Below are 489,260 nucleotides of genomic sequence, written 5' to 3' on the forward strand. Positions count from 1 at the left end.
TGAAAAAAAAATACTACTGAACACACAAAGAAGTAAATGTGATCCATCCCCAAGAGAAAAATAAGTCAATAGAAACAGACCCAGAGTGGGGCTCCTGGGGGGCTCAGTCAGTTAAGCGTCCAACTTCAGCTCAGGTCACGAGCTCACGGGCCAGTCCATGAGTTTGAGCCCTGCATCAGGCTCTGTGCTGACAGCTCAGAGCCTGGAGCCTGCTTCGGATTCTGTGTCTCCTTCTCTCTGACTGCTCCACCCGCCCAACACTCACGGTCTCCCTGTCTCTCACAAATAAATAAACATAAAAAGTTATATTGAAAAAAACAGACCCAGATGGAATCAGTACACAAAATTTTAAAACATATATTTGAAATATGTTCAAGGGGCACCTGGCTGGCTCAGTCAGTAGAGCATGCAACTCTTGATCTCAGGTTTGTAAGTTCAAGCCCCACATTGGGTGTGGAGATTACTTAAAAAATAATGAAAATTGGGATGCCTTGGTGGCTCAGTCAGTTAAATGTCCAACTTCAGCTCAGGTCATGATCTCGTGGTTTGTGCGTTTGACCCCGCATCAGGTTCTGTGCTGACAGCTCAGAGCCTAGAGCCTGCTTCTGATTCTGTGTCTCCCTCTCTCTGCCCCTCCCCCACTCTCACTTTCACTCTCTCAAAAATAAACATTAAAAATTTTTTTAAATAATGAAAATAAATAAAATATGTTTAAGATTTAATGGGAAAAATATATAGATTATCCCATACAACAAAAAATAAACAAAGCAACCCTTAAAAAAGTTTAATGTAGGGGGTGCCTGCCTGGTTCAGTCAGTAAAGCATGAGACTCTTGGTCTTGGCATTGTGAGTTCAAGCCCCATGTTGAATGCAGAGATTACTTAAAAATAAAACCTTAAAAAAAAGGCTTAATATAAAATATGAGTATAAGAAGAAAAATGAAAGACATAAAAGAATCAAATGGTCTCTCTAGAGCTGGAAAATATATTCACCAAGTGGACTTAGAATATTAGAGGCTATAGAAAAGAGATTTGTAAACTTGAAGACAGCAATAGAAACAATCTAAATTGAACCTCAGAGTGGGGAAAGCTGGAAAAAAACACTAGAAGCCAAGTGACCTGTGGGACAATTTCAGGGGGTCTACTATATGTGAGATTGGAGTCATAGGGTGGGGAAGAAAAATATTTCAAAATGCAAGAACTGAAAAACTTCCATTTTGATAAAACCTACAAACCGGAGCTAAATGAATCCCAAGTGAAATAAACACACACACACACTGCCCCCCACAAAAACCACACGAAAGAATGTAATAATTACATTTCTGGAAACCAATTGTAAGGACAAAAATCTTAGAAGCGACCAGAAGGAAAAACAATAAAGGCACACAGTGTATAGCAATGCAAAACACAAGAATTTCTTGACTCCTTATCAGAAACAGTGCAAGGCAGGAGACGATGGAATGAACTTCTTCAAGTGCTGAAATTCTTTTTTTTAAAAAACCCATCAACCTAGAATTCTATATCTAGCAAACATATTCTTCAGAGATGAAGGGAAAATCGAGACCTCTTTAGAGAATCAGAAACTGAGAAAAGATGAGGCAGCTGGGTGGCTCAGTCGGTTGAGTATCCGAATGTTGACTTCGGCTCAGGTCATGATCTCACAGTTTATGAGTCCGAGCCCCTCACCGGCTTCTTCATTGACAGTGCTGAGCCTGCTTGGAATCCTCTCTCTCTCCCTCTCTCTGCCCCTCCCCAGCTAATGCTCTCTCTCTTTCTCTCTTTCTCCCTTTCTCTCTTCCAAAATAAATAAACAAACAAACAAACTTGAAATTTTTTTTAATATTACAAACTCTAAAGCAACCCCATAAAAAATAAGTTTAAGAGGTATATAGCTAATGTATCAGTTTCCTGGGGCAACTATAACAAACTATTACCAACTGAATAGCTTAAAACAGCCAAAATTTATTCTCTCACAGTTGTAAAGACTAGAAGTCTGAAATCAAGGTGTCAGTAGGGCCAAGGTGACTGAAAGCTTTAGGGGAAAATCCTTTCTTGCCCCTCTCTAGCTTCTGGTGGTTACTGGCAAATGTTGGCATTCTTGGTTTATAGATGCCACACTCAATCCCTGTCTCCCTCATGTGGTGTGCCATGTCTGTATGTCTCTGTTTTCTCTTCTTATCAGGATACCAGTCATGGGATTACAGTCCATTCTAATCCAGTGTGACCTCATCTTAACTGTATCTGCAAAGACCCTATTTCCAAATAAGGCCACATTCCTTATTCCAGTGGTGTTCCAGTGGACACTGGAACACTGGATAAACATCTAGTACAGTTGATAAACCCAAAGTGGAGATGAAATGGAATTATGAAAATAGTCAATAATATTACTTGATCATTAGAAAGTAGACAACCTCATCAGGTGTGAAAAACAATCCAGCTAAGTCTTTATAGAGCTAAACTGGCCAACTCTTCTTTTTATGCCCGGTTCAGGCATTTTGGTGAATGGGGGACGTGGTTTATGTGTTTATGTATTGATGCCCATCTAGTACCCATTTCTTTCCTTTTTTTCACCGTGCTCTCTCTCTTACCCACGTGACTCATCAGAAGGTAACGCTATGCCCTGCTCAGGGTTAGGTCTTAACTGGTTGAAGCCACACAGGTTAGTCTCATTTCCATCGATGGTTGCTTATTTAGGGGTGAGCAGGTGACACAGTTCTGGCCAATGACTAAGCTCTTTCTGGGAGAAGTTATTCTCATTCCCAAGGAGGACATACCAGGAGAGACAATGCTTTTCCTATCTCCGAATATTGTGTTTGAGTACCACATTTAGAACTGTTGCGGCCATCTTGCTACCAGGATTATAGAGGCCATCTTGCTACCAGGAGTTGGAGGTTGGTGAATCCTATGTGGAACTTCCCAACATCTGAATACCTTATGACAGAGAAAAAATACAAGTCCTTTTTGTTGAAGCCAAAATGAACGTGGATTTTCTGTGCCCGCTGCAAACTCAAAGAATGGGTCTGCACAAGGCTTAGGCGAATAAGCCTAGATTTGTATTAGTCAGAGACGGATGGATGGAAGAGGGTTCCCATTCGTGGGCTACAATCATGTACTATCTTTTCAAGGCCAGGAGTGAATCAGCAACTCCTACCAAAATAAAGACAAAGATTGTCTACTTGTGAGTGATACTGTCTTGGAAATCTGATATCTAATTGTAATTTCCTATGGACGTTTTCTTTTTCTTGGTCACGTTGTTAGCCTACCTCTTCCCTCTACTCGTGATCTTATCAACCACATATACTCATATATACATGTCAAAATATCCTACATGTTGTGTAGACATAAGAACAGGTGAGGGTAAATCTGACATTATGATTGTCTATGTCACAATAAGGAAAAATCTGATGATACGTCTATCTTTCCATAATTTTTTCATCTTATATTTTCATTTTGAAAGTATTTTTGAAGTCAGATGTCAGAGTATGCTAGAACAGGGCTCATATTTACATTTCTGTTGACGGCTGCATTGCCACCCAGTGATCCCCTAAGTGACAGTCCTTGATTTTTAATGTGTTAAGATAAGATCTGATATGTTCTAATGTCCAAATGATAATTGGCCCATGACTGTTATTTGTCCCATGTGACCCATGACTGTTACCACGGCAAATTCTTCTAATAGTTTTTTTTTTGAAGTACTCTGTGCCCAACATGGGGCTCAAACTCACGACCTCAAGGTCAACAGACCCACGTTCTACTGACTGAGCCAGCCAGGCACCCCTGAGTTCTCCTAATGGTTTAAGGACAAACCTTTTCTTCTGCAAGGATAATTCATGCTGCAACATCATATAGTCTTCCATTGGCATGAAGCATTATTCATATTTTTAGAGAAATAAAACTCCTGAATTATAGTGTTGATACCTAAAATGCAGCGATTTGGAGTTCAGCATGCCTGTGCCCTGTGACTCAATTCTTCCCGTGTTTCTCTCTATTTGAACTACTAGTAAGTAGCGGTATTTGGTCATCTACGACGGCATTCTGGATGATCCCCAACTACACTTTAAAAAAAATTTTTTTTAACGTTTATTTATTTTTGAGACAGAGAGAGACAGAGCTTGAACGGGGGAGGGTCAGAGAAAGAAGGAGACACAGAATCTGAAACAGGCTCCAGGCTCTGAGCTGTCAGCACAGAGCCCGACACGGGGCTCGAACCCACGGACCGTGAGATCATGACCTGAGCCAAAGTCTGCCGCTTAACCGACCAAGCCACCCAGGCGCCCCCCAAATACACTTTTTATTGCATATCTTCTTTCTGAAAGTGAAACAGAGGCTCAGAAATGTTAAGTAACGTTTCAAGGTCAAATAGCGTTTCAAGGTCAAAGCATCAGAACCATGATTTGAAGTTAGGTATGTTGGCTCCAATTCTAATTGCTTCTCCCCCTTGTAAGAGTATTTCCCAAGTTGGCATACACACCGCTGGTGAGATGTCTGATAACCTTACGTGACAAGAGGGAAGACATTCTTATTTTAACAGTTGTCTTAGTTAACCACCTATTAGAAAATATAATGAATTATATTTCAAATCTTTGATGACTCAGGCTTTTGCATGGGACAGGGGTTAAAGTAGCGAGTGCCATGAAAATCTCGGTCAGAACTCCTAAAACACAGGACGTGCTCCGGCAAGTATGTGGGTGTTGCCAAATTCCAGTAACTGAATCTTCTGTTGTAGAAAATTACTGATGTTAGAGACGGCATAGATCACTTATACGGCTTCTCATATAATGTGTGTTTGCATCCTTTTCGGCAAAATATCGAAGACTGTTCCAGAAACTCCCAGTTATTTGCAAGAGTAATAAGAAGGTTTATTTCTCATATAGAATCTATTATAGCAATAGAAAAATTTACTTCCTGCTGTAACCACAGGGAAGCCTTTTCCACTAGAGAATTGCATGAAGATTTAACAAATCCGTTAAAAGTGTCACGTCAATCCCATTATAATAAATTCTTTTTATTTCTTCAAGTTAGTTAATGTCCAGCGTAGGGGCGCCTGGGTGGCTCAGTCGGTTAAGCGTCCAACTTCGGCTTCGGTCACGATCTCACGGTTCAAGCCCCGCATCAGGCTCTGTGCTGATGGCTCAGAGCCCGGAGCCTGCCCTGGATTCTATGTCTCCCTCTCTCTCTGTCCCTATCCCGTTAGTACTCTGTCTCTCTCTCAAAAATAAATAAAAAATTAAAAAAAAAACCATACAGTGTAGTCTTGGCTTCAGGAGTAGAACCCAGGTGACTTATCTCTTATCATATGACACCCAGGGCTCATCCCAAAAAGTGCCCTCCTTAATGCCCACCACCCATTTAACCCCCGTCACACCCACCTCCAGCAACCCACAGTTTGTTCTCTGTATTTAAGAGTCTCTTATGGGAGGGCCTGGGTGGCTCAGTCGGTTGAGTGTCTGACTCCAGCTTGGGTCATGATCTCACAGTTCCTGAGTTCAAGCCCCCCGTCGGGCTCTGTGCTGACAGCTCAGAGCATGGAGCCTACTTCAGATTCTGTGTCTCCCTCTCTCTCTGCCCCTCCCCCGATCATGCTCTGTCTTTGTCTCAAAAATAAATAAAAACATTAAAAAGAAAAAAGGGTCTTTTATGGTTTGCCTTCCTTTCCATTTGTATCTTATTTTTCCTCTTCTTCCCCTATGTTCATCTGCATTATAACAAATTCTTGATTTCTTTTCTCGGATAGGTGGTGATCATAAGCAATATTCATTTCATACTGAATGTTAGTAACTGTCACAAGAAAAAGCCCTCTTTTGTCTTTTCAAGTTTCAAGAAGAGCTTCAGGACTTCTAGAAGGAACCCATCACCCTGTAAGACAGTAGGCATGATTAGGACTAACATCTCACAAATATATTTGATCATTTAAAAAATTTAAATTTGGGGGTGCCTGGGTAGCTCATTTGGTTAGGAGACCAACTCTTGATTTCTGTTCAGGTCATGATCTCGTGGTTCGTGAGGTCAAGCCCCACGCTGGGGTCTGTGCGGACAGCGCAGAGCCTGCTAGGGCATCCTTCCCTCCCCCAACTCTATCTCTCTTTCTCTCTCTTTCTCTGCCCCTCCCCTGCTCACACTCTCTTTCTCTCTCAAAATAAATAAACATTAAAAAAAAAACCAACTTGGGGCTCCTGGGTGGCTCAGTCGGTTAAGCGGCAGACTTCGGCTCAGGTCATGATCTCATGGTCCGTGAGTTCGAGCCCCGCGTCGGGCTCTGTGCTGACAGCTCAGAGCCTGGAGCCTGTTTCAGATTCTGTGTCTCCCTCTCTCTGACCCTCCCCCTGTTCATGCTCTGTCTCTCTGTCTCAAAAATAAATAAACGTTAAAAAAAATTAAAAAAAAACCCAAAAACCCAACTTAAATTGTTCCTTTCAAGACAAGCCTATGAAAGTATACCATGTGCAAAATCAGGTGCACACATTCTTGTGAAACTAGAGTGGGATACGTGCCATGACTGTCTGGTCTTAGGTCCTTTTAATCTACACTATCTGCTATTGCTTTGATTTCTGAGCTGCCCAATAACATCGTTTCCTCCTATGTTCTCCCTGTACATTCACTTTGTGTCCTGTGGCTTGCTACACCCATTTACTACCTCTAGTTTAGTTTTTATAGATTCTTCAGGACGTTATACATAGATGATCATATTGTCTGAGAAATAGGGAATTTTTATTTCTTCCTTCCCAATCCATATACCTTTTATTTCTTTTTCATGCCTTATTGCTAGGGCCTCCAGTAAGGTATTGAATAGACATGGGAGTGGACTTATTGCCAGTGTTGGGGTATGACATTGTGATTTGGAATAAGAAACATATATTTGGTTTTCACCCAGTTTCTGGTACAGAGTTCCTAAAACCCTTGGAATTCTCTAAGTAATGAGAGCAATAAAGGTCTTTTTTTTGTGAGATGATTCTAAGGGCAGGGCTGGTTTCCAGAAGGACCAACCATGTGACTAGAAGGTTAGAACTCTCAGTTTCACCTCTCTGACCACCGGAGATGAGGAGGGTCTAGAAGCTGAGTCAGTTGCCAAGGGCCAATGACTTCGTCAGTCATGCCTACGTAATGAAGCCTCCATAAAAACTCAACAGGACAGGTTCAGAGGATTTCCTGGTTGTTGAACACATGGAGATTTGGGGGGAGTGGCCACACCTGGAAAGGGACAGATGCTCTACGCATTTTCCCACACCTCGCACTATGCATCCTCCATCTGGCTGCTCTGAAGTTATATCCTTTTATAAAAAACCATCTAGGTAAGTAAAATGTTGCTACCCGTTCTGTGAGCCATCCTAGCAAATTAATCGAACCCAAAGAGGGGGTGATGGGAGCCTCTGATTTATAGCCATTTGGTCAGAAGGGACAGGTGACAATCTGGGCTTGCAATTAGCACGTGAAGTAGAGTGGGGGAAGTCTTACAGGACCGAAGCCTTAACCTGCAGAATCTAACACTATCCCCAGATAGATAGTGTCAGAATTGAGTTGAATTATAGGACACAAACTGGTGTCTGAGAATTGTTTGGTGTGGGGAGAAAGCCCCACACGTTGGAATTGGTGATCAGAACCCATTAGGGAAAAAAGAAATCAAACTTTCACCATAAGAAAAAAGTAAGGTGAAGTTTTCCTAGATTTCCTTTTTTATATTATCTGTTTAATTCTCCCATTAAGCTTAGTGTTCAGGTAGAATTAGTCCCATTTACAGATAAGAATACTGAGGCTCAAAGAAGTTATGCAAATTTCTACGATCATGCAGCTACCAAGAGGCAGTCAAGACTCCGATGCCAGGGCTGATTCAACTGTACCAATGATCCAATTTGTCGACTGCCTGGTGCTTTACTCAATTTCAATCATTCAATGAGCTCATACGGTGTGCTTTAACAGTGCGAAGCACTGAACAAAAGTTATTTACTTGAATTCATAGTTTTAAAATTTAGGTGATTACCCTTGTGATCTTTTAAGGAAGGTTTGTAAGATATTCTTACACAGATTCCTTAGAAAGATAAAAGGAAGCCATTTTACTGATGGAAATGTTCATGTTCAGTCAGGATGGTGCCTCCCATTAAGCATCAAAGAGATGCTGATTTTTAGTTGGTTTTTTTTTTAAGTTTTTATTTGTTTACTTTGAAAAAGACAGAGAGCGAGTGGGGGAGAATCCTAAGCAGGCTCTGTGCTGTCAGTACAGAGCCGGACTTGGGGTTTGAACCCATGAACTGCAAGATCGCGACCGAAATCAAGAGTCGGATGCTTAACCGACTGAGCCACCCAGGTGCCCTGGAGTTTTAGTTCTCAAAGAATGATCTCCAGAGATCATCTGTGATAACAACTATGTGTTTGATGGCCCTATTTATCTGTTTTGAGGAGCACGTACGTCTACATCAGAAACACATCCTATTCCAGGAACAGCATCGTTGATGTGGGTGATTGCCATTGTCTGCTTGAAGCATTATATCAGGGACGGCTCTTCCATTCTGAGTTTATTGGGAGTTAATTTATTCACATTTTAGGCATTTTAGATGAGGACATTTTGATTTTAGGTACAGACTCTAAAAAAAATCTTTGTACATATGTATGTTCTAATCCATTCATTCTAAATTGAGGGGCAATTTGCAAAGAAGAAATCAGTTCATCTTTCTTCTTCAGATTATGAATAAATACGAGGAGGAAAGTAAAGATTGTCAGAAGACAATGCTCCCAGAATGTTAGGGCTGAAAGAGACAGTGGCGGTCACCCTGTCATGTTACAGATGGGGACATTGAAGTCCAGAAAAACGTAAGCCACAGGCAGTCGATTAAGCATCTGACTTTGGCTCAGGTCATGATCTCACGGTTCGGGGGTTTGAGCCCCACGTTGGGCTTTGCACTGACTGCTCAGAGCCTGCTTCAGATTCTCTGTCTCCCTCTCTCTCTTCCCCTCCCCTGCTCTCTCTCTCTCTCTCTCTCTCCAAATAAATAAATAAACATTGTTTTAAAAAATTTAAAAGAAAGGACCCTTTCAACTCAGAGTCCTTTATTATTTTTCCTATTATATTTAGAATTTTATATTATTCCTACAAAAACTAACATTTGAAATATTTCATGCTATTCTCTCTGAATAAAGAAACACTTCAAATTAAAAACAATAGTTTTGGGGCACCTGGCTGACTCAGTTGGTAGAGCATGCGACTCTTGATCTCACGGTCGTGAGTTTGAGCCCCATGTTGGGCACAGAGATCAGTTAAAAATTAAAATAAAATAAAATAGAATAGAATAGAATAGAATAGAATAGAATAAAATAAAATAAAATAAAATAAAATAAAATAAAAACAGTAGTTAAAAAAAATCAATTATAGGCCAGGGGCACAGGGGTGGCTTAGTCGGTTAAGCCTCTGACTTCTGCTCAGGTCATGATCTCACGGTTCGTGGGTTGGAGCCCCGAATCGGGCTGTGCTGACAGCTCAGAGCCTGATGCCTGCTTCGGACTCTGTGTCTCCCTCTCTCAAAAATAAATAAATAAACATTAAAAATAAGTTTATAAGAAAATAAAAAATCAACTATAGGCCAGTTTAATTAGAATCACTACCGCCTTTGAAGAAGTTTTTCTTCAGAATTCATACGCACGTTTTAATGAAACAAAACACTTTTGTACAACTGTTTGTGTTTTATAAGATCCGTGTTGAAATGCTACCACCTGTTTCCTAAAGGACCTGTGATTCCCCTGCCACCCTGGAGACCTTTACCCCCAGGGACTCCACCCATCTGCACCTAAATGAGCAACTCAACACTTACTCTTTTTTTTTTTAAGTAATTTTTTTAATGTTTATTTTTGAGAGAGAGAGAGACAGAGACAGAGAGACAGAGTGTGAGCGGGGGAGGGGCAGAGAGAGAGGAGACACAGAATCCGAAGCGGGCTCCAGGCTCCGAGCCGTCAGCACAGAGCCCGACGCGGGGCTCGAACCCACGACCCGTGAGATCGTGACCTGCACTGCAGTCAGACTCAACCGACTGAGCCCCCCAGGCGCCCCAACATTTAGCTTTCTTTTTTTTTTAATTTTTTTTTCAACGTTTTTTATTTATTTTTGGGACAGGGAGAGACAGAGCATGAACGGGGGAGGGGCAGAGAGAGAGGGAGACACAGAATAGGAAACAGGCTCCAGGCTCCGAGCCATCAGCCCAGAGCCCGACGCGGGGCTCGAATTCACGGACCGCGAGATCGTGACCTGGCTGAAGTCGGACGCTTAACCGACTGCGCCACCCAGGCGCCCCCGTTTAGCTTTCTTGAGACAAAAAGCCAAAAGTATAAAAATTGGATCCCTGCTTTAAAATTTAAAATGTGCATTGCCAACAAATGAAACATACATATTCAACTTTTGAAAGCTCTACGATAAGAGTATACCGAGTGACGTGAATATTTTCCGTAAAAAAAGGTTTTAATTTTTCTTGGAGGGTGATGGAAATCTTTTTTATTTCTGTCAAATCCGCCAAACTGTAGCCTCTTAGCTGACAGTTGTTTTCAGCTAAGTCCCCAGCACATACCAGAGAAATACTTAGTCATGCTGATTAAAAATGCAGATTTCTGGTCTTACCCCAAATCACCCTTCTAGTTGGGGCCCTGGGACTTTGCATGTTGACACATTCTCCTCCCTACTCCCAGGATGATACTTACATGCACTAAGTTTAGATCATCAGCCTGGAGGACAGTTCTTTTTTTTTTTTTAAATGTTTATTTATTTTTGAGACAGAGAGAGAGAGAAACGGAGGGCAAGCAAGGGAGGGGCAGAAAGAGGGGGGTGGGACGCAGAATCCAAAGCAAGATTCAGGCTCTGAGCTGTCAGCACAGAGACCGATGCAGGGCTTGAACCCAAGAACCATGAGATCATGCCATGAGCTGCTTAACCAACTGAGCCACCCAGGCGCCCCCTGAAGGACAGTTTAATCTTAGTTTAAACACCACCAACCACACAGGGTGCTTGCTTCTTACTGTACTCTCTGGCGATGATCATGTACTGTCCACCGAGCTCTTGCTTCTCAACCCCTTATACTTAGAGCTAACTCAGTCCCTACTTACAGGTCAGTCCCCACCTAGGTTCTGGGATCAGTCTTGCACACGTTCAGCGAGAATTTTAGAATCCACAGGTCCGTAGCCAGAGATAGGCATGGAGAGTGATGATTCAGTGACTTAGGTATCTCTTCTGGCCCCTCTCTTGTTCTCTGGGTTTGGTATAAAGCTCTAGGGAAGGGAGTGGGTGCATACTGTAGGATCCCCCTTACTTCTAGGGGGCCCGTTTCTCACTAGTTAGTTGGTTCATTCTACAGAGCTCACCATACAGCCCTTGGACTGACCCTTCCCCTCCTCCTCTTTCCCAGGTCCACCCAAAGGGCCTGCTTGGGCAGGATTTTAGGCTTGGGCAATATTTGTATCTATTTTTTTGATTGAGGAGGGAAGCATTAATTGTTATATCCCAAACAGAAGCAGTCTGTTTGGGATATAACGATTAACACTGAATTGTCTCTTAATGTAAACTATATCATCGAGAGCGTCTGGCTGGCTCAGTCAGTTAAGCTTCCGACTTTGGCTCAGGACATGATCTCCAGGTATGTGAGTTTGAGCCCTGTGTCGGGCTCTGTGCTGACAGTTTGGAGCCGGGAGCCTGCTTCAGATTCTGTGTCTCCTCCCTCTCCGCTCCTCCCCCACTCACGCTAAGTCTCTCTCTCTCAAAAATAAACATTAAAAAGAAAACCAAGATTTTAAAGTCACTGAAGCTGGGGGTGCCTGAGTGGCTCAGGTGGTTAAGTATCCGACTGTAGCTCAGATCATAATCTCTGGGTTTGCGAGTTGGAGCCCCTCTGAACTGTTAGCACAGAGTCTGGAGCCTGCTTCGGATTCCGTGTCTCCCTCTCTTTCTGCCCCTTCCCCACTCGTACTCTGTCTCTTTGTCAAAAACAAACATTAAAAATAAAAAAACAGGGATCAGGTCTAGGCTTTTTTTTTTTTTTAACGTTTATTTACTTATTTATTTAGAGATAGAGACAGAGCACTAGCAGGGTAGGGAGACAGAGGCGGGTAGAGAGAGAGAATCCCAAGCAGGCTCCTCACTGCCAGCACAGAGCCGGATGCGGGGCTCGAACTCACAAACCGTGAGATGATGGTCTGAGCCACAATCAAGAGTTGGACTCCTGCCTGAGCCACCCAGGCGCCCCTGGTCAATGCTTTTAAAGGTGTTTGGGGGCAGTTTGTGTTTCAAACATATTTTGATGGTTTTAAACATGTTTCATGATCTTTGAAACGAAGAGATGATTCCAACACATTCTGTAAAATTGGGGTGGAGGTGAATCAGAGGGTTTTATTTCTCAGATGGCCTCCAGATCCTGTCGTGTGAGTAATTCTCCACTACTTGATTCTGCCCCTTGAGGGCACCAGAGACTGCTTTACGGTACAGAGACCGGCCCTTAGCAGACAGGTTCTGGGGAGCCAGGGGACCATCAGCCGTGTGACCCGTGAGCAGTCAGTGTTTGGCCTGCTGGGATAGTCTTGCCACAGGCATAGCCCTGCAGAGTTCTGCATGGCAGGTAGATAATAGGTAAATTACTGGGGTCACGGAAGGACCCAGAAGCCTGAGTTCTAGCTCCCACCATGCAATCAGCTAGCTGTGTGGCTTTTCAAGTCACTTACCTTCTCTGGGCGTCAGTTTCCTCCTGTCTTAAAAGGATGGGGGTAGAAGGAGCCAGCCCAAAAAGTGTCTTCCTTCAGTGTTTTAAATTGCTCTAAATAATAAGGGAAAATGGGAAACGATAGAATAGTATAGATTCTTATTTCCTAAAACCTTTGAACGCGTCCCTGTCCTGGCCTCCCTGACTGGGAGCGAGAATGGCAAGGCGGCTGGGAATGGCGGTGACGTCAGAACTGTGAATGACAACATAGGGAAATGAGGCTCGGGAGATAAACTGGGGGTGGAAATTTCACAAGGTGTCCCTCATCTGGGATCCCGGCCAATGCTGGGAGCAGAATCTGGACAAAGATTAAATAACTTTTTTGTAACCATCCCCAGCTGCCTTGCTGTGTATGGAGGAACAGGTAAGAGGCACAATATGACCCAGGCCTGCCTGGGGGGGAGGGTCAGTACCACTCACCAGCCCCGTTGCAATGTGGGTGGTGGTGTCCATGGTATTCTGAGGTACCAATGAGCTTTCCTTGACAATTCATTTCCACTCCTGAGTTCTGTGTGATAAGGCACGTATGTAGCATTTTTCCCGAATAAATGAATGAGTGAAGCAACGGATGGAAGAAAGAATGAGCATGGACAGGGAGTGTTGGCTGTGAGGAGAGAAAGGGCAACTCTGATTGAGGCAGAGCCCTCTGGGGTGGCAGAACCTAGCTTCTGAGCAGAGAGAACATGGCGGCCAGCCGATGGGGTGTAATTAGCTGTCCCAAGCAGTGCTTGAACGTAGGTCAGACGTAGAGTCCAGGGTGTGGCAGAGGACCCCAAAGACACTCTGTGGGAAATGCGGACGATAGAGAGGATGTTCTGAATGTTGGAGAACCACGTTATCCCTCTGCTGGGGCAACATCAGACACTTCACTACTTGTTTTTTGGGATGCCACACGGGACGTGGCTCAGTCAAGTAAGACAGAAGTCTGGGGAAGATGGCTTAGAGACAGAAGAGTTCATCACTCTTCCTGAGGAGCCATGAGGATGGCAAGGACCTTGTCTTTGGTCTTGGCTTTGCAAATATGCCCCTTTCCACAAAGTCCCTCTCATAAAGGCAGATGGGTTGGCAGTGGAGTGGAGTATGGGAGTCAAGGACTAAACAGAAGGAATGCATAGGGGGTGTGTGGTAAGGCGTGGAGGGCTCACCCTCTAGACCTGGCTCCGTGCTTATGCTCGTGCTCCATGCGTATGTGCTCTCCAGGAAACCCTATAACCTCCTTTGCCTTAGTTTCCTTACCTGCACCATGGGAGCGATACATGCACCTTCCTCAACGGGGTCTCATGAGGATTCAATGAGGCAGTAGAAACAAAAGGGCTTGGCAAACTGTGAGGAGGGCATGATAAAACAATCATCTAATTTTTTTTAATATTCATTTATTTATCCTTGAGAGACAGAGAGAGAATGAGCAGGGGAGGGGCAGAGAGAGAGAGGGAGACACAGACTCTGAAGCAGACTCCAGGCTCCGAGCTGTCGGCACAGAGCCCGACGCGGGGCTTGAGCCCAGGAACTGTGAGTTCATGACCTGAGCCGAAGTCGGACGCTCAACTGACTGAGCCACCCAGGCACCCCTTATTTATTTTAAATGTTTATCCATTTCTTTTGAGGGAGAGAGAGTGTGCTTGCACGCAAGTGGGGGAGGGGCAGAGAGAGAGAGAGTGGGAGAGAGAATCACGACTGTGAGATCATGACCTGAGCTAAAATCAACAGTTGGGCGCTTAACAGATTGAGCCATCCGGGTGCTCCTTAACCATTTTAAAGTGTACAACTCAATGGCATGAAGTACATTCACAGGGTTGGACGACCATCACCACTACCGGACTCCGGAAGTCTTTCATCAAATAGACCCCTGTAATTCTCCATCACCCTCTCCTCCCAGCCTCTACACTCTCTATTCGACTTTCTGTCTCTATGAATTTGCCTATTCCAGGTACTGTTTATAAGCAGAGTCACATAATACTTGCCCTTTTGTGACCAACTTATTTCACTTAGCATAATTCCTCGTGGTTCATCCGTGTTGGGGCATGCGTCAGAATTTCCTTCCTTTTTAGGACCGGATAATATTTTATTCACAGTTTATTTATCCATTCATCTGTTGATGCACATTTGGGTCATTTCTGCCTTTTGGCTCTTGCGAATTACACTGCTTACAGCTTTTTTTTAATGGAAAGTTCCAAACATGTACAAAAGTGGACAAAAGATATAATGAGCCCTTATGTAGAACAATTACCAACTCCTCAACAATGATCGACTCATGGCCCATCATGTTTCATCTGTATCCGCATCTAATTCTCTCATCCCACGTTACTCTGAGGCATGTCTCAAACGTCATACCTGCCATGACTGCGTCCATTTCAAAGATGGGTCGACTAAGGCACAGAGTGTCTAATGAATTATCTTACCAAAGTTAGAGCTCGTGAACAATGGGCTAGGATTGAAACTCAGGCACATGGGGGCACCTGGCTGGCTCCGTCAGGAGTGCACACGACTCTTGATCTCCGGGTGGTGAGTTCAAGCCCCATGTTGGACATGAGCTTACTTTAAAAAAAAAAAAAAAAGAAGAAAAAGAAATATTAAAACAAAACAAAACAAAACAAAAAAACCTCTGTATGACAGATGGGCCTGTACTCCTGAGCCTTTGTCACAACTCTGCGTGTGTGTGTGTATACACATATGCACCTGCATCAGGTCAACTTTGGGCAAACTTGTACACTGGGACAAGTTTGCCTCTGGTGCCTCTTCTTACATCTTCTCCCACACCCGGATGCCATGTGGAGTGTGGAACAGACAGGCATTGAGTTTGAAGTCTTCAGTTCCAAGAGTCAGTGGTCCCCACTCCCCAGGGTTGTGTGAGAATTAGATGAGATAAGGTCAGCACTGGGCACCTAGCAGCCTGCCACAGCAGTCATTCTGTGTACTCTTCCCTTCCCTCCTGGGCCTGGGGCACCCGGCTTCCCTCCGCAGGGGCAGACGTCAAGAAAACACACACTGCCAGAGTGTGACTCTTGGAGGTCAGCGTGTCATTGCTGCTGGGGGATTTGTCTCGTGAAGTGGAAGGATTCTACCCTTTCACCTTGCGGTGTGGGGTGTCGGTAATACAGAACAGAGTGCTGAATCCTTTTTTTTCTCAGTGTTTATTTATTTACTGAGAGAGAGACAGAGAGAGAGAGAGAACGAGCACGGGAGGGGCAAAGAGAGAGGGAGAAAGAGAATCCCAATCAGGCTCCGCACTGTCAGCACAGGGCTCGATGCGGGGCTCGAGCTCGCGAACTGCGAGATCATGACCTGAGCCAAAATCAAGAGTCACGTGCTTAACCGTCTGCGCCCCCTGGGCGCCCCGGTATGGTGGCTTCTTGTCCCTGAAATCACGGACGTGTGTGGATGTGTGTGCGCACAAATGGGTAAGACAGGCCCACGGACAAGCTCAGTTTCGTTCTCTGCTCCAGAGCGTGACGTTGTCTTTCTTTTCTGTAAGTAATTGTGACCTTTAAATATACAACCACGTTTTCTATCCCTTTTTCCTCTTATTGGCTTAAACGGGAGGAGAATGCCCTTTGTGGGGACCCCATCATTTTCTGGCCCGATAATGCAGAACCAGAGGAAGGAGGTCTGAGCTCACACAGGTCTTGCCAAGTTCTGCTCATCCCCCTCTCAAAGGGCCAAGCCCCTCGAGTTAATTTGGGAAGGGAGAGCAGAGCTCTGCGGACGATTGAACAGGGCTCCCCGGCTGACCACAGAGGCTTCTCGGGGAACCCCACAATGCATCACCTGCAGAGGAGGATGGGGGAGGGGCACTGCTGCCTCAAGTATACCCAGTGACAGCGAGAGTCTGGCCATTTCCTCTGCCTGGAATGCCCTTTTCTGCTCTTGCCCATGGACGTACTACAGTCCTCCAATGCCAGCCTGAAATATTGCCTCCCCCACAAAGCTTTCCCTACGTCGCCTCCCACCTTCCACCACGACGCACCCCTGGCTGCCATACAAAGTGACTTCTCTTACTCCGTTAACTCCTTGATAGGTCAAAGTGAGTTCTTTGAGAAGTGGAAACCTTTTTTTCTTTCCCCCTAATTAGGCTCCACACCAAATGTGGGGCTTGAACTCATGACCCTGAGATCAAGAGTCACATGCTCTACTGATTGAGCCAGCCAGGGGCCACAGAAGAGGAATCATTTGATCTATTTCCTTCTGCTGATCAGAGCTGTTCACAGCACCCACAGTTAGCGACCAACAATGTCTGTTGAGGGGCGCCTGGGTGGTTGAGTTGGTTAAGCATCCGAAACTTGATCTCGGCTCAGGTCGTGATCTCACGGTTTATGAGTTTGAGCCCCATGTAGGGCTTGGTGCTGACAGCACAGAACCTGCTTGGGATTTTGTCTCTCTCTCTCTGCCCCTCCCCGCTTTCTCTCTCTCTCTCTCTTAAAATAAATAAACTTTAAAAAAAAATGTCTGTTGAATAAGTGATGTGTCTCACAACGGCACACAGTAGGCACTCAGTAAATGCATACTGAATGAAACAACATCCATCTCCAACAGCCAGGAAATGTAAGAGCCTTTTTTCCCTGCCCTCGATGTTCAGATGGAAGTCATTTTCATCTAATCCTTCAAGCTCTAAAATCTGTCAAAACTCCCATGAAAATAACCATAAAAATTGTCTCCAGAGGAACCTGAAACCTCACAGAGTACGTGTTCCATTAGAACAAGTGATTAACCAGAACTTTTCTGCTCATCAGTAGAACAATGACGGACAAGAAACCCAAATACCTTAAGGAAGTGTTAACAACGTCTTCAGGAACGTGCTTTTTAAAAATCATTAAATTTGTTTGGTGTTTATTTATTTTTGAGACAGACAGAGTGCAAGTGGGGGAGAAACAGAGAGAGAGGGAGACACAGAATCCCAAGCAGGCTCCAGGCTCTGAGCTGTCAGCACAGAGCCCGATGGCGGGGCTCGAACTCAGGAGCCGTGAGATCATGACCTGAGCCAAAGTCGGTTGCTCAACCCACTGAGCTACCCAGGCACCCCTAAAAACCCTCTTAAGAGGTACAATTCAGGGGCGCCTGGCTGGCTCAGTCGGAAGAGCGTGCGACTCTTGATCTCGGAGTCGTGAGTTTGAGCCCCACATTGAGTGTGGAGATTGCTACCACTATGAAATAAAATGCACGATTCAGTGGCATTAAGCACATTCCCACTGGTGTACCAGCACCACCACTGGCCATCTCCAGAACTTTTTCATCATCCCAAACAGAGACTCTATCTACTAGACCATGAGTCCCCATCCACACCCCTCCCCTGAGCCCCTGGTAACCTCGATTCTACTCCCTGTCTCTACTGTGTGAATGCACACATATTTGTCCTTTCGTGACTGGCTGACCGTAGCACGTGTCCGAATTTCCTTCCTTTTAAGGCCGAATAATATCCATTGTACGTATCGACCACGTTTTGCTCACCCATTCATCTGTTGATGGACCCTGGGGTTGTCTCTGCCTTTGGGCTACGGTGACTAATACTGCCAGGAACACAGGTGTACAAATATCTGTTCAGAAATGTGCTTTGTATCAGAGTCTTTTTGTCCTTGGTAAAATCCTATATCCATGGTAACTTCCCACTAACCAGAAAATGGGACTCATTAGAATAGTCCGTTCCCCCGTTAGGCTTTGTAAGGACTTCCTGGAACATGTGTTAGAAGCGCCGTGGGCAGTGATGGTGTCTGTCTCACAGATGGACACGGGCCACAGGAGGCAGATGACCGGGCACCAGCAGTGTGCCCGGCACGCGGTGTGGACAACCAGGTCTGCGTCAGGCAATCCCATCCCACCCCCACCTTCTCCCCCACCCCATCAGTGTCCCAGCTATCAGACGGGCAGCTTTTCTAGAGAGGTAAGAAGTCGAGGAACATTTGTTCTGAATTAAGCTTGGCTGCAGTTAAAGTGTTATCATGTATGTAAAGCTCAAATTACAGAGGCCACCTTGGGCCAGGGAATGGCACAGAGACCGGCTGCTCAGAGACCTGGAAATTTCTGAGGCCCCTCCAGCACTGTTTCAGGGAAAATGTTCAGAGTGGTGTGGAGGGGGGCCAGCTGGTGATGTCAAGGGATTTATAGAGGAGATTTCAAGACCTTTTAAGGGAATGAGGCGGTTGCTGACGACTGGGAAACGCTAACTGGGAACCACTAACACCATCCCCGGATAAGTCCCCAACCCTTATTATGCTACTTACCCTGAAACGCTTGCAATGTTTAAAGAACATCTTGTACCACTCCCTTTACATGTGGTTCAAAAGACAACATTAAGTTCGGGGGGGGGGGGGGGTTAGGGGGATCAGAGTCTAGGGTAACTGAGACTGAGCTCTCAGAAGACATAAAGCCCAAAGTGGGTGATCCGGGACCTGGGAGGGAAAATTAAATGCCCAAACACACCTGGGTGCATTGCACATCTGTATTTTCCTTTCTTTCTCATTTTTTTTTTTTTTTAAACCACACTAGTCGGGGGTCTGGAGGAAACCTTATTTTTGTAAGCAGTTATAAAAGCTGCTTAGCAGCTTTTCACCTCCAAAGAGAGATCTGAAAATAAAATATTTACTTAACATCGGGGCACCTGGGTGGCTTAGTCGGTTGAGCGTCTGACTTCGGCTCAGGTTTGTGGGTTAGAGCCCTGTGTTGGGCTTGGGCTCTGTGCTGACAACTCAGAGCCTGGAGCCTGCTTCGGATTCTGTGTCTCCCTCTCTGTCCCTCCCCTTCTCGTGCTCTGTCTCTCTCTCTCAAAAATAAATAAACATTACCAAAAATTTAAAAAACATTTATTTACTTACATTGCATTTCCAAGTGTTTCCATACTCTTCCCCAATGGTCAGGGCTGCCCTGCCCAATGGTTTCTTATCTTAAGAATGTGGGTTTTATAAAGAGGAACCAAGATCGATTACAGCGACAGAGTAGATTTAGTGGAACAGATAAGCTCCAATTTGAACAGCTGGGCTTACTTTGTTGTTTTAAATAGATAACGAAGGAAAATAGTCCCAGAGTTAGGAGCAGGAATCTAAGTTTGGCGGAATGATGGTGAAAGGCCTAAAACCAACTTTGAGTAGAGTAGAAAATTCTCCTTGCCATCAAGGAGCACCAAGACTAAGGAATAGACCACGCGGAACCAAGCAGAGGACCCTACAGAATACTCAATGCCACCCAATGACAAGGCCCAACGCCCAAGTGAAATGGAAGGATTAGGAAGCATCTGGAAGTGAGCCGCGCGGAAGTACTTTGGGTCCCACCACACTGAGGGGTGACCGGTTGCCGCTCTGTTTCCTTTTATTTCTGGGTGCGGAAGAACTCACTCTTGCGATCTGGAAAAATCCAATCATCTGCTTTAGCGCCAGACATTTCTTTCAATTGTAGCTCAAAAGGGTCAGGGAACATACGTTTTCTTTTCCTTTTCTGAAGGGCGGGCCGGGGGGTGCTCTTTCTGAATTAGCACCCGGGGTCCCATCCCAGTTCAGATGTTTCCCACGGGGGAGGAGCGCAATCCTGGAAGCCTGCGTGTGGAAGGCGCCTGCGCGCTGCCTCCAGCCTCTGCACATCACCCCCAACGGCGCTCTCGGCTCCATCCATCTTGCAGGATTCTCCCTCCGGGGAGCTTGTCTCCTCACTGACTCCGAAAGACCCTTTGTAGATCAGTGTCACTGCAGACCCAGTCTCCACGTCTTCTGCGCTCCTTCTGTGTTCTTGAATTCTTTCCCTATTTCAGACCGGGCTCAAGCCTCATCTTCCTGAAACCTTCCCTTCCCTCCCATGACCCTTAGAGACGACGCCTCTCCTATGCTTAGATCACCCATTACCTCCTGCCCTTAAAAGTATCTCGTTACGGTGTTTCCATACCTCTCTTACAACTCGCCGCCTCTCTGCCCATAGAAACTATTGTTAGATTTTGTTAAATATGATTTTATTGCCTTTGATCAAAAGGCTTTGTGGCGACAAGGTGTGGCATTAATAAATATTTCTCTCCTGAGATACTAAGCAGGGCCAAGAAACAAGGCTGTTAACTTGAATCTGAATTCAAAAAGCAAGCAATGGTCCCATAGTCAGGGAGAGCTTAGAAGAATCTCCATGAGAAAGGACGGGCAGACCCAGCAAGGCACTCAGCCCTCACATCCTTGGAGTCAAAATTCAGTAGGCCCTGCTCCCTTCTCCAGATCTCATTCCACAAGTGTTCCAAGAGAAAGAAGGCAGTTAGGCCTCTTCCAGAACCTCCCAGAAAGTCTCAAACCTTCAATACGGTTTGTTTCTTGCCTCTCGGGTCCAGGGAGATGGGTGGGGAAAGTGCTGGAGAAGGCCAGAAGGTGGGGGGCGGGGGGGGGGGGTGTAGGCTCCTTGCTAATTCTGTCTTCCCACCGTGTTCCTCTGCCGGGGGTGGGGGGGGGGTGGGGGGAAGGCACCAGCACCAGCCTCCTCGTGGAAGTCGATTTGAAAGAGTACTTAATTTATAAAAACGTAATATACATAATTGTGTGCACAGAGAGGCTTGCCTTTAAAAGAAATAAATGGGAAATGTGACCTGCCCTTGGTATAGGGGCTTAGGTCACAGGAGTCAGTTTCAGTTAAAGGGGAAAGATGATGCAGGCCAGCATCAGAAAATGTGATACATGTAGGGTAGGCTTTTTTATAGGGCAAACAACCCAAATTAATGCTTATGTAATAAAAGATCATAATAAACCATTGGATTAAACACCACTAGTGATAGAAGGATTTTTTTTTTGGCAGAAAAATTACTTAATATTTTTATTGTCACCTTTTAAAACGGGCTGATGATTAGGACGCCTGAGTGACACAGTTGGTTAAGCGTCTGACTCTTGGTTTTGGCTCAGGTCACGATCTCACGGTTTCATGAGTTTGAGTCCTGTGTCAAGCTCACTTGGGATTCTCTGTCTCTCCCTCTCTTTCTGCCCCTCCCCACTTGCACCGTCTCTGTCTCTTTCAAAATAAATTAACTTAAAAAAAATCCAGCTTAAAATGGCCTGATAAGCAGGTGATAGATAGCACAGTGTGATAGATAGAACACTGGACCAGATATTTTTTTTTAAAAAACCAGGTCTCTCATCCTGCCTTTGCCATTCATTAACTGACATTTTAGGCAATATGGGTCTCCGTTTCTCTGCTATCAAATAAGAGACTAAAAGGATTTTCAAGTAATGGCTTTTCCAGCTTGAAAATCTTATGCTAAGATTATTTTATCATGTATATATCGTAGGCCCACCCTAGGTATCTTTGCAAGTTCTTTATGTGAAACTTTCATTTGCTATTTATCAGGAATAAATTCACTACTCTATAAAGTAAAAACAAACAAACAAACAAAAAAAACCACAACAAAAAAACAACTCTCCAGTCCTTTGTTTCAGTAGATTTGAGCTCAGATAGAGTTCTGAACCGTGAGTTCTGAGTTCTCTCCCCTATTGCAATAGCCTTGAATAAAACCTTCCTTATCAATTGAGGAAAAAAGAAGGGGGGGGGGGGGCTAATGATTTCTAGCTCTCTATGCCCCAGGAGACACTGTCGGGTTAAAAACAATAGCATGAAAAAAGAACCTTTTGAAGCTAAGTGTTACCTAATAGGAGGAAATTATTCTGTGTTCTTAACATTTTATATTATTTACGCAAAGATTTGATGAGTTCTATTCAGGTGTGCATCTGAGCAGTATTAGGCAAGCTGATACAATCTTTATTCTTTGTTGGTTAAACACACAGAAGGATTCCCCGGACCTATTGCTCTATGACCTACCCTTCCCTCTCTCAGCCTCAGTTTCCTCATCTGTAAAATGGGTATACTGATCATACTTATCCCGTATGGCCAAGTGAGACAATGCACAGGAAGTGCATTGTAAAGCAGGTATTTTACGACCAAAAGCAAATCAATTTTCTCAGTTCCAAATATGTGTTACGGTTTGCTGTCAGTTTACTTATAACCCATCATCGTGTGATGAAAAGATTACTGAGGTAGGAGCTGTAGCTTACAGGGAGGACTAGGCAAACTACTTCATCTCCCTGGGTTTCTGTTTTTTTCGTCTTTCCAACAGAGGAGCTGAATTAGAGGACCCCCTAGTAACTTCCACTTCTAAAGGGATTTAGGAATTTTTTAAAACACTTTTAAACAAAGTTTTAATAAAATTTAACATAGCAAGTATTATACGCTTAAGCAATTTACATCTTAATTAAATGTACTTCAGATTAAAATTGTGTTAAGCAGTTTTTAAATACAGAAGGATACGGAGAGTGATAAAACTTGATTCATTTAAAAAATAGATTTCGAAATGCTGTGGGAAATTCAATTATGTTTAAAGGTGCAAAAACAAGATTGAAATCACTGCTAAAAAATAAGGAAATTTACTTTGGACGCCCATTGTTTCTGGAAGAAGGGTGTTTTCATGCCTGTGTGGCTCTGACGTATTAAATGGAGGCCAAAACAGAGAACAGGCCTCTCCTGTTTGGACCATTTCTTCTAACTGAAATGGACCGAATACAGCTTAGCAACAATACACATCTAAATAAAACTCAGACCCTGAATTTGACGGGCGTCTCATTTGCAATAAAGAAGACTTTCATGGCAATCCAGGCCATGATGGAAACACCTTGTGACATAGAATTGGATTTAAATTCTGGCTCCTTTCCTTTCTAAGTGTGTGACCTTGGGTACGTTCATAACCCGTGCCTCAGTTTCTTCATAAATGGGATGAACCTTAGGAGTGTTTTAAATATTAAATGAGATAATACACATAAAGCTCTAAGAATAATGCCTGACACATAGAAAAAGCTCAATGCATATTAGCTACAGTGATTGATTCCATACATAACTACTAGAGGTCTATCTACTATGTAGTGGTCACTGTATTAGTGACCTGAAATATCTTTGGGGCTTCAGCTTTTTTGTGTCTGGTCTACAATGTGTTACAGAGTTAGACAGGAAATTCCAAAAATTCAGCCAGTCCAATGGGACCCAAGTAAATCTAGAAAGAAGGCCCTTTGGAGTCAAAAGACTTTAAATTCAGGAGGGAAAAGGAGATGTAAGTGAGGTAGTTGCTTAGGGTCTTGCCTTGAAGTGGTCGAGTTCTGATGCCAGCTTTTAGAGAGCACATTACGATGCATGTTAAAACCACCATGACATTCAAAGAGTCAGACATGCCTGATTAGATTTTCATGTTCTGTATTTATAAAAATGTTAGTGGTGCATTTCCTCAGTGCAAATGATTTTCGGCTCTTACTAATATTTATGTCTGTAGTAAAGTCTATACAGCATGAAGTAGGTGATGAATTTGTTCTAGTCATCAGTTTGCCTTTATTTAAGGGGATATCTCAGAAGATGCTGCATCTTGGCCAGGAATTTCAGCAGATTGGAAGCAGGCAACATATAGGAAAGGACAATTGTACTTTAGCACTAGGAGACAAAATGAGAAATACAATTATGGCAGTAATGCATTCTCTTATATAAATTTATCATGGAAATCGTCTAGGAAGCTATGCCTTTTGCAAGCCACATTGTGTTGCTTTGTGGTGATTCCCAGCCTTGCCTCTATGACAATCAGTGTTGTTTGGTTTGGGAGTTGTCTCGGGTGGATGTGTCCACAGGGCACCAAAAGCAGGTTTAAGATGATGAGTTCAACCATCATTCCTCCTCCTACAGAGGAGCTGACCATTTGGTCTTAGTGATCTCAGGCTGGACTGGCTTTGGCACCAGCTTTTGGGAGGTAATAATTTGAAGGCACAGTGATCAGGTGATCATAGGTTTCATGGACCACGACCTATAATGCTTCACAGGTAATCCTATGACCCCCTCATTTGCACATTGCGCATAGCAGAAGCTCTTGATGTAAAGGAAAGAAGTAAATGGGTCTCTTCTTAACAACAGGCAAATAGACTGAAGTATTTGCCAAAGTGGAAAGAACAGTCAGAAATAACTTGGCGGGCAGGGCGGCTGGGTGGCTCAGTCCATTGAGCGGTTGAGCACCCAACTTTGGCTCAGATCATGATCTTGCTGTTCATGAGTGTGAGCCCCACATCCGGCTCTGTGCTGACAGCTCAGAGCCTGGAGCCTGCTTGGGATTGTGTCTCCCTCTCTCTCTGCCCCTCTCCAGCTCATGCTCTCTGTCTCAAAAATAAATAAATGTTTAAAAAAAAAAAAAAAAAGAAAGAACTTGGAAGTTCACCTTATCCATACCCAGTTACAGAAGGTTTAATTAAGAAAAACAAAAACGTTGAGGATTCTCTTGTCTTTAGTATTCCTTTTGTGGCCTATCCCATTTCCACGGGCTGATGGCTTTTTAATATTACAACCATTCTAAAAGGCACTCCCCCCCCCCCCCCCCCCGCAAGCCTGTATGACAGAAGTCACAAATCACCGCTCAAAGGAAGAAAAGGCGCCTGCGATGGGCCCCCAGTGAGCAGTCTTGATTCTCCAGGGAAAGGGAACTCTCCGAATTCACGATTTGCCGAGATCTGGGCCAGGACTGGGGCCTTCCTGGTAGAACATAAACACACGACCGTAAACACCGCCCCTCCCCCCCAACAAAAAACAAAAACAAAACATCCAAGGCGCTGCTACCGCGTCTAACCCTCAGCAGCCCGGCCCCGAACGTGACCGTAAAAACAGCAGCGCGCTCGGGAGCAGGGCGCAGCTCGCGGGCCGGGCCGCAGGGCTCGCGGGCCGGGCAGGGCAGGCGCGGCGCTCCCGAGGACTTTCACCTGCTCGGCGGGCGGGCGGCGCGGGGCGGGCGCGGGGCGGGGCCTGGGCGCCCGCGGGAGGAGCCGGCCCGGGCCCGCCCCGCAGGAGGAGCCGTTCGCTGGCGGCCGATCCGGCGTCTCCGTGACAGGCACCCGCTCCGCCGCCACCGCCGCCGCCGCCGCCTTTTCTTCCTCGTCCGGGGCAGCCGCCGCGCCGGGTCCCGCTTCGGGCCGCGCGCCCACCGCTCCCCTCCCCCGGCCCGCCGCCTCCCGCCCGCTCCCGCCGCCGCCGCCGCCCTCCTCGCCCGCAGAAATCGCGCGGCCACAGCGCCGCCCGCAGCCGCGCCGCCCGCTGCCGCCCGGCCCTCGGCGCCGCTCGGGTCCCGGCTCCCGCGGCCGCCGCGCGCCCCTCCCCTCCGCTCCCCTGCCCGGTCTGGCCGGCCCCTTCCCGCTGCCGCCTCTGGAGGAGCCGGTCCACCGCGGGTCACCATGCCCAGCAAAACCAAGTACAACCTTGTGGACGATGGGCACGACCTGCGGATCCCCTTGCACAACGAAGACGCCTTCCAGCACGGCATCTGCTTCGAGGCCAAGGTGAGGGGTCCCGGGGGGAGGGGGCGCTGCCCGGGAGGGGGCACGTCCGAGCGGACGCGGGGCTGGCGGGGGGCCTTAATGTTAGGGAGGTGACTTCCCTTCTCGGGACTGAATTCCCCGGGCTCCTGCCCAGAACTGCTACAGAGCAGCTGCGAAGTTTGGGCGGTGTGGCTTCGCCCCCTCCTCCCACCTGCAGACTCCCCCATCCTCACCTCCCGGGACTGCTCGACTTGCCGATCCCTCCTTCCGCGGAGGAGAAGCCGGCGGGGGAGCGCAGCCAGGTCCCCTGGTTCTTTAGAATCGCTTTAGGGAAGCTCTGGTGTTATTTACCTGCTGGGATCCCTTGGGAGAGGTGTTTTCAGGAAGGTCTTTTAAAGGGGGAATGCCTGCTTCCTGATCGAGGAAAATAATACCGGAGTGGTTTTTTTGTTTTTGTTTTTGTTTTTTTTTTTTTTAATTCCAGGTAACCGGGTCCAAGTGTCAGTCACTTCTTAAATGCTTGATTTGCCACGACTCCTTTGCAAGTGCCAGTCATTGAAGGGGGGAGGGGTGAAAGCTGCCCATTTGCTAGTTTTGTGGCGTAATGTTAAGTTTCAGCAGCCAGCAGGGAACCGCTGCTCAAGAATTTAGCGGGGATGACTGGAATTTTCAGGGCCGAGGCCGGAGCCCCAGCAGGTCCGTCCTTCGGGGAGGGGGCGGGGCGCGAGCCTCGGGACTGGACCAGTAGGTGCGGGATAAAGGCTAGCCCCCTGGGATGCACTTCCCCGGGGTGAGGCGTTCTGGTTTCTGCGATCCCAGCTGGGGCTCCCGCTGCCCATCACTTGGGAGGAGTGCTTCTGCTCTTTCTTTATGCCGCCTGCCCCCAAAGGTCCAGGGTTTCTCAGTGTGCCTGTCACTGATAAGTGACGGAGAGTACTGCCCCTCCGAGTGGGTTGTTTTTTAGGTTCTTGCTGGTTTTGAAAAGACAGTACTTCCGATGTGGAGGCAGTTTTACTCTTCGTTCCCTTTTTTTCCTTGATGACTTCGTGGATGCAGGGTGTGATTTCCGGCAAGGATGACTCTGTCAGGTGGCTTTTCCTTCAATTTGTGAAACATCTTTGGAGTGTCTGATAGGCGCCCCATGCAGTCAGTTATCTTTAGATTTTTTTCCTTCTCCTGGAGATGTGTGACTTGGTGAATCTTAACCTTTTTTTTTTTTTTAATCCCCCCGAATAACCTTCTCCCAGCCATATTTGCTAGCGCTAGGACACCCCCTGCCCCCCACCGCCCCGTCAAACCCTGCACAGCTGAACTGCTGGGTATGGCTGGGACCAGAGTGGGGCTGTGGCCGAGATCTTATCTTGCTTCTCCCGGAATAGACCTGGTTGGTCTAAGATGGGGTGTTTGGGTTAATTTTTGTCGAGGCCTGTTGCTTTGGTGAGCAAGTTTTTCATGTTAAAGTATGAAATTTTCATCACGGTCATCACTCAGTTTTCTTGGATGTACTGAAACTGGGGAATTGGCTTCGCCTTGTGTGGCTCACCAGTGCTTCACAAGAATGAGGGCAAGAACGGGGATCAGAATTAAAGTGCTCTAAAAACCTTTTTATTCAACATAAATAAACAAGTACATAAAATAAATCCTTTTTGTTTTTTTCTCAGTCTCTGCCTTTGGTCCCAACTGGGTCTCAGAACCCGGTATGCGTAAGAATCACCAGGTGAGGGGACTGAAAAGTCTGATTCTTGCCACCCCCCCCCCCCCAGTCTAATTTGCTACATCTGGGGAGTTGGGGAGCCTGGGACTGTGTACCTTTAATGAGCATTCCAGGTGATTTAATGCAAGTGACTGGGACCAGACTTTGAGAAGCATGGGGCTTGAGGCTGGCCTCCAGCTTGCTGGATCTTACCTTCACTTTCCCCATATGCAGTTTTTTTTTTCCTAAGCGAACGCCTGGGGGCTGCATGACGTAGTGCCGATCGTTAGCAGCTTCCCTGGGTTCACACGCAGTGGTGCTTGATTAGAGGGGGTTTCACAGTTGGTCCAGGCGGTGTTCCCAATGCGGACCTGAGACTTAGGGGACCAAGGAGGCCTGCTCTGAGTTCTGCAAGGTAGAGGAGCGAGGGCGGGGCTCAGAGCTGGGTCTTAACCCCCAGCCCTTTGTAATTGACGCTGGACGCCAGTACCGTCAGACCCCGTCAGTCTAGACCTGAGTAGAGGTGGAAGCGGAAGCTTTTCTGTCCCATGGGCTAGCGCCGCCTCTGGTTGGTTTCCGCCTCCCAACAGAGCAGTGTCTGTGGGCCTGCGTGGTCCCTGGGATTTCAGGGTTAAATCCACACCACATTCGTCTCTTGTTTTGGAAAATCACAGGCTGTAAAATGTAAATGTATTCTTGCTGCCTTGTCAGATACCCTTGGAAAATGAGCCCATGTCTTTCTGTCCCAAGGGCTGGCAGCTTTTCAGAATCAACACTGGGTGAAGTGACTGTTTGGATGGATGCCGCTCATTTTCAGGGTTCTGCAGAGATTTGAAAGGTTGCGGCTGGGGTTGGAGGGCGCCTGGGAGTCAGAGGGTCTGGGCACTTACAAACAACATCGTGCATTTAATTATTAAGCAGAATCGTGTCATTCTTACCCCTTCCCTAGAGGTGGGTCTCCTCATGTCTTATGAATGAGGATCTAGGCTCAGGGAGGTTGTTGCCTGCTTTGGTGCACACAGCTGTGGATGGCAAAGCCAGCATTTCAACCTGGGAACTTTGGCTTCAGACTCCCAAAGGTATTGCTTATTTAGTCATTTTTATGGAGTGTTCACTCTATGCCGGGCAGTGGCCTCATTCACAGCTCACTGGTGGGGCATCCTCAGGCTGCTGGCCTCCTGGACTCTGATGTAGGAATTACTTAAATTTTTAATGCTGGGCTGTTTCCAGATGTCCCCATGGACTGGTAGTGGCTCCTGAGGGATCACCTGCGTTCCGTGTTCAGCATGGGTGCCTCGCCCATTGATCATTGCTGGTGGGTGGGTGGTAAAAATCTCACTCGGCTTGAATGCTTGTATGGCCCTTCTGTACCAGCCCCTCCCTTTCCCGGGGTGTCTTCCTGGGGGCCAGTGCCATCTCCTGACTCTCTCCCCTTGCCGGGTGAGGAGGAGACTGCTAATGGTTTTGGCACAAAGAACAATACAAGTGTTACTAACATAGTTATGCCTTCCATTTGTAGGTGATTTTTGATTTGCATGGGACTTTCCCATACAAAGAGTTTTCTTCACGTAGAAACAGAAACATTGGTTTTATCTCCATTTCTCAAATGAAAAAAAAATTGGGGATCAGAGGGATTAACTTGTCTATAGTCACAGAACTGCTAAGACAATATGATTAGAGCTGGTATTTAGTGAGCACTTACTATGAGCCATGTAGCTGTCCCCTCTGTTAACCATCTAGTACTTTTGTCTCCTGGTCCACGGTTCCTTCCGATGCTGAAGTAGTTGCCCCTCTACATCCACAGCACTGATGGCCTCGCCCGTTGTCACAACTGGATAGCACTTTAGTGCACCTGCAACAACCTTCTCATTTTACAGATGAGGAAATTGCAGTCCAGGGGGAAGTCATTGACCCAGGGTCACCTGGCTAGATGCGAACGGGAACCAGGACTCTGGCCTAGTTTCCTGGCTTCAAGTTAGTTTCAGGAATCTGTTGCCACTTGACAAATTACCTGAAAACTCAGTGGCTTAAAACAGTATCTGTTTAATTGGCTCATGATTCGTGGGCCAGGAATTCAGGCAGGACTTGGCTGGGCCGTTCTTGTGTTGACTGGCTCACTCATTTGGCTTCATGGCTGGGCTGGGCTGGAAGGTCCTAGAAGGTATCACTCACATGGCTGGTCCTCCACGTGATGGTTCTCTCCAGTGGGTAGCTTGGATGTCCTCACAGCCTGATGGTGCTTGTATTTGGCAGCTGGCTTCCAAGAGACAGTGTTCCAAGCAGGGAAGGTAGAAGCTCTTAAGGACAGGCCTCCAAAGTTACAGAGGGTCGGTTTTGTATTCTGTTGGTCAAATCAGGCCATAGGCTGGCTCAGATTCAAGGGGAGAAATGGACTGCATTCTTGGGGGGGGTATTAAGGTCACATCGCAGGGGTGCCCATGGGGCGGGAGAGATTGCCGAAGCTGTCTTTGGGTCATGGTCTGCCACAAAATTTTGTGTTCTTTTCCCTCTGCATACACCTTCTCCAGTGTTCTGAGTGTTGAGGACCTTGTCTCCTGCTTCTGTGTATAGCCCCCTTCCCCAGCATCAGGAACCTACATAGCCAGCAATAATAAATCCTTTGTAAGTGCAAGAAATGTCCAGTTGTAGAAAGTCTGAAAGCAGTAGGTATATATTGTCACCCGGCGGAGTGATTTTGCAGTTTGGGAGCTCTTGGTTAAATCTGAACTCAATTCTGTGGCCCTATTTCCTTCCCTCCTTGCTAAATGGCTTCACTGGCTGGTGTTTTCCATGATGCGGATTTTAGAGATGCCGGTAACACTGAACAGCATGCTGTTGGGAGGGCTTCCAGATTAGGACATAACGTTATTGGCTCGCCATAAAAGGGGTGTTCTGACTCACACTTGAGCCTGCAGCATGGTAAAGGCTCCCATCGACTTCACTATATCCTGGGTGTGTGAACTCTGCCTCCAGGGTCCTGTTTTTCTAGGGTTCTGGACCAGCGGGGATCCAGATGCAGGGCCTGCTGTATACACGGATACCATCATGGCTTATTTCACCTTCTTGTGTATTTGTCCAGATGCTTTCAAACTGATTGTTATCTTTTTTTTTTTTTTAATTTTTTTTCAACGTTTTTTATTTTATTTTTGGGACAGAGAGAGACGGAGCATGAACGGGGGAGGGGCAGAGAGAGAGGGAGACACAGAATCGGAAACAGGCTCCAGGCTCCGAGCCATCAGCCCAGAGCCTGACGCGGGGCTCGAACTCACGGACCGCGAGATCGTGACCTGGCTGAAGTCGGACGCTTAACCGACTGCACCACCCAGGCGCCCCTCTTTTTTTTTTTTTTTTTTAAACTAAGTTGACCTCCAAGATGGGGCTTGAACGCACTGCCCCAAGATCAGGAGGCCCATGCTCTACAGATGGAGGCAGCCGGGCGCCCCTCCCGTTGTTATCTTCTCCGACCACTTTTGGGGGGCAGTAAGTCTCAAAGATACAGCGCTGCTCTGAAATGATGCCTTTTTTTTTTTTTTTTTTTTTTAATGCGTCAAGGTGTCCCAGGGTGTTCTTCCACAGCTGGCGTTGGGGCTCTGATGGGCAAGTCTGTTTCTACCTGGCCATACATTTCATGAATCGATGGCTTTCGGTCTGGTCTCCTTGGCCCCAAACGTCCCAGTTGTTTTAGTGATGCGAATCGTGCAGCCACACGGAATTTGACCTTTGCCACAGTCATTACCTCCAAGACCCTAATCAGACGCACTGTTTATTATCGCTTACTCATAATGCTGCTACTTCCAAGAACTCAAACTTTCAGAATGCTTTCTTTGACTATAATTATCTGCCTCCTCACAGCCTCATTGCCTCAAGGCTGCTTTTAGCTCCTCAGTGACCTCGCCGTCCTTCTTCCTTCCTCTTTTTGGAAAGTGAGCTTCCTTTCCCCCTGCTTTCTGATAGCTTTATGGAGACATAATCCACACACCACACAATTCACTAACTTAAAATAGACAATTAGGTGGTTTTTAGTATATTCCAGATACGTGTAACCATCACTGTAGTCAATTTTAGAATATTTTCATCACTTCAAAAAGAAACCTCTGGGGGCGCCTGGGTGGCTCAGTCGGTTGAGTGTTCGACTTCAGCTCAGGACATGATCTCACAGTTTGTGAGGTCGAGCCCTGCATCGGGCTCTGTGCTGACAGCTCAGAGCTTGGAGCCTCTTCAGATTCTAGGTCTCCGTCTCTCTCTGCCCCTCCCCTGCTTGCACTCTGTCTCTCTCTTTCTCCAAAAAAAAAAAAAAAAAAAAAAAGGAATAAACAAACAAACAGAAAAGGAACCTATGTACCCTCTGGTTATAATCCCCCTACCCCTCCATCCATCCCAGCCCTAAGCAACCATTAATCTACTTTCTGTCTCTAGAAAGGACATTTCGTATTAGTGGGGTCATAAAGTATGATTTATGTGTGTGCACATGTGCGTGTGACTGGCATCTTTAACTTAGCATAGTGTTTTCAGTCCACACTGCCTGCGTCAAAGCCTCATTCCTTTTTATGGCTGCATAATATTCCATTGTATGGACATACCGCAATTTGTTTATCCATTCATCCATCGATGGACATTAAGGTGGTTTATTTTTTTTTAAGCGTATTTATTTTGAGAGAGAGACCGAGAATTCCAAGCTGGCTCCATGCTGTCAGCGCAGAGCCCATCGTAGGGCAACCCGTGAAACACGAGATCATGACCTGAGCCGAAATTGAGAGTCGGACGCTTAACTGACTGAGCCACCCAGGTGCCCCAAGGTTGTTTATGCTCTAGCTATTGTGAATACTGCTTCTGTAAACACTGGTGTGCATGTTTCTGTAGGGAGGTATGGCTTCATTTTTTGTGGGTAGATAAGTAGGAGCGGAATTGCTAGATATCGTAGTAGCCAGGTTTAACCATTTGTGGAACTGCCAGGTGGTTTCCAGCATGGCTGCACCTTGGCCACCAGCAGGGTTTTGGTTTCTTTACATCCTCCCCGACACTTGTAATTGTCTGACTTTTTGATTCTAGCCGGCCTAGTGGGTGTGAGGCGCGATCTCCTTGTGGCTTCGAGTTGCATCTCCCTGATGAATGATATAGAATGCGCGTTTATTTGGCATTTATATATCTTCTTTGGAGAAACGCCTGTTCAGATCCTTTACCCATTTTTTGGGTTGTCTTTTAAAAAAAAAGTTACTGAGTTGCGGGGTGCCTGGGTGGCTCCGTTCGTTGAGCGTCTGACTCTTGATTTTGGCTCAGGTCACGATCCCGGAGTGGGGAGATCAAGCCCTACAGCGGGCTCCATGCTGGGTGTAGGAGCCTGCTTGGGATTCTCTCTCACTCTCCCTCTCTCTCTGCCCCTCCCCACTTGCTCTCTCAAAATAAATAAACTTAAAAAAAAAAAAAAAGCAATTGTCCTACTGTTACCCTTTTCTGTCTTTGTGCTTCCTGAGTTTTCTTCCTGCTCAGCCCGTCCTCCGTGGTCTGCTCTCTGAGCAGAATCTCCTCTTTGCTGGCTGCTCTTTCTCCTCCCTTGGACCTGTTGTGTGAAGGCTTGATTGCTGTGCGGGTTGGCTCCTGGATCCCTAACTCCAGTCCAGAGTCCGGATCTTCATTTTCTGTTTCCTGCTCGTGGTCTCTGCACCGAGGAACAGGTTGCTGGCTCCTTCCCCTCAACAAGCTGGATAGCAAACCTCTCTGACTTGGGACTTCTGCTGGCGACCCCGGCATGCTCTCGGGTACCCAGGCCTGATACTTGGGAGCACTGCCTGGACCCTGTCATATAACAGGCGAAACTCACTGGCTGTTCACTGGGTCCCTACCGTGGCCAGGCTATTCTCTCCGCTAGCCTCCGCATGAAGTCAGTTGCTGTGTTCTTGAATCTTCTCCGTGACCTCCATCCACGCACCTCTGCCCGTTCCATCCTTTCCCACCTCTGGCCGGTTCACACTCTCACCGCCTCTCCCCGGACTGTTGGAGTAACTTTCTGGAGGCTTCCACTTGATCCTATAAACTTGTGCTCTGGTAATTTTCCCGAAGTATAATTATGTTGTCCCTCCTCCTCCAAAACACGGTGAGTTCCTAGGCCTACTATATTAGGTCCTGATTCTTAGCATGATATTCAGCGCTCTCTGTTTCTGAATAATTCCCTTCATCACCCTGCGCTCTGACCCAATCAGAGCACACCCCGTTCCCTAGGCCCCCTTGTCCCGTCCCATCCAGTGTCACTTGGTGGGATGGATGTTACCAGCCCCTCCTCTGTGTGGAAGGGACTGACGGGACCCCACGGTGGTGCTGAGCTGCTTGCTGTGATTTTTTGCTCCGCATGTCGTCATCGGGGGCCCTGTCACTCTGCCCCCCAATGCCTGTACCTTCTGCCGTGCTCAGGCAGCGACTTGCATATAGAATGTGCATTTGGAGGGAAGGAACATGATTTCTGGTATGTTCACTACGAGGACTGCCAGGTGGGCCCTGCTGGGAGCCCAAGAAATGCATTTGTCTCAGCTGGCTCCAGTCCCCTCTCAAGCACAGTTCCCGTGCTTTTTGCCTGGGTCCCTGGGGACCTCAGGGCCTCCCCGGCCTCCCAGGACGCATCCGTACTCCCACCTCACAGAGCGGCTTTTCCTCCCAGGGGAAGTGCCGAGTAAGCATTTTTTCCTGCATTAAATGGAATTCCTGTGATGGGCGTGCGGTGGAATTAGAATCTTTGATTACAGAACATATGGCCAGTTTCAGGAATACCTAATTGCCATTTATTAGTAAAAAACATATTTTCAGCCTGTTGTGTTCTCATTAACGAATCAACACCTTTCCCCCCTCATTCACTGTTTTGTTTTCTTTAACTTGCTCTTTGGTAAGTTTGGTGACATGAATTTGGTTGACGTGCGGCATGGCATGGATTCCGGAACCAGACTGTCTTTGGGTTCAGATCCTGGCCCTGTCTTGCTGCGTGACCCCATGGGAGTTACTTAGCCTCTCTCCTGTGGTGCCCTGGTCTGAACAAAGAGGGTACGAATACGTACCTTCTGGGGTTCACGAGTAAATGAGTTACACGTGGAAGTGAGTTACACGTGGAAACGCCTGGTGCTGTGCCTGGCTCAGGCCCGGCTGCTATTTTTATTGTTACTTCATCTGACAAATTGCACCTTAAATTTCATGTGTGTTTCATCTGGTTGTAATCTGTGGAGTTAGCAGATTCATTCTCTGATAAGTCAGAGGCCTCCTGGTGCACCGTCCCCATTCTGCACACGGGGTAAAGATCCAGCCGAGGCGGCCGGAGTGCTTCTCAAGGTTGCAACTCAGGCAGCGTGACTACTTTGTGGGCTTAAACTAGCTGTCAGCCTCCTTGGGAGGGAATAAAGAAGGGTTAACTAGCTCCTGGGGCATGCCCCCATCCCATTTGTTCCAGCCCGTGAGCCTCGTTAGGATTAAAAATCACAGAATCTCGTTAAGTGCGGTGTGCTGTCTGTCTGCCCTGTCTCTCTCTGAAATTTCTTGGATAAATATTTCTTTAAGCAGGGGTAATCTGAGCAGAAGGAATCTCGCATCATGGGATTAATTAATATCTTGTGATGCTTACATTTCCCTTTTCAATTTTTCTATTCAGCACCATGTTTCCTTTTAAGCACCAGAGCAGCTGGTTTAAAAGTGACTTACAATGGCACTTCCAGCAAGTTCCGTGCCCAGAGTGTCGGAACGCTTTCAGACCCCTACGCCTCTCCCGCTGTGGGCAAGGCGGTTGGTTTGGTGCAGCGCTTCTTGGAGACTTGTGTGTTCTTACACCCTTGTGGTCCATCCATGAGAACTGAGGGCCGTGGCTTCTCCCCCCACATACTCTAGAGGCTACAGTGCTTTGCAGGAGACCTGGTGAAATGATTGGCCCTGAGAGGTGAGGGAGACCTGGGACTCCCTCCTAAGGGGTGTCCGGGAAGGGGGCACTTGCCACCCAGTGCGCCCTGTATGCAGAAGAGTCTGAGCTCCCTTAGCCCGTGTGTGAGCACGTGGGTGGGAAGCGTGTGCTTGCAGAATTGTCCCATGTTCTGTATTCTGGGTGCTGTTCCCTGCTGGCTCTGGGTGTGCATTTCTCATCTCCTGATCTGGGCTATGAGCTGCTCGAGGGCCAAGGGGAGGTTCCCCCTACCTCAGCCTCGTGTGGTCCGCATCAGAGAAAGCTAACAGAATCACCATTATCACGTTGAAAGCACTTACTGGGTTCCAGGCACTGTTCACATTCTGTGAAATGGTTAATCCTCTCAACAGCTGCCTGAGTTAAGGTTCTCTCGCCGACTTTTACAGATGGGGAAGCCGAGGCAGAGAGAGAGAGAGTAACTTGCTCAAGGTCCGTAGTTAGTAATGGACAGACCTCCCAGTCAAAGCCAGGCAGTTTGGCCCAAGGCATCTCTGCATATCTTTCAAAATACCAAGAGCTAATATTTGTCAACTACCACCTTCTACCCTTGGTTCTCAGCGTTTTATTTATTTATTTTTAGTTTTTAAAGGTTTTCTTTTGAAGTAATCTCTACACCCAGTGTGACATTCGAACTCACAACCCCGCGATCGAGAGTCACACGCTCTCCCGACGGAGCCAGCCAGGCGCCCCTCTCAGCCTTTTATGTATGTTAACTAACTTAATCTTTACAGCGGCCCCGTGAGAGTAGGTGCTATTGTACCCGTTTTGCAGATGAGGAAACTGAGGCACATCTTTCTAGGTTAGGTTGAATGGGCAAATGGTCATTAAAGGTGGTGGTCTTCTTGCCTGTGGCCCAGGGACTGGTCTGCTGTGTGCCAGCAGGCGATGGGCCATCTGCCGAGACCGCTCTTGTGGGCCGTGTGGCTGAGCTCTAGACAGGGACATGAGGCATTAGTGAGAGGGATAGCAGTTGAGGGGAGAGGAGCTTTGGGGGCCCTTCCTTCCTGGAGAGGGGTGTTATTTGCTGGGCTCTTGCCACGCACTTCCTGTCTAGCGATGGGTTCCTCTCCCCCCTCACCCCCCTTACCACACCGCTTCCTCCCAGCAACTTCCACGCCCCCTTCCCTGCCTTTTCCTGCATTTCTGAGGCCCCCCCCACCCCCGCCCAGGAGACTACAAATGCTGGTAAAACTTCAGCCTGGGAGCTGCTGTTGCCCTGGCTTGGAAATCTCCGTGCACAACAGAGAAGCCCCTGAGTTGTGTCTTTTTGTTCTCTCTTGATTATAAACTCTTCCCTTTTTGTTTTGGTCTCTTTGGACGGGGAGAGGCGCTCATGTGGAAGCATTTCTTTTTCTGCCAAGAGGAAGATGAATGTCTCCCAGGGGCCAAGTGACAGGTAACATAATCTCTCACTCCCGTGCTATTTCCACATAAACACACACAACCTGGACCTGGGCTGTAGCTCTCTTTGCAAACCGGCCCTCTCTGTGCGTGGATTTTCTTTTATTTAAAAAAAAAAAATTTTTTTAATGTTGTTATTTATTTTTTGAGACAGAGCATGAGCAGGGGAGGGGCAGAGAGAGAGGGGACACAGAATCTGAAGCAGGTTCCAGGCTCTGAGCTGTCAGCACCGAGCCCGACGTGGGGCTCAAACTCACAAACCGTGAGCTCATGACCTGAGCTGAAGTCGAGCGCTTAACCCACTGAGCCACCCAGGCGCCCCTGGATTTTCTTTTTTTCAATGTGGCCGCCCAGGTGAAGCGCGTTATGTCCCGGGCGCCCGTACCCAAAGTGTGATGGAAACTACTTCTGGACTCAAGGTTATTGAAATGCGACTCTGTCCTCCTCCAGGCCCAGAATTTTGCAGCCTCTTTCAATGAGGAGAATCACCTGCAGATTCCTTTGATTAGTGAAAGCAGTTGTTCTCAAACTTTGGCGTCTCTCGGAATCATCTGGAAACGAATAAAAATACGGAGGCCCAGGCTTGTTGAAGTAGTGAGAGGGCCTGACCTCTGTCTTGATCGTGTTTCCCAGGCAATGCTGACAGACGCCCTGGGTCTGAAACATCGTCGCTCATTGGGGAGGTAAAGACGGAAAAAAAAAAAAAAAAAAAGACTGATGACTGGGGGCTCCCAGCGATTTAAATCCAGCTCATACAGGAGCCCCTGGGTGGCTCAGTCAGTTAAGCGTCCAACTTTGGCTCAGGTCATGATCTCGTGGTTCATGAGTTCGAGCCCCGCGTCCGGCTCTGTGCTGACAGGTGGGAGCCTGGAGCCTGCTTCGGATTCTGTGTCTCCCACGCTCTCTGCCCCTCCCCTGCTCAGACTCTGTCTCTGTCTCGAAAATAAATAGACATTAAAAAAAATAAATCCAGCTAGTACAGGGTTGTAGCCTGGGAGTTGCAGTTTTTATGTCCTTGGTTTCTTTGCTGAGACTTTTTTTTTTTGGTCTCCAGCACATTAAATGAAGGCTGCCTTAAAATTTTTTGTCAGGTAATTCTAATATGTCTGTCCTCTTGTGTCGGCATCTTTTGATTGTCTTTTCTCATTCATGTTGAGGTTTTCCCGGTTCCCAGAATGATGAATGATGTTTGATTGAAAGCCGGACGCTTTGGGTATTATGTTATGAGATTCTGGATCTTAATTAAATCTTCTGTTTCGGCGAGGCTCCTCTGTCCTTGGCGGGGAGTGCTGCCTCATTACTGTCAGGTGGAGGCAGAAGTCTAGCGTCTTCTCCTGGGCCTTGGCTGATCCCACACTGGAGGCGGGCAGGAGGGCCTCACCTGCCTCGCTTATGGGGCCTCCGCTGACGCTCTGCCTTTTTTTTTTTTTTAATTTTTTTAGTGTTTATTTATTTTTGACAGAGCATGAGCGGGGGAGGGGCAGAGGGAGAGGCAGACCCAGAATCCAAAGCAGGCTCCAGGCTCTGAGCTGTCAGCACAGAGCCCGATGCGGGGCTTGAACTCACCGCAAGATCATGACCTGAGCCGAAGTCGGATGCTCAACCGACTGAGCCACCCAGGCACCCCTGATGCTCTGCCTTTTATAACTGCTGGGCGGTGGTGAAAGTTCTGGACTCTCCCCTAGGCCTCCTCTGCCCCCCAGCAAGGAGGGGAGGAGGCTGTGTTGCCCCTGTGGCCCAGCTTCCGTTCAGCCTTCCCTGATAGCCCTGGAGGAAGGTAAGGGTGCAGGCGTCTCCATACAGTCTGGTGAAGGCTGAAGTCGGGTTTCTGGACCCCGCAGGTAGGAGTGAGGGTGGGAGGTATGGTTTTCTTGTATGGCGTTGGGCTGGAGTAAAGCTGTTGTCTGTCTTGTGACGCTGCCCCTGTCCTGGTCTTTGGCTGGAGAAAGCAGTCTCTTCTTAGACCTTTCTTTTTCTTTTAAGTTTATTATTATTTAGTAATTTGTACACCCAATGTGGGGCTCGAACTCACAACCTTGAGATCAAGGGTCGCATGCTGTTCTGACTGAGCCAGGTTCCCTGGGACTTTTTAAATTGTCTTTTGGTGTTTCTGGGTCTCTGGCTTCTCCAGCAACCGGTCTGGGATGTGTGAGGCAGAAGGAAAATGCAGGGAAGCCAGGTGCCACGTTGTGCCTTGGGTGCTGAGGTCCTTGGCTGGCTGGCCTTCTTTCCATCTCTCCAAGTTCTCTTCTGCTTGTTTTATGTATAATGGCTGGAGTTTGCTGGTTATTAGCAGGAGGAAATAGAGAAAAGTTTGTCTCCTCCATGTTTCTGGAAATAGGAGTTTTGCACATTTGGAACTTTAAAAGATGAATAGGGGTACCTGGATGTTTCAGTGGGGTAAGCGACCGATGCTTGATTTCGGCTCAGGTCATGATCTCCTGGTTCATGGGTTCGAGTCCTGCATTGGGCTCCGTGCGGATAGTGCAGAGCCTGCTGGGGATTCGCTCTCTCCTCCTCTCTGCCCCTCTCCTGCTAGCTGTTTGCTAGCTCCCTCTCTCTCTCTCTCTCAAAATTAAGAAAAACCAAAAAGATGAATGGATGATGAAGTTGTGTGTGTGTGTGTACATAGACACATATGGTGGAATATTAACTCAGCTATAAAAAAGGGATGAGATCTTGTCATTTGTGACAACATGGACGTGGAGGGTATTGTGCTGAGTTAGATGCCATGTGATTTCACTTATATGTGGAGTCCGGAAAAGAACACAACACGTAGCTTCATAAATGCAGGGAACAAACTGGCGATTGCTGAATGGGAGGTAGAGGTGGGTGGGTGAAACAGGTGATGGGGATGAAGATGTACAAACTTCTAGTTACAAAAAATAAGTCAGAGCTGAGCAATGCGGCAGAGGGAACACAGTCAATGATATTGTGATAAAGTTGCATGGTGATTAGATGGTGAACACGCTTGTCCTGGTGAGCATGGGGTATGGAATTGTCGAAACAACTTGCACGCCTGGAACTATATAACCCTGTCAGACGTCAGTAAAGCTCCCGAGGTGATTGTGATCAAATCAAGACGCACAATTGAGAATCTCAGGGTCAGCACTGGAGCAGGCCAAGGCAGTTTGGGTGGAAAGACCAGAAAGACCTGGGCTCTTCCCCAAGTGGTGGTCTTTATGAATCATCGTGTCCTCCCTCCCAAGTCCTTATAGTACTTACATTCACTCTCCTTCCATAGATTTATTTTTTCCCTCTGTTTAGCCCTTTGTGAACCTAACTTGGGTTCCCTAAATACATGCTCCTAAATGCAGATGTAGAAATTGATCCGGTCCTATAGGAAGTATTCATTGTGCTTCTGTCTTTGGGGCACAGTGCTTGGTGTGGAGGTCAGAGAGTCAGAAGGCCAGATGGTGACTTAGGGGACATCCATGTAGATGGGGAGGTCTGGGTACATGGAAAGACAGGTGTAATGGCAGGATTATGTATTGAGCACATACTGTGTGCTGGGTATTCCACAAGCTGTTTTCTAAGCTTTCTCATTTAATCCTTTGAACTACACTGCATGATAGACGTTTTCTTCTCCCTTTTACCATGGAGGTTTTGAAGGCTCGGTATTAGGTGACTTGTCCAAGGTCGCTGGCTCCATGTCCAAATCTGAGACAAAATTGGACCACGAATTTGCTAAAACAAGGCCTTGCTTTTTCCAAAGGAATGTTCCACTGAGGTTTCCTCATGAGCTGTGGGTTCTGCTGTGTTGGGGGAGAGCTTATCTGTTGATATTCTTCCCCAGGACAGTTTTCAGAGGCAGCTGTGAGTGGCTTGGTCTGTGACTTTGGAAGGGGTCTTGCAGGGGCGTTAAATGACTCTTAATTTCGGCTCAGGTCATTATCTCGCGGTTGGTGAGAGGGAACCCTGTGTCGGGCTGTGTGCTGATAGCGCGGAGCCTTCTTGGGAATCTCTCTCTCCCTTGTCTGTCTCTCCCCTGCTTTCATGTGTGTGCTCTCTCCCTCTCTCAAAATAAATATTTAAAAAAAAATGTCACTATACTAGTTCTGTGAGGAGTGGGTTGTGGCAGGGGGTGGGTGGGTTATAATGGACCAGAGAGTGGCTCATCACGTACTCGAGATGAGAGCTGGTAGTGGCTGGAACGAGGGCGCGTGGTCCACTCCGGAAGTTGCCAAGAGGCGTAAGGCATCTTTCCGTTTGGAACGACCACATGTGAAAGCGATGAAGGGAAGGGGCAGATTTTAGGTAAGTGCAGGGAAGGGTGGTCCTGTGGTTGGGGTAGGGGAGAGGAGGGTTTATATGGCAGGGTTTAGTTTAGTTTTTTTTTTTTTTTTTAAAGAGAGACCCCCCCCCCCCCAAAAAAAAGAAAAGGAAAAAATGACTGAGGTAGGAAGACCTATATCCCAGGAGGCTTTAAGTACCAGGCTTGAGCAATGTGGCTTAATCTTGTAAATAGTGGGGAGCAAAAGATATTTTTAGGGGATGAGCTGTGTACCTGTGTGTATATGTATGCACACACAGGTGTCCTGTGTTAGGACGAGGAAAGGGATGAGAGCTGTTTGTAAAAATTGCAGTGAGGGCCATTGCTAAAGCCCAGGTGTAGGACCTGGACCAGGGTGACCAAGGGGGGGGGGGCGCGTGGAAATGAAGGGATAGATGTAGGAGAAACTACAAAGACAACATCTACTGTGTCCTCTGGGCCAGTCCATGTTTGGGAAGGAGAATCGGAAAAGATGAGGAGTTAAATAGTCTGAACTTGGATCGGATCGTTACAACTCACATGACAAAGCTTTGGATGCCATCCGTTTGCAGGATCCTCTAATACCTGAACTGCATGAGCTGGAAAGGTGGTTTAAGGTGCCTCCTCTCTGTATCTGGTCCTAAGCTGGTCGCCAGGGGTTAGGCCCTTAGCTGCCCGAGGTCCTCGGGTCCCGTGTGGCGTTCTCTACTTCTTAGAGTAGTCCTGATCTCTTTCGCTACCTCCGAATTGAGGAAGCACGTTGTCAGGCTGTAGAGACTTGGCACTTGAAGGTCTGTTGAGGCAAAACGATGAGCACGAGACCGAGGCTGTATGAGCCCCTTGTGACATGCGGGGAAACGCTGAGTGGGATGCTTGCAAGGGCTGTAAAAACACAGCCCCTGGATAGTCGGCCATCGCAGCAAAGGGGCGGCCCTTTCTTCCCGCCAGTCTTTTCTTGGGAGTGGAAGTTGCTGAAACATGAGAAGTTCAGACAGGGATTCTGTAAGTCTCTGGTGACAAGTCTGTAATGGGTTCCCGAGGCTAATTAGGTTGTTAGGGGTATTAGAAACTTCCCTTGTGTCCCTAAGGCTTTCTGTTAATACCCACTGCCTGTCCTGCAAGGACTTCTGTCTTCTATGGCCTCCCCCACCATGGTACCCACTGGGGGGGCGTGCGATCCTGAAACGAGCACCATATTTGATTTACTTCTGATGCATCGCAGGTGCACCACTGATCGTGACCAGATGCATGAAGCCAACACCATTGGGTTTGCCCGGCTCTGCTCCCCCTTACCTTTCCCTGGAAGCCCGTGTCTGGCGTGGGGTCCCTAGTGTGACTCTTGCTGCCAGTCACTCTTCTTTGGCCCGGCCCAGCTGCCGCCTGGGTTGTGTTGGTTTTTGCCCAGAGAATGTGCTGCTTGGCTTTGCCCTCTCAGCCTTTCCCTTTCAAGATGCTGCAGATCTCTATGGTACGAGACTCCTTTTTCTTCCGCTGAGGTGATGCAGCCTGCGGCCTGAAGCTCTCTTGGTTCTCGCACACCTGGGATGGATGCATCCTCCCCACGGTCCGCTTGCGAGGCTTACCTCCTCAAATCATGGTTTCTCCACTGGTCTCCCAGCTTTGCTGCCCTCCCTTGGATTGCTAAGCACCATTTCACATATAATCTGTCGTCTGTGTCCGTAGCATAGGCTCTGTAAGAGGTGGTGGAACTTCTGTATTTTTGGCAGACGGCCTGGCACGTAGTAGCTGCTCCCTAAACACACGTAAGCAGGCGCGGAATTCATGGATTTAGTTCGCCAAGGTTAGGCTGCTCCTTAGCGTCCTTCAGACGTCTGGTGCCTCCTGCCCGTGGTGCATTTCATGATGATTTCCTTTTTCCAGCAGGGCCTTGTACGTGTTTCTCGTGACACACATGTCTGAAGCACACGCTGGAGGCTGCTGACTCCCCTCTTCTTCGGGAGAGGGCTTATGCACTGGGTGTGCCGTGTGGGAGTGACGTGCCTCTTCACGAGGGTGTACTCAGGGTCTGGGAGACGGGATGCGGCACACAAGAGCTCTGGAAGCCTGCAGAGCCAACCCTAGCCTTGGATCAACGGCCTTGACCTTGTCACTTTCATCCCTTTGTACTCTGTCCCCTCGCCTGTAAAATACCAGAGCTGACTCAGAACCTAAATCTTACATGACCCCGGGGGTCCCTTCCCACACGAACGCTCAGAGGCTCTTGTATCCTTCCCTTTTCTTCTACAGACCATCCCCCCTTTCCTGGTAGTCACATCCCAATTACCTAATGTCCACATCCTGGCAGACGGATCAATCCGAGCAAACAGCCAGGGCACAGCAGGACTGCACGTGGCACTCACCACGTCCCCGGCTGTGGAGGTGCCCGCTCTCTGAGGCGTGGGAGGTGGGAACTTGTGTTCTCTCTTCCCTTAACTGTTCATCAATATGCTGCTCAAGCATAACCACCCTTAAGCAGCATTTAGTTGTTACTTGTCTTGTGTCCTCAAACATTTACACCTTTCACTCCTCCTTGGGTGGGGGGGGACCCTTTAAGTCATGGTTGTTGGGTTGTCCCTAATGAGGTCAAAAGAGAAGTTTTGAAAATCTGTAGAACCGTACAGGGTCACATTCTGCAGGAAGATGGAAGAAGAAGAAGAAGAAAAAAAAGACTGAGTTCGGTCTTGGGTTTTGCAGAAATTCATGCAGGAAGAGGCCTCCGGGTGCTGACATCTCTGGGGGCCAGGGCCGTGGCCTTCAAGGGCACAGCCTCGCTGCCCGCTGCTCGGGGGTTAGCCCTCGGTCCTGCTGCCTCGGAAGCCTAGGCCTGTATTACGACAGGGCCTTGCCACCCAGCTGTACCTCAGGATCACGTGAGGCTCTTCAAAGCAGAGATCCTGCTTCCCCAGAGTTTCTTGTTTCATCTTCCTGGGATGGGGTCTTTCCATCACCGTACCTTTGTTTTATTATCAATTTTTAGTGTGTGTTTATTTTGAGAGGGAGGGAGAGGGAGAATCCCAAGCGAGGATTCGCCACTGGCCGTGTGGAGCCTGATGCGGAGCTCAGTCCTGCAAACCAGGAGATCGTGCCCTGAGCCAAAATCGAGTCGGACACTTAACTGATGGAGCCGCCCTGGCACTCCTCTGTCACTGTAATTTTATTTTACTATATGTATAACATATATAAAATAAAGATTTATAATATATAGAAACATAGATGTTTATATAGCACTCGTATATATAACCATATATAATATATGAACATATATAACGTATATAATATATAAATGTATAATATATACATATAAGTTATACAAACATATAAATAAATATATAAATACATATAATATATAAATACATAAATAAATACAAATATATATCACATATATAAATATATATTGTATACAAAATATATATATAAAAATACATATTACATATATGTTGTGTGTGTGTATATATATATCTATATATATACATATATATGTTGTGTGTGTGTGTGTACACACACACACACAACATATATGATAGAGGCAGAGAGAGCGAATATCCCAAGCAGGCTCCACACTGTCAGTGCAGAGCCGAACATGGGGCTTGAAAAAAAACCGTGAGATCATGACCTGAGCTGAAGTCAGAGGCTTAGCTGACTGAGCCACCCAGGTGTCCCTCCATCACTGTGATTTTAAAAGCTCCCGGGTGACTGCCGCGTGCAGCCAGGAGAACCAATGTATACGCAGTGAGGCACATGTATGAGCAGGCCTAGGTTATTCAGATTGACAAGCTGATTTATTGGACCAGGATGCCTTTTTGTGGGTTTATGATGAGATACGTAATTGAATCAGTGACTGGATATGCCCAGCGCTTGCCTCCTTGCAGGTAAGAGGGTGGGGGTTCAAGGGACCACCTTCTCCATCAGAAGGCGGGTTGATCTGTTTGATAGCAGACCTAGGGGCTCTGAGGTGTCCACCCACACGGTGGCGAAGCCAGAGTACCCAAGGCTGTAGGCCAAAGTATTTGCCTTTCTGTGTTGTGTGTGACCATGATGAGGGCCGATCAACGCCTCATTCCCTGTCCTGTGACACCATCTTTTTTTCCCTTTATGCATACATACAGTCTGGTAGCTGACATCTTTACTGGGCCTTGGAGATTTCCACCCCTGTCCCCTGCTTTCTTGCCCTTCTCCTCTCTTTGACTCCTGATACATTTTCTGCTTCAGACTTGAATCTGGTATATAAAGAGAGAGCACAAGAATGAATGTGACAGATCTAAACATACTTGTGAGTTCATACTCCTATTCTCTTTTTTTTTTTAAATTAGTTTTTAATGTTTATTTTTGAGAGAGACAGAATGTGAGTGGGTTAGGGGCAGAGAGAGAGGGAGACACAGAATCCGAAGCAGGCTGCAGGCTCCAAGCTGTCAGCACAGAGCCCAACGCGGGGCTTGAACCCACGAACTGCGAGATCATGGCCTGAGCGGAAGTCGGACACTCAACTGACTGAGCCACCCACGTGCCCCACATACTCCTATTTTCAACTACAACTCAAGACTACGAGGTTTCTACTTAACCTCCTCTGTATTTCCTCTCTTCTTTCTGCCACACCACTTTCTGGTTCTCAAGAGTGTAGGGAACGATGGAATGGAGTATGCTGGAATTACTCATTTGCTCTATCCCATAATACCCAGTCTGCCGTCTCAGAATAGTAATATTAAGACCAGCATCAGTTGTTATGCTGAAAACATTAAAAAACCTTGCTATCCCTGTCCTCCACCATTGAAGAGAATGGCTGCCCTAGATCATTGTGGTTGGCTGAATAACCTGTGGCCCCTCACGGTGTCCAGGTCCTAATCCCTAGCACCCATAAATGGCAGAGATTGCAGAGGTGAGGAAGGAGGATGTCGAGAGGGGACGTTATCCTGGATTATCTGGGTGGGCTCCAGATGCCACCAAAGATGTCCTTAGAAGGAGGAAGCAGAGACAGATGATTCACAGAAGGGGAAGAACCATGTGATCCTGGAGACAGAGACCCAGTGATGCAGCCACCAGAAGCTGGCAGAGTAAGGAATGGAGTTTTCCTCTAGAACCCTTGGAGAGGGGGACGGCATGCCAGCACCTTGATTGCGGTCAAGTGGAACTGATTTTGGACTTGTGACCTTCAGACCTATAGCAGAATACGCTTCTGTCATTCTAAGCTACCACATTTGTGATAATTTGTCATCACAGCCATAGGAAGCAAATACTGTTGCATAGTCGTTGCACATTGTAATAGACCCTTTTAAGCCCCACTTAGCCTTATTCCTTTATAACTGCTTGGTTAATACTTTGGATACCTCTATCCATGCGTCTCGTTGTTAAGTCCTCTGAAGTTCATTCTCTAGGATCTTGAGGAAAAGCTCATGCATGGGACAATATTCCCAGGTATAGACATGCCTTCTAGTTTTCTTAGAATATGTCTTTATTCTGAGTCTGCGTTCACAGATACATAATATGCTCTTCATAAGTTTTCGATATATATATTTTGGGGGGGGGGAAGTTTTCATGAATTACTATTCTCAGAATTCTGTTCCCTTGCTTTGGTTTATTTTGTTTTGCAAGAACCCCTCTTATCCCTATATTGGTTCTTCTTTGTTCGTTTTCGGTACTTGCCGCTTTCAAATCCCTTTGATCTTTCTGTGTTTTTCATTTGAGTATGTTCCTGACTTTCCAGGCCTTTTGTCAGATTTATTTTTTCTTCTTTCTAGTTGAGTTTTCATTTCTAGAATGATTAAAAAAATTTTTTTTGATTCTTCCTTGAATTTAGTCACTTCTGAATTTTCATAATTCTAATTTGTTTTCATGTCTTGCATAATTTACAGTATTTTTAGCTCATTTTGAAATGATGTTACATTTTAATGTTTCTTGAATGTCTTTTTGGCGTGTTTTCATTGTCCCACATCTCCAGAGGTATTTTGGTCCTTACTCTTTTTCTTTCAGAACTGCCTATGGAGTTGACTCTGATACTTTCATTAATTTTTGTTATGAACCTGTTTTCCTGAATTAAAAAAAAAAATGTTTATTTTGAGAGGGAGAATCTTAAGCAAGCTCCATGCTCAGTGTGGAACCCACCGTGGGGCCCGATCCAGCAACTGTGAGATCGTGACCTGAGCCGAAATCAAGAGTTGGACACGTAACCGACTGAGCCATCCAGGCGCCCCTGTTTTCCTTAACTTTTAAGAGGATGGTAAGTTCAGCAGGATTTCTGACTTCACAGTTCCTTCTCCAATTTCATTTAGATTAGAACATGTGGTGTCTCTGTTTCCTTCTCTCTCTCTCTCTGAACCTTTTTCTTTCCTTTGTCCCTATTACCTGTCCTGCTCAATGTCGATTCTGCTCCAGATGGTTTCTCCTTCCTGTGGGATCCAGTCCTGGTGAGTCAATGGAGCGTTTACAGGGGCTGGGCTGCCCCTGCCCTTCAGACCTTGCTGTCGGCCCCTGACAACTGCTGTAGTTTTCCACTGCTGTGGTCTTCAGTGAGTGGTCTTCTGTTGGCCCTGTTGGAGTTGAGTTTTCATCCATGAGGTTTTAATTCTGCTACATGGTTGCTCTGTTTTTAAGGATCGCAGAGGGCCCCAAAAATATGGTCACCATTGCCGCCATTTTCCCCAAACCGGGATGCCATCTTTTTGTTTCCCCTACAATAGGGCACACTGCTGAGATTGTTCAAAGGGGTTTTCCTCCCCACGGAGTAGCCAAAGGTGTAAATATTTGAGGACATAGGACAAGTAACGACTAAATGCTGCTTAAGGGTGGTTATGCTTGAGCAGCATATTGATGAACAGTTAAGGGAAGAGAGAACACAAGTTCCCACCTCCCCCGCCTCAGAGAGCGGGCACCTCCACAGCCGGGGACGTGGTGAGCACCACGTGCAGTCCTGTTGTGTTCTGGCTGTTTGCTCGGATTGATCCGTCTGCCAGGATGTGGACATTAGGTAATTGGGATGTGACTACCAGGAAAGGGGGGATGGTCTGTAGAAGAAAAGGGAAGGATACAAGAGCCTCTGAGCGTTCGTGTGGGAAGGGACCTCCGGGGTCATGTAAGATTTAGGTTCTGAGTCAGCTCTGGTATTTTACGGGCGAGGGGACAGAGTACAAAGGGATGAAAGTGACAAGGTCGAGGCCGTTGATCCAAGGCTAGGGTTGGCTCTGCAGGCTTCCAGAGCTCTTGTGTGCCGCATCCCGTCTCCCAGACCCTGGCCTCCCTGCTGCGTAAAGGGTAAACAGAGTATTGTCAAGTGAAGAGGGCTTTTGTAGAGTAAATTGAAGGGTATTCAATCTCTTGTTTTAAGAAGTTCCGGTGTTTCAGTTAGTAGGTTTTCTTAAAATAGAGGCACATATAATTGGGGGTTTGTGTGGAATAATTGAGGGGCAGAGCCGAGGATTTCATCCACGGTATCTCTGCTTTCCTATGGCAGAATCAAGAACAGAACCTGAGGGCCTGACCTCGTCCCACTGAACTTTTCACTCCACCAATGATAAATCTGGTGTTTGTGGACATTTCCAAGAAAAGGAAATGTTTCTCTGAAAGCTCTGTGCTACCCGTTGCACAATAGTTGACGACTGATGATCTAATGAATTGACATTGATTCATCTCCACAGATTCTCTCCTAATGGTTGACTTGTTTCTTTGGCCAAGGAGATCATAAGTCACATTTGTGTCCCCAGTGCCTGGTATATGATTTCTGTATGTATTATGGGCAGAATCTGGAGAAATAAAACTAACAGGTGGAAAAAAATACTCAAATTCTGTGCATTGTTGAGCCCTAAATCCACAGATCCTTAGAAGGCGCAGTAGGGCAAGCCTTCCTGGATGAAATGGTCGAGAGGATTTGAATGCAAGTCCCTCTCCTACACTCCTGGGCACCAGCCCTCACAACTACCATACTGTGATAGTCACCGTAAATAAAGGGATGACCACAGGAAAACTGTGTTTTGCCATCAGAGATAAGAAGTGTCTTCTTGGAAAGGCAAGTTCAGTAGCTGCTTTTTTTTGTTTTAAATGTTAATTTTGAGATTAACATTTGAGGGGAGGGGTAGAAGGAGAGGGAGGGAAAAAAAAAAATCCTAAGCAGGCTCGGTGCTCAGCGCAGAGTCCGATGCCGGGCTCAATCCCACAACTACGAGATCGTGGCCTGAACATGGTATCAGGAGTCAGATGCTTAACCGACTGAACCATCCAGGCACCCCTCTTTACTTAAAATTTTTTTTAAAGAATTCTCGGGCACCTGGGTGGCTCAGTCAGTTAAGCATCTGACTTCGGCTCAGGTCATGATCTCACAGCTCGTGAGTTTGAGTTCGAGTCCCAAGTCAGGCCCTGTGCTGACACCTCGGAGCCTGGAACCTGCTTCGGATTCTCTCTCTCTCTGCCCCTCTCCCCCACTCATGCTCTCTCTCTCTCTGTCTCTTGAAAATAAACAGTTAAAAAAACTAAAAAAAAAAAAAAAAAAGGGATGCCTGGGTGGCTCAGTCGGTTGAGCGTCCGACTTCGGCTCAGGTCATGATCTCGCAGTCTGTGAGTTCAAGCCCTGCGTTGGGCTCTGTGCTGACAGCTCAGAGCCTGGAGCCTGCTTCGGATTCTGTGTCTCCCTCTCTCTCTGCCCCTCCCCTACTCATGCTCTGTCTCAGAAATAAATAAACATTAAAAAAAAATTTAAAGAATTCTCTATATCCAATGTGAGGCTCAAACCTACAGCCCCAAGATCAAGAGTTGCACGTGCCGTTGACTGAGCCAGCCAGGTGCCCCAGCTTCTTCCTCCCTCACCCCGCCTGCTTGCTTCTGCAGTTTCTCAACCTCTTAAATTACTGTATTTGATATGGAGGTCCTTTGTCACTGTTATTTCCTCTTATAGGTTGGAAAAGTAGGTCCTAGCCTCCAAGCGTTTTCCCTCCCTTGGCTAGTGAAAGGCCGTTCCCAGTGGAGCTGGGACGCCAGAGCCCCTTCCATATTGCCTGGCCATCTCTCGGAGCTGGTTCTGAAAAAAAAAATATCCCCCAACCTGGCTCCCCAGCAGAGGACAAGTGGGAACGTGCTGAGAGTAGAGGATCACGGAAGGTAGTTTCGTGACTGCAACCAGTAAGTACTTGCTGAGTGTTCCGCCAAGTCTGGCACAGCGCTGGGTTTTAGGGCGATGATGACTTTGAACGAGATCGGACTGCCTGCAAGGGTCGTGTGGTCTAGATGGGGCATCATGCAGAGGTGGCCGATTCTGTGGACTTTTCAGGATTGCCCAGGCAGCAGGCGTGAGTAGTGTTTTTCCACGTGGGGACGCCAGGTACGTGTTAGGCATTTTGTCTCTCCCTCAGGCTCCGTCTGGGTTAGTGGCGGAGTTGCTGGGGGCATTCTTGAAAAACGCAGCCGTACCCAACAGCTGGGCAGTACTGACAGGGCCACGATACAACTTCTGTCCTCTAGGACTTGTCTGGGCTGATTGTGACCGGGAAGATGGACCGTGAAGTTCCTTTCTGCATTCTGGTGATTCTGTGACTGAGAACTCGGCAGGTGTTAAAGTGCTGCTCTGGAGCCTTCCTCAAAGTCTGTTACGTCCTCGTGCGTACTGACCGAGGGACTTCTGCTCATGGCAGCGTGTTAGTTGAGCTCTCGGCTGAGGGATGGGGCTGAGTTGTTACCCCTAGGGATGGGGAGAAGGCCTTGGCGTACCCTTGCCTCCCCCTGAAAGTGGACTTGTCTCTCTGATGGGGCGGCCCTGACGGTCTCATAAACATGTGTTGAGTCCCTTGGTCCTTCTCCCTCATGCTCGTGATTCCGTTGACGGTACTCTCCCACCGGAACAGCAGCTGGCTTGGCGTGGGGAGGGTGGTCTCTGATCCTTTTGGAGACTCTTGGTCTCATTTAAACGTTGGCGGTGTGTGCTGGGCCAGACTTGGTAAACTCATGCTTGATTTATTCTTCCCCTGGAGCCCACAAAACCCATAAAACAGAGTTAGAGAACCAGTCCCTAATTGTGCTTGTTAGGGCTAACCATACACGGTCTTGTTGATGGATGGATGGCTTAATATCCACTGAGCACCTGACTTGATTCTGCAGGCATGCCCTGGGCCTGTCCTGAACCTGAACTTGGCCAGAGGCAGACATGGACACGTGGCAGATTCTTGTGTTCTTTGAGGTCATCTGTTCCTTCTTCTTGACTTTTTACCGGTTGAAGCTCCGTCTTGGATAAGTTTGGTGACTTATGCAAGATCACACAGCTATCCGCTTTGTGAAATATCGTTAAGATCGCTGGAGGGAGGTGAATTGATATGCAGCGTGCACTTGTGAGTTGCCTCACACCCATGCTCACACTTGGTTTTCTTAGCCTTAACTTTTTTTTTTTTTTTTTGGCCAAATATGCTGGATGTGAGCTGGCTTTCAGAATTTGCATTTCCTTCATCACTAGTCAGCATCAGTTCTGTTTCGTCTCTCTCTCTCTTTTTTTTTTTTTTTGTGTGTGTGAGGTGTATGCTCCTATCTCGTCTGTTTTTCTACGGAGTCTTCAGAGTTTGCCTTCTTGACTTGTAGAAGTTTTATCTGCACGCTGAGCTCGGTTATGCGTATTACAACTCTCTTTTCCTACGCTGGCTTGTCATTTCACCATCCTTGTGGTATCTTTTGATGTATGAAAGATTTATGCTTTAATATAAAATGTATTGATCTTTTCCTTTTCACATATGCTTTGTCTTTTAAAAAAATTCTCTGTACTCGGAGATCATAATGGTGCCATTCTATAGCTTTAAGTTTTATAAGCTTTGCCTTTCACATTTAGCTCTAGAATTTATTTTTATGCATGGCTTGAAATAGGAGTCTAATTTTATTTTTTCCTCCATGTAGATAACCAGTTTCCCTGGCACCGTGTTAGTCGGTCTATTCACTACTTTTGCTCCACCGCTGCTGTCCTATATCAAGTGTCTGTAAAATGTAGACGTTGGTTTCAAGGCTTCCTGCTCTGTTTTCCCGGTCTCTTTGTCTCTCCTTCCTTTAGAACATTTATTATTATTTTTAATGTTTATTTTGAGGGAGAGCAAAAGTGCAAGTAGGGGAGGGGCAGAGAAAGGGGGAGAGAGAATTCTAAGCAGGCTCCACCCCACGATCCTGGGATCATGACCTGAGCCTAAATCCCGAGTCGGTTACCTAATCGACTGAGCTACCCAGATGCCCCGAAACATCTATTTTAATTATAAGTCTTGTCATTCAGTAGGATGATTCCCAACCTTATGGTCTTGATAATTCGTGGGACTTTGCTCTTTCAATAGAGTTTTAGAATTAGTTGAGTAAGTTCTTTAAAAATCTCAACCCCCCAAAAAACAAATCAGGGGTGCGCTCGTTCAGTCCGTACACAGCAGATGACTCTTGATCTTGGGGGCATGAGTTCAAGCCCCACGTTGGGCATAGAGCTTACTTAAGACAAAAAGACATGCCAGCAGGGGATCCTGGGTGGCTCAGTGGGTTAAGCATCCGACCCGCTCAGGTCACGATCTCGCAGTTCGTGGGTTCAAGTCCTGCGTCCGTCTCTATGCTGACAGCTCAGAGCCTGGAGTCTGCTTGGGATTCTGTGTCTCCCTCTCTCTCTCTGCCCATCCCCAGCTCTGTCATGGTGTCTCTCAAAAATAAATGTTAAAAAAAAAAATACCAGTAAAGGAAACACTGATCTAAAGATCCTTATTTTAATCACAATTAAACTGAGCTTCTAGAATAATTTTGGCGATTACGGACATCCTTATGATAGTCTTCCAGTTCATGAATATGGCATATCTCTTTATTTAGATCTTCATTAATGTCTTTTAATAAAATTGTATAGTTTTTGAATTTTTCATCTGCCTTTTATTGAATTGATTTGTAGTGCCTTATAGTTTTGGTTGCTACAATAAAAGGTATCTTTCTGAAACTTTTCTCACTGGGGGCTGGTATTCTGCGCTTGTCTCTCATGGCTCTTTTTCACGGGTGGGCCATCCTAAATGCTTCCCGTCTCCCCAGCAGTAGAGGTCTCTGTTCTTAGGCTGGTCAACAATAGACCTTTGGGGGCACCTGGGTGGCTCAGTCCACTAAGCGTCTGATTCTTGATTGTGGCTCAGGTCATGATCCCAGGGTGGTGGGATCGAGCCCGCGTTGGGCTCTGTGCTGAGCATGAAGCCTGCTTGGGATCCTGTCTCCCCCTCTCCCCTGCCCCTCTCCCCTACCCCTGCCCCTCTCTCTACCCCGGCCCCTCTCCCCTCCTCATGCCGTGCATGTGCACTGTCTCTTAAAACAAACAAAGAAACAAACAAAACACCAGGGCGCCCAGTGGCTCATTCTGGAATAGCCAACCATGACCCACCCGCCCTTCCCTGGAGCAGCACTGTGCGGATTAACTATGGTGGCTCCACATGATGGAGAACATGAAGCTGAAGAAAAGAATCCAGGGCGTATCTGTAATGCAGCCATCTCTCAGATCTATTGAGCAAAAGGGCAAGGTAATTTATCTGAAACGAGAGAGAGTATGTATTTATTTACATTAAAAAAAAAAAACAACGGTGGGGGCTCCCGGCTGGCTCCGTCAGTGGAGCGTGCGACTCGATCGCGGGGTTGTAAGTTTGAGCCCCATGTTGGGTGTACTGATAACTTAAAATGTTGGGGCGCCTGGGGGGCTCAGTCGGTTGAGCGTCCGACTTCAGCTCAAGTCACGATCTCACAGTTTGGGAGTCCGAGCCCCGTGTTAGGCTCTGTGTTGTGACAGCTCAGATCCTAGAGCCTGCTTCACGTTGTGCGTGTCTCCCTCTCTCTCTGCCCCTCCCCTGCTTATGCTCGCTCACGTGTGCTCTCTCTCTCTCTCTCTCTGTCAATAAATAAATATAAAAAAAACCCCTTTAATTACCATTTAATTTTTTTTAATCTCTTAGGAGAAAAGAAACAGCCTGGAGGGAAAAGGAATAAAACTTTGTCTTCTCTGAAGATTCCTTGCTAGTTTGAAGTTGGAATTGTGTAAATTCTTAACATGCTTTTCTATTTAAATTTGAAAATGAAGCAATCCCTGAGAAAACCAAGTGAATCTCGCTGCGTCGAACTAGTTGGCATAACCTGCAGAGAGAAAGCAAGGAACTCTGCCAACTGGCTATAAGACAGAGTGATTTGATTGTGCATTGTTGGTGGTGCATACCATAAAGATACCAGACGTGCAGAAAATAGACTTTTGTAGACTTTTTTTTAATATCACTGGTGATAGTGGTGTTGGTGGTGTTGTTCTGAGACCCTTTATATTTGTGGTGGGATAGAGAGAACAATTACGTTGGTGGGAAGAAAACACTAACGTACGAACAATGAGGTCAAGTAAAATCCCTACCGTCCTGATTTTGAATTGGATGTGAAGTATGAACTCATGAAGCATTTCGTTATTAAAATATGTTCTAGCCTTGTCCACTGGCAAGGCCAAGAAACCAGGACAGTGAGCATTCTTGGTGTCCAAATACTATTTTCTATTAAAAGGGATCAGGGCTCTTTGGAGAAATGGCTGCTTTCAAATCTGGGGACGCCTGGGTGGCTCAGTCGGTTGAGCGTCCGACTTCGGCTCAGCTCATGATCTCGCAGTTTTGTGAGTTCGAGCCGCGTGTCGGGCTCTGTGCTGACAGCTTGGAGCCTGCTTCCGATTCTGTGTCTCCCTCTCTCTCTGCTCCTCCCCTGCTCATGCTCTGTCTCTCTCTCTCTCAAAAATAAATAAACATTAAAAAAAAAATTTAAAAATGTAGAATAAAATAAAGGGCTTGGGGCACCTGGGTGGCTCAGTCGGCTGAGTGTCTGACTTTGGCTCAGGTCATGATCTCGCGGTCTGTGAGTTTGAGCCCTGCATCGGGCTCTGTGCTGACAGCTCAGAGCCTGGAGCCTGCTTCCAATTCTGTGTCTCCCTCTCTCTCTGCCTCTCCCCCGCTCATGCTTTGTTTCTCTGTGTGTCAAAAATAAATAAACATTAAAAAATATTAAAAATAATAAAGGGCTAAAGAGGAAGCAGGTGGGTATGGATGAAACCAGAGTGGCCCTGAGCTGGGCGTGACCGTAGCTGGTGAAGAGTTCCTGGGAGTTCGTTCATTTGTGCTCTCCCTCTACTTTTGTGTATAAGGTTTGCGATGGTAAAGCCTTCAACAAAAGAAGAATTCGCATAAATGTGGCTCTGAGGAGGTGAATTTCTGAAAAGTGTTGTCAAATGAGAAGTCTCTATTAAACTTGATTTTCCTATCCTCATACGTGAGAGGGACAGTCCTGGAGGGACTGGAGTTTGTTCTGGTTTTGATTCAGTGGTTTAGCCTCCCACCAAGACCCCGAGGCCCATGATTGCTGAGGGAGCAGCCCAAGTTCGCTCCCTGGAAGACCATTTGTCAGATGGCTTGCCGGTGTGGATGATGATGCTCTTGTAATCTGGCTCTGTCTTCTCTCCTCACCACCTCCAGCCAAAGAGGCTATAGTCTCTTTGATGGAAAAGGGCCCGTTGCTCTGTTTGCAAATATTTAAGGGCCTTTGAAACGCTAGGCACCTAGAGATGGTCTGTGACCTCCCAGCATCACTTGGCCGGTTATGAGATAGCTGGGATTCGAACCTGAGTCTCTGGACCTCCACTGCCCTGTACTCGATGCTTTCCTCTTCTCTGAGAAGCTAACTGCTACCTGATGTTTCCCCAGGTGATGAGGGGTGACTGCATTCTTTCAGCCTGTGCTGTGCTGTTTAGAGCGAGGTTTTGCCCTGAATAATTCACACACCACTGTGCTTGTCCGAGTGTACGTTCACTAGCCAGATAACTCTTTTTTTTTTAAACGTTTATTTATTTTTGAGACAGAGACAGAGCATGAACGGGGGAGGGGCAGAGAGAGAGGGAGACACAGAATCGGAAGCAGGCTCCAGGCTCTGAGCCATCAGTCCAGACCCCGACGCGGGGCTCGAACTCACAGACTGCGAGATCGTGACCGGAGTCGAAGTCGGACGCTTAACCGACTGAGCCACCCAGGCGCCCCTAGCCAGATAACTCTTAACCTGCCCAGGGAAGTGAGCGCTGCCTCCCAGGGTGTGAGGAATGTTAAACTGGGGACGAGAACATTTTTAGTATTGATAATACTCATAAATATCGTGCCTTCGAGTTTAGAAAGTGCTTCACGTAAATCTACTGTCTCGTTTGTTCTTTGAAACCTGCTGTTATCGGTGATGGAATGCCTTGTCAAGTTGGAGACTCCAGTCAGGGTCTTCTGACCATGCCAGTGCCACTTTGTCACGCTGCCTCCTTCTTTTAGCAGAAGTTGAAAATGGTAACAGATGCTATCTTGAGGTGCCAGTGGCCTGTCGTTATTACGGCGTAGGCTATTGCTGTCACCGCCACCGCCACCAGCTTTATCAAATGAGTCAAGGTTACCACTAATGTCCTCTTACGACCTAGTGTCTGTTAGGCATGTTTAGAAGCTGGAGTCCTGATACTTAAAAATCCTAAAACTTAATTTTCATCCACACCCCGTGGCATACATCTTGAAACCTTACCGGCTGCGCGATCTTGGATAAGGTGACTTTCTCGAGGTCACGGCACTAATAAAGAGCCGGGCCGGCGTTTGAACCCAGGTGGGTCTGATCCCAGGGCCTGCTGTCTCCCCCATTAAATCATTCACTGAAATTCATTCAATTAACAGATTCCCCCCCCCCCCCCCCCCCCCCCCGAGCATCCACTCTATGCCGAGTACTTTCCAGGCACTGGGGATGTAGTTGTGAACGAGACAGACTCGCTCTCCCGTCTTTAAACCACTTACAACTTGTGGGGTGAGACAGAGTAAGCCAGATATTTTTAGGCGATGATGAGTGGTTTGAAGGAAGTGAAACTGGGTAACGTGACACAGAATGTCTTGAGCATATGACTGGGTTGCTGCTGTAGGCTGGTTAGGGGGCTTCTCTGAGGTTAGCCAGGACTCGAGCGTTTTAGTCAAAAGGCGTGAGTGACCACTAAAGGTCGTGGAGTGGGAACTTGCCTGGTGGGTCTGCGGGAGAGAACAGAGAGTGTGCGGGAGAGAACGTGGGAGCCACTGGAGAAGAGGGGTTGCTCAGAGTAGCGGGTCTAGATTGGCAGTGAACTTGCCACATTCCCTGTCCTTGGTCTCTGGTGACCCAGGCGTGATCGGGGCCGCGTCTGCTGACTGCCTCTGACCGTGGCGCTCGCTGACCTGCGACAGGTCTCATTTTTTGGGAGAATCAAGATCCCTCCCGGAGAACTGGTCTGTCTCTTCAAGAGTCCTGGTGCTCTCGTCTCAAAACCAGTAGGACAGGTCTAAGATGCAGAGACCCAAAATGTGTGAAAACGATCCCAGGGTCTTAAATGGCATCGGGAGGAAGTAACGTCAACAGCATGACTTGGTTGCCGGAAAAGTTGCTGCGGTCGGAGGCTTTCCCGACGGATGATGTCAGCAGGGGTAGATGTCTGCCAAACGTAAGGAGCGCGGTCCCGGCCAAAAATGGAAGAGGCTTCTTCGGAAGCTGCTGCATTCCCTCGGTTGATGCGGAGCTCCGAGACGGCCCCTCGTGCGGAGTGTTTCGAGATGACTCAGGCGTGGCTGGGGGCAGGGGAGGAGGTGGCCTGGGGGGATCGCTGTGGGCCTTCCACGCCGTAGTCCCCGCAGCCTCGTTACCGTTACCGGGGTGGAGGTCAATGGCAATGAGAGTTAGTAGCAATTTACAGGAGACGCGTTTTGTTGCCGGCTGCCTCGCGCTGGAGGCCGGGGCTCCCTCCCCTTGCACGACTACACCGGGCCCCTGGTTTCCTCTGGGATCCCTATTATTTTTAGTGGTGTTTGGTGCAGTTCTAGATTTTCCAGCTCACCACCACCATCTGTCTGTAGTCACACTTCTCGGAGCTGCCTCCTTGTCACCAGCCTGCCTGCCTTTCTGACGGGCTAGGAACTGGTTGCGTCTCTGTACTTGCTGTGCTTTAAAGTTTGCACTTGGCACGGTCCACCGAGGGACCTCACGGCATCTGCGGAAGCTGGCGAAAGCCTTGGAGCAAGGGCTTGCGTTGTCCTCTCGGGGTAAGAGCATCCCGGTTCCTAGTATACTGAGCTTGCAAGGCGGCTCTGGGTTCCAGTTCCTTTGTCACTGGGTTTTGTCTGTTTTTTTTTTTTTTTATTGTTTATTAATAAAAAAATTAACGTTTGTTTTTGAGAGAGCATGAGCAGGGGAGGGGCAGAGAGAGGGAGACAGAATTCAAAGCAGGCTCCGGGCTCTCAGCACAGAGACCAATGCGGGGCTCGAACTCATGAACCGCGAGATCATGACCTGAGCCTGGGTTGGATGCTTAACCGACTGAGCCAGCCAGGTGTCCCTTTAATATTTATTTTTGAGAGGGAAAGAGGTGGGGGGGGGAGGGGAGAAGGAGGGTGGGGGGAGAGATTGGGGCAGAGGGTCCTAAGTGGGCTTTGCACTGTCAGCACAGAGCCTGACGCGGGGCTCGAACTCACGGACCGCGAGATCATGACCTGAGCCGAAGTCGGCCGCTTAACCGACTGAGCCACCCAGGCACCCCAATGGCCACTTCTTTCAACACCTTCGGGCTAATTCTTTTATCTCTGAACAAGTTGACGAGATCAGACCTGTGGCTCTCGGAAGGGCCCGTCCAGCTCTTGGGTCAGTCAGGAACTTTCTGGGCCCGTGCTCTGCACCGTCGGGAACATAATTGGACTCTCGGGTCCTGACTTGTCAGAGCTCGCCACCCAGGATGGTCTGACGCGTGCGCACCTTTTAAAGACGGACGCCCGACAGGTGACCGGGTGGTTTTTGTCCATGGCATGATGAAGCTGTCACTTCTCAGAAAAGGATGTGTGTGTCTGCTTGGGTTTTCACTACTTCGGTTACGTTGTTTCCCCTAAGAACTCCCTCGAATATAGGCGTGCGTGTATCGTGTGCTGCGTATGTGAGCTACATGAGCACGTCCAGGACAAAACAGCCGCTTTTTACATAGAGTATTTATCTTCTTCCTAACAACTCTGCAGGGCGAGCTGCTCTGATCTCCAGCGAAGAGATGCTCGCGTTCAGAGAGAGGAAGTAGCCTTCCGAAGGTGACGTGGCCCCTCCCTTGTGTCTCACTTGAGTGCTGGTGGCTTTTTCCGCTGTCTGGACAGCGTGTCCTGCTGGGGGTGCCCGGTTGGGAGGTGGGGGGCATGGGGGTCCCTGAAGAAGGCAGGTTCGACAGGATCACAAGTATGCGTTCCGGGTGCCCGGAAATGGAGGTGAGAGGGAGTTGTTGCCTCTCCTGTCCGTGGCCTTGGCGGGGGGCGGGGGAAGGGATGGAGCTAGAGGCTGGCAGCAGGTAGGGTGTGGGTAGTCTTGGTTCCTGTTGGAACCAAGGGTTGTCGCAGCAGGACGGAGGCAGTCTGCGGCTTAGCTCGCGGGACGTCTATGGCTCAAGCGTCCAAAGGCGCGTCGGGTGGCCCCGTGGAGTCCTGTCGTCCCCACGGTGGAACGTGCTTGGGGCTGAGGCTGCCAAGGCGTCTCCTCCCTCCCGCCCATCTCCCCCCCCCCCCCCCCCCCGTGGAGAGGCAGCCACAGTAGAGCTCCTGCCTCTGGTTGCTCTCGCGTGCCCTTCCAAGGCGGGAGAGTTACAAATCTGTTTTATTTTCTTACTTTTATTCTTTGACTTATTTTGATTTATTCTGAAGGCAATGCTGTCACAGGCAGCTTGAAAACCTAGAGCTTATGCAGAAAAACATAAGTCAGTGGGAGAATGTTTCAAGTGGTGGGGTGGCAAATGGGGTTTCCTCGACCCTCTGTAATCTCAGTTTATGTGCCAGATGTTGAGACACTTCAGGCAGTACTGAGTATGAATGGAAAGAACTTCCATCATGAGCCCCCCCAGGGCTGGAAGAGGCCACGTTTGCTCTCCTGCGGGGCAAGATCACCCCGCTTTGCAGGAGTATCAGCCAGGGTTCAACCCGAGAAATGGGCCGGTTGGAAAGGCGTGTGAAAAGCTTTGCTGTGGGCACGTCCCACATGCACAGGGTCAGCTCCGAGGCTGGAGCTCTTGGGCACGGGCGGCAGCTGTCCTCCTAAGGCCTTTCAATTGCTTGCATCAGGCTCATCCGGATGATCTAGAGTAACCTCCTTAAGGAGGATTGCAGACCTTAATCACATCTCCAGGACACTTTCACAGCAATGCCTAGATGAGTGTTGGGTAGAATGACTGGGGACTGTATCTTAGCCAAGAAGCTGTGAAAAAAGAAACAACAAAAAACAATCATTTGGTCAAGTATCCTGTTTGAAAATTAATTTGGACAATTGGGTGCATCATCTGCCTTGCTAGCCCAACCCCTCCTCCTGCAGCCCTCCCTGATTTACCAGCTCTAATGTGAATCCTACTGGTCTCACCTGGACCTGTGCGCTCAGAATGTTGTGTCCTATTTGGACTTGGTTATATTTATACTTTTTCCTTCCTTTCCTTCCCTTCCCCGTCCCCGTCCCCGTCCCCGTCCTGTCCCGTCCCGTTTGTTTATTTTGAGAGAGAGAGAGCACAGGGAGGGACAGAGAGAGGAAGAGAGAGAATCCCAAGCAGGCTCCACACTGTCAGTGAGGAGCCGGATGTGGGGCTCGAAGTCATGAACCGTGAGATCATGACCTGAGTCAGACACTCAACTGACTGAGCCACCCAGGCGCCCATCATACTTTTTCCGAAGTATGCTTAAGTCTTGTGTGTCTGTGGCATTTCCCCGTGACTAAGTTGGGAGCTCTTGCCAGGGTGGGTGGAGGCTTCTGTCGTGTTCGTCTGTATCTGGTCTGAACCCATGCCACAGTGCCCTGAGAGGCTTCTCCGTGACTGAAACTGAGGACCCTTCTGCAGGTCCCAGAACGGCCGAGATTCTTGCTCTGTCTCCTTTTGGAAGAAAAAGCAATTTGTTTTGTTTGCTTTTGTTCACGCGACAGATATTTTCAAGTGTCCCCTATGAGCTGGGGATTTTTCTATGTACTGGAGATCTAGCGATGAACAAGACAAACATGATCCTTGCTCCTTTGGAGCCTTACAAACTGGCCTGGGTGTTGGGGACGTGGGAAGAGGGAGAATAACAAACAGCCATACAAACGAAACACAGGCCGATGTCAGATGGTGCTGAGTGAGTGCGTTGAGGACGTACATACAGCAGGTTGCTGGGACTAAACCTGGTCCCTTTCTGAGTTCAAATAATGACTTTCTAGTTGTGTGATGTGGGGCAGATTCCTTTATCTCTGTGAGCCTCCGTTTTGTCTACGATAAGAATCTCAGGTGTTGGGAGTCTGGGCCGCCTGGGGAGGGGAGGTGACTGTTGTAGGTTTTGGAGAAGAGGCCTAAGGAAGATGAATTATCTAGGAGTTGTTTGGGATGGTGGGAGCTTTGCTTCTCAGGGTGTGGTTTGCAGAGCTGGCCTCTACATCCCTGGAGATCTTGTTAGAAACACGGACTCTCAGGCCCTGTCCGGGACCCACGGAGTCAAGTCTGCATTTTATCAAGATCCCCAGGTGACTTGTGCACAGACTCCAGTTTGAGACCCACGGAGCGGAGAGGCTGAGGGTGCTTCAGAGGCTGATAGAGCAACTCGTAGAAATCCTTGGATTTGGGAGGGAAATGGGGAGGAAAGAAAGCACGCAGAGGGTCCGTTTTCCCAGTTGTGTCCTGAGTGAGGTCCATCCATGAAGAATGGACTGGTAGGAAACTGCCTTATTCCTGGGATTGCCGGTTGGTTACATCATCACAGGAGGCAAATAGTGGGCATCTGCTCTGGTGGCCGGGCGTCGGATACGCAAAGTGGGCGGCTGTGCGGGGAGGATCCAAAAGCTGGAAGTGGCTTTTACCCAAAGGCTGTTCAGGCCGCCGTGGCTGGGTGTATCCTGTTCCTTGGCTTCAGGGGTGCTTCCCTTTGAGATCTTGCAGCCTTCTGCAAGCAGCCCCAGCTTCCAGGGTGCGGCCTGCTGACATAGCCACCGTCCCCTTCTCCGGAGGCTGGGTGAGGGCTCACCTCCGTGTGCGGGCTCCCGTGTCACTATCTCCCACTGTAGTTGTGACTCTCGGACTGTAGTGTGCTGATCGCCTTGGAGGTTGACCGCTTTTTGATGCCTTGTGGGAGTTGACTGCATCATCTGTCCGAGTTTCCCGAATAGGCTGCGGCCCAGTGAATTTGCGTCAACAGCTAACCCTGACCCGTGGGATGTCTGTTCTCGTGTGCCGTGTCCCCGAGAGGGCAAACCTTTCTCCCTTGGGCATTGTTGAGGCCTGTATTTCCGCCAGCTACAGCTTAGAAAGTTCTTGGGTGAGCTGGTAGCTTAATAAGATCGATCAATTCATAGTATTTTCACCTTGAAATCCATTCTAGTTAGGGGTGACTAGAAGCTCTTAGGGGTTTCTTTAAACAATATTTGTGTCTTGGGGCACCTCACTGGCTCAGTCGGTTGAGTGTCTGACTTCAGCTCAGGTCACGGTCTCATGGTTTGTGGGTTCGAGCCCCGTGTGGGGCTCTGTGCTGACAGCTCAGAGCCTGGAGCCTGCTTCGGATTCTGTGTCTCCCTCTCTCTCTCTCTCTGACCCTCCTCTGCTTGCGCTCTGTTTCTCTCTCTGTCTCTCTTCAGAAATAAATAAAAGCATTAAAAAAAAGAATTTGTGTCCCAGAGGTGACAGGTGGGAAAAAGTCAACCAGGCAGGCAGAGGGCAGGCATAGTTTGTGATTTGACCACGTTAGTAGCATTCTGATTTGTTGACTTGGTTGCTGATCCGGGACAGGTGGGTGTCTCAGAAGTTGCCATGTGTGATGTGAAGACCCCTTCACCCCCTTGCCACCCTTCTCACCGCTCCCCCCCCCCCCCCCCCGCATCTTCTTTAACAACTAAGAGCTTCATCAGAGGGCTGTCTTGATGTTCCCACATAGACCCGTAGTTTCTTTGCGGGTTAAGCGTGTATTTCATCAGCTTTGGAAACGAGGGGCAGCCTTCGTTCCAGTGCCTGCATCACAGTGAAACCCATTTCATTTTTAAGTTTCTCGAGTCCTCCTGCGGCTTCTTGCCGATCTATAGACCACAGCGCCAGGGAGGAGGACAGGCGTTGAAAGTGCCTGTGTGGACAGCATTAATCCATTTTGGGGGCATTATCTAAATCAGAAAATGCTGGCTTCGGTTTCCCGGGGATAGGAGCTCATTTTGTGCATTTTGCTCTGTTTGCACCGGCTGTCTCTCCGGATACTGCCCTTCTCCACACATGGTTCCCGTCTTTATCAGATCGGTCTCGGCCAGTAGCGACGAGATGCGTGTGTGCATTAACTTGCTTCTGTTTAAATGGATCGCAGCCCGTGTCTGATGCTTCAGTGCCAACTTCTTGGTAGCTATTTTTTTTTTTTTTTTTTAACTGATGAATTCTTGCCAGGTAATTCATCATGAGATTTCTCCTTCTCTAGACACGGGGGTATGAACTCGTGCAACCTAGTGCTCTCATCTTTCTTGTTTGAGGGGAAGGGAAGGGAACGTGGGAAAGCCCGCGGACACATCGTGGGCCCTGGCAGCTCAGGACCCCGAGCCCCACGGAGCCCCAGTCGCCCTCCAGGTCAGGACTGCTGGCCTCCTCCCTCCTGGCCTTTCAGACAGGTCGTCGAACCCATCGGTGAACAAATGTGCCCTTGTGCTCCTGGAATAAAAAGAGGGGCTGGTGTCCCGAATGCACCTTGTCGGGCCGCTACGGGGAGACCCCTGTAGGCTCTCCCAGGACAGCTGCTGGGGCTGCACCCTTCCCGCCCTCTGGGAAGGTCCTGTGCAGATAAAGCTGCCTGGCCTGGCACGTATGTGCATACACATGTATGTGCGCTTGTACATGTGAACACAGGAGGCGTTTTCACAGCCTCCTGGGAGCCTGAGACCCATCTGAGCGGGGACAAGTCCACATACTCCACACTGGTTTCCACTTTCTCGCCAGACATGAGTCCGTGAACATTGTTCTGCCTTCCAGGCCCTGGCACATCCTAGGGTCCCTCTTCCCAGTGGTGTTAGGAGAAGATAGAGATCAAAAGAATGAGCTATTTCATCAATGACAGTTGCTTAGTGGGCACTGTGCCTGGCTGATACTCCATCAACTCTTCATTTAAAAAAAAAAAACCCAAAACCCAAACCGTCCTTGGCCTCCAGTGTTTCCTGAGTGATTGATCAGTATTTGTAGAGCCCTTATGTATAACCACTGGTTTCTGAGGAGTCACTTGATATTTTTGGATTTGCTCCCTACGTCCTGAACATGCGCTGCGTATCCAGGGCTGTGCGAGAGGCGGGGGCGAGTGTGGGTTCGCTGGGGATGAGTCAGAACTCCACACCCGGTGGACGCTTGGTTCCTTTGAGTCACGGACCCCGTGGAAATCTAATGAGCTCTTTGGCCTCTCTCTTCCGAAAACTGCTCGTGAACTGAACCTAGCATCTCATTTCAGGGGGTCCATGGAGCCTGTGAGAAAGTTCACGGGGATTCCTCGGACCCCAACATAGGAGCCCCTTGTCTTGATGATGTGACCGACCAGTCTCTTAAAAGCTGCCTGGTTGGGGCGCCTGGGTGGCTCAGTCGGTTGAGCGTCCGACTTCAACTCAGGTCATGATCTCACGGTCCGTGAGTTCGAGCCCCGCATCGGGCTCTGTGCTGACCGCTCAGAGCCTGGAGCCTGTTTCAGATTCTGTGTCTCCCTCTCTCTCTGCCCCTCCCCTGTTCAAGCTCTGTCTCTCTCTGTCTCAAAAACAAATAAAACATTAAAAAAAAAAAAAAAAGCTGCCTGGTAATATGTTGTCATGGGTATTTTGGGAGGTAGGGATAGTAACTTCTGGACCCTCACATCATATTCTCCTTTTAAAGAAAAATCTAGAAACTGGATCATTTCACTGTCCTAACCAGAAGAGGGTCTGTTTGGAGTCCATGAAGGGGTGGGGTGGGGAAGCTATTTCACTAGCCCCTGAGGGAAGGCAGGGAGAGGTATTAGGAGGTCCGGACATTCCAGAGAGGTTTTCACCTTCCTCCAGTTTGGAAACGGGGTCTGGGCTCAGTGCCCGACACAGGCGATGTGCTGTCTGAGTAATAGGGAGGGATTTGCTCCACAGACAGCGCGCCTGGGTGCCCGCACGTCCCCGAGGACCGTATGGGGATGTCCCTGCGTTTCAGCTTCTGTTTACATAGAGCTGACGTCGCTGGGTTTACTCCACATTCTCAGAAAAGCCAAAAACCAAAACAAAACACCAAATGGCAAAAAATAAACAAAGAACTTATACTGCTGCTGTTCATTTTTTATTTAAAAATTGGCAACGTGAAGAGGGTTCGGTCAGCCTTAGCAGGAACTACTTGTGTGACTTTTTAAATTAAAAAGCACAGGAAATAGGGGGGTGGCAGCATGGACTAAATGGGCGATGGGCCTTAAGGAGGGCACTTGTTGGGATGAGCACTGGGTGTCCTATGTAACACCGGGTTCCACTCCTGAAGCCCAGGCTGTGCTGTATGTTAAGTAACTTGAGAATAATAATAATAATTAAAAAAGTGAAATAAGTGATGGGGATTAAGAGGACACATACGATGATCACTGAGTAATGTATAGAAGTGTTACGTCCCTGCGTGATGCACCTGAAACTAACATAACACGGTGTGGGAACTATCCTGGAATTCAAATAAAAAAATGTAGTAAAATTATACATGCACAAAAAGTACGTGAGTCCCCCTACTCTGTTCTGCAGCTGTAGGTTTCCCCTGGATTCCGGGGCACTTAACAGCCAGGGCTAAGGAATCTCTGTCTTGTCTTTGTGGGTATGGGAGGGTAGGGAAGGGTGTTCTCGTTGGTGAGGGGATTTACGGAGCCATTTGGAACTTGCCTAGAGTGGCCCTCTGAAGTCTCGGAGAGGGAAATATGCTGGGGGTCCTGGGCTTGTTGGATGGGAGACGGAGGGCATCGCGGAGGCAGTGGGCATGCTGATAAGCCGGTGTACGGGCCGAGGTGACAAATGTGATCCTAGTCCATGAATAATAGAAGGTCTCCTCTGCTGCCGGTAGGAGCATCAGTTGGTACAACCTTGAGAAAGCAGCTTGATTAGGGGCGCCTGGGTGGCTCAGTCGGGTAAGTGTCCGACTTCCGCTCAGGTCATGATCTCGCGGTTCCTGAGCTTGAGTCCCACATCGGGCTCTGTGCTGACAGCTTGGAGCCTGCTTCAGATTCTGTGTCTCCCTCTCTCGCTGACCCTCCCCTGCTCACACTCTGTCTCTCAAAAAAGAAAAAGGAAAAAAAAAAAACAACAACGCAGCTTGATTATATACATGTGTGTATGTGCACCTGTATGTAGATATTTCAACATTTTCCTACCCTTTTGCCAAATAACTCCTGCTTCTAGGGATCTGTCCTAAAGAAACAGAAGTGATTTTGCGCATGTTCAGCCCAGTGAAAAAGTGAAAGGCAGCTTTAAGGGAGTACAAACTGAGGAATTGTTATGCAAGTTGGCAGTTCCTTCAAGGGGGGGGGGGGACATTTGTGCAGTTGTGATGCTCGTTAGGAGTGGGGAAACAAGGGAAAGATTGGGGATCTGGGGCAGGAGAGGAGGGGAGAATCCTTTCAGGTCCTCCCGCCCCCGCCTCGTACTTTTTAACATGTGCTTCTGCACATTCTCCATGTAGACCCCCCCCCCCCGGCCCCCCTCCCCCCAGTTTCTTTATCTGCCCACCACACTCCTCCGCAGTCTGTCTGTCTCCTCCCGGGTCTGTCTGTCTCCTCCGGCTCTTGGAGAAGTATTAATGCTTCTGTTCTCTAATCCCCGAGTTCCTCTCTCGGGTACACGTTCTCAAAAGGCTCCCTGCTCTGTCATTTTCTATTTACCCGCATCTCCAGGGCAGAATTCCTCCTGCGGGGTTAAGACAAAGGATCCCTGTGGAGCCGTGTTGGGGTATAGTGAGAGGCCTTTCTGCCAAGGGACTTGGAACTTGAGGATTTTTTCCATTTACGGAACCGTGTTCGAAAAGGGGTAGACTAATCAGAGTTTGAGGGCGTCTGTAGTCCAGCTCCCTCATATTGCCGGTGAGGAAACTGAGGCCTGGTGATGTGCTCGGAATGGCGCAGCTGGTGGTGACCGGTGCGCCTCCTCCCTTTTACAGAGGAGGATGCTGACTTATTAGCTGTGCCACTTTGGGCGAAAAATCTGAGCATCTCGGTGGTTGCGTTTTTTTTATTTAAAAAAAAATTTTTTTTTAATTTTAGAGAGAGCATAAGGAGGGGAGATGCGTAGAGGTAGAGAGAAAGAGAATCCCAAGCAGGCTCTATGCTCAGCGCGGAACCCGACGCGGGGCTCGCGTCCCTGACCTGGGATCGTGACCTGAGCTGAAATCGAGAGTCAGACCCCCACCCAGCTGAGCCACCCAGGCTCCCCAGTGGGTGCATTTGTAAACTGGAGGTTATGAGGTGCCTGCCATGTATGACGTGAATCTACTATAAAAAATGAAAATAAAAATAACAGCGAAAGTTAGTAATTTTTATTGTTATTACTAAAGAGGAAGGAGTTTTCTGTTATTGTGTGTACCTTCTCAGAAAGTGGAACCCTTTCCTGTTAAGGGATGTGGGATCATTGTTCAGATAATGTCCCCACGTGGGAGACATAAAGCAACAATTCAGTGTTTACAGTCAGGGTAGAGTAACCCCTTCCTCAACAGTTAAGGTCATTATGTTGAAGTAGAGAACCTCCTATTGAGTATGACAAGATTATTCATGGACAGTTTTCTCGTGTGCAGTAATTAGCAGAATGAAAATGATGTAAAGCAAGACATGTAATCCGTTAAAATGGTCTTTTTTTTTTTCAGTTTAGTTTTGAGAGTGAGGGCACGAGTGGGGGAAGAGCAGAGAGAGAGGGGGAGAGAATCCCAAGCAGGCTCTACCCTCTCAGTGCAGAACCTGCCGCGGGGCTTGAACTGACAAACCCTGAGATCATGACCTGAGCCGAAATCCAGAGTCAGCTACTTAACCGACTGAGCCACCCAGGCGCCCCTAAAATTGCCTTCTGATGATGGAATAAATGTCCAGAAACTGTGCTCTGAACTTTCAATGGTGCTTAGAAATCCTGATGCTAGAAAGTGTAATGAACTATCTGGTGGGCATGTAAGAAAATGAGAATTACTGTTTTAATTTTTATTCCATACAGGTTGTCCATAAATCTTAAATTGAATTTTTGGGAAGACTAGCAAACCCTCCAGAATCCAAGGTCACGTTGTGCTATGTATGTAGTAGGTCTTTGGGAAGTCAGTTTTAAGACATTTTATTTTGAAAAAATTATAAGATACACAAAAGTAGAGAGGGTAATATAATGAGCCTCTGAATACTCATTACCTTGATTTAATTGCTTTTAAGATTTTGCCACATCTGCTTTATCTACAACCTTCTTCCATTATTTATTATTATTTAAAAAAATTATTTTTTCAACGTTTTTATTTTATTTTTGGGACAGAGAGAGACAGAGCATGAACGGGGGAGGGGCAGAGAGAGAGGGAGACACAGAATCGGAAACAGGCTCCAGGCTCCGAGCCATCCACCCAGAGCCCGACGCGGGGCTCGAACTCCCGGACCGCGAGATCGTGACCTGGCTGAAGTCGGACGCTTAACCGACTGCGCCACCCAGGCGCCCCGTTCTTCCGTTATTTTGTTGAAATATTTTAATGTAAAGTCATGAGATCACGTTTCACCACTCTATCCTTGAATATGAATCTGCATAAAAATGGGGACTTCTCTTACACACCTACAAAAGTTAGCAACAAAATCCCTGTACTGGTCCTTTAAATTTCCTCCAATTGTCTTCAAATTATACTTGGTTTGTTGGGACGAGGATCCGAATGCAGGTATATGCATTGCACTGGGTGGTTAGGACTCTGGACTATTGGCAAAAGTAGACCCCCTGCCTCCTTTATTTTACCCCTGTGATGCGACTTTGAAGAAACTGGTTCAGTTGTCTGGGGGAATGTCCTTCCACTCTGGAATTTTGGGGGACTCCCGAACACCTATATATGATCTATTCAGTGTGTTTCACAACTTTTACAGCCATTACTCATTTTGATGCTCCTGCTGTGTCCTGTTTTGATAGGGATGATTCTTCCACTCTAGTGTCCTTTTGACATGACCCCATTCATTACAAAAAAACAATTTTCCCATTAGTTTTTATGGCCTCCCTGCTTTGTGGCTCATGGAGATATCCTAGGCTGATCTGTTTCCTGGCTGGGTCTGTACATTTCCCAACCCAGACCTGGAAGCAGCCTCATCTTCAAGGAGACCTGTTTTCATAGAAAAGGATTTTAGAGACCATAGTTCGGGTGTTGGGGGTACTCATTGCTTGCTTCTAGGCCTTTTCATCGTTAAAATGAGGAAACCTATAGTTTTGAAAAATTTATACTGCCATTTCCTATTTTAATGAATGTTACAGATTTTTTAATTTCTTTAATTTTGTACTTGTGTATTTTTTTTTATTGAAAAATCTTGGTTCCTCACAATGTTGTCTTATAATATACAGAATACTTTCTCCCCCCAAATACCAATATTGCTACTACTAATACCGAATAAAGTTGAAGATTTCATTGCAGTTCTTTGTCCTTAGAATCTGTTCTATCAAGTATTTATTGTCATCAAGTATTGTCCAAATACTGTGTTCTGAAGGCCTGTGAAATACTGATTTTCCTTACAGATTGTATCTCCAACTTGTTTCAAATTTTTACGTTAAATTTTTGAATAACCTAGGACTACAGATTCACAGCTGTTCACATGGTATATTCTGAGATGTTCACCATCTGCCCTGGGTCTCTTCTCATCCTGTATGTAAACAACATTATTAGTTTTTGGATAACACACTTTTTGGTGTTTCTCTTTTGCAGATGTAAATGTATGTAATATAAAGCTGACCCTTGAACAACACGGATTTGAACCGTGGGTCCGATTAGATGATGTGGGTGTTGGTAAATAGAATTCATTACTGTAAATGTATTTTATCCTAAGATTTTCTTTAGCTCACTATTGCACATAGTGTAAGAATATACTACGTAAAACTAAACATACAAAACATATGTTAATTGACTGTTACTGGTAAGGCTTTGGTCAGTAGTAGGCTATTAGTAGGTAAGTTTTGGGGGAGTCAAAAGTTATACGCACTTTGTTGATCGGGGAGGTGGTGTCCCAGCCCCTGCGTTGTTCATCTGTGTGTATGTGTCCATCTCTTCCCTAAATCGCAACAGAAAAGGGAACATACTCTACCATTTGCCATGTTGGTTTTTTTTCTTTGAATTTCAAACAGAAGAGTTGCAAATACAGAAGGAGGAATTGCAATTTATTCTTCACCTTGCTTCTCCTTCCTTCCCTCCCACCCACCCACCCATCCATCCATCCACCCACACACACATTATCTACAGATTTTACCATTAATTGCCACTAAAATAATTTTTTTTTACGGTCAGGATCTAGTCCTGGGTGGTATGGTATGTTCTGTCTCTCTAGTCTTCTTTAATCTGGAATAGTTCTTCAGTGGTTCTTTTATGACCTTGACATTTTTGAAGACTACAGCTCAACTTGCAGGTGTCCCTTATTTGGGGTTTGACTCATGTTTCTGATGATTAGATTTAGGGTTACCATTTGGGACAGGAATGCTGCAGAAGTGATGTTCTGTCGTTCGTGGTGCGTCCTCTTGGGAGGTACACGATGTTGGTTTGTTCCATTACGGGTGATGTGAACCTTGTTTTCTCCATATTGTTTTTGTTCCCTTAACAATATGTCCTGGAAGCCACGTAAGCATATGGAGCTCTTCTTCATTTTCTTTTCTTTCCTCCTCTTCGTTTTCCTTTTTTTCTTCCTTCCATACAACTGTATGGCATCGTATCCTGATGAACATGATTTGTCAACTCCCTCCGTATTGACTGTTAGATCATTTTTAGTCTTTTGCTGTTAAAAATTGTGGCACAATGTATTACCTTAGGCAAAAATCTTTTAACAGTTTTGCTATTTTTTTGCTTTGGGGATAGATTCCTAGAAGGGGGAGTTCCTGGGCCAAAGGGGAAATGCATATGCATTTTTGATAGGTTTTGCCAGGCTTCTCTCCATAGAGATGATACCATTTAACATTCCATACCCCGGCCAACAGTGTCATGAAGCATGGAGTTGAGTTAATCTCATATGTGAGAAATCGTATCCCTGTATAGTTTTACTTGCATCTATTTTGAGTGGCATTGAGCACCCTTTACTTTGTAGAAGGGCCACCAGCATTTATTTTCAGTAAAGTGTTAAGATCTTCTGCCATTTTTCTATCAGAGTTTTGGTCTTCTTCTTAAAATTTGGAAGCTCACTGCCTATTAGGGACACTAGTCCTTTGAGATCAGTTGCAAATATCTCTTCTACTTTGTCATTTGTTTTTTGACTCTTTATGGTGTTCTGTGCCTCCCACCTCCACCCAACTGCATACAACTTTTTGTGTTTGAAAAATTAGAAACTTGAAAGGCCAGTACAGTGAACCTCTAAACTCTATCTAGGCTCACCAGTTTTTAATAATTTTGCTGTATTTGTTACATCTTCTTTTTTACACACTACTGCTGTTCCACTTAAAAGTCTGTTGTAGAAATTATGACTCTTTCTCACTAAATACTAAAGATCCCTGTCCTAAGAATAATGACACGCCTCTATGTAACTATAATAAGGTACTGGAAAAAAATTAATGGTTATCGAATTGTTTCTGCTATAGTTTTATATAGTTTATATGCTTTTATGTAGTTAAATTTATCTTTTAGTGCTTCTGGATTTTGAAGCATAATAAGATTTTTCTCCTGTGAGAGATGGGAGGAAATTTATCTATGTTTTCCTTTAGTTAAAAAATTTTTAAATGTTTATTTTTGAGAAAGAGTGTGCAAACAGGGGAGGGGCAGAGAGAGAGGGAGGCACAGAATCTGAAGCAGGCTCCAGGCTCTGAGCTGTCAGCACAGAGCCCGATGCGGGGCTCGAACTGGTCAACCACGAGATCATGACCTGAGCCGAACTTGGACACTTACCCGACTGAGCCACCCAGGCGCCCCTGTCTATGTTTTCTTTTAGTATTTGGATGGTTTTAATTCAGTTCTCTCATTTGGTATTTACCCTAGTGTCTGAGATGAGGGGCAGATCTGATTTTACAGTCTTCTAAATGCATTCTGGCAGTCCCAGCACTATTTTTTAAAGTAAATTTCCCGCTACCACTGAAGGGGAATATTGCCTTTATCATACACTTCATTTCCGTATACACTTGGGGGGTTTTGGCACTTGTCTTTTGCATTGTCTTTTAGAGACGTATTCATTTAGTTGTATTTCATTTCACTCCACAATCTGTTACCCTGTGGGTCATTCTCCTCACGGAGAATTCATTCCTTGTGCATATTTACAAAAAGTTCATCATATCAGAATGAAATATTCAGTGGTATTTTAAATATTGATCATTTTCTTCAACATTATCCAATATCCCTGAATGAAAATGCCTCAAAAAAAATTTTGAAGTTGATCTGTTCCACTTTGTTTAAAAGGGGTAGAGGTTCCTGGTTTTCCCCACTATCTTTGTTTTCTCTCCTTTCCAAAAGACAGAAGTATGTGCTATTTACTTAGGCGGTACAATGGAGTTTGCAAATTGGACAAACGGAAAAATCTGTCCCACATTCAACCCCTGCTTCCTCTCGTAATTTGCGAAAGTCTGTTTGAGCCTCCAGACTCCCCACCAGGGATCAGCTGCTGGGCTGGGAGGCCAGCCTGGGCCTTCCCTTCCCGGTCAGCTGATCACTTTGGTGGGAGGGCTGTTGAGTGACCACAGGATGGGTCCCGATGAAGCCACTGATTCTTTACCCAGTCTGGGGGATTCTCATTGGGCCCCCATGACCCCTGGCTGAAGTTTACACTTTACTCTGCATACCGGGATTCACGACGACTTGAAGATGCTAAATGTACTGGGTTTTTTTGTTGTTGTTTTTTTTAACGTTAATTTAATTTTGAGAGAGACCCAGAGCATGAGTGGGGGAGGGGCAGAGGGACACAGAATCCGAAACAGGCTCCAGGCTCTGAGCTGTCAGCACAGAGCCCGACGTGGGGCTCGAACCCACGAACCGTGAGATCATGACCTGAGCGGAAGTCCGACGCTTAACCGACTGAGCCACCCAGGTGCCCCTAAATGTACTGGCTTTTGTGAAAGTTCCCATCAGCTCACGCCCGGGTGTGTTGGGTCCCCATCTAAGCTTTTCTCTCTTTGTGTGTCTGTGGTTGTCTGTGTGCATACCTCTCTCTGGTTTGGCTGCAGTCTGACCATTCTTGCCTTCTGTGCTCCCTCTCTTCTCAGAATTCCCCCCTTTGACCTGTGGTCATGTGTGCCACGTGTTGTTGTATAACTGTTTCTCTAGGTCTCCTCCCCCGATTGAATAAACTGGGCTCTTTGTCATCTGACCTCCTTTTTCTTTTTTCTTTTTTCTTTTTTTTGGTCAGCCATCATTGCTCACGTGGCCACAGCATTGACTCCCTCCTCTCCCTCCTCCTCAGTGTCCTGTCATTGCCACAAATGCACCATGATGCTTTCCTACCTCTGTCTCACGTGTCCCATCTCCCGTTTCCCCAGCTCGAAGTGTCCTCCCTTATCACTTCTTTATATCCGTGTGTCCCAACAGGCCCGAGCTCAAACGCTACATCCTCTGGAGCTGCCCCTGATCGCGGCTTCGTTAGCAGATTGCGCGGTCTCTGTAGAACCCTTCGTATGCAAATGCCAGTCTTCAAGAGGCTGTGAGTTCCTTCAGGCTGCTGATCCCATGTCGTTGAAGTGTCCTCTCTCGTGGAAGCCCGTGCTGGGCCCACGGCAGGCGATCCCTGCGTGTTGCGAAATGAGTAAATTCAGATCTTCAGCCACTGCGGAGTCTGGCTCCCACCCCTGCAGGACTGTTTCTCTTGCTATGACTGAGGCTTTTTTTTTTTTTTAAGTGTATTTGTTGAGAGAGAGAGAGAGAGAGAGAGAGAGAGAGAGAGAGACTGAGAATCTCAAGCAGGCTCTGTGCTGCCAACGCAGAGCCCGACGCGCGGGGCTCGATCTCATGAATCGTGAGATCATGACCTGAGCTGAAATCGAGAGCTGGACGCCTAACCGACCGAGCCACCCGGGGCTCCCCTGACCGAGGCATTGCTGAGGGAGTTGGTGACGGAGCCGAACGCAGTGTCGTGCACGTATTGTCTGGCTTGGTTGACGCGTGTTAACTTTTCCCATCTGAAGTGAGTCCCTTGAGGTCAGAGACCTCTCCGCCGTCACGAATATATCGGCAGAATTGTTGCCTATAAGCCTCTCGGTAGGGGAGATGCTGTGCTAGGCTCCCTACATCTTCGTGCCAGATCTAGTCTTGCAATATGGAAATACCTGCTACTTTGCTTGAGCTGTTTTGGGAGCCCACAGCCGTTTCTGATACCGGCTGTAATGACGATAGCCCCAGAAGGCGCGTGGCATTTCTCCCGTCTGGCAGATGAGAAGGCAGAAGCACAGAGAGGTTAAGTAACCCGTCCAGTTTCTCTCAGCCTGTAAGCGGCAGAGCTGGGATTTGAACCTAGGTCTTTCTAACTTTTGAGGCCACAAGGCTCAGTAACAAATATGTTATCGCACGAGTCTTCATTTCTCCTACGGAATTGACTGTGGCGCTTTGCACCCAGCAGATACTTCCTACGTTACCGTTCCGGAGCTGTTTATCGGCGTTGCTTTTACAGGTGATGAGTGTTCACCTGCTCTGCTCTATTTCTCGGGCAATAACCACATGACGCTTGCTGAAAGCCCTGTTTCTGTCACCTCCCAAGAACAGGAGAAATCGAGTGCTTTGGGCCCTCTCTGCTGCCGCTTACATCAGGGTACAACGTCCAAGGCAGGGAGGAGGCCTTTCCAGAGGCGCTCTCACTATTGAGCAGAATGAGACCTTGCAGGGATAAGTTAGTCCAAAATCTTCACACTGGGCTCTGGAAGTTGACTTCATGAGGCAGTTGCCATGTCGGCTGTACTAAAGTAAAACCAGGCACCTTGTCAAGTGCCCACTGTGTGCATGATGTTTGTCGGTTGAGGCTGATCATCAGAACCACCTAGTGAGTTAAAAAACTGGCTTCTCAGGCCCCACCCAAGGTCTAACAGATTAAAATTCTCTTCATTGGGCTCAAGTCGGTCTGATAGTCCAGGTTTACCATCCACAAATTTAGTCCTTCTCCATCTTTCTCCAGAGAAGAGAGAATTGAGACTTGGGGGAATGGATTTGGAAAAAGTCTTGGTTGTGAGTGAAGCAGGAATGCTTTCCTATTTTCTTACTGTTTTCTGCGGCCAGAGGAGTTTCTGTGGTGGGGGCTCAACGAATGTAGTGGGAAGCACGTCCCCTCGGGGCTCGTGTAGGTGTTGCATTTGGACATTTGAATGCCTGCTTGCTCTCTACTAGGTGCTAGGTGTGGGGATTCATGAGGTCTTTGGCTTGGGGTCTGTCAATTTAGTGAGGGGCAAGTAGGTGAGCAAAGGACTTCATTAAAGCTGATTCCACGACAGGGGGCCGGATGTGAGGGGGAACACAGATAGAAGGGTCTTCGTTATGTGAGCTGTTGGGGTAGATGGGCCAGAAATAGTTAAAGTTTGTGATTTCCCATGGAAAGAGGCTTCTAATTTAGATCGGTGAACAGGCTGACCCAAAGTACAATGTCCTTGCGGGGACATTTCCCTGGGAGGTTGGAAAGTATTCAGAGGTGACTTGATTTAGTTGCTGTCCAAGCTCAGCAGAAGCAGCCCTTTTTTTTATGGGCCTCTTGGACTAGTCCCTGGGCTCCAGGGTTATCTGTTGGCATCTTTTTTGTTGATTGAGATTTAGAGGTAGAAGGAGCACCAGACAGGAAGTCAGAATCTCTGCCTTTCAGTTTCTGCACTGCTGTGAAACTTTGGCCAAGGGTCTCCGTTTCTCCAATCCTCAGGCTTCTCACCTGGGAAACAGAGCCAGCAACATTGTCTGCTTGTGTTTTAGGATGTGTTAGCAGGATCCAATGAAACAATGTGTGAAACTACTCTGAAAATTGTGAGCTGCATAATGTAGCCCTTTGTGACCGTCAGGACTTCTAATTTGGTGGCACTGGCACATGTGTGTTCTAGACACGCTGACCTGAGGTGTGCATGAAAAGGTGGACCCAAAGCCTTCTAATCGTGGTGGAGGGAGGTGGGACAAGGTGGAGTCCCCGGGAGGGAGGAGGTCACGGGACACCTGACTCAGCTAAGTACCGGGTGTATTACATCAAACACAATACTCCTTTGAGCAGGAAGTGAGGGCATCCACAGACTCTTTGGGACGTGAAGCCCGTTGGAGAAAGCCCAAGTCACAGATGTCTCCTCCAACAGGGGATCCGTGGGAAGCTCACGATAGGAGATTTATGTCCGGTGAGATTAGGTAGATGGGTGCAAGGCAGTGACACCGTGCGATCATTTCCTATCCACCTTGGTCAGATCAAAGGAGAAATGACTTCGGTGTAGAGAGTAGTAGCCAAGGAAAAAAACCCAGATTCCTCCCTGAGCTTCAGGGACAGTGGAACACGGAAGGTTACCTCTGGACAGAATTACCTGGTGATGTGAGATCACGGGAATGGGATGACTCTTATTTAATAATAGCACTTAATAGGTGTTCAGTGTAATCTCAGCTTATTAAAGTAATACGGAAAGTGGTGGTAACTGTGTTCTGAAACTGACATTAGGGTACAATATTCTGATGATGATCTAATTCCCAGCGCACATGTCTCCATGTCGAGTCCCTCAGCCCTGTGGGCCGTGAGCGGCCTCTCCTGGGCTCAAGACCCCTTTGGTTGACCCCAGTTACCCAGTATACCCAGTGCTCTCTGGGTGATCCATGGTGGGGTAGAGATCTGTTTTCTTGAAACCAGAGTTCTCCGCTAGGTAAGGTTTCCGGCTTTGCCTGAAGGTGTCCCGGTTTCCTTGTTTGCTCTGGCTGTTTTCTCGGAGCTGTAGGCGTTTTGTCTTTTCCTTTGTGGTCTCTTGACTTGGCACCTAATTGAAACTTTGGTGTTAACAAGGTACAGTGATCGTAGTTGATGGAATATCACGAGGTCATGCCTTGGCTGAGATTTCCGGGTTCGTCACTCCAGTTTCATCTGTGTTCACTCTCTAGCAGCCTAACTGCTCTCCAGGTGTGTGCTTGTTATGTTAGTCCACTTAATTTGTCTGTGTTCTTGGTGTTCAAGCCTTAGACACTTGTCATGACACTCTTTAACGGCAGAGGCAAGTCATTGTTATCTTCGATTCCCAGCATTTGGTTCTATTTTCCTAACTTGGCCACAGGAGACCTTTTAATCCCACCAAACGGTTTCTATCCCTTGTGTGTCTTACCTGTTTTTGATAGAGGCAGCTCTAGTAGATTGCCTACACCTCTTGGTTACCATTGTGTCTGAACCCAGGGACCATTAACAGCTTTCCCTCAAGGCTATAAATGAGGTCATGCTCTCGTGCTGTTCTCTTGTTCTAAAAGTGGTATTTTATACGAATGAGATTTTAGAACAATCTCTCCTTTTTGTAATCCGACAGCAGTATAAATTATTGATGTTTATTATTCTCTTTTACGTGATAGATGAATCTGCTCAGTTTTAGCCATCGGGTGACTCATATGTCGTTAGCATTCTGCTGTGGCAGTGGGTGGTCTTCAGCATTTTATTGGACTAATAGGAAACTCCACCAAGGAAATATGTTGGAACTGGTATTTATTGCCTTAATCTTGCTGTCTGCCTTGAGAAGTTGCTAACTAAATGTTTTCTCCAGCTTTTCCTTAATTGCAGTGTGGTTAGTTCCTCTTCGCTGCAGGAAGCCGAGGTACTTATAGATTGTTGTTATTATTTCCGTGGTTGGTAGAAGTAACCAGCATTCACCGAGTGCCAAGAACCTACTTGGCGTGAAGCGGAACACAGAAGCAGATCTAGTTCCTGCCCCACGAACCTGATGCAAAGTGGGCTGGGCAGGGAGGAGGGAAGGAAGGGGAGACATTTCCCCCAAATCGTATGTATTCGAAAAGGGAGAGAAAATGAAATCAGCTCAGAAGGACACCTTAGGAATTAAATGGGATAAAAGACAGGTGACACCGCCATCAATATTGCGTTTGTGGTCAATTACACAAATCCGAGGAATGAGTCATAGCGAGTGCGGGTGTAATGGATAATGTCTTTCAAAAACAGGTAAGGGTGGTGGGCGGTGGGGAGAGGGTGACAAGCGGAGATGCAGATGTTTAGAGGAGTCCCGAAAATCATCCTGGTTCTGTCCCCCTCCCGAACGGCCACATCTGATGAGTTTCCCAGGCCTGTCTCAATGCCTTGTGGGTATCCCCCTCTCCTGCCCTGATTCTGTTGCTCTGGTTCAGGTCCTTCTCTCTCACCGGTCTGTCCTCCACGAAGCGGCCATATGCATCTGAACAAAGTTTGCGTAAGTCCTCCTGTCCCCGGGTGAGTGGACGTGCGGCCCCTAGAAACCATGTGGACCGCGGCTCTGTGTGTGCGTGCTGTGCTCCCGTCGGGAACGGGCTCCTCCTCAGCTGCCGTGTGACAGGAGCTGTTTCTCCTTCAAGCTGACTCTTCAGTGAAGACGTCTGACCTGACCTGATCAACTTAGGTTTTGTCCTTCTGTGCTGCCACTGTGTCTCGTAGGTAGGAGCTCATCACAGCGGTGACCTGAGTACTTTGTCTTGTCCAAGCGCAGGTCTGTCCTTGTAACCTGGGTTCTCGTAGAAGATCGTTGTTGTGTCTTCGAGTTTTCATATCCTCAGTGGTCGTGGCTGCGGGCTGGGTGACGGAGGAAGGACCGGCCGGGTGGTTTCGGGCTGCAGGCTTCTCAAGGACAGTGTGCATGCTGAGTATCTACAAAGGCTTTTGACTTTTACAGATCACGAGAGGGAAAGACAGGCTCTTGCAATCGTGGGAAGATGAATTTCTTTCTCATTCTGGAAGATTTCCAGTACTGGAGGACAAGAACAGTTGGTACAAATGTCCTGAATGTGTGGATATGATCTTGATAGGGGAACACCTGTTCTACCCACAGAATTGGCATTTACTGGGGACTCTGAGAAACGGAAGCCTTCGTTTCTTTGTCTCCCAGGGGGACAGCCAGGTCGTGCGGGGAGGGGGCAGACCCAAGTTTACCTTGTAGCTTGGCAATTACTGTCACCATCTGGGGCTCTGCCTTAAAGCATGAGGATGTCGGGGACACTTCTGACCTTTGTGGAAACTCAGGAAGGGTAACTGAATTTCGAGAGCAGCGGTGACAAACAGACCTATTTTCTAGAACACCAAAGGCCTCATCCTAAATGAACTTTAGCGTGCATTTAACGTCTAGCTAAAGTGCTTTAGCAGTTAATTTAGTTCATTAAGTGGACTGCATGTCATTTCGTTTGTCCGTGTCCCTTAAATTTGTTTAGGAAATGGAATATTATGAATTGACTTTTGAGGTGGGAACTCCAAACGTTTTTTTTTTGTTTTAATTTGAAAACTTCTATACTTGCCTGCCTGTGTATATGTGATTAAGTGTCGTAGGGGGCGCGATTTAGGCACACAATGCAATCTAGGATGCTGAGATTTTGGGAGTCTAGTGAGAACTGTTATATGAGGGGCACCTGGGTGGCTCAGTCGGTTGGACATCCAACTTCAGCTCAGGTCATGATCTCGCGGTCCGTGAGTTCAAGCCCCGTGTGGGGCTCTGTGCTGACAGCTCAGAGCCTGGAGCCTGCTTCGGATTCTGTGTCTCCCTCTCTCTGACCCTCCCCCACTCACACTCTGTCTCACTCTGTCTCTCAAAAAATAAATAAACATTAAAAAAAAAAACTGTTATATGAGCAAGTGAGAACATTAAAACAACCCAGGTTAGTACTGTGACAATCGGTTTCAACAAATGCTGCAAACCTCGTCAGAAGTGGAGATTCTGCTGTGGGCTGGAGGGGGTTGGAGAACGTTGTGTAGGGAAGAAAATGAGATCAAACCACGTCGTGAAGAGGGTGGAACGTGAAGAGATTTAAGAGAAAAGAAAGAGTTCCAGGGCAGGAAAATTGTACGTGGAAAGCCAACCAGACGGGGACCCTTCATACTTTTAATACTTTAAAGAGTTACGGTGTTGATTCAACCAAGTACTTAATTATAGAAATCTGGGCTCGTGACCCCCCACCCCCGCCCCCTTGCTCTTTTATCTAACCTCTTCTAATTCTGGGCTGGATATGAAAACAAATGCAAGATCGTGTCCTCCTCCTTATGGAGCTTCAGTCTTGTGAATTACTCCCTCCTACTGCAAAGTGGAATCCACTGCAGATTTTGAAATGAAAATGTCAAATTAGAACCTCAGATTCTGTTTTCCTGGTATGGCACCCTGGGCTCACGCTCTCATTTTCCCACTGCCTTCTGGAGATATTCTGTCCCTCGCCCCGCCCCATGCTGTGGAGGTGGGTGCATGCCTTACCTTTCGCCGGTGGGCAATCTCATGTTGGGTGGCTTGCCAAAGTTCAGGAGACAAGTTGGTGGCAGAACCATAGCGTTTGTCTTTAATTGCTTCTCAGCTGGCATGAAGGGAGCTGCCTTTGAGCAGACAGAAGTGCCTCTTGGCCTTTGCGGGACGGGTGCTGCCCTCCTAAACACGCCCCGGGACTTGTGGAAGCGGCAGGTTGCGTCAGGCCAGCCAGAGCGCAGGTCACAGTGCAGCAGGTCCCAGCTTCCTGGGGGACGCGTGGGGAAGCGTACGAGGATTTGGAGATCCTGGGCGTCTTGGGACTTGGTCTTTGAATCTCGCCCCTACCCTGAGTCCTCAGGGCCCTTGTTCCTGGTGATACAGGTGGAAGCTGAGCGTTGGAGTGCCATCTTCCTTCACTTCTTTGACTTTGTCACGTATAGATGCTCTCCCCACCCCCAGTTAGGAGGCAAGGCACGGTTGGCACTTGGACACCACCGCCTCCTACGGCAGAACCGCCTCCCGACATTTCCTATCCATCTATCTCGTCTTGGTCAATTTCAGCCTCTCAGCCACACTGTTGTGTACATTCAAATTCTGGGCCACTCCTGCTACCCCCAGAGCCATGTGTCTGTCCCTCCGTGCTTCTGCAAGGCTATTGATTTGCCATTTGCATGCAATTTAACTGGATTTGGGTTGGCGTGTGTTTCCGGATGCTTTTATATCTATTGATCTGATTTGATGGTACCCATCACCGTAGTTTCTAGGAGTGCTCTCGGCGGGGGGTGGGGGGTGGGGGGGCGGGCAGCATGGTGGGTTGCTGTGTTTTCTTTAAAGATGAGGCAGTCCAGGGACACAGAGGCCCTAGAGATAAACTGCAGAGCTCTCTCTTCTTTCTAGAAGTCTGTGTGTGGGGACCCTTTTCCGCCCTTTCTCCTTGTTTTCTAACCCCATTCTTCAGCCTGTTCAGTTGCCTGCCTCCCGTTCTGCTGTCCCATTAATCAAAACCCGATGCCTTCTCTCTACCGCGATTGCTTGACATCTGTCCTGTGCCTTAACACACGCACATGTGCTTGCATACACACACGATTCCGTCTTACTATCGTGTTAGATACGCAAGCTGGCATTTCTCCTGGGGTTACTCAAGCTCCTCTCCGTCCATAAATCATAGACAGAACACCCTCCTTAACTGAAAGTTACAACAGCTGTGGATTGGCTTGGAGCGTGTGTGTAAGCATATCTGTATCTGTGAGTGAGAAACTGTGCAAGTGGTGTGGTCAGGGGAGCCCGCTGTCTGTCCCTCACATTAAATAACCTGAAGGAACAGAATGCATTGGACAGTTTCTTTGGATACATAATACATTGATTTGTTAAATAACTCCAGCTAACGTAACAAATGTATTGTGTATTAGTTGCCAGTTACCTCAAAATTTAACTCCCAGAAACAACCATAATCATTTATGACATCACATAGTTTCTGTGGGTCAAGTTTGCGGGAACAGCTTAGCTGGGGGCTCTTGTTCCAAGGCGCTTCGGAGATTGCAGTCATCTGAAGACTTGATGGGACTGGAGAATCAAGTTCCAAGATGGTGCACTTGAATGGCTGGCAGATGGGAGCTGGCTGTGGCCTCACGGATCTGCCCGTAGAGCTGCTCAGGTCGCTCCAGGACATGGCGGTAGGCTTTGCCCAGAGGAAGTGAACAGAGAGGGGGAAAAGCTTTACTCTAAAAACCCAACTACAGAATTCATACTCTGTCATTTCTGTAACATCTTACTGGTTCCTCAGATCAGCCTATTCACGCTTGGAGGGAACTACACTGGGGTGTGCATACCAGGAAACGAATCATCTAGAGCCATCTCAGAGGCTGGTTACCATACACCCGAATCTCAGTGACTTCCATCGGTCAGTATTTGTCACTTCTCACCGCACAGTCCTTAGTTCCTTGCAGACCCAGACCCTTTGCATCTAGTTTATCCTCCTTGAATGGGAAAGACAGCAAGGATGTCCCGTGGGAATCTTTTTTAATAACCAGATTTGGTGGTGGTGAGCATCACTTCTATTCACATTGTATTGGCCAGAACTCACAAGATCTCGCGAAGGGGGTTAGGTAATGCCATCAAGCTGTGTGTTTTCAGCAACCGAAGGGCACGGATATGTCCGAAGCCTTTCCTTTGAATTCAAAGCTCTTCGCGGAAGACTTCCCATGTAGTGAGGTACACCCTGTACTTTACATGTCTTATTTTTCACGTTAAGCCCTTCACTGAAGTATCATCTCCGTTTTCAGATGAAGAAATTGAGGCTCACTCAATGCCGGGCCGCCTCTGAGCTATCCCAAAGTGGAAACCGATAGTGCTAACCAGTCCGGTGATCTTTACGGTTCCAGTCTTGCGCCATAGCATCTGGAGAATGGCTCTGCTTCTCCCTTTGCAGGAGAGAGGTGGCGACTGAGGGCAGCCCCCCGACTGGAGCACATTGCTCTGCGTCCTGGGAGCAGGTAGGGCTGTAGAAAGGGAGAGTCTGTGGTCCCCCCGCCCAGAAAGGCTGGTGCTTTGGTTTGGCTCCACCCTCCCTTCTCCCTTTGATTGTACCTCCTGCTCCCCATCTTTGCAGGCGGGGAGCCGGTGCCACATTTCCACTCTATCGCAATAATATCACCTTTTAAGATTTTTGCCCCGCCCCCTCCCCTCACTGTTTTTTCTCGAGTAGGCTTCGTACCCAGCACAGAGCCCAACGCGGGGCTTGAAGACCCCCGAGATCGAAGCCTGAGCTGAGATCAAGAGTCGGATGCTTAACTGAGCCACCCAGGAGCCCCTATAATAACTTCACGTCTTGGGGCGCTTGGGTGGCTCAGTCGGTTAAGCGTCAGACTCTCGGTTTTGGTGCCGGATGCGGTCTCACGGTTTGTGAGTTTGAGTTCGAGCCCTGCGTCGGGCTCTGCGCTGACAGTACGGAGCCTGCTAGGGATTCTCTCTCTCTCTCTCTCTCTCTCTCTCTCTCTCTCTCTGCCCCTTCCCTGCTTATGCACATGCTCGCTCGCTCGCTCTCAAAAACAAACATTGAAAATAATATCCGCTCTTGCAGAGCTTCATGATTTGCAAAATCTGTTCCCATCGATCGCTCCATCGAGCCTCACAAACACTCTCTGCCCGCTAAGGGGTGGGAAGAACAGGTGTTCTGACCCCTGTTTAGGGAGGCTGAAGCCCAGAGAAATCAGTGCACCTTTCTGTTGGGTAGTGGGGTGGTGGTGGTGACGGGGCACATGGTTTTTCTTTGGTTTGGTTTTGTAAGCGTGGGAAGAGTGGCCCAAGAGGATGAAACTGTGGTCATAGTGGGTGAGGAGTTTGCAGTTCTTGGGGTTTGTACAGAAACGTGTACATTGATATTGTGGTCATTTTTTTAATAGAGTTAAAAAAAATTTTTTTTGTTAATTTATTTTTGAGAGAGAGATAGAGCGCAAGTGGGGGAGGGGCAGAGAGAGGGAGACACAGAATCTGAAGCAGGCTCCAGGCTCTGAGCCATCAGCACAGAGCCTGTTGCGGGGCTCCCACTCTTGAACCGTGAGATCATGACCTGAGCCAAAGTCGGACGCTTAACTGACTGAGCCACCCAGGCGCCCCGATATTAATGTGGTTATTAATCGTTATACTCTTGAGCATTTTATTTTGTTCATTTGCACCCCCCTCCCCCCACCAGTCCATCCCGGGCAGATGACAGAGGAAGAAGCTGGTGGGGCTGAGTACTACTTCTCAGAGGACATCCCTGTACCTCTGGCAAGATGGGGGGTCTGGGGTCCGGGAGACACCCCAAGGGGCTGATCTTTGCTCTTCATTCTTCCTTCCTTTGCTATAACTTTTTCCAGGAGCTGAGGCAGCAAGAAGGCCATTCTCTGGGAGAGTTGGTGTGCTTAGCTGGTAAGGCTAATGACACCTGAAGTACTCCTGCTAGGTCAGGAGTGTTTCACCATCTTGCTGGGCAAACCAGGATAGAGGGGGAAAGGGGACACGTGCCTGGGGTGACCAACCAGGACAGGTTTACCCTGGAATGGGGATTTCTCTGATGTGGAATTTTCAGTGCTAAAACCCAGGACAGCTGTAAGGGCACCTGGGTGGCTCAGTCAGTTAAGCATCCAACTCCAGCTCAGGACATGATCTCACAGCTCGTGAGTTTGAGCCCAGTGTCGGGCTCTGTGCTGACAGTTTGGAGCCTGGAGCCTGCTTTGGATTCTATCTCCCCCTGTCTCTCTAACCCTCCCCTGCTTGTGCACGTGCGCTCTCTCTCAAATATAAATATTTAAAAAAAAGTAAAAACGAGGATATCTCTAGATAAATGGAGATGGCTGGTCACCTGGTTGGCCTCCCCTTCCCATCCTCCGCCCTGCCCTTCATGCTCCAGGAACTTCATGGTTCATGACGGGCGACCATCTGGTGGGAAGGCTCCTTGTGGATGAGGGTCCTCTCCCCGGTGGCTCCCTCTCCACGCATGCTGGCTTTTGGCTCCTCCCCTCCCTAAGTGTTCTCTTCTCTGAATCTCCCAGAACCACAAGGATCCGGTAGACCGCTAACAAGGACAGCCAACGGGTTTTAGTTAGCTCTGTGCTACATAACGTGGCTCTTTTCCACCTCTCCACAAAAATCTTTACTTAAAATACCCATTTCTCCTTAAAAATCTAGACACTGGCTGTGCTTTGTTGGCATCTCAGAATGGGAGGCAAAGAGTGTGATTTGAAGTTCAGCTTTAGGCCTGGTTTGGCAGTCTTTTGTTTTCTAAAGCTTTTCTCCAGGTCCCAGAGGGACCTTTGCCTGCAGCCCCTTCTGTCCCTGTCCCAGACCACTTCCTTTTCTGTAACCTGATTCCTCTTGTATTCATTCAAGGTTCTCCAGACAATACCTTCCAAACCTAGTTCTTTGTTAGGATAGAGCTTGGTCATTCCTTATTATTATTATAACCCACTCCCCCCCCCCCCCCTTACAATCTCTTCTTCTTGCTCCCTGATCTTTGGCAGATAAAAAGTTCTCTTTAACTTTTTAATAAAGGCCTGGAGCTCTCTGATAGGCTACTGTATGCTCTTACATAGTCTCGTTTACTCCCCTTGATAAAGTTCCATTTCCCGTGAAGAAGACGAGATGCAAGGAGGTTGACCAGCTGGCTCCTCTTTGTAGACCAGTTTAGCTGCGACTGGGACTGCCCAGTCTTTTGATTCAATTCTGTCATGCTGTTTTTAGAGCATTGACTTGGAGGCCGGGACACCCGGGTCGTAGTCCCATCTTGACTCTAACTGGGTAACTTAGAGCAAAGCACTTGATCATCGGACACCTGTGTCCTGCCCTGTCGGAGTAAAACAAGAGGTGGGGGTGAAAGCCTTTGGAGGTGCCCTCCTGTGCTTATGCTTCACTTCTGTCCTTTCTTCTCTCTGGGAAACTGTCTTCACAGTCCAGGTGTTCTCCTCGTTTCTGCCTCCTCTCACTGGCTACCCTTTTGGGCTCTTCTCTTTGATTAGACTTCTTGATTATCTCTGCGGCTTACCCTCTGCCATTTGGTAAGAGGACTTGTTACTATGACTTTTGATTTCCTAGACTTCCTGCCTCCTTTAGGTTACCTGGATGACCGTATCTGAAAAGTCATTGCAAAAGTATTTGCTGTGCGGTGGGTGGTGGTGGTGATTAATTACTCTGCTAGGAGGACTGTTGGGTGATCACCACGGGAAGCTGGGTCATTAGATGCAGGCTGGCAGTCTGGGATTGCCTAAAGGGAGGTAAGAGAACAACATCTGGAAGATTTTGCTTCACAGGAAAAGCTGCCGCGTGTTTGTTCATTTGTTTGATGGGCCAGGCTTTGTGCCAGGTATTCAGAAATGGTGTTGATGACAACAGCGGCTCCTAGTTATTCCAGTCTAGTTAGGGAGGGCACAGTTAATCTTAAGAATCAAACAGAACTCATGACTGATGAATGAACCAAGTACAACGGGGAGAGCTAACCTAGAGAGCTGAAAAGATGTATGAAGCGAGCACTTTATGTGCGTTAATCTCATTGAATTTTTTTTTTTTTTACATTTATTTATTTTTGAGAGACAGCATGAGCAGGGGAGGGGCAGAGAGAGAGGGAGACACAGAATCCGAAGCAGGCTCTAGGCTCCGAGCTGTCAGCACAGAGCCCGACGCAGGGCTCCAGCCCACGAACCGTGAGATCATGACCTGAGCCGAAGTTGGACGCTCAACCCACTGAGCCCCCCAGGCGCCCCTATCTCATTGATTGTGGCTCTGTAAGGAGGGTAGACTTCATCCTGTTTTGTAGAAGAAGAAGCCGCAGCTGATTTTAATCCAGATCTGACTCGAAAGTCCAGGTTCTTTCTGCTGTACCTTGCTCCCTCCCTGACCAGTCCTTGATCCCAGCCTCTGTAATTCTCTGTGCAGAGGCTCTGCTTGTCTTTGGGTGGAAAACATGGAAGCTTCCATGTCGTGATTTGAAGGGGCTGGTGAAAAGGCATCTCGGTCCCCAAATAGCCACTGTATGGTCTGATGCTCCGTGCTGGGAACTCTGGCCAGCGAATAGCTGCTGAGGATGTTGGGTTTCCGTGAGATGCTAGGAAGGCAGGCTCATTAGTCCGGCCATTGGCACCAGTGTTGTCCTACCACGGGTTGGTGTATCTAATTAGCTGGCTGTGTGTGGAGTGGGGAGAGGGACTTGGAACCCAGGACAGTGGGGTTTTGGTGGGGACAGGGGAAGGGGGCAAGGAGATCGCGGACAGAACGGCTGCTGCCCTGGAAGGAGGGCCGGATACAGGGTACCTGGAAAGGTGAGGAAAGGGATCGGGAATGAAGAGTAAAAGGTCACTAGAGACCAGCTTTGCCTCCCTTGTTCTTATCAATAACTGGTCTGTCTCTGCGTTAGTTTTCCTTTCAGAGATGGAGCGCACGAGCCTTTTGTTTTCTCAGCTCTTGTGGGGGAAAAAGGAACCGGTATCCGTGGCCTCCGTTGCACACGGATTAGAGACCAGTGCAGCCTCGTGGCTGAGCCCAGAGCGGAGCGGCTCAGGCGTCTGCTGGAGTTCTGGAGCTTCTGCTGCTCAGGGTTCGGGTGGCGTCGGGGTGAAAGCGTAGCCTCTTGGGGCAGCTGGCCTTCCCGGCGCCTCTGGTGTCCCTCCCTTCTCACTTTGTTGTTCCTTGCTTTATTCTGATCTAGACTGCCCCTCCTCAGCCTAAGCCTGCCAGAGGGCACCCATGGTGGTGCTGGTAGCACCTGAGACCCCTTATTGAGGAGGGTGGGGAGGCCTTACCCATAACTTGAGCTTGAAAGAGGAGAAGAGCTCTAATGTATACAAGAGCAGGCCCATGGCTGCCGGGTGATGAGAAACATCTTGAGGACAGAGTAGAGTCTGAATCTTTTTGGTTTTTTTTTAAGCTTGTTTATTTTGAGAGAGAGAGAGAAAGCGAGCACGCACGCCCGTGAGGGGCAGAGAGAGAGGGAGAGAGAGCAAGAATCGGAAGCAGGCTCTGCCCCATCAGTGCGGAGCCCGATGTGGGGGCTCGAACTCACAAACCGTGAGATCATGACCTGAGCCGAAATCAAGAGTCAGATGCTCAACTGACTGAGCCACCCAGGCGCCTCTGGAGTCTGAGTCTTTATAGAGACCAATGTTAGCCTTCCATAAAAGGGAGAACTTTCTAGCAGCTGTCGTCTGAGGGAGTGATCTCTTCATCGGGGGTAGTATTTAAGCATTGCTGGTTGACGATGTGGCGGGCACCTACAGAAGAGATTAAAATTGCGTGGGGGGTCAGGCAACATGATCTGTATTTACTGTCCCTCCCAACCCTGAAATCTACTTCCTTTCCTTAGTCTCACTGTGGCCTGACCTTTTCTTTTTTTTTTCCCCCTTTCACTCATGGTCTTGAACGTTGAAATTTCTAAGCTGCAAAACGTAGGATACGTTAGTTTATCTTTTTTCTTGGCGTGTCTTTAAGAATCTATTCCTGCCTAGAAGATGAGCACTGTTTGTGTTTTGGGATCGCCCTTGTGTGCCTGGTTCACCCAGACAGTCCCAGAAATGTCATGGTGTTTGGACTCTTTGCTTTAGAAGGTTCAGCGTGATACAGAAATAATCTATTTTGTGAGCTTCTGTTTCATTTTATTGCATTGGAGAGTCGGAATGTGAAATGAGATTGCTATACTCTTACAGTGTGGAAAAATGCGTATTCTTTGGGGGAGGGAGATATATCTTCTAGAACTAGCACTAAAATTCAGTACAGTTATAGCTCATTTTTTTTCCCTTGGAATGCTTTATCTGGTGAATTTAAGCAGCTAGATGACAGCCAGCAGTGTGGACTCGCACGGACGAGCGTTTGGGCAGCCAGAGTGGATGTTGAGGGTCATGGCCTTGCCTTAAAGAGAGCACTTCAGAGGCTCACTCAGAACCCATTTTGGTTGTAATTCCACTTTCTTGTCCACAGCAAATCAAAAGAAGGACGGTTATTTTTCGTGTGTGGGTTTTTAAGATCACAGCTTTACTGAGAAGATGAGGTGAGTTTTATGGTATGTGAATTTTAACCGTACAATTCAGTGGTTTTTAGAATAATCACCTTGTAGCACAAATGCCACCACTATCGAATTGCAGACCATTTGTATCCCGCCCAAAGGACCCTATCGCTCCTAATCTCCCGATTCCTGGCAGCTGCTTACCTACTTCCTGTTTCTATGGATTTGCCTGTTCTGGACGTTTCCTATAAGGTGTAGTCTTTGGTGACTAGCTGCTTCCACCCGGCATGATGCTGAAGTTCATCCGTGAGGTAGCATGTGTCCGTACCCCAGTGCTTTTTACTGCCGAATAACAATACGTTTTCTTTGCACATCCCTCCATTGGTAGACACTTGGGTCGTTTCCATTTTGGGGCTATCATGCATAATGTGGCTATGAGCGTTCATGCACAAGTATTTGTGTGGCCTTACGTCTTCATTTTTTTTTTTTTTTTTTTTTGGCGGGGGAGGGGGGTGCATACCTAGCAGTGGGATTGCTGGTTCATATGTTAACTCCGTATAACTTCTTGAGAAAGTGGTTGCACCGTTTTGTTTTGTTTTTTTAACAGCAATGTATGAAGATCCTAATTTCTCCATCGCCTCATCAATACTCGTTATCATCGGTCTTCCTTTAGCCATCCTAGTGGGTGTGAAGTGTATCTCATTGTAGTTTTGATCTACGTTTCTCTGATGACTAATGATGAGGCATTTTTTTCATGTGATTATTGGCCATTGATCTTTTTGGGAGAAGTGTCTGTTCATATCCTTTGCTCCTTTTTGTTTTTTAACATTTATTTATTTTTGAGAGAGAGCGTGTGCGCTGGAGGAGCAGAGAGAGGGAGACAAAGGATCTGTAGCAGGCTCTGCGCTGTGAGCACAGAGTGCGACATGGGGCTCGAACACATGAACTGTGAGATCATGACCCGAGCCAAAGTCAAGAGTCGGCCACTCAACCAACTGAGCCACCCAAGCTCCCCTTCTTTGCTCATTGTTTGTGTAGATTGTTTGTCGTTTATTGTTGACTTGTAAGAGTTATATTCTGGATGAAAGTCCCTTATCAGATATGACTTATAAATATTTTTCCCATTGCATGAGCTGTCCCTTGACTTTCTTGATATCCTTTGAAGCACAAGTGTTTTATCTATCTACCTACCTACCTACCTATCCATCCATCAGGGTGTGAGTGGGGGAGAGGGGCAGAGGGGGAGAGAGAGAATCCCAAGTAGGCTCCACACTCAGCACAGATCCCAACGTGCGGCTTGATCCCTCAATGCTGGGATCGTGACCTGAGCCAACATCAAGAGTTGGATGCTCAACCGGCTGGGCCACCCAGGCGCCCTGAAGCGAAAGTGTTGTTAATTTTGATTAAGTCCAATTTATTTTCCTCCGGTTTGTGCTTTTGTTTATCCTAAGAAACCATTGCCTGATCTAAGGTCATGAAGATTTACTATGTTCTAAGAATTTTATAGTTTTAACTCTTAGATGTATGATACATTTTGAGTTAATTTTACATAATAATGTGTAGTAGGCGTCCCGAGTTCATTCTTTTCCATGTGGATATTTAGTTGTCCCAGCACCACTGTTGAGAAGACCACTTTTTCTCCAATGAATTGTCTTGGCATGCTTGTCAGCAATCAGTTGGCCATAAATTCAAGGATTTATTTCTGGACTCTCAATTTTACTCCATTGATTTATATGTCTAGCTTTATGCCAGTCCACACTATATTGATGACTGTAGTTATGCAGTGATTTTTGAAATTGGGAAGTCTGAGTCCTACGACCTTCTTTTCCAAGATTGTTTTGGCTATTCTGGGTCCCTTGGATTTCCACATGAATTCTAGGATGGACTTGTCAGTTTCTGCAAGAAAGACCAATGGGATTTTGTGATACTGTAATGCAATCAATATGTATTTGGTCTCTAGTTCCTGGCACAGAGTTCCTTAAAAACCCTTAGAATTTCCTGAATGATAAGAGTGAGCGGAACATCTTTTGTTTTTCATAAGAAGCCTCTTTGTACCTTATCTTGAGCTGATGTTAATGAGGTGACTCTTGGTGGGTCCCTAGTAACTTCAGCATGGGGGATGGTTGTGAGAGAGACACCAACCATGTAACTGGAAGGTTGGGACTTTGAACCTTACAGGAAGGCAGAGGGACTGGAGACTGAATTCAGTCTCAGTGACCAGTGACTTATGCCTGTGTGGTGGAACCTCCATAAAAACCCTAAACAGTGGATTTGGAGAGCTTCTAAGTTGGTGAGCACCTTGAGGTGTTGGGTGGCCTTCCTGGAGAGTCTCACTAGAGCTCTGTGTCCCTTCCCACATACCTGTGTACTTCTTTATCTGGCTGTTCATTTGCATCCTTTATAATAATTTGGTCATAGTAAGTAAAATGTTTCCCTGAGTTCTGTGAGCTGATAAAGGCAAATTATGGAACCTGTGAGGTGATCATGGGAATCCCTGAGTTATGGGTGGTTGGTCAGAAGTATGGGAGGCTCGGGATTTTTGACCAGCCTCTGAAGTGGGGGGGCAGTTTTGTGGAGTTGAGCTCTTAACAGGTTGGGTATGTGCAAACTCTGGGTAGTGAGCGTCAGAATTGAATTAAATTGTAGGATACCCAGTTGGTGTTTGCAGAGAACTGGAGAATTACTTGGTGTGGAAAACCCACACGTTTGATAGTGGAAGTGCCAGTTTATAAACAGGTTATAGATTTTAATGGAGATTGCATTGAATTTGTAGATCAGTTGGGGAGCATTTCTTTTTTTTTTTTTTTTTTTTTTTTTTTAGTTGGGGAGCATTTCTATCTTAAGTCTTCCAATCCATGAACATGAGCAGTCTTCCTGCTGATTTAGGTCTTTTTGAATTTTGCAGTATTGTTTTATAATCTTCAAGGTACATGTCTTATGCTTCTTTTGTTAAATTAATTACTAAGTATTTCTTTGGATGCTATTGTAAATGGAGTTTTCCTAATTTCATTTTTAACTCATTCATTGATTTTGATAGTGTGTGTGTATTCCTTGGGATGTTTTATATACAAGATCATGTCATCTATGAATGGAGATAGTTTGGTGGCTGCTTTTCCAACTTGGATGCCTTTTATTACTTTTCTTGCCAAATTGCCTGGCTAGGACTTCCAGATCCGTGTTGAATAGAAGTGATGAGGACAGACCTCCTTGACATGGTCCTGATCTTAGGGGAAAAACATTCAGCCTTTCACCATTTAGTAGGATAGTAGCTGTGGGTTCATTTGTTGGTTTATCACCCTTTGTTAGATGGAAGAAGTTTCCTACCATTCATAGTTGGTTGAGTATTTTCATCATGAAAGGGTGTTGGATTTTATCAAATACCTCTTGTCAATTGTGTTGATCAAATGGTCTTTGATCTTTATTTTATTAAATGGTCTATTAACTGTTCTATGTTCAACCAACCTTACATTCTTGGGATAAATCACACTTGGGCACTGTGTATAATCCATTTTATAAGTTGCTGGGTTTGTATTGCTAGTACTTTTTTGAAGATTGGGGGCAGTAATTGTTAAAGGCAGAAGCATATTGATAGCCTGTTGTTATCATCCTTGCCACTAACAGTGTAGGAAGCACTAAATTCTAAAATCAGCCTCAAGGACTCAGAAGGCATAATAGTAGTCTGGAGCCATTTCTCATTGCTTTAGAGCTTGTACACTAAATGACTTGTATAATGTTTATATATTTTGAATCCTGAAGAAACGCATTGAGTGCTCGTTTACAGAATCTCATTTGTTAGGGCAGAGTATAATGCATTGTAGGGAGGTCCTACTCAAAACAGTCCAACGTAGAGAAGAGTTGGGTATTTTAATGGGGTACCAGCCAGTGATCTGGAAATATTACTTGGTTGTGGGGTTTCATTCGGTGATACTGATAAGTGACTGGGTTAATGATCCTGCACCCCCAGCTCTTGGTGGGGAGGTGCTGTTCCTGGTCACAGCTCATTCAGTCAGGAAGGAAAAGTGGCAGGGTGTTCACCCCAACTGCACCCCCCCCCCCCCCCCCCCGTGAGTCTCTGAGCAGTGTGATGGCCATTACTGGTGTGGGCTGGTCCTTGCGGCCCGGGCACACTCTCTGCTCCAGGGTTCACCCCTTCCCTCCTCACTCCTGCTTGACCATTGGACTGAATTCTTGACTCCGCCTTCCACTGACCCCATGGCATTTTGGATCACCTTGCTTTGTCCGGTCATTGGTCTGTGAGAATCCAAGAGGCGATTATTGTAAAGCTACAAATTCTGTATCCTCAAGGTCTTGTTGGCCCATAAAGCAGGAACATAATGATACAAGGAATATCCTCTTTATGATTATGTGGTATTTTAGAAGCTCTGGAACTTTTATCTGCATTATCTAATTTGGATTCTAGGACAACCCTGACCTTGAGGCAGTCCAGATACTAGCTGTATTCCAAGGAGGAAACTGAGGCTTGGAGAGGTTAAGTACTTAGAGTTCGGCTGGTAGAGAATGTTGCTGCCCCAAGGCAAATGCCTTCGTTCTTGATGTGAAGAATTAGGGGACCCCTGGGGGGCGGGGGGGGGGGTCTTCTCTTTTTCTATAGTTCCATCCCCTAAATCTTTTGATGAATCAGAGAGTGAGCCCTTGTCCTTTTACTGCAGATCTTGGTGCCCTGCCTCTGTCGACTGGTTTGTTTTTGAGCTGACGACCATTCAGGTGCTGGTGCACAGGCCCTCTCATCCACCTCCATCCAAGGTTAATGTAGTGAAGCAGCCCTGAGTAGGGCATCGGCCCCGGTTCGCCCTCATTGCTGCTGTATCAGGCTGGCGGTGTGGGGTAGGGAAGACCCACTTTGGTTCTGATCCCGCCGCTGTGATTCGGTTCTCTCTGAGCCTCCGTTTTGCCCTCTGTAAAATGAAGATTTGGATCAAATGACCTTTGTGGCCACTTAACGCCCGGTCATTGCGGTCTGCCTTCCCTCTGATTTCGTGGTGTTCTTTGTCCATCTCTCCAGCGCTGGTTTACCTGGTTGATGTACAGGTGACGACTTAAGTACCACGTAGCCTTGGTCAGTGTTTTTCTCTTTGCCTGTTTCCCCTTGTCCGCCGCCCCCCCAGAGGAGAAGTAACCCACTGGGCAAGTAAGCCTCCCAGATGGGCAGGGCAGAAAGTGCCTTCCTGGCCTCTCCCACATGCCTGCCTCTGTGATGCGAGCCAGAGCTCAGGCTTTCATTTGGGAACTGATAGTTGAAAGACCAGAACGTTTTTTTTTTTTTTTTTCCTGCCTTCCTGCTTTTTCTCTCCCCTTTGCTAGATCTCTCAGATCCTCATAATAAAGAGAAATAATCAGGCCAACCCATCTGAGCTTTTGCTAATGGACTAAAAGAACCCACAGAACCCATGTTCTCCACGGGCGGGTGTGCTGGATGGTTCAGTCCTACCCTCTGTCCCTTGTAGAGAGTCACATGGCATTAGCATAAAGACGACTCACCACAATTCTTTTGCACCCAGCCCCTTCATGTTGAGCAGGAAGGATTCTGCTGTGATCTCCGGCACATTCATCGGCCCCCGCTGAGCCCCTGATCAATAGTGACACAGTCCCATCAGATGGCCCTCAAATAGTACTTCCTTTTTTGGATGGGCTGGGAGAGAGGGGAAGAAATATAAATGCCTCTTTCCTCTTAGACTACAAATAAATGCAGCTGCATTTCAAGCATCTTGGAAGCTTTTCTGGTGGTGTGAGTGTATAGGGCGAGGAGGGGGTGCGGGTAACCTGCCCTGAGCTGCTAAATGTCCATACGGGTCCTTCTAAGCCCCCCCTGCCCCCACCCGCACACCTCGGCACCTGGAGAACACAGAGAACACAGAACCGGCCTCAGAAAGGGGGAGTGTGCCGCCCTGAGGCCACGTTTTCCTTCCCCTCCCCCAGAGCATCTGGGGGGGGGGTGGGGGGAAGGTCATTGGCTGAGTGTGTGCCCTGGAATCTGGGGCCGCTGCTGCCTGCAGTTAATGCTGCTTTGTTCGATGCTAAATGAGGCGAGAACTTTCACCCAGGTCACATTCATAATCCCGCTCAGCAGGACGCTCAGCTGTGCACCAAGGGCAGTTTCTGAGGCTTGGGAGAACCTTTCCCGTTGGGGCGGTGGCGGGAGAGTGGGCTTCTTGGCCCCATTGCTGCCATACACTGGGTCTCGGACAGGTGGCCCCCTCATTCATTCCGCAGATGCTCGGGCCTTTGTCTCCCAGGCCCTCTTCCAAGGGCTGGGGATGCGGACGCGGGGAGGGCAAGGTCCCGGGGAAGGCAGAGGGGGACCCCGTGAAGGAGGCACACCTCACACCTGCAGACCATGGGAAGTGCTGGGACAGAAACCAGAGGGTGATGGGAAAAAGGACAACGTAGGTGGGTCGTGATGGTGGACGTGTAGGAGGTGTTGGCAGGATACCCGGCCTCTCTGACTGCTGTTTGGTCACGTCCTCCTAGGACGTGACTCCTAAGGTCCCTTTTGGATTTGATACCCTCTGCCTCTACGACTCTGAGTTTTTAGAAGGTAATCGGGGCAGGATTGGTTAAGGGACTAGTTGAGATGGGCCCCCCACTGGGGCTTGCTGGATTCCAGCAGGATATGACACTGCTCGTGCGTGTGTCCGAGGAGAGGACACAGTGTGGCCAGGACACTGGTGGGGGATACGAGAAGGGGTGGGCAGGGTGGCAGAATAGAAGCCAGGCTGCGTTTGGACCTGGAAGGAGTGAGTTAGCACAGATGCAGGCAGGGGGGTTTGGACCTGCCTTACGCGGGTCCTTTGTCCTTTTCTGGGACAGGAGGGGCTTCCTCCCGAATCCCACATGGTCTTTGCTGTGGGCTGGGGCTGTCCGAGTGGCCTTCAGAGAGAAGAGGAGCACCGGGAAGGCAGAGTCTAGGGACCTTTGCATGGTGCCCCTTTATGGGGGCCCTTGTCCTTTTGCGCCGGGAAAACGTGGCCCTGTGGCCTTTGCCCATGGCCTTGCCTGCACTGGTCAGTCAGTAGGGTTTTAACAGCCCTGTGACACAACATTCTGCTATTCTCTTCCGAAGAGTGTTGAATTTGTTCTTCATGATGGTTAACGTGGCTGGTCTTAAATCCTCAATCTGCCGCTCCTGGGGTGGGCCCCTGCCCCCTTCTCCTGGGCTCCTTGGAATCTGCTTCGCAAATGTATAGTTTGGAAGTCGTCTACGGGCCTGGGTGGGGTTGACACGATTTGGGAGCCCCCTCTACGACCCCCTTCTGCTGGGGATTTCTGCCCCCACCGTCCGGTTCCTCAGGCTATTGCAACTCTGGTGTCCGGACCCCCCAGGCTGTCTGACTGGGTCTCTGGGCCTGACCTCCAGCTCCCTGGCCCCGTGTTTGCACTTTGTACCACTGGGTGGGAGACAGCACAAACCAAGCGTCACTGAGGGCAGTGGCCTTCTTTCAGGGACGATTCCCTGCTAAGCCCTGCCTGTTCTTGTCCAGTGCCTTCAAAGTTATTTTTATTATTTCAACCAACAGACTTGATGTTTTAGGGTTACAGAAAAATTGGGTGGCAAGGACAGAATTCCCATATACCCCTACTGTTCCCCACCCCCCACCCCCAGCCGTCCCCATACACACATAGCTTCCCCTGTTAGCACCTTGCATCGGGTGGTGCGTTTGTTATGACTGAGTCAATATTGATTCGTTATTATTAACTAACGTCCCAGTTTATATTACGGTTCACTCTTTGTACATTCTCTGCAAAGTTGTTTTTTTTTTAAATAATCTTTTCCAGACTTCCTATTTATTGCTTGTTGGAGGCCTAGTCCGGTGATATAGTTCCTCCAACATTATCAGAAGCAGAATCATCTGATACGTTTTTTTATTTTTATAAATATTTTTGACTCCTCTATCTATCTATCTGTCTGTCTGTCTGTCTGTCTTTCTGTCTTTCTCCTTTTTTTTTGGGTGGGGGGGGTTGGTCTCTGGAAACAGTTGACGGAAACCTTGTAAATAAAGGGAGTTCCTGAGGAACGTGATGGCAGAAAGTCTAGCAAGTTCCATGGGTGACTGTTAAGTCTTGCTGCCTTTTAGCCTCGTGATTCATGCACGTCACCGGGAGACATGGCTACGGTGCAGTTTATCAGTGTCTCCAGGAGTTCATCTCTGGGAAGCGGAAGCAAGAAAATGAAAGTGATTTCATGAGGTATTAATCTAGCACGTCGCTGAGGTTGTCCAGAAGCTTCAAAAGAAAAAAATACCTGAAGTCCGTCTGATTAACCTCATTTGCAGCTAACTCCTCCTTATCTGGGAGATGAAGCTGCAGATAAATTGGACACAGGTCATTTGTATCTTGAGTACCGCTGCAATTTGAATCTTCCTTCTAGTTTTTTTTTCTTGTGCTAATGAAAAAGAAGTAGGCCTGGATATTTTAAAATGCCGTTATTCTCCCCTTAAGGTCTGTGGTAGGTGTTCTTCTGAATAGGAGCCCTAGGAGATGCCTCACCGCAGGGATTTCTGGAAGGCGGGCAGAAGTCCAGCAGAATGCCAGGTGACTAAAAATCCACCAATGCAAAGGTGGGATGTACTTCATCTTCCTTTTTTTTTTTTTTAATTTTTCTATTTGGCATCTGTTTTTTTTTTTAAGTTTTATTTATTTATTTTGAGGGAAGGGGGAGTGGGGGAGGAGCAGAGGGAAAGGGAGAGAGAGAATCCCAAGCAGGCTCCACGCTGTCAGTGCAGAGCCTGACGCGGGGCTCGAACCCACAAACCGCAAGATCGTGACCTGAGCAGAGATCAAGAGTCGGATGCTTAGCTGGCTGAGCCCCCCGGGCACCCCACGTACTTCATCTCTTGGCAAGCCAGGAATTGCATGTGCTACTCTGAGAGCATCTGGCTTAGGTCCAGTTCAGGTACCGGCACAAAATAGGTAACTCGATAGAATCACCACAGGGACTGTCCAGGGTGGGATGGCTGATGCCTGTGATGTCGGAACACGGGTCAGGATCCAGGGCTCAGGCCTCTCCCGTCCCTCCTCAGTGTGGTGATTGTCCATGGGGAGTGCACGGGGCGGGTGCGAATATGCTCATTCTTGGAGGATTCCAGCCAGGTAGGCGCGGTTAACCCGTGAGGAGGGCGTCCCTTATGGAGCCGCGTGTCGATGTTCTGCAAGAGAACTGGGGGTGGGGGGGGGGGATTGCGGGAGTGTTGCGGAGGGGGCCGCCTTCCCTGGTGGTCAGCAGAGGGAAGTAGAGGTGAGCAGAGGTCTGCAGGGCCCGTGGATGTTGGAGGGCTGGAGAGGGAGGGTAGATCGGTGCACAGGGAAGGCCCACGTGTAGAAGCTCTTGGGTGTAGGATGTGTTGTGGGCCCTTCCCAACGACGGAGAGGCCTGTGGTGTGAGAGGGAGCTGTGCCGTGCGGGCCCATGGGCAGTGTAAGCTCCACCGAGGGCTCTGACAGTCACCTTCAGAGTTGGCGGTGCACCCGAGGGTCTTAAGGGAGGAATACGGTCTAGTTTGCATCTGAGAGTGAGCACTGTGACCGCCTTGTGGGAGTGGTTTGGAGGGGCCCTGGGAACAGCGGAGAAACCCGTGAGGAGCCACTGTGTAGATGGAGGGAAGGGTTTTGGGGGATGAGGTGGCGAGTGTGGGAGGAGAGGGACCCGGCAGGTCCTGGTCGGCCGCGCCGACTGGCTGTGGTGGCCAAGGGAGAAGCTCGTTCGGGATGACTCCCAGATCTCAGGCTTGAACGACTGGTAGACGTTCTGGAGGCTGTTCGTCAAGATGAAGAAGCCGAGGTGAGCGTGGCGTTTGGGGCACGGCGTTTGGGGCACGTTTCCCTTCTGGAAACGAGCCTGTGGCACCCAGAGTCCTGCAGGAGAGGCAGATAAAGGGGATGCCCTTTCTGACCGAGAACCCGTCACTGTGCGTCAGCCTTTGACTGAAGGCAGGGAGTAGACTTTTGCCTGATCCCTGCAGGAGGTGACGGAAGCGAGGATCTTCAAAGGTTGTTAGCTCAGCAGGTGCATGAGGTTCAGGCCTGGGAGCCGACTTCCCGAAGGTGAGTGGGAAGCCTCTCTTCCGTTTACATGGATATGAGGGCCAACTTGACCGCAGTTGAGCGCAAGTTGAGCGGATGTGAGGACCCGCCTCCAGCAGTGGGGGAGGGACTGGTCTCAGACCGTGTCTTACACTTTCTCCATCTCAAGATACTCAGATGGACTGAAGTTCGTTGGGGAGGGGGTGATGTTCGTGCCTGAGACGGGTTGTTGCGAGGCCAGACTGGGACATCGTATTCGCTTGGCCGTCGGGTTTTGCCCCGAGGAATGGGCTTTCTGACCTGACCGCTCTCCGGCTTCCTTGGCGTTGCAGCTCTGCTTTTTGCCTCACGTTCTTGGTGTGAATATCTAGGTGTTGCCTAGATGTGGACTTGAACCCTACCTCGCGTGTCCTTTTCATCTCTTTGACCCCAAGGGACATCTGTAGTGGGGAATTTGACCCTGAGCTACACCTCTCGTAGGTTCCCTCCTCCGGACAGATTGTCAGGAGGGCGGATTTGTGACTTTGTGGGACTGGGAAGGAAGGCAGACCAGTGAGTGCGTGCGTGGTGTGAATTGAGTGTCGGAGGCTAGTATGTGCGATGACCACGTGGGTGTGAGCATGCGTGCACCGTACGTGTGTGAAGGTGTGTGGTGTGTGCACGGGTGGTGGCTGATGGAGCGAAGGAGGCACGTGGGGACCGGTCCCCTCTGGGCATTCGTGTTCACGCGCAGGTGTGGATCTCACCAGGCAGCGTGCCCTCCTGGTGTGGCAGGGATCAGCGTGGGAAGACGGGCCGGGTCCCCGGGCTCACCTGTAACGAGCGGCCTTGCTCGGTCTCGAGGTCCTGGCTCTCACGTGACGGCTGAGGGAACACGAGCCCCTGGAGGTCTGACTGCTTGGAGTTCAGGGAAGGAACCCTCGGGCCTGCAGGGTCTGGGACAGGGAGGGGGAAACTGCCCCTGGCTGGGGGCTCTGCGAAGATGGGTGGTCATAAGCCCGGGCTGCCGCTCTGGGCCGTGGAGGTCACGGACACGTTGCCTGATGCTGCGGGGTCCCAGCAGCGCTCGGAGGGGGAAGAAGCGCCATCCATATTTAAATCTGACCGCACTCTTAGGTCTAGGGGGCCTCATTCACCCAAGTGGGTTGCCAGATGCCTTATCAACAGGTACATGGCTTCCCGCCCGCCGTGGTGGGGCTGCCCGCCTTGGGCCCACAATGCAATGGGCTCACAACTCACCACTGGCTGCTGGGACTGTGCTCCTCAGGGGATTAGCACAAACTGGATCAATCCTAGGGGAAACCTTTGGCAGTTTTTAGCTCTTGGAACCTTGCTTCCGGGGGCTAGCCTTCACCCTAAAATTTCAGAAAGAACCTTCTATTCCTATATAACCACAGGAAACGCATTTCTTACAGGGATGACTACCTTCTTCTTTTAATGCCATTTTTGCTCAGGCAGACTTTTAAGTTATTTAGAAGCTGTTGATTTCTAGGATATCCCCCAGGCTATTGTATATAATTTGAATGAAAAAAGGGAAGGCGTACCCCAATATCAGTATGGAATGGGATGGTGTATGTGAAGGAATGAATACATGTGCTTAAAAACGTCCCCCTGCTTTTCTTGTTTCATCCTACTTAGGAATGATCTCAAGATCTTTCTGTACTTTTGGTCCAGCAGTCCTGCTTGTAGAAGCCCCGCCTACAGAGCTCTGGATGAGCTCGGAGGTATATAGATGAGGGCGTAATGGAAGTAGTGTTGTTAATAGTGACATATGTAGGGTTGGTGGCCACCACACGTAACGTGACTGACTTGTACGCGTTGGCAGAGAAAAACGTCCAAGTTGTGTTTAATGTTAAAAAGTAGGGGCGCCTGGGTGGCTCAGTTGGTTAAGTGTCCGACTCTTGACTTTGGCTCAGGTCACGATCTTACGGTGTGTGAGTTCGAGCCCCGCGTCAGGCTCTGTGCCGATAGCGCGGAGCCTGCTTGGGATCGTCTCCCTCTCTCTCTGCCCCTCCTCTGCTTGCCCCCCCCCCAAATAAATAAAAATAAAGTTAAAAAAAAAGTTAAAAAGAAATCAAGTTGTAGGACAGTGCGAAGAGCGAACCTTTTTACGTAAAATAAATTCCTTTGTGACTACGAATACATGTGCCCATCAGCATACAAAAAGAGTATGTCAGACTATCAACGGGCTGGGGGGGGGGGTTATGTTGCTCAGCATATTTCTACATTATTAGAATAGTATACCGTGAGGAAGTATCCATGTATTAAACATTAACCTGGATGTCATTTTGTGTTTTGAAACGTTTCAGAAGATTAAGTTTTCTTTTTTCTTTTTTAGAAGATTCAAATTTTAAATAAAACATAATTAGCGTGTTCCTGTCCTCCAGTTAGGAACTTAATCAAGTGTGTGAGGTCCCTATAACATCGAGGGCTAACTCAATGAAGTGCCGTTAATTGAAAAAAGCACATATTCCTTTTTTTTTTGAAGGGGGGGGGGTCTGCTTTAATATAAGCAAAGCATATCTGTGTAAGACATTTTATACCTCCTCGCATTTGATCTTTACTGGAATCCCATTTTACAGGTGAGGAAATTGAGACAAAGGCCAAGCGCCTCCCCCCAAAGATAGCGGTGGGAGATTCATCCCACCCAAGTCTTTCTGATTCAGGAACCTGCTTGAACACCATGCTCGGCCTCATTTCTGATGAGGAGCAGGATGACAAAGGAAGCATTGGTTTCTTGCGTTGATTTTTATAAAGTTAGAAGTAGGCCCCGAACGAGACACCCCTTTGGCTCTCGGTTTCCTCCTCCACAAAATAGGGAGCTTAACTGGATCTCCTTCCCTCCGCTAACATTCTGTGACCGGGGTCCCTTGCTGTCCCTCTTCTCAATGAGTGCTTGCTTCCTCCCCACAGTACGTCGGAAGCCTGGATGTGCCGAGGCCCAATAGCAGAGTGGAGATCGTGGCGGCCATGCGCCGGATACGGGTGAGTGGCCGGAGGTGGGCTGGGTGGGGTCAACTCGAGCATCTTAGCTGGTGCCCTTTTAGATGTGCTGGGGGTACCAAGGTGGGAGGCTGCGCCCACCGCCAACCGCAGACCCCTCTCCTCCACTCTCCAGGGAAGCTGTTCTGAGTCGGGTGGTTCATCTGGATTAAAGGCCAAGGATTAAATTGATGTGGTGGCTGGGGGGACACTATCCCCCCCACTCTTCCGCTGCCCCGCTGCTCCTGAAACGGAGATGCAGGTGCCCTTGAGGGTGTGTGGGGTCCGCTGGGGAGTGAGAGAGAATGCTGACGTATCTTTTTAATTCGGATTTTAGGGGAAATGTCTGATAATTAGCTGTTAATTGACTCAAAAACACTAAAAAGGTAAAGCAATTTATTGTGGTATGTAAAAAGGTTGACTTGAATTTTTAAGAACAAACGTGGGATTTCAGCATAATTTCCTCGATCAGTTGCTTTGGGCCCCGAAAGGGTGTGTGTGCGTTCTCTTGTGGCATTTCGGGCACCTTCTAGCAGCGTCTGGAAAACATTCCAGCCCGTCGCTTTCCGACTCTGGTACACAGAGCAGAGACTGAACAAAAACGAAGCTGCCTTCTGATCACCGTGAAGGAATTTGTCTGTGTGCTCTGCATTGACATAGGAGCTACTTGAAATTTTGTACATTTCGAAGGTAGGTTAAGCGATTGGTCAAATGGCATTGCATAACTTTTTGGAGAGAATAGGTGTTGGAGGTGGCTGGATTGGTCATCCAGGATGCAGCCTGTTTTGGGCTCTTTGTTTGCAGAAGAATCTACCACCTAAATGGAAAACGTGTAGCAGATGTTGGGAGCTCCAGTTGGCTGTTCACCAATTTTACTTCCAGCCAATTCCTCTCCCCTGAAGAAACCTCAGGTTGGGGACAGCAGATTTGGGATGAAAATTAGCATGTTTGTCCCTGTTTATCTGAGCAGTTCGTTAGCCTATTAAAATAACTTTTTCAGGGCGCCTGGGTGGCTCAGTCGGTTAAGCGTCTGGCTCTTGATTTCGGCTCAGGTCATGATCTCACGGTTCGTGAGTTTGAGCCCCGCATTGAGCTTCCAGAACAGAGCCTGCTTGCGATTCTTTCTCTCTCTCTGCCCCTCCCCTGCTGGTGCATGCTCTCTCTCAAAACGTTAAAAACAACAACAACAACAAACCACATTTTCACTGCCTTGATCCTCCCAATTCTTCAGCATTTTTTATTAAGTTGTATTTGTTGAAACTATCAAAAAAACAGTGCTGTTTTTCATGGTTGTGGGAATGAGTTGCTTCAAAGCACCTTCATGTGGGTTCATTTGATGTCCACAGCAAGCTGTCGAGGGGGGGTCCTGTTACCCTCATTTTTTTTTTAGATTAAATCTCAGAGAGAGAGGGGTCCTGAGGAATCCTGGGGTCTAGGAGATGGTGGGCATGTGACCTGTGTGTAGTTCTCTCCTCGCTCTCGAGAGATTGTGAGATTCTTCATCCCTGTGGCTTCAGGCTTGGCATTAAGTATATTCCCAGGTCTTTCCTCTACTTTCTTCATCTTCCTGTTCAGATAGAAAGCCCAGCAGCCTTGGTTGGGGGGCGTCTGGGGGAGGCGTTCCCTGTGCTGGGATGGCCTGTGCCCTCACCACGGTTGGCGTTATTGCAGCCTGGGGCTGGCCTGTCCTTGGGGTTTCACCGAAAATGCCTCTTTTCTTCATGTCGAACTAAGACATGGGGGACTATGTTGTCGTTAATACCTTTACCATAGTTAGAGTCCTATCTCTGTTAATATTAGCCGTCAATGGAAATAGTTACCGCTCAGCACGAAGTATGTGTGAGGTGCTTCATTAGGCCTTTTAGTCTAGAAATAGTGATTCGCGACTACTCTAGGTGAGGCGAGGATACGATCGCATTTTGTAGGTGAGGAAACAGAGTTTGGGGGAGGTAGTTCTAGGTCAAGCTGCTGTCAGTAGGTGGAGCTGGGGCTCACGCCCAGGACGGTGCTGCCGCCTCTGTGACCCTGCTCTCGAATGATCTTTTGGGTGATCGGCCCAGTTGGCAAACCAAGGCTTAGGACGTGGAACTTCCCTGGCGAGGGAGTCCATGGCAGAAACACCACTTTGTGGAAGGAACAGAGCGTACCTCTGCAGAAGGCATCACCTCAAAGCTATGGAGGCCCCGGGGCATCCGGCAGGACTGGCCATGTGTTGGGGGCTGGAGTGGCCCCTGTCTCCTCTGCCCTTGTCACTTGTCAGCCCGTGTGGCCTTGTGCCAGCAAGTCCCTTCCCTGTGACCTGCTTCTAGTGCTTAATGAGCCAGCAGCTCATTAAATCAGAGGGAGAAACACACTGGCCAGAAAGCGGCTTGGTCTGGCTGGCCAGTCGCTTGTTTAGACTGGCCGCCATGACAGCAAGCGCTCTGGGTGTGTGTTTTACCCCGAAACCTCCAATTCACGGCTAGATCCGGGCTGCTATTTTCTGCTCTCCCTTTCACAAGCTGTTTGGTTGTAATTACAGTTGTCAAGGACTGAGGCATGGGGTTTCCGTGTAAATGACCGTTCCTGACTTTGTTTCTCTGTGGAACGGTGCCAGGCCAGCGCTGGGCAGCAGACTCGGGTTTGGGTTGCCGGCTGCTCTTGCAGATCCAGAGACGCAGGCCTCCCAGCTTGGCCGGTGCGGAGTGCTGGTCCTCAGAGTGCTGGTCCTCAGGACCAGAGTGCTGGTCCTTCGATGACTGGGTCTTACACCTGGGTGTCTTGTCAAGCCCTTGACCTGCCAGTCTCTCTGATCTCTCCGGAGCTCTGCACGGGACAGGGGATGGGGTATCAGAGAGAAGGGACCGGCCTGAGGGGGGCCAGATGCACCTTCAGAGCTGAGGCCGCAGCAGGTGTATGGACCCCTGTCCCTTCCTCAGTCCCCCACTGGAGTGTCGGCTCCCCACTGAGTGTTTGGACTTTGTTGATGTGACCTGTGTTTTGTTCTTCCCTCTCTCTGCTTCTTCTTTGTCTTGCCATACAGATTTTCTCTTAAAATTTATGTCATGTGTTTTTGGCGTCTTTTTTCTTTTGTACTGTGCTTTCGAGATTTTTTAAAACAATGGTTAAAAAACATTAAATGTGACTATTAAAAAAAATTGTTTTTAATGTTTATTTTTGGGAGAGAGACAGAGTGGGGGGGGGCGGCAGAGAGAGAGGGAGACGCAGAATCCGAAGCAGGTTCCAGGTTCTGAGCTGTCAGCACAGAGCCCGATGCGGGGCTTGAACCCGTGAACCGTGAGATCGTGAGTTGAGCTGAAGTCAGACGCTTAACCAACGGAGCCACCCAGGCGCCCTGGCAACCACCTGCATACTCTGTTTCTATGATTTTGGCTGCTTGGATACCTCATCAATGGAGTCCTGTTGTATTTGTCATTTCGCGACTGGCTTAGTTCCTGTAGCATAATGTCCCTGAGGTTCCTGTATGCTGTGGCACGTGACGGGATTTCTCTCCTTTGTAAGGCTGCGTAGTATTCAAGTGTGTGTGTGTAATGAACACATTTTCTTTATCCAGTCGTCTGTTGACGGACGCTTGGGTTTCTTCCCCCTCTTGGCTGTCGTGAATAGTGCCGCCGTGACCATGGATGTGCAGATATCTCTGAAATCCTGCTTTGAATAATTTTGGGTCTCTACCCAGATGGGCGATTGTTCAATTATATGGTGATTCTATTTTTAATGTTTTGTATTGTCTTCCATAATGGTCGTACCGTTTGAAACTCTCACCAGTGGTACGCGAGGGTTTCAAGATTTTTTTTTTTCTCCTTAGTAACACACGTAACTTCTTGATGCTGGCCCTTTAAATAGATGGGCTTTCCTTTTCTGGACGGGACCTGTTGGGGGGCAGGGGGGTCTCAGGAAGCAGAGCATGCATTCCCGGTGACTGCTAGGTTGCTTGCTGTCACAGAGTCCTCCTGGCTGAACTGTCCCCATGCCAGGGCATGCAGGTTCCTCATACCGTACTTGTGAGGACTGGGCTTGGGGTTGTGGATGGCAGTAACTCTAATACCTGAGTTTTGAAGCATTTTGGAAACGCAGTTAAATGCAGGTAAATACACCGAGAGACCCTCAGTTGCTCCGTGCAAGTCCTTAAAACTGGCAACGTCTTTTCACGGATTTCAGCGCAGCCCTCGCTGCCTTGGGGCGGCCCTCCCCCACCTGATCGTTTTGTTCCTTCCTGTGTTCTAGGGCACCTCTCTTCTGTGGTTTTTGAGTGACTTTCCAATCTGTCAGCATGACAGCCTGTGCTCAGTAGACTTTTGTTGAGTGACTCAGAAAATTAATCTTAGATGATAACCACGTGAGCATAAAGGAGGGGTTGTGCCAAGACGGGGAGGGGGGAGCGGGGGGTGGGCCGGGAAGGAGGAATGCTCTGGACTCCGGTGGGTGGGGAGCCAGGCGGGGCTCCAGCGTGGCACCTGGTGTCGCCTTACCTCCTCACCTTTGGAACGTGTAGTAGCTTCTAGAAGGGAAGCCCCAGGTGGGGAAGGGGAGAGGCATCTTGCTGCGCCTTTGGTGCTGGAGAGGGGACAGACAGCCGTCTTTGTGGCCAGAGACCGAATGTCTGTCTGTTAAAACACCAGGGGACAGATCCCCACAGCCGTGTATCCGCTTGTGACTCCTGGCCCTGAAGTCACTTGTACTGCTTGTATCCAGATGCGTTCAGAGATGCTTGGTCTCCCGCTGAGGCCCCTCTGGCTGTGGGCTGGATGAAGTCCCGGCCACATGGCAGACAGCTTTCACAGTGGCCCAGCAGGGGACCAGAGTTTTCTGTTTTTGCTTTTTTTTTTTTTTTTTCTTTTAAATGTTTATTTTTGAGAGAGACAGAGCATGACCAGGGGAGAGGCAGAGAGAGAGGGAGACACAGAATCCAAAGCAGGCTCCAGGCTCCAAGCTGTCAGCACAGAGCCCGTTGCCGGGCTCGAACTCACAAACCGTGAGATCGTGACCTGAGGCGAAGTCAGACATTTAACTGAGTGAGCCACTCAGGCGCCCGCAGAGTTTTTGGTTTAATCGTGGCTTGATTTCTCAAGTGTGGCTGCTCAGGGGTGGTGTGGTCATGCGGCCTTGAACAGAATGGGCTGGTGACCAGGAAGTGGCCAAGTCCTCCAGTCGGCCACAGCTCCCTTCTGGGATTGCCGACTCTTCCAGAACTTTTTCTCAAGGGAAAAGGAAAAAAAAAACAACCCCTTGGGAGAACATGAGTGAAATGCCGTCCAGAGAACATCCGGGTCCTGGGGGCTGGTGGGCTTTATGGAGCAGGGTCTGCCATGGTGTGGGTCTCCTGTCCTTGCCCGGGTCTCCTTCCCCACGGCCGGTAAGTCCCAGCAGTCACGTCCTCACTGCGTGTAACGTGGTTCCCGCAGCAGCATCTGCTCCTTTGTTGTTCACGGTCTTCCTCCTCGGGCTGGGAGCTGGCCCGTCCTCCTCGGAACACCGGTCACACAAAACTAGCACTCGCCACCCTAGCCTGGCCCTGTTAATTTCCCGTGGCTGCCGTAACCAGTGACTACAAATGGAGAGGCTTAGAACGCCACAAGGTGATCATCTTGCTTGGGGGTCACAAATTTGAAACGGGGCTGAAATCAAGGAATTGGCAAGACTGCTTTCCTTCCTGAGGCTCCAGGAGCACATCTGTGTGCCTGCTTGTCCAGCTTAGAGGCTGCCTGGATTCCTGGGCCTGGACCCCCTTCCATCTCCCGAGCCATCAGCCACGGCACTCTGCCCTCTGCTCTGGGCCCCCTGCCTTCCCTTTCCCTGGTCAGGACCCTTGTCCTCACACAGGCCTCTCCTTCCTGCCCTCCCCTGACGATCCAGGTTTATCTCCCATCTCAGAGCCCCAGCAGATCCCCTTTTGCCGTGTAGGGTAACCTAGTCACGGGTTTTGGAGACGAGGTTGGGGACCTCATGGGTGGCGGTGTCCCTACTCTGCCTACCACAAAGGGGTCAGAGCGTTAGGCTTGTAGCAGGGATTGGAAAGATTCCACCCCTTTACTGAGGTGCCCTTGCGTGGGGCCAGGACGCCGTCTGCTCAGATCCCGCCTTCTGTGTGCTGCCTGAACGACTGCACAAGGTTCTTACCCCATTGGCCTTTGTTTAATCATCGGTAAAATTGGGATGTCTTCTTGGCAGATAGCTGTTACGGTTACGTGTGTGCGTGCAGAGCACTGAGCAAAGCCCTCGTGTGGGTGGTGCTCTGTCGATAATAGTTCCTCCCCCTCCTTTCTAGTGTGTACCGGGGAGGGACAGTGGGGTGAGAAGACTGCACAAGATGGCTGCCGGACACACACAGGCGCCTGGTGAGTGTTTGCTAGAAAAGACCTCGTCAGCTCTGTGTGTCAGTTACTTTTTTCCCTTAGTCTGTAGATGAGTGTTTCTCAGAGGGGGATCCGTGGCACTCTTGGAATCTATGGGTGTGTTCTCCAGGGTCTGAGAGTCCTCTGTAAGAATTCAAAAAAATGTCCGTTTTCATTTGATCCTAGTAAAGTAACGTAAGCCTGTTCCGGCCTGTGGGAGGGCCCCCCTCTGCCCCAGCACCTTCAGCTAATTTATGGTCCGCAGTTGTGTTTGTCTGCTGACGTTGGCACCAAATAGTTCTTCCGTCATCATCATGCGCTGCGGAGAAAGAAAAGTTCATAATATGACTATGATGAATTCCCATAAGGCGTGGGACACATGACTGTACTGTGCCCTGTTTGGAATTAAGACCGTGCGGCGGTTTGAGCGGAGGAAAGTGGCAGAGAATGGGTTCGGTGTGTGGGGCCTGGGACGGAAGGCAGGTCCCTGGGGCGCTGGTTGAGATGCTCATGGCTGATGGGACTGGCACTTGTCCTGGTTAGTTCCGGCATCTCTTCTGATTCATTGGCACCTGAGCTTTCCTGGTTGTCAAAATTCCGAGTATCACCCCTGAGTTTGCGTACCCCAGACTTAGAAGAACTTGGGTGAGGTGGTCACTTGGTCGCCTTGTGAGCAGTGACGGGATTTCAGTGAAATAAACTCTTCTCTGAAGTTACTGGGCGTATAAGTTGTGTTTAATTGAGAAACGTGTGCAGGCTGTGGATGTATGGGTACTTGCTGTGTAGTTTTAGGCCCTACGTATTGAATGATGTGACAAGCACGATTTGTTAGCGCTCGTTTTGGGAGCTGCTTTGTTGAGACCTAATCACATCTCCTACGATTCACCCGTTTAAAGTGTATATAATTCATCAGGTTGTAGTCTATTTTTGGTGTTTTGCTGTCGTTACCACAGTCGATTTTAGAGCATTTTTATCACCCCGAGAAGAAATCCCAATTTTTTCTCGTTTAAGTGATTTATTGTCACGTTAGCTAACATACAGCGTATACAGTATAGTCTTGGCGGCGAGAGTAGATTCCTGTGATCCATCACTTACCTAGGACACCCAGTGCTCGTCCCAACAAGTGCCCTCCTCAGTGCCCATCACCCATTCTCCCCTCTCCCCCCACCCCCATCAACGCTCAGCTTGTTCTCTGTATTTAAGAGTCTCTTATGGTTTACCTCCCTCTCTCTTTGTAACTTATTTTTCCTTCCTTTCCCCCATGGTCTTCTGTTAAGTTTCTCAAATTCCACATGTGAGTGAAAACATATGATCTCGGTCTTTCTCTGCCTGACTTATTTCACTTAGCAGAATACCCTCCCGTTCCATCCACGTTGTTGCAAATGGCAGGATCTCATTCTTAGAAATCCCACTTCTTAGCCAGCACTTCTCAGTCTCTCCCTTGAGGCCCCCAGCCGCTAATCTGTTTCCTGTCTTTATGGATTTGTCTGTTCTGGACATTTCCTATAAATGGCATCGTCAGTACATGGCCTTTGATGTCTGGCTTCTTCCACTTAGTGTGATGTTTTCGAGGTTCGTTTATGTCGTGGCACGTATCAACACTTCATTTCTTTTTGTTACTGAGTAATATTCCATAGTGCGGATGTGCCACGTGTCATTTATTCAAATGCTGTTTGTGAAAATCTTTTTTTCTTTAAAAGCGGGCCAGACTTCATTAAACTTCCGAAAACACTTGCTATGTCTTGAATGGCGTGTGACGGGGAGGTTACTAGGGCTCTTTCTCAGCCAAACGAGAAAGGGATCGTTGCTTTCTGAGGGATGCTGGGGCAAGGCATTCTCATCGATATGAAGAATAGTATGCTGATAGCATAACTTCAATTTTTTTCTGCGCTCATTTAAAAAAGAAAAAAGTATCAACGTCTTTTGTGAGCCAATATTGTTTTAGGCTCTGGGGATACGGCAGTCTACAAGACCAAGGGCTTGTCTGCCTGGAGCTTATATTCTGGTTGAGATGGAGGTAGTAGATGGTTACCCTACCGTGTCACATGTGACTTGTCTGCGGGAAGATAAAGCACCAAACAGGATAGATGGTGTCAGGAGGTAGGATGGGTGCTATTTTATACAGATCGCCGGAAAAGGCCTCTGGGTTATGGTGACCTTGGAGTCTGTAGAGGTGTGAATACGGAAGGGAGGGAGGACTCTGTGAATCTCTGGAGAAAGATATCCAGACAGAGGGAGAGAAGCAGTGCAAAGGCCCTGGGGCAGGAGTGGGTTTTGCTCTGAGAAGGGAGAAGGTCGTCAGTGTGGCTGGAGACTCAAGAGTCCCACGCGGGGAAGGCAGATTATACCTCGTGAGAATCTGGTTCACCCCAAGTGAATCCCTGGGTGCCTGACCACACGTGAGAAAATGCATTTATCTTTCCCCTGAATCCGTACCAGACCGAAAACGTACCCTGTACAAGAAGTGAGTGATTCTGCTCCCGAAGTGAGTGATTCAGGAAGGATTTTAAAACTGGGGCAGAACTGCCAAATGCGTTATCCATCAGCAGAGGAGTTAGTAAGAATCCGTTGTTACCAAAGCCAAACACCTGTCTTTATTACAGCCGTGCATGCTCAAGAGTAAGAAATAATGTAATTGGGTTTCCACGGGAGCATTTGCATACTGCCCAGCCCGGTCGACAGATTCTTGCACCGGCCCACTTAATACCTAAAGCCAGCAATGTTTATCCATCACACCAGGAGGATATGAAGAGCCCAAGTTCATTGCCGCCACAGCAGCCAGCCTTTGGGGACCCATGTGTAACTGACCAGCTGCTCCTTGTTTTGATGGCTTCTGTGGATTTTTAATTTTTTTTTTTTAATGTTTTATTTATTTTTGAGACAGAGAGAGACAGAGCATGAACGGGGGAGGGGCAGAGAGAGAGAGGGAGACACAGAACCGGAAGCAGGCTCCAGGCTCTGAGCCATCAGCCCGGAGCCCGACGCGGGGCTCGAACTCACGGACCGCGAGATCGTGACCTGAGCTGAAGTCGGACGCTTAACCGACTGCGCCACCCAGGCGCCCCATGTGGATTTTTAAATCTACCTACCATGATGCTTATTGTAACCATTTGTAAGTGCACAACTCAGTGGCATTAAATACGTTCACAAGACTCTGTACCCGTCACCACTACTTGTATCCTAAACCTTTTCATCGACCCCAATGCGAGCTGTGTACCCATTAAACATCACTGCCTCTTTCCCCTCAGCTCCTGGTAACCTCTATTCTGCCTTCTGTCTCTATGATTTTGCCTATTTTGGCTTCCTCCCCTAAGTAGAATCTCCTACAACACGTGTCTGTCTCTCTCTGGTGTATTTCACCACGCAAGGTGTTTTCAAGGACCATCCATATTGTAGCGTATGTCAAACACTTGATTCCTTTTAATTGACTAGTATCTTTTCTGCACACAGGCTTTAGTGTGTGGCTGTTTCCTCTTTGGATCTAAAGCCGCGTCCTCCAGGAGAGCGATGCACACCCCCAGACCAAGACCTCAGAACCGGCCGCTGAGGACCTGAGCCGCCGGGAGGGAAACCCCTGTCCCCTGCGGAGAGGTCTGATCCGTTACACAGGAGTACTTTATAGTTAAGTCAGTGTTCACGTCCATTGTCCTCAAATTTTGGTTTCTAGTAACCCTGTAAAAAGCAGGTATTACCCTTGCTTTGCAGGTAAGAATGATCATGGAGAAGTGACTTGCTCAAACTAATGATAGTGATTTTTTTTTTAAATGTTTATTTTGGAGAGAGAGAAGGTGTGAGAAGGGGAGCGGCAGAGAGAGATGGGGACACAGGATCCGAGGCGGGCTCCATGCTGACAGCAGAGAGCGCGACGCGGGGCTCCAACCCATGAACTGCGAGATCATGACCTGAGCCGAAGTCAGACGCTAACTGACTGAGCCCCCCAGGTGCCCCTGGATATTGTTGTCCTTACCAGTAGTAACCAAATTTGAATATAGATTGTACCATTTGCTGTCACAGTGCTAGGTTCCATGCAAAGTGCTTCACAAGTGTTACTTGATCCTACCACAGCTCTGTGTGGCATAGGTACGATCGTCATCTCATTTTATAGATGAGGAAACTGAGGCACAGAGAGGCTAACTAACGCGTCCCGAGTCACAGGGCTGGTATGGTTGTGGTATCAGAACCGAGACGAGGCTGCAGCCTGCTCACTCCTGGCTCAGACGTCCTGCTCAGAACCTCCGAGAATGTGCTGCCGGGCCCTGCTTTACTGCGTGTCGCTCCAGGCGGCATCGTCCGTGTCCCTGATTGTGCCTTTCTCTAGTCTGGGCACACGGCCAGACGTTGTACAGCATGAGATGTCAAGAAGGCCATCGTCTGATTTTTAGAAACGACTTTTTTAGAGTTGGAGACTCGCACATCCTGTGCGACACCCCCATTTGGATGTCCCAAAGGCTCCTTAAATTCACTGTGTCAGAAATGGACCTCATCATTTTCGTGGTCTCTTCTTTTTGCTGGGAACCCTCTCCCGGGGTCGTTTCGCTCCTCGCGCTCTCTTACCTCATGGCAGGCATCTTATCCATGCAGGAACGGAAGCCAGAAACCTCAGGGTCATAGACTCTTTTCTGTGTCTGCCCCCACATTCGTCACCCTTACCAGCTTTGCCTCTGAAATATTTCTCAATCGCGTGTCTCCCCGTGAGTCCCTGCCTGGGGAGGACCATGTCCTCTTACTGCTTGGACGGCTGCACTAGCCGTTCACACGGCGGCTGGACCACATCCTATCCGTCCTCCACACGGCTGCCCAGCTCCTCTATCTAAAGGCCAGTCTGCAAGAGTTGTCTTGCTTAAAACCACTGGGTGATGATTCCTCACCTGCAGGCTGGAGCCTCAACTCCGTGCAAGACATACGGGGTGCTGCTGGGAAGCTCAGGCCACATCGGTGGTCCTCTTGCTCAGAGGGCCCTGCGTGTGGCCTGTCTGGGGGTCCACCTCTGCTCTTCCCTCTGAGAAGCACCCCCTTCTCAATCAGGACTCAGCTGAACTTCTGCTTATCTTCTACAAGGCAGGGGGACTTTTCGTCCCTTCTGGAGACTCTCCCTCTCTGGAGACCTCTGTCTCTGCATTTACCACGACGCATTTGTGTCCTGGAGGGCTCGGACTGTGATCATCATCCTGAGAGTCGGGGGAAGTTTCACAGCTGCTAGCTCTTCTTAAAACAGGGCAACCCTGCAGGAATTAAAGGCAGTTGATGGGTGTCTGGTCCTTAGCACGGGCTAGCCTGTGGTCAATAATCCAGTAGTTGGGGGCGTCTCCTTTCCAGCCCTGCTGGGGATGTGACGGGGACACGGAGTAGTTGCTTCGTGCAGGTTAAATGAGGGGCGCCTGGGCGGCTCAGTCAGCTAAGCATCCGACTTCAGCTCGGGTCGTGATCTCGTGGTTTGTGGGTTCGAGCCCCGTGTCAGGCTCTGTGGTGACAGCTCAGAGCCTGGAGCCTGTTTTGGATTCTGTGTCTCCCTCTCTCTGCCCTTCCCCTGCTTGCTTTCTGTGTCTCTCTCAAAAATAAACATTAAAACAAAAAAAAAGAGAGACCCCACGTGAAAGGCTTTGTAAACTGTCACGTGCACGTGCAGACAGGTGGTTGTTGGACCCAGAAGGCCTCGAGACGGGCGGCCCCGGACCCTCGCTGGTGCGGTCTCCCGCCTGGTGTCGCAACCCCGGGTTGAATCTGGTGCTTCCCTCCCCGGATCTCGATGGAAAACGTGCTGTGCCTGCCTATCCTGTATGGCAGCCGGCCCTTTGGCTTTTCAACAGTGTGAAAAATAATGGGGCAGCTGCTGTTCCCCCGGAGAGGTCCACGTGGCAGTCGGCTGCGGGGGTGACGAATTGCTTCTCCTTAGTGAACTCAGCCCTGCTGTTGAGTGTGATCTTAGCAGTTTCCTTAACCGCTAACCCTGCTGAGAAGAAGCGGCATTCTTTTTTTTTTTTTTTTTTTTAATGGTGTCATCTCCACGGGGCTTGACAGGTGGGTGAAGTGCACAATCCTGGCTTTCTCCTGCAGAGTGGGTCTTTGTTCGCCCTGCCCTGGGAGATGCTGGAAGAGAAGGCAGTTGGCAGAGTTCAAGGTATGTGTTAATATTTTAAAATCGGACTCGGCGCCTTCTTCATTCTTCAGAGGTATGAACCTGAAAGCCCCGTCCTGGAAAATCCGGCAAAGAACAGGGAGGGGATGGTTTGATTTCTTCTAGGTGACCCGGGCACCCAGACCTAGACGCGCAGGCATTAAGAGCCTGGTTCACCTGTAGCAACGGCAGCGAGTCGAACGTCGCCGTCATCAGTTGTCACGCGACAGGTGCCGTTCTGCGCGCTTGGCCTGCGGTGTCTTCCCGAACCCTCCCAGTCACGTGCCCAAGGTCACACACTCGCTCACTGGCCAGGAATCTGGCTCCAGAACCTGGGCTCCCCGCTGCTTCTCTAGGATAGACCTACATCCCCACCAAGTGTGCCCTTTGGAGATCATCTGTGGTTGGACGTCACGTGTTCGCACAGCGCGCAGCCTTGGCCTCCCTGCCGGGCTCCCCCCTGCGCCGGCTCAGCAGTGGTCTGCATTTGCTCCTTCCCGTTGACAGTGGTCCCATCCCATCTCTGCTTCCTGGAGCTGCCGGGTGAGCCAGTGTGCCGAGGTGGGGCTCCCAAACCGACCCGTTCCTGCCCGGTCCTCGGCCGGGCTCCACTGGCACAGCCTCGGAAACAGCTGCTAACTGGGGTCAGGCCCCTCGGAGGGAGAGGGGACAGCAGGGGACCCGCTGGCTCGGAAGAGCAAAGGCCGAGAACCCGTATGCCGTTAGTGTGGGCGCCGTCTCGGGCTTGGGGGCAGAAAGGTCGGTCTGTCTCTCTTGCCTCCTTCCTTCATGCTCCGAAGCACCAAGAGGAGGTCGTGGTGAGGATAAGATGGGGAGAGAGGCTCGGAGCCTCCAACCACGGTCTCCTCTAGGTGGTGGAGACTGCGGCTTATCGAATAAGGGGCTTTAGGAGCTGAGGTCGTGAGGGATTGGAATCCAGTCTGGCTCAGTGCGGGCGTCAGCGCCGAAACCGGGCCCGCTTTGGGGTCGGGCCGCCTGCCTGGTGTGAGGCTCGGACCCCAAGATGCTGTCCCACGCCGGGGAGTCGGGCTGGGCCGTCTTTGAAGCACCGGGCTTTGAGGTCAGAATAAAAGGTTGGCTTCTCCTGACCGGGATTTCCGAAGGAGTGCCGGACGCGAACCAGCAGGATGCCGGGTGCCACTTCTGGATGAGACCCGCCGCGAGGGGGTGCCGGGCACCCCTCTGCCTCTCCGCGCTGCTGCCCCTGCTGCCCTGGGGCCCTGGCTCTTCTCCCGGCACCTGCCTTCTTGCGCCCCTGCCCCCGGTTTTCTACAGAGATCCCTCTCCTTCCTTCAGCAGGCATGACACTTAATTTGAGCAAGAGTTTGGCTGCCTTTACACAACTGCACCCTGCCAAGGGGCCAGTGGGGAGTCGGTAGCCGGGTTGTTTATTGAAAGATGTCATATTGATTTATGATTTTCACTTTAATCCACTCCCAGACACCCCTGCATTTAATTGCCTGGCTGGGCACTCAGGCTGCTCCCTTAAAGAATCCAGTGCCCTGGGGCGCCCGGGTGGCTCCGTCGGTTGCACGTCCGACTCTTGAATTTGGCCCAGATCATGGGATCGAGCCCCCCATTGGGCTCGGCGCTGAGCATGGAGCCTGCTTAAGATTCTGTCCGTCTCCCTCTGGCCCTCTTCCCCACGCGTGCGTGCTCTCTCCCTGTAATTAAAAAAACAAGCAACAGAACCCAGTGTCCTGTCCCCACAGAGAAGGGACATTCTCTTGAGTGTGCGTGCAGGACCACTGTGTGCGTGTGGCCGGCGTGCGTCCGGCCTCATGGAGGAGGCTATGCTGGCAGGGCTGGAGGGCTTGTCTTGTCCACCCAGCACGTGGCTTCTGGACCAGCCGGAGGTCCATCACGTCCCTGCTCAAACGTCTTCAGTGGCTCCCTATGGCCAGCAAGTGAAACCCGGAGTTCTCAGCAGGCGGGCAGGGACCAGCTGTGCCTGTCAAAACTTCTCTCCCATTGCTGTCCAGTTCTGTGGGCAAACTGACTTAAGAAAAATTAGTCTTCGAACATGTGGTGTCCGATGTGTCCCCCGTCACGTGCTTCCCTGTCTCTGGAATTCTCTCCTTTTGCTGCCTGCCTATCGTCTTCGTCTTCAGGCCCATGTCAGATGAAAACCTTGGGTAGGAAATTTTTGTGATTTCTGAGCTGTGGCTCAACTCAGCTGCCGTCTGTCTGTCTGTCTCTCCCTCCCCCTCTTTCCTCAGGGATTTCAGCCTGCTTTGTGTTATAATCGGTCGTTCGTATTGAATTGGGACTTGGTGAGAGCAAGTGACAACTGTTTGTTGGTCACACGCGTCCCGGCAGTGTGGGGTTCCGTGCCTGGGGGAGTGACACCGAGCGTCTCTGGAGGGGTTCCCTCCGTGTTCAGTGCACTAGTCCTCGCCGGAGCTTTCAAAGATCAAGGCTGTGTTTAGTCCCATTCTGTCAGCTCAGGGCCAGCGGGGGGAAGTCAGGAGCCATTTGAGTCACCTTGCTGGCATGGACGCTGAGGGCTGAGAGTCCACTACCCAGGCCATGAACTACCCCACCTGTTAATGGAGTGCTATTTTTCTGTGAACCCACAGAGCAGAGTTTACCCCTGCCCAACGGGAGTCTTTTCTTTTAATAAGCTTTTTTTTTTTTTTTAAATGTTGTTATGTTTACAGAATTATTATAAAGAAAGTACAGGGAGTTCCTGTATACCCCCACCCAGTTTCTCCTCTTATTGGCACGGCACGTTGGGAAACCTGAATGAACCAAGTTCGATCCGTTGTTGTTGACTGAAGTCCATACTTGATGGCGATTCCTTAGTTCTTCCTAATGTCCCTTTTCCAGGAATTCCATCTGAGATAGCACATGATATTAAGTCATCATGTCTCCTTAGGCTCCTGTTGGCTGTGACGGTTTCTTAGCCTTCCCTCGTAGTTGATGACCTTGATAGTTTTGAGGATTCCTTGTTGGGCGTGTTGTATAGGATGGGGGGCTCAGTTGGGTAAGCGTCTGAGTCTTGGTTTCCACTTGGATCATGATTTCATGGTTCATGGGATAGGGCCCTGTGTCGGGCTCTGTGCTGAGCCCTCTTGGGGTTCTCTCTCTCCCTCTGCCCCTCTCATACTTGTGTGGGTTCTCTCTCTCTCTCTTTCTCTCTCAAATGGGTAAAAAAAAAAAAAAAAAAAAAAAGGCCGCTCAGTTGGGATTTGTCTGGTGTCATGAGTGAACTAGGGTGTTTGGGGAAGAACAGAGGTGAAGGGTCGTTTCTCAGCACATTCTGTCACGGGCCCATTCTGTCCCTATGACTTAATTGCGGTTAACGTTAACCTTGATTACATGGCTCGAGGTAGCGTTTGGGAAGTTAGTCTTTCTCTTTCCCACTTTCTTTACTGTCCTCTCTGGAAGAAAGTCACACGTAGTCCATAGTTACAGAGTGAAGAGTTAGGTTCCTAAGGACGGAGTATCTAGCAAGTTGCATGGAATGCTGCCTGGGGATTTGTCTGTCCTCCCTCACTTTGCTTCTTCAAGTGTTTATTTCCGTGTGGACTTGCTGATCCTTATTTCACACTCTGGGTAATAACTTACTTTAGTTTGTTGCTCACATTGTCTCTGCTTTGCCATTGAGCACTCTTCCCCTTTTTCCTATATCCCTTGGATACAACCCCATCATTGTGGGGTTTTTTGAGTGCTCCCCTGCGCCCCCCCCCCCCCGCACTACAAGGTGCTCTAGGCTCATGTAGATTTCCTGACCTGGTTCTAGAATCCATCATTTCTGTAAGAAGCCTTGACTCCTTTCATTGGAGAATGGTGCCGGGAAAGCAGGATGTGGGCCCCAGGTGCGCGTGTGTGTTCCTGATGCAACTTTGCTCCTAGGCCCCTCAGCTGTCAGAGCAACACAGGCAGGCGTACAAGGGTTTGTGCACACGTACCGTGCTCCATCACTTTCTCTGCATAACCACCTGTATCTGTGTTAAGCTCGATGTAAATTCCTGCCGGGCCTCCGGGTCTAATTGCTCCCACATGACTCATGCTAGCCTTCTCCTTTTGCTTAACTGGGACTTCCTTTTCCAGCGGTGAGAAAACTCCCTCCATGCATTCCCTTCGTCGTCCAGTTCCAGTGCAGTGGTTTAAGAATCGTGAACCTGCGGGGAAGCACTGGGTCAACTCTCACGCAATGTGGACGTACGCCTCCTCCAGCCTTTGGTGTGACAGACCCCACACCTTTCCAGCGTCACCTAGGTCAGCACCTTACTCCCCACCTCAAGTGACGCCGTTTCATACGTTCGTGATACGTTTAGATTCTTGGGTCCCAGTTTGCCTTCCTGCCCGGGACTCCCCCTCCCCGCGCCCACCACATGGTTTTAGTCCTAACTGAGTGCATTAAGGGTTACTCCAGTGCTGTGACGTTCTCCGGGGTTTTGACGAACGCTTAGATGTCCTGTATTTACCATTGCAGGGTCACACTGAGTGACTTTCCCACCCTAAATAAGCCCCTGTGCTTTACCTGTTCAGCTCCCCGTATTTGCAGTTCCCTGGCCACCACTGCGGGGCCCGTCTCTCTAGCTTTGCTTTTGCCAGAATGCCACAGGGTCACAATCACGGTGGGCAGCTTTGGCATACCGGCTTCTGTCACTTAGCCATATGTGTTTAAGATTCATCCACGTCCATGAACAACTCAGGCAACAACAGATGTTGGCGAGGATGTGGAGAAAGGGGATCTCTTTTGCACCGCTGCTGGGAACGCGAACAGGTGCAGCCGCTCTGGAAAACAGTATGGAGGTTCCTCAAAAAACTAAAAATAGAACAACCCTACGACCCAGCAATTGCACTACTAGGTATTTATCCAAAGGATACAAAAATCCTGATTCGAAGGGACACATGCACCCCAACGTTTATAGCAGCACTGTCGACAATAACCAAAATATGGAAAGAGCCCAAATGTTCACTGACTGATGAATGGATAAAGACGATGTGGTATATGTATACAGCGGAATATTCCTCGGCAATCAAAAAGAACGAAATCTTGCCATTTGCAACAATGTGGATGGAACCAGGGTGCATTATGCTAAGAAGATAAGTCAATAAGTCCGGGAAAGACAAATACTATATGACTTCACTCATACGTGGAATTTAAGATCCAAAACAGATGAACATAACAGAAGGGAAGCGAAAATAAGATAGAAACGGAGAGGGAGACAAACCATAAGAGACTCTTAAATACAGAGAACAAACTGAGGGTTGCTGACAGGGGAGGTCGGTAGGGGGATGGGCTAAAGGGGTGATGGGCATTAAGGAGGGCACTGAATGGGATGAACACTGGGTGTCCTATGTACGTGATGAATCACCAAGTTCTATTCCTGAAAAAAAAATACATTTTGATTAAAAAATAGAACATAACCAAAATATGAAAAATGTGTCCACTGTAAAACAGTGGATGTAACTGAATGTCTAGCAGTAAGAAAATATTTGATTTACAGACCATCCATAAGTGAATTATAAATGTAGTCACTAAAATTGTGTTCAAATATTTCTAGGAAGAAGAGATGCTTAGGCTGTAATGTTAAGTGATAATAAAAGGTATTTAAAAAGAAGAAGATTCATCCATGTCTGTGTGTGGCTTGCCTTTCACTGCTGGGTAGCATTCCGAGCCATTGACCTACCACTTCCTGGTCACCGGTTCAGTGTTCTTCATTGAAGGGCAGCTTCGTTGCTTCCAGAGTTCGGTTCGGGAATGAAGCTGCTGTAAACGGCCTGCAGATTTTTACGTGGACCTAAGTTTTCAAGCCAATTGGACAAATCATCTGGAGGGATCTGCCTGCCCTCATTCACCCGGACAATGTCAGCAGCCTCTGCAAACGGACTAGTTCTCTTGTGGAGCTGCCCAGATGCTGACGTTCTCTTCTCTTTTTCTTCTTCCCTTGTTTATGAGCGGTGAGCCTTGCCCCCTGTGTTGCTGAGAACTTTTTTTTTTTTTTTTTTTTTATTCTGGGAGGTGATGTGGACGCACAGGGCGGTGATGATGTGATTTGGAGCAGCCCTGGAGGAATCGGATGTGGCAGGAAGGCCACCAAGCCCGGGGGAGTTTCCCCGCAGCAGAGCCGGCCACCCTCCTGTGACACAGGGGGAGAAGCTGGCTCACACGTGGCTGACCCGGGTCACCTTAGGGTGGCGAATGTGTTCTGTGGGTGGCTGGGTTACCGAGTCGCTGCCTGAGGACAACCAGCCCCAGGATCAGTGCTGTGCACCTGCCCGCCTAGGTTAGCTACACCCACTTTGCAGTCAGGTTGCTGGCCTGCACGGGTTTTAGGTTGAGACATATCCTAAAGTTCACCTACTCTTATTTTTGAGACACACGTGCTGACTACCTTGCCAGGTAGCAAACGCCGTGTCTGTTTTTTCCATCCGTTATTTAATCCTCTTAGCGACCTTAGGAGGTAGGGTTTTCCATTTTATAGCTGAGCAAAGAGAGGCCGAGAAGGTCGAATAGTTAGGGACAGACTTAGCATTTAGATTTCTGTCTCTGGAGATTGGGACGTCTCTGGATGGCCATCTCCGGAGAGAAGGATGACCCTAGGAGATGATATCCATGGGCTGGCGGGGCTGGAGACTCACGTGGCCGCACGGCTGGGCGGCCACTGCCGCAGGAAGGATGGGGCCTTGGCCCACGGGCTGTGACTCCTCCCGGGACGCTGGGCCAGTGCTGGCTTACTCAGCCTTCTGTTGTTTTCATTACGGGAAATCACGGAACATGCGAAAGCTGACCCGAAGAGTTACTTAGGCCCGTCACTCACGTACCGGAATTTCTGCCTTCTCTGTTCTGTCCTCGTTTAGTCTTCATTCCCTTTCTCTCTTGGCGAAGAGTGTTTCAGAATGACGTTGATGACAACGGGGTTACCGTTGGCTCCTCTCCCCGGTCTGTGTGATGTCTCTCCTCCATTTGGATGAATTTCTCACCATTGCATATCACATGGCTGCAGGGTGTTTATTTTACTGAACAAATATTTGTATTGTCACAATCCCATCCGTACCTTTTTCTACGTCCTTCACAAATAAGAACCTGTTTATTCCTTCTAGTGATCTTATAAAATAGGTATTCTTTTTTTTTTTAATTTAAAGAAATTTTAGAGTTAAATTTTTTTTTTTTTTGATAAAGATTTTTCATTTGGAGATGATGAAACCAAGGTGCAGAGAGGTTGAGTAACGTGCCCTGAGTCATGCTACTAGTAAGTGGTGTCACTGGCCTTCAGACCCAGGCTGTGTGGTTTCATAACCCCGGGCTCTTAATTGCCACCTTGTGCTAGAAATAGGGTTAATTCGCATGCCATTGGTGTTTCCTGTTTCCTGGTACTTCTTTTTCCTGGTACTTCAGATTCAGAAAGGAAAAAAATGAGCTCTTGGCCTCCAGACTCTGCCCCTACCCCGCCCCCCCCACAGTATGGTGGGGAGAAGAATCTGGAAACCAGTAGCTGTAGCAAAGAAGGTAAGTGCTGTGTAACAGTCATGTGGAATATGAAAGATCACGCAGGACCCCCTGTGGGAGCCAGGGTTGGCCTCACAGAGGCTGTTCTCTAGAAAGATGGATGGTGGGGTGGGGGGGGGGGGCGGTGGTCACCTGAGTGGCTCGGTCAGTTAAGCGTCCGACTCTTGATTTCTGCTCAGGTCATGGTTTCACAGTTCATGAGTTTGAGCCCTGTGTTAGGCTCTACACTGATAATGAGAAACCTGCTTGGGATTCTCTCTCTCCCTCTCTCTCTCTCTGCTCCTCCCCAACTCGCACTCGTCCTCTCTTTCTCAAATAAATAAACATTAAAAAAAAAGGGGGGGGGATGGGTAAGGGGCAGGGAACTCCAGGCCGATGATGGAACCCCCTGGGTCTCAAGGGGAGAGCGGGAGAGAGAGGCACGTGGCAGTGGACTCCTCGGGCACCAAGACCGTGAAGGCACTGCCTTGCTTGTGAAAAAGCATTGACTTCATCCTGCTGCTGCCAGGGGGCTACGGATGCCTTTTAAGTGGAACACGGTGAGGTGTGCGTGTTACCGAGCCCTCTCTAGGGGCGGAGTAGAGAATGGATCCGGGGGAGAACAAGACTGAATGCCATGTCGTTCGCGCTGTGACAGGAAGTGCTGGACCCAGCAGAGCCTTGGCGGTGGAAATGGGGAGCGTGCGTTTGAGGGTGGGGACCAGCGGGCTCCAGAATTACGGGCTCACCTAGGAAAGCAACAGCGTTTGTAACATCTAATGGTCCTGATGGTAAATGTGCCCTAACCTGACCCCCCCCCCCCACCAGGGCATCATGCTCTTGTATAGTACCCCCCCAACCCCACCGAGATTGTGTCCCTTTGTAGGAGATGGTGTTTGGGGGCACCTGGGTGGCTCAGTCAGTTAAGCATCCGACTTTTGATTTCGGCTCAGGTCACGATCTCACAGTTTGTGGGTTTAAGCCCTGTGTCGGGATCTGTGCTGACAGCGCAGGGCAGGGCCTGCTTGGGATTCTCTGCTGCCCCCCCCCCCCCCCCCCCCCGATATAAAAATATAGAAAACCAGACTTTTGGAGTAAGAGCTGCTCCTGATGGCTTTGAGGAAGTGAGGGGTCATGTGGACAGGACAGGTGTGTAGGAACTGAGTGACCCCCCCCCCCCGCAGCTGACAGCCAGAAAGAAAATGGGGGCCTCAGCCCTATAGCTGCCGGGAACTGAGTTCTGCCAACAACTGGGAGCTTGGAAGAGGACCCCGAGTCCGGAATGGAACACCGCCAAGGCCACACGGGAACAGCCTGTGAGACCCTGAGCAGAGGACTCCAGCTGGGTCTGGGGAACCAGGGAGATGATAGATGTGGTTTGTTTTAAGCCTTGAAGTTTGTGGTAACTTGTTAGGAGGCAGCAGAAAACTCCCGTCGCCCCCATTGGGTGTCTTCCCTTCAACACTGGCCTCTCTCCTGGCCCGTCCTCAAGGGCTGTACTGCAGTACAATGCAAATTCCGTGCAAATGTATTAACATGTGAAATTGCAAATCTTGCAAAAGATGTGGGATTACAGATAGTCAATAAGGATTGCTGGAGGACGGCTCACACCAGACAAATGAGGCCCAGACAGGGTTAGATCCTTTCATAATTGGTGAGAAAAACAACCAGCACGCTGACAAGAAACTGGCTTCCAAAGAGGATTTGAATATATTTGGATATTAGGAAATACCTCTGAGAAAGTGTAAGCCCTGAAATAAATTTTGCAAAGGTTACCCTCTTACAGTAAGTAGTGTGTGTGCAAGTCAGAGGTGAAGGGTTCACCCTGTTGTCGTCACGTTGGAACAAAGGGGAAAAAGTACACCGGTACATCGATAATCAACGCTCGCTCCAGCGGAAGATGTCAAAATTCGCCATAACCTCGGTGTTTCACGTCTTGATACAGTGGCTTGCGTTTTCAATAAGCGCATTTATGTACTTTTTGACTTCATTTTGAAAGATGAAGTCTTGGTCAGCCCTTTTACTTTTTCAACACTTTGCAATATTTTTCAGATATTTTCACTGTTTGCTGTAAGATTTGGCTCTTGTTTCCGGGGGCCTGGAATAGAACCGGCTGCCCCGGGTGAGCCTTGCGGAGGGCCTTCCGTACTGGGGGACTGTTCCTCTGAGCCCCTCATGACAGCCAGTGACATCTGAGGATGGACTATGGGCTTCTCACTTCTGGGAAGGGACCCAGAATGTCCAGTTTACTTCATTTGTGGCTTGTGAGCCGTCAGTGACTCTGATGCATTAGGATTTCTGCTTAGTGTTTTCCTCAGACACAAGTAGCATCTTTTCCGGTGACGACCTGATGTGGGCAGGCCCTGACGAGGGACCCCGAATGGAAATGAAAAGGTCCCCCTTCCCATCTGCGTTGGGCTTGTGTGTTTCCCACTGTTTCCACAACCGATTTGTGTTTTCATCCTCAGAGCTGTAGCGCGAGACGGGTGGGGAGCCTTCCTCATGGACTCGCCAAGGAAGCCAAGGCCCAGAGAGACCAGAGCCCGGGGCCATGTTTGTGACTCGCAGGCCCCGAATGAGATCAGTTATTAGCCGCGATCGCTATTACAGGGTCTCCGCTGACAGTGTCTGCTCTCTGATGGGACGTTCGGTTGTCGACATTCACATGTATGTAATAGTTCCAGTTGGTCACAGCGCTGTGAGGTTGGAGGAAACTGAGGCTTGGATGGGCCGCTTGCTTCTGGTGAGCGGAGCTGGGATTTGAACTCTGCTCTTCCTCACTCCCATCACCTCTTTCCTCATTGCGGGGCGTTCCAGCGATTGTCCTTTCTGCCCCGCCGGCACTGTGCCCAGCCTAGTAGGAAAGGGCCCCAGAGGATGCCTGCGGAGAGCCCGGCCACCCTGTCTCCCCACCGCTCCCCGAGCCGGACAGAGACGAGCGGCTTGGGTGACAGGGAGGCTGCAGCCTTGTTGGTCATCCTGCAGTGAGTCACGGGATCCCAACCATTGACCAGTCAAGATAGTCCCTGTTATTTCCTACTGCTGTGATAAATTACCACAAATTCAGCGACTTAACATAAATTTATTATTTTACAGCTGTCGGAAGTCAGACGCGGGTCTCCCTGGGCTAAAATCAAGGTGTCTGCAGGGTCATCGTGTCCCTTCTGGAGGGGAATCCATTTCCTCACCTTTTCCAGCTTTAAGAGGCTGCTGGTATCTGCTGGCCTGGGGCCCCTTCTTCTGTGTTCAAAGTCAACATGGTCATATCTCTGACCATTCATTCTTCCATAGATGCTTCCCTCACACTCCTGCCTTCCTCTCCCATCTTTAAGGACCCTTGTGATTACATTGGGCTGCTAGATAATCCAGGATAATGTCTCCATAGGATACTTGACTTAATCATGTCTGCCAAGACCCTTAAGGGCTGGGGAAAGTAGCATATTCACATGTTGTGGAGATTAGGATGTGGACATCCTTGTTGGGGTGGGGGAGTTATTTTGCCTATCCCAGTATCTATTTGGGGACACTAGTTGGCAGCCTGTGTTCATTTTATGCTAAAATGACTCCACCCTACTCTCCAGAACCTGTTGCTTTAATGGATAACTCTTGTCTTTTGCTCAATGGCTTGGTGACTTGAACTGTAGAGTCTTTTTTTTTTTTTTTAATGTTTATTTTTTGAGAGAGAGGGAGACACAGAATCTGAAGCAGGCTCCAGGCTCCGAACTGTCAGCACAGAGCCCGATGCAGGACTCAGACCCATGAACCGCAAGATTATGACCTGAGCCAAAGTTGGACTCTCAACCGACTGAGCCACCCAGGCGCCCTGAAGAACTCTAGAATCTTGATGGGGGTTATCTGAACAGCCATTTAGGCAAAGGGCTGGCCTGAAGGGAGACTGCTACGTCAGCACTTGCTTCCTCAGTCCTGGGCTCTGATGCACGGTCACCTGGTGATCACATTGAGACAGCACGTCCCAACTACACAGCCTTCTGATTCTCCAGACGTCTCCGCTTTCTCGCCTATCTCCCAGTGCCTCTAGAATCACTGAGAAGAGGATTATAGTGTAATTTCTAGTAACAATTTTGTACCTATATGCGCAATATGAAAGCCAAGATAATAATGAGGAATGCCCTGGGATTTGTGGAGAAGGACATATAAAACCTTACGCCTGCAGTTTCTAGAAAGAATGTGTGCACATCACCTCCGTTCTCTAGAATCAGATTTCAGTTCTGGACCTTTGGCTGACACATTTCTGTCTCCTCTTCCAGGAGACAGCGAGGCTCTGAGGTTGTTCCCAGGATTCACTAGGCGTACGTCCCGAAAGGGGCTGAGCCTGATGATGAGCTCTGCCTGAGACCAGAAAAGCAAGTTCTTTCCTTCTTTCATAGTTGCTTTTCTTAACTGTGTGTGTGTGTGTGTGTGTGTGTGTATGCAAATGTTAAAATAACACTTGTAATTATGGCATCGAGATAGGGCACTCCTGGTGTGATGGGTCTATATCTGGCATCATTTATTTAAGACCTCAGGAGACACACAGTGAAACTGCATTCTGGCTGGCACCATGTTATAATGCGTGTCGCTGGGCAGAAATCTTAATGTCACCGTGGTTGCTTCTGAGATGTTGTGATTGTCTCCCACAGATGAGTGTTTAAAGCCTGCGAGATGTTTCCACAGTGCATTGAATTATTTTTAAATAATAACCCCTATTCTCTTTGATGTGCAGCCTGTTTCGCATTTATTGTATCAGAGTTTTTTAAAAGCTAAGGAGAAAAAAAAAAAATCAGAACTTGCCAGTAATCCTACTGGGCAGAAAAAGCTGCTCTAAAGCTTTTTGGTGTATATCTTATAAGATGTAATTTGAACAAAAATGGAACGCTTTTAACAGAAAGGAGATCTTCTCATGAAGAAGGTTTTGCCATCTTTTTTTTTCACTTAATATTTTATAAGATTGCTTCATGGTATTAATCCTGTAATACAGCATTGTTCTGAATGGCAAATATATTTACATTGGAGGAAATGGATATAGCATCATTATTTAATCAGGACCATGTTGTTTGACATTTAGCTTGTTTCTAGTTTCTCATAGCTCCCTGTCAATATCCTTGTAGTTCTATCATTGAATACCCTCAGAATTATTCCTTTAGAATAAATTACTAAAAGGACTTGTTGCAATCGAGGGTATGTAGAATCCTAAGGCTTTTGATATACAGGTTGCCAAATTGTCCCTCCCCCCCCCCCCCCCCCCATCATACTCTTTGGGTGTAAGAGTGTGCTGGGTTCTCGGTGTCTCTCTCTCTCCACTCTGCTGACGTTTGGTGCTGGTCTGTGAAGCTAGTTGAAGAGCTTAGTTCGTGGAAACGTGGGTCCCTGATGGTGAGCCGGAATCTGATTCAGAGTGGTCTTGTTCTCGCAGCAGGTGTCCAGAGCCCATGACCACTAGTCTGCGGCCCTGATTTGGAATTTCCCAGTGTCTGAGATGTCATGTGATGTCCTGGATGGAAAACAGGCTGCGTGTGCCCATGCCTGATTCAGCCACACTCATGCAGTGGTTGTAGAGATGAGACTCAGAAGAGCATTTGGAGAAGTTTCCGGGGCCACGGAAATATGGTGGTATACCATTTTGTAGTCTTTATCGCTGGCTTGCCATTCTTTTTTTTAATGCTAGAGAGAGAGAGAGAGCAAGCGAGCGAGAGCTCGGCACGGCCAGCGGGGATGGGGCAGAGAGAGAGGGTGAGAGAATCCCAAGTAGGCTCTGATCCCAAGTAGGCACGCTGATTGAGCCATCTCGGCGCTGTATTCCCCCTGCCCGGCTTCCCTGGCTTGCCATTCGTATTGTGAGGAGGCCTCTTGCAGCAGGGAGAACTCTCAGCAGCCCAAGTCACAACCGGTCTCATCACCCTTTGATGGCTTGCCCACCTGCCTGGTGGAGAAAAGGGGCAGAGAACTGGGACGGATTCCCACTTCTATTTAGCATCTCAACAGAAACGGCCTCTGGTCAGATGGTAAGCTGGAGTTTTCAGAAAAAAGATGCAATTTTGTATAAGCAAATGATGCCCTTTGCAATCATTTAGCAAATTATCTGTGGCCTGTTGGGAAGCTTGCTCAGTATTCTGTTCCACAAACTTCTCCATGAGAATTCTTCCTAGACTTTTGTTGCTGGAGCTGGGCCCATATGCGGTCTCTTTATAGGCCGTTTTCATGATGCTTGATTAATGCTCCACTGTTAATGCCCCTTATAAGACCCGGACCACTGGGTTTATTGAAATGGGATTTTTTGAGTGCAGGCACACCACTCCTGTTTGTCACGTGGCCCGAGACCCAACTCTGGCAAATACGGAGAATGGCTGTAAGAGAGCAGTCTGCCTGGTTACTGTCGAATCCTTGGGAGGAGCGATGGAGGTAGCTTGAAGGTCGACTGCATTGTAGAGGTATTATGTGTCATCCCTGAAGTTCAGAAAGTTTTGTTGAACAATACCCGTGTGATAAGATACTAAGATTATTTCAGTATTTTCCACAAATATGGTTTGTTGAGTTTGGATTTGAATCCTAGTATATGTGCTGTGATATGTTTATATCCTGCCCTTCTGCCTTACCGTAGAAGGTCTAAGAATGATCTTGCACATGTGGGACATTTTAGGTATTAATAACCACCCAGCCTTATCACTTGAAACTGCCATTATAGGGCACCTGGGTGGCTCAGTTGGGTGAGCATCTAACCCTCGATTTCGACTCAGATCATGATTGCGAGGTTGTGAGAGCCCCGCCTTGGGCTCCTCCCTGGGTGGGGAGCCTGCTTAAGAGTCTCTTCCTCCTCTTCTACTCCTCCCCTGCTTGCACGCTCCTGTCTCTTAAAAAAAAAAAAAAATAGGGTTATTACAAAAAAAAAAACCCAAAAAACCCTGCCATTATAAAAAGCAAAAATATCTAGGCAAGCTTTATTCAAAACATGGAAAAAGTTTAAGGTGCTCATTTCGTTCTAACGATTTATCATGGACATCCTGATGTATCTTTTGTCAGTGGTCTGCTACCTCTTCAAAAATATTTTTTTTCTTAATGCTATTTTTGAGACAGAGAGCCAGAGTGTGAGTGGGGGAGGGGCAGAGAGAGAGAGAGAGAGAGAGAGAGAGAGAGAGAGAGAGAGAATCTGAAGCAGGCTCCAGGCTCCGAGCTGTCAGTGCAGAGCCTCGTGTGGGGCTCGAACCCACAAACCGCGAGATCATGACCTGAGCCAAAGTCAGACACTTAACTGAGCCACCCAGGTGCCCCTGCTAATTCTTGGTTTCAGCAAACTGGTTTTCTATAATTTAGGTGCAAAAGAACACACCTTTGCGTACAGAGCCAGACTTTTCATACTTAAAGAAATGGGCTGTGCCCAGCGTTTCAACAAGTATTTCCTCACCGAATGTTTGAGTGGCTTTATCTGATGGTGCGCCGGGCACTGGGAAGCAGATGGGGTGAGGTCTCTAGTCTTCATGGAGCTTCTGTTGAGGCGGGAATGCCAGTTACGGTACGGATACGTAACGAACAAAGCAGTGTCGGGTAGGGGTAAGTCAGTCCTTTGAGGAAAACAGAGGATGTGGCCAAGGGTGATGTGTGGGGAGGGTGGGGTGGCCTGCCTTGGAGCACTCTGGGAAGACCGGTTGAAGAAGCCTGGATGCTGACCGTGAGCCGGCCTTGCCGCGGTCTGTTCGTGGCTGAGAGATCAGCGAACACCAGACTGGAAGGCAGGTGTGAGCTTGGCCTCTTCCAGCGACAGGAGGAAAATTCACATGGCGTGTGACACCTGGGAGGCTGGAGAGATGGGCAGGCCCAGAGTGTGTAGGAATGTCGAGGCCACGGCCAGGAAGGAGCTTCCCGTTTTATCCAGGGCTTCCTGTTGGCACGTGGTGAGGTTTTGTGGCACTTCACTTTCTGTGATGGTTACAAAAATAACGTGATTTTGACAGTACTTGCTCCTACCTTCTGCCCTTGGCTGGTGCGGTGCACACGTCTCTTTCCTGTGGTACTTGGCTCCCCGACCTCCAGGCTGAAAGCCCTCGTTTCACGAGCCGGCCTGTCCTGCGTGGATGGGCAAGTCCTCTCTGAACACACTTGAGGAATGGCTAAAATTCTGGTGCTGTGAGCATGGCAGTGGAAGAAGAGGGATGTGACGTTACCATAAGCCTAGCCAGGGTCTTTGAAAACTGTTTCCGGAAGCAAAGGAATCTCTGTGGGGTTGCTGTTCTGGAGTCCTGAATGGGAGGGGCCCCACTTTGCCCCGCCCCCCCCACGTGACTGAGGTGTTTCCCCACCAAGGCCATCCACCACCCCACAGCTGAACTTGCCCGCACCAACGTTATTTAGTAAAACAGCTCTTTTCTTGGCCTCATTAATTTTCTCTTAGCATTTCTTTTTTTTAAACGTTTGTTTATCTTAGGGAGAGATAGAGCGTGAGCTGAGGAGGGGCAGAGAGAGAGAGGGAGAGAGAGGGGGGGGGGGGAGGCGCAGAATCCGAAGCCGGCTCCAGGCTCCGAGCCGTCAGCAGAGTCAGACAGGGGGCTCGAACTCACAAACCTCACAAACCGTGAGATCACGACCTGCGCCGAAGTCGAAGACGCTTAACCAACTGAGCCACCCAGGCGCTCCCATTCTTTTAGCGTTTCGGTGTGCCCATACCACTGAACTGTTCCCACGACATGCAGATTGGAAAGGACCCCTGAGTGGAAGATGATCCTTCTGCCCCTGCCCCCTTCAGCTCGCCAACCCTCTCCCCTGGGTAGTGCGGGCCCTCATGACTCTCTTCTGGGTGGTATTCCCCTGCGGGGTGGGGGTGGGGGGGGTCTTTTCCTGCTTGAAAGTGCTTCACGACACCCTGCAGTGCAGAAGTCTGGGGGCACAGCCACTCAGATTGCGTCTTTCTGTTTCTGCGAACCCTACATCAGCCATGACGGGGTTCTGGCCCAGCTGCCTCTGCTGCAGGCTTCAGCTTGGAGGTACAGTGGAAGGAGACCCCGGTGGTCTCCCAGGACTCTTCTCTCGTATTCTTTGATTTACTGACTTGCTTGAGGATCTGTGTTGGGGCTGGCAGAGGAAGATAAGAAATTCCAGGAATTCTTGCTTTCTCCCGGATAGCTGGCTAAATTCCTTTCCTTTTCCTCCTCCATTGCAGAGGTCCGGGGCCAGGGAGCGTTGAGCCCAGATTGATCCTGTAGTTGACCTCTTGATGTTTGTCACGGACTCTTGATCCTTCTGATCAGGATGATTTATTGGCCCATTAATTTTGATAATAATTAGTGTTGTCGGAATTACACCATTCCTTTGGCTGAGGCATTACTCCGTTGATTGAGAATTGGATACTATGGGCCCAGGCGCTTGTCTAGATCCCGGCATGTGATTGGTGTTCGACTAGTGGGTTCACTTCTGCTCAGACAGGAGGGGACTTGTTTGGAGTTTTCAGCCAACGACCGTGTCTTTGGTTTCCCGGCTCTGTGTCGTACATCACTTGAATGGCCTAGGCCAGTGAGTCCCAAAGTGTGGTGGCTAGAATGGTATCATCAGGCCCCTTGGGAATGCAGCGGGACTGTGGTAGAAATGCAGAGTCTTGGGCCCTACCCAAGAACTGCTGAGCCAGAAGCTCTGGGGTGAAGGCCTGCGGTCCGCACTTTAACAAGCCCTCCGGGTGATGCTGGTACAGCTCAAGTTTGAGAACCGCGGGTCTGGGCCTTCAGCGTGACCCTTCCCAGGGAGTTTTCAGGATCCCTCTCAGACTCCAGCGCGAAACTTGCCGCCGCTTGAGGTGGTTCTCTTGAGGTGGGAAAGGTCCGAGGAGTGGTTTGTGGCTTGGTTACGTGATTAAACCGAGGACACGTGGATTGGTTTTGGCGATGAGCTGGTTGCGAGGAAGACTTCGGGGCGTGGCGCAAGACTTGGTGGGGCAGGCTTGGGATTGGAGCGGAGTGATGAGCAAAGGGCTGTTATGGGTTGTAAAGTCGGAATGAGAGGTGCAGGTAGCACTCGTGTCAGGGAACCAGGCTGAGAGGCTCGATGGCTACCTTCACGCCCACGGAAAGGATGTCCCTCGTCGTGTGGCTTTGGCAGAGTGTCTTTGGGCCAAGGCTCCTCTGGTCTCTGCCTCCGTGGACAGTAGATATTTGCTTGTAAGACTCTGCTTCTCTGTGCTTCTGCCAATGGCCAGTCCCCTTGTGATTTGGGTATGAGCAAATCGATTTTACCAGTCAGGTTTACCAGTCTGGGCACCTGTCTCTGTTTTCTTTAGGTGATCTTGCATCTTTCTGTGTAAATCCAATACGCACTTGAACTTGAAGTTAAATGCTCAGCTGGGGACGGACTGGCTTACTGCCACCTTTTCACAGGGCAGAAGGGATCCCCACGTCCTTCGCATGCATACGGACCACGGAAGAGACTTGACAAGGTGTCTGGCCCAGTGTCCTGAGGGCAGCCAGAGCCGCTAACATCCCACCCTGACCCCCGGTGCGTGACGACGATGTGCCCATGTGCCCGGAACCCGCAGCCCCTGCTGAGAAATTCCTGTGTGAGAGAGCACACTACCTTTGGAGAGCACTCAGGACGTTGAAGGGAAATTCTGACAGTTACGGCTTCTCTTAACTGTTACTGAAAAGAGGTCTTTCAGGCTATCAGGAAATACCCAAAATGCCTTAAGACGCAATGCTCATGTGGCTGGAAAGCGGCTAAAGTTGGGAGCCTGGACTGTTCTGGAAGTGGCAGCGGCTTTAGACGCCCCGTTTTAATTCTGCTTGCCAACAGGTCCCTTTGCGAATCTCTTAAGGCCAACTTCAGGGCTGTCCCAGCCTGAGGCCAGAGGTACGCTGGGGGTGAAGGGAGATAGGACGCTGGGTCATTCTGTACCAGAGTATGTCCCAGGGCCTGGGCTTCAAGGGAGGAGCCCAGGGCACAGAGCACCCCATGTTGGGGTGGGGGTGGGGGGCTCTGTAAAGCCTCCAGGACACATAAAGCAGCAATGGCCCCAGGGCTTGGAAAGGGAACTAGATCAGGAACGAGGACTGAGTAAGAGGAAGGAGAAGGTGTTTAAGAATTTGTGCTGATGGATAATTACGTGTGCTTCCTTTTTCTCTTTCCCCGTTTGCTAGGAGTTTGTCTGTTTTGCTGAATAGCAGCCAAAAGGCTCTGCATTTTCTTGGCCGCTGTTGGAATTGAGCTGGGCCGTCCGTTCCCTTCCCCGACCACTCCCTAAAGACTCTCTCCTGATTGCAGAGGGGCCCAGGGGAAAGGGGCACTGCTCAGAAAGCGAGCCAGACCTTTCCTGTTTCTTGCAGACTCCTCTCCCAACGCCCGGAGCCCTTCCTTCCCACCGGTGACCACCGCCCCCTCTCCGAATGTTAGCTTCCTGCTCTTTTCCATTTCTGGATGGATGTTTCTTTCTCTTTAATTAAGAGATTACCTTTCCATCTGAGCTATTGGCAAGTATTTGCCGGGAGATCCAAGGCAAAGCTGCCGGCTTACTGGAGCGCGACCCAGCTGCTCGGGGCCGCCCGTCTCACAGGCTCCGCGGAGATGCGCGGCTGTCGCTTCAACAAGTGTCAGACACGTGCTACGTGCGGAGCTCCCCATGCGTGGCCTTAAATAAACATCCCAGACGGATCTGCCCTATTTCCCATCTCTGGCTCCCCTTCTGAAGACACGATTTCCCAACTTGCCAGTCGCTACCTCCCTAGGCCCCTGTTGTATTCCCTTTCTCCTCTCCCCATCCCCGGCAAAATAAAGAACCGAAGCGCCCTTTACTGCTTGAGTGTAGAGCAGGTTATATATTCCCCTGGCCATGACCAGTTTGCAAGCCTGCTCTGCCTGGCCTGGGGGATTCGAGAGAGCCTGGCTGGGTCTGTCTGTGCAGGTTGTGGGGTCGGGGAGGCCGTCTCTGAGGTGAGTCCTGTCCATATTGAACTCAGTCTTCAGTGCTGGCTCTGCCTGACTTTTGTTTTGAGACCTTTTCTCAAAGGGTGCTGTGGTTTCTGCTTCCCTCTTGGAAGTTCTGTGTCTGCGGAAAGTTCCGTATAACCTTTCAAGGTTTGTACTCTGTTCCAAAGGGGCTCTTGGAAATGGAAATGTTTTTTTTCTGAAAATGATCTCACAGATGATCAAAAGAAGCACATAAAAAGTGTGCCATGGGGCTGGCAAGATCGCCAGTGTTCTCTTTACCTTCGGTCTGGGCTGCTGGGTCTGAGACAGTGTCTGGCCAGCGGTCCTTGGCTGTCCTTGGGGGTTGGGGCCGGAGAGACACAGGGCGGGGAGGCAGGAGGGGGATATTAATGCCACGAGGAAGTCTAACTTGTGTTTTATTCTAGCAGAGGCATTCGAAATTGGGTTGACGTACTCAGTCTTGGAGAAGCTTGTGGAAGTGGAGTTTGACGTTCGGCATCGTCTTGGAGGATTTGGCCGGTGGCTGTCTTGGGTGCATTGCCCTGCTGATGCCAGGAAGCTGGTCTGCGTTGAAATCGCTCCTGCCTAGTAGGGATGGTGCTCTCTGAACCTTTGGCTGCCACTGACTTAGTAGTTCTGTGATCTTTGTAAAATGCGCTTCCTTTTTGGATGAAAGGGGTGGGTAGTGATGGGGGGCTCTCAGGATCACGTGGATACCGACTCTAGGGCCTGACACGCATTAGGGGTTCAGTAAATGGAAGCTGCCATTAATAACAGTATTGGGGCGCCTGGCTGGCTCAGTCGGAGGAGCATGTGACTCTTAATTTCGGGGTCATGAGTTCAAGCCCTACGTCGGGTAGAGTTAACAACAAAAAAACCCACCTAGTGTTAATAATAATAATAAAAGAATAACTATTTTTTTAATGGTTATTATTAATTTTTTTAAGGTTTATTTTTGAGAGAGAGAGAACGTGAGTGGGGGAGGGACATAGAGAGAGAGGGGGACAAAGGATCTGAAGCAGGCTCTGAGCTGACAGCACAGAGCCCGACATGGGGCTCGAACTCATGAACCGTGAGATGATGACCGGAGCTGAGGTCAGATGCCCAACCGACTGAGCCACCCAGGCGCCCCACTACTGTCTTTCTTAGCAGCATGAAGCTGGTACCCCATCTTTACTGTCTGATCGTACTTTGTGCTCATAGTGTGTATCACTCTGTCCTTTGATGGCCAGGCCGTTTGCCGTCTCCCTGAGGCTATACTCCGAGGTCCTTGAAATCCCTGACCTGTTGAAATTACGTTCCGGTACCCAGCACAATGCCGGGCCCATGGGACAGGCTCAGTATACAGGCTTTGAGTAAATAAACGAACAAACGCCTCTAATTGACTTCTCTGTTTAACTGTTGCTCTCAGACTTCCTGTTCCCTACACTGCCGTGCGCTGGCCTTCGTGCAGGCCGGGTACCTGTTTGGACTGTGTTCTGCTCCCCCGGTTACCGTTTTGTTTGCCATTCCCTTTCTTTTATTCATGCTCGCCCTCTTGTTTTAAAATGTCATTCTTCTTTTCTGTTGCCATTCTGTGTCCGTCCGTCCTCCCTCCCTCCCTCCCTCCTTCTTTCCTTCCTTCCTTCCTTCCTTCTTCCTTCCTTCCTTCCTTCCTTCCTTCCTTCCTTCCTTCCTTCCTCCCTCCCTCCCTCCCTCCCTCCCTCCCTCCCTCCCTCCCTCCCTTCTTCCCTCCCTCCCTTCTTCCCTCCCTCCCTCCCCCCCTTCCTTCCTTCCTTCCTTCCTTCCTTCCGTGTTCCTTCCCAGCCACTCCAGGCCGTAGTAATCCCATATCCCATTCATGCAGGCCTATTTCATTTATGACCCATAAGCCCTTTTTCTTGGATCGAATGTTTGTGTGACAGTGTTAGCTTTCCAACTAGATTGTCAGCGTCTTGAGAGCAGCCAGATGCCATACATTGTATCTCTCTACTCTGGGTCGTGGACCAGGGCCAGGTATGTAATTGGTTCTAAATAAAAAGTAAAGCCAGGGGTGCCTGGTGGCTCAGTTTGTTGAGTGTCCGACTTCAGCTCAGGTCATGATCTCGCAGTTCGTGAGTTCAAGCCCCACGTCGGGCTCTGTGCTGACAGCTCAGAGACTGGAGCCTGCTTCGGATTCTGTGTCTCCCTCTCTCTCTGCCCCTCCCCCATTCACACTCTGACTCTCTGTCAAACATAAACAAACATTAAAACATTTTTAAATAAAAAGTAAGCCAGGGTCAGAATAGGTCTATGAATTAGACGGTTGGATAAAGGGGTAAATGAGATAAGAATATCCTGGCTGATGGAACACAGTCTTGAGAGTTGGTCATGTGCCTGAGGTGGGGGGTGGGCAGGGGCAGGTTTTGGAGCCTAAATGTTTTGTTTAGATTTGGGTTTGGGGCGCCTGGGTGGCTCGGTCGGTTAAGCATCCCACTTCAGCTCAGGTCATGATCTCATGGTTCCTGAGTTCCGCATCAAGCTCTGTGCTGGTAGCTTGGAGCTTGGAGCCTGCTTCAGATTCTGTGTCTCCTTCTCTCTCTGCCCCACCCCTGCTTGCACTCTGTCTCTCTGTCTCTCAAAAATGAATAAACGTTAAAAAAAAAAATTAGATCTGGGCTTTTAAGGTTATTTTTTAGTTTAGAGAGAGTGAGTGGGGGAGAGGGGCAAAGCGAGCGAGGATCCCAAGCAGGCTCTGCACTGAGCGGGGCTCGACTCCACGACCCTGGGATCAGGATTTGAGCCGAAATCGAGAGTCAGACGCTCAGCCCGCTGGGCCCCCCAGGTGCCCCCAGATTTGGGCTTTCTGTACGTTGTCTTCCCAGTTCCTGGTCTCATGTCTCCCAGTCACTTCCCCTGGCCTGACCTCAGGCACGTCCTGAGATGCCAGTGCGCTCAGGGTATCGAGGCTGGAAAGAGATGGAATCTGGCTCTCAGATGGCTGAGTCCTGTCCAAGGAATCGTGGAGCTGCGGCCCTGAGAGCGCCTTAGTCAGTCTCTTGGGCTCAGGGTCACATCGTCTTGCTCAGTGCCGGGTGTTCACTTTCTTTTCCTCCTGATGATTCTTACCCTGTGTGAAGACGGGGGGTGGCTTTGTAAGAGGAAGCAGGAGCTGGTGGCGGAAGCTGTTGGGTACGGGGGGGGGGGGGGTGGTGGCCGGGGTTCACTGTGTGAGATCGTAGTGAGCCCGTCTCAGCTTTCTTTAAGGTTATGAAGGCAAATGTGGTGAAATGAAAACCCGTCCGCTGGCCCTGGGGAGGGAGGCGGCATCTTTGATGGCGATAAAGGCGACACGAATGGCTCGCGGCAACGTGGGGGCGTTTACGTGGACATCGTGGGTTTTACCGACGCCCGCTCTGTTCATTTCCGCATCGGGTTGATTCCAGGCTGTTTCTGTACGGAGCTTGATTGATCGGAACGATTGATTGATTCAATGTGGTTTTTTGGTTTGTTTTTTTGAGGCTGGAAGGACAGCAGAAAACTCTAGGCTGCCGGGGTTTCAGGGGCTGCCGTGTGCAGCGGAGTAGACGTGTGGCCGATGTCGGGATTGGAAAACGCTCTGTGGGAAGGAGCAGCCTGGTCGGGGGCTGCGGTGAAGCCAGGGATGAGGGCACCAGCTCTCAAGAGGGAACCGCTGGGAAGCAGCGGGAAGGGGGTACCGGGGGAGCATCCTGTCAGCACACCGACCACCTCTGACCCACCTCAAGCGACAGAATGCAGAGCATCCCATTACAATAAGTATTGAAATACTTGCAGAGAGGCTGTTGGGAGGGAGCACGCTGCCTGGCATTTAGCAGGTGGCCAGTGAAGACGAGGTGGCCAGTGAAGACGAGGGATCCAGTGAATGAATCTGGGCTGGAGGCCCCAGGGGCGTCTTTCTTTGCACACCCGGCCCTTTTGCTGGTTCAGGCGGCAGCTTTACTTTGCCAGCCGCAAGCTGATGAGCAATCGTGCAGACTGGTTGAAGTAGCTTATGGGTGGTTTTCCTTTTATTTCCTGGTCCCATCGTGAGTAAGGCCACGTACTATGCTGACGTTTGTGGGCAAGTGCAATAAAATGCGTTTTCGAGGGCAGAGTCCATTTCTTTGAGTAATAATTAACCACCATTGACATCGTCTTGGGTGCCGTATAGTAAATAATCAAGAGATACCCACTCTGTCTCTGATGAGCGTTTTCAGGCCAACGCAGAGACCACACACGGTCAAACATGAAAGGTGGCGTTATGACTACATACAAGCGGAAACAAAGGGTCGCCGTGTTTAATGGTGTCGCGCTGCGGGCCTCCCCTGCGTGTCCCCATGCAGGTGGAGGGCACGCGGTGCTGGGCCGCCCAGTGAGGAGCCCAGGGCCTGGCGGGGCAGGGGGTGCCCAGCGCGGCCTGGGTGTCCTGGCTGCTGGCTTTTCCGCCATTGCCGGGTCTCGTCGCGAGTTTTCTGGTCTGTTTGCGAAATGGAACAAGTGGATCGAGCCTGGTCTGTCCTTAAAAAATAAGTCTTGAGAACTAAGCAAAGTGCTTTTCAGTGGGAAGCCTGTGGGGACAGAGCCTGGGACGCAGACTTTAGAAGTAAGACAATGTAGGGGCGCCTAGAGGGGCTCAATCGGTGACGCATCCGACTCTTGATCTTGGCTCAGGTCATGATCTCATGGTTCCTGAGTCTGAGTTTGAGCCCCACATGGGGCCCCGTGCTGACGCTGTGGAGCCTGCGTGGGATTCTCTCTCGCCCCCACTCTCTCTCTTTGCCCCTCCCCTGCCCATGCTCTCTCTCTCTCTCTCTCTCTCGAAATAAATAAACTTAAGACAAAAAAAACAAAGGCAATGTAGGGTCTCTTCTGTGTCCTTTTAGGCTCAGGAGACACTTGCCTCTGGGTCACTCAGGGCCAGACCTAGAGCCTGGATGTGCTGTACCGCCCTCCCTGGGCTCCTCCAACCGCCGGGCACCAGCTGTCTCCAGCAGGGCTCCCCTGATGGAGGAAGGAGAGAGAGATGCCTGGCCCTCCTGGCCCCTGCCCTGCCTGGGATCACACTGTCCTCAGGCTAACTTGTGGCCCTAGGGAGCTCTTGAGGGCTCCAGTGGAGAGAGCTTCAGGGCACACGCTGTGTGTGGGGTGACACTTTGTCTCCCAGGGTTGTCCCCTCCCCCAGCTGCAGGCTCTGACCTGGTAGGCTTTCCGAGAAGGTGCAGTGGGAGGAAAGAGCCCGGGGGTTTAGGAGAGAGCGGGCTGTCCTGGTACTCTTCTAGGGGCTGGGGGCGGGGCAGAGAGAGATGACATTTCATTTTTTAATTTAAAAAGAAATTTTTTTTTCTTAATGTCTTTATTTATTTTTGAGACAGAGACAGAGCACGAATAGGGGAGGGGCAGAGAGAGGGGGAGACACAAAATCAGAAGCAGGCTCCAAGCCATCAGCCCAGAGCCCGATGTGGGGCTCGAACTCACAGACCGCGAGATCGTGACCTGAGCTGAAGTCGGACGCTTAACCAACTGAGCCACCCAGGCGCCCAGAGAATGACATTTTAATTAAGGACTGAGTTGTCAGACCTGTAATCTTCCCTAATGGTCCTTATCTGCCTGTCTTCAGAGTCCTCTGCATATGAATCCGGGGCGCTGAGGCTTGAAGCTTCTGATCTTTGTAATATTCTCTCAGTCCAACTTTTGTCATCTTGCCCTTGGTGAACAGCAGGCAGGAGCCAGCTCTTTCTAGAACAGCTTTTAAGAACCTTGGGGCAAAGACCAACCCAAAAAGAAACTTGAAGCCGAGGTGAGGTTTCTGGGTGGATCTTGCTGACCCGACTGGGGGGTGGGCCCCTGGAGGACCTGGGAACTGCCGAGGCTTCTCCCCTCGGCTTCGGAAGTGGGTCACACCAGCCTGGGCTTTGTCGGTGTCTGTATGCAGCCTGTGTCCAAGTGATTGCGGTGCCTCTGACTCACATTTAATTAACTCATTCTTCTGTTGATTTATTTACCGACCTAATATTTTTTGAGGGCCTTCCCTATGCTAGCACTGGAGGTAAATGGCAAACCAGGCACTCAGTGTTTGCCTGTGGCCCTAGGCTGCAGTGCCTGTCTTGAGGCGTTCCGGACAGATTCCTCTGCCCCGTCCCCTATTTAGATGTGCCCCCCCCCCCCCCAAGGCTGGAGAGGGGAGGAGTCTTAGTCTCAGGGTTATGGGCCTCACTTTCCCAGGTAGATAGCAAGCTGCTGGAGGGTGGGATCAGGTTTTGGCCTTGTGCGTAATGCCCCGCAAGCAGTGGCCCCTCTGCGAATATGGAAGGACTGATTAAGCATGGCAGGGGCATTCCTAACAGCGGGCTTCCGCTGTCTTGTTTCCTCTGACCCGGGAGGCTCCAGGCCCCTGCCTCAGGGGAGGTAGGCCTGGGATGTACCATTCGGTTGGCTCTAGGTTCCATTGGACCATCTCGTCCCCCAGAGGGAGCCTGAGGCAGGAGGAGACAGGATGGAGATTTTACTGTCGGAAAGGTGTCTTGCAAAGATGTCCCTTAAAAGAGTGGGAGGAGGGAACAGCATCATTTCGGGGTTTCCTGCAGGTGCTGTTTGCTTCCTCAAAGTGCAGTTGTTTTATTTAATCTTTCAAACCTCTGTAGGGATCGCTAGATGGTGTGATCCCCGTTTTGCTGAGGACGTGCAGAAGATAACTCAGGAGCATTGGCTGCAGCCCGTGTCCCTGTGTCCTCTTCTATTTTTTTCTAGCCCTTCTGGGGCATGTATGGATGTACACGGAGGTGAAATCAGGAGCTTTGAGTGATTTGTTGTGCCTTCCCTCCCCCAGAAGTATCTGGGAGATGGGAACTCCTACAAATGCCCTTGATAATCCTTGGAGAGCAGACCACGGATTGCCTGTGTTGTGTGTGTATAAATCCCTGTAGACTCACCTGTTTCTAGAGTGAGTTCTGCTAAACCACCCACCTTACAAGCCAGCCCCCAGGTCATCTGTGGCCAGAGCACATCATTTCTGGGTTTGAGGACGATTGCGGAGGACTGGCCTAATTGACTCACCCACGTGAAATTAAGAACTGTGAATTCCATATGCAGATGCAAATTAAGCAGGATACAGATGGTCTCCTTGGTCCCAGAGCCCAGAGGGAAGCTGACAGGGGGTGGCTTTGTAAGAGGAAGCAGGAGCTGGTGGCGGAAGCTGTTTGGTACTGGGGGTGGTGGCGGGGGTTCACCATGTGAGATCGTGGTGAGCCCATTTTCCTTCTTCGCCTTCGTTTTTCCATCTGTGAATGGGGAGGCAACGTTACTGGCTGTTTTCCTTCCCTTTCTTGGTGCCACCTTATCCAGAAGTTGGGCTTCGGCGGGGGTGGGGGGTGGGGAGGATCTGCTGGCTGGCCAGACAGGGGTAAAAGCTGGGGTGTGAGCGCACATTTCTGTGCACAGGTAGTTGCGTGTGGATCTTGGGTAGTTTTCACCCTTGAGGCCCAGAATTTGGCTTTTTAAACCTCCCCCTGACCTTCACTCAGGACCTGATGACACAGGAAGAATCCTGAAACCTTCCACTTTACCTCCCAAAAGCCTGTGCTTGGGGCAGGGCATTCTAGCTCCCTGGGGTGCAGGCCCATGAAAACTGGCTGAACAGAAGAAATCTGACCGAAGCGCCCATGCATTTTGTGAGTCCATGGGGGCCTGGCCTTGGAGGCAGGGGATTACCTTCAGAGGGCTTAGAAGCTCAGGGCTTCTGCTACATCTCTCCTGGCTCCCCTCCCCTGAGCTTTAGAAAGTTCTGGACTTGGTTCAGAGTGACCTCACCCCTGAGGAATTCTTTGGGGGTTGTGGGAGGACTTTTGGAAAACCAGGAGCTCTCTGGAGAGAGAGAGGAAGTGTGTATTGCTGTGGTGAGTTCCATCTTTGCCTCTGGAACCAGAACTGCTCTCTTCCCTCCTGTTGTGAGCTGGAGGGAAATGGGAACTTAGGCTGCATTAATAGAGATGCTATATCTAGAAGAAGGGAGGTGAGAATCCCATTCTCTGGGCATAAGTTATTAGGTCATACCTGGAGCATTGTGATGAATTCAGAACCCTTTTTGAAGAAATACGGGTACGTTGGAACATGTTCAGAGGAGGGTTGAAGGGGCCACCCTGGTTTGTGGGGATGGCTGGGAAAATGGATTTGAACCTGGAGAGGGCAAAACTCAGGTTGTGGCAGGCTCTTCAATATCTGAAAGGCTGTCCTGGGGATCCATGTGGGAAGGATCCCAGAGGTCCTTACATTGGAATCACAGAAATCTTGGATGGAGGCTTTAAGAAATGTTGTTTAATAGGAAGAAGAATGACTTTCATTTGGAACAGGAGAGGAGTAGTTTTAGTGTTTTTTTTCCCCGCTTGTCCATCAAAATGATGTATTCATTGTGCAGCATTTGAAGAGGAGGGAATAAAAAAAAAATCCACGAGATGTCTGTAATACCCCTCATTCAGAAGCGGCCACATTAGCATTTGGCCCATTGTCTTCTATTTTTGTGCATTTTACCTTTCTTGACAAAGTTAAAATCATAGTGCATACGCAATTTCGAATCTTAATTTCTAAGTAAGGTTACAGGGAACCTTACTTTAATGGTTTAAATACTTTAATTTAATTTAATTTAATACTTTAATGGTTAACCTTACGTTAATGGTTTGTGGTCTGCATACTCTTTTCATGGTTTCATAATATTCTATCCCAAAGATAAAACATGATTTTATCTAACATTTCTTCCAGTGAGGGCCGTAATTGATTTCCTGTTTCGTGCTTTTACAACAAATGTCATTAAGTATAAATCTTTGCATGTGTTTTGGATTATTACTTGGGTTAAGGTCCTAGAAATGACTTCACCAGGTCAAAGCGAAGGGACGGTTTTAAACTACCGATGCGTACTGCTATGTGGTTTTACAGAAATGTTTTACCACTTACACTTGGTATCAGTTTAAGAAGCTTTTCCCCAAATAGTCAGAAAACTTAAGCCCAACTGCCTTGAATAGAAAAGGAATGTATTGCCTTATATAACCGGGGAAAAGAAAGATGTAGGGCAGGGCTTAGCTTCAGCTGGGCCTGAACAGAGGGCCTCAACTTGGGTCTCTAGGACTTGGCTCCCCCCCTTCCCCATCACAGAGGCTTTGTTGACTACCAAAGACCCCTGTTGGGGGTGGCCAAGGGGTGTGTGTGACTGGGTGGCCATAGTTGAGGGGTAAGTGTCCTCACCACTGGCACAGACCGCCTGAGCACAGAGAGGCTGTCACAGGAACCTGCTTCTTTCTTTGGTCCCGTTTCATCTGGTTTTTGCTGACATGAAAACATTTTCCCGAGAAATGGTTGATTAGACGGAGCAGGTAAGTGTGGAGCCATCAAGGGATTGTCCATTGGTTCATCCCTCTGTTTCTGTGCTTGTCCGTCTGTCTCTTTGTTGACCCAGGTTAGGGAGTGGAGCGAGCCTCGGGTTAGGAGGAAAGGTTGTGGATTTCCCTCTGGGTTCCAGCACTGTCCCCCTAATGCACTGTGCCCTAAGGGCAATGACCAAAGCATAGCCGTGATGGGGCGCGTCCTCAAAAGCATTTACTTTTTCAAAGGCGACAAATTTTAAAAGGCAACATTATGATGAAAAGGCATTAGAGGAAGTAGCAATGGAAGCCAGGCTTGGGAGCCACCAGGGAAGATAATCAAAGAGTCCCTTCATTTTTCCCCCTGATTTTCAGACTCCACCCCCAGGCCGCTCACCATGACTTCGGAACCTGGCTTTGTATCTGCTTTCTGCATATTTCCTCGTTACTTCAAGGGGGCTAATTGCAGTTCTGTGCTCTCAGGGGCTCACCGGGGAGCACCTGAAATGAAAAGGTGCACTACGGCACCACACGGATGCAAGATGATGATGTAAGTGCTGAGCACCTAGAACATCAAAGCTAGTTCACCTCGCTTCCAAGAGGAGCCATTCGATCCCACCCAAGGGACCCCAGAGGAATTGGCCTTTTTTCCCTCTTTGGTAGAGAAGCCCAGAAGGAAGGTTGGCAGGAGATTCAAGAGCCGCTGAGGGTCCGTACGTAAAGATCGGGACTTCCAGAAAAGTATACAGTAAATGTGGGCTTGCCACTCTCGCCAACCCTGCTCTTGGGATGATACAGACTCTTTTGTCATAGCCGGAAAGGGCACACAAGAATGATGGGACTCCCGCTGGCCCCTCCACCTTCTTTCAGCTACACCGTGCTGTCCCTTGCGTTCAGACCTGCCATGCATGGTGCACTTGTCCTTACTCCCCACCCCAGAGCTATCAGTCATCGTTCAGATTTCAGATTACCGGTCACATCCTTCGATTTTTGTCCATTGTTTGTTTGGGAGACTGAAGGGCTAGTCGCCGATGATGGGGAGACTAAAACTTATGGCTCATGCATTTGCTTCCTCTCGGGTATGAAAAAACCCAGGTCCCACGAGTGGCTGGCAGGTGTTGGAATGGTGTGCTCACCCTGAGCACAGTTCACAGTGGGAGCCGGGAGGAAGGTGCCCCGTGTCCTCCTGTCCCTTTGGCACTCTCCTGTGCATGCCTGCTGTGGGCATGTTCGGGGTTAGTGCGTCTTGCTCTCTGGTGTGGAGTCCCAGCTTGCGATCGGTGCAGCTGCCCTCGGCTGCTATTGGAGTGGTTTCCAGAAGGGAGTGGAATGGAAGAATGTAGATGTCAAGCTGCAGCTTTCCTTAATTCTTAGAAACGATCATGAATCTGAATCACTCAGTCGTTGCTGTCATTTTCTGGGGATTCTAGGTGCGCACGTGTGGCTGTGGGTGCTCACGTGGGATGTGAATGGGTGGTGATTTGTTTACAGGGTAGGACCCGGGAACGTTGAGAAGCAGCTACTAAAATTTACCCAAGATTTTTGCAGAAGTGGATGGGACGATAACTGGGCTCCGTGCACAGCCGAGCATTCATGAGGCTGAATGACACGTGGCATCGAAGGGTTTTGTAATACTTTACGTGGCATGAATGTATTGCCAGAAATCCCAGTGCTCATCAGTTTGTCCTGGAGATGAAACAGAACTGACGCCTAACTTCTTTCTTTTTTCTTTTTCTTTTTTAAGTTTATTTATTTTGAGAGAGAGAGTGAGCAGGGGAGAGGGGCAGAGAGAGAGAGAGAGAGAGAGAGAGAGAGAGAATCCCAAGCAGGCTCCAAGCTTGGTGTCGAGCCCAACGTGGGGCTCGAACTCACAAACCATGAGATCATGACCCGAGCTGAAACCAAGAGTTGGACGCTTACTGACAGAGCCACCCAGGCGCCCCAAGATGGTGCCCAACTTCTTAAAGGATGAGAATGTGACCAGAAGCCCTGTGAACCCCAGACAAGAAGCTGGTTCCTGGTGGTTGTGTATACATTTATTGAGCAAAACATCTGTTGATTATTGTGTTGGGCCTGCTCGTGCCCGCACACGCGTTACCTCATTTCTTCTCGCAATTCCAGGATCGGTTTGAGTTCTATTTTAGGAGTTTTTAAGAAGTAGCTTCGGATTTGTTTCAGAAGGCGTGGATGTTTATCTAATGGGGAGCGGTGTGGACTTGTACTGGCTGATGGTAGGACAAAGCATTAAGAGCAAGCTTGGCTCTTTCTCTACCTGCCATGCCCTTTTTTCCCCCCCTTCTGGCAGAGAGTAACTGTGAAGTGAATGGAGAAAGCAGAACTCGTTAAGCAGGATGCTTCTTGGAAATGGGACTCAAAGTTATAGGGTTTTCCTTGCGTCTCTCTAAACACGACGCTCGTATTGCCACACTCGCATTTCCATTTCTGCGTTCCATCCAGAACAACATAAACAGCTTTCCTGGGGAGTCTTCTGGTGTCATCGCTGGCGGAGCTTTTTATTAAGGAAGGCTGTGGAGATGGGCGGAAGGCGTGATCGGCACTGAATTGCAGGTTTGGGACTGGCAGTCGCCTTGCCGTAGGTCAGTGCCTCGCTAATCGCTAGTTCTGCTGTGTGCCACCCTGCAAAATTCCCAACTCTGCAGACGACCTCGTTCTGCGAGCAAGCGGTGCTTTGGGAGCCTGTTGGTGGTTCTTCATTTTTCGTGCTCAGAGGTCTCCTCAAACTATTTCCTAAAGGTTTGTTTCTCCCCCACTTTCAGAGGATTGTTTCTGATGCATGTGACCCGTATTTGCTTCCCTAAGATGCTGACCAGGAGTGTGTGTGTATCAGGGATCCTACCTCTTTGTCTTTCGGTCCACTTTTTCTCAGCTGAGAAAGTGAAGACCCCTTTCTTGTCGTCATTTCTTTCTTTTTAAATTTTATTTTGTTTTTTTTTAAGAGAGAGCAGGGGGACGGAGGGGCAGAGGAAGAGAGAGAGAATCTGAAGCAGACTCCACACGCAGCATGGAGCCCACTTGGGGGCTCGGTCCCATGACCCTGGGATGATGATCTGAGCCGAAATCAAGAGTTGGATGCTCGACCGATGGAGCCAACCAGACGCCCCGTGAAAACCACTTTCTAAGCAACCTGGGGATCCTCTATTTACATTTGGAAAGGGAAAACAGTGGCATACAGCCTTTCAGGGAATGTTACATAAGTAACTGGAAAGCTCAGAGAAACGGGGGTGGGGTGGGGGGGAGGGGGTGTGGAATTGGGGGTGGTGGGGGAGCAATGTGGAGCCACGTCTTTGGATTAGAATAAAGGGCTCTTTAATTCAGGGAGCTCTGGAAAGGGAAGTGGACTGAGGCATTTTAAACCTATTTCCATTAAAATTGTTTTTTCCTTTTTTTTCTGAGTCCCTAATGGGTTGATCAGATTTGTTGGAGCATGGTGTTTTAGTCTGCTTGGGCTGCAGATGAATTCACCGCAACAGAAAACCACAGACAACAGAAATTTATTTTCTTAGCGTTCTGGAGGCTCAAGGTCCGGGTGCCGTAAGGGTTGGTTTCTGGCGAGGCCTCTGTTCCTGGCTCACGGGCAGCCTCCTCCTTGCTCTGTCCTCACCTGGTCTTTCTTCTGTGCATACACACAGTTGGTGTCCCTTCCTCTTCTGAGGACGCCAGCCCTATGGGATCAGGTTCCACCCTTTGACTTCATTTAACCTGAAGGCCTTGAAGCCTTGTCTTCAAATACAGTTTGGAGGTTAGGGCTTCAACGTATGACTTTGGTCGGGGGGTGGGGGGGAGGTGGGGGTGGGGGGGGGTGGGGGGTGGCCCTTCAATCCTTAACAAATAGGAAGATCTTACAATTTAAGGGTCAGCACACTAGTCTCATCTACCTGTTTCTGTAAAGTTGACTGGAACACAGCCACACCCATTCATGCATAAATTGTCTGTGGCGGCTTTTGCACTATCAAGAGGAGAGTTGAGTGGTTATGATAGTCTGTGCTCCAAAATCCTAAGATATTTGCCGCCTGGCCTTGTACAGGAAAAGTTTGCCAACCCCAGAATTGGGTGAGCCTTGTTGTAAGAAGAGAAGGGATTATCAGGTTTTGCATCCGTGATTTCTTCTCGTTGGCATACAAGTGGGCATTGTTTGTTGTTTACAGAGTACATAGGATAGGAAAGGAGGACGAAAATTGCCCCATGGCCAAGGAGGTCCTGCCACGTGGTTGGTACACACCAGGGTTTGCTGGAAAAGGTAGCTGGGCTGGGACCTTGCTGTGTGACCACGGGAAAGCCACTGTACGTCTCTGAGCCTTGATCTCTTCCGCTGTGGAATGGAACATAAGGGGGCCTGTCTCCTAACCTGCTTGCTTGGATCCAGTGAACTGAAGCCACAAGAGCATCCTATAAATGGTAGGAAGACTGTATAAACAGGAGGGATTAACCAGTACCTATTTGTGCTGCAGCAGCTGCTGTAGATACGTGCCTTGTAAAACTACCCTATTATTTAGAGACTGAGAAATATTTGGATGGTGGTAACGTGCCGCTCCGGGAAAAGCAGTCGCCAGTAGGATTTTTATCACATAATTAGAGGCTCTGTTAAACGTGCTGGTGACAAGCTGCCCTACCCTGCTGCCTGTGTGAACACGGACGAGGGACCTCGAGCCTTTTCCCTGAGGATGTCCTGGGACTGCGTTCCTGCTTCATTCCCTTCCACGGGGCCGGCTCTGGCCGGCAGAAACTCTGGGAAGAGCTAGGCGTAGTGCCAGTGACACAGGCCTCAGGGACCCCTGTAAAATCACCAGCCACCCACCGGACGCCTCTGCTGTGCACACTGGCTGCCGGTCAGCCCCGTTGTGTACGTGCACCGATGTGGGGGCGCCTGCCGGAAAGCTGGGGAACAGTAGACCAGGGAGGACTCTAGGTTAGGAGGAGAGACCAGGGCCATTCAGGGCGTTTCTTTACCCACCCGTTGATTGATTTATCTGTGCGTTCCATCGCCCGGTTTCCTCCTTCTAAGGACGGTAGCCCTGTGCACTCTCCAGGGTTGTGGTGAGGAGTGAAGGAGATTCTGCAGACGGCGTTAAGCAGGCTGTCTGGCATGGAGCAGATGGCCGTTAGATGGTAGTTCCTATTTTTTTTTTTTTTATGTTTGTTTATTTTGAGAGAGAGTGTGTGAGCAGGGGAGGGGGAAAGAGAGAGAGAGAGAGAGAGAGAGTGTCCCAAGCAGGCTCTGAGCTGTCAGCCCAGAGCCCGACGCGGGGCTCGAGCTCCTGAACTGTGAGATCATGACCTGAGCCGAGATCAAGAGTTGGACGCGTAGCCGACGGAGCCACCCAGGAGCCCCAGTGGTTCATGTTTTTGTGGTCATTTCATAATTATATCCTATCCATCAAGTCCGCATGCTGTTCCAGGCACTGGTGAAGACACACAGGTTCCTGGCTTCCATAGCTGGTGATTATGTGGCCGGTGGGCTTCGCGTGGGTCCACCAGGCACGCCTTTCTCACAGCGAGGCTGGGGAGGCTGATGCTGTCCCTTAAGTCAGTCCGTTCACCTGCCGGAACTCCCTCAGCCTGCCCACCCCAGACTCTGCTCTCCTCCAAGACCAAGCTGGGGACCCATCTTCTTCCTGAGTAATGTTGGCTTTCGGGTGTCTTCCTTTTAGCAGAATCCCGAAGCATTTACACACCCAGTGTAACTTTGGGTTGCCTCACACCTTGCATTGTATAGTTGTTTTATGTAGCCTTCGGAAAAGAGACGTGTCTTACTTCCAATTCACGATATGCCTGTAACCTGACACATGCATGTGCTCAATAAATACTGAATTGGATGAATTCTTAAAGCAGTTTTTTTAAAACATTTATTTATTATTGAAAGACAGAGACAGAGTGTGAACAGGGGAGGGGCAGAGAGAGAGGGAGACACTGAATCCGAAGCAGGCTCCAGGCTCTGAGCCGTGAGCACAGAGGCCGATGCGGGGCTCGAACTCACGAACCGTGAGATCATGACCTGAGCCAAAGTTGGACACTTAACCGACTGAGCCACCCAGGCGTCCCTGAGTTGGATGAATTCTGGTGAGCATCTACTTCAGGGTTTCTCAGCCTCATCACTACTGTCATTTTGGACCAGATAAATCTTTGTCGGGGGTGGGGGGAGGGGGGATCTTGTGCCCTATAGGATGTTAGCAGCATTCCTGACCTCTGTCTGCTGCATGTCAGTAGCGCCCTCCAGTTGTGACGACCCAGAATGTCTCCAGACACTGAAACGTGTCCCCTGAAGGGCAGAATCACTCCTAGTTGAGAACCCCTGATTTACTGTGTTCTAGACGTGCCATGTATCTCGTCTCCTCGGTTAGGTTATAAATACCTTGGGGGAGAATTTTCATTATCTCCACAGTGCCTGTATACAGACGATAGAGTAAATGTTTAATAAGCGTTCGTTTTGATAGGCTCAGCTCATTTTCCTGGTTTGTACCTCCTCCAGCTGGGGCTGGGAAGAACCGAAAGTCTGAGGCCGTATTCCTCATCGTCAGTCAGCGTGTATTAGATAAATACTTACAATTCCCTGGTTTTTATTTTGCTTTCCTTGCTGACTCTTGGGTCCGGAGTGCCTTGCGTTCAGAATGCCAGCACTGGGAGGGAGTGGACGGGTAGCACATCCCTAGTTCAGAGTTACGTTGGAGAAACTGATTAATAGACTAGGCTTATGGGTAAAGTTTTTCCTCTTCTGGATTCTCACTCACGGCATCACACCTCTGCGGGGACTGTGTATTGGCCATTTTTATACGAGCTGGTCCTAAATTTGCTGGGGAGTAGTTTCCAGAAAGGTTTGTGGTGCCCTTCCCAGTGTGGGTGCCAGTATGGGGCCCAAGTGTCCCAGGGCTCAGTTTTACCTGTAAGGTTGGACCAGGATAACCAAAGGCCAAAGGTCTAGGCCTGTATGTGGACTGAATGTGTGTGCGTGTGCACGGCAGTAGTGAGCGTGGCCCACGGTGTTGTTGGGAAAGTGAGGAAGGAGCGTACCCCAGGAGAACTCAGTACAAGGAGACCCGGAACTGAGGAGAGCTCACATTACCACCCAGTGGCTGTGAGGACTGAGTGAGGAACTTTCTCTTCTCCAGGCCCGGGCTCGCCCTTGAAGGAAGAAGAAGGATTTAAAGGATCTTTTCCGTCCCTCCCGCCTCCGACCACCACGCGACTTCTCCTTTACCCTGAAGTCTACTTCTTTTGTGCTCCTGGAAGAGAAATGGATGAGGCAGGCTTGGGTCAGGGCCTTCCCAACACTTAGTGGAGACCAGGCTCTTGCTGGCCGTCCGTCTTCAGCTTCTGGACAGACCGTCAGGAAGCTGAGAGCAGAACCAGGTGTGGTAGGAAGGCAGATTTGGCCCGGGAGAACTTTCTAGCTGCCAGGGTTGTTGGAATGTGAAATAGCCCGCAGAGGGAAAGCGCTCTAGGCACTGGCGGTGTTCTCTTGCCGAGGCTGATCCTGGCTCGGCAGAAACTGAGCTATCAGATCAGTGGCCAGACTGGGTGACTCCAAGTCCTTTCTCACCCTGTGCATTAAATAAAATTTTTTTAGAGGCATCTGGGTGGCTCAGTCAGTTAAGCGTTCGACTTCGGCTCAGGCCGTGATCTTGCTGTTCGTGAGTTCGAGCCCCGCGTAGGACTCCGTGCTGACAGCTCGGAGCCAGGAGTCTGCTTCAGATTCTGTCTCTCTCTCTCCTCTCTCTCTCTCTCTCTCAAAAATAAATAAACATTAAAAAGATATTTTTATATTGTTAATTTTTCTTTATGTCTTGAGATCCTTGAGAAGAGAACGGGAAGGGAGACGGACAGAGCTGCCGTCTAAAGACAGGTTTCTTGGGGTGGGTGGGATGGGTGTTCAAGTGAGGACACTGATGGGCAGAGAGCATCGCTGTTGTTACATTTCTTCAGAAACTTCTGGGTGGGAAGCGGGCTGCCACGGGGGAGCCTGGAGAGGCCGTGGTAAATCTGAGATTTTACTGGCCGTGGGGTCCTGGCTTGACCTTCTTGGGCCAGTGACCGGCCCCAGCGCTGGGCCCAGCTCTGCCCAGCTCTGTCCTTGGGAGCCGTCCTGCCCTACTGAGGGGCAAGCAAAAGCCACGTGGTTTCCCCTGCTGCTTTCTGTCGGTCTCCGCGCAGCTCTGACTCCGCCGTTCAGGGAGTTGGCTGTGACCGAGGACCACAATTAATCCACCTTCTCTGGAAACTGTTTGCTTCAGGCCCTTGACTGTCCCATCACTGGCCTCTCTGAGACCGCCTTTCTCTGTGACGTCCTTGCTTTCCACGACAGCATTTTTGTCAGGCTCCATGCAGCGCCCGCTCCACTCTGTCATTGACCGGACGTCTTTATGCCACTTGTCACCACCTCGAGGCGCTCGTCACCCATACTACTCTCTGCTTCTACGTATTCGATTTTTAAAGATTCTACATATAAGTGAGGTCATGCGGGTTTTTTCTTTGCGTGTTTGGCTGATAGCACTCAGCACGATGTCCTTCGGCTTCATCCACATAGTTGAAAATAGAGTCTCCTTCCTTAAAGCTGAACGGTAGTTCGCGATGTGTTTATACACACCATCATTTCTTTATCCCTTCGTTTGTCGAAACCTCGGTGGTTTCCACGTACTGTCTGTTGTGAATGATGGTGCATGAGGTGGGGGGCACAGATACCTCTCCGAGGGACTGACTTCATTTCCTTTGGGTGCACGCCCAGAAGTGGGATTGCCGGATCATGTGGTAGTTCCATTTTTAATTTTTTATGGAACCTCCGGACTGTTTTTCCGATGTGGCTGCACCAGTTTACATTCCCACCAGGAGTGCGCAAGGATTCCCTATTCTCCACATCCTCACCAACACTTCTGTTGGGAAGAGTCCTCCAACAAGTGTGAAAGGATATCTCTTTCCATTTCGAAGTTTATTTGGTGCCTAGTGATGTTGAGCACCCTCTCGCGTACCTGTTGGCCGTTGGTACGTCATTTTTGGAGAAATGTCTGATCAGGCCCGTTGCTTATTTTCTAATTGGGTTATTGGTCTTGTTGCTGTTGAGTTGTCGGGAGCTCCTTATGCATTTTGGACATTCACCCCTTAGCAGATACATGGTTTGCAGTTATTGTCTCCCAACCCGTAGGGTGCCTTTTCATTTGCGGACGGTTTCCTTTGCTGTGCCAAAGCTTTTTAATTTGTTGTAGTTCTACTTGTTTGGGCTCTTGTTACCTAGCTTTTGGTGTCCTAGCCGGAAACTCATTGCCAAGGCCAATGTCAAAGATTTTTGCCCCTCCTGTTTTCTTCTAGGAGTTTTGCGGTTTGGGGTCTTAAGTCTTCCTTCTCTTTTCTGTTGATTTTTATGGGTTAAGAGAAGGGTCCAATTTTATTTTATTTTTTTCTGCCGGTGGATATCCAGTTTTCCTTAAACCATTTATTGAAGAAACCACCCTTTCCCCATTGTATATTCTTGGTGCCCTTTGTTGAAGGTTAGCTGACTATATATGTATGCATGGTTTATTTCTGGGCTCTCGGTTGGCTTCCGTCGGTCTGTGTCTCTCTACGCCTGTACCATACTATTTGGGTTATGGTGACTTTGTGATCGCGTTCTGAATCAGGTAGGGTGATACCTCCAGCTTTGTTCTCCCTTCTCAAGATTGCTTTGACTCTTTGGGGTCTTTGGGGTTTCATATGAATTTTAGAATTAATTTTTGCTGTGTTTGTGAATGTCTAGTTTCCGAACTCTCTCAGGCAGGGCAGTGGATCCCGCTGACCAGGGCACGTGTATGTCGCATTACCAGCTACCAGATGAGCCCGGAGGCTGTCCCTTGGAAGTCTGTGCCTTGACTACTTTGAGCTCAGATGGCAAGCTGCTGATTGTTGCCCAGCGAAACCATCCCTGACTTTGCTGAACAGTATGGGGGGGAGTGTGGAGTTGTATCGAGGCGGGGGGGGGGGTCGAGGGCCCCTGGAGTCGGGGGTGGGGATCAGGGCGGGGCTGGCTGCCTACTTCTCCAACTGTGAGGAACCTAGGTGCAGTTAGGCAGTGACCTGAAAACCCTGGCATGTATGTTTCCTTAGGAGGGACGTGAACTTGTGATCGTGGCCCCTTATGCCTTGTTGTGTACATATTTAGATACCCTGGCAACTCTCCTCTTCAGCACTAGCTGTAATAACCTACCGCATTTCCTGTCTCAGGGCCTTTCCTTATCTACTAATTAGCTCCTTTGTCTTGCCCCTTTAATCTAGCAGTAGTTGCACAGGGAGCTGCCTGCCTAGGAATTTCTGCATTAAGCGAGGAGGCTCTCCCACTGATTCTGTGCAGGCATTTTTGCTGACAGGCTGATCTGGCCGGAGCTGTCAAATCCAAGAGACGGGAGACCTTTCACCTTCACCTGGGTCACGTGCTGTGGGGAGAGAGGGATGGGCCCGTCCCCTACTCCCTGCCCTGACTGTTGAAGTTAGCTGACGTTCAGTTGCCCAATCTGCAGTCATACTCCACTAATTGGATTGTTTTTAAATTCTCCTCTGGATGAATTACGAGCTTTCTTGACTTTCGCCAGGCTGCCTGGAGTCAGTCCCAGCCCAGGCAGGTGCCCTGCCAACTTCCCTGGCATGTGCCTGTGCCAGCGCACTTTACTATCGACCCCGAGCTCTCCCGTGGAAACACCGAGCCCGGAGCCCTGGAGAAGGTGCGGCCGCTCCTGTCGTTCTGAAAGGCCGCCTTTGTCCTGCGGAATGCCTGTCGCAATGAAGCCTGATAAACAGCCAGCTCGTTTCTCCCGTAAATCGACATGAAAGAACCTTGCCCACTAGGAGCAACTTTACTTGCCTCTTCTCGTCTCCTTTATTCAAGCCTATTCAATGAATAACTGTTGAAGACCCCAAATCTTGCACTGTGGTGCCAGGCATTGGAAACTGGGGGTGTCGAAATTTGGGGCCCTTGTTCTCTAGGACCTTAGGCTTCTGGCTGGACACAGAACGCGTGCTTCGGAAACCACGAAAGAGTACAGTGAAACCTTGGATTGAGAGTAACTTGTTCTGCGAGGGTTTTGCAAGACGAACAAACGTGTCTAATAAATTTTAACTTGATAAACCAGCAGTGTCTTGCGATGCGAGTAGTACCTGACCTCGAAGGTCACATGATCACAACTGACTCAATGGTTCTTGAAATTCGCTCGGATATAGGAGTGCTTTGGATGACAAGCATGTTTCCGGAACAAATTATGCAAGGTTTTACTGTATATAAAATGGAATTCAAGGAAACGCCACATGCGTGAGTGGCCTTCTCTGGCGACCTTGTGAGACCAGAGCTTTCTCTTGCCATGGGGTCCAGAGGCCCGCTTCCATTTCAGTTCCCTTAATGGTTTTTTTGTTCATTCAGGAAACACCCGTTTGGTGCTTCCTCCCTGCCAGGTGGGCTAGGCGCTTGCGACGAGGAGGTGAGCCTAAGACACGGCCCTCAGTTCTCTCACAGTCTAGTTGGAGAGAAGAATAAAGAGGGAGGTGAGCCCGCATGGCCGAAACGCTGCCCCCCGTGGTAAGGGTAGGCTGCCATGAGAAGGAGTGGCTGGATTTTTACTTTGCAATTTGTCTCCTGATCAAAAGCAATCCTCAGTGTTTCTCTCCTTCTACCCCCAGTCAGATGGCTGATGAACCTCTTCTGCCGTCCCGTCCATCTTGCTGACTTTTTGAAACGTCCTTTTCCTCGTTAGCCACCTCCCACCACGCGGGAGCTCCGTGTGCGCGCTCAAATGTGTTCACGAGTTCTGTTCCTCTGCTTCTCTTGCCCTTTCTAGTTGCTTGGAGTTACTCAGTCACCATTACGATCTTTGAATCTTAAAATTATTTTGCAAATCACTCCCCGCCATCCCCTCCAGGGCCATATCAGCGAGTGGAGCATCAAAACCAGAACAAGTTGGGGCGCCTGGCAGGCTCAGTCAGTAGAGCATGCGACGCTTGATCTCAGGGTCATGTCATCAGTTCAAGCTCCACGTTGGGCGTGGAGGCTACTTAAAGAAACAATCATAAAATTAAAAAAAAATACAAAGAGCAACTTCAGTATAAAAAAAACAAAACAAAACATTCCTCTGGTTCTGCCCCTAGCACTACAGTAAGACTTTTTTTTTTTTTTAATTGATTTATTTATTTTGAGAAGGAGAACACGCAAAGGCGAAGGAACAGAGGGAGAGAGAATCCCAGGCGGGCTCTGCACTGTCCTCACGGAGCCGAACGCCGTGCTCGCGAACTGTGAGATCGTGACCTGAGCCGATATCAAAAGTTGGACATTTCACCGACTGAGGCACCCGGGTGTCCCCTCTACAGTGAGACTTTTATGCTGCTTTGCCCTGAAGCTTCTCCGGGTGTTTCTGAGCACCCCTGGGAGGTGTCTCATGGGTCCTATATCCGCTTTCCTCCCGTGGCCCTTACGTCCTCGTGACTGTTCTGAACATGCTCCCCGACACGTCCCAGGAAGTGCCCCTCTAGGGCCCTACGACCAGAGTCGAGCCACTCAGCACCTGCTGAGGGCCGCTGCAGTCCTGCCCCCGTGCTGCGTGAAGCTGCCTGGCCGGGCCACACTGGTCATGCACCGGCACCTGCCGGGGCAGCTGCACTGCTGTGCCCTCCTCCGGCGTGCCGAGACCTTTACCTGCAGCTTGGACAGCCCTGGGCGGTGTTTTTCTGTTACTCTGTGAAGTCGTGCTGTTTGTGGTCTTTTCCTAAGATGCAAACATGAATCCGTGGCTGCCAGGCCACAGGACACGGTGTTCTGCTTAGAATTGCCCTGCTCCCTGGACTGAGCCCTGCCGCTGGCTTGCGTTATTTCTGAGCACCGCTGGGACGTCTTCTGCCAGAATGGCCCCGCAGACCTCCACTCACGCCCAGAGAGGCCTGAATCCTCCAGAGTCCCTTTGGCTCAAGTGGCGACCTTTGGAGTACTTATAACTTTACTTAATTTATTTTTTAGTGTTTCTTTTGCGAAAAGAGAGCATGCCAGCAGAGGAGGGGGAGAGAGAGAATCTCCAGCAGTCTGCACGCTGTGAGCGCAGAGCCCAATGTGGGGCTCGATCTCGGGAGCCGTGAGATGGTGACCTGAGCTGAAATCAGGAGCCTGATGCTTAACTGACTGAGCCCCCCCCCCCCCCCGCCCCCAGGCACTTGTGTCGTCTCCTTTAGGTGAAACTGAGGCTCAGGGTGAGACCTAGCAAGATCCAGACAGACCCTTTGGTCCAGCTCCAAATTGGCGGTGTTTTTCACCATACTGGACCGCTCCCCATTTGGGTCCACATCTGTTGTTGGCCTCTGTATGATCAAATGAGTGTGGCGTCCCAATTACTGTTGGTGCCAACCAGGCAGAGCGAGTATATGTGGCCGACTCACCAATGCCAGAGCGAAGGACGTGACCTTGGCATTAACCCTGTGAATGTAATTAAACTCGTGTGTACACTTTTCTCTTTCTCTTTTCCCCTTTTCGGTACATTTCTCCGATTTGCTCGGCATCAGTTTTTAAATCACCTCTTGTTTTAAAGCACCTCTGTTCTGCTGCTTGGTTTACGACTGACTGGTGGCATCCTGCCAGCCATTGGGCCACAGCCGCTTCCGCCCGCAGGTGCAGGGACGATCATGCTGTCATGGGCTCAGCATCCGGAACCTTCATGTAGTCTCGTTGATTTCTCACAAATAACCGCGAGGGAAGCAGTATGATCCCCTTGTTAGAGATGAAGAGACTGAGTTGTGGAGACACTCACTTCCTGAATGTGTCACAGTCGATATGTGGCTGCCTTGGGATCAGAACCTGGGTCTTCCTGTTCCTGGAGGCCCCACCTCTGCCCACGAGCGCATTTGTACGGTTGACCAGCCGAAAGTCTGAGCTTCCTGGGAAGGTTCTATTTGAGGCAGTCCCGAGACTTTAAAGTTTGAGGATCACTGGGAGGCAGAATCTTCCTTGCCTGGTGACCTGAGGTCTCACTCTGGGTTGAAATGAGGTCACCTGTCCCTACAGAGCCTCTGTTTCCCCTGAATCTGTACAAATGGGCTGCATTATCAGCCCCCAAACATCAGGTTAATGAATAAACTGCCTTGATGACCGGCTCTGAGCTTTCTGACCCACCTGAAACCAAGCCTCTCTGGTTATGCCCTTGAGGGATCCCAGGAAGTTTCCATAATAATGCAGTTGTGACTGTCAATGGCTTCCGCTCCGACCACCCCCCTGAGCCAAGTCCTGCAGGTGTCACCACCCTGCGATCTTGAGAGAGTGTCTTCAGGACTGATGAGGGGCTTGCTGGTCTCTGGGGGCCACGGTCATGTGTAGTTCGCTGGGAGCGGTAAAACGCCTGTAAGGCCAGTTCGCCTCACGGAGTGGCCCCCTACTCCAGCCCCCTGCTGTTCCTGGAGCCCAGCCTATCAGGCAACAGACAGGATGGCAGGAGTGGCCCTGTCCCCTGCAGTGGCCCACGCATGTGGGGTCACTTTCAGGAGCTTCCTCTGCTGGAGGGCAGATACAGCTCTGGGCACTGTGGGTTCCACACTGTTTCTGCAGCCAGTTTGGAATTTCTCTTCTCTGCCCTGCTAGGCTCCACATCGCCAGAGCATTTGTTGATGGCTTGGCCTCAGCCAGTCTTTCGCTTAGTTTTTGGTTTGTCTTCGGACGGTCCCGAAGGGCCCAGGGGAGGGTCTCTGGGGTGACAGCAGCTTCATGTGCAAGCACGGTGTTACGTAGTGCTTAATGGAGGGTTGGGGGGCGGGGGAGGGGGTGGGGATTCAGTTACACCTGGGTGTGGGGCGTGACTCCGTCATTTGCCAGCTGTCTCCCCGAGCAAGCTCCTGAACTTTCCAGCCCTGCCTCTGCTGGTAGGGTGGGGGGTCAGAACGTTCACCTCATTGCGTTGCCATGACAGGTGGCACAGTGTGTCCGGAGCCTCCACCGGGGGGTGCATGTACATGCTCAGTAATACTAGCTACTGGGAGTGGCTGTCCCCGGGGATGTGGGCTGTCCCTTAGAATTATTTGTTTAGGTCTGGTTTCATCATCTTTCCATCTCCTAGTCCCCAGGGATCTGGTCCTTCTGCCTTTCTTTAAAATGACCGCTCTTGGGGCACCTGGGTGGCTCAGTCAGTTAAGCTCCTGTGGCTCTTCTAGGGCCCAGTGTTTGCTGCGTTTTGAAGGACAGAAGCTTCCGTGAGCCCCTCTGGGTTGCTCTGGTCAGTGTTTTCCACTCTGGCTCTAAAGCCTCACACTTTGGTAACCTCATCAAGCAAACCTAGCCTCTCCCTGTGGCCTCGTGCCAAGGGCCTGCTGTCGTGTTCCACACGGGTGTTTATTTAGTTACGTATTGCATATGCTTGGAATCTTTAGGGCCAAATGGGGGGGAGGGGTCAAAGTTGATACGATTCACCACTCCCATGTGTCTTTTGGATGATGAGTCTTGTTATCCAGAATTGGTTGACGACCCATCAGAGCTCTGTTCCAGGAAAAACCAATCCAAACCCTTTAAACACCGGTCTTTGAGGCGATGGTTTGCCTGACGGCAATGGCGCTCGCCTATTCAGGGACTCCCATTGAAGGCCTGCTGATTTTCTGTCTTCTTTTCCAATTTATAGCTAGAATTTCTTGCTGGGGAAAAAGAAAAAATCCACTTTGTAGCGAAGACAATGAAATCGCCTTTTCCATTCTCCCATCTAGAGAGCTTATCACCATTAACACCTCTGGGAATCTTTGATTTCTTCTTGTTTTTTTTCATGCACATAACACACGTCAGTGCTCGACCCACAGCTCACTGGCTTTTCGACCTTGAGCAAATCATTACACCCCAAGCCTGACTTTCTTCTGTTCTCAAATGGAGAATATTAAGTAACTCCTAGGGCTGTTAGTAATGTTAAATTTAAAAACCATGTCAATATTTAACATAGCACTGGAACATGAGCCTTCAAATGCCAGCTACTGATTTTTTTAAAAGGGAAATGGGATCATACAATACATACTTTCTCAGCTTCTTCTTCTGTGGTAAATTGCGGGCATCCTTTCATGCCTGTATATACAGAAAATCCCCATTCCTTTGTTAAGAGCCTCACAGTGTTCTATTGTATTGATTACATCATAATTAATATAATCATTTCCCCAGTGAATTAAAAAATTCTTTGCTCTTATAAAGAAATGTTGCAGTGGCTGTGATTGTATGTCTCTCTACACCTTGTATTTCTACACACCTTTTTGTTAGATGCGGAATAGCTAAATTGGAGGCTGTGCCAGTGTTTCAGGGACTATCAAATTGCTTCAGTGCCCGCTATTAATTTCAGCCTACGCAGTATGACTGAACAGTGTTTTTTTTAGAGAGAGGGAGCAAGAGAGAGCAGAGGAAAAGCAGAGAGAGGCAGAGAGAGGGAGAGAGAGGGAGAGAGAGAGAGAGAGAGAGAGAGAATCCCAAGCAGGCTCCACACTGTCAGCACAGAGCCCGATGCAGGGCTCAAAGTCACGAATGACGAGATCGTGACCTGAGCTGAAATTAAGAGTCAGTCAGTTACCCGACTGAGCCACTCAGGCGCCCCGTACTGAGCAGTATTATTGTGATAAACAAGGAATGCTGATAGTGGCCACTCTCAGACCTTTCTTCCTCAAGCATGAGTGGACATTTGAGAGCCCTTTTTACCTGACTGGTGTTAATTAAGGAGCTTATTATGACGTGGGTGCCCCCTGCATTATCAGGATTCTGTATAGTATGGGGATGGTTTGATGTTCTATTTATGTACCAAAGGCACGCATCGGTCCTTCTTTCACCAAGCAGGGATTTTTGTTTTCGTTTTGATAAATTTTAGTGAAAATGTGATGTACATCAGTCTCAACTGTGATTTTTACTCTTCACCCAAGTTCCTAAGCCAGACAGGCACACGGCCCAACATGGCGGCCCATCGCAGTTGATCTTGCTGGGGGGTTATGAGGCTACGCTGTGTTTTACCTCTTTGGGGACTCCTTAATTTTCCTGTTAATCGTGATGGCGAGCACCTGAAACTACTGAAAACAAAAGGAGAAAAGAAAAGTAATTCCCCTTGTCGGTATGGATCTTGGCATTCCTCCTGGGGCGAGGTGAAGGCCCCACGTGACCGGGGAGGTCAGGAGAGAGTGGAAGAACGTGAGTGTGGCCGAGTGAGGACACTGTGCTTGCAGATCACGCTGCACCTCATTTTGGCCTTTGACAGCCACGGGTAGACCCTCATCAGTCGCCTCACCAGCTTGTTCATTGGTTGTAATACCACCTGAGCATTCCGTTCAAAGACTTCTCCACGTTTTATCCAGGATGTTGAGTACAAGAGATGTGGAATCTCTGAGAAAATGGTTTGGAAATTCTATCCAAGACCGTTGTGACTATTCCTATTCTGGGTCAGAGTTCAGTGAAAAAATACCTTGTTTAGAATCCACTTATGAAATGTTTTGCTTTCAGCTTAAACATGTAGTTCACAGGCCCACCTCCCTAACCCCACACTTTCCCCCAGCTGCCTTCCCCCCCCCCCTTGGTCTCATATTAAGAAAGCAGAGAAACTCGTTAAAGGACAGGAAAACAACAGTCCTGTGGTAATTTGAAAGCAGCCCCAGGGAAGTTTCCTTCTTGCCCCAAAGTGGATGGGGGGCAGGGGCTGAGACACTGCCACGGTTAAAAAGCAGGCTTACAAAGGCTTCTGGAGTCAAGCTGAGCTTAATGTTGGCAGAAGGGTCCGAAAGGAGTTGTTTTTCCGAAGTCAAAGCATAGAAACTGTTTTGTTTTAAAGTTTACTTATTTGTTTGGAGAGAGAGAGAGAGAGCGCGAGCGCATATGGGAGCAGAGGAAGCACAGAGAGAAAAGGAGAGCGAGAATCCCAAGCAGTCTCTATGCTTCCAGCAGAGAGCCTGATGCAGGGCTCGAACTCACAAACTGTGAGATCATGACCTGAGCCGAAGTCAAGAGTCAGATGCTTAACTGACTGAGCCACCCAGGCGCCCCAAGTGCAGAAACAAGTTTAATAAAAATCTGATGTTGAGATCAGGGTTCAATTAAACAGTGATTAAGAGATTTCTGAGAAAAATTCCTAATTGTGCTTGTAATTGTTTTCATAAATATTTTCTTTATGAATCATCTAAGTTCGTCTCCTTTAATAGTCATAGCTGAGTAGCATGTAGGAAATTATTAAAATTTCAGAGCTTTGCAGTGCAGAGGCCCTGCTTCCCGTTTGTACTGTGGCCGATTTGCAGGTGGGACCTTAAAGGAATGTGAGATGACAAACTCAAGGTAAACGTTTCAGTGCCACACGTGGTTACGTGACACACACAAAATTTATTTCTGAACCCAAAAGGCACCTTTCACTTGTGCCTGGGTGCCCTGCAGAGTATCTTCCTTTTTTTTTTTTTTTTTTTTTTAACCAGAGAGTTACTCTACTAAAGACAATCTCTAAGTTCACTTTTAGGAAGTTTAAATGATTTTAATTTGTACTCCCTGGCACTTTGCAGGTTTAAAGGAAGTAGAATCATTACCTTGTAATTAACAAAGTCGGCACTCCTAACACCTTCCGTTCATGATCTCAGGGTGTTTCTGGAGGCGAGAGAGGAGAGGGGACAAAAATACCTTTCTCAGTCCACAGTAGACAGCTTTGAGGCTTGGGATGTGTGCAGCCCAGGGACCCACTCAGGAAATAAGGTGAGGATTGATTCTTGAGACCATTCATTCACTCATGTATTTATTGCCTGCCTCTCCATTGAAGGCACTGTTTGATTTTTAGGATTGCCTGTATTCTGGCAGTTTTTTCCTGCTTCTGACATTTGCACATTCTTTTCTTCTCTGGTGGAGGCTTGACTTTGGGAGAACAATAACTTAGCAGGGGAAACATGCCTGTGGAAACCAAGGGCATTATTTGGTTTTCAAGGTGGTTGAGCTTTTTTTTTTTTTTTTATTGAGTTTATTAGTAATTTTTTTTTAAGTGTGAGAGACCGTGTGAGTGGGGGAGGGGCAGAGAGAGAGGGGGAGAGAGAAAGAGAATCCCAAGCGGGTTCCGTGCTGTCAGCGCAGAGCCAGATGTGGGGCTCAAGCTCACAAACCGTGAGCTCATGACCTGAGCCGAAAACAGGAGTTGAACACTTAACCGACTGAGACACCCAGGCGCCCCTAGGCGGTTGAGCTTTCTAAGTACACGGTCTTAGAACTGGAACCCTGGGAGCCCCGAGAAAGGTCAAGGAGAAAAGTATGTGTTGTTTTGGAGGTAGGCTGCTGTGACAGGAAGAGGGACGGTCCTTCTGATAGAAAGTTTTGCTTTAACAAAAACCGAAGCAAAATAAAATATGAAGAGTGTGTGGAATAGGAAGACAGGAGCGATGCTCTGGACCCAGCCCCTGAACCTGACTTTATCCAGAGAAACTTTGGCAGAAGGTGGGAGAGAAAGAAGTTAGGGCAGCTGACTGTGTTTGTTGCCCCAGGAATCGGCCAGCATCCTCCCCATGACTTTGGCTAAGACTGATGGTGTTCATCGGACGGGACCACAGGTCCAGAGTGACCTTCTCAGAGGGAGGCCAGGGGCTAATGGGTCAGGAGCAAAAAACAGCAGGGCCCGGGGGAGACTCAAACGGAGAGAAGTCAGTGTCCAGTAAGAAGCATCTCAGTGAAAAATAAGGTTCTAAGCAGTTTTCCTGTTGGAAATGATCTCTTCCCAATGATAGACCCGAGACCCAGAAGCCAGGAATGACTGTCCATCCCTCCACAAGCCCGTGCACTCCTCGCTGAAACCAAAACGTTAATTCTCGTCCCTCAGGAGCCATCAGGGATGATGATCAGCACAGACTTCAGTGTTTTCTGAACCCTGGGGTCAGGTTAGGAGGTCACTCCCTTTATTTCTTATTCATTAGTTTTATTTTATTCAAAGCGCTCACCTTTCCTGAAGGCCTGGACTGTTGTCACAACACAAAGCACAAGTAATCATGAGAAAGGTGTCCTTTCTGGTCTGTCCCTCCTCTTCCTTCAACCTGTTCCGGGCTCCGTAGATCAGGGCTGCGGCTCCCACAGCAGGTGCTCCGGCCCAGTTGTCCCTCTGGGCTCCGCTTACCTTCCCCAGCCTGTAAACTGGGCAGAGTCCCTCCCTGCAGGGCCTCCCTGTTCAGACAGGTTGTGTAAAGAGACCAGATCTGTGTGTGTGGGAACACTTTGCGTGCATGATGATGTGCCTGTGCTTTTCTAAAGAGGATTAAAGGACCCACAGGTGCCTCAAACAGGATGTCCCGCCTTCCATTTCCTTAAAGTTTCCACTCTTGTGGATCCAGCTAATCCAGGTTAAGGTCATCAGTTTGCCACCTGTGCTGTCTTGTCTGCTTGAAGGGGGAGAGGGCGGTGACTTCCCTGTGCTGTCTGCCTTCCACTGGCACCTTGGATCACTAAGCGTGTCCCTGGGGTAGATGAGGCCCCGGAGTCACCCCTACTTTAGCCAGAGACCACGAATGGCTCGGGTTATTTTCTTTTCACAAAATGAAGGTACATAAAGTTTGCTTAGCAACAAGGAATATTAAAAGTAATGTTTTTGCTTGTACGCAGCATTCATTTAAGAGAACTTTACTGGGCTTGGGGTCTTCAGCAGGGAAGGGGATAGACAGGGTCCTGGAGTTCCTGGGCTTGCACAGAGGGGTGGGCGGGGACCTAAATACACCCAGAACATTGTCGCAGTTTCATGAACTTGTGAATTGTGACAGGTGCAGTGACGAAATAGTAAGAGGCGTGGTGGGAACCTACCAGCACCCTGTTGTAGTTTGGGGGCATTGGGAAGGCCTTTCTATGGAAGTTGTGTTGAAGCCGTTACTAACTTCAGATTGTTAGCTTTCTTCTGTGCTTACTTTCTCCTGTAGGCTGATTCAGCTCACTTTCCCTCCTTCAGGCTGTATTTCTTCCTGAGGTCTGTGCTCGTTAGGGAGGGAGTGATAAATATGCCCATTAGCACTTTGTGTCTTTCTAAGCTGGTGCTGTCCTCAGGGAGCTCTTAAATCCTCCCCTCTTTAGTAGCCTCTGACGACAGGCCTGGCCTCTGCTCTTAACTCTTTTCTCCCGTAGGCCAGTAGCTTGTCCGCCCTCAAGGGCCAATTTGTCTGGGGGCTGTGAGCAGGGAGGTGAAGGGGGGCATCTCAAACTGCCTGAAATTGTATCATTCATTTCCCTTTGGGTTGTGCGCTCAAGAAAAACATCCTGGACACCATATTAACGATTACAGAAAATGTGTTTAAGCCAAAAGTAAAATTATCTAACGTTCAGAGTTGTCATTTTTGTTTTTAAATGTTTATTCATTTTTTGAGAGAGACAGAATCTGAGCGGGGGAAGGGCAGAGAGAGAGGGAGACACAGACCCTGAGCAGTCAGCACAGTGCCCGACTCGGGGCTCGAACCCATGAACCATGAGATTATGACCTGGCCAAAGTCGGACGCTCAACCAGCTGAGCCACCCAGGTGCCCCTCAGAGTTATCATTTAACACTTAACAGACTGTATGCTCCTGGTCTTTTCTTTTTCCTATGCATTTGTCATTAAGTATATGTACATATTAACACATTTATAACATTAAAAAACTTTTTAATGTTTGTTTATCTTTGAGAGAAAGCACGAGCAGGGAGAGGCAGAGAGAGAGGGAGACACAGGTCTGATGCAGGGCTTGAGCCCACGAACCGCGAGATCATGACCTGAGCCAAAGTCGAATGTTTAACCGACTGAGCCACCCAGGTGCCCCTTTATAGCATTTTTAAAAAGAATGCAAGTTTTTTAATACTTAAGAGGGCCATATTAACATTTCTCTGTGGACTTTTTACAAATATAGTAAACAGATTGAGAACGGTCTCTCCTCTGTCCCAAACACATGGAAACATTTTTTTTTTTTTTAAACATAATTGAATTCAAAACCAAGAGGGGGACAGTTTTTGGACCAGGAGTGGAAGTGGGGTTGGTGGTGATGTCTCAGACTTCACAGCCGGCCCCAGAAAAGGGTGTCAGTGCCTCTGACACATGGTGGGAGAGCAGGACCCGACTCCGGCAGGAAGGTGGCGTTAGGGCCGTGGTCCTTGCTGGGACACTGGAGGCATCACGGTGGTCCTCTGCGATGGGACCCGGACTGTATGGCACCACAGATATGATTGATATCCTGCATTTTGTGGTCCATAAAGGAGAAGTTCCTAAAAGCCTGCCTTCCAGCCTCGTTCACAGTTGCATATCCGATAGGGCAAGGCCCAGCAGAAGCAAATAAGGAGGGAAGACTCCCAAGATGAGTTTGCAAACAAAATTCCAGGAAAACCATGTCCCTGAGAGACAGGAAGCAGCCCAGCAGCCCCCTCACCCCGTGAGTGGCCCCCACCCCCCACTCGAGCAGTGGAGCAACTCTGTAGATGTCTTCCTTTTTTCTTTTCTAAATTTTTTTTTAAATGATGGACAGGGAGGGGAAGAGAGAGGGAGACACAGAATCTGAAGCAGGCTCTGGGCTCTGAGCCGGCAGCTCACAGCCCGACGTGGGGCTCGAACTCACGAACCGTGAGATCATGACCTGAGCCGCAGTCAGACGCTTAACCGACTGAGCCCCCCAGGCGCCCCCTCTGCAGACGTCTTTCACAGTGTGTGTGTATAGAACTGCAGAGAACTACAGGCATCGTAGCACCGGGAAGATGAACGTAGGTTTTTAAACAAAATTCAAGCAGGAGTTTCGCCAACACAAATAAGGGGTCTGTGGGGCACCTACGTGGCTCAGTCAGTTAAGCGTCCGACTTTGGCTCAGGTCACGATCTCATGGCTCATGAGTTCGAGCCCCACATCGGGCTCTGTGCTGACGGCTCAGAGCCTGGAGCCTGCTTCAGATTCTGTGCCTCCCTCTCTCTCTGCCCTTGCCCCCCTCGCACACTGTCTTTCTCTCTCAAAAATAAATAAACATTAAAATAAAAAAAAAAAACCTAAGGTTTGTGCTCAGGGTGGAAGGCGGGGGACTGAGACACGGTGGCCACCGCAGACTGGGTATAACTAAGAAACCATGCATTTGCACACAGAAGGGAGGCAGCCCAGAGATGGAAAGGGCTGGAACGTCTGAACAGAGAAGAGCCTGGGGTTTGGACTGAGGAGCTCTGCATACGGCCAGCTGTTTGCTTCTTGGGGTTTTCCTGGTTTTGTCCGAGTGGTTTGTATCCCACCAGTCCTTCCACCAGGAGTACTGTGTGTGTGTGTGTGTGTGTGAACACAAGGAAGGTCTGGAGGCTGCTGAGGCCGTGAGGCCTGGGGAAGAGGGAAGGACAGGTGAACCCGACACCAGGCTCTACTTTCCTCTCACTTGTTTGCTGTCCTGTGGCAGAGGCCACATAGGTACACAGGGCTTTCAGTGATCTCGCACAAGTGGGGACACAAATTGTGGTTCAGCGCTTGCCCAAGACGGGGAGTTTACCAAGGGGTCCTGGTAAACACCGCCTGCTTTGAGCCTGGAGCCCCGACAGGTTGCATGCTGGGAGCGAGGGCAAACGGGAAGTGGACCAGCCCTTACAAGGTGGACACTTAGCTTCTGATCGGCTCAGTTGGATCAAGGTGGTGCCTCTCTAGCTACTTGCCTGTGAAAAGCACATCCTTCCTGTCTGGAGGAAGATCAGGTTTTCCAGAGCCTCACGTTCACGCACTAGTTTTTCCTGTACGATGTGGGACAGTCAAAGAAACGTGACCAGATGGTTAGAGAGTCCGACCAGATGAAAAACAAGCTAAAACCCAGAAGAAATAGGCCTGCTCAGGATCTTGGTGCCTTGTGGCTGCCACACGTGGACTTGAAAAGAACAGTGATGAGTAAGCTTCTGGGACAAGATGAGGTGGAGAACTTTAGCAGAGAACTGGAATCTACTAGAAAGAATCCTAGGAATTCTAGAGCTCCGATTTCTATGGGAGCAGGTAATAATGTTCTATTAACGATAGGAGTTGGGGTGAAGTTGGGGTCGGGCGCTGATTCTGATGCCTCTGTCCCCAGGAGGGTCCCTGGGTGTGTAGCTTGCCCGTGGCTTGGGAGGGAAGGCAGAGGCCAGTGTGAGTGTGAGAGGAGGGGCCAGGTCTATGCAGACACAGATCCAGAGCTAATGATGAAGAGCAGAACCTTTGATTAAGAAGAGGCTGGCTGGATGCCTAGAGGGGAGAGGGCAGCCTGGGGTGAGGAGAGCCAGTTCCAAAAAGTTCTTTTTGTTTCCTTTATATGTATTTTCCTGTGGCCCGTTGGGGCACCCAGAGTGGATTAGTGGCTGCTTTTGTTTTTGTAATTATTCACTTCCCTGTTGTTTTATATTATAGTGATTTGTAGCATCCATTATTTTTATTGGCTTGGCTAGTAGGTGCTTGAAGCCACAGTTTGTTTCCTGCGTCCGTCCGTCCGTCCATCCATCCGTCTGTCTGTCTCTCCTGCGTGTGGCCTTTCCCTTCTTCCCACAGTCATCCTCCACCCAATAGCACGCTACCCTCATGTAACAGAAGCTAAGTAAATATTTGCTGCATGAATACAAGGCATAGCTCTTGATTGACTTATGTTTTAAAGGTTTTTTTAAAAATGTTTTTATTTATTTTTGAGACAGAGACAGAGCATGAGCAGGGGAGGGGCAGACAGAGGGGGAGACACAGAATTGACGCGGGGCTTGAACTCACAAACTGCGAGATGAGCTGAAGTTGGACGCCTGACTGAGCCACCCAGGTGCCCCTTCTCTTGATTGACTTATTAACTGGAGCTCTTCAGATGCTCCCCAAGTGATGGTAACAGGGTGGTGGTGCAGCAGGAAGCATTTCTGCCTTTCGGGAATGGACAGTGGGGGACAGGGAAGATCGTACTGGAGAAAAGACCGGATGGAGGTGAGTGGAGGGCACGTAGCAAGTGCTCGGAGCCCCGCCGGCAGTCTGACAGTGACTTCTACTTTATCTGTGTAGGCTCCGGTCAGGAGACAGAAACCATACCATTAATTTGGCCAGGGAAAATTTAATATAAAGAATTATTAACTGGGGGCTCCTGGGTGGCTCAGATCATAACCTCACAGTCAGTGAGTTCCAGCCCCACATCTAACTCCTCACTCGGAGAGCACGGCCTACTTGGGATTCTCTCCTCCCACCTCTCCCCCCGCGCTCGCTCGCGTGCTCTCTCTCAAAATAAGAAAGCTTAAAAAAAAATTAGTATATGAGAACTAAGTACAAGAGGGGTAAAGAGAATTTTGCAGAATACAAGAGCAACTTCTAGCTGTAGGGCTAAGGGAGAATGTTCAAGGAAGGATCAGCTAGGAAGGAGAGTCCCCCAAAGTTGAGATTTAGACTTCTTGAGAGAGAGTGTGTGTGTGTCTGTGTGTGGAGGGGGGGAGCCACCGGGTGGTAGGGAAGTCACTGGGGCACCAGCAGGACTGGTGAGGGGAGGGTATATGGCACAGAGCCTCCCACATTCCATGAGCCAGGAAGTCGCCTGCTGTGTCAGGGAAGCAAGAACAAAAGCACTAGAACCTCAAAGAGAAACCCTTCTTACCACGGTGTCCTTCCAGCACCCTCTACTGACGAGACCAACGTTGTGCCAGCTGGCAAAGGAGTGTTCCCAGCAGCTGAGTCCAGTAGAAATAGAATGCAAGTCACATATGTGATTTAAATTTTTCTAGTAGCCACATTTGAAAAAACAAAACCAGGGGCGCCTGGGTAGCTCAATCGATTGAGCTTTGGATTCTTGATTTCAACTCAGGTCAGGATCCCAGAGTCGTTCAACTCAGGTCAGGATCCCAGAGTCGTGGGATCGAGCCCTGTGTCAGGCTGAGTGCTGAGCGGGGAGCCTGCTTGGGATTCATTCTCTCTCTCTCCTACAAATCAAATAAATAAATAAATAAATAAAAAAGCAGAAAGAACCAGGTCGCATTAATTTTGATAAGCCAGTATATCTAAAATAGCATTTCCACATGTGATCGGTATAAAATTATCGAGATACTTTATGTTTTTGTACTAATTCTTCAAAATCTGGTGTGCGTTTCGTACTTTAGAGCACATCTCTGTTCACACCAGCCATGTGCCGAATGCTCAACTGTGTTTGGCTGCCGGCTACCATGGTGGACAATTTGCACAATTTGCAGGGTCCAGCTCCAGTATCAGAGAGAAAGCCTGTGGTAGCATCGTGGATTTGGCACTTCGATGCTATAAATGGATAACTAGCACATAATTATAATAATTATGTGGCCACATAATGGAAGATTGATGTTCTCCTAAGTTGCAAGAATTGGGGCAGGGGGAGCTTTTATGATGTAGTTCAAGTAGCATGTAGAATTCACCTGAATAGGATGTCCATTTTGTAATAGCAAGAAAACTCAAAACAGAAACCGGTGTGTTAGGAAGGATAGGGAAATGCACTAAAACATTAACCGTGGTTATCCTGGGGGGCGCCTGGGTGGCTCAGTCGGTTGAGCGTCCGGCTTCGGCTCAGGTCATGATCTCGCGGTTTGTGGGTTTGAGCCCCACGTCGGGCTCTGTGCTGACAGCTCGGAGCCTGGAGCCTGCTTCGGATTCTGTGTCTCCCTCTCTCAGCCCCTTCCCCGCTCATGCTCTGTCTCTCTCTGTGTCTCAAAGATGAATAAACGTTAAAAAAGAAAAGCAAAAAAAACCCAGTGGTTACCGTGGGAAGTAGTACCGGGCTGTTGGCTTTCTTCTTCATACACTTCCGTGTTTTCAGATCGTCTTCAATGAGCACACAGTTCGTTTACCTAATATCCATGCTCTCACAGCACAGAGGCTTGTGGGGGCCCAGGCCCTTGAGTCGCAGTTGGTCACAATTTCAGAGACAGATGACGTCGTCTCCAACAAGCGCGCGAACCTAGCGTCGTAAAGGTACGACACTTCTGTCATGCTGAGTTTGAAGACTCACGACCAGGAGTCCCTCCGGTGGCAGAAACCTCAATCTCGGAATTTCTGGATAAGAGAAGGTGCTTTACGCCGTTGCCGTTAAAAGCTGCTCGGAATGTTGGTCTTTGTTCATTTCTTTTCTTCCTCGTGGGGACCAGGGAATTAAAAGGCCGTTACTGGAGGTGATTTATTTTGCCTCTTCTGTAAGAGCGCGTTTTACCCCCTGTGCTCTGTCAGCAAAAGTAGAGGTTCTTTTTTCCCCTCAGGGAAGCTGAAATGGGGAATCTTTTGTGCTGCGTGGGGCAGGGGGCTTGACACGGCTGCAAGACCGTCTCTGGGACTTGCTCATTTTGTGGGATTCTCTTGGGTTCTGACCCTCGGCTTTATGCTGGTTTGGTCTAGAAAGGCCAAGTCCACGAGGCCACGTTTTTAGAAATGTTAATTTATTTATTTTGAGAGGGAGCACACCAGCGGGGGAGAGGGACAGGGAGAGAGAATCCCAAGCAGGCTCTGCAACACGGATCCCGACGTGGAGCTCGATCCCACCAACCCTGAGATCGTGACCTGAGCTGAAACCAAGGGTTGGACCCTCAACTGACTGAGCCACCCAGGTGCCCCTGACTATATGCATTTTGAAGAAGCAAATGCTTTTTGACTTTGTTACGAACCAGATACTGCTGTGAGATATTTGTCGTGGAGAGGTTCTCGTAATCCTCATAATAACCCTATAATATGTGGACGTGGCTGCTTCTCCCATTTTCTAGGAGGGAAACCTATGCCTGGAGGTTGGGTAACTTGCTTTTGACCTCGTAGAAATTCAGATTCACACAGTCTCGCTTCAGAGTCTGTGCCCTTAAGAACTAAGCCAGTACCGTGGTTCTTAAACTTGACCATGCCTTGGAATTGACTTAAGGGAGGTGGTAGGGCATCCCTGGAACAGAGTGGGTTCAGTAGAATGAGGTTGGGAAGCTCCATGGGGCTTCTGCCATAGAAGGCATGGAATGTCGCACTGAGGAGTGTGGATCTTATTCCGTAGATGGTGGAAGGTCTCTGGTTTTTGGACAGGAGAGTGTCCGTGTGGGAGCTGTGCTCTAGGATGTGTCTAATGGGAGGCGTTTTTCTTGTCAAGTCTGCAGGATCATTTTGGCCTTTGTTCTCCCCAAGCTTCCAAGGGCCCCACCTTCTTCTAACCGCCCCCTCGCCCAAGCAGAGCCTGTCTGTTCCTCTCTCTCTCTACCCTGTGTCATGGTCCGTCCCCATCCTTCCCGCTTACTCCCTCCTGTAAAATGGTGCCGCCCTTCCCTCCACGATCCCAGTCTGTTTGAAGAGATCTTCATCATGGGAGGAGTGGGTGCTGCTCTAACTCTTGAGGCCATCCCAGAGAGTGCGGGCTTGGGTTCACGGTGTTCTGTGAGAGGAGCACCCCCTCCCCACACCCACTGCCCCTTGTTCTTAGCCAGATGGGGTGGAGGAGTGTTCATGCAGGAGAAGAGGCCAGCCCTCCTGGGGTCCCTCAGCTGTACCCTGACTCTAGCCCCTCTTTGCTGTGTCCAAGCACTGTCCTGGCAGGGCCCGGCCCGTGTCCACCCATAACCGTCTCAGCCTACCTGTCCACATAGATTTGGGCGGCGACTTTTAATGGTAAATCGAGAATTCCTTCAGCGAGTCCTTAATACACAGGGAAGAGGTGCAGCGCAGGGTACGTGGACCTCTCATGTTTCAACTTAAGAAAAAATTTTTTGAACGTTTATTTTTGAGAGACCGAGAAAGAGCATGAGGGGAGGAGGGGCAGAGAGAGGGAGACCCAGAATCCAAAGCAGGCTCCAGGCTCTGAGCTGTCAGCGCAGAGCCCGATGCGGGGCTCGAACCCACGAGCTGCGAGATCATGACCTGAGCCGAAGTCGGACGCTTAACCGACCGAGCCACCCAGGCGCCCCGCAGTTTTCAACTTTATAAAAACGTGTCAGCGGTCCTGAGGTTAGACGTTGGGGACTTGACTCTGAGAGCTTTCCCTTTGTGGAGAGGTTCCCACGGCTCACCTGAATTTGCGCGGACTCTTGGCGTTGTCTCCCCGCAACAGAACGTTTTTCTCCCTGTCTCGATTTGCGGGCTCACGGAGCAACCAGCAGGGTCCTTACCAGGCATTTGCTCAGGGGCGTCCCTGAGCCAGAGAATCCCGCCCCGGGTGTCACTGCCCTTCCCTGCCTCCCTCTGCTCCCCCCCTGTGCCTCGGTGGGCCCTCGCCCTCGCACACACCTGTACGGGGGCCGCCGGGAGCTTCGTCAATGGCTGAGCTGTCAAAGGCTCCCGCTGGTTTATGTTTCAGGCTCCTGGAGCACCATCAGCAGTGCAGAAGCGTGCCCCATGGGGAGATCAAAGCTTCAGTGGCCAGACGGATGCAGACGATGCTCTGCTTAATTAAAACCAGGCCTGTGTGCGCGGCAGTGTGATTAAAAGCAAAGAGGCAGTTGCAAGAAAGGTGATGGTGGTTAATCCCCGGCATTCTGTCTCTTGGCCCACGGGGGTGGGGCTGGTGTGGGAGGAAGGCTAGCCTACCTCACCCATTCCCAGGACAGCGCGTGCACACGCGTACGTGAGGTCACGTCGTCTACCGGTACCTCTCGCTCGTCAGTCGAACGGATCCTAGAAATGATCGGAGCGCTGGAAAGGACATGGAGGTCATTTGGTGCCATCCCACAGAAATGTGAAACTGAGGCCAGAAGGATTCTCAGAGTTGGTGGGGAACAGAGCCTATCTTTCACGTCCCTTCTCCAGTTTCTAAAATAGTTTTTAAAATGCTTTTTAAAGTTTTTGTTTTGAGAGAGAGAGCGTGCACACGGGCAAGGGGGAGGGGCAGAGAGAGAGGGAGAGAGAGAATCCCAAGCAGGCTCTGCACAGAGGCCGACGCGGGACTCGAGCTCCTATACCATGAGATCATGACCTGAGTCGAGATCAAGAGTCGGGTGCTTAACGGACTGAGCCGCCCAGGTGCCCCCCTCCTAGTCCCACCTTAATGTCATGTTGTAAAGGACAGATATGTTAGCTCTATGGGTTCTCCTTCATTCCAAAGATGTTCGTCCATCGCCGGCTATGAGCCAAGGTCTTTTTTATTTCGGATCTCGTTGTGACCTGTTCATCGGGCTCCTTTCCGTCTTAAGTGCTGCAGGACTGTTCCACCCCACGTTCCCCGTGCTGGCAGATCTCCCCAGCTTCGACACCGACCGGCAGATTTGAGTACCTACCGTATTAGACGCTGTGCTAACGTTTCCTGAGTTACCAGCAACACAAGCTACCATTCTGTTGAGCCCTTAGGAATGCGTGAATCTGTGTTCGATATTTTGCAGATGCTCTCTCCCTTCGTCCCCAGGGAAGTATTTTTAGCTGACTCATCCCTCACAACAGGCCGTTCATAGCAGCAGCTGAAGGACTGCAAGCTTGAGCAGTGTGCCCGAGGATACCCCGGGCTTGACTTACTCTTTCTTGACTTACTCTTTCTACCTGCCTGGCATTAAAGCACATCTTTTCCCCGTATGCGGCCCTGCTAAACCCTGAGGCAGTGGGGCAGGTCTGTCTGTCTACGTCTGTCTGTCTGGTTCTCTGACTCCTCTCCACCCTTCTCCTTCTAGAAACAGTATTCTGGCCTTCTCTTTCTTGTGGGGTGGGTGGGACTCTCGTTCCTCCATTCTCCTTGCTTCTTGTTCTCATTGTTCCGAGATGGAGTCTCTCGAAATCTAAACCCGCAGCCCACGGCCTGGCCCACGCCTTGCAGAGAGGCTGGCTGGTTCAGGGCTTGCTCTGCGTGCAGATCTCATGGGTCCCCTGGCGTGGCCCCCTCACCACAGCCATGAGAGCAGCCTCCTGTAGCTAAACCACTAGTTATTTGGGAGCGAAGTGGTGTCGTCTTGATGGTAACGTGTTTATCAGACCCTTGGTTACCTCTGGCCCTCAAGGAAACGCGATCCGTGTCTGCGCTATTAAATTCATCTTGGTGGCTGGTGAGAGGGTGGTGATTTAAACCGGTTTATTTCCCACTTACTGCTGAGGCCGGCTCACCTTTGCTAGAGAGGATTCTTGACTCTTTCGCTGTGGTAAGAACTCCTGAGTCAATCTTTTCAAAAACTTACGGCTGAAAGGTGAGGCCTCTGAGCAGTAAGCCCTATTTTTTTATTTAATGGGGCAAATGATTATTATTTTTTTTAATGTTTATTTATTTTTGAGAGAGAGCGCGAGCAGGGGAGGAGCAGAGAGAGAGGGAGACACAGATTCCCAAGCAGGCTTCAGGCTCTGAGCCGTCAGCACAGACCCCAATGCGGGGCTCAAACTCACGATCTCATGAGATCATGACCTGAGCCAAAGTCAGATGCTTAACCGACTGCACCACCCAGACGCCCAATGGGGCAAATTCTTATTAGAGACAGAGGACCATGGATTCTGCCAGTAGGAACCGTTTTTATAATGTTGACTTCCCCCTAGTAAAGCCCTTGGTATGCCGTTTAACACTGGGCCCTGGGAAGGCAGTGTGGCCGCTGGGACCAGAGGTCAGGAGATCGGGATTTGATTTCCAGCATTCCATTAACCATACCCTCACCCGAGGCCTTGGGCCACTCACGTCCTGTCCCTGTTTCCCCGTTTTGCACCGGGACTTATGTGAGCATTAAGGCCTACTGGGGACCAATCCCTTTTTCAGTGCGGTGCCTGGTTTGGTGTGGTTGCTGGTCAAATGGGATTTTTAAAAAAATTTTTGAGACAGAGAGAAACAGAGCATGAACGGGGGAGGGGCAGAGAGAGATGGAGACACAGAATCTGAAACAGGCTCCAGGCTCTGAGCCATCAGCCCAGAGCCCGACGCGGGGCTCGAACTCACGGACCGCGAGATCGTGACCTGAGTTGAAGTCGGACGCTTAACCGGCTGAGCCACCCAGGCGCCCCTCAAATGGGATTTTAAGGCGCATAGGATTTTGGATTACCCCTGCCTGAAATTAAGCGGGCAATTGAGAGTTGACTGACAGGAATGAAAATGAGGTCTAAAGAATTAAAGCATAACCAAGTTGTTCATTAAATGAATGTGCGACCCAAGCGGACACAGGTCACCTGTTCTCACACGTCATCTGCCACTGCACTTAAAGGGAGACTCTGCAGGGAAATGCTTTGAAAACATCAAAGTCTACTCTGCAAATAAAAACTGTTATTGTCGCTGTGACTTTTGCTCTTCGTCCGCCTCTGAGGGCACAATGAGAAGAGTGTGAAGCATTTGGTGCGTGGCCAGGCACGCGTGGCCAGGTGCTGTGCAGCCCCAGTGTGTGTGAACCAGGCCTGAGAGAATTCATCACATTCCATATGCAAGCATTTCTTTATTTGTGCTGTCGTTTCCAATGAAGGCATCATTTCCGTACGTGCAGGGAGCGCCTCAATCTAATAATCCCGCCTGGTTTCTGGGCACGAATGAGAACACAGGGCAGAAGGTGGGATTGGGGGAGAAGGAGTGACCATGGGTGTCCGAGTCTGGGAAAGCACCTCTTCGTTTGGGCACCTGCAGCCCCATGCACGGCTGTACGGCTTGGAGAGGGGAGCATGGGTGCATTTAACCCTCACTTAACCCCTCAGCCGGGAGCCTTTGTGCAGGTCACAGCCTGTGTTACTTTACATGTTGCGTCTGGCTGGTGATGGTGTCCACAGCTGGGAGGAAGGTAGGGGTTTGAGGGACCTCATCGGAGAAGCTACTCTCTTAAGTGATTTCCATTTAACTTAGTACGTACGGGTCTCCATTCCTTTCGTAAAAGATCAATGGCTTCTGTCCCTCTATGCTCTTGTTACTTTTGTAGGCCACCATCATCCTTCCTCCATTTAGGCTGAATGCATAGCTAGAGCCAGTGGCGTGAGTTCTTAAACCCGTCTGCTGCCAGGCCACTTTGCTACTGTAACCGAGTAACTTAATCATGACAAACGAGCCGGAGGATAGACGGCTGACTTACATCGAGCACTGCCGTGTGCTAGGCACTCTTCTTCCGAGTGCTTAACATCTAGTCTCCCATAATTTCTGTGTTTATAAAACTTAAGTCATCTTGAACAAAACTGGCGAAAGTGAGCTGCTACAAAAGAAGCTGCCAATGTTAAGCGGGGAAGGTAACAGTAAAACAGTCACAGGGCAGGAAGCATCCAAAGTCTTGGTGTCTGCTGAGGCGATGTCTTCGAGTTCTGCATCTACTTGGAAGAAAGCAAACTAGAGATCAGGGTCAGTGGCACTTATGCAAGAAAGACTTCGGGCAGTTAATCTGTGGACCCATACCTAGAGGAGAGATCACCCAGCCGCGTCAAAAATGTCAGCGAGTAGGCCTACATTTATAGGTTTCTGTCAAAAGGCCCAAGGTACGCATATTTCGTTTCCTGTGATTCTTTGCTTTAACGTCCGTTGTAATTAATGGACCATCGTAGTCTGGATAAGCAGTCTTTTGCTATAAAAGTTACTGAAGCCAATCAGATATGAGCCCCGCGTGGCTCCTGTCTGCGTGCAGGTGCCTACAGGTGACCTGCTGCGGCTCTTTGAAGTCACCGTTGGGGTCTCCAGATCTGTTCTCTTATGGCAAGTTTCTTTTTTTCTTAGTTACTGGGTTGGATTGGATTTTAACCTGTCAACTCCGTGCACTGAGTCAGCCAAGCTTTTGGAGCTCCATTTTGAGGATAATGAAATGTGGCATGAGATAACACTGCCCTTTGCGGTCTGTCACTGAGAGGTTTGTTGGCTGTTCCAATGGTCAGTTCCTCTGAGGATTAGAAGGAGAAACACGTATGCACCTGCATGTATATGCACACAGGCTTATATTCAGTTAAGCAAATAACTCAGTGAGCCCATGTGCCAGGTGCTGGGCTGTGAGCCTTAAGGCCCCAAGAAAATACCTGATGTGACCATTTCCCTGAAGAAGCCTGGAGATATGTCTAGAGGAGTCACACATGACTGGCTAAGACAGGTGGGGTCTTAGAAGCCATTATGAAGGATGAAGACAGCAGGAGAGGATCCCAATAGGAAAAGCAGTGGAGAAGTGGGGTGACAAAACAGAGGAATTGTACAACTCACGGCAACTTCCGGAATTACTGACTTTGAGATTGCTTTTATGTTTATCTGATTTTTTTTCTCAGAAGAATTTCAGGGAGTAGAAAGACTGCTGTATTGGTAACTGACACTTGAGTGCACGCATACAGAGGGAAGGCAGCTTGTCTCAGTAATGGGAGCCAGAGCTCTGACCAGGCTTCCTGGTGTTTCCGTTGGTTCTACCCCACTGCCAGGCACCTTCCTGCCACATTCACTCCCCTCTCTGCCACCCTAGAGACACTTTGAAACCAGCACCTTCACTGCCCAGATTCAATGGTCTTACTGCCTTACTGGCTCTCCTTTATATATGTATGTACATTTTACTACATATATATGTATATACATGTGTATATATGTGTATATATGTACACATGTATGTATACATGTGTGTGTGTATATATATATATATGTACATAATGTATATGTTTATTTACATTTTTTTTTTAATGTTTAGCAGGGAGACACAGAATCAGAAGCAGGCTCCAGGCTCTGAGCTGTCAGCACAGAGCCAATGCAGGGCTTGAATGCACGAACCATGAGATCATGACCTGAGCCAAAGTCAGACACTCAACTGACTGAGCCGCCCAGGCACCCCTATTTATTTTTTCAGAGAGAGAGAGAGAGAGAGAGAGAGAGAGAGAGCAAGAGGAAGAGAGGTGGAGAGAGAGAATACCAGGCAGGCTCTGTCCTGTCAGCATGAAGCTGGATGCGGGGCTTGATCTCACAAACTGTGAGATCATGACCTGAGCCAAAACCAAGGGTTGAACACTTAACTGATTGAGACACCCAGGCGCCCCCTGTCTCTCCTTTTTAATAAGCCACAACTACTACCAACTTAGTAAATGTAGGGCCCCGCTGACTTCCAGATTGGCCCAGAAGCTCCCGTCGCACTGAATGGCACACAGGGTGTGTATGGGGGTGGGGCACAGTTGCTTATTGGGCACATGGCTCAGGATTCCTGTCTTCTGACCCTGTGGACAGCGGCTGGGGCAGTGCCCTTATCCAGGGCTTTCTGAGCCATTCAAGGAAACCTTAGGTTCCACGTTCTGTCCCCTCCTGGGCAGTCAGCTGGGCCCTCGATAGGTCTTTGCTGTTTCATAGGGAGGGTTGCATTTGCAGGGGTACGATAGGACCCCTGGAAGGAAGGCCCGTACAGCAGACCACTCTATCCAGCTAGAGCCTGATGAACTATCCTGCATGATCAAAGGATCTGGAAGCTTCCCTCCCTGTTCCACCTACTCGGAACAAAACCCACAAGCATGTGGGTGATGATAAACAGTCAGCATGTGTTACTTGGGGTGCTTTGTGTTTACACTGGCCACCGGAAGATGTAAGCCAACACGAGGGAAGAATAGAAGGCCATGGTCTATCCTTTGTGGTCCTTCCGTTTATTTGGCAAGTATTTACTGAGCACCTGTGGGGTGCAGAGTGGTGTCCTAGGTATTGGAGATTTCATGTGGGGCAGTTGTGGCCATGCCCTTGTGGAGTCCTCTGACTGGAGGGACGCGGACAAGGGCTGATCTCACTGAGGGGGTGTCGGAAATGCAGTGGGTGCACCCCAGAAGCATGGCAGCCCACGTGGTCTTTTAGGGTGGGGTTGCTCACGGGCTCTTGACTGAAGGGGTGAGTAGAGGCTGCAATCCAGTCCACACTCCACGCCAGACACACGCTGCCTTAGAGAAGGGGAGCCTTCCTGTACAGAAAGGCCCCCAGGAACCAGCAGGGACCTTGATTGGAAAGACCCCTGACCTGGATTTGTGGGGCAAGGGAGAGCTTGGAAGGAAACATCGGAACTGAGACTTGAAAGATGACTAAGGCTTAGCCAAGGGGAGCAGAGGAGAGGTGGGAAGGAACATTTTGTGCAGAGTCCTAATTGCCAGCACTGGGATGGTGCTTGTTACCGTGTGCCGGGAGCTGGGCTGAGTGCTTTGAGTTAATCCTCGTAAGAGGAATTTGCATGTGGAACAGCACAAAAGTGCAAGAAAACACGGTGTTTTTCGGACTCTGAAAGATGTTCATTGTGGGTAGAGCTTGGAGTTCAGAGGGAAAGGAGTTCCGTGAAGGGGAGGCTGATGGCTGATGATTGCAGCTAATTACACTTGCACTGCACTTGCTACATGCTAGGTAACCTGAACGTGGAGTGCACAGCGACTCCTTTTTAACCTTCACGGCAACTATACGAGGCGAATATTATTTTACCCTCCTCCTGCAGATGCAGATGAGACCAAGGAGATTCAAGTGACCGGCCCCAGGCTCCTCTGTAGAATGGGAGAGACAGATTCGCACGAAGGCACTAGGTTCCGATCCCCACCCTGCCTGTCCAGGAGGAGCTCGAGATAGAGACAGGCCGTCCGTCAAGAGTTGACCGGGCAGCAGAGAGGAGGGAGAGCCAGGCGCCAGACAGGATGACAGATCTCCACAAGGGCGGGGTGGGGGTGGGGAAGCACTGTAGCTCTGTGGACACGGACAGGCCACGAGGTGTCGGTTCGAGTCTTTTCCAACAGCCAAGGGAAAATGAGTAAGTTACCTCGCTTATTCTTATCCACAATCCCATGACAGCTGAATGTAGTATTTCCACTGGAGCAGTGGAGGAGGAAATGAGTCTCAAGGAAGGTAACTTTAAGAGAACAGATTTTCATTCTGAACTCCTTTGTTCTTTTGTTCATGCATTCAACAGCTATTTATCGAGCATCGACATTCTGCTAGGCATGATGGGTAACACACGAGGCACATTCCCTGACCCCAAGTGGACGAGGACTTTAAAAGTTAAAGCGGTCAGGGGTGCCTGGGTGGCTCAGTTGGTTAAGCGTCCGACTTCAGCTCAGGTCATGATCTCAAGGTTTGGGCATTCAAACCCTGCCAGTGGGCTCTGTGCTGACAGCTCAGAGCCTGGAACGTTCTTTGGATTCTGTGTCTCCCCCTCTCTCTGCCCCTCCCATGCTCACGCTCTGTCTTTGTCTCAAAAGTAAATAAAATAAGAAGAAGAAGAAGAGGGGCGCCTGGGTGGCTCAGTCGGTTAAACGTCCGACTTCAGCTCAGGTCATGATCTCGCGGTCTATGGGTTCGAGCCCTGCGTCGGGCTCTGTGCTGACAGCTCACAGCCTGGAACCTGCTTTGGATTCTGGGTCTTCCCCTCTCTCTGCCCCTCCCCTACTCTTGCTCTCTTTCTCTCTCTCTCTCAAATCTAAGCATTTAAAAAAATTAAAAAAAAATTAAATCAGCGTGGGGATTTAAAACCATGTCTGCAAAGTCTTTGACACTCACATGGTTGAGAGAGATGGGGTCTGTGACTACCTCCTCCTGGATTCTGGGCTGTGCTTAGTGACTCCCTGGTAGCCCGAAGAATGCGGTGAAAGCACTGGGCTTCTGAAGCCAGCTCCAGAAAAAGGCCGGACGGCTATCCTTCACTCTGAGAGAAGCCAGCTGCCAAGGAGTCTGGCTAGCCAGCTCCGCCCACGCGTGGGCACTCCGGTTGGCCGATCCGGCCGATCTCCCGGTCAGCAGCCAGCGACATCTGCCAGCCTGGTGAGTGAGCCATCGTTTGCACACCCAGTCCCAGTCTGGCCTTTCGAGGACTGCAGCCCCAGCCAACATCCCACGGCAACGTTGCGAGGACCCCCCAGCGAGGGCTGCCAGCCCGGCCTCTCCCACGTTCCCAGCCCACAGAGGTGTGAGCGGAAGAAGGTGGTGATGACATCGGAGACGGTGTGATTCATCGGGTAGACGTCGTCGTCCCCGGCACCGAGGGGAGCAGCGCCCAGTGGAGACAGGGCTCGAGCCCTGAGAGAGGAAACTGGTTGGACAGCGGCAGTCACAATTCCAGCTGCGTCTCCGCTTGTATCGCTAATCGGTCCTTGGGAAGGAGGGGGCAGGCACCAGCCGGAGACGTGAAGTGGGCAGCTTAATAAAGAGGCCTGGGTTGGAGCTGACGTCCGCTGCTCCACACGCACCTGTACACACGCACCCAGAGGCCGTGCAGGGGCCTGATTAACCGGGAGTTACAGGCATCGCTAATGGAGCCTCCTGTTCTCCGTCCTTAAGCTGGTAATGAATGGCGCTCCCTGCTCTATTTGGGTCCAGTGCCCTGATGAAGCGCACGGAAGTGTCTGCGGTGGCCTGGCCGAAGGCTCGGCCGTGTAGTAGCTGCGGTGGCAGATGGGGGGGGGGGGGAACTGAGACGAGCCAAAGCATGCTGCTCAGAGCCCCCGCCACGCGCTGGGGTAGTTGGAGGCCAGCAGGGAAGGTGATGGTGAGCGCGGTGGGTGTGGGCCCCGGCCTGGGAGCGTTTCCTATCAGAGACATTGCCTTCCTACGTGCGGGGGGGCTCCCCTTTGCTCAGCCCTTCCCGCGGCTAGGCCGTGGGAAGCCTTCCTTTGTCTTCACGGAAGACGGAGTGGTGGTGGTGGATAGCACGTCCCCACTGTCACCCTCACCCCGCAGGACAGGAGCAGGGAGGGCGCAGTCTGCTTATTGTTGCCGGAAGAGCAGAATCTCTTCCCCACCGGCACCGGCCTTGCCCCTCCCCTTCGTCCGTCACTCCTGGCAGCAGACAGGATGCCTTCGCCAGAAAGCCCTCCTGGCCGCTCTCGGGATTACTTCCGAGAGGCAAGGTGCTCCCAGTGAGTCTCCTCTCTGAATTAACGTTTCTCATTTTTAGTCAGTTTGCAACGAAAGCACTTCACCCCTGGGCTGTCCAAGATGTTAGCTGTCCGTGCATTCTTGCAGAGACCCACAGGAGCAATTTTCAACCCCATTTAACCCGCGGAACAGCTGTTGTAAGAATTGGTGCAGGATCTTCTTCCCCCACAGGGCCCGAGTGACAGAAACTTGATGCACGTTCCGAGTTGATACTCTGCCCGGGCCCCCAGGGAAGCCCGGTGTCGCGCGGAGGGAAGTCCCAGGACCCTTCGTGAGGCGACTCTCCTCCTGCCGGAGCTCTGTCTGGATTTTCAGAGACACCCCGTCATTGGTGCCATCTCTCCCCTGAGCTGGAGGCTGGCTCTGCGAGGCACATCGGCCCCGGAAGGTTCTCGCCTGCTCTGCTGTGGAGTCCCACGTGCACTTAGCGGAGCTCGTGTTTATTGTTGAAGCTGAGTGGGGGTGTATGTGGGGGGGGTGGAGTGGAGGGCGGCCCAGGGCCCAGCTCAGCAGGGCAGGTTCTGTTTAGGAAGCTCCTGCTGGGGAGGTCCTGGCATCCCTGTGTCATCTGCCATGCCCTGTTGACGCAAGGTCCCTGCTGAGGCCAGTAGTTGGTCCACATGTTTTTATTACTTTTTTTAAGTTTAGTTGACACACGATGTTAAGTTAGTTTCAGGTGTACAACAGGGTGATTTGACAATGGGGTGTGGTGCTGTGCTCACCTGTGAAGCCACCGTCTGTCCCTATACAATGCTATTACGGTACCATTGACCGCCTTCCCTGTGCGGTGCCTTTCGTCCCTTGATTCTTCATTTCACGAGTGGAAACCTGTACCTCCCGCTCCCCTTCACCCCTTTAGCTCATCCTCCACCCCTCCGCTCTGGCAACCTCCCCATCCTCCTTTATCAGACACATTCTAAGAGACCGTGGCCTCAAACCAACCTTTGTCACCATCTTGTTAAGCTCTGTAAGCATAAAAAACCCACGGACAACTTCGTCACTGCTCCAGGTTCTCAACAGCCTGAAGATTGTATTTCTTAGACCTTAAAGATACTTTGGGTCAGCCCATGCATTTCCCAGACGAGGACTCAGGGGCTTTGAGAGGTTACTTGCTTTGCCTGAGGATACACAACTGGTCGGTACAGAGCTCGGAGGACCCACCGCCTCCCCTCCAGGTTTCCTGCTCTTAAATCGGTATTTCTTTGGCAGTCTCTTGCTTTATCTGAAAACAGTGCCTGCAAGTGGGTTTAACGCAGGGTTTCCACGTAATTCTTCGTGGCGGGGGCTGACCTGGGCTTTGTGGGCGCTTAGCAGCCTCTCAGTCCTCTACCCATCAGGTGTCAGGAACGACTCTTTCCCCACCCAGATGTGAGAAGCAAAAACGTCTCTAGGCTTTGCCAAATGTTCCGTGTGGGGCTGAGATGTTTCCAGGTTAGAGTTAGTGTATTTTTTTTTAATGTTTATTTGTATTTGAGAGACCGTGGCCTCACGGGGAGGGGAGGGGAGGAGAGGCTGGTGCGGTGAGGGAACGGTTAGAGGAAGGCGGTAGGATATTTGGTTGGTATGGGAACCACTTGCTGTAGACATTCTTGTATAAAGGCCTTGTATCCAAAATCCATAAAGGACTCAAAATTCACTAGTAACAAAACAAACAACCATTTTAGAAGGTGGGCAAGAGATTTGGAGAGACACTAAACCAAAGAAGATCTACAGATGACAAGACCATGAAAAGATGCTCAACGTCGTTAGTCGTAGGAAAATGCAGGTGGACACGGAGTGAGATACCACCGCTCCGCTGTAAGAATGGCTCAGGTGGAAAAGACGGACCGTGCCAGGCGTTGGTGAGGATGCGGAAGTCCCAGAGCTCTGGCACGCAGCTGACAGGAGTGAAGAATGGTCCGGCCACTTCCGAAAATGGTTGGGCAGTGCCTTGAAATGTGAAACATACACCTGCCGTGTGGGTCAGCCTTTCCACCCGTAGGTATTTACCCAAGACAGATGAAAGCGTGTGTCTGCGGCAGCTTTAACTGTCGTAGCCCCAACTGGAAACAGCCCGGATCTCCAACAGCCACTGCTTTTTGGACATTGCTTTGTGAATGAGAAGTTTTCCAAACCTGCCAGCGAATCAGGTTTAGTTAGAGAAGGGAGTCAGACTGAGAGCATCTGATTGGGTCCAGATACTGAGTTACCTTCTGAGTGTGTCACAGTATCACTAGAGTAAGTCAGGTGGCACTTGTGTTCTTTTGGGCCATGGAGTTTGGCAGTGGGGTTGGTAATCTTTCTTCTTTAGGTCCCCTCTGGGCAGTTTTAATGTGGTGCTTGGTGATGATGAGTTCTTTAAACTTCAAGGTTTAAAAGATGACACCTAGCTTCAAAGACTGGCTCCATTAAAGCATTCTATTTATGCCAACATTAAAACATTTAGGGAGTAAAGATGTACTTGGTCACTGTGATCTCTCTGAAAGATGGGAGGCCAGATGCCCTTGTGGCTAGAATTCTTCCCTACGAGTCACGAGTGGGAGCCAAGGAAAGAAATTGTTTCAAGGGAGGGCGGAGTGATCAATTCCTGCCCCCGAAGTAGCCAAGAGTCCTGTGATGTGTGTGGGTGGGTTGAGACTTGGTCTAGAATCCATTTTTTAATTTAATCTTCTTTTGAGCTCCTTATAGGTGTTGGGCGTTGAGATCCACACAGGAGGTAAGACATGGTCCAGTCTTGTCTTTAGAGATGTTAACGGTCTAGAGAAGAGAAAGATCGATCAGTGCACAAGGACAGTCCAGAATGAGGCACACCATAGTGGAGGGTGGGCTTCTGGTGCTGTGAGCATAGCACGCAGACCAGATCCTTAATGAAGAGGGAAGTGAGGGTTGGTCAGGAGACTCCTCAGCATTCCTCCTAGATATCTTAGCTCGGTGCTCAGTGTTCTGGCGTGAAGGACAAAGGCGACTAGGAAAAGGTCTAGTTCTTGCTGTCAGAGATTTCTGTCTAGCTGAAATAAAGTCAGTATGCATAGGATTAAGATGGCCGTGTGTTGGTAGTGATATAATGTGTTGGAAACAATACTGCCGTGAATGTCAAGAGAAACTGATTCCAGCCTGGGATCTGCTCCTAGGTGGCTCTTGACCCCAGATAAGTCACTTTCTTGGGTCTCTTGGCCTCAGTCTTCTTAATTCTGAAAAGAGAAGCCTGGATAACAGGGTAGGATATGTCCGGCCCATTCCAGCCCTCTCTGTGCTGTGAGTGTATCAAGGGGAGATCTGGGGAGATCTTGACCATTTTATTCTCACTGGAAAGATCTGCTGGCAGTGAAGCTGTTGATGAGAAGAAGCGCGGTCCGTTATTAGGTTGGGCAAACTGTGGGAATCAGGGATTTTTAAAGTTCCGGAAGTCACTTTGTGGGAATCCTATTTAAAGCTGAAGCAAAGTGTGAGTCTTACTGCTGGAACCAAGGGCATTAGTCCCTCCGGCCTCTGTCCTTCAGCAACTCCTTTTTGATGATGTGGTCTTGGACTGGTGCTGGGTTCCTGATCGTTATCAAGAGGGGACCTGTGCCCCAGATCTAGAGCAGCTGGCATGTCTTGTCTTGTCCTGGCGCCTTCTCTCCTGGCACGTAGGAGTAGCCAGTGCCACCGATCCCGTGATTGGGAAGGCATTTTCTCTTCTCGCCTCTTTCTTTCTTAATTCCTCCTGATACATCAAGACATGTGCTCCTGATCTAAGAGCGTCCCAACAATGCACGGCAGTGTTCTTGGAAAGAAAAACATAAATAAGGAACTTGTGCAGAATTGGAGGAATCGAATGCACGTCCTTTTCTCTGCCCCATCCGGTACAACCTGAATGCCTCCTTTGATGTGTGGGGCTCCTTTCCTGGAGCAGGACCTGGGTGACTGCAGGCCCACCGGGCAGCTTTTTGCAAGTGCGTGTTTTGTCTGATGGGTTTCAAACTCGGCGTTGTCTTTATAAAGCGTGTGAAGGGTGGGAAGACTTTCCAGACTGGGGTAGCAGCAGTGTATTGTTTCTGCTCTCATTTTTTTTTAAATGTTTATTTATTTATTTTGAGAGAGAGAGAGAGAGAAAGAGAGAGAGAGAGAGAGAATGAATCCCAAGCAGGCTCTGCACAGTCAGCACAGAGCCCGATGTGGGGCTTGAACTCACAAATGTGAGATCATGACCTGAGCCAAAATCAAGAGTCAGACACTTAACTGAGCCACCCAGGTGCCCCTCTGCTGTCCTTTTTTTTTTTTTTTTTTTTTTTTTAATGTTTGTTCATTTTTGAGAGACGGAGAGTGGGCAGGGGAGGGGCAGAGAGAGAGACACACACAAAACCCGAAGCAGGCTCCAGGCTCTGAGCTCTCAACACAGAGCCCGATGCGGGGCTCGAACTCACGGACCCCAAGATCATGACCTGAGCCGAAGTCGGACGCTTAACCCATTGAGCCACCCAGGCGCCTCTGTCTTTTCTCTATCTGGACTCCAGATCTTTTCCCACTCCGATTTGCTACCCTAAATTCCATGTACTGGGTTTGACAGTGTGCTTGCCGGATTATTCCTTGTTTTCCCCCACACGGTGTCTACTTGTCATCCCCATTACTCCAAAGAATTCGTCCTCTCACTTCCACATCTTCTTCCCAATTGAAATTTGACTTCCCAAGACCCCTTCAGGGGAAAAGACATCTAATTGTCAGACTTGATGCCTGTGCGTGGTTTGACCAGAAAGTAATCAGAAGGCTAGATGAGAGAATAATCCGAAAGCCGTGTGGGGACGTACTCTGTTGAGTCACCCCTAATTTTCATGTCATCGTAATTGGCTAGTTACCATTTATTTTCCAAACAAAAAGTTGGCTAACACAAAGAGTTATAACAGGCCTGCCTGGAGTAATTGCAGTAAAAACAAAAAGCCTTTTGTGAATATGGGTGTGACATCTTTAGGTCACCAACACCATGGTGCTTTTTGCACAAGAGGGACAATTCCTTGATAAGGCTTTATACCGTATGAAGTAGCCTGGCAATTACTGTCTCTGTGGAATAAAACAGGTAATTGAGACTCGGCAAGTAAAGTGCCCAAGGTCATGCCTATAATAAGGGACGAGACTGAACTTCAAATTCTGATCTTCAGACTTCATGCCAAGTCTGGTATGTCTTCCATGACCCGTACGCATTTCTATGTGTTTGCTGTGAATGGAACTTTTCTCATTTACCTGTGAGCTTCTCTTGTCAGATTAAAAAGAAATTAGCACTTTATTGGTGGTAGGTCCTATGAAATGATAGCAAAAATCTGAGGGACTTCTATGTCCCCCTTCTACCTGAAAAAACATTTCAGAAGGGAAGAGGGGAGGCGACAGAGGGCTCCCCTCAGTTTCCTTACGGCCCTGCCATTTCAGGGGTCATAGCCTGGACCATGCTGATGACCCTTAGACTCAAGTGTTTTCTTTGGAGGGCCCAACAGATGGGTGGAGGTCATTCTCCTGTGTTACAGTACTCACCCCGACCCCAACCAAATAACATCACACCGTAAACACTCATGTCCCAAATTCATCTCCTTTGGAGACCGGAGGTTTTGTTACTCACACCAAAGAAGTCTTCAGGCAGACCCATCTCAATGTGTGTTTTCATCTTGACTTAAATCCAACTCTTCTTGTTTCCTTCTCCATCAAACTGCACCCCCCTTGCCTTTCTGTCAAGGGGTGATGGACAATAGATGGTAGCAACGGTTTCTATGGTAACAGCATCTGAGTCATCTCCTTGGAAACCGGCATAAAGACTTTCCATCTCCAGACCAGCTCAGTGCAACTTGGAAGGCCTTTGTTCCCATGAATGTATCAGCATGGGGGAGCAAACTCTCCCGGGCTCTGGCCACTGCAGTTTCCTTTGGCTCCTGATGCCCATGGCAGTTTGGGTATAGAGTTGGATTCAACCAAACGTGGGGGTTGGTGGGTCCTGGGGTGCTTTTCTCAGCCTAGCCCATGTCCGGCTGCATTGTCTTTGGTCCAACACCAGATACCCAGCAGACTGAGCCAGTAAACCTCTTACGTTTTGAAATGCTCAGATGACTCAACCAAGTCTCCCACAGTGGCCAGCAATGAATCAGAATAAAGCAATAATGCATCTGAACACAGATGAGCTGGATATTTTGGCATGGTCTTGAAGAGAATCCTGAAATAGGGCACCATGGGATAGCTTGTAAGAGTCCCTTTCCTTATGGTGTCCTTCAAATGGAGCAGTTTTGTTCCTCAAGTGAAAGCAGAATGGTTTCCAGCAGCTAAGAGGATTAATTCTCTTGTCATCATCCACACCAAGTAACCATCACAAACGCTTTCATTGTGCTTCTTATTTTATAGATCATTTTCACACGCAGGAGCTCAATTAATCATTTATTCAATTGTCAATACATGTTAATTTGAAACTTACTATGTGTCGCATAATTGTGTTAGGAGCTTGGGGCACGATCGTGAGAAAAAAAGAAAAATACACAGTCCCTGCCCCGATGAAGTGTACAGATAAGAGAATCAGGGGCTAATCAGATCATCGCACACATGTGAACATTCAACCACATTCCGCCAAAGGAGCAGGTCCGTGGGCTGAGTCTTGGGAGAGAGGATTTTGACCAATTGGAGACCTCTTCCTGGAAGAGGTGATGCTCACGCTGACACCCGATCAGCAGTGCCCCTTGCAGACGAGGAAGTGAAGACCTGCAGGGGGAAGTGACTCCCCCACCCCCCAACCCCGTTCACACCAACTGCTGACTGACAGTCCAGGGGTCCGATCCCAGGCTCTGTCTGTCCCCTCCTGCTGACTCTCCGAGCACAGCCTAGGGTCAGTCTCGGGCCTGATAGCCAAGGAGGTGTTCTCCCATTTCCTCCCCGAGTTCTGCCCACCATCTCAGGCCTGGGCCTGTTGCCCATTTGCTCGGGGGGACGATTGTAGGAATTTTCTCTTTACGTGGACATTCTCCTCCAAGGTGATAACTGATGAAGGCAGCTTGCCTGGCCCTGTGGACCTCGAACCACAGGACTCCGAGGCTCAAAGTTTTGTTTTCTCCCAGCCCCCTTAGGAAGGGATAGAGATGAGAACATCCGCTGGTGGAGGGTGATGGGCCTTAGGACGGTTCGTACCAACATCTAGGAGCAAAACATCTGTACCGAGCAGCTCTGTCTCATTTATCCCCGGCTCTTCCGCCTTCCCTAGGGTTCCCTCCACCCTTCCGTTGTGGAAGGGTGGGGAGGAGTGTGCCGTGTCCTTGGAGGAGTGGAGCGGCCTCCACTGTCTCTGGAAAGGAGGGGGCGAGGCACGTGAAAGGGCACCACCCCCAGGGCCCTGATGGCTGTGCAGAATGTCCAGATTTAGACTTTTGCCTGCTTGTTACGTTTTTTAAAACCCGAGAATGTAAATGTGGTTAATGCTGTCCCCCTGCTCTGGTTGCTGGGTGTGTAAAGCGAGTCAGGGTAGTCCTGCCCCCCTCCTTCTGCCTATCATGGTGTCCTTCCTCCTTTTCTGTGGACACCACCGTCAGCCAGAGATCTCTGTCTTGAGTGCTCATAACTCCGATCTGAGCTTCCTTCTGCTTTCCTGCCTCCGCTTCCCAAACCCCTCAGAGCCCTGCCAGACTCCCTTCATCTCAGGGTCTCTTTCTGCTTCCGGCAAATTCTTTGAAGGCCCCAGGGGGCTGCCCTGCCTGTCCTGCCAAGGGGAAGTGATTTGGTGGTGTCCCAGTTCCCTGTAAGTTCATTAGCATTAGATCAGCTAATACACTTGGCCGAGGACCTGTGTGAATATAGATATTCTGAGGAAAGCAATATGGCGCCACGTTGTCTGTGACCAAGACCATTCGCCCCAGTAGGCCCTCTCAGCTCATGTTCTGCTGTGTCTTTAACATTGTCCCTCACTTCCTCAAATTCCCATCGCCCTTGCTCCCCATGCCAGTCACTCGGCATCTTTTCCTACAGAAGGTACTGTGATTGAATTAGTTGTTCATATGTCCTTATCTTGTTCTTCTAGAAACATGATTCTATGTCCTGCAGTGACTGTTTTCTCGTACGTTGGCATCTCTTGTAGCCGTGCTACTTAACCCGGTAGCTGCTGGCCACACGAGGCAGTGGAAGTTTAACATAGAGGTGCACCTGGGTGGCTCATTCAGTTGGGGATCTGACTTCGGCTTAGGTTGTGATCTCACAGTTGGTGGGTTCGAGCCCCGCGTCAGTCTCTCTGCTGTCATCCTGGATCCTGCTTTGGATCCTCTGTCTCCTTCTCTTTGCACCTTCCCTGCTTGCGCTCACTCTCAAAAATGAAAAATATACACATTAAAAAAATTAACATAGAATAAAATAAAAAACACAGTTCTTTGGTTGGACTACCCACGTTTCAAAAGCTTAGTAGTCATATGTGGCCAGGAGCTGGTGTGTTGGACAACAAACATCTAGAATATTTTCATTATTCTAGAAAATTCTATCAGACAGTTCTGTTCCATAACACCTGGCACATATCAGCACCTGATTGCCCCCAACAAATATTTCCTGTGGAGGAAATAACAAGGATTAAGAAAGGCTATTTCTCATGGGTGAAGCTGATGGCAGTTACAGTTATGGGGGAAACCTGGTATTTTGCCCTGTCACCATTAAGAATTGTCAGAGCAAAGCTTAGCATTTCCTTAATCCTGGTTTCCCTAGCTAAAATGGTGTTATCCTCGTCTTTTTTGATGCTGAGATCTGAGGAAATGTCCCCATCTTTGTGGATGTAATTTTGAGACAGTCCAGTTTTTCTACCATGAACAAACTGATCTTACTTTTTTTTAAATAGAGACATTGATTTCTATTTTCCAAGCCAAATGTTTAATGAACATTTTTGCTGACACAGATAAGTAGTTGAAGATTTATCTTTTTTTTTTTTTTTTTAATGCACAAATCCAGAAAATAAGCAGGCATCTCCTGTTCCAAGGGAATAATTCCTGTCTTGGGGAGACCATGTCCACCCCTACAGAGGCCCCTTCAAGGTTGAGGAGGGAAAGGGGAAGGTGGTAAGATTCCAGAATTCTGGAACTGTGTGATTTGGGGCAACTTGGCTTTCCATTCATAAAGTGTGAGTGTGCGTGTGTGTATTTCTTTTAAGTTTATTTTGAAAGAGAGAGTGTGTGCACGTCGGGGGGAGGGGCAGGGAGAGAGAGGGAGAGAGAGAATCCCAAGCAGTGCTCCCTCCCACCAACCGTGGGATCATTACCTGAGCCAAAATCGAGAGTTAAATGCTTAACCAACTGAGCCACCCAGGTGCCCCTATAAAATGTATATTGAGAGCCACTTTCTTCTCACGAAATGTTTGTGTCATTGTCTCTAAATATTTTTAAGTTAGCACCTCATAGGGTTGCGATTTCTGGTGACCCACAGCAGCTTAGCAGGGTGCCACTGGCTGGGAACGACATGTCCTCATGGGTATGAATGGACAAACACGAAAGCTACCCTCCTCCATGCTGCCCCTAACAAGTGTTGATAATTTGAAAATCACCTGAACGTTCAAGCCGATGGAGTCCTCCTCTCCTTCAGATTTCACAGTGTAGAGAAACCACTCTGGGTCTCCTTGCTTTTTTTTTTTTGGACCTTGAAAGAGGAAACCAGCTTGTTGCTGAGATGCACACGTGAGAATTGCAGTCGAAGGCACTGGCTTTGAAGTAGGCTCTAGGGAAGGGAGCCGACAGGGGCCCAGCAGGGCTCCTGGTGGGTGACTCAGAGCATGGGAAGCTGGGACCTGGGAGGCTCCACCCCACCTTGCTGGCTAGGACGAGGCAAACGTGTTGGTCATCTCACAGTCAGGGACAGAGAATCTTCATGAATGTGTTTTCTGCAGTGGCTGGCATGTCCCAAGAGGCTGGGATTGATGTGTGGTTACGAAGGAGAAGGGACCATGAGGATAGTATGTTCTAAATTACAAACTGCTATAGTACTTTCTAGCATACTGCAGTTGACCATACACCGCAGGCTATAAACTAGAGCCCACCGTAAAGCGGGGATAGGCAAAGCATTTTGCCAACAAAATCTGTGGTGTGGGTAGTGTCCTCCTCTCTCTCTCTCTTTTAATATGTTTAATGTTTCTTTTATTTTTGAGAGGGAGAGAGAGGGCGTGAGCAGGCGACGGGGGGAGACCCAGGATCGGAAGCAGGCTCCAGGCTCTGAGCTGTCAGCACAGAGCCCGATGCGGGGTTTGAACTCACGAACCGCAAGATCATGACCTGAGCCGAAGTCAGTGCTTAACCGACTGAGCCACCCAGGCGCCCCTCCTCCTCCATTTTGCAGATAAAGGGACTGAAGTCCGGGATTTGGATCCGGATCTTCCTCCAAGCCCATATTCTCTGCACTATCCCTGCTTCCACTCCAAAGAGGCTCTTTGTGGCCATTTCAGTTGGGACAGTCAATGATGCTGTCAGAATGCCTTTCTTCAAAAGGCCCTTTAAAAAGCTGTTAGAGCGCCAGGAATAGTACAGATTGAATGTGCTCATCAGTTGAACACATTTACATCTCCCTTGGGGTGTGGAATCAGGAGGGTTAATTAGCGTCTGTCAGGCTGTTCTCAAGCAGTGGGAAGGGCTCAAGATCACCTTGAGGAGCCGTTTTTGTGGTGGCTTCCAGAGTTTATGTTATAGATTGGTCACTTTTTTTTCTTTTTAATTTTTGAGAGAGAGAGACAGAGGGAGACACAGAATCCGAAGCACGCTCCAGGCTCCAAGCCGTCAGCACAGAGCCCGACATGGGGTTCGAACCCACGAGCCGCGAGATCATGACCTGAGCCAGAGTCGGATGCTTAAGTGACTGAGCCACCCAGGCGCCCCTAGATTGGTCACTTCCCTCCCCCTGGCCCCAGGACAGTGGCTCGAACTCTGGAAGCTGGGATCTGCATCTTTTCTGTGCTGGCCTTGGCCCCACTGAGGTCAGCCCCCCAGACCCTTCCCCAAACTGTTCTCTCTCCTCCCCTCAGCTCCTTTTACTGTTTTGTGCTGAGAAACCTCAGTGGCTGGCCTCAGAGAGGGATTTCAGGTGTGAGTCATTTGCTGAAGATGATTTTGGTTTTTTTTTTTACAGGATAGATCATGAATTTCTCAGCGCTACCCACATTTTCTGATTTCCTCTTTCCCTGACCTTCTGTTGCTGTGTGTAAGGTGCTGATCAGGACAGCCGTCCCGCCGATGCGCGAGCTGCAGTCCTGGCTGCAGAATGAACAAGGTCAGATAGATTCTTTGGGGAAGGACCTCGGTGGCATCGTAAACTCAATGCGTGACCTGTGTCACACGCAAGAGAAACCCTGAAAACCAACCTGTACCACTTGATTATTTTCTGTGTGAGCAAGCTAGCCCAGACGCTCATGGTAGGAATATGGTGAATGAGGCTCGAATACGTCGGAATAGAGGTGAGACTGAGGAAATAGCATTGGCCATAGCAGTCCAGCGTGGACAGACCGCGTCTGGCATCATGGCAGAGCATCGGGCTGGTGGTTCCTCTGTCGTTGTCCTTACTTTGGCTTCGGGGCTGAACTTAACCTCCCAATGGATCTCGTTCCCTTCAAAAAGGTCTTTATTATATTCTGTCACCTGTGAGTCTTTGGGATTTTCATTTGTTGGCCAAACAACTACATTGATGTGGACCCTGTTTAATGGACTGTTGCCTCTCTGACCTGACTACGTAAATAACCGTCTTTGAACACCAGCTTTGCGTGTCTTACTGGGCCACTCTTCCTTCTTCACCTCTCTGCTTTCCTTCCTCCTCTTACACACAAGACACACACACACACACACACACACACACACACACACACACACACACACAATGTGTGGCTTGTTATATGGAGTACCAGTGTCTCTTAAGAATAGAGTGGTTGATGATGTAAAAGTCATTTCTCGTGGAATCTTAGGATCCCACATGCATTTGGTCTGGATTGGGGATTTTGGCTGTTTTACCCCAGCAGCGAGAGCCAGGTGCTTACAGCAGTTTGTCCATGAGTCCCTCATTCAGGAAACGGCTTGTTTTAGATGATCTCTTAATGATTCCAGGCCTGCTGGTGATGTAATACTTTCTAAGCATCTTCTACTTCTGGGGTGTTCTCCTCTTGCTTCAGATGATTCCCAGGTGAAACTGACTTTGGCTCGGGCCTTTCCCAAGGGCGGGTCAGAAAGTTTGGGTGTTGGAGGGGAATGGGCCTCTGTGGATGGGAGATAGGGGCACTGAAAGGGCAGGGGAAACATCAAAGATGATAAACTCTTGGCTTATGGTACAGCTTCCCCTATTTAGGCCTTGGATCTGTGACAGATGCCACAGAAGCTTCTGGTTGGAGGAGTATTTAGAGAGGGAGCTCTGGCTGGAACTTGATGGAAGCCAGGGCATTGACATGTTGGGAGGACAGGGGAAGCCGGTGGGTCTCTGTTCACATGTGTGTGTGATTGTTTAAGTGCCACCGGAGACAGCTCCTGGGCAGGAAGAAAGCCAGGTTCACGTCTGGCACACACGTAAAACCTGTCAAAGGCCACGTCGTCTGTAGTGATGTGGTGTGGAGGCCGTAGCAGAGGGGAGGTGGCCATTGGCTTGTGTAGGATCTTGAGGCCTAGACGCCATTTTAGTGCCTTGGATCGCCATGATCGTAACCCCTGATTTCTGGGGCCGACGTGGCCATTTGTCTCTTCAGATTTTCTCTACCAGCCGTAGATGTTTCTGTTTTTTATCTAAATTTCAGAGAGGCCATCTCTGCCTTTAAGCAACGCCATTAATCAAATGTACCAGATTTATTGCTTTTTTTTTTGTTTGTTTTTGTTTTTGAGAGAGAGTGTAAGTGGGGTAGGGGCAGAGAGAGGGAGACGCAGAATCTGAAGCAGGCTCCAGGCTCTGAGCCGTCAGCACAGAGCCTGACGTGGGGCTCGAACTCGCGAACCGTGAGATCGTGACCTGAGCTGAAGTCGGATGCTTAACCGACTGAGCCACGCAGGGGCCCTGGTTATTTATTTATTTTTTTTGAAGTAAGCTCCACACCCAACATGGGGCTCAAACTCCCCACCCCAAGATTACGAGTCTCCTGCTCTACCGACTGAGGCAGCCAGGCACCCCGCTTTGTTTTGACTATTAAAAAAATTGACCACGAACTGTCCCCTGGCTAAATGTTGAGCCTTATTTCTGACCACACCCCTGTGCTCACTTCCTCCAGATGCACAGGGCCCTTCGCATTTCCCGAACACTGAGTTGGTATCTGGGGGCTTCCGCACGTGCTCTTGTCCCCCAGTCTCCTCCAGCCCTCCTCTTCTTGTCCCCCTGGGCACCCCTTATCACCCTTCCACTTTATCACACAGCGTTTGTGACACTGAATTCGAATGATCAGACACCTAGCTTTTCTCCTCTGTGAGCCCGGTGAGAGCAGAACCACGTCTTTTAAGTTTCCGTCTTGTGGAACCGTCACTCCTTACCGCTGTGTCTCCTGCAGGGCTCTGAGTGAGAGGTGGTGATGGGGTGGGTGGGGACAACCGATTCAAGAACAGCCTACCTGGGTAGGTGGTATAGACGCAGCCTCTGCCCTGTCTTGCCTGTGATCCTTTCCTCCTCCAGAATCTACCTCTGTGCCCTTCTCCCCTACCCTGGTTGATTTCCTAGGTTGACACAAAGTGGTCTCTGGCACTTCCTTGTGTCTTCTGTCCCGTGGCTCAATTCTTGGCTCTAGATGTTTGTGTCTCCTCCTGGGCCCAGCCCTTAAGGCCTACGGCGGCAGTCCTGACCGTCACGCCTGTCTGACCTACGGCAGGACCGGGTGATGTTCTGGGAGGTGTTTCCGGCCACCCCGTATCCATCAGTATTGCTCTTTCGCTGCTTCCTGCGCGTGAGTTTCAGGGAGGGGGAAGCGTGCCCCCAGACAAGGCCACTAGGATAAGTAAATGAGCCTTTGTAGGGTTTCTCACCATTAAATACTACGCTTAAACGTGCTTAAACACTTACACTACACTTAAACGTGCTTAATAAGCCCTAGTGGGTTTGACATAGGTCAGTAACAAAGGAACGGTCATGGGGTTGGGAGGGTGTGCCGTGGGGGTTCACGGTGGTGTGCGTAGGATGGTGCTTGGTTGATTCTACGAGGACCCTTTCCCTCAGCTCGGAAGCTGCGGTTTCCGTACTGGCCACTGCTCAGCTGTCACCTTCCTTCGCTGCTCAGGGAGACCAGATGCAACCCGTGACCTCGGATGCGGCCGTTTGGTTGGGATTCTCCTCCTGGGGGGGCAGAGAGCTCCCATATTTGCACACACGCGGTGTCTCCCTGAGAATGCTCCCCTGTGCACTTTGTTCGTCTTTTCTGAGTTAGATTGCTTTTGGGTGACTGATTTGGGCAACATTTTCCGTCTTTGAAAAGACTATCCCACATCGAGAAAGGCATTCCTAAGATGTTTCTGGAGTTGTAAATCAGACTATTAATTATAAACACTTGAAGGAATGCTGGTTTCTCTCCATAAGCACAGTGGGCTATTTCTAACAATACCAGTGTAGTCTCTTATGTTTATGGAAAGAATTAGAGGATGGTATTGGTGCCTGATTTTGGTCTCCGTGAATTTTTCATTTTTGCGATCGTTCCTGAAAAGATCCTGTTCAAATATTATCTGCGACTTTGCCTGTCTTTGTGTCCAGTTTCATAAATAAAATTCCATTGTTCAGCGTTCCCACGATTGTGGCTTGGTTCTCACTTTTTTTTTTTTTTTTTTTTTTTTTGGTGTGTGGGATTTGGCCACATATGAAATTATTTCTCTTAGTTGAACCGCCAGAAAAAAAAAAATCACTAAAATTTACCTTCAATTATGTTAAGTCGATACTGCATTGAGTCAAAAAGTGTTTAAAAACTTCAAAATGTTTTTAAAGGCATTCAAACATTAACATGTCCACCATTAGTAGGGTTTCAGGACTTATTTCAAGAGGAGTTAAATTCCTTAAAACTAACTTGGCCAAAGTCAAGTGGGTTGTATTTCCAAAAGAAATGCAGCAATCGCATTTTCTAGCCGCACTTATTCCCCTGTATTCGCAATTTTTAAAATCTGCACTTTGTGGTTGTGTTCTTCGCAGAGAAACTAAGGCATCTTTTCGAAAGCATGTTAGCTAATAGCTTGCCTATTCCACTTGCATTGTTTGGGTTTTTTCTTCTTTCACAATCTCTTGTAGTTTCTCCCCCTTTGAAAATGTAGCAATGTTGTTTCTATGGAAACAGTGATGTCATGGGTATGAATGGGGGCTTAGTGACCACCCAGAGTGCCATATATCAAGGCCAGTGATAGAGCCCAGCTTCACCTATGAAGTTGCTAATGGGGCTCTGTTGTCAGCAACTTGAAATATATATGGCTGGGAGGAAAGTACATTTGTGTAGCAGTTCTGGACAGCCCGTATGGAGTGAGTGTGTGTGTGTGAAGCCATGTGTATTTGATTGTGAAATAACTCCTTCACGGTTTGACCGTAGATCATCTGGATTCCCAGGTCTGTAGGGTGGGAACTTGAAACCTATGAAATCAAGTCCCTCCAGTCCACGGAAGGAATGAGGGGAAAAAAAAAAAATATGTCTCCAGAGTTTGGAATCCAGATACGGAAAACCTGCAATGTCAACTTTAATACAAACAGGAGTTTGTAATGCGTGTAGTATGTAGACCTAGAGTCTAGTTTAGGTGGTGTGCATTTAAATGTTCTTTAAGTGTGATGTGGTAAATACTACATACATGTTGTGACTAATTGATCAGAGCCAGAGACCTTAAGTTAAGCCGCCATACTATAACTTACACACCCGAAGAATGTGGTCCTGCCCAAAGAGGTGGTCTGGAAAGGTTTAACCCTTAATTCATTGATAACTCCCACTTTTATTTACTTATTTATTTAGGCTCTACTATTTTAGAACTACATCTGGATCTTGCGGCTCATTCTTTTGACTATCAAAAGGATAGATGGTATATTTTTTAATGGCTAGAAGTCATGTGGAGCCAAGTCTAATGATTGCCTACCTTGGTAACGTACCTTATTGCTAATGCCAATTAAAAAATGAGGTGTGTGGGGACGCCTGGGTGGCTCAGTCAGTTGAGCGTCCGACTTAGACTCGGGTCATGATCTCGCGGTCTGAGTTCGAGCCCTGAGTCAGGCTCTGTGCTGACGGCTCGGAGCCTGGAGCCTGCTTAGGATTCTGTGTCTCCCTCTCTCTCTGCCCCATCCCCACTCATGCTCTGTCTCTCTCTGTCTTAAAAATAAATAAAACATTTAAAAAATTTAGAAAAAAATGATGAGGTGTGGTTACAAAGCAATGAGACTGGCAATGATGTGGTTTATATATTGGGGTTCTGAACTTCTTTTTAATACATTTTTTAAATTTTGTTTGTTTATTTTGAGAGAGAGACAGCGCTAGTGGGGGAAGAGCAGAGAGAGAGAGAGAGAATCCCAAGCAAGCTCCGAGCTGCCAGCCACGGAGCCTGACGCCAGGGCTCGAACCCATGAACCGTGAGGTCATGATCTGAGCCGAAACCAAGAGTCGGACACTTCACTGACTGAGACATCCAGGCGCTCCTGGGTTCTACACGTCTTAAGGAGAGATTTCCTCAGAGTTTCAGGCAGTAATTATTTATAGAAATTTATTATGTTCCCAAGGCGACTGCTTGGAGGGCTAACATTTATTTGGATATACTTGACAGAAATCCATACCTCTTGGTAATCATCGTCTGAATCTATTTGAGCTGCTGTAACAGAATACCATAGATTAGGTGGCTTTTTGAACACCAGAAGCTGTTGCTCATGGTTGTGGATGCTGGAAGTCTAAGGTCAAGGCACCGCATGGTCAGGTTTAGTGAAAGCCCTTCCCTGGGTTGCAAACAGCCGTTTTCTCACTGTATCCTTTCCTGACAGAGAGGGCAGGAGAGCTCTCTGGGGCCTTTTGTTTATTTTGAGAAAGAGCACGACTGGCAGAAGGGCAGAGAGAGAGGGAGAGAGAGAATCCCAAGCAGGCTCCATGCTGTCAGCACAGAGCACAAAGCGGGGCTCAAACTCACGAACTGTGAGATCATGACCTGAGTGGAAACCAAGAGTCAATGCTTAACTGACTGAGCCAGCCAGGTGACCCTGGGTCTTTTTTTTTTTTAAATAAGGACACCAGTCCTATTCTTGAGACCACCCTTCTGACCTAATCATCTCCCCAAAGCCTCCCATCACATGAGGAGGCAGGATTTCAACATCTGAATTTTGGAGGGACCCAAACATGAAATCCATAACAGGGTAAATCCCTTTTGGCATCAGAGAATAAGATTTTCCGTGGAAATAAAATTTCCAAGTGTCTCAAGCTTCCAGCTCTGAGTCTTACCTTTCAAAATTAATGGTCGTTTAGTTGAAACATTTCATGATCTCTCATGCTTCTTTTAAAATGAGCTTTACAGAATGACATTAACTTTTCTTTCATGACTCAGAGTCATTCTTTTGAATTCTATTTGTAATATTGGACCAAGACAACGAAACGGCCCCTTGAGGGAATGCGTGCTAATTTATTCCCACTTTCTGTGACACAGGTTGCCCCATTTTTTTTGTTGTTTTAGCGTTCCTTCACTTTCCATCTTTTTCTGTTTAATCCCTTGCTTGTAGGCTGCTGGCCCTTGCTTTTTGCAGCTGTCCATGTGGCTGGCTGTGCTCGGCTGAGTAACAGCCCCTCAAAGATGCCACATCCTGATGTCACCTTATAGGGCGAAAAGAGTTTTGCAGGTGGGATTAAGTTAGGGATCGCCAGAGGGGACCTCATCCAAGACTATCCAGGTGGGCCCCGTTTGATCACAGAGGTCCTTATGAGAGCCAGGAGGAGGGGCAGATATTCGAGAGCCAGGAAGAGGGTCAGATGTTCGAAGATGCTTTGCTGAAGGCAGAGGTCTCAAGCCAAGGAATGCAGGCAGCCTCTAGAAGCTGAACAAGTGGAGGAAACAGATTTTCCAGAAGTCATTTGAGACTCCTGGTCTCCGGAATTATATAAGATTAAATCTGTGTTATTTTGGACCGCTCCGCATGTGGTAATCTGTTACGGCAGCTGTAGGAAACAAATCCACTGCGCTAGTCATCTCCCTCCTAGTTTGATGCATTAAAGCAGGTTACTAAATTTGTCAGAAAAATACCATCTCTCCAACAACCATTTGTTATCAGTTATGTGTCAGGCGTTCAGAGTGAGGTGAGACGTGTGTGTTCAGACCTCGGTTCCTCCATGCACGTAGTCCAGTGGGGAAGCTAGAACTGGGGAACGCTAGCTAAACACATAATTGGAATTAGTGTATGAGATGCTCACATTGAACTATGCACAAAGGGTGCTAGGAATTCAGACGAAGGGGTGACGCTTACTTAGTGGGATCCGGAATGTTTGGGCCTTGTAGAATGAGTGTACGTGTGTTTGGCAGAGAGAGGGTGTGTGAAAGAGGGGGCTTGCCTGCTAGAGAAAGTGGTAGGTGGGCAAAGACCATTCCAGGTAATGCAAAAAGCAGAAATCACCCTGCATTTGCCCTAAAGGGAAGTAAATGAAGACCCCCGCAGGGACCCACCCCTGCTTTGGGTTTCTGGGGTCCTCTTGCCCCTTCACCCTATGTCGGGGCTGGATATTGGGTCCTTCGAGCTGCAAAATTGCACCTGTGGGTAGGAGAAGCATTAACTGCTATGAATATAAACCAAAGGAACACTTAACCTGTGGCCAGTGTCTTTTCTGGACTATTCCAGAAGATCTCATTCTTGAGTTGACCACAGCCAGGAGCAGCTCCTGGTTCTAAGGCGCTCAGTGGTACCCTCATTAAATCTCACCACAGTGAATAGTGTTGTAAAACGTAACCATTTTCTCTTTTAAGCTAAATTTGGGGGGAGGGGGTTGGGAGGGGGGAGGAGCTTCATCACGGTGGTAATATAGTGACATTCTAAGATTTCCTTAATTCATAGCATGAGGGAATAAAGACTACAGAATCGTATTTAGATTAGCTTATATTTTTACAAAGGGAAAAAAGGGCATCTGGTTCGCCAAGAATTTATAGCCACTTTTAATTGCAAATCATGTGGAGTGATTTAGCATCCCTGTGTTCCTACTTAACAGTTATCACAACCAAAATATTTATTGAGTACCAGCTAAGTACAAAGCTTTGTTTAAAGTGCTGTGGGAGGTTTAAAGCTACCAGTAATCTTACTAGTAGCATTAAAAAAAAAATTACTTAATTATTTAAACCCATTTATCAAGCCCTTTAAATGAGCCAGGAACCCTTCTAATCTCTTTAGATATATTACCTTGTTTGATCTTTGGAAGAGTGCTCACTTACTGCCCATACCCCAGTTTTTCGGCTCTCTCTCCTCTGAAACTGACTTCCACCCCAATCTTTCTGCCAGACTAAGTCTTGTTAAAGCAACTGGTGATCATTCTCTCCAAACCTGTTGGATGTTTTCAGTCATCCCTCTTGATTTCTCAGGAACATGTGTCACCATTGACCATCATCACCTCTTTTCAATTTTTTCTTGGCCTCACCCCCCCTACCTGACCTAACCCCCTCTTGTGGTTCTTTCTGTGGGATTGAACCATACAGAAAGTGCTGGCAGTCAACCATTTCGGTCTACAAAACGGCATTTTCCTATGGTTTCGCAGAGAGGTGGACCTTCCTAGTATAGTCTGTGAGTAGTGGAGTTCTGTCTCTCTTTAGTCTCCCTTGAGGTAGTCTCTTGTACATTTACAGCTCTACGCAGACAATCCAGAATTTCTATTTCTGGCGCAGACCTCTTCTCTGACTACAAAGTTTGATTATTTTCCCCCTGGCCTACTGGACCTCTCCTCTTGGGTTTCTCGAAGACCCCTCAAAGTCGTCACGTCCAAAATCCAGTTCTTCCTCGTAAATCTGTTTCTCTTCTAGTCATCCTGATCCAGTGACTGCAGCCCCATGTATACAGTTGCACAAACATTTGAAACCTCGCTCTTGGTTCCTTACTCGCTCTCCTGGCCAATATCCGGTCCAGCTCTAGGCCCTGTCCCTTTTACTTCTAAACGAGGTCTTGAGTCCAACGACTTCTCTCCAGCTCCACTGCCCTCCTAGTGCTAGTGGACTGTTGATCTAGCACCTGAAAGGTCTAGATCATCTATGCCTGCCTTGTCCCCCACCCTTGATCTGTTCTTTATACTATCGCCAGAGTGAACATTTGAGATCAGTCTTTAGCCATGGCCCACCTCATCCTCCCAACCTGAACATGTCTACCGCTTCCTTTTTCTCAGACTAAAGGCCATACTTTTAATTTTAATTTTTATTATTTTAGAGCGTATGCAGGGGAGAGGGGCAGAGGGAGAGAGAGAGAGAGAGAGAGAGAGAGAGAGAGACTCTGAAGCAAGCTCCACGTCAACTAGGAGCCTGATGCGGGGCTCGATCCCACAACCCTGTGGTCATGACCTGGGCTGAAATCAAGAGTTGGACACTCACCAGCTGAGCCACCCAGGTGCCCCTAAAGGTCATACTTCTTGACCTGGCCCATAAGGCTTGCAAGGTGGCCCCTTATCTACCTCTTCACCCTTCGTTGCTGCCTGCCTCGTCTTTCCTGGGGTCACGCTTTTCTTCTGTTGCTCGTGGCCTCCATATTCCCCCTAGTCCAGGGCCTTTGGCTATGACAGTGACCTTTGCCTGAAACTTTTCCTCCCTTCTTGCCCTACTTAGCTTCTATTTATGTTTTACATTTTAAATGTTACTCCTCAGAGAAGTCTTCCTTGTCTTTATGACGAGGTCACATCTCCCTGTTGTGAGCTCATTTACTTTGCAAAAATATTCAGTTACAAATTTGTGTAGATTTGCATGATTCTTTGCTATGTACCTCCTGATAACTCTGAGCTGAGTAATACTGATCCCATATTACAGATGAAGAAACTGGGGCAGGTGATTTGCCTGAGATCATGCAGCTAGCAGGTGACTGAGCCGGGAGTTGGCCCCAGATCTCTGTGACTCCATATTTATTAGTGTTAGGTTCAGCTCTGAAGAACAGAAAAACCTAAAATAACTTAAGTCTATGTAAGGTAGAAGTTTTTCTTGCTTATATAAATAATGTCCCAAGGTAAGTTGGTATATGTCATGGTGTTAGAGACCCTGGCTCCTGTCGTGTGTTGCTCTACCTAGTATGACCTTGACCTTGTGGTCCAACGTGACTTTGAGTCCAGGGCGGGGGCAAAGAAGACAAATGCCAACGGTTACTTCAGGAAGGATTCCTGTAGCTGCCATAGGGCACTCGTGTTTATGTCCCATTGGCTCACTGCAAGGAAGGCTGGGAAGTAAAGTCATTGCTATGGTAGCTAAAACTTGGAGTTTCTTACTGTAGATGGAGAAGCAGTCTCAGTATAGACTCTGAAACCCAGGTTCTTGATCCCTTGGCTGTAAGTGCCTGGCCTCAAGGATCTCCATTTTTATTTGGGAAGCAAAATATTAAACAAGGGAAGAGTTAACAGCAAAAGAGGAATACCGGTGAAAGAATACCAGTAATAGAATGTCACCAAACATGTGGGATGGGCACAGAAATACCACATGAGTTTTGGTGGTACCCAGGAAGGTTTCGGGTGTTCTGTGGGCTTGGCAGTCCATAACCATGAATTGCCTGGTAAGAAAATTACTCCCTTGTAAATTCCTTTTTAATCTTTCTGATGATATCGACACTTGGTAGTAACTGATCTTTACCAGCACTCTAACACTGATTATAGGAAAATTACTTCTAAAATTTATTTTATGAGAGAGAGGAAGTTCATGGAGGAAAGGGGCGGAGGGAGAGAGGGAATCTCAAGCAGGCTCCACGCTCATGGCAAAGTCCAAAGCGGCGCTCAGTCCCACGACCCTGGGGTCATGACCTGAGCCCGAATCAAGAGAGTTGGATGCCCAACCGACTTAGCCACCCAGGCGCTCCTGCTTTTGAATCTCGTTGTTGTCAGTGAGGACTTTGTTTGCCTTCTGATTCTTGGCATTTCCTCACTACTGAGTCTTAAACGTATGGTTCCTTTTGTTAAAGTCCTTGACTAAATGGCTGTCTTCATGTTCTGGAATAATTCTGCATTGCCACTCTTGAATGCTGGGTTTCTAACTAATCCTGACAGAAGAACCTATTAACTGTTAAAGTATTTGACCAGGAGGCTTTGAATTCTGATCTTTGTCCTTTTCTTCCTAGAGGACACGTATTTAAGTAGTAAGCCGTGGAATGTTAGGCCACGATGTGACATGCGCCCTTCTGTAGTTGTTAAGTTGGTGGCGAAGTGGCTTGTTAGAAAGGCACGTGGGGGACTCAAACCCTTTTTATAGTTTCTGAAGAGAGTGCTGTTGATACATTATAATACCAGGTCCTGTGCATGAGAGCGTCTCTCTTCTGTGGTGTAATATGGTGGAGGGGGTCCATCTGGTTCTCGTTTGACTTTTGTGGCGGTGATCAGAAAAATACAGGCAGGTCCTAATGACATGGAGTGAGTAATTACTGGGATTTTTGGCACAAAGAAAGAGCTATGTGTGGTAGGCCTAGCAGACGGGTCCAAAAGCTGTATCTGGGGGTGCCTGGTTGGCTCAGTCGGTTAAGCGTCCGACTTCGGCTCAGGTCATGATCTCACGGTTCGTGGGTTCGAGCCCCGCATTGGGCTCTGTGCTGACAGCTTGGAGCCTGGAGCCTGCTTTGGATTCTGTGTCTCCCTCTCTCTCTGCCCCTCCCCCACGTGTTTGTGTGTGTGTGTGTGTGTGTGTGTGTGTGTGTCTGTGTGTCTGTGTGTCTGTGTGTCTGTACGCTCTCTCTCAAAAATAAACAAAAATTTTTTTTTAAAAAAGCTGTATCTGCCCCGTTAAGGTAACAGTCCTTCCAGACTAATATTTGAAGAGAGGAGAGGCTGCTTCTGTTAGAGTTTTAGCATCACTAAAATTGGTGCAGAGAATCCTGTAGAATTTTCTCGGGCTTAAGGAATAGCCAGTGAAATCTGGTAGATTGATTGTATGTATTTATCTCCCTTCTCTCTGAAGCCTTACTGAAATGACCATTTCTTCTCCTGTTCTTGGTCTTCTTAATAAAAAGATTTCAATGACTTTTTAAAAGATGGAATTCATAGGGCTCCTGGGTGACTCAGTCGGTTAAGCATCTGACTTCAGCTCAGGTCATGATCACACAGTTCGTGAGTTCCAGTCCTATGTCAGGCTCTCCGCTGACAGTGCGGAGCCTGCTTGGGATTCTCTCTCTCACCCTCTCTCTCTGCCCCTCCGTGGCTCTCTCTGTCTCTCAAAAATAAATAAATAAACTTAAAAGAAAAAAAAAGATGGAATTCGTGGGTGTGTTGATGGCATTGATTGAACAGAGGCAGCTTCAGGTGACAGGTAAGTTCACTGATGTGGGAAAACTCCGGACAGGCTCAAGATGTGGAGGTACCTTTTGTTGCAAAAGCCTGGTAAAGTACCCCAAGTTTTAAAAGTTTGTAAGTGGAGGGGCACGTGGATGGCTCAGTCGGTTAAGCATCCAACTTCGGCTCAGGTCACGATCGCACGGTTTGTGAGTTCAAGCCCCGTGCCGGGCTCTGTGCTTGACAGCTCAGAGCCTGGAACCTGCTTGGGATTCTCTGTCTCCCTCTCTCTCTGTCCCTCCCCTGTTCATACTCTGTCTGTGTCTCTCTCAAAAATAAATACACATTAAAAAAAAAATTTTTTTTTTAAGTTTGTAAGTAGAAGTCTTCATATTTAACTGGTGGGGCTCTAGAGCTCCCCCTCCTGTTTCTGGAATATCGATGGTAAGATTTTTCTCTGGAGAAACTGAAAGGTCCCAGAGAAGAGATCTTCAGGCCTTGACATTTGGTTTCAGCAGCTAGGAGGTCACTTTGCGTCCTGGTCAGTGTGCAGCGAAGCTCGAAGCTCGCTGGTCTGTGAGGCCTTCCTGGCAATTAGCCCCACCCCCACACAGAGCACTTCCTGCCAGCTTTTGACTTCCTCCTCCTTAAATAGGGGTGGGCAGCTCCAAATCATGAGATGTTGGAAGAAACTGTCCAGTATACTGGAGACCAAAATAAAGGGAAGGAGGAAGCTGAAGAAAACAGAGGTGGTGGAGACGAGAAGGAAACCTGAAAAATAACCACACTCACCCCTAGAATTAAGACACTGCATCCTAATCAGAGAATGCTCCAGAATTAAAACTGACAAAGGAAAAGTAGAAAGTTGGAAAGTTTCCAAAACAAACAAACAACAAAAAGACAGCCAAGCATTAGAATAGAAATAGAGAAAAGATTAATTTTCTGATTTGCTACTCTAGCAATCTGATGAGGTCTGAAACAGAAACAGAAAAAATAGGAGATTGGCGAGGAAGCAACACAAAAATTTGCCAACTGATAGATTGCAGTTTCCAGATTGAAACCGAGTACGCCAGACAGACCTAGGTAGACCAGGGCACCTCCGGGATCCATCCTGGGTCCAAATGTAGCTACGCGACAGGGCTGCCCATTGGCTGTCTCTTTTGACCTTGGAAGGGACCACAGTCTGTCAACAGGGAGGACTCCTGCTCTGTCATTTAAGCCCATTGAGTCTGGGACTAGCCAGTTACTTTGCGGCCAGTTTCTGAGGGTAAAATACCCCTTTACAGTTCCTTGGTTCTCTTAATTATTCAGTATCAAATATAATGTCCTTGTTTTAAAATCGGATTTCCTTTTATCTTTGTAGTGGCCGGGGGGGGGGGGGGATGGAAAGATACAGAGATATGAAATGAGGGACCTTTTTTTTACACCTTTTTGAGAAGTAATTTGAAACATTTTAAGAAAGAGACAATGGCTGATATTTTGGGAACGGGGATGGATAAACACATTCAAACTTTAAAAAAAAAAAAATCAGTGTTCATTTTTGAGCAGTGATCCGAATGTAATTGGTTACAACTGAGTATCATCCTGATCGGAAAAGGGATAGGGGGAAAATAAAAGGAGCTCGGCTCATTTTAGCCTGGAGAAAAATAGTTCTCTTTTTGGGCACGATTATTCGAAGCCAATAAATTGTGAAGACGACATATTATTTTGGAACTTAGTCCTAGAAGAGCCTTTGATTTGGACTCAGAATGTAGTGATTGCTATGAAGGAAGGTGGCCATTAGAGGTAATTTTCTAAGGGGATCCGTGGCTACTGTTCTTTTTTCTTTTTCAATTTTCTTTTGAAAGAGTAGGAAGGAGCGCAATTTACCTGCGGTCCAGCCAGTAGCCTGATGTCCTAAAAGTTGTTAAGCTCGTAGGCAGAGAGAAGTAGGTCAAGCGGGCCGAGCCTGTGCTTCTTAAACTGAAGTAACTTTTCCAAGTGATCGTTGGGCTCAGAGTCCAAGGGTCATAAATCTACGGTTCTGAGATTTGATCATGCTGTGACTCTCCTCTTGATAGCCATTAGAGTAACCAAATATTTAAAAAGGAAAAATAAACGGAAGGAGAACTTGGCTGTATCTGGAAGACTGTCTTCCTCCAGAATTATAAATGGCAGCCAGCCAAGAGCCTGCCCCCTGGAGCATTCCTCCCGCCCGGGATCTGTCTGCCTGTAGGTGTGGGTAGTATTTACAAGCCTGGTGGGGTAGTTACTTGTACACTTTCTCACCTTGCTGGGACAGGTGGCCTCTTTGGAGCTCTCCTTACTTCCTCCCCTGCCCTCATATTCTCAGTGCTGCAGCCACAGTGATCTTTCTACATTTGTCAGATCCGGTCCGTGTATTTGCTGGAATATTCTATAATAGATACTACACGGATATAAGGCTGAACCTGTATAGCACCTGCCTTCAAAGAACTTAGTCTGGTTGAGAAGACGAGAAAGAACCTGTTCAAATTAGAGTGTTAGATGCATTTTATATATAGCATTGTTATAAAACCAGCCCCCTGTGTGCTAATTGCCACAGCAGTGTGGAAGATGTTCCTTCAGGTTACGGTAGTCGGGGCAGGCTTTTATGAAGTGCTCTTGGAAGGAGAACCTAAGAGAACACTTTGGGTAGATAAAGGGACCGAAGGAGTTGTAAGGTGGTAATTGTGTAAATAATGGTGCAGACACGAGAAAATCCGAGCGTCTTCAGAATAGACAGTGAACAGACCACAGTGCATTGGAAGTGTTGCAACATAGGACTTAACGTAGGTCCGCGACTTTCAGATTTTTCTTTTAAGAAGTCAAGACCTTGTTTGTCGAACAATATTACATGGAACCCCGCATATTAAACACGACCACAGTAGGCTGCAGGTGGAGAGGGCTGCACGTCTCTGCCTGTGTGGTTTCTCGGGCCGAGAGAGGGATCTTTGAGGCCCTGTGACCAAACACAAGGCTGTGGAGAATCGAACTGAGACAACACATGTGTCGGGGTGGTTTGGTGAGAGAAGGGAAACCGGCTGCTTTGGGGCAGTCGGTGGAAAGGGTTGAATATCGGGTTTTGCGTTTATTTAGGCAGTGGGTCGTTATGGAAAGGTTTTGGTTAGAACCTATTTACACATAGCGTTTTGGGAGGATTAGGACGGTGGCAGGGTGCAGATTCTGTGGCCCCCCTCTCCCCTGAAATAAGGGGAGAAACAGAGAATCATCCTGTTATTCCTGAAATAAGGGGAGAAACCCAGAAGAGATAGGAGGCCAAGCTGGTGAGCGCTGGTCAAGGTTAAATGGTCTCACACGTAGGAAAGTACTCTTTGACTCCGAGCTATTATGAAAGACGCCAGCACGCGAGTTAGGACGAATCATCTCTCAGCAGTAATGATGCTGCAGCGGAGTCGGGGAGGGGAGGCGGCCTCTGAATTGGAGAGTGGTTCAGCCTTGTGTGCCCGCCGGTTCCAGGGGCACGAGCTTAGCATTCAGATCAGTGACAAGGACAAGCAGGCCGCTCGCTACTTTCCTCCCACACCGAGGACCTCCTTGGTTCCCTCTAAGAACCCGCTTGCGGCCGGCGTGGAGAGCAGGAAGACACATGGCTGTCTCAAGCTGGGGACACTGCCGCCCTCGTAGATCTCCTGTGTCCCCGGAGGGCTCTGTGCAGGGAGAGGCACAGACAGAGGATGGCCCGAGGAGGAGAGACAGACTCAGGGAGGTGGCACGGGGAACAGAGGCCTTAGGGAGGGAGGGTACCAGGAAAACCCCACAGGCTGGGTTTCCCCCTCCTCTCCACCTGCTGATGGCCACACGACTTCCTCAGTGCTCCCCTGTAAGCCTTCCCTCCTCTGGCTGTCTCTCGTGCCTTCGTTGGTTAGCTTACCCTTTTGTCTGATCCCACGTGTGCCAGCCTTTGCTTGGTGTGGGTTCGGTGACCAGGGGATGTCCAGGAACCAGCAAGGTTTGTGTCGCCCTGTGGCAGACTCATGCCTGGGAAATGAGGCTGAAAAACGGTTTCTGCCCGTTGGAACTTGGCCCTGAGTGCCAGGGCCTGCTGAGACACGTCCAGTCTTGACTACGGTTCACAAAGGGAATGGTTATCCCCCCCGCCCTATCCCCCTTGCCCCGGCAGAAGTAGTGGCCGCCCGAAGGGGCCCAGTTATCAGACAGAGTTGACCAGGCTCAGGCGCATAGCAGTGCGTGACCTTCAGGGTATCTGCCGCCCCAGCCCCGTGATCCAGCCGGTGCCTGGATGGGATGGGTGCAGGCAGCCGGGACTCCCGTGGCGGGACAGTCTTCCCGTGTCTCCTCAGGCCGGTGTGAGGTCCTCCTGGACCTCCAGGGCCGGAGAGAAGGAGACAGAGAATCCCAAGCAGGCTCCGTGCTGTCAGCACAGAGCCCAACGCGGGCTTGAACTCATGAACTGTAGATCACGACCTGAGCCAAAATCCAGAGTCGGATGCTTAACTGGCTGTACCACCCAGGCGCCCCTAAAATTTCATTTCTTTTAAAAATTAACGGCGTAAAATCGATTTTATGGTGTAGTTTTATGAATTTAAGGGACTCCGTTGGTTAAGTGCCCGACTCTTGGTTTTGGCTCAGGTCATGATCTCACGGTTGATGAGTGAGCCCCGCATCAGGCTTCAAGCTGACGGTGTGGAGCCTGCGTGGGATTCTCTCTCTGCCTCTCTCTCTGCCCCTCCCCCACTCACTCTCTCTGTCTCTCAAAGTAAATATATAAAAACTTAACTTTTCTTTTTTTTTTTTTTTTTAGTATTTTTTAAATTTAACTACCAGTCAGTAGGGATGCTTGGGTGGCTCAGTCGGTTAAGCGTCTGACTTTGGCTCAAGTCATGATCTCAGTGAGTTCGAGCCCCACGTCAGGCTCTGTTTTGACAGCTCAGAGCCTGCCTCGGGTTCTGTGTCTCCCTCTCTCTCTGCCCCTTCCCCACCAACCTCTGTCTCTGTCTCTCTCAAAAATATTTAAAAAAAATTAAATCTCAGTCAGTAAACAGTGAATACTGGTTTCATGTGGACGATGCAGTGATTCAACACTTCCTTACATCGCCCTGTGCTCATCACAAGTGCCCTCCTTTACCCCCATCACCTGTTTCACCCATCCCCCCTCCTCTCCCTCCCCCCCTCTGGCCACCATCAATTTGTTCTCCATAGTTAAGAGTCTGTTTCTTGGTTTGCCTCCCTCCTTCTCCGCCCCCACCTTTGCTCATTTGTTTCTTAAATTCCACATATGAAGTCATGTGGTGTTTTTCTCTGTCTTACTTCACTTAGCATAATACTCTCTAGGTCTATCCATGTTGTTGCAAATGGCAAGACTGCGTTCTTTTTCATGGCTGAGTAATGTTCCACTGTGTATATGTACCGCATCTTCTTTATCCATTCATCTGTGGATGGACACTGGGGCTGTTTCCATATTTGGCTGTTGTATGTAATGCTGCTATAAACATCGAGGTGCACGTATCCCTTTGAATTAGTAGTTTTGTATCCTTTGGGTAAATACCTAGTAGTGAGTTGCTGGGTCAGAGGGTAGCTCTATTTCTAACTTTTGGAGGAACCTCCACACTGTTTTCCTGAGCGGCTGCACCAGTTTGCGTGTGGTTTTGGTTTTTTTTTTTTTTTTTAATAATGATACCCGTCACACTTGAACCATATATCTTCCTTACGGTTTTTTGAGTGGTATTCCATTCTACAGATGTACCGCCATTTATTTACCTCTTGGAAGGATATTTGGGTTGTTTCTAATTTTGGTGATTATAAATAGAGCTGCTAACATTTTACACACAAGTTTTTGTGGGAACATAAGTTTTGATTTCTCTAGGGTAAATACCTAGTTGAGGTATTTCCGGCCGGAGGGTAAGTGTATGTTTAACTTTACGAGAAACTGCAGAACTGTTTTCCAGAACGGGGGTGTTAGTTCACATTTCCATCAAGAGCAGACAAGAGGCCCAGCTGTGTCCCATCCTTGCTAGTGCTTGATGGTAGTATTTTTTTTTTTTACTTGATCTAGTATAATTAGCATGTAGTGGGATCTCCTCGTGGTTTTCGTATGCTTTTCCCTAACAGCTAATGAGGTTGAACATCGTATCATGGGGAAGCCATTATTCCTGCCTTGGGGGAATGCGCTATTGTCTTAGGGAGCCATAATGAGGTATGGACGTGTCTTACTACCCCCTGAGACTCCAGATGCAGACCTCAGAAGTTCTAGTGGGCACAGATAATTTGTATCCTAGTTTCTGAGGTGGGAGTCACCGCAGTTATGGGTCAGCAACACTGAACCAACCTCTAAACCTTGACTTCTTTTCATCTGCTTCTTTTCCTTCCTTATGTCCTCTGATGAAGTTCCGTTTGTCTTTTGCCCAATTTTGACTTGGAATTTTTTAAAATGAGGTGTTTAAAAACAATTTTTTAAATTTATTCATTTATTTTGAGAGAGACAGAGACAGAGTGGGGGAGGGACAGAGAGACAATTGCAAGCAGGCTCTGTCCTGGGAGTACAGAGCCCAATGCGGGGGCTTGAACCCATGAAACTGTGAGATCATGACCTGAGCCGAAACCAAGAGTCGGTTGCTTAACTGACTGAGCCACTCAGGCACACCTTTTAATAATGCGTTTTGAGTGTTCTTTATATATTCTGGATGTGTCTCTTGTGAGATGTGTAATTCCCAAATATTTTCTCCCAGTCCGTAGCTTTCTTTTTATTCACTTCAGACTGGCTTCCATAGAACAAAAGTCTTAAATTTTGATGAAGTCCAGTTTCTCAAACTTTTTTCTTTGCTGGATCATGTTTTTGGTGTCATCCCTGAGAATTCTGTATAACCCCAAGTTGTGAAGATTTTCTTCTATGATTTTCCCCTGAAAGTTTTCTAGTTTTATATTTATTTAAACCTGTGGCCCAGGGGCACCTGGGTGGCTCAGTCGGTTAAGCGGCTGACTTTGGCTCAGGTCATGATCTCACAGTTCGTGAGTTCGAGCCCTCTGTCCAGGGCTCTGTGCTGACAGCTCAGAGCCTGGAGCCTGTTTTGGCTTCTGTGTCTCCCTCTCTCTCTGCCCCTCCCCTGCTCGTACTCTGTCTCTCCCTTTATAGGAAAATTTTGCCAACCTCTGGAGTTAAGGCTGGTGGTGGGAGTGAGTCTTGGGGTCACTTTGCTGTCGTTATCATGGAGTCCTGTAGAAAACAAAGGATAGCATAAACCATAAACCATCTTGCCATCTTTCGACTCACCATCATCTTGTCATAGGAATTTGGAGGAAGTAAAATCTGGCACAGCCTTGGAATAGTAACCTGTTGGTAATGGGCTGGAAGGAGCAACGAAATGGGGATGGTGTGATGCATCTGAGTCCTCTCTGGTGATGGGATGGCCAGCATTTACCTCTTAGCCCTCCTTTCCTCTTGGTTGCTCTGGGTCTGCTACATCTTACTCCAGTATCTTAGGATCACCTGGGGAGCTTTTAAAAAGTCCCAATGTTCAGGCTACACACCAGGCCAATGAAGTCAGAATTTCTGGGGGTGGGATCCAGATACCAGTATTTTTTCAGAGTCCTGAGTGGTCCCATTGCACAGGCAAGGTTGAGAACCTTTCTTGCCCTTTGCAGTCCCTTGGACCCCGAGGAATTATTGCCACCAGCTGACAGTGGGAAATTATTATGCTTGGAAACCAGTCAATAGCTCTTCAGAGGGTCCCCTTCTGGGAACTTGTGCTCTGGATACTGTTTTTATCATTTTTATCATATTGGAGTTTGATTTTTGGCCATCAGAGTTGGCTGTTTATGAGAAATGTCCTGTCTCAACTTCAATTCAGCCCGGAATAACTGACATTACCATTGGTAGGAATCCTAGACTATTGGCATTAAACACATACACATAACCTTGGAGATCATTGGTTCAGACAGTTAATGTTTCCAAATACCTTTCGGATTCACGTACTCCGGTTCTAATACCAGGACTCTTGCTCCTCCAAGTGTGGTCCCGGGACCAGTAGTGTCAACATCACCTGGAATCTGGTTAGAAACGCGGCCACGTCCCACCCCCACCTCCCCAGGCTGTAACTTAGGAAGATCCCCGCGTGAATCATATGGACGTTCAGGTCTGAGAAGCACTGCTTTAGAGAAGCATATAAGTGGAAGCTTCTGAGAGTAGATTTCAGACTCATTGTGAGGACCTGCTTTTTAAACACAACGGCCGGATAGCCTTTTAGCTGGATGATCACTCGACAGAGACAAGGTGATTACTCCAAGAACCCTCCCCAACTCCTCCTTCTCAAGTAGTGTCTTCAGTTTTCCCAGGAATGACCCTTTCGTTCATATCTTTCATTATATTGTGAACATTCATTGCAATCATGTGTTCTGCTTCCTGTGGCTTTTCCATTGTTTCCCCCCTTATACCTGGAAACTTACGACCCTGGTGGACGAGCGCAAACACGGGTCTCTCACATCTCCTTGTCGCCACATTGTGCTGATAGGTCTAAGCTTAGGAAGGAGAGTTCCGGAATAAAGGCTTTGTAGAGCCAAGAAGGGGAGCGCCACATGAATGGCTCCACGACCTGCAAATTCCCTGCTGGTTCCTGTGCCCTGGTTCTCCAGTACAAGGTACCTCCTTGAACACCTAAAACATCTTTTGTGCTCACCTGTGCTGTCATCGTTGAAAGCATTGCTCTTTTGTCCAGGCAGGGGATTGACCACATATTCATCTTGCTTCTCAGTGTGTGCAGGGATTTCATCTGCGTATTTTCTTCATTCTTACAACCCAGGGCTAGATACATGCTCCTGGCCTTCCTCGGGGTTCTCATTTCTACTCTGTGTCCTTTTGGAATCCTCAGTGCTGGTGCTAAGGTCATGTCCAGCCTCTGCCCCTCTGCTTTTCACTGTTCAAAACCCTAAAGAGTGTAACACCCCCCCCTCCCCGACTTTCTGTGCCAAATTCTAATAATTTGCTCTCCAGTTGAGAACCCTCCCTGTCTGTCACATGCTTTCTCCTTTCCATTCTCTTTCCTTGCTTCTGGGCTGGGCCTGGGCCCATCCATGAACGCCTGCTACACGGGCTCTGAAGGCTTGACTGCATAGCGTTCGCGCTGAGAACTGGGCAGGTTCGTAGACATCATCTAACCCAATACTCTCATTTCACAGAAGGGAAGGGTGCTTCCCAGAGCGTGTAAGTATTTTGCCCAAAGTCCAGGCAGGTGGTGCCCCAGTTACGTGGTTTTGCCCACAGCTCAGAGTGCACGTGTGGCTTCTGCAGGAGACCTGATAACCCTCGATGTGAACGGTTTCATTTAATTTTACAAGGTGGGTGTGGGATGTGCATGATGGAAGGCGGGGGCCCCACGGAGGTCCGACACATCATCAATTGCCTTCTTTTAAAGGTATCTTAGAAACCTGGAAGGATTCATTATTGTCTCATGACCAGTTGTGGTCTGAGGAAGAAAACCCTAAATCCTCGATTCATGGCTCTACTAAATACCAGCAGACTTTTATTCCTTCTGTGTGTGTGTGTGTGTGTGTGTGTGTGTGTGTGTGTGTAGGTAGGTACGGATTATACTGTTGGAGCGTTTTTTTTTCCTTCCTCTGAAAGGCTGTGTTAACGTTCCTGTCTTCCTGCTTACACGGGACACAAACATTTAGAGGAGCCTCCGGGTTAGATATTCACGGGCAAGACAGAATTGGTCATTATCGGCCATAGTAGGGCTTGCTCTATATTTATTTGTGCCTCTTCACCCACCTCTGCCTCCGTGTTTACTTACAAAGGTTCTGATACATATTTGCAACGTGCTGGGAGAGCTAGCAGAGGGAAAAGCAACCCGAATGCCATAGATTATTATTAGTCGTGGTATTTATCTTGCTCCATAAATCACCCCTTCGGGCCCCTTAATCATTTGGGTTGTTGTTCAGCTCCCCGTGACCTGTCAGCGTGCTCCCAGTAGGAAAAAGTGATGGCTGTATTCCAGGGCCTGTCTGTCTCCTCTCTGCGGGGACCAGCCGCCATTCAGAGGCTCCCCTGTGTACACGGCCCGCAATTGCCTACACTCGAGGCCGCCTCTGTCTGCCGTCCAAGGGCCCATTTGATTTGCCCGCTGCTATCTTGACAGTCTCTTGACACTGAAAATGGCTCCCTCCCCCAGAACATCTGTGTTTGGATGAACCTCCCTCCCCTTCCTCAATGTTGCAAACAGCAAGAACTTGGATATTTCCTGCCCCAAAGCCCTCCCTACGTTCAGAGGGCCCCTCTGCCATGTTTTTGTGACCTCATTGGCATTCTGTGACCTTCCCAGGTCACTGTGTCCCTGGGTGTGGAACAGGGTAGAGGAAGCAACAAAGGAAATGAGAGCAGCCGATGTGAATGGTGTGGGAAAGAATTGGGGGAGCGGGGCATTGCAGGCTTTCCATTGAGCAGCCTGAGAATATTCCAGATTCTGTGAAGTCAATTTCCTTTCTTTTCTTTTTTTTTTTTAAGTTTATTTTGAGAGAGAGAGGCAGAGTGAGAATCCCAAGCAGGCTCTGCACCATCAGCACAGAGCCCAACGTGGGGCTTGAACTCATGGAACTGGGAGATCATGACCTGAGCTGAAACCAAGAGTCAGACGCTTAACCCACTGAGCCACCCAGGCGCCCCTGTGAAGTTAATTTCTTTTTCTGTCTGTTACAAGATGGGTTACCTGCAGATCAAAGAACTTGTTACAGGGAATATTGAATAAATGGGGGAATAAACGAATAACTTCATTTCCTAGAGCCAGGATGCCAGGCCAGCGAAAAGAACAGATGTTGGCAACATCAGGAGCACAGGGCAGGAGTCAGAGATGTGGCTTCCGGACTCGGGTTTTCTGCTCGTGAACCTAAACAACTTTTTCTTTTTTCTTTCCTTTTTTTTTTTCCTCCATCTTTGGGCGGTAGCTTTTTCATGAGATGGTTTGGTCAACAGTTGTGGTCCCAACCATTTCGAACACAAGTATTCACCTAAAATTTTGTTAATGACGTATTTCAGAGCTACAAAATGCATAAAACACAGTGTATGAACATCTGATATCTACCACACATCAGTATTCTCTCCCAACATAATGGTGGTAATTTTAGGTGCCTTTGATTTAGAAAACGGGTGACTGTAAGCAGCCGTGGTGCTGTTATAAGAACCTGTATTTTAATTGCGAATGACAGTATCCACACTTTAAGGGTGCCAGAGTGGCTCAGTCGGTTAAGCGTCCGACTTTGGCTCAGGTCATGATCTCATGGTTTGTGAGTTCAAGTCCCACGTCAGGCTCTCTGCTGGCAGCATGGAGCCTGCTTTGAATCCTCTGCCCACCCCCTCTCTCTGACCCTCCCCTGCTCACACTTGATCTCTCTCAAAAATAAACAAACATTAAAAAAAAAAAAGTAGTATCCACACTTTAAAAAAACAGTACACAGATGATGAAGACACATTGATTTCATCTAAGGCAATTCTAGATGCAAATGAAAATATGAAGGAGTTAATTGTAATACGGTTTGGGGACCCAGAGTGGTGTTTCTGAGCAACGCAATTTGTATTACCGCCTAGATCCAAGTAATGCCAACTTCTGGCCCAACCAGTCTGAACATCTCTGAGGGCTGGGTCTGGAATTTTGCCTTTAAAAAACAAAAACAAAACAAAAAACCAAAAAAACCAGGTGTGCCAGATGGGATTTAAAACTTGAGTTTTTGATCGCCTGATGGGTAAATACTTAAATTCTACATTTATGATAAAATGGCAATGAATATTCCTTTCTTAAATAGTAGCTCCTCTGGTTTCTTTTTGGTATTTTGCAAGTTATAGAGATTTTATTTACACCCCAACTTTCAGTGATAGGTCTGTTACGCTGGGCTTGAGGTTGATAATTAGGAACTAAATGTCTCCACCTAGTGTTTGCCAGAAACCGCACAGATATTCCAGAATTTGGATTCGGTACAGACTTTGGTCTTTGTCTTGCTCACGTTTCTGTGATTTCATATGAACGAGCACTACAAATCACCGAGTTACACAGCAGTGTCGGGGGCGGTCATGGCTCTTGGGCATCCCGTCCCCCGGATTCTGGCCCCACAGGCACAGGAGCTCTTACTTAGGGAAGCAGCAGGGGAGCCCAGAAGACAGCTTCATCTGCGGGATCCTTCCCCCATGTGTGACCTCTGTGCCATCAGATGACTGGGAACAGCCCTGACCAGTAATGGAAGCTAAATTATTTTATTAAACCAAGTATGGATCAAACAAAAAATTAAGATGCCTCGTGTGCTGTGGGGTACGGAAGAATTACAGAAGTCAGATCTTGAAGTCCTTCTGCCCCTAGAATGGAATCTGTGGTTTTAATCACTTCCGTTGTTGATTAATTAACTTCTGGAATATTTATTTTACCCTTGCGGCCAGTGTCCTGTTTTCCCAGGGTCTGTGAATAAATACTGTCCACTGAGTTCGTTAATGTATTTGACACTCATCGATCACCCTCTTGTGTCCCGATGCTGTTTCCCGGGACACAAATATATCCTATTTCTTGCTCCCGGGGAGGGCATGGCCTAGCGGGGAAGCGCACAGCCAGTCGGTGGCCGGTGATTATAGAGGCTGTAATGACCGCACCGATGGCCCTGCTCGGTGGGAGCACACGGGACGTGGGCCTACGAGCCTTCGCTGTGGAGAAGATAATTCAAGGATAAGCAGGAGCTCCCCAAGCAGATGGTGGGGGGAGGGCATCCCAGGCACAGGCAGTAGCAAACACAACTGCACGGAACTGTGGGAGATTAGGGCATGTTTAACCTGCCTGTGGGAGAGGGCCAGAAATAACGTGCAAGCAGAAGTAAAGTGGACTTGCCATGAGGAGAAATGTATTTTTGTACAGTGTTTACAGATCTTTATCTTTTTATTGTGGTAAAATAGAACCTCTTCCATTTCCACTGTTCTTAAAGCAGCTCGAGGACGTTCACAGACAACACTCACATTGTTGTGTAACCATCACTGGCACCTCCGGATTTTCTTCAGCTTCCAGAATGGGAACTCTGTCCCCGTTAAACTCCTCCTCCTCTTCCTCCTCCTCCTCCCCGACCCCCCGCCCCCCGACAAACATTTGACCGCCCTTAGGTACCTCGTGTACAAGCGGGACCGTACGATACTTGTTCCTTTGTGCCAGCTTACGTCATTGAGCGTAACGTCTTCAAGCTTCATGTTGTAGCGTGTTTTATCTGTTCGTCCGTCGATGGACACTTGGGTTAACTTCCACCTCTTGGCTGTCGTCAGTCATGCTGCCTATGGGTATGGGTGTCCTCCAATTCTGTATCTTACCACCTCAGTAGTAATTGGTGGGTAAGCGCAAAGGGGCTTCCTACAAACCCCCCCTTTGGTTGAGGTGCTTACAGTCTTGTAGAGATGGGTTCTCACTCATGAAACCAAGACCGGCGGAATATGCTTACAATGCCCGATCCGATGGCGCTACCAGAGCTCACTCTTCAATTCCCCGCGATCGTTCGCAGGAAGCAGAGCAGACTCATTCTAGAAAGGCAGTGACCACAGCCCAGTGTAAGCCAAGGACTTGCCTGACAAGAGCATCACCATCCGCTTTTGCAAAAGGAATCTCTCTTCCTGGTGGAGTTGCCCCTGGGCACCTTGACTTGCGACTGTAGGCATGGTGGGGTCAGTGAGGATAGAGAGAGGGACAAAATGGATTTTCTGGTGACGTGTGGGGCCAGCTTCTGATGTCGCTGGTGAGAGAGCACATCGCTAGGCAAACTGTGGGTAGACAAGGAACCAAGGACCCTGTGGAAAATCCTGGGGCTCTTCAGGGAGCTAGACGTTGTCGTGGGCGTAGACTATTGTGTGTGTTGCTGGGGGAGGGGTGTGGCCCCAACCCTTCCCCTGACTCCTGAGAAAGTCCTTCTGTTACTTCTGTTTCTGCAATACGTCCTCAAGCCCAGGGCAGGGCTCGTCCCTTCACTGAGCACGCTCAGTTGCCACAGACCTCCTCCTTCCCCTTTGTGGACCCCCAGTGGCGGGGACTGAGACACACGGGGTCAGGAAGCAGTTCTAGGAGCTGGGGGGGACAGGGAAGCATCGGGGACTCAGGACATGCTCTGTTCTGTCAGCCGCCCTCAGCCTTCCAGCCACTGTGACTCCTTCACTTGCTGAGGGCTTCCTCCTGGTTCCTGCCGGACCTGAACCCCTCCCTCTTCCCAGCTTCCCCTTCATGGGCCTCGCCGGTTGGCACAGCACACTGAGCTCTGGGGCCACTGTTCCCACACGGGGTCCCAAGGCTCTGTTTATGAACCCCTGGCACATCACCATGGCCTTTTTTAGTCAGCGGTTAGTGTTTCAGGACTTGTATTGTTTCGTTTCCTGAAAGGTCAGGTCCTAGAGAGCTTAATCTGTCCTTGCTGGGGGAGTCCTGGCTGGCAAAGCAAATCTATCAGGGCAGCCTGGCCACATGTGGGGAGAGCCAGAGCTGGCATGGGCTTTGAGGGAGGCTGGCCAGAGTCACAGACGGTGGCCCTGACAGTCCTGTTTGTTCCTCAGCCCCTGGCGAAGCCTGAGTGGACTGGACTCCTATCCTGCGGAACACAGATGCTTCCTCCTGAGCCTGTCTGCCCCTCGGAGGAGCACAGCCGGGGGAGAAGGAGTGTTTGTCCCCTGTGAGCCCCTTCTCTCTGTTTCCTTGGTCACTCCCATGATCTCTCCCGCCTCCAGCTCCGTTTTCTCTCCTCCAGTGAGCACGATAAAACATGGTTGTCCAAACGAAGTGCAGTTGCCGTATAAACAAACGGTTTCATGATAATAAATGTTTAAGCCTTTTCAGATACTCTGTTTCCTTTGATTTCTGCAGTTTCTGACGGGACTGCAGTCTGAGTCCTTCCTCTTCGGTTGGAAAGGATTCGGAACATTGGACCACCGGGCAGGTGGAGTCGATGGGGAATGTGTCCAACCTGAGAGCCCTTAGAGACGGGCCTCGGGCAGCATGGGCAGCTGTAACCAGGGCTATTTCATGCCTGTCTTGCCCCTCTTTGTTTGGAAGCGCTCCAGACCGTTCCACCAGCTGTTGTACGGAGGGACACCTGCATTGCCACTGTCACTGAAATTCCTTTTTTTTTTTTTAATTTAATGTTTGTTTATTTTTGAGAGAGAGAGAGCGCAAGCAAGAGGGGCAGAGAGAGAGGGAGACACCGAATCTGAAGCAGGGTCCAGGCTCCAAGCTGTCAGCACAGAACCGGATGTGGAGCTCGAACCCACGGACCGCGAGATCATGACCTGAGCCAAAGTCGGACGCTTCGCGGATGGAACCGCCCAGGCACCCCTGTGTCACTGAGATTCCGCTGCAGCCATTTGGTCATGCTTTTCCATGTAGCCCCTGAGCCCGCAGACCCTGTAAGAGCCGCCTGGGAGGTCCTGCACAGCGATGGGATTCGAGGCTGTTGTCCTGTTCTGAAGAGAACCTTTACTTGCATCTTCAACTCTGAAGATCAGGGTGTTAAAAGGCCTGGCTCATCAAAATCACGAACTATAGAAATAATGTTTCAGATGCACAGGCAAGGTGCCGGCCAGGTGCCTCTGGCCAGCCTTGGGTGTGCAATGGGCAGGGGGGATTCTTGATTTTTAAAAACCTCCCAGAGACCGTGGAGTCCATAGGGAGGCCGACCCAACAAGAAAGACATGATCAGCTACCAGATTCTTCTGGAAATAGAGGACTGCTAAGGTGGTTCAGCAGGCAGCGTGCTTTCTAAAACGAGGACTGGGAGGGGCACCTGGGTGGCTCAGTCAGTTAAGCAACCGACTTCAGCTCAGGTCATGATCTCGCGGTTTGTGAGTTCGAGCCCCATGTCGGGCTTTGGTGCTGACAGCTTGGAGCCTGGAGCCTGCTTTCGATTCTGTGTCTCCCTCTCTCTCTGCCCCTCCCCTGCTCATGCTCTCTCAAAAATAAACAAACATTGAAAACAAATTTAAATAAACGTTACAGTGCCTGGGTGGCCCAGTTGGTTGGGTGTCCAACTTTGACTCGGGTCATGATCTTGTGGTTCGTGGGTTCGGGCCCCGCGTCGGGCTCTGTGCTGACAGCTCGGAGCCTGGATCCTGTTTCAGATTCTCTGTCTCCCTCTCTCTCTCTCTGCCCCTCCCCTGCTTGCTCTCTGTTTCTCTCTCTCTCTCTCTCAAAAATAGTAAACAAAAATTTTTTAATAAAACTAGGGCTGGGAGAGTGACGTGGTGCCTGGCAGACGTGGACACTTAATATTTCCTGGTTTGATATTATGGCCGAAAAGCAGAATTAGAAAGTATGTGGAGCTTGTGAGTAATCTCTTGGAAGAAACCAAAGACGGTGAAGCCGGCAGGGATTGACCGATATGGGGCAGGGTTCGTCCACATCTGGTGTTTTCTGGGACTCTTTGGCTCTTGCCCCCTGCCTGAGTTCTTTGAAACACACCCCTCTGCACACCTTTGACTGGCAGGAACAGCCCTGACCTAACGACCTGGTCCCATGGGAGGCACAGTGGAAGGCTGTGTTTACTGGAAGCCCAGGGGAGTGGAGGTAAATGCAGGTGTGGTCGGGAAACGAAGCCGGTTCACTTCACCCGGGAGGCACAGGGCCAAAACCGGCTGACCTGCCCACACCCATGCTGGCTCTCCCACCCCGGTGGTTCCTGCCCCCTGCTGAGCATGGCCCCTGAGCAGAACGCAGTCGGGGACCCGCTGCGCGTCACAGCCAGGCCCCGAGGCGCACGCCAGACGCGCTCCAGCCTTCGCCAGCTTGCAGCCCCTGCCCCGGAGCAGGCGGGTCGTGCGGCTGAGGTCCTGTCCTGTCCTGGGCCACACGCTGGTCTAACACGCTTCTCCCTGCCATCGGACATGCTTGCTCGGAAGCAGAGTCTGAGCCTGATGTTTGCTGTCTCCTGTGCGTCCCCTGATCTGGTTTGCTTTTTCTTTCGAGCCCCCTTGGTAAAAAGGACAGCTGTCGACGGGGTAGGAAGAGTGACCTCCGGAGTGGGGGGTGATGTATGTTGCTGTCACCTGGAAACTCAAATCAGCCATAAGCCAGAACCTTTGCTGTGACAACGTAAAGAAAAATATCGTGCTTCGGTTAGGTCATGTCCCTGTCTATAAGAAGCAGACAGCCAGAGGGCATCAGCACTAACTGTGCAACAGAGTGAGGTCAGCTCAGATGTCAGTGGAAGGGACGGGATGCACACAGGGTTGGAAGCTCTAAGCGGAGTCCTTAAAATCAGAGTATGTAAAAAAAAAAATTTTAATGTTTATTTATGTTTAAGAGAGAGAGGGAGACAGATTACAAGCTGTCGGCACAGAGCCTGACGCAGGGCTCGAACCCACGGACCACGAAATCATGACCTGAGCCGAAGTCAGATGTTTGACTGAGCCATCCAGGCACCCCTAAAATCAGAGTATTTAAAGGCATCGCTAATGGAGTGGAAGGTTCTGGATTTCTTTTTCTGTTGTTTTTTGTTTTTTTTTTAAATTTTTTGATTCATTTTGAGAGAGAGACAGAGAGAGAACACCAAGAATGCTCCACATTGTCAATGCAGAGCTCGATGCGGGGCTCAAACTCACGAACTGTGAGATAATGACCTGAGTTGGGTGCTTAACAGATCGAGCCACCCAGACGGCCCAGGTTCCGGGTTTCTGATGAGATTTTCAAAGTAGGTTATGTTTTCATCATGTTGGGATGGGTGAGGTTAATTTCTATCGCCACGCTAATTAGAATTAATTAGGCTCTAGATGTGCAGGCGGGTAGCCGAATGCCTCGCCGAGCTTGGCTGGTGGCATGATAGCGGAGGGTGTTGAGTATAAGACGTCCCAGAGGCCAGGGGCTGTGGGTTGGAATACAGGTCTTGGCCTTGGGTCTCGTGTTATTATTAACGTGTAGCCCAGATGATCATTCGCTTGGCAGGTGAATTTGCCAGTTGATGCTACCAAAATAGGGAGCAAACGAAAATGGTATTAATAAATCGGATAGGTGCTCAGAATGAAGTTCAGTGAGGAAAACAGAATTGTACCAGCCATTACAAATGCCTGCAGAAGCAGAAGAAATGGCGAAAAATGGGCAAATGTAACAGAAAAATGTCTGGGGTTGAGGGTAAGGCCAGCGTCCCTCAGTGGTGTAGGGCTGCGGTTGAAGCAGCCATAGGGGAATGCTCTAGACTACTTCAGGCTGAGAAGGCTATAGGTAGACTTGGAAACTGACCTACAGATAAAGGAATTTGGGACTTGAACTTAGAACAACTTGGAATTCCACATCTTTAGTATGTAAAAAATCCCGATTTGAAGGCAGGTGCCAATTCTTCTTCATCTTCACCGGAGATGGAATCAAGTTTCCAGAGTTTGGGTGGATGCAGGAAAAACCTGGCAGTGAACGTCATGAAACATCAGAATGAGGCTTTGAGGGAAGGTTCTGGTTTCTGATGAGATTTTGAAAGCGGGCTCTGTCTTCATCTCGTCAGGATGGATTACCTCCATCCCTCAGTTGTTGCTGATGGCTGGGCCCCGACACCGAGACCCCCCTCCCCCACCTGCTTTTACACCCCCAAGAAGCTCCGGGTCTCCCTGTGCCCATCCGTGGCCCTCTTTTCTGGGTCACGGGCTAGCCGGAGTCAGATACCCTGACCTAACCGGATCGTGCTTCTTTGTCTCCTCTCTTACAGTACGAGTTTAAAGCCAAAAACATCAAGAAGAAGAAGGTGAGCATTATGGTTTCAGTGGATGGCGTGAAAGTGATTCTGAAGAAGAAGAAAAAGGTAAGTGACTCTGAACCAGAAAGCAGGAAAGAGGGGAGCAGGGAATGTAGGCGTGGGGCGCCTTTTCCTTCTAGGCCGCTCTCTGGACAGAATCCTTCCTCATCTGGGGAGCGGTCTGCCTGGACCAGCCATGGTGTCGAGAGAAGTGAGGCTGAGGCCCATGGCCCGGGCAGCCGATTGGCTCCTTCAGTCCTGTGTCCCTTGGGTGACAGGGCCCACCTCCTGTCACCCTTGTCTTTTGTTACTGTACCTTGCAGTCTTGATCTCAGGAGATACTTTAAATTCAAGTGATGACGGGTAAGAGGGTTTGGCAGGAGCGGATGAGGAAGCTCCATTAGCAGCTGTCGCCTTCTGTCCCAGGAATGACCCTCAGTCCCACCTGAGGTGACGTCCAGCCCCATTGTGTGTTCTGTTGCTGCTGTTACAGCCCATCTATTTGAACAGTCCTTCGAGACCCGTCCGCCGCGGCTGTTCAGTGTGCGGGAGGCTGGGCCAAGGGTCTCCAAGGTGGGAGGAAAGGGAGGAGGGACTGAGCCGTTCGGAGGGGGCATTCCTCTGAGCTGGGCTGAGACAAGCAAGTGGGTGTATGTTGCCTCAACACGTGGCTTTTTTTGTGTTAGTTGTACGTGCCGTGGGAGAATGATGTTACTAACCCCTGGGAAGAGATAGGTGTCCATATTGGCAGAGGGTAGAGTGTATGTTTCCAGAAAGAAACGGAAAGGGGCTTGGTTGATTGAGGATAGATGAGGAATCTTCTTGTTTCTTTGTTTCTGAGCTCTGCTGATACTTTTTTAATTTATGATAGCTTTGTTTTATACATATATATTTTTTTAATGTTTGTTTATTTTTGAGAGAGACAGAGACAGAATGCAAGTGGGTTAGGGGCAGAGAGAGAGAGGGAGACACAGAATCGGATGCAGGCTCTGGGCTCTGAGCTGTCAGCACACAGCCCGACGCGGGCCTTGAACTCACGAGCTGTGAGATCATGACCTGAGCTCTCAAGCTGCCTTTCGTTCCAAACCTAAGATGCTGTTAATTTGAATGGGAATCAAGGCAGGCCTTGAGTCTGGGGGATATGGAAGTAAAGACAAGGGCCTGGTTGTAGGTGACATAAGCTCGGAGAATCGAGTGGTTGAGAGGGGTGTGGAAGGGTGTTGGCAATCCAAGGATTTAAATCTGCTCTGTGTCCTCGACCAAAGACATTACCCAGCGTGTGACCAGATGCCACACAGTGGTGGGGACTTGACTGCTTCCTTCGGTAGCCCATTTTTTCTCTGGACAGCTGGAGTTTACAAAGGTCTCCCATGTACTAAAACTTGCTCTCTTATGCTCCCTAAATATCTTTAAGGGTGGTTCAAGAAAGTGTTATGGCTATGAGGTTGGAAGTATATAGGGAAAAATAGCACATGATACTGTTTGTAAAGAACACCTTAAAAATTCACAAGTGGTAGGGAGTTTGTAATGGCGTCTTCGATGTTTTTGACCTTATAAACCCCCACAGTGGGGCCACAGTCCTCGTCTTGTTCTTATTCCAAGGGTCTCTTTTCCGCCCTTCCCCCACCACACATACATGTGGCACGGTGGTTAACCATGGGACGGCCTTGAGAATATCGTCCTCTTAGGAGTCCCTGAGCAGGAGAGTGGCTGAAGCAAGCTGAGGCCCATCAGGTGGTGGTGTCCCTGGGCCCCAGTTAAATAAATCACAGATGACAACCATGTGGATTTAAAAGCGAGAGATACCCTCAGGAAAAAACGTGGGTCGGTGCCACCTGAGCTCATGATTCAGGCAGCCGGGCTGAGTCCCAGCTTGGCTTTTGTCACGAGTGTCCTAGAGCTTTGCTCGGCCTTTCGTGTGTGTGGGGGGGGGGTGGGGGGTGGGCAGGAACCTGTGGCTCAGCGCCCTCAGGTCCTACCTGACGAGGCGACGGTTGTGACGTGAGGGCACTTTCCACATCACAAGATGCCTTCCCGCCCGTTCCATCCATCCCTTCGTCAGGCCTGCTGGGAAGGTCTCGTGGACACGTGATCACCATCCACGGCACCCGGTCGCCTGGGGAAGCCAGCCACTCGCGCCGTGTCCTCCCTGAACCGCCATCCGGCCGGGCGCCAGGCGGTCGGCCTTTCCAAGTCCGAGACTCTCCTCACTTTTCGAGGTTAGGAGCCTGACCGGATGCTGACTTGTACTTGACAGAGGTCAAAAGAGGCTGACGGGTAGACCAGCCCACCCCTTCCTTTATTCGCTCTGAGACATCGAGCGGTTTCCCGGACCAGCTACACTCACGTTAGCCCGACGAGCCTGCAAATCTCGGTTTTTCTCCATCGGGGGCAAGTGATGTGAGAAGGCAGATTGCCAGAGGTGGTCCGGCAAGCATGACGCGGAGGGAGTCCGCTAACTGTGTGGCAGGAACGTTTCCTGGTCCCTGGCTCCGTGGTACCCAGGTCCCCGGGATGTTGGGAGGGGCCTTGTCGGGCGCATGCTGTCCAAGGGTCTGTTCCACAGGCTCATCACTGACTTTGGTACCTTCCTGGCACCACCACCCCCCCCCCCCGGCCCCCTGCCATGCATGCACACTTCTGGCTGACATCATCTTTACTTTCCGTTAGGTTCTGTTTCAAGGTCTGCTGTCCTGGGGCCTCTTCTGTCCCTTTCGGGTAACTTCGTATACCTCTGATTTGATCCATTATGATGGCACTTTGCGGTTTTGCCCTTCGGGGACGGTCTTACTGCCATCTCGCTGTGCCCCTCCCGTGTCCTGTACCACATGCAGCATCACCCCCACTCTACCTGGGAAAAGAATGATGTCAAACAGCCTTAGATATTTGGCCCGAGATCACGCCACGCGTAAGGACACCTGTGTGCGGAACGTCACCTGGCAGAGACGCCGTCCCCCTTCCACTGGGTGATGCAAGCTGAGCGGGGGAAGCGTCTCCCCTGGGGAGCCCGTGGGGCCTTGCGACTCATCTTGGAACTCCATCCCTGGTAATTGCTAGTGCAGGTCCCCCCTGCAGCTGGCCTAGGGAAGAGGTGATCTAACAGGCCTTCCCTCGATCCAATTCTTCTGATGCCAGGCTTGGGAAGGAAGGGAAGCCTCCCGACCTGTTTCCTCTGCCCCTGCCTGGTGTCTGTTCCAGGCGGTGGTTGTGAGTCAGATGCTGCCTGTAAGCACGGTGACTGCGTGTGCTGCCTCGGACAGACTGTGTGCACGCTAACAGCCATCAGCCTTTGCGGCGGCTTGTTCCCCCGGGACCGTCCTCTACGATCCGAGTGTGCGGATACCACCCCGATGTCTGTGTGCCTGTCTGTGTCTAGAATGGAGAGGGACTGGGTAGACACCTGCCACACCTGCCTCCCCGGACATGGGACGGTCTGCAGGTTTGGGTGATGGCCGTCCTCATCGGGTTAAGAATGAGAGCTCTTGGCGGGTAGCCGAATGTGCAGAAAAAGTCACGGCCGATGTTCAGCCGTGGGCACCCGCGTCGGGACAGCCTGACGTGCTCCACTGATGAGTCCGTGTCTGCACTGCAGCGGTCCGTCCAAATGTCGAATAGCCCCCGCTTCCTGCAAACACGCTGACCTTCCGTGGGTTCGTGTGCGTGCCAGAAGGAGCCCTTGGCTGAGGAAGGAAGACCTGGCTCCGAGCCCTGGCTCTTCCCTCCCTCGCTGCGTGGCCGTGGGCAGGTTGTTTCGCCTTCTTGAGCTTCAACTCTCAAGAGTCCGATTAGGTGACCACTTTCACTTTGCCAGCTGGAATATTCTGCACCAGCTCTGGAACCGTGCTGTTGGCCGCTCCCGTATGTCTGTGGGGGTCACCTGTACTTAGGTCCTTGAAGCCTACTGAGCTGTGGATGAAGTAGACCCTAGAGGCCAAGCGGGCTTACGTGTTGTTGCTTCCTGATCCTCTGAGGTCAAACACTTCCCAAGGCAGCCGCCCTTCCCCGCCCCACCGCCTGTCTGGGCCTGGGGAACAGTGCAATGCCTCCTGGCGGGGGGGCGGCGGGGAGAGAAGTGTGTTTACAGGGATTCTCTGTTCTCCCAGGAACTTTCCAAGGGCAGGGGCCACTGTTGTAAGCTCAGCACTTCCTTGGGGGCCTGGTGCATGTGGTGTGTTTTCAGTTATTATGGCTGTCGGCTTGCTGGATGAGGGAACAGGACTTGTGTGTGGTGATATCCTCAAATCAGGAGGAGCTAAACACTTAGCAGTTGGATCAAATGAAGTCTCGTTTGTTACTTTGGGCCATCACCTTCCCCTCCCTCTTCCTCCTCCTCTCGATTTGCCCGTTTGAAGAAGCAGAGACAAGAGCCTTCCCCAAGCTCAGAAAGGCCTCCGTGGAAGTCACTAACGTCGGTGGTATTATGAGTCGGACTTGCTCAGTGACTCTGGTCTGTGGTGCTTGATTCTAGTGTAGGCGGTAGCCAAATATTTTGCGATTATCTCTCCCTGAGACATAAAAAAAAAAATATGCATCTTTTTGGTTATATTCGCAAGTGTCTAAAAAAGGCTGCCGTCTTGAACCGATGCCGGCAGATAATGAATCTCAAATTGCTGTGACTCTTGGTTTATATTTATGGTGTGAACCCCACTATTAAGTGGCTTTGTCATCTTCCAATCAGTATATTTTCCTCAACTCCCAGCCAAACCCAAGTAATTAGTTTTGCTGTGCATATAATAATGATTATTCATTACAATCCCGGAATCACACTCTAGCACTCTTTGCTAGGGAGTGGACTTCTCAATAAGAAGGATTAGTCTTGAACTTCGTCCAAAGGATTTTTCTACAAAAGGACCTGAAGGGCCTCAGTTTCATGTGGTTTCTCTTCTAAACCAATGACTTAGTTGGGATCTCCTAAGGCAACATTCTAGAAAGGCTCCATCGTTCTCATTAACAAATGTTCATTGTATGTCTACCATATTCAAGGAACTGAATAGGATCTGTAAGGGTACTAGACACAGACCCTTTCCAGCAAAATTATTTTTAATGGCACTATCTGTATACGTAGGTCTATAGCTCCTACACAATTGCATGATGGTGATTTATATCTTTCCCCCATGGGCTGTGAGCCTTTAGGGGCAGGGACCCTGTCTTCTCTCTAATCCCGTTTCATCTGTTTGGGAAGGTAGCAGACGAGAGGGAGCAAATTCGTGAAAGTAATGACACTCTAAGATGGTAATGAGACGAGCTAACAGTAATGGCTAACACTGATACTGAGCACCTACCATTTGCCAGGGCTGTTTGATGCACTGTATTACTTAGGAAATGGTCACCATCGTCCTCTGAGGTACGTACCGTTCTTTGTGGAAGAAGGTGTAGCAACTTACCCAAGACCTCACATCCCATCAGAGGTGAAGTCAAGGTTTGAACCAGGTCTGTCTTGCTCAGATAAGTAGATTGTTCCCAGTATCATGTTCTCATGTGTGCACTTACCTCTCAGGCTGCTTGGAAAAAGCCACTCCATAGAAAACGCATCACTAATTAATCCAGGGTCTTTAACTTCTAGCCTGTACTCTGTCAACTGGCCTATCACATTGCGGGAAAACTGGTTCCCTGTCCGAAGAGAAGCATTCGCTATCACGGAAACACAGAACTCAAATCTAATTGAGTGAGAAAAGGAGGCGCTTAGAATTATAGAAGCAGGATTTAGGAGAAAGAACTTCAGAAATGATCTGATCTGATCCCCTGGTTGATGAGTAAGCAAATCAACAAGAGAGGCACAGTGACTGTCCTAGGGTTACCCAGAGATAACTAGGGTACATAGTTACTGATGGAGCCAGGACTAAACTTGGTCTGGTCTTCTTTCTACCCTGTTATGTTTCCAGGCCTTCTTTATTTTCTGCTAACTTTAAAGCATGCACATTAGGAATTGCGCACATTGTGTGAGAATTTACTAGCAAGCACTTCAGTTTTGAAATGTGTTTTCTATATCCAGTATCCATAGGTTATGCCAGAAGATGAGTGATAGCTATATTGTCAGACTAATCCTGTTCCCTCTGGAAGCATGGAGAACTTGTCAAGCTGAGTTAATGAGACTTTTGCAAGGTTATGCTTTGGGCTCTTTGATTTTTTTTTGTTTTGTTTTTGTTTTTGTTTTTTGAGAAATCCCCATTGCTGCCAGGAACATGAATAATGGTAAAGCTTACAGACTTTGCAATGTGCCTACTGATAATTTCCAGTAAGGGTAGGAAATAAATCTCGATACAAATCCTTCCTCCACTTTTGGGGAAGAGCTTCAGAGATGCCATATGCATTTCTGGGCTCCAAAGGGAGACAGAACAGCTATGATGATTATCCCTAACTCTCTTTTGTGGTTTTGGCCCTTCAAGGCAGACCTACGTCTGACCTAGTTCCCAGGTAGTATTCCTTGCCGGGAGATTTTGGAACGTCAAAATGGCTGTAACTTTCCGTAGAGGACTGGCCATTTGCACCCACTAGATACAGGACGTGCTTACCCCATTCAGTGGTCTTATAGGAACATACCCTGTAAGCCCTTTACCATTTGTAGGTGACAGAGAGGGACGTTCTTTGATTCCATCACTTGGAGTAGCAAGGAGAACATGGGTCGTGGAGGGTATACGAGTTGGGTTCAATTACCACTGGACTAGGTGAACTCAGATGGAAGTAAGTTACCATCTCCGAGGCTTAGTGTTTATCTTTTAAGGTTGAGATCAATTTTGATAACGCAAAGGAAGCATTATATAAACATCGTTAAATGAAAGGAAGACTTCTCTCCCGTCTCAACTGGAGAATTTCTTGCGAGGATAGAAAATGAAGCAGTTATAAAATGACTTTCCTGTATTTTTCTCACTTTGTGTTATTCTAGGTCCTCCAAAAAGCACATGCCAAGACAGGATTGAATTCCTGTGAGAGAAAATGGGGGAGGCCCTGGGAGAGGCTGGTAGCTATCCCATTTCTGAGTGGGTCTGATTCCAAGGGGAGGAGAGAGCAAGGAAGGAAGGAAGGGTGGATGAAAGTCTCGTAGATGGCGGTGTGCTCTGAGGAAGGTTTGGCAAGACTGTCAGGAGATTGTGAAGGCAAAGTCCCATGTGGGAGGACTCCTGTGTCTCCCAGAAACGGGCCTGCCCTGTGCACCCCTGAGCACCCCTGATGGGCCGGGAGCATCCCAGAAGCAGGGCCCCTCAAAGAAGCAAGAGGACGGGCTTCAGAATGCCACCCCTGGGATCTTGGTTAAACTCCCTGTAATGGAAGATCGGTAGGGCACATCCTTGCAACGACAACTTCTTAACTCCAGAAAATTCTGACTAGCCAATAACATGACGCAGAGCCTTCCCTCACGTTAAGTTGATCTATCCTGTTGACTTTTTAATTCTCTTGGAGTAAGGAATTGATAAGAAGAAGAGAAGGGGGAGGGGAGACTGATGGCAGAGGGAAGGCATAGAGAGACATGGGTTAGCGAACCCTAGTTCAGGGGCCTCCTGAAGGTCTCGACCGTGCTGTGAGTGTCTTTGGCAGGTGCAGAGGGGACAACAAGCAAGAGAAAGGAGTTACGTGTGTACAGGTACATGTTGGGGGGCTGGCAGACCGCCAGACAGCTGCCCCTAGGGTGCTCCCTCTCCGCTAACATTACCCCTCTCCCCCATCCCTTTATATTTATGGAGCTGGTGAGGGGGCTGATCTTTGCCTCCCTGGGCCTCGCTTATGGGCCTCCCTGCCATACCTGCTTGAACTCTGAATGGTGCCAGTGAGGCCCGCCTGAGCCTGGGCCTCAGGTTGAAGGAGGCTTAAGACCAGCTCGTTCCGTCCTGCTGGTCCTCCTGGGCTGATGGTGGCAAACCCTGCCTCGAAGAGGTGTTGACAGGCTCAGGGACGCACCCTCTCCCTTCCTCCACTCTTCTTCTTTCTCCTCTGCACTCCCATCTGAACTTGAAATGTCTTCCTTTTCTGGCGCATCTTGGAGACTACGGCCAGTGGGTAAACAAAACTGAAAATTCCTACATGTAGCTACCAAGACTCCCGAGACCTTATTTCTAAGCATTAAAAAAAAAAAAAAAATGCTTTCAGATAGAAGAGAGGCATGTGAGTTTCTGAAGACAGTAAAACTACCACTCTCTCTGCCCTCCCCCAAATAAACTTAAAAAAAAAAAAGTGTTTTCTGAAATGTCCAGGTTTCCATTGAAAATCACTTGCCACACCAGAAATGAGGAAAATCTCAACTTGAATGAACAAAAGATAGTCAAGAGACGCCAATACCGAGAGGACAGATGTTAGATGATCTGACAGAGACGTTAAGGCAGCCGTCGTAAAAATACTTCCATGAGCAGTTACGCTCTTGACAGAGAAGAAGTGGAAAGTGTCAGCAAAGACGTAGAAGAAAGCAGAACCAAATGGAAATGTTAGAACTAAAACCTGCAACTCCCGAAATCAGATGTAAATAAACAGGCTTAGCAGCAGAGAGGTGGTGCTTTCCAGACATGAATTAAATCAACCTCCGGCAGGACATGTGGTCCTAAATATAGATGTGGCTTAACTTAATATTTGATTACTTAATATTTCTATTATGCTTTTGCCCCCACATCAAGCCATATTTGAAACCTTATATTTTGCTGTGTAAAGAATTCCTGTGGTGAACGTTTATAGTGTGTGTTTAAAATAGGCATCCATGGGGCGCCCAGGGGACTCAGTCGGTTGAGCTTCTGCCTTCAGCTCAGGTCATGATCTCACGGCTTGTGAGTTTGAGCCCTGAGTCGGGCTCTGTGCTGACAGCTTGGAGCCTGGAGGCTGCTTCAGATTCTGTGTCTCCCTCTCTCTCTGCCCCACCCCTACCTGTGCTTGCCCACGCGCACTCTCTCTCATTCTCTCATAAATGAATGAATGAATGAATGAATGAATGAATGAATAAATAAGTAAATACAGGCATCCAAATTATGAGTTACTTTGCCTCTGAGAACTCTCAGTGTGTCCGTTGGAAACTGGCCTAACATGTGCCAGGAAGGGTAGGAGGCGGCTAAAAATACTATCAACCGATCCTTGCTGGGTTAAGAGCAGTATCACAGCCAGAACAGAGATAGGAATGTGTGTCTGCAGATTAGACCACATGTAAATCAGGAAGGGATTCAGGCCAGAGTAGCAGGTGTTGAGGGGGGCATTGGCAAATACAGTGGGTACGAAGGGGGCACCTGGATGGCTCAGTTGGTTTAGCGTCCCACTTGGACTCAGGTCGTGATCTCACATTTTGTGAGTTCAAGGCCCACGTTGGGCTGTGCTGGCAGCTTGGAGCCCGGAGCCCGCTTCGGATTCTGTGTCTCCCTCTCTCTCTGCCCCTCCCTGGCTCGCCCTCTGTGTCTCTCTCTCAAGAATAAACATTAAAAAAAAATGTTTTTTAAGAGGGGTACAAAGAAGGTCAGCTAGGGTAGTGAGAAATCCAGAAGACTTGTCTGCTGAGGAATGTTGACAAAGCCTGGGGTGATTTAGTTCAAAGAAGAGAGTCTGCTTTGGCTGTGTTTTTATGCATCTAGAGAGTTCCTATTTAGAAAAAGATGTACTCTCCTTCTTTCTGGATTTGCTCCAAATGGGCCATTCCTGTATTAAAATCTTGCAGGGCAATGAGTAGCAGTTACAGGAAGGTAACTTTTGAAAAAAAAATAGTTAATTCTTTTTTTTGCTTTTTTTAAAGTTTATTTATTTATTTTTGAGGGAGAGAGTTGGAGAGGAGCAGAGAGAGGGAGGGAGAGGGAATCCCAAGCGGGCTCTGCACTGTCGGCGCAAAGCCCGATGCGGGGCTTGAACCCACGAACCGCGAGATCAGGACATGAGCCCAAATCAGCGCTTAGAGATTTAACCGGTTGAGCCATCCGGGTGTCCCCCCAAAACAGTTAATTCTTGAAGCTGAGTTTCCTTATCTGTAAAACAGCGTTTGATACCTAATGCTTGTAAGCCCGTCAAAAAGCCACCTCTGTGGGTTGGATTGGTATTGAATAAGAGTTTGGGGGTGAAATGGCGTGTGTGTGTGTGTGTGTGTGTGTGTGTGTGTGTGTGTGTGTGCGCGCGCGCGCGCGCACGTACATACACCTGCCAGGTGCGTACGGGGTTGTGTTTGAGTGTTCACGCTGGAGAAATGCTTCAGGCCGAAGGGGCCTGAATATAGTCCCCCCTCCCCGGCCCCGGGGGAGGCCTCTGTCTTCACACCCCCAGCGCTTTGAGAGCCACTGCCCTGTGCTCTCTGACAAACCCCCAGAGCTGACGGTGCTCGTTTCACGGTGATTAATCCAACATACACTTGCTTGCCTTTCACTCTGCTTGATCCCCATCGACGGAGAGAGGACTGTGAGACTCCCAGGTTGTCCTGGGCAGCACCGCCCCTGCGGCAGAAGCCAGTGAAGGTGCAGCAGGAGCCCCTGTCCCTGCACCTGGGGACCTGGGAGGTGGGGGTGCTCCTCCCCTCATCAAGCATCTGGGGCCTCTGGAACTGCCCCTGAGTCCTCTGCCCTAGCCCTCACCCCCATCGTGTCCTCGTCTCCAGCTGCTCAGGGGTGTCCTTTGTGTTCACCGTGAGTTAGGTTCCCAGCCAGCACGACTGTCCTCTTGGGTGACTACAAATGCGTTAGTTAACTCTCCAGGCCTGTATCCAGCTTTGTCCCCTTTGAGGAAGGGAGGGTGAGAATTACACTTCCTTTGCTTTTGACAGCACCATTCACAGCTCTGCCCCCTTCTCCCTTTTTAAAAAAATATTTATTTTGAGAGAGTGAGTGAGTGAGCAGGGGAGGGAGGGAGGGAGCGAGGGAGGGAGAAAGAGAGAGAGAGAGAGAGAGAGAGAGAGAGAGAGAGAGAATCCTAAGCAGGCTCCACGCTGCCAGTGCAGAGCCAGACGCAGGGCTCAAAGTCACGTCCCATGAGATTATGAGCTGAGCCCAAACCAAGAGTCAGACGCTTAACCGTCTGAGCCCCCGGGTGCCCCTCCTTCTCCCTTTTGTTCCTCCTGCTTCTCCCACTCCTCTGGAGTGATATATCATCTTTTTTTTCCCCTTGGCGATTTCTCCATGAAATTTTGATTTAGAGTCTGCTTGTGGCCCCCTGGGGTGGCCTTGGCTCCCACCTGCCTCCTGTGCCCCGGAGAGACAGTCTCCTTAAAGTGTTTGAAGGAAACCGCTCAGACCAGACACGATGTTTTCCATTTGGCCTCTGGATCCCTGGGCGCCAGGCCTCTTGGAAGAAGTCAGGCCAGGAGCAAGTGCATGCGTTTGCATAGGCATCAGTAGCTCAATGTCTGCCCTGGTTCTGTAGCGGAGGACAAGCCTAACTTATTCATTTACAGCTTGTTTTATTGCAGAAAAAGGAGTGGACGTGGGATGAAAGCAAGATGCTGGTGATGCAGGACCCCATCTACAGGTAAGAGCCCCATCCCTACCTGTTGTCCCTTGGAGCTGTCAGGCTGGTGGGTCCAGACAAGTCCAAATAAATTTCTACTGCATGTCTCTTCTGAGACCTGTGGTTTCTAGACACGTAAGTACAAGAAGCAAATCGACCTCGTCTTGAAGATTGAGTGGAAAATTCTTCTCGGGCTCAATTGCGCCGTCTGGAAACGGTGAAGGGTTTTTGCCTGGTGTTTAGGCCAAATCTTTTGGTTGTAGTTTGAGACTTTTCCGTTTTGTGCTAGTTTTATCTTAACTGAAACTTCATAATTGCATATCTGTTCCACCTCTCTGCCCCTTCAGAAACTGAGTGCAGATAAAGGGTTTGTGATCTTTTGGAAAAGCAGAAAGTCCCACGTATAATCCCTAGAAATTGCTTTCACAGTGAGACTGGTGGGATTCCCCTAGAGATCAGATGTGTGCTCGCTGGGCAGGGGAATACCTGATGGTCACGACACGGCCGCCAGGGCCTGCTTTAGACCCTCGGTGGGACCTTGATTCACCGTGTGACTCTTGTGCCCCAGACTTCGCTGACCGAGCCCCATCCACCCCACCCCTACCTCCTCCTTGTTTTCTTCACTGACAGAATGGGTATGAGCGCTTCCTTTGGGATTTGGGGGAACCTAGATTTCAGTGTTTCATCTCCCCTCAAATGACTTGCTTCGGATGACAAAATGGATAAAGGTTGGGACTCAACCGACAAGTTGGCAACATGGTGGCCAGTCAAAGAGCGGATGCCTATGAAGTGAAATTTCCATGCGTTCAAACAAATACACAAGTGTGAAAACTCTCGTGTCAGGTCCTGTGCTGGGTGATTGAGTGGATGATTCAAGTGAGTAAGTCACGGTCCGTTGTTCTTGGGGAGCGTTGGTCTAGAAGAAAATGGGGTCCCAAACCAGTCACTACAGCACAAGACCACGCGTCTGACACCACCAATTTCTTTCTCCAGGTTCCTGTTGTGCTTTTAAACGTTTGTGGACATGTTACAGCGTGTTATTGTCCAAGTCTTTTGCCAGTAAACTACGAGGCTTTTGCCGGTAAAGAACTATGCCCAGCTCACATTTGTATTTCCAGCACCAAGCCTCTGTGAATCTGGCCTAGATGCGTCATTTAATAAATGTGTGATGGGCAGTTGGAGAAATGCACTGAGCTGATATCTGAAAATTAACTTAAGTGTTGGAGTGAGTCACAGAGGGGAGTAATCACTTTCTACTTGAGCGATAAGGAAAGAAACAGATTGCATCAGGACTGGGCTCGAAGGGTGTGAATGGATGAACCCCTACCTGCCATTTGCATTTTGTAAAAGGAAGAATTTCTTGTTTCTTGGGTTCTCCCCACCCCCTGCAGTGGCACATACACATACAAAGGCACCTCATCGTGGACGCTCCTCATGGATTCGAATCTTGCCTTTGCTTGGTTGAAAGGACTTTGCCCAAAGTTATAACGACTTTGCCCAAACAAGCTGTCAATTTTATTTATTTTTTATAACAGCTTTATTTTGAGCTTTAAATTGAGCATACTTAAATGTGATTAATTTGGTAAGTTTTGACCTACGTGTACACTTCTAAAACCTAAAACCATCACCTTGGTCAAGATGAGGGGTATATGTTGCCCCCAAAAGTTTCCTTGTGTGCCCACGTATAATCTTCCCACCCCTCCCTGCCCGACCTCCCTCCCTCCTGCCTCCTACATCCCCAGGCAACTACTGATCTCCCTTCTGTTGTTCTAGATGAGTCTGTTTTTTTCTCGAATTTTGTGCAGAGTCCTACAGTGTATCCCTTTGGGGGGGCCTGGCTTCTTTCCTTAAGGAATCATTCCTTGTCATTGTATGTATCAGTAGCGTATCACTTTTTAGTACCAAATGGGATTCCACTATATGAGTATAACTCAGTGTGCTTAGCCATTCACCTGTTGGTGGTTTCCAGTTCGGGGCTATTACAATGAAAGCTTCTGTGTTCACTACAAGTATTTGTATGGACATACAGTTTCCTGTTTCTTTGGAGAATACACCAAGAGTCGAATGACTAATTATACAGTAGGGGTGTGTGTGTGTATTTATTTTTATTTATGTATTTTTAATGAAACAGTTCTGCTAGTGGAGTTTGAGACTTCCACTTCCTGCACATCTTTGCCAACATGTGATATTGTCAGTTTTTTTCTTAAAGTTCAGCCCTTCAAGTAGGTATGTATTAGTATCTCACTGTGGTTTTCATTTGCATTTCCTAATGACTAATGATGTTGAACATCTTTTCATCTTCTGTGCCCTTGGTGTATCTTTTGTTAAGCATCTGTTGAAATCTTTAGCCCCTTTTTGATTGTGGTGTTTTGTTTTCTTACTGAATTTTGAGAGTTTTTGGTAAATTTTGAATGCATATCCTTTATCAGGTATCTGGTTTGCAAATATTTTTTTTCCAAGTCTGGTTTGTCTTTTCTCTTAACAATGTCTTTTGAAGAGCAGACGTTTGCTTTTGATGAAGTCCAAATTATCAATTTTTTCAATGGATGGATTGCATTTTTGGTGTCGTAGCTAAGAAACCTTTGATTGACTCAAGATCACAAAGACTTTCTTCTAAGCGCTACATTTAGGTGTGTGATCTACTTTGATTCATTTGTTAATATAATGTGAGGGATATATCAAAGGTTTTGTTTTTCCTCCTGTACGCGGATGTCCACTTCCAACCTCATTTGTTGGAAAGACTGTTCTTAGCTGAAGTACCATTGTTGAAAATCCATTACCCCTCTCTGTGTAATTTATTTCAGAACTCTTTCTTCTGTTCCATCCATCCAGGTGTCTGTCATGATGCCAGAACCACAGTGTCTTGTAGCTTAATAAAAATTCCTGGGAGAGGGGGCGCCTGGGTGGCTCAGTTGGGTGGGCATCCAGCTCTTGATTTCAGCTCAGGTCATGATCTTATGGTTCATGAGTTTGAACCCTGCATCGGGCTCTGTACTGACAGCATAGAGCCTACTTGGGATTCTCTCTCTCTCTCTCTCTCTCTCTCTCTCTCTCTCTCTCAAAGAATTAATAGGCTTAAAATAATTTTTTCAAATCAGGTAGTTTATCTTCTAACTACTCTTTTTATAAAGATTACTTTCAATTAGTATTAGTATGGCGCATCTTTTTTCATTCATTCACTTTTAAGAAGAAATATGCTTTTTTGTGCCTCTTGAATTTGGAGTTGTGAGTTCAAGCCCCATGTTGGGTATAGAGATTACTTAAAAATGAAATCTTTAAAAATATATATATGCTTTTTGGTGGGAGGGTAGAAAACAGCAAAGAAATCTTAAATCTTACAGTGAATTTTAAACAATATTTTTTGGGGGTGCGCCTGGGTGGTGCAGTTGGTTCAGTGACCAACTCTTGGTTTTGGCTCAGATCATGATCTTGAAGCTTTGTGGGTGCTTGGGGTTTCTTCTCTATCTCTCTCTCTGCCCCTCCCCCATCCACACTGTCTCTGTCTCTCTCTCTCTCAAAATAAATAAATACACTTAAAATAATAATGATTTAAAATTTTTTAAAAAATCTTTTAATTTTATTTATTTAATTTACATCCAAGTTAGTTAGCGTATAGTGCTATAATGATTTCAGGAGTAGGTTCCAGCGATTCATCCCCTGTGTATAACACCCAGTGCTCATCCCAACAAGTGTAAAAATTTTTTTAATTTTAAGGTAGGGTCCATGCCCAACATAGGGCTTGAAGTCACAACCCTCAGATCTGTTGGGCAACGCCTCCCCCCGCCATAAAGAAACCCCCTACAGCAGACTTTCTGGTTGTAGGTCTCTCATGGATAGCTTCTTAACCTATCAGAATTCAGCAGCCCACATGTATGAACAAGGGCATGAAGTTTCCCCAGTGTTGTCCCAGGTTTCTAGATACTTCTTTCCCACTTATGTATTAAATTGGGTGTTTTCGGCCCCTGTACTTGTAAATTTGTACGTCTGTGTGTTATGGGTAGATGAAAGAGGACTTTATTCTAAACTGTGTGCCCCATTTCATCATCACTAAGGACATTTATCATCATGATAATATGGGGACATTTACAAATGCGCTTTCTTTGTATACTGTTTCTTCCCCTCAGGAACCCCTCTGGTTTGATTGACTGGCATTGCCAAAGAATGCATAATTGCTTTTGGCTTTTATGTGTCTTTATTTTTTTTTTTTAATGTTGATTTATTTTTGAGAGAGAAACCGAGCATGAGTGGGGCAGGGGCAGAGAGAGAGGGAGACACAGAATCCGAAGCAGACTCCAGGCTCTGAGCGGTTAGCACAGAGCCGGATATGGGGCTTGAACTCACGAACCGCGAGATCATGACCTGAGCCGAAGTCGGACGCTTGCCCACTGAGCCACCCAGGCGCCCCTGCAGAAACACTGGGTCACTGCAGCATTTGCTTGCGGAAAACCCCTTTGTGGTACAATACATTCTTCCCAGCCAAAAGAAATGCCTTTACCACATCGGTAACGGAGTCCTCTTTTATTGACTCAGATGTTAAATTTAATTTTTTTTTGCATCTCTCACATAGACTAATAGAAGCATGGGTTTTTTTTTATTGTGATGAAATACATAGAACATAAAATTTGCCATTTTAACAATTTTCAGCGTACAGATTAGTGGCATCGATTACACTTAGAGTGTTGTGCAGCCGTCCCCACCTTCCAGACCCTTTCCATCGTTCTAAACAGGAGCTTTGTCCCCATCAGCAGGGACCCCTTATTCCCCCTCACCAAGCCCCAGGCGACCTCTAAATTCATGGAATTTTACGAGGTTAAACACGCTGTGGTGGACTTGTCGTCCAGCTTCCCCCACTTGCAGGAGACCTCCGTCCTCTGTGCTGATTTGCTGTGACCGTGCTTTTCACCATGTTTATGTAAGTTTTGTCCCCTTGATCCTAGCTCTCTTCCCTGGAGCCACAAATACATAGACCTCATTTCCCTAACGTTCCCGAAGCCTTTCTTCATTGTGCTTTTCTTTTCTAGACTTCCTGATTTCAGAGCACATTATTTCCTCTTAAAATATGTTAGAATATTTTTAATGTTTATTTTTTGAGAGAGGGAGACTGTGAGCGGGAGAGGGGCAGAGAGAAAGGGAGACAGAGAATCCAGAGCAAGCTCCATCCGGACTGTCAGCACAGACCTCAGTGTGGGGCTCGAACTCATGAGCTGTGAGACCACGACCTGAGCTGAAATCAGGAGTTGGATGCTTAACCGACTGGGCCAGCCGGGCGCCCCAAAATACGTTAGAATTTAATACCGAATCCCAGATGTTGTCTTACCAGTGTAAAATACAGAGAACAGTTTTACTCTCACGATACGGACTTTTGCATTCATTTTTAAAGAATGACATCATGCTATATTTTTCTTGTTTAACATACTGTTAGGACCTGGGTCATGATGGATTTATTGTCCAGAATCCTTAGGATTATGTCATGGCCTTTAATCCAGATTTTTTACTCATTCTTTATTCCTGCAGTTTTCTCTGTTTTATTTTTCAACCTAAATACAAGAAGTTACGTAGATCGTCGCCATATTAGATATAATTCTTTTGAACCCATTATTCAGAGTGTTTGATTTGTGTGTGTGTATGTGAATCAGGATTTATCGAGTAGGGAAGCAGGCAACTATGAGTGTTTGGGCCTAAGGAAGTTGTTACCGGATTTGGACCTACACCATTGCAGCAGGACCCAAGAAGTAAAAAGTCCACACAAGACCTGAAAGGAGCCATGAGCCAGCCCCGCTGTGGCTTATAAGTCAGAGTTCACAGGATGCCAGGCGGGGCCACGTGCGAGAGCGGCATTGCAGAGGGGACAGGTGCAGACCTCTGCGGAAGGCTGTTGACTCTTCCTGGCTGCCGCCTTTTAGTTAGCTGAGATGCTTCTGTTCAGGGTCCTTGCTGTTCAGGGGGGCTGGCAGTTACGAGGGAGGACATTTATGAAGGAGAGCCAGCTATGGAGCACAGAAGAGTGAGGCCACCCTCGGTTCGCCGATACCTCAATGTCCGTTTCTTCCCACTGTAGCCGGGGATGATGCTTCAGAGCGTAGCTGTTCCTGCTTTATTTCCTCCGCCCAAATGCCACACAGGTTTCTCTCATGAGCCATCCTGCACAGCAGCTCTATAGTGTGAGGAGAGCCAAGTTCTGGTTCAGCAGAACTGACCCACTGTGAAACCATCACACCAGATGGTAACAGGTGAACTGTCCCTCTGAGCTTTCAGTCAAGTGTAACTTGAATAAGAACATTTCATACCGTATCAGTGATACGGTAAGGCTGTCGAATAGAACAGGATTCGGCCTGAAAAATGAAGGCTTCATGTCTTATTTTTCCTTGTTTCAGGTTTCACATCCCATATTTTACCCTTTCTGGTTTAATGGCATGCTTTTTTTCTTTTTTAAGTTAAAAAATAGCTCTGGAATAGTGGTACCATTACAGAAGTCACTGTGCTTTTGAAATTTCTCAGTCTTATTAGGAACCGAAGGAATTACCCGTCCCCTGGAGGTTTCTGATACCGGGGGCCAGACATACAAACAAAAATCCTTCTTTTTAACCAAAGGAAGTAAATTAATTGACCTGAAGTCTTTAGGAGCCAGACTGGGGGAAGGTCTCCAGTCTTGAGTATAAATGACCAAACCAAGTAGGGTCCCCCTAGGGTGTCCAGCCAGTTCTCAGAAATGTCATTAATTAACACGCCAGCAGTTGGTGAGAGGAGACATTAGAGGAGGTACGTTCCAGTTTGGGGCCCTCCACTTTGAGCTGTGCTGTGATTTGGAACAAGTCAGAGATAAATTATTCAGGGCTAGCTGGGGAAGGGAGGAAAGGACGCCTGGAGAGCTCCGATATGTATTGTTGATTGTGCCAGGCATCGAGGAAAACAGTGGTTTATCAGTGTGGGTCCAATCGGAAGACAGAATTCACACAGTGATTTACACAGAAGAATTATAAAGAATCATTCAGCTGTAACAAAACAGCACCTTTAAATTGGAAAGAGCACTCTGAACAGTCCTCTAGAGCTGAAAGAGAACATACGAGGAAGGACAAACTCGCGGGGGGGGGGCTCCCCCAGGCTGGAGTTCATTTTCGTTTGTAGGAGGTGTGTTAGAGCCACTGGGCAGCAGAGAAGCTTGCTGAGTGGCCGAGGCCAGAGCTGGTCCCCGGATGCTGGGAAAATAGAAAGCATCCCTTTTGGGGGCTGGGTCCAGAGCGGCAGCAGGTGCACAGAGGGAATCGGGGCATCCCTGTGGGGTGGAGGCCTGGAGCAGCCAGAGTCTTTTCTGGGAGGGCTGGGGGGAGGTGATCACCAGGGATGCCAGGTTACCGAGGGGCCGTGGCTGGGACAGAACATCACCCGATATCCTCGTACCTACGCTGTTGATTAACTCGGTAGCACCTGCCACCAACAAGACCAGCCCTTTCCTCCCACACATCCTTCACCTACACAGGCAAACCCGAACGGCCTGCTTGCCGGAAAGGACGTGCTTGGAGGGATTCTGTCCATTATCCGAGTATTATTGAAAGAGCAAGAAATTGACCCTATCTGGTTGAGCAAGACCTCGTCCCTGCCCTCAAAGGATCTACAGTCAGACGAGACCGGACCAAGGTTACGTCAATCATAAAGGCAACCCCATGTGTAGAACCAGTCATCCCCGTTCTTAGGATGAAATGAAGCTTCAGACGTCGTAGGTGACTCTCCCATGATCACGAACTAGTTAATCGTTGGAGGACTGTCCTCCCCGGGCTTCTGTCCTTAGGGTGGGCACGCTGCTGTGTTCAGTGGCATCCCCCTTTTAAGATAAACCCACACATTCATTTGCCTTCATGTTTTTATCACTTCAGAGTTACCCATCAAAATGCAGAACATTTTGCAGGACAGAAAGCCCTGGGTTTTAAGGTGAATGAACTGTTTTCTCTCCTGGGGATTGCTAAACCTGTGACATTTGGGAGTGTCTTGGAAAATAAGGGACTATGGTAGCATATTTCACTTAGTTAGCAGCCAACAGTTGCAATGATCCAACCAGACAGAATGAAGGCGACGTGAGTACCCTCAGATTCAGGAATCACATTAAATGACAAGCAAAGTAAAGAAAAAGAATTTGATTTTTTTTTAATGTTTACTTATTTATTTTGAGAGTGCATGTGAGCAGGAGAGGGAGAGAGAGAGAAAGAGAGAAAATGAATCCCAAGCAGGCTCCACACAGCCCAATGTCAGCACAGAGCCTGGCATGGAGCTCGAACCCACGAACTGTGAGATCATGACCTGAGCTAAAATCAAGAGTTGGACGTTTAACTGACTGAACCATCCAGGCACCCCGAAAGAGTTTGATTTTTTTTAAAGAGTTTGATTCTTAAACTCTAGACTAGTAATGAAACCACAGAATGTGGAAGACACCGATTTTAAAATCATCCAGATCAGAAAAAAATACATTGCTTATAAAGGAACACAATTAGGCTGATAGCAAAACTGGAAGACAGAAGACAGTGGATTATCTTTAAGAATATGGGGGGTTGGGTTAAGTGCCAAAGCTTAGAAAGTATCCTCTCATACTTTGTTTTTATGAAAGTGGGGTAGAAAAAATCCTAGGCAGCATTTTTAAAGACTTGCAAATAAACGAGAGAGCATCCACCCTAAGAGAGAGTAAGGACAGAAGAAAGGCTGGCGTTCAGGAGGGTGGAATGCATAGTGACTCATAAAGGAGAAGTTTTATCAGAGGAGGGGACAGGGTCTGCCAGCCTCTTGCTAGGGAGAGGAGGGAGAAGCACGGGGCCACAAATTGGAAATCAGCAGTGGAATCAAACAAATTGACATTTTTTTTTTAATTTTTTTTTTCAACGTTCATTTTATTTTTTGGGACAGAGAGAGACAGAGCATGAACGGGGGAGGGGCAGAGAGAGAGGGAGACACAGAATCGGAAACAGGCTCCAGGCTCTGAGCCATCAGCCCAGAGCCCGACGCGGGGCTCGAACTCCCGGACCGCGAGATCGTGACCTGGCTGAAGTCGGACGCTTAACCGACTGCGCCACCCAGGCGCCCCATAAATTGACATTTTTAAAAGGAGATGATAATAATACCCCTAGAAAGGCAGAAAGTCGAGGTCCCATGGGATTAAGATAACAGGTTTAAAAAATATGTTATTTTTTAATGGAATCAGATACTATCCTAACCTGTAATATATAGGTAGAATCCCGTAATTAGGAGAAAAGATAGAATACGTAGTAATTACTTACACTGTTGTTTTGTGGATCCAGAAAAGCTGTCAGGATTCTTAGAGGTGGCTCTCCAACATCCAGGCTGCCCCCCCACAAAATCGGATCAAGACCTCCCAGGTAGACAGCTCTACTCTCCAACCTCCCTCCCTTCGTAGCTCCACACGCCCAAGTCCCCACCTCAGACTGCTCCATTGCCATAGGAGTGGGACAGGGGGCCCGGGTACCGGGGGTCCTGGAAGGTCAGAGAAGAATGAGCAGATCTGGAGCTCAGACACCTGGGTCCCATTTGTGCTCTGTGCTGTACAAGGGACAGGGCGATTGCATCTTCCCATATATCTTTTTAATTTTTTAATGTTTATTCTTGAGAGAGAGACAAACATTGAATCGGGGAGGGGCAGTGAGAGAGGAAGACACAGAATCTGAAGCAGGCTTCAGGCTCTGAGCTGTCAGCGCAGAGCCTGAGCCGGGGCTCGAACTCACGAACCGTGAGATCATGACCTGAGCCACCCAGGCGCCCCTGCATCTTCCCATATTTTTCTGAGATTGAGCCTCCTCCAGCCTTCCAGCATGGGAGGGCCTTGAGGGGCCCCTGCTGGACTGGAACCAGGGATCTGGAGGCAGCCTGACCTGTAGATCTCTCCCAGGCTCCTCCTGTCTTTTCCGGACCCGCCCGTGGAGGGATGGGAGTATCCATCAGTGCAGCGAGTAACGTTTCATGTAGAGTTGATGTTTTTATTCCCTCTGGTGTCAGAACCTTTCATAGACTGTGCCTTTTCATACATATGCATGAGTAGGAATTGCCCGATTTTCTGCATGGAGAAACTTACGAAGTAAGAGGGGAAAGCGTATCCTTCGTGCTCTCTGGCTTCAGTTAGTTCCCCGGGGGTGCTCTGTGATCCCTCATTCACCCCGGCGTTAATTCCCCTCGGTGCCAAGTCCTTTTCACCTGCTTCTACCTGTGGGCTCTGTGCACCCTCCCTCTCCCTAGGTGACCCCCGTCTTCCGTGAGCTTCCTCCGCATCCGCCTCCCCTTCCACACATCGTGGGTCACTGCCTACCGTCATCGCCCCTCTGTGCCCTGCCCTCCTGTGTTCCAGACCCAGCTTCTCCGGTCTCTTCCCCATGGGCCTGCCCTTCTCTAGCCTTTCCATCCCTCCCTGCCGGTCCGCTCAGCTCTCCCCTATCCTGAAATAAATAACCTCCCTCGCCCCGGCTGCCCTGTGCGCGAGCACATCTGTCAGCGCTCGGCTCCCTCCCAAAGCCCGGTGCCCACCACCCTGCCATTCCTCGTGGTCTGACTTCGCACCCTCCCCCACTTATCGACTCTCCTCTTCTTTCCAGTTTTCTGCCTGCCTTTCTGTGGCTTGCAGTCCTACATAGTTATGTGCATTCTTTATCTGTTCCTGTCCTCTTCCTTTCCTTGAAAGCAGGTTCTGTGCTTCAATTCTCATTCCTCTCTGTGGGCTTGGCAAAGTCCCTTGGGCTCGGGAAGTCTCGGTAAACACGCAGGAGCACCATAAGTCCCCCCGGGGGACTCGCTGGCCTGTCATTTGTTGACACCTCGGGGCTCTGTGTCACATGCACGTGTTGGTGCACACGCCCAAGACCTACCTTTTCCTCTGTCCTTCCTCCTCTCTCTCCTCCTCCTCTGGAGACCACTGTGTGCCCCGTGTAGATGCAGAGACAGGTAAGGCATAGCCCGGCTCTGCATGGTCCCCAAGGCGACTCCTTTCTGTGACATTTTTCAGGAAGTGTTCAGAGGAATACGGCTGAGGCGTAAGTTTTAAAATGGCCACGTAATATATGCTTGCCACTAAGAGTAGTGAAGACTTTTTTTTTTTATTTTTTTTAATCTTTATTGATTTTTGAGAGGGTGAGAGAGACACAGAGTGAGAGCAGGGGAGGAACAGAGAGAGAGGGAGACACAGAATCCGAAGCAGGCTCCAGGCTCCCAGCTGTCGGCACGGAGCCCGACGCGGGGCTCGAACCCACGAACCGTGAGATCGTGACGTGAGCCAAAGTCGGACGCTTCACCGACTGAGCCACCCAGGCGCCCCGTGAAGACGTCTTACAAAAGGAAGAGTCAAATATTCCTTCATATTCCCTCTAGGAACATTCCACATGCAAATGTGCCCTCAGATGTTTTTCCAAAACCCAGTGTTGTCCTGTAAGTAGTTCTACGATGAACCTGTTTTTCTCTTCGTAATATATCAGGACCTTCCTTCCGCACCCATGTTTACAGTCCTTCCGTGAGGGCTTTGACTCAGGGTTCCAGGGTGGCCGTTGACAGTAGGGTTTTAGGGACACACCCCACTCGCAGAGGGACTTGTGTCAGGGAGGCGGCCATGGGAGACATTGCCCAGGAGTCAGGATAAAGGGCAGACTGGACAATAGAGCTGACAGCATTTGGAGGCACAGACGGGGGTCGGTCTGTCAGGCTTGGGTCATTCAGACTAGTGACAGTCTGAATAGAGAGTAAATGAAGGAGCACCCTCTTTTGGGGAGGTGCTGGGAGCGGCCCCTCCCATGACCTCAACTTGGCTCTCTGGTAATTTTACCTCTGCTCTTTCCGCTGGCTTTCTGCCTCTGGTGGATCTTCCTTGATTATCAAATTCACTCATGGCCAAAGAATGGAAACTTTTACCATGGTAACTCTAAATACAAAGGCAGGAACCATACATGTTTTGTGCACTGTATCCCTGGTGCCCGGAAGGGTCTTTGTACGTCGTAGGTGCTCCGTAAATGCCACGTGACGAAGCTAGGGCAGGCTCAATCCACTTGTTTGTACTAGAATGTTCATTTCGAAAAGGCCGTTAAGCTTCCTTATTTTCTTGGTGGTCTCATCCTCTGCCCTTCTCCATGGCCTAAAGCACAAAGCTGGCAGACAGTGAATAGATCTACTTACAGCAGAAAATTGAAGAGCCTCCAGAATGATCAAAGCTAAACCTTTGGATCAGTCTCTCTGTGCCAGACCTTAGCGGGCATCTTTTACCCTTACGATGGAACATCCAATTAGGCCAACTTTAGAAGACTTCACATCATTAAACGCTGTCTACCGGGAAGGGAATCACCCTGTGGAGGAAGAACCAGGGGAACCGAGAATCCAGGCCTGGTCCCAGTTCCACTTCTAAGTGATTTCTTACTTTGAAATTCCATTCCTGTTTCATTTTCTCCTCCTTACATGCATAAAGGGAATCCATTTGGAATTTGCAAAGCTTTGAAGAGGCCCAGATGGGAGAGTGTATGCAAAGTAAAACCAGCCATCTTGCCCTTGACCCCTTTCCCTGCCAACAGGTAGACACTGGCCCGGGCATCCGTAGGGTGCTGTTGACCTTTTATGTGACACAAATACTTCTGAGAGTCTGGTAAAACTGAATTCTCTCCCTGTAACAATTCATTCATGTACATGCTTGCAGAATTTTGAGTTTGGGACAATACATGGGCCTCATAGCCCTATGGTTTATTGGTTCCAAGGAGAGACCCTCTGGTGTCAATAATCATTGTAAGTTATCTTTGAATATTTTGCTTCTCAAGCTAGGAAGGTTTATCATTGGCTGTCCTTTTGTAAGAAGAGGGAGAACAATCTCTAGCTTGCTCAATAATGTAGTGTTTGAATGATTGATGGAGTTTACTTTATCAGCCCAAGAAGCATTTGCATCTTGTTAAAGGAACCATCATCTTCAAAACAAACCAATCTTGTATCGATCGGTGGGTTTCAGATCACGTAAAGGGAGAGGATTTGCTTAGGAAGAACCTTTATGGTACGCTAGGTGTTACTGGATTCACGCGGATGTGGGAAACCTGGCATAGGGTCTGTGTTTGACACTGGGATGTAGGGCCATATGATGGGCCAGGGAAAGGACCACTGTGTGGCCAACCTTAACCCCAAAGGCAAGCAAAGATTGCTTTCGGTCTGGAGCAGTAGCTCTGGTCTGACCAGCCCTTACTATCACCAGATGGTCTCCAGGATCGTAGAAGGACGCTGTCCCAGCTCATCCCTCAGTGACTGCTTGGGCATTCCGCACTGCACACCAGTCTAGACTCTGTGTTGTCATGCCCTGTCCCTCAGTCCTGGCTGGGAAGCTTTCTGGGTTCCTTTTCGCATCCTGGCACAGTTAGGAAGAGGATGATGACCCACCACTAGGAAGACTATAGCCAGTTGTGAACTGGGCTGCTTTTCTGCTGGCACAGACCTCAGACTGTAGAGATGAGCATGACTGGGAGACCCAGAGGGTGAGGCGTAGAATTCAGGAGCTAGGCTAAATTGTCGGCAAGTCCCCACACCTTTATTAGGAGACCCTGAGAAGCAGCTGTGGAGGACTGACAGCCTTCCCCAGTGGCTGGTGGCAGTCACGGTCAAACCACGATTGAGCGAGTCTTCTGGGTTCAATAACGTTTCTGTCAAGTTCTCGAATAAGAATCCCGAGGTGTCTTTTAAATACCACATCCACCAGGAGCTGTTTCCTGCTTTCAACCCCACCCCCAGAGTGGGGATCTCATTTCCGTTTCTTCTTTGTACCCAAGGCTCTGTAGTCCTTAAGTTCAATCTTGTAGCTATTTATCTAATATTTCTTAGTGGGAGCCACATGTTACTCGTCTTTGTCTCCTTGACTGCCGTCTGGCAAATAATTGTGCTCGATGCATATTTGTTAAATCGAATTGATTTCTTCTTAAGTCTTTGCACAATTCCCAAGAAGTGGGCACATTTATTCTGTAGACTTTTACCTAGGATTGATCGGATGGGTGGATGGACAGTCGAGTCTACCAGCCAACCTAACCTTTGTTGAGCGCCGGATGCTACCCGTCTGTGAAGGTGTTTGGAGATGGTGATAAAAAAATGTTAACCAGAGACCATCAAGAACATATGTTCTAATGGAAGATAATACACAGCACACAGACGACCGTTAAAAAGGCAGCAGTGCAGTCGGGAGCCCTGAGAAGTGAGAGGTCACGTGACCTTGCTCAGCTCTGCTCAGGGAGCAAGCCAAACATGTCTTCCTACTGTGGGACTAACCACGCCGCAAGGCCGCCTTCGAAAATCTACTGCCTCCTTCCTCCAGTTGGCCAAAGATGCCAGCCCTGTCCCCTGCTACTGCTGTACCGTTAGCTCTTTGCTTACGGGACCAATAATCTTTGTCCGTGCAATATCTTGGTCTCTGGCTTTACCTCTTGTCCAATTTGTTGCAGTTTTTACCGATAATTCGTAACTATCAGAGGGTGGATGGGAGAAACGAAACCATACTGAAGGGCGGCAAATGTGCTCATCTTGGTTTTAGCACCGGCCTCAATAAAAGCTTTTTGGGAAGGGAGGAGCAAGAGGGGCCTCAGGAGGTAAGCCCCGATGGATGACATCTGCACGTCAGCTTGTTGTCTTCCAATGGCACTTAATTCATCGTTAGGGGCTCCTGACTGCGGGAAGAGGTGGGGTATTGCTGGTGTATCGCCTTTCAGAGTCAGAGCGGCCGTCCAGGCGGTGGGCCAGTGGTCTGATCTACTCTACCTATATTTACACCCAAACGCGGATCGAAATATCTAGGAGTGTGTGGATGTGCACGTGTGGGTGCACATATAAATACAAACATCTATCTTGGTAAGAATTTTTTTTTAATTTTTTTTTTAATGTTTATTTTTGAGAGAGAGAGAGAGACAAAGTGTGGCGTAGAGACAGGGAGACACAGAATCCAAAGCAGGCTCCAGGCTCCGAGCTGTCAGCACAGAGCCCGACGCGGGGCTTGAACTCATGAGCCGTGAGACCACGACCTGAGCCGAAGTCGAAGTCAGATGCTTAACCGACTGAGCCACCCAGGCGCCCCTGTTTGTTGTTGTTGTTGTGTTATTTTGTTTGCTTGTTTTTAATACCAAAAACCTAGACCCAAATCCTTCCCAATTGCCTTTGTTCGCTGATGGGAAGGACAAAGCCCTAAGGAAACAATTAAGCTTGTCAGGCGCTTCAGCTGACAAAGAAGAATCTGACAAGCTAAATGCGAGAGAGAAACTGCAAGTGTTCCTAAACCAGGTCCGGGGAGAGCCTCCCGTGTCCCCGGCCAGGCCTCCCACCCTCGCGGCCCCCGTGAATTTCCGGGAGCCCCGTCCCTCGGGCCGTCCGCCCCAGGATGAATGTGTGCATGTCTCCGCTCTAAGAAGACGCAGCCGATTCTTTCTGGCCTCGTCTGGATCCACGTCACATCTCCGAGAGACATCCTCGCCCTGCAGAAAGAGAGGGAATTAACAGGTAAAATGCAGGCGGGAGCAGTTAAGTCAGCCTTTGCTCTAAACCAGGACACTTGACTTAAAAAAAACCATACTGAGCCTCTGTCTCAGTCAGACGACTCCTACGCGCACGTCAGGACGGCCTTGCCTCTGCCGAGCGGGGGCGAAGCCACCCTACGACAGGAGGGGGCGACAAGCCGGGGCGGGACCGGCCCACCTCTGGCAGCCTCAAGAGTCCATGTGCACTTGACTCTTCCCCCACTGGCTCTGCACCTGGACCCTGTCTCCTGCCGTCTGGCCTGGATCTCCAGACCTCATTCTCCCTGTATTTCCCCCTGGATCTTGAGGCTATTTCTGTTTTGTTTCTTCCTTTTTAGCCTATAAATAGGCTCAGGTTTTGCCATCTGAAAAGAAAAGCTACTCCCAAAGCCTCCCTTCTTATCTTGTTCTTTCACTGCCAGACTCTTGGGCATGATTGCGCTTTTCTGCATGTATTTCCAAAACCCCCCTCGTTTTTCGGCTCCTTATATTTGGGCTTCTGTGCCCCGCGCCAAGATCGCCCCTGCTGCGGTCACCGGGGATGTCTCCATTGCTAATCCGTGGCTCACTCTGCGTCCTCGTCCCCTTTGGTCCCTCCAGAGCACCGAATGCCGTGGACCTTTCCTCCCTCTGGAGACTCTCTCCTCCCGCACATCCATGGTGGATTCCTGTGTTCCTCTTATTTCCTGGTCTTTTCCTGTTTTTTGGGGTTTTTTGTTTTTTGCTGACTCCCCCTCTTCTGCCTTTAGTTTCAATCAATGCTGTTAACAGGATTCTCAGTGAACCCCGTCCCTTCCTTCTCTACTTGCTCCGGGGGAATCTCCTATTTCCCATGGCTACTGCCACCCTCTGTGTCCTGGTGGCTTCTAAGTCTGTGCCTCTCCCCTGATCCCTTGTTCCCATTTGTCTCCTAGGCAGGGCCATCTGAGTGCTGTGGTGGCCCCTCAGGGTTGTTGACATGTGCGGAACCACACCCTTCTTTCCCTGTGCCCTCAGCTGCTCCTGCGTCCTTCGACCTCCTTGACCTCCTTGACCTCCTTGACCTCCTTGTGTTTAGTCCACACCCCCCATCAGCCCAGTCGTACAACTCAGGATCTTCTCCCTCCCCCTCCTTATCCCCGCATCCAGAGAAATGGCTCTGGAATCCACATCCTGCTACCCATCATCACTGTTGCTGGCTTACATAGACCTTCAGCTTTTCTTGCCTGGACTCGGGGCCAACCAGCCTGGTTGCACAGGATGTGCACTGCATAAGTCCAGGCTGTGTTGATCACCGTGCCCTATGGTTGGCACCTGACTCACCCGGTCTAATTCTCATGACTGTTTGTATGTTTGTGGATGTGAAAAATAAACTCGATGGTTAGAAGACTCCCCCAGTGTCTCACAATGGGAAGCAGCGAAGCAGACATTTGAGTCCACTTCCTTTGACTGGCAAGGCCCCGGTCCAGGTTCTTCCTCTTCCCCCAGACCTTCCATATCGCAGTGGCCTCTTTTTGGCCTCCCTTCTTCTCCTGTCCTCCTGCAGACTCCATCCTTCCACCACCGTGACTACCAACTACGTCATTCCCATCGGTGCCATGAGCACACAAGGTGACAGCTGGGCTCTGTGCAGCGGGTCCTGACCTCCCTCTGCTCCCGTCTCCTGCTGGTCCCTCGCATGTCCCCTGCTCCTGGTGCCAAAGCAAACCGTGCTGTGTCAGGACTCCGTGCCTTTCTATGTGCAGATTGCCTTGCAGGGGATGTGGTCCCTTCCTCTGTGTCTGATGGGCGGTTTCCCTTTGCTCCTCCAGACCTGCCGCCGGGCCAGGTGCCCACAGAGGCTGGCCTGTGTGGACCATCAGTGGGCTGCCCTCTCCCCACCTCCATTCACAAGAGCTCCTGCCGGGTGGCACACAGTTCTCTCTCTGGGTCCTGGCAGCCGCCCACTGCCCTGCTCCTCAGGCCTTGGGGCGCCGAGAGCTCCTCGGGCCCCGTGCTGCCCTCAGGTTTCCCTGCACGGTGCCCTCGCCTTTGTAAATAGTCCCTCCCTAAGCTCACCTTGGATGGCTCCAGTGATCTGTTTCCTGCCAGGACCCAGGCTGCAGCGTTCCCCTCCGTCATCCCCGCCACCTTGCACATACTCAAGGCGCTGCTCGGACGGCAGACCCCCCCGTGCACCCTTACCGGGAGCAGGCGGGCTCTGTGTCGCACACGTGCCCGGTGCCCTGCTCCACGCCCTGTGCTCGCCCCACTGTCCAGCAAGCACCCCGAGCTCCTCAAGGACAGGCTCTGGACCGGGCTCCGTTCTGCCTCCCGAGACAATGCGGTGTGGGGCCGGGGTTGGAGTGGGTAGAGTGAGACATGTATTTCTTAGGATGATAAATTAGGCCAAACCACCTCCAAGGCCCTCTGACCCCTCAAGAGCTGCTCTTGGGTAGTGGGGAGACAGACAAGGGCAGGAGAGAGCTTCTGGCCTGCAGCAGGAAGAAAAGAATTCTCAAGCCAGGACCCTTCTTTCTTTACAACCTTCTCACATCCCCCTACCCTCGTACCTGGCTTCCTCAAGCCTCCCAACCCACTGCTTCCCCAAACTTCCAAAGTGAAAATAAAAGTTGGGGCTCAGTCACTTAAGCGTCCGACTTCAACTCAGGTCACGATCTCACAGTTCATGGGTTGGAGCCCTGCATCAGGCTCTGTGCTGACAGCTCGGAGTCTGGAGCCTGCTTCGGATTCTGTCTCCCTCTCTCTCTGCCCTCCCCCTGCTGGTGCTCTGTCTCTTTATCTCTCAAAAATAAACATTAAAAAAAAAAAAAAGTGAAAAGAAAAGAACGTTAAAAAGGGATTGGAAATTGAAATGGGATCAAGACTGTGTCAGTCCCCCGCCCCGGCCCGCCAGATCTGTTTGTGGCCTGAAAGTAAAGATATGTGGTCCCTTGCAGTTAAAAAAAAAAAAAAAAAAGACACTGAGTCATGACTGAGAGGGAGCTGTCCTAGGATAAATCGTCCCGGGGTGTGTGTGAGAGGTGGGTTGTCAGGTCTGTCCTGGTGGAGAAGCAGGCAGGCAGGTGGGAGCAGTCGGGGAAAGAAGAGTGCCTGGTCGTGCCAGCCAGGCGCTGTGAGCCCCGGGAAGGGCGGTGGGTGCCCTCTCCTCGTTTCCCGTTGGGCACATGCAGTTCCCATGTGCTGAGCCAGAGGCCTGGGGATGCGGAACTAGAGGGACAGAGGGTGTTAGGGGACGAATCCCAGGAAGTTCCAGATGGGTGATTTGAGGACTGCCTTTGGAGAAACTAGGGTGAGCTTCTGACATTTATAGTATCTGAATTCCTGGGTTGTCTATTTGAAGAAACTTGGGTGGAAGGTGGGCAGTCGGGGATAGCAGAGAAACCGAGCACCCCTCCCCCGAGTGTCCACTGAAATCTGACCCATGTGAGGATGGAGTTTTGGGCAACCATAGAGAGTGTGAAGGCATCGAGGACGTGGAAAGCTAAATGGAAGAGGGAGATTCAGAGTTCCTGGGTGGCATAAATGTACCCTACCGCCCCCTTCTAGCTGGGTGGAGAGATAATGACAATCTAGTATTCAAATGACATTTGCCAGTTTGTAATCAGCCAAGGAGATGCGCAGGTGACGTAGAAATTAGGAACCTGGTTAAGACTGCTGAGGTTCAGGTTCTGGCTCAGAGACCGGAGCAGGTCAAGTTGTGTCCCTCAAAAAGATGGGTCCAGGTCGTAACCCTTGATACCTGTGACTGTGACCTTATTTGGCAAGAGGGACTTGGCGGATGTAGGGTCCCAGATCTCGTGACTGATGCTCTCATAAGAAGCGGGGGTTTTGGAGAAAGAAACACAGAGGACACACAAAGAAGGCGGGCGGCCGTGTGAAGGAGGCAGCGGAAAGCCGGAGAATGCCAGGATCGCCGGCAGCCACCGGAAGCCAGGACAGAGGCGTGGAACGCATTCTCCCTTGGAGCCTCTGGAAGGAACTAACCTTGCCAACACCTTGATTTCTACCTCCTGAACGCCCAAACTAAGAGATTAAATCATGGTTGTTTTAAACCATCCCGATGTGGTAATTTATTACAGCCCTGGGAAATGAACACAGATACCTTCTGGCCAGCTGTGTGACCTTGAGGAAGTCGGGGAACCCCTCTGTTCCCTCCTCTCTGAAATGGAGACTTTACACGTAAAGTGATTAGAGCACAGCCTGGCACAGGAGGGACACACCGCAGACTAGCAAGTGCTCTGATCAATTTAGTGAAGTCTTTTGAGCACCTACTAAGTGCCAGGCACTGTGCGTAAATCCTTCCATTTGATTCGCACGACAGTCCTGGGAGCCTCTTCTCATGCCAGTTCGCAGTTGAGGAGACTATCTGTGGCTCCGAGTCGTAAGTGGCTCTGAGTAGCAGAAGGGCCTGCGGCCTCCACTGGGGCTTTGTGGCTCTGTTCTGTCCGTTCTGTTGTTCCAGGAAATCACGGGGGTCTCAAGGTGCACAGGCGAGTGGGGAAGGAAGGGCGTGAACTTCCGATCGACTGTAATTGATGTTCGCATTGGGAAGACCTATGCGTGACTCATCTCTTAACACACAACTCGAACAAGAGAAGTGTTCACGGTTTTGAAAGCAAGGACATCAGTTCTTTGTGGGGAAGGAGAGGAAGACACAGCTTTATAGGGGAGCCCCCCGCCCCCCCGCTTTCCGCTCTGCTCTCTGGCTCTGGAAGGGGAGCTGCGTCTCTGAGCAGACGTCTTCGGGAACCTGAGGATCCCCAGAAGTGTGGGAAGGTTGAGCTGACCCCAGAGGACATGAACACACCGCGTGGGTAAACCCAGCCAACAAACGCGGGAACAGAGGAGACAATTGGCAACCCGTGTGAAGCTTGGCTTTTGCACGCCAACGACAGGTGACGGCTATTTTGGAGAAGTTACCAGCATCAGAGAGAAGTTCGCCTCGAAGCGTATGGAGGGGTTTTGGCTAAGAGACACTGGCCTGGTTTTTTGCCTGCCTGTCAAGCACTGAACTAGAGGAAATGAGCTTATCGCGGTGCTGGGCATTTAGAAAGTGCTGTGTGATGGTTTGTGGTCGACTCGAGCAAAGCAGGGGAGATTTTCGGGGACGGAAGAAAGAATTTAACAGCTGTGAAATTAATACATCCATTAACTGCTGAGACGGGCCGCAAGGGCGCCTTAACTCGACTTTCCAAAGAGCAATGCGTATGTGCCTGACTCTCACTGCATTTTAGAACTCAGTTGATTGCTCATTTCTTACCCCAGGTACACCGTAGATCATACTAATCACTTAGACATTCGTATACTTTAATTCCTTGAAGAAACCTTAGAAATCCGCTCCGATGTTTGCAAATCTCTGCCTGCGGTTGAGTGGATGGGCTAGATGGCTCTCGAGGTCTCTCCTGGCCCGGGAACCCCCGGCTTCCTCCAGACCGCGCTGTCGGGGCTCAGGTCTGTGAAGACGGCCCAGCAGGGCGACACTCAGAGTGTGGACGCTGTGTACCAGCACCTAGGGCGGATGTGACGTAAGCAGATCAGTTCCCCGAAGAACCGTGGCACCGTTTTGTGAGCTCATCACCGTCCCTTCGCGCCAGATGGCGGCCTGAGGAAACGTCTGAGGGAGGCAGTCCTCACGTCAAGAACGGCTAACATGAGGGATGAAAAAGACAGAAACTGAAGTAACTTCTAATAAAAGAAAACCAACTGAAGGGATAGAGTCCTGGAAATCCAGCGAGAGGAAAAGGTAATCAGACCAAAGCGGTGAGAAGAGAGAAATGATCACCATGAACGTCAGTTTTATCTAAAGATTACATTAGAAATGAGAGGCCTGGGCGGGGGCACCCGGGTGGCTCCATGGATTGAGCGTCTGACTTGGGCTCAGGGCATGATCTCACGGTTCATGAGTTCCAGCCCCACGTCGGGCTCTGTGCTGACAGCTGGGAGCCTGGAGCCTGCTTCGGACTCGGTGTCTCCCTCTCCCACCCCCTCTGCCCCTCCTCCGCTCGCACTCTGTCTCTCTCTCTTTCTCAAAAATAAACAAGCATTTAAAAAAGAAAGAAAGAAGAGGCCTGGAAAAAGTGTGGCGACCAGGGATGGGAGCTTGGAAGCGTGTGAGTGCCGCGGGGCCGGGCGGGCAGAGGGGGACATGCCAGTACTCGGGTAAGAGGCAGGGGCTGGAGGGGGGCACTCACTGCCCTGGATTCTCATGTGGTCCCGTCAGCAAAGCGTTGGGGGGCTCCCTCCAAACTACCGTCTCTTCTCAAACTCCCCCCAGGCCCTCGGAGGATGGCGCACTGGTTTGGGCGTGGGCGGCTGGGCTGCTTGGGGGAATCTTACTCCCGTGGGCAGGGGTCAGGCTGGCTTTTCCCGGGACCCTCTCTCCACGTGGCTGGTGTGACGCAGCAGGACGATTCTGTTTTCTGTCCTCTGCTCTTTTCATATCGTGCTTGGTCCTTTTCCAGAGGTTTTTGCCTTGGGGCACCCCACTGGGGCGCCTGGCTGGGTCAGTCAGTAGAGCATGCGGCTCTTGATCTCGGGGTTGTAGGTTCAAGCCCCATATTGGGTGTGGAGATTACTTAAAAAAAAAATCTTAAAAAGAGAAGCAGACGGGGATGACCCCAGTGGATTCTGTCTCTGCCATCTGTACGTCACTTGGTAGCTTTGTAGTCAAGTTCATTTCCCTTTGTCCTTTTGGGGTGTCTTTGGGGTTAGGAATGCCCGGACTTGGGGGACCTCAAGAGAAAAACCTATGCTGCTTTCCAGCTGGAGATCCCCTCCCCCATACACACACCCCAAGAGATGATGATATTGGGGAACGGTGACGATTTCTCTTTGCTCTCCCATTTGCACCTTCACGGTCTAAAAGTATTTGTACAGCACCTTATGGTTGCAGAAGATCTGCCCGTGCCCTGTCTCACCCACTCTCAGGATTTGCCCATCCCACAACTTGACAACCACTCGGAAAGATATTTGTGTGCTCATTTCAAGGCTTAGGAGAGAAGGAAAAAATTGTGCCCCAGGCTCCATGCCGGGTCTAGACCCTCTGCCCTGGGGTTCCGTGCTGTTGTTCTGTGGCAGGCCCCAGGCCGGCTAGTGAGACCCACCCGGCAGGCCTCCCCTCCTGTAAGCAGGAGGAGGTGTGGGGGCCCTTGGGGAGGAGGGGGGCTCTGCGTCTGTGGGTCTCAGATGAGGGGGAGCATCGACATAGACTCAGGAAGCCCTACTCTTGACTTTTCGCATTCCCTGTAGCTAGTAGGCTCCAAAGTCAGCAGGCGCAGTCCCCATGGAGATGACGGCAGCGGGCACAGCATTAGCACCTGGGGGCGCGGCCACGTCATTTCTTAGAGGCCATGATATTCAGAGAAGGTGGTGACAGTAAGCCAGAGACTGAGTGGCCGTAAGGGACGAGCACTTGAAGACAGAAGGGCGACATAAGTGATTCCAGTTGGTCCCAAAAAGGCAAGGCCATGAAGGAAAATCATGTGGCTACCCAGATTTTTACATAGCATTCCTTAAAAAGTACACAGTGTGGTAGGCAGGGAGTGGCCATTGCTGAGAGCGCTGAACGTCTGGGTGCGGCAAGCCCTTGGAAAAGGCTGAGGATGAGAGAAAAGGCTCAGGGGACCGTGGCACACGATGAGGGGAGGCTCCCAAGCCTCAGTGTACATCCCCACCTTTCCTCTTCCCGTCTTCAAACACAATTACAATGAAGAAGTCTCCACATATTGAAACACCAGAGGGGAAACCTTACAGGTCACTTGGTCCCATCCTAACACATGGAGGGGAGGAACGAGTGGGGACGGGGCAGGGGTCAGAGAACAGTGAAAGGGGAAATACCCGTATATTAAAGTCATGGCTACAGTGAAAATATCAGAGGTAAACGTTTGTTTGTTTGTTTGTTTTTAAGGAGGCTCCTCACTCTACACGAAGCCCAACATGGGGCTTGAACTCATGACTCTGAGATCAAGACCTGAGCTGAGATCAACAGTCTGATGCTTAACGGGCTGAGTCACCCAGGCATCCCCCCACCCCCATTCCATTTTTCTAACTCTTTTTTTTTTTCCTTCAGTGGAGAACTATCTGATCTTCAAACTAGGAACTCTAGAACTTAAAAAAAATAGAACGTTTAAAAACCATGAAGAAAAAGGTGTCCCTCCTGGGGCGCCTGGGTGGCTCAGTTGGTTAAGCGTCCTCCTTCGGCTCAGGTCATGATCTCAGGGTTGGTGAGTTCGAGCCCCGTGTCGGGCTCTGTGCTGACAGCTCAGAGCCTGGAGTCTGCTTCGGATTCTGGGTCTCTCTCTCTCTCTCTCTCTCTCTCTCTCTCTCTCTCTGCCTCTCCCCTGCTCACGCTCTGACTCTGTCTTTCAATAATAAATGTTAAAAAGAAAAAAAAGGCGTCCCTCCTTTAAGTGTGTCTGCGCCTCGGGGTCCTAATGAATGAGTCTGTACCTTCGTGGGTCATAGATGTGAGAAGATGACCAGGGTAAGAACATCCCACTTTGTAGAAAAGGGACAAGTGTGGGTCCAGGGACTACACACTAGTGAACTTGTAGAAGAGATCACAAAGCAGAAGCAGCAGCGAGAGGCTGTAACCAAATAAAAAGCCACCCTTGGAGACGCGTTGCTAGAAATTCCGTTCTGGGGCGTGGAAAATAGTTCTCCAAGTGCACTCGGTGATGTTCACATCCCTTCAGGAACGTGACTCAGCTCTGTGAACTGCTTGCGGAGTGGTCCCGGAAGGCACAAAGGTGCACAGGGAAGAGGAGGGCCCCCTTACCGGGCAAGCACATGTGTCGGGCGTTGTGTTAAATGTGGGGATGTGTTTTTCTCATCCCTCATCCCGTGAAGAGATTATTACTTTCCCTGTTCAGGAAGGAAAGGGTTGTGTCGACTGAGCCCTTTGCCGGAGGTGAACAGCTGGGAGGTTGGAAACGCTAAGGCTTGAACCCAGATCTTTCTGCCCCCGCGGCCCCCAGGGCAGGCCTGCCTGAGCAGTGAGGGATGAAAATGCGCCCTTTCAAGCACTGTTGAGAGAAGAGGTAGCTCCCGGGTGTTCCAAAGGTTGCCCTTTGGAGGAAGGACGGGCCTGGTCTCTAAGGCCCCACGGCGGGGAGCCAGGGCAGTGGTGTGGAAGTGACGGGAGCCTGTCACCGGTCCTGTTTGCTAACCGCTTGCTGTAGGCTCCTCTCGCTGCAGGCATTTGCTCTGTAAACCCCGGGGGTGAGGTGCAGCCCTGCGATCAAACCTGCTTCGCTGGCGAAGAGCCACGGGGAGATCATGACCGGATATCACCCACTAGCGAGTGGCAGAGTCTGGGCCTAAAATCGGGTCCGTCCCACACCAGGGCCAGCATTTTCAACCAGCTCCCTCCGCTCTATTCCTGGTAGTAGATTTCTTTCTCTCTCTCTCTCTCTCTCGCTCTTTTTTTAAATTTTATTTTAGAGCACGCAAGCGGGGGAGAGGGACAGAGGGGGAGAAAGAATCTTTATTTATTTATTTTTTAACATTCATTTTTGAGAGAGTGAGAGAGAGGGAGACACAGAATCGGAAGCAGGCTCCAGGCTCCGAGCTGTCAGCACAGAGCCCGACGCGGGGCTCGAACTCATGAACTGCAAGATCATGACCTGAGCCAAAGTCGGACACTTAAGTGACTGAGCCACCCGGGTGCCCCGAGAGAGAATCTTAAGTAGACGCCACACTCAGCACAGAGCCCAGTGCAGGATTCGATCATGATTTTTGAGCCAATATCGAGACTCAGACGCTCAGCCGCTCAGGCATCCTGTTGGTAGGTTTCCAACCTGTGTGAAAATTCCCAAGTGATGAGAAGCTCCCAAAAAGAGACTATTCCGTCAGGGAGCAAATTGCCCGTTGCCGACAAATCCTGAGTGGCAGGACCCTGGGTTGGAACCAGGCCTGACGACCACACAGGTGTCTTTCTATGTTTGATTTTTTTTCTCCTGTGCTCTTAAGAGGGAACAAGTTTACTTTAGATTCATAGTCAAAGAGAGGGGGGTTATTGATGGTGGGTCTGGTGGTTCTTTATCACTCCATCCACCTGAGCTCCCGGATAAGCTCCAAATCCAGTTTGTCCACGGTACTTTTTATGTTTCGGTCATTTATCATAAGTTTATGGGTATAACAATCTGTAGAAAAGTTTATCGCTGTGGCTTGATAGCATAACAGTTCCAGTAGGAGGTGAAAATTCTGATTCTGTGCGTATTTGAAAATAAACAGAAATTCGAAGGGGGAAGGCACAAAACCTCACAAAACCTTAGCACTCGTTATTACAGTATGCAGACTACTCTGATACCCTGCCCTTGGCGATTACACTGAAAGTTGAGAAAATTGACGTACTTTTTTGGGAAGTACTTTTTTTGGAGGTACATTTTGGAAGCAGGATCAAAACTGCCCCAGACTTCTCCCCCGCCCCCAACACACGCCAAGGTATAGAGAAATAAGAGTTTGTGGAATATGTTTCTAGATCCGGAATTTTGGACCTGCGGCGTTACGTGGCGAATGAGGTCGCACGTGCCCCTCGATTGTGTCGGCAGATGCTTTTCTGAGCTCTAACTAGCTGACGTTTTGGTTCGCCAGAGGTGGTTCTGTTTGCAACGGTCCGTTAAGTTTCTGCACTCAGACGTCACAGAACCCTCTCCAGAGAGCTCCAGTCCGCAGAGACTGCCTCCCCACACAGGCTGTCCTCACAGTTTCTGGAAAGGGGCTTTGTCTGTCAAGGGACAGGTAACCTGTGTTTCCCGCCGTTCCTGGCCGCCGTCCCGTCCCCGTCTGTGTCCTGTTGGCATGCCTCTCCACACTCATATCGCCTTCTCAGCTTTAGATCTACTTCTCTGTCCTTAGGGCATTCCGTAATAATTAAAAACTCAGAAATGGAAGGAGTTTTATGTAGGACACAGCTGAACTGACCGACTTTCCTTCCAGCGGACGGGGAGCGAATAACCAGACAGACTACGTCGTGGGTGCTCGTTAATGACAGCATGGATGCCTCTCTCCCTCCTCAGCTGGCATTAGGAACTTTCTATGTGCCAGTTGCCACGCTGGCACGGGGGCCACCAGGATGTAGTCCTTTTTCCTTTAAGGAGCTCGAGCCTAAATAGCATCGTGTGACAGATGTGCTGTGGTAACGGTGAGCCCAAGAGGGTTCAGCAGCCCAATGATATTTGGGGGGCGGGGTGGGCAGGAAGGTGTCTCTGAACCAAGTCTTGAAGGATGCCAAGGGTGTCACCGCAGTGGCAACGGCAGGTGGGTGTACATGACTAGTTCCGGAGGGTTATGTAGGTCAGGGCTCTGGAGAGAGAGAAGACCAGGAAGGTGGATACTCCATGCTGAGGGGATCGGACTTTATTCTGAGGGAAGTCGGAAACCTTTGAGTGGTTTTTAGAGGGAAATAATGAGATGTGTTTCCGATTATCCCAGTTTGCTAGTTGTGTAGAGAATGGTTTGGCCATAGGTGAGCTAGGAAGCAGAGAGAGACACTAGATGGGTTGCAAAAATCCAGGTGAGGGGCGCCTGGCTGGCTCAGTCGGTAGAGCGTCCGACTTCGGCTCAGGCCGTGATCTCAAAGCTTGTGAATTTGAGCCCCGCGTCGGGGTCTGTGCTGACAGCCTGGAGCCTGCTTCGGATTCTGTGTCTCCCTCTCTCTCTGCCCCTAACCCACTCGCATTCTGTCTCTGTCTCTCTCAAAAATAAAAATAAACATTAAAAAAAAATTTTTTTTTTAAAAACCCAGGTGAGAAAGAAGGATCTGTGAACTAAGGCAGTACCGTAGAGACGAAGGAAATACATTCCTAAGCCGTATTGAGGAGACGGGCTACAAAGAACTTGGTCATGAGCAACAGATAATGGAGAACAAGGAAGGGGGTCAAGGGTGTGGTGCAGGCTTCTGGCTTGAGTGGATCCAGTGTTCCTCATCAAGATGGTACCTGGGAGAAGGAAAGTATCGATGCTGGGAGAATTGTGAGGATGATGATTAATTCGGTGGGGGGCACGATAAATTTGAGGAGCTTTGAGATGTTCAAGAGAGAGGTCTATGGGGACACCCGGTTGGCTCAGTTGGTTAAGCGTCTGACTCTTGGTCTTGGCTCGGGTCATGATCTCACGGTTTGTGGGATTGTGCCCCACGACGGGCTCTGTACTGACAGTGAGGCGCCTGCTTGGGATTCTCTCTCTCTCTGCCTCTCTCCAGCTTGTGTGCACTCTCTCTCTCTTAAGTGACTAAAACTTTAAACAATAAGAAAAAGAGGGGATTTCTAGGATTGCCAGGTGGGCCTGGGTTTCAGGCGGAAGGTGCTGAGTTACAGAAGTTGGTTGACCACTCCCTTTCTCGGAAGCCGCGTTAAACATCGGCACGTCTAGTCTGTGCCATTCACGCTGGGTGGACACGCGAGATGTACTGACTTGACTTCTAGCACAGTGAGCAGAGGAGTGGCTCCCCAAGGTGAACTTGGCACTCTTGCCAGGATTGTTGGTCTCCATATCCACTTTTCTTCTGAGCGCCCCTCCCGGGCTTCTTGGAGTCCTTGGCGAGAATCTCAGTACAAAGGCCATTGAGAGACCGTATCAGTAAGAAGTACAAAGGCACTTTGCCCATTATTTCATCTTCCAGGTAAGCCCATGAGGTATGAAGAACGAATAGGCCCGTTTTACAGGTAACAGCCTCTGAGGGTTACGTGGCTTTTGCCTCATAAGTGGTGAAGTTGAGGGTACGACTCTAAATCCCGTTCTCTTTCTGCCAAGTGCTCAGCCCTGACATACACCAAAACGGATCGACTTGTTAAATCCTTGGATGAGAGTTGTTACTGAGGAAGAGGTGTTTTATGGAAATGATGCGGCCCTGGAAGTGTTTGTCTGGAGCGATCCTCTCCTTGGATCTCCCAAGACGGGTGCCACTGAGGTACCCCGTCTACTTCCCTCCCCTGCCCCATGCCAGCAGCGCTGGGACCTGGCGGGCCGGGTGGCACCCTGTCTAGGCCCGCTGTGGCCTCAGCCATCACGGCCTTGCTTATGACTTTCCCCAGCTTCCCCTCTGCCTCCCCTCTGGCGCCCGGCACCCAGAGAGATCCTTCCGTTCAGAGCGTCGGGGACTCAGTCCTCCACTCAGCAGCCTCCAGTGGTTTCTCACCTCACCTGGGAAGCAAGCTCCACCCTTCAAGGCACCACCCCCCCCCCCCCGCTCAACACCCTGCCATGTTCTGGCCTCTGGCTGCTTGGATGACCCTGTCAGCACATCCCTCCACTTGAGCCACACTGACCTCTGGCCATTCCCTGGACACTTCTAGCACCTTCTGAATGCCACTGGGCTTTCGTATTTGCCGTTCCCACTTCCTGCACCGCATTTGCCCCGGTGGTTCCCTCACACCCAGGCCTCTGGCTCTCCGTGGCGCCTTCGTGCTGGCCCTGCGGCCTCCCTGGCTAAAACAGCAGCCCCCACCGCGCTCTGTCTCTTACTCTGCCTGTTTTTCCTCAGAGCACTCAGTTTCTGTTTCATTGTGGAGATCTGTACCTGAGGTCTGAGAGTTTAGGGCATCCTGCCGCCTTTATGTATCTGGGCTGGGCTGGGATAGCGCCCGGCCCACAGTGTGCATGCTGGTTGGGGGGGAGGAACAGCGGAGTGAACACACGGAGGCCGTGGGGGTGAGGTCACTACCCAGAGAGGACGGGAGGTGAGGTCACTACCACTGAGGGACTTAACGGTAACGAGACTGAGCGTCTTTGTCTGGGCAGGTGTGGCCGACATTGCCGGCTCCCAAGTCTCCTCGTTGGGAGACAGCTGGGAACAGGTATCCGGAAACTTGCCCCCGTTTCCGTGGGTTAGATGCAGGTTGATTGCTCTGATGAGGATGGCAACAATTTTTGTCCCTCTAGCACACAAGTTACCAGCGCAGATTTGCGGCCTGGTGACAGCGTGGGGTCCGTCCCCTACCCATGCCCGCTCTTCTAGATGTGGAGGTCCCCCAGCGTCGTGTCACTGTTTCACCAGTGTCCTGGTGAAAGTGCCACCTGCATTGTGGCTCTCGTAGGAAGAAGCGAGCGTGTCCTTGAACACAGGTTCCCTGGTTGGGGGTTTGACCCTAATGCCACCTTCAGTGCGTTTTTCTGTTGCTCTCTCTGTAGGATCTTCTACGTCTCTCATGATTCCCAAGACCTGAAGATCTTCAGCTATATCGCCCGAGATGGTGCCAGCAATATCTTCAGGTGTAACGTCTTTAAATCCAAGAAGAAGGTAAATGAGCAGTCATCGGTCATTGTTTTTGTTTTCCTCTGACGGAACCAGAGGAGCCCCCCCACCATTGGCCACTGTTGAGAGGCAAGAATTGACGTGGCTGTTTGCATGCGCAGCACAGGGGAGCCATCCAAGCAGTCGGTCGGCGCTCCTGCGTAACGAGATTCTCCTTTCGTTTTATCTGAGTTTTGTCCTCTGACATGGAGACAGCTGGGAAGAGCTCGACCATTGGATGAGGGCTCTGGATCGGGACAGGTAGATAGCACCAGGAGTGATGCTCCCCTCGGTGTGCGGCGGGAAAGAGGCATGGCCGTTTATTTACGTGACTTTTCACCATAATTCTGTGTGTCGGTCAGGGGCCTATAAATCACGACATGCGGAATCTAGGTTAGACTTTCTGTGGGAAGCTGGCTGTCCTGGGCAGTTATTTTGGTGTGGTAACCTTGATGCTTGAGTAGATGCAGCTTTGGCCATTCGGGAGATGCTCTTCCTGTCATTTCTCCAGGAATTTAACACACAAAACTGGTGTTAGAAACCCGGGGTTTAGTCCCCGCTCTGCTGGAAGCCCGAGAGATGTTATGTGGGTCTCAGCTTCCTTGTCTATAAAGTGAGGAGAGACAAAATCAGAGTTTCCTAAAATGTCTCCTGTAAAATACTTACCGTCCAAAACGTTTCGTGTTAAAAATATCCTCTTTGAATTTGTTGGGAAGCCTTAAAGTTCGAGAGAAGCCCTTGAACTCTGTTTAACCCAGCATTTCTCAAACTGATTCAGCCATGGAATCATGTTTCTTCCAAGTGATCCGTCTAATATCCTGGGAACTATTTTTTCTGCAGGGTCAAGATTTGCTAACATGTGTCCCATCCCCTACCCTGGCTCTACCTCGAAAATTCTACTTTGCTGAATTTTGCCTCTTCCTCTAAGGATTGGCGGTGCCCTTGGCCTCCTGTTCCCAGGGTTTTTCATGCAAACCATGGAATTTGGATGGAAAGAGCTAGAACTGGAAAGGTGGAAAGAAAACGCGCAAGTTGCTAGGCTTCCCTTCTAGAAGATGGTACGGTTGAGCCGAAAGTGTGTAAATGGGCCTAAGGCGAGCTGCCTGTTGAAGAACTGATAGGAAGAAGAGGAGGGTGACAGAGAGAAATAAAAGCCGGAAGGGCTGCAGACAGGCATGTAGGGCTTGGGAGGGTGAGCGGCTCTTGTGCAGCTTTGAGGTGCAGGGCGTCTGGGAAATGGATGTGTTCCCGGGACTTATGAATCGGATCGACGGTAATGTTCTTTGACAGGTGCAACTAAAGACTGGAATCCCCATGTAATTCATTTTGAGTGTTCAACTGTGCATCTGACTTCAGCTCTGTCCAGAGACTGGACCGCGTGGACCTTGGAATTTATTAGAGCTACACATGGCACGTGATAATTTTCCAAGCGCTTTAATGTCTAAGCTTACCTGATCCTTATAAAACCTATGCGAAGAAGTTAAGACTGGTACTTCGATTTCGCAGATGAGTAAATTGACGCTCAGAGAGATCAGATGCCTTGCCCACGGTCCCGGGAATAGGCACCGGCTGGAGGCAGGGAGACGTGCAGACAGCATGAATTTTGAGCCAGAGACCTAGGCAAGGGCTGTCATTATATTTGCTTTGCTGTCAGAGCTAGCATAGCGATGCGAACACAGTGGGGTGGCCCCGTCCTTCTGCCAAAACCTGAGTCTGAGAGCAGTGCCCACTGGAACTTTGAGCTTGAAGTAAAGCACGGAATTAAGTTCTTATTATCCAGAGACCAGGGAGTGGTCACCCGGCTCCCTATCTCTTCCGCTTTTTCTGTGTCTCCTAGCCCTCGGAGCTCATTCTGAAAATGCCACGTCCCGTTTGCCCGCACCTACTGAGCCTGTAACTCTGGGTAGGGTGGATTCTCAGGCCCTTTGCTGGCCTGCAGCCACGTCACTGAAAGAATGGTTTCCAGACAGCCTGGCCTGTGAGCCCCACTGCTGCCGAACTATGGGCAGAAGGGCCAGCTTCCCAGCCAGTAAGGAGGAGGGAGTTGTGCAGGAAAGCAAGCAGACTTGAGGAGGGTGGGGACCGTGCCTGCAAGGTTTTGCACATTTATCCCAGGTAGCCTCTGGAGATGGTGATGTGCTGTTTTGTGACACTTCTGGTCTAGGGAGACCATAGTTAGCTTAGGAAAGAGTTTTAATTGGCGAGTCATAGGAATACTTATGAAGTGAGGGGGGTAAGACCGTATACCCGGAGGAAATGTGTTGCAGGGATGTTTCTGGATTGTTGGGGGTCAATAGGGAGATCTCTGGACTGGCAGCCAGCAGGCCTGGATGCTCTCGTGTCGATCACAGTGTAGAAACCTCAGATGAGCTCCTCGCTCTGTCAGGGCTTTGGGTATTGCTGTTCAGATCACGCCATGGCCCCTGTGTGTGTCCCCATGGCCCGTTCCCCATGACAGGCCCCCGGTGTGCTTGTCGCCGTTCCCTTATAGTTCACCCAGGGGAGCAGATTCACCTCTTCTGTCGTTTGAGAATATGGGTCTGGTGTCTCCGCTTTCCTGGTGGAGGCCCCCGTGCCTCCCCGCCGGCACGGCCACAGTTCTGTATCTGTGGCTCTTCACACGGGTCGCTCACGCATACAGCCAGCGTGGTTCCCCTCTTGGGCTTTCCTCGCGAGCTAGGTAGCAAAAGATTGCAGGAAGGTAACATAACACCAGCTGCTAGTCATCTAGGTCTTGGGTTACCCAGGTTCTTGCTTTCTACGAAGTCAAGCCTTATGGGAAGTCATCTAGTTTGGTTACCTGCTATGTGCCTGTGACTTTTTTTTTTTATTTTTTTAAATGTTTATTCATTTCTGAGAGAGACAGAGAGGGAGAGAGAGAGAGCGTGAGCATGGGGAGGGGAAGAGAGAGAGAGAGAGAGAGACACAGAATCCGAAGCAGGCCCCAGTTTCTGAGCTGTCAGCACAGAGCCCAATGTGGGCCTTGAACGTGTGAACCGCGAGATCACGACCTGAGTCGAAGTTGGATGCTCCACCGACTGAGCTGCCCAGGGGCCCCTGCGCCTGTGACTCTTTGTGTGAGTTCTCCTTTGATTCCTATGGCAGGTATGTAAAGATGGGTACTTTTTCTGGGAAAACAGAAGCTTAAGAGACATAAGTCACAGTAAGTAGAACTGAACCCAGAGAGTCTGACCCTGGAGCCCACGTCCTATTTTCCATCAGAAAGTCACGTGATAGGGAGTAGCCTTGTTCCCCAGGACCTGTTTGTGATGAGAACCTACAGCACTTGTCACTTGGGTACGAAGAGGTCCTTCGCTCTGAATGACCCGAGTCACTCTGACCTAGATTTTCCCTTCTTCCCTCACTGTCTTTGGTCAGTATTGACTCCATTTGCATCATTGAGGCAGGAAAGGGTCCGGGGAAGTAGGTTGCCATGGGTCCCACAGCTCAGCAGTACCACTGAGACTAGAACTGAGCTTCCTGCCTCCCAGAGCTTTGGCCGCTGAACTCTGTTACGTGAAACTCACAAAAGGAACATGAGCCTTTGGACCTGAGCTTCTTCAGCCATCAAGCCAGCTGAAAGGCATCTCAGGAATGCAGGTTGTCATGTGTGAGGCGATACGATCTTCAGGAACAAGTTCTGTGTGACTGGGAAGGATTGCCAGGATTGTTAGAATGTGTCTGTGATGGGGTGACCGTCCCAGCATCATTCAGACCACTGTTAGAAAGGAAGGCGGAGAAAGGGTCTTTTCCTCACCCAGAGCATCCAGGGGAGACGTTTCCCAAAACTACAGCATTCCGCGCCCCACCCCCCCACCGCCCCGTCCGCCCAACCTGGGGGGTATAATGATAGTATTCATTTGCAAGACCTCTTGCCTCTTGCGCGGTCTCTTGACCTCTCCTGTGGAGAGGACATTGCCCTGCTGTCATTTTTTCCCGGCCCCAGGAGAATGAGGCTGTCGACCCTGATTAAGTGTGACTGGACTTATTAGTGCAAGAGTGTGTGAAGTGTTGGTGATTAACGAGAGCTGCAGGAATCTCCCCGCTGTCTTCACGGGGCAGCTCCTTGAAATCATTTGCCTGGAATCACAGCTCAATTGGTTTGGTTAGGAGAAATTACTTCCTCCTGTAATGCTGTCCCCATCAGATTAGGGGCCACAGCTGAGAAGTTTCACCGTCCTTGAATGCTTGAAAATGGATTTTGAATGATGATGACGGTCCCGTGTGAAAGAATAAGTCGCTTGCCTGGCCAGGTTTAGGATATGAAGGAGAGACAGGTCCTAACCTTAGAGAAAGAGCCTAGCTTTGTATCTTAAGGGTTGGGGTCAGATGGGGTTGGGAAGTCAAAATATAGAAATCACAGAGCTCAGCACTCGTCTGGTCCAAACCTCTCTGTTGATGGATGAGGAAATCGGGGCCTGGAAAGATGAATTTACTTGCTCGTGGTCACCCAGGTGGTTATTGGCAGTGCTAAAGTTATAACCCGGCCTTCTTTTCTCCATGGTACTGTGGTTCATGGAAAGAAGTTCATAGCAGAGTACAAGGAAGAAGCCAGCAGTCTACTGGAAATTTTAAGATCTCCTATCTCCTGTCAATGTTGAAAGTCCTACCCACTTTGAAGCTAAACTTTCCCCATAGCGAGCAATGTTCTCGTGTCCAAGGCATTGCCTCAATCAAACTCGAGGATCAAGGCTATTACATAACGTGTTGGACGGTAACCTAACCCATCTCAGAGCCTTAGTAACCTTTGGATCTGTCTCTGTATAGGAGTCCAAATATATTTCCTTGCTTCAGCATTGCGAATTCCACACATTGCAGTCATTTGATAAGATAGAAGCTTAAATCTTTTACTGCGGTTCAAACACACACACACAAAAGCACATTAAAGAAACATGACCTTCGGTTCTGTTTTTTTTGTTGAGACTGTGTGGTGGTTCAGGTCAAGGGAAGGGCGCTGTACGTTATTGCTGTGGTAGATGAGAAGAATTAGAAACCCAGGACCGTCCTGGAGCTGACTTATTGGGCTTCAGTCCCCTGGAATTCAGAAGCACGTGGCAGACAGAGCTCCCATTGGGGCTGAGGGACAGTAGATGAGAAGACAGAGCAGGTAGATGAATAAGGAGCCTTCCTTGTAGGAAGCGTGCCCCACTTCTCTTTCTCTTCTTACTGTCGCCACTGCCACCCCCCGTCTTCACCTTGTATTCTCTCCTCACTTTCCTTACTTATCTGAAGACGCCTCTCTCCGTCTCCTGGAATCGTGAAATACAGCTTTTTCCAGGACAATGGAATTCGGAACGGCGCCCACGGTGATTTATGAAGTCAGCTGCAGAATGAGACAAATACTTCCCATGCTTCCCACGTGCGTTACGCTCGGAAGATTCCCAACGTTCACGGGGCCAGCCAACGACAAGGTCGCTTAAAATGAGAACAGCAGATAAAACCATGACTGACTGGACTTTTCCCCTGGATCAGTGAAGTACAGGGATCAACCTTTTGATTTCTGTCTTCCTGAAGCTACCAGGGCGGGCCTCCCACTCTGGCTGGGAACATGGTGTTAATTCACGATCGCTGCTGCCACATAGCAGGTACCAACACCCGCCCGGCGTGTACTTAGCACCCACAGCAGGCACGCTCTAGGACGGCCGTTGGTTACATCTTGACATCTGTGTTGCATTGAGGGACGGCCTGGGGGGTGGGCAGGAAGGCGGCTTTGTCGGCATGAATAAGTAGGTGGTTAAAAGAAGCATTCCCGTACGTCGTGAGGGTAAGTGGTATAAAGTTCTCAGACTGCCCCCTTTCCAGGCCCCTTGTACAAAATTGCCTGGAATCGGCGCTCCCCGTCTGCGGCTGAGGGCCCCTCTGAGGTTAGAAAACATCAAAGCCACCGTATCCAGCCTAACCTTGACGACTCAAAGCCGACAAATGCGTCGGGGCTGCTGATGGAAGGTGGCTTCTGGACAGGAAGATTTGATCCCTGCGCCCAAGTACTTCCAGGGGCTCTTGTGGAACTAAACTGGGTTTGTGCTGAAATAATCCAGTAGGCGATGTTTTAAAAAATCTGGTAAATTCCACAGGATGGCCAGATCCCGGAGCTGGACAAGGCTGTGTTCCCAACATGCCACCTGTTTGTTGTGCTTCGTACCTGGCTGCCTTCACATCTTTAAAACTCTGCTTTGGGGGCGCCTGGGTGGCGCAGTCGGTTGAGCGTCCGACTTCAGCTCAGGTCACGATCTCGCGGTCCGTGGGTTCGAGCCCCGCGTCGGGCTCTGGGCGGATGGCTCGGAGCCTGGAGCCTGTTTCCGATTCTGTGTCTCCCTCTCTCTCTCTGCCCCTCCCCCGTTCATGCTCTGTCTCTCTCTGTCCCAAAAATAAATAAACGTTGAAAAAAAATTAAAAAAAATAAAAATAAAACTCTGCTTTGATTTCCGAAGGCCTGTGTGTGGTCACGAGACATGAGCAGCTCCTCGTGATCCATGGGGACCTATGAAGAGGGTTCTTTTGAAAGCTGCCTTCAGGGAGAGTTCTCCCTTGTGGGCTTAGACGTGGCTTCTTAACTATTAAGTCTTAGCACGTGTGGATCCTGCACTCCAAGGTGGCAGGCAGAAGGGGTTTTCTTGCTCAGAAGGCCAGAAGCCCAGTCCCCGAGTGGGGCAGGCCCAGCAGGCGGGAGCCAGCATGGCTGTGCAGAGAGCGGACGGCCCCAGTGAGGGGACGGCCCCACCAGGTGCAGGCTCAGGTAATTTCCCCCAACAAGGTCCTAACATAGGAATCTACTCGAAGTAGACTTTTCACTGGTGAAGGGAGGCAAGCCTAAAAGGTCAGGGGGCCCCTGAACTCACAAAGCCATTTCTGAGAATTTGAGGCCATCCAGCCTCCTCCCACTGCTACAGTGGGGAGTGGGGAGGCCAGTTCTCTCCTGCCGTAAAGCAGGTAGCAGCGTAGCTTGATTCCACGTTCAAGTTCAGAGCGCTCTCCATGGAACATGCTACCACAGTATCCTTTTAGTGTGAATGAAAATACAACCTACATCAGAGCGGAGTAAAGCGAACACTGAAAGGAAACCATTTAGTGGTGAATGTACACATCTAGACCTGGAATCCAGCAATTTCCTCGTGGTGGAAACCATCATGGTGGCTCCCACCAGAGACAGTTTGGCTCATGGGTTCTCCTCTGTCATGAGTTGGGTGGGGGAGGGGGTGGTTTCGCCTCTTTGATGCTTACATCCGTATGTAAGAGGCCGTCCCCTTAATATCTGTAGGTTTCTGTTGTCGATAAAAACAAGCCCGGCCTTTCCTATTTATTTTCTGTCCTCGTTGCCTTCGGCACAAAAACCTGTGTTCGAGAGCTTAGCGTATGCCAAGCCCTGGGGGAGGTGTTCGTCATACGCTTACCCCTCTGCGTGGTGGAGGAGAGGCTGTGGACATCGCTGACTCAACGCTGACGACTCCCGTTGTCGCTTCTCAATGGTTGGTTGAAACTGGTAGGCGTGTTCCACACGTTCGTCCTTGATGAAGGTGACAGAGATGGAAACCATAGTCTGGGTTCTTCCAATGTCAGTCCTGAGTGTGTGATCCAGCGCCCAGCTTGCGATGTCTGAGAAATGCGGGGCCTCTGAGAAGTCATTTCCTACCGGATTTAAGTCTGAGCGCTTCCTTTCGAAGAGAAGATTAGAAATCCTGTCCCCGTCCCTTGTCTTCTCCTGTGGATTTGGGGGCACTTGTTCGAAGACCTTTCAACTTTTAACATCGTCTTTCGTTTTTTAATGTTTACTTATTTTTGAGAGAGAGAGAGTGCGACTGGGGGAGGTACAGAGAGAGGGGGACAGAGGACCCGAAGGGGGGTCGGCGCTGACGGCAGTGAGCCCGGTGTGGGGCTCCAACTCACGAACCGTGAGAGCGAGATCTGAACCGAAGTCAGATGCTCAACCGAGCCACCCAGGCGCCCCTCAACTTTTAACGTCATCTGAAAAGCTAGTTAAGGAAAGTGTCTGTGGCTTACAGGGACGGTGGAGTTTGTAACCTGTCCTTCCTAGGAGAACCTGAGCTTTTATAGCAACAGGCACTTAGTGAATGTGGGACTCACTAGGTGGACACAGCTGTCCTAGAGTCAGGCCATCCAAAATGTGATTAATCTCGGATGCAGGCATAGGGTGACAGCCACAGTTAGATAAACTGTCTGCGGTGGGATGTTCGGGGAGCACTGGGGGCAAGGAGCAGTGAGCTGAGCTCACCCAGCCTGTGTGCTTAAACTCCACCTAGCTTATACCGGACTCGGTCTTGGGAAGAAAATGAAAGCTGACCGATTCTGCAGTCGGTCAGCTATCCTCTTTGGAGGCCAGACCCTGAGAATATTGCCTGTGGTTCATCCTCACAGCCTGTGTGGGTCGCTTAGGACTGTAGGGGAACAGGGTTCCTTGTCCTGTGTCCTCCTCTCCAAGTTAAGCAGTGGAATACCGAGAGCTAGGGTCAAATTTTGTTCTTGGGCTATTAAAAGATATGGTTAAATAGCTCCTCAGCACCCCCACCCCTGCCCCAAGAAGGGAAGGGAGGGAGGGGAGAAGGAAGGAGGGAAGGAAAGAAAGAGGAGTGGCCAAAAACAGACCCAAGTGAGCTATGTCTTTACAGCAAGACTGGGAAGGCTCACCTGGGTTAGGCTTGCGGCCACTGGCATCCCAGGGGAACTTGGACTCCAGGTTCGCGGCTCTGCTGCTTAGACGGTGGCTTCCCAGTCCCTGGTCTGCAGGAGCAGCAGGGAGACCTGGAGAAACCGAGTTTCTCTTCATGTGGCGAACCCACCAAACGTTCAGTTATGGTTGGCGAAGGATGCTGGAGCGTCTGGACCACTTTTATTAAACGTGGAAGGGGGACTTGGGCTCAGTACCGTCTGTCCTTCCAGTTGACTGATTGTTCTAGAACTGGTGAGTTTCTACTTCCTGGGCCATTTCAGGAAGGAAAACATCTCCACACCCTTCTTTGTGAGCATGGGTGCATCAGAGCAACCTTAGGTTTTTCCGTCTCTTCCTTTGCTGACTTCATGGGTTTCTGTCCGCGTGGCCCCCGGCGCATCCTCTCCCGTCCCGGGCCCTTCTTGTGTCCTTTGCAGAGGGTCCCCACGCCCTTCACCTGCTCTTTTCCTTTCTCCTTCCCAGAGCCAAGCCATGCGCATCGTGCGGACGGTCGGGCAAGCCTTCGAGGTCTGCCACAAGCTAAGCCTGCAGCACACGCACCAGAACGCAGACGGCCAGGAGGACGGCCAGGAGGGCGAGAGGGACAGCAGCAGTTCGGGGGAGCCAGGTAGGCGCCTGGGCGGGTCGCTGCAGTGGGAGGGGGTGGCCACCAGCATGGGACAGTGCATTCCTTCACCAAGCCCCAGACCGTCAACCCACTTAAAAAGCACATTTTTTTTTTCTCTTTCTCTCTGGAGTCTACATTTTCTTCAAGGAACGTGTGTGGCTTTTATAATAGACAATTAAAGATGTTTATCGAACACAGAAGCATTTAAGCTGCTTTATGCTACCAAATCCAACCCCAAAGAAAATTTCAGTACAAACGCACCTTCATAAATTAGAAAGAAGATAAAGTTATAATTACCTTCATGGCTTTTAAAAAATTGTTTTTAATGTTGATTGATTTTTGGGATAGACAGAGTGTGAGCGGGGGAAGGGCAGAGAGAGAGAGAGGGAGACACAGAATCCGAAGCAGGCTCCAGGCTCCCAGCTGTCAGCACAGAGCCCGACACAGGGCTCGAACCCACGAACTGTGAGATCATGACCTGAGCCCAAGTCAGACGCCTAATTGACTGAGCCACTCAGGCGCCACACTTTCTTCCTGTTTCTAAATTCTGTAGTTCTGTAGACGTTCCACGTGGACATTATTCCAATATCTCTCACTTTGAAGTGTCACCGAGAGTCAGGAAGAAGGCAGAGTTGCCTTCCATCATGTTGATCATCTCACAGTAAATGTGGGGAAAGTATGAGCATCAGGAAAGAGCAGACGGAAAGTCAGTATTGTTTATATCAACTTCTAATGTGGAAAACCCAAGAAAAGAAACTAGTCACTGTTAGAAACAGGAGAATTCCTTTAAGGAGGTGAGGTCTGGTAGTACGACCAGTAACTCAGGGTTGTGTTTTCCAGCAACGACCACTTGGAAGTCTTAGCAGAAGAAAAAAGTCATTAGCATAACAATTTAAAAAGATAAAATACCTGCGAATGATTGTAATAAAATGTCTACATTTTACGTGAAGAAAGTTGTAAACAAGTGGAACGTTCTTGGATGGGAAACCTGAACCATCCTTTTTATTAAAAAAAAAAAAAAGCCAATTCTCCCGTGAATCTCTCAATTTAACAGCACAGTGCAGATTTCTGATGGCAAAAGGGGCACATGGGTAAGCTGTCGTCTTCAGAACTTGCAGGATCCAGATAAGGCAGGGTTCAGAGGAGCATCCAAAGGTTCAACTACTTATTTTTGTAGGCCATGAAAATCAAGTTTCACCAACCATGAAAATCAAGTTAGCTAAGCACTCAGTTCGGGATGCTGCAAAGTGCTTGAGAGCAGACCCTTGAATTTCATTCCGGCTGCACCTGTCCCTGGCTGTGTGATTTGGGGGCAAGTTCATAACCTCTCCGGGCCTTTGTTTCCGCTTTGGAAGAAACTAGAAAGAACGGCAGAGCAGGAAGTCATACAGTTGTTGTGACAATTAGGTGAGCACATACACGAAAAATGCCTAGTCTGGTGTTTGGCCCGTAGTAAACACCAGATCCGCGTTCGCTATTATTATTCTAACATAAATACGGAAAGATCAGAAAGCCAAGAAGAGAAAAATTTCTGGAAAAGAGGAGTAATGACAGGTGAGTGGCCTTGCAGACATGAAAGCATAAAGCTCTAATAGTAAAACTGCTGATGTAGGACAGCTTCCCTGACGGGGGGTCAGAATGGAAAGTTCAGACACAGACCCAGAAACACACGCTAACACAGGGCACCGTGGAAATAGGAGCCCTACAGAAAAAAATATAGAAATCAAGTTTAAAAATCCACATGCCTTTGACCCCCAGCTTCCCGTCTCCGAATTTATCTTAAGGGTAAACCCATACATGCGTATGTAAAGTTACATAAGCAAAGAACTGGAAACAGCATGCGGGGGTTTTTCAAATAAATTATGGTACAAATAGCAGAATATTGCACAGTCATTAAAAAGAATGAGTCTGCTCTTGGGACGCCTGGGTGGCTCAGTCGGTTAAGCGTCTGACTTCAGCTCAGGTCATGATCTCACGGCTGATGAGTTGGAGCCCCACATCGGGCTCTGTGCTGACAGCTCAGAGGCTGGAGCCTGCTTTGGATTCTGTGTCTCCGCCCCCCCCCCCCCAAGTCACACTCTGTCTCTCTCTCTCTCAAAAATAAACATACGTTAAAAAAAAAAACTTTAAAAAGAATGAGTCTGCTCTCTATGAAATGATACAAAGTCTGTCCAAGATACTTTGTTGAGTTTTTCTTTTAAAAGAAATTTTTTAACGTTTATTTATTATTGAGAGACAGACACAGGGCATGAGCAGGGGAAGGGCAGAGAGAGGGGGAAACACAGAGTGCACATGCACATGCTCTCTCTTTCTCAAAATAAGTAAATAAAGTTTAAAAAAAAGGATACAGTGTATTACCTGTATCATACAAAACATGTATTAACTGACTGTTACTGATAAGGCTATTAACAGTAGGCCATTAAGTGTTTGGGGAGGCCAGAGTTACACATGGATGGATCTTTGACTGCATGGGGTGGTCTGAGCCCCTAATCCCCACGTTGTTCAAGGGTAAACTGTACTGCACTCTAAGTGCATATTACTTATTAGCTGGTTTGCAGCTCAGACTCTGAAATACATGACCCAGCCCATATCTGCAGTGTGGGAAGTAGCCAGGGGATCTCTCAAGTCCCATAGGTCTGAGTTAAAGGATTAACCAGGGCTCCCTCTGATCACAGTGTTTGCAGCATGCAGCTGAGCCTCCTTTGAGTAATATTGGCGTGTGGGATGGCACAGATCTGGAATGGGAAACATTTCTTCCTCAAGGAAAGCTGCTTACCGCCCAGCCCCATAGTCACTTCCTTTTTACGGCCCCCGCTTGCTTGCTTACGGCCTACAAACCACTAGGATACACGTTTCTTCTTTCCATAAGTGCTTCCCCCGGAAGCATTTATCTACCCTGTTAGGATTTGTCTCCGTTAACGGAGCACCTTGCAGCACCGGACTAGAACTCTTGATCGGCAGCTATTTGCGTGTATTTTGTTTTGTCGATAGGAGTCTCCCGTGTGAGGGACTTGTCATTTAACGCACAGCTTATCTTTCCACTGGAGCCACCTCGCCTCTCCCACGCCCTCCCTGCCTGCCTTCCTTGCCGCCCTCATTCTCCCCACTGTTCCCGACCCTCGGGGAGATGTATCTTGTGTATCTTTTGGCACTGCTAGCTGCCGTAGGCCGGGTCCCCGGGGCTCAGAGCCAGGTGGGGCCGCTGCTCCTGCTCCGCTTGCCCGCCTCTGCCTGGTGCGGTTTCTTTGACTCCTGCAGAGGGTTTCCTGGGAGAGCTCCCGTTCCCTTGGAGGCGTCATCCTCCCACGGCAGCAATCCAGTGCGGGGAAGGGCTTGGAACCCTTAGGAGGAATAGAGCTTCTTAAAAAGAACACTCGTCATCTAGACAGCGAGCCACGGGCTGGGGTACCTGTTACACCTGCATCTCCTGGGCCTCCTGCTCCATCAGGACCCCCGAGCACGCTGCTCACCTCACCCTTCTGCTCTCCCACCTCACCCACCCCTCCGTCCCTGACAACCACTGCCCGATCCTTTGTTTCTCCTTGGTTTTAGTTTCCTCCTTCCTTCAACAGATGTTTATCTAGTTCCCCGGATGTGCCAGGCTTGATTCTGGGTAGGCTGTGAACAAAAAAAAAGGGTCCCTGATGGCGAGGAGCTCGCTTTCAAAGTTGGGGGGGGGGGGGCGGGGGAGGTGGTGCAAGCACGTGACAGATAAACGAGATCCTCTGAGAGCATGTAAATGCAGGGAAGCGGGGTGGGGGGCTTTGCAGGTGGAAGCAGCCGGCCAGTTGGGAAGCAGGGTGGCACTGGTTTTAAGCAGCAGGCCTGGAGCCAGACTGGCAGGCTTTGAGCCCCAGCTGCAGCCTTACCAGCTCGGTGCCTCAGTTTATCTGTCACTGCCTGCCTCTTAGGTCGGTTGTAAGGACAAATGATTTATACAGGTAAAACCCTTAAATCGTACCTGGAATGTACTAAGTGCTATTTTTTTTTTAAATGTTCATTTATTTTGAGAGAGAGGGAGGGAGAGGCAGGGAGAGAGAGAGAAAGGGAGAAAATCCCAAGCAGGCTCTGCAGTGGTAGCTTGGAGCCCTGCACAGGGCTCGATCTCCCGTGAGATCACGACCTGAGCCGAAACCAAGAGCCAGGCACCTAACCAACTGAGCCACCCAGGTGCCCTAGTAAGTGCTATTTGATGTTAAGCTATTACTACTGCAGTTTTGAGGCCAAAAAAAGAAAAAGAAAAAAAGTGGGCATTTCCAGCACTTTGTGCCTGAGCTGATAACCCCTTGTTCTTTTTTTAAACCGTTTTATTACGGTATAATTGACATGTGAAAAGTTCTGCATGGATTCAGCAGCACCTATCCATTTAGCCCCTGAAACCTCCTTCCAGAGTTACGCTTCTGGGGTCACCCGGCTCCGCCAGGCTGCTTGTCCCCAGCTTGTGCCTGTGGCCAGTGTCCCCCAGTCCAGGATTACCCTTCACCTGCCTCTTCCTGAGCCCAAGCCACCACTTCTGCCCCTCCTGGGGCCTCAGGAGGGGCACTTCCGCCCTCACCTGAGTCTTTTGCTATGTTGACTTCCTCCCCACGGCACACAGACAAGATCAAGCCTTTCTCCATAACAAAACCAAATCCAGTCGTCCTTGCCCCTGTATCGCTTCCCCCTGCCAGCCTAGCCCCTGCATCGCTCCCCCCAGCCTTGCCCCTGCATCACCGCCCCACCCCCCAGCCTTATCTCTTTCCTTTCCTTCAGAGCTCAGCTCTTTGCCAGACTTATCTGCACTCTCGTGTCTTCTTCCTAGTCCCCCACCCTCGCTGTTACTCCTTCAACCTCCAGTTGGTTGCCCTGCCTGCTGGCCTTTCCGGAGACCCCGGTCAAGGTCACTGAAGGGCCCCCAGCTAGCAAACTGAACCAGCCTCTCTGTGCAGGGCTCATCACGGGGAACGGAGCACTCGCCTTCCCTGGCTTCTGGGGCACCACCCCGTATGCACGCACACACAACCTTTCTTTATCTGCGACTTGCTTTCCAACATCCTTTGTGCTTCTCTTGGTTCCTGGCGCCCTTTCCTGACTTCACTGGTTTCAACTGATGTTTATTTCCAGGCCAGGCCGTTCTCCTAAACTCTCCACTTACGTACCCAATAGCGGAGGGGTATCTCCACTTGGCTGTCACAGACCTCTTGATTCCAGCAGGTTTAAAACTCAGTGCATCCTCTTACCCACAGCCCCGCTCCTCCTGAATTTTCCCTATAGGTCGCCGCCAGCCCCTACCGGATCACCTAAATCAGGAATTCCAAAACGTCCTTGCATATTCCTCTCTCCTTCTCTCCTTCCTCCCACCTCCCACTCTCTCTCTCTCTCTCTGCCACCAGTTTTTCCCCACATCCTGTGATTTCTGCCCCCCCCCCCCGAAAATCTTTGACATCTGTTCCCCTCTTGTCTGCTACGGCTAGCATAAGCCCTCCTGTTTCTCACCCGGGGTATTGCTTTTCATCTTGTCCCTTCTGGATCCGTCCTCCACATCATCTCTAGGGTGAAACTCGAAAGAACGAAATCCTTTGGTATTACTCACCTGCTTCCAGTCCTTCGAGATGAGATCCGCAGTCTTCCCGGTTGGGTCCCTCCCTACAGAGCCATTTGCAGTGAATATCGCCTGTATCTTTGCCCCTGCCTCCCCATCCCGTGCCTGCTTCCTCACCTGCCTTAGCTGGCACTTCTGCAGGTGGTGTTGTGCCCTCTGGACAGGCTGCTCTAACCCCTGCCTGAGTTAGCTGTCCGTCCTCTGTTGCCCGGCACCCCGGATCAGAGGAGACACGGCCCCCTGCTGCATCCCTGCTGTGTGTCTGTCTCCTCCTCCAGGCTGGGGAAGCCTGGAAAACACAGCTTTGGCTTATTTATTCTTAGGCCCGGTAGATTTCTGTCACACACAGGTGCTTAATGAATGCTCATTGAACAAACGAAATCAGCATATGTCCTGCGGCTTCCAGTTACAGTTCACTGCATCGAGTAGACGTGGTTTAAATAAGCAATTCAGAAAGTGGCCCTTCTCTCCACTTCCAGGTCCAGTCCTCTCACCCTTGCGCAGGTGGGAATCCACACAGCCCAATCTCCTGTCTCCCAGTTTGCTAGAAGGTTCTGGTTTTTCTGTTTTGTTTTGTTTTTAAATATCATTTCTTGTCCTTTCAGCTTCTGGGTCCCAGGAAAGTGGCAAATACCAGATCCCCCTCTTGTCTGTTAGGACCTGAGGAAGATCCTTAGCTGTGGGTCCACCCTCTAGACCTTGCCTTACCCGATGTGCTAACAGGCACGGCGTTCCATCCACCCCAGCTTACCCTCCCGGTGCTTACAGATCGGTTACTGGACTGACCTCCGCCCATCAGCCACAGTCCGCGATCGTGAAAACCAGCTGTTTTCTCAGCCAAGAGGGAGAATTGGGCGTGAAGGGTGGGTGGAGACGTCAGGGAGCCAGTGGCCTCTCTAGACATGACAGACCTGAAGGTGAAGTGCCCGGAAGGGAGGACCCCGGCCTCGGTGGTGCCCTTCCCTTCCCTCCCTCTCTGTCATCCCCGCAGGCCGCCAGCTCACTGGAGCCGAGAGGGCCTCCACGGCCACCGCAGAGGAGACGGACATCGATGCAGTAGAGACCCCGCTCCAGGGGAACGATGTCCTGGAATTCAGCCGAGGTGTGACCGACCTTGACGCCGTAGGGAAGGAAGGAGGTTCCCACGCAGACCCCAAGGTAGGCAGGACGTGACCCGTCACACCGTCTGCACGCATGCTGCCTCCTGGAGCACAATGTGCTGCGGCCTCGGCCACCGTCAGAGTCCCCTCCTGTACCCGCTGGGTTAGCTTCCGCGTGCGGTGCACACGACCAAGCGGAGCAGCTTTCGTCTCCTCTGCGGGGGCCCGGCTCCTGCAGATGGGCCCGGTGGGCCGGCGCTCGACCCTGCTGTGTGTCAGGACACCACAGAGTTACCCTTGATGTGCGCCACCCTCCAGGGTCCCCTCTGTCCTGAGTCCCCTTCTCCCCAGAAGTCCTGCCCTCAGTGGCTCCTCATGGCAGCCTGATACCTGTGCAGAGCTAAGCCTCAAGCACCAGGACCGATCCCTTGGGGCTTAGCTGCTGGAGCGGAGTTCGTCCAGGCTCCCTCTGCCTGCGGCCAGCGACTGTGCACTTTGGTGCTGCCTCCTGCTGATGCCACAGAGGCTGGCAGTGCGCCCTTTGGGGGCTGGAAACTGCGAGACCACCTGAGGCATCATCAACTCCAACCTCACATCCTACAGCTGAGATGGCGGGGCTCCCGAGAGGATCCCGATAGAATCCAGACTGAGAGGGGTGTCTGGGTGGCTCAGTCGGTTGACTGTCTGACTCTTGGTTTCGGCTCAGGTCATGATCTCGTGGTTCATGAGTTCAAGCCCCACATCGGGGGAGAGATTCTCTCTCTCCCTCTCTCTCTGCCCCTCCTCTGCTCTGCCTCTCAAACTTAAAAAAAGAATTTTTTTACAAAAGAATCCAGACTGAGAAAGTGATAACTTGAGAGCACATTCCAACCCGAAGACACAGCAGAAAACCCGGAAGGACAATGCTAAGAGAGGGGGCTCCCCCTAGATTCCCCGTGTCACGGCCGCCTCTCCTTCCTGCCGTGTGTCGGCCTTTTCCAGTGCAGGCTGTGGGGCAGCTCATCAGGAGGAGGGAGAAACCTGTCTGGTCTGGAGGGTGGGATGGTCCCAAGTCATCACCTGATGCTTTCTTGGTGACATTTGTCCCCTGCAAGCGGCAAGAGCTGTCTGTCACTGGGTGCCTTTCTCCTGCACGTCTGCAGAGGGACCAGCAGCAGACTTCCCGGAAACGAAATGGCTCTCCCTGCAGTTAGTTGATTTATGGATCCCATAAGCCATCTTCGTGACAGTTCCCACCTGCCCAGAGGGAGACAGGAGGGAGGGCACAAAGACGCCGTTCAGCCTGGCCCTCCCCGCGAGGCACACCCTGCTGGACTAGCCTCCCTCAAGCCTCGGGGCCCCGGGGGCAGCCCTGGAGGAGGGAACCCCGAGGACCCATCGGAGTGAAGGTGGAACTGCCCCCTTCCGGGTCTCATAGTGGGGTGGTGGCCAGAGATGGGCGCCCCGAAGTCCGGGTGTGGTATCGCTGGATACGGTGTGAGAGGCAGGTGCCCACCGTCTGCCTCCATCGCAGGGGGTCAGTCACTGAGGGTCCAGGCAGGGTGTCCTGGCAGGTGGCCCCGGCCGCCACACCACCTCCTCCCGGGGCCCCGTCCACACGGCTGCTGGGGACGCCGCATCTCCCCCCACCCGTGCCCGGGCCGTCTGTGGAAGAGCAGTCACTGCCCTGTGCTCTCTTCTCTCTCCAGGCTTCTCCCCACCCCCAGGAGCCCGTGCTGGCAGCCTCGCCCAGGATGCTCCTCCCCTCCTGCCCCTCGCAGCCCCCAGGCCTGGGCCCGGGGACGCCGCTGTCCTCCCACCACCAGATGCAGCTCCTCCAGCAGCTCCTCCAGCAGCAGCAACAGCAGACGCAAGTGGCTGTGGCCCAGGTCCTCCTCCGCCTCCTCCCTCCCCCTCAGGCTCCACTCTCATGGGCTTGACGCGCCTTCCCTGGCGGGGGGCGAGGGGCAGGTGTACAGCCTAGGGAGCCGTAAGGGATCGCTCACGCTGTTGGGTCATTGCTTGTTGGGGAAGGGGGGCGAGGGGGATGCGGTTGGGCTAGGAGGGAACGTTCTGGTTTCCCGCGTACCCCCCTTCCCCCCCCCCGCTCTGAGCTGGGCTTGGCTGGCTTGGCTGGACGTTGTTGGATAAGGACCTGAGCTCACCAAGGAAGGAGGTGCACACAGAGCCCCCCCTCCCCTTCCTGCCTCATTTTCCTGGTGTTCGGGTGGGAAGAGACGCCTTTGGAGTCAGGACAGCTGTGACCTCGTGCAACCAGTCTTAAAAGAGCTTCAAGGACGAATTTGCACCAAACACCCTTGCAGAGACTGGCATCCTAACTGCCTTGTCCATTCAAATCCCCACACCTCCGTCAGTGCTCTGCTTCTTCCCGGCAGGATTTGATCTTGTACTGGCCTTGGAATTCGTCCCAATGGGATCTAACTTACAGGATGTTAGGTGCTGTATGTGAGCTACGTGAGAATTGGCTTCGATCTCAGGAGCGAAGTGCTGTTTGGGCCCCAAAGGCTTGTCAGGCCATGGCCTTGCAGAGGACCAAGCTGGTTTCCCTTGCTGCTTCCGGCAGGGATTCCTTCTGCTTGCTTTCCACAGAGGGGATTCTAATCCACATCTGGAGGGGATTCTAATCCACATCTGCTTTGGGACTTGTGAGTCTGACCTTCATAGGCTCATACCATTCATAGGCTGAATTCTGAGACTGAGGGATGGGTCAGGCTCTTGGGTGGGGTGGGGAGGGGGTCGTGGATAAGGGCAATGAGGAGGGCGGGGCCTCCCGAGCAGGGGAGTGGTGTGCGATCTGGCCAGGCAGCTCCACGCACTGGCATTCTCGATCTGTGTGACTAGGCTGACCTCTGAGGCTTTCTGTGTTCTAGAACGGCAGGGAGCAGACTTCTCTGGGGAGCACTCCCTGATCCCTGTTGTTTCTCCTGCTTATCCTTCTCACGACCTTTGGGGTGGAGGGGTGGCCCAGTCACAGCTGTGCTCTCCCATATGCACACCTTGAGAAAGCACCGGCCGCCTAACCAGAGCGGGATCTGAGATGACTTGGTTCTTGAAAAGACTTAGTTCTTTTAACACAGTCTCACAAGGACGGGTCCTGAGACGTAAGCCTCTCGGAGGACTTGTGCAGCCAGGTTGGAGAGAGTAGAATCAGTGTGCCATGGCTCCTAGGTGATTGGAGCCTTTAAAAAATTCTGACGGTGAAACAAAAGGATGTGTGCTAATGGTAGGAGCATTTGCAGGTGTTTCCAGAACAGCAAGAAAAAGAAGGCAATGTCATTAATGGCTTCTTATGCTTGGGGGTGGGGGGGGGCGGGGAATCATTACTCTTTGTCAAATAACAGAATTCATCTCGTCTCCTTAATGGCGGTGTGGCAGTCCCTAGCGTCCCCTCCTCCCCGTTGTGACAGGATCACAAAGCCTCAGTGCTCCAGCACAGGGCCATTCCACGACTCACATCATTTCCGGAAGTTTCCCCTTGAATACAAATCCATTCTCCAACCCATAATACTTTTCTCTTGTAGCGTATCAATTGCCGAGTAATTATTATTTATCTAAGAAAGGGCTTGATGCATATTCATGATAGATATTACCAGCGAGTCATTTGAATTTGAAGTCACTGCTAAACGCTAAAGGGAAACTAGACACAAACGTACAATCTACACAACAAGAAGATTGTTGTGTCGGTCTGGGGAAGCATTCAGTCTGCAAAGCCACAAGACCTGTAACTGATCGTGGCTTTGCCACAAGCAGCATGAAACCCTAAAAGTGGTTTTCCGGTAGGGAATCAGGCATCTGCCTCAGTGGGGCAGCACTGCCCTGTTTTAATGGTCTCTCTCCTAGAAGACAGTGGATCTCAGGGAAGGGAAGAGTGTGGTGTTTGGGTTTACTTCATTGCCACTCCCACGGGCTCTGACTCACAGTCTGTGGATTGTGGCTGGCGGTGCCCTGCCTGACCCTTGGTTCCCGCAGTGACGTGGCTGATTGGCCAGCATCGCGCATCGGTCCTGGCTAGGTGACGGGTAGGGCCGGAGACTTGCGGCGTCTTCAGCCGGACGGGGAACTTGAGGTCAGAGATAGCTTCTTGAACATACGTCTCTCCCCCTCTGCTGCCTGGGAACGCAGAAGAGGTGTGGTGTCGCAGCCGAGGCTTTCAGATCCTGTGTCTTCCAGCCGACTGGGCCCTAAACCCTCCTTCTGTTACAAGTTCTTCTGCACGTTCCTCTTTCTCCCATTCTAGAAAGAATGGGCTTTGTATGTTTCCATGTCTTTGGGTGAAAACTATTGTATAGGAGATAGAAGTGGATCAGTAGGCCTTCTTGACATCTTTCATGCATTTAAAATAGGGCAGACCAACGTTAAAAAAAAAAAGGGGGGGGGGGCGCCTGGGTGGTTCAGTCGGTTAAGCGTCTGACTCTCGATTTCAGCTCAGGTTGTGATCTTAACGGTTCGTGAGTTCAAACCCTGCCTCAGGCTCTGTGCTGACAGCAGGGAGCCTGCTTAGGATTCTCCCTCTCCCTCTCCGCCTCTACCCTGCTCTCACTCTCTTTCTCTCTCTCCAAATAAACATACATTAAAAAAAAAAAAAAAAAAAAAACCTGCCACAATCCCCAAAATTCCAGGGGGCAAGAATACCATGACCTCAGCACTTCAGGTAGGAACACAGTTTCTTTCTCTCTGGAAGCATCCGAGTCCTCCTATGTGACTTCTGGGTTGAGCTAAGGGTCCAGGCAGAGTTCCTTGCAAACAGGTTCACTCTTGGGGTCCCTTGTGGCATCCTGTATGCATGCCCCCCTCCCCATGTACTCTTCACAGGCTACTCCGTTCTGCTGTTGTCCTGGGACCGGGCTTGGATCTCCTTAACAGTGTTCTGATTTGTTCTAAGACCTTAAGATCTCTCCCAGCCTCTCCCTAATTGGTTCAGAGCCTCTCTAGGGGAGCCTGCCCTGGCCTTAGAGGTACAGGGGCAAAGGAGTTGTTCAACCAGCTCTTAAGCGTTTCTAGCTTAGACCTCAGTGTGTGAATAAGCCCCTCTGACCGCTTTCCCCACCCAGCATGAGGCTTGCCTGGCTGCACTAGCTTCCTCTTCTTTCAGCTGGGCCAGAAGTTCAAGGGTGTGAATGAGGGCATAGCCAAGCCCCAAACCAGAGCTGGGACATCGCTGGCACCTGCATGGCCATGAGCTGGGCCCCTAGAGCACCAGAGTCGGCCTGGGCACCTCGGCTGACTGGCAGTAGTTAAGTAGGCCGGAGTCCTCCACACTTTGCCAGCTCCTGGCCTAGCTTGTGAGTGCACTGTCGCTATTTAAAGATTTCTCCTCTACCCGCTGCCCCTGGTGCTTATTCTGAAACCTGTGATTGGTTACTTCTGCTTCGCAATCGCGTACGCTGTCCATGCAGGAGCCGCACAGAAAACCCTCCACACCCCACCTCCAGGCCCTAGACTGAGCTTTTGTCGCCGTGGCTTCTGCCAGTCCCCAGCACCCTGGGTGCACTGCCCAGTCCCTGCCTTATGCATGCTGAGACAGCATCACCTGCCTCCGCTGGTGCGTCCGGTGGGGGGCGGGGGGGAGGGCAAATTGCTGTGGTTCTCTCCACGCCATTTCCATGTGCCTGCTCCCTAACTTCAGCCTGGCCCTGCCCCCACTTCTCACGGAGGAGCTGGAGTCCAGGCAAGTAGGCTGGAGAGCGAGTGGGCAGTGGTCTGGTGTCGCTGGGTGGGCTGAGGGAGGGTGTCCGAACTGGAGGGTGCAGGGTTCAACTCCCACGTGGGGCGCCGTGGCGGGAACGCGGAGCGGGACACCGCACCCCAGCCGTGACCTTCCCACGGACTTCGTCTGTGAAGTGGGATAGTCGTTTGCCAAAGACCCTGTGGTTCTGGAAAGGAGAGGCTAACCCATACCTTTTCAGAAATTAATACGGCCTGCTTTTGCGAAAGGTGTTGAATTCTCAGAAAGAAAAGCATGCCGAATACAAAGCACTGTCCCATCTGGGAGGCGGGAGGGGGCGGTGTCTGCTCCCCGTTCACGTTCACGGTGGAGGAAGCGAGCACACACAGCTAGAGCAGACTGCCCAGAGCCCAGGCTGAAAATCGTGCTGCCCCGTTTCAGTGCCTCGAGGCCAGACCTGTATGTGCAAAACACAGGGACTATTAAGTGGCCTCAGATTTAAAAGGAGTCCAGGCTGTTTCGGGCTCTGCCGTGGCACGAACTGCCTGATGTCACTTCTGATGGCTGCAGAAGGGCCCGTTGGCGCTGGCTTTAGGGAGCGGTGTGTGCTTTTGCATTCCTGGGGTTTGAAAACACTGGAAATGTTCTGACTCTGCATTTGCAAAGCTAAAATTCTTACTTATCTGTTCGAGGAGCACTCAGACTCAGGAGCGTTTTCTCCTGGCGCTTACTGCCTGAGGGAAGCATTAGATTCAAGGGCCTTTTATGTATTGATGGCACTCCACCAGGGGAACTGGATTACCTGCAAAAAGAAGCTTCCAACGTTCCCCCCCCCCCACCTCACTTCTGCAGGAGGGGACTCCTCTTTTGTCCCCAGTCCTCATTCTATGATGTCAGAATGGGAATCTAGGGATTCTCTTCAGTGAGCCTTTGACACATGGCCCCCAGCGCTGACTGCCATGTTCACCAGGATGTGGGATCCTGGATTGCCTGAGCCTCTGGGGGCCCCCTCGGGTGAGAGTTGGAGGAAGTGAGGTCCAGGTGGAAGGGAATTCGCTACAATTGCATAGGGTGTAACCGCCAGACTGGAGCATTCCAGCTCCCGGTCCAGTGCTCCCAAGTGGCCCGTTGTCCTGGGATGCGAGTCCTCGAGTCCCTGGTGTGTGTGCAGGGAGCCCGCTGTCGATGCCGATTAGCAGCATCTAGACTTCTCTGCTTTTTCTGTTCATATGCATTGAAAACTTTATCCCACACTTCTGCCTCATGTTTGTTTCAGTCCAAAGGAAATAGAAAATGGGATAATTAACCCACCTGCACCGTAGATGCCTTTCAACGATACTCTTGATTGGAGTACGTTACCTTACTCACAGATGGAAGGTTAAGCTTGGCCCTTTCTCAGGAGGCACTTCTGGAGCCTTCCCACAGCGGTTGTTCTGTTTCTGAGAATCAGCAAGATTTGGGGGACTCTCAGGGGAAATACCTCCATGTCTCAGTTTCCAAAGAAAATAAAGGCTTAACAGCCACCCCACCACCTGATACTCGGCTTCAAATATTATTGCCACTTCTTTCCCTGTTCTCCTTGCTCTCTAGATCCTTCCTTAGTTTCCATGAGGCAGCAGATGAGGCTGATTTCTAAACCAAACTGTCACGTCCGTCCTCAGCAGGACCTTATGGAGGACAGATTTACTTTAGACTCCTTACACATCCGCCCCCTGGGGCAAGACAGGCCCAGCCTCGGGAGCCACTAATGGAAAGTGGCGACTAATCTCTTTAGCGGCTCCCACATAACCGACTGCAAGGTCAGGTCCTCAAATCTGCCAGGAAGGAAGCAGCTGCTGAATCCAAGAGCGGGAGTCTCCAAGCTCAGCGGCTGGAAGGGGCAGACGCTGGGCTCGGCAGGTCGCTGGGTCCGGTTGGACGGACCACGGAGCCGATACGGTCCTTTGCTCTCCGACAGAATGTGCAACCCTTTGGAGCAAACTGCTCTTCAGAAAAAGCCCGAGCCGTTACTGTCTGAGCAAGAGTCGGCTGGCTCTTCCGACCCCTCTCCTGCCCCCACCTGCCTCGCCCCAGTCAGCCTGCCTCAGTGTCTCCACCTTATCCACGTCGTATTTCCTGGTCCAGGAAAACCCTCTTTCCCACAAGCGGCCTTGGTGTGGGCCAAAATTCACGAGCTCCGTTTCTTCAGGGACCTTCTGAAACCCTCCGCGGAGGCCCCTTTATCCACCACTTGGTACAGGAATCAAATGGGTGAACATTGTTGTTGGCTTGTGACTCAGTTTCCTCGAGCTGGGCTCCTGTTACGATCATTCCACCTGTTCCCTTGGGTTTTCTCCCCATACCCGGTTACGCACCGAGAGCAGACCCTCCGGGGCCCCGAGCACACTGTATGTGCCCTCACCAGCTGCTCCCCCGTGTATGAGGACAGTGGATGAGGGTCCTCTCTCCCCCACGGTGGGCGGCTCTGGAAACCGTTCGCCTCCACCCTGCTGGGCTTGTGGCAGGAGGCCCGGCTGTGAATCAGTCAGCAGGCGTGTGACCCCTAGCAGCTATAAGGCACAGTCCAAGGTGCTGTGAGAAATGAAAAGGGGCTGGATGGTCAGGGAAAGAGGCCGGTACCCCCAGATGGGAAAGAACAGACTATCACGACCGCCTCACTGATGAGGGGACGCTGTCGGCCTTCCGGTTTCCCAGCATGTGTGGGCACGAGGAAGGGGAGAGGAAAGCCCGAGGAGGGGTTTGCTGTGACACCGTTCTTAGCTACTGGCTCAGCGTATCAGTTTCTGTTTCCTTCCTTAGAGGACACGATGAGCGAAAGGCACCTCCGTCCACGTGGCGGTCACGTGTTAGTTGTCAAACCTGATGGGGGCGCAGGGGCCGGGGCTCGGCATTTCCCTTCCTCTTGTGCTTGGTGCCGGGCCCTGAGTGGTATCTGAGTGACAAGCCACAGCCCTCCCTCGGGAGATGCAAAGAGGCGCACGGGGCCAGTGACCCAGCTTCTTTGGGCTGCTGCTCCGAATGACGAGCCCAGGTGCCCACGTGTCCCCGGAAGGAAGGGCTTCTTCCTCGTGAATGGAACATGGCAGGTGTCTCTGGTCCCAGCCGTTCCCCCGGTGACTCTCGTTTGCATTCATCTCTCTCTCTCTCCTCTCTGTCCTGTCCTCTCCGCCTCTTCTCTCCCTCCCGTCTGCAGGTTCACTTGCTGAAGGACCAGCTGGCTGCCGAGGCCGCCGCGCGGCTGGAGGCCCAGGCCCGAGTGCACCAGCTCCTGCTGCAGAACAAGGACATGCTCCAGCACATCTCCCTGCTGGTCAAGCAGGTGCAGGAGCTGGAGCTGAAGCTATCGGGACAGAGTGCGAGTAAGTGAGGGCCCCGCCCAGCCTCCCCGCCCTCCATGGAGGCTCTGGAAAACCCACAGGCTTTTCTCTGAAGCTCTTGGTGGTGTTTGATTAGACCCCTGACCCGCCCCGGCGTTCCAGCAGGAAACATAAGGCAGCTCTGTCTGTCCTGTCCACACGCTTTGCGGAATTGCAAAACGGCAGGGCTAGCGAGGGTCTGGGCCCCCTCTCGTCCAGCATCCAGACTTGACCTTGAATGTCCCCAGGAGTCACTGCCACGAATTCATCCAGGCTCCCCCTCCTCGAAAAGGGCTCGGACGCTCGTCCTAAGGCAGCCCATTTCAGTGTATTTCTGTTGACATCTACTGAGCACCTATCATGTCCTGCTGTCTGGGGGCTCTGGGGAGGACCTCACACCGTACGCGGCTTACGCACCCTGCACTATACATTTCACACCTCTGTAGCATAGAGCAGGCTGGTAGCCATCGTCTACTTAGTGGATAGGGCAGGAAAGAACCGGCCAGATAGCGTTGCTGGTGAGTGACAGAGTTGCCCGGCACCCGGCCTGAGAAGCCCGGCCGCCTCCAGGCTGGACTGGGAGGTACTAGAAGGCAGCACACATCTCCGGGCCTTCCTTTTGTTTATCCGTGGCCTGTAAGCCTTCTCCAGATGTGTGTAGGCTGAGGGCCAGTGTAGATGCCCTGGTCCTCTTTTGTGCCAGAAACGATGCTGGAGTTTCAGGCACGTGATCTCCTGTAACCCTTGTAGCAGTAGATGTTGTTACGCCCATTTGATGGATGAGACAGACTCAAACAGGTTAAGGAGCTGGCTCAAGGTTACAGGACCAGCAAGGTGTGGGTCACACCGAGATTCAAAGCCAGGTGTGACTGCCAAACCAATGCTTTTCCTCTTCGCCCAATGGTTCCCCCGGACTATCCCATAACTTCTTAAAGAATGAATATTCCCAGGTCCAACCCATGGAGATCACGATCGGGGGGTCTGGGCAGGGCTGGGGCCCTTGTTAAAGCAGCACCAAGGTCTAGATTGGGACCCACTGCACTTCACCGCCCCAGAAGTCTGGCCCTCTGGATGGGTACCTCCTTCAGGGTCGCAGGCTGGTGTCCCCCGTGCCCCGCCCGCCCGCCCCCTCCCCCCCAGCCCGGCGGGCTGCCTCACTGACCAGGCCTCCTGTGCTCTTGTTCCCACACCCCCCCCCCCCCCCCCCCCGCCTCCAGTGGGCTCCCAGGACAGCTTGCTGGAGATCACCTTCCGCTCCGGAGGCCTGCCGGTGCTCTGCGACCCCACCACCCCGCAGCCGGAGGACCTGCCCTCGCCGCCCCCGGGCGCGGGCCTGGCCGAGCTGGCGCACCCCGCCGGCAGCCCCCTAGGTAGGCGCGATCGCCTGGTGAAGCTGGAGTGCTTCCGCTTCCTGCCGCCGCCCGCGGGCCCGCTGCTGGGCGGCCTGGAGCTCCTCCGGTTCCGCGAGTCGGGCATCGCCTCGGAGTACGAGTCCAACACGGACGAGAGCGAGGAGCGCGACTCGTGGTCCCAGGAGGAGCTGCCGCGCCTGCTGAACGTCCTGCAGAGGCAGGAGCTGGGCGACAGTCTGGACGATGAGATCGCCGTGTAGGGCGGCCCGGGGCGCAGGGGCGGGGGGCGGGGCCCGGGGGGGTTGTGGGCTGGGCGCACCGCCGAGGATGCCCGCGCGGCGGAGGGCGGTGAGGACCCTGGCGACCGGAGACTTTGGCTCCAGCCGGGGGGGGGGGGGGGGGGGGGGGGGGAGTGGGGGGGGGCCCCGGAGAGCCTGCCGTTTCAGGAAAGGATTAGGATTTTGCTTTGGAAGGTGACACAGGGGAGCACTGGGACTCCCACAGGTCAATCGGCCCCTCTCTCCTATTTGTGACTTTGGAGGGGGGGGGGCAGGGCCTTCCAGGACCCGTGGCTTTGGGAGAGGGTCCCTCACGAGGACCACCAGTCTTTTGAAGGACCGCTGGCGCCAGCTGCTTCATCAGGCTCCCCTGCCCTGGCCTGGCCTGTGATGCGCGGGTAGCCCCCTCCTGCCCCACCTCAAGGCCCCCCTGTGAAGGGAAGCCATCGGGTACCTTCTGGGGTACTGTGCATCTGGGTGTCCAGGATAATACCCGTTGCCTGACCACCCGCCCCAGACCTTATGGGACGAATTCCTTCTCCAGGCCCTCGTGGAGAGAACAGAGGCTGAATGCTCTGGGCTGTAAGTGACAGGGTAGAGCTTTCGGTGTGAGCGCCGTGTTGGGATGTGTCACATCGGGGAAGCTTCCGGATGAGTTGAATCTGGACATCTTCTCCAGCTGGATGTTAGGTGTTGCTTCCAGGGACATTGAGCGTTTAACATCAGTCAGGCCGGGGCTGTGAAAAGCCCTCGGGGAGGGCAGTCTCTTTGCTGCCACAGATGCCTTAGGTCTGATTCTTCGCTGTGGAAGTCCTGCCCCCATCCTGCAAGCCCAGCTCGCCCTTCCCTCCTCTGCGTCCTGCCTCAGGGGGCTCTGCCAGCTGAGGCACCCTCACCTCGGAGAAAGCCTCAGAGACCCAGAGCCACCCCCCCTCCTCCAAGCCTTACCTCTCAACCTGTCCCCTCCACTGGGCAGTTGTGGTCCCTTTTTACTGCAAACAAATTCAGGCCGGTAGCTGAGACTGTTTATTTCCTCTCTTCAGAATCACTGCCACTTAGGTCAGGGACCACAGCCACATCACCCTTGACCCGTCCCTGTGGGTGCGTGCCTCGAGCACACCTGTAAAAAGTGCCACGTGCAGTTGTCTCGTCTTGGACCATCTCGGCCTTGTCTAGAGATTACCACCCGGTACTGCATGCTGATGGGGGCACGGAGGACAAGTTCCTTCTGTGACCGTTAGACTCTAGCGCCTGTGAACAGATTTAACGATGCCTAAAGAGCGAGAGCCGAGCCATGCTAGTGTCACGTGTTTGGGGAAATCAGCCTTCATCCGGGACAACGAGCGACAGACCCAGCCTGCAGTGTTCTTTGAGGGTTAGCTGGTAAGGACGTGGTGATCCAAAACACAGGGCGCTTCGGCCCTGACTCAGCTTTACAGTTTTGATAAATGAAAGTGTAGCCCTTCTCTTAAGCAGCTGGATTCCCTCTTAGCTAGAAAGTCCAAATGAAATAAACGCAGCTTTATGTTAGCCTCCCTTGGTGCACCAGGGTATCAGCAGAAATAGGATGGGGTGTGTGCGGATAACGCGTGCGTGTGTGTGCACACGCGTGCATATGTGTGCGTGTGTGTTTGCGCGTGTGTGTACGTATATGCACAGGTGCCATGCGAGGGAACGTGTGTACGTGGTGTGTGGGCTTGTAAGAAGTGGCCAGAGAGAAGAGACGGGGAATCTTCAGGGTCTTTGAACGAAGCAGAATTGTGTTCTTTTCCTAACGTGTATTTAGTTGGAGAGGGGAGGTTGTGTTTGTTTTACCGTATTTTCTAATTAACCATTGGATGGAAGGTAGGTCCAGATACACAAGGGAAGGAAGAACCAGGAAGGTAAGAGCCACAAACTGAAGGAGCGACGGCCGGAGTCTGGTGTGGCCGAGCCTGGCCGGCTCACCAGATCCTCCGCTGGGTGCGACCTCTCAGAGCGTGGGAATTTTGAGTGTTCCAGAGCGTGAAAGGTCTGGCTTCTTGAGGCTTCCCCTGCCTTCCCCTGCGTGTCAGCAGGAGCTGAGGGGGAAGCCAGGGGGCCAGTGGACTGGCTTTGTGGAACGTGGCAGGAGAGGGGGTGAGGAATGGGTGGGGAATGGTTTCTGAAGAATCTAGGAAAGCTTGCGAAGCGAAAGAAAAATGGAAATTTAGGAGAAGATGAAACAATCAGAGAGACGAGTTTTCTGTACCACTGACTCAGGACCCGTTTGGGACCCTTGCCCTCGGATGCTCCGTAGTGGTTTCCGCCTGCCTCGGCCCCAGCCTTCCCCCAGACGGGGCCTTTGCCGGAGACTGGTTTGCGTGCCGGCGCCTTCCCCAGTTTGAGCCACAGCAGCACACGGGGCGTGTGGAGATGACAGGACGGATCTAGGGACCCTGGCGATTCACCAGCCACTGGGCAGGAAAGAGAACATCGCAGACCTGATTTCCCAGCGATGGCCCCCTCTCCTTCTCCCTCCTTGCTTCTTGCTCTGCTCACTCAACTCCTGCCCTCCTCTTTTTATCCTTCCTCTGTCCACGGAGGACAAGTGGACGCCAGGGGCGCCTACCTTACTGGTGCCTGCCTCAACCTACCCCGGGTGCCAGCCGACTTCCGGCCTATCACAGTTGCAGAACCAGCAAAGACTTTCTCTGCACAGGATGGACTGTATATTGCAATGAAAATGATATTCCTTATATCCCTGCTTGTATCAGTGCTCTCTGTGAAGCCCCTTCGTAGCCTCCCTTCTCCCAATGGCTCCTGTTTAGGACTCGTGTTCCTTTTATTTCCTCTCTGCCTGACTGCCTCCTCTCACCTCACCAACCCTGAGCCCTCTACTTTCTAAAACTGTTGTGTCATTAACTCTGTTGGTTCAACTCTCTGGGAAAAGATTCTCTGTTCATGTAAGTGCACTTACTCCCTGGATGTTGTCACTAGTCTAGTGGCTTTTGCTAAATAAACCTTTCTGATTTCTAAAAGCTTTTCCATGGTCTTTTCTTGCTTCTTCTATCCCACCTGCTGCCTGACCTCCCCTCCCTCCCACCCCACTTCCCAAGCCAGCGGCCATCAGCTCTGCGACACACGGTTCTCAAGGGTTGTGGTGTTCAGAAAACAAAGAGGGGAGGAAAGCGGTGCCTTCGGCTACAGTTTGTATAGACCAGCCTTGCGGGATCAGGTTCTACGGTGGTTATGATCCGAGGACGACTTTCCTTCCCCAGGGGACGTGTGACCTTTGGTTGTCATGACTGGGGGAAGGATGCTTTTGACGTTTAGTGGATAGAAGCCAGAGATGTTTGCTAAATATCCTACGATGCACAGGTCAACCCCCCCCACCCCTTCCCCCCACCCCCACAACAGAAGCATCCAGCCCCAGTGTCAGTAGTGCTGAGGCTGAGAGACCCTGGGCTTGTGCCCGTTTTTTCAGACTCTCCCAACCCCGGGTCTTTTGAAACTCCAGGCATCCTTGGCATATCAGCAAGTGTTGGGTGCTTGAGAAAGTACATCATAGATGTTTTCGGATGTAACTCCAATCACACAGAGTATAAAATTTCATTGACCCCCTGACTACACGTCTGAAATATGCATGGGATTCTGACTGGAGTCAAAGCTGGCCCCTCCGCACACCTACCTGCAAATATCATGATGTTACTGCAGCACAGCTCAGTGGGAGAGCCCTCCCTGGCTCGTGGGCTCTTGGCTTTCCTGCCAGGCGTAGAAACGAAAGGGAGGGGCAATGCTAGCCAGGGAAGAGCGTCCGAGAACTAGAAGCCACCGTCCTGGAAACCAGTTACGCTGGCCAGAGCTCTGAGCCCTTTGGAAGGCAGAGGGTTTGTTGAACCTGGTACTTTGTAAGGCCCAGCTCTGCGGGAAAGCTGAGAGTCCCATCCGCCAGCTTCTCACGCCCTTTAGCCCCTTCCTGACTGAGCGAATGGAACGCAGCCTCGTTTTCTCATCTGTAAAATGGGGATAGAACCTGCCAAGTAAAGCGATAACGAAGAGTAAATGAGGTTGCATTTTAAAGGCAGAGCGCCTGGCAGGGGCTCAGGGCACCCCTAGCGCTTACCTTCTGATCGGCTGGGGGAGGGGAGGTTGTACCCGTTACCCGTTGGTCAGTGCAGTTGTGTGGTGGGTTGTGTTTTCTGTGTGCTGAAGCGTTACCCAGACCTCCGCCTTGAGACAGCAGGGCAGTGGGGGGGCGGCAACGATGCTATTAAACGTGAAAGGCAGAGAGCACCTGTCTTTACACTCAAGCACCTGCCAAGGTGACAGGTAGCATGTGCCATGGCCCTTGAGCTCGATCCCCTGTGCCTGTGATATGGGTGCCCTGGTGGAGGGAGTGCGGGTTGGACAGAGGGTGTGCAGCCAGACAAAAGCTGATTCCTCTCCTGACTCTCCCACAGACCAAGGTAAGGCCACAAGGCCCCCGTGTGGGCCCCTCCCTTACTCCCTCAAGAGCCCCGTCGAGGGGACACACATGCGCAGTGATGCATGTCAGGGGCATCTTCAAGGGCTTGGGTGGCCTTTCCCTTTAAGGAAACAGGAAGTCAGAGTGAGGACTCCTTTGGTCTCTCCCCTGGGGGGTCCAGGGAGTGATGTCAGGGCTGCCTAGAAAGACCGCCAACCCCAGAGTGGACAGGCTGGGACCCTGGAGTCCACGGTTCAAGTACACTCTTAGACTCTGGCTGGGTTGGTAGAGGGTGGAGGGCAGGGGAGAGGGGGTGGGAAATGTTCTCACGGTGTGGGACATGATGGGATTTGAGCCCAGCCTCTCTCAAAAGAACCACAAATGATATTTTTGCAGGACAGGGTTAAGCAGAGACAGCTCTCCTGAACCAGAAGGTGAGGCTTCGGGAAAACTTCCTACATGATCACCGGAAGGGCAAGGGGAGAGCCTCTACCCTGACCTGTCCGTACGCAGGGGGGCCTGTGTCCCCCCGGTTCTACCCCTCAGGAGCTCGAACACCTGAGAAGCTTTCAGACTGTGCGGAAGTCCTTCCGGGGAAGCTTCCCTGTGCCAACAGGAAAGGGTGGGCAACTCTCTCCCCTCTTGGGGGGTGGGGCAGGGACTGACTGACCACGGGGGACCAGCAAGGGGGCCAGGATCTGAGGGCAGTGTTCTCATACCTGAGCTCCACTGGAGTCACCTGGAGGGCTGGTCAGAGCACAGATGGCTGGCCTACCCCTGGAGTTTCTGATTGTGTGCATCTGAGACGGGCCTGAGATTTCATTTCTAGCAAATTCCCTGGGGATGCTGACACTGCAGATCTGGGCACCTCACTTTGAAAAGCACCCTGTAGAGGCTCTTCCCAACCTTGAGGAGGAGAGGGGCGGGGGAGGGGGGTGGCGAGGGGTGGAGAGGTGGGCCTGGTGTTGCTAAGCAACCGTTAGCCACAGGGAAATAGGACGGGGCCCTTGGGAAGGACAGCAGGCGGACCAGACGACCTCAGACTTGACAGAAGGCCGTGGCCAGTGTCGGTTTATTGACATCTCTCCGGAGGCGGAAACAGGCTCCGTCGCCTCTTGACCGAGGCGTCCGCTCACCATCCCGCGGGCCTACTTGAAGGCCTGGCAGCTGCCGGAGGAGAGCCTGTCCCCCGGCCGCGCCTTCTCCTTGCCCCAGAGGGTCTTGAGCTTGCGGTAGTACACCTTGCAGCTGAAGCCCTCCCGGAAGCCCCCCTTGATGTGGCTCTTGAGGGAGTGCAGCGTGGGGTACATGCGGCAGCAGGCTGCGCACTTGTAGCCGCTCTGCTGGGCGGGGTGCCACCTGGTGGCCTTCAGGATGTCCTGGGACGTGATGCCGTCCGTGGAGGCCAGGCCGTGCCCGAATTTCTTGGCGGCCTCCCGGGGGCAGGCGTCCTCCTGGGAGGAAGAGGACGAGCAGATGCTCTCAGCCGGGTCCTCGGGCAGGCAGCCGTCCCCCCTGCCCTTGTCCCGCTGCACCTCTGGGAAGCTGTAGGCTTCCAGGTGGCTCTCTTGGTCCGTGCAGACGAAGTAGCTGTAAGGGGAGAACCAGGGCCGGTAGACAGTGCAGCCCCGCCGGGGCTCCCTGGTCTGGGGGTCCCCCAAAAGGCAGTCTGCAGAGGAAGACAGGGGTGGGTGTGAGCGGGAGGCCCGGAGCGGCCAGAGGCCACGGGAGAAGCAGACAGGCAGGAAGGCCGGGCCTGGGGTCGGGTGGCCTCTGTCCCACCTTGACTACAGTTGTTGTTTTTTTGAAGTGTATTTATTTTTGAGAGTGAGCAGGGTAAAGGCAGAGGTGTGGGGGGGCGGAGAGAGAGAGAATCCCAAGCAGGTTCTGTACTGTTAGCAGGGAGCCCGATGCGGGGCTCAAACTCAAGAAAATGAGATTATGACCTGAGCCAAAACCAAGAGTCGGGCACTTAACCGGCTGAGCCACCCAGGCGCCCCCCCCCCCGCCCCCCACCGACTGCTGTTCTGAGAGCAGGTGGCACCCAGGGTGGGGGGGTGGGGGGTAGCCGTTGAAGGCATTCCTTCCTGCCGCTCACAGCTCCATGAGTGGCAGCTTGATCTCTGGGCGGTGGAGAGTGCCTTCGTTCACTAAGCCTTGACATTTGTCAGGTGCCTCCCTCCCTGCACACAGCTTTCCTCTGCCTCCTCCGAGGAGACGGGCGGGGGGCTCAGCCAACAGCCAGACGTCTGGCTTCCTGCAGTCTGTTTCCCACCACCCATGGTTGTGGCCATTTTTCCGGCCTCAACACCTGTCTTCCTGTAACAACCCGAGCAGGCCGAGGCCCCTGTGCCACCCCCGCGTGAGAGGCAGGCGAGGAGAAGCGGGGCCCCTCCAGGCCTGTGGGGTGTCCGCTCCAGGAAGGACGAGGCAGGAGACCACAGGGGAAAAGGCGCCCTCCAGCAGTCCTTGCCCCTCCAGCCTCTCCCGTGTGCCCGCCGGGGCGGAGAAGGCCTCACCTGGAGAGAGAACCGTGTTCTGCACCCCATGCCGGAGAGCGCTGCCGAAGTACTGGGGTGACAGGGCCTGAGCTGGACTGGGCGCCTCCGTGAGTAACGCGGTCTTTGCGATGTCTGGGTTACAGAAGAAACACTCTGGTGAGTTGACGTGGAAGTCCTCGTCTTGGTGACCCCCCTCCCCGACATACCTAGAGGCTCCACCTTGGGACCCTATGACCTCGCAAAGCCAAAGAGAAACCATGCCCTCTTTTGTACCCAGATAGGCAGAACTGTTCTAGGTGGCATCCCGGGGAATTCCAAATGGGGCATTTTTGTTGATCTGGGGAAGATTCTCTCCAAAGGAGAATTTGAGATGCAGACCGATGGGCAGCTTTCTGCCTGGCCTGCCTTTCTCCTGACCTTCCTGCAGCTCGCTCTGTGTGTGTGTGTGTGTGTGTGTGTGTGTGTGCGCGCGCGTCTGTCTGCCTGCCTGCCTGCCCGCCTGCCTGCCTGCCTGCCTGCCTGCCTGCCTGTGTGTCTGTCTGTCTTCATTCTGCATTCCAGCCTCTGGGCTCGCTCCAGGATCCAAGGGAGGGAGTCTAGTCATGGACCCCATATCCCTCATAGGTTACATGGTCCCTTTGATGATGAGAAGCCAGTGCCTCCGAACGAAACCTCTCTCACCCATAGGCAGGGAGCGCTTGGGTGGCCCCTGCGTGGCTGCTAGCACTTGATAAAAAGCCAGCCTGCTTCAAATCCCAGAGTGGTATCTGTGCTCCGTTTGAGAAACCAACGTTTAAGGGTCCTCTGCCCAGGCATATGGATACTGAGGAGACCCAGCTCCTCCGTAGAGCGGCCCCCTCAAGCTTTAATGTGCACACTCCTCCAGGGATCACCCGGAGGTCTTGTTAAACACACAGGCTCTGCCTCAGCAGTCCTGGCGACAGCCTGAAATTCTGCATTTCTAACAAGTGCCTAGGTGATGCCCACGTGGACGCCCCACAGACCGCACTGTGAGTAGTGAGTCCTCAGAGGCCCATGTTTATTCCATGATGTCCTCAGTGACCCTGCCTCTTAGGTTCCTACTGATGGATTGGAGAGTCTTCTCCAGCTTGTCAAAACAGGCCTGAACCTGGCACATACCCTACATAGACTGTCACCTGAGATTCTAGAAGAAAAAGAATTTTTTGAGAACAAATGTTTCCCCATCCTTCCCTTGCCGGAAATGAATAAACAGCAGGGACTACTTACCGTGAATGCAGCATTTTGAAAAATTATTTTCTCCCCGTGTGTATTTGCCTGTCTCACTAAATCGTAGTCCTGTAACATGATCTGGTAGAGGACTCAATTAAAAGCTTCCGAAAAACCACATTTTTGTGGCCCTAGTGGCACCGGAGTTTACCTGGCAAGCTGGTGGCATGTGAGGACATAATGTCAGGAAATGCGCTCAGGGCAGAGGAAGAGATTCGAGGTCCAGAAATGCTGAGGAGTGAGAAGTTCTCCATGTTGTGACTACCATAGGGTATGGAGATTATGCACCTGTTCCCAAGAGGCTGTTTGGGTTGTCCAGATGATAAACATTCTGAGCGCCGTTGACATCACAAGGTCACCTGATTCCACTCCCCAGCTAGGGTATCCCTTTCAAACATGGATAGCGTCTATCATGTTCTGTAAAGATTTCTTTTGACTTGTCATTCCTCGTTGGCTGGCCTGGATTGAGGATACCTGGGGTGGGGGGTGGGGGAGGGGAGAAGGAAGCATATGGCAGAAATGTGATGGTGATATAATCTGTTGACAGCCCCCGCCCCCCGACTTTGATCTTTGGTGTCATTTTTGTGTCATTGCTGTCACCCCCCCCCCCCCCAGCTCTGGGGACCTCTGTCCTCTCCGGATAACCTTCTTGCTTTCCTTCACCTGCCTAACCTCTGCCATCAGATGTTTTTGTTGTTTCTGTTTTTTAGTTTGGTGTGTGACTTTAACATTTTCCTTGGAAATCGTTTCAAAGTTAGAAAAAACTGCAAAAATAAAATTAGTATGAAGAGCACCCATACATTCTGTATCCAGATTTGCCTGTTGTTAACAGTTTACTGCATTTGCTTTATCAATTCCACCCCCCCCCACCCCCCGCCCCGGCCCCCAGCATGCTTTGTTTTCTGAACTATTTGAAGGTAAGTTACAAGCGTCTTGTCCCTTTGTGTCGAAATACTTCAGTGTGTCCGTCCCAAGAACAGGGACCAGATAATGCTTTAAATGGTTGGTGCTATTTTCAGCAAATGGGTGGCTTAACACCATTATAAGCCTTTTTCCTGGTGACACTGAACTCCAGAGTAACAAGGTTGCCTCTGTGTTCCTGCTACCCTCTCCTGTGACAACCTAGCGCTGGAGGGAAGTGGGGGAAGGGTGAAAGGTGAGAATGCTCCATGCTAATCGTCACAACAGGTGCAGACTAGGCACATCGGTGTATTGGATCTAAATGTGTGTGCTTGTGCAGCGTGGAAAGATCTGGTCTGGTCTGGTCTGTGAGCAGCGGCAGCCTCCCCTTGCAGCGTGCGGAGCAAGCGGGCGTGTGAGTAAGCATCTGTGTAGGAGGGCCCGGAGTTGTCGTCTTGCTGGCATTCCTCCGGAGCGCTGAAACCTTGTGGGACAGTGTGGAGAAGCTGATTTCCTTGCCCGCCCACCTCGGAGCCTGGTTGGAAAGCTTAGAATGAATTGGAATGTCACTGATGCCCTGGGCTTTGGCAGCTTTGAGGGTATCGGTGATTTGATTTGGCCCTCGTGGTGCAGAGAAAAATCACGGGGTCCTGGGAGTCGGTGTGGGTGAGTCCTCATCCCCACTCTGCCGTTCGCTCCCTGTGCGGTGTTAGGCACGCCTCCCGGCCACCGTGTTTTCCTGTTTTGTTAACTTAGACAGTTGGAATGGATGGACATCTTCCTGGTCGAAAACCTGGTGGTTTATGTGCGGAGGTGAGACAGCATAGTAATGAGCGATGCACGTAGGGGTCCAGAAGACTTTGAACTTCCTCCTGCCGTGGGTCATTGAATTCTTCCCACTGCCAGCTGGGAACTTCCGACAGACTTCCTGAAAAGGGGGCTCAAAATATTGGGGTGCCCATGGGAGACTGTGTCAGTGCTTGTTTGTAGAGTTTTTAAAAACAGGACTCTTTTGGTTTGGTTATTGAAAAGGTCATGGGAACCTGGTCGCCCAGGGTTGGTTGTAATCCTGACAGCAGGGCCTCTGTCTTGCACGCTATACCCTCTTGGTATGTTGTTGCTGGTGGCCCCCAGGCAGGAGGTGACACTCCCAAAGTGGTCGGTCACTACATAAAATGTGTCTCTCTCTTGTTTGTTTCCCACCTGCTTTCCGAGCCCCTTTCTCGGACAGGTAAGATACCGTCTTTCTTACAGATGACCCACGTCACAGGTGTCTCCCTCTGCTTGGATGTGTGCATGTTGGGGGTGCTGTTGGGTGGGCCACCGGGTCGGGATCCTATCACCTTTCAACCATCTCCATTAAGTTCTGAACCACCAAGCCTCTGGTCCAAAGGGAGGGACAGAGCGTGGGGGTCATCAGTGCCATCAGCAGGAAGGGGGCTCGTTGCACGTCCTTCAGGTCTGGAAATGCAGGAAGCCCCCAGCCAGAATCCCACCTCAGACAGAAGGGCGGTTGCTCCCAGACTGACCTCGAGAGAGGGTCTTGAGTGGCTTTTGTAAATGGAAAAAGGCCCAGGAGCAGTTTCTCTACAATGTCTGCCCAAAATGTGGTCGGTTTTTTAAGTATTCGTATAAAAAGCCAGTTCAATGAAACCAACGTCTTAAATGCCGACTCATGCCAGGTTCCATGCTGAGCATTGTAGAAAATAAAAGTCAAGATGTTCCATCCCCTTGAAGAGCTGACCGTTTTATCATAGAGACAAGGTGTGTTGGCCAGAAAGACTTAGAGCATTGTAAAGAGACCAAATGATGGGTTATCTTTAAACTTCTTAAGAATTCAGTACATGCGTCCTAAAAGGTAGAGAGCAGGAAGTGTAGAAAATCCACAACGGTGCCTAATCCAGAAGCTATTTATGTTTTATTAGAATGTGTTTTTAAAATAAGAGGAGCTCACCGTTTACAAGTCACTTTGACAGGTGTTTTTGGTACTTACACATTCAGAAATGAGCATGTCTGCACTAAAAGTTCACTTTAAACCAAGAAGGAAACCACCACGGAAACATCTGAGCCAGGAAGTGGTGAGGGATCAGGATCTCCTTCCCCTGCAAACCTCTCTTGAACATTTGCCCTGGTTTCGTGGTGGCCCAAATACTTTCTAGTTTGGGGGAAAAGAGTTAAATGCTTTCATTTCCAAGGGCTACTCTGAGTTCACAGATGTTATGATCAAAGAAAAATTAGGAGGGTGCGGGATGTGATAGGCAAGTTATGCGAAAGCAGGTGACATGGCAAGATAACGCCTTTAAGAGGAGAGTCAGGAGCTGATAACCCCCTTGTGGGTCCGGCTGGAGCTCTTGCTAGTGTGACATGTCTACACCTGGAGACCAGGCAGCCTGAACCTGTCAGCTCTGTGCCCCGGCCCCCAGGGTTGTCCCCACCCAGCTCTTCACGGCCCCTGAAGTGGTGCTTTCCCTGTGTGTGTGGTAGATACGCACACTGGGGGGATTCATCCACCCCTCGTCCCCCGCTTCCTGTGCCGCCCAAAGACCTTTACAATAGGGCTTCCCTAGGTAGTTAGAGAAGGGATACAGCTGCTGAAAGCACAGTAAAGAGACCTGCATCCCCTGTCCCAGGACTCCGCAGTGCAGGGCAGGAGAACTACTTTATGCCGAGTTCAGCAGAAGACAAAGCATCCCCCCGACCTCAGTTACTCTTGGGAAGGCTCCGCATGCATAGGCCTTTAGAGGTGTTGATGAAGATTGGAGTCTGTGATCAAGTATAACCTCTCCTTCCCCAAGATTGACAGAATATACGGAGCAGTTGGTAAGGACAGAAACCTCACTCGTGATTCCAAGGCCCCCGGGGTGCATCTGGAGCTCCCTTGAGGATTGAGCTGGATCTCCAGGTCGGGGAGGAGTCCCTGTTGCCAGTGTGTAGACCATGTGGCTTACAGCCCTGAGCTCCGTTCCTTGGAGTTATGATCTCGGCCTCCATAAGTCTCCAGCTACAAAATGGGTTTAGCAGTTGAACTCAGGATATTCATTGAGCACCTACTGTATACCAGACCAGGCTAGCCGTTCAGGACACGGAAGTGAATGAGACATGGCCTTCACCCTCCAGATGTTCACAACCCGGTGGGTTTGAGTTAATCTTTCGAACCAAAGATCCGGGAGAGAAGGGCCTTCTGTAAAGTGTGTTCCACGATCCCAGGCAGAGCGAGTTGGTGCAAAGGGAGAGAAAACCTGAGCTCTGGTTCCACCCCACCAGTAATCGGCCCTGTGACCTCGGGCCTGCCAGGTACTTATCACTTGGAGCCCCACCTTGCTCATGTATAAATAGAATTCCTGCCACCACCCCTCCAGGTTGTCGTGAGGGTGTCGGTCAAGTTCCCCCGGCTTCCTTGGCCCCGAGTTCGTACGCATTTGGTGTGAGCCCGGCCGGAGTCCCCACGGCGCATCTGAGCATGCAGCTGCCCATTGTCCCCAGTGCCTCCTCAGGAGTAAGGAGGCCCATTTCCCACCGTGAAAATGTGCCACGCAGGTGGCTTCCACTTTGAGCCTGACCTCCAGCGTCTGTCCCCATGCTTATGTCTGTCCCCATGCTTGTGTCCCCTCAGCTTGTGTTCACAGCAACATACAAATACCGTAGTTCATTACTTCCATCATTTCTTCTTCAGAGGGCTCGGTGACCCCAAGGTAAGGGGTCAAGCCGTGGGTCAAGGAGGCAGGTTTCACGGGATGAGTTACCTTTAGGTTCTAAGTTTATGGCTGGAGCTTGCCCCTCATTAACTGGGTGGGGCAGAACTAGAGTGGCTAGTTCTAGCGATGGATGGACTTTCCCATCAAGAAAACCGGATCGAGAGGCTCAAGAGTGTGCCGGCTCTTTTGAATGTTCCCAAAGCCTCGGGAAGGGACAGCTGTGGGCGTGGGATCAGGGAACGCAGCAGAGTGACGTGGCCCAGAGCCCTGCGTGCCTCTGCTCACCGTTCCCATCTTCCCCTCTGTTTGCAGTGGACCACAGCATGTTCGAGAACTTGAATGCGGCCCTTCCTCCAAAGCTGCAGCCCGGCTGCTCCCTCCCCCACCTGTCCAGGCTGACGGCCCCCGGCTCTGCCGCCCCGGGGTCTGCGGAGCCTGGGGGGCCGGGGCTCCGGGTGGGTGGCAGCCAGCACCTCAAGAACCTGGGCAGAGCCGTGGGGGCCAAAGTTAACGACTTCCTGCGGAGAAAAGAGCCCTCGAGCCTGGACGGTGCGGGCGCCATGGAGATCAACAGGCCGGCGGGGGCGCGGCTGGACGGAGGGGCCGTGGAGGCTGACAGGTGAGCGCAGGAGGCTTGCTCGCAGAGCTCCAGGCCGAACCCGTGTCTCCGGGGGACATGAGGTTGTCACGCGGGGAATGGCCGGGGCGATGCTCCTGCTTGCTGACTGCCACCCCACCGCAGCTAAGGCGTCCTGAGCGCCCATCGCGTGTCAGCAGACGCCCGGCTACACGCTTCCCCGTCCCTTGCAGCGACTTTGCGAGGTAGATCCCATTGTTACCACTTTGCACGTAACTGAGGTGTGGGGGGGGGGGGGCGGTGGGTAGCGTGAGGAGCTTAAGGTTACCAAGTTAGTGATGGGCAGAGTGGAATTCGAACCCAGGCGTTGCCTGCAGCTGCCCAGGTGGATTCTAACACCCAGCCACACCTTCGAGCCCCGGCCCCGGCCGATGATGGTGGAGGAAAGTGGGCGTCTGTGGGACCCATTGGGGCCGGCGAGGGAGAAGCCTGCTGTGGTGGGCCTCCTGTTCTCATGCCCACACGTCCCTTCTAGGCTTTGCTTTATTTTTTTTTTTTAATGTCTATTTTTGAGAGACGGAGGGCACGCAGGGGAGGGGTAGAGGGAGAGGGAGACACAGAATCTGAAGCAGGCTCCAGGCTCTGAGCGCTCAGCACAGAGCCCGACACGGGGCTCGAACCCACGAACTGTGAGATCGTGACCTGAGCCAAAGCTGGATGCTTAACCGACTGAGCCCTCTAGGCTCCCCCCAGGCCTTGTTTTAAACACCTGCTGTGCTCCTGAGCCAGCAGGTCCTTCGTAGGGCTCATCACACGGGCTCTGACATGACTCGGTTCACCTGTGGTCCCATCGGCAATACTCTGCTGTTGTGAGCACTGAGGGGGGTGTGACGGGCGGAAGGCCAGCTCTGTCGGCTGCCACAACCCACACCCCACACCAGGGACGGGGCCCGAGCAGGGAGGTGTGTGCCGGGTGGGCGAGCCACTGAGCAGCTGGGGAGCTTGGGGCGTCGCCATCCTTAAAGCACACGCACTTGTCACCTCAACCCCACAGGTCAGCCCTGCAGGACGCGTTCCCTCGTCTGGACCCCCCGCCTCCCATTACCAGGAAGCGAACCCCTCGTGCCCTGAAGACCACGCAGGACATGCTGATCTCGCCGCAGCCAGTCCTGAGCAGCCTGGAGTACGGGACAGAGCTGCCTCCTGGGCAGCCCCGGGAACCCCTTCCTGCCGCCCTGCCCGACGTTCCCGCGGAAATGGCAGAGAGGGGCGAGGCTCTGCCCAACGGAGAGGTCTCCCTGTCAGTGCCCGACCTGATCCACCAGAACAGCCAGGACGAACCCAAACCGAAGATAACTGAGTGCAGAAGGGCCTCCTCCCCTGGCCTCCTCGAGAGGAACGGCCTCAAGCGCAGCCTGAGCCCCGTCCGCCTGGCCCAGCCGCCGGAGGACAGTGGCCCCCCGCCTCGGGCACGGACCTCCAGCCTTGACAATGAGGGCCCACACCCAGACCTGCTGTCCTTTGAGTAGGGCCCCTTCTCCCTGCCGGGCACCCCCTTCCCCTCTGCCGTCTCCGTCCCTGGTGCCCCTTGGCCCTTGCCCCCGCTCCGTGTGCCCTTTGCCCCCTTGTGCAGAGATCAGAGCGCCGATCCGGGGCCAGGCTCCCTGAGTCACCCTAGTTAGAGCCTCTGTCTGCCGAATGCTAAAGGGCTGGGCTGTGGCTCCCGAGCCTCATTTTCTAGAAGCTCCCCTCCGGGGGCTGGCTGCCACACTGGGGGATGGGAGCATCGCTGTTCCCAGGCAGCCCGGACTTCCCACTGGCCTGCAGGGCCACCAGCCCGGGATGAAGGGTCTTGCAGGAATGGTCTCTGCCTGCCCCCCACATGCCACCTGTGCCCACCCCCCCCCCCCCCCACTCTTCTTCCTTCGGACCCTGGTTCATTTCTTCTGCCTCTGGTTGGGGCATCTGGCCGAATGGAGAATTGACGGGTTGGGCTGACGACAGGCCCAGACCTGGAAAGCCACACACCCTGCTCCTCCTGGTTCCAAGACCGTGTGTTGTCCCCTCGCCTCTACCCTTTGGGGGCCTGAGACCTGGGCGCAGCCTTGTCACCAAGGGTTCTCAGGGCATTTTCCACCTGCCCTGTTGGGGGACACACCAGGCCCCCCGGGGCCGACCACTGAGAAGGCGCTGGGGAAAGCCATGCGACCAGCCACTAGTGGGCTCCGTGCGCAGAAGGAAAGGCCAGGTGTGAGGCCTGTGTGTGAGGACAGGGCGAGGCAGGCCCCCGAGGAAGCAGAGGAAGCAGCTGAGCAGATTAGCACCTTGCTTTGGGGGGAGGGCCCAGGAACTTGGCCTCCAGGGAGCTGGCCCCAGGAGAACCCAGAGCAGAAGTCACAGAGAAGACAGGGTGAGGACAGAGAAGGCTTTGAGGGAGCGCCCACAGCCTGAAATGATGTGGCTCTGGGGTCTGGGCGTGGTGAGTGAGAGAGCCAGAGTGACCAGGGAGACTGGGAACGAGGCACAAAGCCACCTTCCACTGGGCAGGAGGCGCTGTGTTCTGCTAGGTTGCCCGGGTCTCCCTGGAGAGGCCTCCGCCCTGCCTTTCCCTGCCCCGATGCCGCACGGTCCTCTCGCTCCCTGCCTTTGGGATCTATGTCAGGGACTCACCCGGTTCATCCTGCCCTCCTGGCTTTACCCATTTTATGTTCCTCTGTCCCACCAGGAGCCCCTGTCAGCGGGGCGGGGCGGGTGATCCCAGCCCCGGGGGCCTTTGCAGCGAGAAGATTTGTTGAACAGGGTGGCCGGCTCCCCGGGCGAAGGCAGGTGCAGCGTAGCCTGACAGACTGTCGGGCTGTCTTCCCCCTAGGGTTCCTGCTGCCTCCCCTCTTCTGTCCATCGTTCAGCTGCCCCCTCGCCGCCCCCCACAGTGCTCACCTCCCATCACCCAGCTCCTCCTGCCCACCCCCCCCAGGAGAAACATCCAAGCTAACTCCTGTAGACTTGGAAGCCTGGGGGCGGCGGGTGGGGGGATGCCAGGAAGCTGGTTGCCCTTCCTGCATCCTTCTGCAGCGGCTGCGACCTTGCCACAGCTTTCCCACCCCATCTTTCATTGCTCTGGAAAGCAAGGCTTCGCTGCGTTTTCACACCGGAGCCTCGTGTCCCCCACGAGGGTCTGCACATGTCGGGCACCCTACGGGCCGTGGTGCAGTGGGCAGTGACTGGAGGTCTAGGTCCTGGCTCAACGCCAAGAACATCACGACGATGTGCTAACCTGACCCCGAGGCTCAAAAGTTCTCGGGACCACATTTGGAGGCCTGTGAGTTTTCCCAGAATGGCTTGGAGTTTTGCAGGAGACACAGAGCAGGAGGGGGTGAGGGCAGAGAGCCGAAACACATTTGCTGGGAGTTCACATAGTTCCCTCCGTACGGGAAGCTCGGTTTGCTTCTCTGGTGGGGAACTTAGCAGGCCCTTGTGCTCTGGGGCTCCTCCTCTGGAGATCGGGGTGGCCCCGGCCAGGTGATGGGGGCAGCCGTGTGTGCAGAGGTTGCAGGCCCGGGCTGGCTTAAGCACCTTGCTCTGCACACCACACCCAGCCACTGCTGAGGTCCTGGCCCTCAGATTCAGGGTTAGCACGGGAACCCTACCAGCTTGTCCCGGTGCCACGGCCAGGATGACCCCAGAGTTCTCCGGACTCGTGTCTCCTACCAAACGAGGCTCGGAAGTTCGGCCTCTCTGTGATCTCTACCCTGGCCATTGTCCTCCAGCCGAGGCGATGCTGCCACCTGGGGGAGGGGGGTCGAGCCTGAAATCCCGTCCTAGGTGCTACAGACGCTACCCGGTGCTAGGGGCTAAGTGCCACCCGGGACAGCAGCAGGGGCAACTTCCAATCCTGCTGAGGGCCTGGGCGAAGACCAGTTCTCCATCCAAAGCCCCATTTGGCTTCCCATGTCTGTCTCAACAGCCTGACCTTCCTGTGATCACAGCATGGCAACCGGCACCCCCCCACCCCCCCCAACACACACACACACACACACACACCCAGCTTCTCTGGGAGCTTCTCTGGGAGCTTGGCCCTTGGGTGGCCCAGTTACGCAAAGGCAGGATACCAAGAGTGAAGGACCATCTTCTATGTCTGCATAAGGAAGTTGGGGGCACGGAGTCTTTTCTCTCCCTGATACTCCCCCAACCCCACTGTACCCCCGTAGTCAACACGTAGCTTTCCCCTGATAAATCACAGGTGAGCTTCCAGAACCTGGCAGGTGGGTGGCACATCCCCCCGCACAGAGAGAAACGCGTCTGTTCTGTGCGTGGATGGTCTGAAGACAGACACGCACGGGATCCATCGACTTTGAAAGAGCAAAGAGGTCGGCCCCAGTCTGGGAGAGGAAGAAGATTACAGATCTATTCTGAGTATTTTCTAGATATTTTATATTTATATTTTTAGTAGTTTTCCGGTAGAAGGAAACTGCAGAATAAAATGATCGGCTTCAGTTTTGCTGGTTTCGTTTGGTTTCTCCAGACTGATGGGAAGTGGTTGGTCTTCTCGAGGCTCGCTTGTTGGGTGGAGAGCGTTGGCATTTAGGGTTATGAGCCTGCCCTGGGGAGGCGAGGTTGGGGGGGGGGGGCGGTTGCTGCTGGCCGACCTCCCACCTGGGGCCCTCGGGGGCCGTCATGTGCTCCCCTAACTGGCTGGCTGCTAAGCGTCCCCCTTCCCACCTGACCTGTGGCTGTTTCAGGGGCTTCAACATGACATGCGTGGGCAAGCCCCCTCCTCAGGAGGCGATGCGAGTGGACCCCTGGATTGTCCTCCAGGCAAGGACTTGACCTGGGGTCTATGGCCCTCTTCCACCGAGGAGGGGACACCGAGGCCTGCACACACACAGACCTTCAGAGGGACCAGATCTGCGGTCAGGTTCTCAGAGTCACCATCAGCAGATGTCAGTCAACTACCCGGAGCTGCGGACAGAGGTACTTCCCACATTGGGGCGAGCTTGGCTCTGGCTTGCTTAGAGAACAAGGCTTGGAGCGGTGCTGGCCGGAAGCCTTGCTCCCCCAAGGCCGGTGTCGGGCCCAGGGACCCAGAGGACTCTCACAGCTGAGAACCCACCAGGCCTCTAACCACTTTAAAAGGGAGGAAGCGAGAACAGACGGGAGGGGGGAGAAAAAGGCCTTCAGTCTGTTCACAGCAGCCAGACATGTTTTAAAAGGGGGGGAAGGTCGGCGCCTTCCTGCCCAGCTCTGTCCTTTGCCCCCACGACCAGGCCCAGTGGTTGGATTCGACAGCACGCGGGGTCCCAGGCTCCACATCAGAAATGTCTGGGGCAGGAGGCTCCAGCCTTTTCCATCTCGAATTCCACTCCGTGCCTCGAGATGTGTGAAAAGACGGTGCTCTCAGGTTGCCTGCTCGCTCTGCAGTGGGCACAGTGCACTGTCCTGGGCAGGCAGGAGAAACACAAAAACCAACCCAGCCCGTTCTATGCCTGGGGGAAAAAAGCAAAAAAAATTAAATAAATAAAGGCATTGAAAATACTTACAATAGCAACCTTTTCTTCAAGTGTAAGCTCCAATGACTATTCTTCAGGCAACTTTGCCCATTGGATGGCTCCGGGGTTGGCCTCCTCGGGCATTCAGGTGTGAAATGTGCCGTTGATACGCCTTTCTTTTCCGCTATTATGCGGGGTAGTTATTTTTGGCAAAGATCAACTAGGAAAAAGGGTAGCATAAAATTTTCTGGAAGCTTCTAAGTGTAAAAATGGATGTGCACAGGTCACTCCTAAGGCTGTTCTCTGAGCTGAGCTGATTGATGGTCTAGAGAGTGCATGTACTCAGACAACGTAACCAAGCCCCCCTGCATGAGCTGAGAGCCGTCTGGTGACACAGTGGTGACATGGTGGGAGAGGGGTTCCTGGTTTTCTCTCTCCGTGTTGGCAGTGGGTGAGGACGCCATGGGCCTGTCCCTCCTCACAGGCTACATTAGCAGGATATCAAAATACAACAGAAGCACCAAATGGGGGAGGGGGTGGATCGCGGGAGGCAATTAACTTCACCTGGAAGTGTTTCTCCTCCGGGCTTGATCTTGCAATAATTGCTGAAGAAAACGAACAAATCAGAGGCCATTCAGAACCCGCTTCATTCCTGAAGTCCGTGCGCGTGCTGGCGGGGGAACCCCAGTTGGTATTCAGAATTAATGGAATTAGCTAATCGAGGACTGTGCCTCAGATGCTGCTCCGAACTCCGAGAACTCCTTCTCGTTCAGTTTGCTCCCAGGCTTTGGCATCCCTTTCAAGTCCGTGAATCCTGGGAGTGTTCTAGAACTCTCTGTGCTTTGACTCCCTGTCTCTACCACTGCAGAGAGTCCCAGCCCGGCCAGCGGCTGCTGATGACTCAGCAATGGTTTATCTTTGAGCTCTTGGCCCTCAGGGTCCCCTGGGCTTCACTCAACAAGCGGCATTTGGGATGCCCCATGCGGAGCCCCCACGGCGGCCCCCCTGTGAGTGGGAACACGTAATTAAGTCTGCACAAAGAAACACAGCCTGGTAGATGAATCCCGCCTCCCCCTGACCGTGTCCTAAGTGCAGATGGCATTTCATGTCTTTTCTCTCTCCCAAGGAAACCCACTCTGGAAACTTTAAGTTCAGTGAAAGCATCTCTGAGTACTTTACCCCCCCCAGCCCGCTCCCCCTCCCTGCTGCCGTTTGCACTGGGGCACCCCGTGAAAGCCCACAGTCCCCACCACTGACTTCCTGCTAATGAGAAAATTCCTCCGCGTTGGTATCTAGGGCTCGTCCCTCCTCAGAGACAAATCCTCTTTGTGTCCAGCTTATCTCCAGCTGCTGCCATGATAAATGGTCTGACTCAAGGGAGCCAGGAGTAGGCCTGTCCCACGAAGCGAACCCCTTGGTTGTAGGCTGCACAGACAGGGAGGCGAGCTCAAGATGTTTAAAGACCAACCCCAGGCTGCTTGCTCTCTCGTGGAAGGTGCCTGAGGAACCGGGCCGTTAGAGTAGGAAACTGCCAGCATTTTCTCCTTGCGATAGGCCAGAAAGGAAAACAAAACGAAAAGCAACCTCCCAACAAATTGCAACTTGTTTTGTTTTTTGTTTTTTGTTTTTTGTTTTTTTTGCTTTTACTCTTTAAAACTTCTAGAAGCTCTCAGTGCCATTTGCTACCTTCTTCCTTAAAGCACCCGCCACGATTGCCACCTTATGCTTTCTGGGTTCCTGTTTATTGCGTAACTCCTGTTGGTCTGGCGTGTATGCCCCCCCCCTTCATGGGCTAAGTCATGGCAACTTAAAAGATGTTCTCTGGGGCCGCCTGGGTGGCTCAGTCAATGAAGCATCTGACTTCAGCTCAGGCCATGATCTCGTGGTTTGTTGGTTCGAGCCCCATGTGAGGCTCTATGCTGACAGCTGGGAGCCTGGAGCCTGCTTCAGATTCTGTGTGTCTCTCTCTGCCCCTCCCCTGCTCATGCGCTGTCTCTCAAAAAATGAATAAACATTTAAAAACAAAATGTTCCCTGTGGTTCCCTGCGAGGGTTCAGGTTGGCCCAGACCACCGTGAGGCCCGTGAAGGAGCAGCCTGGCCTTTTGAGATGGAGGGAAGTGAACTCCATCGTTCCCGTGACTGGCATGCAGCTTCAGCCAGTGCTTGAGCTCCCTCCACATCCTGAGCCCCCAGCAGACCCACTGGTTGCCGGATAGGAAAGCTCGGGACGAGTCTGGACTACCCATCTTGGACTAGCTTCCCAGCATCCTCCAGGTGATCTGGTAAATTCTGTTTCAGTCTTCCTTGCTCCATTCTAAGTGCTGGGTCCTCTGTATCAAGAACGGTCAGATAGATGGTCTTTGCCGCAGACCTGGCGAATTTTCTCTAAACCGGGCCGAGGTCTGCCGTTTCCCCGGAGCTGGGGCTTCCGGCCAGGGCGTGTAGGCCGCCTGGGAAGGGATCCCACGTGTGAGAAAAGCCGGAGGTTGAGGCTGCGGTTTGCAGCCGCCAGCCCCATCTCTCGCCAACACCTTGCTCACCACCCCGCAGTGATGTGCGTGCTGGACACTGTGGCCGGGGTCCGAGGCAGGGTCGCGAGATCACCCCCAGCCCGGCCCACCTTGCCAGCTGCCTCTCCAGCTACTGCCGCTGTGCTCCATACCCCAGTCCCCAGACTTCTCAGGATCGCTTCCATGACTTGTTTGTTCAGGGCTGTCTGTCTGCCTGCCTTTCTCTTTCCTCTGACTTGGCCAGGCTGTCTTTTCACGTTTCGGCTCAGGCATCCCTTCCCCCCCGGGAGTCCTTCCCGCTCGCCACCCCCCAGCCGCCTCTGCACCACCCGTGGCATCCATGCATCCGTCACCCTGGCACTTGTCGAGTGACGTGGAACGGAGCTCCCGCCTGGTCTCCGGCGGGTCCCTGAGCTCGAGGGCAGGGGCCGCGCCATGTTCACCTCTAACGCCTCAGTCCGCAGCCCGGCCCCTGGCTCATCTCAGGAGTTCGATAGAGATGTGCTGTGAGCTGAAGTCAAAGAACGTCTCACTTATTTCGGGAAATTTTATACATCTGTCACACACACACAATCAAGTGCTAAATTGCGTGGAACGGACTAGACCAGGCTTTCTCTGAGGCCTGGCCTAGACCAACGCCACGGCTTTCAGCCCCTTCCTCGGGGCCCCCTACCCGCACGCAGTCTCTGCACCTGACCACCGACTTCAGAGGATCGAGGGAGGGCCACTCTCAAAGTGGAGGATGATTAATGGGCCAGTGTGTGGGCCATTTGTCTCCAGCCGGAGCCTCCATTAATTCAGTTCCCTGGACAGGTGCCACCCTGTCACAGAGGCAGCAGAAGCCGGCGCTGCGTCCTGCCTGATGTAAGAAGGGTCACACTTCGATGCCAGGCGCCTGCCCGGCTCCCGCGGCCGCTTCTCCAACCGCTGCATCCCATTCCAGTTCTCAATACTTCTGCTTTACCTCTGCGGGCTTTGCTACCGGAGCTGTATTATTACGTTTCTGAAGTTCCCGCGCATTCCAGGAATTGTGCTCATCAGTTGGCATCCATTGTCCCATGTGTGTCTCTCAAGAACCCACTGGGAAGTCCAACGAAGCCCATCCCTCGGACACAGAGCTTCTTACTGCGTTCAGAGAGATTCACACACATGATCTGGTGAATCCTCACGTCTTGTGGCGTCGCTATTTCAGCCCCATCTCACAGATGGGTAAACTGAGGTTAGGGACGGAGACCAAGCAGAGCCTGAGACTTACAGCAGAGAATGAGCAGCACAGGACCCGGAAGCCTGGGTCTCTAGAGCTGAGGAGCAGGCGTCTTCCTCACCACATGGCTCTTCTCTGTTTCCATCACACCAGCGTGGTAAAAACTCTCAGGAAATCGTCATGGCCCAGAAATGTCTTTTTGACTTGGACCTTTTCCAGGGGCGAATGCATTTTCATTAAACACTGAATGTTTGTATAGGATAGGAATTTAGAGACCCATTCACCAGCCCCCCTCATTACGCAGAAGAGGAAAGAGCAAAGACTCTACTGTTTCAAGGTTCACCTATGCTGGCGTGGTCTCTGATTCCCCACAAGACCCTATGCAGTGAGAATGATCCCTCCGTTCTCTAGGCGCAGCTGACCGGAGGCTAAGGGAGTTTCAGCCACCTCCCCAAGTCACTCTGCCCGTGAGCGACAGAGCTGACCGTCCTGCCTCGTGAGAACCTTGATTCACGAGGGTTTTGGTATGAATCTGCTCTATGATTTGTAAGAAGTTCAGCCCCAGGCAGGAGTGACAATAGTGTTTCTACTGCGTTTCAAATGCCAGCGGGGAACCTGGCTCATACACTAATCCTCTTATCGACACTGGAGATTAAACATCCAAAGGAGAGGTGAGTATTATTCCGAGCAATATGTTTCATTATAGCTAGGACGGTTCCTCGCGGTGCTTTTTTTAAAACACACACACACACACACACACACACACACACACACACACTTTGTTTTCTTGGTGATTGTCTGCTCTCTTGTGGCTGACTTTAGCCATTGCAGTTTCTGGTAACTAATTTCTGCAAAGAACAACTTTTCGTGCTACTGCTAACTATGAGAAAAGCACTATATCCGTTTTAGAGGGGCTTTTCATGTTCCTCAGATCATTTCCTAACATCAACAAATAGAATGCAGGGAAAAAATAGAGGACACTTCTTAACTAAATTCCAGTAGGTGAGAGAAGATAAACGGGAGGTTATCTTTGAAAAAAAAGAATAATTTCCAAAAGTATAGAAAGATGAAGTGGTCGCCTGTGTGGCTTGTCGGGTAAGCATCCGATTCGGCTCAGGTCATGATCTCGCAGTTTGTGAGTTCAAGCCTCACGTCGGGCTCTGTGCTGACAACTCAGAGCCTGGAGCCTGCTTCCGATTCCGTGTCTCCCTGTCTCTGCCCCTCACCTTCTCTCTCTCTCTCTCTCTCTCTCTCTCTCTCTCTCTCTCAAAAATAAAACATTAAAAAAAAACCTTAAGAATAAAATGGCATATGGACTTTCAAACAGGATAAAGGAAAAACTTATATTCAGACACATTACTGTGAAATTTAAGATCATAAAACAGACCACCTTTAAAGTTTCCAGGAAAAAAAAAAACAATCAGATAATAAAGAGAATCAGATTGACATTAGACATGTCAATAAGAATCCTGGGTACAAAATGATAATGGCTTAAGATTTTTATGTTGTTGAAAGAAAATCACCTTAAGCCTATATTGTATGTTCAGCTCAACTATTGTTTAATTGGACATAAAAGGAAGATGTAGGTATGTGAGGCTGTAAAAGGTTTGCTATTCAAAGACCATCTTTGCAAATACCCTTGGAGGAAATATTCTAATAAGAAAAGTAATAAACTCCGGAGACTGCTATGAGTTTGGAAACGTATAGGAAGTAAGGATGAGAAATTAACTCTATAGTTTATTTAAATGATGAAGGACCCAAAAGGAATAGATAATAATTCAAATTTTAGATAACATCAGAAAGCAAGATAAGAGTGATGATGGCAACAGAAGTGAAATGAGAGTATGCTTAATTATAACAATTGATCTATCTTAAATATTGTAGAGAAAAGCAAAAATACACGTCTTTATAAGGTAGGGGTGACTACCAGAAACTGTCTTTTAAAAAAATAGAGCCGGGGCGCCTGGGTGGCTCAGTTGGTTAAACGTCCAACTTCAGCTCAGGTCATGATCTCGCGGTCCGTGAGTTCGAGCCCCGCGTCAGGCTCTGGGCTGACGGCTCAGAGCCTGGAGCCTGCTTCCGATTCTATGTCTCCCTCTCTCTCTGCCCCTCCCCCAGTCATACTGTCTCTCTCTGTCTCAAAAATAAACATTAAAAAAAATTTAAAAAAAAAAGAGCCTTCAAGGTACACAGGTAAATGTGATCTATACACTAGAAAGCAGAAGAGAGGCGGGGAGGAAACAAAATGCATAGTAAATGTAAAGGCTAATAAGATTTCTGTCTTAGTTCAGGCAGCTATAACAAAACACCGTAGACTGGGTGGTTAAAATTTTTTTTAATGTTTATTTTTGAGGCACGCACACACACACACACACACACACACACACACACACACAGCATGAGTGGGGGAGAGGCAGAGAGAGAGGGAGACCCAGAATGGGAAGCAGGCTCCAGGCTCCGAGCTGTCAGCACAGAGCCCGATGCGGAGCCCGAACCCACAAACTGCGAGATCGTGACCTGAGCTTAAGTCGGAGGCTTAACCGACTGAGCCACCCAGGTGCCCCTGGGTTGGGTGGTTTAAACAACAAACATTGCATTAGAATCTATTTCTCACCATTCCAGAGGATGGGAAGTCCTAAGTCAGGTGTCCCAGATTCGGCATGTGGTGACGGTCACTGCCAGCAGTGCAAACAGCCACCTTCTTACTGTGTCTTCACAAAGCCTTTCTTGGCACTTACACATGGAGAGAGCACTCTGTCGTCTCTTCTCCTAAAAGCCCTAGTCCCATCATGAGAGGGACTAGGGCCACCCTCATGGCCTCCTCTCAACCTAATTACCTCCCAAATGCCCCACTTCTAAATCACATTGGGGATTAGAGGGGCATCTGGGTGGCTCAGTCGGTAGGGCATCCGACTGTGGCTCAGGTCATGATCTCACGGTCCATGAGTTCGAGCCCCGTGTGGGGCTCTGTGCTGACAGCTCAGAGCCTGGAGCCTGCTTTGGATTCTGTGTCTCCCTCTCTCTCTCACCCTCCCTGCTCATGCTCTATGTCAAAAATAAACATTAAAAAAAAATTTTTTTTAATCACTTTGGGGATTAGAGCTTCAACATATATAGGGACTGAAGGACATAAACATTCGTCTCATAACAATGGCAGAAATAGATTCTAATAGACAAATGGTAATAAATGTAAGTGTATTGATCTTGCCAAACAAAAGGAGACAATCTTGGGGAAAAATTAGATCCAGCAACATTTTGTTTACAGAAGACAGAGTTAACACAAAAGATACGAGAAAACTTGTAAACAAAGGGATGGGAAATTATATACTAGGAAAGTATGAATGAAAAGAAAGCCAGGACAGCAATTTTAATATGAAGCAAAATATAATTAAAGGCAAAAAAAATCCTAAGAGACCAAGAGAAGCACTTCATATAAAAGAAATAGATTGAGGATTATAAAATAATTATTAAAAGATATACACCTAAAAATATAACACTAAAATATTTAAAACAGGTATGGCAAAACTAGGGGGGGGCAATCTGTATACCAACTATTGTAATTAGTTTCTATAAAATATTTGTTTGGCATGATTCATAATCTTGAATATATGGGATGGGTCACGAGAATGAACTTCAAAATGACAAGGAAAAACAATTCTCAAACAAATGAAATATTCACAGAATGTTCACCACGGAAGCATCAGAAATCAAGTCAAACCATGTTATTGAACTCTTAATGCTTTACAGTTTGGAATTGACACAAAAATAAAAGCTAAAATATGTGTGTAAAAACAATAACAAACTACTAAATTGTCCTTGGATTGAAGAGGACATTTTAATAGAAATTAAAACTACTTTGACCTACACAGCAATAAATACTATTCATGTTAAAATGTGTGGGATACTACTAAAATAGTACCATGAGCTAAAATAATGGCCTTATATGTATTTATTACAAAATGTGGAAATAAGCCAGCATACACACACACACACATACACACACACACACACACACACACACACACACACACATACACATAATCAATGGCCAGACTGGGGCATCTGGGTGGCTCAGTTGGTTAAGCATCTGACATCAGCTCAGGTTATGATCTCATGGTTCCTGGGTTTGAGCCCCACATTGGGCTCTGTGCTGACGGCTTGGAGCCCAAGGCTACTTCAGATTCTCTCTCTCCTTCTGTCCCTCCCCAGCTTGGACTCAGCATGGTCAATGCGAAGATCCATGAGAGGAGGCTCCATCTCAGAAAACAGTGAGATCATGACCTGAGCCAAAATCAAGAGCTGGACGCTTACCAACTGAGCCACCCAGGCGTCCCTTTAATGCAAAACTCTTAAATGAAGTATTCACTTACCAAGTTCAACAGTTTATTGAAAATAATACAGCATGGTCAAGGGAGGCAATGAAAGGATGGGATCATCTCAGCAATTTTATTACAATAATTTACCTCTCATGGAATGAAGACAAAAGGAATGCAACAATTTCGGTAGATGCAGAAATCACTTAACAGATTTCAAAACATTTCTAATGAAAACAGCAAATGTGGTGGCGAAATGGAGAAAGTTTCTAAACTTTCCATGCAATGCTGGGACCCACACAAGAACGACCCTTTTTGTGATTACTACTGTTTAGCGGATACTCGAGATTTTAGCATGGAAACATGGAAAATAAGTAGATTCACAAGTGCGGAAACAGAACAAAGTGGTGTTATTTACAGCCGACAAAATAATTTACATAGAATTTACAATTTGATTTACAGTAGGATCAACGGGTAAACCAGTAGATCCACACAAGAGAGTAAACATTTTTCCACTGCCATAGGCTGCTAGAAATGTAATAAAACATAAGACAGAATCTGTAACAACTAAAAACAATTTGGAATTAATCTAACAGAATATACAAGACTTCTCTAGTGAAAATTTGTGATTCCATTAAAGAACAAAAAAGACAGGGCACCTGGGTGGCTTGGTTAGTTAAATGTCCAACTTTTTTTTTTTTACCATTTTATTTATTTTTTAAATTTACATCCAAGTTGGCATATAGTGAAGTGTCCAACTCTTGATCTCAGCTCAGGTCATGATCCCAGGGTCATGAGCTCAAGCCCCACATTGGGCTCTGCGCTGGGCATGAAGCCTACTTAAATTAAAAAAAAAAAAAAATGACCTGAGTAAATTGACATAGCATGTTTATGCACGGGACAGCATTACAAGAATGTCTGTTTTCCCTAATTACAAACTCTTTGCAAATTCACTCAAAATCCCATCAAGATGTTTTGAGCAATGTAACATATTTATCCTTAAATGTATATGGAGGAACCAAGGTCCACAGATAACTCGGTCGGTTTGAAAAATAAAAGGGCACCTATCCTACCAGACAACAAGATTGGAACATTGGAACCATTGTGGATAAAGGAGGAACCGTAAATCAGAGGGGACATTAACTATTAAGCAGGTTGAAATGGGAAAACTACTCCAATCTATATGGAGAAATACAAAGTTGGAAATACCTCTTACCATGGACAGAGGTTCACCCTGGATTCATCCTTCATTTGAGAAATATTTATTGAACATCAACTATGTGTGAAGGGCTTTTCTCATTACTGGGAAAGTGTCAGTGAGGAGTACAAGAGACCTTGCCATCACTGAAACCTTACCCGCAGAGGGTAAAGGTATAAAAGCAAGTGAAAGAAAATGCAGGATAACTTTTTTTCATGATCTCGGAGTAAAGAGCTTATTACAGAAGAATCAAAAGGCAACTGATGGGTTTGACTGCATCATAATTAAACCTGAGCATATCTTAGGATCATACAGTTCAGAGAAACTCTCTTACACTTCCATAAGGGGACTCGTTCAAGCTTGCTCCACAGACCGTTGTGCTGGAACCAACCTAGATGTCTATCTCTAGAGGAAAGGATAAGCTGGTGAGAGCACACTACGGAATACCATGCACCATTTAAGGTGCTGAATTACACTCTGGGGCGCCCAGCTGGCTCAGTCGGTTGAATGTTGAACTCTTGATTTCAGTGCAGGTCATGATCTCTGGGTTCGTGAGTTCGAGCCCTGCATCAGGCTCCAAGCTGACAGTGTGGAGCCTGCTTGGGATTCTCTCTCTCCCTCTCACTCACAAGTGCCCTTCCCCTGCTCACATACACACACACACTCTCTCTCTCTCTCTCTCAAAATAAACAAACTTAAAAAAAAAGAGACTGAATTACACTCAACAATATAGACTAGAACCAAACATGGTGTTCAGTGAGAAAGGTAATAACATAATTGGAACAATAGAATATTGTGTATGTAAATATAAAAGACCTGTATTCACAACCAATGCTGTACCTTCTACAAGGGTGCATACATATCAAAGGTATATATCAAATAGTATTGAGCAATTTCCCATGGGGAAGGGTGTGATCATTGGAATGCGGTGCAAAGAGGATAACAATGAAATAAAACAGAAGAAAGGTCTTACATGGATTAATGGTGATAATGAGTTAAGAATTAAGGGATGTGATTAACACCAGTCCATATGGAAGTCCAAAAAAGAAAGAGAGGGAGAGAGATTCCCACTAAACTGTTAAGAGATGACCATAGGATCCAACCATCCTTGAACTGGAAGGTACCTTAGCATTCAGGCAGTCTAATTTCTTCTCGGGGCAGGACGCATCTCTCCCATATCCTTGGAAAATATCACCCTCCACCTAAACTACAACACAGGGCAGGCTCTTAGTGTAAGATTGTTCTAGTGGGTTCAGAGTTCTTTTTGCCATACGGCTAAAACTGCCCTCCTATAGAGAGCCAGCACTGGTGTGAGTTCTGCTGGCAGGCGTTGTATCCTCTGTCACAGAATGGCACCCCAAACACTTAATACACCTGCCATTATTGTTTCTCAGGTCTTCCCCTCCCCCCCCCACACTGCTTCCTGTCCCACCTACCCGGATCTTGCAACTGTCCTTCACGTGACCTGTTCAAGGTCTTCTAAAAAAATTTCAGCAAATTATAGCATGGCATCCACATCGGCTACTCAGTGTGGCTTGCTTGGTTGAGAAATGTGGTGAAATCCCACGGGGGACCAAGCATCATGTAAAGTGCTATGCACGGGTACTCAGAAAAAGGAAATCACTTCTACGAGAATTACGACTGCAAGGTCTTGAACTAACAGTCTTGTTCTACTAGGTTCTGAAATGAATGAAGCTCAAACAAATCTCTGCTATCTGGAACGAGTGGCTACATTTTATCTACTGACTTATTCAGTCATTTGTTCAAGAAATAAATATATTTTCATTGGCCCTGAATATGTTTTCTGTGCCAAAGATTGCTCGGGACTCTGGCAACTGACACATGCTTCTTTGGATATAGAATCAAAGACTAGGGACTGAACCCCAAGAAGCAGGCTTGCTTCAGGTGCCCTCAGCTCTCTGAATATGGTGACTGCATTTCACTTCTTACCTACTTGGTAATAGCTCTGGATTTCTATGAGCCAGAAACTCAGAATGGCTTACACTTTGGGACTCCAACCACACTGTCTGTTCCTGTCATCCGGAAATCTCGAGCTCCTCTCTTGAATAACTTTGAAAGATAAGACCAGTAGGGTAAAATGAATCACTATGGCTTGAAGATAGGTAAGAGGATGGGCATAGAATTGGCACATTCCACACTAATCAGGTCTTAGTTAGAATGTCGAACCAGCAGAAAAATTCAAAGGACTTAGAACCAATTCAACAAACCCTTCAGGAATGTGCTTCCGGTCAGAAAGTTCTATGAACGGGCACAACTCTACACAGCACACATTTCCATGCTGGGGAATAGGAGGGAGACCCAAGTGTGCTTTGGGGGGGCACTTAGAATCCAGCGGGAACAGGAACCACACGAAGGAGGGTACCTTTAAAATCCCCACACCTATCAGTGTGGTACACAGCTACATCCATGCTGCTGAAGTGGTTCGTGCATTAGTGAAATTGGGCAAAACCAGGGAGATAATGCATCCATGGATGTGTTTGACAGGAATATCAAGATTAGTAAGAAAGAGGAGAGCTAGAATGAAGAGGGAGAAGGGTGTGGGAGGGGTCAGGGCCCCCATCATGACCAAGCCCAGGACAGGCAGGTGCAGAGACCATGTTGGCTGTTTGGGAGGATGGAGACCCATGCCAATTCCACGTACATCTTCATCACCCCAGGACCCCTCAACTCCACCAGATACAGCTGGGCTCAGCACAGGGGCAGGGGCAGTGTTTGTTTTACAGATGAAGAAATGGAGAGCCAGCCTGGGGAAGAGGTTTATCCGAAGTCACGTAGCCACAGGGCTGGAACTCAGGCTCCTAGCTCACGGCCAAGTGTGTTCTCTTCTGTATGAAGCTGTGCTTCCGATTGCCTGGTCTAAAGGAGGGTGTCACCCATGATGTAGTGGTATCTTTGATAAGTCAGGGAGAATAGGTTCAGGCTGTCCTATTCCAAGAAAGAAGAGTGCTCAGGGGGAAAGGGGTTTCAAAGCTGCTCGTGGTGGATGCATGGGAGGTGGGGACATGGGGAGCGAGTTCTCTGAGGCTGGTGGACAGAACATCTTCAGTCGCCCAGTCCAGGAGAGTCTGAATAGCTCACTTACAGCTCAGCATTCCAGGTCCACATCTGCAGGAGAAGCAGGGTCACCGGTGAGAGCTGATACCTGACGTCTTCTCGAATTGCTTTGTTCAGTCTCCTTGTCTTCAAGGCAAGACCTCCACATATTCACTGTTACTGTTCTCTGGGGAAAGAAACAGAAGACCAGCCATGAGGATCAGTGCCCAGGAGTCTCACTGACCGACCTCACTCCAGGGAAAGAAGACCTCTCTCCAGGCACAGGACGACCTCAGTTGCTGCATCACAGTGGCATCTTCAAGGGCTGGGGTACCCCAGGGAGCTCTCCTGACAAAATGGGGGGGTCTCTTTACAAGGTTAGGCATCGGAGATTCCCATCCCAGATGCCTCCACCCCCTGGCAGAAAACCTGTGATTCCCTGAGACTGAGAGCGTCTGAAGCTTATTCTAAGGAGGCCAAGGGAATGGAGGAAGGCAACGAGCTGGGGAGAGGATTGTCTCCCCTTTGGGGAAAGCTGAAGACTCTGGGGGGTCACCCACCAGGGCTAATCAAGCATGGGCAGCTGGGGAGGTGAGACTCCCGCCCAGTTCTTAGGAAAGATCTTCAAAGGACGCTCCTCTTCCATTTGTGATTCTTTAATCGTTGCTGGACAGATTCTACCACCGCCACAACCACCCTCGGCACATGTACATTCCTGGGTTTCTACCTCTGCCACCCCCACTTTGTGCTTTTTTTCTATAGTTTTTGGTAGAACATGGCCACGGGACGACACCCGTAGCCGAACCTATATAGGAAGTGACTTTGTGTGTGCAGGGGGCAGGGGGCAGAGAAACAGTGGCGGAGGAGGGGTTTTTGTTTTCATTCTTTCATTACTTTCTTAAAGTTCATTCACTTATTTGGGGGGGGTGGGAGACGGGCAGAGAGAAGAGGGAGACAGAGAATCCCAAGCGGGTTCCGTGCCATCAGTGCACAGCCAGACGTGGGGTTCGATTCCATGACCATGAGATCATGACCAGAGCTGAAACCAAGAGTCAGACGCTTAAGGGACTGAGCCACCCAGGTGCCCCCGGGGGGGTTTATTTTAATCATTAAAAACCCATACTTTGGGACGACTGGGTGGCTCAGTCGGTGAAGCGTCCGACTCTTGATTTTGGCTGAGGTCATGATCTCACGGTTCGTGGGTTCGAGCCCCACTCTCCCTCTCCCTCTGCCCCTCCCCTGCTTGCACTGCCTCTCTCTCAAAATAAATAAACTTTATTAAAATAAATAAAGTAAAAAGCCATGCTTAGTTTTGTTGGGGGGGTGAGAAGCTTGCCCTGGCACTCCGGAGGGTGATTTTGCTGTGGACAGAGTGGAATGTGGGGTGATTTCAGGTTCCCTGGAGCTCCCTAGCTGGCCTGGAACTCTCCTACCAACACCCCCAACCTGGCCACTCATAGCTGAAATCCCTCTGCTTGGGAACATAGCCACACACGCCACCATGAGAAAACGGGGGTGAGCCAAAAATGTCTCAGGGGGTCTGAGCTAAATTCCAGCCACATTGTACCTGACAAGAGAGATTGTTTTCTGAGAGCAGGTTCAAGGTGGGGGTAAGAGAGTAGTTGCGGCTGTTCACGGTAACAATTTGAGAGGCCTCAGCGTGGATTCTCGGCACTCAGATTTACTGACCATCTCTCATGTTCCGCCATGTTTCCATTCCTTTAGGGATGTATCTGAAGTCACTCGTCCCCTAGCACTTATCGAGCAGAATGTGACAGTATGAGCCTTGGAGAGGGCCTTGGAGCGATTTTCTCATCTGAAAATTTTGCCTGCTTGTCTGTCCCTTCCCCGAACGGTGGTTCGCACAAGGTCATGGGGCAAAGTCGGCCAGTGGAAGAAACGGGACAGTAAGGTTCCTTCTGGACCCCCCTGTTAAGGGTTTTTACCGTAAATATTATCCAACTTTATCTGTGACCGTCTCCATCTCAGGCGGGAGCTGGTTTTCTTTATGGGCCGTACAAGGTGGACCACCAGCCCTTGATTTGGTTTCTCAAATGCGGAGATCAATTCCTTTAGGTCTGGAAAGATCTTCTTGGGAGCGCCTTCCACGGTCTGCCAAGATACAAGAAGGAGATGGCTCGTCACCTTCAACTGTGAGTGAAATGTGATACTTCTCAAAGATGTGGTTTGCAGGGCTACCTCTGAGCTGGCAAACTGAAAATAAGTGGCTGGTGGTTCAAGCTTCAGAGCTCACCCCGATGGGGACCCCCCAGGGGGACTCAGCGGGTTAAGCACCTGACTCTTGATTTCGGCTCAGGTCATGATCTCACGGTTTGTGAGTTCGAGCCCTGAAACGGGCTCCACACCTGCTTGGGACTCTCTCTCTCCCTGTGTCTGCCCCTCCCCCGTGCATTCTCTCTCTCTCTCTCTCAATAAATTTAAAAACATTAAAAAAGAAGAAGACGAAGAAAAAGAAAAAAGAGCTCACAGCAATGGAAATACACAGAAACCTTTGTTTTTAAGACCGGCCTCTGACTTGAGCTACTGTGAGTAAAGAGAATAATGACTGAGGCGTCCCACCTCGGTCTGCAGTGAGCCCCAACCTCAGCAAGTTGTCTGGGGTACCACACAGGGTACCCCTCTGGGAGCCGATGTCAGACACGGTGCCTTGTGTGCGTGTTCTCCTTTTTTTAAAATTTAAATTTAATTTTAATTTTTTTTTTAAATTTAAATCCAAGTTAGTTAACATATAGCATAATAATGATTTCAGGAATAGAACTTAGTGATTCCTCACTTCCTTAGAACACCCAGTGCTCATCCCAACAAGGGCCGGCCCATGTCACCCGTCCCCCCACCCAACGCCCCTCCGGCAACCCTCGGTTTGTTCTCTGTATTTAGGAGGCTCTTATGGTTTGTCTCCCTCTCTGTTTTTATCTTATTTGTCCTTCCCTCGTCCTATGTTCATGGTTTTCTTGATGATCACTGTGGTTCTCAGATGGCTCCATGTCAGACTGCAGACGGGTGTGGTGACCAGAAGTTTCTCTGACGTGTGGTGTGGTTAACCTTCATCAGAGATTCTGGCAGACTTTGCAGCAGACTGCAGGGAAGTTCCATATAAGGCCGTCACTTCAACCCAAGCCCCCATCCACTCACTACAGGCCCCTGAGAGTTCTGCTACCCCTCAGTGAGATGCCTCCTGTATCTGAGTTATAACTGATTTCCGTGCCTCTCTGCTTTGTCCAGACAAGAGACAAAATATGGTATTAAGGAATTATCACAATCTCCCAAAGCATGGACAACAAAGAAAAAAAGTTTTAATGTAAGTTGCTTTTTAGAACACATTTCATTTTGAAATAATCTCAGACTTGAAGAAAAGTTGCAAAACTCTTTTTAAAATCTGTATATATATATCCTTCACCTACCCCTCAAAGGTTAACGTTTTATTGTGTATATTTGCTTTTCATTTTCTCTTTCTAAATGTGTATAGATATATGTGCATATATAGCGATACATATATATATTTTTTTTATTTTGAGATTGAGTGCAAACGCGATAGCTCTTTAACCCTAAATGCTTCAATATTTCCAAAAAAAGCAAGGACATTACATATCCACACTAAAATGATTAAAATGAGGAAATTAGGGGCGCCTGGGTGGTGCAGTCGGTTAAGCGGCCGACTTCAGCTCAGGTCACGATCTCGCTGTCCGTGAGTTCGAGCCCCGTGTCAGGCTCTGGGCGGATGGCTCGGAGCCTGGAGCCTGTTTCCAATTCTGTGTCTCCCTCTCTCTCTGCCCCTCCCCCGTTCATGCTCTGTCTCTCTCTGTCCCAAAAATAAAAATAAACGCTGAAAAAAAATAAATAAATAAAATGAGGAAATTAATCTTGATGTAGTACAGACCTTGTTCAAATTTTGTCAATTGCCTTAATAATGTCCTTTGTAGGGAAATGAAAAATTATATGTATATACACACACATCACACACACACCATACGTCATACACACAGACACACACACACACACATATGGATATGGCTATATATGTGTGTGTGATATGTGTGTGTGCTTGAGGATCACTGCATATTCTAATTTCTTTTAAATATGCACAACGAACATTAACATATTGAAGATTCTGAGATATTTTGCAGTAAAAAGATCTGCTTAATCTTGTCTGCAAGTGTTTCAAAAAGATTATTTCAGGATTCCTGTTAGTGAAGATTCAGTTAAATTTATTATACTCTACTTCCTAAGCCAGAGAAATCATTTCAAAAAAAAAAAAAAAAAGGTTTTTTTCTGCTTAGTGCTCAGTAAACCAGAAAAATTAAAGAAACCCCCAAGACTGCTAGTCCACTGATGCTCCCCTTATATTTTCCTATAACCATGGAGCTCACATGGCTTCCTATACATTCAGACCTCTCCCCACCTTCCCATTCCATCCCGCCCTGGTCATTGCGTCGTCTTCTAATTCGACAGTGGTCCCGTATGGAGTCCAGGCTGGTGCATTTAACCCTGGGGGATCCAGGGTCATGCATACCTCTACGGGTCTGAATAACAGCCTTGATTATTCAAAAATTCTGCCTATTTCCCTCAGAGAAAGACAGGGTTAACTATTGATTTGACTCAAACTCTGCATGTTGCTTCCCTTTTTAAAATGCCTCTACGTGGCCACATCTCAGGTTCAAGAGATGATCTCAGATTCTTCTCCCCACCTTTTGTTGCTGCTTTTACAGCAGTTCTGGTACATTCTTACCTGTATGTCGTAAAACCCATGTCTCTCTTTGAAGATTCGGTATGTGTAGACGAAATTTTTAAACCTGTGGGAAGATAACTGTGTGAATCATTATATTCTTTTTTTCTAAGTTAATTTATTTATTTTGAGAGAGAGAGAGAGAGGGAGAGAGTATGGGAGGGGCAGAGAGAGAGGGAGAGACAATCCCAAGCAGGTTCTGAATCATGGCCTGAGCGGAAATCAAGACTCAGACGTTCAACCGACTGAGCCACCAGGCACCCCAACATAAGGTTCTCATAGGCAAATCCGGGTAGCATATACCTCTCTATTATGCGTGCAGTGCCTTTGGCGTTCTTGAGTCCTAAAAAGAAACTGATCGTTTTCAGGCGTTCTCATCTGTGGGAATTTGAAAGAGACAAAGGTTTGGAAATGGGGACCCTAATTCTGCTGGTGGACATCAGGGCTTGTGGCCAAGAGGGTAAGGAGAGGGAATTTTCTATTTCCATGGTCTTGGTACTTCTCTCTAGTTTTTTTCACTTAGCTCTAAGTTGGTGCAACATACAAAATGCCATTGAGCCGTTCCTGTACTGTTTGCCAAACGATGTGTCATTGACCTCGATAGAGATAGTGTTAATTAAAACAGAACGTTGAGAGTTCTGTCCAGGGAGGTGACATGCTGTGCTTTTGTTCTTCGTTGGAATTGGTGCCACTGGCTAAGTAATCTAACTGGAATCTACACAACAGACCCAATCTAACAATTTCCAAAGCAAGATATAGCATACAAACATTACCGTATTTCTGCAACTCCAAGATGCCATCAATGTAAAGTGTCAAATTAACAATAGCTTTCCAGGAGAAAAATGCATACGTTAAATGTTTCTACCAACCGTTCAACATGTTCTGATCCCACACAAACATTAAAATGTAAAAAAAAAAAAAAAAAAAAAAAAGGGATGCCTGGGTAGCTCAGTTGGCTGAGTGTCTGACTTCAGCTCAGGTCGTGATCTTAGGGTTCATGAGTTCGAGCCCCAAATCTGGCGCACTACTGACAGCACAGAGCCCACTTTGGATCCTCTGTCCCCCCCCACCCTCTCTCTGACCCTCCCCTGCTCATGCTCTCCCTCTCTCAAAAATGAATAAACAGGGTGTTTTATGGAAACCAATTTGACAATAAATTATATATTAAAAAATGAATAAACATTTGTTTAAAAAGTAAAGAGGAAGTGAGAGATTAAAGGCATTGACATGAGGTTCAAATTATCTGATGACTCTCCCACCACCACTTTGCACCTGTGCCAAAGAATCATTGGACTGAATTGAGAATTTAGAAAGCTACTTAGAGCGTTAACAGAAGCTTTTTACAGAAGACTTTATCACTGTTTGTCTGAAGGCTTTGGCAATTGACTTCAAATTCCAATCCTTTTTGTGGGGTTTCCTGAGGCCGGAATAAGCCAGTGGGTGTCCCCAAATTACATGGGAAGCAACACAACATTTCACATGAGTCCTTGTCCACATGTGATAAGGTATCGCACATCTGGGAAGAGGTCTCAAATATTTCTTTTCACAGAGGTATCGTTCAAATTAGGATCCAAACGAGGTCCATACGTTGCATTTGGTTGATCACACAGTCCTTAGAGACCCAACTATCAAATGTTAAGTTCTTAAATGACTTCATTTTTAATTACACTGTTGTATTATGAGCTAAGACAATCTCCACCAGAGGAATGTGAAAGATTAAAGCAAATGGAGTTTCTACGTTAACTAGTCCGAAAGCCATAGACTTCAAGTTATAAAGACAGACATTGCTCAAATTTGATCTTTTTCTTTGCAAAGCACTTAAAAATTTTTTTTGATGTTTATTTATTTTTGAGGAGAGAGAGACAGAGTGTGAGCAGGGGAAGGTCAGAGAGAGAGGGGGACACAGAATCTGAAGCAGGCTCCAGGCTCTGAGCTGTCAGCACAGAGCTCGACGTGGGGCTCGAACTCACGAGCTATGAGATCATGACCTGAGCCGAAGTCAGACACTTAACCAACTGAGTCACTCGGGCGCCCTTTGCAAAGCATTTTAAATGAAATAACGAGCCATGTTGCCACATTGCTTTGCAAAGAAATTGACTTTTTGAACTTGTGATACCTACCTGCATTGATTTTGGAATGTTTAGGGGAAAAAATTCGCTAAGAGATTACAGAGCATATACTTTATATGACTATAGGGTCTTTGGGTAAACGTAAAAACTTATTTCTTTAATACCCTCTGTTCTAATTATTATTATTTTTAAATTTGTTATTTTTGAGAGAGAGAGAGAAAGCACGTGAGCGGAGAAGGGGCAGAGAGAGGGGTGGGGGGAGAGAAGATCCAAAGTGAGCTCTGTGCTGATGGCACAGGAACCATGAGATCATGACCTGGGCCAAAGCTGGACGCTTAACCCACTGAGCCACCCTGGTGCCCCTAACTGTTATTTTATAAATGCCACTTAAAAACTTATAAAAGAAACATGGTTCTTCCAGCATACATTTATACTAAAGATACATAAAAAGACCATGTTTATCCTAGGCCTTCGCCCCATCACCAATGGTGACGGGGGAGCCCCTTCTTCGGCTCCAAAGCTTACAGTCTTGCCTCTACTCTCTGCCTTCAGTCCCCTGGCCTAATCTCATCATGCCCTTTGTCCCTGCTGTCATCATTACAAGAACCCCAGTCTTGCTGGTCATTGACCTATTCTTTAATCATCCCCGTCCACCTTGCTCTAAAGGAAACCTTGCTTTGCCCCAGGACATGGCCCCCCCTGCCTCGTCTACAAGGCTGCTTCTTTCTCCCAAAGCCCTCCCCCTGCAGGGCCTGAGCGGGACACCCGTGTCCCGGTTCTCAGCTGTTTCCCTCCTTCCTCCAAACCCTCAGCTTTGAGTTTCACATCATTAGATTATGTCGCCTACCTATTGCCCCTCCCTGCTGCGGCATGTCGTGCCCCAGCTTACTGCCACTCGATTCTCCATGGCACAGCCTAGTTCTTAGCCCATCGTCACTGTCTTCAGTGCTATTCCTGCCTCAGCCTCCATGATTGTAGTTCACACGTACATTCCCCTGAGACATTCCAGTGTCTCACCTCCTTCAGCTCTTCTCCAGGGGCCTCACCCTCCACCTACATCAGCCACGCGCTCCTATGTCCAACAACCAGGACTGGGGGGCCCAGGGCAACATCAAAATGCAAGGCCCCTTGTTAAAAAATGGTTAGGAATTTCAACATGGCAACAGCAGAGCATTAAACCAAGTGCAGGGCCCTGTGGATGGGGGGGCTTTGTGCAACTGTGTGGGTGGCAAGCCATGAAGCCAGCCCTGCTTTCAACTTTGAGCTTGTGATTGCCACTAACCGTAACCCTTTGTAATGTGACCTTCACACATCCCACTCTCTTGCTCCCTCTTCTAGACCCTTTCCTCCATTCACTGACCCCGTCCATCCCTTGACCATAGAGCCTCCAATCTATTGGCCCTACCACTTTTCACTGTTGTCACCCTTGGCATGCTGACTGGTCTCACCTTGAATTAATGACCACAGACCTCCAATGGGCTCTTAGTGCCCCCACCCGAGGCAAGCATTTCCTTCCCTATTCCCTCAATAGTGATTCTACGTTGTCTCCTTTCTTCTTAAACCCTGAACACCTCACGCTTAACTGATGACTTCATAGAGATTCAAGCAATCAGAAGGAAACCGCCAGTCTCTGAATTGCCACAGCTATTAGCCTGTGCGGTCACCTACTCTGCCTTAATTACCATGCCTGAACCTTGCATGTTACTCTGGAACTAATCCCTCTTACTTCCACTGGATGCCATCCATTTTCATCTATTCAAGGACATAGTTCTAGAAATTTCTTCCTCCCTCTCCCTGATGTCATTAATTATTATTCTTTCCACAGCTAGGGTGGCCCTTTTAAAAACTGTGAGTCAGATGTGTTGTTTTAATTATAGAGATTTATTAACTTTTTCCACTTGTTCAAAAGATTTTCCTATACAGATAAATAGCAAAAATATTTGTCATCTATTTGCACCAAGATGATTTTGATTTCAATAGTCAAGTAGCAATTGTCATTGACTCTTATATCTTCTAATATTTAACAAATGCCTTGAATTTTTGTGCAAAAAAAAAATGTGAGTCAGGCTATGTCCCTCCTCTGCACAAAAATATGGTCAATTTATTTTAAAATTTTTTTACTTTTAAGTAATCTCTATACCCAACATGGGGCTCAAACTCACAACCCCGAGATCAAGAGTCTCATGCTCTTCCGACCAAGCCAGCCAGGTGCCCCAAATCTGGTCAATGTTGAATAAGAAAAATAAGATTGCTGCGTGTGAAGGGACGGCAGGGCGTGTTTCTGTCTTAACACATCTCATGTCTTCTTATAGAGCTATAATTAAGACAGCGAGGAACTGATTCGAGGGTAGAAAAGATATTAATGGAATAAAATAGAGAACCCAGAAACAAATCCACATATGTCTGAAAACTTGGTCTATGATAGGGTTGGCACAACAGAGCAGTGAGGAGGGGACAGGCTAGTTGTTAAATGGTGACGGTGATGTTCTCACGTGTAAACAAGTAAAAGTGGACCCTACTTCACACTTTTTTTTTTAATGTTTATTTATTTTGGGGAAAGAGAGAGAGAGTCACAGAGCACTAGTGGGGGAGGGGCAGAGAGAGAGGGAAACACAGAATCTGAAGCAGGCTCCAGGCGCTGAGCTGTCAGCATAGAGCTGAACGCGGGGGTTGAACCGTGAGATCGTGACCTCCGCTGAAGTCAGATGCTCAACCGAGACACCCAGGCGCCCCTCAAATTATATTTTAATTGGCACCCCTAGCTCCAACCTGCCCTGAACTCCACTCACTTATTCAACTACTTAACATCTCTTAAATGTCCACTAGGTGTTTCAAATCCAGTATGCTCAAAACCAGTTTTATACCTGTGCGATTCTATCCCACTACCGAGTCAATATCCTAACTGATGTCCATGAACTATGAGAGTTTCTACTCTGTCTGGTGAGAACACACGCATTTGCAGACTAATGAGAGTCCCAGAGATTTTTCTATTGGCTTCTTTTGAGTGATTTTTTTTTTTTAACCTGGCTGTGGGTACCTTCCTCATGTGGATGAGCTATTCACCACTAAGCTGAAGATTTGAGATTTCTGCAGATCTCTGCAGATCTTTGAGATTTCTGCAGATCTGGAGATTTCTGCAGATCCCCCATGAGTTCTAGGCACAACAGGCTTCCTGGACTTCTACCTCTAGCTCATCAATTGAGGGAGACCATAAGGCCCTACCTGGGTAGAAAAGGACATTAATATAGTTATTATCTCAGATGCTCAGGAATCTAGAAGAAAGATAGAGCTTGTTATGCAGAAACATGGAATATAGAGACACCCAAATTAAAATACTAGAGGTAAAAACTGCATTGTCTAAGATGTAGAATATGCTGAATGGGATTAGCAGCAAATTTCACGTTGCAGAAAAAATTAATTCGTGAACTTGGAGGTAAAGTGACATGACAGAAACTACCAAAAGTGAAATGAAGAAACCATTGAAATACAAATGGGGGAGATAAAACAGTACTGAAAATAAACAAAAGAGAAAGTTAGTCTCTCAAAGGGTAAATAATATTAATGAAGTTTCACGGGCAGCTGGGTGGTTCAGTTGGTTAAGCGTCTGACTCTTGATTTCGGCTCAGGTCATGACCTCGGGGTCATGTGATTGAGCCCCACATCGGGCTCCATGCTGAGCGTGGAGCCTGCTTGGGATTGTCTCTCTCTCTCTCTCTCTCTCTCTCTCTCTGCCTCTTCCCCCTCACCCCCCCCAAAATAAATAAACATTCAAAAAATATATTAAAGTTTCATTTGACATCAGTGAAATGCACAACTTACTTGGTAACACAAAGTAACAGACCTCACTCAAAAAAATAGACTGAATAACCCTGTACCTATTAAAGAATTTGAATTGGTACTTAAAAACTTTCCCACAAAGAAAATTCTAGGCCCAGATGACTTTACTGATACATTCTACTGAACATTTAAGAAAGGAATAATACCAATTGTAAATAAACTCTTCAGAAAATTAAAGAGACTACTCCTAATTTATATTGTGAGGCTAGCATTTCTCTGATATGAAAACCATTTATAGACATGTTTTTAAAGTTAAGGTACAGATTATATTCCCCATGACATAGATTCAGTAATTCTTACCAAAATGTTGGCATATCAAATTAACCAATGTATACAAAAGACTCCACATAGTAATCAAATGGGATTTATGTCAGGATTAATTTCAAGGTTGTTTTAATATTTGAAAATTAATGAATATTGGTTGATTAGCTCCCGGAAGAAACCAAAAGGGATACACTCCTTGGCATCGGTATTGGCAATGATTTTTGTGACACTGAACACAAAGACAACAAAAGTAAAATAAACAAGTGGGACTACTTTGAACTACAAGATTCTGCACAGCAAAGGAAACCAACAACAAAGTGAAAAGGCAAACTACTGAATAGGAGAAAATATTTGCAAATTATATGTATGCTAAGGGGCTAATATCCAAAATATATAAAGAACTCATACAATAGCAACAAACAAATAATCTGATTTTAAAAATGGGGAGAACTACACAGGCATTTTTCCCAAGAAGATATACAAATGGCCAACAGGTACGTGAAAAGTGCTCAACATCACTCATCATCAGGGAAATACAAATCAAAACCACGATGAGATACCATCGCACGCCTGTCAGATGGTTATCATCAAAAAGCCAAGAGATAATAAGTGTTGTCACGGATGTGGAGAAAAGGTAAGCTTTGTGTGTTGTTGGTGGAAATGTGAGCTGGTGCAGCTACTATTTAGGAAGCAGTAAGAAGATTCCATGAAAACGTAAAAATGAAACTACCATATGGTCTAGCAATCCCACTTCTGGGTATCCAAACTGAATGAAATCAGTATGTTGAAGAGATATCTGTACTTTCATTTTTAATGAAGCATTATTCACAGTACCAAGATATGGAAACAACCTAAGTGTCCATCAACAGATAAATGGGTAAAGATGTGGTGTATGTGTGTGTGTATATATATGTATATATATACACACACACAGACACACGTATATATATATATATATATATATACACACACACATACAATGGAATATTTTTCAACCATGAGAAGGAAGGAAATACTGCCATCTGAAACAACATGGATGGGCCTTAAGGGCATTATGCTAAGTGAAATAAGCCAGACAGAGAAAGACAAATATTGTACAGTATCACGTATATGTAGAATCTTAAAGAAAAAAAAAAAGAGAGAAATTAACAGACTAAATATGACTCTCAATCAATGCAGAAAAAGCATTTGACAAACTTTGATATACATTTCTGATAAAAACTCTCAACCTTACTAGGAAGAGAAGGACTAAAATCACAATGGTAAAAGACTGAATACTTTTACCCGAAGATCAGGAGATGACAAGGATTTTGGCACTTGTCACTTCTACTCTGCGTTGCTGTGGAAGTCCTAGCTAGTGCCTAAGGCAAGGAAAGAAACGGAATGGGAAGATTGAAATGGAAGAAGTACGCCCGTCTTTAATTGCAGATGGCATAGGGAAAATCACATGAGCGCTGCAAAGAAGCCACCAGGCTAGCGAGTGAGTTCGACAAGGCGGCAGGATACAAGATCAATAGACAGAAGTCAACTATATTTTTATTGACTTGTATTGAACAAGTGGAATGTGAAATCAAAGTAACATCATGTCAAACAACACAAAAAGATGAAATCTTAGGGATGAAATTGACAAGAGATATACAAGACCTGTTACAAAACATTTCTGAGAGAAATTTTAAAGGACTTAAATAAACGGAGACATTAAACTATGTTCATGGGTCAGAAGTATACATGTAAGTTTCCATGTCAGTTCTCTCCTAATTGATGGATAGGTTCGTGCAATCTCAACCTAAATCCCATCAGGCTTTTTTTGGTGGTAGCTGAAAAGCTGAGTCTAAAATATGTACAGAGGTGCAAGGAACCTAGGACAGCCAAAATAACCTTGAAAAAGTTGGGGACTTACACTACGTGATTTCAAAACTTACTATAAAAAGAAAGTCATCAACACAATATAGAATTTGCATAAAGATAGAAAAAAGACCAATAGATCAACAGATCCAAACTTACATGGTCAATAGATTTTTTTTTTTTTTAACAAAGACATCAAAGCAATTCATGAGAAGAAAAGATAATCTTTTCAACAAAGGAGCTGGAACAGTGAGGTAGCCATACCTAATGAACTCCAACCCTAACCTTACCCCAGATACAAAAATTAAATCAGTGTGGGCTGCAGTAAATGCAAAAGCTGACACTGTTAAAACCTAGATGAAAACCAAGGAGAAAACCTTTGGGAAATTAGTTAGGCAAGGATTTATTACATACACACCAAAATTGTGATCCTCAAAAGAAAAAACTAATAAAATTTGGCCTCATTAAAATTAAGGATCTCTGTTCTTTGAAATACACTGGTTAAAGAGGATAAAAAGACAAGCCACAAAATGGGAGAAAATATTCACAAACCACCTGTCTCATAAAGAACTTGCACCAAAATAGGTAAAGAATTATCAAGACTAAGAAATATAAATATAAACGCACATTGAACATATGACTCAGCACTTATTTTCCTGGGACAAATGAAACCATACGTCCACAAGACTTGGTCACAAATATTCATAGCCACTTCAGGTGTAATAGTTCCGAATGAGCTAAACCAATAGGGTAATGGAATACTACTCAGCAATGAAAAGAATGCACTTTGTAACTATACCGATGAATCTCAAAATAATTATCTGGATGAAAGAAATCAGACAAGGGGACGCCTGGATGGCTCAGTCCGTTAAGCATCTGACTCTTGATTTTGGCTCAGGTCATGATCTCACAGCTCACGAGTTCGAGCCCCACGTCGGGCTCCGCACTGACTGCGTGAAGCCTTCTTGTGGTCCTCTCTCTCCCTCTCTCTCTCTGCTTCCCCCCTGCTTGTGCTCTCTCTGTCTCTCAAAATAAGTAAATAAACTTAAAAAAATTTTTTTTTAAAAAAAGAAGTCAGACAAAAAGGGCTACTACTTTATGATTTGATTTCTATTAAATTCTGGAAAATAGTCTCAAATTATATTGGGTCTGCCGGACCAAAATGGAAATAACCTAAATGTCTGATTATGTATAAATTATGATATATCCAATCAACAAAACAGCCAGCAATCACGAAAAGATGATGTGTGTTGCCTTTCTTTGATGGGGAAAGATGCCAACGATGCACTGAAAAAAACCAGTGTGCAAACCCTCGTGTATGACGAACGATTTGTGTACATATACGTGTTTCCTTGTACACGCATATGCATAGAGAGCAGCCTGGAGACATGTGTACTGAAATACCAGAAATGGTAATTTCCATGTGGTGAAACTGAGAACATTTCTGCTTTCTTTTTTATACCTTTCTCCACATTTGGTTTTTCTAAAATAACCAAAAAAGTCTGAATTCTTTTTTTTCCTTTGTGAGCTCTAGAGTCTTTCCAAAGATCTCAGAACCTGGGAGCTAGAAATGACACCCTCTCTCCACCCCCCGCCTCCACCCAGGGCTCTTCCACTCCTTTCTATTTCTGCTTTCTCCTCAGTGAGGACATGTGGTAAGTCAGGGCTCGGATTCTTCTCATCGGCAGCCGTCCCACGGCTACAGAAAGTCCCTCCTTTCCCCTCAGACCCACAGAGGAAGCCTTGGCTCTCCCCGTAGCCCCTCCACTTTGACTCTACTGATTATAAAGGCAGACCCACGTCCAACTTCTCACACTCACAGGGTCACACTACAGAGGCAGTGTTTTTGCATGCTGGTGCTTCCTGAAAGCTCTATCAGGGTACACGATCAAGTAGCATTTCCTGTCTAGAGTTACCACATCGCTTTCTGGTCAGTACTAGGTGCTGCTTGGCCAACTCTTCGTGTGACTTCCTTTAGTTCGAAACTTCCCTAAGATATTTTTGTTTAGGTCTGTGAAAGCGTGGAAGGTAGCCTATTGCCATATTGCCATTCTAACAGCAAAGAAGGGGCAGCCTCAATGTTGGGAAGCAGAATGGTAAGACTCCACGTATCAGGGTCTGCTGGCAAGACCTCTGGTCCTCGGCTTGGGCACTTTATAACACAATTCCAAGGCGAGTACCTTGAGCATATGTCAGGGGCACTGGGGACATTGGTAAGAAGGAACATACTGACGCGTTGGCAAGTTGGGCTTGGACAAGTTATCTAATAAGACACTCCAGTATCTGGGGCACCCGGCTGGCTCAGTAGGTGGAGCATGTGGCTCTTGGTCTCAGAGTCATGAGTTCGAGCCCCACCTTGCGGGTAGAGATTATATATTTAATAAACAAGTTGAAAAAGGAGAGAAGAAGGAAAAGGAGAGGAAGGAGAAGGGGAAAAAGAAGAAGGAGCACTTCTAGTTTCTTCTCCCACAAATTAGGGGTAACGTCACCTACTAGAAATGGCTTTGCAAAGGGCAAGTGAGATAACAAATACAACGTGCCTGTCACGATGTTTGGCTCCTAGAAACCACCTTCATGGGGCACCTGAGTAACTCAGTTGGTTGGGCATCAGACTCTTGATTTCAGCTCAGGTCATGATCTCACGGTCGTGGGATCTCTCTGTTCCTCCCCTGTTCATGTATGCACATGTTCTCTCTTTCTCTTTCTCAAAAAAAAAAAAAAAAAAAAAAAAAGGACCTTCATGGTGGCTCCAAATGCACAGTTACAGGCTAATAGGCTAATTCTTGAGACCATTTTGGCTTTGCTCACGTCGGGCAACCTAAAGTAGCCTCTCTATCCCTCACTGTACTATGACTCTGTTTTGTTTTCATCATTATTGTCTCCTCTCACCGGAATGTACTTTCACAAGGGCAGGACTGATGCCTGTATCATTCATCGCTATTTTCCCAATGCCTAGAACTGTGTCTGGAATACACATTATAAGAGGCGCTCAGTATATGCTTGTTGAATGAATGCGTGAAGGTTCTATTCATTCATCCTCCAAATAACCTGCTGCACTAAAGCTCTCCACACCTTGATGAGTGAGTCGCTCTTTGCTCTCAGTTCCCACACACCCCAATGTGAGTCCGGTCATCGGCACACACTTTGAGTGTCCGTTGACTTCTTTATTTTCCCCACGAGGCTCTGAGCTGTGTTGAGGGCACCAATCTAGTGCCCAGCATAGCTCCTGGCATCTAAGAGACTCTCAACACCCGTTGGACAACTAGAATTGAACGGTCAGTGCTGATCTGCGCGGTGACAAAATTTCACAGGGATCATGATAAAGGCCATTGAGATGGGGCCATTTGACCTGAGCCTTAAGCCTGATGCACCTGAGATAGGTCTGCCTTTCAGGGACATGGGCACGGGCAAAAATATGTACTCCTCTCTCGTCATTTGATTTAGTGTTCTTTTTCCGTTTCTTAGCGACTTTCGCTTTAGATGAATATGCAGGCTAGCTGGATATTCCACAAAGTTGTCGAAAAGAAACGTTGACTTTTAAAGAGAATCCCAGGATAGACTACTTACCCTGAAGTCTGGGTCAGGGTCTTCCTGTCTCTATGACGTCCCTGGCACCTGCTTTTCCCATTCCTGCTGTTTGCCCTGCCACAGCTAGTTCCTCGCCATCTCCCATCCAGAGACACAACACCCTCAACCGCCATCACCTGTCGGCTTCGGAGCATCTTCCATATCACACTGGAGCTCCGAAAATTCTAGTCTGGGGGAGTTTGAGGAGTTCCAGTCTGGTCATTTCCCTGCATGGAAACCATCTGCGCTTCCCCATTACCTACACAGTCATTCGTTTCAGACCCCATGACATCATCCCAAACCTACTCTACCAAAAGCCGTTTCCAAGCTACTTTTCTCGAACCCTGTCAAACATCCTACCTCTAGATATGCCTTCCATTCTGCTTCCCTGTAATCCAATCTTACCCACTCTTTCCAGTCCCAGCTCAAATGCCACCTCCTCTAAAAAGACCCTCTTGTTCATCTTTTCTGCCCTTGAATTTGCATAAAACTGCCTCTTCTTAAATTTATCCTTTGCCCTTTTATAATTTATTTACGTGTTTTGGATCTCCTTGAAAAAAAATTGCAAATTCCCTGTTAGAATCTCCCTAGGCTCTAGTACCATGTTTGAATAGATAGTAGGGATTCACTACCTTTTTATACGTTTTCAAAAAAAAATTGGGGGGTGGGGAGGGGCAGGGAGTGAGAGAATCCCAAACAAGTTCTGCATTGTCAGTGCCGAGCCCGACTTCGGCGGGGCTCAATCCCACGAACCGTGAGATCACGACTTGAGCTGAAATCAAGAGTCTGACGCTCAACCGACTGAGCCACCCAGGCGCTCCTACATTCATGATTTTAGCTGCAATTTTCCTGTGCTTCACCCAGTCTTTGGTGAAGAAAGTACCTATTTGGCTTTGTATGGTTAGGCGTGTGTAAGCGCACACATGTGTGCGTGTGTGTGTATTTAGTTGAGGGATGGATACTGAATTTTACCTAATACTTTTAACCAAATCTGAATGAGTTATGCCGTTCGTAAACTTTGGCTAATTAATATTTCATTAAACTAATAATTTACCCGACCTGGAACCGTCCTTGACGTCTTGGAATGGACCAGACTTGAGCACCGTGTACTTTCTCCTCTAACGTGTTCCTGGCTTCTGTTTTGTTAGTAGTTTACTGAAAAGTGGCATTAATTAAAATTGAAATTGGTCTGTAGATTTCCTTTGTGCCTGTGTCCTTTTTGAAAAAAAAAAAGTTTTGCCTTCATACATAGAAATCAGGAAAAAACAATGCAGAGAAACAACTCAAGCTAAAAATGGGTAAAGAAGGTGATTGGTCAGGGCCCCCGGATGGCTCAGTCTTCTGAGCGTCCGACTTCGGCTCAGGTCATGATCTCACTGTTCATGAGTTCAAGCCCCGCATAGGGCTTGCTGCTGTCAGAGCAGACCCCGGTTTGGATCCTCTGTCCCCCTCTCTCTCTTTGCCCCTCCCCCATTTGCACTCTCTCTCATAAATAAATAAACATTAAAAAGGAATGTGAGTAGGCAATTCTCAAAAGAAGAATTACCAATGGCTAAGAAATATATGAATATACTCTTGTCATCACTGGTAATTTGAAAACTCAAACTGCTAACCCCTAAGGCTATCTTTCTTTTACCTACATCCCTGGCATCATATAAAAAAGGAAATCTATCTCTGCCGATTCTGTTAGTAATGACAGTCCCTTTTGTCTTCATTCTTTTTCTTTTTTACGATTTTCTTAACGTTTATTTATTTTTGAGAGACAGAGACAGAGCATGAGCGGGGGAGGGGCAGAGAGAGAGGGAGACACAGAATCCGAAGCAGGCTCCAGGCCCCGAGCTGTCAGCACAGAGCCCGACGCGGGGCTTGAACCCACGAACCGTGAGATCATGACCTGAGCCGAAGTCAGACGGTTCACCCAGGTACCCCCCTGTTGTCCTCATTCTAAGAAGCACTGAAGCACATCCATAGAGACACTTGGGTTTTAATTCCTATAACAGGCAAAAGAAAAATTTCAGTGATCTCTCCAAACAGAACACTTGAAGATAGTTAGGTTGCCGCTGATACCTGTTCAGGATTGCCTTCTAAACGGGACTGAACAAGCTTGTTTAGCGGGGGAGCTCTGATACTCTGGCCTGAACTCTTTGGAGATGCCAGATAAATTTCAACACAAGCAAGGCATTTGAGAAATCCGGTCTCTGTTTCTTCGTCTAGAAGATGGTGACTGTTTCTGCTGGCCTTGACTGACTCTAAGGATGAAAGGAAAGGATGCATGTGGAGGCCCTTTACCCATCTAACAAACTTTGAAATCGTATTTTAAGTATCACCAGTGGAGCCGGCAGAATATACGTGAAAACTTCGGTCTCTCGGATTAAAGTTTCCTGAAGGGCATCTAGCCTTTTCCCAGCGCAAACAAACCGACCTCCACACTGAGCCCTCCTCTTTAGATATGCTGGCACTGATGAGAAAATCCTTTTTCTTTCTTCCTCTTTCTTCCTTTCTCACATGCACCCCCTTGCCTCTGCAATGCCCCTTTGCCCCCCATACTTCCTGCAGCCCTTCCCTTTGCCCCCACCCCTCCCCTGCTGCTGCACAGGGGCCCCTGGGGTCGCGTATGCGCCGTGGACAGATGGATAGGACACACTCCTTGTGCCCTCTTCAAGCAGAGCCTAGCCTTTTCTCATTCTGCTCATCTGGGCTGCAAGGTCAGAGTGAAATACAATGTCTTTCCCACTGGGCTTCTACTACGCTCGGTGTGAGGTTCCAGATGTGTGTGTGTGTGTGTGTGTGTGTGCGCGCGCGCGCGCGCGCACAAGATGAGACTACTCACGAGACACAGAGGCACAGCACTCCCGGCATGGACTCGCTGTCCCTTATCAGGAAGTTGCCATCCACCCCATCCTTGAGCAGCAAAGTCTCACAGTCTTTCTTGGACAGAGGGCCGTGGTAACAAGGCAGATCCATGGGGAGCCCTTTGGTATCCCCGAAATCCATCCCCAAGTCCGGGGACGGCTCTGAGGAGGGAATTAGAGGAGTGGCCTTGAGGGGCCTTTGGAAGCACCTCTCCAGCTGGCTGGTGGCAGTGAGGTGACGCTGCCTTGCGGGACCCAGACTATTTCGAAAGATTCAGGAAATGAAAGGGGTGGGGCTGACGAAGTGACCATGACATTTCAGCCTGTGAGTGGCCCTAGTGTGACTCACAGAAGTGAGTGAGAGCAAGTTTGAGCACACGGTAAACTCGGTGATGTTCGTGGGTGGGCTGCAAGGCCGAAGCTGAGCTCCCCAGGACGGGGCTGCGGCCTTGACTATCACCCTAAATCACCTGTTTTCTCCTTCTCCGGCTGCTGGTGTTCCTTCCAGGGAGCACACTGCTACCTTTGGCTGCGACCCTTGCCCATTTCTGGCTGGAGCTGCCCATCACTGCGCTACGCTAAGCTCATAACAGGTGCTCAGAAAGTGTTCAGGTGCTGAATGAAGCCAGGTTTGTCCAGATGTAATGGAGCCATTGAAAAGGTAGGACTTCCACAGGTCAAATGGCATGAAAATCAGAAGACATTAGTGGGAACAGAAGGCAACTGAATGCAATGTGGGGAGACAGCCCAGCCCCTGGTTAAGGCTCGTGGCCATTGATGAACAAAGGCCACTGTTAACATCTTCCAGCAGTATGCTTTTTGGAAGGAGCTGGTGCAGGTGGGAGAGATACCTGGGTATGCAAAATCGTTCAGGAGTAGTTCTCCAGGTACAAGAAAGGAGTATAGCAGGCTTGGTTTGAATATCTTTGGGTCCTTTGAAGTTCCTGTCCTGAAGGACAGCAGTGATGTGTCCCCATGAAGAAAGACCAAGAAAAGTCTATCCATCCGGAGACACTGAGCCCTCTTTAGTCTGCTGGTATTGATGAGAAAACCCTTTTACTTTCTCTTTCTTTCTTTCTCTGCCTTCCTTCCTTCCTTTTTTCTCTTCTTTCCTTCCTTTTCTTTCTTTCCTTCTCTTTCTTTCTTTCTTTCTTTCTCTGCCTTTCTGCCTTCCTTTTTTTCTTCTTTCCTTCCTTTTCATTCTTTCCTTCCTTTTTTTCTTTCTTTCCTTTCTTTCTTTCCTTCCTTTTCTTTCTTTCTTTTTTTCTTTCTCTGCCTTCCTTCCTTTTGTCTTTCCTTCCTTTTCTTTCTTTCCTTTTCTTTCTTTCCTTCCTTTTCTTTCTTTTTTTCTTTCTCTGCCTTCCTTCCTTTTTTTCTTTCCTTCCTTTTCTTTCTTCTCTTTCTTTCTCTCTCTTTCTGAGCCTTTTCTGCCTTGATCAGCTGATATTCTTGGGAAGGGGGACTTCCATCATCTGAGAGTCAGATTTAGCTTTAAGAGTAATTTCTATGGCCTTACCCCTGCCCAGCTTTAAGATATAATTGACATATAACATTGTGTAAATTTAGGGTGTATAATGCATTGATTTGCTATCTTTCTACATTGCAGAATGATTCCCACTGTACCATAAGCAAACACCTTCATCTTGCCACCTAATTACCGTTTGTTTTTTGTGGTGAGAACATTTAAGATCCACTCTGTTAGCAACTTTCAAGTATGTAATACAGTAGAACTATCACTATGTACATTAAACTCCCCAGAACTTATTCAACTTATAACTGGAAGTTTGTACCCTCTGAACAACATCTCCCTGTTTCCTCTAAGGCCTTTATGAACAACCAACCTGTCGACATATTATTAATTAATTAATTAATTTCAGACACAATAAGCCATGTGAGCCAATCTGTAATCCACCATTTTAAATTGGGTCACATTTACTTATCTCCCACAATTACTGTGGTACAATGTCAGTTGGTATAAACTATATGTGAATTTCTTTCTGTATATAGGACTCGCCACACATCTCGAGTGTGTATCTATGAAAATAAGGGGCGCCTGGGTGGCTCAGCTGGTTAAGCATCCACCTCTTGATTTCAGCTCAGGTCATGATCTTACAGTTCGTGGGTTTGAGTCCTGTGTCCGGCTCTGCACTGAGAGTGTGGAACTTGCTTGGGGTTCTCTCTCTCTCCCTCTCTCTCTGCCCCTCCCCGACTTGCTCTGTCTCTGTCTCCCTCAAAATAAATAAATAAACTTTAAAAAAAAAAGAACTATGTGCTCATGAGTCATCCTTACTTCTCTTAATCCCTTCTTAAGCAGATGATTATTTCATCTTGCTGCTATGCTTAAGTAGTCCACCTACTCGTGGAAAACTGTCATACATTAAGCTTCCTTGCAGCAGATTTTTGTGCTTCCTTGGAAATCACATTGCTCTGCTGTTGGTATAATGGAGTGACATTCATCAAGAAACTTGTTATCAGAGAGTTATGCTTTCAAATCCCCATTTTTTTTCTTATGTGGCGTAGGGCCGTATGCTATCGAATTTCCTGAGAATTATGACAGGTGAGGAGAGAATTTTTCCTTGGGGAAAGAGGAAACCAGTTACCAAGCTTGATGGGAAGATATTGTTTGACCAAAAGGAGAGGAAATAGTGTGTGCTTAAAATCATCATCATCACTGGGGCTTTCTTGCCTTTTTTGTTTGTTTGTTTGTTTTCAAAACCCAGTTGCCCTCATGGTCACTCATCATAAGGGAAATACAAATTAAATCCTTACTGAGGTGACAACTCTTATCTATCATATCGATGAAAACCAAAACTTTGAAAACATGCTGGGGTGAGATATGATAATATCTCCTACACATTGCTGATTGGAATAAAAAATGGTTACAATGGAGAGCCTGCGTGGCTCAGTCAGGTAAGTGTCCAACTTTGGCTCAGGTCATGATCTCATGGTTCACGGGTTCGAGCCCTGCATCGGGCTCTGTGCTGATGGCTCAGAGCCTGGAGCCTGCTTTAGATTCTGTGTCTCCCTCTCTCTCTCTGCCCCTCCCCTGTCTCCTCCTGCTCTCTCTCCTCCTCTCTCAAGAATAAATAAACACACACACAAAATTTTAAGAATGGTTACAACTCCAGCGGAAGAGAATCTGGCAATACCTAGGGAAGTTACATATGCACTTGCCCCCTGGTTGGGTCTTCTCACATCCATTTTGTAGTACCTAATGAAATAAATAATTCAGGCAAAGGTAGTCAATGGGTGAGCGTTTTAGGCAAAAGTTTGATAATGACATTTACAAGGGAGAAATCAAGCTGTCACCACCTGAACCCCCTGGTCAGTCTTAGCATAACTAAGAGCGGGACACTAGACATTGAATGGCCATGAACTTGAGGCATCAGGAAGCATGCAGCACCACTAGTGACATGTACTTTCAAAAAATGTTGACCTTGCAGTAAATCAAGCCCTTAGAACGAAATTCTATTTATGAGCCCATAATGAAGACGCAGACAGATAAAATCCAGTATGTGGGACATTCGGCAGGAACAACTAACATTGTTTCTTCATAGGTTAATGTCATAAAAATGGAGTCAGGGAGTGGGGTGGGGACAGCTCTAGGTTAAAAGAGGTTGCTGAGGCATACAACCAAGGTAACATGAGGATCTTGTTTAGATCCTGGTTTGAAAAAAACAAGCAAACACAAAGAAGTTTCCTGCCATTGGGGCAATTTAAATATTGACGGGATGGTAGATGATACCAAGGAAATTGTTGATTTTGTTAGGTGTGGTGATGGCATTGTGCTCATGTGAGTAAACATCCTTAGCTGGGTGATGGTAAGGTTCATTATATTAATGGCTCTGATTCTGCATGTGTTGAAATTTTTTATGATAAAAAGTTTTCCATTCTCATGTTATTCTGATCCATGTCACCTTTGAGAATAGGGGCACATTACACAACAAAGTCTTTAATTTCTTTTTTTGAATTAACTTAGCGAGATGAGGGGAGAGGAGGGGCAGAGAGAGGGAAGGAGAGAATCCCAAGCAGGCTCCACACTGCCAGCATGGAGCCCAATGCAGGGCTCGAACTCAAGAACCAGGAGATCATGACCTGAGCCACTGAGCCACCCAGGTGCCCCAACATCTTTAATTTCTTACATGGACTCCCCTTCCTTTCATCAATGACAATCAAAGCCTATTGTCAAGTTTTGTGGAACATGATTCCAACCCTTTAGCCATAGTTGATTGGACCAATGGTAGGCTTCTGATCCAAGATGCGCTAGTCCAAGACCCTAACCAAGGAATTTGGAGGAAATTAAGAAATGAGAGGGAGGCACAGGAGATGGAGAGTGGGGATAAGAATGGAAATGAGTTCTCTAGGAATGGCTATAAATGGGTACTTTTTTTTTTTTTTTTGCTGTGGACCCAGCAGACAGGAGAAGAGAGAGAATTGGTCCACAAAATGAAGAAAGAAGTAGACTCGTGGAGAGAAGCCGAATCAAGAGACAGTCCTACCAAGACAACTTACTGAATGGGACAATATATTTGCAAACCATATATCTAATAAGGAGTTAATATCCAAATATATAAAGAATTCATACAACTCAATAGCAAAAAACCCAACCAACCCTATTTCAAAATGGGAAAAGGACCTAAATAGGCAATTTTTTCTTTTTAAAAAAAAATTTGACTTAATTTTTAATCTTTTCAAATTTACATCCAAATTAGTTATCATATAGTGCAACAATGATTTCAGGAGTAGATTCCTTAGTGTCCCTTACCCATTTAGCCCATCCCCCCCTCCTATAACGCATCCAGTAACCCTCAGTTTGTGCTCCTGAGTTTTTATGAGTTTCTTCTGTTTGTTCCCCCTCCCTGTTTTTATACTATTTCTGTTTCCTTTCCCTTCTGTTCGTCTGTTTGTATCTTAAATTCCTCATATGAGTGAAGTCATATGATATTTGTCTTTCTCTGACTGACTAATTTCACTTAGCATAATACCCTCCAGTTCCATACATGTAGTTGCAAATGGCAAGATTTCATTCTTTTTGATTGCCGAGTAATACTCCATTGTATGTGTATATATATATATATATATATATATACCACATCTTCTTTATCCATTCCTCCATCGATGGACATTTGAGCTCTTTCCATACTTAGGCTATTGTTGGTAGTGCTGCTATAAACATGGGGGTGCATGCGCCCCTTCAAAACAGCACACCTGTATCCCGTGGATAAATGCCTAGTAGTGCAGTTGCTGGGTCATAGGGTAGTTCTATTTTCAGTTTTTTGAGGAAACCCCATACTGTTTTCCAGAGCGGCTGCACCAGCTTGCATTCACAAACATTTTTTTTTCAAAAAAATATATACAAATGGCCAACAGGTGCATGAAAAGGTGCTCATCATCACTAAGCATTGGAGAAATGTCAATCAAAACCACAGGGTATCACCTCACACCTGTTAGAAGTGCCATCATCAAAGAGACAAGAGATAACAAATCTGGTGAGCCTGTGGAGGAAAAGGAATCCTTGTGCACTATTGGTGGGGACATAAATTGCTACAACCACCATGGAAAGCAGTGTGGAGGTTCTCCAGAAAATTAAAAATAGAACTACCATATGATCCAGCAATTCTACTTCAGGATATATATCTGAAGGAGATGAAATCAGTATGTTGAAAAGACATCTGCATCCCCATATTCATTGCAGCATTATTTACGGTAGCCAAGACATGAAAAGAACATCAGCGTCCATCAACAGATGAATGGATGCAGGTGATGTGGTATATATACACCGTGGAATATTAGTCAGCCATAAAAAAGAAGTAACTCTTCTAATTTGCAACAACATGGATGGAGCTTGAGGGCGCTATGCTAAGTGAAATGAGTCAGGCAGAGAAAGTCCAATATTGGATGATCTCACTCATATATGGAACCTCAGGGGAAAAAAAAAAAAACCTCACAGGAAAAGAGATCAGATTGGTGGTTACCAAAAGTAAGGGGTGGGCAAATCACATGAAGGGGGGTACAAAATTCCAGTTACAGGATAAGTAGGTACTGGGGGTGTGATGTACAACATGGTGACCATCGCTAACATTGCTGTGCAGTACATAGGGGAGTTGTTGGGAGAGTAAATCCTAAAGGTTCTCATCACAAGGAAAAGACATTTTTTCTTTTCCTCTGTGTGTGTGTGTGTGTGTGTGTGTGCGTGTGTGTCTATGGGATGATGGATATTAACTAGGCTTGTGGCCGCAATCCTTTTACAACATACGTAAGTCAAGTCCTTATGCTGTCCACCTTAAACTTACACCATGCTGCATGTCAATTATATCTCAACAAAACAGTTATATCTCAAAAAAAAAAAAAATAAGAAAGAAAGAAAGAAAAAAGAAAAAGAGAGAGACAGTCCTACTTAGGTTCTCTGTGGATTTTTATTTCCCAGATCCAGTGATTTCTTAGGTCTGGCTACCCTCTTGTTTTGGGGCTTTTTGTCATTTTTTAAAAAAAGTTTCTGCTTAAATTCCAGTTAGTTAACATACCTTTGGCAACCATCCTGGGACTGCAGGAGCCAGACTGGCTGCTAAGGAGGGCAAAGTAGACAGAGAGACAATCTGGGTCCTTGACAATGACGTCGAGCATCTGACCCAAGAACCTACCTCTCCTCTGGACTTCCAGTCAGGCTGGAGAATAAATTTCCTTCCTGTTTAAGCATTTGAATTGGGACTCATTGTTGCAGCAAAAGGGATCCTAGGAGATACACAGACGTCTGGCATTGGGGTTTTTAATTAGCTTAAATACTATCTCCGTTGATTTTGGAATTATAATTACTTATTCATCTGTCATTGTAATTCATTAGCCGTTGGAATGTAATCGCACCATCTACGAATAGCGTGTAAATGTTCCCACAACCATGTTGAACTCCCACTACTTTTTGATTTCCTCCAACCTTGAACTATCAGCTTCCCTGACGACCCTCTCCACAGATTAGCCCTCATTCTTCCTGATATCATTCTTTAAATAAGTTTTTAAAAGCCGTGTCATAACTATTGATTATTGAAAAGAACAGCTAGGTGTTAAATTAGCATGAGTGTACCTACGACTCACTGAGCTATTTAAGAGGTAAACTTCTGAGTTATTTAAGAGGTGAATACAGACGGTACAGTTGACCTTGAACAGCATGGGTTTGAACTGCGCTCTTCCACTCATATATGTGCATACTTTTTCGTTAAAACAGCAAGTACTAGGGGCGCCTGGGTGGCTCAGTCGGTTGAGCATCTGACTTCAGCTCAGGTCATGATCTCACGGTCCATGGGTTCGAGCCCCGCGTCAGGTTCTGAGCTAACAGCTCAGAGCCTGGAGCCTGTTTCAGATTCTGTGTCTCCCCCTCTCTCTGCCCCTCCCCCACTTGTGTTCTCTCTCTTTAAAAAATAATAAATGAATAAACATTTAAAAAAAAGTAAGTACCATAAATGTATTTTCTCTTTCCTATGATTTACTTAATAACATGTTCTTTTCTCTAGCTTACTTTATTGCAAGAATATCATGTGTAACACATAGAAGCGTACAAAACAAATGTTAATCGGCTGTCTATGTTACAGGTAAGGCTTCAGGTTGATGGTAGGCTATTAGTAATTAAGTTTGGGGGAACCAAAAGTTATATTCGGATTCTGACTGCACGGGGTGGAGGGCGGCGTCAGTACCCCCAACCCTCATATTGTTCAAGGGTTAACTGTATACTCATTTCACTGCTTTAACTATATGTTTAACTATCTTATATGCTTCACTTTATTTTACAATTGCGATATTTAGGAGCCAACAAAGTGAAAAAGAAATCCCCGAAGAGTGCAAACAAAAATCTCAAAAGGGTCTAAGAGACTCCAATCAAACATAAAAGGTAAACTTGGTGAGTATAAATTTCGGGCAAAGATATGATCAGGAAGTTTGCTCATTGTGCAAGTACACGTTAGGCAGCTTTATTTTTTTCTATGCAACTTGGTTTAAGTGAACAGGCTTGAGTCTTCTTGGAACACCGTGAAAGAAGCAGGTTGAAACCCTCTTCCTGCAACAAGGCTTGGTTGCTGGGCTAATTTGCAATAAAGAGGATCATCCTCTTCAATGTAAAGGCCAGTGAGTAGGGTGAGAAAAGGTTAGGAAATCTACCTCATTCTCCACAGGAGAAACCTGGGTTTACTTCCTGAGGGAACCCGATGCCTTAAGTCCATTCGTTTCTTATCGCCACTGTAACAAATTACCTCCAACGTAGTGCCTGAAAACAACACAAATTCATTATCTCAGTCTCCTTGGGTCAGAAGTCTGGCAGCCTTGACCGGGTCTCCGCTCAGCATCTCACAAGGCCAAAATCAAGACATCAGCCTGTGTTCCTTCTTGGAGGCTCTGGGAGGGGAGCCCACGTGCCCGCTCACTTAGACTGTTGTGGAGTTCAGCTTCACGCAGTTGTGGGAATGGCAACCCAGTTTCTTATTGGCTGTCAGTTGAGGACTAGTCTCGGATTCTAGAGCCTTCCCCTATATCTTGGCTTGTGACTTCTTTCCTCCATCCTCAAAATCAGCATTGGAGGGTCAAGTCTTTCCCACACTTCACACCTCTCTTCTGCCTCCCTCCTCTGCCGCCGATCTCTAACCACCAACTGTGTTCTTCTACTTTTGTGAGCTCCTGGGATTACATTGGACCCCTCCAAACAATCCAGGATACCCTCCTTCCTTCAAGGTCAACTGATCAGCAGTCAGTTTTCACTCCATCTGCAAAGTTCTTTTTGTCAAGGAACTTAACATAGACGCAAGCTCCAGGACTTCGGGGGGTTGTTATTCAGTTTTCACATCAGGGACATGACTGAAGGAAGAACCAGAGTCGAAAGAAGATACCAAAGCAAATGTCTGGGACCACAAGAAGAGAAAACAAAATTTTGGTGGTTAAGTGGTCAGCCCGAGGAAATGGCAGATATCTGCCTTGCTGCCCAGGCGTGTGGCAGGGTCTCGTCTTCTCTGTCACCTTTTTAGCTGAGTTTGCTGGCCCTCGGTAGAAGCCCAGCCCCTGAGATGGGGAGCAGGGATGCCCCCCCTGAGAGATCTCAGCGGGAAGGCGATTATACGTATTGGCCACTGCCAGCGCCGGCCACATCCCGACTGCGAACAGTGGCTTCTCGTCTGACATTTCTCAGGGCTCCAGGGTGAGAGGCAGGGTAGCAAGCGAGGGTCTTGTACAAGTTTACTTTCTGGGCTTCCAGGAAACATCACTTCACAACCTGAATCCCTCCTGCAGGGCACAGGAGTCTGGAGGAGCTGGCATCTCGTCTCCCCCCACCCCCCAAGGCTCCCGCAGGAGAGCGGCTTAATACCATCGCCTAGTTTCTTGGGTTTCTTTTTCTCTCTTTTAACTTGTTGATGTTTTTATTTATTTTTTGAGACAGAAAACACGAGTTGGGGAGGGCCAGAGAGAGAGAGGGAGCCAGGAACCGAACTGAAGCAGGCTCCTCGCTGACAGCACAGAGCCCGATGCAGGGCCTGACCTCACAAGCCGCGAGATCGTGACCTGAGCGGAAGTCGGATGCTTAGCTGACTGAGCCACCCAGGCGCCCCTAGGGTCTTGGGTTTCTATCTCTCGCCCTCATCAGACCAGAAGAACAAAAACTGCAAACTCAGCATGAGTGATACCCATAGACGACAGACGGTCCCCAAGTCGTGCCCCGGGCAGCACAGCATTCCAATGGTGCCAAAGGGCCCACGGCACCTCAAAGACCTCTAGAACATTCTCTCATTTCACTCTGAGGGTCTTCAGTACAAGGGGATATAAGGGACATACATCACTGATGAAAAGTTTGGGAAGGTCCCCTCGGGCTTTGGGGACTGAATGACTCTTACTGAAAGTGGCCCCTCGGTTTCACTGACGTGGCCAGTGGGTCCAAAATCTTGTTTCCTCCCTGTGGTAATCTCTTAGGGCCACCATGACAAAGTGCCAAAAACTGGGTGGCTGAAAGCAGCAGAAATGTATTTTCTGACAGAAGTCAGAAGTCTGAAACCGAGGTACTGTGAGGCCTATGCCCCCCCGGAACCCATAAGAATCCTTCCACGTTCTTTTAGCCTCTGGTGTTTGCCAGAAATCCTTGTCATTTCTTGGCTTGTGGACACATCGCTCCAAACTCTGCTTCTGTCATCCAAGGTGTTCTCCCTGTGTGTTTTCACATGGGGTTCTATTTCCCTCCCCCCCCCCCCCCCCGTCTCCTCTCGTCTTCTTTAGGGACACCACATTGGCTTAAGGACCCATCTAACTCCACTATGACTTCATGTTAATTAATTACATCTGCCATGACCTTATTTCTTTTCTTTTTTATTTTAGAGAGAGAGGGAGTGAGAAAGTGAGTGAGGGCGGGGGAGAGGGGCAGAGGGAATTCCAAGCAGGCTCCACGCTCAGCCCGACGTGGGGCTTGATCCCATGACCCTGGGATCACGACCTGAGCCGGAATCAAGAGTCAGATGCTCATCGGCTCAACCGACAGAGCTGCCCAGGTGCTCCTGCCATGAACTTATTTGTATATAAGGAAGGCCACACCCTGAGGTTCCAGGCAGGACATGAATTTTACTCCCCTCTGCCTCTCCTTTCATCTCCTTCTTCCTCTTCTAAACCACTGGCTGGCTTAAGAAATGAGTTCCACCTCAATGCAAACTGCAGAAGTGAACCCCAAGGCCCTCAGAGAAACTCCAGAAAAGACAAGGGATTCGTCTCAGGGACCAAAACTCACCTATGGGTGGACCTTGGATGATGGTTCAGTAACCTCAAATGACCTGTTTCTTTTTCCATTTAGTGTCTCAGGGGCTGGGATTAGAAGAGTCTCCAGAACTGTCTGGGATCGTTGCTCTGGTTCTTTTCCCTTCATTTCCAAGTCGTCTTCCTCTAGGATGACCTAGAGAGGCCCCTGTTTGCTCTTTTCAGTTTCTAGACACTATTGCTTCCAATAGGATGGCTAAGAGGGCCTCCATTTATACTGGAATCCAGTGTCTTTGAGAAAAGGGCCCTATCTTAGAGGATTCCTTGAAGGGAGGAGAAGAGATCATACATGCAGGTGGATGCCAGTGGGCCTGGGGGGGGGGGGGTCTGTGTCCCAGGAAGAGCCTGTCTTTACTGACTCTTCAGCCTCTGCAACCTGGACCAGACCTGCACCTGCACAGCCTTGAACCCTACGGGCGATATCTCCTGCCGTCCCTGCCCAGCAGCCTCGGGCAGGTGACAGCCCTTCTAGCATCTCCAGGACCCCCGAGAAATGCTCTGAGAGGTGTGGGGAGAGCTGAGAAAGTGGTACACGCACATACACAACACAGCACACACACATACCCACCATGCACACACACGTACCCCCACATACACACATAGCACACACACCCCACAAGTGCTCCGATCTCTGCCAGTCTCCTCGTTTCTCAGGTTTCCAGGCAGTTGCAGGTTCTTACCGCCCGATGATGTGGATTCTCCTGGGAAAAGTGTGTTGATTCCTTGTGATCCCGGGTACCTAAGGAATCTGGTGCATCCAAGTCTGGTACCAAGCATACTCACGGACAACTGAGGTTCAGTAAGGCTCACAGAGCAGCAGACGATTGCTGCTGAAAACCACTACAGTCCTCACAGTTCCCAGGGGAGGGGTCATGCCCTCTGTGGCAGGCAGAGCAGGGGGACGCGGGGGAAAATACGACGCAGGTCGCTGGTGCCGGAGAAAGACGAGGAACCGCAGGCCCGAGTCTTTATTGTGGTTTCCCTGGGACGGGATAGACAAGGAAGGGACAGTGGGTGTAAGAGGGGCTGGTTTGAATTGTTTCAGCATCTCCGGGCCAGAGGGGTTTTGCCTGGCTCTCCTCTCTGACACCTGGCTCCGGGGTGATTAGTGAAATAAAGGAAGGGATTAAGGGTGCTGGTTCTGGATTGGCCGGTTTGCATTTGAAAAGAGGGGCGAGCTGTTTACTACCTCTAGCAATTGGCTAGTCCTGGGAGGGACAGTCCTCCAAGGTCAGCAAGGCCCTCAATGTCAAAATTTCAGAATACAGGGGTGCCCGGATGGCTCAGTCGGTTGAGCGTCTGACTTCGGCTCAGGTCGTGATCTCACAGTTCGTGGTTCAAGCCCCGCATCGGGCTCTGTGCTGACAGCTCAGAGCCTGGAGCCTGCTTCGGATTCTGTGTCTCCCGTTCTCTCGGCCCCTCTCCCGCTCATGCTCTGTCTCTCTCTGTCTCTCTCTCAAAAATAAATAAACATTAAAAAAGTTTTTTTTAAATATTAGGGTACAGAAAATAAAAAGACATGCTTAACGCAGCTGTTCAGCAAATCTGTTTGATTTACTGGAGACAATGAGTGGTCAGCACGGTTACTTCTAAGAGGTTTTCTGCACAGGAGGCCATTGCCTAAATTAGTTACTCAATCTACCCAAACGCACTACTACTGATAGAAATCTAAGGGGTTTCTCCCAAGTGTAAAATGTTATCTTGCTTGGGGACTTCAGGGCCAATGCAGCTGTCTGATTGGCTAACATAGGAGTCACTCCAGTAGCTAACCCAGCTTGCGGTGGACCCCTCCCCAGCACTTGAAATTTAGGTAGGATTACCTCAATTCCCCAAGATCATGCCCTGAGGAAAGTTCTGTAAAGTTTCTGTAAATTCCTAGGGACATACTTTTTCATGACCCCCTCTGCCTGCAAGCCCCCAACCACCACCACTGGCCCCCATCCCACCTGGGGTTCCCGTCCTTCCCCAGCACTGCCCCACGTGACCCCAGAAAGCAACATTGCAACAGTTTTGCCAATGCCCTTCCCTGCCCAAATCAACGCTCACTCATAAGAAAGCAGCAGTGAATTTACTGAAGACTTGGCAGAGGAAGTGGAGGAGGAGGGGTCTACATCGAACACTCCACAGCAAGTAACAGAAATCCATTTAAATGTTCAGATTCCCCAGAGTGCCTTTTCACCCAACCCATCCCCCAGGCAGTCTCTCAGCCCCCTTCCTTGTACCCAATGATATGCAAATCAATCAATCAAACAAGCAAACAGAACAGGAGGGAAAGGAGATAAGAAAACTCCGAAAAGGCTACGTTGTAGAGTTGGGGCTACGTTGTTGAGTTGCATATGAAATGTAGTGAGATTATATTTAATAATATTTTGAATAGTGGTTTGAGGCCCGCGTTGAGCTCTGGCATCACAGAGCCTGTTTGGGATTCTCTCCCTCTCTCTCTCCCTCTCTCTTGCCCCTCCCCTGATCGTGCTTTCTCTCTCTCTCAAAATAAACAAATAAACTTAAATATATATATATATATGTATGTATATTTTTTCTTTAATCTTGAGAGAGAGAGAACAAGAGTGAGCAAGTAGGGGAGGGGCAGAGAGAGAGGGAGAGAGAGAATCCCAAGCAGGCTCCATACCACCAGCACAGAGCCCCATGTGGGGGCCCTATCCCATGGACTGTGAGATCATGACCTGAGCTGAAATCAGGAGCCAGAAGCTTACCCGACCGAACCACCCAGGTGCCCCCCGAAATAATAGTTTGAGCCACCCAGGCGCCCCTCCAAAATAATAGTTTGAACAGTGCGAATTAAAGAGTATGCCATGAATGATTAAATATTCTCTAAAACTTCAATCAGTGTAAACCTCTCTAAATTGGAAAGATTCATCAACAGTTGGACAATTACAACACCAATGAACATGAATCACAAACCGTGTTCATGCGAGTGCTACGTTGGGAGGTTCTATTAGCCAGCATATTAAAGATATCAGCCATCACTTGCCATACTTTGTCACCCTGTCTTGGTCCCCTAGGGCTGCTCTAACAAAAATGCCATGGACGGGGTGGCTTAAACAATAAAAAGTTATTTCTCACAGATCTGGAGACAGGACGTCTGAGATCCAGGTGCTGGACATTTGGTGTCCGGCGAAAGTCCACTTCCTGACTCATAGATGGCAGTCTTCTCGATGTGCCCTCACAAGACAAAAGGGGTGAGAGCTGTCTGGGGTCTCTTCTCTAAGGTGCAGTCATTATACTCCTGAGCTCCTCATGACCTAACCAACCTCCCAAAGACCCCAACCCCTGACACCATCACGTTATCAGTTAGGGTTTCAACATGTGAACTGGGGGCGAATGCAAACTTCAGTCCATTACAAAACTGTCACGTTTTGAATCTGAGCTGCAATGTGGCTGCTTTGACAACAAAATACAGTAGAAGTAACACGGTATGACTTTCAAAGCTAGGTCCTAAGAAGCCTTGCAGCTTCCAACTAGATCTCTTGGAATATTTGTGCAGGAGGTAACCAGTCACTGTGAAACCGTTCGGCTGTCCTGAGACTGTCAGACCGGGAGGCGGCCCATCTGTGTCACTTGGAGACAGATGCTCCTAGCTCCAGCTGTTCCCAGCATACAAGGTGTCAGACTCACCTGCTCTCTCATTGCAACCATAGGAGGGACCCCCAGGCAAGAACTACTCGTCAACCCTCAGAACCAGGAGAAGTAAGAGTACGCTGCTGTTTTAAGCCCCTACCTCTTAAAGTGTTAGGTTACGAAGCAATAAATAATTGAAATATGATGTGAAGCTGTATGGTACATGGTACACGGAGGTCACATACGCTATTTGTTGCCTGCCCAAGTACTATCCTCCTCCTTTTCCTTTCTAATGGAAACCTGATTTTATTCCCGTAAGCATTATGCAAGTTCCAGGGGATGAATCATACCTGCGCTACATCGACAGTAGATTTTTCCTTCACCGGTGATTGGTTCATAAGTTAGTTTGGGCCGTTTAGTTAAAAATATTTTATTCCCCGATAAAAGAGGAGAGAATTGTGCAAGAGCGGTCTCTGACTACCCTGGCCACATCCCTGCTGCCTGCTTCTGAATGCTCTCAGGGAAACATGTGCCCGGAGAGGGAGCAGACTTTTGCACTGAGGAAAGAACAAGCCCAAGGGTGAAAACTGACCCACTGAGAAGGCCCCGGGAAAAACGGAAAGAGCCCAGGAGCTTGCCACTGAAGTTGAATAACTGAATCAGCATCAGCAGCCATCTTTACAAAACTATTCATAGTAAAATGCCATCTATTTTTTTCTTCCTTAATCCATAATCATTCAGAGTTCCTGTTTCTTGATCTCACATCATTCTTTACAATGCATGCCTATTCCTATGATTTTATGTCAGCATTTACTAATGCATAGTTTAAAATATTTTTAAGAGGGGCGCCTGGGTGGCTCAGTCGGTTAAGCGTCCGACTTCGGCTCCGGTCACGATCTCGCGGTCCGTGAGTTCGAGCCCCGCGTCGGGCTCTGGGCTGACGGCTCAGAGACTGGAGCCTGTTTCAGATTCTGTGTCTCCCTCTCTCTCTGCTCCTCCCCTGTTCATGCTCTGTCTCTCTCTGTCACAAAAATAAATAAACGTTAAAAAAAAATTAAAAAAATATTTTTAAGATCTTCTAACACTTCAGTAATTTGCACTAAAGGGATCCTGAAACACTAGCCACTGTGGGGAAGAAATGAGTGAAGATGAAATAATACGGGCATGGCCACTCGATGTGACAAAAATACTGCTAACTTGGAACAAAGGACTCTACTAAATTCTGGAGATAATGATGATGACAGACAAAGCAGCCTTAATACAAAATCACATGGTGAGAGTTGTGGATTTGTGTCCCCTAAATGTGTATATTCCCACTTTACTTTTACTTCTGTGGGAAAATGAGTTTCAACTCATAGGACTTTTAAATTATGCAAGTCTTACCACAAATCTGTTGCATACAGATGATACCTTCAAAATCAAGATTAGCTCAGCTATGCGTTAAATGCTCAAAAAGAGACTATAAAGAGTGCTTAATATATGTAAAAATATTCAGAGAGGAATAATCTATTCTATCGCTATGAAATAAGGCAAAATCTGTGATATTCATTAGAAATATTATATCTCGACTCAAGTGGCAAAAAGAAGTAAAAAGTTATCACAAATATGTCAGGAGGGAAGGAAACGAATCAAAGGGTTTTGTGTTTTAAGTAATAAGGGAAGTCAGGCTGCAGACGACAATTGTCACCGCTGTTTCTCGTGAGAACTGGCAGGTGGTGGGTGGGGTGAAAGTCTATCATCTTCCACTGCACAGCAGTCGGGTTTCTTTGCCTCCTATCAATACTTTATATTATTACACGGCTCCAGAGTGACCCAAACAGACACTAAAACCCCTCAACCTGCTAATCTCTCTCTGCATCCATCCCTCCCCCCCCCCAAAGAATTAATACAATATAAAAATCTATTGAAAGAGCACAGGGGCGCCCGGGTGGCCTAGTCGGTGAAGCGACCCGCTTTGGCTCAGGTCATGATCTCGCAGTTCATGAGTTCGAGCCCCACGTCGGGCTCTGTGCTGACAGCTCGGAGCCTGGAGCCCCTTCGGATTCTGTGTCTCCCTCTCTCTCTCCACTTCCCCCATTCACGCTCTGTCTCTCTCTCTCCTTCAAAAATAAATAAACATAAAAAAAAAACACAACAAACGATAGAGTGCTGGGGCGCCTGGGTGGCTAAGTCAGTTACATGTCTGACTCTTGATGTGGGCTCATGTCATGATCTCATGGTTTGTGGGATCATAGCCCCATATCAGGCTCTGCGCTGACAGCCCAGACCCTGCTTGGGATTCTGTCTTTTCTTGCCTCTCTGCCCCTCCCCTGCTCTCTCTCTCTCAAAGTAAATAAACAAACTTAAAAAAACTTTTTTTAAAGATACAGTATTAAAATATATAGTACTCATATTATATTAGGACATACTAACATATTCAGGATTAGGACCTTAACATCATACCTGGACCGATGAAGCAGAAAGGATTTAATGGAAGCTTGCTCAGGCTATAAGAACCAGAATGATAATTCATAAGTAGAATCTTAAATTTTTAGGGGAAAGCTGCTTGAAATAATAACATTGCAGCTCTTAGTGCAAATTACTAATTAAGGCAGTTAGTCTGTGACACCAAGTAAAACAGTGACAGATGATGACTTGAAAGAATCTGAGTTTATACATCTCTTTTGTGAACTTTCACTATTTCAAGATCAGGAATAAAACCACAACACTTTGGGGACGCCTGGGTGGCTCAGTTGGTTAAGTGTCTGGCTCTTGACTTCAGCTCAGGTCGCGATCTCACGGTGAGCTCGAGCCCCAAGTCAGGCTCTGGGCTGACAGTGTGTGGAACCTGCTTGGGTTCTCTCTCTGCCCCTCCCCCACTCGTGCTCATGCTCTCTCTCAAATAAATAAACTTAAAAATAAAAAACACAACACTTTTGAATCTAGAGACAATCCTTTTTTTTTTTTTTTAAGTTTATTTATTTACTGTGAGATGAGTAGGGCAGAGAGAGAGAGAGAGAGGGACAGAGAATCCCAAGCAGGCTGTGCACTGTCAGCTCAGCTCAGAGCCTGATGCGGGACTTGAGCTCACATGACGTGAGATCATGACCTGAGCCAAGATCAAGAGTCAGATGCTTCAGCGACTGCCCCACTCAGGCCTCCGAGACAACTCTTAATTGCGTGGAATGGTTGTGCAGTTTCTGGATTATCAAGGATTTTCCTTGGTTTTGCTGGTCATCTCTTCTGTTTATTGACACTCCTGCCAGAAGGTAGAGAATAGAGCAGAGAGGTTGTAAGGTCCATATTCTGCGGAAGGCGTTGTCTGTAAATGTGGCTTTTGTGGGATTCCTCGGTGCTGGGAGAGAAAGGGAAGGAAGGAAGAGAATGAAATGAATGGCCTGATCTGCCTGGTCCTCTTTTCTTTGGCCTCCTCTTTCCCAATCACTTTCGCTTCCCCATCTGCCTTTCCATTTCATCCTGCCGTGTCCTTCAGTCCTTTAGGGAAGAGTCACGGTCCAGGATTGAGGATGAGGAAAGCTGTGGGCTTCCTCGCCTAGGAGAAGGCTCCAGGGCCAGGGTCCTGCCGGGGGTGGCCGTGGGCCCGGGTCCTCCCTTCAGATGTTACAGACGCTTCTGCTTGACCTGCTTGACAGCAAAGTAGCAAACCAGGAAGGTGGAGGTACAAAGAAAAAAGACAGTTCATCGCCCTGGTACGCCAGGCAAGACTCCGCCCCACAGCACAGTCCTACACTTGACCCGTCCCTTGAATACAGAAAGGGACAGACTGGCGTTCCAGAGGGGACTTAGGGCTTCCCTCGGAGCCAAGGCTCCTGATGGAAACTGCACCCCCGCTGTCACCCAGCCCTCCAGTGTCTGTCACGTGAGAATCCCTTGTGCAGGAAGTTCTCACCTCAATCAGCACGGGGTGGGATGAGATGAAATAAAGTCCCAGATAAAGCCTCTGACCCCAGGAGCAGACCGAACTTTTCCTTGGGAATCTTATTTGTTCTTTCGCAACCCCAACGACAGGCCGTTTACTCTCGTGGGTTCGAGCCCCGCGTCGGGCTCTGTGCTGACAGCGTGGAGCCTGGAAACTGCTTCGGCTTCTGCGTCTCCCTCTCTCTCTGCCCCTCCCCTGCTCGTGCTCTGTCTGCCGGCCTCTCTCAAAATAAACCTTAACATTTTTTTTTAATTAAAATTAAATTAAGTTAAAAATATTTCCTAAGTGCCTACTATATGCCAGACACTGTTGCAGGCACTGGAAATACAGCTGTGAACACACACCAAGCTGTCCTCATCAAACTTACATTTTAGGCAGAGAAATCCACTAATAAGAATGAAAGAAAGAAAGGAAGGAAGGAAGGAAGAAAATATATACTGTGCTAAATAAAAATGCTATAGGTAAATAGGAAAGCAATGTAAGGATAACAGGGAAATCCAGGGCTATAAGGAATTGCCGATTTGTGTTAGAGTGGCCAGGAAAGGCCTCACCGATTCAGTGACATTTGTGCAGAAACCCGAAAGAAAGGGAAAACTAGCCACACTTCACAAGCCCAGGGCAGCTCTTTCTGTCCGCGGGTCCTGTCCCCGTGGTTTAATAAAAAATCACCTTTTTGCACCAAAGACGTCTTCAAGAATTCTTCTTTCGTGGCCATTAGCTCCGGACCACCCCACCATCACCCCAAGACTTCATCACTCACAACCCCAGTGCAGCTAGCTCTTTCTGCCCGTGGGTCCTGTCCCCATGCTTTAATAAAACCACCCTTTTCTTGGCCATCAGCTCCGAGCCCCAACACTCCAAACCACATCACCAGCACAGCTGGGTTCTTGGTGAAGGTTCTCTTCTTGATTTACAGATGAGCCCTTTTCTCATAGTGTCTTCAATGGTGGAGCATGTGGTTTGAAGTGGTGCGGTTCAGAGCTGCTGGCGAAGAAAGAATTCTTGAGGCATCTTTGGTGCGGAAAGGTGGTTCTATTAAAGCACCGGGATGGGACCCATGGGCAGAAAGAGCTACTCAGGGATTGTGAGGAGTGATTGATTATATACTTGGGATCTGCGGGGAGGTAAAGGCAAGGGAAGTTTCCACAAGGGCTTTCATATGCTAAAGAAGGCTCCGGATCCTGCAGGCCTCTGCTATTGTCAAGCCAAGGTTGTTTTTCCCTCTAGCAAGGGATTCACATTAGACACTTTCGAGTTCCAGGAAGAATGTCCTACTTTGCAGGCCTCAAGTATTTGTCAATGGGCTTCAGATTAGAAGGAAATTTAATTTTATCTACCATTTCCTCCTGCTTCTGTTTCCCACATCAGTGGAGAGCAGAGAGTAGAAACATGATTTCTGGTATCCTTTTTTATAAAGGGACTAATCCCATTATGAGAGTTCTACTCTAATGGTCTAATTACCTCCCCAACCCTCATCTCCAAATATGATTGCATTAGGGATTAGAGTTTCAACATAAGAATTCTTTTGGGGGGGGGGAGGTCACACAAATATTCAATCCATACATAGCACATTGCAAAGAGATACTGTTCGTAAGAGAAGAAAGAATGGGTTGGAGAGGGGCGGTGGATTCTCTTCAGTTACAGACTAGAATTCCAAGTGATTCTCTGGCGTTTTCCAACCTCATGGAAGGAAGAGAATCTAAGCAGAAAGACAACAGGAGTGAGGGAAACTCACGGGGAAAAAGGAAACATACCAGGTGGATGCTGCAAGAAAATTTACAGGAGAGAAAACAAAAATATTTAGTAAAAGTATGAAAAAGATATACTCAGGGCGCCTGGGCGGCTCAGTCAGTTAAGCGTCTGACTTCAGCTCAGGTCATGATCTCACAGTCTGTGAGTTCAAGCCCCGCGTCGGGCTCTGGGCTGATGGCTCAGAGCCTGGAGACTGCTTCAGATTCTGTGTCTCCCTCTCTCTCTGCCCCTCCCCTGCTCATGCTCTGTCTCTCTCTGTCTAAAAAATAAATAAAAACACTAAAAATTTAAAAAAAAAGAAAAAGAAAAAGATATACTCTAATAAGAACCACAGAACTGCATCAAAATATTTCTTGCTTATAAAATTAAAAAGACAAAATTTTAATAATAATGCCTTATACTGATATGGGTATTGAAGTGATGTACTCTTTGCTAATTAGAGCATAAATGTATGCAACTTGTCTACAAAAAAAATCTGTAATAAGATTAAGTTTTGCAGATATTATTTATTCCTTTCTAGTTTATAATCTTTTATTACTAAAAAATTACTCCAAAACTTAGCAATTTAAAACAGCAGTAAATAGGGGGTGCCTGGGTGGCTCCGTTGGTGGGGTACCACTTTTGAATGTGGCTCAATCATACAGTTTAGTTCCTTTACCTTGTATGTCAGCAAAGGAGCAATGAGAAGACATCACAGTGTAAGAGAATTTATTTTGAGAGAGAGAGAGAGAGGGCGCGTGAGCGGGGGCGGGGAGGGGGGGCAGAGACAGAGAGAGAGAGAGAGAGAGAGAGAAAATCCCAAGTGGGCTCCCAGTGCAGAGCCTGATGTAGGGCTGAACCCACAGTGAGATGATGACCCCAGCCGAAATCAAGAGTCCAGTGCTTAACAGACTGAGCCACCGAGGTACCCCTCTCTTCCCTTTATACGAGCAGATAAACAGCTGTGCTCATTGCGTTAGAAGAAGCCTGTGAGTTGTTTTTTGGTTTTTGGTTTTTGGGGTTTTTTTTTTTTTTTTGTATTTCAAGAGCCCAAGATTAGTATGGACTTTACACATAGAGAAAAATGCTTGTTAGAAATTGCGGGAGAATGCAGAGTTCTCCCTACTCCAGACCCAAAAGGGCCGTGTAGACAGAAATAAGGCCCATCTCAGTAGCAAGCAGACAAGGTGATGACCCAGGTTACCAAAGAGCAGATGGGTCCTCAGCCTCTCCACTTTGCACCACATAAGCCACCTGACCCGCCTGGGAACTTAGACAACACCTGAGCAAAAGGAGATGGGGGTAAATTGTCTGAAACTCAATTCTGCCACCCCATCTGAATGGAGCTTGAAATAGGGAAAGTTGAACGACAGAAAAATAGGGAAGGCTACATTCATTGCACACCTCAGTTTGTGGATTGATACTCCTGATATGTGCTAAATGTTACTTAGTAGACGTTTATTTAATGAGCAAGAGAATGAATACATAAAACGTAAAAATTTGTACAAGGTCCAGCCTCGCCCAGGGCAGATGCATTTTGATGAGGCAGTCACAGGCAAGGTGGACTAAGGGGCACGGAGGCTGGGCTTCCAGAACTGTGGCTGCTCCGATCACAGGCAAGGGGGTGGGGGACCGTGACAAACCCCTTCCTGCAGTAACCGGGCTATTTTCCTTGGGCTGCCGTCTAGGAGAAACGTAGGCTGGGCTTTATTCTCCTAAGGGTCCCAGTGGTGAGGGCCGCGCCTCCGCAAGAAAAAGGACTAGTCTCAGTTTCAGGAAACGTTCGTGAAGGCACTTAGCGTCGGCCTGAGAAGCAGGGAGCACCCCGCAGAGTTTAGCAGCTCAGGCTCCTGCCTTTTCTCCAAAACCTAATTCCTCCGCTCAGCTCTACACCCGCCCCTTCTGGGCCCGCCTCCTCGGGCCTGCACGATTGGCTCTTCCTCCATTTCCGGTTTCTGGAGCCCGGCGCTCTCGGCTTCCGGTGTCATGGCGGCTTGAGGTCTGGGCAGTCGGCGAGGCGGCTGCAGGCCCCTCCCTGCGGAGCCGCTGGTCCGGCAGGCGGGGATGTGACCGCGGGCCCTGCCGGCCTGCCCCGGGCGTCGCCTCAGCTCCCGTGCCAGCGCCCTCCGTCCGCACCGATGGCGGGGTCCGGCTGCGCGTGGGGCGCGGAGCCGCCGCGGTTTCTGGAAGCCTTCGGGCGGCTGTGGCAGGTACAGAGCCGCCTGGGGAGCGGCTCCTCGGCCTCGGTGTATCGGGTGCGCTGCTGCGGCACTCCCGGCTCACCCCCCGGCGCCCTCAAGCAGTTCTTACCGCCGGGAACCACCGGCGCTGCGGCCTCGGCCGCCGAGTATGGTTTCCGCAAAGAGAGGGCGGCGCTGGAGCAATTGCAGGGTCACAGGAACATCGGTAATTGCCGCCGCCTCCCTTCCCTTCTTGCCCAGGTCCCAGCCCGGTGGTACACCCCCTCTCTCAGCCTGGCGTTCCGTCTTCTGTCCTTAAGGCGGGAGGCGTGGGCCTGGCCCTCTCTTCCCCCGATCCTGGCCCTTTTCCCATCCCCCTTCACTCTGTCTGCAGGAGGGTGGAGTTGGTGGTGTGCCTAGCCCAGTGTCACGTAATAAATGCTCAGTTAAGTTCTGCTTTGCTTCGGGTCTCATCAGAAAATGCTGCACTTATCAGCATAGAGTTATCTTTCCTAGTGAAAGGAGGCCCATCTTTGCTAGATGTCTCATGTCTTGTATGGAAATTTTTGAATCTTCGCATACCAGTGCAAGATGAGAAATACTTCTAGGGCTTGTGATAAATGCTGTTAACTCATACAGATGTTACCTGGTACATATTTAGCGTGGATTTGGGAGAAATGACTCAGTATTAACATAGGATCCCTTATGGAAGTATGAGAATTAGGAACACGTTATACTTCGACCCTGGTAAGTCTATGTTGCACGATTTAGGTATTCAGAATATAAGATAGGTAAGATAGGTAATGATTACTGATGATCGATCTGTGAAAACAGCCTTCGCTGTCCTTACGTTAACAGAGTGTATGTAGTTAGTTAGAGCTTTGGCTAATAAATAAATGTCTTACTTCCCGGCAAGCATAATCGATACGTAATGTGAAGAGTGACCTTTTCCATAGTACCATTTTGGAGAAGAATTTCTTCACCACTAGTGGCCCCCCCCCCCCTTTTTAAAGCTTGCTAGATGATGTATATAACCCCGGTATTTGAGAGGGAAATTATTTTGCAGTTTTTGCAAGCTTAAGGACTTGTTGCGTCTTTGCAAGATTAGGTTAAGTTGTCATCTTGAAAGTCTTTTAAATGTCTTTTAAATGTTATTTGTTTATTCTGTTTTTAATATTTAGATTATAGAGTACTATATTGCGGTCAAATGCTTTACCCTTGACCTGTACCCCCCACAGTGCTGTTTTGGATCAAGAACCAATCTGCAATTTTGTTTTCACCTGGTGTCACATCTGTCTTAAGAGTCCATAATATTTGGATTTTACTTTTAATCATTTTTGCTTGGTACCCTGAGTGCATATTCACCCATCACTGAATGCTTAGTGATACAGTTTGAATTAATGTGCCGTCTTTAATATCTTTGAACAGTAATGAGCTGTTGAAGATTTTCTCATTTTAAAATAATCCAGTTGCCAAAAAAAGTCTTATTTTGGGGAAAAAGAAATTACAGTGGAAGCTCGATTGCTCATCAGAGTTCTTATCTAGGGTATCCCAAATTTGTTCTGCAGTTATCTGTGTTGCAACTTATTCTGAGTCTGGTTTTGAAAGCATTATAATTTGTTTCTTTTCTTTAGTGACTTTGTATGGAGTTTTTACAATCCATTTCTCTCCGAATGTGCCATCACGCTGTCTGTTGCTTGAACTCCTGGATGTCAGTGTTTCGGAATTGCTTTTATATTCCAGTCATCAGGGTTGTTCTATGTGGATGATACAGCATTGTGCCAGGGATGTTCTGGAGGCCCTTGCTTTTCTTCACCATGAGGGTTATGTCCATGCAGACCTCAAACCACGGAACATATTGTGGAGTGCAGAGAATGAATGTTTTAAACTCATTGACTTTGGACTTAGCTTCAAAGAAGGCAATCAGGTAAGAAATACTTTAATAATAGGAGTGCTTTGGTAGACACTTAGAGTATTTCTTTTTTCTTTTTTTTTAAATTTTATTTAAGTTTATTTATTTTGAGAGAGTGGGGGGAGGGAGGGAGGAAGGGGTAAAGAGAGAGAGGGGGGGAGAGAGAGAATTGCAAGCAGGCTCTGCACTGTCAGTGCAGAGCCCCACACGGGGCTCGAATCCACGCCACCGTGAGATCATGACCTGAGCCGAAACCGAGAGTCAGAAGCTTAACTAACTGAGCCAACCAGGCGCCCTGACTCTTAGAGATATTTCTAAAATACTGAAGTGGCTTGGGGTCACTCAAATAAAAAGAATTTCGTTGCCACCATGTGAAAAAAAGGACGTGTATTTGGGTTAGGTGGGGTGATGAACAGGTCATTACTATTACTGGCGTCCCCAGTGTTGGGGCTCATGGCAGAACGCCTGTGACAGTTCTGGCAGACCCTCTGTTCTCCACGGTTTGTCAGCTCTTTGCAGAGTGTCCTTATTTATCAGCAGTGCCCAACAGGCAAGAGATTATCTAAAGAAATGAGCAGCTGTGTAGAAACGTGCAGTTTGCCTGTGAGAACTGCTCGGTTAATGAACCAAATAACTGGGGTCGGCAAGGACTACAGATTTGTTGGCATTCGGTTTGGCAGTGGTTTATTACACGTTTGGAGAAGTAAATACGTGGTCGAGATGGCAGGAAAGTGAACAGTCTTTTATTGGTCGCGATACTTACTCTTCTTCTTCAGGATGTGAAGTACATTCAGACAGACGGGTACCGGGCTCCAGAAGCAGAGCTGCAGAATTGCTTGGCCCAGGCCGGCCTGCAGAGTGACACGGAGTGCACCTCAGCCGTGGATCTCTGGAGCCTAGGAATCATTTTACTGGAAATGTTCTCAGGAATGAAACTGAAACATACAGTCAGATCTCAGGAATGGAAGGTAAACTGCACCAGTGCTTTCGTCCGGAATCCTTAATTCCAATTTAAAAGCACGCAGTTTATAATGAGTCTCACCGGGGCCTCTCTTTACTTCGTCTCTCACGTACTCCTCTTCCTGCGTTTTCGGTGCCTTAAGCGCTACTATTTATTCTCATAGATACAAATGTGCTCGTGAGTATTGCACGCCTGCTGATCTTAGCCTGGGGCCTGGTGCCTAGACTGCCACGAAAGTGCTCGATAAAATGAATACATGCATTTTTCCAAAAAGGCAGAAGGGATTTCTGTTTAGTAATTTAGTTATATTACATCCTAAACTATTACTAATGCAACAGTACATAAGTGAAATGATGTTTACGTAAAGGTTTATAGTTAATGCCTCATAGTATTTTAATGCACAGCCTCGCTGAATTTCCTCGCAATTCTGTGTGGATCATCAGAGAGCATATTGGTCATTCTTTTGCAAATGACAAACTGGAGGCACAGACATATAAGCCACTTGGGGCAGATCGTACACCTGGATGTTCAGAGCTGGGCCCCATACTCTTCTTCCTAGGCTGAGTTTAGTGTTCTGAACGTGCTCCGTTCCACAGTGTTTGAGATTTACTTATGTTCCATATATGAACTATGCCGGTAAAGTGAGTGCTGCTTAGAGCATTGTTGTTGTGGGAACATGAGTTCTAAATTCCAAATCCTTGCCATAAGAATGAACTGTATGTATGTTCGTAACTTAGGAATTAACTGTGTTTTCAAACGTACTGTGGGGCTGCAGTGTTGGGAGGGTATCATTCCCCTTTAGGCTAGAGGTTTGATAAATAATACCATGTTTAGGAATCGTTGGTTCTGATATTATGCAACAAGTGTTTTTTGAGTATCTTGTAATACATAGTTTGTGAATGGCTCTTGTACCACATAGGGTTTATTTCTTCTCAACCCCTAGTCTTCTATTTCCGGAAGTATCCCTGGAAGGAATGCTTTCATGGTCTCTCGGGTGTACCTAATGCTTACTTTTGGCAAAAAATGCTGCCATGCGAGTAAAACCAGAGTCATTGTTGCACATTGGTACTTTCAGACAATCAAGAGGCTCAGCAGTCTTTGTTCGGTGCTATCCCAGATACAGGTCAATTCCTTGTGTTAGTTTTGACTGTCTTTGAGACCGTTAGGCTGTATCTGCTTGGTCCAGAGCTGATCAGAACTAGGTCACATTCAGGCATTTTGTATGCAAGTTGGAGGCATGATGTGCATTAATAAAATCCCGTGTTCACCCTTCCTAAATAAAAACAGTATTTTGTATTTTAATCACCTTCTGTGGAGGCAAAATTGCCAAACGAGTATGAGTCTGGGCTCTGAAGACAAACTATTCGTATCTTGCCTCCGCTGCTTTCTAAGTTATTTAGGGTAACTGAACCACCGTGTACTTTCTGTAAATTGAGGATAATAATAGTATTTTTCTCACAGAAGTGTTGAGGTTAAAAAATAAATGATACCACTTCTTAGCATAGCATGTTGCCTGTAGTAAGTATTCAGAAAATTTTAGTGATAAGGATGTTATCAGGCCTTTTTACTCGTGTCTACACTTCCACCTTCTGAGAACTCATAACGTTCCCCAGGATTTAAACTATGAATATGGCAGATCCAGATTTTAAATACTACGTTGCTTTCTTTTCATAGTTTATTTGTATCTGAAAACCAGTTAAAGACTCCTCACTAAGACACTCCAGCCCAACTGTCACACATTCATTGTCTCACTTTGTATTAAACTATGTTCTTATGTGGTTGCTTTGGCATTTGTTCGTGTTTGTTCATCTAGTAAATATTCATAGAGAGTGCCAGGTACTATGCTGGGTGCTGAGAATAGAGAAAAAAAAGTTCCTCCTCTAGAAGCTCAGAGTTACGCACATTCAGGTGGTAAGCTCTGAGAAGTGTTTTCTGTTGCGTTTTACGTACCAAATAGTACAGTGCTGTGTGCCTGGTACTCAGTAAATACAGACTGAGTGGAATAACTAAAGGAAGACTTCTCTCTCTTTTTTTAGGCAAACAGTTCTGCTATTATCGATCACATATTTGCCAGTAAAGCCGTGGTGAATGCCGCAATTCCAGCCTATCACCTAAGAGACCTTATCAAAAGGTACGTTATGTGCACTTTAAAGTTCTTAAATGTGTACATGTACTACACGAACGTGGGTTTTTTTTGTTTGTTTGCTTGTTTGCTTTTACTGACAGGATTTACATTATTTCTGGTGATCGCGTAGAGGCTCTTCTCGGCAGCCGTACGTCGGTCCTCTTGTAGCCCTGGCAGTCCTGTATTACTTGATGGAAATTAGGGTTTTGTTTGTTTTTTGTTTGTTTCTTCTAGGGTCTTTTTGAAAGTAGGTTTAAAAAAAAATTTTTTTTTTTAACGTTTATTTATTTTTGAGACCGAGAGAGACAGAGCATGAACGGGGGAGGGTCAGAGAGAGAGAGGGAGACACAGAATCGGAAACAGGCTCCAGGCTCTGAGCTGTCAGCCCAGAGCCCGACACCGGGCTCGAAATCACAGACCGCGAGATCATGACCTGAGCTGAAGTCGGACGCTCAACCGACTGAGCCACCCAGGCGCCCCCCGAAAGTAGGTTTTTAAAGAGAGTGTTTATTAACTAAAGACTGAGTTTGCTTTTGGACTACCAAAAAGCGTTTAAAATAAGGTAGCTATGCATTATACTTTAAATAATTATCGTGGAAAACTGTGGGGACAGAGATAATGGTTTTGTTTCCTGAGTAGGTCCAAAACATTAGATATTTTAAAATAAGACATCATGTGTATTATCAGGTAGTTGGTTTTTCACGTTTTTCTCATTATGGGCCAGAAACGAACAAGATAATTACTGTGTTGCAAAAGAGTAGATCTTTTGATCAAGTCAGTATTCTTTCTTTGGAGTATTAACCCTACCACCTTCCAAGTAGGTTTTGGGTTTTTGGTTGTTTTTTTTTTTTTTTTTTTTTTTTTAACAGCTTCTTATTTTGAAATAATTACAGATTCAAAGGAAGTTGCAAAAATGTTACAAAGAGGTCTGTGTACTCTTCACCCAGTTTCCCCCAGTGGTAACATCTTACATAACTGTAGTGCAATATCAAAACCAGGAAATTAACATTACAGTCCACAGAATTTACCCAGATAAGGACTTACAATTTTACTTGCACTTATTTGTGTGTGTGTGTGTGTGTGTGTGTGTGTGTGTGTTTTACAAATTGGTTTTAAATAGCTGTTACTATCTGATTGGTATTAGATTTACAAGTTGCATTTTTCATAGAAAAGATGGCATTGTGAGACTGTGTAATAGGTTGTAACTTGGAAGTCAGATCAGATCATGTAAGTTCTGGTATTGACTTTGGGATTTTTTTCCCCTTGATTGTACAACAAGCAAATACTAAATTTGGAAGCTACAGAGAATTGTAATCAGCAAAATAAAAATTATAAACCTACTTTCTAGTGTTAGCACTTGGTATATTTCTTTTCGGTATTTTTCCACATATTTTGCTATGTACGCATGCAAATTATTTGAACCTTTTTTTATTGTAGAATAAAACACAGATATTGAAAACAAATGTGTAACTTAATGAATCCTTAGGAATACTGTTGTATCTATCATTGAGGTCAAGAAATAGAACTTTGCTGGCTACCCCAGAAATCCTCTGTCCCCATTCTAATCTTAAACCCTTCTTCCTCCTTAAAAGCAGCCACTACCCTGACTATTATGGCAATTACTTCCTTGTATTCATTATAGTATGCATCTTTAAACACTATGGTTTAGTGCTGCTCTTCTAAAAAAATCCTTTTTAAGTTTCTTTTAATCTGAAAGGTCCTTTTCCATTTCCTACCCCACTTTCTCCTTATTTACTTGTTCCCTTATTTATTGGGTTGTTGGCTTGCTATAGCTGTCCACAGTCTGCATTTTGCTGACAGTGTTACCCTGGTATAGTTTAATGAATATCTGTTTATTTCTTGTAAATTGGTAGTTGTATCTAGAGGGTTGATTTTGGTGTGTGGGGGGAAGCAAGACTACAGATAGTATTGTGTTTTTTCATTAAGGAGGCGCATAACGTAGCTATTAGAAACTGTTACCATTCAATGCTCAGATCCATTACTTTCTTAGGGTTTGTAGAATGGTGATGTTCTTATTCTGTCCTTCGTGCTTCATTTGGTTAACCAAAGACAAAGTAAATGCTTGATTCTCTATTTACTGGTTTTCATAATGCGTTGATTCTCTGTCATCCTCTAAAGGGGATCATTCCCTTTTGAAAGTTCAAAGTATCATTATTTGGTAACTGCAACCCATTGCAGTTCTTATCCTAATTGAAGCTAAAATTGCCCATCTTTGATGAATGTCAGCATGTGTAAGTTGGATTTTGCAGACATTATTATCTTTTTTTTTTCAATTTTTTAGGAATGTTTATGTTTGAGAGATAGAGAGTGCATGAGCAGGGGAAGGGCAGAGAGAGACAGAGACAGAATCTGATGCAGGCTCAAGGCTCTGAGCTGTCAGCACAGAGCCCGATGTGGGGCTCGAACTCATAAGCCGTGAGATCATGCATGACCTAAGCCAAAGTTGGAAACTTAACCAACTGAGCCACTGAGGTGTCCCTGACCTTATTATCTTTTATAGCTTCCTTGCTATCTGGTGTAACAAGATGTTCCCAATTCATCTTATACATTTCCTGCCCCAGACCTGGAAATAGCCATTTCTCCGAGAAGCCTGATTTCTTTTAGTAGGAAGTAGTATTTTAAAACCACAATCTGAGTTTTGGGAATACTCATTGCTAGGGGTGCCTGGGAGATTCAGTTGGTTAAGCGTCCGACTTCTGCTTAGGTCATGATCTCGCAGTTCGTGAGTTCAAGTCCCGCATCTGGCTCTCTGCTGTCAGTGTAGAGCCCGCTTTGTGCTTGATCTTAGCCAAAAGGCCGAGAAACGATGCAGAACCGGCTTTGGATCTTCTGTCCCCCTCTCTCTCTGCCCCTCCCCTGCTGGTTCTCTCTCTCTCTCTCTCAAAATAAGTAAATAAACATTAAAAGAAATTATGTGGGAATACTCATTGCTACTGGGATGGTCGTTGTTTCTAGGCCTTTTAAGTGGACAGAGTTCATATGAATATTACCCATTCAAATTCAAGACCACAGAGTTTTTATATAACTTTTATTTCACATCTCTTTCTCTTTCTGTGTCAGGAATTCTGGTTCTTAAGGACAAGGGAAATGTTAGAATATTTTATAATTGCTCATTTGTTTTATTCCACCTTATATTAAAACAGTCTCAGGATAATAATACTCTAGGAAGATTACTAAAAATGGTTATTTTTGCATATGCTTTTCCCATTCTTCCCCCATTTGAAAAATAGTTGTATCTGGGGGTGACTGGGTGGCTCAGTTGGTTAAGCGTCTGATTCTTGATTTTGGCTCAGGCCATGATCTCACGGTTTGTGTGTTCGAGCCCTGTGTCAGGGTCTGCGCTAAGGGGCAGAGTCTGCTAGGGGGATTCTCTGTTTCCCTCTCTACTTCTCCCTCACTTGCGGGTGTGCGCTCTCTCTCAAAAAATAATAAAAAAATCGAAATATAGTATTGTGTCCTAGGTATGTATCATGAGTTATTGAACCATTTACTTGCAAATAGCATTCGTGTATTTTGTAGATGAATGCTCCAGGAAGCCATGCTGACATAGTTAATGTTGCAGTGAACATTAGACATTTTAATTGTCTTCAGTGGTTCCGTTTTCTTAAGACTTGACGATAGTCACAAAGATCCCTGTCTGTGTGTTTAGCATGCTTCACGACGACCCAGGCAGAAGAATCCCTGCTGAGATGGCACTGTGCAGCCCCTTCTTTAGCATTCCTTTCGGTAAGCTGCCTGCGGCTTTGTTTCTTCCTTGGTCATTTGACGGTCAGACATCAGAACTCACTCACATTCTGTTCCCATGCTCCTTTGCCTAGTGTTCATCCATTCATTTGGGGGAGTTTACACTTAACCATGTTGTATGAACCTCAACAGCCCCTCATATTGAAGATCTGGTGATGCTTCCAACTCCAGTGCTAAGGCTACTGAATGTGCTGGATGATGATTATCTCGAGAATGAAGAGGAGTATGAAGGTAACTGCTTCCTAAATTACATTTTAATTTTTTTCGTATCTTTTTTAACTCCTTATAAAGCATATTTATTTGTTTATTTTGAGAGAGAGCGCGCATGAACGGGGGAGGAGCAGAGAGAGAGAATCCCCAGCAGGCTCTGCACTGTGAGCGCAGAGCCTGATGCAGGGCTTGAACCCACGAACCATGAGATATAACCAGAGCCAAAATAAAGGGTCAGATGCCCAGCCGACTAAGCCCTCCAGGCACCCCTGCAAGAGACATTTATGTCAACAAATGCTTACAGTTTTGATAAATCGGAAAGTAGGGTAATGTACAGAGGCAGAGAGGAGAGGTACTTAACCCAGGTTGAGTGACCTGGGTATCTCTATGGAGGTGATGGCTGAGCCTTGTTAGTAACTGGACTTGCTTGGCTAAGAGTTGAGGGATTGATGAGGAAGTGGCATAAAGGTGAGAGATGAGAGAAAACGTGGCATGTTCTGAGAATAACAAACTGTTTGGTGTGTTTGTATCTTAGGATGTTTATTGGGGAGCGGTCAATCAAGGCCGAAGAAATAGCCGGGAATACAGATCTATAACAAACTCATTTGCTGTGTTAAAGAATTTGGATTTTATCCCAGAGACAGTAGCACTGGAATATGACACAAGAGAACCTATACCTCAGGGATAGAACAGTCCCTGGCTTATGAAATAAGTACTCAGTAAATATTTGTGCTTGGTTGAATAAAGAGCCATGAAAAAGTTAAAATAGGGGAGTGATATAGTCAGACTTCTGTTTTAGAAAGAGTGTTCTGGAAGCACAGCGGTGAATGGGCTCAAGCAGGACCCAATTTAAAAATACCAGTTGTTTCATAGTAAACGTTTTCTTTGTGGAAAATTAAAACCGTTACAGATAAAGCTAACTTGATCACACTGCGCCTTTAAGGGTAAATTATTTTATGTCCCTGGGCTATATGTCATTATTTGACGAATGACACAAGCGTAATTTGTTTGAATCTGTAATAGTTGTGAGAATCTGCAGCCTCAGCTTTTCAGGATGCCTGTTAATCGGAAAGAATAGTCTTGCCTTCAACATTGTTTTAATCAGGTCATGGTGTACCAGGGGCTCTAAATAATCTCTTGGTAATACCACTTACGTCCTTCGTGCCGATCTACTTACTGTCTTCAGCACCGACTTCCGTCTCCTAATTTTGTTTGTAAAACTCAGGCTTGGGCTTTCTTGAATATATCTTGGGCATGTTACGCCTCCTCTTTTCTTTGTATTTTGTTGTATAATGCTTTATTCCTGCACGTAAATACATCGAGTGTTTACACGTTGCTATTAAATCTTAGTGTTTAAGAATCTCATGAACTAAAGTGTCACAGACAACATAGTAGCATTAAATACCTTTGTTAGCTCTGATTAGTAAGGTCGTCATCAGGAACGCTCACTAGTGTTAGATAAATTTGCTTAGCTAGAAATCCTATGTATTGGGACAACTGTCTTGGAATCTGGGTGGGGGTGGGACAGGATGTTGGATTTAAAGCTTCCCCTTTAGACCAAAATAAATTCCAAATCAGGATTAAGATCGAGATTCCAAATCAAGAGAATAAAGGGAAAAATTATTTAACTTAATTGCTCTTAACACAGCTCTTACAAGTCGGCCCAGTAAATAGTGGGTAAAGGATATAGTTGGATACTATAGTAAAGGGTATGTGAGTCGGTCTCCTATATTTCATTCTCATCTACTGAAATGCTCATTAAAACCACACAATGAGGGCACCTGGGCGGCTCAGTCAGTAAGCTTCTGATTTCGACTCAGGTCATGATCTCACGGTTTGTGAGTTTGAGCCCCACGTCGGGCTCCATGCTGCTGGTGTGGAGCCTGCTTGGGATTCTCTGTCTCTCTGTCTCTCTTTCTCTCTGCCTCTCTGTCTGCTCCTTCCCTGTTTGTTCACTCTCTCTCTCAAAATGAACTTCAAAAAAAAAAAAAAAAGGCAAGATTGGAATTTTTTACTTAGAAAAAAAGCATATATGATCATATTTGCTTGTATAAGCTTAATAATATTTAGGGAAGGATACAGAAGAAACTGATAATTTTTGTTGTCTTCAGGAAGGGGAAGAAAAAAGCAATTGGAAAAGTGGGACGTATTAAATGCTTTGAGTTTATATTATCCTTAAGCTTAATTTTAGAAGGTGTAGAAAATTACCTCATTACTTAGATACGGGTTCCTGAATTCTTTGATGATTTAAAGTTTTTAAATAATGAGTGCTTAGTAATTCAGCAATGTGGTTACTGTAATGTGTTTTCATAATCAGATGTTGTAGAAGATGTAAAAGAGGAGTGTCAAAAATATGGACCAGTGGTCTCTCTCCTTGTTCCAAAGGAAAATCCTGGCAGGGGACAAGTAAGTGGACGTTTTCATAATTTCAGAATTACTCAGAGATTACTAAAATTCTGAACAAATGTTGTTTAGTTCTGTCGAAAGATGTACCCAGAAACGTTGCTAGAAATTATGAGTTTTGCATTACGGATGTTCTTATTTTCTTACTTTTTGCTTTTTTCCAAAGGTTCTGCACTAGGCGTGCATTTTTTTTTTTTAATCAGTTACAACTTTTCTCTTCAAAAGTATAAAATCTACTTTTGAGCCGTTGTGAGCACCAGTGACACGAGCTGTACCATAGGCTAATTTAGGTCACGGTCAGCTACAGAAATACCGTGGCCTACTTTGTTCCGATTAGGTAGGGTGAGGAAACCATTGAGGTTAGGGTCTCATTATAATGGAATTATTGGTGCCAATTTAAAGAAGGAAAGTTCACCGCCTGAGAATCCTGAAACCTGAGTTCCAGTCTCCGTGTGACCAGCTTTGTGAAGATGATCCTTAGTTTTTTCATCTATGAAATGTACAGGCTAAAACTACGATTCAGAAATTTTTGACTAAGATTATTAGAGAAGTCTTTTGAAGATCTTTCTTCTACCTGTAGTATTTCTGCTTTTCTGGAACAGAGGATTATTTTATTCAGGGTTTCTCAGCCTCGACGCCATTGACGCTGGAGCTGCATAGTCCTTCGTTGGGCAAGCTGTCACGTGCACTATAGGTATTTAGCAGCGTCCCAACCCTCTACCCAACAGATGCCTTCCTCCCACCCCCCTTTGCAGCTGTGGCAATCAGAAGTGTCTCTCAGCACTGCCACATGTCCCCTGCTGGGTGACGTCACCTCTGGTTGTGGATTTTTTTTTTAATTTCTTTTTTAATGTTTTTACTTATCTTTGAGAGAGAGAAACCGAGTGCGAGCACGGGAGGGGCAGAGAGAGAGAGGGAGACACAGAATCCGAAGGAGGCTCCAGGCTCTGAGCTGTCAGCACAGAGCCCGACGTGGGGCTCGAACTCATGAACTGTGAGATCATGACCTGAGCCTAAGTCGGATGCTTAACCAACTGAGCCACCCAGGTGCTCCTGGAATATTATTTTTATGTTTTGGTTCAATATTATATGAAAATTCTTGGCAACTGAAAAAAGAAATGAAAGACATTTCGCTCTGATCTTAGTGAAAAATCATTGCCAAGGTAGTAGTAACAACATTTATCTCTTTCAGGGTCATGAGCATACTAAATGCATCATTGCTGTTTGTTTAGTCAAGGAGTATTTATTGAGCACGTATTATTATGTTCTAGGCCGGGGGATATAATAGTGACACAACCAGACACAAGGATATGTAGCAATAAGTGCTGTGGAGAAAAGGTCTAAGGAGAAGAGGTTAAAGGAGTGCTGTGTGTGTGTGTGTGTGTGTGTGTGTGTGTGTGTGTGTGTCGGGGGGTGCAGTTTTCTGTTGGGTGGTAGGGAGGGGCAAGCTGAAGTTACATTTGAGTTGAAAGACAAAGGGGATGAGGAAAAGAGTTCCAGATAGAGGGAACAGCAAGTTTCAAGGCCCTGAACTTGCCTGGCAGGTTTGAGGAGGTTGTGTAGCTCCAGCAGAGAGAGAAAGGGGGCATTACAGCACGTCTGCCTTAATGGAGGGGCAGATCAGGGGCAGTGAGCCTCGTGGGACTCCAGACACCTTTACTCTAAACCAGCGGGGAAGGTCTTTGGAGATTTTGAATTAAGGGCTAACATGGTCTGACCTGACATGAACCTCAGCAGTCAGTATGAGATGGAAGGCACAGAATAGAGAAACAGGAGGAATGTTTTTGGGTAAGAAGTATCCAGCCTTCAGATGATATGGAAAAACAGATCTTCGTCAGCGAGAGGAAATATGCTGTGTTAACAAGCTCTCACTGACATTTAGAGGAGAATGAAAACAGCTGATAGGCTCGTGGAATCTCGGGTGGAACTTCTGTAGGTTGTTGATGCGTCTGTTACCTGGTTGGCAAAGTCAGTCTTCATTCAAATAATCGATTCAAACTAACGATACTATTTGTTTTTTTAAAGAATGTTATAAAAGTCACTAAAATCTAAACTATGGAATGCGTCTTGTAATTAGAAAGAGTAGTCAAGATTAAAATTGATATAATTATTTAATTTCATAGTAAATTATAAAAATGTTTTTCCTCTTTAGTTTGAAATATTGCAATGTATAAAACTGGAGGTCGGTTATCTGTGAAGCCAGGAGCATCACAGAGAGCATGGCTCTCCTTCTGGAAGTGCACGTCTGCTCACTGAACGCTGGTGTGTGGACTTGGAAGTTACTGAGAATCAGGTTAAAAAAAAATCAGAAAGAGCTGCATTGTCATTGGACATCATCCTTTAACTTTCTTTTCTGTTCAATGAAAAGGCCTATGTCACTAGAGCTAACTGGTACTCGGGTGCCTGGGTGGCTCAGTCCATTAAGTGTCTGACTCTTGGTTTCGGCTCAGGTTATGATCTCATGGCTTCATGAGTTCGAGCCCCACAGTGGGCTCTGTGCCGACAGCATGGAGCCTGCTTGGGTGTCTGTCTGTCTGTCTCTCACAAGTAAAATAAACATAAAAAAATGGAGGGGGGGGGAGTGAGCAGTCACAGGCTGGGCATAGTGCTTTGTTTACCCATGGAGGAAGATTCAGCTCAAAAGTACTATATTTGGAATTGTCTCTTTTCATGCCCTGGAGGTTTCTATACCCTTCCGAAGCCACTTTGTCAAGTGGAAAGGGGAAATGGAAAAGGAGAATCTGCCTTGAACTTCTTGGTGGATCCAATTTTAGGAGCAGGTATAAGAGAATGCTGAGACTCTGGAAATTGATTTCCTTCAGATGGCCTATTTTTGGTTTCCCTTTGAGAGTCTGAGTGTCTAGGATGCTCACACCCCGGTTTGAAGACTGTTGACTTAACAAACGAGCGAGTAACTGAGGAGGATGAGGCTGTTGTTTTTCTGGTTCACAAATTCATGGGTAATTGAGGACATGTCATTTCACAGTATTTCGTCTCCCAGTAACTTACTTTGGATCATCAAAAAGAACATAAGTTACTAGGCTGTATCCTCTACCTGTCTCAGGAAATCTGAGGCTCTGGAAAAGGAAATTACCTAGTTTTAAACTCTTCCTTATTGTAGTCACGGTTCCTATGAGTCTTGTAGGTTTCGTGACCAGGTTTTCCTCCCGCTGCTTCTGAACGCGTAGGTTGTCTTTGAGACGCCGCGGGAGCACACCTGGTCTCCGGGCTGTTCGGCCCTCTCTTTGGCCTCTGAACATGGCAAACGGATGTACACTTTTCACCCAACTTGTCTTCTGTGGATTTTTCCGAATGGAACTGAGGGAAATATTCTAAACCGTGCTCAAAAATGTGGTCTGTGGACCAGCAGCATTGGCATCACCTGGGAGTCTATTTACTTAAAGTTTATTTTATTTATTTATTTTTAAGATTTTTTTTTAAGTGTTTTGAGAGAGAGAGAGAGAGAGAGAGAGAGAGAGTGAGCAAGTGGGGGAAGGGCAGAGAGAAATGGAGACAGAAACCAAAGCAGGCTCCAGCCTCTGAGCTCTCAGCACAGAGCCCGATGTGGGGCTCAAATTCACGGGGCATGAGATCATGACCTGTCGGATGCTTAACCAACTGAGCCACCCAGGCGCCCCTTTATTTATTTATTTTGAGAGAGAGTGCATGCGGGAGGGGCAGAGAGAGGGGGCGAGAGAGAGAATCCCAAGCAGGCGCTGCACTGTCAGTACAGAGCCCAGTGTGGGGCTTGAACTCACAAAAACCTGAACTAAACTGAAATCAAGAGTTGGATGCTTAACCCACTGAGCCACCCAGGCGCCCCTGGGAGTCTGTTGTAGAGACTCAGGCCCACCTTAGAGCTCCAGAAACCACGTCTGCGTTGTAACAAGGTGTGATCCCTATGTGTGCCCTAAATGATCCGTGCGTGTTCCCTAGAGTTGAAGAAGCCCTGTTGTAAAGCAGTCTTGATGGGAATGAAGCCACTTTTCTGTGTCCTCTTACAGGTCTTTGTGGAGTATGCCAATGCCGGTGATTCCAAAGCTGCTCAGAAATTACTGACTGGAAGGATGTTTGATGGGAAGTTTGTTGTGGCCACATTCTACCCGCTGAGTGCCTACAAGAGGGGATATCTGTACCAAACTTTGCTTTAATCAGTAACCTGGGGACTCTTTCCTGTTTCTCCTCCATTTCCTGGGTTATTGTATTCTACATCTGAATGAAGAAGTACCCCCTTACCATTTTAAGGGAATACTTTGTACATTTATTTAATCCTACTAACGTGCTCAAGCAATGACTGCCTTGCAAACATTTGGCACTGAGTAGGACAAGACCTCTCAGCTATACATTGAGGGGTTTTAGAGCATCCATATGGGCAACCTTTTGTTTTGTGCAGTAGGCCAAGTGCTGCTCTTCAGTATGTAACCTAAAAAGATACTAATTATTTCACATGATCATGAAGCAAGGATGAATAATATCATGTCATAGTGAACATTAACAGGTTTGTTAGAGTCGGTGACATCACTTCCAGATTATTCCTTTATGTTGTCAGGTGGTTCTTCCTTATCACTGATACTCATAGCTGGCACTGGATGTTCCCAGTAATTGTTAAGTGATTGTCCAGCAGCAGTTACCTACTGTGTTCTTAACACTGAGTTACAAATTTTTTTAAAGGAGTACTGTAGTCCTGAATATTCCTTTAAAGAAACTGCAGTGAGCCTATCTACTTTTTTTTTTTTTTAATTAAGGCTTTTAAAATAGAAAGCTGATGCTTGATCTTGCACAATTTTTATGTCTAGTTTGTATGTTTGAGTGAGTGTGCGGGAATGAAAGACTAGAGGAGATTTGAGTTGGCGTGCTTTCTAGTGTGAGTCTTGTGCGCTCATACAGTCTGTACCTGTCTCTTTCCTAGCTGTTTCATGTCTGTAAGACTTAGGATATATGTTTTTTGAGAGTTGGTCTCATAGAATGTAAATGAGAAAATAGTTCATTCCTGAGAGGCTCAGAACAAATGAGTCTAGACTGGGTTAAACTGAAACTCTTAAGTTGGTTGGAACGAAGCAAAAGTTGTGCTACCCGTATCTTGCCCCATCCTCCAGGCTCCTTTAGAACCTGTATTAGCTCATCTTTTCTGTACTGAATCTCCTGTGATCATTGTAAGATTTCTCAAGATCGAGTTCTGTTTACTATGATGGAAATTGAAGTGGGTCAAAAAGAAAGAATTAGATGTTCAGTGAAGGGAAAGGGAAAGAAAAAAACTAGGCAAAGAGAAAGTGGATAATCCGGGATTCTTGTTTTCCTTCCTCTCTTTCTCTGCCATCGCCCTCCCTCTACTACTTTTCCTTTTCACCCATTCTTTGCCTGCCTTCGTGGTCGAAGAAAAGCCAGAGGGGTGGCATCCCAGACCGTCTGGCTTCTGACTGCAGGGAAGTTAGGAAAGTTGTAGCTCTCATAAGGTGGAGGGAGAAAGGAAGAAAAACTCATCAAGAATTCATGAAAGGATATACAGCAATCCATTGTGTCCCTGAGCACAGGATGCTCGTGCGCACGCTTTCGTGGACATGGGTTGATTACATGGTTTTAGGAGTGGTAATCATGGATTCCTCCCACGTTATGGTAGGTTGCCTTTAAAGGTTTAAAACTTGGGAAACCTTTTTAAAGCACTGATTATACAAAAGAAAAAAAAAAAAAGGATACAGGCTATGAATTTTTTTCTTGTTTCCTTATCTAAATGAAATTAAAAATGTTTTTTCCTAAGGAAAAAGCCTTTAATATCTTTCCCTGCTGGAAGCCGCTTTGTACAGTCTGTGTGTGTTAACGAGAGCCCAGCTGAGAATTTATATTTTAGAGGATGGATTCTTTTACCCTATTCAAACACTTGCTATTTGACATTTGAGTTATTTACAGTTACCATAATTATTCAGGACTCTCCCTTAATGTTTATTATGAAGCCGAATTTGGTATAAAGAGGTGGATTTATGAATTGCCTGAAGGCCTTGTGGCATCATCCCCAAGGGAAGATTAAATTGTAAGTGCCCTTAGAAGGAAGCTGTGTTGTTTTTCATTCTGGCCGTCTCAGAAATTGATTAGCTGGTTTGTTTTCAAATACAAGTTCAAGAGCGTATAACCAGTACTCTGGAAACATAAACTTTCCTAAAACATAAATGTTTATGTGGGTAGCAGCTTCCATGGTGATTAAAAACGCCAGGTCCTTCTGTGCATACCGATGAACATGGAATACAAGTGAATTCTTTTAAGAGCAGGCATCCCAGGTCGGCACCTGTACCTTTCTCATCCGCCTCCACCCCCACAAAGAAGAAACCCTCACAAATAAACTGCAGGGAGGCTTCTAAGCTTAGTGATGCCACGTGCTGCTAGCGTCGTGATGCTGAATGTCACGGCATTCTTCGTCTTCTTATTGCCGATATATTCATACCTATATGTAGTGTTTGACACTGTAGAATTTTATTACAGAAGATCCTAACTAGATTTTCAGGCGGCCAAGGGACTAATTGATGAGCCTGAGTACCGTGCATTGAATTAAATATTTTATATTAAAGCCACCAAATTGAAAAAAGATGCCTCCTGTGATGTAAATTGTGATTTTATAGCTTTTAGCCCATTACTACCAAAGATAACGTTTGCAGATTCTCCCTCCCTCCCCCGATACTGTAAGAAGTTTAATCTTACTGTCTTTCTCAAACCTGAACCAAATATTATCAACAGATGCGATTTTTATGATTCTTTTAGGGTGAAATATATACACACATTTTGATTCCTCGGAGTTATTAAAAACCTAGGAATTTTCTTTTTGAGAGGTAGGGTAAAGAGGTGCGGCTTTTTGTCACTTAAACCTTACTCTTTCGGACAAATTTTATCTCAGGTAGTTTTTCTTTCCCTAAGTTAGTGTCTCTGCTTCCTTCCCTCTTGCCTTGCTGGTTCCTCATTCTGTGGTATCGTCACGATACACTCTTGGCCCAGAAAAGACATATAAACTGATTATTCTGGAGGAAATCTTTGGTCCTTTGGAAACATTTGGGGGAGGTGGCCACCTAGCCACTTTGAAAACTTGAATGCTCTCTTTCTAGGAGAGCAGGTGGAGTCAGACACACCTCGTTAAAAGATAATTGGCTGCACTTTAAAGTTGCCCTCTAGCAGTAAGAGATTGCCCTTATTGCCACTGGATGTCTCCCCTTTTTTGTGGCCATCCGTGTAGCAACTCTGTGGAGACATTCCCTCTCTGTTCCGCCTTGAGCCCAAACTGGCTGCTTTTAGAACAAAAACCGTAAAATACAGGTTTGCTCCTCCTTTCCCTTGTTTTCACTGAGACAAGTATTGCCTTCCTTTTGGTACTCCAGCTGCTAAAGCGTGCGGAGATACGTTAAATTAACCTTTAAAGGAAAAAAATATCCTTGAATTCTTAACTTGCCTTCTAGATTCATGTTCCTTCTACTGATATTTTAACCTCTGAGCAGATTTGTGATAGGGAGTGCTGGCTGCCAGCAACCGGGCTGCCAGGTGGAGGAAGTCGAAGAGAGACTATGGCCATAAGGTTTGTTTCGGTTTTATCACGCTGGGCTTACCCCCTGCTCAGGGCATCAGTTACCCTTCTGGAATAACCGAACCAGTCCTGGCACTCTGGTGCTGCCTCCTGGCTCCTTTGGGTGTGTTCATCAGATGCAGGGAACTCCCATTTTGTCATCATTTTCTTCTCAGGTCTTGTGTTCTGACTTTATTAGGCGTATCTCACATCATTTCTACCGTCTGTTTTCCTCCACAGCATGACATTTCAGTTGGTGTAATTTATTATGAAAATCAGCGCCAGAGGAACTGGCGGTAATTACAATAACATAGTTACTGGGTGAGGGCGTGGGAGAGACACTCTCACTGTGTGTTTCCCCTAGAGTTTTATGCAAGGGTCCATGCTAGGTGGCTTTATTCAGATTAGTAGTGTACAGATGGAACCGTATCACGACTAAATTTTAGTCTGGTGGGTGTGTAGACAGTCAAAGAATTAAGCAAGTGCCTTGTGTTTCCTGGAAAATATTAAAACTCATTTGGGTGAAAGCTCCCAGATGATGCTAATTTCTTGCACCTCTGCCTTTTCCTTGGAAGAACTTTTGGATGGAGTCACATAGTATAAAAGTCCAGAATGTCCTTGGTTTACCTTTTTATGTATGTGTGAAACTATTCATATTTGATTTTTCCCCCCAATATTGCATATGATGGAAAGCCAGAGTTAGCTGGCAGAATCTAATTCTTCCTGGGACCTCGTTCCATTTTTAAAGCGGGGTTCCTTCTTCAAATCCTACTGCTCTCGCTCTCTGATAGAATTTATTTCCTGGCAGGTATGGTCACACGCCGACCAGCTTTTGGTCATGATTAGCCCAAAGGAATTTCCATTTTTTCTTCAGGTGCTCAGTGAGGCACCGTTACTTGAGATGGTAGTCCTTCCAAGTGAGTGTTACTAGTAAGCTTTCACCATGAGTGGGAAGATGTTGAGTCTCCATAACGTGAAACTCTTCTGAACCTCTTGTGGTGTATTTGGATAAGTTACGTTTTCTTAGTTACAGGGGAACATGCATATTTCCATTTTTAGAGTATCCAGAAATTTGAAGAATTTGTTTGGTTTAAGGTTAGCTGCTTCTCTGCCTGATCATGCAGGATGTTGTGTTTTGTTTCCTTAGCCACTTCTCCCACCTCAGTGTTTTTCACTGTTGTTTTTAATTGTAGGATGATCAGTAGATTGACACAGTGGTATGTAATCAACAGGTACTGTGGATATTTAAGGAGATAAACAGTTGTAACTATTTTTGCTGCAATTTTATAGGAGAAATGGGCTATAAAAGAAATATCTATAAACCAGAGAGCATTTAGGAAATTGTATATTTTATAGGTGGTTATTAAGGTGATCTTCAGGATATAAGATAGAGAGTTTATGCAACTTTTGTTTTCCTGATGTAAAGTTTTTATTCATCTTCCTATATACAGCTCAGCACTTTCGTTGTCTCTTATATTGCTTATGAGGATTAATGTTTTAAATTCGCTGTGTTTGTGCTTTTCAGAGAGTTGTCGTAATCATGCGGTTATGTTTATATCCCCATAAATGCTGGGATTCGTGGGAAACTGATCAGATGACTGCCCGGGTGTTATTTCCTATTCAACAGAGTAACTTCCACAGTACCCTAAAGGAAACTGGTGTGTGTGTTATGACCTAGGTTCCCAGTACTTTCATTTAGAGGCAAAGAGAAGCATTCTATCTTACTTGCCTTACCCGACCATTAATCCTTGTTGTGCAGAAGAGAGCTTATTTTGTTAGACTCTTGACTGTCAGCAAGAGAATTATATCTAGTCACTGTCTCCTAGTTCGCAGCTGCCTTCCCTTCCAGGCCCCCCTCTTACTGGTACTCTCAAAGTCAGGACTGTGTTAAAAGCAGACGTGGTGAGGTGTTGTAAATCACGCGTACAGACGCAGAATCTCTTTGGTTATTGGAATTCTGTATCGCTGTGTGATTTTGTTAGCGTGGGTTGTCACAAATCTGCCAAATTTAAGAGTCAAGAAGAGAAAGAAAAGGAATAAAAGAGGTGAGGGGAGGAAAATGGCTTCCTTACTGGTATTAGTAATCTCCCATATAGCTTATGATCTAAAAGTGATCATTTATTTTGAAAAATCCAGGTGTGGTGCTTGTAGCATAGAATAGAACATTGCGTTTCCTACACATTCCTCATCGTTGTCTCCCCAGAAAATTATTTTTAGAGTTTATAAACCCAGATTAAATATCCATATTCAGTTTGGCTTAATTTTTAAAAACAAATATTTAAACTCCAGTTTTTGTGTTTTTGATATACATCAACAGTCGTGCAGACCAAGGATCGGAAAGAAACCGGGGATTAAGCATCTCTGCATTTCCCTTTGCACATTGGGTACAGGGGGTATTAGTATGCACCAGCTGCAACGTTCTAGCACCTTATGGAAGTAAGTCATGATTATTTATTATAATTAAAAAAAAAAAGTTCAGCTGCATCTCTGTAGAATACTTACTCTGCAGAGTGAAGCTGTTCTGTCTTTTCCAGCAGGATTGACTCTTTCGCTCTTAAGTCTTTATTGAGAAAATCTTAAACGGTTTAACATTCCTTTATATCCTCTTACCAGTGTCAAATGTGGGGCAGAAGGGATATTTTTTCCCAAAAAGGGCTCCGTCTTTGTTACCCATTGGTCACTCTTCGAAATCCAATCACGATCAATAGATTTTAACAGTTGATGGCTTCCTCTATCGGCACTGGAGTGGTTGGTTATGAAGGTTATCATCTGCTACTCTTTTCCCTCAGAAATCTGCACTTGCCGTGTTTTGGATAAGAAGGTTTGGTGGGACAGAATGTGAAAGATCACTCAAACCAAAGCCAGTTAAAAGGAGGATTCTCTCCTGTTGGTTTACCTCCACCTCGGATCTACAAGGATATTACAGTACACAGTGAACAGTCTGTAACCTTTCTACCAGGTTTTCAGTAGCATATCGGTCTTGGCATTTCTTGGCACTGTGGTTCCCTGTCCTTGGTGATGTCTTACTATTTGTGAGTTTTGTTGGTTGGGTTTTGTTTTTGGTTTTTTTTTTTTTTTCTTTTAATAACTAAACGGGACTATAAACGTAGATGTGTATCAGTACCAAGAAGTCCTTTTCTGAAATCCCTAAATTCCTGATTCCTACTCAAGTCTTTTAAACTTGTTTTTTCTTGCTGAGTAGCAAAGAACTTTTATTTTTCACTTTCCTATATACCTAAAAAGTATGGACACTGCGTTTCAATGGACCGTGTTGCGTACAGTTTTTTGCCGAAAACTTTTTCTGTAAACACAATTGCCTTGTTCAGTTTTGTTGTAAACTGACTTACCGTAAGATGCACTGTTGATATGCTTTCTGATGTGTGTTTGATAAGGGTGATAAAATAAAGCTTAAAAATAAAGGAGTTGTGTTTTCATTTCAACTATTCCTGCATTTAGTGTAAATAGTCCAGTTTAGATAATAGGTAAATACGCTTATTTGGGGGTTTCATTTTTACTAGGAGCTACCATTGAGAAATTTCCATGTAGCCTCAACCATTTCTGAAGAAGATGGTTTTTCACTTACAGAAGTAGCGTGACGGTGCTGAAATGTAACTTTTCATTTTGGAATACATGTTCTTGATACCGTAGAAACAGGCTTCTCTCCTGGAAGGAACCAGAATTCTTAGTTGGAAGATTGGTGTTCTAATCTTGGTTCTTTTCTCAAGTCGGACGGCTTTAATCGAGTGACAGGTGACTTAATTTCTGACAGTCGCGGTATTTTCTTGCCATTATTTTTATACTGGAATCAAATGAAATAGTAGGTTCAACAGTAATCCCGTCATCAGTTAGGCGCGTCTCCTAGACGATGGTGCTGTTTTAGGTAGTTTATAGATGGAGCCTCAGGCCCCAAACTCGCAACTACGGCAAACTCGCCCAGTTTCTCGTAAGATTTAGGAGCGGCGGTCACACCCTGGTCTGTCTGCGAGCGTCGCCCTTTCAGGAAGCCTCCAGACTGGTCCGGTCTGGACGGCAGTTCGGGTGAAAGGTGCTATCGAGAGGCACACCCTACTAGAAGTTTAAGAGCCCAGACGGACCAGAGAAAATGAACGTTTAAATCCACAACTGCACCCTTGACCCGTGGAACGAGTCACCTGGGAGGGCTTGTTGGATTACGGATTGCCGGACCCCAGCCCCAGATGACGACCGTAGTTCTCGGGGGGCCCGAGAATGTGCGTTTCTAACAAATCCCCAGGTGACTCGGCGGCTGCTGCTGCTGGTGTGGAGACCACGGCCTCGGTTGTAGGACTGGAGTCAAGTAGGCCAGACCCCAGCGCCGCCTGGGACTCGTTCTCAATCCCCCTTCTCCCTGATGGCTGCGGCAATGGTGGTAACTGAGCACTTAACTTCCTGCCAGGGTCTGTACTAAATGGTTTTAGCGTGTTGCCACCCCCGCCCCTCGCCCCGCCTTGGTCGTCGCAACAATCCGTGAGGAGGGTACCCAGTGTTCCTTCCATTTTACGGTTGGGGAACCGTTTAGATTCTCTTGCTTCCTGGGGTTGGTCGTACCTCCCCCTGTCGGATCACCTTCCACTCAACCTGGCGACTCCTCTCAGATCGTCTTTCCCTTCCTCTCCTACCACTTAGGCTAGTTCTTGATCTCTTCTCCTTGCCGTGGCTTCTTACAGGCTCCCCAGGTCTGGTCTCGTGTCCTCCAGTCCCTCCTTCGTAGAGCTGACCGTCTTCACGATGAAGAAAGCCTGATCGTGCCACTCCCGTTCGCCCTCAGAGTCACCCCTAGTTCCCCTCAGGTTGGCACATGAGACTTCACAATCGGGCCGCACCTAGAAATCCTGCGTCTCCCGTCTCTCTACCCTTCGTCTATACCGGATGACCCGTACTTCTGCAAGCCCCATGCTCTCTGCAGTACATAGAGCCTCTTAGTAAAATGCCATTCGGCTCTGTGTCCCTGCCGGTGGTCTGTGTGATGAAATCAGGTTAATCTTTTAAAACTGCTCAGTTGTCACTGTTTACATTCCCATCTGCTTGAACTGGGGCTCCTGGGTGGCTCAGTCGGTTGAGCGTCCGACTTCAGCTCAGGTCACGGATCTCATGGCTCAGGGGTTCGAGCCCCTCCTCGGGCTCTGTGCTGACAGCTCAGAGCCTGCTTTGGATCCTCTCTCTCCCTCTCTCTGTCCCTCCCCCCCACGCACTCCGTATCTGTCTCTCAAAAATAAACATTAAAAAACATTGCGTATCTGAACAATCGAAATCCTCGAGTCCCTTCTTAATAGGAGTATAGTGAATTTGCTAAGCAACTTTCCAATTGAAACACATGCAGTGTTGAGGCACCTGGGTGCCTCAGTCGGTTGGGCGTCTGACTTTGGCTGAGGTCATGATCTCGCAGTTCGTGGGTTCAAACCCCACATCTGGCTCTGTGCTGACAGTGTGGAGCCTGGAGCCCGCTTCAGATTCATATCTTCCTGTCTCTCTGTCCCTCCCCCACTCGCACTCTCACTTTCTCTCTCCCTCTCTCAAAAATAAACAAACATCACACAAAAAAATAAAAAACATGCGGTGTTTTATTGTAATTTCTAGTTTTCTCCACCATTTTGCAATTTTTAATAAGACTTCTCGACTTACACGTTGGAATGTGAGGGGATTTGCAACACATAATTATCAACCCATTTTCAAAGGTCCATTTTCCATGTACTATACCTAGTATTACATTCATAAATTATATCTGCCTGTGTTTTAGAAATTACATATAATATCTGTTATATTTTAATATCTTCATTTACATATGAAATAAAAGTAATACTCAGATCAGTTCAAAGGAAAGCAAGTGATGAAGGCTGCACATTTAAATACCAGCTAAATCAGATGTCTCCCAGAGTTACGAAGATCGGGCCACTGGCTCTGGGACACAGACCTCTAAACAAACCTGTTCAGTTGAACTTGTAAAGCAGGGGGAGCGTAGTGATTTTTCCTGTTGGAAAATACAAGACCAGAAGCAAAAGATAGCTACTTTATAATTAGAACATCTACATTTTTAAGACCATGATCCTTTAAAGAGAGATCAGTGACACATTGAGGAAAATAAATAAAGTTGAGATTTTGAATTTTTTTTTAAAGTTTATTTATTTTTGACAGAGACAGTGCAAGCGTGAGCTGGGGAGGGGCAGAGAGAGCGGGAGACACAGAATCTGAAGCAGGCTCCAGGCTCCGAGCTGTCAGCACGGAGCCCGATGCGGGGCTCGAACTCACGAACTGTGAGATCATGACCTGGGCCAAAGTTGGGCGCCCAACTGACTGAGCCACCCAGGCGCCCCGATAAAGTTGAGATTTTGTAATAATCTGTCGAAGATGAAGCTTTAAGAATTGCGGGGGATTGATTGATTGAGAAAGAGATAGAAAGTATGAGCAGAGGAGGGGCAGAGAGAGAGAGAGAGAGGGAGGGAGAGAGAATCTTAAGTAGGCTTCTCTATCTGTGTGGAGCCTGATGTGGGGCTTGAACTCACGAACCCATGAGATCATGACCTGAACCAACATCAAAGCCGGATGCTTAGCCCACTGAGCACGCCCGCGCCCCATCAGAGCAGTCTTGAACAGAAGCCTATTTAAACGAAGAGTTGGAAGGATAGTGCCAATGGACTCCAAATACCCTTCACCTAGATTCCCCTATTTTTAACGTTTTGCCACATTTGTTTTATCTCTTGCTCTTTCCTGTTTATGTCCATAGGTAAATGTAACCCTTTTTTCCCTGAACTATTTGAAAGTGGCCGGTATCCCGACATTTGACCCCCACGTCAAATAGTTCAGTATGCCTCTCCTGCCGGTAGACGTTGCCCTCTGTGAACCGTGATACCTTGTCACAGCCTCAGAATTTAGCATCGATACAGAAATACCCAGTGCCCACTTTGTATTCCTTTTTTCCCCATTGTCTCAATCTTTTATAATCTTTTTCCCCTACCTGGGACCCAGGCAAGACTCTTTTTTTTTTTTTTTTAATTTTTTTTTTTTCCAACGTTTATTTATTTTTGGGACAGAGAGAGACAGAGCATGAACGGGGGAGGGGCAGAGAGAGAGGGAGACACAGAATCGGAAACAGGCTCCAGGCTTTGAGCCATCAGCCCAGAGCCTGACGCGGGGCTCGAACTCACGGACCGCGAGATTGTGACCTGGCTGAAGTCGGACGCTTAACCGACTGCGCCACCCAGGCGCCCCAAGACTCTTTTGTATGTAACGTCTATTTAAAATTTGTGGGATGTTAGTGTTCTGTAGAATACTTTGGGAAAACCTAGTTTGGATTGTATAACTAAAGGTCCCTATTCTTGCAATTTAATAAGTCTAGCTCTTCTTTAAAAAGGTGTTTTCTTAGGGGAGACAATATTGACTGTATACGTTGTCATTCGCATCTCCCAGTTACGATTGCAGACGAAAGCAGATTTATTTTTTTTAAGTTTTTTTTTTTTAATGTTTATTTTTGACAGAGAGAGCGAGAGAGAGACAGAACATGAGTGGGGGAGGGGCAGAGAGAGAGAGGGAGACACAGAATCTGAAGCAAGGTCCAGGCTCCGAGCTGTCAGCACAGAGCCCGATGCGGGGCTCAAACCCACGAACCTTGAGATCGCGACCTGAGCCGAAGTCGGATGCTTAACTGACTGAGCCACCCAGGCGCCCCAGACAAAAGCAGATTTATGGTTACTAAGTACCTGAACATGCCTGACAAAATAGTAAATATACAAAAAGTTAACCAACTCTTTTCATGACGATGCACTGAAAATTTAATACGTTCATTGCTAACCATGTACAGACAGACCCATGATAGATTTTTTAAAAATGCTGTTTCTAATTGCATTTTTTCTTACAAGTTCCATGCTCAAAGAAAACTTGGAAAAAACGGTATTTTCCTTCCTGTCTTTTTTTTTTGTAAGATTACATTTTTAAGTTTATTTATTTATTTTGAAAGAGAGCACGAGTGGAGTAGGGGGCAGAGAGAGAGAATTCCAAGCAGGGGCTCAAACCTACGAACTGTGAGATCGTGACCTGAGCCGAAACTAAGAGTCAGACGCTTAACTGGCTGAGCCACCCTGGTGTCCCCTTCCTGTCTTTTCACTGTGTCACTAAGTATGGATCTTGGGGCAGAGGAATGGTATATGTTTCAGGGCCCAAACTTCTAAAAAGATATTTTAATTGGAATGTGTGACCTTAAGAGGAAAAGGAAGGAGAAAGTAGGATCCAACGAACCATCATAATTGACAAATGTCCTAGTGATCATTAATAACAAAATGAACTTTCTGGTACACAGAGTTCCATGACAAATAATACTTACCACATGTTTGGAAACCATCCCAGACAAAACCCCAGGACCGCTGCTGATTTATGAGGTGCGGGAAAGTTTTTGACTCCATGAGGCATTCTGGTCCCCATTTGTTGTCTTACATCCTGCGTCTCTGCCTTCTGGGAAGTCGGTGGTGGGGTCATCAAAGTGACCCACTCGGGGTCGGTTGTTCCCGAAAGGAAAGGAGGGCATGAGCATAGCTGTTGCTCGCCTGGAATAATATGAGTCTGTCACAGCGAATGTGGAGGTTTCTCTCTAATGATGTCTGTCATTACTCATTACTTCTAGTATTATTAGATTAATCATAATGTGTATGGACCTTGATCATACTCAGTAATTCTAAGAGCTAGGGAAAATTCTGTTTTTAGCCACAATAGCCAAAGGGCCATTTCTTTCTCCGTCAGGAATAACAAGTCTTTAACTTTCCTCTACAATCGTTGTAGTGTCTAGATAGCTTCTATTTTTTATCTCTTTCCTCATGCTCTTTCTTATGATCTGGGTGACCATAGTCCTTCTCATTCAGCTTCAACTTTTATGCCAAGGACAGGCAAAAGATTATTTCATCCCATGACTGACATGTCAAACATCTTACTGGATGATTCCATTCGAATGACTTGTGGACCCCTAAAATCTCGATAGGACCCAACCCCAAATGCTGTCTTTATGCCTGTGGGGCAAAGAACCATAGTCGTTGCAGAGTACTAGCAGAGTTGAATATATCAAAACCCAAAGCATTTATATAAGGCCACAGTTGAGTTTACGGAGGACAAAGGTCACAGTGCAGCCAGGTCTCACGCAGGGGTAGGAACCAGAAACTGGGAAGGTGCCGGGCGCTCTCTGATTCGTTTCTTCCTCTCTGCTCTTTTGGGGGTGTGCCTGCGTTATTCTCCTCCTCCCCCTCCTCTTCCTGCTAATTCTATTACTATACTGCTCTCTTTCCTCTGCTTCTCCATCCACTGATGGAGTGCGGCTGCCCACCCACAGTTAAAATTCCAGCCGCAGTTAAAAACTCTGGCTTTCTGTAAGTCCAGTCGCAAATTACCAGAAGACAGTATTTAATTGGCACAGGGTTTTTAAGTGTCCATTCTAGATCGATAAGCTATGACCAGATATTGAACTACACTCTGCAAAGATTATTGTGGACTCTTCCTTTGGAGAGGGGACGGTGCTCACAGAAGAGACAATTGCCCCTTAGCTAGGGAGATATCTAACTCAAAACTTACGTCGACTGTACTCTCTCCTGGTAATAGCCCATTCACCTAGCGCCCTGCATCAGAAACGTAGGCGACCTCTGTGTCTCCCTCACTGTCAGCATGCAGTCAGCTAAGTGCTGCCCAGGCAACACCTTAAATATCTTTTAAAAATTTTTTGTTAAGTTTATTTATTTATTTTGAGAAAGAGTGAGAGTGGGGCAGGGGCAGATAGAGAGGAAGAGAGAATCCCACGTAGGCTCCGTGTTGTCAGCCCAGAACCTGACCTGGGACTCGATCCCACCAACCGTGAAATTGTGACCTGAGCTGAAATGAAGAGTCTCACGCTTAGCCGGATGAGCCACCCAGCGCCCCTAACACCTTAAATATCTCTTAAATTTTGTCGTTGAACTTTGTACCCATTGTCAGCAGCGTGTTTTGGACCCTCACTGTCTCTTGTTTAAACTATTACAGAGCACTTCCTGCCTTCAAGCTCTGCTGTGCCAACAGAGTTAACAATTCTGTTCTGATCGGATTCCTCCGTGTCTTGAAGCTCTTCGGTGCCTCCCCAAATGTAGGCAGTGATTCCCAAACTTTCTGGATCAAAAGATTATCTGGGGTGCTGATTAAAAACACACATTCCTGGTTACTCCTTCTGGAATTGTAAATTTGTGGTAGGGCCTGGTCATCTGTGGTTTTGTTCTGTCTTGTTTGTTTACATATAGAGAGACCCCATACGTGAGCAGCGTAAGGGCAGAGAGAGAGGGAAAAAGAGAGAGAATCTTAAGCAGGCTCCATGCCCAGTGCAGAGCTTGATGAGGAACTTGATCTCATGACTGTGAGATCATGATGTGAGCCAAAATCAAGAGTCAGATGCTTAACCGACTGAGCCACCCAGGTGCCTTTTGGTTGTGTGTGTGTGTGTGTTTATTTTTGAGAAAGAGAGAGCATGAGCAGGGGAGGGGCAGAAAGAGAGAGAGAGAGAATCCCAAGCAGCCTCTGCATTGTCAGCGTGGAGCCTGATGCAGGGCTCGAACTCAAGAACCTCGAGATCGTGACCTGAGCCGAAACTGTAAGGGTTAAATTATAGTGTAGGGCTTAATGCTTAGCTTGAAAAATAACAACTTTGTTCTGATACTGAAGGTCAAAAGATAACAGCCTTGCTTTTACTCTTGTAAATCATACTTCGTACTCTTGTGAATCAGGCTTTACCTATGAAGGAAACAAAAGCTCAGAAAAAGAGCATCAGAGACAAGGTCAAGGAGATCCACTGGTTGCAACTTAGCGGCAGAAAGTCTGAAATAATCACCTCATTCGATAACTGTTTCTGACTCATCTGGCAACTGTTTCTAACTCATCTGGGAACTGTTTCTCTGTTCTGTTCCCAGGTAATGATAAAACGATGTGATCGGCTTTAAAAACTCTGTACCCCGGCTGTTTGGGGCCTCACTCTTATCAAGAGTGTTGGTCCCGATCGGTCGGCCTTGCTTCTCGTTGTAATAAACTTTGTTGTGACTGTCACTGGTGCCCGTAGCATTCTGTTTCAGGAGTCGTGTGGATGCAACAAAACCAAGAGTCGGACGCTTAACCGACTGAGCCACCCGGGCGCCCCGGTCGTCTATGTTTTTAACATGCATGCCAGTTGCTTCCCATGCTTGCCAACCTCTTGTCCGTATGCCCTGCCCACTCCTCCCCAGCTCTGCCCTGGGCGGGAGGCCGTGTGTTCCAGGATCCTCCGAGAGTGCTCCCTGTTTCTGCGCGTCACTGCTTGGCCAACAACCGCTCGCCCTTTCAGAATCAGCCCGCCTACCGCGATCTTTGTAACCTGGTGGTTGCCCTGCCCGGTCAACCACTCCTTCGTTCATGCCCCGTCCACTTTTGCGCTCTGCCTCCATCAGAATTTCTTCACACTAAATAATGTTTCTCTGTTTCTTCCCCTTCCTAGTGTGAGAACTTCAAGAGCAGTGACTGTGTCTTACTCATCTTGTAGAGAAAAGGACATCTGTTATAATGAGAATGCTATAATAATTTCTGCCAGGGGATGAGGGAGCTAAGAAAACGAAGAAACCCAAAAGAGATACCCCTCCCCTCTGAAGTCGTCCGGCCAGTGGAGACCAAATGGCTCCTGTTTGCTGAGAGCACAGCTGGAGAGTGTAGGTTCGGTGTGTGGCTACAGCAAGCTTCCTGGTGTTGCACCAGAGACTTTCACAGACTTAACACGCAGTGGCAGCCCCCCTCCCCCCGACAGGTGCAGGGCACCTGCTGCTAAGCTTACCCAATGGTTGACATCTGCAAGACCGAGAGTTAGGCACACCCCTCCCCGGTTGACCAGTCAGTTCACTGCTGTTCCTCCGGAAATGAGCAGAGGGGTGTGAGGAGCAGCAAGATGAGATTAAAGGAGCGTCTTCCACACAGAGCATGGGGAGTGGGGACGAGCAGTCCCCCTCAACGCTTGGAGTCAGAGGCGGCTCCCAGCTCGTGGTGAGACACTGTCTCGGGGCGCCTGGGTGGCTCAGCCCGTTGGGCGACTGACTCTTGGTTTCGGCTCAGGTCATGATCTCGCAGTTCGAGAGTTCGAGCCCTGCCCTGGGCTCCGTGCCGGCAGTGCTGAGCCTGCTTGGGATCCTCTCTCTCTGCCCCTCCCCTGCTTGCACTCTCTGTCTCTCTCAGAATAAATAAGTAAACTTAAAAAAAGTGAAAAATAAGACAAAACACTGTGTTATCATTGCTGTGTACCCCTCAAGGACAGGATCTGACTTTCAGATTATAGTCAAGAAAGAGAACTTAGACATCGGTGCTTTGATGATGGGTAACATGGAGCTATAGTCCCTGACCTAGGCTGTTCCAACGTGGTGTTTTGAGGGTCACTTCTGTGGCTTTGGCGAATTGTAATTCTGCCCCTCGCAATGGCTTCCATCCATTATTCGGGTATCTGTTCATGCACATGACATGACTATCTTCGTCTTCCTCTCCAAAGGAGAGGGCAGGGAAGTCAGCTAACTGGCTAATCGTTAGGCAATAAGGAAGGTCTGGCAAGGGCTGGTCGCCCGCACAACATTGGTTAGCATCACAAGTGGATGTAGATGGTCAAGGATGAAGGAAGGAACGGAAGGTTCTTTTCAATTTTAATGCCTGTTCTTTTTAATGCTATTCCCCCGTTCCCCCCCCCCCCCCCCACCAATATCTTTTTGGACAGGGCATTAGGGCCATTTGCTGACTTACAAAGACCAAGTTAGTAGGGTGAAAGACAGAAATGATCAGATGCCAAACGTGTGTGTGTGTGTGTGTGTGTGTGTGTGTGAGTGAGACACACAGACTGACAGAACTGAGGAAGTGACTAGGAAGTGAAGACAGTAAGGCACATTCGAGTGCTAAAGGGACCCTATGATTCATCTGTCATTTTGAAGGAGAGACCCCATCACAGCTGCTTAAAGACTGAAAGACTTGGTCTCCCTCCTCCTTTGTAAGAGATAATAATTGCATTTGTGCCCCGACACTGTGCTGACCGAATGTGCCAGTTCACATGGGACACCGGAGCGAGGTGGGTTTTCTTCCCTCTTTGCCTCGTTCTCCTCATCCCCCAAGTTACTCTGATCCTTTCTGGCTGCAAGTTGATCTTTTTAGAACTTTTTCCCTACAGTGCTAGCTCTATTTGTTTGACCATTTTGGTTTGATTACACAGGTCACCCTGACCACATTTGATAGAAGGAAAATCCCAAAGAGCAGGGAATTTTAGCAAATCCATACTTTTTATTATAATTTTTAATGTTTATTTATTTTTGAGAGAGAGAGAGAGAGAGAAAGCATAGGAGGGGCAGTGAGAGAGAGAGAGAGGGAGAGAGAGAAAATCCTAAGCAGGCTCCATGAGGGCATCGAGAAGCCCCACACAGGGCTTGATCCCACCAACTGTGAGATCATGATCTGAGCCGAAATCAAGATTCGCTTAGTAGACTGAGCCATCCAAGCGCCCCCATACTTTTCATTTCTAACAACGTTACATTAAAAAAAACCCATTTCTGGGGCGCCTGGGTGGCTCAGTCGGTTAAGCGGCCGACTTCAGCTCAGGTCATGGTCTCACAGTTCAAGAGTTCGAGCCCCGCATCGGGCTCTATGCTGACAGCTCAGAGCCTAGAGCCTGTTTTGGATTCTGTGTCTCCCTCTCTCTCTCTGACCCTCCCCCATTCATGCTCTGTCTCTCTCTGTCTCAAAAGTAAATAAACGTTAAAAAAAAAAATTTCTATTTGCAACTGTGGAAAATGTGTCAACTACAATGGATCTGGAAACGCGGTTGTAAAATCTCTGTGCTTCGTTCTGACTGTTATTGCTGTTTTAAATCTTTTCATTAAACTTTCAAGCCAGTCAAACAATAATTAAAATATAAATGATATATCAATGACTCTTTCAGGTTGTTGGCAAAAATAAATATGGTACCCGTCAACATTTTATTAAGGAGGAAAATGAGTATATATTATGGTTAACCTCATGAATACAATTTGACTGTCAGTATTAAGTGTGGATGTGACGAGATTCTGGTTTGGGATTGTAAGAATATTTTTTCCTTCCAAGACAATGAACCCTTCATTTTCATTATAACGTAAAGCTCTGTGAAAAGATCAAAGAAGACTATCACTACAAATGAAAAACTCAGTAAGTGGGCTATGATTACTTGACAAGGAATATTTCACTGTTGATGTAGGTGTGGGCTAACCCTAACCCTAACCCTAACCCTAATCCTAAAACGCTGACCTTAAACCTAACCCTAAAACGCTAACCTTAAAACCCTAACCCTAATCCTAAAACCCTAATGCTAACCGTAAAACCCTAACCCTAACCTTAAAACCCTCACCCTAACCCTAAAACGCTAACCCTAACTGTAAAACCCTAACCCTAACCCTAAAACCCTAACCCTCACCATAAACCCTAACCCTAACCCTAAAACCCTAACCCTAACCCTAACCCTAACCCTATCCCTAACCCTGTGGGGGCCAAATGGTTCTGAAGCTGGTTAATATGTCAGGAGTAAAATTCTGTGGCCTCATTCAGTCTATCCCCAGGGTGGCCTGAATTTCAAACCCTAAGTCTCTCTGTAATTATACTTTTCACAACCGGCTTCAATGAAACTGAATGATTTCCTGTGTGTGCCCCACGTATGCTCCATGTAGATTGACTACATTTCTTTGATAAAATTCACACTTGCTCATTACTCATGGTATTTCTTTGAGTTCCAGGAACATGATCCGGGACATTAATTTTCTAGTTTCCAAGGGAAAGCAAGAGGCTGGGAATGACGGGCATGAATTGGATCTGACTGTGACGCGTCTCAACCTCGTGGTGGCCCGAGTTCATGGGCCCCTCATTACTCCCGCACCCCTTGGTGTTCTGCCCTTCCCAAGTTCCGTAGCAACTTGAAACCACAGCCTTCTTATGGAAAAATAAACTTCTCAGTAAAGGGTTAGTCCAGTAACTTAACAACCCGATGAATGCTCCAAGGCCATTGGTAGAAGAGGGCAGGTTGGGCTGGTGACGCTGATTTAGCAACCCAGCGGCACGTCCTGCCTGAGCCTGCTGGCTGGCAGAACCCCTCGCTTTCTAGTCCAGCGAATTTGGATGATATACGAAAGTTGTATTTCCCATTTGGATATTTCCCATCCGAAGACATTGTTTGTAATAAAGAGGGCCACCGAATTTAAAAATATATGTATTCTACATGGGATGATTATGATCCTAGGTATAAGCCTTAAGAACAAGAATTCTTACCAGGAAAAAAAAAACTTCTTACCAGGGAGGGGCACCTGGGTGACTCAGCCGGGTAAACGTCCAACTTCGGCTTAGGTCATGATCTCACGGTTTGTGGGTTCAAGCCCCACATCGGGCTCTGTGCTGACAGCACAGAGCCTGGAACCTACTTCAGATTCTGTGTCTCCCTGTCTCTCTGTCCCTCCTCTGCTTGCACTCTGTCTCTCTACCTCAAAAAATAAATAATAAGCATTAAAAAAAAAAGTACATATTGGGATGCCTGGGTGGCTCAGTCGGTTAAGCACCTGATTCTTGGTTTTTGCTCCAGGCATGATCTCATGGTTTGTGAGATTCAGCCCCATGTTGAGCTCTGTGCTGGCAGTGCAGAAGCCTGTTTGGGACTCTCTCTCTCCCTTTCTCTCTGCCCCTACCCTGCTCACACGCACTCTTTCTCAAAATAAGTAAATAAACATTAAAAAAAAAAAACCAAGTACATATTGCATTTATATGTTATAAAAAGCTTAAAATCATTATTTTTATTTATTTAAAATTTTTTAATGTTTTATATATTTTTGAGAGAGACAGAGCATGAGCGTGGGAGGGGCAGAGAGAGAGGGAGACACAGAATCTGAAGCAGGCTCCAGGCTCTGAGCTGTCAGCAGAGTCTGACGCGGGGCTCGAACTCACAAATCGTGAGATCACGACCTGAGCTGAAGTCGGACGCCCAACCGACGGAGCCACCCAGGTGCCCCTAAAATCATTATTTCAAAGAGAAATTGTACATGTGAGAACGTATCATGCCAGTAACCTGGTATTTGCTCAGTAAATGTAAGCCCCCTATTATCTCTGATAAAAAAGGAACTTCCAGCAAGAAAAACCAAGTAAAAATGAGCATTCTAGAGCAATAACCTTCTTTGATAGGATGGGAGCATCTCCCTTTGAGAATCTATTCTGTATTATTCAGAGAGCAGCATTTCAAGCAGCAAATCCCCCCCCCCCCAAAAACAACTTTAAAAGTAGACAATGATTTTGAAACACAATTATTTCAGGGCTCTGGGAAAAGAATGAAGAAAAAAAAAACAAATTAAGAAGCATTTATTTAGGAGACTCTGCTGAGCTTCTGCACACGCAGTGTGCATCTGCCGTGTTCTTGGGGGGGTGGTGCTTCCCCTCCCAGCCCTCCTGATTCTGCAGTGACTGAGGCGGGGTGGCTATGAAAGCCTTAGGGCTGGAGGGAGCTGCTTCGTTTTGGGTGGAAAGTGAGAAACCCACATCCAATGGCATTATCCCTACAATTAGCAGATTTGCTCAGCCATAAATGGGTGGCCTTCTTATGCTGCAAGGGTTATACCTCAGAAAATGAAGGCACGTTAAGAATATTCCCAGATACGATGTTTAAGTATGTTCCTTTTATACCGACTTTCTCGAGGGTTTTAATTAAGAAAGAATGCTGAATTTTGTCAAATGCTTTTTCTGCATCGATTGACAGGATCATATGGTTCTTTTCTTTTATTAATGTGATGTATCACATTCATTGATTTGCAAATGTTGAACCAACCTTGCAGCCCAGGCATGAATCCCACCTGATCATGGTGTATAATTCTTTTTATATGTTGTTGAATTCAATTTGCTAGTATCTTATTGAGAATTTTTGCGTCCATTTTCATCAGGGATATTGGCCTGTAGTTCTCTTTTTTGCTGAGTCTCTGTCTGGTTTAGGAAGCAAAGTAATGCTGGCTTCATAGAATGAGTCTGGAAGTTTTCCTTCCCCTTCTATTTTTTGGAACAGCTTGAGAAGGATAAGTATTATCTCTGCTTTAAATGTCTGGTAGAATTCCCCAGGGAAGCCATCTGGTCCTGGACTCTTATTTGTTGGGAGATTTTTGATAACTGATTCAATTTCTTCCCTGGTTATGGGTTTGTTCAAGTTTTCTATTTCTTCCTGTTTAAGTTTTGGAAGTGTGTGGGTGTTTGGGAATGTGTCCATTTCTTCCAGGTTGTCCAGTTTGTTGGCATATAATTTTTCATTGTATTCCCTGGTAATTGCTTGTATTTCTGAGGGATTGGTTGTAATAATCCTGTTTTCATTCATGATTTTATCTATTTGGGTCATCTCCCTTTTCTTTTTGAGAAGCCTGGCTGGTGCAGCCACTCTGGAAAACAGTGTGGAGGTTCCTCAAAAAATTAAAAATAGATCTATCCTATGACCCAGCAATAGCACTGCTAGGAATTTACCCAAGGGATACAGGAGTGCTGATGCATAGGGGCACTTGTACCCCAGTGTTTATAGCAGCACTTTCAATAGCCAAATTATGGAAAGAGCCTAAATGTCCATCGACTGATGAATGGATAAAGAAATTGTGGTTTTGGGCGCCTGGGTGGCTCAGTCGGTTAAGCGTCCAACTTCGCTCAGGTCATGATCTCACGGTTCATGAGTTCGAGCCCTGCGTCGGGCTCTGTGCTGACAGCTCAGAGCCTGGAGCCTGCTTCGGATTCTGTGTCTCCCTCTCTCTCTCTACCCCTCCTCAACTCGTGCTCTGTCTCTCTCTCTCTCTCTCTCTCAAAAGTAAATAAACATTAAAAAAAAAATCTAAAAAAAAAGAAATTGTGGTTTATATACACAATGGAATACTACGTGACAATGAGAAAGAATGAAATATGGCCTTTTGTAGCAACGTGGATGGAACTGGAGAGTGTTATGCTAAGAGAAATAAGTCATACAGAGAAAGACAGATACCATATGGTTTCACTCTTATGTGGATCTTGAGAAACTTAACAGAAACCCATGGGGGAGGGGAAGGAGAAAAAAAAAAGTTGGAGAGGGAGAGAGCCAAACCATAGGAGACTCTTTTTTTTTGTCCAATATATGAAATCTATTGTCAAATTGGTTTCCATACAACACCCAGTGCTCATCCCAAAAGGTGCCCTCCTCAATACCCATTAGCCACCCTCCCCTCCCTCCCTCCCCCCATCTACCCTCAGTTTGTTCTCAGTTTTTCAGAGTCTCTTATGCTTTGGCTCTCTCCCACTCTAACCTCTTTTTTTTTTCCTTCCCCTCCCCCCATGGGTTTCTGTTAAGTTTCTCAGGATCCACATAAGAGTGAACACTTACGGTATCTGTCTTTCTCTGTATGGCTTATTTCACTTAGCATCACACTCTCCAGTTCCATCCACGTTGCTACAAAAGGCCATATTTCATTCTTTCTCATTGCCACGTAGTACTCCATTGTGTATATAAACCACAATTTCTTTATCCATTCATCAGTCGATGGACATTTAGGCTCTTTCCATAATTTGGCTATTGAAAGTGCTGCTATAAACACTGGGGTACAAGTGCCCCTATGCATCAGCACTCCTGTATCCCTTGGGTAAATTCCTAGCAGTGCTATTGCTGGTCCTAGGGTAGGTCTATTTTTAATTTTTTGAGGAACCTCCACACTGTTTTCCAGAGTGGCTGCACCAATTTGCATTCCCACCAACAGTGCAAGAGGGTTCCCGTTTCTCCACATCCTCTTCAGCATCTATAGTAGGAAACTCTTAAAAACTGAGAAAAAACTGAGGGTTGATGGGGGGTGGGGGAAAGGGGAAAGTGGGTGATGCGCATGGAGGAGGGCACCTGTGGGGATGAGCACTGGGTGTGGTATGGAAACCGATTCGACAATAAATTTCATATTAAAAAAAAATATCCCCAGATAGGGGCTCCTGGGTGGCTCAGTCGGGTGAGCGACCGACTCTTAGCTTTGGCTCAGGTCATGATCTCACAACCCACGGGTTCCAGCCCCGCATGAGACTCTATGCTGGTGGTGCAGAGCTTGCCTGGAATTCTCTCTCCTTCTCTCTCCATCTCTCTCTGCCCCTCCTCCACGTGTGCTTGCTCTCGCTCTCAAAAATAAATAAACATTAAAAAAAATAAAAGTAAAAACATAAACATATTCCCAGTTAAAAAAAAAAGTCTTAGAGAAACTGTTGCTAGCTGGCCTGCTTCAAGAAGTAGAAAAGACGTACTTCAGGCTGTAAGAAGGTGACGTGGGGTGGGAGAATCCACAGGAAAAAGTCACTTCATGTTTCTAAGCACCTAAGAAATAATGGAAATTTATCTATAGTTTAGTTTATAAATTACTAAAGGATTTGCATACATCATTTAAGCAAATTTTGGACTTAATTTGTCCAAAATGTCCTTCACTGTGCTTAGCAAATGTCAAGTCCATTTGTTTAATATTGAAATTCTGGAAATCTGCCCCCCCCCCTTTTTTTTTAATGTTTATCTTTGAGAAAGAGACAGAGAGAGAGAAAGAGAGAGAGAGAGAGAGAGACAGCGTGAGTGGGGGAGGGGCAGAGAGAGAGGGAGACACAGAATCCGAAGCAACTCCAGGCTCCCAGCTGTCAGCACTGACCCCGACGCAGGGCTCGAACCCACGAACCGTGAGATCATGACCTGAGCTAAAGTCGGATGCTTAACCGACCAACCCTGGCGCCCCTGGAAATCTGCCCATCTTATAACAGTAAATCATGTTTAGCACATAGTTCATAGATGCTTTTATTGGACTGTGAAGAAAATGGGTGATGAAAAAAAATGGCCAAAATAATTTTCAGAAAATGTTCTTAATTTTTGTGGTCAGAACACTTTCAAGTGCATAATTGGAAATAATTTACATTGTTATGTTAATTTGATGCTTGCTTTTGCTTTCTTCATCCTAAAAACAATGGAAACCAACTATAATCATGTGAGTCACCAACTGCCATTTGCTAAGTTCCATTTATATTTTCATTTTTCTAAATTACTTTTTAGCAAATTACTATTTCTGTGTACTAAATTGTGGCCTAAACCTGTCTTTTGTAGCTAACAATAAACAAGAGTCTTTAAACAGTTATTTAATAAAAAGGGAGCTCCAGACAAAATATCACAACTTTAAAAAATAATAGTGATAACAGAACCTGATAAAACCTAATATTAATAGAAAAGTATATTCAGGGACACGTAAATAAAAGGACACACCAGCCTTTAAAAAACACAAACGGGGGTTGCCTGGGTGACTCAGTCGGTTGAGCATTGGACTCTTGATTTCCGCTCAGGTCATGATCTCACCGTTTGTGAGTTCGAGCCCCGCATCGGGCTCTGTGCTGACAGTGCAGAGCCTGCTTGGGATTCTCTCTCTGCCCCTCCCCACTTGTGCACACTTGCATGCACACTCTCCCTCTCAAAAAAAATAAAATAAACTTAAAAATAAAAACACTCAGATATCAGTAGAATAGTATCACGATGTCATTTAACGATGGATGTTTGCGAGTGGAAGAGTGGAAAGGATTTGTTCTATTCTTGGGTGACCTGTTTATATTTTATCGCTTATTCATTATGACTGCAGAAAATACAGCACAACTGCATTTACTCTTTTCCTATCAAGAAAAGAATCTCTTTTAATGGCAGCCTTATGGCCAAGACATGCTTAGTCAGAAGTTACTCCAGTGAAATGCCACAAGAGTCAAGGGTTTGCAAGCAAACTCCAGGGTGTCTGTTCTAAAACTTGGTGGTGAGACGTGAGCTCACCTAGGGCAGGGTGTGATGGGCCATGTGAAATCCGACTTTCTCAGAAGGTGCTGCCCTTCCCAGTCTCCTGGGCAGGGTGAGGGTGGTGGTAGTTTAAGACGTACTGAGAACCACAGGGGCATCAGTAACCGACCCATGATCTCATGGTTTGTGGGATCAAGCCCTGAGTCAGGCTCTGCACTGACAGCACGGGGCCTGCTTGGGACTCTCCCTCTCTCTCTGCCCCTCCCCCACTGACGCACGCTAAATGAATAAGTAAATAAATAAACAAATAAATAGTACTTAGAACCATAATTGTGAATAGGAACTGTTTTATGTGGCAGGCCCTTGGGGTAATTTTCATTTCCTTTTCTCTCTACCTTTGTCTTCCTTCCTTCCTCTCTGTCTCTCCCTCTTCCCTCCGCTGCTTTCCTTCCTCCTGACTTTCCTCCCTCCTCTCCTGCCTTCTCTCTTTTATGCATTCTGAATTTTAATGTTTGCAATACTTGTGTAATAAAATTAAGAAAAAGCTTCTGGGGGCACCTGGTTGCCTCAGTCGGTTAAGCGTCTGACTTTGGCCTAGGTCATGATCTTGCCATTTCTGAGTTCGAGTCCTGTGTCAAGCTCTGTGCTGACAGCTCAGAGCCTGGAGACTGTTTCCCATTCTGTGTCTTCCTCTCTCTATCTCCCAGCCCCTCCCTCACTTGCGTGCACTCTCTCTCTCTCAAGTAAATAAACATTTAAAAAATTTTAAAAAAGAAAGACGTCTAAAAATACTAAAAATTTCTAGTATTTGAATTTTCTGCTTTTACTTTTTTTTTTTCACTACTAAAAGGAAAATAAGAAAGGAGTTTCAGCAATACCAGCTGTGCAAAGGGGTCCTTTGTGCCCTTGCTGGGGGGTCAGCAAGGCTCATCACAACAACTGTATAACATAAGAGCCTGGTGCGCAGGCCTTTGACAGCTTCTATCTCTTGCCCCACTCTACAGGCAGAGAAGATGGCTTAGAGAACTCATCAGAAACTTCCCGCCACTCTCGGGACCGATTCTAAGCTCCAGTGTGACTAGAGTCTGGGAAACCAGGGCAGGATATGGAGAACACAAAGGGAAAAGGTCAGGAGAAAAGTGTGTGTAGGGGAGACCCTGTCAGACTTTGTGGGTTGTTTGACCATGTTGCGTTTTATTCCAACTGACATGGGAAGCCATGGGAGGGCTTTGAGCAGAGATCATTCTGGCTACTCCGTTGAGAACGGCCTGAAGAGGGGCAAGGGTAGAAGCAAAGAGGCCTGCTGGGAGGCGGCTACTGCCACGATCCAGGTAAGCAGTGATGGTGACTGGACCAGAATGGGAGAAGGTGATGGGCAGAACTGGTGGGATTCTGTGTCCACGCTGAAGACAGAGCCCATAGGATCTATGTGGATCAGATCCCAGATGAGAGAAAGTGCCAAGGATGAATCTCAGGTTTTTGGCCTGAGCAACCATGACCATGGAATTACTATAGTGATAAGGAAGATTGAAAGAAATTGGGTTTTTTGGAGGGAGAGGGAGTGGTGTAGGAATAATAGGAATAGAGGAGAAGTTGAGTTAGACATGTTAATTTTGAGATACCTATTAGCAAGCCACATCCTGGAGTGATATCCTTGGGTTGGCAGGAGGAGATGGGCTGTGGCTCATAGGTGGGGGACGGGACCACGGACTGTTTATTCCCAATGCTTGGAGATAAAATAAAAATATGGGCATAGTAGAGGGAGATGAATGGATGGGGTGGCAAGGGCTTGTGCAAGTTCTCTGTTTTCTCAACGAGGAGAAGCAAGGATATCAGAGCTAAGAGTGAATGTGGGGTACAAGGTAATCAGAGAGTTCTGAGAGACAACGTGTGTGAAATAGTCACCTAGAAGAAAGGCAACACGAGTGGACAAGGGCAGATAGTGTCTAGTATTGGCATAGTGGTTATGAATTTAAAGTGAGACCAGTCAGAATGGTCGCACATTTTTCTCCAACCTATTCTGGTTCAGGGTCTCTCAAAAAGCTGCAGTCAGAATACCAGCCGGGGCTTAGGTGGGTTTTCTGCGTCCAGGGCTCATGGGACTGCACTCAAGGTATCAGCTGGGCCGCATTCTCATCCGGAGGCTAGATTGGGATGGAATCCACTTCTAACACTCAGGTCGTGGCAGAATTTATTTCCTTGTAGGACTGAAAACTCCAGGGGGGTTATTTGCCTCTATTTTTGCCAGTTCAAGGCCACTGTCAGCCCTGGAAGATGTGTGAAGTTTCCTGCCACATGGGCCTCTCTGTAGGCAGTTCACTTCATGACATTTTGTTTCATTAAGGCCCAGCCAAAGAGTGAAAGTGAGTCCTGTAGCAAGAAGTCTTAATGTAACCCAGTTATGGGACCCATTACTTTTGTCATATAGCATAATGTATTCACGGGAGTGACATCCATCACCTTCTCCTTGGTTAGTTAGAAGCAAGTCACAGGTCCTTCCCATGCTCAAGGGGAAGGGATTATACAATCCAGGAGGCAGGAATCATGGGTGTCACCTTAGAGTCTGTCTGCCACACCATCCAATTCTCAATACCTGATACCCAGTAAGCCAAACTTAGGAAACAGTATTTATTTATTTATTTATTTATTTATTTATTTATTTATTATCTTTTTGAGAGAGGGAGTGAGCTGGGAGGCGCAGAAAGGCAGAGAGAGCGAGAGACAGAGAATCCCAAGCAGGTTCCAAGCCCATCATGGAGTTTGATATGGGGTTCTATCTCATGACTGTGAGATCATTACCCAAGACGAAATCAAGAGTCAGATGCTTACGTGACGGAGGTACCCAAGCACCCCAGGAAATAGTTTTTTTTTTTTTTAATTAAGAGTTTTTATTCTGAGTCAGAAACTATTCTAAGCACTTTAAAAATATTAATCCCCACAGCAATCCTAGTAGGTAGGCCCAACTATTATCTCCATTATGGGAGGAGACTGGACAGAGATATCAATGAACGCCTCTAAGATCTCTCAGCTAAGTAACTACAGAGCCGGGACTCAGACTCATGCTCTCTGCCTTCCAAGTCCATACTCTTCTCTATTATGTTAAGTCAAAAACAAAGTCAGTGAATCAATGACACAGGAAATAATTACCCAGCAGGTCAGAGAACCCAAGCAAGTTTTTTTTTTTTAACTTTGTTTTTAATGTTTACTTATTTTTGAGAGAGGGAGAGCATGAGTCAGGGAGGGGCAGAGAGAGAGAGAGTCACACACACAGAACTCGAAGCAGGCTCCAGGCTCTGAGCTGTCAGCACAGAGCCGGATAGGGGGCTCGAACTCACGGACCGTGAGATCATGACCTGAGCCGAAGTCGGACGCTCAACCGACTGAGCCACCCAGGTGCCACCCAAGTAAATTTTGAGTCTATATTTTTGTAACTCCATTTCTAAACCAAGCCATTTGGCACTTGCAGAGACTTTCACTGAGATACGGGGTCTCTCTTCTATTAACACGAAGTAACACAGGCCAAATGGAGTTGTGGAGCCTGGAACAAAAAAAAACAACAACAAAAAAAAAAAATGGGGAGGGACTTGTTGCTGTGCCTGCGATTTCTTGGAGGCGATGTCCCATTTTATCTTTTCCTTATTTACCTGGAAAATATAAAGCAAATTTCATCTGTTGTCGATTCCTAAAGAAAGAATAGGTGATCGGAGACATCACCAACACTAATGACTTGTGATAGACCTTTGTGGGTCCTGCATAGTGAGTTGAGAAACCTGGGAGACAAAATGCACAGTAGATCCAAACATGCAGCCCTTACCAGTAGAGCTGAGAAGCCACATTTTGAAAAAGTCCTTCACATCTGAGAAACCGTGGTGTTAAAGGTCATGCAGCCATAGGCGGGGTAGGGGGCAGATTTGGAACAAACTATGTTAAGGTTCTGGTTTCAGTGTAGGTCAGAAGCCACTTTGGGCTAAGTTTCTGAGGGATTTCCCCTGGGGATAGTACAACTGTGCATTAGAAAGATCCACTCCAATGGGCCCCCCAAAGTAGGCATTAAATACTTGACCCAGGGTCCCTAATGGTAGTGAGACATTTGTATCGTTACATAGCAATAGACAGCTGACTTCTAATCTTGCTTCTGCTTCTTAATTACCTATTTATTCTATTCTGTCCTTAGGGAAACCACTTCACTTTTGGGAGATTTGGTTTCCTTATCTGTGAATTAAGGGAGGTGGACCGGATAATCTCTAGCCAACAGCACCGCAAAGGAATGTCAAGTCCACTCTCCTGCATCATACAGACCTTAAGGTGGAATACTGAGGCTGTATGTCTCCATACTTAATTGCACACCAACACCCTCTTGTTTACTTTCTCCCCAGCTCATTCCACTTTGTTATTTTCGTACTTCCTCGATTGCAGTCGGTTTTGAGGGGCTGTCCTTTCAGAAGAAAAAAAAAAAGTCATCGAACAGGATGTATCTGTTATTTCACAGTATTTTGAAGCACACCCTGTGCTACAGAAAAGTTAGGGCTTGGGAGGAGTGGTGAGCTAAGTAAGTCGGGATGATCTCCTGGGGCAACAAGTACTCATGTCCTAGGAAGCTGTCAACAGGAAAGTCAAAGCCCTAATCCCTCCACCGCCCATGTGTTTGTCTCTTGGAAACAGTGATCTCATGAATGCTCAGACCTACTTTATGGAACTTTTCTTTGAGCCAGACTCTCCTGGTGATTGGATGTACTTCTGAGAAGGAACCTGGGTCCTTTTGGAAGTTCAGTGACCTAGCTGAGGCCCTCGCATTCAGGGCAATGAAGGGAGGACACCTTTGGAGGCGCCCCACTAACCCAGTCTGCTGTTTGAAAAATCTGGGTGGCTCGTCCTTGGTTGTACAACACAGGAAAGTGTGGACAGGTGGGCTCATGTCCCACACAATTGCGTGAAAAACAAGCGGGTTCTTTTAGTTGTTAAGTAGCATACCTGCTTTTTTCTTTAAAAAAATTTTTTTAAAAACATTTATTTATTATCGAGAGACAGAGAGAGACAGAGTGTGAGCAGGGGAGGGGCAGAGAAACTGGGAGACACAGAATCTGAGGCAGGCTCCAGGCTCTGAGCTGTCAGCATGGAACCTGACACGGGGCTCGATCCCACAAACCGCGAGATCATGACCTGAGCTGAAGTCACTTAACCAACTGAGCCACCCAGGAGCCCCAGCATACCTGCTTTTCTGAAATTAAAAGAAATATATACTCTTCTAATTATCAAATACTTTTCACTTTAGAGGTTTAAAAAAAAGTTAGAAAAAATTTAGAAATTTGGGGAACATTTTAGAAAAAAAAAGCATCCAAAAGAATATAAAAAGTACTATAATCCCATTGTCCCTAAAAGACCCAAACATAAGACCTTCTTTTGGTATGCCCTTCTGAATTTTTTAATTTGGGTGCTATTGTCTCCTAAATGACCATGTACAGTTGAACCTTGAATTAGTTAAGTTTCTGGGGAGTCAAAGTTATATGAGGATTTCGGCTGCCTGAGATGTCGATGCCCCTTACCACCTCTTTGTTCAAGGATCAGCTGTATATAAAAAACACCTTAAAGGACAGAAATAGCTCTTCAGAGTAACAAGTTTCTGGATGTTTATCTGGCGAGATGAGATTAAGAACCTTCTTATGCATAGTAAGTAGGAAAAAAATTGAGCAGAAAGGGTAAAAGTAAAAATTTGATTTTATAATAGTTCATTGAAAACACTGTGCTGGGCCCCAATGCTACCTTTTATATTTAAAGGACTCTTTAATAATGATTTTGCTCTTTATTCATTCATTCATCAAAGATGTATAGAATGCCCGTCATACTCCAGACACTCTTAGATTCTTTCTCATTTAATTTGTACTACACCCATGCGAAGTAGGTATTATCCTCATTTTATAAGCAGAAAATTGAGGTTAAGAGTTGTTAAGCTGACACATAGCCTCTGAGGTTGTGTGATATATATATATCATATATATATATATATATATATATATGATACATATATATATGTGATATATATATCACATATATATATATATATTAAACGTTTATTTATTTTTGAGAGTGAGAGATAGAGACAGAGTGCGAACTGGGGAGGGGCAGAGAGATAGGGAGACACAGGATCCCAAGCAGGATCCAGGCTCTGAGCTGTCAGCACAGAGCCTGACTCGGGGCTTGAATTCACGGACCGTGAGACTGTGAGATCGTGAGATCATGACCCAAGCCGAAGTCGGATGTTTAACCGACGGAGCCACCCAGACGCCCCTGAACTGTGATTTTGAATCTGCATCTCCCAGTTTGCATTTTTCTAAACTCTCCTATATTTGTCAGGGAGTAGAAACATGGGAGAGTAACAATTAGTATATTTTTTAATTTTTTTAATGTTTATTTTTAACGTTTTTTTAATGTTTATTTATATTTGAGCTGTCAGCACAGAGCCTGACGTGGGGTTTGAACTCACCACCCACTAGATCATGACCTGAGCCGAAGTCTGATGCTCAAAACACTGAGCCACCCAGGTGCCTGACAATTAGTATATTTTTAGAAAGCAACTGTGCAAATTCTCTTCCTTTCATTTAAGTCACAATGCTATCTATATTCAGTTACGTCATTGTGGGCAGGCTTCTAGGTGTCTTTAAGTGGAACCTGAGCATATTAATGGGAGTGAATTTGTTCTTCTCAGTTATGAAGGATTTGAGAGAAATGTTCCTTATGGTACTGGGAATCCAAATAACAAGATGCAATGGTGATACTATGGAAAGGTATCCAGGACCTAGAACTAGCAACTGACATAGAGTAAGCACTCAAATAACAATCACTGATGTTTATTAGTGTTCATTCACTCTGTTCTATACTCTTTGCTTGTATTCACTGGTTCAATCCTTACAACAACCCTAAGGGCATTTCTATTATTGTTTCTATTTTATAGGTGAGAAAATTGATGCATGAGTTAATGAACTTGCCAAAGATCACACTCAATAAAAAAGCTGGAATTCTGTCTTCAGATCCCCTGCTCTTAACTATACTATAAATCTTTCAATTAAATGGATGACATTCTGGGATCATGAAAAATGGAGAATATTCTAGCTCCTAAATATGAATCTACCAGTATTACTTTTTTCAGTTACTTAAAGAGGTGGGTGATTGTGCAAACGACAAAGTTAATGAAAAGACCCTGGTACTTGATAAGGTAGAAGAAAGGCACCCGAATGCCTGATATTCTTTATGTAAGGTGCTATGTTAAATCTGTTTTTTTGTTTTGCTTTTTTTATTCTCAACATTTGGACTTCTTGCAACACCGTGCAAAGCGCAATGCAGCTCAAAATGTAAATGCAGCTTTTAGGAGCCCAGGGCTGAGCATATAAACTGCTATGTGTACACCCACATCAGGTATGTAACAGGACTGACGGTATGACAGGCAATTATAAACGGCGGCCGTGCAATGGTCATGAAGGTCATCCAGCAACCAACAGTTTCGTGTCGAATACTGAGGAGGTTAAGTGCACCATCACACAAAACGGACGCCTGGGCTCATTCTCATTAGCGCGCTTTTCATTACCTAAGTCCTCTCTTTTCGTGACTGTGCAAAAGTAAGCGGGCCTGGCTTCCCGCGCTGGGGACCTAAAATGCCATAAAGCAGAAGGCCAGTCGAGGCCCTTCCGGGCATCCGGCGAACCCGAGACGAAACAAGGCCAGCCCAAGGTCGGAGGGTGCCCCAGGTCCGCCCTCCAGGGTCCGTGCGGAGCGACGTCCGCATTTCGCAACCCGCCGCACGGGCGGTCGGAAATCCAGCAGCTGCTGGATGACACCGCTCTCCGCCCAACTCCGCGATCCGCTTCTGCTTACGGGGTGCGGCCGAGCCAGGGCCAGGCGAGGACCAGGAGCCGCGGGCTGTTGCCTCGCGGGACCAGCCGGTAACGCCAGGGCGCTCAGAGCAGGGCGTGAGCGACAGCCCCGGGGCTCCGGTCACGTCCCACAGCTGACGCTGCGCACACCTCTCCCCGCCGGCTGCGCGCCGAGGGGCGAGGCTGCCTGCGGACCGGGTTCCCAGCGCTGTCCCCATTGGGCCAGGGAATGCTGGCGCGAAGGCCCCGCCTCCGGCCAGGCCCCGCCCCCCGGCGCCGGCGTCAACGCCGGCGCTCGCGGCGCTGACGTGTCCGGGCGGGCGGTGGCGGCTCCACCCGGCGCCGGCAGCCACTCGTCGCTGCGAGAGAGGGGCGGGGTGGCCGGGGCCGCGCTCCCCGGGGCCAGCTCGCGGCCCGCCCCGCCGCCCCGGCCCCCCGGATGAGGGTATATATTCGGAGCTGGCGCGGGACGCCGAGGAGTGGCCGCACGGAGCCGGAGCCGGAGCCGGGCGGAGCCGTGGTCACGCTGAGGGAGGTGAGCGGCTCCCCGCCCAGTCGGGTCTCCTTCCCCCGCCACCCGCCAGCCTAGAGGGGACGCCGGGGGCCCGGCCTCACCACGCGCACGCTCCCGGGGCCACGTCGGTGCTCGGCGCCCGAACCTGGCCCTGGCGGAGGAGTCCGCCCCGCGCGCCCCGCAGGCGCTTCCCGAGCTCGGAGACCCAGCTGGGGAGGGCGCCCCTCCCCCGGCTTTGGGGGGGGGGGACCCGGATGGGGCAGTGCTTGCAGTCGGGGGTTTGTCGAGCTGCGGGGAGTGGGCCTCACCTGGATGGGGGGCGGGAGCCTTGAGGTTCTCCGGCCGGGGCCTTGCGGACAGGTTCGGCGAGCTCGGGGACCGCGGGGTGGGGACAAGCGGTCGTTGGAACTGTCCGCTGGGAAGGGGGCGGGCTGGCTGGCATATGAGAGGAAGAGAATTCTGAGGGCGTTGACGGGAGGAGTGGAGACACCTGCGGGGGGATGTGAGCGGGGGACAAAGCCTGCTTGCCCCTTTTGGTTGGTTGGTTGGTTGGTTGGCTGGTTTGAATGCTGGTAGTGGGAGAGGGTGGAGATTGCGGGCTTTCCCCGGGCTTGGCCAGGCAGGAGGGTGGGGATTGGAGGGCTGAGAGCACACATGTGCTGAACATATGGCTTCCTGAAGATTTTATTAAGTTTGGCCTGATGCTCTTCTATGTTTATTGTGCCCCGTTTGTGAAACGTGAAATCAGGTAGCAGCGATGATGGTAATAGGATGTCATTCTGCAGTGCTTTTCGTTTAAGGACTTTTAAGGTGAAATTTTTAGGTGTGGACCAGGGGTTTACAGGAAGCTGAAGGCAGTTTCTGTACCCTGACTGTTGGTGAGTTGGCTCACTTAGCTGGGATTAAGAAAGACTCCGTAGGGTGTGCCGCCAAGCATTTATAGGATTCAGTGGTTATGGCTCAAGTCCAAGGCTGTTTTTCTAAAGTTCTAAGAAGTTTACTTATCAATTTTGGGGGGCATAATATAGCAGCGGAGATAGGGGCAGGAAGAAGACCAGAAAAGGAGAGGAATTTCTTTCATACTGGCATTTAAATTCTAATAAAGGTATATTTGATAATGGCAGAGTTTTACCAAATTTGTCATTGTTTTTGATGCAGATGTATTAGGCTATGGGCATATACCAAATTCTGTCATAATTTCTACAGCAGATCCTTAACTTTTTCAGACTTTGCTTGTCAAAATAAAAATCCTGGTCTAACTCTTGTATTTACGACTGCTTACGATCACACACACATCCACACTTCTCTCTTACCAGAATTATTGGGGAAAATGCTACTATTTTTGTGGTTATTTTTTTGCTTCAAAAAAACCCATGGATAAATTATTCTTACTCAAAACCCAAGTATGATTGTTCTGTCGGGAGCATTTACACAGTTATATAACTTGGCACTTGTGATCTTGTCAACCTTTGCAGACCAACAGTGGTCTAAGGCCAGGGATCACAGTTTAACCTATAGGGGGGAAAATGTAACCTATAGTTGTCTTATTTGCATGGATCCATTTTTCCCAGGCATCTGAAGGTGGATGGCTGTCTAGTGACTTTTTTAGGAAAAGATTGATTTATATCTTAAAATGTTATAATTTTATGTTTGCATATGTGTTTTAATAGGCAGAGGTCTCTCCAATCTTGCCTCTCCTTTGAGGGTGTGTGAGGAAGGCTGGTTTTATCGTCTTCATGAGGAAATGTGTACCCAGGGAGGTGGAACGATTTACACAGGATCAAATGATGGGGAGGGACCAAGAACTAAGACTCCTAGGTCCTCAGTTACATGGTTCCCTGATCTTCCCACTACAGTATGTTCCTTTAAATCTGGAGCTCCTTTAAATACTGTAGTATAGATGCGACCAAGGCCCCCATTCCTTGGAAAGTGGTTTGATGTAAAACTCTCTCAACTGTCTGGTTTTTTGTTTGTTTGTTTGTTTACTTGATGTATTTTTTTTAAGTTTTAAAATTTGTTTATTTTGAGAGAGAGTGAGTGAGTGGGGGATGGGCGGAGAGAGAACCCCAAGCAGGCTCTGGCATGGTCAGTGCAGGGCCCCAGGTGGGGGTCGAACTCTTGAACCATGAGATGACCTGAGCTTAACCGACTGAGCCACCCAGTGTCTCTACATGATGTATTTTTTTAATTAAAAAATAATGGTGTTCTGTCTCTTGAAACCTTTTATCAATCAACAGAAATGCCGTTTAATATCCTAATGCGTGGCCAAGGCTCAGTCTTCTGACTTTTTTTTTTTTAATCCGTCTACACTTGCCAGGGATCTCTTTCGTTTGATAACTTAATATCATGTATGGTGATGACCTTGGAAGTTTTATCTTTAGCTCCAGTAGTACCTCTGAACTTTAGACTACTACATTCTGCTGTCTCCTCGGCATTTCTATTTGGATCTCTAATAGGCATCTTGAACTTAACGTGACCAAAAGTGAAGTATTGATTCCCCCACTCTAGGCACCTAGTCCTAAACCTGCCCTGCTCCTACTGTTCCCCACTTCAGCAAATGGCACCACCACTCGAGAGTCCTCTTTGCTGGATTCCTAGCTTTCTCTCTGTCTCCACATTCCATCCATTACTGAATCCTGTAGGGTTAGAATCCACATTTCATCACTGCTCTAAGCCAATGTCATCTCATCTAGACTATTGTGGAAGTTTCTTTAAAAAATTTTTTTATATTTATTTATTTTAGAGAGAGAAAGACAGAGATGAGTGGGAGGAGGGGCAGAGAGCAAGGGAGATACAGAATCTCCCTGAAGCCAACTCCAGGCTCTGAGCTGTCAGCATAAGAGCCTGATGTGGGGCTCGAACTCACAAACAGCAAGATCATGACCTAAGCCGGAATCAGACACCCGGCTGTTTGAGACACCAACCATCTGCTTGCTTCTACTTTTGCCGTCTATTAGTCTTCCCCCCACCTAGGAATGGAATGATCCTTCTGAGGCCTCAGTCAGACCGTGATGCTCCCCTGCTCCACGTTCTCCAGTGGCTTCCTCAAACCCAAAGTTTTTACTTTGACCCCAAGGGCCTACTTGATCTGCCCAGTGTCCGTCCGCCTCCGTCACTGGGGCTCACCTTGCTCCTGCTGTGTTGACCTTGCTGTTCCATGTACATGTCACACGTTGCTGTTTTACAACTGCTGCAGTTACAGCTTCCTGTCCCTAGAATGTTCCTCTCCAGGATTCTGACTTGCTTGCTCTCTCTTCATTCGTACGGACCGTCACATGTCCCAGAGGTCCTCCCCAACTACCCCATTTAAAATACCCCCCATCACCTTGTTGGGCTTTCACCCCTTAGCCCACTTCTTTCTGCCTGACGTTTTATGCCTGTCCCTTGTACTGGAACGCGGCATGCGCATTGTCACCTTGTGCATTGCCGTGTCTGTGTCACCTACATGAGCGCCTGGCAGACAGTGAGTGCTCGTTAACTATTCAGGGAATTAACAATGGCACGTGACCGTGAAATAATGTTCCTCCATAAACTGTCTACTGATGGATCTTTGCATGTGAAAAGGAGACTTTCAGCAGCAGCCTGTTCGTTGGAGGGTAGGCTCGTCATCTGTCTCCCAGTGGAAGTAGCACTGAGACAAGTTCAGCCTCATCCGCCCATTTCCCAGCACTGTGCCTTGTTCCTTGAATACGGTTATTTTCCAGAGCCGGTTTTCGTGCTCTTCCCACTGGCTGGAGTTTCTTCTACCGCTTGCATTTTTGGCAGGCTTCTTTTTCTCCCACAGTGCCCGACTCAGCAGCTCTCCGGTTCTGGAGGCTGCAGTCGGTGGTCTGGAGCGCAGTTTCGCTTTTATAATAGTAGCTGATGACATTCACGGAGGGCTTTTTTAGGTGTTAAATGCTTTTCATTTGAGTTCAGGAATCCTCTCAACCTTAGAGGTAAGTACTGTTTTTACCCTCATTTTACAGACGAGAAAAATTGAGGCACAGAGAAGTTAAGTAACTTGCTCAAGGTCACAGAATTAGGAAATAGTGGCGTGGGGGTCTGAACTCAGCCGTGCTGACTGAGCCCAGTTTCTACCAGTTACACTGACCCTCTTAAATGAGACCTTGGGTTGAATTCTTTGTCTTTCCTCTGTGTATGGAAGTTATTATTGTCTGATGGAAAGATCATAGGCATGGGAGTCAGGTTTATCTGGGTTAAAATTCCTGATTTTCTACCTACTGGGTAAGTAGCCTTGGGCAGATTACTTAATCTCTTTGAGCCTCGTTTTCTCATTGGTTGTAATTTCACTTATGCCTCCGAACCTGGTGAAGAAAACTCTATTATTCCCATTTTGCAGATGCAGATAACAGAGTCGAAGCTATCTATGACTTGGCCCAAGCAGTAGAGCCAGGAATAAAAGTCAGTTCTGTTTGATTCCTTAATCAATAAAGATTTGCTTGAATGAAGCTAGAGTATGTGAGGCAGGCCTTTAAGGATGAGTAAGATTTCGGTACATAGGAGAGTCTAAAGGAAGTACTTGGACGTAAGGATGAGGGTCTTAGGTGACAGCAGGTAGAATTGTGTCCTACCCTGATAATAAGGTTTCATTTTTGCTTCATATGGGAGCCTTAATTTCGTTAGGAATTGTTGGTAACTCGTAGAGTGCGTTTCATAAGTAGTACCATTCATTTCACCCTTGAAACATTACATCCCTGAAGTAAATCTAAATAACAAACCCCAAATAAAAGTGGGGAATATAAGTCACTCAATCTCATGTGCTAGTCTAATTTGAAGTTGATTTTATAAGAAGAATCAGGAAGCCAGTCTTTCGGTTCACTTTGAGAGGGCACCTTATTTAAAGAAAAAATTATAGAGGCCATGTGCCTGTCTTCTTTGGGATGATAATACCTTTCCTGAATTTATTCTGGAGTGGGCACTGGCTACTGAGAATTTTCTGGTTTGGGTTAACATGCTCAATACCGATTGCCAATACCAATGACTTTTTATGTAATAATGCTTTTTAAATTGACATCTTTACTCATCCTGTGAAGTTCCGCATCTCCCTGTCCTGTGCATTTTCTTTCTCCACGCTGTTGGTTTGTGAACTCTTTTCTGCAAAGTGAGATGTCAGAACATCAGTTGTGTCTGTATTTCTGATTAAAATACAAATAATGTACTCTCTCTTTCACTATTCTCCTCTTTTACACACGCGCGCGCGCGCACACACACACACACACACACACGCTCACGTTCACAGTCTTTCTCCTGAGAGACCATATAGCATAACGGTTAAGAGTGTGAATTTAAGAATCAGGTTGTCAGGGTTTGAATCCGGGCTCAATCACTTCACTAGTTTGGGACCTCAGGCAAGTTATCTCTGTGGCACAGTACTTCCTCTGTAAAGTAATCCCAGTAGCTGTACCTTAGCATTGTTTTGAGGGTTAACTGCATAAGCATCTGTAAAGCAATTAGTATTGTACCGTCATAAGCGCTCTGCGAGCGGTAGGCGGTGTGATCGCCACCTCAGGGAACCCTACTGGAGGTTGTCTTCATCTGAGTTTGTAAATGGTGTTTGGTTTAAGAGTCCTGATGAGATAGATTCCGTCATTAACCCAGGTGAGGCCCAGGCACATTAAGTAACTGAGCGGAACTCCAGAATATTGCTCTGAACTACCATGTATATTACCTACCACTGTTCTAAAGGTAGAAGATAGAGGGCTGTTTCTTCGGTACCTGTCTTTCCCGTCCTTCACTTCTAAGCAGTTGTAAGGGGGTGATGATTCTTTACAGCGACCCTCCAAGTTTTCCCCTTTCCACTTATTTCCTTTGCCAACTAGTCTGGTTCAGATCTTTGGGCTTCTATCCCTGTGATTGTCTTTGAACTTGTTTTCCTGCTTCTCGTTGTCCCTCCTTACCATCTATTTTATGCTATTGCTCTTTCTCTGAAGTATGGTGACACTGCCCTTTGAGTAATCCGTTGTCGGCATCTTGTTACTGTTAGGTCTAAATCCCTTTGCTTGGGTTGAGGCTTTCGTGGTTTAGCCCTGCCCTCCATCACTTCCCATCATTCTGCAGAAAGCTCCAGCTTCTTTACTGCTCTGTCACACATGCCTGTCCTGCTCGCTTTCTCATCTTATCTGTAATCTGCTCGAGCCCTTGAGATACAGCTGATCATGCATCCTTTGTGAACTCTTTCTAGACAATGCCTGCCTTCTCTTGCATTTATCTGTAGTAGGCAAGTAGACTAAATATTTCCTCTTCCTCTGGTTTTGTTTAGTACTACGCACTTTAACATTTTGCTATATATATTACATGGTCTTATCTGTTGATATGTGTGCATTGCTTGTCACTTTAGGTTCAATTCTTAGTAGAGAAATTCTCTAGAAGTTGTTATTGAAATCAGACGTATTTTTCATGATTATAGGTAGTCCCATCTTGAATTTTGTTATATTCTGAATATAACAGAATCATTTCCATCATTAGTGCAAAAAGGAGAACAGTTGGTGTATTAAGAAGTCAGGTGTTCTTTCAGTGGGAGCTCATGGTCAGGGGCAACTGAGTGGGCTAGTCAGAGTGTGTACCCTGGAATTAGACCGCCTGGGCTCATATCCCTGCTCTGCCTGTTGGCCCTGTTGTGTTGCCTCTCTGTGCCTCAGTCTCCTCCCTGGTAAAGTAATCAAGATAACAGTACCTGTGTTGTATAGCTGGCAAAAATCAAATGAGACCACATAGGTAAAGTTCTTAGTGCAGTACTTGGTATGTAATCCTAATGATTATTGTCTTCCAAGTTTTTCATTTATTTTTATTTAAACAAATTTTAATTCCAGTATAGTTAACATTCAGTGTTATATTAGTTTCAGGCATACGATATGATTCAATAATTCTGTACTCACCATGTGCTCATCATGACAAGTTCACTCCTTTTTTTCCCCCTTACGTTTATTTATTTATTTTGAAAGAGGTAGAACGAACAGGGGAGGAGCAGAGAGAGAGGGGGACAGAGGATCTGAAGTGGGCTCTAGCTGACAGTAGAGACCCACTGAGGGACTCAAACTCATGAGCCACGAGATCATGACCTGAGCCGAAGTCACATGCTTAACCGACTGAGCCACCCAGGCGTCCCACAATGAGTGCCCTGCTTAATCCCCATCACCTATTTCACCCATCCCCTCACCCCTCTCCCCTCTGGTAACCATCAGTTTGTTCTCTTCAGTTAAGAAAGAGCCTGTTTCTTGGTTTGTGTGTGTCTCTCTCTTTTTTTCCCCTTTGCTTGTTTGTTTTGTTTCTTAAATTGCACATATGAGTGAGATCATATGATATTTGTTTTTCTCTGCCTGACTGATTTGGCTTAGTGTTACACTCTCTAGCTCCATCCATGTTGTTGCAAATGGCTGAATAACGTTTCATTATATATACTTATGTATACACACACGCCCCACCACACCTTTATCCATTCATCTGTGGATGGACGCTTGAGCTGCTTCCATAATTTGGCTGTTGTAGGTAATGCTACAGTAAACATAAGGGTGCATGTATCCCTTTGAATTAGTGGCTTTGTATTTTTTGGGTAAATACCCAGAAGTGTGATTATTGGGCCATAGGGTAGTTGTATTTTATCTTTTTGAGGAACCTCCATACTGTTTCCACAGTGGCTGCACCAGTTTGCATCCCCAACGACAGTGCACAAGGAAGGGTTCCCCTCACCCTCACCAACACTTGTGTTTCTTGTGTTTTCTGTTTTAGCCATTGTGACTGGTGTGAGGTGATATCTCACTGTACTTTTGATTTGCGTTTCCCTGATGTAGAGTGCTGCCGAGCATCTTTTCACATGTCTCTTGGCTATCTGGATGTCTTCTTTGGAGAAATGTTTGTTTACCTCTTTACAAGTTGGATCTGTCACAAATCTTGTGAGGGAAAGGCAGAAGTTAACTTCTTTAATATCAAGTGTTCTTTAATGTACTTATTTGTAGTAGGAAAAGCTCTGGTTTTGAGGTTGGACTTTGACCTGCTGTTGATTCCTCTTTTCTTGTAGGTTTACAGGCCCAGAGATTATACCTCTGTCTTCACCACCACCAGAGCATTATGAATGTTAATGATCTCAAAGTCAGGTTGTCCAAAGCTGGACAGGAACACCTGCTACAGTTCTGGAATGAGCTGGATGAAGCCCAACAGGTAGAACTTTATGCAGAGCTCCAGGCCATGAACTTTGAGGAGCTGAACTTCTTTTTCCAGAAGGCCACTGAAGGATTTAACCAGTCGTCTCAGCAAGAGAAAATGGATGCCCGCATGGAGCCTGTCCCTCGAGAGGTGTTGGGCAGTGCCACCAGGGACCAGGATCGGCTGCAAGCCTGGGAGAGTGAAGGTATGGGCATGGAATGTTCATTTTAGAGTTTGTAATGAGGGGCGCCTGGGGGGCTCAGTTGGTTAAGCGTCCGACTCTTGATTTCAGCTCAGGTTGTGATCTCACGGTTTGTGAGTTCAAACCCTTCGTGGAGCTGTGTGCTGGCAGCATGGAGCCTGCTTGGGATTTTCTCTCTGTCCCTCTCTCTCTGCCCTCTCCTGCTGTCTTTCTCTCTCAAACATAAATAAACATAAATAAATACATTAAGCAAGTTTGTAATGAGCTACACCAGCGGTATTAAAGTAGCCGGATCATGTAATTATTATTTGGACTCTCCTCTTCCCTTCAACCAGGTGACTGATCAGAAAGTGACAGATGATGGTGCCCAGACTTCTGCAGCGTCACCCCACCCCCCTTCTCATTGCTGTTCCCCGGTCTTCTCATTCAAGTGTTGATGTGCCTCTAGTCTCTTTGCTCATTTCCATGCTTCTACATTTCCCATCCTGAAGCACAAGTTAAATGTTTCAGTTTATGCTGGCTTACTCTAAAAACCTTCCCTAGCCCGTGTTTCCAGCCTGGTCTCCTGTACTTCCATCCGTGCCTCCTGTCCCACACATCTTAGCTGGACCAAATAATTCACCTCTCCCTGAACGTTATGTCTTTCCTGCTCTTTGCTTGCGCTTCTAAAAAGAAGCACCTTGGACCGGCCTCTGCCCCTTCTCTGTGTGGCTGGATCACCTTGAAAGGCCATCTCCCCGAGCTGTGCTGTGCAGTGTGGTGGCTCTGCCGTGTGGACAACGTGTCCTCATTCTTTAAGGTTCCTTGATCATGACTTCTTCTTCAGCGAGCCATGTTGGAGTTCCTTGTTCGTGTTTCGCTTTGCTTCTGTTCTTTCTTAGATTACGAGCTGTTTATGTCTGTCTTCGACGTTACATAGTAGACTCCTAAAGAACAGCCCGTGTCCTCCTTGCCCGTGTACGTCGCACCGCATTTAGAACGGGGTTTTGCAGTCACACGTTGGTTGATAAATGTTTGTTGCATCGTCTCAGTGTTTCTTCTCCTAAAGTGTATCATAACGTCTGTCCCCATAGCTAGTTCTACTTCTGCCTTTCAGAATGGCAGAATAGCCGAAGTGTGCCATTTTTGGTGGAGTTAAGAGCTGTGGTTTTTGTAGGCCGCTGCCCCTCTGTGAGTAAGAGTTGACGACACGGTACAGCTCGGCCCTCGAGTGTTTGTACATGCTCCTTGTCAAACCTCATTTCCTCAACTCTGGAATGAACAGATGGGGCTGATACTTTTTTTTCCTTTTTAAAAAATGTTACTTTATTGCAAAAAAAAAAAATACGAAAATAACAGAAACACTGCAGAGAAATTGCCCTAAAGCTTATCAAATCTATTTTTATTTGCTCACATTGCCACCTAGTACTTGATTATATGTATATTTACTTTTATAGATGTGGAATAATATTGTAGATACAGTCTTGTAGTCTGTACTTGTACCATACTGTTGCTATTAAAAACATTTCTTTTTAATGTTTATTTTTTTTGAGAGAGATCGAGAGAGATCGAGAGAGAGAGAGCAAGCAGGGGAGAGGCAGAGAGAGAGGGAGACACAGAATCTGAAGCAGGCTCCAGGCTCCAGGCTCCGAGCTGTCAGCACAGAGCCTGACTCGGGGCTTGAACTCACAAACCGCGAGATCCTGACCTGAGCTGCCGTTGGACGCTTAACTGACTGAGCCACCCAGGCATCCCTATTTTGTCTTGCGTTCTTTGGCATTCCCTGCCCCCACAAAAAAGAAAGATGATTGCCATCATCAACCTCTGTATACCTCTCCATATCTGTCTCTGGGCATACACATTCACTGATTTCCAAACTGTGTTTGGAAGGGATTCCACTGCTGGGGGGACTTCTCATGTGGCGGGGGGGGGGTGGGGGGTGGGGGGTGGGGAGGGATGGATACTAAGCAGCTTGGTCTCTAACGCCTTCATCTCCCCACTAAGAGCAGCTCTCCTTTGACATGATTTATGTATTTGATCTTTACACGAAGTTTTATTTAAAAAATACTGAAAATAATTGGGTGATCTCTAGGAGGTGCCCTTTTAGATCTGAAGTGCTTGCTGTTGGCTAACCTCTCTTCTTAGAATAGGGCTCTGCCACTAAGCTGTGAGAGAGTGACTTCCTGGTGGATCCTTCTGAATGGGGAGCTGTAGTGATCCTCTGGCCCTTACCAACCCTGGGCTCATTAATCCTCTGCTTCCATCCCCGGGTTTCAAAAAGGCTACTACAACGGAGCAGAAGTCACGCGGGGCTCTTTATACCCTCAGGTATCCCAGCTGCCTAGATTTCTCCTTGTGATTTTACGCGGATGAAGTCTTCTAAGTAACTTTTATGGAAAAGCCAAAGCTTTGACTTTATGTAATGGGGACCATGGGCAGCAATCAAAGCCTCCTATAACTGGAGTCTTCTTTATGATCTTTTTGCCGGAATCCATGGGACTAGTAGTCTACACGTATGACTTTCCGTTTAAACTGAAATCTGGAACTGTTGCAACCAACTACACTACAAGCAAGTACAAAACAAACTGCCTTTTGGCTGACTGTCAAGGGAACGATACTTATTTGTGGTTTAAACAGTAGGGGTGAAGAAGGAGACTTTGTCGCTCTTCATTCACTAGCCGGAAACTTCCACGTGTGTGCAAATTGATCACAAAGTAAAGTTTTTGCAGTAAGTTATCAAGGGGAAGAGATTGGTTGCCATTGGGGAGATTCTAATCATTGTATTTCAGATAGGAGGAAGATCCTGGCAGTTGTGTCAAAGACAATGCCGCCTGCTTCCCCTCCTTAGGATGGGGGAGATTGAAGCATTGTACAGTGTTTTCAGAATGTCTGGTGGTTACTGACACGAAAATGGACATTTTCACACCTAGGGTGGAAAATTATTTCTGAAGGATCAATACATAAGTGACCGCTGTGCTTTTTGTTGAAGAGATCGGATTCTAATTTAATTCTTTTTTTTTTTTTTTAGGATTTTATTTTTAAATTATCTCTACATCCAGTGTGAGGTTCGAACTTACAATCCTGAGACCAAGAGTGGCATGCTCCAGGAGCGCCTGGGTGGCTCAGTCCGTTAAGCGTCCGACTTCGGCTCGGGTCACGATCTTGCAGATTGTGGGTTCAAGCCCCGCGTCAGGCTCTGTGCTGACAGCTCAGAACCTGGAGCCTGCTTTGGATTCTGGGTCTCCCTCTCTCTCTGCCCCTCCCCCGCTCATTCCCTCTCTCTCTCTCTCTCTCTCTCTCAAAAATAAACATTTAAAAAAAAAAAAAAAAGAGTCGCATGCTCTACTGACTGAGCCAGCCAGGCACCCCTTTAATTCTTTTTTTTTTTTTTAATGTTTATTCATTTTTGAGAGAGAGCATGTGAGCAGGGGAGGAACGGGGGGGTGGGGGACAAAGGATCTGAAGCAGGCTGTGAGCTGACTGCAGTGAGCCCAGCACTCAAGAGCCATGAGGTCATGACCTGAGCTGAAGTCAGACACTCAACTGACTGAACCATCCAGGTACCCCCCTTTAATTTAATTCTTAAGACGTTCTGGCCAGTTGTAGAAAATGGAATGTAGAGGAGTAACTGAAAAATTCCTATTTTACAAAGCTGAGATATGGAGAGAGAAGTAATTAGAAACTTCTATGAGAATGTCGTTTTAGTAAAGATACATTGAGAAAATATGTTTGCTTGATTAAAAGAATCATCTTTATCAAAGAAATGTGTGCTTATACCGAGCACAAAACAGTCTTCCACTTTTATAATAGCCTATTAATATCTAGTATTAGCCTCTTTTGCCTGTGAGACATTTATGAAATTAATCTGAATGGTGCTTCTCTACTGTAGCACTGTGTTCAGAAAAATATATTCATAACATTACCTCCTATGTTTTCTGGAATCTAGTGCAGTGATATTATTGGTAGATTTGTTTTATTTTAAAAGTAACACGTACCGAGGCACCTGGGTCGTTCAGTCAGTTAAGCAGCTGACTCGTGATTTCATCTCAGGTCGTAATCTCACGGTTCATGAGATCAAGCCCCACGTAGGGCTCTTCCCTGGCAGCATGGAGCCTGCTTGGGATTCTCTCTCTGTTCCTCCCCAGCTTTCGCACTCTTTTTCTCTCAAAACAAATAAATAAACATTAAAAAGACTAAAAGCAACATGCTTATTTTAGAGAAATTGGAAAAATAACTAAAAATTATAAAGGAAAAAATATAAATCTCTGCCATCCCACAAGTCAGAGATACTCACTAGTATTATTTGATTGTATTTTCTTATATATACACACACTTTGGGATTATGGTTTGTGTATAATTTTGAGGCTTGTTTATGAATTTGTCATGAAAAGTTTCAAGCATATTTTGAAACAAATATTTAGAGATGAAAACAGTATGATGAACTCTCATATATGTATCACCTTGTTTAATACCAAAATTTTGCTACTCTTCCTCCATCTATCTCTCCTTTTCTTTTTCTTTGCTGTAATACTTTAAGAGAAATCTCAAACATCATGTTATTTTTACCCTAATTGAGTTCAGTATTCATCTCTGTGTATACGGATATTCTCCTACTCACGATGCTATTCTTATTCCTAATGAGATTCACAGTAATCCTCCAGTACCTAAAACTGGTTCAAATACGGTTTCCCTTATTAGTCTGCTTTTTGTATTTGACATTTTTGGGAAATGGTTGATCTCCCAAGTAATAGTTTTACTATTCTGAAAAGTTAAAGACTTAAAATATCTTTTTGAGTAACTTTCTTGGATAGTCTTCCTTTATTTCCACTTGTCGAATAGCCTGTTTACCTGACTCATCGTCCTGGGAGTGCTGACAGTTTAGATGGAAAGTTCTGGCAGGTGCTGTGCCTCGCCTGCACCTGTGCCGTCCTCCTCGTTTCGGGCGCGTGCCCAAGTCAGAGTGTGTGAGAGGAACTAGTCCAAGCAGGAAGTTATCCAGGAAGCGTTTGACCTATTTCAGGCCACTGTTCACCCTTCTCTTTGTTTCTTATAAATGTTATCAGGAAAAGTTCTCAGGCCATTGGGCCTACGACACCTGACTCTCCAAGGAGAGAGATGTCCTCCAGCCCTGGAAACTGCTCGTTCAGGCTTGATTTTCTTTTTTTTAAACCTCTGATTTGGTCTATAATAGGTCCCCTCTGTGGGAAAGTCATTAAATGCCCTGCAATAGAAGGATGGAAAGATGATATAGGGCTGTACTTTCTCCTTTTTTTTCTATATTTCTGCAGAAGTTTGGGGATAGAAGCTCATAATTTCCCAATCGTCACATGGGTTGAGTACATTAATAATTAACATTTTTCCAATAGGTGCAGTGGTGCCCACATAAAATTTATGCTGTGACAAAAACAGTTGGAAATCAAGTATTCTTGCCACGTAACTAAACAGCTTACCTAATTTTATTGGCCTGCTTAATTTCAAGCAGTATTTTATGTGTCATTGTAAGACAGATAACTAATTTATGTGTTACACACTTAAAAAGGTTTTTTTTTAACGTCTATTTATTATTGAGAGTCAGACAGAGCATGAGCAGGGGAGGGGCAGAGAGATGAGGAGACACAGAATCAGAAGCAGGCTCCAGGCTCTGAGCTGTCAGCACGGAGCCTGACGCGGGGCTCGAACTCATGAACCACGAGATCATGCCCTGAGCCGAAGTTGGATGCTTAACCGACTGAGCCACCCAGGCGCCCCATACACACTTTTTAAACATTGCACTTTTATTGCAGTGATGCAGCTGAGGTGGAGGAGGGCTTCAGCCAGCGAACGCACGGTCTGATACTGCTCTCAGCATCTGTAGCTGCGTTTGGTTCTTGAAATGCAGCTGGTCTACGGGCTTCTTTCTGTCCCCACGTTTTTCTCTGCTCATCAGTGAGATGCATAAGCTGGAAGAGGTTAAGGCAGAAACCTGTTTATTGTAAATACGTGTGGATTGTGTTGTAACTCATTGGAATAGCTGTGGTCCCACGGAGATGAGACTTGAATGTGGATCCGCCCACAGTCGTACACCCCGCGGGCATAATCTCAGTGCTGCTCTTCGGTCACAGTGATGGGATGGGTAATCAGGTCTGCAGACGGGAAAAAGATTGAAGAAAGCATGGCAGGCTGGGGCTTAGGAAGCATGTATTTGAATAAAGAAGGAGGCTGTTGTGAGCTGCTGGGTAGAGAGCTGTAAAACTGAAAACTTTGGAGAACTGGAATGAAGCAGTGCTTTAGGGAACTCATCCAGGGAAGAGAAAAGTGTAGACCGTGATACTGTGATAACTGGTTAGAGCCTGTGGAAAGCACTGGTTGGTGTTGGGTGGTCATCAGGTGACCTGAGCTGGGACATGGGGCTGGGACTTGGGGCTGGCTCCGGGAGCAGTCTCTTACCATTCATGGGCAAGGTGGCTGAGGGAGATAATTGACCTTGGGACTGAAGATAAAAGAAAGACATCAGAAAGGAGGACTAGAGCCACATTAACAATGAAACAACTTAAAACACATGTGCTCTGTGAAGAAAATAAATACGACAAAGAGAACAAAGGCCTCTGTGTCCACAGTATTTATCTGGGACTTTTTTTGAAGATGTTTAGAAATATTTCTGATTCTGACACCTTTGGAGGTATGTGAGGGTTCCAACAGACCAAAGTTATTTATCTGCAGTTCTGAAATGGTGCAAAGCCTGGTTTGCAGCAAAACCAAACTTGAACAGAGATGAAACTTTTTTTTTTTCAACATTTATTTTTGAGAGACAGACAGAGACAGAGTGTGAGCAGGGGTGGGGCAGAGAGAAATGGAGACACAGAATCTGAAGCAGGCCCTGGGCTCTGAGCTGTCAGCGCAGAGCCCGATGCAGAGCTTGAACCCACGAACCGTGAAATCATGACCTGAGCCAAAGTCGGACGCTTAACTGACTGAGCCACCCAGGCACCCCGAACAGACACAAAACTATTGATGAACTTTATTTATCCCACTTAATGGGATTACAGGGTCCAGTCTCAGATTTGCTGGAGGTAACATAGAATGCTGTGTATGTACTATATTTCATTTTCTACAGTTTGAAGAGTTCTGCCTTCTGAAGCAGATCTTTTTTTTTTTAATAAAGTGTATTTTTTTTTTTTTTTTTTTTGAGAGAGAGAGCATGCACACATGTGTCAGAGAGAGAGGGAGAGAAAGAGAATCCCAAGCAGGCTCCAGTGCAGAGCCTGATGCGGGGCTCAAACCCTTGAAACGTGGGATCATGATCTGAGCTGAAGTCAAGAGTCAGCAAATCTGACCCACGGAATTAGGTGTAAGGGATTATGGCCCTGTATTTCATTAAAATAATGCTTTTTGGGTCAGTGACAGCAGAATTAAATTTCTTCCCTAGAAACTGTGGTTTCTTTGATAGCTCAGGGAATAACCAAATGTAAAACCGTTTTCAAACTGCCTTGTGTTGTCCCTGTTCCCTTCGGAATGCTTCACTTCATCTCAGTCTTTGTTACATTGGGGGCTGTGGTGCTTGCTTCAGGGGGACACAGATGTGGGATGCTGTTAGAGATGTCAGTGTTTGGCAAATTTTGGAGAATGTGGGGCTCGACCCTGCGGCTTTTCCTTGTGGGGTGGTAGGTAAGAGAGATTAAAAAAAAAAAAAAAAGCACTTCTCATGAATTCAGTGGAAAAGAGAAGGGCGAGAAAGAGATAGGAAGGGAAGTTTACACCCTAAAAATTACGGCGCTGTAATGTATCTATCTGTTCAGTGTTTGGGTGTGAAGAGAGAGGCTGGGGACAGTGTAGTGCGTGGCGAATACGGGGTGAGGTTCCAAGCCTTATTCAGCTTTCCTAGTGTTGTGACCTTGGGCAAGACCTTTAATTTTTCTGAGCCTGTTATCTCTGATGTGGGGGAAATTAGACCTACCTCTTCGATTACGGTTACTAGTTAGGGTCTCCTGTTACTCCATATCTTATTATCAGACTCTGATAGGGTACAATGAAATGCCATGGAGAATATAAAAAGACAGTTCTGGGGGTGCCTGGGTGGCTTAGTCGGCCCCTCCGACTTTGGTTCAGGTCATGATCTCCAGGTTCGTGAGTTGGAGCCCCGCATCTGGCTCTGTGCTGACAGCTTGGAGCCTGCTTCAGATTCTGTGTCTCCCTCTCTCTCTGCCCCTCCCCTGTTTGTGCTCTGTCTCCGTTTCTCTCAAAAGTAAACATTAAAAAAAAAAAAAAAGACCGTTCTGCCTCTGGGCAAGGAAGCAAGAGAGAAAATTAGGTCTCGGGTAGCTGAGGTTAGCTTCACATCAGAAGTGAAAATTATGGGGATATCCAATGTCCTTTTAAGTTTTTTGATAGCTGGATAGTTGCTGTATCCTATCCTTGGGTTATACGTGTTTCCTACTGAAGATAGGTTGTAGAATTAGGACTGGGGAAAGTTTGGATTTTACAGTGGATTTGTTTAGAATATTTCTTTACGTTCTTGATATACTAGCATATTAGCTTTCGGAAGGCCTCATTAATACATCAAAAACGTAAAGACAAAGTTGGTGAATCAGACAAACCTGCATCACTAGGGATATAAAAATAATAATAATGGATGCTGGCTACCACTAGTCTCTCTGGGCCGGTGTGCAGTTCTGGGTAGTGACAAGCTTCATGCACAGGTCTGAGGATTTTAAGGCAAGTGTGAGATTCAGAAAACAAGAACAAAACCCATCAACCATTGCTTTATCTCATCTGGCATTTTCCGGCTTTTCTCGCTTCCCAGAGACCCAGCTTCTGTGTTGCCTCTCCCCACAAGCTCCTTTGCCTTGTGATGCTGACCTGGTCCGGGCTTCGCATAATGAGATGGCTCTTAGAAACCACAGAGGGCAAGATTTTGTTTTTGGTTTTTTTGTTTTAAATTCAAACCGAGAGCCTCTGTGGTTAGTAACATTTACAGTTTTACGTGTTTGCATTTGGATCTTAAATCCATCTTGAATTACTTTAATTCAGAGAATAATATTCTTATCCAGGCGTTATGTTTGGTTCTTACCTACTGCTGAGTGTTCAGCTGATGAAGACCGACAGGCTTGCAGGCAACAGAAGTAAATCATCAACAGAAAGACTCTGAGTTTCACATTCTTGTGAGCTGGTGTAGATGGCCCTTAAAAATCCCCCAACACGGGTGGGTGCATCTTAATCCATTCTGTTAATGAATAATTACATACAATCAAATGCACTAGTTGTAGGAGCTTTTGCCGTATTTATACACTCATGTAACCTCCACCCCAGTCAAGATATAGAACATTTCCATCACCCCCCGGAGTCTCCTGCTGCCTTTTTGCAGCCAGATCCTGTAAGCTTTTTCAGTTGAGTTAGGTTGCAAACCCAGGTGTCGTGCCTTCTTGACCACCATACTGCCTTGCTTTCCTGCGGGTTTCTTTTCTGTACATTTCCTGGAGGTTGGCGTGTCTGCTAAGTTTGCATGCTCATTGATGAGTTAATTGTTTATTACTGATCGATTTATAGGGCTGGAGGTAATTTAGTACCATCATCATTTATCCTGAAGCCTGGGTATCTTTTTTCATCCTTTTTCTTGACTTGCCACATCTAATAAGCGGTCAGGTACTTGTAAGACCTTCTGTTGGGCTTTGCCTTGTGATGTTACTGGAAAAAAAGTTTTTAACTCATTAAAGCATATTTTTCATTATTTGGTGTCTGGTTGAGTTCTATAATTAAAAAAAAATTTTTTTTTTTGATGTGTATTTATTTGTGAGAGAGACAGAGTGTGAGTGGGGGAGGGGCAGAGAAGAGGGAGACACGGAATCCGAAGCAGGCTCCAGGCTCTGAGCTGTCGGCACCGAGCCCGACGCAGAGCTCGAACTCATGAACTGTGAGATCATGACCTGGGCCACCCAGGTGCCCCCCGAGTTATACAGTTTTTTAATAGTAAAAATGTTTTCATTAACAAGATCGATATAGTTATTGATGATTATTTCTTGTTCTTTTTGCCTTAGGCAAATAGGGTGATTCTTTGCTGCTCCTTTTTATATGAGGAATCCTAAATGCTGAATTGTGGAGGTTTTGTGATACGAGTGTTTTCTTTTCCAGGACTTTTCCAGATTTCTCAGAACAAAGTGGCAGTTCTCCTTCTAGCTGGCGGGCAGGGGACGAGACTTGGTGTTGCATATCCCAAGGGAATGTATGATGTTGGTTTGCCGTCTCACAAGACGCTTTTTCAGATTCAGGCGGAGCGTATCCTGAAGCTTCAACAGTTAGCGGAAAAATACCATGGCAGCAAATGTATCATTCCATGGTAAGATATGCCTCATTAAGGGGGAGTGTGTGAACATATATCGGTCTACGATATTCAAAATACATGTAGACTTTATTCATAAGCAGACATGTTTCCTGTTACTAATGGTTTGCCCAGGAGCTGTAATTTACTGTCTACAAGTAATCTGTAGTATAACTAGGTAGCTGATTACTGTAGCCTTAATGCACAGCATGTATTCGCCTCTGACTTTTACATCCCTACCTGAGTACCTCTGGGGACTCACTGGGTTTTCTCAGTATGGAAAAAGAAACTTGATACTGATTGGTAGTTTGACTATAAATTTCTTTAAAGAAATTTTTTAAATTTATTTTGTGTGTGTGAGAGAGAGCAAGAGAGAGTGAGCACGAGCAAGGGAGGGGCAGAGAGAGAGGGAGACACAGAATCAGAAGCAGGCTCCAGGCTCTGAGCCGGCAGCACAGAGCCCGATGCGGGGCTCGAACCCACGAACTGTAAGATCATGACCTGACCCGAAGTCAGATGCTTAAATGACTGAGCCACCCAGGTGCCCTGCTGTATATAAATTTCTAATTGAAAATCCGTTTCCCTCTGAAATTTGAAGGTCTTGCTCTGTTGTTTCCATCATTGTTGTTGACAGGTCCATTGCCATTCTGTTTCCTGGTCTCTCCCTGCACACACCCCCCGGCCAGCATCTAAGGTCTCTTCTTATCTATGGCATCTGAAATTTCATGATGATGTGATACGAGTCTACTTTTAGTCGCTGCTCTGGGCACTATAGGAGTTCTCACAGTCTAGAAACCCCTATCCTTAAGTACCAGGCTATCTCGCTCTCCCCACAGCCCACCCTTCCCACACAACACCAGCTGAAAGCCCCACTGATTTCTCTGCTGGGGGCCATGCTGGATCCCCAGGGCCTGCTGGCAAGCTGTGCTCTAGGGCTCACCCTGGCCAGTGTCGGTGTCCTGAGCACCAAGAGACTGTGGGAAATTCTGCTCTGCTTTGTAAAAGTTTTTGATTTGGCTCTTAAATCTCTTTCCCAGAGCAGCTTTGGAAATACATTTTGAGGGGGAAACCAGCTGTGTGTTTGAGATCCCTCAAGTCCCTGATCTTGTTATTTTAGCCCCATGTGACCCAACCAAAGCTCTGTTGGTTTCTCTCTCCTTCCGCCTGGTCCAAGCTGGAGTTCCTACCACTAGCCTGTATCCCAAGTCGGCAAATACCCCCAGGAAAAGGCAGCAGCTGCGTATCCTTAGCCCCTCTTGGAAAGATTCTCACTGTCTGGAATTTGTTGCCATCCATGTTGCTTCTGTGGCTCTGTGATGCCTTTAAAAATAGGCTGTTGGTAAATTTCCCAGCTTTGCTAGCTCTTCTCAAGATGAGTATTGGCCATAAACTGTTTATTTCATCTTGATTCCTTCGGGGGGTTCTGCGGGACGTCTGTGTTCTGAGTGGCCGGTATTCTGTTTAAGGCCCTGGTTCCCGCCATCATGTTGGATTTTCTTCCCTCTTCTTCCTCACAGCTCAGGATCTCTGTGCTTTTCTGCTGCAGAGTGATTTAGCCACCTCTTTGTAGTTAAAGTTCAAAATACCCAGGATAATTTGTTAAGTAGACAGATACCTGGTATGGTGGGAAATTATACCATTTTCTTTATTCATTCAACAGATATTGCATACCTCCTTCTAGGTACTGGGGATAGATCAGCAACCAAAACGGACAAAAATCCCTCCTTAAATGTATGTGGTTTAGATTCTAGTAAGGGCAGGAGCTACTATAGTCACTAATTGTGGTTTTAGATAGGGTTTTTTTCTCCTTTGCCATACTAGCTGGGGTTGGATTTTTGTGAAAACAGTATAATTACACTTTTATGATTTTAAATGGAGGGTGAGCAGAGCCCAGATTACATTTCAAAACTTTAGTGAAAAGAACCAAAAGAGATCATTACACTGTATTACATTTACCCTTTTCTCCCTATTTATTTACAATAGGAGTTTTAAATTTAGAATACACCTTTCACAGAGTTCTAAAATGTTTATTTAAACCAGTTACAGGCTCTCTGTTGCAGGAGGTACGTGTCATATTGTCACATAGATGTATTTTACATGTAAAGGTTGATGAAATTACTGGAAGAAATTCCCCATGGGTAGCCGCTAATGCTCCCTTATCCAGGAAGAGGATGAAGGAGGTCAGAACAAAGAGGCAGTGTGCTCAGTGATTTTTTTTTTTTTTTTTTTTAGCTTAGAAAATAGACAAGATTGAATTGTGCCCTGATTCACATGACCCTATGGCTTAGAAGGTCTACTTTTCTCTTGCAAGGTATATAATGACCAGTGGCAGAACAATGGAATCTACAAAGGAATTCTTCACAAAGCACAAGTTCTTTGGTTTAAAAAAAGAGAATGTAATCTTTTTTCAGCAGGGAATGCTCCCTGCTATGAGTTTTGATGGGAAGATTATTTTGGAAGACAAGAACAAGGTTTCTATGGCTCCAGGTTTGTAAGCATGCTTACTTAAGGGTGACTAGAAATGGTAGTAACATAAGTCCTTCCATTTGGTTTTCTTCTTTTTTTAAAAAAATTTTTTAAAATGTGTACTCATTTTTGAGAGAGAGAGAGTGCGCGCGCATGTGAGCATGAGGGGGGGGAGGGGCAGAGAGAGAGGGAGACACGGAATCCGAAGCAGGCTCCAGGCTCCACGCTGTCAGCACAGAGCCTGATGTGGGGCTCGAACCCATGGACCATGAAATCATGACCTGAGCTGAAGTCGGATGCTTAACCGACTGAGCCACCCAGGCACCCCAGTGATTTGGATTTAAAAAATCAATGTTTAATTCATATTTAAAATTGTATCCCCATTTGGTAATGATTTAAAATTTTAAACTGAAAATACCAGCGGGTGACATGGTACACTTTCACAGTGTGAATGTCTGCCCGCGAGAGCAACTTGGGCAGCGTGCGGGGTACTCGGTGTCTTTACCCAGTGTTTTACATCAGCAGGGTTCGTGGCTGCATTACTTCTCGTAGTGAAAGATTGGGAACCGTTTGCTGTTTCATAAATAAGAGGTTAAATTGTAGTTTATCGATAGTAATGGTTCTCAAACTGTCCTAAAACAACTGTGGAGACCTAAATGACACAGAGAAGTAGTTTCAGGTTAACTTTCGATGGGAAGCGTGATGCTGCACGCCCAGTATGGCTGGGCCACCGCCGTGAGCGCCTGCAGGTGGCGTGTGCCCGCTGCAGCCTGCTAGAGGATCCTAGACCCGTCGGCACGCTGCCAGTGTAGACACATGCAGCGACCCTGACTGTGATCCCCACTAGAAAAATAACCGTGTGGACAGATTCATATCTATGTGAATCTTTGCTTGGAGGAAAGGCTGAAAGGGGACAAATAATAGTGTTAACGGTGGTAGTCTCCAGCTATAGGCTTTTGTGTCATCTTAATGCTTTCTTTCCTTCTTAATTATGGAACACTTTATTTTTAGCTTTATTTTTGTGAAGTCCAATTAAAAAAAATTTTTTTTAATGTTTACTTATTTTTGAGAGAGAGAGAAAGAGCAGGGGAGGAGCAGAGAGAGAGGGAAACATAGAATCCAGAGCAGGTTCCAGGCTCTGAGCGGTCAGCACAGAGCCTGACGCGGGGCTCGAACCCACAAACCACGAGATCATGACCTGAGCCGAAGTTGGACGCTTAACTGACTGAACCACCCAGGTGCCCCAAAGTTGTCCGTTTTTCAGGCTGAGGCTGCGAGTGTTGATGGAAGAAGTACTTTAAAGCAGCACTAAAAATAGATGTGAAAGAAGAGGCTTTTACCTATATTTATTTTAAATCTGACCTTCATATTAACCTGGTTTCCTAATGAGTTATTTGGTATAATATGCTCATGTATTTTTATTTTTGAGATGGGGGAAATTGTCAGTGATGGCGCTGTAAACACAGAGCTAACTTGAATCGTACAAATATTAGCAACGCTTGAAATGTTATGAAATAATCATTACTTGATAAATAATTTTATATTTCCCAATGTATTATGGGCTAAATGGTTAAAAGGGCGGAGTTAAAAAGAGAAGTATGGTCTTTGGGTTGCCTGGCCCTGCATTAATGTTATTCTCTCAGTTCTGCTAAATTACTTTCACAGTCATGTAGTCTCATATTTTGACACCCCCATTCTTCCTTACGGATACTTACTTTTCTTGACACTGTGATGTAAAACTGCTTTTCAGAGCTCTTCACCCCAGTTTGACAGCATTAACCCAGGTGACAGTTTGGGAGTACCTTCTGAATGGGTTTTGGTGTGCTACTAATGGGCTCTTTTATTTCCCAGATGGGAATGGTGGTCTTTATCGGGCGCTTGCAGCCCAGAATATCGTGGAGGACATGGAACAGAGAGGCATTTGGAGCATTCACGTCTACTGTGTTGACAACATCCTAGTGAAAGTGGCAGACCCCCGGTTTATTGGCTTTTGCATCCAGAAAGGAGCAGATTGTGGTGCAAAGGTAACACCTTTCCCAACTGTAGCGAGGCTCTAGGTGGATTTGTTCTGTCAGAATGTATATTCCAGGACTCAAACTAGAATTATTAGGGTGATTGGAATATTTTCTCTCTCTCCAGTAACTAAATTATCCCCCACCTACTTTTTCTCTTAAATTGGCAGCTTTTGATTCTAGAAATAATGTTCTGTGCTTGTGTGTGGATGATTTGTTAAGTACTGGGAAAGTGAATGATCATCACTAGGCCTGGGATGGATTCGTTAATATCAAGCTGTGTTTGGGGCGCCTGGGTGGCTCAGTCGGTTAAGTGTCCAACTTCGGCTCAGGTCACGATCTTGCACTTCGTGGGTTTGAGCCCCGTGTTGGGCTCTGTGCTGCCAGCTCAGAGCCTGGAGCTTGCTTCTGATTCTTTGTCTCCCTCTCTCTCTGCCCCTCCCCTACTTGCACCTTCTCTCTCTCTCTCTCTCAGAAATAAACATTAAAAAAAGTTAAAAAAATATGAAGTTGTATTTGATCAGATTAACCTACTTTCTTCCAGTGACAAAGTTGCTGGAGTAGGAGGAAGGGAAGTATGGTGGGAATAGCAGATGTAGATTTCAGCAAGGCATTTGACAAGCTACCTCATGGTAATCTTATGATTAAGATGGAAATGTGCAGAGAAGGGCAATGAAGGAGATTGTTAACTGCTTGACAGCCATCAACATAACACACTAATATTAAGATAGACGGGGTGGGTGGGAAAAAGCGGGGAGGTCTGTGTCGCCATGTGACAAGACTGATCTTGCCATTTTCTTTTCAACATTGTTTTAGTTGCACAGATGATGATATAGGAGGCATGCCTATGTGGCGGTGAACAAAACGTGTGTTTCTAGGGAAAAATAGAGAACATGAAAACACTGCGAAAGATTTAAAAATAATAATACCAATACTTGTTTTCTGGAAATCTGTAAAAGTATCAGTTCTCACCAAATTAAAGTATAACACAATTTTGGTCAAAGTCCCAGTGAGACTATTTGGGGGACACTTAACAAAATGATCGTAAACTTTAGAAAAAACATGTAAATATGGCCAGGAAAATGCTGAGAGAAGGTGAGAAGGAGGGAGGAGGGTTGGAGACAGTCTACCAGGTATTAAAATGGGTTGTACATAAAAAAAAGAGTCCTGAAACCAGAGTAGAATGACGGATTGATGGAACAGAATAGAGCAGTCAGAAATCAATCCACGTACACGTAAGAACGCTGTATGTAAACACATGGCACTTCAGATCAGTGGGGGAAACGAATGAGATAACTGGCTGAAAATAAAGTAAAATCTCATCCTCAAAGCTCATACCAAAATCAGTTTCAAATGGATTACAAAGTTAAATATAAAAAAAAACCCATAAAAATGTTAGAAGAAAAAAATACTGACATGAAGGGAAGACCTTTCTGCCAAAAGCAAAAGCTATATAATACAGGCTTCTGACACAAACAGATTAGACTAGATATAAATTTGAAATATTTGGATTTAAAAAGCATACCATAAAAAGCATATCTTAGCCTTGGTTTGAGATATTTTCTATTATAAAGATGTCATTTCTCTTAAAATTAATCTGTAAATCTAATGCAAAGCCATAAAAGCTGAAGTTTTAAATTTACCAGTGCGGGTTTAGAGAAATTAAGCTGGTAGACCCCAGTAAGACTCTTCTAGACTCTGAAAATAGAAAGTTGGTTCTGTTATTTAAGACCTCTCTCTGTTTTAATACTGTATGAGTATCTGCACTGTATTGTAAATGGTTATTAAATTATAATAGAAACAGGGCATTTTAAGTAGCTGAGCCTTAAAAAGAAAAACAAAAAAAAACTAGACTGTATTTCTGACTTTGCTCCGCTTGGTGTCACTCTTCCTTCTAAAACAGAAACTTTAATTTTGCTGCTCTGGGCTTCAGGTCAATTTAAATTCTATACGATCCGAGTGGTGAACCTGGAAAGAACCTCAGAGATCATCTCATCAGCCCCTTTGATCTCAGAAACGAGCACTCTGAGGCCCAGTTCTGAGTGAGCTCCAGGCTCAAGGTCATTCATCCCCATTCACAGAAACAGGATTAGAATTCACATTCCCCAACTCCTAGTTGTAGTATACTATCACATTATAAAACCAAACTCTTTGGAGTGATTACGTTTTTGCCGACAGCTTAAAAACCTTGAAATTAGATGTACTACTATTTGTGAGTATACTGGTCACACAGAGATACAGGTGTAACCTGTCCCTCTTCACCACCACCTGTGGGTTCTCCAGGACTCTCAGTCTTCCTGCTTAGTTCTGTGTCTGGAACATAATGCAGAAGTCACTCAGTGAGTGACTACGTAGTCAGATGGACTGCTCCGTTGTCAAATTGCGGTAAGACTGGGTGTATGTTAAAAACTTTTAGAAATGGCAGAAAGCCTTTATGTAATCTGCCCTCCCACCCTTTTTGTTTTAATTGAAAACCAAGATGTCGAGATATATTTTTACGAACATCTGAATTAGGGAGTTATTCATAGTGTGGTAGTGGAATTCTTTTCATTACTTCTTTAAAAGGCTCCCGTCTTTGTGAATTCAGGAATTCAGTATTTTTCATGGAGTGAGAACCTTGAGAAAAGACTCAGAGCGGTGGTTTGCAGAAGCCCAGTGCTAACAGGGCAGGATGGTTCCATTGTTAACTGGAGGTCGTCACTCTGTAGAGCAGTTGCTTGAGCTTTGAGCTTGAACTTGGAGCTTGGAGTGGTACTTCAAACTCAGCTTTTCAGGATTTCCCTTGGAGAAAGTCAAGCAAACTTCTTAATTTTGTGCTGTATAACTTTCTGTGTAATGGAAACTGACTTTCCGTTTATGCAGTTTGCAAATGCATTCTTCTGTAATCTAGACTTTTGTAATATTTGGAGGGTCAAGAGTTGTCATAGAAGTACATCTTTCACTGACAGATTAACGCTTGGGAACCGTAAAGTGTGAATGCGCTCAGGTTTGTTCTCTATGGCTGGTCGGAGTAGGGGCACACAGAGGTGACTGGAAAATCTAGTGTGTGTGTGTGTGTGTGTGTGTGTGTGTGTGTGTGTGTGTGTGTGTAGGTTTAAATGGGAGCGAGAGGACTCTATTCCAAATTCCGTGTCTAGTGAGACCCCCAACTGTGGAGGTGGTGAGGGTGAGGGGTTGATAGATTAGAATTGCACATAGGCCTGTGATTGATGGAAATCATTTTGTTGTATGTTTCCCCCCAGTGTAATCCACTTCCTTGGTAGAAAATTGAACAGTGTGCTCCTTTCAGGGTGGCAAACAGTGAAACCACACAGCGGACTTCCGTGCCCGGTAGCCCTGCCTCACCGAGCTTGACTCTGCGCCTGTCGCTGTAATTGCTGTGTAAACGAAGTCCTCAATGGTGGCTTTAGTTGTCTGGAGGAGACTGCCGCTGGCCGGGTTTATTTTAAGAAATCAATTGCGGAGGAAAAGTTTTAACTTTATTGATGTGGATTTCATGTATGCTTAGGATAGACTTTTTAGTTTGGGGACAGATTTTTCAAACTACTCCAAAGCATGCTGGATTGCTAGTTGAACAGGGCAGACAGCAGTATCTTTAAAACCTTCCCGTTGTTTGAATCTTCTGTCGGGTATTCATCTCATCTGAATCTTGATTTTATTTTAGCGCATCTCACACAGTGCTTAACGTAATTTTCTTCTGAACATTTCATTTAGGTCAGTGATGTGTTGGATTAGGGTGGTGGAGCATCAGAATCACTTGTGAGGGTTTTTTTTTTTCTTCTTAAATTACATATTCTACATTTCCCTGTGATTTAGGTATACACCTTTCTCTCAGCTCCCCCCAGCCGAGAGCCATTGATAGATGATCAAGTCACTGGTTTTCAAACTTTCTTTAAAGCATAGAATCAACTTCAGACAAAGTCTAACATGCAAAACAGATAAGTATTGGGCAGGTTTTTCTGATTGAAGTTGGAGCCAGATCCCAGTGACCTGCCTGCCTTGACGCCCCCTACCTACCTCCTTGCCAACTCCTGGAAAAACAAGGAACATGCTGTATTCATGAATGAAAACAAAAGAAGCAGCATTTTCAAATGAAATAATGATTCAGGCAATACAAAATGAGAGAGCAAATGCCTTACGTTTGTATTAATGAATCCCAGAGAAATTTCATTTCATTTATTCTCAACCGTTGAGTGTCATTAAGGGTAAATTAATTAAAATAAGGTATTTGTGGGGAAGTAGACTCCTCATTTAATTATTCCCAGTCAAATGTGATTTCCTCTGGGCTCTGTGTGTGTGACGGCATTTCTGTTCCATGGTTTAGTTAGGTGATAAACAGGAAGGAGATAATTTACTTCATTTCCAGTTGGACAGTAGTCTGTCAAAGAATATAAAGATGGGTAGGTGGTGGTCTGCAGTTAGAGATTCCTTTTGACTTAATGCCTTAAAGACAATATAAGCAAAACTGTAGATGTGGCTTTTGAAAATGCCAAATCTCCAATGTCGCATTTGATTATATTTCTTTTCCTGCTGCTGTCTTCCTTTGGCAGGTGGTAGAGAAAACGAACCCTACGGAGCCCGTGGGAGTGGTTTGCCGAGTGGACGGAGTCTACCAGGTGGTGGAATATAGTGAGATCTCCCTGGCAACAGCTCAGAAACGAAGCTCGGACGGGCGACTGCTGTTCAACGCGGGGAACATTGCCAACCACTTCTTCACTGTCCCGTTTCTGAGAGATGTTGTCAAGTATGAGCAAGATAGATTCTTCTGTCATTACTCAGGAACTAAGTCACTTGAGAAGGAGGAAGGCACCCCAAGTCCTTATACTGTGGAATTCATCTTCTCCCCTGAAGATCACCCTCATCAAGTGGAAATTTATCTCACATTGTTGTGGTTTTCACATGATAGGGTGCACATCTCTAGGAGCCTGTCTGCCCTGCGTCTAGGGCCTCAGAATTCCTGCTGGTGGATGCAGGTCATCTAGTGTTGAAAAGCTGCCCACCCAATTTTAGCTGGCTCCCACACTAGCATTCAGGAACCAGTAGGGGAAAGAACCGGAGACCTGGGTGGAAATCAGCGTGGTGGGATAAAAGCATAACATCAGAAGCTTCTTTAATCCATCGGTCCGTTAAGGGAAGGACCTTCTCACTGTCTGCTTCATGTGGTAGCTTTTAGACATTCATGATGATGGTTTACTTCTCAAAAAGTTCCTGAGCTTTACTGTAGGGTATTGACTCCTGTTCCGTAATATCTCCCGTTCCACTCTGCGCTTTGTAGCTGTGTTAGTTGATTTGTCCATAACAACTGTCAATCCTCATCTTCCCATTCCACACTTCAGGGGCTCTCGGTTGGGAAAGTTGGGGCAAAGAACAGAACCTTTTTTGGAAGACACGGAAACTGGGAGAGACATTGGTGTGAGCTGTGGTGTGTGCTCTTTAACGTGGAGATCGTTACTGGATTCTTTTAAAACTAAGGAGGTGGATAGGGAAATCTGTTCACTTCATATTTAAACATGAACCGAAACTTCCCAGATGCGCTTCACTTTGACAGTCTTAGCAAGGTTGTGGGTGCATTTGTGCCTGAGTGTGATTATCGGATTTTCTGGCATTTTAACTTCGGAAAGTGATTATGTCTTTTTTTTTTTTTTCTCCTACTCAGTATTTATGAACCTCAGTTGCAGCACCATGTGGCTCAAAAGAAGATTCCCTACGTGGATTCCCAGGGGGAGTTAATTAAGCCAGACAAACCAAATGGAATAAAGATGGAAAAATTCGTCTTTGACATCTTCCAGTTTGCAAAGTATGTTTTCAGCAGCACCAGTAAGATTAGCTACAGGTCTTGAAATGTTGCTTTTCACTCCCTTAGGCCAGGACGCTGTTTTCAGCAAACAGTCGGGAGCATGTATGTGAGGTGTGGCGTTGTGGCTGTGATTGTCCTGTCGAGACTCGTTATCATTCTCTCAAAGCGCCAACCTGGGAGTATGATTTGAGTTGCCTGTATGTTTTCTTTCTTTCTTTCTTTTTTTTTTTTTAATTTTAATGTTTATTTATTTTTGAGAGAGAGAGAGACAGAGCACGAGCGGGGGAGGGTCAGAGAGAGAGGGAGACACAGAATCTGAAACAGACTGCAGGCTCTGAGCCGTCAGCACAGAGCCCCACGCGGGGCTCGAACTCGCAAACCGTGAGATCATGACCTGAGCTGAAGCCAGACGCTCAGCCGACTGGGCCACCCAGGCGCCCCAACCTGTATGTTTTCTTTACACCCGTTAGTCCATTGTCTGACTCTCCTGCAAAATTGTTAAATTTTGTTAAAATTGTCACTTACTTTGGCTAAGAGACTAAAAGGTTGAGCTAGGGAATTGGCCCAGTTTGTGCGTAGGCTGTCTTACTGACCTATAAGTACGTGTTTCGGAGAACATGACTTTAGATTCTATAGCTCTCCATCAGAGATCACATTCGAGGCTGAGGTATGTGGCTCCGAATTTGGCCAGTGTACAAATGCAGAAGACGAATTCGCTGTATAAGATTCATCTTCCCCTGTGGGCTTCTAAGGCATCTTTTTTTGCCTCCCCCTTCCCCACCCCCAGAACAGATACTCATGGGTTTTGCATTAAGATTTCTGACCTTTCTGACTTAAGATGAAGTGTTTTGTAGTTTGGGGTGAAAATAATTTCTCATTTTTGCATTGGAGAAAAGAATTCCAGCTTTAGTCTAGGGACGAGCAGGATTTCTTTCAGTGTTCGTCTGGAATCGGGTTAAGACCAGCTGTTGAGGACCAGGGCTTAGCTGTGTAGACAGATCACAGCTGTGTTTGCAGTTTTAAACTTTATGATAAAGTGGTTCCTGTATGGCTCCACTCCAGGAAGTTTGTGGTGTATGAAGTACTACGTGAAGATGAGTTTTCCCCGCTGAAGAACGCGGACAGTCAGAACGGGAAGGACAATCCTACTACTGCGCGACACGCCCTGCTGTCCCTTCATCACTGCTGGGTCCTCAACGCGGGGGGCCACTTCATAGACGAAAATGGCTCTCGCCTCCCAGCCATTCCTCGGTAAGTCAGTGTCTGATCTCGTGTGTGTGGACGCTTCCTGGACTTTGTCTCTTCGGACCTTTCTCCTCTCCCTCTGACTGTTCCTAGCTGTTTTTTCAAAAAGCATAGTATTGACGTGGGCAGTTCCCAGTGTATGGTGGCTTTTGCCCGTTACAAAGAGAGTGATAGCTTTTCTTCCCATTAAAGAGGAATCACTTCTGAATCTTTCGTTTTGGATATGCGTCCACCATGTCTGTGTATGACTCTTGCTGAAGGGTGGTCAGGAGGGAATCCTGTTGGCATGCCATATGGGTAAAGCCCGCCGGGGGCACACTGCACCGCAGAGTGAGAGCACTGGTTGTTGCCACTCACGTGCCCGTGGCCTTACTACTTGTGCCATCTGTGAGACTCCTCACCTGCCACTTCCCGCGAGAGACCCGCCACCCACATGCGACCTATGAGATGTCGGCTTGCTGCCCCTCCGACCGCGGCTCCTTCACGGTCACTGGGGGAGGCGCCGGGAAAGGAAGGGGGTGGCACTGGCATTCACTGATACTCAAACTTGAGAAATGTTTTGGGATTTAAAAGAAAAAAGAAGGCACTTTTAGCTATTTAAGTCTAAGAGAAAGCAATTTTAAGCTAACTCTTGAATTTTATGATCAAACCCTCACTGGCACCTAGGATTACCCCCTTCAAACTCATTTGATATTTGTGCACTTATGTACAAAACAGGCTGCCGTGTAATTTATGTTCGTAACGGATAAAATGGCCGGCTGCATGCTCAAAAGTGCTAGAATGCCTTGGGGAACGTGAGAACATCCGCCAGCTGACTGGTCCGTGAGCGTGTTTTTACCAGCAGGGCCGGGGCTGGGCTGTGTCGCAGCCCAGAGCCACGTTCAGGCTCTGTCTCGTCAACAGGTTTGCTCTGTGGCCCGTCAGTTGTCCTTCATGCTTCGTCGCAGGCCGTTGAGTTTTTTTTTTACCCCTTCCGATTTCCTTTGCCAAGTTTATAATTTACCATACATCGACATGCCTTTCAGTCAAGTATGTTTTGCATTTCCACTTCATTGTTATTGTTTGATTTGTTTTCCATTCCCATTAATGCTTATTTATTCCTACATAGCAGTGCTACAAATGGGAAGTCAGAGACCATCACAACTGATGTCAATCTCAAGTAAATATCCCAGCCTGCCCGCAGCGCATGGTGACGGGGCTGTGCTTCCCTTCATACTAACTGGCGTTTGTAGCTTTAGTGCTCTGCCCTTTGGTGGTCCGGGGCGGGTGGATGGTTGAAGCTTTGGTGGGGGTGTCCTGCGCTTACTTGGTGGCCGGTATCTGTTGGGATGACACTAACTCAGAGTCTCCGTGCATGCTGGCAGTGGGGAGCATGCTCTACTAGAGAATCTGACGTGGATGTTTGAGTCTGTAGTGACAGATCCACTAGTGATGGGTAAGGCCTTGGGCAAGTTCCAGGCTGGGAGAGCAAGTTGAGACCCCAGCATCAGCTAGATAAGAAGAGCATTCTGAAGAGGTGTCTCACTGAATTGGAGATGTGCTCTCAGTATAAAGCTAGCGGCCTCCGATGTATCTGATGGCTCTTAACATAGAGAAAACTGTTCTTTTAGTGTTTTCTCATACTAACAGCTCCCTTCCGTGTGTTAATTTTGTGTGTTAATTTTAGTCAGTTCTTATCCTGTGCCCAAAGAAAGAAGCTTTTTGTCTGAATGACAGATAATTTGCAGCTAGAAGTAACACATATCCTCTCTCACCGGGGTATTGATAGCGTTTGCAAAAGCCATTATCCTTATAGCTAAAGAGGCAGTCTGGTGTTCTTGCTATGTCTGAAAAACTATTTAGTTAGAAGTTTTAAGCATTGAAGATAATTTGGGAAACGTACAGGGCGGAGGATCTGGAGATGAGAGTTATCTGAGAAGTAGCCACGGGTGGGGGGGATGCCTGGGTGGCTCGGTTGAGTGTCTGGCTTCGGCTCAGGTCATGATCTCACAGTCCGTGAGTTCGAGCCCCACATTGGGCTCTGTGCTGATAGCTTGGAGTCTGCTCAGATTCTGTGTCTTCCTCTCTCTGACCCTCCCCCGTTCATGCTCTGTTTCTCTCTGTCTCAAAAATAAATAAACATTAAAAAAATTTTTTTTAAAAAGAAGTAGCCACAGGGATGTGATATCTTTTTTGTCCTTGTGGTTGTTTTTCCTTTTTTTTCTGCCTGTGTCACTCACCTTTTCCCTATGGAGATGGGTCCCTGTCAGTGTCGGTGTCTCCTTGCCCGTAGACAAGGAAGTGGGATCACAGATCTGGCTAGTTTCTTATAGGAACCAAAGGTGACTATTGCCCTTCATGCCTTTGGGAACCAAGATGCAGAACACTGTGTTATTTTCTGCCCCATCCATCATTTTTAAAATATGGAAGCAAGGTGCTTTTATTTTATTTATTTATTTTATTTTATTTGTTTTAAACGTTTATTTATTTTTGAGACAGACAAGCAGGGGAGGGGCAGAGAGAGAGGGAGACACGGAATCCAAAGCAGGCTCCAGGCTCTGAGCTGTCAGTGCAGAGCCTGATGTGGGGCTCGAACTCACAAACTGTGAGATCATGACCTGAGCCGAAGTCGCTCGCTTAACCAGCGGAACCATCCAGGCGCTGCAGGAGCAAGGTGCTTTTATAATTTAAGAAATAGATTTTTGACCCAAAATATCTTTCTCACTGAACCACAGCCTTTTTTTTTTTTTTTTAATGTATATTTTTTGAGGGAGCGAGAAAGAGCACACACACACAAGAGGGGCAGAGAGTGAAGGAGGCAGAGGCGTTGAAGCAGGCTCTGTGCGGAGAGTGGAGAGCCTGACGTGGGGCTTGAACTCCTGAGCTGAGTTCATGACCTGAGAGATCATGACCTGTCCCAAAGTTAGAGGCTTAACCGATTGAGCCACCCAGGTGCCCCGAGCCACAGCTTTTAACCTCAAAAAGTGAAATAGTTTCTTAATGACAGAGCTGAAATCAGCAGCCAGCTACCTCCGTTGAGATACAAATGTTTTAAACACTATTTCTTGTTTGGGTTCTTTTATATAGTACTTGTGTCCCCAATGATGTCTTTTTAGCCATTTGTAGAATAATTAAACTGAAATCAAAGTTGAGCCCCCAATGAGATCGCGGACTTAGAAATAAAATTGTTCCTGCTGAAATTCTTCTCTCTAAAGGGTGTCCTCAAGTGAGTAGAAAAAGATTACTTGTAAGTGAGAGGTGACGAGGTATTTTGTATAAAGGAAACAGCTGGGAGATACTCTGAAAGAATGGAAACAAGGTGCTGAGTTTTGACCAGGTGACATTAGTTCTAGTTTTCATCTTAACCCCTATGGAGCAGTTAGTTACCAAAAGTACTCTTGGCCAAAGACTTAGGGAACAGTACTGTCACTGGTTTAAGTTGCCGATCTCCTGCGATTTTGCATTTGGTGATGGGAGCTTCTGTCTTTCCTCCTTCTGGGCATCCAGCTTTATTCAAAGTGGCTTTCTTTTCTTTGTGGTACGTGAAGAGAAGTTACATTTAGGTCAGCTATGTGTTCCTTGGGTCCAAAACCACCTTCTGATCGTGGCAGACGTCAAATTCCTCACGGGTTCTGGTGGGACGGGGCTGTTGTGTGCCTCTCATCGGTGAGACGGGTCCTTGTTTTTCCCATATGGTTTAATATGACTCCGAGCTGCCCCAGAGGGTCGGGACCAGATTTCTTGAGCTCTTTTGATAGAATCTGACACAGGTCTGGATAGATGTGTGCCCCATTTTTTAAATTCGTCTTTTCTCCAAATTAGTCTGTCAGCCATCTACCTCCGTACTTCGTTTATTCGTTCAGCCAGCAAACCTTTGCAGGCCTGCTCACAGACCTTCATTACTGCAGTAGTTTTCACAAGAGAAAAGAGTCCTTTCTTAAGCCTACTGGGAGGTCAAGATGCATAAGAGTTAAGTAACATCATCAGGCAGTGTGTGTTAATGTGTTAAATGTATGACATAAGTAATTATTATTATTTAGGAGGCAGTGACTTAGCAGATGTCTCTCATATATATATATTTTTTTGGTATAAATAAACGAGAGCAATCACTACGAGATGCAGTGGTCAAGGGAAGGTTGGGGCTTGTGCTGAATCTTGGAGGATGGGTATAATTTGGATAGTCCAGATTTTTATTTGACATGGTTGAGAATGACTTGGAATAATCCAAAGTGTGTGCAGCTGGCTGGTTTGAGTGAAAAGTAGCAGGGCAAGCTGGAGAAGGATCTAGAACACCTTGAACTCAAGCCACATGGTTCTGTTTCTTTATTTTTAATATTTATTTGTTTTTGAGAGGTCACAAGTAGGGAAGGGGCAGGGGGTGGGGGGACAGAGGATTCCAAGCAGGCTCTGTGCTGACAGGCTGGCAGCAGTGAGCCCAAGGTGGGGCCCAAAGTCACGGACTGTGAGATGACCTGAGCTGAAGGTGGATGTCCACTCAACTGACTGAGCCACCCAGGTGCCCCCACATGGTTCTGTGTAGAAAAGGAAGCTTGGGCATCGCCTTGTGATTTTGACTCCGCCAAAGCTTCGGATACATATTTGGTAAAACAAAGGAAAGCTGCCGTTTGAGGTTGTGAAAGACTAGTTTTTGTGTGCTCTCAGTCCTACCGGTGGAAAAACCTAGAGAGAGGTCTCATGCCTTTAAGCATATTAAAAATATTGCTTATTGACTTTTACATTAAGAACTTTAGAAACTTTTAGAAACTCAGGATCGAGTAGCTATATACGTTAGAATGTGACCTAGGGGAAGCAAATGGTGACTTTGGCCTTGTCTTTGCTTGGGTTGCATTCTGCCTTAGCTCTTGGAAAAGAGACTTTGGTGAAAGTAGCAGAGAAGCACTTTGAAACATCAAATGAATCAGCTCAGCTAATCCAGGAGGTTTGGATTGCACGGAAAATGTATACCGGGAAATAATTGACCTTTAGAACAGCGCTGTCCAGTAGAACTTTCTGTAGTGAAGGAAATGTTCTATGTCTGTGCCATCTGATTGGGCAGTCATTAGCCATTCACAGCTACTGAGCACTTGAAATGTGGGTTTTGTGACCAAGGAACTGAATTTTAGAATTTTAGTTAATTTCAAAAATTTAAATTTAAGGAACTGCATGTGGCAGGTGGCCAATGTATGTTGGACGGTACAGCTTTAGAATGTTTGTCCATATTAGTACTTACTTGAGAGTACTTAACTCTCAAGGTCGTGGTCAGGATTAAGGTGAAATATGAAGGAGTCGGAGTACTTAGCGGGCCTGGACCGTAGTATATATTCTATAGTATACAGTCCATAAATAGTTCCTTCTTTATGACATTCAAACTTAACCATGGTAAAAGATGAGATGTGCGTTAGAGGGATACGTGTAACGATACAGGTGAATTGCTTTGAAGATCTGCTGGTAATTACTGGCCTTCGCCCCCCATAGCGTCTTCTGGACCATGACAAGTTCACGTTCCCTTAATCCTCAGGGAATCTGGTGGCCATCAGGATAGCGGCTGTTCTGTTTGCTTAACTGGGAGAGTTCGGTTATCTGCAAGCTTCTCAGAGGGAAGGGGTGGTCTGTACTTTCACTCTGGCAGTAACATGAGAAGCAGAACCTTCAACTTGTCTGCTTTTTTTTCTTAGCTTGAAGGATGCCAATGATGTACCAATTCAGTGTGAAATCTCTCCTCTTATCTCCTATGCTGGAGAAGTAAGTCTGATTTTCCTTTTCTTCTTATTCTTTGAAAAGTAGGATTCTGATACTGTTTTTATTTATTTATTTTTAACTAAAAATGTTTATTGTTGAGAACGAGAGCATGTGCGCGAGTCGGGGAGGTGCAGAGAGAGAGGGGGACAGAGGATCTGAAGGGGGGCTCAAACTCAAGAACCGCGAGGTCATGACCTGACTTGAAGTCGGATGCTTAACCAGCTGAGCCGCCCAGGCGTCCCTGATTCTGATACTATTTTATGTTTAAGTGTTCTGCCCTGCTCATCCTGGGAATGAGAAAAGAGGTTGCATTTGTTCCAAATTCTTCTCTTTGAGAATTCCTGTTACGGCTTTGCGTCTGTCCCACAATGGGGTTAGTTGCCACAAACAGAGTGTTTAATAGTCCATTTCATTTACACATTGAAATGCGGTGGTCTTTGAAAACAGTTGGCTTTTTTTTTTTAAGATAAGTTATCCAGCTCTTTTGTTTTTTAATTGAAATATAGCTGACACCCAGTGTTGCATTGTTTTCAGGTGCACAGCTTGTGAGTCAGCAGGTCTGTACGTTCTGCTGTGCTCACAGGTGTAGCTGCCGTCTGTCACCATAGGGCACTACCGCCGTGCCCTTGGCTGTGCTCCCTCTGCTGGACCTTTCATCCCATGACCTACTTCTTCCATAGCTGGAAGCCTCCACCTGCCACTCCCCTTCACCCATTTTGCTCCCCCCCCCAGCCCCCTCCCCTCTGGCCACTGTCAGATTGTTCTCTGGATTTGGGGGCTATCTGGCTTTTTAAAATGCAGTGCACTTTTTTCTCCCAAAGGGTGGTTTTGTTCGTATACTTGGTACTCTCACTTTCAGAACTGGGGGATTTAGGGGTTCCTACTCTTCTAATAGGTGATATTTTTCCTGGAGACCCTTGTCAGATTGCTTAGCTCCAGCATCAGAGACAGCCACATTGCTGAGAAAGTTGACTCTGTTGGTTGATGATGATAGGAAGAATGATTAACACCTTACTTACTTCAAGAATTATAATCAGAGTAATTTTCCTTTCATTGTTATTTGTTTTTTGCTTCTGTAAATTGGTCAGTAAGCTCAGTTTAAAAAGTATACTAAGTAGATTTTTACCGACTTTTAAATTCTGCATCTCAACCCCACTTTTTGGCATCCATGCTTTAAATCTTTGGTATAGTCACGGCGTCCTGCATCGTATGACTAGCGCCTGCCGGTTTTCTGTGTTTCATTCCAACCCTTCTTTCAGGGAATAGAAAGTTACGTGGCAGATAAAGAATTCCACGCGCCTTTAATCATTGATGAGAACGGAGTCCATGAGCTGGTGAAGAATGGCCTGTGAACTGGAGACTGAGTTCCACCACAGTAAGGATAGCTTTTACTTTTGAGAGAGCAACTGTGAACCTCAGGGCCTCTCCTGGAATACTCACCCGTGAATATCCACGGGGTTTCCTTTCGCTTGTTGAACTCTTACAACTCCCGCGTGTTCCCCAGGATCCAGATGACTGAACTCCAGAAAGCATTTTTATGATTCTCAACTCACTGAAGGTCTTACTTCTATTTTTCAATTGTAAACTTTGTTTTCCGAGCCAAGGAAGACGTTGGCCAACCAGGAAATTTCCTACAGCTGGGGCATAGTCAGGGTGTTCAACATCACTGTACTTGGAGCTGGAAACATTTGTTTTTGAAGTTGTACATAGTAATAATATGGCCTCGTATGTGTCAAAAGCTTTCTACGGTACTAAAAGTGTGTTTTATTTTATCAGAAATTAAATTTTTTTAAGAAAATAATTGGACAGTCAAATAAACTTTTCTTCCTGTCTCTGGAGTGGCATTTGTACCTTGAGGAAATTATTCTGCTAGGAAAACATGAAACTTGGGAGAAACTTGGCCATAAGGCAGAAAACCAAATTGGCAATTCCAGGAAATTGCAGCCTTGTGGTATGTATGTATGTATGTATGTATTTATTTTTGAGTTTATTTTGAGAGCAAGCGAGCAAGGGAGGGGCAGAGAGAAGGGGAGAGAGAGGATCCCAAGCAGGCTCCGGTGTGTCAGCATAGAGCCTGACGTGGGGCTCAGACTCAACGAGCCCATGAGATCGTGACCTGAGTGGAAAATCAAGAGTCCGACGCTTACGACTGAGCCGCCCAGGTATCCCCGCAGCAGCAGTTTTTAGATGAATGTTTGTCTTAGGACTTCATCCTCCTGTCACTTTGTAACAACGACTCTGAACCAGAGACGATTTGCTGCTTGGGAAGGCCTTCGGTAGTGTCACCACTGGGAGGGTGGGGGGGTGACACCGGCGAGGAGTGAGCGAGAGGGACCAGGGATGCCGCTAGACTCGCAGCGCACAGGGCGGCCTCCTGCACCCAAGGGTGATCTGGCCCTCGATGTCAGTACTGTGAAGGCGGGGAAACCTTGTTTACGTCATTGGTTTGTTCTCTTTTACCCACATACTTGGTAGCTCTCAGGAATTCAGAAGAACACGGTTCTGGTGTTTCCCCAGACGAGTTAATCACTAGCATGCAGGTTTTTTTTTTTTTTTTTTTTCTTTCCATTTAGAGGATGAGCAAACAGAGGTGGGTCCTTAAGATATGGGGCATAGTTCAGTGGCCATTAGGAAGGGTTCTCGGGGCGCCTGGGTGGCTCAGTCGGTTAAGTGTCTGACTTTGGCTCAGGTCACCATCTCACAGTTCATGAGTTTGAGCCCCGCGTTGGGCTCTGTGCTGGCAGCGTGGAGCCTGCTTCTGATTCACTGTCTCCCTCTCTCTCTGCCCCTTCCCCCCACCTCGCTTGCTCTCTCACTCTGTTTCTCAAAAATAAACATTAAAAAAAAAGGAAGCGTTCTCTAGGTCTAAGATGGAGTTTGCATGAAAACATTGAGCTCTATAAATGCATTTTATAGAGCATTTAAGTCTTGACCAAAGCATAAAATTTAACATCTGGATAAATGAAAAATTCTAAAAATTAGGTCTAGAGAAGAAATTAGTAAATTTTATCTTTTACTGACAAGTGGTCACAAGATGGAATATTATAGGTGGGGCTTTTCTCTAAAAGGAGAAATTTTAAGAATTACTTTTTTAAAGAAAGTATGTAATACATATTTTTTTAATGTTTATTTATTTTTGAGAAAGAGACAGTGAGTAAGGGAGGGGCAGAGACAGAGGGAGACAAGAATCTGAAGCAGGCTCCAGGCTCTGAGCTGTCAGCACAGAGCCCGATGCAGGGCTCGAACTCACAAACTGTGAGATCGTGACCTGAGCCGAAGTCGGACGCTTAACCGAGCGAGCCAACCCAGGTGCCCTATAAAGTATGTGATATTTATATCTATCTAAATTTATTTTTTGTGCTAAGGTCTAGATAGTGTGTCCAGCATATTTTCTCTTTCCTTTCAATAACAGCCCAGTTTTGCTATTGTTATCCATTCCGTTTCTCAGATTTGTGAGGTTTGAGTTCTCCGTCAGAACGAGCTCCGAGTGGATTGTGAGGACAGAACTGCTCAGTGTTAGCACCTGAATGGTACGCTTCATTTCCTTTTTCCTGGACCTTCATCTGCGGTTTCCTCTCTCCCCATCTTTAGGCTCCTATGGCTAATTCCAGGACGGGGAGGATGGGCAGGATGGGGGTAGTGGTGTTACTGGAGAGGAGCGGCGGCTGAGGGACACTGGGTGCAGTGAGAGCAAAGGGTCTGGGAGCCACTGAGCCGTGACGTTACGAGGTGGCTGCATTATACACCTTTACAAGTCCTTGGTAAATAATTGTTCTAATTCAGAAAATACAGAATTGGGTAAAATGGTTATAAAAACATGAACTAGACTCATTTGGCAACAGTGTGGTAGAATTTACATGAGAGTTAATAATCACTTTGAGTGTCATTGAAATCACCCTTGCAAGTATGTTAATAACTTTACTGATAGTCACAAATGAACCTATAAGCCAAATAGGCTGTGTTATTTGAATATTTGATTTTTGTTTCTCAATTTCCCTCTTGCTTCTTGAAATTGATGCAGTTTTGGTATCTAAAAAGGAATTACGGGGCGCCTGGGTGGCGCAGTCGGTTGGGCGTCCGACTTCAGCCAGGTCACGATCTCGCGGTCTGGGAGTTCGAGCCCCGCGTCAGGCTCTGGGCTGATGGCTCAGAGCCTGGAGCCTGTTTCCGATTCTGTGTCTCCCTCTCTCTGTGCCCCTCCCCGTTCATGCTCTGTCTCTCTCTGTCCCAAAAATAAACAAACGTTGGAAAAAAAAAAAATTAAAAAAAAAATAAATAAAAAGGAATTACTAGGGATATCTACAGAAAGATGAACAAAAATAATTTTATGTTCAATCTAGCCCTTCTTTTCCCCAGTTTGAATTGTTATTGGCAACAATGTGGGTTCATTGCTAACCGCAGCTTACTATCTGCAGTGTTTCCTCTTGGTGATTCATCACGGCACAGTCAGATCTCAGTTATCTAGGTAAAACGAGGCGAGGACAAACACATAATCCAAGCGAGTGACTAAAACACAAGCCATTCAGTTGACTTGGAAGTGTGGTTTCCTACTAGACGAGACTGATGCTTTTGCAGTTCATGGCCCTCCAGAGAGCCCCAGTTTGGGAAAGGCATGCTGGGAAGTGATGGAGTGAGTCAGCCAGTGAGGGCTGAGTGCCTGTCACATGCCCAGCACTCCTGGGATAAAAGCACAGAGCCCCCTCCTTGCACGGCTTGTGTTCTGGTTCAGGGGATAAAAGTAACCCCCTTAAATAATGCAAGGATGATTTAGTACTAAAATGCAAGGAAGCAAGGTCAGTGGGAGGTGAACAAGGGTCATCGTTATGGACTGGAGTTTGGTACGGCAGAACTTCTCCACGACAAACCCTGTTATCTTGAGAGAGGGGATGTTAGGGTCAGAAGTTTCTGTTCCAACAAGAAGACATACCTTAATAGTTCTACCATGTCTTATGAAAAACCAGTGAGGTTTTTAACTCATCAGAACCATGTTTCGCTCATAGTAAGCTCTCAAATAATTTGGCTCTGATTCTATTGGATTTATTTGCCTTAAAATCAAACGTGTATTGTGATTCAGATATGGATTATTTTTTTTTAATTTTTTTTTCAACTTTTTTTTTTTTTTTTAATTTTTTATTTTTGGGACAGAGACAGAGCATGAACGGGGGAGGGGCAGAGAGAAAGGGAGACACAGAATCGGAAACAGGCTCCAGGCTCCGAGCCATCAGCCCAGAGCCTGACGCGGGGCTCGAACTCACGGACCGCGAGATTGTGACCTGGCTGAAGTCGGACGCTTAACCGACTGCGCCACCCAGGCGCCCCAGATATGGATTATTAATGGGAGTTGGTGATTGTGGGGAGGAGTTACTTAGCCGCATCCAGTTGCCAGGTGCTGTCCAAGTTGTAGGGTTAATGAGCAGACCTGTAACGGTGATTTTTCCAAGTGTGGTCCCCTGACCGGGTACATCATTGTCGCCTGGAAACTTGTTAGAAACACACATTCTCAGAATCACTCCGTTATGCATTCGTGGGTGGGGCCTAGAAACTTCTATTCTGACACGCCCTCCAGGTGATTCCGATGTATCCCAAAGTTTGGGAACCATTGCTCTAAGAAGGCTAACCAAAAGGTCAGGGGCAGTACCAAAAAGAACATACCCTAGGGGAAACAGGCCCGTGTGTGTAGAGCAAGAATAGGGGAAGCCAGAAACCAAATAGATCTGCCTTAGGTGAGCTTTATTCTTTAAAAGACGGAGGGAATGGTGGTGGTGGTGGTGGTACGAGTAGAAGACGGAGCTAGAGAGACCTGACCTGGACGCTTGTAATTGCGAAGGACGATGGTTTCTAAACCCTTTGGATTCTCTGGATTGCTTGGAGAGATTTAAAAACAAACAAACAAACAAACAAAAAACGAAAACAACTCCAGTTCTAGAGATTGTGATTCTCAGTCTGGTGGAAGGCCTGGGTACCTAATTTGTAAAAAAACACTGGATGATTCTAGCAAGCATTTAGGAGTGAGAATCACTGACTTGCGGGTAGAGACTTAGCGAAGGGTGAGGGGAACAAGAGTCTGGATGTGTTCTGGCTTTGAAAAATCAGACAAGGGAGGCCAAAGATGAAGAACATATCGTTTGAGAGGGAGAGCGCAAACAGAAGCACAAACAGGTGGGCAGGGCCAGGGAACATGCATCCTGAGGACGATTCCACTTTGCAAACGCCTTAGATTGCTAGAAAGAGCCACCCTACACTGGGCTCTTCCTAAATTTTATCCCTCTCCAATTCAGAGCGTTTCCTCCAGCTAGAGTGAGGGTAGTAGGGGAAACAAAGTTAAGGAATAATTTGGTTTAAAAATAAGAGTTTCAGGGGTGCCTAGGTGGCTCAGTCAGTTGAGCGTCTGGCTCTTGCTTTTGGCCCCATTCACGATGTCACAATCGTGGGATGGCGTCCACATTGGGCTCACACTGATTGTGGAAGCTGCTTGAGATTCTCTCTCCCTCTTCTCCTCTACCCCGCTCGCTCACCCTCTCTAAAATAAAAAATAAATAAAAATAGTCTGAATGAGAAATAAAAAGTAAAAGTGTGGTAAGGTGGTGGCATCATGGGTGGGTTTTTCCTCTGTATTTCATAAATTTTTGGATGATGCATTCTTAGTAATTTTATGATAAAAAGTTTTATCCTTTATAAAGTCTCAAAGGATGAATAAACCAAGGGTATTCACATTGACCAGTTAGGTGCTTCTGTGAGAGAACTCAGAGGTAACATTGGCTGTGATGAGGTCTGCAGAGTGTAGACGTACCTTCAGATAATGGAGTGTGGACAGTGCACCATTGGAATGTAAGGCACCGTGGTCTTTGTATGCTGTTATCTCTGACCTTGGCCATTACTTGGAGCTTCCTCCTTTGCGATGCATGATAATGTCTTAATTTGGAGGGATGTGTGAAGCAAATGTCTGGTACGAAAGCCTTTCTGCGAGGCTGAACAGGAGTCCTCTGGTGGAATATACGAATTCAGTATCTGCTACTCCCTCTTAAAGATGAGAGGCTAAGAGGTTTGCCAGAAGCTCAGTGAGTCAGTGGTGACACCAAATATGTTTATATAGACATAGTGTTTTCAAACTTCTGAACCGAGTTAGAAGACAATGTAAGAACAGAAAGTCTATTATTATAGTTGTGTGACTCACTGTTTCCACATCAGCTCTCTCATTTCTATCTCAGTAATTCTACTTCTCAGAAAGTGTTCCTTCTTAGATTTTTTTCTAGTGGGCACATTTTTTTGTTTTGTTTAGTTTTGTTGTACAGAATGATCTGTAGAACTCGTACATATTCTATACAGCAAAATAGAGACTAACGTAGGTGATGTGTATGAGATCGAAATGGGACTTGATAAATTTCCTTTTAAAGTTTAAAATTTCTCCTAATTTATGTACTTCTAAGAGGTCTGAAATTTGACAAAGAGATTATTACTATCATTTTTTAAAATTTTTACTGAAATTCTAGTTAGTTAACATACAGTGCGATATTGGTTTCAGGAGGAGAATTCAGTGATTCATCACTTACATGTGATACCCGGTGCTCATCACAAGTGCCCTCCTTAGTACCCATCACCCGTTTAGCTCATCCCCCACCCACCTTCCCTTCAGCAACGCTGAAGTTTGTTCTCTGTATTTAAGAGTCTCTTAGGGTTTGTTTCCCTCTGTCTTCTTCTTTTTCCCTTTCCCATATGTTCATCTGTTTTTTTGTTAAATTCCACATATGAGTGAAATCATATGATATTTGTCTTTCTCTGACTCACTTATTTTCCTTAGCATAATACACTCTAGCTCCATCCACATTGTTGCAAATGGCAAGATTTCATTCCTTTTGATGGCTGAGTTATATTCCATTTGTGTGTGTGTGTGTGTGTGTGTGTGTGTGTGTGTGTGTGTGTACGTACACATACGTACCATGCCTTCTTTATCCATTCATCAGTTGACGGATATTTGGGCTCTCTCCATAGTTTGGCTATTGTTGATAGTGTGGCTATAAACATTGGGTTGCATGTACCGCTTCGAATCTGTATTTTTATATTCTTTGGGTAAATATCTAGTAGTGTAATAGCTAGATCGTAGGGTAATTATACTTTTAACTTTTTGAGGGACCTCCATATTGTTTTCTGGTGTGGCTGCACCAGTTTTCATTCCAACAATGCAAGAAGGTTTCCTTTTCTCTGCATCCTCGCCAACACCTGTTGTTTCTGGTGTCGTTAATTTTAGCCATTCTTACAGGTGTGAGGCGGTATCTCATCATGGTTTTGATTTGTATTTCCCTGATGATGAGTGATGTTGAACATTTTTTTCATGTGTCTGTTAGCCATCTGGATGTCTTCTTTGGAAAAGTGTCTATTCATGTCTTCTGCCCATTTCTTCACTGGATTAATTGTTTTTTGGGTGATGAGTTTGATAAGTTCTTTATAGATTTTGGATGTTAACCCTTTACTTGAGATGTCACTTGCAAATATCTTCTCCCATTCCACAGACTGCCTTTTAGTTTTGTTGATTGTTTCCTTCAGTGTGCAAAAGCTTTTATCTTGGTGAAGTCCCAATAGTTCATTTTTGCTTTTGTTTCCCTTGCCTCTGGAGATGTGTCTAGTAAGTTGCTATGGCTGAGGTCACAGAGGTTACTGCCTGTGTTCTTCTCTAGGATTTTGATGGTTTCCTGTCTCACATTTAGGACTTTGATCCATTTTGAATTTATTTTTGTGTATGGTGTAAGAAAGTGGTCCAGTTTCATTCTTGTACATGTTGCTGTCCAGTTTTCCCAACACCATTTGAAGAGACTGTCTCTTTTCCATTGGGTGTTCTTTCTTGCTTTGTCAAAGATTAGTCGACCATATAGTTGTGGGTCCATTTCTGGGTTTTGTATTCTGTTCCATTGATGTATGTGTCTGTGGTTGTGCCAGTATCATATTGTCTGATGATTACAGCTTTGTAATGCAGCTTGAAATCCGTAATTGTGATGCCCCCAGCTTTGCTTTTCTGTTTCAGGATTGCTTTGGCTATTTGGGGTCTTTTGTGGTTCCATACAAATTTTAGGATTGTTTGTTCTCACTCTGTGAAAGATGCTGGTGGTATTTTGATGGGGATTGTGACAAAGACATTAAATCTCCTGAACATAACATAGTGAGTATCAAGTAAAGATAACCATGGCTAATACCTTACGATGGCCCTTAACCGTGTGCTGGGCATTGCTTGAAGCACTTTATCTACATTGTCTCATTGAATCCTTACTATTTTCCTATGAAGTGTGAGCTTCTATTGTCCAGTCCATAAACTAGTAAGAAGCAGGGCTGGAAATTGAACCCAATGTCTGAATCCAGAGACTTACTCTTTTTCATTTTTTTTATTTAAAAATTTTACATATACACAATAATAGAGAACAGAATAACAGCCCTCTGTTATTTAGTTTCTAACAATTAACTTTGGCTAATCCTGTTTCATTTAATTCCCACCTCCAGTGCCCCCATGGAATTATTTCATAATCAATTCAACGTGTTGGATGTAATACTGCAGTATACATCTAAGAGCTAGGTGTGTGTGTGTGTGTGTGTGTGTGTGTGTGTGTGTGTGTATCCACACAACTTAAAAACCTTAATAATTAATAATGATTCCTTTTGTCATCTGCCATGCATTGAATGTTTGTGGTCCCCCCACCCCCACCTCCAGTTCCTATGTTGAATGCTAACCCAAAGTGATAATATTAGGAGGTGGGTTGGGAGGTGATTAGGTCACGAAGGTGGAGTCCTCATAAATAGAATCAGTGTCCTTATAAAAGGGACCACGAGAGTTCCCTTACCGCTTCCACCTTTGGAGGATATGGCAAGATGACCACCATCCATCTGTGAATCAAGAAGCAGAAACTCACCAGACACCAAATCTTCCAGTGCCGTGATCTTGGACTTCCCAGCCTCCAGTACCGTGTGAAATAAAGTTCTGTTTGAAGTCCCTCAGTCTGTGACATTTTTGTTATATCAGCCTGAATGGATGAAGATGTCATCTGATATGATCCCACGAGTGTTCAAATGTCCCCAAGTATCACATAAATGCTTTTTTAGTATTGATTTATTTGGATCAGGGTTTAAAGTCCACTTAACTGCTTTTGTGATGTTTCTTACATGGTTTTAACTTGTGCATATCCTTTCTTTTTTTTAATATTTATTTCTTTGGAAAAAACTGGTAATTTTTCCAGTCTTGTAGATTTTGGATTTCATTTCCATGTTAACATTTTCCTCTATCTTCCATATTTCTTGAAAATTAGTTGTGTCTGAGGCTTGATCAGATTCAGATTCATTTTTTTTCCCCATAAAAAACACTTTCTAGATGGTTCTGTGTATTTCCTATTGAATTTCACTAGAAGGCATGTGTCTGTGATGTGAAGATTGGCTTTTTTTTTTAATTAAAAAAAATGTTTATTAGAGAGAGTGAGAAAGTGAGACGTGAGTTGGGGAGGGGCAGAGAGAGAAGGAAAGAGAGAATCCCAAGCAGGCTCCCTGCTGACAGTCCCACATGGGGTTTGAATCCACAAACCACCATGAGATCATGAGCTGAGCTGAGGTAGAGTTGGGACACTTAAACGACTGAGCCACCCAGGCACCCCTAATTAGCTTTCTTAAGGATTGTTTGTTCTGCCTCTGTAGGTATTGTCAGCCCGATCCAGCCATTATAAAGCCCCCTCCAACCTTTCATCTAATGTCTTAGCAGCTACTGAGTCTTGTTTCCAAGATCCATTATTTCATTAGAGGCTGAAAAATGAGATTTTCCTACCACTTCTTCTGTACTGATTAGCAAGAATTCTTTATAAAGAAACATTTCCATCAATTGTTTGTTTACCTAGTACAGCAAAAACAGTATAAATCCTTGAATCTTTAAAAAAAAATTTTTTTTTAATGTTTGTTTATTTTTGAGACAGAGAGAGACAGAACATGAACAGGGGAGGGTCAGAGAGAGAGGGAGACACAGAATCTGAAACAGGCTCCGGGCTCCGAGCTGTCAGCACAGAGCCCGATGCGGGGCTCGAACCCACGGACCGTGAGATCATGACCCGGGCTGAAGTCAGACGCTCAACCGACTGAGCCACCCAGGCGCCCCATAAATCCTTGAATCTTTACCAGTTTCCAGAATAGTGAGCTCTGCCCCAGCTCTCTCCAGAGGTGGCCAGTGAAGCCCTCCCTAATCCTGAATATTATTATGAACTCAGTGATTTTTGATGGTTGATGTGTTTCCATGCGTTACAGTCATTATTAGTTTGGGCCAGTGAGCCCTTTGAATTGGCTCCTGTGTCCTGACATAACTCCAGTATTTTTTTGTAGCTTCTTTATGTTTCAGGATCAACTTAAACATTTCCAGCCCTACTCTAGACAGATACTTGTTTTTTTTGAATACCGATTTAGATGTTTTATAAAATACATTTATGAACTAATTTATTGTGACACATTTTACTTTTCTGACTTCAGGGGAAACCTTGCAATGAAAATTTAGATTTGTAAATCCAAATTTACTTGTGAAATCAAGCCTACACTCTTGGACTGAAGGACTGAGACTACATTCTAGAAGGATCCAGTCTGCTCTGGGATGAGAGTGTAAATAATGACTGTAGTTAGGGGATGTGCCAGGCGTCAGTTTCTAGGAACTGTGGTCCTCACACTCCTGTCTCTGTGCTCCCAGAGTCTGTGACTCAACCTCATGCAAATTAAGTGTGGATGATTCTTACACACGCCACAGGGGTCACCTTTAAATGAGAGAAGTACTCAGTGGTGCCCGCACTGGAAAGAGTCCAACTTGCCAGAGGAAGCCATTTCTCCAAGAAGCTTTGGTTCCTTTTAATAGGATACGGTATTTAGATACTATAACGTGGGCACTAGGAATATTTATTGCCAGAGGTTTTAGGCCTTTTTACAGGACCAAGCTAAAAAATATATTAAACATTTTTTTTTTTTTTTTTTAGAGGGAGAGAGCATGAATAGGAGAGAGGGGCAGAGAGTGAGAGAGAGAATCTTCAGCAGGCTCCACACTTAACGTGGAGCCTGACAGGCTTGATCTCAACCATGAGACCATGTCCTGAGCCAAAATCAAGAGTTGGACACTTAACCAACTGAGCCACCCAGGTGCCCCATTTTGTTTTGAAAACAAACAAACAACAACAAAAAAAAACGACATCAGTATAAACTGATAATTCCAATTTTTAAAAATAAGGTACTACTTTGATTTTGTTTGTGTCTCTTTTAAGCTGAAAATCTTGGTTCCTAACAATGTAATTATTTATTTTAAAAATATTACTGTGATGGTTAATTTTGTATGTCAACTTAGCTGGGCCATGGTGCCCAGATATTTGGTCAAATGTTATTCTGGATGTTTCTCTGAGGGTGTTTTGGATAACTAACATTTAAATTGTTTGACTTAGAATAAAACAGATTGGCCTTCAGTATGTAGGTGGGCCTTATCAAATCAGTTGAAGGCCTTAGCAGAACAAAGACTGACCTTTCCCGGGCAAGAAGGATTTCTCTTAGCTGATGGCCTTTGAACTTGAATTGCAACACTGGCTCTTCCCTGAATGTTCAGCCTGCCAGCCTACCCTGCAGATTTTTGACTTAAATTCCATGAGCTAATTCCTTAAAATAAATTTATATACTCACATCCTGTTGGTTCTGTTTCTCTGGAGTTTAAGGGAAACTTATTGTAACTTCCACTTCTCACGAAGACAGAATAAACAGAGGCTGGATTTGCCCCTCCCAACTGATAAACCAGAAAAAAATAAATGAAACAATGGCACAAAAGACATTGGACATAAGGCAATGAAGGTCTGTGATCCCTGGAAGACAGGGCACAAATGGAACAAGCCCTATGGTTGTCCCAACTTGCTGCCTGGAGAGAACTTTCAGGCCATACCATAACACAGAGGAACCAGGAAATATCTGGCAGTCTCCCTGCGTTGAGAGGATGGAGGTAGGAGCTTGGGGAAGCCAAGGTGGCTTAGAGGTCATAGGGTAGCATACTAGAGAACAGAGAGGGTGCGCAGAGAAAAGGCTGGAGATCTGTAAAAGCACTCCTTTGAATATTCAGTTGAGTGTGATCAGCATACGTGTGTGGAAAGAAACTATTTGATTCCACATATAAGTGAAATCATGTGGCATTTGTCTTTTTCTGTCTGAATTGTTGAATCACTATATTGTGCACCTAAAAATGAGATATTGTCTATCAACTGTACTTCAATAAGAAAAAAGTTTTTTAATGGTAAAAAACAAAACACTTGAGGCTGAGGAAAAACCGTTTGAAAAAAATAGAACAGTGTGTGGAGTGGAAAGCCTCGTAATTCACAGGATGTTGGGTAGAGTACTAAGAAAGGGCCTACCTAGATTAAATGCGGCTCCTGTCCAACCTAACAAAGCTTAAAAGCAAGACCTGAAAGGATCAAACTTCCTGTGTAATGGTGTCTGCATTATTATTATTATTATTATTTTTAAATTGCTGAAAACAGCCCCCTTAATTTTTTTTTACAGTTTCTGGGGATTAGGAATCCATGGAATGGCTTAGCTGGATGGTTCTGGCCCAGGTTCTCATGAGGTTGCAGTCAGTCAGCCAAGGTGTCAGTCATTTGTAAGCTTGACTAGGGCTGGAGAATCTGATGCTAAACTCACTCATTTGGCTGTTGGCAAAAGGCCTTATTAGTTCATTTGCCATGTGGGCCTCTGCATAGGGGCAGCTCATGACATGGAAGCTGGATTTTCTCAGCGTGAGTGACCCAAGCGAGAGAGAGAGCAAGCAAGATAGAAGCCACCGTGTCTTTTATAAGCTAATGTGTCAGAAGTGATATAGCAACTCTTCTACATTATTGTATTGGTCAACTCAAGAGAAGCAGAGGTAATTGGGCTGATCATCTTAAAGGCTGGCTACCACAAACATAGGTATAAAAGTCTTTACAAATTTTTAGCAAGTCAAATCCAGTGATCTATAAAATGGATGATGTACCACAACAAAGTGGAGTTTATCCTAGAATTGCATGGTTGACTTAACATTTGAAAATTAATCCGTGTAGAAGGAGAGATAAGGAGTTTCCCAGACAAAAAGAAACTAAAGGAGTTTGTGACCACTAAACCAGCCCTGCAAGAAATTTTAGGGGGACTCTGAGTGGAGACAAAGAGAAAAGACTAAAACAACAAAGAATACAAAGGACCAGAGAACATCATCAGAAACACCAATTATACAGGTAATTCAATGGCGCTAAATTCATATCTTTCAATAATCACTGAATGTAAATGGACTAAATGCTCCAATGAAAACACATAGGGTATCAGAATGGATTAAAAAAGAGAGAGAGATCCATCTATATGCTGCCTACAAGAGACTTATTTGAGACCTAAAGACACCTGCAGATTGAAAGTGAGGGGATGGAGAACTATCTGTCATGCTAATGGATGTCAAAAGGAAGCTGCTGTAGCTATACTTACATTAGACAAACTAGATTTTAAATGTTATTTTTTTTTCAGTGTTAGAGAAAGAGACAAAGCATGAGCAAGGGGCAAAGAGAGAGAGGGAAACACAGAATCTGAAGCAGGCTCCAGGCTCTGAGCTGTCCGTATAGAGCCTGACGTGAGGCTTGAACTCACGAACTCATGAGATCATGACCTGAGCCAAAGCCAGATGCTTAACCAACTGAACCACCCAGGCAGCCATCAGTAAAACTAGATTTTAAAATAAAGACTGTGGGGCATCTGGGTGGCTCAGTCAGTTAAGTGTCCAACTCTTGATTTCTGCTCAGGTTTTGGTCTCACAGTTTATGAACTTGAGCCCTGCATCTGGCTCTGCACTGAAAGCATGGAGCCTGCTTTGGATTCTCCCTCTCCCTCTCTCTCTGTCCTTCCCCCTCCCCACTCTCTCTCTCTTAAAATAAATAAATAAATAAAAAAGGACTGCAGCAAGAGATGAAGAAGGGCATTTTATCATAATTAAGGGGTCTATCATCCATCAAGATCTAACAAGTGTAAATATTTATGCCCCCAACTTGGAGGCACCCAAATATATAAATCAATAACAAACATAAACTCATTTATAATAATACCATAATAGGAGACTTTAATACCCAATTTACAGCAATGGACAGATCAGCTAAGCAGAAAATCAACAAGGAAACAATGACTTTGAATGACACACTGGACTAGATGGACTTAACAGATATATTCAGAACATTTCATTCTAAAGCAGCAGAATACACATTCTTCTTGAGTGCACATAGAACATTCTCCAGAACAGATCACATACTGGGTCACAAATCAGCCCTCAACAGGTACAAAAATATGGAGATTATAGCATGCATATTTTCAGATCACAACGCTATGAAACTTGAAATCAACCATAAGAAAAATTTTGGAAAACCCTCAAATACATGAAAGAATGTCCTACTAAAGAATGAATGGATTAACCCAGGAATTAAAGAAGAAATGGAAAAAAAAAATACATGGAAACAAATGAAAATGTGACAGTCCAAAACCTATGGATTGCAGCAAAGGCAGTCCCTAAGAGGAAAGTACATTGCAATTCAGGCCTATCTCAAGAAGCAAGAAAGGTCCCAAATATACAACCTAACCTTACACCTGAAGGAGCTAGAAAAGGAGCAGCAAATAAAGCCCAAAGCCAGCAGAAGAAGGGAAATAATAAAAATTACAGCAGAAATAAACGATATAGAAACGAACAAAAAAATCCCAGTAGAACAGAACAATGAAATTAAATGCTGGTTCTTTGGAAGAATAAACAAAATTGATAAAATCCTACCCAGACTTATCAAAAAGAAGAGAGGAACCAAATAGATAAAAACACGAATGGAAGAGGAGAGGTCACAACCAACACCACAGAAATACAAACAATTATGAGAGTACTATGAAAAATTATATGCTACAAAATGAGCAATCTGGAAGAAATGGACAAATTCCTAGAAACTCACACACTACCAAACCTAAAACAGGAAGAACTGGAAAATTTGAACATACCCATAACCAGCAAAGAAGTTGAGTCAGTAATCAAAAATCTCCCAACAAACAAAAGCCCTGGGCCAGATGATTTCCCAAGAGAATTCTATCAGACATTTAAAGAAGAGTTAATACCTATTCTTCTCAAACTGTTCCAAAAAATAGAAATGGAAGGAAAACTTCCAAACTCATTCTATGAAGCCAGCATTAACTTGATTCCAAAACTAAAGACCCCACTAAAATGGAGAATTACAAGCCAACATCCCTAATGAAACTGAATGCAAAAATTTTCAACAAGATACTAGCAAATCGAATTCAACAGTGCATTAAAAGAATTATTCACATGATCAAGTGGGTTACAGGGCTGGTTCAATATCCACAAATCAACAAATGTGGTATACCACATTAATAAAAGAAAGGTTAAGCATATGATCTGTCGATAGATGCAGAAAAACCATTTGACAAAATACAGCATCCATTCTTGATAAAAACAAAACAAAACAAAAAACCCTCAAGAAAGTAGAAGGAACATTCCTCAACATCATCATAAAGGCCATATTGAAAGACCCACAGCTAATATCCTCAATGGGGAAAAACTCAGAGCTTTCCCCCTAAGGTCAGAACACGACAGATGTTCACTCTCACCACTGTTGTTCAGAATAGTACCGGAAGTCCTAGCGTCAGCAATCAGACAACACAAAGAAATGAAAGGCATCCAAATTGGCAAGGAAGATGTCAAACTTTCACCCTTCGAAGATGAAATGATACTCTACATGGAAAATCCAAAAGGCTCCACCAAAAAACTTCTAGAACTGATATATGAATTCAGCAAAGTCTCAGGATATGAAATCAATGTACAGAAATCTGTGGCATTTCTATACACCAGTAATAAAGCAGCAGAGAGAAGAATCAAGGAATCGATCCTACTTACAATAGCACCCAAAACTATAAGACATCTAGGAATAAACCTAACCAAAGAGATAAAAGAAAGCTATAGAAAGCTTATAAAAGAAATTGAAGAAGACACAAAAAAATGGAAAAACATTCCATGCTCATGGATTGGAAGAACAAATATTGTTAAAATATTTAAATGACAAATAACACCAGCATTGTTCACAGGGCTAGAAAAATCAGTCTAAAATTTGTATGGGACCAGAAAAGACACCACATAGCCAAATCAATCCTGAAGGCATCACAATTCCGGACTTCACAATTGTGAAGGCTGGAGGCATCACAATTCCGGACTTCAAGCTGTATTATTACAAAGCTGTAATCATCAAGACTGGCACCAAAACAGACATAGATTAATGGAGCAGATTAGAAAACCCAGAATGGTCCCACAGACGTATAGGCAACTAATCTTTGACAAAGCAGGAAAGAATATCCAGTGGAAAAAAGATAGCCTATTCAGCAAATGGTGCTGGGAAAACTGGACCACTTTCTTACACCATACATGAAAATAAACTCAAAATGAGTGAAAGACCTAAATGTAAGACAGGAAGCCGTCAGAATACTAGAGGAGAAAACAGGCAACCTAGGCCACAGCAACTTCTTACTTGACATGTTTCCAGAGGCAAGGGAAATAAAAGCAAAAATGGACGATTGGGACCTGATCAAGATAAAAAGCTTCTGCACAGTGAAGGAAACAGTCAGTAAAACTGATGGAATGGGAGAAGATATTTGCAAATGACGTATCAGACAAAGGGTTAGTATCTAAAATCTATAAAAAATGTATCAAACTCAGCACCCAAAAAAATAATCCAGTGAAGAAATGGGCAAAAGACACGAATAGACACTTTTTCAAAGAAGACATCCAGATGGCTAACAGACACATGAAAAGATCTATAGGTTCAACTTAATCCCAATTAATATCTATCCTGGCAGCCTTTAATTTACTTTTTTTTTTTTGCAGAAATTAACAATATTCTGAAGTGCATATGGAAATGTAAAGCCTCAACGACTTTGAAGAATAACAAAGATGGAGAACTTGTGCCTGATTTTGAGACTTATTATAAAGCTACAGTAATCAAGATAGTATGGTAATAATGACAAGTAGACAAATAGATCAATAAGAGAATAGAGTCTAGAAATAGACCCTCACGTAGATAGTCAAAAGAGTTTCAACAAGGTGCTGAAGCATTTCAGTGGAGAAAGAATAGTCTTTTTAACAAATTATCCTGGATAATTTGATCCAGGATAATTTGATATCCTGGATATCAATTAGATATCCATAGGCAAAAAAAGTAAACTTGTATCTATTCTTTGTCCTACACGTAAAAATTAACTCAAAATGGATCATAGACCTAAATGTAACACCTAAAACTATAAAACTTCTAGAAGAAAACAGGTGAACGTCTTGTGACCTGTGGTTAGACCAAAATGTCTTATATAGCACCAAAGTATAATGCATAGAAGAAAACACCAAAAATGTATTAAAACCAAGAACTTCTGTTCATTGCCAGGCAGTTAAGAGCATGAAAAGATAAGCCATAGGCTGTTAGAGAATGTTTGCAAATCACATATCTGGTAAACAACTTGTTTCCAGAATACATAAAGAACTCTCAAAACTCAATAAAAAGAAAACAACCTATCTTTTAAAATGGACAGTTAGAGCAGATACATCACAAAGGAAGATGTATTGAAGGTATATTGATAGCAGAAAAGTCCATGAAAAGATGCTGAGCATCATTAAGTTATTACGGGAATGGAAATGAAAACCGAACAATGAGGCACCATGACACATTTAATAGAATTAAAAGAACTGACCACAGCAAAAGTTGGCAGGGATGTGGAACTCTTATATGTTGACTGGTGCTAGTATGAAATGGTGCCGCCATGTTGAAAAATAGTTTAGAAGGTTCTTCAAAAGTTACACATAAATCGACCATATTGCCTAGCAATAATGTTGGAAGCAAGAAGTCAGACATGGGGTGCATGGATGGCTCAGTCGGTTAAGCCTCCGACCTTGGCTCGGGTCATGATCTCACAGTTTGTGAGTTCTAGCCCTGCGTCAGGCTCTGTGCTGACAGCTTGGAGCCTGGAGCCTGCTTCAGATTCTGTGTGTCTCCCTCTCTCTCTGCCCCTCCCCTGCTCGTGCTCTGTCTCTCGCTCTGAAAAATAAACATTAAAATTTTTTTTAAGTAATAAAAAAAAAATCAGACACAAAGGTGCACACTATACTATTCCATTTATATATGATGATCAAGAATTAGCAAAAGGAGTCTGCTGAAAAAGGTCAGAATAGTAATATCTACAGAAGGGATATCTACTGAGTTACGGACCTTGGTGAGTGCTGGAAATACTCTACATTTTGATGAGTGGTGGTTACAGATGTGCATGTATTTGTTAAAATTTAAGCTGAATGCTTAAGATTTGTTCGTTTTTTTTTACAAAAATGTTTATTTTGAGAGAGAGTGAGTGAATGGGGAGTGGCAAAGAGAGAAGAGTGAGAGAATCCAAGCAGGCTCCGCACTATCTGCGCAGAGCCCGACATGGGGCTCGAACTCAGGAACGTTAAGATAATGGTCTGAGCCGAAATCAAGAGTCAGATGCTTAATTGACTGAGCCACCCAGGCGCCCCTTACTTTTGAAATTATGCCTCAGAAGAAAAATAGGGACTTTGCTCTCCTGTGTATTTTGAAGTTTTAAAACACACTTAAAAACAATCCAGTGATCAAAGAGAAAGTTTAAACAACTTACCTACAATTCCATAATTCCATAACTTTAGTGGATGGCCCAGTAGGGGTTAAAATCCCAAGTCAATCTGACTCTAACAATCTGTGCTTTTAATTACTCTGTTGTCTGCCTCCTCGTACCCCTCCTCCCGAGCCCAACATCATTCTGAAAAATGCTGGATCCACCAAGCACAGATTTTGAAAGAGAAAGGGAAAGAAATAGTTGTGTGTTGCTCTCAAGGTCGAGGGGGAATGGAAACTGAAGCAGGCAGAGCTTCAAGTGAAAGGCAACTTGGTAAGAGATTGGTTTGGTCTGCAGTCTCAAAGCAGGAAGGGTCATAAGCACCCCAAGAGAGAGACCAGATGATGTCGGCACCAGATGGCTGCCACGAGAGCCATGCTCAGGTTACTGTGAAATAAGGGGAATCACGACAAGGTTATGCAACACCAGCCCCAAGTCAGTTACTGTTCATGAGCCTTTGCTACATTTTCTCTTATTTATAGGAAAGTGTGTGTGTGCATGTGTGTGTGTGGTTGCAGGGAACACCAAAGAGCAGTTCTGGGAATAACTAATCAACATCTGAGAGTAGAATCAGGCTATATTTAGATAAGCATAATTGTTTCAGTGGAAAAGTTTTTCTCATACTTGTCTCCCTCCCTTCATTGTATTCTCAGCGCACATCTGTCCACTGCTCATAAAAGACATACTGAGGGGCAGTGCACTTGGCAGGCTGCACTTGGCCCTCGTCAGTCCCAGAGCAAAGGGCCTGAGGACACTAAATTCTGTTCAGTCCCATTTATTGAGTTGTTGGGAAATGGGATGGGAATCTTGATAATATGCTGCTGGGGATTGAAAAGAAAAAGACACAGCCTACAATTTGTGACTTGGGTTGCAGGTGAAAGTTGAAAACTTCACCACTGCAGAGAATAAAGTTGTAAGACTAACAGCTTTGTGTAGGGGTCTAGTCTCAGAGAGATGAGAATATCCAAATGATGACCCAATTAAAGACCCCTCTGTGGACCAGCATCTATTAGGAAAACCTGTTTTTGCCTCACCCTTCTATCCTTGTATCCATATTTCGGAGGCCGTCCGACAGTGGCCCTCTGGGGGACTTGTTTCTGAAGCTGTCCCAGTACTTTGGCACGTGGCAGTGGCTCTTGGCCCTGCCTGTCCCACCTTAGTCTGCCCTGCTGTAAGGGGGGCTGGAGGCAGAGACACTTGATAGTAATGAAGTCATAGCTGAAGCCCCGGAACAGAATGTATTTGCTTAAGCAGATTTTTATGGCTGGATTTCTCACTTCTCTGTGTGTGTTATAGCTGCTTCCTGTGAGTTAGCCGCCTCCCTGGGGGCCCCGTCCAGGCTGGCTGTAGTCGCTGGAGGCCCCTCTAGCCTTCCTGGTAGGCTTATTTCTGTGCAGTAGAGGGCAGCAGTTTCAAATGCTCACGCATTAGGACAAAACTGGGAACCGGAGGTTCTAGAATGTTGGGCTCTGTCTGCTTATTATCCCAGAATGCCAGCACGATTGCGCCATGAGCCCACTTTCCACTGTAGATCAACATTTCAGGAGGGGTCCCGCCCCAGCTTGGCCCACATGCATGTGTCTCTCTTCATTGTCACCACTCCCGTGTGCAGAAGGCCTCAGAGATCACTTTGTCCGAGCATTTCATTTTACAGGAGAGGCAGCCGAGGGCCAAAGAAAAGTGACTGCCTGAAGGTCACAATTCTAGTTAGTGACAAAATTCACACTAGATTCTGGATCTGAGCTGGAGTTAGAATTTAGGGGCCACTGATTTATTAAGAGTAATGAAAGGTCTTGGTGTGGATGAGAGAGACTGTAGAATAAGATAAGAATGGGCAGGGTAAGACAGGGCCCAGGACCGAGTCCGAGAAAGACTGCCAACAGTATGGATTATAGAAATTAGTGAAACTTCCAGGGTGCCTGGGTGGCTCAGTCAGTTAAACATCTGAGTCTTGATTTTGGCTCAGGTCATGATCTCATGGTTCCTGAGATTGAGCCCTGAGTTGGGCTCTGTGCTGACAGTGCGGAGCCTGTTTTGGATTCCCTCTCTCTCTCTCTCTCTCTCTCTCTCTCAGAACTTAAAAAGAAATTAGTGCTGGATTTCACTCCAACAAAGTCCTTTTGAAAAAAAGGGTCTGATAAATTCATTAGTACTAAAATATTACTTGACAGATTTAATTTTGTTACCTCTCTTGATGTGTTTAGAAAATTAAATCCCAAAAGGATTATTTAAAAAATACTAATCCCCTGCCCCACTCATACTCAACCTCCTCCCAGTCCTGTTGCCTAGAAGTAATCACTTTATATTATTCTCGTAGCTTTTTCTTCTGGTATTTATTTCCATATTTTCATATATATTATATATGTATATATTTTATGTATGTGTTTCCATATTTTCATATGTATATCCTATGATTTCTTTGTCAGTTTTAGGCATTATTAAGTTTCTGTATGGTGGATGAGGGCTTAGCTTTCTAGTACTTTCTCTTACTGTCTTCCTTCATCCTGCTAATAGCCTCTCTGTATGATTATAGCACACTAATCGATCAAGTCAATATTAGCATTTGCAGTATTCGAGTATACAAATGCATCCCACAATTGCTTGAGATAGTATACTATGATTATGCTTTCTATATATATACAACTTTTTGTTTCGCTTACAGTTAATAATTTCTTCCTTTTGCCTACTTGCTTAGCTGTGTATTAACCTACTGCTATTCGATGCAAACGACCCAAAAGATCTATCAACTACAAAGCAATTGTATTTTCAAAATGTTCAAACACAGCGGACATCCCTTCCCTTCCACTTTTCTCTGCACTCCCACTTGAAGTGGGTGTTCTGTAAGCCTGCTCCATGGCTTTCATTCAGGTTTTCCCTTTGGCACCTTTTCTATGTTGGATTCTCTGAATGTCGGCTTCGTTGGCTTACTCCTCTGTGGTGATGGAGCGCATACTCCAGTACCTTCTGAAATAAGGGTGCGTGACACATAAATTTGTTGAGTCCTGGCATACTTTAAAGTATTTTAATTTAATGCCACACTTGCTAGATCGTTTGCTGGGTATAATCTTTTTAAAAATGTTTATTTTTGAGAGACAGACAGAGCTTGAGTGGGGGAGGAGCAGAGAGAGAGGGAGACACAGAATCCAAAGCAGACTCCAGGCTCTAAGCTGTCAGTACAGAGCCCAGTGCAGGGCTTGAACCCATGAACTGGGAGATCATGACCTGAGCTGCAGTCGGACCCTTAACTGACTGAGCCACCCAGATGCCCCAGCACTGACAAACTTTATCTTGAAGGTTCTGTGTGTCGTGGAGGAGAGTCTAACTCTCCTGTGAGCCCTGCTGCTCCTCCCTGCCTGCTTGGCCCTGCAGGGCTCAGCGGCCCCACGTCTCAAAGGCCCCAGGGGGACCACATGGCCCACTTCTCATCCATCTCTCCCTGTGTGGGCACTTGAATTTTAATGAAACTTCTGCTCTGCTAAGAGAGTTAACAGTCCCCAATCTAATTTATCTTCCTAAAGTTTGTGGAAATCCCTGTTCACTGTGCCTCCTTTCCTATGTGGTCAATCCACCACATTTAGTTAGCAAGTATTGTGTTTATATCTTAGCAGTGGACAGAACTGTAAGTCAGAGAAAGAATTTCTTAATTGTGTATTTTCAGAAATAGAGATTTGGGTGTTGGGAGTCTCTAAAGAAATCTTTATTGAAAACAAAACAAGACAAAATAAAACCTTTTTGTTTGCTGCCTCTAAGTAGTTTAGAAGGAAAAGGAATGTCTTTTTAGAGAAACCAGATGAATGAGTGAGGGCAGTTTGACCCAGAGAGGAATTAGAAGTGAATTATAATTTTTTTAATGTTTATTTATTTTTGGAGAGAGAGAGAGACAGAGAGCATGAGCAGGGGAGGGGCAGAGAGAGAGAGAGAGGGAGACACAGAATCTGAAGCAGGCTCCAGGCTCCGAGCTGTCAGCACAGACCCCAATGGGGGTCTCAAACCCACAAACCGTGAGATCATGACCTGAGCCAAAGTCGGACACCCAACTGACTGAGCCACCCAACTGACTGAGCCACACAGGCACCCCAGGAGTGAATGATAAATGAAGAACGTCATATGCCAACTTTCTAAGAAAAAAAATTCAAAGTACAAACAAAATTCCTTTGTAGAGATAAATTTTAAGGGGTAGTGTGCTAGTAATAACATTTGAGAAGAAAAGTTAATATTTATACTCATGGGAAAGGTACTAACAAAATACCTTCTCAGTAGCAACTGCAGAGATTGAGGTTGCTATAAGATCTTGAGTAGTCCCAGGATTGAGGCAAAGATTAGAGTCTTTTTATAGCTATAAAAGAAAGCACAAAATGTGGATACATGAAACTTACAAAAGTACGGTAGACCCAGTAGCAATAAGCGTACCCAGTATCCAGATCTCGGTTTCCAAATACCATTCCTAAGGGTTCCTTGAAGAAACAGCTGATGCTATGGCTGGGGCAGAGAAACCACAGATGAGCCTGGGGCATCTTGTAGTACCACAAAGTAAGGAAGTGCACAAGCAACCAAAAGGATGGGGCATGCCAAAGCAACACAGGAGTCACCTTGAAAGAGCTCTTAATGGTCAAAGCTGGAATAATTGGAGTAACTAAATAATGCAGTATAGGACTATAACCTACATGTGAAGTAACTATACATGAGTTCATACTGATATGAATAAACGAGTATGTAAGTGGGGCACCTGGGTGGCTCAGTTGGTTGAACGTCTGACTCTTGATTTCAGCTGAGGTCATGATCCCAGGGTTGTGGGATGGAGCCCCATGTCAGGCTGTACACTGGGCGAGGAGTCTGCTTGGGATTCTCTCTCCCTCTGCTCCTCTTGCCCACTTTCTCTCTCTCTCTCTCTCTCTAAAAAAAAATTATATATATATATGTGTGTATATATATATATATATATATATATATATATATATATACATAAGTATGTAAGTAAATAAGAAATTAAATAAACAGAGAAGAAGAGACAATCTTTCTTAGAGAAGAATTTCAAGTAAAATATGTAGATATTTTCTCCTCCAGGAAGTGGAACCTAATTACCATCCACCTCCTCTTGATTTCCTTGCTCTTTCTGGATGGCTATTCATTCATTCATTCATTCATTCACTTTTTATTTAGTTATTCATTTTGAGAGAGAGAAAGCACAGGTGGGGAAGGGGCAGAGAGAAGGAGAAAGAGAATCCCAAGCAGGCTGCATGCTGTTAGGGCAGAGCCCCATGTGGGGCTCGATCTCATGAACCATGAGATCATGACTTGAGCCAAAATCAAGAGTCTGATGCTTAACTGACTGAGCCACTGCAGGTGCCCCAGGACCACCTTTTGGTTAGATGTTTTCCTTTTCTGGACTTTGACTTAAGTATTTATTTATTTTATGTCTCTTTGACTTTTAGCTCTGTGTTCACAGTTTCTTTAACTTTCTCATCTGTAGAGTTCTTCTACTGAAATATATTTTTAATTTATAAAAGCTTTCTTTTCATCTCCTTGCCCACTCCTTTCTGCTGTCTTATCTACCCAAGTTATATCTTAATAAAATATAAACCTCTCAACACATTTTTATAACTCTTGCTTTATGCAGTTGTTGTCTGAATCAGGAAGAGAAAGGTGTTTAAAAAAATACATTTATACTGTTTCCCTATATACTTGTGTAGTTACTTTTACCAATGCTTTTTATTTCTTCATAAGGATTCAAGTTTCTATGTAGAGTCCTTTCATTTGAGCGTGAAGGACTCCTGTTAGTATTTCCTACAGAGAACATCTGCTAGCAATGAATTTTTTCAGTTAAAAAAAATCTGGCAGTGTCTTAGTTTTTCCTTCATTTTGTGAAGGATAGTTTTGCAGGACATAAAATTCTTGGTTGCAATCTCTTGTTTCAGCACATTAAATATGTTATCCCCCTGCCTTCTGCCATCTATGGTATCAAATGAGGAATCAACATGTAATCTTAATTTAGATCTCTTGTTATGGTGGGTCATTATTCTGTTGATGCTTTCAAATTCTGTTTTAAAAGTCTTGGGCATTCTACAGTATTACTATGATGTATCTAGGTATAGATACATATAGATTTATTCTCTTTGGAGTTCTTTGATCTTGGCTGTGTAGATTAATGTTTGTCATCAAATGTATGTTCTTGGGTATTATTTGTTCATATATATATATATATATATATATATATATATATATATATATATTTTTTTTTTTTTTTTTTTTTTTTTAAGTACGCTCCATGCCCAGTGTGGAGCCTGATGTGGGGCTTGAACTCATGACCGTGAGATAAAGACCTGAGCTGAGATTAAGAGTTGGATGTTCAACTGACTGAGCCACATAGGCACCCCTGTTCATATCTTCTTTTTTGCTCTTTCCTCCATCCTTTTCTTCCATGGCTGCCATCACGCATACACTAGTACACTCGGTAGTGTGCCGCAGGTCTGAGGCTTGGTTGCTTTTTCTTTTTTTTCTTTTCTTTATGTTTCCCAGACTGGGTAATCACAATTGATCTATTTTCAAGTTCACTGATTCTTACTTCTGCCAGCTTAAGTCTTCTGTTTAGCCCTTCTCGTGAATTTTTTATTTCAGTTGTTGCACTTTTTAACTCCAGAATTTCTTCTTAGTTCTTTTTTTTAAAATAGCTTCTACCCCTTTATTTATATTATCTCTTCGGTCAGACATTGTTTTCATATTTTTAGTTCTTTGGGTAGTAGTTATCAGAAAATATTAGAAAATATTAGTTATTAGAAAATATTTATAGTAGCTGATTTAAGGTCTTTGACTAGTAAGTTCAACACATGGTTTTTCTCAGGGATAGTTTTTGTTGACTGCTTTTTTTCCTTGTGTGGGCTCCCCTTTCCTGGTTGTATGCTTGTGTCTTTTTATTTTTTAAATTGTACAAATCACATAATACACTGTGGCAATATAGCAATCAGCATCCCTCCCTCCCAAGGGTTTGTTGTAGTTTTTTGTTGTTGCGGTTTGTTTGTTTAGTGACTTTTCCTGACTAATTCTACACTCTGTATTCTTTGTGTGTGTGGCCACTGGAGTCTCTGCTATATTAACTTAGTGGTCAGTCAATGATCAGGGAGGGATTTTTAAAAAATCCTTTGAACCAGGAAGTCTCCCACCTGTATGGAGGGGTTTTGTCTTGGAGCCCACCTTCAATGCATTGGCCAGCAGTTCACAAGACTTCCTAGTCTTCACTTCCAACTTGCACAGAACTTCAAGGTTGGCCAGAGGTGAGAGCTGAAATCTTTTTCAGATTTTTTCCGAGTATGCCTACAGACATATGTATGGGGCCTCCTACATCGCCAGAAATACATTGGGACTTTGCAAAGTCTTCTATGGTCACAGCACACCCACATTTTCCTTTTAAGTTTTTTTTTGGCCAGCCTCTTTTTTTGCCCCAACTGGTATTGCTGCCTTACATCACTGCAACATTAAACCATTGCCATTGGCTGTTTTTTAAAAGAAAAAAATTTTTTAATGTTTATTTATTTTTGACAGAGAGAGACAGAGCGTGAGTGGGGGAGGGGCAGAGAGAGAGGGAGACACAGAATCCAAAGCAGGCTCCAGGTTTCAAGCTGTCAGCACAGAGCCCAACGCAGGGCTCGAACTCATAGACCGTGAGATCATGACCTGAGCTGAAGTCGGATGCTCAACCGACTGAGCCACCCAGGTGCCCCACCATTGACTGTTTTTGACAATTGACAACATGGTTTTGAGGTTGCTTGTTTTAAAGGCTACTGCAGAGCTGGGCAGAAGGGGTTGAGAATAGAGTAAATTAAAACTCCCCAAACCTCACCTAGTTTCTTACCTAGATTCAGCTATTTTTTCTTCAAATAAATGCTCCTCAGATGGGTATAAGCCTTTGGTTAATTTCCTGAGTTTTGAGAAAGTTCATTTTGACCCTTTTCCCAGTGCTCTTTTGCTTTTCTGGAGGAGCAGATTTTGGGAGGCATGCTTACTCCACCATTCTGAAAGAGCTTCTCCTTTTTCTAACATTCGGATGCAAACTCAGGTGGAAAGGCATGGAAATGCATGTAAATATATCACCTTGAAATGTCTAAATTGGTTTTTGAATTTGGATTGCCACATTAGTATTGCCACATTTGAATGTTGGATTGCCACATTAGTATTCCTCCTGGTCATAACACATCACAACACATCCCACACAAGCAAGTGCTTTTATGATCATGTCTCAAGGCTTATGAACCTAACCTCAAAACCTGGAGTTTTAGCATAAAAAAGCACACATAAAAAAAGATCTCATGAGTGATCCCAGTGACTTTGATTTTTGGAGAGACTAGAAACCGGTGGATGGTGACACATCCATATATCTTATGTTTAAAGGTTACCATTTAGCAGATACAAATAAATTTCTGCCTTGACAGTTTCCTTAAACATATCCAGGCATTGTTCTTATAGGGTACTATTTTTATTGGTAAAGCTGAAGTAACAAATTTTGTGGTTCAGACCAGAATAATTTATAACCAGTGGTTAGCTAAGGACCATGATTCTTTGAGCCTCTGTTCATCTTCCTTGACTTAGGTGGACGAACCAAAAAGGATTTAATGAGTGGTGAAGTTGGAAGTAGAACTTTGCTTCATCCTATAGAAATGCAAGAGATGAGACCCAGGGCCCTCTATCTCTGCCATCATTTAAAAATTTCCCAAGAGATTCTTTTTCTTACTTCCTATACTCTCCAGAAGATTCTCCATAGGAAAAAGCTGTTTAACTCATGGAGCAAAACTCTACCTAGTATTTACAAATCAACCTTTGACTGAAAGCATAATGAAAATATCATTTTTCAGTTGGGAGGCCAAATAAAAGTTCTTTTTTAGACATTTTTCCTTACTTTTTTCAAATGTGCAACTGGAGTTATGATGATAGTTTCACATTTCTGTATTCCCTTTCTTTTTTTATATTGAGCTGTTTAGGTCCCCAAACCCAGAGCACCAATTTTATTTTGATTTGATTCTTCTTTTCTGTGAAAACTACAAATTAACTCCCTTTATATTATTCTAAAAACAGTCTTCCTTTCTTTTTTCCATCCCTGGTTTCTCAAATAATTGCTTCTTTGTGAAGAACCAAACAATAGCAAACCACGGGTAATCTGCTGCTGGTTTAAGTCCTATATTTAACCAACAAGCTGTTTAATCAGAAACATAATCTGACCTATTGGGTTGCCAAATTTTGTCTAATATATCTGAGAAAGATATATCTCAATCTCTGACTGAAACATACTCATCTAGCTTTCCATAGGTAACAGAGATGTTAGTACAACAAAGGACACACTGAAATTGTATCATATCATTTGGTGAAATTTGAAAGTGGAAAATTAAAAGCTTAACTAATATTTTATTTTTATAACCCCACAGTGAGGTGTGTGTGTGTGTGTGTGTGTGTGTGTGTGTGTGTGTGTGGTTGCTTTTTAAAACTTTTCCTTTTCTTTGTGACATGATTTCCAAATGTACATTTTAGGATATGATTATAATTATATAATATTGTGTTTCAGATTGGGATATTTTGTCAGTTGTTTCTAGAGACAATGTCTTTTAAACCAATTTCAAAATAGAAATAAAACTGCTGGAGAATTAAGATTGAGAGATAGTCTAGTTCAGTGTAGTTGGTCCTCAGTAAGCTTCACCTCTTAACTTCTCTGTGTGTCCCACTTATTCTTTTGATAAATCACTTCAGGTTTTGATCAAATGGTTGGGTCATCTTTACAGCATTTTTTTTTTTTTTTAATGAGATGGTTTCTTTTCACTGGATTGGGAATCTAGATACCTGGGTCCTAATTCTGTCTTGTTATTGACCAGAACGACCTGAGGCCAGATTACTCATTCTTTCCGAGCCTCAGATTTCCTCTTCTATAGAACAGAACAGAGTATGTGTGGGGAGAAGCTGGGCTCAATGAGGTTCAAGTATGACTCAAAAGAGAAATATTTATGGTTATGCAATATAAGCCTTAATTGTGCAGTGCTTTTGACTTTTCCTGATTTTCTTGATAGCCTACCTTTTTCTATGTACATGTAACCTCCACTATCTGAGAGCATTCCTATGAAACCTTTTTTTGTAAATTGGCGTATACAGGACATTGTATACAACAGCAGCAGAATATAGATTCTTCTCAATCTCACACAGATCATTCTCTGTGAGCTGAAGTTGCTGGGGATATAAAGCTGGATAGGACATACCAACTTTTGGGAGGTTTTGAGGCTGGTGGATGAGATACTTGCTTGACTATTCAAAGCAGAGGTGGGAGGAGCGGGGCAGGAACTATGTTAGTCAGGGGCACTGGAACAAGGTTCACTGCCAGTGTACCTCTGTGGGAGGGTTTCCTGGAGAAGCTAGTAGATTCCAGTTAGTCATCATCCTCTGTAACTGTGTAGAACAACTTTCTTTTCTTTCTTGGGAAATTTTCTGGAGGAGGCTCTTGAGGCTTATTGGAATTATTTAGGAAAGTAATTGTTTCATAGTTTCCAGGTAGAAGCAGTTAACAGTTGAGGGAGAATTAAGACACTCTGATGAACTTAGATTTGTGTAGGATTGAAATAAATGGAAGATGGGAGCCTGAAGTGAACAGATGGACCATTAAGGGAGCTGGTCAAGCTTGCATTAGGAATAATAATTATAAAGATAACATATAATGGTATAATTATAATGATCATAATGGCTAATGCTGAGGAATGCTGGCACCATTATAAACTCTTGACATGTACTAACTCATAACATTCCTATTAACATTTCCACAGGATAGATACTATTAATATTTCCATTTTACAGATGACAAAACTGAGGCATCAAAAGTCTAGGTCATGGGTAGAATGGCTTCTTCTTAAGTTATGTTGCATGGGACCCTAGAATGGAAACTCGCTTTGCTCATTGTGAGAATTTTGGTAAAAGTCTTGCCCAAATGTCATAGTTAATATATGGCAGAATAGGCAGGAGGCAATAGATCAAGGAGAACAAAGTTTCAATTGCGTAAGATATGTGAGTTCTGGAAATCTAATGTATGGTAATGTGAATGTAGTTAACAATACTGTATTGTATACTTCAGATTTGCTAAGGGGTGTATCTTAAGTGTCCTCACCACACACACGCACACACACACACAAGTAACTGTGTGAGGTGATGGATATGTTAATTAGCTTGATTGCGGCATTTTCTGATGCACGTATGTCAAAACATACGACATGTACCTTAAATATATACATTTTTTGAAATTTGTCAATTATACCTCAATAAAGATTGGGGCAAAATGGCAGACATTGGATTTAAACCCTGTAATCCTCAGAGACCAGTCCAGCCATCTGATGGGTGCATGCGTAGGCAGGAGCCATGCCCAACTTCGCCCCCGTAAAAGACCTGCCAGCTGCAGACTTGACTACACACCCCACAACAGCCACAAGACCTGGCTCCAGCTCTGCTTGCCCATAATTCTGGAGGTAATCTCACCAGCCCAGGGACCCAGCAGGAAAAGATCTGCCAAAACTAGTCTGTGAAGACTGGAAGAGGTGTCTGCCTTTCAAAGGCACAGGCATCAATGCGAGACTACATGGGTCATTAAGAATTAGGTAAATGTGGGGCACCTGGGTGGGTCAGTCAGTTAAGCATCTGGCTCTTGATTTCAGCTCAGGTCATAATCTCATGGTTCGTGGGTTTGAGCCTCACGTCTGGCTCTGCACTGACAGTGTGGACCCTACTTGGGATTCTCTCTCTCTCCCTCTCTCTCTGCCCCTCCCTTGCCTGCTCTCTCTCTCAGAAAAGAAAAAGAAAAAGAAAAAGAAAAGAAAAGAAAGAATTAGTCACACATGATACCACCCAAGGAGACTAATAAAGCTCCAGTAAGCAACCTTAAAGAAATAGCCATAAATGGCTACCAAAGAATTCATAATAAAGAAGCTCAGTGAGCAACAAGAGAATACAGACAACTACATGAAATCAGTAGATCAATACATGGGCAAAATGAAAAGTTTAACAAGGAAATGGAAATCATAAAAGAGAACCAAACAAATTCTGGAGCTGAAGAATGCAACGACTTCAATAGAGAGTTTCAACAGCAGACTTAATCATGCAGAAGAAAGAATCAGCAAACTGGAAGGCAAGTTATTTGAAATTATCCAATTAGAGGAACAAAAAGAATAGGAAAGAGAAGAAAGTCTACATGACTTGTGGGACAGCAGCAAAAGAACTAATCTATGCATTATGGGAATCCCAGAAGGAGCAGAGAATGAGAAAGGGACAGAAAGCTTATTTAAAGAAATAATGTCAAAGAAATAACAAGTGTTGACAAGGATGTAGAGGTCAAAGGAACTCTGATGCACTGTTGGTGGAAATATAAATTGGTGCAGCCACTGTGGAAAACAGAATGGAGGTTCCTCGAAAAATTAAAAATAGCAATACCACATGGTGTGGTAATTCCACTACTAGCTATTTACCCAGAGAAAACAAAAACACTAATTGGAAAAGATATATGCACCCCTATGTTTATCACATAATTATTTAGAATAGTCAAGATATGGAAGGAATCCAAGTGTCCACTGATAGATGAATGGATAAAGAAGATGTGGTATATATATGACGGAATATTATTCAGCCTTAAAAAAACAAAGAATGAGATCATGTAATTTGTGACAACATGGATGGACCTAGAGGTTATTATGCTAAGTGAAATAAGTTAGAGAAAGACAAATGCTATATGATTTTGCTTATATGTGGAATTAAAAAAACAAAACAAAAAAAGTGGAAGCAGACCCATAAAAACAGAGAGCAAACTATGGTTGCCAGAGGAGAGAGATTGAGGGAATGGTCAAAATGGGTGAAAGGTGTAGGAGGTACAGGCTCCCAGTTATGAAATGAATAAGTCACAGGTATGAAAGGTACGGCACAGGGAACATAGCCAATGTTATTGTCATAGCATTATATGGTGACAGATGGTAGCTACATTTGTGGTGAGCATAACATAATGTAAAGACATGTTGAATCACTATGTTGTACACCTGAAACTAATGCAACATTGTATGTCAACCATTCTTCAACAGAAAGAAAGAAAGAAAGAAAGAAAGAAAGAAAGAAAGAAAGAAAGAAAGAAAGAAAAGCTTCCCAGATTTGCAGAGGGAAATGGACATTCAGGTTCCTGATGCCCAAAGAACCCCAGATAGAGTGCACATGAAGAAGTCTTCGTTGAGATATTTTAAAACTAAATTGGCAAAAGTCAAAGACAAAGAGAATTTTGAAAGCAGCCAGAGAAAAACAACTTATCACATAGAAAGGACATGAAAGGTATTTTATGCAAATAGTAACCAAAACAGAGCCTGGGTGACTATAGTTTTATTATACAAAATAGACTTTAAGTAAAAAAACTGTCACTTTCAATAATGGATAGATCATCCAGACAGAAAATCAATATGGAAACAGCAGACTTGAACAACACCATAGACCAAACGGACCTATCAGGCATATATAGGACATTTTGTCTAACAACAGCAGAATATACATTTTTCTTAAACTCACACAGATCAGTTGTCCAGAATAGATCATATGTTAGGCTACAAAACAAGTCTTAACAAATTTAAGAAGATTAAAGTTGTATTAAGTATCTTCTCTGACTGAAGTATATGAAATGAGAAATCAATAACAGGAGGAAAATTGGAAAATTCACAAACGTGTGGAAATTAAACAACATATTCTTGAACAATGAATGGTTCAAAAAAGAAATCAAGAAGAAAATAAAAAATACCCCAAGAAGAACAAAAATGGAAATATACCAACATTTATGGGATGCAGCAAAAGCAGTTCTAAGAGGGGGATTTATAGCAATAAATGCCTCCATTAAGAAAAAAGAAAGGTCTCAAATAAACAGCTAAACTTTACACTTCAAAGTCCTAGGGGGAAAAAAAAAAGAATAAACTAAGCCCAAAGTTAGTAGGAGAGGTGAGATCATAAAAATCAGAGCAGAGATAAGTGAAATCATGAATAGGAGAACAATTAAAAATTTGAATGAAACTAAGAGTTGGTTTTTTTGAGAAGATAAACAAAATTGATAAACCTTTAGCTAGACTAAGAAAAGACTCAAATAAAATTTGAGACATTCCAACTGATACTAAAGAAATGCAAAGACAGAAATAAGAGACTACTGTGAACAATTATATTGCCAACAAATTGGACAACCTAGAAGAAATGGATATATTCTCAGAAATATACAACCTACCAAGACTGAATCATGAAGATATAGAAAGTTTGAGGGGCTCCTGGGTGGCTCAGTCGGTTGGGCGACTGACTTCGGCTCAGGTCATGATCTCACAGTTCGTGGGTTCGAGCCCCGCGTCGGGCTCTGTGCTGGCAGCTCAGAGCCTGGAGCCTGCTTCAGATTCTGTGTCTCCCCTCTCTCTCTAACCCTCCCCTGCTCACGCTCTGTGTCTGTCTCTTAATAATAAATAAACATAAAAAATTAAAAAAAAAAGTTTGAACAGATCAATGACAAGTATGGAGATGGAATCAGTAATCAAAACCTCCCAACAAAGAAAAAAGCCTGGGGCCAGATAGCTTCACTGGTGAATTCTACTAAATATTTAAAGAATTTATGCCAACCCTTCTCAAACTCTTCCAAAAAATAGAATAGGAGAGAACACTTCCAAATTCATTTTATGAGGTCAGCAATACTCTGATACACCACAAGGAAAGACAATTACGGGACTAGAAACACCTTGTGGAGAGTAATGGTGAACCACTGAACCATTGAACTGGGACCTGGTCCACTGCACCAGATACGGCGATTGAAAGAAAGTTTTGATGGCCCAGCCAAGGCTGGCATTTAAGGAAGAAGGACACACATGGGTGGCAATGTAAAGAGGCTGGTCGTGAGTGGAGAGAGTGTCTCCGACGAGTGCGTAGAAATAGGCATGGCAATTTGCCTGTTGTCTCTTAGCCCTAATCCATTCTTCTGCACTCTTCTCTGGGATGTTGCAGTTGGCTCTCTGCAAATTACAGTCACAGGATCCTTTTGTTTTATCCCCTAGCCTTCAGGTGGTAGCTCGTTTTGCAGTTATTTCTTCTGATTAGTCAGCCCTCCATCACCTCTGTGATCAATTCCTTTTATTAAATCTTTTTTGTTGAAATCCCTAGTGTGGGGTCTGTTTTCCTGACTTGATCCTAGATGGATATAAGAATAGACCTCAGAGGACAGAACTTGAGAGAAAGGTAATGCTCAGGAACCCAGGCAAGTTAGTTGGTCAACAGAGAGCCACAGGTACTGGGCATGCCCGTGTGAGTCTCTGAGCTGGTTTCCTTGTCTGTTGTGACTGGAATAAGGACACCTACCTTCTAGTTAATTTGCCAGAAGAGGTGCCTCTACAGAAATCTGAAAGGGGTATGATGTCAATTTACAGAAGCCCACCTGACATAATTTAAAGAACACACGAGAATGCATCTGATAGCTACGGAGTGTCTTATGGGATCCAAGAATAGGAAGAGCACACTGACCTTGGGAAGACCTTGGGCCTGGAAACTAGAAACCTGTTAGGATTCTGACTTGTTTTTGCATTTTCTGCACGTTGGCTTCATTCTTTTCTTCCTGCACACCAGCTGTCTTTGCTTTGACAGTCCATGCTATGCAGAGAAATGACCACTTACGGTTGTAAAGTCAATATCTCCTCCTTCCGTGAAACTAGTCCAGATTGGATTTGCAATTATGGCCATGGAAGTGGAGGTTACGTAATATGAGCACGGAGTCTGGTAGCACGCCCCTATAAGGGAGGGCCAGCACTGAGGTCGCTGTGGATTGAGCAGACCTATAAGTATTTACTATCCTGGGCCTCAGGAACGTTGATAAAACTTGGAATCGGGGCCATGGCCAGATGTTAAGTCTTTAATCCCAGACAGATGAGCCGGATCTTCTCACTTCAGGCTGGGAGTGGTTCTAACAAGGTGGGGGAAGGGAGGAAGACTGACTCTGCAGGGGAGGATCCAGGGATCGTCCACAGTAGGGGGTGGGAAGGATGCAGACTCAGAACCCATGTCTCCATTCTCTTCTGCCAGATGTCTCTGAAGCATATTCCAGCATTCTTGTGAAAAAAAAAAATCCTACCTCTAATCTTCATTCTGTTGAAGAAATGGGCTCCCCACAGGCTAAGCAAAGAATGAGAGCCCTCAGGACTTGATCTGTGTTCTCAGAGACTGCTGACATCCATCCCACGGGGTGATCTCCTGTAGACTCCATTCCCATCCGGCCACTCCTGGAACCCTGCATTGGCCTAGGGATGCTTTACCTATTTTTTTCCTGTTTATTTTGTTGGCTCAGATCTCTTAAATGTTTGAAATAAAAAGTATTTTGTGCAATTGCATGATGTTTTGGGAAGACTAATGGATGGGGACTTAAGAGAGATTGTTTTGTTTTGTTTTGTTTTGTTTTGCTGTGCTTTTCTTTCCTGTATTGTGTGACCTTGGACAAGTCACTTTACTGTGCTGAGACTCAGCTATGAAACCAGGGGACTAGGCTGGTTGACCTCCAAGGCTCCTTCCAGCATACTGTGTACCCGAGGTCAGGGTAGAAGGACTTGCCCTTGCTCTGTGTTGCACGGGTCCCAGGACTGAAACTTGCCTCTCTGGTTGTGAAAACGTTGGCAAAAGGCCACTGCAGAATTCTGTTGGAGCCTGGCTTGGTGTAAATTGTTCCTCTCGGGGGCATGATGGGCCCTGGAGAACGCATATTCCATCCATAAGATGAACATCTGAGCCTTCCCAGAAGCACGCAAGGATTACATAGAATCAGGATCTGGTCTTTATCTTGAAAGGCAATTCGAGCACTGCTGGACATTCCAAACTGGAATTGTACATGGAAAAATAACATTGGCGCTATAAATTCCTTTCTGCTTTGAAATATGTTGTGTATTAGAAACAGAGAGGTGGTGTTTATGGTGTAACTCAGGGCGATGGGATGGAGTTATGCTTTGAGAGCTGAATGATAGGACACGAAGCAAGCAGAGTCTCTAAAGGGAGATGTTTTAGAGGATAAAATATATTTAATAATGATAGAGAGGCTCCTTCTCAACAGGAGCTCACAGATATGAACCTCTCAGACTTCCCAATGCCGTCGAGGCACATGAGGAAGGAAGGATGAATCCCTCAAAAGCAAGACTCCAATGAACTAAACGTCCCTTGATGTCCCAAGCTTCTTGGATCCCTAACAGCGCAGTCGGTGGGGATCATGTTGTTTCTCTCCCAGACGCCGGAAAAGGCCCCAGCCCAGAAGCGAGACAGCTGAGGGCCATCAGATTTCATGAAGAGGGTTATCATCATGTAGAAGGTGATTGCCCCAAACTGGGCCCCCAGCGTGGAACAAAACACGGCTTCTCTGAGTCCACTCTGCTCCGAAATGCGTGCAGGTGTGCCTGAGGAGCTGGTGGGGGCAGTTTAAGTCCCTGCGAGTGCCTGCCGGGGGGGCTCCCTCACCAGTGGAGGCAGGGGAGGTTCAGGACAGATGGAAAGCAGGACTTTCGACACCGGTGTTGATCAACACTCAGGCTGTCGAGAGATCCTGTTCCCTGGGGACACTTGAAAGTAGGCTGCTTTCTTATCTGACCTGGACGGTTTAGGTTTCCAGCCTTGAGCCTGGAGAAGGGTTGTGTTCCCGGGAGGAGGATGTGAAAGTCGTTGTTTTAAAAGCTCTTTTCGTAGCCCTCCCTCTCGTCGGGGGACGGGGAGCCGAGCTGCGCTTCTGAGTTGCTGTGCCTGGTTTTGCACCCCCCCCCCCCCCACCAACCCTGATGTCAGAATTTCTGCCGAGGTGAGGATGTGTTGTTCTCTCTCCACAGTTTAGAAGGATGTGGAAGAACAGGAAAGCAGGCAGGGAAACCAGATAACCTGGTTCACTAGAAGCGGGTATAGATGGAATCTTAGAGGCTCTGAGAGGGTTTGGTGCTAGTGTTAAATGGGCAGAAAGAGCAGTGACAATCCACACACGTCCACCAGCAAACACCCTGCAGTCCATTGCTCCTTCCCTGGGCTTCGGTTTCCTTATTTGTAAAACGAGGATATTAATATCCGCACCGAGCGCGTACTGGTGTTGTGTGAGGATCCGATGAAGTCATGTCTGTGAAAGCACTCCGCGAACTGCGAACCAGCACAAGCGGCATTGCTAAAGACACAGGCGAGTAAGAGCCTCATTTTGGCCATTAACCTCGACTTCCTCTTCGCCTGACTTTTCGCCCCATCCACGCAAGAGTCACAGGCAGAGGGATTCTAATATTCTTTAAAGTTTATTTACTTTGAGAGAGGAGAGAGAGAGAGGTAGAGTGAGTGGGGGAGGGGCAGAGAGCGAGGGGGAGAGAGAGAGAGAGAGAGAGAGAGAGAATGAGAATGAGAATGAATCCTAAGCAGGCTCCACGCTGTCAGCATGGAGCCCAGTGCGGGGCTTGATCCCTCGAATCTTGAGGTCATGACCTGAGCGGAAATCAAGAGTGGGACGCTTAACCAACCGGGCCACCCAGGTGCCTCCAGAATGATTTTCATTTTTTAAAAATTTCTCATTTCTTGGGCGCCTGGGTGGTTCAGTCGGTTAAGTGTCTGACTTTGGCTCAGGTTATGATCTCACAGTTTGTGGGTTCAAGCCCACATGAGTTCATGAGTTCGAGCCCCACGTCGGGCTCTGTGCTGACAGCTCAGAGCCTGGAGCCTGCTTCGGATTCTCTCTCTTTTTCTCTGCCCCTCCCCGTTCATGCTCTGTTTCTCTCTGTCTCTCAAAAATAAATGTTAAAAAAATTTTTTTTTTAATTTCTCATTCTTTCTCTAGTGGATGTACTAAGAAACAGTGACACAAAGAGGGGTTTCAGGGGGGAAAAAGGATGGGAAGGAAAATGACATAGATGATTCTCCATATGGATAATAAGACTTCCATCCCTGAAAACCTGAGAATTAACTCTTTCCCACCCTCTGAACATCTTTCCTCTTCATATGAACACACACGCTTGATTGTCAGCAAAGCACATACCATATGCACATGTATTCTAGCACCATCAGCTATGACCTTGGGCACACTAACTTTTTTGTACATCAGTTTCTTAGTATGGACACTGGGGAAGTCATAGCCCCACCCCATAAAGTTCTCATGAGAAATAAGTATAATGTTCTTAGAAGTGTGCTTGGCATGTAGTAAAAACTCAGTGAATTATTCTCTCCTGTTTTCATCTTCTCCCAAGTCTATGAGTTGTGAGTTGGTATCATCCCCCATGTTATAGATAGGAAAGTTAGTGACTTATCCAGGGTGGCTCTCCCACTAGGAGTTTGAACTTGGATCACCTTTTAGGAATGTCTGTCACAGAAGAACAGCATCTAGTAGCCTTTGGGGTTAGGACCCAGCCTATAAAGGGAAACATTTCTTAGGGTCAAGATGATCTTTAAAAGACCTTTAAATCACTCACAAAGATAGTACTCATGCTTCTGTGGACACAGCTTCATACGATAATTCTTTTTTTTCTTTTTAATGTTTTTATTTATTTTTGAGACAGAGACAGAGCATGAGCAGGGGAGGGGCAGAGAGAGAGGAAGACACAGAATCTGAAGCAGGCTCCGGGCTCTGAGCTGTCAGCACAGAGCCTGACGTGGGGCTCGAACTCATGGACTGTGAGATCATGACCTGAGCCAAAGTTGGACGCTTAACTGACTGAGACACCCAATTGCAACCCCCCCCCTTTTTTTTTTTTTTTTTACCTTTTTTAATGTTTATTTTTGAGAGCAAGAGAGTCAGAGTGTGAGCAGAGGAGGGGCAGAGAGAGAGGGAGACACAGAATCTGAAGCAGGCTCCAGGCTCTGAGCTGTCAGCACAGAGCCTGAGGCGGGGCTTGAACTCGCGGACCGTGAGATCGTGACCTGAGCTGAAGTCGGATGTTTAACTTACTGAGCCACCCAGGTGCCCCTTCATATGATAATTCTTAAGCGCTCTAAGATTCCTGAATGATGAGCTAAAATCAAGAAAAAACCAAAGGAAAGTCTCTATAGAGCTGTCTGGACATTCAGACCATTCTGCTGTGAAGAAAACCTAAGTATTTCTATTGCCTACAAGATTTCCTCTATATTGATTAAAAAAATTTAGCTTTTGGGGCGCCTGGGTGGCTCAGTCGGTTGGCGGCCGACTTCGGCTCAGGTCATGATCTCACTGTCCGTTGAGTTCGAGCCCCGCGTCGGGCTCTGTGCTGACCGCGCAGAGCCTGGGGCCTGTTTCGGATTCTGTGTCTCCCTCTCTCTTTGCCCCTCCCCTGTTCATGCTCTGCCTCTCTCTGTCTCAAAAATAAACGTTAAAAAAAATTTTTAAAAACTTTAGCTTTTATGCCTTAATATATGTCAATGGATTTGTCTGTTGTGGACAGATTAACCAATAACTAGGCATCTTATTTTAAGGGTTAGGTTCTAAAATTGGTATTTAAATACGTGCACGATATGACTGCACCGTGTACTGTGTTCTCTGGTTTTGGCCGGTGAGGTATAATTTCTATAAAATCCAGGGATCATCAGAAGTTGTTAATTATTGATACAGCGGATAATGTGACCTGTCTTCTAGTGTATGGCACCCTTTTTCTAAGAAGTGACCCACTTGTGAGTGGGATGGAGCTGTATTCATATTACATGGCCCATTGGTCTCCAGTTTAGAGATAGAGGATGAGAACATGAAACACACCCGACCAATCAAATTCCTCCTCTCAGGGTTCTAGAACTGGGGCATCAACAAAACTAGTCATTCTCTCTTGTTCATTTAAAGTGAGAGAGAACTAAGGCGTCTTTTTAGGCTAACCATCTTCAATAGCATGTGAAAAGAAGCAGAAAAGTCTGATCTGCTGAAAAATAGGTTAAAAGATGTGTTAGGGATACACAGGAGGGAGAGAGAGAGAGAGAGGAGAGAGAGAGAGCAGAAGTGAGGAGAGAAGACAGTTAACTAGGAACTAGGTTACTAGTGGCTAATTTGTACTTTTAATTCCTTGTGAAGCTTAAATGTACCAACTGGGTTTGGTTTCTGTGAATACTCATAGAGTCTTTTAAGATGTGTGTGTGTGTGTGTGTGTGTGTGTGTGTGTGTGTGTGTGTTCAAGTTACACTCCTTACTTCTATCTTGTATTTTATTTCCTGAAGCATCACCAAGGTGTCTAATCCCTGGCCATTTGGAGACAGAAATACCATAGTTATTTCAATTTTTAACACTTGTATTTACTTGAACCTTGGCTTGCACACTAGAAAAGATTTTGAAAAGTCATCTTGAACATCTCCTTACTTCTAATGAATACCGCATCTTGTCCATTCCAGATCTTTCCTATTTTTAGTAAAGTCCAGGTAGGGGAATTCTATACTCTTGTCAGTAACTCATTTTTAGTGTAAAACAGTCCTCATAATTAGGATGTATTACCTCCCATGCAACATAAATCATTCTGATTGCAATGACTCATGTTTCCCAAGCCAAACCAGGGGGCAAACACTATTCACACAAGAGTAACAAAATGGTATTTTTCCACATCTGTTCCCACAATTGTAGGAATTCCAGCCTTACTCAAAACTCGATCAAACAGCTCTGAGAGTCTCCAAGAAGTTTTTTCTGTGTATTCCATGAATGACTCCTCTCAGCTTTGAA

General features: G+C 47.5%; 5 protein-coding genes and 1 long non-coding RNA gene across 24 annotated transcripts; 4 read left to right on the forward strand and 2 right to left on the reverse strand.

Moving 5' to 3' along the window:
• The first annotated feature begins 25,689 nt into the window (after positions 1–25,689).
• Positions 25,690–307,088, forward strand: LOC106986764 (carboxyl-terminal PDZ ligand of neuronal nitric oxide synthase protein). 9 transcript variants are annotated; one of them, XM_053209651.1, is made up of 12 exons: positions 25,708–26,001; positions 102,109–102,180; positions 223,802–223,894; positions 235,176–235,234; positions 264,817–264,925; positions 274,068–274,212; positions 280,785–280,951; positions 282,582–282,761; positions 289,752–289,917; positions 291,132–291,522; positions 304,637–304,933; positions 305,946–307,088. In XM_053209651.1, exons 1-12 carry the CDS (start codon positions 25,897–25,899, stop codon positions 306,418–306,420), a joined length of 2,259 nt encoding a protein of 752 aa, XP_053065626.1. In that variant the 5' UTR covers positions 25,708–25,896; the 3' UTR covers positions 306,421–307,088. The 9 variants fall into 9 exon arrangements, with proteins under 9 accessions (XP_053065624.1, XP_053065626.1, XP_026930869.1 ...); XM_027075068.2 differs by having other exon boundaries at positions 25,714–26,001; positions 235,161–235,234; positions 291,132–291,284; positions 304,627–304,933; XM_027075070.2 differs by lacking the exon at positions 102,109–102,180 and having other exon boundaries at positions 25,714–26,001; positions 235,161–235,234; positions 291,132–291,284; positions 304,627–304,933.
• SPATA46 (spermatogenesis associated 46) lies at positions 296,991–300,063 on the reverse strand. 3 transcript variants are annotated; one of them, XM_053209653.1, is made up of 3 exons: positions 298,490–298,907; positions 297,506–297,639; positions 296,991–297,424 (listed from the first exon to the last, which is right to left on the reverse strand). In XM_053209653.1, exons 1-3 carry the CDS (start codon positions 298,728–298,730, stop codon positions 297,119–297,121), a joined length of 681 nt encoding a protein of 226 aa, XP_053065628.1. In that variant the 5' UTR covers positions 298,731–298,907; the 3' UTR covers positions 296,991–297,118. The 3 variants fall into 3 exon arrangements, with proteins under 3 accessions (XP_053065628.1, XP_026930876.1, XP_026930877.1); XM_027075076.2 differs by adding an exon at positions 299,871–300,063 and having other exon boundaries at positions 296,998–297,639; positions 298,490–298,603; XM_027075075.2 differs by having other exon boundaries at positions 296,991–297,639.
• An 11,704-nt stretch (positions 307,089–318,792) lies between the features above and the next one.
• SH2D1B (SH2 domain containing 1B) lies at positions 318,793–342,081 on the reverse strand. The gene is made up of 4 exons (XM_015084968.3): positions 341,814–342,081; positions 327,405–327,468; positions 324,604–324,769; positions 318,793–322,844 (listed from the first exon to the last, which is right to left on the reverse strand). The coding sequence occupies exons 1-4, from the start codon at positions 341,975–341,977 to the stop codon at positions 322,807–322,809; spliced, it is 432 nt and encodes a 143-aa protein (XP_014940454.1). The 5' UTR covers positions 341,978–342,081; the 3' UTR covers positions 318,793–322,806.
• A 21,702-nt stretch (positions 342,082–363,783) lies between these two features.
• Positions 363,784–410,792, forward strand: UHMK1 (U2AF homology motif kinase 1). 5 transcript variants are annotated; one of them, XR_008293372.1, is made up of 10 exons: positions 363,785–364,237; positions 365,646–365,938; positions 366,700–366,891; positions 368,921–369,015; positions 372,680–372,756; positions 372,907–373,005; positions 375,302–375,390; positions 404,705–404,827; positions 407,875–408,021; positions 410,650–410,792. XR_008293372.1 is itself a non-coding variant. In XM_053209798.1 (8 exons), exons 1-8 carry the CDS (start codon positions 363,970–363,972, stop codon positions 410,749–410,751), a joined length of 1,215 nt encoding a protein of 404 aa, XP_053065773.1. In that variant the 5' UTR covers positions 363,784–363,969; the 3' UTR covers positions 410,752–410,792. The 5 variants fall into 5 exon arrangements, 3 of the variants coding, with proteins under 3 accessions (XP_053065773.1, XP_026930868.1, XP_014940448.2); XR_008293371.1 differs by lacking the exon at positions 407,875–408,021; XM_053209798.1 differs by lacking the exons at positions 404,705–404,827; positions 407,875–408,021 and having other exon boundaries at positions 363,784–364,237.
• Positions 410,793–411,960: 1,168 nt separating this feature from the next.
• On the forward strand, positions 411,961–467,300 carry UAP1 (UDP-N-acetylglucosamine pyrophosphorylase 1). Of its 5 annotated transcripts, none has more exons than XM_027075063.2 (11): positions 411,961–412,100; positions 420,097–420,426; positions 430,507–430,711; positions 433,005–433,180; positions 435,011–435,183; positions 439,722–439,915; positions 440,828–440,968; positions 442,031–442,219; positions 443,322–443,372; positions 447,868–447,934; positions 449,191–449,763. In XM_027075063.2, the coding sequence occupies exons 2-11, from the start codon at positions 420,147–420,149 to the stop codon at positions 449,281–449,283; spliced, it is 1,569 nt and encodes a 522-aa protein (XP_026930864.1). In that variant the 5' UTR covers positions 411,961–412,100; positions 420,097–420,146; the 3' UTR covers positions 449,284–449,763. The 5 variants fall into 5 exon arrangements, with proteins under 5 accessions (XP_026930864.1, XP_026930866.1, XP_026930867.1 ...); XM_027075065.2 differs by having other exon boundaries at positions 443,325–443,372; XM_027075066.2 differs by lacking the exon at positions 443,322–443,372.
• Positions 452,214–457,318, forward strand: LOC128313121 (uncharacterized). Its single transcript, XR_008293379.1, has 2 exons — positions 452,214–452,996; positions 453,244–457,318. It is a non-coding gene; the product is annotated as an uncharacterized LOC128313121 (long non-coding RNA).
• Positions 467,301–489,260: the final 21,960 nt, after the last annotated feature.

This window comes from Acinonyx jubatus, chromosome E4 (genome assembly GCF_027475565.1).
Source record: "Acinonyx jubatus isolate Ajub_Pintada_27869175 chromosome E4, VMU_Ajub_asm_v1.0, whole genome shotgun sequence".
NCBI lineage: Eukaryota > Metazoa > Chordata > Mammalia > Carnivora > Felidae > Acinonyx > Acinonyx jubatus.

Coding starts and splice junctions, on each gene's coding strand:
- LOC106986764 (XM_053209651.1), top strand. CDS start 25,897: ATGCCCAGCAAAACCAAGTACAACCTTGTGGACGATGGGCACGACCTG. Junction 280,952..282,581: donor GTTCCCACGCAGACCCCAAG/GTAGGCAGGACG, acceptor TTCTCTCTCCAG/GCTTCTCCCCACCCCCAGGA. Junction 304,934..305,945: donor GGGGCCGTGGAGGCTGACAG/GTGAGCGCAGGA, acceptor TCAACCCCACAG/GTCAGCCCTGCAGGACGCGT.
- SH2D1B (XM_015084968.3), bottom strand. CDS start 341,977: ATGGATTTCGGGGATACCAAAGGGCTCCCCATGGATCTGCCTTGTTAC. Junction 327,469..341,813: donor GTGCTGTGCCTCTGTGTCTC/GTGAGTAGTCTC, acceptor ATCTTCCCACAG/GTTTAAAAATTTCGTCTACA. Junction 322,845..324,603: donor AAAGTTGGATAATATTTACG/GTAAAAACCCTT, acceptor TTCTTTCCCCAG/AGAACAGTAACAGTGAATAT.
- UAP1 (XM_027075063.2), top strand. CDS start 420,147: ATGAATGTTAATGATCTCAAAGTCAGGTTGTCCAAAGCTGGACAGGAA. Junction 420,427..430,506: donor GCAAGCCTGGGAGAGTGAAG/GTATGGGCATGG, acceptor TTTCTTTTCCAG/GACTTTTCCAGATTTCTCAG. Junction 447,935..449,190: donor TTATCTCCTATGCTGGAGAA/GTAAGTCTGATT, acceptor CCCTTCTTTCAG/GGAATAGAAAGTTACGTGGC.
- UHMK1 (XM_015084962.3), top strand. CDS start 363,970: ATGGCGGGGTCCGGCTGCGCGTGGGGCGCGGAGCCGCCGCGGTTTCTG. Junction 365,939..366,699: donor GCTTCAAAGAAGGCAATCAG/GTAAGAAATACT, acceptor CTTCTTCTTCAG/GATGTGAAGTACATTCAGAC. Junction 372,757..372,906: donor CTTCTTTAGCATTCCTTTCG/GTAAGCTGCCTG, acceptor GAACCTCAACAG/CCCCTCATATTGAAGATCTG.
- SPATA46 (XM_027075075.2), bottom strand. CDS start 298,730: ATGGTTTCTCTTTGGCTTTGCGAGGTCATAGGGTCCCAAGGTGGAGCC. Junction 297,640..298,489: donor GAACACGGTTCTCTCTCCAG/GTGAGGCCTTCT, acceptor CTTCCTCTGCAG/ACTGCCTTTTGGGGGACCCC.